The 450,699-nt window shown below is 41.2% G+C and overlaps 2 protein-coding genes across 10 annotated transcripts; both read left to right on the forward strand.

Moving 5' to 3' along the window:
• The first annotated feature begins 6 nt into the window (after positions 1-6).
• On the forward strand, positions 7-47,839 carry RNF145 (ring finger protein 145). Of its 2 annotated transcripts, none has more exons than XM_027643454.1 (11): positions 7-107; positions 9,210-9,423; positions 20,705-20,813; positions 29,464-29,555; positions 34,345-34,580; positions 37,788-37,963; positions 40,031-40,171; positions 41,438-41,620; positions 43,500-43,647; positions 44,319-44,675; positions 46,192-47,839. In XM_027643454.1, exons 2-11 carry the CDS (start codon positions 9,240-9,242, stop codon positions 46,633-46,635), a joined length of 2,070 nt encoding a protein of 689 aa, XP_027499255.1. In that variant the 5' UTR covers positions 7-107; positions 9,210-9,239; the 3' UTR covers positions 46,636-47,839. The 2 variants fall into 2 exon arrangements, with proteins under 2 accessions (XP_027499255.1, XP_027499256.1); XM_027643455.1 differs by lacking the exon at positions 7-107 and adding an exon at positions 334-351.
• A 16,418-nt stretch (positions 47,840-64,257) lies between these two features.
• Positions 64,258-337,583, forward strand: EBF1 (EBF transcription factor 1). Of its 8 annotated transcripts, none has more exons than XM_027643594.1 (17): positions 64,258-65,026; positions 66,364-66,520; positions 66,833-66,896; positions 67,122-67,177; positions 76,212-76,285; positions 83,232-83,300; positions 236,489-236,570; positions 244,390-244,531; positions 267,312-267,445; positions 274,656-274,782; positions 305,991-306,079; positions 324,698-324,763; positions 325,360-325,537; positions 327,038-327,217; positions 329,466-329,660; positions 330,025-330,093; positions 334,336-334,364. In XM_027643594.1, exons 1-16 carry the CDS (start codon positions 64,893-64,895, stop codon positions 330,090-330,092), a joined length of 1,815 nt encoding a protein of 604 aa, XP_027499395.1. In that variant the 5' UTR covers positions 64,258-64,892; the 3' UTR covers position 330,093; positions 334,336-334,364. The 8 variants fall into 8 exon arrangements, with proteins under 8 accessions (XP_027499395.1, XP_027499396.1, XP_027499397.1 ...); XM_027643595.1 differs by having other exon boundaries at positions 267,315-267,445; XM_027643596.1 differs by having other exon boundaries at positions 244,390-244,507.
• The last annotated feature ends 113,116 nt before the right edge of the window (positions 337,584-450,699 follow it).

Here is a 450,699-nt window from a genome sequence, read left to right on the forward strand (position 1 = left end):
GCCGCCGCCGCCGTCGGCGTGAGAGGCGCGGAGACACCGGGGAGCGGGAGCAAGAGGAGGGGGTGGAAGAGGAGGAGGAGGAGGCGGCGGCGACCCCGCGGGCTCAGGTGATTCCCGCGCGCGCCCCCCGCCCGCCGCTCCCGCGGCCCCTCCGCGCCCCTGCTTGTCCGTGCCCGTGCCGGGGCTCCCCGGCCTTCCCCGTGCGCAGCCCCCCCACCCCCGTTCCTCTCCCCGCCCTCCATCCCCCCCTTCCCCTCCCCGCTCCCCTCCTCCGCCGGCGCCGGGAGCCGCCGGGGTTACTGGAGTTCAGCGGGGCCGGGAGGATGCGCGGGGCCGCCCGCGGCGCCGGCGGTGAGCGCGGGAGTTGCGCCGGGCAGGAGAGAACTCTCCGCTTGGGGAGCGGGGCGGGAGGGTCTCGGGGTTCGCTGCCTGCCTGTGCGGGCCCCGGGGATGAGCTGCGGGCTCCTGCCGCCCTGACCGAGGTCCTGCCTTGGCCGGGGGGCTCCGGTGCTCCCCGCCCTCCGTGGGGTCTGTGTTTTCCCCCCGGTCCCTCGGCCGGCTGCGCATCCCCCGGTCCGTGCGCTGTCACGGGTGAGACACGGAGCGGAGCCGGGCACCCCTCCTGGAGACGGGCCCTGGAGCATATGGTCATGCTTATGTAAGGAGCAGCCTGCCCGTGGCGTGGAGAACAGGGCTTTTTCCATCTTCTCTACTTATGTCAGTCGTTTTTTTGAGACCTTCTGTAGCCTTTTAAAATAAGGTTTGTGATGAGAATTCTCATTTTTCTTCCGTGCTCGAGTAGTTCTGTGTACCAAGTACACTTGTGACAGATGGAGCTCTTAGAGGGATTCTTATCTTCTGGTTGTGCTGCCTTTTTGGGGGTGTGTGTGTGGGACCTGGTGCATAAATAACGTGGTTCGGAGAATAAAGTGGAAAAAAATGTGAATTTTTTTTGTGTAATGCACGCAAGTATCAGCAAACGAGGGAGAATATTAGATACTGGAGGCATACGATGCCACTTATTTATCAGAGAAAAGTGAGATGTGTGTAACATGTTTGACTCATAAATATTAGCCATTTGTGATCTCATTCAGTATACTTTTTTTTGAAGTCTGTAGGTGTTGCGGTATTCATTTCTTATGCAGTTTTTAATAAAAGAGTTTCTGTTAACTTGTGTTTCAGACTTGGATGCTTTTACATGTATTTCAGTTAGGGGTTTTTGTCTGTGTAGTGTGTCCGTAGAGATCAAATGTGGGAGGAGAAGAAGGAAATAATTACTCTTTGATCACTTTTGTTTGTAGGTCAATGACAATAGATTTAAATATTAAAAAAATACTGTGTTAAGGTGGGAGTTGTTAAGCTATTGCATCCGGTAACTTTGGTTTATCTGTAACCTTGGCTTAGTTTTGCCAGTTATCTTAAATACAAGCTGCCTGTGCATGAGAAACTGTATCTTTTTTTTTTGTAATTAGCTTTAATAACTGTGGCAATCAGCTCTAGTTTTTGAGTCATAATATCACTAAAGGATTCAATTAATTCATAAACTCATTATCATTAGGAAATGGTTGTCTTTGTGACCACCATTATGTGGAAGGATCATCAGAAATCTTACAGAGCGATATAAAACTGCAGCTTGTCCAAAGCACAGGATTCACCTTGTTTGTATCAGTCTTATGAAGAGCTTCTGATGTTAGAGCCACTTGATTCTGGTGGAGATATGAACTGAGCAACGTGTTGGAAGAAGTACTGGGGAATTCCTTCCTTTGGAGAGGATGGAAAGAGATCAGTATCTCACTCCCGTTCAGCAGCTGGAGTCCGTGGTGCAGATGCAGAAAGGCACATCGTGCCAGTGAGATCTGAACGAATGGGTGTGTCCTGGAAAACTGTGTAAGCCTGCCTTGTGTTTCATGTTGCACTCGAAAAAACATTCTTTGAGCTGTTTGCTAAACTTGGGTCGGTTTCCTCCTCTTCCCACAGACGTGCAGATGGCTTCTCTTCCCGTCCTCTGGAACCTGGGTGGTGGTTTTGCTCTTCTGAATCCATTTTTAGCTCCAAATGCACCTGGCAGTGTTTGATGTGGTTAGACTGGACAGTTCACCGTAGTTATGCTTTTTAAGTGCATATCCAGGTCCAGTTCCTTCAGTGTGATTCAGACACCTGAGCCTGTTTCCCTGCCCTTACAGCATCTCCTCTCATTGCAGAGAGGCCCTGCTGCTCTGTAATTAGTCATGTACTTGGGAGGAACACTCAGAAGTGGGTACTTAATCTCGTGGAGTTTTTCTGGAAGAATTCTTTGGTTCCATGTCTTGAGTTTGAACTTGTTTTAAAAGGAACTTTTCTAGATGTTTTCACCATTTGTTTGGTGTTTCTGTTACATGAGCCTGGTGCTGCAGGAAGCTAAGCTGCCTGTTTCACAGGCCTGGAAGCTGATGCTCTTTATTTACATGGCTTAAACAGATAAGGCAGCAGCAGCAATGGAAACATTATCAGTGTGGACCTAGAGAAATCTTGAAAGTCTTCTTTTATATTTTAACTTCTTACCAGTCAGGTAACTAGTTATTGGCATTGCAGATTCTAAACATAGGCTGGGTCTGTAGCTGAAATGGCTAAAAACTGTCTGAGCAACTGTGGAAGATGAAACAGATTTCATCCAGCCGTGTAACTTCATCCTGGTAACACATTTGAGTTGCAGGGTTTTTTGTGAGGCTGATGGGGTATGGCAGCTTTACTTGTGTGTCTGGTTGTCCTGTGATCCAGCTCTCGGAGGTGGGATGTCACAGGCTGCATCATCCCGGGCTGTCAGTGCTCAGTGTGCAGGTCCTCTGGGTATTCTCTCCTCTGCAGAGGCGCTTTGGGATTGCTGCCCAGATTTTCTCAGAATGTGCTGATACAAATGTGGTTAGGCAGGCTGGTAGGTGTGGGCTTGCAAACACGGCTGTGATGGCAAAAAAAAATGCTGAATAACTAGTTAATAAACCAAACCTTGGAGTGGCAAGAGCCAAAAAGGACCTCAGAGCGGTTTAGTTTGTTGATTCAATCTAGATTTTCTTCTGAAGACTTTAATTAAAGATATTATTAATTATAGTTTAATTTTAATGAATTAGACTCCTGTCTTTCAGGTGCCTAACTAAACTACAATCTTAAAATCAGGCAGCCCCTCTTAGTGTGACTGGGTTTGAACTGATCACACACAGGCAGAGTGTGGATCCTGTAGGAATCCACAGAAGGATTTTGCTGCATAACTGGTGGATCTGTTAATCTTTGTTAACACATGTTGGTCCCCGAGTTCAGCTCCCTGGTCTTACCTGCTCATTATGAAAAATAAAAGACACAGGATGTTTTACAGGCTGCCCATAAATAATATAATGCATTTGCTGTATAATTGAGAGTGGGCTGAAACTGTTCATAGTGTATAAATGTACTCAAGAAATAAATCTTTGAGGAAAATTTCACAGCTCTATGATATGTATCTTCATTTTCCTGAATTGGTTTTCTTCTCGCTCATATGAAACTTGCTAGATTTAATGAACATTGGAAATACAGATTATTTTATTATTCTCTGCAGTTAACCTTCTTTTCTCTAGTTGTTTTTGTCCTTTTTCAGTATGCCTTTAGCATGAATGCATGTTCACTGAAGTTCCTATGAACAGATAAGAGGTTGACCTAATTTGTTGTGCAGTAATATTTGGTTTTTGCAAAATATGTTCTGTATTTCTTTGGAATGGTTAACCTTAGCTGTGCCCCAGTTCACAACTGAATGAGTCTTGAGTGAGTAGGAATGTAGGAACTACTGTGTTTTCTAGGTAGAAATACCAGTTCTCCAGTTACACCACTGCAGCAGCTCTATAGCAATCTGTGTTGTCAGACCAGATGGGAAACAAAAAGAGAAATAAAAAAAATTTGTTTGTTCTTGTTAACTGCTTACATAGCAAGAGCAAGCTGTCTGTTTGCTGACCAACTCTCTCTAAACCTTTAAATTGAAGGCTAAACACTCTCTGGTTATTATTTGAAATTACTGAACTATTGTAGTGATCTACAAGAACCGACTGTTATTGGAATTGGTGACTGGCTGCCGGTGCCAGTGTTGCTGTGCAGTCTGGGGTGTTTCAGTGCTTTATCAGTGCACTCGGTATCTCGCTGATCTGACCTTCTCAGCAGAAATTTTCGAGTGCTGTCCTTGTTAGCCAGTTTGAATTGTATGGGAGCAAGATGTCTTTTCCTTCTTTGCCTCTGTCTGCATGGGAAACAGCTCTTTTGATGGGTTGGTGACTCACATACTCTGAGTTCTAGGTTTGGGTTTTTTTTCTCAGACTCGCACAGGGAAATTCTTTTCTGAGTGCGTGTCTGATAAACCTTTTCGTCCTGTTCCTTCCATTTGCTCCTCTTTTTTTCTCCCTCCCAAAATGATGACATAAAGATCTATGTCTCTGAAGAATGGATTTCTTCTGAACTTCAAATTCTTTTTGCTCCCCAGACCAGGACAGCATAAAGAAGGAGTGGTTCTGGGGAGTGAATGGGTACCACTCAGCTGTGGGTCTAATTTTAGTTTTTGAACTTTTACACTGAACTCTTCCATAGCTACAGATAGGAGTTGTAGATTTTGTGTCAGGTTTATTTTTTTTTTTCCTCTTCAAAGTCTGTCTAGCAAAGTTTACCTGACAGGAAAACAAAAGCTTTTCCCGGTGATATTTTTGGTTCCAGAATGTATAACTGAAAAATAATCTAAAGTGGAAACTAGACTACAGACCAAGTCAGCTTGTCAACAGAGACATATCTGAAGTAACTAAAATTTCATAGATGTGAGAAACAGAAGTTGAAATTGTCTCTTTTGCTTTTTAGCCAATCTTGCCAAGTGTTTTAGGTTGTAATATGGTAGGAGAATGAGCATCTTGTTCACAGGTGTGAGGCTGAATGTTGCAGGAACAAGTTTGGTTTTGAAGTTCTGATCTTGTCTGGAATTACTGTCTCCTTCTATGGTGATTTTTGATGGCAATAGTATTAGCATAACTCTTAAATTTGCAGATATTCCAGCATATTTCTGTAACTCTTTAATTAACTTCATGATTAATGCTTCCCTAAATGCAGAAACTCTGTTAATGTAATTTTGTACCTGCTTGGATAAATGGATGCAGGTTTTCTGTGGCCTCACATACTGCTTTTTACCAGGGTGTATTTTCTGCCTGTGATGTGATAGATTTATATTTATGTTGCTGCAGAAACAACAGTTACACTGGTTTAAGTGGCAGAATTCACAGCTTCAGCTGAAATTTTATGTCATGACAAAACTTCAGAAAGAAAATTCTGTCAAAGGGAAAAATGAGTGTTATCTTTGAGGGGGTATGTGTCGTGTGAACACACTCAAGGTGATCTCTTCTGCTGATGGAATGAGCTGGGACAGACTTAGGATAGTCCTTTTTTTTTGGTTTTTGGTAATTCTACTGTTTTCTTTAAAGCTGACCAGGAATATGCTTTTGACAAAATGAGTGTGTCAGGTGAGGGAGGGACTTTTGAAAAATCCTCGTTAGAAAACAAAAATGACCAAACAGTTTTGATGGGAAATTTTTAAAAGCTTGTTTTGGTCAAATAGCACAACTTAAGATGTGAAGTCTGAAGTTCTTGGTCCTGGTTTTGGCTGTGATAGTTTCTTCCTAGTGGCTGGTGCAGTGCTGAGTTTTGGATTTAGTATGAGAACTACATTGATAACACACTGATGGTTCTTTGGTGCCAAGCAGTGCTTACTATAAATCAAGGACTCCTCAGTTTCCTGTGCTCTGACAGTGACCAGGTGTGCAAGAAGCTGGGAGGAACTGGCCAGAGGGATATTCCATACCATAGAACATCATGTCCAGTATATAAACTGGGGAAATGGGCTGGGAGCCACTGATGGCTGCTCAGGGACAGGCTGGGCATCAGTCAGTGAGTGCTGAGCAATGGTATTGTGCATCATTTGTTTCTCTTGGGCTTTATTCCACTCTTTTTTAGTTGTGTTTTTGTTTGTTTATCTAGTTTTGTTTATATTTGTTTTGGTGGTTGGTTGGTTGTTTTTGTTTGTTGTTTCCCTTTCATTACAGTTGTTACCATCATTTTTATTTTATTTTAATTATTATGCTGTTCTCATGTCAATCTAAGGGTTTTACCCTTTTTCCTGATTTGCCTCTCCATCCCACTGGGAGAGGTGATGGTGAGCAGGTGGCTGTGTGATATTAGCTGCTGACTGGGGTTAAACCATGACAATCTTCCTAAGACTGTTCTTTTTCTTCTGATTTGGAACAGGGAGATGTTTGAAATCATGGGAAAAAAATTTTGAACCACAAGTTGCTTCCAAGTCCATTTTTTATCTTTGTACAACAAGTGACCTATTTTTTTTCCTTAACCTCTGAGCACCCAGCAACTCATGTCATCATCATTTATCTGAGGGTTTTAGAGGTTTAATGTTTGGTTGGGTTTTTTGCTTGTTTTTACACCAATCAAAATAATGTATTGTGGGAGCTCTTTACAATATAATGAGCTTAGAGCAGTGGACATTGTTGCTTGCCTGTATTACATTCTGTTAGAACTTGGCAGCCATTACAACTGAGGCTTTATTTAACACATCCGCATTTCTAGTGGAGTTCATTTTAAAGGGTTTCTTATTCATATTGGATGGTTTGTCAGTGACAGAAGATGCTGTGGAGCTGCAGTGGCTGCCCCTCACAGTCCATCCCTTGTGACATGATGTGGTTTTCGAAGTTTGTTTTGCTTTTGTTTTAGCAGCATTTGAAATTTAGATTGTTTTCTTAGATAATCTAAATGCTGCACTTTTTAGTTCTCTGAGTTTGTGTGTAAGAGCTTTGGAGGTAGAATTATTCAGCTTAATTTGAACCTGCTAACCCTCGGTTAACTTTCAGTATTAAGAGAAGTTGTCCGTGGGATTCTGGTTTTAGAGTAATTAGGAAAGTGAAAACAAGTGAAACTTTCCTTCTTGTCCTACATGTTTGGTTGTTGGTGATGACTGGAAAAGGTTTGACAGTTTTGAGAATGTCATTTGGAATCAGGTACTTATTGTCGCTTTGGATATTTTTGTGACAGAGTGAAAACCTGTCAGTCAGTCCCTGCCCACCCTTGTCCTGATCTACTTGGAAAAGGAATCCAGCAAAAAAACAGGAGACAGCTTAATTTCAAAGTTTTAATTAAATTTGCAGGCTTGGCAAAATAGAAAATCTGAAAAATTCCAGGACATTTTAAAATATTCTCATATGAATTGTTTAAGCTGCGTGCCCTGGTATTTCTTGTAACTCTTTGTATATAATCTGTGTAACTGCCAATTTTGTTTGTACAGTGCCATCCCTTTAAACTCCATCTTTTATTGGCATGAAATGCTGAATGCTCGGATTCTGAGGTAGCTGCTTGGGTGATAGTTTTGATTGTTCATTCTAAATATTTGTAGTCTTCTGGCAAACCTTTTAACATGTTTTGGGCAGCATTGTGAAATGCTGGTAGTGTGTGGGGTGCCCCATGTAGTGGGAAGGCGCTTCCTGTGCGAGGGGAAGGATGTGCTGCCCTTGGGGTTTGCAGAGCTGTTGCAAGAGCTCTGTAAAAAGTGTCAGCATTTACATAACTTGAAAAGTCAGACTGAGGGCTAGACAGTGGCAGCAGCAGCCCTGCAAGCTGAGGTTTATTGAGCCATATCTCAGTTTTCATCTGTTCTGACTTCTTGAGCTGAATTAATTTTGTGTCCTCGTGCCTCGACAGGTGTGAATGTGGCTGAACGTGTGCACATAAGCAGTTTGTGGTAGTGCCTAGGACATGATAACACAAATAAAACCTCACATGAGGATTGTGTGTGTGTGAGTGGGGTTGGTTTTTTTGTTCCTGTATATTTGCATGGTTTCACTTCATGCTGTACTTCCATGTTGACTTGAGGTGTAAAATTTGCACAACTGCAAAAACTTTTATAGGTTACACAAGGACAATATGAAAAAAGTCCTGTAAAACTTTATTTAAATTAAGTGCAGTTCAAGTGCAGATTTTTCTGTTTCTTTGGTCAGGATGCACTTTTTTTCTCCAATTGGCCCCCTAATAACTGGGGTTGGAGCCTTTTCTTAAATCTGAACCTCATCGGGGGGTTGATTGTGCTGCAGGTGATTTTCCTTTGAATGGCTTCTTGTGGATAAAACCTTGCTGGGTCATCCCCACCTTGGCCTTGAACACTTCAACTGCACTTCTCTAATACTGTGTCTGTTACTGGTGCTCACAAACTCAGCCTGGGGTGAATCATGTTCCTGGGATGGGCAGGTGGTGTGTGGTAAAACCAGCATATTTCCTTTAGGAACTGCTGTTAGTCTTAGGTGATAGGATGGGGAAATGGATCCTTTTGCTCTTCTTTTGTTGACTTTTAGGTGCTGTTGTGGACCAGCATTTGTTTCTGTTTTAAAAAGAAAAGTCCCCTTCATTGTTTGCACCATCCATCTTATCTGATGGCAAACTCCAAAATTAAATTACCTTCTAGTATTTGGGAGTGAGAGGAATACTGGTAGTCTTTTGTTTGTATGATTCCTTGTGGTGAATTACATTAAAATGAGTAGAAAAGTTGCATTATTGGTGCTAATCTCCAAACACACAGCCCTCAGATTCCACAGATAAATTTGTAGAGGTTAGTGAAGGCTGTAAATGATTTTTAAAAAACTGAGGTATTGGACAATTATTTCAATTTACATTGAGGAAATGAATGTAGAATGTTTTAAGGACTCTTTTAATCAGTGATTTTTTAATTTCAGAGGCACAGAAATAGTGCTAAAGTAAATGGACATAGTGTCTGAATTTTGTTAGTGTTTGATTTCTAAAGCTTACAGAGTATTTGCAGTTTAGTGCTGGTCATGTTAATGTTTATGTCTGTCGAGTACATTGGGGCCTTTTGGCTGAGCTCTTGGATGCTACATTAGTGCAAATAAGAACGAAGGTTTGTTCAGTGCACACCCTTGGACCACTTTCATGTCATTAATCTGCCCTCCCCCCCATTTAACAGTATCCCTGTGGAAAAACTGCTAGCAAATTGACCTTTATATAGCAAAAATAGAAGCTGTCCTGTTTGGATTTGAGTTTAACTCAGTTGATTCATTCAGTCGTTTGTGGCCACACAGGAAGCCCCATTCATACTATCACAAAGCCTAATGGCTGTTTGTACAGTGGGATTGATCTGATTACTCTTCTCTCTCTTGTGCTATTTACAGTCTGCTGCCAATTCACAGAAAGGGAAGAGAATGGCTGCAAAGGAGAAGTTGGAGGCAGTGTTAAACGTGGCCCTGAGGGTCCCGAGCATCATGCTGTTGGATGTCTTGTACAGATGGGATGTCAGCTCATTCTTCCAGCAGATCCAAAGAAGTAGCCTGCACAACAATCCTCTCTTCCAGTACAAGTACTTGGCCCTTAATATGCATTATGTGGGTAAGTATACATCTATTAAAGAGAAAACACCACTGTACTAAATACCCTTTTCCTTAATAAAAGATTTTTAAGAATTTGGTAATAGCATGATAATATATTGGTAACAATGAATAACATGCTAATATATTCATTACAGTTCTGCCTAAGGAACAGTTTATGTTAGCAATAAAGAAATCCTGTCCAGGGTTTTCTACTGAACTCTGCTATTTAGCCTTGACACATCAGCAGAGTAAATCTGGTGTTTGGAAACACAGTTGAGGCCCTGCAAGAGCAGCACGGTGACTTTGGCCTGATTGACTGGTGACTTTGTGTCTGACTGATGGGGAAGCTGCTGTGACATGCTGTGCAGACAAGAAGTATTATAACATTACTGGCATTAAACAAGGGAGTAGGGAAAAGGTGGCCTGGTTTGGACTAACCACAGCACCAGACATTTAGCTTTCATCTGCTGCATAGATCTGTCATTTCAGTTTTCAACCTTATGAGCCATCTGTGTGCTGTGAGTGGATTCAAGTAGGTAACAAGTCCTTGTGTTGCAGATAAATGGATAAAATTATTAACTCAGCTCAGGCAGCTGAGGTTTGAACCTTGGCCTGAAAGTCTAGCTCTGGAATGCTAAATGTGTGTTTTTAGGAGATGAAAGGATTGATGTTCTGGGACCTGCTCTCCAGGTGAGAATGTGATTCATCTGCACATGGGGTTAATTAGGGATTGGATTCAGGCTGTTGAGGTTGATAGTCAGTGAGCATCTGCTTGAACACTGCCTGGCTTGGAGAGAAATGGATAGCATATAATCTTCCCACTCTGCAGTGTTTCTTCCTTGTAGATGAGTTTGGAGGATAAAGGTGCACTGCAATCAGCTAAAGGAAACACACTCTAGTTAAGTAGTTAGAGAACTGTGGGTTTTTGAAGTAGTGTGTCCTGATTTCAGTCCTGACTGCACAATGTTGTGCATGTGACTTCTCTTTTTTTTAATCTATTAAACGTCTGCAAATTATTTACTGCATTAAAAATATGTGCAGCTTTCTTTGTTATGGCTGCACTATACTTGTGCTGGGATTACAATGTACTTGCAGTGCTAAAATTTGGTGTCACAGTTCTGTGCCCTTTTCCTGTGTCTGTGGGAGGACATCTTTGGTGCTGGAATGTGACCCAGGACCAGGTGACATGTAACTACAACTGGCTTTCCCATGCACTTGTATAAGCACATGTACCTTTGAGGAATCAGTTTCTCAGATCAGATTCTAATACAGAACCAGCAGTTGTGCAGTAGGTTTTCAAGATGTCAGTGGGTAATTTCCAGCTGTCACGTAGCCCATCTTTATAGTCATTTGATAATCTTACCCTCACTGAAGTATGTTGAGACACACCAACAGAAAGTGCTACAGAGAGGGTGAGTATTGTTACCAAAGTATTTCTTACCTAAATGCTATTTTAGTACTAAATCAGTGGATTCTTATTTTGCTTCTTGTACAAGGGGTGCTTTTGTGCTGGTGCACAATCACTCAGCAGTTCTTTCACTTTTGCTTTTATGATACTGAGTATCTGTACTTTTCTACCTGGTAGTTACTGAGTAAGAAGAGCTTCTAAATTGTCAAAAGAGTTACCTGTTTTAAAAGATTTTCAGACAGTTTTTAGTGACAAAACTTTGCTGGTACTTTTCAAATAAAATCGATTTGTTTCAATCCCTTGGTTGTTTTTTTTATTTTTATAAGCTTTGTCAGGGTAAGTCAGGGCTAAATCAATTTGCATGCCTACATGACATTTTATATAAATTTAGTTGCTTCAGTTTACAGTATAACATTAATTAAAATGACGTATCAAAATATATAAATTGGATTTGTAAGGAAAACAAAGTACTTTTCCACCAGTTTGGGGAATTAAACTTCTTTGAAGATACGTTGGGGAAAATTAACTGCCAGTGTATAATTTAAATAACAATTTACTGTCGATGTGTTTCAACATGCTAATCTGTTTTATTTAGGAAAAAAATCCTCTGTTCATATTTGCAGTTAGGAAACACAGTATCAGCAAAAGCTGTGGCAGCTTTGCAATATCAAACAATCACTGAATTTCCCATATAGACAGTGTAAGATACTGTCTCGTAGAAGTGCTTCCAGCAGCTGAGGAAATTGGGTGCATCTATCTCAAGCAGGTGCACAAGGAACAATTTGATTAGAGAGCTATAAAAATTAATAAACTCTACCAATCTTGATATAGTGAACCTTTTCCTGGAACTAAGGAGGCAGAGTTGGAAGCTTGCTCAGAACTGGGGGTTACAGGAGTATCTTTTCTGTTTTAATGCATTAAATGAAGTGATGTATTTTACAGTGTTATTCACATTCCAGTTAACACTACTGGGAGTATAATAAAAGCCTCTAGGATGCAATTTGTTCTTTGAATCAACTTTTCCCTTTCATATCTTTCCATGAAACAGCCCTTATCTGCTTTAGTGGAGGAAAATATTCAGTCCTGATAACTGCTCAACAGCAAGTTCAGCTGCAAGATGCATAAAGCAAAGCAATGCAAACAGAAGAGAGAAAGTTCTGGTTAGAATTGGTGAATGTAAGAAAAGTAATTGCAAAGTAATTTTGTTTATAAACTTTGTCAGGTGGCACTGTGGTTACTGTTTAGGCAGGTGTGAAAGGCCTGCCTTAGTCTTCAATGTGCACTGGTGTATAAAGTTTGTGTTCTGTTGTTTTATTTTATAATACTGTTTTCCTGCATATGAATTACCTTATAGAATTACCACTAAAATTGTTTTTCACTTGTGAAAACTTTCCTAGGTTTGAGTCTGTTTAAAAAGACAAATATCAAACTTATTTAAACAACAATTTTGGAATGTCTCTGGCAGAAAAATTTTTGTTCTACGTACATGGAAATTCATGCTTGTTGGTCACAGGGTTGCCTCAAGCTTAAAACTTGGTTGATCCAACCCAGTTCTGGAAATATTTTTGGTACATCTTACAGAAGACTTGCCAGATGATATATTGAACACTTAATTTAAAATTGCTAGAGATGCTTTGAATGAAATTGCTTTTAGTTTGCTATTTCTATTGGCTGTCTGTAAAAACAGGCAAGAATTGGTTAAAATGGGATTGCAGCGAAAATTTACGTGCACATGCAGATGCTATACAATTAGAAATTATATTTAAAAGAGGAAAAAATTCTTTTGCCCTATGAAAGGAGTGACATGGAAGGTTTGGTTCTATAATCTGGCCTCTTTAAATACAATAAAATATGTACATGCACATATATTTTTCTCTTTTCTTCTAAGATTATTGAAAAAAACCCTGAATCATTTGTCTTATTTGCAAATATCATCTGTGAGCATTCTGTGGTTTTTCCTGGAGTGTTCAGGAGTGTCTGGTCGATGATACTACAGTCCCAGGACTCTCTCCCAAATACTCCAAGTCATCCTATTTAGCTGTTTTGGTAACCCATCCAGACAGGCTGAGGAGTAGAGTGTGATAACGTGGCACTTGGGCTGTATAACCAGATATAATTCTGACAGTTGATATTCTGTCTGTTACCTCCTACACCAATCGGGGGGAAGGAAGCTTAAAAAGCAAACCAATTTTTTTGACCACAACTACTGTAGGTATAATGTGGTTTCACTAAGATTTTGTTGAAATAATTTTGTATAAATTTAAAGTAGCCTGTTGTTCATGAAAGACCTGTGCTAACAAAAATGGCTTTTATCTCAAACCTCTGTGTAGGGTAGACTAGCACTTACTGCTTCTGTGTTTTCTTCTGTGCTGTAGAGTAGCTCTGAGAAAACAGATACTTCTTTTTTTATTCCTTTGATGAAGAAAGTGGAAACAGTTGAAACCACGTAATTTCCTCCTGTGAAGGGCAAAGCAATACTGTTTGTGCTAACTGGTAAATACTCTGAGCTGGATGGAAAGAGAAGAGTCATGAGCTTAACCTGTAATTAGTCAGACTTGGAATTTATGTCACTGTCATGCTAGGGACACAGAACTGCACTAAATACAGGGTTTTTCTTACTTAAGAGTAAAAATAGAGCAGTTTTCTATCTCAAACTGTATTTGTTATGACAAAAAAAAACTCTCAGGGAAAAAAAGGTAAGGAAACTATTTAAATATTTGGAATAGGTGGAAGGTGTGTCACAACCCTGTTTGTAATCAGTTTCTTGAACCGTGTGGTTAATACCTTAATCTGTTGGTCACATCACTTGCTAGGTGTGAACTCCTTGTTCTGAATGCTGCCTTTACCAAGGGGCTTGAGGGAGGAGAAACCTCCTGAACTTCCTGCCTTGGGTGTTTGCTGACTGCACACTTTGGTCTGCTTGCTGTTCTTTAAGCTCTTGTGCTTTAAGTAGAAGATCTTTTGTTTGCATTGCTTTCTTGTGTTGCCTTCTAAGAGGAAAGGTATGGTACATTGGTACAAACACAGTAAGAGGTGCCAAGTGAAGCTTCAGTGTGAGAAGAAAGAAGCTGGTTCATTACAGAAACAAATTTCCTAAAACGTGAGAAGAGGATATGACTAAATGTGTAAATGCAGTTAATGCATACAAAGATGAGGTGCTGCTCAGGTTCAGCATCTCTGGGTTTGCTGTCCCATGTCTTCTGTCTCTCTCCTGCCAACACCATTTAGATAAATGGGTAGTAGAACTATTTTCTGAGTGTTACTATTTTATTTTAAACTGTAGCTATTTTTAACCAAATGCGATTTTATGACGTGGACTTGGTCTTCATTTCTTAAAATAATTACTTACGTCCTCTCATTTTCTTTTTGGGTAAAATGCAGTTCATGCTGCAGTTGGTGGACACGGAAGGAGGCAGAGTGTGCTGTGCTCAAAATCCAACACATCCTTTTCTCATTTTCCAACTCGAGGCTGCCGATTCCTGTACTGTTCCCTTAGTGCTGTAGGCTTTTCCTAAGCAGTTTTCTCAGCATGTGTATACTTTCAGGTAGCTTTTCTGTATAAAGCTGGTATTTCTTTTTGGCAACTCACATCACTTCTTATTTAAAATAAAAGGAAGCCACTAGCAGTCTTCTCGAAAGGAGATGCTTAAAATTTTTGACTCTGGGTACCAGCCTCATGACAGCATGGCAGTTTGTCCTAGTGATTTAGGATACATTGTGGCTTTTTATATTTTTATACTTCCACTTCTGTATTCTTTTCCACTTCTCTGGAAGATCTCCATGCTTGCCGTTAGTCCCAGAGCTCTAATCATTAGCTGTGTTGTCTTATAGAAACAGCCTCTGAATCATATGGCAGAACTAGAACCAAAAGTCTATTTTACTTGGTCAGACAATACTGCAAATCTCTGTAAGGAACTCAGTTCTTGGATTATTTATACTTAGAGTGCCCAATCTGTTATGCATTTAAAAATTCAAGAAACAGCTGGTTTTGGCAGTACCCCTGTAATGAGTAAATTGTTTTGTTGGCATTATTTTCACTGAGATGTGCAGATGTTGATAACAGGAATTCTGATCTCTGTTTACAGTTGTACTTTGCTATGACTGAGTAAATACTAATTTCCTTGTGTACTTTCTCAGTTTAGAACTAATTTCCCATCATTTTCTGAAGGGCAAAGTATTTGCCACATTAGTTTCAAGTAGAGCACTTCTTGCAGTGAATAACATTTGTTCAGGAGCTTTGGCTGAGTGGGAGGGTGAGGAAGAGGTGTGCCTTGGCATTGTCAAGGGAAAACATTGCTCCCCAAAAATGCGGTACGTCATAAAACCTGCAACACGTGTGGCTGCCTGGAACAGGCACTCAGGTAGCAGTAGTGACACAGACAGGCTGGGTGAAAGCTGCCCTTGGTGGTGACACTTCTGGTGCTTTGGTGGCTGCTCAAGACTGAGGGGTTTTGGTGTCATGTGCTCTCTCAATGGCTTGGTGTCTGGGTTGATTTGAGGGGCAGATTTTGCATGAGCCAAGTGTTGGAGTCACCTCTGATGCAGGAGGGGTTCTCTGTGGTGGTGGAGGGGCCGTATGACTTTGCCTTTTGTAACAGAGCAGATGAACAACTCTCCCTCTCAGAAGAACAGCACAGCTGTCCCAGTCAATTGAGAAGACCCCAGTCTGAGTTACCCTTCAAATGATGATTAATACAAATTGAGGATGTACAAGAGCTTTTTGTCTCCCATTTTATGTGATTTAAAAATAAGTGGCTGTTGGGGTTCCTTCTGGGCTTGAGCTTGGGTCTCCAGGGAAGGGGCCACAGAATCTTCCTGGTAACTTATGTATCATGTATTTAACTACCCCAAGGTCTAAAGTGTGTCTTTTAAACATCATCCACTCTTGAGACAGATGATGTGGACATTGACAGTTTATTAAATCTCTGTGTAAATTGTAGTGTAACCAGTTTGGTGATTGATTATCCTGAGAATTAGACACACTGAAAATAAAGGTGCCAACTGTTATAATACTTCTGCCAGCTCCACACTTTCAGAAGTGTGTCGTCGTACTTTCGTGTTGTGGCCAGTCTGAATAAACTGAAATGGGGACAGTGAAAGATTTGGCTGAAATCAAGTGACTAACTCAGCAGTGCACTGATCCTACCTTGAACCAGGAGAGATGGATGTTGTGGTGCTGTCTGTGGCTCAAGACTTGCTGCTTCATAGCAGCATGACTGTGCAAGTCATGATAAGATGGACCCTTTATCCTCACAGGATATGAGCAAGTGGGAAGTTAGGGCCCCCCAAATTCTTTTCCAGTAGTATCCAATTAATTGTGCTCTTACTTTCTGGCACTGCAAGAGTTGGTGTGGTTTTATTAAGAAATGTTATAAACTCTTTGATGTACAAAGTTCTCATTTTTAGACTAAATGTGCAGGAAACTTTTGAGTAATAATGTGAAGTGGACGCAAGGGATCTGTAATCATGCAAATGAGCACTAAAGTGTTTAATAAAGAGGATGAGTTGCGACTTTGATCATGCTCCAGAAGCCTCTGCTGTGTGCAGTCAATAAACCTCAGACTCCTGAGTCGGCAAAGAGGTAATTTAGGTGAGAGAAGCTGGGAAACACCTTGGTGGTGCACAAATGGAGGGAGATTGCTGAAAGGCAATGTGTGAGCTGCTGCTCACAGTAACAATAAGCATTGCACAGCCAGAGGTTTTCATTTAGCTGAATCAACAAGTTGTAAATGAGGTCATGAGCCAGTTAATGCATGTGTTCTTGTCCAGCAAGGTTTAACTTTGCTTTTCTGCTTAGTATTATTTTCACAGTTTATTTTCTCTGGTGGGGCCAAAATCTGCACCATGTTTCACGAGAGGCAGTAGAAGTTCTCTGTTTCCTCGTGCTTCTGAATAGGAACTGAGTGGGAGATCTGTGTATTTTTAAGGTTGGCTGAGTATGTCTTCTGCAGTGCTCCTTAGAGCTGGAAGCCTAAAGGTGTAAGTCTCATTCTTGGTGGCCTGGCACCAGGGCACTATGGCTGTATTCAGGAAAGAGATTATTCTGTCTTGTCTTTTTTCTTTTTTTAACATGTGTTAAACCCATTTATTTAGTGGGGCAGGAATTGTGCTTCTCTGAGCTTGCTGCTTACCCTGAAGCAGAGATGTACTTGGTGAGTTAAAAGAGACAATACACCAAGTCCCAAGGGCAGAAATAGCACAGCCTGAATCAAGGGAGTGGAGTGCTCACTGCAGACACAGAGCTCAGAAAGCTTTGGATGGAAGTGAGCTTTAGTTACTTTTAACCCATGTGTAAAGGCTGCCCACCAAAACAACTGTTTCTCAATCTGTAAATCCTTGTGTGGGGGGACTCTCTCCAAAGGGATATACGTTCTCAGCATCAGGATTTCTTCTGACAGAGGAGGTGGATGAGAAAGCTGCTGTGAGAAATTTCATTTCCTGGTCCTGATTTTTTTTGAAGTGGAATCTTGTTTACGCCATACACTAATTACATCATTTGTCTGGGTGAGAACAAAGGGAATAGAATATTACTGAATTTGAGCTTGTCTTCCTTTTTTTCTGCAATGAGATGGTTTGGTAATGAATTATTTGCCTTTTTTTTGGCAGAGGCGTTGTCGATAAAAATGAGGTTGGTACCACTTTGGGAATAGGGCCTCTGCAGTAAAAATGCAAATATTGCAGTATGAAGTGTGTTGAAATCTCCCTCTTATCAAGTCACAAGAGGGAATTGTAAATAAGAGTGAATGGGGACTACTGCAAATGTCTATTGCTCTCCCCCTCTTCAAAATCTAACAATTAGACCAAATGGCTGCTTCAAAGGGAACATTTAAATTCCGACCCAAACTCCTGAGTGGTGGAGTTCATTGCTCAGGCTTCTGCAGTAACCTTGGTTGTCTTGTGCTACTTCCCTGCACAGTGTTATGAGCATCTGTGCTGTCTGGAAGCTGGTTAGAAGGCACAGTGACTGTTGTCTTCTCATCTTCTGATTTGTATTTAGACTTTATAATTTTATTTTTTTTTTACTCCTTCAGTCTATCCTGAAGGATCCTAACTATTTTGGTTAAAGTTGTGATCATGTAGAGAAGAATGAACTTCAGTGACCTCTAAAGTCCTTTCATTTAACTTGCCTGTGTTAGAGTGCAGTTGCTGCCCTCTAAAATGTCTACAGAAATGATCCTACCATCACTCAGATACATCATGTGGCCAAGAAGCAGACTTTCATGTGATAGAATAAGGTAAAGAAAATGGCAGAGCTTAAATACAGATACAGTAAACAGGTGTTCTAAGACTATTTATAGAATAATTGAAGAATAAAAGACTGCATAATAAACTCCACTTAGTTCTTCACCTGAAGGTGAGTCATGGGCTACAGTGAGAAGGAAAGGTTTGGAGAGATTTGACTCACGTGCTGGAATGATAAATGGCTGTGGGTTGTTTTGCAGGGAGAATTGTCCCTCAGTAAGGAATCAAGGGAAGGGGGTGAATGCAGCAGAGATGAGGTGGAAGAATGTCAGGGGATGGTGTGAGAGGTGCTGGATCCAGCTCATGAGGCTGTGGTGTGGTGCAGGCTTGTTAAATGTCTTCATGGAGACTGCTGAGGAGTTCCTGCTCTTGTCATTTGTGTATTTGGTAGGTGAAAAGTGCTGAACAAAGAACAGGAATTCCATAAAATACAGGTGTTTGCTAAGAAAATGGATGATGTAGAACATCTGCTCTGTTTGGTTAACCAGAAGCGTGTTATTCTGTATAAAACAGTTGCTAGAAGGAAACCTGTAGTGCTGTATTTCAAGCCCCCTTAAAAAAACTTAAAATAAAAATTATAGAACCATAGAATGGTTTGGGCTGGGAGGGACCTTTAAAGGTCCAACCCCCTTGCAATGAGTGCAGGGACATCTGTAGCTGATCAGCTTGCTCAGAACCCCTCCAGCTTGACCATGAATATTTCATGGGGCATCCACAGCCTTTCTGGTCAACTTGTTCCAGTGTTTCACCACACTCAGTTCTTTCTTGTATCTCATCTAAATCAACCCTTTTTTAGTTTAGAACCAATACTCCTGGTCTTATCACTACTGGTACTATTATAAAGTCTGTCCCCATCTTTCTTATAATCTCCCTTTAAATGCTGAAAGTCTACTGTGAGGCCTTCCCAGAGCCTTCTGTTCTCCAGGCTGAACAGCCCCAGCTGTCTCAGCTTGTCTCCAAAGGAGAGGTGCTCCAGCCCTCTGGTCAAAGTGATACTGTACAGAAACCCCAGTGACTTGTATGATAATTCATTGTAATAAAAGAAACTATCAATTATTTCAGCTTTTGAAAAGGCACATCCTCAGACAAATGTCCAACTTGTCATATCCACTTCATGAAGGTACTCGAAAAATTATCTTTAACGTTAAGTACATAAATTATATATTGGTATTTAAAAAAGGTAAGTAAATAGGCTTTATTTGTCTTATCATCACTCCTGACATCTGTCTTACCTGAATTGATCTCTTCTTGGCATCCTGTGGGCCTGATGCCTTTTCTAGGAGCATCTTGCAAGATACTTTTTTTGAAGACCAAACTGTTGGTAGAATTTTACGGAGGTGGCTTATTGAACATGGCAGATACTAAGCAGCCTTCAAGTAATTCTGCATAAATACTGACTCTGACATAGTATCTTTTTCAAATATTCGAACATGCTGTGTTCCCAAGCTGCTTTATAGTAGCTGGTTATGTCACTGCTCATGAGTGCTTAATCTAGAGTTACATTATTTAAAAAGCTCAAGGTATAAATTAATTCAGGAAAAGAGACTGTACCTCATGTTGCTGCGCAGATGGATGAAACTGTAAATGTAACATGACTAGTGTAGCTGTAAGGGTCAGGGTAAGTTCTTCTATAGCATTCTGTTCTTAGCTTGAGGGGAGTTCTTGGCTGTTGCTGGGTTGTTTTCCTAAATGGATTTCAGTGCCAGGCACTTGAGCTGACCTTCAGACGCAGCATGAGGGCACTGCATTGTGATGGAGAGCTCGGAAATAAAGATTAGTAAGGGCACCATGTGCTGGGGTTTTGACCTGCAGCCTGTCTGGGAAAGAGAAGAGTGTGGACATGTACCATTCAGTTAGGAAGTCGACTTCAGAGTACTGCTTTGAGTATCCAAATGAGAGCAGGCATGATAAAAAATCAATGTTCTGCTTGTTGGAGAGTCTGCTGAGCAGCCACGGTCAGAGTAAAGCTGTATCCACATCATGTGTTTTTCCACAGTCTCACTAAATGCTAACAAGAAGTGCAGGAACTGCTGGTATAAATGCCTACAAATCCTAACCTATGCCAATTCTTGTCCTTGATTTATGCAGCAGTGATGTATGAGGTACAGGCTGTGTGTCCCCATCTCAAATTATGGACATGCAAAGAGTCTGCAAGCCATAGAGTGGAAGAATTAAAATGTGTCATGCTAATCAGCGTGGAAAAGTGTTCTGTGTGTCCTGTGTTTGAGGAAAAGGATATTTTACATCAATGGACTGAATTTTATGATTGGATAGGTTTTTTTCCCCGCAGCACTGAAAGTTGCTTTCACTTGGAAGAACATGGAGACCTAGACCTGTTTTCTCTTTGTTGTACAGGTTATGTTCATTGTCATGTTAAAATACTGTGGATCAAGTCCCCTTCTTGACATGTAGATGTGATCTTACAGAAGCTGGTAAAGCTGTTTCTGGTCATGGAGAAAGAAGGAAAACGGGGGAAGGTATTTTGTGTGCTTTGTGTTTTGATGAGAGGAAAATGTAGGTAGGTGAAATTTAAGCCAAATGAAAACAAAGGTGTTAGAGATCTGAATAGTTTTGAGCGTTAGTCCATATTTTAAGAAAATTGGGGTTAGATAGTATTTTTTGAAATATCAACGTCTGCTTTTTGTTACAGGTTACATCTTAAGTGTTGTGCTGCTAACTTTACCAAGGCAACACCTGGTTCAGCTTTACCTGTACTTTTTGACTGCACTGCTGCTTTATGCTGGGCACCAAATTTCCAGGTAAGAATAAATGGATTCATTTTGTTAGCTTGGTTTGGGAATTAGAAAATTAACTGTTATTTTGTTGGTATCTTCTATAAATGGTTTTGTGGTGGCCGTTTTTCTATGTCCAATGCCTAAATATATCTTGTTGTTCTTTGTGTTGGAAAAGTTTATGGAACTAAATATGCAGTCAAGTAGTTCTTTTAAGTCATTGAAAATACACCAGGAATTTTGAGTATCATGTCCACTAATCTGAGGAAAGAAAGCACTTACCACAAGACTAAATGTGGCCTCTGATGCAATAATCTGAGTTTCTCAATGGCTCAGCCAACATGCTTTCAGCACTGGGGAGTTTTACAAAGCAGACAGGATGTTACTTGTAGTTCCCTGGTACCTGGAGAGCAAATAGGGATCTGGAAGATGGTAAAAGCAAAGTAATAGTGGGATTTATTCTTTGTGCAATATATTTTAACAGACAGGTGTTTGGGATCTAAAATGCAGAGCGAGAGGCCGGGGAACTCTGCATGAAACAAGACAAAGTGAACCATCTTTCTTTGGCCACAGCTAGATCTGTTGAAAGCCAATGTAAACTCTCACGATGTCTAATTGGAACCAAAGCAAGTGCCATCACATTAAAGGTTTTATCGGGGAACTTTTGAAAATATAGTCTTGAACCTGACTTAGTTTGGTACCTGCTGATGGGAAACATTTAAAAATGTGCTTTCAAATGATTTAAGGGAAGTGATAGTTTTGTTATTTCTACATCAAAATTATTGTTCCAAAGCATTTGCTGGAATGTCTCTTGCTTCGTATGTTGCAGTTCAGGGGACTGTTAATGAAGGTTTTGTGGCAACTTGACTTGTCACTGTTGTGGCTGTCAGAGTTGCAGTTAATGATTTCCTGAAACGATGAGTGTCCAAGAGAGGAATTATGACCTCTTATTGCCTCAGTAGGAAGGAAAGAGGGATTTTTATCATCCTCAGGGGAGTCCTGAGTTATTATAGATGGAGTTTGTGACTGTTTCTTATAGGGTTGAAGGCTTACTTATTAGAAAAAGCAAACTAAACATTATTTGAGAAGTTGTGTTGAAATAAAAATGAAGCTGGTAACAAATGCCCATCAGACACAGGGCTTTGGTCCAGCATATTTACAGCTAGAGAGGTATATTATATGCCACTCTGGATCTTTAAATGTTTTATAAGAAAGGGAGATGATATGCCTTTGTTTGATACTTGAAGGGGTAGATAGCACTGTGTTTGCTTTTAATACTCTTTTTGTTTGTGTTTCTATGTAATAAGAATTCTCACCTCTGTTGCTTTGTGAGGCTTGGGACTTCACAGGCATCATTGTAACATCTTTGATAACTGTTTGGTGTGTTCATACTAAGCTTTCTTTATTTGATGCTTCTGGAGTGAGTTAATAAAGACTTTAATTAAATCTTGCATCAGCTGGCACAAAAAATATATTTAATTAATATTCCAGCAGTATTCCCGAGGTATTTTGCAAAGCAAAGGTAGTTGCTAACACTTTTGAGTGAGCTTACCCATTCCCTAGACATCAGGCTGATTTGGTTTGGAAGGAAGCACAGTGCCAGGGATTCTCTGCAGCAGCCTTTGTATAATCAGAGAATCATATGTGGGGAATGGCACTTGCAATAGCTTTACAAAAGAATTTTTGAATCCTGTTAGTTTTTGTATTGAAAATAGTAAAATGTAACAGACAAATCTGTTGGTGGAGTCCGTCCTTTTATTGCCAAAACTATCCAATTCCAACTGGTGTTTCTGTTTAGCAGCCTGATCATAACAAACATGCAGTAGTTACATGTGCAAACCGTTCCTTCATGTTTTTTGTTGGCAGTTCTGCTTAGAGCTGAAAACTTGCAGAGACTTGCTTGCATGCACTACCAGTTGGGATGCTATTTAAGACCAATGAAGAGGTCTCATATTGAGGCCAGTTTGGTTAGTGCAAATTATAGAACAAGACCAGAATCAGCTGGCACTTGTGACTCTGCAGTGTTCTGGAAATTCTGAGCTGTTGAAAGAATTCTCAGTGCTTTTTTTCCACCCCAGAAATAGCTTGCAGTTCATCTACAAGTCTGGGAATAAGATCATCTGAATTTTATAGTTAAACTCTAACTTCAGACTTCCAGATCTACGTGACCTTGACAAGTGACTTGATTTCTTAAATGTTTGTTTCCTTGCCTGCAGAACTGAGAATTACCTTGATGTGTAAAGATGGATTAGCTAGTATTTGTGAGTACTTGGAGCATCAGAGATGATGCTAGGTTTGTATGTAGCATGTTAACCTGGGAGTTTGGGTGGAAATAACATACCATCTGCTTATGGAAGAAAGAGATGTCAGCTTTAAAAAAACAAAATCCTTGTTAGAGAAATTTCTTTGCCCCAGGTTTTCCACAACAGAGTCTCCAATTCCAGGAAAAATTAATTTAATAATTCAGTGACACAGTAATAGGAACAGCTTGAGCTGGGTGCCTCCAACCAGGGACCCAGAACACACAAATCTGGGCCTTTGTACCCTTACAATGTATCCACCCCTTCTTCACACACTCTTCATGTGCTTTGCACACACCTCTTGACCCAGTGGTGGGTTTTGGTTTGGGTCTTTTTGTTCCCTGTAGGACTCCATCTCCAGATGGGTGTTAGCTGCTTTTATCTGGCTGGGTTGCAGGTTCTGCTGGTAGTGGTGGCTTCCTTATCTTGCAGTTCCCAGTGGTCTCAGGGTGTCCCTTCGTGTAAGTGAGCAGAAATTCAAGATAAGTTTGACTTCTGTAGGTGGGATTTTGCAGCTTGTGGCCTAAGACTCCAGCAACTTTAGCTAACTCATGCTAAGCAAAACTGCTCATCCAAAAGAATACAGTTGAAAGAATTCAGCAAACTAATCTTAATTTACAACAGTCCTCCCATTGCTTTTATTAAGCATTCTTGCTAAGATGTTAAAAGGAACTTATGAAGTCTTTCAGGGCCTTTAACCATGACCCTTAGTCTCACATATGTTGTTACAAGCAACAGGCACAATATAATCAGAGCAAACCAGGTCACTACTAGATGGAGCATCTGATTATGGATTCCTGTTGCTGTTGGTGACTGCCCAAAGAGAGTTTCCCAGCATTGGTGTTCTCCCTTCTTCCCTCCTTTCATGACATGATGCATCTCTTCTGTATCACAGTGAATGGTGATTAGAGTTTTTTGTCCATTGTTTCATACACTTTCTAATAGTTGATACAGGTCATTGTGCTTAGGGGCTTCCTCACCAATGAAGGGTTCGTTCCAATGGGGGCAAGTAATAAATCTTCAGCTTATGTATAATTGCACTGTAACCATTGATAGGAAATAATAGGAGCTGAATAATTAAAATTGCATCCTACTGTGTTATTAGAGTTGGAAATAATTGAGTGATTATTTGTCCCTGAAGTGCTGTTATTTACAAACATAAGACTGCAGAGTTCTTAGAGGAGCAAATCCTTTGCCAGCATATACAAGTACAGTTTCAGGGTTTCTTCAAAATGTATTTCAAGTGACAGACATTTTGTTCCGTGTCAAAACAAATGTCTTGGGCTTTGATGGTTTTGCTTTCACAAATAACTCCCTGTTGTTCTCCTACAACACACGCATCAACACTGACAGTCTGCCATTTGATACTGTTTTGTTGGGCCCATATTCTCTGTTCAAGTGGATAGAGTGCAGTTCTACTGTGATTCAGTCCTAATGCAGGGATTGGGTGTGTGGTATATAAGGATGTGTTGCATGTTGTTGAGACAAAAGCTGTGGCCTAATTACTGCTGCAGTTATATGGGAAATTGGCTGGATACCACCACAATTGGAATTCTCTTTCCTAATCAGCTGCAGTTTCCCAGATTTTCTTTTTAAATTTCAATAGGAGAGATAGTCCATTCCCCTTCTCTTACAGTTTTGGCTACTGTAGATTGTGTCTGCAGTTGTGCTTGGATGCAATTAAGAGCCAGTGCTGATTTCAGAAATTTGTGGGATCAGGTGGAGATGTAGCTAAGCATGTTGTGTTGGGCAGTGAGACAGTGTTTGGTATCAAGTTAATTATTTTCACAGGTCACATTAACATATATTCTGTTTACTTGAAATCTGGTGTCCAACGACACACAACAGCTGGAATTGAACGTTAAGCAGCAGTTAGTAGCACTGGAGCAATGAACTTTGGTCTTGCTGGGTTTCTCTGTTAAAGCTGGATCATGAGCTGTATCTGATTCACAACAAAAAACGAGAGCTCCTTCTTGGGGTTTTATAGAGGTTTGGTCACCCAGCCCATAAAAATCTACACAAACTTCCTCCCATTTAATATTGTTAACTTTATACCACACTGGGTCATACATTGATTTTATACTTAGCCATGCAGCTGTGGTCATCTGGGTTAACAACACCAAGAGTAGGGAGCTGTCCCACTTCATCTCTTCAGAGTATCAGTTCTTCCCAGTGCCATCATTCATTAGCTGGATGGTTACTCACCACTTGTTTGACATGAGAGTGGTGTATCTAATTTTCTTTCCCTAAATCAGTAATGTGTTTGTCCAGGGCTTTTATCCTCTAAGCGTTGTCGTAAATAAGTGAATCTTAATTGATTGAAAGTTCCATGTAGTGGCCAAATTTCCTGGGGCCCCCACCAGCTGTCCTAGTAATATATGGCCATTCCTCCTGGCACAAGGCCACTGTGTGCCTTTCAGATAATTGAGCTGTACCATAAATCTTTTCCCAGTTTTGCTGTACTTCAGCCGAGGGCATCCCCTTTTCTATGCTGAGAAAGAAGAAATCAAAAGCAATAAAAAATACTTTTAGGGAGACCTTCCTGTTGAGTCACGAGGTTCAGAAAGAATCCCCTTGCTTTCTGAACTCCTTCCCAGAGAGGAGTGTAGGTGCAGCTGAATCCTGTCTTAGACTTGGCCAACAGTTTTTATCTAAAGGATTATATTTCCCAGTGCTAAGAGGGATTTGAGCCTCCTTCAAATGTGGAACTTAAACCCCCTTTCTATGTGCAGCCTTCTGCTGATCAGGCAGCACACCCATAAGTGAGCTGCAACAGCAGGGGTCTCAAACCCTCTGCAATACTTTCTCCAAATCTGCTTAAGGAATTTTAACATTTACCCTTCAATACCTCCTGCTCCAAAGGTCCCAGGTGAACTCACCCAATGCCAGCAGTTGGATATTTGGAGATGAGAGGATGTGAAGGTGGTGGCCTAAAGTCCCATCTAGGTCACCAAATTGCTTTGCCCCAGGTTTCCCACAGCAGAGTCTCCAATTCCAGAAAAATTGGTTTAATAATTCAGTGACACAGCAATAGGAACAGCTTGAGCTGGGTGCCTCCAGCCGGGGACCCAGAACACACAAATCCCTGGGCCTTTGTACCCTTACAATGTATCCACCCCTTCTTCACACACTCTTCATGTGCTTTGCACACACCTCTTGACCCAGTGGTGGGTTTTGGTTTGGGTCTTTTTGTTCCCTGTAGGACTCCATCTCCAGATGGGTGTTAGCTGCTTTTATCTGGCTGGGTTGCAGGTTCTGCTGGTAGTGGTGGCTTCCTTATCTTGCAGTTCCCAGTGGTCTCAGGGCGTCCTTTCGTGTAAGTGAGCAGAAATTCAAGATAAGTTTGACTTTTGTAGGTGGGATTTTGCAGCTTGTGGCCTGAGACTCCAGCAACTTTAGCTAACTCATGCTAAGCAAAACTGCTCTTATGGATAAACTTAAAATACACAATTTTAAGGTTGTAGACATTAGTAACCTGTGAGAGTGTGTTTGTTGACAGTGGAGATTAATCAGCCAAAGTAAATGTCAGCGATATGAGTCAATTAGGTCAGATAACCACTGTGCCTTATGTCAGTCAATTACAAAACATATTTTTAGTAACAGAAGACCTTTCTGCACTTTCAGTAACAAAAAATGATCATGTGTGAAACACTGTATCTCTTCACCTCTTTAGAGCAAGATTAGTCATGGCCGGCCTTCAATACCTGTTAACAGGCCAGTAGCTGGATTAAATGAGACTGGGAATGCATTCATAAAATGAACAGCAGGCAGTCTGATCGAAGCTTTATTCTTAAATCCGAATTTTCTAAAATAATAATGTAGTTTCAGTCATTTCATTAACTGGTAAATAATGATTTTAGCATTCTTGTTTTCTTACATTGCTGCAGTAAAGTGAACAATCCTCAAATGTAAAAGCTGCAGATTAATACAGCTTTAATTGATCAAAATTGAGTGCAGGCACTTGTTTTTTTCATCATCTTGTATGGCACTGCAGCTGTTCGAGGCATCTTCTGATTGGTATCAGTGCCAAAAGATCCTTGTGCTTGTCCGGGTAATAAGAGAATCATTGCTTTGACTTTCCTCAATCAGACACCATCTACAAATACTGTTTAAAAAATTTAGGAGATCTTAAAACATTGCTTCTCCAAGCTGGTGGGCCTAAAACTCAATTATAATTGAGAGTTACTTAAAGAATTCAGCCGAGTGCAGACCTCAGTGCAGATGACTGAACCAGACAACAGCAAGAAATGTAGCTCGAAGAAATTTGGGTCATCTCCAGACACGTTCTGGTGTTGAAGAAGCAACTGTAAGTGTAGCTTTGTTTGTGTTTCTTAGCCAAGTTGTGTAAGGTCATCTTGCTGCACTTAGTATCCTGGATGATTTTGTAACCTACTTTCTAACAGATATAGAAGAAACTTGATGTCTTCACTGCTTTCCTTCTAGCAGCTTAGAAATAGCCAGTGTTTTCACCCTAAATTTGAGGATGGAGCGTGATACTGCTAATACAAAAAGCAATCTTCAGCATGTTGCAAGTGCTGTTACTTTTTTCTCTCTTTGTAACTCTGATGGATTATCCTGTTGGTGTTGATGCTTTCAGAAAGTGCTTTCTGCTGGTTCATTTGACGTAAAGAAATAGAAAAATCTTTGTCCCAAAGATTACATCCTTATTGGAATACAATCCACCTTTTGGAAGGTGGGGAAAAAAGCATTTGTGTTCAGCTATAGCTTGATAACAAGGGGGAATTTTCTATCTAGAATAGTTGTCTTAGGTGCCTTTCAGTCCTCGTGTATTTAATTGTAGGTTGCAGTCTGAAGAACCCATTTCAACATACCTCACGTACACTGTGACGCTTGAAAAGCTGCCGTGAGTAGGCAGCGTTGTCAGCTATGAAGAACAGGCTTTGAAGTGTTTGTTTTAGTACTTTGAGATTTATGTCTTGAATTCCTGAGATTTTTTTGCAAGTGAAAATGCGAATACCTTAGCTTGGGGGGTAGCAAGTTAATACTAGGAAGGGGGGGTGTGTTTCCACATTTCTGGGGAGAAGCGAATGCTTTCACCACCACTGAGTTACATCTATTTCTGCACTAAAATAAAAAGAGCAATGCTTGTATTGGCTGTGGTTTCCTGTCCTGTTTGCTGTGTTTTGTCTGTAGCTGTTCCCAGCAAGTGTGGCTTGCTTTACTGATATAAATAAACATGTAATAAAAGAATTGCCCCTTGAGCAAGCGGACTCCCTTAGCTCCATGTGGGGTCAGATCAAGTGTGTCTGTCTGGCATTCCCAGGATGTGATGCAGGTAGACACAAATGGCTGGACAGGACGAGCCAGATACAAGCACAGGCTTAGTTGTGCTGCTGATGCCCGAGGTGGTGGTGCCCTAGCACGGGTGGAATTGCAGTTGTCCTGGAGTGGAGCAGGAAGGGTCCCAGGGCAAGGAATAAAAATGGGCTGGAGAGTTGGATGCAAAAGGTCGGGAATACTGTCTGCTGTCCCATGGCAGGGTATTAAGGGGTCACTGGAGAATTCCTGCTGTGCTGTTCCAGGACCATCTGAAAGTGCAAAATGCTTGCTCTCAGTGTGAGGTTCTGTTGCTGTCACGTGTGTTAACCTTGAAGACAGAGCCGATGGATAATCACCAACAGCAGGAAAATGCCCAATCTCCTCAAGTTCTTACCTTCTGCTTTGGTTGCCAGAGCCCACCCTCCCAGCCCACCCTCTTTGGGGGAAATTACAAATGCCCTTTCAGATTTTCAGACTCTTATTAGATCTGTCAGTTTGAGGGTATCTAGTAGGTCCCCCAAGCTTCCCAGGATAGAACTACACTTTTAAATCATGTTGGATAAAAGGATTACATAGCAACTCTGTTCCTGACTCTAGTCCATGACTGTCACTTTTCCTTCATACCTGTTTTTTACTTCAATGCAGAGAACTTGTTAGGTGCAAAATATTATGAGCATTACATTGAAAGACCTCTCTGTCAAGCCCCCAGATTTTCTCTTCCACACGTTGCTGGTAGAAAAAGCAATTATTGTTAGGAAGAAAAACACTTAATAAGGATACTTAAAAATGGAATGGTGCTTAAGAGGCTTTGTCAATAAGCAGTTTGAGGCCACGCTCTGAAGAACAGCTTGGATGTCCCAAAGGATTTTTACAGCTCTGCCAGTGAGTCTAATTACAGATAATTCTGCTCTCGCTAGAGTCATGCTTCAGTTAGATCCTTCCATCAGTGAAGCTGCTGTAACAGTAATGTTAATATTGCTTTTTGTAATTTAGTTAATTGGCTGTGACATACATTGAAGTTACATAGGTGTGGAATGAATAAATTGCTTCTTGTCTGATCAGTTTGATCATAATAGTTTGTGCATTTATCTTTTTAGGGATTATGTGAGAAGCGAATTGGAATCAGGATATGAGGGACCAATGTACTTGGAGCCTCTCTCTATGAACCGTTTCATGACTGCTTTAGTAGGTAAGTGCTTTAAATATTTGAGATGCAGGAGAGAGCTCTGCCTAATTCTTTTCCTTGAAACCTGTGCATGTTTTACCTCTTGGTTTCAATTCTCTTGTATTACTTTTAGTAGTTGTAATTCTTATTAATATGCAAAAGGCATGGGAGGATGCCTGTATCCTGCCTGGCCTTTTCTATGCAGCTCTGAAATATTTTCCAGGTGTGTTTGTCATGCTCTGCTGCTGTGTTACTGTCAGATTGAGATTGTTACCGTCAGATAAGTTCTGATTCAGGACAACTGGCTTGTCTATAGTAATATTTATGTGAAAGTACTGTAGAAATTTCAACAGTAATATGTATTTGTGGTGATTTTGTCAATTCAAGCGTTGTACACGTATTAATTCTTTATTGGGTTTAGAGATGAACATTATCAGTCTCTTACAAAACATGATGAAATATGTCTGTGGGTGTGTGCAGGGGACTACAGGCTATTGTTTTTTTTACAGAGTCTCCAGGATATTTCTAATTAAAGAGTTAAGGAATAAGAAGTCAAAAGTACATTTAAATTGTGTTTGATTAATGGCCAAGATGACTTCTCTACCTAAAAATCTCAAATCCTGAAGAACTGGACTTCCTAGGCTGTTTTCCTAGGCTTTGAACTTTGACTGGAAGAGAATAAATGCAACGTTAAGGTTGTTACACCAAACCATATGTTCTTCTGAGAGGATACTGGAATACACACACCCCATGTATATTATAAAATTAAGCCTGAGACAAGCTTGGAAGAAAAATCTTCCTTAATTCCTTTCCGTAAGATCTATGGTTTTCATCAGATTATTGACAGATTTAGTCAACCATGTACTGTTGGCAAAACTCAGCTGCTTTCTGTTTACTTGCAGCTGCTACTGGCAGCTAGAAATGTGTTTACTACCCAACAGTATGTTAGGTCTGCCAGAATATACACATCTCCTGCTTGCCTGCATCCTTACTTCCAAATGTGGCATTCGTCTTTGCTTTTAATATTTTTAGTAGAAATAACATTGGTAATTTTCAAGGAACTGTTATTTAGTTATAGTTTCTTCTCTCTTGTGTATATTTTGCTGTCTCCTCAAATGACACCAAAGTACAGCTAAAGCTTTTAGCATGTTTCTGTGAGAAAATATTTGTAATTAGTCCCTTGAATCTCTCTCAGGTGCAATGCAGGGTCCCATGGTAAAGCAGAATCCCTCAGAGAGCTTCACAAAGCTGCAGGCAGGCCTGGGCAGGAGGAGATTCAGGAGGCATTGTGTCATCAGTAACACTTAGACAGAAACTAAACCAAGAGTCAAAATAAGGGAGAAAAAGATAATACTGGTTTTATCCAGTATAGTTTTGGGTTGTAGTGGGTGTCAGACTAAAGTGTCTCCTTATTGTAATGGTGTTTCAGAAGAAGGTGCTTGACTGTACTAGCAAGCGTGTGTATGTTAACATATTTAATATCCCCATTCTTAATTTCCCCTGTTCTTTTAAAGCCAACTTGAAAGTACAGTTTTGGTCTTGATGGCAAGAGGTCATCTTTGGGGAAGACCTGTGAAAGTGAGCCATGAGGCTTGGCAGTGTTTTATATAAATATGCAATATTTTCTCAGATCAGTTCTCTACAAGGTGTGTATTCAGTGGAGTCTCAGGAACGCACAGTGCTGAGTGGTGTCATTGTCACACCAAAATGAATATACAGGTGCTTTGCTCCTTCTTTTCCTCACATGTTCTGCCAGAGTGTTGTGCTGCAGCACTGTTGGCAAGGGCACTGAAGTTGGGTGTGTGAGGGAATAGTGGTGCTACTGGTACAGCAGTGGTTCCTAAAAGTTCTGGTCAGAATTGAGGGGGTGATGTACAGTGTGTCACTTGGTTCACAAATTTCATCTTTACTAATGCTTTAATTCATTAGTACGTTTTGAATGGGCTCTCATAGTAATTTCTTCCCCTGCATCTAATTCAGCCTGATGACTGTTGAAAAGGGATAATAGTGCATTCCTAAGTGCTGGGTGGAAGAAATAAATACCTTTGGAGATGGCCCCTTGGACGTGTGTACCACTTTAGAAACACTTCAGCTGTGAATGTTACAAAGCTGCTGTGTGGTTTTGGAAGTGATGCTGCCATAAAGACTTACTTTTTTTAGTGCACAGTAATGGGATTATATATTAACTTTAGGATGCCCTGTTTTTGAGTTACAGTCAGTGGTGTAGCCAGGGAGTTTAACGTGAGCTTTCAAAAATCGTGAATGAAATAAAGACATTTCTCTACTCCAAGTGGCTTGTACAGTGGCTGTGCCACATGAGCTTTCTTGTTGTACATTTTCCATTAGGTTATAAGCTGGGAGGCTCTGGCTGTGTGTCAGCAATGTTTGATGTATTTGTGGAGGTTTTGGGAAGGAAAGAGAGTGGACAGGAAGTTCACACAATGGATTTCTTCCTTATTGCCTCATTCCCTAGCAGAGGAACATGGGTGGTGTCCTGCAGGGGGATTCCAGTTCTTGGATTCATTAGCTGTGTCTGGCAGTTCTCAGTCCACAGCATTTCAAGTCACCTGGATTTGATAGTCTTACCTAGAGTGTTAAAATCTATGATTTGATATGAGGTAGAAACAAATTTCTCTGGCTGATCCTGCCGTGTGATGTTGGTGACTGACGCTGTGCAGCCCCACCTGGAGATAAAGTGTGATTTACTGCAGATACAGATTGACTGTCCTGAATGAAGGTGCTGCTGCCTCAGTTTAAAATGGGAAGTCCCATCACTCAAAGTTCTGTTGGAGACATTCACTCCCTTCCTGAAGGGGTTGAGAATTGACAAGGTGCACGCTTCAGGAAGGAGGTTGGGACCTCCAGAGAAAGTGCTCCATGTACTTCCTTTGTTGATGTGTACAGCTCTCTTCCCATGACAAACAGCTTTTGATTGGTGTTTAAATTAAAAAGGTGGCAGGGTTAGAGTTGAGCAGGGATAACAGCATTCGTGGCACGTGGCTGCTGGAGGAAAGCAGATTTAGCTGTTTACTGAGATAAGACTGGACTCAGAGGTTCTAATTTGTGATTGGAGAGCTCCAGAGTCATCCCAAAAAGCACCGGATTGTTTAATGTGATGCTGTCGCAGTGCTTTATTTCAGATGACGACACCGAGTAAATCCTAAGGAACATGTTGGATGCTGGTGTTTGTGTCCCTTTGTGTGTGAAGCTGGGTTGCCTTAGTTACCGCGAGTCACAGAAATCCTCACAAGCTGCCTGCCAGGCTCCTGAATATTACAGCACAGCAGTGTGCTGGTGGTGTCTTAAATAGGGTTGTAGCAACGTGTGTGTGGGCAGAGAACAACAAAGCAGAGGGAGAATGCTTCAGAGCTGGAGTCTGCTGAATGTTGAAAAAGATGAGTAGAGTAACTTTCTCTGAGGCTTATAAGACCCAGTATGCTGATAGTGTCTTGCTGAGAGCAGCGGTGCTTGTTCTGAAAAGACATCTGTTAATTCAAAAATACATCTAGCAAATTGACAGTAGGAATTAAACTTGAAAGAGGACAGTGTGAAGGAGGGAGAACTTTGTATGCTTAAGCAGTAGATATTAGAGACGTCTTTCAGCTCAGCTGCAGTTATTTTGAAAGCAGAAGTCCTTCCCCAGGTAGGGAAGCTTGGTAGAATGAAAGCAAAACCCTGGTACTGCTGTTTCTCCTCTCACAGCTTCCCTCCCCTGCCCCTCCTGAAGGGCTTACAAGGTCAGTGAGCTTATGTGAGCACATGGAGTTCACGCTGACCTAGAGATGTTGGTAGCCTTGATTTGGTTCCTCTGTTTTGCTAAGCCTAGCTCCTGGTTTCAGGAAGAGTTGTGAAATGCAAACATTGGTGGAGATTGTTCCAAAACAGGGCATAAGCACCTTGGGTTTAGTACCACATATTGTGGCTTTTGGATATAAACTGACATAGATGGTGAACAATGGTCTGTTTTCAAATAATATGCAGCAGTCTTTTTCCTTACTGCAAAATGATGAGTGGGAGTTGTTCTTATGCAGGCAATGTGCCTTTTGCCCCATGCCGTTTCCTCTGGGATTGAGGATACAACTTCCAGTGACTCTGATAGGAGCAGCTATAATGGAGTGGTCTGCCCTAGAAATACCACCCTCCAAATTTCTGGCTGTAGGGGGGAGATGTGCTTGTGTCCCCGCCAGTTATTAAAGAGAATTTAGTTGTTAATTATCTCTCACTTGCAAGCTTCAGTGATAATTTTGAGCAACTGTCTCGGAGCGTTATGAAGTTATTGAAGTCTCAGCTGCTGACCTGGCTGTTCTCCTGTTGCTATTCTTGGCCAGTAATTCCTCTTGACAGTATAAATATTGTTGTTCTAAAAGCCATTGGGGACCTTTGATTGCTTTTTTTGTGTGGATTGGGATGAAATAGCATAGCTGGGCTTCAGGAAAGCTGATGTGTGTACAGATACCACTGAGATTTCAGCTGAGGTGGGGATGGTAAAGAAAAAGTGAGATGGCTTTTGGTTTGTCCTCTATATGACTTATTCCTGGGACTTTGTATTAATCTGATTCTGCATGTGTTTAGGGTTTACAGCTCACTAATCTGTGAAGTGAAAGCATGCCCTGTGCACAGTTTGAAAAGGGTAACTTAAGTGACCCAGCAAAAGACAAGAAGAGCCTGGTTTCGTAACAGAGATGTCCTAGTTACAGCTGTCAAAATATGCTGGATGTTGATAACTGTGTTCTGGAAAGATAAAGTATTAAAATACGCTTTTTCCTGAAGGGGATAATCAGCTTGATTCTGAAATGCTGTGTCGCGTTTCCAGGGCAGCTGGTGGTGTGTACACTCTGCTCCTGCGTCATGAAAACCAAGCAGATCTGGCTGTTCTCTGCCCACATGCTCCCTCTCCTGGCACGGCTCTGCCTCGTCCCGCTGGAAACCATCGTCATCATCAACAAATTCGCCATGATTTTCACTGGTTTGGAAGTTCTCTACTTTCTGGCATCAAATCTTCTGGTGCCCTATAACTTGGCGAAATCTGCATACAGAGAGCTTGTCCAGGTAAGATGGTGAATGTAACAATTTTATTTTCCTTTTCCCGAGCCTTTTTTGCAGGAAGAAATAAAGTAGTACTTTGGCTGTCTTCTGTGCACCTGTGTGCGTGTGTGTGTGTGTGTATGTGCTAACTTATGCTTTTTTAGCAATCTAAATGTGCTCTGATCCATGGCATCTTCTTTCTGTAATTTTATGATAGCTTTGTATTAGCCTGATTTACACTGCTGGCCAGCTGAGCATGTCCACTTTGCTTGGACGTTGATTATTCCTTCCCAAATCCAGGCTAAAAGATAAGATCCTACCAGAATGGAATACATTTACAGCCTCATTAAATGAGTAAGGAAATCCCTGTGCATTCACTGTAGTAGCTGTTCATTTCAAGAAATGCCTTCTGTATGAAAAGTGTTTGTAATTATAGAAGTGTTAAATAGGGAGTAACACTGAAGGTGATTTTGAGACTAAATAATCACTGACTTAGTGATCTGTAACTTGCACAGTGATTTGAAAGGTATTTTCTTTAGAACAGCAGCATTGCTGAGACCTTGAGCAAAAGGTGGCAGAAACAGAGAAGACTGATCTGACATGTGTCCATTTTGTTAATGCTTTGACATCTGATACATGCTTAGTTGAAAATTTACTTTCTCAGTGCTACAAAAACATCACACGTCATGGTTTTTTATATAAAGTATACAGGTTTATACATCCTTATATATATTTCAACATAAAAAGATTGATGCTTGCTTGACTTTTGACTGACTCACTGTTTCAACTCTCACCACTGGCTGGATTTTTTTCAAACCAAGACACTGTTTTTTTTTCCTTCTGCTCTTCGGTCCAGAAGTAATCTGAAAACTAACTTGTTAAAGCTCTTTCAAAGCCTTTTTTAAAGCTCTTGTTTGCTGTCATATCTGTCATGTGCAAACAAAAACTTGGCAGCAGTAGGTGCCTGGTGTGCCAAGGTCTCAGCCTGTCATGTTGATTATTGATGTCTGGTTATTTATTTTGTATGTAGTTGGTCTTTAGAACAGGATTATCCTTCCGTGTTTGTACAGCACCTAGCATGGTCTGACCTCATCCACGGAATCACAGACTTGTTTAGGTTGGAAAAGAACTCTTGAGATCATCGAGTCCAACTGCTAACCCAGCACTGCCAAGGCCACCACTAAAACATATTCCTAAGAGCCAAATCTACATATCTTTTAAATCCCTCCAGGGGTGGTGACTTCACCACTGCCCTTGGCAACCTGTTCCAGTGCTTGACCACCCTTTCAGGGAAGAAATTTTTTCTAATATCCAATCAAAATCTTCCCTGGCTTGTAGATTTGATGATAAAAACTAATTCAGGAGCTAACTGGCAAAGCTTCAATATCCTTTTTTCCAGGGAGAATAGGAAAATCTTGCTTACTCTTTATTTAGAAAGTTAACTTTTGGGGTAATATTTGAATGTCTTTGTACAGTTCACAACCTTGAAACAGGTTGGAACCAGCACTTCCATTTTCCATGTGCATGGATGGATACACAGTTTAACTTCCTGAAGTCAAATTCAGATTGGAGGTGGATTCGAGACTTGTATCTGTTTTTTATTAGACACATTTAAAACACTTCAGTATCTTACCAGTGTTTTAATTGCAAATACACTCCAGGTTGAGGGGGCAAATAGTTGTTTCTTGCTCATTTGTTTTTTGTTGGTTCGTTTGTCAGAATTCTAAATATTGCTGTTACTGAGCTTTCCTCCTCATCTCTAGGATTGCTTGTCTCCCCCTTGCTCCATCCCAGTGTTTCATATCTTACAATACTGGGGCTGTATTACACTGTCATCATCATGAGGAAGAAATATTCCTTGTGCCTGGCCTTTGGACACTGATTGTACTCTTTCTCCTGACTTTTTGTGCAGAAGGCATGAAGATTTCCTTGGGAATACAGAAAAAATGATAGAAACTTTATAACATGTCACTGGTTTTATAAGAGTATTGGATGCTGCTTTTGTAAATGGATGGAGTAGAGTTGGAATGAATAGTTATGTGTGAGTAGGTTTTGACTTGTATTGAGAATATGGGAAAGCAAGATTTTTGTTTTTCAAGAGCTTGCTGCTCTTTACCTGTGTTCCTGAAACAGAGCAGAAAATATATTGGCTAATACTGTGTTCGTGTAACTGGGTGCAACTCCGCTACAAATCAAGCTTAGTATGCATGTTCCAGAAGAGGATATTGGTGTTCTGTCTGGAATATTTTCCTAGTTGTATTTCCATTGCTACAACTTTGAGCAGTTGTTAATTTTCGGTGGGTCCTTCATCGTGGTGTTTGAGAGTTTACTGCTATTTTAGGCTGGATTTGATTGCAGTTGTCAGTGTCAAAGCTTGGTGAATATTGGGATGTTAAACACTGAGACAGCCCTAACAAGTGGACTGTTAGTGTATGTTAGACTGTGCCTGAGGGTATAATTTAAAAGCAGGCCCAGACCCTTGGCTGGCTGTTTGCAGCAGAAGATGCCAGAAATGCCTCACGGTTACGAATCTACATTATAAGCATAGCGTGACCCTTTTCCGATGTGGTGGAGCCCTCTGCCAGGAGCTGCACAGGATTGCTGGCATTGGTCCCAGGCCAGGGGAGTTTCCCCCAGGCAGGTGCACTTCCTTCACAAGTCTGTGGGCAAAGCTGAGCACGGGAGCTTGGCACTGCACCAGTGCCAGCAGCAATTGCTTGTCCATCAGCCCCTGTACGTACTGCAGCACGTCCCATTAATGGGATATCCCTCATGCTTGCCATGAAAGACTAAGTAGGCAACATTTTTAGCATTTGCTAAAATTTCCTTGCCATCATGGCTTGTATGTCACTGTGGGAAGCAGGTGATGAGGAATCAGTAGTTATGAGTGCTTTCCTTTAGACCTTTTGTAATAAGCCCAGCTATATGAAGTTCCAGCTTCTTGGAAATGACTGCATTGTAACTTAGTCTTTGCAATACAAAAGAATTCGAGCTTCAGAGTCTTCTGAAATAGGTCTTAAGCATGAATTTCTAAACACTTGGTGAATTAGGTACGTGTTCCTTTTTGAGATACTTAAACATAAAATGTCTGAGGTATTAAGTTTTTTCTTAAAAACCGGTCTGCAAAGTAGATTTACTTTGCTGTTGTGACTATATTGTTGACTGTCCTTTTGTTATCAAATATCAGATGCTATGACCCAATAACAAATTGCCTTTTTGTGTCTTGCCCAGGTGGTGGAGGTGTACGGGCTCCTGGCATTGGGAATGTCTCTGTGGAACCAGCTGGTCGTCCCGGTGCTTTTCATGGTGTTCTGGCTCGTTTTATTTGCTCTTCAGATCTATTCCTATTTCAGTACACGGGACCAGCCTGCCTCGAGAGAGAGGCTCCTCTTCCTCTTCTTGACCAGGTAATTGACTTATCTGCAAATAGTTAGCTTTCTGTGTTGACTGTCTATTGAAGTGAATGTTGGTGCTCTTTGAAAGATGAGATATGTATATTGGTTTTATTGCACTTGGATACCCATGAAATATTTGTCCTTACTGCAGTGACCATGTGTACAAAATCTGTTAAGCTTGTCCTACAAAGGCATGGATCCCATTCAGAACACACAGCATTAGCAGAACTGTGGAAGAGTTCCCAAAGAAAGCAAAATATTCCTTTGAGAAGGGAATAGCTATAATTAGAGCATTGATCCAGAAGTTGTTTTCAGTATATAAATTGGTTTTAAGTCTGAGATGTTTCAGCTGAAGTTCAGTCCAAGTGATATTTTATTGATGCTCATGTTGCTTTCTGAGCCTTTTATGTCTAGTTTTATCATTTTGGTGTGGGACACATTCTTGAGCTCATCTAAGCAGCCAAAGCACCCAACTCTCAAAGTTAAAACAAACAGGGTTTGCTGTTTAAAACTGTTCTGTGTCTGTCATTTTCCTTGTTCATCTCAAAATCTTTTCCATGGGTTTGTAACTGCTGTGATTTTTGGGAAGCCATGAAGAGTTCAGCTCTTTGGGACAATTTATGAACTTGTGCTTGACACAAAAACATAATAAAGCTCCCCAGGCTTCTCTTTGAGCTCTTAAGCTCCTCTGGGACCCTTACATAGTAGATCAAGTTTAAGAAGAGTCCTAAAATGACTCAAACAAAAAAATATTGGACATCAAGCAGAAAAACCAGGATTCTTGATTTCTAATCATTTATTTTGAAGCAAAACTTAGAGTCCCTCAAATATTCTACAGAAATAACTGCTTTAAGTACTGTATTTCTCACTACCTTGACCCTTGGCTTGGTAAACAGGCAGAATTTGGAGGCTTACCAGAAGCACTGTACATTGTATATGTAAACACATCAACGTTTTCTACTGTGAATTGCTTTCAAAGGAGATTTCCGGTTTAAGTAGTCACTAAAAGAGACAAAGTAAATGCCTTTTGGATGAGCTTTGTTTATTTTTGAAGCATATGCTTCCTCAAACACTTTTGTTGGAGCCCTGGACTGCTTCACTCATCAGTTGGTTAATTAGCAGGACATGTTTTTGGCCACGGCACTTTCTCTCCTCACAAGACTACTGTCCCGAGGAACAAATGAAGATTTTTTTTTTTCTTTTTTTTAAATGGATGAGGTGTCAGTGTGTTACCTTGGATTATATATGTGAGGATTTCCAGATGTGTAACCCCTGGTGACAGCTGGGTCTTTACCTGGCAGTGGCAGTGCTGTGTTTCAGAAGCCAAAGCACATTCAAATATCGCAGTGCCAGGACCAGCAGAAGAACAACCCGAAGGTGAGGGAGCTGAAGTGATGCAGCTCTTCTCAGCATCATCAGATATAGTCTGGGGTGTCAGTCTTTGGGATTCCACTGCTGTGGTAACAGAGAGGAAGAAACCTCCTGAGGAGAAGTGTCCTCCACTCTCTTATTCTGCTGCTTCTGGCTCAGCCATTAGAAATTCAGACAGGTCTTGCCTACCTGAACCTGGTGTGAATGCTGCCAAACAGCCCCCAGTCTCCCAACAGGACTTACTAGTTTGATGTTTGTTTGTGTTACTGTGTGTATGAGGGGAACGTGCCTCAGTGAATCCATGTGCTCTCACTGTGTGTTTGTGGTGCTTGCTGACATTCCAGTGAGCCAGCTGGGTGGGTTGGGGCTGTGGGATTGCCTGTGGTTCTGATCGCCCAGTGACAGCAGGACAGTGCCACCGCGTGGCACCGCGCTGAGGGGACCGCAGGAATGTCACAGCACAACCCTGGCTCCAGTGGGGAGCTGGGGTGAACTTATGTCTTGGAAAGAAGTAATAGAATACATCTCATCTTTTTCTTCTGTTGAAGGATTTAATGGTGGCGTGCAGCTTTGAATATTTTCATTAAACCAATCCAGTTTTGCTTTAAAACCAACTTGCACAGTTAACAGGACACGGGGAGAGCTCATCACATTGTTTTTAATTGATCAACCTTTCCTTTCTGTTTCTTTTCCCCTCTCTCCTCCCAGTATTGCCGAATGCTGTAGCACTCCGTACTCACTGCTGGGATTGGTCTTCACAGTCTCTTTTGTTGCTTTGGGAGTTCTGACTCTCTGCAAGTTTTACTTGCAGGGTTACCGAGCGTTCATGAATGATCCTGCTATGAACAGGTAAGTGCCACAGTGTGCCTTGGGTTGAAAAAGAAACAGACAGAAAAGGGATTTATATAGAAATATATGGGTGGCATTGCAGTTTTTCACTTTTGAACTCTTAGGTATCCTTGACTGGCTTTTTGTTTGCCAGTCTTTGTGCGTGTATTGGAAGGATTTGAGGTGAAAATACTTTTTACAGACTTCTTGGGAGATGATTCATTTCTCTAACAGGTTCATGGCTGTTAGTTGGGATTTACAATTGCACAGTTTGATTGTCTTAATGCTTTCATTTTCATGAGTCACTGAAAAATTTTCACAAGCATTAATAATATGAACACTTCTTATTTTCATTTCCTCATCTCCCTTCTAGCCACGTATGAAACATTACTACTCTATGAGGTTTAAAACAAAACTTTGTATGTATTGCTTGTAAATTACTATGGGAAAGAGCCAAAGTATAGAAATTGCCTTTTCCCATGCTTGTCCAAACTTGTCTGGTATGAAATTGGGATCCTAGATCTGACAGTGCCTTTCTCAGTTACTCCAGCACTTAACTCTATAGAAGGTTTCAGACCATATGCAAAAGAATGTTTTACCTTTTGGATTCCAAGATGGGATTCCTAGGTATAAATTTGGGCTACCTAGGAGTATTCTACATTTGGTGAAGCATATACTTCTGGGTGATGTGTTTGACTGTGTCAAACAGTGGTATTAAAGTCAATCTGAGGTTCCAAGCCAGAAAGAAGTGGACAGTTGTATTTGGTTTCGGTACAAGGGGAATAAACTGAAAAATGGCAAAATTGCTAATTTACCTAAACTGGGCACCTAGTGGGGTGTTAAATCAAGGGCCAAAGGACAGACAAGAGAGTGGTGATGGGGAAATATAGCAAGTAGGGAGGGTCTTCCTGGTGGTCTAGGAATGAGGCTGACTGATGCCCAGATATAGACAGGACAGAACCGTGTAGGCAACACTGGGGCTGGGGGGTTCCTCCTCTTAAGGTGCAACCTGGCTCCTTAAAATGCTTTGTGCTGGATGATGTCTGAGCTGGATGTAGCCCAGATGCTGCTTGTCAAGAAATCTGCTGGTTTCTAACCCAAACTCTTCAGGGTTTCTGAAAACATTCCCCTCTGGTTAGAGCAGGGATGTCAGTGAAACCTAAAACCAGGGACATGTGAAAGGTTGGGACAGAAACAGCTTATTTCCTGGTGTTTCTAGATGTACTTTTGTACCAGCATTGACACACAGATGTGATTGATTGTTCTTTTGACTGTGTTGATCTGCAGGGGAATGACTGAAGGAGTCACACTCCTGATCCTGGCTGTGCAGACAGGTTTGATTGAGCTCCAAGTTGTGCATCGGGCATTCCTGCTCAGTATTATTCTTTTCATTGTGGTGGCATCCATACTTCAGTCCATGCTGGAAATTGCTGATCCCATTGTCTTGGCACTGGGAGCCTCAAGGGACAAGTAAGACACTGGTTTCCTAAACTGAAAGTTACTCAATGCTCTTTTAGGAGGTGATAAACTAGTAATTGATGGTCTAATTTGGATTTTTAGTAGCTTGTAAAGTTACCCTGTTTTTTTCTGTATGCAGATTTCTTCTCTAGTCTAAATTCTCTAGTTTTTCCCTCTCTGTCCTACCCCCTCAAGGGCACACACTAATACTTTTCACCATACTCTATGCTGACAAACAGGGCTGACTTTGGTCAGCTGCTCCTGCTCAGGACTGTGTCCATCCAGCCTGTGCAAGACCACACTGCTCTGCAGCTGCTGACTGCCCACTCCCTGTGTAAAACTGCTCATTGGTTACTCTCCCTAGCAGTAGTGTCAGTGCACTGTGGTCTCAGTTAAGCAATCCAGGACTGTGCTCTCCCCACCCACACTCCATTGTGCGGATTTGCAGAATGGTTTTTCTTAACCTCCACTGCAGTTGGGTGGGTTTCCCTCAAATGCAGTGATCTCACACAGCTATTGAGGGTGCAAAGTTTCTAGGAGTGACCCTGTGTTAGATATGGTAAAATCTGTTCTTTTGGTGAGGCTATGATCTCAAAACTGGCACAAAGTAAGAGGTGGAAGGTTTGCATTAGTGTCCCACATGTTCTGATCATGTGGGTTAGTTTAATTTGTGTTTTGAAGAGCTGTTTTGGTGGTATCTGGTGTTTTCATGTTAATCTGTTTGTATGTTTGTTAATTGCTTTTGCTTTTTCCCTTTCCATAACCTATAAGTGAAGAAATGAAAAGAAGTTTGTTTATGTGTAGTTTGTTTACCTTGGAGGCTACTTGTAGCCAGCGTGTTCTGTCTGCAGCAACCTTAACTTCCAATATAGTAACAGAGAGAAAGGGAGTAGAGGCAGGATATAAGCATCTGCCCAGCTTAAACAAACATTCTGTGGTGATAGTGAATTTTAATTCTTCTGCCAAATCTCCCAGGCAGTTCTAAATTATCTAGGATCAGGAATTCCATTTCAGCTCTTGCTTTCTCCCTCGCCCACAGACACAGAATTTCAGACCTCAGAGCAGCATTGTGATGTTTCTTCAGACTATATGATTAACTGATTTGTGGTGCTGTCCTGTCCCCCAATAGTTTCACTTTTTCTGCACCTCATTTCCAGAGCTAAATGAGATTAAAATAAAACCTGAGGAACAAGTAGAGGTAGTATAGTAAATTACTCAAGATATTCTGAAAGCCTTCACAAGTGGGTGACTGTAAAAAGATTGATGGTGTGTTTAGGCTGGGGAGGAGATTAGGAAGAAGTAAATGACAGAAGCAGAGAAAGGACTGGCAGAGATGAATGTTCAAGTCCTGCTACCTTTCTTCTTTTGTGATCTCTGAATTGGGGAATATACTTCTAAAGGCAGTAGGATTAAATCTGGTGATGGAAGGAAATAGCATTGCCCCACATGTATTAGCAAAAAGATACAAAAGAGTTGCAAGAATTATATAATCTAGATACCTCGTATTTATTTAGAGAAGTGTCCAAACAGTTACAGATTTAATAATTTATTGTAGTGGACTTTCATCTGAAACATTCAGTATATCAGATACGTTTTTTTGTCTAACCACTGACTTGATCCAGTATGACAGTTACTGTAAGTGAATTTTTGCCCATAATTTTTGTGTCTCTATTGAAAACAGCAAAGGTCAGATGAGAGGGAACTTTCCATAGTTGTTGTAGGCTTGCATGAAAGATGGGAATGAGATTGTGCCCAAGTAAAAAAGAAACTCTTTTCAACAAGTTAAAGCCTGGAGCAAACATCTTACAGGCCTACATCCAGCAGGCAGCCTGTTCTTATTCTGACAGTCAAATCTGACTTGAAAAATAAAACCCTATTGTGTTGTTTGCAGGAGTCTGTGGAAGCACTTCCGAGCAGTCAGCCTCTGTCTGTTCTTACTCGTGTTCCCTGCATACATGGCCTACATGATTTGTCAATTTTTCCACATGGATTTCTGGCTGTTGATCATTATCTCCAGCAGTATTTTAACCTCTCTTCAGGTAAGAACGTTAGCCCTGTGAAGCATTAACTGCGATCCTATTACTCTGAGGGGGGAAATACTTGATGAGAAAAGAGTAGGGATGATAGAAGGGCAGAATTACAAAAGATGATATAAAATCTCTTCCTTTATACTGTATCTGAGGCTAAGGAGCTCCTGGTGTGAGCTGAGAACAGGTGAATGTAAGTCTATTTCAAAATGTAACTCCAGAAGGCTTTTGAGGGTGTAACGATTATAGGAAAAAGGTTTTTCCCCAAGTACTCATTTGTGTCATTACTTAGCTGTAGCTCTTTGAAAGCAGTTTGATGTTCAAAACACATCAGTGTAAATACAGGAAATGTTTTGTATTGTATTTGTTGTAACTTGATTTTTTTAATTATTAAATTTATAAAAGTGTCCCTCATGATGCTCAGAACTTTTGTTAAATCAACTAAGCTGTGCTCTGGACTAAGGAAGGTACAGAAGGGAAAGTACTTGGGAACAAGCTTAAATGCTTTGCAAGAAAGAGTGACTTTTATTTGTCTCTAAGTTCAGCAACAATTTCACTACTTTGGGGCTTGGCTGCCCTCTGTCCAGTTTGGGGGTACTGTGTGTACAGAACTCAGTGGACAATGCTGAACGATTCCAGTTCAGGACTGAATGCTGACCTCGTGGCCTTCAACTGTGTTACAGGTGCTTGGGACACTCTTCATTTATGTTTTGTTTATGGTGGAGGAGTTCAGAAAAGAGCCTGTAGAAAACATGGACGATGTGATTTATTACGTGAATGGCACGTACCGGCTGCTGGAGTTCCTGGTCGCGCTCTGCGTGGTGGCCTACGGGGTCTCGGAGACCATCTTTGGTGAATGGACCGTGATGGGTTCTGTGATCATCTTCATTCACTCCTACTACAACGTGTGGCTGCGGGCCCAGCTGGGCTGGAAAAGTTTCCTTCTTCGAAGAGACGCTGTGAATAAGATAAAATCACTGCCCGTGGCCACGAAAGAGCAGCTGGAGCAGCACAATGATATCTGTGCCATCTGCTACCAGGTAAGAACGGAAGTGTCAAAATATTGGCTTGGATTAAATTACCTCCAGACTATCAAATTCAGTCTGCAACTAGTAAAATAAGTTACTTGAATTATGTTTAATGAATAATACTGTCCTCAGTAAGTTGCTGGAATTACCCAGTTTTCTGACTTGTGAAAAATGATTTGGAGCACTGTCACTGAATAGGCTTTATGAATGAGGAGATTGCTTTGAACAGATTTTTTTAAACTGTCATTCCTATTTCTCCAGTTACACAACAAACTGTGTCCTTGAGCTGCTTTGACACCTCTCATGTTTGGGTTGAGCTGGTCTCAGTAGCAACAAATGTGCCCTTTCTTCAGTAGTGGAAGATTTTGTTAGTGAAAGACAATGTGTTCTCAGTGGGTGATTTGTTATTATTCTGTAGAAGCAGCTCAGTCTCTGCAGTCATTGCTACTTTATGTGCAGTGTCAGTTTTGTAACAGAAACCTAATTATCAAAAGGTTAAGGGTCTTGCTAGTGTAAGCCAGCAGATGTAAGGACCTCAGACATTAATGCTGAAAGTAATATCTTTATCACACTTCTGACTCCAAAGTCTCTTACTCTTGAATACAAATAGTAGTTATACGTGACAGTGAAGGAATCACCCTAAGATTAGTAGTGTGCAATTAGAGTATGATTGGAGTGACACTGAACTTGATACAAATTCTTTGAATCTACCAGATTGAACAACCGTGTTTGAAACACCAGACTGTGTAGGTCTCAGCTGACAGAGTTTAGGGTGTCACTTAATTCCTGGTGTGCTGTTGTTATATGTTGTATCTGTAATTGTGCTGTTTTGTCTTGCACAATTGTTTCTTGAGCCAGCCAATCCTGTGACTCTTATCCTGCAAAAGCATGTGTTTAATTATACCTTATAAACAAAGATTTTTTTGCCTAATTTCTAATGCCTGTAGTATAAAAAACCAGACCCATCCCGTGTTTGAATTGTGTGTGTGTGTCAAAGAATCGTTAAGGTTGGAAAAGACCTCCAAGACCATCTACTCCAACCTTTGACAGATCCCCACCTTATCAACTAGACCATGGCACTGAGTGCCACATCCAGTCATGCCTTGAACACTTCCAGGGGTGATGACTCCATCACCTCCCTGGGCAGCCCCTTCCAATGCCTGACAACCCTTTGAGTGAAGAAATTCCTCCTGATGTCGAACCTGAATCTCCCCTGGCACAACTTGAGCCCATGTCTTCTTCTCCTGTTACTTGTTACCTGGGAGAAGAGCCTGACCCCCACCTGGCTACAACCTCCTGTCAGGGAGTTGTAGAGAGTGAGAAGGTCCCCCCTGAACCTCCTTTTATCCAGGCTGAACCGCCTCAGCTGCTCCTCATATGGAGGCTTGTTGGTATGAAGGAAGGAACCTTCTCTTGCTTGGCTGTGGACTGCTGCTGTCTCCTCCATGCCTGGTGGGCCCATTAGATGTGTGGGGCAAGAGGAGAGGAATGGGTTATAAATAATAACATCTTTCTTTGTGTCTTTCAGGATATGAAAACTGCTGTAATCACACCATGTAGCCATTTTTTTCATGCGGGTTGTCTTAAGAAATGGCTGTACGTGCAAGAAACCTGCCCTCTGTGCCACTGCCAACTGAAGAGCCCTTCACAGCTACCGGGACTGGGACCAGAGCCAGTGCAACAGCCAAATCCTCGTGCAGAGCAAAACACCAGGCCTGGAGATGCAGCTGAGCCACCTGGTGCTGAATGTGACAATAGGCCAAGTGTGAAGGACAGCCCGAGCAGGGGCCAGGGCCAGGCTGCCGATGGACACGACAGCATGGAGGCCTCTGCCCATTCAGGGGGGTCTCACAGCATGGACAGTGACAAAAGCCCCTGTGAGGCCACCCAGGGAGCAGCTTGTGCTGCAGAACTAATTGCAGCCCAGGAGGGATGCCCTGCTCGAGATCTAAGGGTTTGTGTCCAGCTCTGAGGCTACACAGGTTGACATGGGAACAAACACATTTCAGAGATCCACGTTTGACTCAGAAGAAAACCAGTCCTTCCACAACTGTGAAAGAAGTGTAGCTAATATTGCTGGTCAAAATGTAATCTCCCATGCTGAATTTTATGGGCTGCTTGGTAGCGGTAACTCCAGTGAGATGTAGTAGAAATGACTCCAGAAGCTCTCTGAACTGTGGGCATAGGAAGGATGTCTGGAAATAAATAGCAGTGAAAAAGAGTGTTTTCAAGATGTAGGTGAGGGGTAAGAGAAGCGAAAGGTCTGTGAGAGGTTGTAGCCAGACGGACAGAACCGCTGGCTTGGTTTTGGTCAGGAAGAGGGGTTGCATACAGCCATGTCCCAGGGTCCTGAGGGGTGTTAAAGGCCGTGAGTTGCCAGTCTCTGACTGTTGTGCAGCTTTGGTTGCTGACGTTTTTTTATGGCACGTAAGCAAAAATCAAAGATGTAACAGCAGTGATTGTACGAGAAGATGGAAGCACTCCTAATACGTCGTGTGTATGCTTTGGGTGTTCTTGGGGCAGTTGCATTTGAATTCATGTAATCTATAGTGACTCTTGACTTTTATGACGGAGTCGTCAGTATTTTGATGTATATGAAACTTTTGCTAATAATGGGCACAGTCTGGGCTGCATGAAGTAAACTAAAGCTCTAATGAACACTTTGACCTCTACTGCCACGTGCAAGGAGGAAAGTGGGATGAGTTTTAGGGCACGGATAGAAGCCTTGCTATACTGTGCTGTGTAATGTTTAATCCTTGCAGCTGAATTAAAACAGTATTAAACTCTGGCGATATTTGCACTTTGGGAATGAGTACATTATTGTGTATGATCAGACTCCGCAAATGCCACTTTTAAAGCTGTTAATAGGTTTGCACCTTTTTTTCTTTGACAAGGACATGTCCATACTTAAATTTTTACATTCATCATGGCTTCAAGTAGAACAAGGGACTGGGGTGGGGAAATAGGCGGGAGTAGGGGGCAGGCAATTTTTTTATGTGAATTTTGATATGAAGAGAAATTAGTCACTTATTTATACGATAGGCTTGACTCAAGTGTTTTTCAAAGTCGGTATTCCTAATGTGAAATGTGATACTATTTTATTTTTAGTAGTAAATTTGGATGTAGACTGACAGACATAGCTGAATGTCTTAATAAATTACATTTGAAGATTTTTACACCTGGTTATGTGATTCTTGCACTGAAATTCTGTGAGTTGAGAGGTTGTTTTGGAGTAGTAGCCCTTTGTTCCCCTTGGAGATCAGTGAAACTCCCTATGCCTGTGTTCTCCCCCATTTCTGTTTCAGTGCTGTGTGTCCTGGTGGTAGCTCCTGGACTCCCCTGGTTCTTGCCAGCAGATCTTGGCCAATGAAGGCACATTTGCTCCTGGAGGCTGTGCCTGCTGCTGCTTAGCCCCAAACAACCCCCAAACCTATTTTCTTCTCACCTGACAGGATGGAAATATCAGTTCCACTTTGGGTTTTTTTACCTATTCATCAGAAATTTGGATTTACCATGTGGTTCATTGATCATTCCAAAGCCTTTATTAACAGCTTGGTGTGTTTGGGGAGGGGAAAAAGAAAACTGTTGAGAATATTTTTCATGAACTCATCTTTTCACTCCTTTCAGTCTCTGGTCTGGGTCCTGCTCTTCCATACCTGCATTTCTGTGGAACTGAATGTTTCTCAAAGAGCTGTTTTGTATGTGTCCAAGCTTTCAATCTACATAATTTAAACTGTTTCCATTCTAACCACACTTAAAAGTCTGCTGAGGCAGGAAATGGGGATTTTCTGGGCAGCACTGTTATGGGATGCTCCTTAGTGTGGTGGAACAGAGACTTTCCCTCAATTCACAGAATATGTTTAAGAGGGATACTCTGCTGAACTCTGCTTGCCGTCCCTGGATGTGAAAAAATAATCCCAGAAGCTTGTGACACGAGTGATGGGAAATTTTTCCTTTGTATAAGATCTCCTCACTTCCATGGTAAGGAGCAGGTTACTGGGAAGAGGTGAGAACATCCAGGCTTGGTCAGCCTCGTGGAAGGGAGGTTGGAGGGTCATGTCTGCTGCACAGATATTGGGGTGAACGCAGGGAAGGGAGAGGAACTTGTGCTCACCTGTGGTATCACATGAGGTCTGTAGTGCAGAAAGGAGTCACAGGGGTCATCAACACCAGCTCATTCCTATCCCACACTGTCACGTCATTTCTTTTCATAAATACAGGAAGTGGTGCTGAAAAAGTAACAAAACCCCAAGGTTTGCCCTTCAGTGCTTATGCCAAGAAGCTGTTTCTCAGCCTGGCTGATCTTTTGGCAATTAACCTTTTAATTTATAACCTGAATTATTCATAGCTAACTGGTAGTGCAAAAGCTATAGGAAGGGACTATGGATTACAGCAACAGCCTGGAGGCTGCTCGTTGGGAATCAACAGGCCCACGGCGGGTTCAACAACCACACTGACTGCCAGGACTGCAGGTAGGAAACATGGATGTGGCACTGGAAAGGAGCCTGACAGACCAGGAAGGTACATGCTGTCTTTTAGAAATGATGCTGCAGTGTTCCCAGTGGAGTGAACCAGAAGCAACTGTTCTCTGCTGGAGAAGGTGCTCGACAATGTGGTGGCTCAGACAATCTCGGTCCTACATCCTGGCAAGAGGGGCATGATGGGATGAAAACAGCTCTGATGCATTGATTTTACTGGAAAAAAATGATATTTTAAAGACGGAGGGGAGAGAGGCTTGCAGAGTTCATAGGATGAGGCCTTTTCCTCAAAGATGGAAGTTCCCTTCATTAGGTGCCAACACGTTTACAAAGAGTTGTAAGAGCAGAATGAGGTGTACTGTGTCCACTGCTGCAGGATGCACGAGGCAGAGCAAACTTGTCAGTAAAATCTGCTGGACTAGAAAGTTCAAGGGAGGTGATGTGTGTGTTTTTTGGGTTTGCTTCATTTTTGGTTTTCAACAACTCAAAAATGCTGGCAGAATACCATATTCTGAAAACTAGGTAGCTAGCTGGGGACAGCTAGCTCTGGAAGGAACTTAAAAATACGTCTGTGAGGGATGGGGGTGGGTGGGAAATAAATACTGATAAGCCAAGCAGGCCATAATATCTGGTGGGTCAGGAAGTTCAGGGATGAAGTGAGAACTGCCAGAACTGAGGCCAGCTAAGAACTTGCAGAGGAAATAAACTTGAAGAGGGACAGGAGAAAAAGGGGGGAAGGCTGCTCTGGGGGAGCAGGGAGGTAAGGAATGAAATGAACAGTCTGTTTTGGTGCTCTGTAGAGCATGTGGGTGAACACTCCTGACCTCTGAGCTCTGTCTGGTGCAGAACTCCCTCTTAGATGCTGCTTTCAGTTGATTTTCTCTGCAGCTGTGCATGAGTAAATAGGAAAAAAATGCTTTTTGAGTGTTTACGGTCAGGGTGTAACTGTAGGCTGAGGCTTGAAATCATTTTCATGTGGACTCATGATGGTGGTGTGATTGATCAACATTTGGACTCAAAAAGATGCTTCCAGCTAGGTGATATAACGGGAACAGTTGGGAATTTTATGGCTGGTTGGTTTTTTGTTGGAAATAAGGTGCTGATCACATGGTGTGGTGGTGTGTGTCTAGTCAGTCCTATGTGATATCCCAGTGCTGCTGATTCATAGAGCCCATTGCTCTGGGCTCAGGGAAATGCATTTACACAAGGTGAGATGACTCCATGAGCAAACAAGTCTGTGGTGAGGAGTTTGAATTGAAAGCCTCATTTTGAACTGCATTGCTCTCAGCTCCTTTGGGTTTTGGAAGTTTTGCAAGAGAGGAATCTATTTCCTTGCTTGTTCCTAGTGAAACACCTAATTTTGTGCCAAGGCTGAGAGTTCTTGAAATGCACAAGGTTTTCCAGCATGGGAAAATCTCTTCATTCAGAGTCCCTGTTTTCCTGATTAAATTCAATTTATGATCTACCTCAATAGTTTTCTAATATAGGCAAAAAATTGGGCTTAAGCTATCTGAATGTTTCAGAACAAACTTGTACAAGGATTTTGAGTTCAGTCGGTTCAAAATTCAAATTATCCTTGGCAAATAAGACACAAATACAAGAATGTCGATATGGTGTCTAGAAAAACACCCCACTCCTGGGGACAGCTGTCTGTTTGAAGCCTGTTATGTTGCTGGGTAGCATTCAGAATGAAAGTAGCCAAATGGAAGTGAATCTGGTGTTAGTGGATTTTGTTTGGGTCGAGATAGCAAAGGGCAGGAAGCCTGCATGGTTTGGAGCTGGTAGGATGTCATCACTGGGTAGGAACAATCCGTGGACCACTGTGGGTTTACGCTGCTCTGAGGAGGGCAGTGGAGACAACCAGGGAGATTGGTGCTCTATTTTCCCTCCCACGTGTTGAGTTTGCACGAAGAGTCCTTTAATTTTTCAGCTTTTCAGTCTCTGCAGTGCCTGGAGCTGTTGTGTATTAGCCAAGTCAGGATTGCTCATTCTAAGTCTTGCCTGTGATGTTGCCCCACAAAAACATTTGTGGGAAAGAATTGACAAATACGTTTTCCTACTAATCTCCTTGGCTTTTCTTGCCTAAAATTGTCAGTAAATGCAACTTTAAACTCCATTTTTCTTAGTGTTACAATACTGAATATAACAATTGACTGGTCCCCATTTTTTGTGATATGCATGGGAAATCACATTAGGGATCACAATTCTCAGCCCCACACCCTGAAGATACCAATTTTCTTTTTGACAGTGCCTATTTCTTTTAACTATGGCTATTTTACTTCCTGGTATCCTGCTGGAGTCCCAGGCTAGACGTGTGTGGTGACTTCTTGGTGCAGTTCAGCTGTGCCTGGGAATGCTGAGTGCCAGCTGGAGACTCTGGCCAGGGAAATTCCATCTCTTTTCATAAAAGAAGTTATGATTCAGTTGATAAACCACTCAGCAAATGTATTCTGTGGCTCAAAGGCATTGCTTATTCTCTTTAAAACCAACACTTTCAGAGAAAAATGTTGCTTGCTAAACTTGGTGAACTCTCTACAACTTCCCAGAAAGTCCATAGGTTGCTCTCCAGAGAGTTCTGTCTTCTCCTTTTCAGTGACAGAGATGACCAGGATGAAGATGATGGAGTCAGGAGGAAAAGGGAGGATTTGGAAGGGAAGAAGCAGGGGCTGGGTGCCGGCAGCTTATTAAACAATGCTCAGAGACCTGGCACACACACAAACCTAAAGGTGACCATCCTGGTTAAAGAGAAAATACAATTAAAGAGAAAAACAATTTATATGCCTAACAACACCTAAGTTAAAAAAAAAAAAAAAAGAAAGAAAAAGAAAAGATTTCTTTGTGTTACAAGTAATTAGACACAAATTTTCCCAGTGGTTGCCATTTCCTGGAGGCTTACAATCCACATCCTTAAATAAATCTGGTAGCTGAAACACTCTTGACTTATACCACGGCCAAAGAGCAGACGGTCTGCAGAATTTTGCAGCAACAGATGTGAAAGGCCTAGGACTGTGACATGGATAAATGATTTAATTCTTAAGAATTTAAAATGTAAAACCAGCTTAATTGGATCAAAATAATCAATTGAATAGATATCTGGTATTTATAAATGAAATGATATACAGTTCCTTAATTGACCATAGTCTGAGTTTTCTTTAAATTGATTGTTCGCTTCTAGCTTGGGGAAAAAATGCCAGCTGGAATGCAGAGGGATTAAGTTTTATTTATTTTCCTTGCTAAGAGCCATATTGTGCAATTTAAAAGGAAATGTCCTTGAAAGATGGGTTCCTTTGTAAACTGTTTCAGTCCTTGTTTGTTTTCAGATGGAAATTAATTTCTCAAAGGCCCTCTGTGTTAGAAAGTGTGTGTTGATAAGTAAAGAAAAATAAAAAATTGTAACCTGCTAAAATACATCTTGTTTTCAAGATAAAAATCTTTGCGTGCATGTAGCTGAGTTTGGGGTACAGCTGATCTGGTCATCTTGCTGGAAAAAAGGCTGGTAATGATCTCCATTGGCACAGGTGGTAGGAAACAGTCCATGGGAGAACCTCAAACCCAACTGTTAGATATTACTAGAATTCTTCTTTATGCTTTGATGTACTTAAATACTGATTTTTTAAGCACTGCAGAAGATGCAAGTGAGTATGACAGCTCCTTTTGAGCTCCATGGGTGCAGCTGAGGGGCTCTGACCTGTGTCTGTCCCTATGTCCAGCTGTAACACATGGCAGTGAGGGTTCACTGAAGCTGTTGGAGGCATTTCCACTAAAATTGGGCCCCTTCAGCTATTTCTCACCAGTTACAGTTGCATTAAAGACAACTCTGGTGTTTTCCAGGTCGCCCCTTTCTTTTTTCAGGCAGGACCCTGGAGACAGGTGTCCGGTCTGGGATGATGTGCTGCTGCTCGTCAGCTGCTGTAAGTGCAGAATCATGGAATGATTTGTGTTGGGAGAGACCTTAAAGACCAGCTAGTCCAACCCCCTGCCATGGGCAGACACACCTTCCACTAGACTAAAATTGCTCAAACCCCCACAGTCTCCTCAGTCTTGCTCTCAACAGAAAATATAAATCTTACAAGTTTTTTTAGCTGGCTCTGCCTGTACACTGATGAGTCTGGAATTGTTCCCTCTGGTTTTGGACACATGTATGCTCTGTATCCATCTGTGCTGTGCTTTGGAGGGGACCAAGCTGCAATGGCTGTGGTGGTTTCATGCTCCTCTGATGTTGTTCTCTATCAGACTGTGGGATTAAACTTTCCTCTGGGCAGAAACCCAGAGTGCTCCCGAGGATCCAACCCTTACACCGGTCCTGAAGATGTTCGCGTAAACATCGGGATGAAGTTATGCCCCGTGCAATGGGACTCTCGGCTTCCCAGGAGCCCGGGTTCGCTTTCCGGAGGGTTCGTTCTTCTCTTCGGCGACAGAGATGACCGGGATGCAGAGGCTGGAGCCGGGAGGAAGAGGTGGGTGGAGAGCGGGGAGTGGCGGGGCCGGTGCCAGCGGCTGCCACGGCGGGGCACTGCGGGACCGGCGGCGGCACCGGCAGCTCCTGGCAGCGCGTTGGGACAATTCAAATAGTGCCCGGGAGTTTTACAGGGGGAAAAGTACCAATAATAATAATAATAAAAAACCAACCAGGTTTGAATGCACCGCCGAAGTCACGAGTGGAGCTGCGTTCTGTGGTGCTGATGCGCTGCTGAGTTTGCTGGAAAAATGGGATTTACGTTTGCAGGGAATCAGAACTCTGCTCTGACACTGGTATTTTTCTTTCAGCTTGAAAGACGGTTTTTTCCCCCTTCTTAAAAAACACGGCATAGTTGACTCTGCTCTCAGCGACAAAGCTCTGAGGGACCATGAAGGCAATTCCTTCATTTGGAGCTTCCCACAGACAACAATTTGTATCATAGAAATAATTTCATTTGGATCAGGATTTCTGCTCAATATAACCCAAGGGTATTTTAAGAATGGCTTGGATTCTGGAGAAATCCCACTGGACACCACTCAACCCTGTCCAGCTTCAATTATGGGATCAGATATTTTTCCCTCTCCCCTTTGCAGAGGGTTTTTTAGCTGGGATGTGCAAACACAGGCCACTGTCACATGCTCTGATGGGAGGCTGCTCTGCAGCTCCCGGAAGACAATATCTTTTGCCTTCTTACATAAATATTTTAATTGCTAATTTGCTGGTCTCATTTAACACAGATTTGGCATTTATCATTTGAATTTAAACTTGTTAAAATTGACAATTTTCTTGGGTACCTATGTTAATAATTTAAAGAGAAAGCTCATTATTAAATTATTATGGGTAATTATTTTGTAACTAGTGTGGAAATTGTAATTTCTGCAGCCTTAAAAGATCCTGGAATGAGCACATGCAGATCAATATGGATCAAATCCCAGAAAGTGTAAAGATGCACAGGAAGTGTCTTATGCAGAAAATGTTATACAGCTGGGTGAAAATACTAAAGTTAAACTATTATTTTCTATGGTTACAACTACAAAGCCTTGGAGATTGATGAATTAAAGTGATGTAGTTGGAGAGTCACAAGAACCTTTTTAAATCTGGGTTCTTATTTGTTCTGAAGCTGTGGCTGGTGGGATGGGATTTGTGTGAGTGCACCTTGCAGAACTCAACAACCCCCGGTCAGCATGTTCTCTGACAAAGGGAAACAGACCCGACAGGATTCTGTGGCTCCAGCACTCCAACTGAGTCCACACCGTACCTGCTGGAATGGAGGTAGAGGTGGGCTGAGTCCCAGCCCCTCAGCATTTCCAGTGGTCAGGTAAATGCTGCTGATTCCAGTGAGTCAGTACTGAGCTTTACTGGGCAGAAACTCCTGCTCTGACCCCGTAAATGGTGTGGAGGAGCCTCTCCCTGCCTGCAGCCCCAGACTCCCCATCCCAGGGAGGTGTTTGTGCTGCTCACGTGTTTTTGCAGGTACCTGCACACCCCTCCCTGGCCCCAACGGTGCCTCTGTTGGTCACATTTGCCAGAAGTTTGTTGTGTTTTGGCGGTGACATAGTCAGCATGGATGTAATTACCTTAAAAAATGAACTTTTGAGGTGCCAGGCGTGTTACTGAGGTAAATGATGCCAGCACAGCCCCTCCAACATTCCCCCATTTCTCAGCATCCGGTCAGTGGTCTCTGCAGCTGGATTTAGCCCGTAGCAAAACTGTGGAGAACAATGAGGCAGAGTGGAACCCCCTCCCTGCTCCCACCAGATGGCCCTCACGCTTTTTTAATTTCCCTCTAAACGGCTAAGAAATGCTCTGCAAGCACTTGGTGAGTTTAAAAGGGATGGAAATCTTTCCCGTCACTTTATTTTGGAAGCAGGCAGCGTGGGGTCCTGGGTGGTGCCGTGGCAGACACCTCCCAGCTTTCTTGGTCCCCCACTTTTCCTGGGTCTCTGGGCTGAGTTCTGAAGGAGAAGCATGGAAGGATTTCAGGAGGATGCAGAGCAGGTTCTGGAAGTGGTGCCGGGCTGGACCTCACACACGTGTGTTAGAGACACATCCAGTGTGTGCACCTGGGCCCCGTTCGAGGTAGGTTGGGCTCAGCCATCAGCCTTTCCCTGTTGGCGGCTGCCAAATTCTGCCAGTGATGCTTTACACTTTTTGAGAGCAAGGGACAACTTGGGAAGTACTGAATCTGGCAACAACTTCTTTTTCTGTTGATCTCGGAAAAACAAAACCAAAAAAAAATTAGGGCATTTTAAAGGGACATTTACCAACTCCTCGCCCCTCACTTTGATACTTGACTTCCAACTTCATGGTAGTTTTACAGTCTCGAGAAATTCAAACATAACTTTTCAGCTTGGAAAATTGTGAATTCCCGAGTTTTGGCACTAGTATCAATCACTCCTTGATCCTGGGTTTCCTAATACTTGCATCTTCCCCCCTACGCCAGGATCATTGTCCCTGTGAGAACAATACCGGATCTGGCTCTGTCGTTCCGCGCTGTTGTGGGAGTATTTTAGTGCATTAACCAGTAGATTTGTTTATGCACTGAAAGGTGCTGCCCAGCCCTCACTGCTGTAAGCTTTTCCATCTGCATGCCCCCATCCTGACCTTGATCTACCGGGGGGCTCTGGAGAGCTTGTTCACGCTCCAGCCTTGCTGGCTTTTCTATCGGGATTAGCTTTAAGGGGCTCGAGTTGTTGAAGGGTTTTTCTACTGATAAATGGATTGAGACCCATATTTTAATCTCACGTCATCAAACATTCATCAGATACTCTTGGTCATTACCGACAGAGCCAGGTTTGAACTCGTGACCCCGCAGTAAAAGGTCCCATTAGCAATTTCCTTAAACTGTCAAGTCATTGCAAGACACAAATGAAATGTGATGGGATTATTTTTTTTCCACAGGTAAAGGCAGTGGGTTTCTGCCTAATTTTTATTTACTAATGACTGCGTTACCAAAACACTGTGTTAAAATCTTTGTGCTCTCGCACGAGAAATATGAAGAAATACAACAGTGGGGTTCATCAGCTGAATGCAGCCCCTCCACATGAGGAAGCTGCATGGTCCCATGATGCCACACAAATGTCACCCATTTGGTCCATGAATGGAGAGAGGGTTGGGGAGTTCCAGTGGCAAATCCCATCCTCAGCATGCCAGCCACAGCACACACACCCCATGCCAAAATGGGTCTGGGCTGTGTTTCTGCTTCTGTCCTTAAGCAATAAAAGCAGAAACTGGCAGACATTTAGAGGACCTTCTCTGGCCCACATCACACTGCACTGTTCTTTTACCAACAATTTTTGTACCTGAGTTCTTTCTCTCTTTACAGAATCATTTGAAGAAATTTGTGAGGGGGGAAAAAAATTACCTCTGGCAGTCATGTTATAATGACTCTGGTGCTGACAGCCCTTTGGGAACAGTGGCAGCAGCAGGGTAAGTATATATGACATCTTTGTAGTGATAAAGAAACAAATAAATGTTCCCATTAACACTGCATCAGGTCAACAGCTATTCCAGACCAACATGATGTTAGAGGAACCGCTTTGATTCATATCATCTAAGACACACTTTTCTTGCAGCATATCTTCTGGAAAGCACATAAGCCAGAGATCCTGCTCTGACCAGGTGGAGCCATTAAAGAATCAGTGAACTTTTTACAAGTTGCTTGAAATATCCTGGCTAGACTCCAGCTCCAGTGTTGCTGCCGTGTCTGTTTAACAGTTCCTTCATCACACCATGACAATGACTCTGTTTCAGTGCTGGAGGAAGTTATTTCTCCATACATCGTTTGTAACGCATTTTTGGAGGCTTCTGAATGCTTCCTAAGCCCTGCAGTGAGATCAGTGGGATGTGAGCCTTACCATAACAGTCTGCTCAGGAAGCATGAGCAGCATTTGTATGTCATCCATAATGAATGTGTGTGCATATGGAACAAACACACGTGCACACAGATGCCTGCTCAGACAGGCTGCCCCTTTCCTGTGCAATTCAGCATGAGCTGAGCTTCACTAAGGACTATGATGTCTCACTTCCCCCACAAGTGCTAGTTAGTGAACGGCAACTTCCAAGAAATTTCCACGTGCAAGAGTGTTTAAGCACATTTTAGCTCTGCTAAAATGCAGACTTTAAAACAGGTACAAACTTTATAACTAACACAAAATAACACAGAATTCCTAATGAATTCCCTCCCTTCCCATGTAACCAGCACTGTCCAGGTATCTTTTTACCAGAACTTTTCTTACTTTTTCACACAGGTTGAATATTTTTGACAAAAAGTCCTGAGAAGGGACATGAGAAGAGCAGGTGGATGTCTTTGGTCTGTCTCGAGTCACACAGATCCTACATAAAGATGAAAACAAAGAAAAATCCCCTGATCTGGATCACAGAAAGCTGGGTCTTGAAGTTCAAGTTGTCCAAAGCTCTGGAAAGTACATATAAACATGAGTCTGTCTTGATGTCTTAAACTTCATTGCAACCAAAGCATTTCTATGCTGTGTTCTGGTAAAATCTTACTGGTCAAAGGTATGCCTGTGGCTCCAGACAAAATTCTGAGCCAGATGAACTTAGTTCTTAAGGCCTTCTGAAATTGTAAGGCCTTCTGAAATTGTAAGGCCTTCTGATGTTAACATGAATGACAGAGAAAACAGGTTTCAAAATGGTCAGCACAAAAAGAACAGCCAAATCCTGAGCAATCTGGTCCTAGACATAGAAAACGTAGTGCTTACAACCTACCAAGAATTGAATCTTTAATTCCCCAATTTGATGGAATAGCCTGAGATTTTGGAGCGCATCCTTCAAAAGAGCTTGTGCACCTTTAAGTTGAAATTCCGAGAAGTGAAGTCCTCACAGTTTATGTAAGTGTTTAAAAGGAGATACAGATTACAGAGTCACATAAATACTTCTGATAATATTCAGTCTTCATTCAGCAAAGTGTGTGACAACTTTAGTGGATATTTAAATCCATTCCATGTAATGCTTAAATTCACCCTCTCAGAGGGAGGGAGTGCACACCTCTGGGTTTCTCCCTTTGCTCTTCGATTGTAGACATGCTCTTACATCTCCCTGAAGCCAATAGCAGTTGATTATATGTTTACATGCTTTGCTGAACTGACAATGTAAAAATCATAGCAAGGTTCTGTGTGATAAAAGAAACATAATTTGTCCAGTGCCTGCCAGCATAAACTGGTATTGCAAGCTTGTGTGAATACTGTAGGGATCAAAAATCTGCAGTTGTCTATAGCATAGCACCATTTCCACCAGCATGTCCCAGAATCACAGAATGGTTTGGGTTGGAAGCAACCTTGAAGATCATCTTGTTCCAATCCCCCTGCCATGGGCAGGATGCCATCCACTAGATCAGGTTGCCCAGGGCCCCCATCCAGCCTGGCCTAGAACACTTCCAGGGACTAGGCATCCACAACTTCTCTAGGTAACCTGTTCCAGTGCCTCACACACCTCTGAGTAAAGAATTTCCTCCTGTCATCTAATCTAATTCCCCCTCTTTTAGTTTAAAACTGTTCCCCCTTGTCCTATCACTACCTACCTGTGTAAAAAGTCATTCTTTCTTTTTTTTCTTTTTTTTTTTCAAGCCCCCTTTAAGTACTAAACCTGAACAACCCCAACTTTCCCAGCCTGTCCTCACAGGAGAGGTGCTCCAGCCCTCGGAGCATCCACTCCGACAGGCCCACAGTACTAAGGAAACAGATTTCATCTGCGCTTACTGGTGAAAGTGGAGGGCGCTCCCCCCTCGTAGGGGCAGTGTTCCCTTTTCCCATCCCCTGGGCCGCCAGGACGGGATCCCCCGGGATGCCCCGTGCCCGCGGTGCCGCCGGGCGCGATTCCCCGCTTGGCCGCCAGGAGGAGCCGTGGGCACGCGGCGCGGCCCCGGCACCGCCCCCGGGGGTCCGGGCTCGGCCGCGGGGGCACCGCGGGCACCCCCCGACCCTCCGCGGAGCGGGAGCCGAGCTGGGCTTCCCTCCCCTGCCCCGCTCCTGCAGCCCCGCGCAGGGCTCGCCCCGACGTGACTCCGCAGCTCTGCTCGACCCCCCCACCCCCGCTCCCGGGGAGTTGCCGTGGGGCGCTGCTGCCCCAGGTAGTAATGGGGGGGGTTGAGCTTGGGGGCGTCGTAGTCCTCCCGCCTTCCTTCTGACGAGTTCCTGGGAGAGGGTTCGCTCTGCCGGGCTCTTGCTGCTGTCTGACAACCCCCCTGCTCGCCCTGCCCCAGGGTCCTGCACCCCTCCACCTCCAGGCTCCCAGAGGTGGGTCCCCCTTTCTCCCCTGGCTCTTGAAGGTCAGTGGGTAAATGGTCCCCTCAGCACCCCGCTGTTTCCGACCCGAAGGAGTTAACCCCGACCTGGAGGAAGAGCCCCAACACCCCATCTTAGCCTGGGGGCAGCCTGGGAATCCCTAGTCCCTCAAGGAAGGCAAGAAGAGGAAAGCTCCTTGATGAACCTTTCCATCCAGGTTGCCCTCTACTGCTTCTTCATGGCAGTTGGGGTGAAAGTGGGGTGCTGTCACCACCACCTGACAGAGGCATCCAGTCTCCTTCCTCCTGAACAGGACAGGCAGAGCACCATATCCTAGTCCTCTGAACCTTTTTCTAGTCTTGTCCTTCTCCCCAGGAGCAAGCCAGGTAGGAGGAATAAAACACCCCAAGCACCTAAACAGTGCCATCATCACCTCCCAGGACAGATATTGGGTTTATCTGTGGATGGGAAGTCTTTGTATCAAAACAGGAGCCTGTTGGCCATAAGGAAAATACATATGGAAAGCATTTTTGCTGGGGAGGCTACAAGTGAACTGTTCCCAAACCCTCAGAAAAGTGCAGGTACGTGCTCAGGACCCCAGTGCTCTGCTTTTGGTCCCACCTTGAGAAGAGAGGCTGCTTTTCCCTTTCCCCCCATCAGCAAGAGTCTGTTCTTCATCTGCCTTCTCCCAAGAAGGGCAGGAAGGAGTGTGATCCCTTTGGGAAAACCTCATCCAGCTGCAAAGGTCAGGGAGGAGGGAGCAGAAGGCTTTTCTCTCAGAAATTCCCACTTCCAACTACTTCTTCCCTCCTTTGGAGTCTGGGCAGAGGGAAGTGAGGCCTGACTGTCCCCTCGGTGCTGGGAGTGCAGGGACTGGAGGCAGCAGGAGGGAGTTGTCCTGGATAAACTCCAGGTCAGAGGCGAGAGGAGCCTTGGGCTCACTTGGAAACGGCATCAGGGCAGGGAAGAGGCCTTTCCCTATGCAAGAGAGACTCCTGTGCTCTGGGCTTTCTGTCTCCAGCTTTGTAGAGTTTGTGTTTGTCCTCTGGAGTGAGGCCTCCTTCCATGGCCCCCTTCAAAGGCCTCAAAGCCAGTTGTTCCCCAGGAGCCCTGTTTTCTTCTACATAGGACAAGCCTTTACCTCCTCTGTTCCCTTTCACTGGCATTTGGATCTCAGCGTTGCCCCATCCCTGCTATCTGTGGTGACCAGGGAAACTGCGACCATGCCCAGGTCCTGTCTGTAAACAGCTCTTGCCTGTACTGCAAAATCACAGCTCATGGCTTTGTGTTGCTGGGCTCAACCACTCGGTTCTCACTCGCTTTGGGAGCGGAACGTTTGCTCACCCCTGGGAGAAAATAGCAGCCTGCAAGTCTGTGTGTGTTTTATTCCACCTCGAACGTTGAGAGCATTTAACTCGAGTTTGCAGGGAAACCTCGCTGCAACGTGCCCAAATTTCCTTCTGCAGCAAAACAGTTAAATGCCGAGTCCCAGCCAGTCCACTGAGGACTCCCCCGTGGCGGGCTGAGGAGTGTCCTCCAGCTCCATTTGCCGTGCTGAGGAAAGGACAGACCCAGCTTTCCACATGAATATGCTCCGGCCTCATAACCAGCCTGACAGTGGTCTGTGTGCTGCTACAGTCAGACCGTGGTGGTCCAGAGAGCAGACTCAGGCAGGGGGCAGAAAGTGAGTGCTAAAAGCAACTGGGAATTCTTTAAAAATCAAAGCCTCAATATGCAGGGTTGGCCTTTGCAGGGTGGATGGAGCACAGAAGTCTCCTTGCCTGGTGACTTTTTTTAAATTCTACTTTATTTTAGTTTTTTTTCACTTTCTCTCTCCCTTTTTTTTTTTTTTTTTTTTTTTTTTTTTTTTTTTCCCCCAAAGTCCTGACTTTCTCACCTCCTCCCTGTTTCCCTCTGCTTTTTTTTCAGACTCCTCCAGCGGGGGTCGAGCCAGTGTTTAACTCTTTCGTCCCGGTAGCAATTAGTCGCTGGCTTTGAGAACATCCGTAAGCCCCAGGTGGGATATCTCCCCCAGCCTTCAGCAGGAGACTCCCAGACCTTCCTGTGTGTTGGACACAGAGGCGCAAATCTTCTATAAGGAGGAAAGCAGTGGAGAACTTGTCACTCTTAATGTCCCTGCCCGGTGGAGGTGCCCTCACACTGCTGCTGGGATGCTGTTCCTTTCAGCATCCAGGAAAACGCATGGAAACGGTCCCCTGATCCCCTGAACAGATTTGAAGGGCAAAATCTGCCAACTGCTCGGTATATTGATTCAAATGCATTATTCCTCCCTGGGCAGATCCCTGCCCTGGGAAAGGAGTAATCAGTGCAGGTGCAAATAGCTTTTAATTGCAAAATGTATCTCACCATGGAGGCATTTAGGCTGGATATGATACAACTGATACAGCAGCAGCCGGAGGAAGACCAATAAGCCGGAGCACTGCAGGAGCCAAACTGCTCCTATGCAATACCTATGGTGTAAATATTCATGTGCGGCAGTATGTCCGTGCTCTTCCACATATCCCTGCGATATGACACAGTAACATTATGAGAAGATTCAAATATCATCTTCAGGGAATGTGAAAACTTGCTATCTGTGAGAGTTCCTGTGTGGGATCACAGCAAGCTTGGGATGGGGATGTTTTGTGTGTGGACTCTCCTAAAGCCAAAGATCGGGCGCAGTTTCTCAGCGCCAGCGAGGTGCTGGCAACGGGCTCTGTGTCTGATTTGGAGGGAGAGCTCTCTGCCCGAGGCTTAGCTGTGGGCTCAGGCGGCTGTATCACACCAAGTGATGTACAGGTGGCTGGGACAGCGTCCTGCACAGTTATCGGGCTGCCTTAGGGTGCCTCTGGAACTGTATAGCCGTGCTCAGAGCGTGTCGCACTGAGGCTGGCTGTTCTCCGGGCCCTTAGCTGGGCTTTGGGCAGCCCGCTCCCTTCACGGAGCTCTGCAGCCCCTTGAAGGGGCGGGCGGGAGCCGCCCGCCGCTCCCGGGGCAGCATCTCCCGCAGCTCGGAGCACGGAGTGGGGGGACAGATGGGCACCGGAGCAATTCAGAGATAACGCAGACACTTCAGAGATTTCCGTCCACACAACGGGTCAGGGAATCCCCCTCAAGCCTCTGCGGTGTGGCATCGCCCTGGAGAGAGCGAGTCGCCCGGCTTGCCGGGATGCACGGAGTTTTGTTTCATTATACGTGCAAAGATGGGCACGGCAGTGTTTGGGGAGGCATAACCCATTCAGCAGGCACAGCGAGCTCCCATCGGCGGCAAGAGCCCGTGACAGAGGCCAGATCCCGGGCTCACGGGAACGAGTTGCGCGGGGAAAGGTTGGAGGGTGATGCGGGGAGAGAGGCGGGCGGCAGGTCGGGGAGCCCTCGGAGAGGTGCGGGACCGCGCCCGCTCCGCCGCCGCGCAGCCAGCCCGGCTCTTCCCTAGCGAGGGCAGGAATTGGTTTTACTACTATTATTATTTTCCCTAGGAAAACAAAAATCGGACTTCCTAGGAAAAAAAAAAAAAAAACAACAGAAAAAAACCACCAAAAAGAAGGAACTTTCTGTGCGAACCGTCCTGTTCGGAAATCGAGAGCTTGTGCCGCAGAGCAGCGCAGCGTTCCCGGGAGCGGAGCAGGAGCCAGGGCGAGCGGCGAGGGTCCAGCGGGGATTTGCGGCGGGGAAGTTTCCCCCACGCGTGTTTCCAGCAGGGATAACCCCGCTGCGAGGGGCGGCCTCTCCTCCCCGGGCTCGGGCAGAGCGGGCACGGCCGGCAGGGCAAGGGGCCGGCGGGCACGGGGCATCCCCAGCTTCGGGCAGTCGGGGTCGGCAGCCTGGCGCTGGCGGGGGATGCCCAGGGGAGCGGGGATGGCTCGACCACCCTCGCACTTCGCGGTGCCGCGTTCGGGCTGTGCCGGCGGTGCGGGCTGTGCGGGGGCGAGGAGCGCGGAGACCTCACGGAGAGAGCCGGCCCCGGGCGCTCGGGGAACGCGTCCCTCCGTGTCCCCCCCGGTGATCCCCGAGCCCCACCGCCGCCGAACAAAGGCGCGGCCGTGCCCGTGTCGGTCCCCCCGCCCCGGGGGGGTCCGGGGCAACTTCCCCGCGGGTCGGCTGGGCCGGCTGGGCGGGGCTATGCTAATGAGGGGGCGCGGCCCCGCCCCCGCCGCGGCGACTCGTGGGCACCCATTGGCGGCGGCGCGGCGGGGGCGGGGCGGTGACGCGATGCAAATGAGGGGGCGTGTCCGCAGCGGCACCGCCCCCCGCCCGCCGGGGCTGCGGGGCTCGTGTTCGGCGGCGGGGACAGTCAAAGTGGCTCCCATAGGGAGAGACGGCGAGTCCGCCCGGCGCTGCGGGAGAGGGAGGGGGCACGGGGAGCCCCAGGGTCTCCCTCCGGCCGTCCGTCCGCGCCGCCGCCGCCCCGGGTGCGCCCCTCTCGCTCCCTTTCCCGGCGTGCGCCCGGCTCCGGCAACTCGCTTCCTGCGCGGCTGGAGGAGGGAGGAGAGAGGAGAGGAGCGGAGAGCGCTTCGGCTGGGAGAGGAGAGAAGAAAGAGGGAGAAAAGAAAGAAAGAAAAGAGAGAGGGGAGAAGGGGGGGGGACTTGCCTCTCTTGTCACTGGAAAATGACACTTGATGTAGCAGAGCCTGCCGCAGCTCCCGTTCGTCCTATTGTTTCTTAAACTGCCATCTGAGATTTTTTTTTTTTCCTGCTGCCATCCGAGGGGTGTCTTCATACAAAAGGGACTTCAAGTACTCCTCCGGCTTGTGAGCGCTGCAACCAGCCCCCAGCACCCCGCCAGCCCCTCCAAGCACCCAAACAAACTGCACACGCAGCAAACAGCAGCAACAAAACCGGGCTCTGATTGCCTCTGGATTTTTTTTTTTTTTTTAATGTCCGTGCCTGTGATTGCTTTCTCCGACTTGCTTTGATTCCAGAGATCAGCTGCAGAGAGAGAAAAAGGAGAGAAATCAAAAAAACCCACATATAACAGTCCGCCTGGCGATTTTATCACTTTTTAAAATTTCGAGTAAAGAAGGAAGATTTGTGCTGTTGTTTCTGATTCATGTTTGGGATTCAGGAAAGCATCCAGCGGAGTGGGAGCAGCATGAAGGAAGAGCCCCTCGGCGCGGGGATGAACGCGGTGCGGACGTGGATGCAGGGAGCCGGCGTCCTGGACGCCAGCACGGCCGCTCAGAGGTAGGCAGGCTCCGCGCCCGCTCCGCTCCGCGCCCCGCTCCGCGCCCCGGGGCGCTCCCCGCCCGCAGCGCTGCTCCCTGCGGGCAGTACCTTCCCTCCCCCCGCGCCAACAAAAACCCTGCCCTGCAGCTCTGCTACCAGCAGTGAGTTTAGCGTAGATGTCGCCAGTTAAATATTTATCCCTATTGTCCCGCAGGAATGACTTTTTATTAAATAATGATAACAATAATAAAGGAAGCAGCGAGTTTCGCTAGGTACGGATAGGTGGGTTTCATCTCTCTGGCCCCTTGTGTTCACTCGGAGGAAGGAGTTTTCAAAACTATGTTTGCTGCTGATTTAGTCTTGAGATCTCCAAATGACACTTTCCTCCTCCGATAAGCAGCGAGTTGTGCACGGATGTATCCAAAATATATTTCTCTACCTCGCTTTCCTATCCTCGTCACAATCAGCAGCTCCTTTTCTTTTCCTCCGATAAGCAGGGAGTTTGCAAAGCTTTCTCCAGGAGAAATTTAATTTGAATCCCCTTAGTAAAACCACTGTCACTTATCTTAGATTTTTTAAAAAGAAGTCACTCCAAATCGGAGGTGGTTTTGGCGAAGCTGCACCCAGCCTCGCTTTCTCTCTTATTTCTCTTTCTTCCTATCCTCTTCCCCGCGAAAAAAAAAAGGCACGAATCAAACCCTGATGCCGGATCCGCAGCCTGAGCCCTGGAGCCGGCATCAACCGGCATCAGTTTAATGTTGACATCTCCCTGTGTCTCCCACCTCGCCCCGCACCCCTCCCTTTGGAGCCCTCTAAGGAAGGGAAAGTTTCTGCAGGGACAACCCTGAAATATTTCAAGTTGTCTCCTGGGCTCGGTGTTTACCCACCGCTCCGGCGCGGGAGGAAAGGCTCACAGGACTGAGGCTGCAAGATAAGGCACATGGGCGCTGGGGTGACAGCTCCGAGCCGAGTTTGAGAAGTGGCAGGACCGATGCTGCTCCGCGGGGCAACGCGCCGGCGGCGCTGAGCGCGGCTCCGCCGCCATGCAGGGCCGGCTGCGGGCGGGCACGGCCCCTGGGGAGGGCTGGTGGGTACCGGGGCCGGGGGGGCTGCTGGGGGCCTCGGGATCGCTTCAGGGCGGGATGAGGTCGGGGCTCCGCGAGGTTCGGAGCTTGAGCCTTTCCCCGCGCCCGGAGGGAAAAGCTCTGGGGCGACTCGAGGGAGGGGAAGATGCTAAGCCCCGGGGGAGGCCCAGCCTGGTCCCGGAGGGGGAAGGAGCGGGCCTGGGAGTCGGCTCGGGGGACGTGAGGCCGCGTCGTCGGGGCTGCTGCTAACTCGCATGTTTCTGGTCCCAGTGGAGTGGGTCTGGCCCGGGCTCACTTCGAGAAACAGCCGCCTTCCAACCTGAGGAAGTCCAACTTTTTCCACTTCGTCCTGGCTCTGTACGACCGGCAGGGGCAGCCCGTGGAGATCGAACGCACTGCCTTCGTGGGCTTCGTGGAGAAGGAGAAGGTGAGTAGCCTTGTGCCCCGCGGGGGCTTGGCCGCCTCTCCCGGGCCCTCCTCTCTGCTCCGCTCCCTCGGGGTCGCGGCGTCGGCTCGTCCCGGGAGCCACCGCCGCCTCCCGGGCGCCTCACTCTTCCCCTGTCCCAGAGGGCGGACGGGGAGGGGGTGTCCCCTGATCCCTCATTATGCCCAGGGCAGAAGAGAGGGCTGAAAGCTTCCCCGTCCAGCCCCGGGGGCACCCGGCCCGCGAATGATGGAGAAACTTCACTGATACTCTTTTCCTTTTCCCTCCGGCCTCCCGCGCTCCCTTTGACATCAGGAAGCCAACAGTGAAAAGACCAACAACGGGATCCACTACCGCCTGCAGCTGCTCTACAGCAATGGTAAGGGCTGGGAGCCCCCGGTGTCAGCCCCGTCGCCCCCCGCCGCCTCTGCGGCTTCTGAACCCACCAGAGGCCGGGGAGCCGCTGCTCGGGCTCCCCTCCGCTCCGCGCACCCCCACACTCGGTGCCGGGGCGCTGCGGGGACACGGGCGGCCCTGGCGGGTCCGAGCCCTCGGGCGAGCCCAGGCGAGCTGCCCCGCTTCTCACGCCTCTGCCTTGTTTCAGGGATCAGGACGGAGCAGGATTTCTACGTGCGACTCATCGACTCCATGACCAAGCAGGTGGGTGCTGCGGAACGCCCGCGGAGGAGGGAGGTGCCGGGGGGGGGGTGGCAGCCGTCGGGGCGGCCCCCGGGAGCGCGGCGGGGTGGCCTGCGGAGCCGAAACCCGCCCCGGCGGGGAAGGGAAGGGAAGGGACCGCCGCCTCCCGCGGGCACGGCCGCGCTCCCCGCTCTGCGGCGTCGGGGCTGCGGGGCGGCGCGGAGGGTCCCCGCGGGACCCCTGCCTGCCGCCGGGCTGGGGGAGAAAAACACAGGCGACCCTCCAGCCATCCCAGCCGGGGCTGGGGCTGGATTTGCCGCTTAATTAATAAGAATTAACCTCCGGCCTCCGCCAACCCCAGAGCGCCGCCGGCACAAGCCGCTGCCCCGGCGCGGGGCTCTGTCGGTCCGTCCGTTCTTTGCGCTGCCGCCGGGTCCGTGGGTTAAAGGAGGAGCGATTGTATCGTGACACGTTTGCATGTCGGAATAGTTCCCGAATCGCGGCGCGGGGAGCAGCGAGCTCGCTGCCGGACTCGGGAGGACAGCAGGGATTGTCAGTGGAATTAATCCTCATTTTACGCTTGCACTTCATTCTCCCAAACAGAGTAATAACGTGCGTGCATACCTGTAAAAAATACTTTTCTGTTTAAAACCAGTATTGTTACAAAGGCACTATCTGAACAAATCGATTCTTTCTCTCTCTTTTTTTATTATTTTTTTTTTTTTAATTGCTACTCTGGCTTTTTCTTCTGCTCCTGTCAGAATATGTTCCTCATAGAATACGTTTCTTTCAAATAGTTGGGATCGCTTTTAAGCCTTTTCATCCTTAAAATATGTTTCTTCCCCTCCTAATCTGTTTTACTTGTTAAAGAAAATTCTTAAATTTTATTTAAGAAAAACATTAAGGTTTTTTTTTTTGTACTGATAGGAAAAGTCAATCCCTGTGTGTTGTCTGTAGACACAAAACTCTTGGCTTGTATTTGGGTTTCTTTTCTATAGTAAAACATAAAAACATAAAGCTCTAAGGGCTGAGTTTGTTTTACAAAACTCTCTTTGATGGTCCCAAAACATCTCTTCCTGCTATTGAAGACTGTCTTTCAACAGAAAAAAAAAAAAAAAGAAAAAAAAAGAAAAAAGGAACTTGGACGAATTTTACTAGACAATCCACTGTGCATCTGAACTCTGTTACACTGTACACTTCCAAACAGAGCCCATTCCCTGTAGGAATTAAAACAACAGCAACATACCCTTCTTCATAAAAAAACCTTGGAAAGTGTTTGCTGTCATTCTTTGTTTTTCAGTCATAAATTGGTTAGTTTTAGTTAAGCAACAAAATCTTCCTGATAGATGAACTCTTTTCAGTCCTTTTGGAGCTTGTGTATTTCAGTGTAGACAGTGTGAGAGAGAGTATCAATAAATATTATCTTTAAAAAGCTTTCCTATGTTAGGGAAATGCAGAAGTCTCTGCTCGTAATCCTGTTGAAAACAGAGCCCTGGACTCATGGAGAGCAATGGATTCAAAATAATTTTCTTAACAAAGGCATCTTGCATATGAAGAGTTCATCCTAAGGCACTGTTTGACCTCTTGGTCTCTCATTATTATCAAGTCATCAGAGGGTCTTTGGAGAGAAAGGGGGAAAAAATCCTCGAGATACAGTTTATTTGTAAAACCTACCGTGTAGCTTTAAAGCACGCTCACAATGAAGAAGAAGGAAAAAAAAATATCTCTGATTTCAGGAAGTCTTAGAAAAACAAAGTTAGTGCAAATTACAGATTTTGGGGAAAGTGCGGAGGGTTTGAGAAGTGGGGATTTGAGAACAAAAGCTCTCTGAACTTAGAGTAGAAAACAGGGAGCGAAAGGCTGTTTTAGACACAAACATGTTTGCTTACGTATTAATTTCATGCATACAATTTCTTTAGGCATGACTATAATTGCTTATGAAAAATAGGGCATTGTCATGTCAAAACTGTGGCATGTGTCGCTTTGAATTTTTTTGGGGGCCGGACGCTAAATTCTCCTTCTTCTGTTTTAATTCTTTCTTTTTAAAAGTGAAATTATTGCAGAGATGGGATCGCGTCGGTTACTGAATGCTTATTAGGAAGTGAAGTACAACACATGACAGAAGCTCACCCAAATGTTGAATATATCATTTATATTTTATGACAGTGAATTATATAGAAGATTCTCAAGTAACTTTCAAATCATCAAACTGTAATTAAATATTGCAAAGACTGTCTGAAAATTCTTTAATTTTTAATGAAAGTTAAATATATATTGTCAGTCTACTTGAAGGTGTAGTATTTTAATGCACGACGCTCAGAACAAATTGGATAATGAAATGATTACTTTTAAATGAAACTGTTGCAGAAGCGTACACGTTTCAGCTGGCAAGTATCTTCTCAGTCCTCACACACACACATTCACGCACTCGATAATTGTGAATTCCCAGACTAAAATTACAGCTACTCTGAGGTTTCTGGTGGCAAATTAAAAATCCCACAGAAGCAAAGCTTGAATGAGCTAGGTTCCCCAGATCATACAGGAAAGTATCTGTGGCTTTTTTTATATTATTTTTTTTTTTAAATATGGACACGTCAGATTTATATGTATTCTCTTTGTCTCACAGTTACGAATTGCAAGGTTTTGTATGGTTGCAGATTAGTAAGTTAAGTAAGATAAAAGCAAATCAGACCTAGATTTCTGTACATAGGATTGCTGCTCAGAGATTTAATGTGAATGTCCCATCAGCAGCATGTATTCTACCAGCAGGTAGGCAGGGCTTGGCTGTGCTGAGGGCTGTGTATGTAACAAAGAGTAGATGTTCCTTCTCCTAAGTGTTCTTGATCTGTGTAAGTCAGGGATTTGTTCATGTGGCTCTGCCCAGCTAAGAAACTCAGAGCAGGAGTCCTGTCATGGGTGGAACAGAGGGATCCACACGTCCTGGTGCGTGTGTGTGTGTTCTCTGTCAGCTGTGGAGCGGGACGGGGAAGCGTGGCTGGAGAGTGGTGCTACTGAAGTAACCAAGAGTTTTGTTGTGAGCTGCATCCCAGGGCAGATCTGGGCTGTAGGATGAACTGTGCAGGCTCTACCCCAAAACATGAGCTTCAGCTGCTTGTGCACTCCTTGGGAATGTGGGCTGTGGGACTTCCAAACAGGAAACCCAGGCAGGATTGGTTCAAAGTGCATAATTTTGAGTTGTATTTGGGATGACGCGCTTGGCCTTTGGTGGTGGCCACGGAGAAGCGCTGGGTGAGACAGGAATTACTTGGCTTTCAGCGGTCTTAAAACGTGTCCCCAAAATTTAAAAACTGCAAATACTACGCACAAATCATTCATGTGGTGGGGAAGTTCTTTTTTTCAGTTCGAGTAACAACATTCATTGTCAAAACTGGCTTAATTAAATTTTCTTTTACGTTATATTGGCACCTCATTTTATGTCAGGATCACATTCCTAATGCGTTCAAAACCCTGTAGGATCCCAAACTTTATAGCTGTTGCTTTCCGTAAAGCAGCAGCTCCTCCCGCAGTAGGTCTGGCTCTAACAATGATGCATTTTGAAATTGCCTGCAAAATGTGAAATATGTTTGCTCTAATAAAACCGGAGTTTTTAGGCAAGTCTAAGGATTTTAATATATTTATGGAGAAGAGGTGCCTTCTATTTCTTTGGCTGTATTTTCATAAAGTTGAGATATTTCACTATTAGGAAAGATGGAGGAAATAAATCTGAAATACTTCTTCCCCACCCATTTTTCCTTCAGCCGTTCTCATCCATAAGATATAACGGATGCTAATATGGCTCAGGCATCTTAAGAATCATAAGTTTTGCTCGATTGCTATTGTCTATTTCTGAGAGTCCTCATGAGTCAAAAATCTTAAACTCTGTTTATATTTTGCTTTTTTTTTTCAGTACTATAACTCCGGATGCAAATAGTTTTTCTGTTGACTTCTCTGTCATTCTCTGATGTCTGCAGATATTTGATCAGCTCCTATTCTGTGCATGGCATGGCCCTTCTCTAGCAGCTACATGCATGGGAAAAAAAATGTTATCAATAAGTTCAGAGGAGCCTCAGCAGACTCAGAGAAATTTCACACAAACATAAAACAAAACCCAACCCCTGTGACAGGGAAAGTTTACATTGCACCAGATTTTAGCAGCTTTCTTGTGCCTTTGGTGAGATGTCAGAAATGCAGGTGATTTTAATTTTCTTGTACAGAGAGGAATGGAGAAGTTTGGAATTTGCATGCATGATCAGGACCTGTGTTTGGGAAAATGTAAACTCATCACAGTGGAAAATGTGTTGTTTGGAGTCTGAGGGTGAAAACAAAGCTGAGGATTTTGGAGAGACTGCCTGAGCCAGATGGCCTGGTGCATTCCCAGTCTGGCAGCCCAACTGCTCCCTCCTGTATAATATACAGCCATTTGTTCTGGGATATTTACGCTAGAGCTGTTTCCATGTGAATGTTTGAAAACCATTAAAAATGAACATATTAGGAGAGATAAATTTATTTAATTCGTGTGAATACGTCGATAAGCAGGCTGTGAATCAAAGGCAGAGAGAGACTGGATAAAATAATTAGATGCTTCTGAATTGTGCGTTGAGAGACAGAGCAAGAACTCCCTGTCCTCGCCCCGGGACCAGCACTCCGCTGCTTGTCTGGGATAAACCTCACTGGGATGAGTTGAAATTTTGCTGGGGGAAGGGGTAAAACCTCGGGTACCTAAGGGTTAAAGATTTGAAGCCAAATAAACGTAATTCACAGTATTTTCTGTGTAGATATATAGTGGATACAAGCCTAATCCTCCCTGGGTGAGACTCTGGCCCATCTGAAGTCAATTGCAAAGCGCCTATTGAATTCGGTGGGGCCAGGGTTTTATTTTCTCCCTGTGTGTACAGCCGTATATATGTCATTCCAAATCATTTTAGTTCTGTTTTGGAAAAGACCCTAATTTTAATGAGTTTTTCCTTCTCCTTTATTTCTGTAAAGGAGATACTTTGTTTTGTGAAGCAGCCGAGGAATTTGAAAGCAAGTGGGTTTAGATGCATGTTGGTGATTTCTCTCCTTCTCTTACTCTTTTAAAATCAAGGCCATGACATAACTGAGTAATATAATGACCATGATCTCATTCCTTCAAGATTGTTTTTCGTCCAGTTCTGAAAGCAGGATTGCTTGACTGGCAAACCGACACCACAAGATGATTCTGCCCTCAGTTGTACCAGCACAAATCTGGATTTAGTCAGGAATGGTTAAGGACAAAATCTGGCTCTATATTTTTCCAAATTATTCATCAACTCTTTTATTGCTTTATCCTGCTGTCTTTATTGGGGAAAAAGTGGATTATATGAGAACCGTAGTCTTGACTTTTATATTACTCTCCTTCCTTTTATCTTTAATTTTTTAAATTTTTTTTTTTATAGTGTGCTCTGTCGCTGAAAAGTTTAGGCAAATCGTTGGACGCACTTGACTGTGGTGCACCCAATTTAGGAATTTTTATTTGCTGGCAAGCAGCGAATTGCATTTAATTTAACTTTTTATGCAGCTTTTGTTTACGTGGAAGTGAGGAAATTTTATATTTTTGACACCAGTTTTTCGGGACCTGATTTTGAAATCTGCTTGTGCAGGAGTGATTGTTACACGCTGGGACTTCTTGTAGAAAGGTTACTTGGGTGAATAACTACTTGCAAAATGGAAGATGAATTTTGTGGGAAAATGTTTAAGTTGCTCAGGAGTAGAAAAGCTATTTTCAAATGCTTATGAAACAACAACAAGTTAAAACTACACAAAGTAAACAAAAAGAAAAAAACAAAGTCTATAATTTTGCATTTCCTCTGCTGGTGTTCTGTTGTGCAACCCTGATGTGTATTTGCAGGCTTATTTTTAGCTCTGCTGTGGTCTAAGTTTATGCACTGTAACTTTCACTTTATCTCTCATTAATGTGATCCCCATTTGACAAAATCACGACGATGCTGGTGTGACAGGGAATCCCGACACAATCATCCTGTTTTAAAGCCTGAACTTTAAAAAAATCGTAATTTAAAAAAAAAAAAAAAGATAGTTTTGTTAAGAGAAGTAGCTTTTCAAATCCGGGAGTTAAACATTTTTGCAACAGTAACGTAGTAGACCCTTCCTGTAAAAATACTTCTGGCAGCAATAACGATCTGAAACTTTAGCAGTTCCTGTTTCCCTTTTGAAACTAATTGTAGAATTAATGCTTCAGAGCGGCGCGGTTTGCGAGGCGGTCGAGTATCTGCCGTGCTCTGGGGCAGCCATTCATGGGAGTAAACAGTTGGTGCTTTACACACCCGCTCGCACAAGTGAATTGGGACACGGGAATGGGAGATGGGGACGAGCTGCTCAGAAATTAACTCAGCAAGTCCTCCCGCTTCCTAGAATTTCCTAGAAATACCTGCAGGAACAGTGTACGCGGGAGTAGCTGCGCTGAACGCGGAGAAAACAAAATGTGCACGGGTACAACTTCGATAATTGAATGCAAATAAAGTGAAAAGCAAATCCTTAATGTAGAGGAAGGTAGAAGAGTGTCATGCACGCAAAGAAGGGATCACTGATGCTAAACACAACAGACAAGGTGATTATGTACCATGGTGTTGACTCTGTCCGTTCATTATTGCTATTTAGTTGAGTTATTTAAGTGGGTACCTGGAGGTTAAGTAAGCACAGCAGCAGGAAGGGGAGAGGAGGAGAGAAGGGAGAGGAAAAAAGGAATGTAAATTTTGTGTTCTGGTTTGTAATTTCTAGTGCTTCCTTGGCCCACTGGCAACAAGACAACCCATACTGGGTAAATTTATTTTAAGATTTAAGAGTGTGAGAAGAACAAGGCACGTCCAGCAGCCCTCTCTCAGGCCCTGCTACCCCGTGCCACACTGTGATTGCCTGGAGGTGATAAGGAACTGGAGGTGCTTGTCCCCACTAAAGGCCTCGGGGGCAGATCTGCTCTTTCCCCCTTGCTCTGCATTCTCAGAGGCCAATTATTTTTTAAGTGTTGATGAAGTCCGAAAAGTGCCATCAGCTTCCTCCTTGCCTTGGCCTGTCCCACTACCAGGTGAAAACTGATTTGGGGTTTTCTGGAGTCTTTGCCATGTCCCCACTGATCAACCCCACCAGGTGTCAGCCAGTTACTTTGATTCTCTGGTTTTGGCTGGAAGATGCTTCTCCCATCTTCCCTTTTAATGCTGGAAATGAGGATCTTCTGAATTTGTTCCATCTCCTGCTATAACACAGGGATGACTGTAATGCCACTTTCCAAGGCTTCTTGCAAACTGTTTGTAGCTCTTTTGGGCACTGATAGGGAAGTGCCTCAAGGTGGGGTCCCAGTTGGGGTCAGGGGGTTGCTGGTATCTGTGCTGGGGGGACTTTCCATGTGTCCTCCTTACAGGAATGCTGGGTTCACAGGTGTTGTGCTTCACTGCTGGAAACGAGGGGGCAGAAATCAGGTGAAACTCTGTGCCAATTAGTGGCAATGACAGTGGAGGCTTCTGTTTTATCAGCAGTGAAACCCCAACCCCACTGGCTCTCAGGTTTTAGAGGAATGCAAAACTGAAACTAAAAAGTTAAAACTAGCAAAGGTAAGGTAACGCAGACCCATTCCTGATACTGTTTATGGAATTAATAAATAATTTTATAATGCATAATATTAATACTGTATGTTACTATTTAAATGGTATTGAAAGTCAGCTCATACTTCTTCAGATTTGTATGTCTTGAGATTTTTGCCCCCTCTGGAGGTACAACACCTCTTTCCTTTAGTAGGTTATATTTGTAAGGACTGGGCAACAGTTCATATGATCCTAATTCATCCTGTATTAAGGTAACTTATTTTTCTGTCAGTATTTTCCACACTTCAATTTCAGAGTGGTCTCATTCCTTAGAATTTATTTCATCCATGTAGCACACTCATTAAATTTCAATATCTATTTTATCATTAGCTTTAGGGATACCCATAACAGAGGTCATTTTACCTGCAAATTTTTTTTTCCCTGAGTTTCATCTTTTAAAGTCTGTGTTTTCAAGGCTGAAAAGGTCACATCAAGCTCAAGGGTAGCACCGATGCTCACATGCAGGAGTGGTGGTCATCCCTCCAAGGCTGGGACTCTGATCCCAGCTCTGGAGTGGCACCCTAAAAGATTTAGGAACCTCAGTGCCGTCTAAAGATGCTGTTGCAAAGGAAGCTTCTTTTCACTCTTGTTTTACTGCTGGGGGTCTCGTGCCTGGGACCAAGGGTGGTTGGAAAACATAACTCTGTTGGGATGAGATGGCAACCCTGTCCCGCAGGGGCTGTGAGCACTAACCTAGTTAGTGTGCAACACCGATCCCTCATCGCTGGTTCTGCTGGTGGGAGCAAAAGTAGACTCTTCTTGAAATGTGAATACATTGTCTTTCCACAGTTTTAGCTTAAAGGATTTTCCTTGTCTCGGAGTCAAATTTCTGAAGTCTGTTGATCCTCTGTTTGTTTTGGTCTCCTCTGCTCTGGTAGGGCCTGCTCCTCACTTATTTATATCCCTGTAACTCCAGAGGTGCTCTCTGGAAAGTGGTGGATCATGAGGTTCAAGGGAAGAATCAGGCCCAGGCGTTTTCTCAGGAGCCAACAGGAAAATGCCTGGGCTGTGCAGCTTTTGTAATTAAAAATGCATGAGCTCTCTCTTTTTTTGTCCCTTTTTTTTTTTTTTAATGAATAGGACCCAAAGTATACCAAGCCTTGCTGAGTTTTTTTCCCCTTTTTTTTTTTCTTTCCCTTTTAATGCTATTAGGTTTATATTTTATTCTGAATTGAAAAGAAAATCATGGTTGTCTTGACTACTGAAAAAACCCATCCTACACACTGCTCAAGAGATGTGCAACAGAGAGGAGGGAATTTAGCTGTACTCAGCTTGTGTTTTTTCCAGCTGCAAGTCTTGGAGCAGGTTCTGTGGAGACACCGTGGTCTCTTTAGCCCGTGCCGTGGTTTGAAGCTCCAGCTATGCCTTCGCTTACTGTGATGCATTTTTATTTTCTCCAAACTCAACCTGATGCACAACTGAAAATTGTGTTTTGTTTCTAGGCGATAGTATATGAAGGCCAAGACAAGAACCCAGAAATGTGCCGAGTTCTGCTCACTCATGAAATAATGTGCAGGTAAGAACTACCCCGCTTCCACTTAATTAGTGATGAGAAGATGAATCTGTCTCTCAAAATCTAGGTTGAACCTGCAGCTATTTTCGGACTTAAATTTATCTTTCTTGCATTAAACAATCCCAAAATAACACAGTTCAGTGTGTGTAATTAGCAGCAAGGTCTCAGTCGTCACACTAGTTTTCAATTATTTATAAAGAGTTATTCTTAACAGAACGCTGCTGGTTTTCATTTAGACACTGTAGCTTGCAAAAGGTCTCTTCACCAAAATTAACAGTCTATTACAGTCTTCTAGCAATGAATGTCTCTGCCCCCAATTCCCAACAAAAACTCCTCAGTAAAATGACAAAATAGGGGTTTTTTTGTGTGTGTGTGTGTTTTTCTTTTTTCTGGATGCACATTAAGGCATGAGGTCAGGAGGCTTTTTTGTCCTGGTTGCTGCTCACTTGAGGTCCTTGCTCGGATGGAGTGGAGCAGGTGATGCTCCTCCATGCAAAAGCTTTCTTCATCTTGATTTTCTTTAAACTTCCCCATGCAGATTGGCTCTGCCCTGTGCTCTCTTGTCCTGCCTGGGGTTAGTGACTTAAAGTCAGGGCAGTCAAATATCTTCTCCCCCAGACTTCTGCAGCTGCTTCCTTCTCTGTTCTGGCTGATTGAAATAGGTGAAGCCTCTTCTACTTCCTTTTTACCACAGAGAAAACAGCATCTTCCCCCAGACCCCTCTGACACCTTGGAGAGCTTGACCTCTCAGTCTCAATAAAGTTAGTGGGTGTTTTTTGCATGTCTGAAAAAATCATTTGTTACATGTTGTTCGATGGCAGAAAATAATTCCCTGGTGGAAGACGAGGCATTCTTGCATAAGCTCATTGTTACAATCAGTTGTTTTAAGACTGTAAAAATGCCATTGCATGCGTTGTAACTTTTGCAAAACACATTTACTAAAAAAGAGTAACTTGAGGGTAAAAACTAGTACCCACTTCTAAGAGAATAAACTTGGATGAGGGTTTCCTTGCAGGGGAGAGTCTTTGGCAAAATATTCAGATGGAAATTTCTCTGATGGCTGATTCTTTTTTTTAATTATTATTTTGGGGTGTTTTTTCATTCTTGGGATCTGCAAGATTTCATCCTCCATGACATCTCCTCCTGATAAAACCTTGCTGGAGATGGCACCCTGTGATGCCAACAGGGAAGGAGCTTCTCTTCTTGCTCTGCCAGCCTGGGCGAAACCCTGCACAGCCTCCCCAAAATTTTTCCTTGCAGGATTTTGGGGGATTTTAGCTTTCATGTTGCGTTTTTCTAGGCTGCTTCATTCAGCAGGTTTGGCTTCTTTCAGGAAGCCAAAGACAACCCATTAGAGCTCCAGAACAGTCCCAGCAGATGGGTGTCTTCAAGAGGTGCCTCAGCTTCTGCTGCTGTTCAGAGCTGCAGTGTTGCTTTGCTGAAGAGTCCTGGCCAGTTCTCCTTTTCCAAATGGAAACCCAGTCATGTTGACAACTTGTAATTGCCCTAAAATTCATTGGCCCAATTAGCACCACTTTGACTCTGGATACCTAGCTAGGAACAATTCATGGAAATATTAAAGGAGGCCCCTGACTTGATAAGGCTGAAGTGCCTTTTGCTTTTCTCCTGTACCAAACCAGTAAGACGTGGACACTGGGCACGTGAGTAAAATTAAGCACATGCTTAAGTGCCTGCAGTGTCAGGGTCTGAATGTTGTTAGTCCTGGGTGATGTACCTTCCTGATCCTTAACCAGCAAAGTTTGGAGGTAGGAATTACTCACTGAGCCAGAATAACCTACTTTGATGCATTAATTTTCTCACAAATACTTTAGAAACATAAAGTGGATGAAGTAAATCAAAACTTTATATAGTGGGCTGAGTTTTAAGTAGAAGACCAAATACCTGCATTACAGATTTACAGCCGTTCAATATATTTTGACTGAAACAAAATTATTTCTGTTCTGGGAACATGGAAAGACGTGCAGTCATTCCCTTTATTAAAGCACTTTGCTCTTTCTTTGTTCTTAAAAATCACTGGATCAGAGGCTTTATTCTTCTCCTTCTATTTATTTAGTGCTAGTCTTAGCTTTGTGTTTCATAACTGTAAGGTGAAGGAGTAGAAAAAATAACCCTGACCATAGTAGGCAAATGTTGTGTACCTGATGGGGTGGGGGAGACATATTCAAATTTCTTATAGCTCATATTAGATATTACCCATTTCCTTTGCTGCCTATATGTGTGTAAGAGGGTGCTGTTTGTTTACCAGGCCGCTTGACCCTATTGCACAAATCTGTCATCTATTGTGCTGCTAACACGCTTTTAAATTGCAAATCTGATGCTCTTTAGGGGTCTAGAATGGAAAAAAACCCTCTCTCTCCACACCATTCTGTTTCTCTTGATTTCTTGCCTGTTGTAAGTGGAAGTTGGGATGTGCTGAATTTGCACCAGGGGTGCAAATGCAGCCTCAATTATAAGCATAAAATTAGAGTCTGTTCCCCATTAATCAGCCCAGCTAATTGCTATGCACTACCATTAGCCATATGGTGTGAAAGACAGCTTGCTCTCCCTAAGATGAAATTTCTTCATTTCAGACATGAAATAGTGAGGGCTCTGTATTTTAAAATAGCTTGTTTTAGATATTTAATTTCTAAACAACTTTCAGCAGTGCTTTCTATCAAGGCTAACTGCACAATAAAACTTTGCATTTATGTGACAAAGCTGGGTATTTATAGTGTACTACAGCTACGGTACAGAGGAGACAAAGAATTCAAATGTATAGGAGAGTCCTGGCTGTGGTATGAAAGTGGAGCTGAGGTTTGCTTCAGGTAGCTGTTTATTTCAAAGGATTTCATTGTGTTTTGTCAAATATAAAAATCTACACTGTTGGCTAAATGTTAATAGCTGGGGAGAATTCACAGCCTCAGTGGAATTTATTAGTATTGTAGGCAGCATGGGGAGGGACATCTATAGTTAATATTGCCTCAACAATTTCCATTATGAAACCTTCAGTGGCTTACAGCTTTGCCAAACTTAAACTGTTCTGGCTGAAATATCCTTTGCAGGGTGTCAGCCTCAGGCTGACTTTCTTTGGAAAGTTTTAGCTAAGATGGTTCAGTGATTTCTGAGAATGAGGTTGGAGTAAAATATGGGTTTTGTCTGTTTAAAATAAGATCCTACAGCTATTTTGTCAAGAGGGTCCTGTACCTCCACGCTTCAGGGTGAGGAGCCCGTTTGGGGCAGGGGTTGTCCTGAGCGCATCATCTGCGGGAGGAAACACACCTCGCTGGGGACCTTCTGCAAAATCTCCCACATGGACTCGCTGACGACTTGTTAGAGCCTGGCAGCTGAGGATCGGAAAGTCGCCTTTGCTTTGCTGGCCACGTGCCACGGCCCCGTAATTTCTCATTGTTCATTGTCCCCGCGGAAAGGCCGAGCGCAGACACACAAAGCAGGGCTCCTCGCGCGGGGATGCTCCGGCCACCACCCCAGGGTGGGGATGGGAGCAGTTGGGGGTGGCAGATATGGGGGTGAAGAGACCATCTCCTGTGTGCCTGCAGTGGGGCCAGGCAGTGCAGGTAGAGATCTTCCAGCACAAGGAAGAGGAAGCTATGCAGAGATAAGGCAGGAGGGCAGCAGGTCCCAAGAGGGTTGGGGTGAGGACAAAGGCAGCAGTGGAAGCTGGGGATAGTGGTGGCCAGGGGAAAGAGAGGCCTCAAGGAGCAGGATGGGGATGGTGTGGGGCTTGGGCATGAGCTGTGAGGATGGCAATAACAGGGAGGTAGACCTGGGTTGCAGGAGCTGGAGGAAGTTGTGATGAGAGGCTGTATCACTACCAAGGACTACTTGTTTTAAAAACAAGTAGACCCCAAAACAAATCAATTTTCGTAGGCTTTTTCTGCGGGCCAGTGTGGCATTTTGTGTGAGCTGTGGCTCCTTGACCCATCTGGGGAGAGGTGTCATGGAAGAGTAGCAAAGACAAGCCCTCGTTCTCCTGGCTGCAAAGAGGTGACATTCTCTGCTCTTTCACAGAGCCTTACTGGGAGCTGGACGATTTCTGGGTGGTTTGGAGAAGCTCCTGGTAATTTTAAAATTCTTTCAGGCAAAGGAGAAAGGGTGCTGAATATTTAGGAACTTGTTTCCAAGTGTTAAGTAGGCACTAAAAGCCAAAGCTTTTGAGGCAAATTGAATTAAAAGCACTTTTAAACAGGTCTGAAACTCAGGGTTTGCACGTTTTAATTCTCTGCATAGAAAAGCTAGAGTGAAGAGGCCTTGAGTTCTGCTTTTGGGGGAGCAAAAATGCAACAGACAAACTCAGGTTTAACCTGCAATTATCCAGAACATGAAGGAACATTTGGGGCCTCCTTTCATGCCAGAGAGCCACCAGATGATGGGATGTGCCAGCCGTGCAGCCCTCCCACATCACCCTCAAATGGTGATCAAGGGATCTCCGGATACCACTGGGGCTATTGGGGTGCACATTTGGGAAGCCCTACCTAAATCAGGGGGCCACTTGCTGAGCAATGAAGTGTTTCCCCCACTCTCAAAGCTGGGGTTGTCACCAGTGGTCAGTGCCTGACTCCATCCTGCTTGTGGCAGGAGCTGACATCGAGGCATTCCCCTCCCTGGGCCCCATGGCCACCTCTCCTGCTGGGTTAATGCCCCAGGAAGGTGCCAACCTCTGAGCCTGGTGGTGCTTGGATGGTGGTATCTGCCCATCTCGTGCTGGGAGCCTGGGAACCTTTGCTTGCCTGAGTTAAGTGTGGCAATTTCTATCCCTCCAGTCTGCTGGGAGAATGTCAGGACTAGCCCTGATTCGCTTCAGTCACAAGAACTGCATTGTCTTAACTTGTGCCAACTCTGTTTCTAATTACATTTTGATCATTTAAAAATGATTAGCAGTTTTTATTGCCTTGTTTGTGGGTAAATTTTCTCACCCCACACATTCTAGCTGCGCTCCAATGGCAAGTCCTTTTATAGGCAAAAAAGCCCCCAAACGTCCACATGACTATTTACCTACAGCATATTTTATTCCTTCCTAAATTTTAATACTTTCAGAGTGCCAAGGCTGTTGCATTTTCTGGTGGATCAATTGTGGTATTGTGCTGTAAAATTAAGCAGTTTTTTTTGGCAATGCCAAACAATGTAACTTCCACCGAAATGAAGATACCGCACATGTGTTAACTGTGAAAAGTTTCAGCCCTGAATAGTTGCCTTGAAGCTTTTTGTGGTGCAAAGAATTATGTATTTTCCTCTCTTTGAAAACAAAATTATTATTTTTTTTTAAACCATGTTTAAACAGGCTGTTTTTGTAAAAGGCCCCTTTTTTGTTATCTTTAGTGTGGTTAGTTGCTTTATTGCTAATCTTGGTGGGTAACTGTATATTATTCACTCTATTGTTCAGCAACACAAGAGAACCTTTGTCATACTCCCAATAGGGCTATTTATATAGTGTGGCATTTCTGAGGGCTTCTTCCTGCCCTGATGTTCTTCCACCTTCTGGGGAAAGGAAAATAGTTCATCTAAGAGGGAGAGTGAGCAGTGGTTGCTCCTGACAGCTGCTGAAATACGGGCGATGTGCGGGTCCCTGGGATGCCATTGGGAACAAGCCTGGTGGTTTCCAAAGATTTGGTTGTGTGTGGTTGAGGTTTACCAGAAAGTTTATTGAACAGAGAGATGTGCTCAGGTCTGGCCAGGGAGAGCAGCCGGGGTGGTCCTCGCTGCCTATCCCTTGGTGCCACCATGGGATGGGGTCCCTGCAGCTCTCACCCTACAGAAGCTGCCCAGGCTTCATCCAGCAGGTTCTTGGGGACCAAGAAGTGCTTGGGAAGGTCAGGAGCTTCTTTATTTTTTATTTTTTTAGTTCTTTGAAGCCTTGACTTCAGTGAGGGATTTTCTGTTAAGGGACAGCACAAACAGGAGCTTTCCTTGCAAGATGGGTGTTTTCTCCCTGGAGCGGGTGGGTGGGTGAAAGCTGAAGGCTTTGTTCAACTTTTTAGCTGGGACTTGGTCTTGTGGGTAAAGATGGGACTTCCTCTGGTGGGGAGAGCAGGACAGCCCTCAGCCAGAGCCCTACATGCACCAGGAGGGATTCCCACCCTGAGCATAAACATGTATGCTGCCTATGAACTTACCTGCAATGTATTTATGGCTCCTTACAGACAATAACCCCTGACAAGGAATCATCACAAACAACAATTTAACTTCTCTTAGGAAACAATGAGCCACCTTAGTTCAAAAGAATCCCAGCCTTGAGGTCAGCCATGGAGCAGCGCTTTGGGAGACGGAGCTTATATTTCACATGCCTGCTTTGTCTCTGACCTGATGCAGGGCACCAGCCGCCGGAGCAGTGCTCTCCATGGCATTAGTGATCATTAACATGCTCAGAAAACTTGGGGAAACAGGCACGCTCGAGCATAAAAAGCTGCTGCTGACGGCGCTTGCATTTTAGCTCCCCCATTAACACCAGTGTTTCTTAGAGGGAGAATAATTGTGCTTTTGCAGTTCGGGGTGTGTGTGGGGGTTTCCCAGTAGCTGAGAGCTGTGTAGAAGCAGGAATATCTTGTGGATGTGTAACATAAGCGTTAAGCAAATGTAAAAACCAGGCTCAGCAGGGAAAAATCTGCTTTATTTTGTGTGCCAGCATATGCGGGACAACTGTTAAACCCTATGGAAAAGAGGCTGCGAACAGGCAGGTCTCCCTGTTTTGGGCGATCCTTGAATTATTATTTGTGAAGGGGGCAAAACCCCTCTCTTTTTATATTTTCCGTTGCTAACCAGCTGTGCAAGAAGTTAAACATAGTAATTAACCCATATGTGACCCACTACATTTGACTGATTTCCAGGCAGGGCCGGCACGGTAACTCTACCCGGCAATTTGAACCTACCATGTTCGTAATGATGATTTTACAGTGTAATGGTCGCACTAAATCCTTTCGCTTTTGCTCTGTAGCCGCTGTTGTGACAAGAAAAGCTGTGGCAACAGAAATGAGACTCCATCAGATCCAGTGATAATTGACAGGTAAGGACTGCTATTGTTTCCTTCCATTTTTTTTTTCTCCCTCTCCTCATTATAATGAAACACCTGCCCTGTGTTGCTAATGGGGAAGAATTAGGAGTATATACGGATGAAATTTTGTTTTTGATACCGAATTAGTTGTGCTTTGCAATTGGGATTGCCTTGGAAGGACCATATGCAGGATAATGTAGGGATAACGGAGCACCCTGCTCTGTGGAGGGCTCCAGCTCTTGTAGCTGATTCATGTGTATAAAGAGGAGATTTTTCTTTCTGACTTTCTGTGACTCAATTCACATGCTATGCCAGGGAAGCTTCAGGAATAAAATAATAATAGTTTGTGATTTATGAAATGTGGTTGGATGCTTATAAATATTTAACTTTTATTTGAAAAATGTTTGAATCATTATCACTTAGCTACTGTAGTTCTGTTGGATGCAATCCATCTACATTTTAAGGCTTTTATTTATGCATAAAAACAGTTAAGAAAATAGATCTGCAATGTAAGGTTTTTTTCCCTCCTCTTATTTTCTTTGGTTGGAATACTGTTTTGACTGTATTGTCAGTTGATTAATTCATTTTTGCCTGTCTTAATTATTGTGTTTTTAAACAGATCCATATTGCTAATCTGACATCACTGAGTAAATCATTGTAGTACAATAATGTCTATTTCAGTTGATCTGAGCCACGTGTAGTTTCTGTGCTTGCAAATTATGCAAAATGGTAGCCAAAGAGCCATTTTTACCTTTTAATTGTCCAAATGTGTTGTACAAAGCCGTGTGTGATAACCAGGTTATTATGCAGTATTACTCTAGAGGAGTTAAATGGCCATGAAGCACTGAAAGTGTCTGTCATCAGCTGGGGAGAGGAACACCCTTGAGCCGATCTGTGAATAGAGGGACCCTGAAGGGAACTACCTAAACATACAGGGGTGAGAGCACAGAGCAGGGGGCTTCTCCTTGCATTCTTGTCTCAGTTATGTTTGCTATAGTAAATTTAAAATATCTTCCATGCCCATGCATCCATTTTATGAAAGAAAGTGAGGGGGGTTTGATGTGTTGGGTGCCCCCCATGGAGAGCGGTCCAGGGGCATCGCAGAGCCTTGTGCTCATCCCAGCTCCCAGTCTTACAGCTCTTGGTTGAATGTGGTAAGAAAGTGCATATATTGGAAGCTTATAGCAGATGTTTTGATTAGCTGTAAAAAGTAATCCCGAGAATGTTTAAATCTCAGAAGATATCTCTATTTATTTTAACTGGGCATATTTTCATCTCCTCTGAGCGTTAGGTAATACCAGGGAAAGTGTGTGGGGGGAAAACCCCCCAGTGAAATCTATATAGAGCTGTGTTTTATAAGTGTGCTGCAGAGTTGAACACTATAAACATGGTGTTAGAGTGGCATTTTGAATGACATGAAAGCTACAAAATTCACATGAATTTTTCATTGTACTGGAAAGTGAGATGTTAAGATGCTAATGGCAGGTTTACAGAAATATTTTGTTTAACTATCTAGTATGCAAAACTGCTAGTTGCAAATCATTTTAAATTTTGAAAGCCAGGGATGCTTTCTGTTACATGTTTCCTGCAAAATGAAGAAAACAGGTACAGGAAAAAAACAGCTTTAGCTTTCTAGCAGTGATCCATTTCTCAGTCTTTACATAAATTGATGCAATAGGTGCCAATTTTGAAGTTTCTTTTTAAAATGCAAGCTAAACATAATTTAAAGCTGATAATACAAACCCTACCTCACCACCCGCACTGAACCGTGCTTGGCTTGTGAACAGGTTAAGCTTTTAAGTTCTTCACTTGGTTTTTAAATTGTGACTTTGATACAGAAGGTTGATACGACTGTGGTTTGAATAACACTTGATTTTGACCTGTTCCTGTGGGTTGCAATGGTATAAGAAATTTGACTCAGCAGTGCTGTAATTAGCCCTCCCCGTGTTTTTGAAACAGGATTGTGTTACCTGGATTGCATTAGTGTGGCTTCTATTGTTGCCGCTTCGCATCTGTCCCAGTAGGGTACTTAAAACCTTTTCTTGGCCAGGGCTAGTTCAAACAATTTAGGCCAAGTAAGTATGTGCTTTATACAGTTAGTGGCTTTAGTGATGTTTCTTGTGACATTTATCCTATTCATTTTTTTTCTCCCCTTTGGTTTGGAAAGGATGAAGTGATCTATGTGGAGCCTTTTTAACCTTAAAACGAGTCCTTTAAAATTGTTCTATGATTAAAATGCCTGCACAAGTCAGACCATGTGTTCGGTTGTACTCCATTGTCACTTCTCCATGCACACAATTTTTAACTATTATGTCAATTGATATGCAAAACCATATTTAGATATTTTTATTTGCATTGAGCTTAGAGAATTCATTTACCATTTGGGCTAAAGCACTCCCACATGCCTTATGCTCCGATAAAGTCCTTGCCTATGGATTTAATCTAACTCTTGCCTCAAATCCTGCGAATCCACAGACTCTGACCTAACATAGAATTTGACATAGAATCTATCCATGGGATTTTTGACTTATGTACTTACATGGAAATGCTATCCTCTTCTGACAAGTTGGAATACTATTTTGGATTGATTAATTCTCTTTGATGAGGTTAGAGAGACTTGGGATAGGGAGGGCTCTGGCTTTGTGGTGGTTTGGTGAACTTGGAGAAGAGGCTGTTTGGCAACTTCAAAGTTACATGTGTTGTATTCTTTTTCAAACACTGGATGTACATGAAAAGTGAATCATGTATTTCTATTTAATCAAAATGTAGGATTTAAAAAAAAAAGTATGTAGCTGTGTTTGAAGCAGGATATGACTTTATCCTTTATAAAATTGTTCTATATTTTGCTCTATTATAGTATCAGCAGATACAGCAGTGAAAGGGACCTGAAGAAATTTATACTCATATAGTGATCTAAATTTTCTTTGGAGAACAAAATAAATCTATTATAGAGCAGTAATTCCAAGGAAGTTTCTTGGAAATCTGTGTGTGTCTGTATCATCTTCTTAGCATAGCCTGTATATTTTATTGCTAATCGAGTTACATGTGTTGAGATGAAGATCTGATGAACAGGAACTCATTTTAAAAGGGGTATTATTGTCACAATACAAATGCACAATTCCTCCTTCGAGTGCAGTGGCAGGGCTGTATTGTAATCACACTTAAAGAAAACACAGAGCACTTCCTGTTATTAAATTAAATTCTAGATTGATTTAACTTTCAAATTGTAACTCATATTTGAATTTAAAAGGTTTGCAATAAAATTCCTGTGAAGAAATTGAATAAATTGTAGTTTTATTACCACTCTGGATATCCTGGTGTCCTAACCTTTTTCCTTACAGTTATCTTAGTTCAATAAATAAAACCTCATTAGACTATTCCCATTTCAACGAGTTTATTAAATTTTACAGGAGTAATTAGCATAAGCTGTGCTAATTTTTCTGGAAGACTAATGAGAGAGCTTCCTAATTAGGTTTGCTTTGTAAGAATCAGAAAAGATGATAATGACAAAAGTCACATAGGGGAGAAAGTGGGGCTTTATGTTATTCCTTGGTTCAGGAAAGAGACTCCTCTCTCGACACACTGTTCCAAACTTTTAAACCCATTTTACCATTGTCAGGACTGATACTTAATGGTGTTACCAGTGCCTGCTGGGGCTTCTTTACCTTTTATGGCTGCATCCAGTAAATAGGAATCCTACTGACTGATAAAATAGGAATAACCACTGCAACCCCAAATATAGTGGCAGAAAATATATATACACCATATATATCCTATACCTCCAGCTTGTGACATTGCATGGAAAAAGGGCTGAAAACAGCCTGATTGGCAATTGCTGATTCATCCCCAATTTTCCTTCTTCCCAGAGTACTTGAACAGGCTGATGACAGTGACCTGGAATTGTCTTTGCTGAGATTTACCAATACAGACAAGACCTACTTAAGAAATCTGGCCACTGTCTATCTTTTGGATAGACAATCTTTAGCCAAGGGGCTCTGTGCTGGAGCTCCCCTGGGTGACACTGTGTGCCCTCCAGGGGCAGGATGCTATGGGGATGGCCAAGGTCTCTTCTGGCCCTGCTCTGGCAATACACTGAAGTTCTTCTTGTGCTGCTTCAAGTGCAGTTTTGGAGCAGTGAGGCTCCTCTGTCTTTGAAAATGTTTATACCTTTCCAGTTCCATCAGAGTTCTTGTCCATGAAGCAGGGAGGGGGACTTGTGGATCGGAGGCTGTAATATTTTGTCTGCCTTATTATCAGATGACACCAAAGTATGTTTTAATGCATGACCTGCTATCGGTGTCTGAAAGGCCTGTGTGCTTCCAGCACCTGCTGTACAGGATGCTCGGCTGGGCTCTCCCCAGCACATCCAGCTTCTGCGGCTGTGGAGGGAGCCAACTTACCTACAGATGGTTTTGAAATCTTTCAGCCTTTAACCTGAAAAACTTTATGTTTGTGGGTAGGATTTCACTGTGCAATGACATGAAAAGTCAATGTCTCTGTTTTACCGCTTTACAAGTCATCACGTAGTGGATTGTATTTTACAGGCCTGATCATCTTTTCATCCTAAATACCAGGAAGGTGAAAAAGTGATACAGTGATACAGTGGACTGTATCACACTCCCTGTATCCTTCCCCCAGATACACTGGTTAGGCAGATGTGGTGATTTAATGAATTTTGCAGTAGCTTTCCATGCCTGGAGGGAGAGTGATGGAGACGCAGGCAGAGCCTGCCAGCTTCGGGAGAGGTGCTGGCAAGGGAATGAGGTGGGTTTTGCTTGGGAGGTAGCTGCTGAGGATTTCTTTGCTGCAGGGAATGGCATCAGTGCTGTAGCTGATCCCCACCAGACTACAGGGATGTGGGCTCGCATATCACTGGTGACAGAGTAAAGTGGCAAGAGATGCCAGGTGTTTTGGCAGGGGTTCCTTTGCAGGAGTCCCAGTTCCTGCCCTGTCCTGGTCATATTGGTACCACAGCCTGGCTGTATGGGGTCAGGGGAAGGTGTGTGTGCTGCTCTCCCCTTGCTTATACGAGGTATATATGGGGCTACAGGAGCCTGGGGGTCCCATCTGTCCTGCTTCATTGGGTGGGCTTTGCACACAGGAGGAGCAGGAGGGCAGACATGGTGTGCTTTGATAGATCTCAAGGCTTAGGTGAAAAATGTTCCTGGGCCTAAATATTTGACTGTTTTCTGTAATCTTGTACTGGAAAGTGCCCCCTGCATTGCTGTGCCCCTTCCAGAACCAGATGGGAGTTACTGATCCAGCAGGGAGGGAGTTGGAGGAGCAGAAGCTGGATGACAGAGGAATACCCCCAGCACTGCACAGAGATGTCTCCCAGGGTGTCTTTTAAGACTGCGCTGCCTAAACCCTCTGGGCCTCTGAGCAGGGTGTTCAGAGAGGCAGAAGTTGGCCTCGAGCACTTCATGCGAGCTCCTGGAGCCTGTGAACTCTTACATTTCTGAGAGGGGAGGGACCAAAACATGCATACTCAAGGATTTGGTTGTGATTGATGCAGCTGAGAAGCATTACCCAAAACATTTCCCACATGACTTAGGCAACCAAAGGCATTTTGAGCTGCTGTGAGATAAATGGGAGACTCTGATCAGTAGCTGCTTCTCACACAGAGATTCTGCTGCGTATGCTTGCCCCTCTACCAGTGTTCCTCCTGTGGTGTTAGTCCTCTTTCTGGTGATGAAATCATTAGAGCTGGGGGTAACTTTGCAAGGGTTATTGCAAAAATCTCTTGGTTTCAGCCTATTGGGGTTGGCACATATCACTGTTGCTTCTAAATGCCTTTATTTTGCTCTTGGGGCCTAATGAACTTGGTCAGGGTCAAAACAGCTTCTGCTTATTGTTTGTTTGATTTCTCTCCCCTCCACCTCCAAGTATAAGAGTCTTTGTATGATCTTAAAAGTATTATGCAAAACCTTAATTTGAACTGAGCTTCACTCAGAAAGTTTGTGATTTTCTCAGCAAACCTCTTCTGAGTTTTCAATTTGTTATTAACCCCCAAACCAGGCAAGTCTTACGTGGATGTGGGTTTCACTGCAAACATTTCACACTAACAGTTACTTGCTTCTCTCAGTGATGCCTTTTGAATCTGCAGCTAGTGTTCTGGGCTTTAGTTGCTATCTTATGCCTGATTACTACTATTTAATATCACGGTGATATAGCAGAGGCTCTTATCACAAAAGAAGGCTCATTGTGCTAGACGCTCTCTAGTCTTTAAGTAGGTAGATGATCCCATTCCTGAAGAGAAATGGTTCTCCTGATGCAGCCTAAAAATTGATTTTTTTCTGTGGAGAATAAAAAGCTTGTGTTGAATGTCCTGGGATGAGGGGAATTGAAAGACAAGACTAGTCTATTGCTTTTGGCATTTGACTATTAATGCTCATCCACAGCCTGTTTGGGCTTGGCCAGTTGTGGCCTGAGTGTGCACCTGAGATGTGCTGGACCTGCTGCCCCGAGCCTCAAGGGTCAGCATGCCCATGTCCATGGGGATCTTCCATGTCGTGGGTGGATGCTGAGCCAGGGCTGAGCCATTCTTCACCTACTGCGTCCAGAGCTGGCTGCCAGCAGGTCAATAAGTCCCTTGGGCTCTTTTGGAAAATCTCAGCCTTGGTCAGCAAGGATTAACAATTTTAGGAGACTGCACTGGTTGTCCATCCTGAAGATCCTGTGGGTTTGCTTGTGCAGAGTAGTACCCCGAGGTCTAACCGAGGCCTTGTGGATGACTCTGCTGCTCCAGATGCAGGATTTGGGCATCCAAGGTTAGGGGCGCTTTAAAAAGTTTGTTTGGCTCTGTGCACTGACCTACTGCAGTACCAAGAAAGCTCCAAGTGCACTGTTCTAGTCCCAGGAGGTGCCCAGGGCCTGGCAGGGTGATCTATCCCTTTGTTTCTCATCACGAAACTTCAAATGTGCTACCTATCAATTTCTTAATATGAACTCTTACTTCAAAGCATGTCCTGCAGCAGGGAGGATGTGCTCAGCTCTGTGGGCTCCCTGGCTCTATGCAGCTCAGTACCAGTCCTCTCTCAAGAGAGGGAATTTTTTTTTTGGGAAAAAAATACTGGCTCTTTCTCATATGCATATATATACGCACATAGTTTCTGGAGTGGATAAATTTCCCGTTCCATCCTAGCACCTGATTTATTTCCATATTTGCTGTCACAGTGGGAATGCATACATGAATAAGAGCGATAGGGAAATGTATTTGCAAAGATCATCCTCAGTTTTAATGCAGATTAGCTAAAATTCTTCTGAACATGAAAAATGTATCTCAGCTCTATCTCAGCGTTTATTGGGTAAAAACAAAATCCAAACTTATCCTGCAGACACTGAGGTGTGTGTGTAGTCTTCTTCTTGGGAGTAGTCATAAATGTTTGCATGTCCCAGCCACCAAAATGTATTCTTGTAAGTAATTGGCCACATCTACAAAAATAACCGTGTTAAATTCAAAGGCACTTCTGCCTGCTGGAAGTATTTAATTTTAATACAACATCTAACTAATAAGGTTAAAAGAGAGTAAGAAACACTTGTAGGTTACTGTGCAAATCATGACTGAGATAACTTTCTAGAAATGGCTTTAACGCTGTCCTCAGAGAGCAGCAAGTCTCTGTAGTGGTAGTGGGAAATGCTGGTATGAATTTTTCTTTTTCCCCATAGCATCATGTTTTTTTTTCTGTAACTCTTCTGGAAAAGTACAGAAAAGCCATACAAAGTTCCCAGTGTGTCACATTAGCAATTTTGCATAGGTAGTTTGTGATTAGAATATATTACTGTATCAACTGGATGTTTACTTTTTTTGCTAAGGACAGTATTTTAGAGGTTTTGGGTTTTTTTAATGGAACAAATTATTCTCTACCTACTTTTAAAAAAGAGCGTGTGGAAATAGGAAATGTGGATACAAATTTTCTGGTACTGTTAATATGTGAATTATATGAAATCAGTTACTAAAAGGCTTTATATCAAGTCACTGAAATTATATACTGGACAGTAGTAAGGTGACCCAGATATAGAGCCTTTCAGTGCAATCGTTGAGATGCTATGAACAGTGCTGTTTTGTCTTTGAGTTCTTGCTGCCTCTAAAGGTGTAGGCAGATGAAGATAACTTTAAAAAGAGCTGTTTCTCCAATTACAAGCTTTTGTCCAAGAGCAAAAGAAAGATTTTTAGACTAACAGCATTCAGTATAACAAAATTAAATTCCCTTCATCTGACAAGAAGCTGAGTTTGGCAAGAGTTTAGGATTTTTTCTTGGAGATAGAGTAGAAAGTGCCCTCTGTACCCCCTGTTTTTCCCAGCCAGCCCTGAAAGGGGGTGACCCGAGCATGGGGGGAGTGAGGTGGGCAGGGTGGGTGGGCACTGGGTGGTGTCACACACTGGGAGAGTGGCCACCAGTTCGCTTGGGGACATCATTTCCCCTTTGCTGGGTTCCCCCTCCAGGGGCCTGGGGAGGGGTGAGGGAGCAGCATCCCACTGCCACCTCCCTCCGTGCCAGGACACCAGGCCAAATCTTTTTGGTTTTGTAACAACACAGTAACGTCCAATCTGGAATTCCACAACTATGGCATCTCGCTAACCGGCTGAGGCACAATAGTTCAGTAATGTAATATAAAAAGTAATGGTGTTAGCTAACACATCCTTAATAAGATATTGTCTGCTGCTCTGCCATATGCTACCGAGCAGGCTTTCCCTCTGTGGGGCTTTTGAGTTCTCTCAATAAGATTATTTCAAATACTCTAATCCTGAATCATTGACATGAATACAAAAGCCTAGTGACATCTAATAGATGCCTCTTAGCTTTGCTTTTCCTCTTGTTCCTTTCCTTTTTTTTTTCTCTTTTTACCTGACAAAAAGCTTACAGACACTTGGGCTCTGTCTCTCAGTACCAGCATGTGGGTCCCCTCATGAAATATAAAGGAGGAAAAAGGGCTGACATAGGGCTGATAAGCCACAGAGCAAAGGACCATAGAATTAAAAGTAAATGCCAGTAAATCCTACCCTGTACACTCAGTTGTTCTTTTATTGTTTTCTTTAACTCTTCCAGTGCCACACTGGGCTAGAAAGAGATGGAAAATGGGGTTACAAAAAAAAAAAAAGTGATGTTACAACAACGTAGTGCCAGGATCCTACAGGCTTGCTTGACACTTGGGTTTTCTTGGTGCTCCTCTCACCTTGACTTTCTTATCAGAGTTGCAAACTGTTTCAGCTAATTGCATCATTCAATGAACTGAATGTTTAGGTCATTTTTTTTTTCAAAGATTTAATACAAAAATTAAAGAAGACACTTTTCAGTGTTATGACTGTGACCCTGGAAAGGATTAATTTTATGTAACTAAATGTTAGAAAGACTTGAAATCCCACTGTGAGAGTCTAGCTATCAAAAAATGATCTCCCTCTTAGTGATGTCTCAATGACTGTCAGAGACAGAAAATCATTTCCTGTTCGTCTTCTTTTGGACTTTGACAAACTATTCACCTGTTGATTCCAAAAGTTCCCTTTGGAAAAAGTTATTGGTGCAGGATACAGCCAGTGTCTACAATGGGTTAAAAATTAGGTATTTAAAATATAATAATTTTCCTTAATTTTTTCCCATGATTTTGCATGTGAGACTGTGAGGTTTTCCTGACCAGGATAACCATCCGCTTCCACCCAACTGAGTCAGGTCTTTTCTGTAAACTCCCTCAATATAATCTTTCAGTTGGATTTTTTGGCATCTGCATCACTACATAACCATTGGCTGACTTCCCAGATGTTAAGTCACTTTGATAAGTGGATGTTAAAAAACACTTTACCTAGTTCAAATTTTGTAGAAGGATGACACAAGGAGAGGAGAAAAGTATTCTGTATTCATTAGAACGTTCTTTGCTCTAAAAGAAGAATAAAATTAGCCACACTCAGAGCTATTAAGATCTGATGGTAGCATCTCCTCCTGGCTGCTCCATGTGAGCTGGAATTTGGCTGCAGACAGGAGCACACCTCATGCCACATCTTACTGGGGGTTATGCAGGCAGGAGAAGGAGAGGACCTGCAGATGTTCTGTGACAGCTGCCTTGCAGCTCAGATCAGGATTTGCCCCTTTTTAAATTAAAATGAGGAAGTCAGGCTGCATTACAAAGGAGTACTTTGGACTTTTCTGGAGTCTGGGGCAGAATTTGTTTCACAGACTGGGGTTTATGTGCTAAAAGCAGGTCTGTAAAACTTGTTTTTTTCCTTATCTCTGGGTCTTGATTTCCCATTGGCACCACGGTCTGGTGTTACTGGGCCCTGCTGGGCTCCAATGCTGCTGAGCGAGGGATGCACAGAGGAGGAATCTTTACCCTACATAGCTGTTTAGGCAAGACAGGCTACATCTACCTTCTTTTTTTAAAAAAAATCCAGTGAGTTCCATAATAGCTGTGGCATTCTGAACAACGGAATAAACTGTACTGTGGTGTGGGAGGAAAACTTCTCGCTGAACCCCATTATGTGTACATAAATTGTCTGTAGTGTACTGTGTGGCAGGAGAGAGGAACTTTTTTTTCCTGAAGGATTGCCCTACTGTGACAATGGTAACTTAATTTGTCACGAATTATAAGAACATTAATATATCATGCCTTAATTTGTCATTAGTACATTAATACTTTCGAAGTCTTCGGAATTTCTCTAATAAATGTCTTCAAAGTTGGCTGGGCATTCATAAATTTGAGTTTTCAGTATTATAATTGTAATTGAGACACCTATGTTCCCTGATTAATTCTTGGAGCTGGTATTTAACAGTCAGCTTGGTTGACATCCGCATCTGTACGCGCTTTAAAGAATAACACGCTGTCGGTTAATATTTCTGTTGTTGTAAAGTGGCATGATTTGGAGGGAAAAAAAAATAGGAAGACTGTTCTCGGGGAAACAAAAGAGAATTTTGGGAATGCTTTTTGCCATGGTAACCCAGTTATCGCTCATTAATCTGTCACATATGAAACAAGTTCCAGACTACAACACTCTTACCCGAGGCAGAGTTCCCGGGGGGTTCACCTGCCGGCAGCCCCCGGCCGGGCTCTGCACAGCGCTGGAAGGGTTAACCACGGCAGCAAATCCTATCATGTGCCTGGTTGGGTCTGAAAGAGGGGGACCCCCTCCCTGTTTGGGCCACCTGGGCTGCCTGGCCCTGCCACCCCAAAAGCAGCTCCCCGGGGAGATGGGGAGGCGGCCGATGGGCGCCGCTGCGCTGGCTTTGGGGGCCGCCTGTATCTCCAGAAGGAAGGAAGTTTTTTTCCTTCATTTCCAAGATAAGGTGTCATTCATGAGAGCAGCGTGCTGAACTAATCAGGTTAATTGAGAGGCCCTGAATAGCTCTCATTGAGCGGATCCCTCCTTCCTGCTCAAGGCAGATAGTGCAGACGGAGAGATTACAAGTGCTTTAAACTCTTTCTCTCCATCTCTGAATTTCACACCGATTTCGGGATGACGAGGGTCAGAGCAGACGTGTGACACGGGGTGGTACCATTTAGCTTTGCTGGGAGCAAGGTTTTTTTTGTTTTTGTTGTTGGGTTTTGTTCTGTGTTTTTTTTTTTTTTCTTCTTTTTTTCTCTTTTCTTCATCATCATCATTGTGATTATTTTTTAGTGAGGCCAGTGCTTCCCAGCTCTCCTGATGCCAGGGACACCCTGCTGATTTACACCAGCTGGAGTGGTGTAAATTACTCCACTGTTTTGGAAAGATGTAGAGCACTAATATAGTCACATGATTGGCTCTAGATTGACCTGCTCCTGAGTGTTGTTAATATTAAAATTATTTCAGACCTCACTCATGGCAGGGCTGCAGGAAACATTAATTTTAAAAAGATGTTTTCAGTATTTGAAGCAGATAGCAGTGGGTTTTATTGCTTTTATGGTATCATTTCCCTTTAAGCCCTTCTAATCGAAGTGGCTGTACATAATTTTATTCAAGTTTACCAGAATGCAAAAGCATTTCCCTCTGGATCCTCTTGCCAAATTAGGAACATCCAGACTCCAAACCTCACTCTAATCTTCCTACTTGCCACAGTTTACTACATTTTCTTTGCAAATATTGTAACTGTTAGAGTGAAGGAGAGAGAATTTTCAGGAAAACAAATTTCCCAAAAATAGTGTGTGTGTCCCCACTTCTCCAAAATATACCGGTTGCTTAGTTCAATTTAAACATGAGCATCATTGTCCCTGTTGGCCCTCTTCTCTCCCCCCCTGCTTCTTTTCCTTGGAAGTTTCAGGAATGACTTTAATTATCTCTACAATCAAATTCTCACTGCTGTCCCTGTGAAAGCGTGTAGTCATGGATTGCTGGGATTATTTTCTTTAGCACTTGGGGATAGAGAAACTGGTTGTTTGGAAATGAGAACCAGCTGGATTCTCAGAGCCGGCGTTTGGAGGAGCCACTTCGCTCAGAAACCCGGCTCTGAGCAGAGTCGTGGAGTCGTGAACTAACCCCCAAACTGCCGGTGCCGGGTTTGTCACACGGGATTATGCAATATTAGGGCTGGTTTTTTGTTTACCTCATTAATATGCATCTGCAGGGTGGCTGCTGCCTGAGCTTGCCTTAACTCCTCACCAAACTTTCTGGAGGCAGAGGTGCACCCTGCAGTCCCTTTCTCCCCCCCCCCCCCCGGCTTCACCTGACTAAAGCAGAGAAAAGAAAATTAACCCCCTGCTACCAAATAACTGTATAGCAGACCTATTTTGCAGATGACAAGTAAGCAGGTGAAGAGAGATTAATGCAACAAAAGAGAGTAGAGATAACTTCTGTTATCTTATATCTATTGTTGCCCTAGAAGATGAGCTGCAGGGGTGATGTTTTTCCTTTCTTCCAGCTTGGAGAAATTAGTTATTTGTCATACCTTGTTAGTCTGTTTCAGTGCCAAATTCAGTTTAAAATTAGGACCATACATCTAGTCAGAAATAATGTGAGTTATGCTTCTAGCTGAGTATTCTGTCATAGGGAAAGGCACAGAAATCTTCATTTAGTTGTACAGATGTAAATTTGGAGATATTTCACTGGACTTAAGAAAGCTGTTACAGATTTCTATCTTTCTAAAAGAGAGCGGTGTTCATTCTTTGGAATACAAGGATTTGTTTCTAGGGTTTATTTACATTTTAACATATCAATATAAAATACATATATATATATAATTTCTCCTTTAAGGGTTCTCTCATGCTCATGCATACTTTTATTTCTCTGCACACTGTTTTTTAGGGTGGTCTGCAGTTTAAATTGTGACTTCTTAATGTCTAAAATGCAATAGTGACTAAATGAGTAGCTTAGACAAAAAGTCAAGAAAAGAAGTCTTCCTGTTTCTTTATTTAAAAAAGTTTATTGCAAAGAAAATGACTGATCACTGAGCTTTGAACCAGTACTTATAAATGATTTGATTTCTTTAATGCCTGGAGTATGACTTTGACTCTATTAATGTCCCCTTTAGCACAACTAAATTATTTTTTGAAAGATGAAGTCATTTAGCTCTGAACATGCTTAGATCATACCATGACCTAAAATCTCTTATATACATTATATACATTCTCACACTGGATTTGTATTTTTGGTGGGTTTGTTTTTGTTTCTGGTGGTTTTTTTTGTTTTTTTTTTTTGTTTTTTTTTTTAATCTGGATTTTCTGTTTGTTTTCTTTTTAATTTAATTTTATTTTTTTCCCCCAACAAATAAGTGCTGCATTTCCAGTCACTCAAATTTGGACAGAATTTTACTTCCTGTTTCAAAGGTCAAGGAAAGCTGACCTCAACAGCAGTGTTGAGGCTGCTGAATTATTCATATCATTGACTTTGTGTCAGCTTCCACATTTGTGCAGAGGGATGTTTTATTCATTTATCTCATTTAGGGACCTGCTCTGCACCTGTTTCTACCATTAAGTACCCTGTAATTTGCATTTGATGCTAATTTAGTTTCATATCAGCCTGGTCCCCTCTTGTTAATTTAATTTTCTAAGACCCTTTTCATTACAGTAGAAATGTTTCCCTCTTTAAAGCAAACATCTATACAAGTAATTGTATAAACTGCCTTTTAAATAATATCTTTTAGAAGATTCCATCGTTTAATTCCTTAATTCCTATAATTAGCCATGGTTTGATTAATGTTTCAAAGGGTTAAATTAAAATGCAGAATTACTCAAATGCATACTTGAATAATTTTCTCTCTGCTGATAACAGTTTCTGCATTGCTGCTTTTATTCTACTCGTGATTCTGAATATTACACATACTAACAAGCACTAATTTTCCTCATGTAGTGATTTTCCTTTGCTAAATGATAGCTGGTTTTAATGTATAATTGTTGAAAACTCCATATTGCCAGTGGGATACTTAATTTTTTTCCTTCTGATCGATTGTAAACAGTTAAGGGGAAACGCTGTGGCTGAGGAGCTGCTCTGGGTTTCTCTCCAGATTGTAAGAAACTTAGGGATCTTTTATTTTGCCAACAAGCAGCGCTGCTGTGTTCTCACAAACAGCCTGATTAGCGCCGATGGCTGCAGAGAATAATTTGGAAATATTTACAACCATCATGGATTTGTTTGTGTAGGTGAAAATTTACATATGCTGTGATCCTACGGGGCAAAATGCTCTGGGGTTGTCACCTCCGAGCACATTTATGCATGTTCAGTGCAGGAATATGGCACCGGGGTAAATAAATGACCAGAGGGGCTATAGTGGAAAATCAAGTCCCTTCGCTCCCCCACGGGTTTATTTAGAACGGGGCTGGATAATTGCAGCTGGGGGTGGGCGCTGTGCCGAGGGATGGACATCCCCTCCCGTCCTTTCCCCTCCCCTCCTTCCCCAGCCAGGGGAAAATGGAGATGTCGACTCAGAGGTTTCAGGGACAAGGACCCCCCCCCCCATTCCTTGGTGGGTGTTGGAGGCGTGACAGGGAGACCAGACACGGGGCTGGGAGCAGCGGGGAGCTGGGCTTCATTACCCAGCAAAACAGCCCGTGCTAATTCCTCCCTCTGTTTACACTGGGGGGGGGGAGTCAGGGCATCAATCCCAGGGGACTGTCTCCCCAAATCCTTCCGTGCCCTCCTGGGGATGGGAGAGGTCTGGCTCTGTTTTGATGCTCTGAGGAGGGTCTCCAATGCCCAGCCGAGGCTCCAGACTGGTACCAGCCCACAGCTGCAGTGCCACGTGTGGCAGGAAGGATGCAAGTCCTGCATACAGGGTCAGCTTTGCATCAGTTTTTGTTTTGCCCCGGCAGAAGGTGACACTACTCTTCCTCCAGGTCCTCCTGAAGTCATAATGAGTTTGGGGAGAGATGCCTGTGGGGTTGGGCTGAAAGGGGGCTGTTTTGCCTCTGGGGTCCCACTGGCAGTAGTGCCCAGGGCTGCTCCAGGGGCTAAGTTTGGCTGTGATAATCCCAAAAGTGTCTTATGTTACCTGACATGCTCTTTAGACAGACAGGCCTGAGATGTGGGATCTGGGGCTGCTAATAGCACAAGGATTTGATATTCGAAATTTGGATTGAAACAAACCCTCTGGTTTTGTGTTGCTGTTAGGATGTTTTGTTTTTACTTGTTTCAGTGACAAGGATGTTTCACGGGCTCTGTTTGTGCTGGTAGAGTCCCCAAACACCAGTGTTGGGGTTCCAGAGTGGGTTTGTGTCAGGGGTGCCCACTTGAGTGCAGCTGGTTGCAGGAGTACCAGGGCTGGGTGATGGTTGGGCATGGACCTGAGTGCCTGCAAGCGTCACCTCTCCCATCAGCTCCAAAATTCAGAAATTCATAATTGTTCACCCTTTATTTTATCATATACTCACAATGATGGCCTCAGAGCTGGGCATTTCCTGAGTATTAATGACCAGCTGGGGTTAATGGCCCTTGCTTGTGCCTTGAGCCATCAGCTCCTCCCGACTGGTCATTAATTCCCAGAAAAAGCCCTCTGTGGAGGTCATTATTGCCTAATTATCTCCATACACTTTAATGCCAGTTTTGACAATGTACAGTCTCATACTTTGAGTTATAGGTACTTTATAATTCATTAAATAGCTTATCATTAAAACTGCAGATGATCTTGATTATTATTTATTAATGTTTTCCCTTTGATTTTTTTTTTTTTTTTTTAAATCTGATGCTCCCATTCTGTAGGAAGGAGGGGACAAAGGTAGACAGGGTATGGCTCCGATGTCGAAAACCTTCACACGGCAGCTCTCCCTGTCTGGAGGGGTATCCCTGATTTTGAAAGGTCCCAAAGGCATGTGTCAGCTGAGCCCAGACCTCAGCTCTGAGCTCATCTTGCTTAGCCCTTGGCAGAAAGCCTTGAGGAGCAGTGGGATGACCACCTCTGCTGGAGCTCCCTGTGCTGGCCCCACAGCGTAAGAGCACTGGCAGGATCTGGCCCATGGTTTTGGCTGTTCTTGCCTCACTTTTCTCTTTACCCTGGTCCAAATTCAGGCCTGGGGTTTGCTTCAGGAGCCCTTTATGCCCTTGGTGAGTTGTTCACGGTGTGAGCTCTCTTGGGGTTCATGGCTTGGCCCTTTCTCCAACGGCATCGTGCAGGTGATGTGTTTCAGTGCAGTTTGGTGGTGTGGGAGATAGATGGAACAGGCTCAAGCCAATCAGAGAGACTTTAATTTGTACTTTTTAATGAGAGTGTGCATCTCTTCCTCGTGGGAGAAGCTTCTCTTCCTGTCACTCAGGTGTCCCTCTGCATGGTATGACAGAGCTGCAGGGGTAGAGGCTCAATGTGCTGCCTGTGTGTGCTGGGAAAAGTACCCTTTGGAGCCCAGCCTGGATGGTTCTGTGCTGGGCTCCTCCCTGGAATCATGTCCTGTGGAAATGGCCAGAGGAGCACTGACACTGACTAGGGGAATTTACTGTCTTATTTACCCCAAATGGCCCGATCCTGCAACCTTGTCTGGTTCTCCCCAGTTTTCCATTTTTTTTTTTATTCCAGGCTTTACAAGTGAAATGTCTGGAGAACGGAAAAGTAAACCTTTATGTCTGTGGTTCCTCTGAGGTTTGGGTATGCAGGATCCCCGGTCAACACCGAAGGAGGCTGTGAACTTGCTTGAGGGAGCCCTCCTGTGCTGGCTAAGGGGCTGTGATGCTGCCCCATGCTCAGGGGAGATTGCAGTGGAGGAGGACTGTTAGCCAGAAAACCCGTTAGGATGTTTGCTCCCTGTACTCAGTCATCACTTGTGTTTCTGTTGCTCTTGTCTGACAGCATCAACTAGTTTCAACAATAATAATAATGCAGTTTTGGAGCTGTTTTCTCCATTACCTGTGTCTCTGTTGGTTTTGTGTTCTCTGGAGGAAAAGTTGTGTGTGGATGTGAAAATACTGGCCTCATTGAGCCGTGCCATTGCCTTCAGAGGAGGCCAAATTTCACCCACTGTATTTGCTTTTCTACCTCTGAGCCGTGTTTGTTTACAAAACCTTCTTCTGAACTGCTGTAAACCGCCCAACTGAACTGCCTCCCGTCCCAGTTTGCTCTGGCCTTCTCCAGAAACCAGTCCCTTTTGATTAAAATCATAATGTCATTTGAAAGCGGGGAAACAAACCAACCCAAAGCCTCGTGCAAAGTTTGAAAGTAGCAAGCTGCTGCTGGGAGAAAAAGAAAAACAACCAAAACCCCTAAAATTCAGACTCAACGGGTCTTCTGTTATCGCTGTCAGGCACGTCCAAGGGCTTGAGGCTGATGAAGAGTTACATCCTGAATAAAAAAAAAAAAAAAAAAAGGCAAAAAGAAAAGAGGGCAAAAGGGAGCAGTGTTATTTACTTATTTATTTAAGAGCCTAAAAGATTTATGGTAAAGCTAATTTAGGAGCGCGCTCGGCTCTGCATCCCGGCTGTGTGCGAGAGCGGCGGTGCGCGGGCAGCGGGAGCGGGGAGGGTTTGGGGAGGAGGGAGCAGCGCCGGGAGCGCCCCGCGGGCTCCCCCCGCCCGCTCTCAGAGGTGCCATTGTCGGAGCCGTGAATCGGGGCTCACATCGGGGGCTCCGCGCTGTAAATCCCGCCCGCGGGGCCCGGTACGTCGCGGGGCTCCCCGCGGGAGGAAGAGCGGCGGCTCCGGGATGTCGCCCGGGAGAGCGGCGGGAGCGGAGCGGGACGGGCCGGGGGCGCTGCGGGCGTGTGGCCCTTACCCGGGGAGCGGTGCGGGGTCTCCCCCTGCCTGTCCCCTCTCCTTTCTCTATCTCTTCTTTTTCTTTCTCCTTTCTCCTCTCCCCTTCCTTGTTGTCCCTCTCTTTCCCCCCGCTCTGTTATTTTTTCTTTTTCTTTCCTATTTCACTTTTCTTTCACTCTTCTCTCTTCTCTCTTGTCTCTTTTATTTTATCTCTCTTCTTTTCTTTCTCTTATCCTGTTTTTTCTTTTCTTCTCTCTCCCCTTTCCCTTTCCCTCTCCATTTTCCCCCTTTCCTTTTTCCCCTTTCCTTTTTTACTTCCCCTTCTCCATTTCGTTTTTCCTATTACCTTTTTCTTTCTCCTCCTTCCCTTCTTTCCTTGTTCTTCTTCATCTCCTTCTCCTTTCCTTTTCCTTCTTTTCCACTTTTTTCTTTCACTTTTTTCTTTTTTTGTTTCACTTTCTTCTCTCTTTCATTTTTCTCTCTCCTCTCTCCCTCTCTGATTGCTCCCTTGCTAAAAGCCAAAGACAGAATTACAAATGCTGCCTTGGCATTGCGGTTTGCAGCATTCTTCGGGGATGTTTTCTTCTGCACAGTATGTTCTGTATCTTCCTTTTGGATCGTCCTCTCTGTGAAAGAGAAAATATTCCTTCTCTTTTGAGAGTAGAGAAGCACGGTAGAATTATGAAGTGTAAAGAACGTTCTTCCCTTTCTCAACATCCATATAATTACTGTTAAGCCAAACCAAAAAGCCTCAGGCTTAGAGATCACTAGAGTAAAGTTACATTTCGCAAGAGAAAGATTGAAATTGGTGGTCAAAACAAAAAAATTGGTGGCCAGTTCTGTGTCAAAGACTGTAAAAGCAGGCACGTTATTTTGTTAGGAAAAAGCAGAGGCATTCCAGTTTGTTGCTTTATGGAATATAAAATTAGTTATGTTTATTTGTTTCTTCCTGCTTTGCAACGAGCAAACTGAGCTATTAAAAGTCTTGATAAGTTTGTTTTTCAAAAAGAATTAATAGAATGAATAAAGAAAACATTGGAACAGGGAATAGATGTGATGTACAGTGACGATGTTGCCTTTTTAAGTTCTAATTTCAGGGTGGGAGCACAGGAGCCGTGTTGGATGGGAAATGTATTCATGCAATGAAAGGCTGTATTTGAATGCAGCTTTTTTGTTTACATTTTCAGCAAAACCAAGATGACACAGCTGGGCATGTTCAAAGTGAAATAAAAATAGGAGTGAATAAATAAATAGTAGTAAAGAATAGTAGTAAATAAAAATGAAACCAAGCGAGCGCCATGCTGAGCCTTGCGGAAGGCGCCCTCTGTGTTCCCTGGTGGTGTCGGGCTGGGAAGGTGGTGCCAGCTGATGCCCAGGGAAGGAGTGAGGGTGGTTAGGTGGTGCAGAGAAGCCAAGGGATGGGGCAGGAGTGGAGCTGGACTCCTCTTTGACCAGCTCATCCTCCCACGCTGCAGCCCCGCGGCTTTGACCTGCCTTGTGCTGCTGAGCTGAGCATTGTCTTGCGTGTTTTGGGGTGTAATATTTAGTTGAGAAGGGAAAATTTTGGCTGTCCATCCCAAGGCCATATAAAAACCTGCTCTCTGCAGGCAGAGGAAGAGGAGGGAGGGTGGGAAAACCAGGGAGGCCGCTGGGGGGCTGGGAGCTGTAAGAGAAGGGGCTGGGAGACCTGGAAGTGGCAGGCAGACAGAGATAGATAGCAATTAGGATCTAGAAGCAGGCTGGGAGATAAGGAGTCACCGAAGATTTACTGTATGTATATGGACAGAAAGAAAGAGCGAGTACATTGGGAGCAGAGAGGGAGGTGTGCACGCACAGTAAATCTCCGGTGATGCCATATCTCTGGCGGCTTCTGCATCCTAATTGCCATCTCCTTGGCTGCTGCTTTCTGGCCTCCAGCCACTTTCTCTCCATTTCCCTTCCTACCTCCAATGCCACCTTTGTAAGTGAGGATTCAGCTCCCTGTATAGTTAGGAAGGGTGCTGCTCTCCTGGCATTGCTGGAGCAGTTTTCCTGTGTCTACTGTGACTTATGCTCTGCTTTCCCGGGCCTCCAGTAAACCCTGGGAAGCAGAAAGGAGCTGTAAATGCCATGTGTTTGCTCCTTGTGCTAGGAGTTTGGGGCACAGCTGGGTGACCTGCACAGCTCAGCTATCCTTGGGTGTTTTCCCTACGGACAGTAAGAGCCCTTTGCACCAGCTGATCAGGAATCAGGGAATTACATTTTCAGTGTGGGAATTCAAGAAGTGTTTGTGATTGTCACCTTGTGGCTCAAAGGCAGCCCTGAACTCCAGCTCATGCTTTCCAGGACAGCAATGATCTTTGCAGTCTCAGGAGAGTTTGGTCACTGCCACTACTCTTTAAACTTACTTTTAGGATCCTGTTCTTCACCCAGGAACAACCTGGAATTGTCTGAATCTTTGGGAAGATCTTTCCTCTCCTCGTTAACATTCGTACCCATGTAGTTTCCCAGGTGACTTTTCTTGGGTCAAATTCTATTTGCTTTAGCAACATGAGTAGCCCCAACCTTCTAACAAGGAGGATTTACCTCTTGAGGTCAGAAGGATGGTGGGATCTGCAGTATTGCACTGACCTTTGCTTCCCTTCAACTTTTAAGGAGTTTTTTTTTCCTGCCAGACAGGAACAAATGCCTCTTTGAAATGGAGTATCTTATTGTGTCATGAATCTTAGAGATCATCTCCTGATTTGTTCAAACTCATACCAGTAATGCTTAATTAGAATAGTTTTATAACAAGTAAATATTTTCTTAAATGCATAATTGATTGTGTAGGGAAGGAAGAACTGCAGGAATGGAAATCATACATCATTTCATTATTAATGGCAATGTCTAAATAAAATGCAGACCTTGTCATATTTAATGGATGGCTGAGTCCATTCTGCTTTAAAACGCAAACAGTTTTTTTTTAAAGGTGCCTGCATAATTTCAGCCAGTTTAGGTGGCATTTAAGATTTTCATAACTGTGTTTGAGGGGTTTTAAGTTTATATGACCTAAACTAGGTTTTTTCAAAGCAAACCAATGAGGAAATGGTCTTGGCATAGAGTTGAAAGTTAATATTCTCTTAAATTTTTTTTCCCTGAATAAATTAATTTGGGGATTTTCTTACAAACTGCATAACACCTAATGAAGGTTTTATTTTTTTTTATTGTATATAAAACTGAAGCTAGTGTAGCTCTGCAGATTTACACTCACTGTGGCTGTGGTGCATAGTGTTACCAAAGGGCAAATTCCGATTCTTGTCCTTTTATTGGCTGTGGGAGCTGGCGAGTGCTCTGAGAGTTGCTGAGTGATGCTGAGGTCTGAACAGGATATGTGCAGGACAAATCAGGCTGCCCTGGACATGGAGAGCCTGGGACCAGACAAAGGATAGAAGAAAGATATGGTATATGAGCACATCATGGATTTAAGCAACAGAGAGAGTCAAACAGGGGACGGGTTATGAAATGAAGATCTGCTGCTGGCTCAGCTCCTCAGCTTCTGGCTTCAGTGGAATTGGGGGCCTTTGGGGCTGTGTTATGTTTGCCTCCACATGAAGAGACCTTGAGGGGTTTGTCTGTGTGCCAATCTGTATTGCAGAACAAAGCCTTTTTGCTGGAGAAATGGTCTCCAACAGACTGAGGTGGGATGGGTGCATGGCTCCGTCTCCTGAGTTCAGTCCCATTGATCTCCCATGGAGAAAGGTTTGCTGAGGTGTTTGCAGGCTGGAGGTACAACATATTCTCTTTTCTTTTTTGCACCTTTTTTTAAGGACCAGATCCACCAGGGCAGCATTGGAAGTTCCTTCTAGCTGAGCTTCCAGACTTTCTCTCAGTGTCTTACAAAGCTGGAGAAATTTGTCATATTATCCACTGCATGAATGCCAATAACAACCACATGTTCCCATGACATGTACAGGTGCCAGACCTGGCACAGACTAATTTTCTTCTGTCAGGATCACTCGTTCTATATTGTGGCAGTGCTGGGACAGGAGTGGATCCATGTCTGAGTCGTGTGAGTGATGCAGACTGTCCTTGCTGGGGACCACTACCTATGACAGCCAGCACCCATACTGGGGGTCCTGACAATGGTGGTGGGATGGATGGAAGATAGGAGCAGGGTGACTGCAGGTGGAATTCAATGGTAGGAAGGAGAATGACTGAACTTGAAGCATCTTGGCAACCCTGGGCACATGCTACAGCCGCTGCTTGCAAAAGGATGTCAGGGATTTTGTTCCCCAGAGTTTGGCAGAGCTGTTGTGTCTTCCTTGCCCAGCACAGACCACAGAGGCCTTTAGATCTGAGCTGTGGAGAACTCCTGCTCTTCTCATCTCTAAATCTTTAAAATATTGCAAATAGTTCATTTGTTTTAAAGCTTTAAACTCAAGCCTTTGATGTTGCTTTTAGGAAGTGAAATAATAAAGCACAGTGTTCTCCAAACGAGGGCTTTTGTCAGAAAACCTTGCTTTACAATGAAAAGAAGGAAAACATAAATAAATGATACTCAAATATTTATAAAGGCATTCAGCAGATCAAAATGTTTCATTCTGCCTTTATATTGTTACTTCGTGTCTCCCCATCTGAGACTTTTTTTGTTTAAACCATGCAGTGCAGAATGTATTTTGCTTCTTATATCATTAATTTGCAGTGTTTTACTGAGTCTTTTCTCACAGGGACATCAATAGGGCATTCAAGGGATATGTATGTAAATGTATGAATGTTATTGGCTGTCGGTTCTGTGCCTCACTGCCAAGGATGGTGGGGCTCAGCTCAAAGCAGGAGAAACAAGGCTGCTCCAATGATAATATTAATTGTCCACAGTCTTGTGTACTTCTGTTTGGGCAGTGCACATGTGAGAGGTGCCTCTGCCCCTGACATCTATTAGGTACCACTGTCTCCTCCTGCCCAGGGAATATGGGATTCCCTGTCTCCAGCTCCTCTTAACCCATCAACAGGAGTGCATCTTGATCCCATTGTTTTGGGCAGGGAGATTGGTGGCCTCCTGTCTGCTTTTTCCCTCCACATCCTTTTGATCAATGGCACACTGTGGAAGGGAAAACTGCTCAGGCTCCAAGGCAGGGGGAGTCTCTAGAGACAGAGATTCCAGGAGCTCTGTATGAGTCATGTTTTTATTGTTTGGTGGGTTTTTTTTTGTTTTGTTTTGTTGTTTTTTTTTCAAATAAACAGTTGGCATCACTTCTACCAGCATCTGAGATCCTTCAGGTCCTCATCTCTCCACATTGTCCATTGTCCTTGCTGTGTTGCCATCAGTAAGGTCTGGTCATGGTGTCATTGCCCCGAGGAAAATCCTTTCATTATGACAAGAGGATCTTGGCCAGGTCCTTGGGAGTCTGTTACAATATCAATATGTGCTGCTAAACAGGAGAGGGAAAGATTTTGGCACCCTGAGCCTGCTCTGAGGTTTCTACGTGCAAAATGTTCTTTGGAAAAACACAACCAAGCAATAAACTCAATGAATTTTAACAGAGAAATCAGAGTCATTGTTCACATTTCCAATCTGCCTGGCTGGGGCAGGGACTCAGAGCAGTGTCCTGTGGTTCTCTCTGGGGACTTGGAAGAGGTTTTCAGATGTAGTTCTGAATCCATAGCATTCATTGCTTCCTGTAGCATATCTGACCTCTTTCATTTTTTTTTTATTCCTTTAAATATAAATAAAGTTGATTTATTTGTTTAAGTATTAGCCAAGTTTTGTATTGTAGGTTAGTAAAAAAACCTGCAATCAGTATTTGCTATTGAGAAATGTTAAATCCACTAAGACCTAAGCCTGAGTGAGTTGTAGCTTTTGTTGCTGGAAACTCAAGGATTCCTGGAATTCTCACTGGGCAATGAGATTATCTATTTTTCTGTGGCTTTGAATTTAACATATTAATTTTCTGTTGTTTAATCACCCACAGTTCAAATGCAAACATAGAAGAAATCCTGTTGTTAAAGAGAGTTTGAAATGGATTAGAGAACTCTTGACAAAACTATGAAACCTCTTAAAGCATAAAGTTACAGTTGTACTTTAGTATTCTGATTTTCACTGTGGATGTCGTGGAAATTGCAGTGGCCCAGGGCAGAGAGGAGAAATCTTGGTCAAACACAGTTCTCTCTTCCTGGCCAGCAGCCTCCAGGGTAGAGGCCATTTAAGCGATGATGGAGAGGGTAGGAAGGAGAAAAAGGGTCACACCATGGAATGATGGCAAAGCAGCTTGTCCTGCTTACTCCAAAGGGGGTGATGCTGTGCTATCCCCATGGCACCCACTCTCAGGAGGACCGTGCCCCTGGGTGGCCTCTGGCCTGTGGCACTGCCTGCAGAGGTGAGGAGTTGAGGTGGTTGTTTTCTAAAGAATGCAGCTTATGTTTACTTCTTCCCTAATCTCAAGGTGCTGCTTTTAGCTGTGGCTCCTTAGACATCTGGTCCTGGAAGGGCATCTTTCTGCCTGGCACTGCCCTGTAGATCTGCACAGTGACAGGGATCTTGGTGTGTCTGTCTGTCCATCCATGCAGTGCTATGGGGCTGTGCAGTGGAGTGGTTTAATCTGTTAGGCTTTGCAGACACAAGCCTCATAAAGCCCCAGAGCCCCTGGCTTGCAGCAAACTCTGTGTGAGCACAGAGGGGACTTGCCCAGTGCCTTCACATGGAGATGGTGGTTGGGTGAGCATCCATCTGTCCCAGGAGTGTCAGTCCATCCTGGGAGTGTCAGTCTGCCTCCTGAGTGTCCTGGGGCAGCATTGAGTCTGTGTGTCCTCTCACATTACAGGGCCTTCTCTGTGTCTTCCTTGGCCTACTATAATACAAACAAATAATCATAACAAAAGCCCATGTGCCTCCTTGGGAAAATAACAGTTTTCACATGCAGATACTCAGGAAGTTAAAATTGGCAGCTCTGACTAGTCCTGCTGATTTGTCCACACATTTATTCTGATATGATGCTTAAATGGAATCAGGTTTCGGCTCTGGCACTCGCAAAACACAGCTTTCCTACCCCCAGTTTCAGCATAGGAGGAGCAGAGATGGGAAATAAGGTCTGTTTCTAAATGAGTGGGAGAAAAATCAGGTATGTGACTCCTCTAATTCAGACAAGACTGTCTCTCATTGTTTGGCAGTTCAACTATAGCTTCAGTACATGGGAAAAATTTCTCTTCCAATTACACAGCAGTTTTGTGGTGGCTGAGTGCTATAAATGGGACTGCTTTGCAGCCAAAGATATCTCATTCATAAATCCCACTGTTCCACTCTATAATTTTTCTCTTTTGGATAGATCAGTATTCTGTGGTCATATCAACCACAATCATGCAAGCAAAAATGAGTAGTTAAATATTGTGACAGTCCTATAAGTCTTCTTAAGGCGCTGTGCATAACACAGTTATTCAAAGTGTCACTTGGTGCATGGAAAGGGATTGACCCTCTACTAATATTTCCAGTAAAAGCTCTTGATTAAAAAAAATAAAATGCGGAGGATATCTGGCCTGGTTGGACAATTTATAAATTGTGCCAATATTTTGACACCCATGTATATAGACAGAGATGTACAGAGATACACATGGATCTGTTTGGGTTATAAAAATGCAGATGTGTTACATACTCACTCGTATATTTTTCTTTGTATTGGGTTTGTGTGGCAAGGTTTTGGTAGCAGGGAGGCTACAGGGGTGGCTTCTGTGAGAAGCTGTCAGAAGCTTCCCCTGCGTCTGATGAAGCCAATGCTAGCCAGGTCCAAGATGGACCCGCTGCTGACTGAGGCTGGGCCCATCAGTGATGGTAGTGACACGTCTGGGATAACACATTTAAGAAGGTGAAAAAAGCTGTGTGATCACAACTGGGAGAGAGGAGTGAGACTATGGGAGAGGAACAGCCCTGCAGACTCCCAGGGCAGTGGGGAATGAGGGGCAGGAGGTGCTCCAGGTGTCAGAGCCAAGATTCCCCTGCAGTCCATGGAGGTCCACGGGGGTACAGAGATCCACCTGCAGCCCCTGAAGGACCCCACACTGGAGGAGGGGGATGCCCAAAGGACGCTGTGACACCGTGGGAAGCCCATGCTGGAGCAGGCTCCTGACAGGATGTGTGAACTTATGGAGAGGAGCCCATGCTGGAGAAGGTTTGCTGGCAGGACCTGTGACCCCTCAGGGGACACATGCTGGAGCAGCCTGTTCCTGAAGAACTGCACCCCATGGAAAGGGATCCACGCTGGAGCAGTTCATGGAGTAACCCAACATTAAAGGAGTTTGTGGAGGACTGTCTTCCATGGAGCAGGGGAGGAGTGTGAGGAGTCCTCCCCAGGAGGAGGAAGGAGTGGCAGAGAAATGTGATGAACTGACTGCAGCCCCCATTCCCAGTCCCTCTGTGTCGCTGGGACATGGAGGAGGTAGAGAAAATTGGGAGTGAAGCTGAGCCCAGGAAGAAGTGAGGAAGGTGTTTTAAGATTTGTTTTTATTTCTAATTACCCTGCTCTGGTTTGATTGGTAATAAGTTGAGCTAATTTCTCCAACTCGAGCCTGTTTTGCCTGTGACGGTAATTACTGAGTGATCTCTCCCTGCCCTTATCTTGACTCACGAGTCTTTTGTTATATTTTTCTCCCTGTCCAGCTGAGGAGGGAAGTGATAGAATGGCTTTGGTGGGCACCGGCACCCAACCGGGGTCAACCCACCTCATCTTTGTATGTTCTCTTACTTCCTACAGAGTACGTTTATGAATTTAACATGATTCTCCCTCTCTATTTGCTGTCCCTGGGAACACCTCTAGCCAGAAAGCTAAAAAATGAAATACACATCTAAGGAAATGTTCCCATGAAAGAAATAACTCCCCGATACCAGTGCTCTGCACTCCTGTATCCATTAGCATTCGGAGCAGCAGCTACTTTACACAGACCCTGTAGGAGAGACCCAGGGTTTTCAGCACTCCCATAAACCCTGTGTCACCTGTTCAGATGGTGTAAATCTGGCAGTTCAGCAGAGCTGAGCTGGTTTACGTGAGTTCAGAGGCTGGGACTGGCACCGAACTTTGGAGGGACTGAGCAAAGACTCTCCCTCCCAACTACACACGTTTTTCTGCACGTCTTTGCACGTGTCCCCATGTGTAGGAAGGATGGTGTACGTGAGTGCAATTGCATATATATGTGTGACTTTTCTTTTCAAAGCTGTCAGCTGATCAAAAATGCACAGAATGGTACTTTTGTTTGCACAACGCCCTTAACGGATTCTTTTCCCCCCACTGGTATCTTCTTTCCTTTATTTTTTTTTTTTTAAACTTAAACAGAGCTGTCTGTCTAAAGTATATATTCACACCGAGAGGTCTAGTTATCCCATAATAAGCATGTGTAACTCCCATTAGTGTCAATGAGAACTTCACATGCATATCAAAGGGGAGAATAGATTCATGTACTGTGAGCAGGAGCTGAAATTCAGATTTATAGTTCATGTTGCGTTTAATGGATAAATTCTTTGGCAGAGAGCTAAAAACTATGAGGTGTTTATAACATTCCAGGTTCCCTTCCTTTTTAGTTAAAAGCAATAGCAGAACAAAAAATGTAACTACCATTCTGTTGTATTAAAAATGTACATATTTACAGCGAGTACTTTTTCCCCCTGCTCTTCTGATTTTTCTGTAATGGTTTTCCTGTTTTTAAAAACTCACAGATAGTGACCTCCAGGGTCTCTGAGGGCTGGACGCACTTGTGTGGCCAGAGACCAAACTAAAATGAAAGATTAAAGCAATTCTGAAAGATTTCCTGATAGGCCTCTGCCAGCGCTATTTCAGAAAAAAAGTCCCCTGTCATCTGGCCCTCGGCCATTTCCCGGCCACCTCCGTGGGTGTGGAGTGGAGAGACATTTCAGAGCTGCACTCGGAGTTTTTGTGGGACTCTTTATTAAATATTTAACCTTTTCCCTTTTTTTTCCCTGCCCCTGATTCAGCCACACCGCAAGGAGAGCAGTTTTCCTAGAGGTATCCAGCTGCTCTAGTGCCTCATAACATGCTTTTTGGGAGGATGAGCCTTTGTAGCACAGCCGCGTTTCATCGATGGTTTAAGGAATCCTTTGTGTGTGTGGGGTGACATGGGGATGGGCAGGGTCACGCAGACATTTTGGCTGGAGGGGACACACAGGCTTGAAGCAGGATCACAGCCTGTGAGATGTGTCAAAATACATCAGTGTGGGATCCTTGACCACCACAAGCCCATCCCACCAGTCCCACTTGTCCATTAATGCAGCATCTCATCCCTCCGTTGGCCACCTTTGGGCTGGATGACCCTATTTTGGCATTTCCCTACACAAACAGCTGTTTTTCTCCCTTTTTGCCCACTCTGAAGAAATCACAGCACTGGGGACTTTCAATGGGATTTTCAACTGGTTTTGTGTTTATGGGCAGCAGTATCCAAGCTCCTCTCACCATGGCAGAGCATCCCAGCAGTGCAGTGGGCAGTCACCCTGTAGGGGAACAAGGCATCCCTAAGCTCCTGCTCTGTCCCCTCCCATGAAAAATCTATGCCTTGGCATCCAAGCCATTGTGTTTGAGGTAACACCCCATGGAGCCAGAGGATTTTAGTGTCTTTTTTTGCAAATAGATGGATAAACAGTCACTTTCTTGATGTTTAAGTGAATTGGTTGCAAAGGGGTGGCCACTGAGGAGTGACGAGGTGGTCACAGCTGCCTATCAGCTGGGCAAGCAAAGGACTGGTCTTGAAATAAATTCTATTTCAACCCCTTTCCCACTCAGAAATAATGTTCTACATTCCAGCATTATCCAGGATTAGGTATTAAGAAACACAAACAGAAGTAAATGTTGTGGTAAAGGGTTCCTAGGGTGAATTTTGGGGCAGGGATATGAGGTGGGCAGAAACCCAGAGCTGCCCAGCTGCAGGCTGTGCCCCAGTTTGCCCCTCGGGCCAAGAAGATGCTCATCCATGTCCCAGGAGTGAGAGGTACTTCCTGTCTGGAGCCTGCAATATGCCCATAAGACCAGTTCACTGCCTCCATGTAGGAAACATACATTTTCTCCACTATTTTAATTAGGTTTTAAGTGGAATCAGTGGCATAAAGTTGTTTAAAAAAATTGCATAACAGAAGCCACAGCTGATCTTTAAAAACTCTTTTTCGGAGGGAAATGGTGATTATAAATAAGAAGGCAGTTTTATAGCTCAATTACTTTAGTAACTTGATTTAACAGCTTGTTTTTTAAATCTACACCAAACCTAAGATAAAGGATTGATAATGTAATATGTAGAATACATTCAGCATAAAAACTGCAAATCCTACATCATACTATTGGAAGAGTAACATAAATGCGTGCTGAAGCCTACAGTGGTTTTATTTTAACTAGTATAATATAACAACATGACATGCTGTGAAAAATAAATAACTTTTGAAAATGCATTTTCCAGGAATGAAAGTAATATTGAAAAATGACTGAAGTAATCACTTTTGTATGGATTCTGAGAGCAAAAGAGACGAAAAGAATAATTCAAAACTCAATGCAGTGTTATACGAAAGCATAAAAGGGTTTTTTAAAATACACTGCTCAAGCCTGGGCTGTGTGTCTGCTTACGGTCAGATGTGGTGAACTTTGAGTGGTCCCTTTTTCTGAGAATAGTCTTATTAAAACTGATGTATCCTGCTATGCATGCAGGCTTTATTCAGCCTTGAAGTGACAGAATATGACCTGTAGACAGAGCACGCGAGCTTCTAGACTCCTACTAAATGCCATTTTTGCTTTGATTATCATTGTTTGGTGTGGAACAGACCAGCTATAGTGGAAATCTAATCTGGTTCCCGTTAGTCTTAATGGAAACAGCATCGTGTCTTCCCTTTTTTGGGGGGGGGAAATGATTTCTTCCTGAGAAATCTCTCCTGTTCTTTGCATACAACTTCCTATTATATTTTTAGCACACATTCATAACCAAATGTATAACCATACAAGTCTTTGAGTATTTACCTGTCATTTAATACTTTTTAGTATTGGAACAGTAATGGAAACTGATTTAGGAATTTTGGGGTCTGAATCTTCTCTCAACTACGCCACTGTAAATTGGGAATAAATTTCTTAGAACTAGGAGAATTGATTATATGTGATATAGAGAGTATTTGAATAGCTGCAACTCCTGCTCATTCCTGTGGATGAAAAATAGAGACTCATACTTTGGGTAGGATACCTCAGGTAGGGCCCTCCATGGAATTGCTGTAGTCACCTCTCCAGTTAAAGGCACAGAAAATCCTGTGCTTGTGGTTGTGCAGTATAGCAACTGTTATAGCATCTCTTCTCTGTGCTGCTGCTTGTTTTTTGGAAAAGGAGGTGGTGCATCATTTTCAAAGCCTGTTGATGATGTGTATAAAGGGGATGTGAGACAGTAGGGGTATGAAGGAAATGCTTGTTGGGCAAGGAAGGTGCTTTTCTTTGCAGGGTTTACGTTTCCACAGGAAAGTCTGGGCAGGTGGTAACAGAGAGGTGACACCTTGGTGGCCACAGCCGGGTAAGGGCTCCTGATCCACGGCACCACCAAAAGTGTCTGTGCTGAACCCTTTGCATGGTGCAAAGGAAAAGCCTGCAGGTCCTAGACCTAAAATTGTCTTCTCCTGCATTGCCTTAAATATTTGCAAACTCTCACTGGGATCAGACAGGGCACAGGAAACAGGAATAGTGCCTGTAGAGTTAAATGTCCAGAAAAGATGCTTTATGTGGCTTTATGTTAGTTTTAATTTCCTGGTGGAAAATGCTGTTAATCTCTAGTGTTCTCCCTTACACTGTGTAAAACAGGATATTATACCTATAGCAATATTAACTTACTTTTATTGAGGAGCTTTTATTTTTGGTGCAAACAGTGACTTGAGCATTGTATAAAGTTGGTAGCCATGTGCAAGGGCAGGCATGAATAGGAGTGATTCAGTGTCTGGGGTACACTTAAGACTTTCTTTGCATCCTGTTAACTATGTTAGTTTTGGGATGGACTTGAAAACCCTATGCTGTGGCAAAAATCGGTGTTTTGAAGTTAGAACAAAGGAGTCTGTTAGGTTTGCCTTCCTCAGACCTACAGAGGAGCATTTAAATGAAAGAAGTCTGTCATTTTTCTCCCACTGCATTACTGTATGTGTAAAACAGTGCACAGGCAAGAGGGGGTTAATTCAATAAAATAAATATAAAATACTCTCCAGGCTGTTGGACAGAGCTGGAAGGGGTCAGAGGTTGCAGAGCTGCTTCACTAGCACACTAATCGATTTGCTGTCAAGGTAGTGGTGCTGGGGTTTCAAGTAAGAGAAGAATTGAGTGCCGCTCGGGCCCAATTTCCATAATTGCTCACTGCCTTTAGTGTACAACCTTTTATGAAACACAAAAAATATATCACTGAATTGTATTGATTAGCCATTGGTCTGAATAATTCACTTAGTATTTATTACCTGACCCTCAGAGGTTAAATAAATCCACTATCTAACTTTGGCTTGTGAGAAATATTACTTATTCATTGAAATGTGGACTGATTATTACACAATAGGAGTGTATCTTTGTTGTTCGTTTTATCTCCTGGAAAACTTAGTCCCTGCTGCATCTTAATGGCAACAAGTTAAAAGAAATATTTATGGATAGTGAAGAGCATTTTCCAAAATAAACACTGATGCATCCGTACTAGCAGAGCTTGCTTTTCTCTTGTGAAGGGTTTTTTTCCCCCTCACCCCATTGTCAGGGTCACATTTCAGGGTCAGAATTCAAAATCCTCCAAAGTGAACTTTTATGTGTGATGGTGAAATATATTCATACGCAAAGTTTTCACTGCAAGCATCAAGTCTGCATAACAGCTTTATTGCTTGTGATGGGATCTAAGTCCATTTTTATAGCACTATTTTTGGATAGCTCCTGAAGGCCATAAATCTTCCTATCATATTAAACACCCTCTGATAATTAAATTCTCAAAGAAAACAGAAACCTTTCCTAACATGAAAAGATAAAATTTAAAGCAGTCAACCATGGACAGCTCACTGTCATTACAATAAAAATGATTTCACATCACCTTAAAATGTTTTGGACATAATCTGCAGGGCATTTTATGGCTTTGTCAAACATTAAGGCAATAATCAATTATTTATTGAGGAGGGTATTTACATATTGCTTTTAGCATAGCTAAACAATCCTTCTTTTGTTGATGAGCTGATATACCTCAAATACAATAGTGTAGCTCTTAAATTTAATTATATACTCATTTACCATAAGATCTAGTCATCTAGATAAAATTGTTCAGTAGCTTGAAGTATTCCCTCCAAAAAAGATTTCCTAACTTTGTGTAAAGTCTTTCCTCAGTTTCCGGCCTGCATCCTCCAGCATCCCAAAGTATTGTTTTTGAAGTTTGATGGAATTTGTGTTAGGTCAAGAGGAGGAAACTATGTGAAGCTTTTTTTTTTTTTTTTTTAAATGAAATGTAAAGGAAAAACCTAATGTGGTCTCAGTGCTACCTTGTGTTTGTTGATAGCTGTGTGTGTCTGTATCCAGGATCTGGGCTTATAGTTAGCAGGAGCTCAAAACCCATGTTCTTGGTGTTATAATACTGAACCTCTTTTCCTGTATCGCATAATGGAAGGAAAAGTCTGTCAGAAAATAATGGGGATATAATATGTACAAGATCCTCTAACATTTACCCAGGTGGCCAACTTCCTGAGTCCTGAGCATGGTGTGATAGCAAATAGTATTTAACAGTGTTTCAGCCTCTTCAGCTCAGAGACCTGACTGGTGCCTTGGGTCACCAGCGCTGGGAAGGGGCAGTGCCATGGGATGTTGGGGGACCCAGACACAGATTTCCATCTGGAGAGAGGCACAGCCACTGGGAAGAGATAATTTTGCATCCATACAGACCTTCAATTTATAATTTCCCTGCTAAAGTGCTGCATGCAATGAACTGCTGGGAAGTCAATTTATCTGCCTCGCAGGCAGGAGTGGCTGTGAGGGGCACCTTGGTCCCAGGGAGTGGAGAACGGGGATTTTCACGGTCAGAGGTGTCCATGAGGGCTCATCACCAACCACCAAGTCCTGCTGGGCTGTTTAGTTTAAAGAGGGTTAGTCCCTGTGCTAAGCCCAGTCCATAACTCTTGGCAGGAGCTCAGCCCACTGGTGAAGCTTGGAGAGAGATGGAGCAGGTGGTAGCAGTGATGGGGCTTTCGAAGTGGCTGCTGTAGGTGGGAGTGTCCTGACAGGCATTCATCCCTGTCTAGGTGCCTAAGTACCTGCACAGATTTGGCCTTTGGCTAAACTTGAGGGGCACAAATTCTGCCTGCTGTGTTTATGTGACTGCTTTACACTCAGTTTGTATTAAAGGGATTCCTTTGTATTCCTCGAAGGGATGTCTTAATGTGTTTTGCTATTGTGAAGCGATATCATTTTGATGTTGCCCTCACATTTCAGTGAGAGAAGGGTTAAGAAATGCATCTTTCTGTGTCTGATAGGAAAAGACAAATTGAATTCTTCCTGTGTTACCATTCCTTTGTTCAGGTAAAAACTTCCTAGCTGGGATGCACAAATCAGTAGGAAAACAATTTGAAAAAGTTTAGGATGGCATCTCAGGATAATTCTGCTGTGGACGCTGAAAGAAATATGTTAGCTGAACAGTCTCATTTGGAAAGCTAATTATACAAATAACATTTTAAAGCAAGCTAATGTCATAATAAAGTCCATAATAACAGGCAAACACTCTATTGGTAAGAGGATCCTAAACCAGCAGCTCTGTCCTCTGAAGAAAAGAGGCTTAAGTCTCAGTTGAAGCCCCCAGTTTTGTTCACTACAGGAACTTTCTGACCCTTGTGCTCATCACTGTCTCCAATGGTCCTGGTCCTGGCTCAGGGGTCTGTGCTCATCTAAAGTTGGTGTAAAACTCTATCAAGTACAATATTTTGCCAGTTTATATTAAAACTGGGCCTTCTTTCTGGTTTTGCCTTCTTTCTCTGTAGGAGAAAAAAAAATAATAAAAAAGAGAAAAGAAACTGCAGAAAAGAAACTGCAGAAAAGAAAAGCCCAGGGTGAGTGAGGCTGGTCCCTGCTCCCAGTTACATTTTAGGAAGGGGCACAGAGGAACTGACTGTCTACCAGTGCTGCTCAACTCTGTGCAAAACCAAACACACACACGCCAAAATCCCCAGCTGACTCCCCGCCTCCCTGTGACCCATTCCTGGGGAGGGAGCGTCTCCTTCCAGCGGAGCTGAGTGGAGCAGGGGGTGGCAGGGCTGAGTGGAGCACTCCTGCCTTCCCACAGAGTGCTCCTACCCTGCCAACGCCGCCCTGAGATAAAAGATCCTTTCCATTTCCCTTCTCCCAGGAGGCCCTTGATGGGATGAGGGGAGAGAGGGAATGTACCACACACGCAGGGTGTACAGCCGGTGCCTCCCTGAAGCTGCTCTTCCCCACACGTAGTCGTGCATTTCTCTGTTGTTTCACGGGTGATTCCCTTGGCCCGTGTCAATCACGATGCTGTGCACCCACGTGAGATGCCAAAGGTAGACATGGCAATTCACAGCTTTTGTCCAAGGAAAAGGGAGGGGAATCCATCTCTTTCCCTGTCTCTCCTCCTCCCACCGTAGACTTTAACACATCCTGAAACATACATTTACTTTTCCTTTTAGGTTGCACTGTACATAACATTTGAAAAGCTCTGTCAAAACAACTCATATGGGGGAAAAAAGTAATTGTCTTGATATGTGGTGATTATCTAGAGCTTAAGCAGCAGCAAAGAGAGGGTTATTTTGTTTGCGATTTAACTAGAAGTGCCCAAGATTTCCCAACTGTTCTATTTTTGCAAATGTAAAAGTTTCATAAAAGGGTCAGATTTAGGCCCCTGTGTGGGAAACAACTGATACTGCCAGCAACAGGGCAAGATCACTGCTGTGTTGTGGTTTAAATGTCTTATTGCATTCCAGGCATTGCTGAACTGTATATAGAATGGATGACTCTAAATCTCTAGGACTTTGTGTGAATTAGTAACCTTTTGATTTTGTTTTAACATTTATATATTATTTTTAACTCTATATTTCTGTGACTTCTACCCTCTCCCCAGTAAATAACACAGGAAATTATTGGGGCTTTTACAAACAACTCTTAGGAAAGAGTCCACTTTTCTATCTCTTTTTGGTCTCTTATCTTTTTAATATTCCCATCTGGATAGCTTTGGCCCAAAGCTAGAAGCAAATGGAGAACAGGGAATTGCCATCAGTACAGAAAATATATGGATTTCATGTGCAGTAATGATGTATCTCAGCAGAGTTAGTAAAACTAGAGATGTCACATTCACAGCTGGTTAACATTTTACACTTGAAGTCCTCATAACATTTGTATATGTTTCAACACTTCTTTTTTTCTAACTTGGGACCATCTGTATTTCTCATATGTGACACTGACTGGGAAGCACAAACTTTCACAGAACCAGCAAATGACTAGTTAGCTCTACCAGATGTCTGTCTCTTCCCTCTTTATCACTCTATATGCTATTAAATTGAAATTGGGTGGGGGAAACAGTGGACTTCTGAACTAAAAAATGTTCCCCAAAGAAGTTTCAAGTGAAGAATTTGGTTCCCAGGGTTTTTGCTGCATTTAGAAGAGCAATAATAAGGATGATAGACTTGCACATAAGGAAGATTTTTTTAATTTTAAAATAGATAATCATAGACTAATCTAAGCAGGTATTGCATTTACAAGAAAGGCTGTTAAAACCTATTTTCCTAAATTTCATTTTGTCCTCCGTGTATCCCTTTGCTCAGCTATATAGATCTCATTGTGCTTTACTTTTCATTTCAATTTACCAAACTTAATTTCTAATGCTTGCAAAGGATAAATGCATGAAAAAAACACCTTCTTTCCTGCTGCTCTGGTCCCATTAGGAAAAAACCCAGAGAAGTAACTGGTGTTCTCACTGTATCTCTTTTGAGCAATCCTGCCCTGGTGATTCCTTTTCCCTCCCTCAGCTGCTGTTGAGCTGCTCAGCACTTCAGGTGTTTTGCAGTGCTATATTTACTACAGGCTTTTGTATTTGAAGAATCTTGTAATGTATTTTAGTGCAGAGTCAAACTGTGCTGGCTGGGGGAAGGCTCCAGCAGACCCGGTCATGAGGATAAACAACAGCTTGGAACTGTACAGTGCAGCGTGATGGGTGTCCCCTGAAGTCAGAGACCTAAATTAATTACATTTAATCAAGCCATGCTGAACAACTGAGCTAGACACCTCAACCTTATCACGCTATTGCTTTAATGTCCTACTTACACTCAGAGCTGAGGCTCAGGGCATGGATGTGACCATGCCATTCTGGCCCTTTGCTGGGAAAATCAAAGATCCCTTCAAATGGAAGGTCTGTGGGTATGCCATTAAAAAGTGATACATAATGCTTGAAAAGAATATCACAAAGTTGTTTCAAATCACATTACTGGGAGCTTTCATTAAAGGGAAAACTTACTCCTATTCTAAGGTGTGCATTGTCAGTAACTAAAGTTAGCAGGAATCTGATTCCATTTTTTTACATTCAGACAGACCTGTAGAGACATATTAAGCAGAAAATCCAGAGAAAAGGAGAACCACCTATAGGAAATCTTGCAGGGTTCAGACAAGGGCAGTTTCATGTGACCTCGTAGATTGGATATAAAAAGGCTGCTATTAGTTCCATGTCAGTTCTTATAGCGAATGTTACAGAGTAATGGAGGGTGTTAAGCTGTCAAATACTAGCAAGGGTTAATAAGGTTAAAGAAGAAGTAAAAGCAGACCAACAATAAAAAGAAAAAAAACCATGGATAAATATGCCATAATAAATAAAAGATGGCATATCAAGGGGGAAACTAAAGTCATAACTTGGGAGCAAAGTAGTTGCAGAAATTCGTAGCAGGATAATACCACGTGTTTTCTTTTGTGCTGGTGCTATGGTTAACTCCAGGCAGTTTGGGATGCTGCAGGGTAAAGCTGAATCCCCTATTTCCCACAGATACGTGGAAAAAAAAATGTAGTTGAATCCCCTAAATGTTCTAAATATAAATGGAGGGATGCAAATGAGTGAATAAATGCATACATGGACTAAGTAATTAAATAAGAGAATCCCAAGAACAGGAGCAAAGCACCTGAAGTTACATATGAGCCATGTTTTGACATTGTCCTCTGAGATGATTTGAGCTTTGGTCCTTTTTTGTATCTGAATTCTAAAGTAATTCACATCTGTGATTTTTTAAAAATAGGAAAGGTAGAACTTGAAGCTTGAAATGGTATTATTTCTAGGATTTTCTAGCATTTTTCTTAATTTTGGCCTGCTAGAACATTATTAAGGGAGGAATTTTAAAACTTACTTTCCTCCTTAGGGATATTCTACCTACTTTGTAAGTCAGGCCTGAGTTTTGCAACTCCTTACATGCACGCTGTCCTTCATCTTTAGGCACCATTTCTGTGAGCTCAGTTATTCCAAGGAGATCAGTATTGCCTTGTCTAAAGTTAAGACTCAAGCAGCATTTGCAGGTGAGAGCTACTGGACTGCAAAAAGTGCTTAGCTGTGATCTTGTTGGGCATTTTGACTTTATTAAAATTGCTGGCAGGTCTCACAAGCTGCTCTTGGGGTGATCCAGATTTCTATCACAAACACAGTGAGCAAGTTATGCCTTCTCTTGGTAAAGGTTCTGGTAAAGGTTCATGGATTTGGTTTTTTTTGTTTATGATGAATAAGGAGCTTGAGAGCAGATTATTTTGCCTCTGTAAGTACTGGTCCTTCACCTTTTTAGTTGTAGCTCCACCTGTCTTACCTGGTAAAAATATTAGTCCAAAGGACTGTTCTATGAATTGTTTTTTCTTTATAGCCAAGTAGCCAAAGTTAGCCAAAGCTAAACTTTGAACATTTGTCTTTGCTTTTGCCTTTTCACATTCTGGTTGCTCATCAGCATGCCTGCAAAAGTACACAAATAATTTCTGGAAACCTTCTGTCAGTTCTCTCGCCGTCACTTACAGACCACCAGCAGGCAGACATCAGGTTGAGAAACACTAAGAAAAGATGTAATGGGTCTTGACGTGGCTTTTAGGCTACTGGGTTTGCCAGCAGCAGGCAGTGCTGGATCTCATCTGCTCTTTGCTGGGACCATGAGTCTGCAGAGAGGCCCCAGATTGTTCCCGCTGATGGCCAACTCCCTGCCAGGGGTAGGAGTCTTGCAGAATGATGGGTGTTTCTGCAGCTACAGGAAAATGCTGTCCCCATCCCAAAACACTTCGTGCAGCCATCTCTTTCCTTTTTGCCCAGGGACGTTGATTTGGTGGGAGGAAGTTTGAATAAGAAAAGAATAAGGAAAAGATTGTATTTATTTCCTTCACGGAGAAGCCTGAGGATCTGTCTCATTCCAAGACATCTGATTAATTGCTCAACTGAAAGAGCATTGGAAAACGTTTACATCATTTATCAGTTTGGAGGAGGGAACTGAAAACAAAAAATATGTTTGTTTTCGTTTTCTTTCCTTCTTTTCCTCTTACATCTGTCCTCTTGTCCTCTGTTCCTCCCCTCCTCACCATAGGAAGGGAGGGACAGCAGAGCAGAGAGCTGTGGTGGAGAGCAACCCTCAGCTCCCTGGCTTCCCAAACCCAATTACAGGACTCATTGTTAATTTTCAGCAGAAAATTGGAACATTTCAGCAAATGGAAATTTTTTTTGTTAAGATGTTCTTTTCTATCCAAAACATTCTTTTCCAGAAAACTATTTTGATGAATAAAATTCTAGTTATTTCTGTCCTGGAAAACATAGCTGGAGGTTCAGCTCTGAGCTCCAAGCTGGCCGGTGTCTCCTGGATCTCTGACAGAAGTTACACATCTCTCTGGGAGCCACGCTATAGGATGCTTGGAGCAGAGCAATATGTTTGTTTTTAATGATGCTTCTAGTTTTCGCTATAAATTTGAACAAAGTGGGCGGTATTGGAACCAGCTGCTAGAATTTTTTTGTTTGTTTGTTTTCATGAGAAAAATGGAAACGTACTGCAATAAATTAAACAATATACATATTTTTACATCGCAGTGTCTCTGAACATCTAGCTGCTAGGAAATTACAGAAGCTGAGGGCAGCATTGGGCCCTGTGTTCATTTCACATGCACTGAAGTAAAGCGACAAATGTTTCAGAGTAACTGGATTTCCTTTTAAAGTGACACTTTATTTGTGCTTGAAAAATGTAATGAGCCTTCACTAAGAGATTTTTCTGGCTGTGTTCCTTCTTTAATGACCTCTGCTTACAAAATAAGCTAAGGAAAAATACTAATAATAAAAAAAAAGAAAGGGAAAAAAAACCCAAATCCATTTGGTCAACTTCTCTTTTCATTAAATGGAGAGCAGCAATGCTTTTAGATGGGGAAATAAAATGCAGAGCCTCGTAGGTTCCCATTAATTCCTCATCCTTAATTAGTGTTTTACAGCTAATCCTCATCATATATCTTAAGGAGTTTCACTTGAGTTGGTTCCCCACGAGTTTTATTGCACGCAGAATACTCGGAGTGGTGGCTGGGCGGTGGGAATGGCTGCGGTCTCGGTGTGGAGGGCGAGCTGCTGCTCCTAATTGATTGCTCACTGGAGCTCACCCCAGCTCGTTACCCCCAGGCCTGACTTTCCTCCATATGCCTGGTGTCAAATTTGGGAAAGCAGCTGGTCACTCAGAGCTCATCCTGCGGGAAGTGGTGGGAGCCGGGGAGCAGAGGCACCACCAGCCGCTGAGGTGCCTTTTGCTGCTGGTTCTGCAGCCTTTAATTGAGCTGTGTGACACCACCAGCCAGAGCTATCAAAATAGAGCCTTTGAGGAGATTTGTGTTAACAAGGTTTTGAAGGAATGGGGGCTTTGTTGCAAGTGTAATATGCAGATAAGAACCTTTCACATCACAATATTCTGCCTCGTGCTGTACCCAACTCAGAGAGCTGTAGAAAAAGGCCCTTTGCCAAAGTCAGTGTTACTCTGGTGAGCACTCCCAGGATGAGCTCATTTGGAAATTAACTAAATACACTAATTTTAATGCCCTCAGTGTATAGAAAATAAGTATTTTACAACTAGCAGCAGTAACAGGAGTGGACTAGACCTTTCCCAGTATCCATAATTGAAAAGCACTGTAGGGTCCATTAAGGTAATTTAAAGTTTTGATGCAGTCTAATGGTATGAAACCATTATAGGGATCACACACGTGGCTGTAGAAATTAATCCCTCAACTATGAGCAGGTGCTGTGCATGTTTTTTTTTGTCAACACTCCAGTACTTTAAGGATATATCAATTGTTTGTAGTAATTTAGACCTAATGTTGTGTGCTTTTTGATAAAATATTAGTAATACTCGGCAGAGGGACTGGGAATTAGCATTTGATTAAAGCCGTCTTGGAAGTAAATGTGGTGGCCACTCTCTTTGCCATTCAGCATAAGTTTGTTTTACATTCAAATAACCCACGCAGAAGTGATGGGCTCCTAGGTTTCAAATGATTTTCAGTAATTCAAGCAAAGAAGAATGTCTTGTTTCATTCCACCCTCTCCCAGCTGTATGAGGACATTTGTCACCTTTCTACCTCTCTTGGGCTGCTGGGGCCAGCAGATACCAGCTGAGTAAGGCTGTGGGGGTACAGTAGATCTTGCTGCCACTTAGGCTTTGTTGTTGACTCTCTTGCAGAAATCAATCTGCCAGGAGCTGTGTGCACTGCAGATGGAAATGAGAGTCTCGATTTCAATTTACTAAGCAAGAAAGTTGCACAGGAGGGGGTTGGTTAGGAAGGGAAAACCAGAATTCCTTAGCCTGGCCTTTGAGCCGGGCGATGTTGTGTGCTGAGCTAGGAATAGCACTGGCACTGGCCTGGGGTGGAGGGTGCCAGAAACTTTGCTGTCTGTCCATCTACAACATGTAGCAAGTCAGAATTAAGAGTGAATTGGAAGAAGGGAGAAAGAGGACAAGTTCAGGGTTGGTTCTCATTGTTTTCTGTTCTTTGGCAGTTGGTTGGGTTATTTTTCCTGTGCCATTGGATCCCATTCTAATTATTATTATAATTTTTTGTACAGCAGACCAAATACTTTTTTAAGCCTGTGACAGAAGTGTCAGCATAAAGTAGTACCAGAGTTCTGCTAAACATGTTAAATGATACTCAGTGATCAGAACTGAACAACAAAGCAGAATCTGTGTAGAAGGGAATACCCGCAAAAGAAGGGAGGAACACACACATTAATGAACCTGATACAAAACATTTTAAAGCATTTTTATAGTTGCTATAGAAACACCTTGGCCTTCACTCTTGCTAATTAGTTGGATTTTGCACATTTTATATTTGAAAATGCAAATTGGATTTCATAAATTATTACTTATTTTTCATATATATTTACAGTACTGTTATCCAGATACATGCAGGAAGTCTGAGATATTAATTAGATATAGAACACAAATAAACATGACATTTATGGTCACAGGACACCTCTTGTTTTAAATATTCGTCTGGTGAATGCTTGGAGGAATTGTGCAAAGATTAATGCTTTTGTAGGAGAATTAGGTAAATATAAATGAATGGGGCCTAACGAGTTTTTAATAAAGTGCATTTTTGGAGCAGTAGAACTATAATTATTTTAGTCTAAGGAATGCAAGCCTGTCATTAAGTGGTTATGCAGGGCTAAGAAAATTGCTCAGATTTTTCTCTTTTTCACCCCACTGGAAGCTCTCACCCCTGACACGGATGTGAGTCCAGGGAGGTCCCACAGATGAGGCAGCGTGTGAAATGATGCTGAAAAGCCGTGTGTTTAGTCCTGTCTGTTTTACTTTCTGAAGTCTTGTTTGAGGTGTTGTGCCAATCAATGCACCTTTCCAATGTTGTATGCAGTAGTCCAGGAAATACTCCAAATTCTTCCAGAATACACACAGTACCCTTCTCTCAGCTTTTCGTTCAGTAAACACCCTGTTTGAGTGAGTTAGTGAGGGCTGAACTGAGGAACAGGTTGCAAAGAGCAGGCCATGTCTGTGTGTGAGTGTGAACAGATCTACACGTTCACTATGGATATGTGTTTGGAGACTCTGAAAATTCAGTTCTTCTTATCCTTATTTGATCTGTGGATTTAATAACCGAACAAAAGCCTTTTTGCCTTGGTGGTCTGGTGGATTTTCTATTGTACTTTGCTAATTTTACTGTACTGTTTTAGCGATAAGCAAAAATAGCCTCTTTTCCTGCATCTGTAGTTCCGTGAAATACACATTTTTCCACATGCTGGATGCTAAATAGTTTTAGGAAGGCACTTGAATAAAAATCTGAAAAATGTGGCTTGTTCATATGTTATCTCATTAATCAGTGACTTCCGTAGGTGCATGTGTTCTGGACAGCACTCACTGTGGTTTAAATCAGTTTATTAGCTGAGAATAGGAACAGCTTGTTCAAATCTGCTCTATTTAAACCACGTAAGTAAAATACTAAACAGACTTACTTTATATGTTGCAATGATAAGAACAAAAGTTTGGAAAAGGCTTCTTTTCTCTTTTGGAAATCGAAAGCGAAGTGGGCAGGGAACACTTGCACATGCGCCTGGCGTGTTCCATAGCGGGAATGCCGCGGCCAGCGGCTATCGGAGCGCCGCAGACAATGCTAATGGAACAGCTCCCAGATCTGAAAACATTTTTGTTGGCTATTTGATACTTGAAATGCCAGCAGACAGCCAATCTGAAAAGGGAAAAAATTACATTTCTGATATGTTACATTGTGTTAAATTGGATTCTGTTGTCATGCCATGTACTGCTGTGTCATTTCATGTATCGACTTTTAACCGGCTGGAACCGTGTCGTTCCTGGAGATTGCAACCTGACAGAATCCAACCTGTGTTATTGAACGAGCAGGTGCTATTTCTCTTCTGGGGTTCTGGAAACCAGAGGAGGAATTCACTCCTAAGCATTTACGGAGTAAAGCATATGAATGTGGAGCACATTTTTTATGCTGATTACTAACTTTCCTGCCAAGCCAAAGAACAGTGCCTGTGGAAGGGAGGTGGACAGACAGCTACACACATGGAGGTCCACATCTTGCAAAGTTAAATGATATGGAGGAACGGAGAGCGATTTTCTGCTGTGTGTTCCACAGGTCTGAGTAAAACTGGATGTGAGCTGGTGAAAATTTTGTCCTCATGTTCTTCTTGCAGCAGCATTGGCTACCACCCATTCACACCCTGCATTTGTCTGTTAGACAGGAGAGTACCTGGATAGATCCTGTGCATCCCAAAGTGTAGTGCTGCTCACTGTGGTGGGTGGCTGAGCATCTGCAGAGGCAGCTGGTTTGGCTTTATGTGGCTTGACGAGTGGACTAAAATAGGGAGAATAATTTGATCCCTTGTAATGAGCTCCCAATTAAGTGTCACTGTGTAGAAATAACACATCAGAAATGCTTAGGTAGACAATGACACATTTTAACTCCTCAATAACAGCCAAAATATAAATAAATTTATTTATTTGTATGAATAAAAGTTCAGTGACTCCCGCATAACTGAGGTAGGAGAAAATATTTGCAGAAATGGGACTCGGCCCTCTCTGAGTGATGTGTGTAAAAAGTAGTAATGGTGAATGTAAACACAAAAGGAGTTAAAACATGAAATTTAAGGCACAGTTCAGTGAAAAGTCAAGGAGGACAGTGTGCACCCGTCCTCAGTCCGACACAGGGGCCGCTTTGCCAGGATGTTGCTGCAGTGGTAATTATCTCTGGAGCAGACAAGCTGTTCCCTGTAGCACTGGCCGGCATTTCGGCTCCAAACTGGGAGAAGGGGCAAATGGACAGTTCTTATTTTGTTGTTTTCTTTTTATGGACATCACCTCTTCTGCTCTCCAAGTCCTAAAAATGCTTTTGGTTTTTTTGGGATGGATTAAGCAAACATTGTTGCATTTTTTTTTTGCTGTTTCTCCCCCAATACTTATTTGTAGAAAGAGGGCAGGAGACAGAATGAAGCAAAATGCAGAAGTTTTCCTTTCCAATTTCTTTGCCAAAATGGAGGTAATGAAATCAGTAATCCTCTTGGGATTTCTCACTCTCTCCCTCACTCAAATTTTGGTATTTGTGACATTTGCTCCTCATATGAGGAAATGCTCCTAAAAAGTCCTGTGCCGAAAATGTCAATAAACAAAGCAATAAAAGAAGGCGGGATCGGTAACAAAAAGGCATTGTTTTTCGGTATGTGGTGAACAACAGCAACACAAACCTCTCAAAATAGACTCCATCCTTCAGGACGAGGCCCCCATACCTCTCCTGCAGAGGATAAATGAAATGGTGAGGCATTTGCTGGTCCCCAACCCCACCAAAGCAAACAAGCCCTTGAATTCAGGGCTGTCATCAGCGCTGGGAAGGCCCTTGCAGGATCACAAAACAAATCGAGCAGCGGAGGGTTTCCGGGCAGCCAGCTAACAAAAATATACTCTCAGAGGATGCAGTCCACTGAGCTCTGCGTCCGACACAGCAGTGGGCTGCAAACCTGGGCTTCCGCTGCTCCGCTTCACCCCACATCTGGAGGGGCTGCGACCATCAGCCTCAGACCGTTTTAGAAATCAGATACTTGGGGTATCAGGAAGTTGATTCGACTTCCACTTCCTTAGCAAAACACGCATTAATATTTAAGGTTTTCTTTTATAAAGCCGTGTTCTGTCTCGAGCACAGGGTGAAATTATGCACTGGGAAAATTTGCTGGGATGGAGCTGGAGCGTTCAGTGATTTCAGGCCGTTTTCTAAAAAGCTCAGGCTAATTGAATCCTGCTGGTTTGTTAGTGCTTTTTGACAGCTTTATATAAGTACTAAATAATATTTATAAAAAATGGATATATGTGTCTACACAGGCATACACACACCTACAAAAAGGAGGAAAAAAAAAATCTATAAAACATTTCCACACTCAGTTAGAAAAGAAATCATATTTATTATACTCAGTTGTGAGCTGTGTTCAGCATCTTTCTTCAATTAGATGGCCAGATGACACAGATCTTCCTGTTACTTTCAGTAAGCACAAGCTTTACTATCAAGGTTGGACCTTTTGCTTTTCCTTTCTTGAAAGACAATTTCCCTTTAACCCCCCCCCCCCATATTTTTTTTTAACAGATTAATAGGGTGCCACAAAACTGATAATGCAATCTTGAATGCTGTGTGGAATTCCACTTCTAATCCAAAAGTCTCATTTTTCATACATTAAAAAATGTTTCTTGCTTATGAAAGTTCCTTTTTTCCCCCTTTTAAATGTTGCTGGGATAAAAACCAGCAAAATAGTTCTTTAAGGGCTTTACTGATTCTGTGTGAATAATCTATTTTTTTGAATAAACAGCCTGTATATGTTAATGTTATCTGAAGTTTCATGGTCAACAGATGTTCAGTGAAATAATATGCAGAGGTTTCAGTTCAGACGCTGAATGTTCTTTCATGGAAAGTTTACCTTGTGGATCCAGACATGTTGTCTTTTTGGAAACACTAAATCCTTTTTTCCCCTTTTTAATCAGAAATTAATGTAAATGTGCCCAATATACACCAGTATTTAAAACAATAAGCACAATTTTGACAGCTCTTTACCCATGTGCTCCCATCTGCGGATAAACTACTACAGTCAAACCTCTGTCTCTCCCAAAAACTGGACTTAGGCAAATAGCTGAGACTTAAACTCAACAAACTCGGTCTCTGCAGGGCTGATGGTAAAAGAGCATTCCAGAGCCTGGAGTCATGTATCAGCCATGGCCTGTTTCCCATCCCCGCTTGCTCAGAGCTGGGAACAATTAACAAGAGGGCCACAGCTGATCCCGAATGATGGGCTGACAGATTGGGAGTGAAAGTGATCTCCAAGGTGCTTAGCCTCAAACCACAGCCTCAGGGATCTCTGGCAGAGATTTGCAGGGCATGTGAGGGGGGGGCCAGGGCTGTGCCTCCAGCTGCCGAGGCTCGGCTTTGGGTGCTGCTGATGCTGGAAATGGTTCATGGGTGCCAGCCCTGGGGTCACAGCTTGAGGTGAAGAAGAGGCGAGAGGGAAAGGGAGAGGAATAGAGGATTTTCTTTGTGGGAGCAATGACTCTGCGCTTCCAGGTGGTCTCAAATTAATATTAGAAAAAGGGATTTTGCTGGTATTTAGGGCATTAAATTAATAAGCTGCCAGAGAGAGAAAACAGACTTGAAAGATGGCATTGCTTTCTTGCAATACAGGCTGGATTAGTGCTCCCCTTTAGCTCTAATTGTTGCCCGCTCCTCTTGGTGTGAGGAGTCCACAAAGGCTTCATTTCCAGCATCTATCTGTCTGTCCATCCTCAGAGACATGGACCTTCTCAGTGTCTTCTTTTATCAGCCTTGGCTTATGTGAGTCTAGCATGTGCCGAAGCAGGAGAGGTTGGGACAGGCTCAAATGTGGTGTGTGGATGGTACAACACCAGTGGAGTTTCCCAGCCCAGCCCATTCACAGCTCCCCATCAGCAGCAGCCCCTGCAGATCCTTCCTTGAGCATTGCTGTGCAAGGACTGCAAATAGTCACTGTACCTGCTCCCAGTCCCTCAGCTGAGACCCATCAGCCACAAACAAGGGGCAGTTGGCAGTGCTTAAAATTTATAATTTTTTCCCATGGGAAGCAGCTGACATGCAAACCTACCTACAGAGCCTGGGCTTGCTGCTGCTGCTTTACCTGGATGCTGAACTGGGTTTTAATTGGTTTCCCCAGCCTATTTTCCAAGTGTAATAACTGGGTTTGGGTCCTGAGCAAGTGTGTGTTGTTATTGTTAGGGACATTGCTATGATTTTCCAAGGAGGCTGAAGGGGTGAGGTGCCCAGGTCCTTTGAAGTGTCAGCCTAAGCCCATTGTGCTACCAAGCTGTAAATCAGTAACTGATAAAATAGTGTCTGTGTGTGTGTGACCCCTTATGTGTGTCCCTGTGAGCAGGCTGAATCTTTAATGCATGGGAGAGGAAGGGGCTTTCTGCAGGTGAATATAAAAGAAATGTTGAGGCTCTTTAGAGGTGGCATCCTGGAGATAGTTATATGGGAAAAGTCAGACACAGCCTAGGGGTGCATCTTTATTTTATTTATTTGTTCATTTGGCCTGGAGCTGGACTCGTCGTATGATTGCAGCTGCTGTAAAACTTATGTAGGGGCCAGTACTGCAAAGTAGGACTGAGAGCCTTTTTGTGAATTCTCTGAGCATTCAGAGAACAATTTAATAAATAGACTGAGAAAGCCATCACTTCTTAGGTTTCTAGAATAATATATTTCCCTATCATTTTTCTCTTAACTGTTTTCTATTAAAATTTTTTAGGAGTGAAGTTAGGGGCACTGAATAATTTCACTTTTAAAAGATGGGAGTCATTTTAATAGATGAAGTGGTGGTTCTGGAGTGGTTTGTGCATTATAGAATTTACTTTTCCCTTAAATCTGATGCTTATGCCCTCACTGCACACTGTTTCAAATGAGGGAATTTTTGCTGGAAGGGGACAAGAGATGAGACACGAGATGGACTCGTCACTCTGGAGATGTCAGCTAATTCCTGCTCTGGTTTTTCTGCTATGCTGAAGGTGGTTGCCCCCCGCCCAGTTTCCTGAGAAAAGCCTGGTATTTTGGATGCCATGTTTTTGTGAAAAGATGAAGAACAGAAAGTGTTGAGAATTGCTGAGGGCTTGAGGTAGCTGTCATGCCTGAGCACTTGGAAACCTGTCCATGCATTTGTTCCTCCGTTCAGGGTGATGTCCTGGAGCGAGACAACTCCAGCTGCTTTCCAAAGAAGTTGGTTCTCATGGCCAGGTCTGCATCTCTGTCCTTCAGCCCTTTGCACAGGGGCACAGCAAGTGACTTGTGTCTCAGCCAGTTTTCTCCTTACAAACCAGGACTGCTACGGTTAAAAGTTTAAACAAATCTGAAATACTTGATTCCGAGCTGTGTTCAGCTTGCAGGAATATTACCTTCTAAGTTAGCATGTCCCCAGCATCCTCACTTAATGAAGTAAACTTCTTTTTGGTGTTAAAACTGAAATATATTTTTTTTTCTCTAGTTGAAGTGCATTTTTCTTTTTAAGGTATGAATGTTTCCTTTTATGTTCCTTCTGCTTTTTTTGGTCTAGGTACTCCCTTGGGTACCAATGCAATGGCCATTTGGTCATTCAGGGGGAAAAATACATTTAACAAATGCTTTTCTGACCCATATCTTGCCTTGTGTAGAAGATGGATAGCCCTAATACATTCTACTCTCTTCCTCAGACAAAGCTACCCAAATTTCATAGACAGAATGTATGTTTTCCGTGATGTGAGCTGCAAATTGTATTTTCATCCAGATTATTGATGTTATTTTTGAGGGGTTGTAACTATGGGCATGGAACAGTCAATCTGTGTATAAGAGAATGCAAAATGCCCCTTTAAATTATAAATACTCAGCATGAAAAGTTCTGTCACATTTCTTAAAAGCCTGCTGACGAATAGCTTTATGCTGGGAAATGGCTTCCTAAGCATGTTTGGTTGTGTGTGTCTTTATATCTGAAAATGGGGATATTTTATTTTAGAAAGATTCCCAAGAGATCTGCGTGTCTCTTGCAGAATGAACCCCTGTTCGTTGTTGATTTGTGTGATGAGGAGTGCAACGTCACTTTATTGCACTGATGGGATCATATTTAGTGGCCTCATTGCTTGGTTCTTATGATTGCCTGGAAACTGTATCGACACCGGTCATTTCAGAGCCTATTACACTCCAAAACCTAAAATACAGTTGATAGAAAACAGTATCAATCCTATGGCATTTGTGGAGGCTTTTCCATGGCACTGGAGTCTGAAGAGCTGTAACTTTGCAGAGATACACAAAGGCTGTACGAAATCTGCATTCACAGCTCCTTTTTCATGGTTATTACAAAGTAAGGAAGAGCCCAACTTGGATAATTTTTTTCATCATTAATTTTCAATGAGAATGTGATTATGCTTTAATTGATGAGCTCTCCTGTGAAATCTTATGGCATAGATAATAAAGCTAACAGGTATTTTCCTGACCTGGGGAAAGAACAGACTTTGCCTCTGTATAACCACAGCACTAATGATGCTTAATAGAGAACATGATTTCACCCTTTTCTTTTAATTTTTTAAGTCTGCTCCATCACTCACTTAGGACCATATTGTCAGCAAATGTGTACAGCTTCACATGTTTTTTTTAAGATATGCTTGCTACCCGTGTGATAAGCCTCATTTTATGCCCCATCTTAGGCCCTCTTCCAGCCTGGGGGTTATTTGTTCCCTGACTCTAGATTATGTTGGAGCAGGCCCTTCTGTGACTGTGATTTGGTGATTATTGTTCTCGACATTTTTCTCTGTGTAAAAGGAAGAAACTTTCCTGTGACTGCATTTTGCTGTTCCAGGTGTATGCACTGCACAGCATCTTTACTATCTACTGATACCCTTTCTGAGGTTAATCTATTGTAAAATTAGATTGTAAAAACGGACAGAGGTTCCACATTTACATGCCAGCACTGAAGGACTTGTGGAATAATTCAAATACTGCACAATTCCTTTTGCAGAAATCACTGCAAAATTCATTTGTAAGTGTAAACCATGTAAATTAGCATGGATTCTTCCTCAGTTCAATTCATCTTTCAGAGGTTGTTACCCTTCCCAATCTGATTGCCTTAAGAACACAGATTGTCTTCTCTTGATGGTGAAACTGCTTTAATCCCCTTTTCCAAAGGTCAACTAATCTCCAGTCTTAAGTGCAATAGATGCAAATACAGTTCTCTTGCAGTGTTCCTTCTAATTTAATTCTCTCCTAAGCTTTCATGTATAAACCTAGTAATGGATCAAGTTTGGAAGGGGTCAAAAGGTTTCTGTTCCAGTAAAATTTAAATTGACATCGTACACTGATAATGGTTTGCTCTACTTTACTATAAACACCAGCTACTACTCTACTGGGATATTATTTTGTGCAACCAGACAGCGATTCCAAGCAGCAGCAGATCATATTCTTTGTTTTGATGCAGAAGTTGATGTCTGCAACCTGTGATACAAGAGAATCAAAAATGCATAGTTTTTAATTCGCAGTTGTTATACAGCATCTTTGGCCAACTTATTTTATTCCATCATCCCTAATTGCATTTATAATGAAAAAAAATGATGCAGATTGCACAGAAATATAAAATTAACAATTAATTACCTGCCCATTGCTGAGACCTAAATAGAGGCCCAAATGTGATTATTTTTTAATTACTTGGGAAAAAGGCTCAGTATTAACCAGCTGTATGTGGCTGCTTTTCTTTTTTGGTCTTTGGTGTAGAAAACCCCCATCTTTAGAAGCCAGTGAATAGACACAGTCCAGCATCCAGCCGACTGCAGACAGGAGAATGGCAAGTGCATTCTGAAATATTGACAACGGTGTTTCCGTGGGTGGAACGTGCCTGTGACGTCCCACCGAGCTGGATTGCTCTTTCTTGTTAAATTCGGAAAAGGGCTGGTGTTATCAGCAAGGGACACTTACAGGATTTGATTGATAAATTTACTGCTCTTGTGGATTACCTTGTCCTTTTGTGCAGGACTGGCAGAGTGTCAGGATTGGGTCTTGACAGACACCAGAACATATGTCCATACTAATTTACGGTGAGGACCAGGGAGCCAGGACGTCGTTAGACACCAGGCCACCGTGACATGCAGTAGAAGGTCTGGATTTTGTTGGATGGCACTTTTTCCTCCTCGAAGGCAGCCTTTCCTATAACTGCTCTCTATGATCTCACGATGTGCTAGAAGTGCTGCGTGATCACTAACGGAGTACATGGAGGGGCACAGCAATAAAAGATGGGGTTATTGATTAGCTTGTCTTTTAAAACAAATGGTTGTACAGAGCTTATAGCTTCATGCAAGGAACTTATGATATTTTTTGTTCTAACCTTGTAAGAGTGTCTGGACTGCCTCTTTTCTGCAGTGAAACACAGAAGTCGCGTTGGTGTTGCAGCTGTATGAGTCCCTGGTTGTGCCAGTGGGCTGCCCACGCTTTCTTAGGGAACTCTAAATTAGTATTTTTGAAACAAAACACTGCGTAGGGTATCAAATTCTAGCACATAAACTTGGGTGTGCGTTTTTCACTGAAGCAGATAAGGGTAGAAGATAAACAAGGCATTACATACTTGGAGGGTATTTTAATTTTCAGGCTACCCCAGCATGGGGGCAGGGGTGTGAGAGAGGCTGCTGGGAGACTCTGCTCGCCCTGCTCTGCCCTCCAGGTGTGCTCCCACTGGGTTGGAGCAGGGAGCTGGTGGGAGGACTGCGTGGTTCTGCTCTTTTGTTCCCTGGCTGCCTGAGGTAAATGGCTGGGGAACTTCAGTGAGCATCTTTCGTTAGGTTCGCAAAAACGGGGAAAAAAAAAAAAGGAAAGGGGGAGAGAAAGAGAGGAACAATCCAAATGTGCCCTGGCAGACTGAAATAGCTTGCCACAGGTTTGAAATCCATTTCCCACAATGGTAAGAATTAAAAAGCCACAAAAGCCGACCCGTACGTTTGTGCTGTATGAGGATTGCTGATACACAGCAGAGCTGTCATTTTAGGAGGAAATCATCCATCATCTGCCTGCTAGTCCCCAATAATCACCTTCTATTACAGTCAGATTGAATCTTCAATCGGTGGCATAATGCCAGTTTTTCCACAGTTCTCAGTTTCCTGTTCTTTACAGAGGTATTCAAAATAATTTGCCATTCAACTCTACAAATGTAGCATTTGTGGAGAATATTATTATTGTTAGCATGTTGCTTCAAAAGCAAATCTGTGCCGAAGCATGATTTGCTGAATTAATCATTGGTCAGCCATTGATGTTCCTCTCCCCATTTTTTCCCCCCACACCCAGTTACAGTTCTGTAATCGTAGTTGTTGTTGTGGTGGTTGTGTTTCATACACACTGATGCAATGTACAATTTGAAAAAGATGTTGAGCAATGACCCTATTGCTAACGGTAAAAGCAATGACCTGATTAGAAAGATTCCATCAAGCAGAAAGCTAAGGGTGCCAGTGCAAGGAAAACTCACGGGGATAAAATGTCTAGTGAAAATGGTAAATGTTAAGACAGAGTTTAGGGTGGGTTTTATGCCATCTCCCACTCTTTTAATTGTTGGCGTATGGGAATACATTAAAGACAACGAGGTTGTCCAAACATCGAAGATTCCTGAGCAGACATCATGGGGAGTGTTTTGGGGGTACAAAAGGCCCAACAAAACTTACCCATCTTTTAAATACTTTAATGTATGTGAATTTTCACATCTCTTTTTCCTCTTCTCCCCAGTGTGAATTAAGATGCAGCCTTGTATTAAATTGAATCTCTGCCTATCTTTTGTGGTGCTTGTGATTGCCTCTGCTTTTCACATGTCATTTTAGTCTTCACCAAATAGATTTCTTTTAGCTTTTTGTGCAAAATTGAAGTACTGTATTAAAACAGAAGCCTTTAGGGCATACCATTGGTTTTTTCCTTTTGGAAAATAAATAATAGTAAAATTTAATTACTGTACCTACTACTTAAGTAAAGTTTTGGTTCCTGAATCCAAAGTCCAATTTCCTACTTTGTGGTTAAAGCTCCAGCATGTTTTGAGGGCAGTGTACTGTTACATGCCTGAATTCAGCAAAGGAAAATAGGAAATAATTCACTCTGGCTTGAAAAGGGTGGGGATTTCTTTGTTTCTTTTTATATTTATTCAGGAAAAGCTGACAATCGTCCCACATTAATGAACAACACTATCAATCAAAGTGCTGACAATGAGCGGAAAAGCGAGGTAGATGTCAGACTGACGGCATATTGCTTTTTTCAGCGAGGCCAGGGCTGTTTATAGCACTTTTCACTGGCAAAACTCTGGCTGCAGCTCGACAGGAATAGAAAGCAGAATCAGAAATTGTGTGTAGAAAGTTGCTCCTGTGCTTTGTAATTTGAAATTAGCATTGAAACCCAGTCACTACCACGTCATTTTCATGGGTTTGCTTTACAAGGTGGCAGGGTTTTTCCTATCTCCTGGCGGACAGATGATGAATCTTGCTTGCAGTAATCAAGAGACAGCTCAACCAATGGCTGAAGCACCTTGTGAATAGAGCAGAGATAAAAATATAGCATGGATTATAATCCAGTCTCTCCCTGGAGTTCCCTGCTCTGTGAAGGCAGAAAATCCTCCCTGTGGGCACCTTTTTCTTGCCTTTCTTTTTGTTCTGGGCCATTTGCTTGCAGCAAGAAGAAGCTGCCAGGTTCCCTCTCCTGCTGACTGGTCATGTGCCTGCAACAGTGCTGTTGGTACCAAATAGTTTTCTGTCCTGCTCGGCTGTGTGAGAAGGGTGATGGGCCACCTGATTGAGGGAGGATGGAGGGATGTGAATGCTCACAGCTGAGTTGCCAGATGGCACAGGACCTGGACCGCAGCAGAAATAAAAGCTCTGACATAGCAGAAAAGAGTATTTTGTCCACTGCCCAACCTGTCAACTCATCTTCATCCTCCCTTGTTCTTTCTGGAAGACGTGGGTTACATCTGTCACCTCTTAAAATAGCCACCTAAATGCCTACCTGAGGAGTCTCCCTTTCTTATTCAGGATCTGCAGTCTAAACCACAAGTATCCATTCTCCCTCTCCTCCCCTCCCAGCTGAACCAAGGCCAACTTTTGCTCAAACACTTGGCCTGACACTGTACCATGTAACTCCTCCGGAGCCGTGGGGAGCAGCAGTGCAGGGCAGTGAATCAAGCAGTGCTTCTTTAAAGCCTTTACAGTAATGACTGTGTTATTGGAAATCACTTGAGTCATTGCCCCACTGCACGACCTTGGGCAAGTCATTTCCCCACTCTGTGCCACCATTTCAGCCCTCACCCTGCATTTGGCTGGTCACTATAAACCATAGAATCATCAGGGAAGGGCTCTATCTGTCACAGACATGCACACCAGCATAAAGGCAAGATAAAGCAGAGACTGCTGGCTCAAAAAGTGGGAGAGCGAGTGGTGAACACAAAGCCCAGGAATGTTTTGGTCATTTCTGCTTTGAGAATTTAATAAGAAAACAGTTTTTCCTACATCTCTGCCGATGTGTGGGAAAACTTTTATTAAACTTTTTCATATTTGAAACATCTGAGAGTTTTGAGTTTCCCTTAATTGTCTCTTTCCCACCCTCACTCAGCACAGAGAAAGAGGAGGAAAATGGGGAAAAATGATTAAACTGAAAAATAATGTCGGAGGGCGTCAGAACTTAATGTTTCCTTTTAATGCTTTGGAACTTTCCAAAGACAAGGAAGTCATGAAAGGTTGGAGCAGCAATTAAAAACAAATTAAAAAGAAAAAAAAAAGAAAGAATCCCATAGAAGGGATTTCATAGAAGGCTCTGAAGCTTCAGGAGCTTTAAATAGGAGATTTTTACAGCTGTTTCCCTTCCTCTGCTTTTTCAGTGGAAGAGCATAACACAACCTCAGGGTAGGAGGTGCCTCCTGTGACCAGAGAGCGTCTCAGCAGGGACTGGCATGGTCCAGATGGGAGGGTTTTAGCCTGACATCTCTCTGTAACTAAATACCGTATGGTCTCAGGTGCAGACTCGGATCTCCTCTGCCAAGGGAGGGGATCATCTCGGCTGGCTGACATCAGGTTGCTGTTTAGAACTATGGAACACAACAGATTTGTGTTTAAACAGAAAGGGCTGGTTCTGTGTTAGGAAAAGCCTCCCAACACAGGCTCCTGTGGGTCAGCTGTGAAAACCCTGGCACAACCCTGTCTGGCTCTTGAGGGAGCTGGGTTAACCACCCCCCTCTGCTACAGTGTCCTGTCAGCTCTGGGGCACATCCCTGCATGCTCCCTCCACTCCCCCAGTCATGTGATGCTGTCACAACTCTCTAGGGTGGAGTTAAAGACTGGGAAAATTAGGGATGATTGGATGCTCAGGTAGTGCAGGATCCTGGAAAGGCATTAGCCTGAAAACCCCATGATCCATCTCAGACAGATGGGAACAATGCAAAGAGAAAGATATCCATTAAACTTTGAGTTTAAACTTGTCTCTTTACTCCTGATTTTTTGGCTATAAATAGGAATACTTATGCAGCCTTCCCCCTCTCCCTGCAGTTGTACTCCTGTTGGGGACAAACCCCATCAGAAAGGCTCTCATTTCGACTTTGCAGCTTCCAATGGCCCATGGGAGAGAGTCTGAAGCAGTGATTGCGTTTGTAAAAGAGCAGAGGGAACTCAGGAGGTTACAGTGTGCAGGGTGCTCTGTGGGAGACACGGAACACCAGCTCTGGCCTTTTCTTGGTGTCCCTGGAATGCATTTCCCACCACACAGCCTCTTCTGCTTGCTTGTAACCTTTCAGCAGCAGCACACACGATTCAGCCCAGTGCAAATCTGTGTGGTATTTGGCTTTCCTGAGACACATAACTTTCTTTTTAATGTTGTCCAGAGGGATCTGCCTTGGAGCAGCACTGCAGATTGCCTTCGGGAGCCTTGCTCCTTCTTTCTTCCGAGACAAACTCTGTTGCTTTTGCAAGACCAGCTGCAGGTACTGATTTACAGGGGTGTGGAAGAGGTAATATTGCAGAAGGATGGATGTACAAACAAGACATCTTGTACAATGAAAAGCTCATAATGGGGTGGAAGTGGGTGGAAATACTGACTCTGTGGAGCTTAGGGAAACAGCCGCCCTCACATCTCCTTCTTCATCTGAAACAAATGAAAACCGGGCTGATAAAATTCATGATGCTATTCCCAGCTGTTTTGTTTAAAGGAAAGTTTCCTTACGTGGAAAGTAACTGAAAACTAGGGACGTAATTGCTGCAAAATGTAACTGTGTCTAACAAAAATTACAGCCACTCGATGAAATATATATTTTCTCAGCATCAGCATAAAAGAAGGAACATTCTCGTCCAGAAATGGTATGTAAATAAATAAACTCTAATTGGTTTGACAATGCCCCTTTTCCTGGCAGTGCCAAGAATCCTAGCATTGTAATTACACAGTTCTGGGCAGACATGTGGTTTCCATTAAGAAAGACTTGTGATTGACTGAGTTCATGAGGCATGTCAGAAAAAACACATCAATGTCTTTACAACACAAAAAAATAGATCCCAATTTACTTCCAACTTCATGAGAAATGTGCATTTGTAAATACTCTTGAACACAGTACAATAAATGGAAATAAGTCAAGTCACTATTGGGAAAATTTGCCAAATTCATGCTAAAATATAACCTTAGACAACTAAATACACCTACTTCTTTATGTATAGAGAAGTTCTTGCACTTCTGGCAGGCGTTTAAAATGTTCCTAACTTTTTTTCCCAGTTGTTTCTATTCAGCAGCATAGTAATTGAAAATGTTTCCAATGAAAATGAAAACGATATTCAAAGTCTCCCACATTTTGTTTTACCTACATCATGCTAGAGCACTTAGAGCTAAGGCACGAGCTTTAAGAGCAAAAAACCTGCACACAGTTGTTTTTTATTTTTTTATGTGAAAAAGGAAAACTGGCTAGTTAGGTAAGGGAAAATTTTATCTAAGATGATTTTAAACTAAAATTCTAATGACTTGTTTTAATCACTTAAAGTGACTAAAATGTTGGATAGTTTATTTTCTGCCTTAGCATAAATACTTTTAAAATGACAAACATTTTAGGATGCTGCCAAATACTGTCATCTCTTGGCAACCTTAACATTTTATGCTAGATGTATTTTTCTTGACAACAAAACAATTCTGTCTGTTTCTCCTCTTCCCCCTCTTGAAAGGTAGCAGTGGCAAATACAGGGTGTTTTTAAAATGGATTATATCTGTGATGACTTCTTCTATATATAAATACAGATTTAAAATCTACTGACTTTAGAAAAAAATCCAACTTTTGGGGTCACTGACTGTGACCTTTTACAATTGTGTTAAATAATAACATTTCTTTCTTGACCCCTCCCAATATAAATTGAAAGAAAAATCTTAATTCTGTGACAAGAAACATTACTTTTATGGCTGGGTCACAGCAGAGTGAATGTAACTGTCCTGCTGTGACTCACTGCTCTGCCACAGGCTCCTGGCATGGACATGGGCAAGTCATTTAAACCGTTTTGTGCCTCCACCTCATTGTTGTGAGGTTAAAATCCACTAATCACTGTGAAGTGCTTGCATGGCTCAGCAGGGAGGATCAGACAAGTACCTAGAAATATATGCCAAATCTAGCAAAGGATTTGAATTGTGCAGAATGACTGCAAAGTAGTTTAATACTTCTTAAATTTTTAAAAGTACTTTGAAATGCATTTTAAACTCCAGAGATATGTTGAATTAGCAGCAAAGACTATTCTGTTCAGGTAAGTCTAGACAATGGTAACAAGAAAAAAAAATATATGGTCTAAGTTGTTAAAGTGGTACAGGAATAGGAGCTGAGCCATATGTATGCAAGTTTCTGAAAGGCTTAGGAAGATTGAGATTAAGTTGTAGGACATTTATAAACTTCATGGGCTAAAATTACTTGTAGGGAACCAAATACAGATCTTTTGGCTCAAGAAGAAGAGCACCCTGTCACTTGCAAACACCTTTGGATCTTGGTCAGAACATCAATGGGCTCCTTTAGTTTATTTCTTGCTCTCTAGAGATAATTTGGAAGTGTGATTTATTTTGATCATTCTCACTCCAAAAAGCCTACAGACTGAACAAAAGGGCTTTTCAGATGCCTTTTGACCAACCAGTCCATGAATTTGCTCACAGCAGAGAACCTTATCTTGCAGAATCAGCTTTTTCTATGTGTTTTAGGGAATAAAAGAAGCCACAATCTTAATTTTTATTAAGAGGGCCCTTGACAACAAACTTATCAAAAAGAGAAACTGTGGACTTTCCTCAAATGATCACACACCATAAAAATCCATGTTCACTTTTGGGCTGTCACTTTTGTATACATGTATCAATAACTGCTTTTGTAAATAAGCTTTTAGGTAGTGTGTTTGTAAAATAACAGTTTGCAGGGCACGTATGGGAATTTTTGAGATCCACAGTTGAATTTCTGATAATGATACCGAATTTTTAAATCATTGCAATCTGCACAGAATACCTAAATGCATCTGTATTACATCACATCGACCTAAGAGGCATTGAAGGAGTCCTTCTACTCACTTTGTTCCTTGGAGCAGGCTCTGAGTGCTATGAGGTGTGTGGTCAACATGAAAATAGCTTGGAAAAATCCCCATCCTCACTTTGCCAGATGCTCTTTCTCAAAGGGGAAGAACAGCTCTGGGGGGCCCCAGAGGAGATGGGGAGGATTTGAGCGCTCACCGCTTGCAGTACCAGTCCCTTCATCGGAATACGATGAGCAGTTTCTGGAGCCATTGCATGTTTTATTAAAAATGCTTTTTATAGAAAGAATATCTCGTTCATAGTTTCTCATAGCACAGTTTCATTATGCTGTGCTCTTCTGCTCTGTATATAGTGCTGGTATTACTGATCAGCCCTATTAGCAAGGTTTCAAAAGAACAATTGTGTCTCTGTAAAACCTTGGTTCAGCGGTTAAAAATAAACCTTCCAGACTGATTACAAAATCAGCACTGTACTGATGGCAAGAGCAATGCTTCCTTTGCTGGAGTAGCTGCCTGTTTACATTTTACTGTGAGTCTGGTGTCTTGGTTTTCGAGTCAGAAGCATGTAAGGACATTGGACTCTGCTGAGGCAGCCTGCAGTTTTGATGGATGGGCCATAAAGCCTAAAGCTCCTTTTTTTTTTCCTTAAAAAGGCTCAGTTTAACATAATGATTCTGGGATGAGGGATCTAGGTTTAGTGTAAACCTTTGTCACTGAGATTTGGTGTCTGGGACTGATGACAATCACATCTGAACACAGTGGTCCAGCAAGCAGCCAGTGCACAAATGATTCCATTGAAGCCAATGGAGGATGAGAAGAAGGAAGGAGAGTTTTTGCTGAAACTCCCATGCCCTGCTTGGTGCTCTTATCATTGACTGTTAGTTGCTCACGAGATTTTGTGACTTTGTTTTGGTGGAGAGGTTTTGGTGGCCATAAAGTTTGTGTTTTCGTTTGCTTGTGGAGTGTCAGCAAAAGTCAAGATGCTATTGGTGTCTGTTGGGGGTGCTGGAGATGATACAAGAGGGTCCCACCCATTAACAAAAGGACCAATGCTGCTGTAGCACTATAGTGACATCAGTCATGTAGGAATATTTGGGAATCTTCTACCTGTAACTAAGCAGAGCTGTAGGTGTGACTGTGCCTGGGAAAATGGGCTGTTGGTTTGGATATCTAGCCTTGAGCATTTGTTCCGTGTTCAGGAAGTTTGTGACAAAGTGGACATGTTGGTGGCAATGGCAGAGCCAGAGCCTTTTCCTTCTTCTTGGCTCATCTATGACAATGGCACCAGAGCCCTCCCATGCGGACAGAGGCAGAGGGGGATATTGCCAGCATGAAATCTGTGCACAAAATGGGGGAAAACTCAAGAATCCAGTAATCCTCACTCTTATTATAAGCTTCATAGGGCTTTGGAGGGACCTGACCACCTTGGAGCAGCTGCTGTGAAAAGAAGTGCATCTCTTTGGAGCTCCTCCCCATAAAAACGTGTGGAGCGGTGTTGAGCTGTGATCCAGAATTTCCACCCTAAAGAGCTGTGGGGAGTGGTTTTGATGCCAGACAGCTGTGTGGCTGCTGATCCAGCTGCGCTGCATTTGGGGGGAGGAAATTCAGGAGCCAGTACCACAGGGGCAGGCTTTTAGTAGCATCAGATGTCTGGGGCTGAGCTTCTCCATGCATCTTCCAGCAGTGCTTTACTGGGCAGCTACACCTCCTCTGCTGAAATGAGGTTGCTGGTCCATCTGTTCCCAGCTCCAGAGATGATGGATAGGATGCTGAACGCCCTATTAGTGAGTAACCTAATGCCAAAGTCACAAAAATGTGAGGATCTTGGCTGCTCTGTAGGAACCTGCTTTTCCATTGCTTTGAAAGGAAAGTTAAGAATCTAAACTGAAGTGTAGGTATTGAAATACCTTCATGGATCTTGGATTGAAGCAAGTCACTTAGGCAGGTTGGAATATGATATCCTTAATATATCACTTTGCTCCTTGTTTAAATATTTATGGGGAAGACTTGGGGCAAGGCAAGGGGGTGATCAGGCTGGTTGTAAAGTGAGAGAGGACATGGGGCTCTCTCTGATGTCACTGCAGATGAGTCATTTCTCCACATTAAGACTAATCTTACAGAGGATTATGAGCCTTATCAGGTTAAAAAGAACACTTTGAAAATATCTTTAAAGCCTTTTAAAGTGCCTGGGCTAGTTCAGGAGAAAGCTTTTTTGCGTCTCTTATTTTGATTACTGTTTGGCAGGGAACTGAACACTGGAAGTTTTCATTTGTTGGTTGTATCTCCAGAAACCCAAATTCCCCCCTGAGAATATTTGACATCCTGTAGAACAAGAGGATTCATGGAGTTTAAGCTGCAGGAAGTTCCTCTTTTGCGACAGATAAGAACCCCTTAAGTTTAATGGAGAACCCCCCCATATTTGCATGATCTGAGATTTCTCCCCATATATTAAATACTTCTCTGTATACAATTCCTTTGGATCATCCAAAGAGGTTCACCTTGGTGGGAGTTTCAGTCCTCCCACCCATGCACTGTGATCCATTTTTCTGAATGGCATGTGCTGCTCTGTGTTGCATCCACATGGTAACTACACTTCAGTGCCTTCAAAGAGCACTGAAGATGGGTAGTCTTCAAGCTTGCTGCTTAATTACTTTAATTTCATCCTGTTGCTGCCCATCACCATGCAATCGGAATCACTCACTGATATTGGAAACAGATACCTGATGGGATGGCCTTGGAGCAGCTGAGGTTATGGTGTAAGACAGTTTTAATAGGAATATGCAGTCAATTAAACTTTCAGAAAGGCCAAGAAATGCTTGAACCTTTTCAGAAAGTGCATTTATATACACAAAAACTCCTCATGTTTCCTTTTAGTTCCTTTTTTTCTTTTTTTTTCTTTTTTTTTTTTTTGAATCTCTCGATTTCTAGGAAACATAACCAAGCAAGAGACAAAGCTTTTTCAGTGAAAATGCCAAATAGAGTGCTTGTTTCATTTAAATTCCTGCCTTGAAAAGCAATAACCTTACATTCAGAAAAAATTGCAGTGGAGGATGGAGAGTAATGAAAATGCAGAGCTGAGGTCTATTTGTCCCATCTGAGGGAAAGCAGGGTTACAGAAAACCTTCTAATAAGGTGAATATGTTCTAATGCACATTTGATTTTTTTAATACTCAAGCTATTTCTGCAGAGTACTTTAAAATGCTGAATTAAGATGTGATTGTTTTCTGCCTGTTGGACTTTCCCTTGCAGCTCCAGCCACACCTCTTTGCTTAACGTGCCCCATTTATTATACTCTGAGCAACATATTATATATTCCAATGGCATTGCCATATCCCATCCCAAAATATGTACATATTTTTTACATGTTTAGATGGGATATATGGACCTAAAAGCAAGGTAACACCTGTGCCACTGTGGGTCTGTGTATGCTGTGTGCAGACTATGAGGTTACAGAATAGAAATAATACAGTATTTAATATGGAAATAGTGATAAATTTGCAGGTAGTACTTGACTTTGTTATTTTCTAGGGGGATCTGGGGACATTATGATGCCTCTAACACATGTATATTCTAATAGTAATGCATGCTGCAGTGATAATCTCCTGTACCAAAACAAATAACACATATTAGAATATGGAATTCAAAATTTTTCTGATTGTTAGGTAAAGTGATTTTTAAATTAGTTTTTAATGAGTTCTAATATTTTAATACAACACAAATTTTCAAGTTAGAGGTGCTTTATAGATTTTCTTTTTTTGTTTGTTTTAGACAAAGGGATACAATATTACTTCATGGGATAACATTTAATTAAAATATACTAATTTATGTATTTGTTTATTAGTTTTATCCCTAAAGCAGCAAAAATCTCTGCGTAATTTTTATGAAAAATGTAAATGAGGACTTTGGCATCACTAATAAAGTGGAATTAGCATACATTTTAAAAATGGCTTGTTTCACTTCAATAAAATTTATAGCAATCACTTTAAAAGTGCTGCTTTTCTTGGGAGCACAGTGAGTTTGCACTGAGGCGGTGGAGGGGACTTCTCCTTCCTGGGACCAGATTTGAGGCCGTGTTTCACCGTCCCATTGAGTGGGACACGTGTGATGTGCCCCTTGCTTTGTACGTCCTTGGCTCGTGCCCGTGGTGTGTTCCTGGTTTACAGGGTCGGTGGCTGGGGGGATGTGCCGGTGGGAATTTGGCTCCTTCAGCATGAAGGCGTCTCCAGAGTTGGCTTTGGCTGAGGCAGGATCAGACTGCTCTGGGAATAACCTTTCATTTTTCTAATTTCCTTTTCAGCTTTATTAGGTTTTACCTGATGAGGTCTTGTCAAAAAGGAAAGTTTCCTCTTATTACTTTCAGCGTATGAAGAGTTGCAAGGCTAAAGCCCAGTCAGTCCTGAGACGGACAAAATTTCCATCGAAGTTTATGGGAATTTAGTCTGAGAAATGGTTGTTAAGATCAGGCCTCAGATTTTTATCCTGTGATATAATGCACCATTGCAAGACGAGCAGGGTTGCTGGCAATCTGCTAATGGGACTGTTTGTGTTTGAGTTCCTTTGTTGTTTTAATCATGAGTACTTACTTACATAAGTAAGACCCTGTAACTTGCCGTGGGCTCGATCCGTGCTGTTGAGGGGTTGTGGTCCGTGGAGTCAGCTCTTGTGAGCCAAAATCTGTAGCCATCAGTGTGGCTGGGCACAGACAGAGGGGCTGGCTGTGCTGGCAGTGATGAGGTCTTGTTGTTTTGGGCTTGTTTAGGAGTATTTGTATGCATTTATTAGAAAGAAAAAGCAGCATCCCCTCCCACTCCACTTCCAGTTTCTCACCTCTTTCTTAATCTGCTTATAATAATGATAAAAATGAATACAGGAAGATAAATAGTTTCAGAAACATTTTGAGAGCACAGTGCCAAGCATTAGTTTCTGAAGCTAAAATACAAAAAAAGCTGGAACCTGGTGCTTCAGTGGGGCAGTCTGGTGGTGGATGACACAGGGATATGGGGAGCAGGAACATGCTCCATCTCCCTGTTCCCTCACCATTGAGATCCCTACTGAGTGCCTAGTGTGGAGGCTCCTTGGTCCCCTGCCCATTTAGAAGAAACATGAAGGATTGTCTTCAATGCTCCTTCATTTAACTTCTTAAGGGGTTTAGGTACCCCTGAATATCCCCATCTCCCCCAGTTCCACACCTTCTTCCCCTTGGAAAATACCCCTGAAATGCAGCCTGGTCCCTTTCCCCTCCATCCTCTCCCCCTCCTCCCTGCTGTTACTTATTTGGGTTCACGCTTTACTTTAGTGCCTTCACAGACAGCCTGTGCAGGGGCTGTTTGTTCACAACCTGTCAATAAACATACGTGTTTTGAGAAAAATAGTGAGTTTCACTCACAGGCTGCTTGGGAGCGTGAGGCAGCAGGAGATGGGGGATGGCTCTGCTCTGGGAGGCTGGCAGGATGTTTGAGGTGAGAAGAGGAGGGCTGCTGGCAGCAGGAGAGCCATGAGGAAGGGATAGCAAAGGCCACTGAGGAGTGGCAGAGTGCCTGGACCCTGTGTGGGGACATGGGCATGAACCTTTGTACAAAGCTTTCCCTTCCCCTCTCGGGTGCAGCAACAGGGGTGCTGGTTTGCTGCCCATCCACAGCAACTTTGCAGAAAGTAAGGTTGCTTTTTATTCTTGTTGTTGTTTTCTCTTTCTCCCTCTCAATTTTTTTGGTCAATTATCCACGTCAGTGAAATGTTTTAATGAGGAAATCCTGACTGCGGGAAGGTCAGGAGATGAAAAGCAGAGCTGATTTTAAAAATAACGCCCAGTTTTACTGCGCGACCAACTCCCAATGCGTTCTGAGATGAAAGGGAAAGAAAAGCTTCACAGTATTTAAGCAATAAAAGTGCACTACAAGGAAAAGCTCTTTCATAGTCTTTGGCTGGCATGGCGGGGTGGTACAAGGTATGGGGGAAAAACAACCAACTTCTTCAAAGCAGTGTAGGATGTAAAAAGTAACTCACACAGAATCTATATTCACTACATAGATGTCTATACGTGTGATTTTATATTACATATAGGCATAAGCAGATGTAGGGCCTGATTCTTCAGGCATGTTATGCAAATGAGAAACTTTTCTCATGAGCAGTTGAGATGATCATAAATTGGACTGATTAAGCACATGGTTAAATCTGAGCAGGATTTAGTTCACGTACTTATTCCTATATTCGCCTATATTCCATCAGTGTAAAAACAAATTACACTAATGTGACATTAATATCTATTTGCTACCATCTGGGATCTTTTAAAATGGTATTTAATTTCTTAATATTCTGAGACTTTTTTTCCTTAAAAATTTCATGTATCATTAAAAAAAAAGTCTAGTCTAAGTCACAAATGCATCCTTTTTCTCATGTATATTTGATACCAGGCTCCAGTCTAATCTGATAAAGTGCACTTTGCCTGTGGTGTCTTACAATAAGCTGGCTGCATTAGTGCCGGGAAAAATCAATACCGATTTATAATTTACCATTGCAAAAACCTATCACTTTTTATGACCCTCCATCCTGGCTCATTAATATTACATTAAAACACACACACACCCCTCTGCAACAGGGTGAAATTGTAAGCTTGTCAGGTTTGTAGTCATAAAGAAAGCTTTAATTGGTCTTAATTTGGGAATTCGGCATTAGATTTTGTTTATTTGTCCGATGAATATTTTTTTAAAAGTCTTGCTTACTTTTGGCTGATTTCTAAAATGCATCCTGGTAATGCATCAATTTCTCAGCCAACATCTCCTTTCAGGTTTGGGTTTTTTTTAATGCACGAAGACATGGTTTTCAAATAAAACCTCTCCCTCCAAAATTTCAACCAGGTTAGGTAAATCACTTGAAGGCATTCCTTGTTTGGGATTTACACTCTTGATGGAGGTGATAAAGTATAACAAGTTCTACTCATTGTTGACATTTATTTTTCTAATCATGGTTGGATTTTTTTTTTGTTTGTTTGCTTTTCATCAGAGTTCTAGAAGACTGTTTTGGGGCAGAAATATAGAAATTGAATCACTGTATGTTATATTGCTTATCCCTCTTATAAAATACCTTTGTTTCCTGAGCTGACAGGAGCAAAGGGATCAGTTGGATCCTGTTGGCCCAATCCTGCAGGGTACAAACAGCTCAGTGCAGTTTACAGAGCACCAGCATCTCCAGCTGATTTCAGTGGACCTAATAATTTTCTTTCTTCACTGTGCACAGAAGATGACAAGAACTGTGAAGTATAGAACCTATCATGAATTCAGTTTTTTTCTTACATATTTTAGAAACAAAGTTAAAAAATCAAAACAAACCAAAACAATACCTCACCCCCTGCAAAGAAAATTAAAACAGTTTCATACTCATATGTTTTTAGACTCTAGAACTCCTTATATCTAAATTCTTTCCAGATAGTGTCAAAAATAATGATGTCAGTGTTTATATTGGCAACAGAAAGGTGCTCTTTATTTATTTCATACTATTCCCAGAGAGTTTCCAGGGATTATTTTTTTTTTCTCTTGTTAATATTGTGGCGATTCCATCCTAACAACATGATTCAGTCTCTTTCTTCCTGCATACAATGTTAAGGAATACATAGGTAAACGGCGTGTTAACCCAGAAGTTTTTTTTAAATAAATAAATAAATAAATAAATAAATAGAAACCCCAGGAAATTCAGTGTGTTCTCAAGTGTGCAGTGGATCCGCACCATGCAGCAAGTACATGTCGTGATTGGGTTTTTAAAAGACGTTCGCCTCCCCACTGACTGACAGGGCCTATTGATTTTTTAGGTTTCTGCCGTCATCAGTTTTCAGCCTCACAGCGGCCATATGTCGAGGTCAGGGCGCGCGGGGGCTCGGGCAGGCAGCCCTCGCCACATCCAAAAGTGAAGGGCCGCTGAAAGAAAATCAATCATGTCATAAGTGGGAAGCATCAAAAATTTTCCCCCTGTATGGCCAGGGCCCATCAGGCTGTCTCCACTCCCAGCGAAGGTTAGGCATCTGTCAAGCCAGGCTAGGTGAAAAGTATTAGAAATGCCAGTTAACCCGTGGTACGGCTGAGCGGAGCCGCGCTGCCGCTGCCTTTGTTTGCCCAGGGAATATGACAAGGTTAGCATTTGCACTTAATTTTTGAGACAAGAGAACTCCCTCCACTCCCACAGTTGATCTGCAGAATGTATTGCACTGGTTCAGTTTTTGGTAACCAATGGTGAGATGTGCTGTGTGTGCACACACGTGGGCACGTGCAGGTCTGAAACTCACCCGTTCCCATGGAAGTTGTATTTTCTTCTGGGAAGTCATCATGTTCTGTTCATACGGTCCCCAAATGTGGTTCTGAAATGAAGCAGCACCACAGGAGTGTGGCTTTTTGAGCAGAATGTGTAAGTTTTCAATGGTTTGGGGTTCCCCCTCCCAGTAATGATTAAATAATTTGCTCCTGTCCTGTGCAGATCTGGATGTTGCTTGACTCTTGTTTCAGAATATCTTCACTGGATTGACAGTAAATATTTCCATTGTTCTGCTAATTGGGGAAAATCTATTTCATGCACTCTGTGAAAGTATACTGCTGTGCTGTATGATTTTAATCTTTCTCCTCCTGTTCCATTTAAAATCCATACAATTAGATTGTGCAATTATGCTAAATAATCGATCTTCTGTATCTTGTTTGCCACTTACATGATGCCTCTTGCAGAGAGGAAAACATATCTGAGTATGTCCACTAAATTTGAAATACTGATTTGGTAATACGCTGGGATATTTAAGATTAGGTTGGCCATCTTTCAAGCTTTCTGATTGCTGATCATGTGCCCTGAGGAATATTGCAGTAGGCTATGGATAATAGAGTGTGCGTGGATTTATTGTTAAGCAATTAGGCAAAAAGAGAAAACAAATTTATCAGGACAAGAACGGGAGCATGGCCTCTTTTATTTTTTTTCCTTAATTCTAGATGAAGAGCAGTGCTACTGTCAGTAAAGGCAGATTTGCCCATTTACTTTTGAAAAAAACCAAACATGTATTTTCCATATTTGAGGCTGATTTGTATCCCATCTTCATGTGCAGGTCTTGTTGACTTAGCTGAGTAGAAATATCTCTTCCATGAGTGATTCTGCCCATTTAAGCTCCTGAGGGGGATCTTCCTGCGAGTGTTTTTCAGAGAAGTAGAGCACCAGCACAACTCACTCCTGAGCTTGTCCTGTGTGCAGTAGATGATCCCAAGGAGATGATGGGATGGGGTCTGTGATTTAGACTAAAAGCTGGGCTTCAGCTCACCACTTCAGCATTGACTTTTGCCGCCTGACCCAAGCTGTATACTTCCTAATAAATATTTTAGCTCTCTACACTCCAGTGATTATGCTCTCCATTGAATACAGATAAAAAGACAAAATGTTTCTTTAATCAGTACTGTGATGTGAGACCGTTAAGGTAATAGTGCTTGAAACTATTAGAATCTCTAAGATATTGACTGGCTTGCTTTTGGCGTTGCAATTATAATTGTATTTTTAGGCTGTGTTATATCGTTTTATAGTAGTTATTCTAACAGAGAAGGCTTCCCTGTCCTATCTTAACTGTATGGAGATACATAGGGGAAGGAATTTTGCAGTCCTGAGCTGCAGGTAGCAGATGACCTAATTGGGACCAATATAATTTGGTTTGAGAGTGTGCAAGGAAATCCAGGTCATCCCTCTGGAATCCACAGTGAATAAGCGTAGACAGATTTGAGGGGAAAAAGTGTTTGAAACCTTCCTCAAAGTGCATTTTAAGCTCTTGAAGTGTTGTGGGGAAGACTGGGAACAAAAGTTATCCTTTGTGAGTTTAAGGCAGATCGGCTGCATCTGGCCAAAGAAGTCTCTCCTCTGCAGGCGTGTATTCCCCATTCCCTCCGCAATGAGGGTCTCCAGGTGCAGAACTCTCCAAACTTCATCCACTAACGCCAGTTATCCTGACTTGTAGATGTAGAGAATTGCAGTCCAGAAGAGATCACAGAGATACAGTCTGAGTTTCTGCTTGGCACCCACCAGTGAAACTCCCCCCTTCACTGCCCTTTGCAGCATCAGCAGACTTATTGTGAGGTCAGATTTTATGATGTACTTATGTGATACAGGACAAACTATGTTTGCTAGCTTTAAACTGGTAATCATTCCAACTATTAAGAAAACATAAGCAAGGATGGCACCTCACATTTTAGAATTGCTCCAGATTTGGTTCAGAGGCTGAACCTCTGCTCTAGTTGCAGATGCTGTGCCCAGAGTGTTGTTACAATTGTGGGTACTCACCATCTGCAGTGTAAGAATTACTCCTGTGTGGCTGAGCAGTGGAGCTTTGCATGGTGCAAACCAGCAGCTCCTGGGATTCTTGATTTCTGACTTTTCTAAGTAGAGTGAAGCTGGTTTTGCCACTGAAAGGCTGCATTGAGTGAGGGCTTTTTCAACCAGAGTCTGATTCACCGGTGCTGAAATAGTTGGCTCCTGGTCCCAGGGTATCATTCCAAGTACAGTATTTTCTTCCCAAGTGAAAATTAAAGTACTGAGATAACAAAAGTCAAAAATAGTCCTTCAAAGTCACCTGGTAGAACTGACTATTGCTCCTGAAAATGGTAAAGTGTGTGTATGTATGAATGTGTTTCTGTGCACACCTGTAAAACTTGCTATTTGCTGCGGTTTGTTTTGTGCAGCCAGGGCTGGTTGTTCGTTGAGGGTCTTTATCCCCTTCCTAATTTGCCTTTGAAGATGGATTAGTTAATGTCTCTGGCATTGCACTCTGAAGCACCGTGGAAGTGGTACTATAATTGTTCTTTGTCAGCTGGAGGATGTTTCTGAAGAGTGTGAACCAGATCCTTCCCACTGACAGGGACAGGCTGCCTTGGCTCTCCATCCACCTGATGTGGCTCGGAGGTGGCTTCTGATGGCCACATTACTTGATTCTGGCTGTTCCTGTTTCTCCTGTCACATCGTTAGTCCATAGCTGGGACCAGTGTGTAGGCTGGGTTTGCCTAATGGGCACTCAGGAGAAGACTCTGTAAATAGCCTGAGCTGTTTAACCCCGGGTTGCTGTTGTGCAAGTCTTTACAGCATTTACCCAGGGTAGCTGTCAGCTCTGCAGCTCCTGCTCAGCCAGATCAATGTTTCCTTGCTTCTACTTTATTTCCTTCAGAGCTGGCACATTGTAATGCTGCAGTCTGCAGGAGCACTGCTTTTCCTTTAGCTGAGAAATACTTTCTCCCCCCATTTCCTGGAAATTCTAGACCTTCCCTGCATTGCATCTGATACCAGGACTGTGGCTCTTCTGTCCCTGAACATCTTATATGTATGGAGAATCTCCTTTCTCCTTGTCTTCAACTTCCATTTCTTTTCCTTCTTCCACTTCTACTGCCTTTTTTTCCCCCCTTCTTTCTCATTTTTGTCTGAAATACATTGCTGCTGTATGTGCATGTTCCAAACTTCATTTCAACCCTATTAAAACAATAAATTCTGATGGTTCCATAGAAACTGTTCAAGATCTCTTGGGCCAAAAAAAACAAATCCTTTTTAACAAAAAAAGTCCCTGAATACAGATTTACAAAATACATTTCAGAACCATTATGGTCTTCTGGGTAAATAATTTTCATTTAAAAAAAAATCTTATATATAGTAGACCATGATGGGTTCTAAAGAGCCATTATGGTTTATTAGGGAAATCATATACTTTTTAAAAAAATTGTCTTTTAAATACTCATTCTGGAATTATTGCAACTGTGATGCATTTCTAGCACAGAAGATTTTTTTTCCTGGTCTATTTTCCACTCCAGCTAACATAGAAGAAATGAACATTTTCACATGCCTATCTCTTTTTGAAAGAGAATGTGATAATATAGCTTAAAAGATACACAGATTGGAAGCTCCACCTTTAGGGTGCAATATGCTTTTCTAAAGCCATCCACTTTAAGGGGCAGATGATGTCCAACTCTTCTTTTGAGACAGCCTTGTCACATTCCATGACATTACCTGCCTTGCAAGGGCTTGGTACTGCACCAGGTGGTGTAATAGGCAACATCTCATTATTTTGGATTATTTTTGGCATTGAGTGGAAGAGGCTGAGTAGGGACTTGTCTGCAATGACAAATTACTCCCTCATAAGGAGCCCCCCTAACTTTTTCCAGAGTTTGGATGTTCACCTGAGGGGCTCTTCCAGCCAGTTTCTTGGCATATGCAGACCATGTTATTCTTGCACTCTGAAATCCGGGAAGATTCAGGGAATGACTGGAGGGTGCCTCTTCTCCAGAAGCCTATGGTGAAGATCAAAGCAGGGATGGATATGTCTTCTGACTGAATCAGAAAATGTGATCTGAATGCAGATTCTAGCTGTTCCTTTCAACAGTCAGTGCACCAGTGGAAGGACTGGGATGAGCTGAGAGAAAGTGCTTACAGGCATCAGGGAGAGGAGGAAACTCCTGCCAAGGACTGTGTGAGATGTCCTCAATTATACAGACACCTTCAGGGCAGCCCCTTCCCTCCCAGTACTCCCCATTCCTCCATGTGAGCACTATGGTTTATACAGGGTTTTCTGGAGAGTCAGACTTGAAGCTTTTCTTTTTCTCCATCACCTGAGACTCAGAGGAAACCCAGACTCTCACCAGCCCTCTTGAATCTGCTTCAGTGAGAAAATGAAGGGAAAGGATCAAAGGAAGTGTCAGTTTGGAAAAAGTCCTTGCAGAACTGCAGAGAAGGGGTTGTAACACTTCCAAATTTTGCTGGAACGAAGTGGCATTGCAAAGAATTTGAAGAAAGTGAAATATTTGTACTATGTTCACACCTGGGAGTCCAGATGAGCATTGAGGCCCCCGTGTGCCAGATGCTTTCCATGCAGAGAGCAGATGCAGCAGGTGTCTTGGCACTGGTGACTGCTGCATCTTCCCCTGGTGCCATAACGAGAACTGCAAAGTGTAAAATCAACATACTTGAAAAAAATAAAAAATACATAATCCATACAAGAATAACTCATGGGAAAACCACATTATCTTAGTTTACAAGCAACTGTCTGTGAAATGAGATAATTGCCCATTATGTAATAGATCTGTGCAATAAAGCTCAGATATGTGCATTTGAACAGTTAATAAATGGACCTATTGCAGACTGAGATGTTGATGGTATAATAGATAACTGGGTTAGAGGAGAGTTGTTCTATGAAGATGACTAGTTTTTTTCAAGGATGTTGGTTACTTGTAAAACTACGGAATATTATTCTTCCTAAATGCAAGTGTTAGCAGGAGTGAAAAGAACTGATGGCTGAATAACTAGGGATGCAGGCAACAAAATGTCAGAACAGAATACAAAGGTTTAATAAAAAATTAGATATATTTTTCCAATCAGTGTAGAAGTAACAACAAAACAACAGAAAAAAGTCTGACATAATGTCGAGCAGCGTGTATGAATGTTACACTGAACTAACTGCTGTCAACTTCAAAAGGACCTGTACACAGTCATTTAGGAAATGGTGTGATGAGCTCTGAGCTTTCTATGGAATCAGAAGGGAGTTTCCAAAATAAAGTTCTGTAAAGCCATAGACATGTCAACCAGTGCAAGGCTGGGAACAGTCATCTCATTTTTGGAAAGCTAAACTGAACTGTTGTGCAGTACAGGGAGTAACTTAGAAATAATCAGTTGCTGAGGTGGTTTTCCAGGTAGATTGACAGCAGATAATCTACAGTTCATGAATGGTTTATTTCAGTAGGTCCCTTTGACGTGTTTGGTCAGGAATGCAGAGTTCAAGCACTGACTTTCATATTGGTCAGATGAAAATTTGGTATATGTGACAAGGTGGTTAATCTGGAGAGATGATAAAGCTTCAGAGAATCCAAAATATCAGCATATGGTGCATTCCTGATGCAGTGTGTCTTGGAAGGTTTCATCACAATTGCTAGTTTGGGGGCTTGTCAACAGACAAGTGCTTTGGTGGTGATATTTAATGATTGTTTGGGGATCCTGGTAGAGCTGTGGAGCCACAGAGAAGTTGCAGTAAGTTGTGAGCATGTGTTTGTGTGGGCACATAGAAAACTGAAAAGAAGAGACAGTGTGGTAAAGAACACTCAAAGGGGACTCTCCTGGTAGGTGGGCATGTGCAGAGAAAGCATCTGGCAAAATTCCTACAGTAACAGCCACAGCATTTGCTCTGTGGCCCAGCACCCTGACCTCATCTTGGCATCAACCCAATGCCAACCAGACTGAGCAGGATGTGGCTGAGTCTGGCGTTTGACCCACGTGTGAAGCCTGGTAGCCTGTTACTGGCAGTAGGAGGGGGGGCAGAAACTGGGTGCACCAGCAGATTTTCTCTGCAGAAGGGTTCGTTTGATGGTGTTCTCCACTGAACCTCATAAAACCAGTTATGCAGAGTTGAGTTTTTTTCTGTCCATGCCAACTCTGTTCCCTGGAGCTGTGGGAGTCATTTTAACTGGTATCAGGGGACGCAAAGAGTGGGGGGTGGCACCTCTGTGAGGCGTAAGGACAGTAGCAGCACTTCTCTTGGTACGTTCCTGGACTCCAAAATGCCCCACCAGGGATGAGCAACCGAGATTTCACTGGCTGAATTTTCCCTTCCCATAGGACCTCTCTGAGGGAGGTAGCAGTCAAACCACGAAGCTTTTTATGTACCTTGCAGAGTTTCCATCTCACCAAACCATCTGGGAAATGCTCGTGAAAGTAACTTCCTAAAACGCCGTGCGCGTCATCGGCAGCGACCGCGGCAGCTGAAACGCAGAGCAGCCACACTCCAAAGGGTGTTTCTTTTTTTTTATGAGCTACCTCTGCCTCTGCAGACTAAACTATCACAATAAAATGTAAGACAGGTAATTAATAATTGTGCCAGTGACCTTGAAAATTAATATTGTTTGTTATTCCTGTAAACAAACTGAGTTTCCTTTCCTTATTATATTTTGTATGGTAATTTGGCATAAACACTCCTTTTCACATAATTTCCCCAGTTGACTTTTGTCTCCTTGGTAATTTCCGGCTTTAATAAAGAAAACCTAATTAAGAAGGAGCTGTTGATTGGTTTGCTAGTGTAATTAACACAGGTGATGCTAATGAGTTTCAATGAAACCAATAGTTTATAGGGAAAAATAAAGAGTTGTGCTGCATATGGTGTGAGTGATATCTGCACTTTGGGAAGATGTTATTGTGATTTTCAAGCCTCATGTGAGTGGTTTGTGAATGTGGGTGGGGGAGATAAAATGTTTTATAAGATTCATTAGCGGCGTTAGACCAAGTTGAATAAGCTTCATGGCTTGGGTATATTAAAAATCAAGGTTTTTTTTCTGACCCCATTAATAGTATGGAAAGTTTTATCTTCCTGTGGGGAGGAAGAAATGCTAACTTTTTCTGTTCTGGTAAATCTGCGGTATGAGTGATACACTGTGTTGGGTCCTGGCTCGGTGGGGCTCAGTAGGTCACCAGCCTCCTGGGATTTGGGGGTACAAGTGGGAAACTCATTGCTCCTGTTATCTCCCTACTCCCTATACCAAATAGAAAAGGCTGGAGATAAGTCTGTGCAAGGAGCCTTTTTCTGTTTCCTTGTTGTCACCTCAGGCAGTTCTCTCCATTTTATTTTTTTTCCTCCTAACAACAAGAGCAGGATTTTGCCTCATGTATTTGAGTCAACACAAAATGTGAAATCTTTGTTAGTATGTTTAAGTGCAGTGGGATGTTCTAAATTTCTGCTAAAGATGCAAATACTGCAACATCATGCTGCTGCTGGTTTTGTGAGGCAATTTCTTTAGGAGGAGAGGCTTACTTTTGTAATAACATTGACAACATTTAATAGTTGGCTGATGTTTCTAAGAGGCATATGTTGGTTCCTAATTTACATAGCTTTTTGTTCTGCAAGGTGAAATAGAGTTATATTTTATATTCCAAAGGTATGCTCTTTTGTTCATTCCTGCCCTGCCTTTACATCTCCTTTTTATTTGGTTTTCTTTTTTTTTTCTCTTTTTCTTTTCATTTTCCTCTCATTTTTCACCATGATGTAGTTAATTCTTTTTTTCAGCTCATGCTACACTTTGTCTTGTCTATTGCTATGTGACAGAAAAGCCAGCGACATTCCATGTCTGGCAGTACACCTCCAGGGACATCTTTTGAACTCTCATAATTTGTATTTATTGCCACCCACTTTGTAAGTTCACAGTTTAATTTGCCAGCAGTGGCAGTGTTAGGCCGACACAGTAAAACAAGATAACGTTAAAATGTCAGAACGAGAGGGGGCATGAATGATGCATTACTCACTGCTAGAACTTGCACTTGTCATGCCTTTCCACCAAAGTGATGTTAACTACCTTTTGAGAGCCTTATCTGACTGGTATTACTCAGAAATAGGATCATTAGTTCACTGCTCTGATTAGAAGGTTGCTATGGTTGATTAACTCTTCTGGAACTGGGATCACGGTGGAAACATAACATGAATCACACAGGATTATGCATCTAGAACTAATTTTATAATTATTTTTTGCATTTTTATAGTTGTTTACGTATGTATTTCCTTAATTCACTCCTGGGCTGACAGAACTGAGGGCAGAGGGAAAAAATGGAGCATATTTTAATGCAAACATTCAAGGTAGATTTCAGTTGAGCTGTTTCTCCTTCAGCACAGTGTGCTAACGGTGACCTATTATGCAAATTACTATAAAATCAGGAAAAACTGCAATTTGATGTGGTTTCTAGAGTTGCACAGATAGTGTTAGTTAAAGCCTCAGCAAAGAGTGACAGCTACAATCAGATCCTCCTGTCAAATGCAGAGGAATCCATTGCTACAGAAAAGCCAGCCAGGGTGAGCATAGTGGGATATCTGTAAGAGGAATGTTGCAGGGACCATCTGAGGATTGAGGCTGGTTTTCCTAAGTGCTTCTGAAGTGCTGCCTTGTGAATAATTTCCTGAATTTGCAAAATGAGCAGAAATTATTGCACTGTAAAAAGATTTTTTTTTAAAAAAGTAATTACAAAAAAATTTTGCCACAGCAACATTCCTGTAACCAGTGTAGGAGTTTCTTTCTCAATGTTGTTTCTTTTGCTCCTTCACTGCAGGGATTCTTTGGCCATTATGACTCCAGATGCCATAATGGACAACTAACATTAGTGTTATGCTAAAAAAAAAAATATCCTTGTGATGTGGACATTAGCAAAGGTGCATTAGTAAGAATAATGTCTCCTAGCCCAGCAAGTACGTGGTCACAAGACTGCTTTTTATGATTTCAGTGCTTCCTTCTGTATGCAAACAGTTCTCTGCATCAGCCTATCTGAAGCAGGCAGTTTCAGAGTGAGTTCAGGCAGTACACCTGAAGACCTGACTGAAATACCTAATCCTCTGCTGGTGTTAAGCAAAATGGCTCTAATCCAGTCGACTTTGTAGTCAAGGAGAGCTGGATCAGATCCGAAAGGATGAAGGGCCAAGAAGGGTACAATTTAATTGAGTAGGATGACTGATTCTTACAGTTACATATCTGAGTAAAACAAGGAGGCTTTGGACAGCAATTACCTGAAAAAGTGATTTGAAAAGTACAATCACTCTGTTGACAGTGACTCTAGAGAGTAGGTTTTGGCTGCTGAAGAAGAGATTTTGCTTTAATGATAAGAAATAAAGACTCCTTTGCACCAGAAACATGTTTTACTGGAGCTGAGACATCTTGAGGCAGAATTTTGTTGCCTTCTGCCATAGACTGTGTGTGGGCATATTAGAGATAAGTCCAAATTCTATATCCCTTACTCAGTTCATCCTCAGACAGTGATGAAAGAATTACTCAGACTTTGGTCATGACTTCATGGGGACTGTTTACAAGAGGACAGTCCTCAGAAATGGATCTTGGTTGGCAGTTAGCTTTTCCATAGACAAGTATCCACGACTATCCTTTACTTGTTGGGTTTAAAAGACAACCTCTGCATGAGTTGAGAGTTGCTGGTTCTTTTCTTGCTATATCAAAATCAATCACAGTGTAAATCAATGTTTTGTGTCTGCAGAGGAGCTGGTGTTCTGCATTGTTTGTCTTACTAACACAAGCTTAAGAGATGGAAAAGCAGATGTAACTTCTACCAGTTGCTAAAACAAGCCCCATGAGTACAAAGCCACAATTAAGGAGTGGTGCAGCACATCAGATTTTTTACTGTCGCACTGAGAGTCGAGAGGGAGGATGGTCCTGGCTTTACAATTCTGGCACTTCTAGTTCTAATAGAAGCCTTTTCATGGATTGCATTTGAGCAGGACAATCTATACCAGCTTTTTTTTTGCACGGAATTGAACCCATATAATGTAGTTTGGAAGGATTTTTTGGTTTTCTCCCCCCCCCCCCCCCCTTTTTTTTTTCCCCCTTTAAATAAATACAATAGGTTTTATTTGACTTTAAAAATATCCAGTCCACCTTTGGAAATGATGAAGTTGGCATGATCTGAAAAGGCCTCCATTATTATTAAAATTAAATGAATTTCTGAATGACAGTCTTACATTTTGGATGTGTTTTAAATAAGTGTTGAGAAAATGCTGTAAGGGCAGACCTGATACGTTAGGCTGACAAGACAGAACTGAAACTTCTGCTCATCATGACAGAAGGCTTTTAGTGACCAGAAGATCTCTCTGCCCTTGCAAAACAATTATTGCACCTGAATTACCATGCTGCTCAGCAGCCCCTCTCTTTGAGCTGCCTCTTGCTGCACTTTCTGCATTGCCCAAGTATTCTCATGTCTTGAGTCATATGGAAAAAGAAAGAGAACAAAAAGAAAGTATCACCAATTTTTGCCTACCTTTTTTTGCTGTGAGCCAAGGCTTTTGCAGCACCATTAGGATGTAGATTATCATATTTAAAACCTGTGATGACACCATTGTACCCATCTGAATGATTAATCTGCTCATTAAAAGAGTGCCGATGGGCTAGTCTAATTGGAACATGGATCTTCTTAAAGGACGTTGCAGGGTCGGGAATAGGAAATATTACTCATAACATAAAGTAGGGATTAATTATGCTACTAAATACTACTGTGTGAAATTTACATATGGGTCTGGTCATTGGTGAGGGGTTAGGAAAAGTGTAAGCATCCCATTTTTATAACCTTAAAAACGTAGGTGGTACGTTTGTGGCAAATCTTAACCCCTTGTTATTTCAGAGGTAAGATGGGCTCAGATGCCGTGGGAGGGGCAGGAACACAGCTTCCCTTCAATTAATCACTACTGCTTGAATTGAAACCCTTTTAAAAATGTGGATTGCAGCAGCACCTCGAGAACCAGCAATGGTTTCTAACTGTGCTTCCTGTGAAATGCAGCCCTTCATCTGCTCTCTCAGAGGGCTTGGTGTGAAGCACAGCAGTCTGTGTGTGGAGCCCCTTGGATTTGGAATTGCGTAGGCCATGTCAGTGCATTGGCTCCAGTCTTAGCTTGGAAGTGGAACTAACCCTTTAATTACAAGAAACAGGCATTGCTGCTCCAGTCTGTGATGGTAAATTTTGCTTCTTTTCAGGTGGTACTTGGCAACTGTTAGGCAGTATTGCTCATTTGTGTGGATGGCTTTTCCTGCGTGTTTCTGTCTCCCCATGGTTGTTGTTGGGAGGTTACTTTAGCTATGGACTGGCAAAGGCAACCGTGGAGCTCTGCTTTTCCCAAACCATCTTAAGCCAATGTATCATCCTCTTCAGGGTCACCAATCTCTCATGGTAGTGGCAGTCAATGTACTCTTTCTGAATTAGCAGATGTCTTTATCCTATAGTTGCACTGTCAAGGTGATTTTAATACCAGTTCAGGCAGAGATTCAGCAATCAATGGAATTTAGATAGACTGCAAGTCAGGAAAAGAAAAAGTATCACGGATGAAACACCTGTTATTTCAAGTCTACCTGAGACACCTTAATGGATTATGTCCCCTCTGAATTAGTGATGTGCTATTTTATTGATATTTTGCTGGTGAGATTAAACCAATTCTCCAAAGCCTGCATTTAAGCTGCGATCCTTTTCTGCATCCCATATCTCCTAAATTCCTGGGCAGTTCCCTGTCCATCAGATCTTCCTCTCTGGATATTAATCAACACTGCAGCCAGCCCTTTGGAAATTTTTTCCAAGTCACTATTTCTTAAATCTCACAGGATCATTCTCCCTCTAATATGTGAATATATAATAAGGACTTCTTATGCATCTGAAACAGGGAGGCAAACCAGTGTGGTCTGTTTCCTTAGTGAAAAGGCCCTGGAATTGAAGTTAAAGAACTAATTCCCCTGCAGTTAACTTTGAACCACATCATAACATCCTAAACATTGACAGAATTTTAGGATTGCCCATTACGAAAAGCACGACAGATTTTTCTTTTCCCTTGCAAATTTTACCCATGTTACTCAATGTCCTGTTAGAGTTAAATATCCAGAAAACCTTTACTTAGAGGGGAAATTCCAATGAAATTTTATGTGGGGTTTGAGGAAGAATCTCAATGTAGTTAAATGCATAAGCATCTCTGTGTAATTCATCACTCCAGTATCTGGTCACTGGAGTGTCTATCCAGCATATAAGACAATATTCACAATGATGAAACTCAAGATGACTTTCCCAGCTTTACAGCTGGAGGAAATGAAGCAGGGCAGGGCTCAAATCACTTGTACGAGGTTACAGATGAGCCTGTGGCAGAGCTGTGGAAAGTGAATCTGGCTATCAAGCATCTGTGTGTATTTGGTGAGCTGCCTTCCCTCTCTAGAGCTACATGAGCATTTAAGTGTTTTGTTGGATAGAGGCCTAGATGCTTTTAGGGTTTGTTTTGAAAGCTGTTGTTGATTTAAAACACTTTCTCCCGCTAATTTACAGGTCTGTTCTTGAGGACTGCTGTGATGAGTCCTACCTTATGGAAAGGGCTTCTGTATATCATGAAATGCTGAAAGACCTTTGAGATCCGCTTTCTGATAAAAGCTCTTGAGGACAGAGCAAAGGAATGGGTCACTTGTCAATCAGCACAGGCAGGCTGTCCCCTAAAATGGTCCTTGCCCATACCCAGATACTCCAGGGGCTGGTTCTGCCTCAACATACAGATCGTGGAGGGATGCAGCCAGCTAACCAGATGGCCAGGAGTCACTGAGCATGCTTGTGGTGCAGAGCCTCCAAAGACTCTGGCAGCCCGCCAGTGGATATATATAGCAATTTACTTAGGAGATGGAGATGGGGGAATACCAAACTGCTTATTGGCCATCAGAGTGGGAGCAGTTAAAAAGTATTGGCTACATAATTGCATTTGGCCTCCCCAGTGGCAAAGGCCAAAATCCCTGTGGGAACTATTTTCAGTCAGTTTTTTTTTTTTGGTAGAAGAGCCATTAGAAGACAAATATGAGAGTTTTTCTTTAAAAAATAGTGTGCTGGGATGTTGTAAGTGACGGCTGGCAAAGTGATCCTTGTATGCCAGGATTCTTCTGTAAGTAATGAGATCACTTGGATCAGCATGAGAAAATGGGATAATCCACTTCTATAGAAAGTGAAAGCTCTGATACAAAGCATGAGTGAGCCTGTGAAGTATGTCACTGTATGTTTAGCCTTTGTGCCTTTAATAACCTTGTATTTGCTTCCTAATAGTTGTAAAGAATACAGTAATGCTAAAAACAAGTGTTCTTGACACATTTGTCAGTGTTTCAGTGAACCCTGATGCTGTATGTCATTGATTTGTGGCTACAGACAAAGAAACTTTTTTCTTTTTTTTCCTTGTCTGCCTACGTTCCTTTCTGATTTTCAATATTATTATTATTTAATTTTAATAATGACTGTGTGAGATACAGGCTGCATTTATTGATGGGCTGCGTTGCTGACAATGTTGTTTACATATTTGGAATGGCACCACCCCTCAAGCTGCTACAAGCTTATCAAATCACTTTAACTAACTCCCATGTTACCATCAACACTGGTCCAAATCTGTCACAACTGGCAACCTTCAGTGTTTGTTTGAAAAGATGGTTAACAGGTTTGAGTGTCGTCAGAATTGCAACGCGTGAGCAAATAAGATCATTGCCCAGAGTGTATTGTTAGATGCATTAAATGAAGGGATCACACAGGGCATGTATTAAATTCTTGGAATGTTTTATTATTAATTATACTCCCATGTGCTTTTTGGTTTTCAGGAAAACGAGTTTCAGGTTTCCTCTCCAGTAAGATTCTAAATGGATAGATGTATATATGAATAACAGAAATAACACATTTTTCAATATAAATTAAAATCTCCAATTTTTCAGCACTATGAAGAAAAAATCTCACTTGAGAAAAGGGTTAAAACTAGGGATAAGATAAGTTAGGTTAGGGTTAAATAAAAAATAGTGTATTCTGATGAGGACCCAATTTAAAGCAAAAAGTTTAACCCCCATACTGCACTGAACGCAGACAAAATAGCTTCCATGGCCTTTGTGTGACGTGGAAGGTGAACATAGAGCATCTTCTGTGATATTGCCCTTTTTGGCTTACAAAGTGTATTAAGTTACGTGAATGGAGAAAGTTTTGAAACAGGCCTTAGAGTTTGACATAATATCTCTCAGTTGGAACCGGTGCTTATTACAGTGAATACCTTTTTTTTTTTTCCTTTTTTTTTTTTCATGTCCATAAAAGCGATTGGGTGACTGTTAGTGAAGCCGTGATATTGGCAGTCTGTGCCTTGACCTGGGATCTGATACTCTTCCCAGGGGTTCTAGCTTAGGAATGCTTACAGCAGCAATGCTGCTAATCACAAACGAGCAGGCAAAACACCACTGGCTTTTGTCTCGATGTTAATCAAAAAGTAGTCTGGAGGGCTGCGTGGACTGCCTTGTCCCAGAATGGTGGGGAAGTCATCTGTCAGGGCATTAAAAATGTTGGCAACATGAAGGTGATCTGAACTCCGTGTGATGTAGCCATCATCCCATAGCTGATCTCTGAATTTAAAGGTGTGGCAAAGCAATCGGTGCCACAAATTAGAGTCATCCGATTTGCATAGATTAACGAGGGAAGGTCGTAGCCTGGTGACAGGTCAGGGGTGCCCCCAGGGATTTGAAGAAAAACTTTGATTCTTCCTTTTTTTCCTTTCCATGAAGTAATCGTGCTGTTCTATTGTAGAAGGAGCTCTGTTACTTATAAAGGAAAGCTTGTCATTTAAATTCATCCAAGTTAGGACACCACTGAGCACTGTCAGATGTCAATCACAATACAGCAGGGAAATGTTTTTCAACAGATTTCTACCTTCATTTTTCCATAACACAGAGCGGTGGCATAAAGGGGGTCTCTGAATGTACTTCTTAAGGTTAGATTTTATTTCTTTTCATCTGCAAAGGACTGTTTTTGAAGGTATGTAGTAAAGAATCATGGTCATTTCTGTGACAGAGAGGGAGGAGAGTGAGGTGAACGTTGTTTATAATATCTTTTCCATTTGGGAGATGGTAGTGGAAGGTTTTTTGTGTGTGCTGGAGCCGACATTCTTTCTCACTGGAATTGCTGATTGTGTCTCCTCACCAGAAGTTGCTTTGAAATATTTTGGCTGGAGACTTGGGGTCTGTTCTTTTCACCAAACCTCTTTCACCTCTGTGCTGCTGTCCTACATTTTTGTCCAAGCCTTGTGGAGATTGAATGTTCGCCCTACCTGACATCTGCTCAGGAATGAGATTTTGTACTCTGGCCAGTTCTGGCAGAAGCATCAATTTGATGCCCTTGTCATCAGTTTCATAGAGAAGCTGGGGACTGCGTGACTTTTAGCACTGAGCTCCAGTTACCTGCCAAGCTTAACTGTTGGTGTATGGGGCTGGTGGATTTGAGAGCAAAGGATTTAGGAGATGGATTCAGGGTGATTCCTTCTTTTTGCACTCTTTAGTTTTGCATATCCCCAGTAAGCTTATTTCCATCTGACTTTTCTCCATATCTGTAGTCATACAAAAATCACAACAACACTTACTGAGGAAAATCTCTCTTTGGGCTGCCACATGCTCTAAAAATTATTGTCATGGTTTGCCAAGCCTGCTGTTTTTGAAGATCCTGGTTTGTCTGACGGCCACTGCGTAGGTCAGGGCTTTTTCTCTTGGAAATGACATAAGACCACGCTGGCATCTGCCCTTAGGAATGAGAGAGGAGGACTGTGTCCATACGGCTCCCAGTCATGTTAAGCAAAGAACAGATGCTGGACTTGTGAGCAGCTTGGTGGCAGAAGACCAACTACAGGGGAGCTTCTGGCAGCTACTGGGGCCGGCGGTGCCAGTGGGTGTCACTACTGTCAGTCAATGGCGCTTTCTGCAGAGCTCCACCATTCACTGGTGGGCATTTTTTGCTCCAAGAGTCCCTAAGTGAGACCCTTTCCTGGTAAGGAGTAAATAAAGAGATACACAGAAACATAACCTCTTGTTCATAATATTATTACAAGCATATGTGTGTTTTTTAAAAATTAGTCATTTTTTTTTAACCCAGCTGATTCTTTCCAGATCCTGCCAGAGTCCTTTTTTTTGGCCTTGAGTAAACCTATGTGTTTATTTAGATATGGAAGGATTTTAGGCTTGCAAGACTTGGGATCAACCATGCATTGATCTAAACATTTACTGAGTAGCAGGCAGTTGGACACAGAATACCCTGAGAAAATGGTGTTTAATCATGTGGAAAATTTTGCCATTTGCATCAGCACAATGATACATAGATAAGTGTGCTTTCAGTTCCTCAAACAAAGTCAATGCTGTAACTAAATGCTTTATGAAGTTGAACATCATATTGTACACAACTTCACTGTAAAGCCATTACAAGAAAAACACTGTGAAAATCCCCTATTATGCAAAAAGCTGCATGCAATATTTCCTGAGATACAGTAAGAGGTATAACTTTGTGGCTCTTTTTTTTTTTTTCTCCATTAGCTTTTTGTTTACAGAAATTAGGTGAAGTACCCAAGCATAAATGCTAGGAAATGAAACAGCACTTGGAATCAATATGTGTAAGCAGGTATCTTAAGTTTAAACAGGTGAGTAGTGTCCTTGACTCATGAGGTGTGTCATAATAATTGTACTGTACCTTGCTGAATGTGTGTCCAAAATTACAATTCTAGCCCCGTTATCCAGACCAGTGCAATCCAAGCTCTTTCACAACTTTTTTGTGGCGGGCTGATAGCTCTCAATGTATTATATTTAGGGACCAACTTCTAAAAGAAAAGTTTATGAAAAGATGAAGAATCCCATTTGCATGCTGTAATGATAACTTGGGAACACTGGAAGAAAATTTGTTTTCCTGGAGCATCTTTGTAGGGACAGTTCTGCTTCATGGAGAAAACCTGCTTTGACAATGTCAGAGAAAAGTGCTGTCTCTATTTAAAATAATAGTGTTGAATCAGTGTTAGGAAGAGTAGTATTGAGTCATAAAAACTAATTATCACTGTTCAAAACATTCTCAAATACACTTAAGTGGAGGTTTGTTGCATAAACATACAATTAAAGAAAGAATTTGTGATGGATGCAGGAATACGCAGCACACAGACTTACTGTTTACTGGTGCAGTTAACAGATGGGGAGGCCAACTGATTCACAGATGTGCAGCTTATAAATATAAACTAACGTCTTACTAGTGATGTATATCTGCAAGTGGCAACAAATTACTTTCTCTTTAACTCTTGGCTGTATAGTGGGGTAGATTTTAATAATACAGTAACTGACACTAGAGCTGGTGACGAACGATCAACAGAAATATGCTGCACTTGCCCAGTCTTAGGGTACGTGCTGCAAAGTTCTTGTAGGACAAGTTTTCAACATTTTGGATTTTTTTGTTTGTTTGTTTGTTTGTTTTTTTCCCCTCCTCCAGGAAATGTACAAATCTTGTGTTCTGAAACACATCTCAGATACTTAGCAGAAGCTAACAAAGACTACATCACTTTTTGTCATTGGATTCCTTTGAGGAGATGAGGGCAGAGGAACAGGAAGGGACACTGGAATCTTTTCATGTTCCAAAATATAATTTTTCTCTTATTTAATAATCCCCTATTCATCTACTAACTAATGCACTGATGAAAATACAGACTTAAGGGGGGGAAGCTGCATTCCATTGTTATATTTGCTCTTTAAATAATTTAGTTGCAAAAAAATCTGAAGCCTGTTTTAGCAGTAATTAATTATTCATTAATGACATGCTAATCACATGGTACTTTGAATATTTAACAAAATGCAAAACCAAGCACTGTAGTTATGTTTTTAATGTAGGAAGGGATTTTTTTACTATATTACCTCTTTTCTGGAAAAAAATAGACCTCTTTTTCGATGGACTAGGGAAAGTCATAGTAGTGGCCTACTTTCTATTCACTATCTTCAGTCACTCTTTGTACAGTGGAATATAATGTCCTTATCTAGACTTAACAATTGACAGGGTGGCAATCCCTTGACTTTTGTCCAAATGATTTCTCAACAAAAATGGGTTAATTATCGCTCTCCGTGGCTTTTTGAATAACAAAAGGCCACGGTTCCTTTTCTTCTTTTCTTTCCTATTTACTGTATGGAAGCCTTTGAAATGCGATAGTTTAATCGGTGACACCTTCTAACCGGGGATTTCTGAGTGCTGGAGCTCTCTGCAATGAGCTCATATTGCTGTGTGTGAACATTACCATGATTAGGAGATATGACCTTTATTATGCCAAAGCCACCCTGGACTTTAAGGATGAAAATAAAACCTCTCCAAACCTCTCCATGCACTGAAGTAGGTTTGGATTGTTTCACCTCATAAAAGCCAAGCAGTGTGCTAACAATGCCCTTTTAATACACAGACTCACTGAGCTATACTCTCTTGACCAACTTGTTAAAAATATTAATTGTTAACTACACCTTGCAACAGTTCTCTACTGAGTGTGGTTTAAGTGAGCCAGATTAGAACTTCTCAACCCTTTCTCTGTTTGAGAGCTACCTTGAACATTTCTGTGATTATGCAATAGACTTTAATAGCCTGGCTAGCTTTTCCCTTTGAGTATTTTGTTTTGTTGTGGGTTCTTGGGTGCAAAATGTAAGGTAAAGAGTCAACAGAATTTAGAGTCATTGTCCTTGATTTTGCTCTACTCTGTGATTCCTCAGCGGGAAGATAAGTGACACAGCTACTACTCTAATTTGCATCCTATAGCCTAGATTTTGTTCTGCTTTCTAATTAGTTGGTAACTCCCATTAACGTTAATAGTACTTACAAATATGCATCAGTGAGAGAATGGTTCCCAGTAAATCTGAGCATTATTAGGGCGATACAAAATTAGCATATAGTATACTTCAAGCTCATGCTGAATTTTATAGCTTGGCTGGCTATAAAGGAGTAGAAATGCATTCAGTGACAAGATGAGGGAAAAGCAGAGGTACTTAACTAGAAGAAATAGGAATGCTCATGCATCCCACATGTGATTGTCTTCCCAAATACTCCTTCAATTGAAGTAATGTAATTGTTTCAGAACTGGCTTAGGTGTCTCTCCTTCTTTGTTCTGCTGCTTGGAGAATTCTTCCGGCATCAGTAGCAAAACTTGTAACCGCAGACGAACTGGGCTTAGACTATGTGGATCTGACTCTGAACGTGCTATGGAGAAGAGGCCAGGCAAACTCTTCTCTTCTCTTCTCTTCTTAGATTTTTTTTTTTTTTTCATTTATGAAATTGAATCCAGTGGCAAAGAATGCCAAAGTAATATAATTACTTGGGTATTCTTTATTCAGTCTTCTGAGTGAAGTATTTGCACTGTGCATGCCTGAAAGCATAAGGATTAAAAAGTTAGGAAATACATGGCAATGGGATAGGGAAGAAAGTTTGGTTGTGCTCAGGAACTTTGACAGGTGCCATCGGTACCACCTGCAGCATCTGCTCCCAGTTAGGGTGATTCAATGAAACATTAACCTGAGTGCTAAACTTGAGAGATGTCTTAGTGATTCCACAGCTACTGATGCCTGGTGTGAAGGAATGACTCCCTTTTTTCAGAGTATAATAGAGAGGCATCAGACCCCAAAACACTGCTCATTAAATAGAAGCAAGATACAAAGTTTTTCTTCAAAAATAATTGAAAATTTACCTCTCTGTGAAGTCCCTTGTGCAAAAGTGTCAGAGGAAGGCCCATTTCACCTGGCTAAGACCTGTTCATTGCAAGACATGAGCCATTCATAGAGTAACAAGTACAATGAGGACTATGGGTTCTCTAACTGGGATGGGATATAGATACACTTGAAAGCACACATGCATTCTGGGGAGTGGTTTCCTGTTCTTTATTTTTCAATTACACCTACCTAATTTTGGCTGCAGAAAACCAGCTCCTATGTTACATTTCTTCACCCTGTGATTCGTGGTCAAAATGTTAGCCTAATGCATACAAAACATGTGGAAATTTATGCAGATGAATTAGGGTCATGGTAGAGAGAGCAATGATGCATTATCCCAGGCAAAGTATTCCCAGTCTGCCCTATTGTTATTATTTATTATTTGACATCACCAGATACAATTTTTATGCTGTTTGGGCACTTCATAATGCAGATAAAAAGATATGATCCCTGCTTGAGATGGAGGAGAACAAATTAATTTCAGACATGGCAAAGCAAGGAGAAGGGTGCAAGAGGGGAAGAGGAATCAAGTGTTAGAGGTGATCTGATGCCTGTGCATAGCATGGAGGAACAGTGGGGTTTTTTAAACAAGGGGTGTTGTGTAGGGTAGAAGTGAGTTGAGGGTGGTGTGGAGGGGAGAACTGTTCTTTAGGGCCAGACGAGAAGGGTGGTCCGTGTTACAGATACGCTGTGGCAGAAGGAACAGAGAGATGGACTAATGGCATGTCCTGGTTAGTGTTACTGGTATAATGCACCACAGAGATTACCACAGCCAAACCCAGGCTTTGTGGGAGGGCACAATTCCCTCAGTCCCTGCACTCAGCCCTGCCGCTGAGTCAGGCCTTGTGCTGGTGGAGCATTAGAGTTATTTTGGATTTAAATGGAGGTGGTACCTCTTGTTGCAAGGCCTGTGTGCAACGCCCGAGCACCTCTCTGAGTGTGATTTGCCCTCATGTTGCACTCACACTCTGTGTCAGCCCAGTGCAAAGTGAGCTGTTCCAGTGCTTCCACCCACTTGCTTCTGGTTTCTGAATGAATTACACCCAATGCGTAATTTACAGTGACGTGCTGGTTACAGAGCTACTCCGGTCACTCAATAGCACATTTCCACCACTGTCTTGAAGGTTTAAGGCCAAGGGGTGTTTTGGTTGCATAGGAGTAAGGGGAAAGGGAACTTGGTCACTTTTTGCAAATGTGACTTTAATACCAAATGGCAATTAAATGCCAGGTTTGGGTTTCTGACTGCAATTAGTGTTTGGATTATAAATTCATATTTGAGAGACTTCTTGGCATTAAATATACTAAATTAAGTGAGGGGAAGGATCAGGAAATGAGGGGGGGAAAAAGGTCCTGTTGAAACATAGTCAGACATGACATTTCCTTATGTCGATAACCATCAAGGGCTTTGCTCCTCCATCCATAAAGACAAGAATGCCACCTGTCAATCAAAGGGAGAGTCACAACAAAAGATGCAAGAAAGAACGGAACAAAAAAAGTCTTCTCCCTTCGGAAAAGCATTGGCTGCTTTTTTTTTTTTTTGCTGCTGATAATATTTATAATGCCCACATGCAAGCACAAGGTATATGTGAGTGGTGTGTAGTCTATATTACAATGCTTCATTTCCTTTTAAAATTGTATTCACCCAGTGGGAGAAATTATACAAATAAGGCATTTCAAGCTACTGAAGCACGACTCGTATTTGTAAGAGATATTTTACAATGCTAGGTTCTTACTTTTGGTGCTTTCAGTCAGAGAGAGTATGTTTTGTCAGTACTGAATGTTCAGTTTAAAGTAAAATCTACTTTTTCTTAAACCACAAAGAAGGTGTTTGGTTCCAGTGTTGCCAATCCTTATTTATAAATGAGAGTTTCTAGTCCTTAGAGTTCAGGGGGGGAAAAATGAGAAATTATGTTATTTAATATTAGAAGAGTCTTCTACAATCTTTCCCTGGTTCTTAAAACCTCCTCATTATGTACAAGTGCTGTTTCCACAACGCATCTGGAGTCTGAGGTGTGGGGATTAGTAACACAGCTGCAATAAGTAGATAATCAGTAGAACACATTTATATATTTTTTACTTTGTCTTACATATAGTAAGGTTAATGTGAGTGAAAATTGTGGAAGGAGACCACAGTTACAGTGTAAATGGACTGCAGATCTTAAAGTTTGAAAAAATTAATAAAGAAGAATAAAATGTGTATACCGAATACATAATAACATATGTTTCATATTTGAAAACTTTTCCAATCTAGAGTACTTTGAATTTCTTCATTTTACCATCCTTTAATAGTCAGATTAAATTCTATATTCCTGGCCTATGGACTAGCTTTTCCTACATGGAAACCAAACAACATCTTGTAAAATAAACTTCAACTTTGCATGTCAACCTGGTGCTGGTACAATCAAAATAATGTCCAACGATGTAACTTTTACAGTTCAGTAAAAAACTCCTTGTAGTTTGTGAATGCAAATGGCATCCTGTCTTTGCAAGCTGAGAACAGATGACAGGATGTTGAGAGAAAATAAAATGTGAAAATATAGAACAGGAAATCAAGACACAAACCCCTTAGATGGGAGCCAGCCATGCATTTGTCTGGCCTGGGAGCAGATTGTGACATTCTCTTGATGGGTGGGTCTCAGCAGCCAAAAAGACTCTCCATCCATGTCTGGTATCGTAGTCTTTTAAAATCTGTGTATTTCTGAGCATGTGTCTGATACTGTAGGCTTCTGGGAGCGGGGTCATAAGAGTTTCAACAGGAATTGAAGAACTGTTGATTCCAGAGGTCCTTGGAAACCTGAACCCAGCCATGTAAGTTCAGTAGGGCTGACTGAAAAAAAAGAATTTCAGTCTGCAAAATGTGTGAAGCTTTCCCATTTAAATTTTTAGTCTTTGCAGTACATAAGAGCAAGGATTTGAGTCCAGGTTTTAAATATTTTGGACTAGAGTCCTTGATCCAGTAGCTATTTTAGGCAGAGTCCTCTTTTTGCTTTTAAGTTCTATTTTGTGTCCAAGGTGCATGAAAATTTTGTAGAAATATTTGTAAAAAGTGACACCACAGAGAAGCTTTCATTTGTCAGTGTAAAATGTGCTGCTGAAAACCTGTCACTGGAGACTCTGTCCCTAACCTTCATTTTGAATATCTGGAGCATGTTGGCAGTCACCTGACTTTAGTAGGACTGTGTCTCTTCTATGAGGCAATTCTGTGCCCTGCCTGAGTCTCTGGGTCCATACTAGAGATATATTCTCTGTGCATGTCAGAATAAAACCTCAACACTCATTGATTTCCTATGGGCAAGGGGAGGAGCAGCAGCAAAATGTTTCTACAGGTCTTTAATCTTGAGGACTGGGGGACAAAGAGGGTAAATGACATCTTCCCACAGCTGGGATGTAGCCAGTGTCCACCCTGAGCAGTCTGCAGGTTGTGTCGCCTCTGCAGTGCTGCATAACCACTGAACTGCAGTCAGAGATGATAAGGATAAGCATACTGCAGTCTTTCTGAGAACTTGTCTTTGCAGCTCCACCATTGCCTAAGAGTTCATATATTGATTCCACTGTCAATACGCTTGATGAAACTACTGCTTTTATGGTCGTGTTTTATTTTTTAACTGTAAAAGAAGCCTACAAATTCAGTTGGTATCACCAGAAAATAAATAAATGCTATGAGTCTGCAGCTTATCTGGTACCTTACTTTATCTATTTTTCCCTTGAATATCATTGAAATTTTTTGTCACTTTTATCTCCCTCCAATTTGCCAATATTTTCTGTCTAATCTTGCTGTCCAAAAAGCATGATGCTGTAGATGTATACCCACCAGGGCCATTTGATCATCACACGCCACCTTTGTACATCTGGCTTCAACTCACTGATTGTTTTGTAGCGATATCACAGGTTTGATTTGCTGTCCACCATCAGTACAGTGGCATCTCAGAAGTTCCTCTGGAAGTAATCACATTGACAGTCATTCTGGGTGCACACATGCATCAACTGCCCTTCAGAAAATGTCATGATACTTCACAATTTGCATGTATTTACTGGTTGCCACAGAAAGCCTCTAGTTACTGGTATTGTGATCTGAAGTTGTGATTCTCTTTGTGGTAATTACTTTTCCACGTCCTCCTCCATGTTGTCATTTGGAGTTGTTACTAATGCAAATCAGGGACTTTTCAGGATGGTACAGAGATGGATTGGCATGGAATGAGCTTTGAGAATTTGTAGCATGGTTGTCATCATCTCTTGTATTACAGCATATGATGTACTTGTGTTTGAGACTGCTATGGGTCAAATACAAGGTAAGGAAAGAACAGAATGAGAACTGGTCATGTTTGATTTTTGCCACAGAGGTGGATCCAGTTCCATGAGCACAGTGATATGCTGGCAGTCAGTTGCAAATGACTGAACTTCTGCCTCTTTGAAGATGTGGTTTGGACACCCCAGTGACTCTGTTTCTAGTGGTGCTTTCCTCCCAGTGGTGACTAAACAGAGCGTCATTTTTCTCAGAGAATCTGAATGTACCTATAATCACATGGGAGAAAAAAAAAAACCCATAGGGCATTTTCTTGGTTGACATCTCATGTTTGCATTGAGGCTGAAATCCTACCTCCTTCATGACCCATGGTTACTGTCTGTGTGGGCGAAGAACTGAGTGCGGTGAAAGCACCTCTGTGCTGCGTGGGCTGCCCAGCAATGCTTCCCTCCTTTCTCAGTGGGGCAGAGGCAGGGCTGGAGGGGACCCAGGAGATGGCTAGAAGGATCTTAACCCTTCAGAGGCAATGAAACTCTCTTGAGTGTTTGTGGGTGTCAACTGTACTTTTGCTTCACCAGGTTTTGTGACATGTGAGAGGAGGGTTACCGGGAGTTTACCGGAGAGGTTGAGCACATGACTTTAATGCACTAAGCAAGGGTTTACAGTGAGTAAACTTTTACCTCACAGGGTTTTAAAAACACTTTAGTGACTTGGAGCTGTCCTTGAAATGTGCCTGTGAACACCATTTTCCTTGCTTTTATCAGCAGCATCCTGAAGTGGAGCAGCTGAGCACCAGTTATGAGGAAGGGCGTGGTTTGGGCCCAGCAGGCACCGAAGAATTTGCTAAGCTATTTTATCTTGTTTCTTTCCAAGAGTCTGGGCCTTTCCTCTTTGCAAAGGTTCTTTACCTTGAAGCCTGAGCTCATCAACAATGTTTATGTGCAGGGAGGCCACACGTATTTGATGTGGAAGTGGAAGAAAGTTGCTAGGAACCATGAGGCTCTGATCAATGACTTGAGAGATTCCTCCTCAAAATCCTGCTTTGCCAGGACACCCTCTTTTACAAAGTTTCGTCGGGCCTCAGTTTGTTAGAAGTAAAATGGGAAGAGTAGCTCTTCGTTCCTTCTTTCAGTCTATCAAATTTGGCAGTGGCACTGCTGCTAAGAAGAGCTAGTGCAAAAATTTTAAGCATCACGGGAAGGGCACGTGGGTACATCCTTCAGCTTTCCCAAAAAATTTGTCAGAGCTCAAATATAAAGGCACTTGGTCCCATGATTTTCTCTCCCACTTGGAAGACTGATACCAGGATGAGCCTGTGGGACAATGAAGCTCCAAGCTTCGGTAACAACAAAGGAGGTAGCATTTTGTGAAGCTGGTATAAACCTTCTGGAGATGCAAACTGTTTGCTTCTACATGTAGCTCCTTGCCAGCCCTGTGTACTAGGTGGAATAAAGTTTTGTGTCAACTGTTATATTTTTAGAGAAATTGAGCTTTTGGATGAGGAGGTGCCTGTGATTTCAGACAAAATACAGATCCTGAAGCGGCTAATCTGCAGAAAGAAACTAATGCCTGCTTTAAAAAGGCCTACAATTTAGGAAACCCAACCTACTGACCTTCTAACTTTGGACTGCCAAGACTGCTTGCTCAGTACATCTGTTTTTCTATGATTTTGCCTGTAATTATGTTGTCCTCTGCAGTTACTATAGTGGTTTATCCTGCTTTGGAAATGTTATGTTTTGAGGTTAACTTTCCCAGGGGGTATGTTTCTTTCTTTCTTTTTTCCCTTTCTTCTTTCTGTCAAAGCAAACAAAACATAAAATCCCACTCGTGATACAGGAGCCAGGCAGAAACCTATTAGAAAGAGTTAAAGCACCTTGTGCTGAGGGGACTCGTCTGTCAATGGGAAGTACTGTATAATGGGGTTACTTGAAAATGGCAAATAGTCCTGCATCTTATTGAATGAAAAAGGACAAATGTCACAGAGCCTGATGGAAAAATAAAGATAAGGTTAGGGGTCATGTGACCCAGACGTGTCCCCTGCTGTCCACATGAAGGGCAGCTCTCCCTGAATCTTGCTGCGATTCCTGCTTTTTGCTCTGTGTGGACAAAATGATGATTTATGGCTCCCGCCGTGGGGGTGGGTGGGTGAGTTTGCAGGCAATTTCTAATTCTCTGCTCCTGACTGTAAAGCAAAACTTCTTTTCATGTCTTATCCAGCCATCACAGCTTTTTTTTGTGGTGCCACTGTAACTATTATTTGTAGAAATCACTTCAGGAACAGTTTATTCCTCATTAAAGGTTCAGTCCTGCCCCATTTGAATCAATAGGAGTTTTGCCATTGACTTCAAGGAGAAAGGATGAGCCTCTTTTATCTCCAGTATATTCTGATGTGTCACATTGCAGCATTAGCAACTGCAAGGGGTGATAACTGTGGGAAGTGAGTGGTTTGCACTGTAAGAGACAATTCGTATTCCCAGGATGAAGCATCTCTGCAATATAATGTCAGGGAGTGCTGTGCTCCGGGTTCTCCAGAGGTGGGACCTACAGATCAAAATGGCCCTGGCCATCTTTGTCACCCTGCAGGGAAGGGCCAAAGGACAAGGTGGATTTGGTGGCTTTACGCTGGTTATGTTTGAGAGCATTCTCTTTCCAGTCACATGGAAAGCCATGCAGTATGGGCCAGGTGTTTAATATGGGATCTAAGACCAGCACTTTGAATGAAAGCTCTAAATCTGAACTGCAAGTAAAGATTTCCAGTATTAAGCCTGCATATGCCATGTTGTATTTCACTTAGCAACTGAGCAGTGTCCAAGTGCTATTTATTGGAAACACTGGACTTTTGCCACTGAAAAATATTTGTGGTGCTTTGCCATTCTGAATAACTTGAAGTTTTTTTTGGTTTTGCCTCATTTGACTTTTCAACAAAATTTATTGGAAACAAACTGAATTTTTAAAAATTAATTTGATGTAAACTGAAACAAATCATTGCCTCCATTCTTCAGGCAAGAAAAGGGAGACATTCCCCATATAGCTTATTTCTCTAGTTTTATAGTTTCATGTTATTCTAAATAAGGAAAACTTCTTAATTTTAGAACAGTAGTAGTTTATGAAGAACATATTCAATGAAAACGTGAGCTATATTTTTACTCGTCTTAGTATTAACATGTACCTGGTTCCTTATTTTTTAGCATACAAGAGCAGAAAAGTACCATTTTTACATTCTTAATCATATGAGTGAAATTTTGGCGTTGAAGTAGGTTGCCAGGAAGTACTGAGGGCTCTATTACGTTCTGAGTTAAGCTGAATGTCTGTGTCTTTAACCTACTGCAGGGCATCAGGAGAGCTGAAGCCCATTTAAATCTGCCTATTGCTCCATTTCTATGTTGAGATTAGTACTTCAGAGTCAGCTGCTGTTTCGAACATAGTTCTGCAAATTGAATTTAAGATTAGTATTATTTTTTTTTAATTCTGAAACGCATTTGTCAAGGAATCAAAAAATTTGGGGATTGATCAGACCAAATGCAGCATTAATATAAACACTGTCTATCCAACAAGGCCTATCCCCACCTAAGGAAGATGTAGAATCCTTTGCGAATTTTAGCCCCTGCTCTTGCCAGATTCTATAGACATGAGTATGTCTCTGCTTGCAGGATTGTTTTTTGTGTATACGTGCATTTGTAGGAGCAGTATCTTACTCACAAAACATCTCTAAGGATTTTTCCCGTGCAAATGTGGGGCCAAATGAAGGATATTTCTATATGACAAATCCCCAGTGAGGAAGAGAACAGCAGAGACTCATAACTACTCCTGGCTCAGACTTGAAGACTGTATTTCTTCCATCTAGTTCAGTTGGTCTGATAGATGTCAACCTCTCCTTACAAAATATGTCTTGCCTTTCTGCATCCTCAACCTGTCATGATCCCAACCCTGTAACTACTCTTTGATTTGCAAAATCATAATATTCTTTGTAACACTAGTTTATAGTTATTTTGCAAGCTGGAAGTGATTAATTCAAATTTTTTGATTAGGACTTGCAAAATAGGATACAATCAAGAGAATTTCGAGATGCACTTGTGAATGTGTTGGCAGCTCTAAAAGCAGGGCTGCAATCATCATATCCAAGCAGGTTACTCAAAGCTGGCTATTTCTAAACAAAAATCCCCTTACAACTACAGCTCATGCTACATTTCCTTCTTAAGGGATAGTTTTAGATGCAAATTCATTTACAGAGGTAGATGAGATGAAATGTGCAACAGACACACCTGACTAACTCGCATTTTGTATCTCTAACACTCAAAAGTACAATGCTTATGGTAATGAATTTTATCTATTACAAGGGAAAACAATCACCTTTGATGACATTATAGAATAAACACATTTAACAGCATGCTGAATTGCTGAAGTATCATTTTCAACGACCTCATTAGTGTCACTTAATTAAAACTTCCTGCTCTTGACTTTGATGCTGGTGCAGGCAAAAACACAGAGGGAATTGAACAAACAACAAAAAAGGGAGGGGTATCTTCTAGTGATAAATAGCAGTAGTTGCTAATGAAACCAAATTATGTACCTTTTTCCTGCAACTCCAATAAAATAATATGAAACACGCAGCAACTTTGCATCAAACAAATTAATCAGCCGTCAGCAGATTCGCCTGATAATAATCTCCTTCCCTTATTGATAATTTAAGGTAAAAAAGTTGTTTTTTTCTGTACACAATCATTAGGTTGGTGATAATTAAAGCTTCAGCTTCAGAAATGCCATAATAACCGTTAATTAGCAGGATGCTATTTTCAACATAATTTGCTAATTAGGGAGGGAGCTTATATAGTGTACGTTCCTAATTATGAAAGGGTCTTGCGCTGTAGACTCGTGTGACTGGAGTGTAAATGACACCATTATGGGGGTCCTGGCAAATTTTAATTATTTATTTTTAAAGTATATTTTATTCAGAAATATTTGGCCAATTTAAGCATGCAGTGTAACTGCTTTCCCTCCAAATCCCACTCCCTGCGCTGGCACATTTTGCCCATCAAATGCAAGGTGCCAAATATTTTGTTGGATAAACTCCACTAATTTCAATAAAATTAAGCTGGCAGAAAATTTAACTCAATATATTTCTTTCATGTGGTTAGAGGACAGAGGCCAAATATTGCATTGATTGCTCTGTTCTGATGTTCTAATTTCAGGGCAGAAATTGGGTACCTTCTGCTTGAGTAGGATAAATTTCTGTTTCTATCTCAGACTCAGTTTTTAGTACGTGACGAAAACAACACCCACCCTTTCTATCCCCACCTTTAACTAAGGTGCTTGAGGGTCAGGTATAAGCCTTTTTTTTTCTAAGAATAAAATTCAATATATTTTCGTAACTAGAACTTGATTAAATGCATTATCTAAAGAGACAGAACTGCTAGCATATGAAAAAAGTGCTATGATAACAGGAATACATAGCCTTAAAACTAAGCCAATGTTTAGTTTTGGGATCTAGGCTCATAAATGTCTTAGATACATTTAATCTGTACCTACATATTTAATTTCCTATATATACATTTTCCCAGATATGCATGCATATATATATCTAAAAGCAGACATGGACATAAGCCTTATATATTTGCATTTATGTTATAAATATATATATAATCTTTTAATTTACCTTTACACCAATATAAAAGCAAAATGCCACTGTCACTCACTGATACATGTTCTTGCTTCCTAAATTGTAATAGTTGATTTCTTTGAACTGTTTTACCTTGTTTCAAATAAAACTATATTTCTCTTTCCCTTTAAAAGAAATGAAAACTTAATTCAATAATAAATGAGCTCCAGCTTGGCATAAGAGTCACTTAACTTAAATCTTTTTGTAGAGGTTCCCACTTAAGCAGCTTGAAAGACAGTAAATCACGTTGGGGAACGGACATCCCAGTTTCATTGCCACGCTGTGGAGCGCTGAATTAATGGCCACCTCTTTAGAATGTATGGATATGCCTCCCAGCTGCTGGGCCTGACAGTGTTATAGCTCAATTAATGTGATTTTGATGTAATTGCAGATAGGGAACATAGCGCCTAAAAAATTATATTTTGCCATAAGAATTATATTTTATCATCCAGATGTGGGGATGAATATGTTAAGTAATGGGGTTTCTATCTATTTTTATTTTCCAGTAAGTTATTTAACAGAGAATTAAGTGGTTTAGTTGCTGCCAGTTGCAAATGCTCAAAGGTCTTCATGGGAGGCAAAACATTGTTGTGGTTGCTTGGCCTGCTTGTGGCAAGTATGTCAACTAATTTTGTTGTCTTAGATTTTGTGCTCATGAGATGCTGTAGGAACGTCTCCTTTTCTTAGAATAGGCAGGTACATGTTGAGGGTGGTGTTGTCCTACGGGCAAGAATTAGTTACTAGGATATTCTGCAGGATTCACTTGTTGATCATGAAAAGTCTTTGCTTCTCTTTGAATCACTGTAAAGGAAGACAGGGAAGCACACCATTTTTTAAAGCATGCTTGGCAAAGAGATGGAGAAGGAAGAGGCAGAAAGGGTTACTGCAATGATGTTATATGGGACAAAGCTTTTTAGACTGTGAGCCTTCTGGGGCAGAGGTTATCTTTTCTGTGCCCAGACAGGAAGGTTACAGGAAGTTACAGGGATAAGTGATAGTTGATTCCTGGATCACCCTATTGCTCTGGAGGTAGAGAAAAGGTAAAGTGAATTTGTAATCACAGAAATCTGGTGGGGGTTTTTTATTTTTTAAAAATATTTACTCATTAACAAAAACATTTACTTATTAAAAAACCTGAACAAACCAACACATAAACACATCCATTTGCATTAAGGAGATAGAACAGAGCATGCATAGCATAAACATAAGAAAAGGTAAAAGCTGTACCTAAAGTGAATGGCAGGCATTATAACAGATTTACAAAAGTAAATTATAATAAAATTCACACTTTAGCCTTCAGGTGAGTTCTGAGCTGATCAGCAATGCTCCTGCTGCTTGGTTATGAAGACTTTTTGAGGTGCATCTCACCCTCGCTGACCTCAGTAAAATAACTACAAACATCCCCTTTATCACTTTTATTACAAAGTGAAATAATATGGACTCAGACAGGTATAAAAAATAATGGAAGCTGACCTGTTGGGTGTTTACCCCTTTTCAGTAGTTTCTCTGCCATTTGGTTTATTTGCTGTAATTTCAGGCAGTGTCATTAGCGTTGTACTTCAGGGCAGTCCTGGCACTTTATCAACCACCGTTTGCACGTCAGCGCGTGGGGATTTGCAGAGCACCTACAATTTGTTGTCAGTAACTGTTGTGACTGTAAATCCCCGGGCTCTGATCAGCCACTCTGGTGCCTCAGCTCCTATAGGCGCCAGGACTTTGATTTCTTGTGATGTCTACAGCAAATATCTTGAAAGGGTTGGCTTCTCATCCACCTCAGCAAAGACAAATCCCCTGATATACCCTTGAAACACGATTTTCAAGGTACTTAACCACCTAGTACTTTCAGAAGGTTTCATTTTAGGTGGGTTCTCGGTTTAATACAAGTAGAGACTTACAGTGTGTCTGAGAGTACACAGTGCTTTCGTGGGAGGTGGACCAAGGCTTTGCTTTTCCCTCTTTCTTGGTGCGCTGCTTTTACGTGCCATAGTGGAAGCAGAGGGGAAAAAAGAAAGATTTTTTTTTTTTTTTTTGGGGGGGGGGGAAAAAATATTTTGGAGAAAAGAAAAAAAAGCACATAAGAGGAACATGATTGTGAAACCTCAACAGTTGGCAAAGAGTCAAACTGTAAATCCCAAAGCCTCGTTTCATACGTGTACTTTTAAGCTGACTGGATCGCAACTTGGCCAGATCCTTTTACTTTCTGAATTGCCCACAGTAAATTAACATGGAGGAATCCTGCGCGCTCATATCCCGACTCCTGGGCAGCTATTAATGGACAGTCCCCAGTTTCCAACGCGTTTATTAAGAGATTAACAACAACTCGGCAATATTTTACCTCGCTAATGCCGCTACCTTGTGCTACCACCCCGAGGCTTCACGGGCCGGGCGTGCGCGAGGAAGGGTGTGAGGGAGCCGGTGTGCGTTCTACACAGGACCATGTTTGTGGTGTTTTCGCGGGGCAGCGATAAAAATTAAGGGTGTTTTTTTTGGGGGGGAGGGAGGGGCGCGGGAGGGACGCGGCTCGGCCGGGCGGGCGCAGTGCGCGGCGGCGGCCGCCAGGTGGCAGCGCAGCGCGGGCCCGCGCCGCCCGTGCCCCCTTGGCCGCCATGTCTGTGCCAACACCTCGGCTCTGCCTTGGGCTTGTGTCCCTTTCTCCCCCCCCAAAGTTCGTGCAGTTTAATCCCCTGAAAGGAAACAGAAACACGCAGCGCAGCCCACAACCCCCGCACGCGCGAGGCAGGGGCGAGGGAAGGTGTCTGGCACAGAGCGGAGAGGGAGGGCAGGCAGCCAGCGCACCCCCAGCGTGCCGTCACCTGCTTTGGATGGATGAGCTCAAAAGTTAATTCATAAAATTCATCAGTTGGGCGAGCACAGATGATGCAGATGGGAGGTATCAGGTATAAACCACAACAGTGGTGTGTTGATAGCGCTGAGTTTCGGAAGCTGGCTGAGTTGTTTAGAAAAAAATAAGTCCTGCGAGCTTCCACAGCTGCTGTAAAATATGTTGGTTGTCCTTGGCTGCTGTGGGCTGTCCTGGCAAGTGGGGATGGGTAACCAGGTAGAAATGTACCTGCCAAGGTGCTGTTGTCACCTGAGAATTCCCAGCAGGCCAGATGCGTGGATTCTTGGACATGTTTTTGTTGGCTGAGCACGTGAAGTTGCCATGTTGGTGCTGTAAGTTGGATCCAGCATGAGCTCTTTCACTGGGACTTTTCCTTGCTATTGCACTCCTGCAACAGTAGAAAGATTTCAGTTTGTGCTAACGCTTTGAGTAAAGTAATTGATCCTAGTAGAGTTTGGTAGTGTGAGCCATGGCCATAAATCAAACCAGAGCGCATGACTTCAGATTTGAAACCCTGGCAGACCATGTCATCCTCTTGCCCTCTAATTGTTTTAAGTGTAAAAAAAAGGTGGTGTGAAGATTCTTGGGATTTCACTTAATTTAGCTTAGTTTAGCCTACAGAGGAAAGCAGTGCATGAGGACTAAACTATTACTGAGTGTAAATTTGAGGATTAACTTGTGAATTTCTGTGGCAACAGCAACAACAAAAAATGATTATTTGCTATTCTTTCTACAACAGAGTTGTTAAAATTCCAGGTTTGATCAAATCTGGTTGGATTTTCTTCAACCAGTTCTTCAGAGTGGGGAAAAAACCATGACATTTTTCAACCCAAGGCTGTTTTGGGACAACTGTAAGTCACTGAAAAGCCAGTTTTGCCTGAGCACTGTTTAAGCCTAGATTGCACACGGTGCTTCCAGTTACATTGTGGGCTCTGCCAGATGAAATATTTAATATGACAAAAGGCAGAAATGACCATTTCCAAAGTTTTCATTTTCTAGCTATTAGCAATTTGCATAGGATGACAGGAAAAAAAATGATACCTATCATGAAAACAAAACTAGATTGTCTCCAGAGACTTTGATATATTTCAAGATTTACTCAGCTGCAGGTTTTCACTTTTTCTCCTCCCCTTTCCATAGGCAGATGCCACCCAACTTCATATTTCTCAGCCTTTTGCTCTGAATGGTCACTGTGCCTAGTGTAATGTATGTATGCAAATCTTTTTAGAATATTAGTAGTTTTCATAGCTTCTTCAGTACCTTATTGTTTCAAGATCAATATTTTAGCCCTAGCCTTTTGTTAAGGGACATTGAAACTCCTATTTGTTGTTGTTTGACAATACTGGTCATTATTAAATCACTTGTGTGGGATATATTTAGAAGGCCAAAATGTGGACTCTGTATATGTTTCCATAACTGAAGAGATGATCCATTTTCTGTAAAAGTGGTTGAAGTGTTTTTTTTGACAGGGAACTGGATGAAAACTTGTTTTTTGGGGGAATTCCAACAAAGAGTTGATTGTGACCTCTGATGCTCTGTAGTGTCAAGGACAGATGGGAAGATGGTATGAATCAATATATGTCAACCGCACAGATGGTACAGTCATGCCGTGTCCATATCCTGATCTCCTATCCCTTTGAAACAGAAATTAATAATCCCTTCATTATAGGCAATAGCTGCCAACCAGCTGAAAGATCAGACTGTGACTTGGGGTGAAATTCTCTGCAAGGTTTCTTTGAAACAAGGAAGCTGGACTGAATGTTGATTTTTAAAAAGTGGGCTTGGGTTTGGTATTGACCTACCTTTGGGTAGAGTGGGACCCTAAATGTAGAGAGGCTGCAGTTCAGGCTGCTGTGAGGAATGTAGGGAACAGCACCAACCATGGAGCAGCAGTGCAGAGGGAGATTTGGGGCATGGAGATGTGTGGGGAGACAGAGAAGCCCCACTTTTGGCCCTGGAGGGATCCTCAGGCCTGAGGAGAGTGGCTCTGCCCTGTGCAGATGTACAAGACGATAGCAACAGATCACTTTTGGAAATACAAACTGAGAAACTTGGGACATTCATCTGATAACCAGATCCTCTTTGAAAGATGTTAGTGCTGCTTTTACAATTTTATTTTGCTTTTCTAAAAGGCCCTGCTTTTGTAGGCATGCAGTCACTTGAGAATTGCAGTTAATTACTGCTTATGCCTGTCTGTTTTTAAAGCTTGTAAACCCCACAGCTATGGAGAAAACCAACCAACCAGTTAACCAAAAAAAAATTTAAATAAATCAGAACTCTTTAGGCTCAAACGAGCAGAGGGTTAAGACAGCCCAGTTTCTGAAGCTTCCATGTCTTCTTACTTCCATACAATCCAGAAACAGTGTCAGTTGTGGATGTCCTGGATGACAGTATCTGGGATGGAGAAGCCAAATGAATGGGCTGAAGTGGCTTCTTGTACACTTGGAGAATTCTTGGCATGTAAGTTTTCTTCCTTGCACTGTTGAGTTGTGAGAATATTGGTTTGTCCTTGTCTTTGCTTTTAGCAAACAAGGCCTGATATTAAAGGCCACAGTTTGAAGGAGAATATGTAATATAATCAGCTACTGCAACCCACCAAAACGAGTATTGGCACGCCTGCACAGGCTTCACTGGTAATGATGAATTCAGTATTCACCACATGGACTAATTAATGCACTATAACATCTCCCAGTGCAATTTGCAAGTCACAGATTGCATTAGGTGATACAAATGACTCATTTGTGAACCTGAAGGATGACCTTTGGCAGGACTAACTTCTGACCTCAGAAATATTAAAGAAAGGTTATTTCACCTTGCCATTGTCTCCAAATGCCAAAATAGCCCAATTAAAAACCTTGACATGGAACCATAGGAGCAGATGCGAGTCCTAAAGGGCATTAATTATTTTCAGTGTCAGCTGGTTGTATAACTGAGGCCAAATGAGAGTTTGGAAAGCTATTAAGCCCCTGTCTTACATGGATTGGGTCTAAGGTTTGAATGGAAAATAGTGTGTGGTCTGCATTTGGGTAAGAAACACTGCATAGAAGGGCAGGTTGTCCCAGTGAGAGATATGAGCTACCTTTCTTTACAATAACTGTTAGATAATCTTTAAAATGTACCCCTTCAGTAATAAGAATCCATCACAGCTTCAATATTTATGAAATAATCATTAGTCACCATGCTGCGAGGTCGAAATCCCGTGCATATGTTCTGCATTGTTTCCTTGTGTGCTGTTCTCACCCTCCCTCCCTGGCCACTGATCTCGTTGTGTGTGCGCTTTTTTTCCAAATGCGGTGACAGATGAAGATATTGCACCAAAACTAAGTTCCCATATGGCTAATTTCTACATTTGTTTCAACAACACACAGATTTAAAACAAATGAAAACACAAAGACTTGAGTAATCTTGGCGTTCTTTCCAGTGCTCTGTAATTTCTTCCTCCAGGTGGGCTTTTATTGACACATACTGAAATGCCTTGATGTGTCTTAAAAAAGAAGCTAGTCAGACCATAATTCACTCAAAGATTTTCATTTGTTTGGGGCAAAGCCTTATATAACACTCACCCTCTTCCAACCCTCCCTTCCCAACCTCAGCAGTTTGAAAATTATTCGTTTTCTTAGATCAGCAAACAATGAAGGAAAAAAATAAATATATTTAAGGAGCATGAATAAATAAGCTTGTTATTTACATCCATACCCAGAGGGGTTTATGCCACTAAAGTCTGCTTTGGAGTTATTTTTTTATTTATTTTCCATTTCCTCTTGCTTTGGTCGTTCCAGCATTAGTCACCAAGAAGAGCAAATGATAATGGTTCTTGGATGCCATGATAATAGGAATAAGATAAGAATAGATAGGTTCTATTTGATAGAATGGTTACTGATATCACCCAAGGGAAGAACTTCCAAACTTCGGTTATTTTCCCAACAGATATTTTTTCTCACCTGCTGGGGATTGCTCTTTGCCATCATAGTTCTGAAGCTCTACCAGGGGAATATAATATTTATGCTTCCTGTTCACAAGACAGGGAACTAAATAAAGGCGTTTTTCTGTCCAATGTGTTGGTGTGTCCTTCAGCTTCATCTCCAGTGTTGTTGCTAATTGTTTAGTGGGTGGTTCAGCCTTGCCCCAGTATAGAACTATTACGTGAAACTCTCCTGTGTTGTGTGAATGAATGAAATAAGACATTTCACGAGGAACTTTTAGCTGTGCCTTAGCTGAAGTGTTTCCTCACTGATGGGTTGTTATTGCTCTTATGAAATCCTAAAGAACTTGCTGTGATTTGCAGTAATAGATAACCACAAATTCAGAATGGAAGTTTCTCCCAGTTGTTTTGTTTAGGCTAGTGTTTACTTATCCACATTATCCTGGTTCAACCTTCACATATCCAAATGGATACTGCTAGTTGATTTCTTGCTTTTAGAATGATAGTTTTCTAGAGGGAGGGGAAGTATGGTCTCATGGTCTAGTCACAGGACTTAACTTTGTTGTTTGCATTGTAGAATTAGTCTTGCTGTAGTCACATGGTGAGTTAGAAGTATCTTACTGCCACGTTTATGCTGTTCCTAAATTAGGGTAATAATGCTCCCTTAGAGTTCCTAAAACGGTTGCTGTATTTCTAAAGGACATCTCTTCTTAAGAAGATAAAGGTAAATGTTTATGAAAGTTGAAAGAGAGTGAGAAGGGGCATGACAGAGTTGCAATTAATTTCTACATCCCATTAAGGGGTATAGTCGGTGACTTAAATATAACCTTTCTTATGTTCACATGTGACTGGTAATTTAGCTTTTTCTCATGCAAGTCTGTTGGTGTGTTGTTACTCGCAAATGATGCTTTTCCATAGCACCAGTGAAACCAGTAAGAAAAAACCCAGTAGTTGAAAAGGGCAGTGAAAGGAAGGCAGAAGCAGATGTACAAAAAAAGTATAACTTTGTTGAAATATGAGTTTTTTCCATGAGCAGTGAAACTAATGAAACTAAACCCTGTTTTTCCACAGATTTGTATTGTTTCCTGTGCTCCTTTATCACAATAACTCCATTCATCATGTCTGCTTGTCACCATAATGTTCTTTGATCACTGACATAACCTTTTTAGCCCTCACTCCAATATTCTCACTACTTTCCTATGAACCTGAGTTCCGCTGCAAACATCCAGTGCTCTCCTTCCTTCCTTTAGAACTGTCCCTTAACTGTGCTCCTTGTATCCTGTGCTCCCTTCCAACTGGGCTGCACTAGGATGCACTTGCTGCTTGTCTGGTTAAGTTGTAACTGTCTTTCCTTTTATGGCAGAACTTGCTTCTTTTACTGTCAAGGCATTTTCATGAATATATCAAAACTTTACTTTTTTTGAGACTTTCATAGAGAATGGACAAAGGGTTAAAACTATTAGGAGGAGAGACTCGTGAGCAGACAATGTGATCTCACAGATCCTGGTTTCCTTAGGAAATGAGTCTAAAAAAAAAAAAAGCCTGATTGCCTCAGGGGAAGAAGACAGGAAACTGGCCCACTTGCCAATTATGGCATTGTTTTCTTTGTGATGTGGTTTATTTGCCATACTGGTGAGCACTGTACCAAGATCTGAGCTCAGAAGTGTTTGGGTATGTCTGATGCTGCTCAGTGTTGCAGTAACTGCATTTTCTTGTGGAAACAAGCTAAAATGGCTACAGAGGAATATAGGACAGGGTTAGTAAAGTGAACTCATTCCTGGCTTTGAAAATTCTAATAATGTCTACCTATAACAACACACCTGTGGTTTGGAGCATTTCAGTTCCAGGAAGCCTTTTCCAGATGCTTGTATTTTTGACTAATGTTGCCTCCTGTGTTGAAATGTTCTGCATTAGGCAAGATCTGAACATTGTCAGAATTTTTGATTTAAAACTGAGGTATTGTTCTTGAGTTTGTGAATGCATACATTCTACTCAAAGTTGTGGCCTTCCTGTAGGTAGTGCCGGTGGTTTGGTGATTCAAGTGGATGAACCTGAAATTCAGCTGAGATTTAGTCCCTGGGTTGCAGAAGTGTCTTTCGGTGATTTGTTGAAAATCTGTTTTGAGTTCTCAGTGCTGTAATGGTTTAAAAACGTACCTTGCTCATGCACCCTGGCTTTTGTTATATAATAGAAGACTTTTCCAAATGATCTCCCAGAATCTCCTGGCACTGTGCCTGCGCTCAGCTGAAGGGGAGGCTCATTCCGCGTGCGATTTTACCATTTTCAACTTGTTGTTTGCAAAATTTAAAAGGCCGGATTGCATTGGATTCCATTTATACTGTGTGGGTGTATCCAGGATGTGCTTTATCAGGATGTTTGGAAAGAGGTCTCACTCTGAAGTTGCATTCAGAATTGTTCCGTTGGCTTTGTGGTGGCAATATGGAATAATTGCATACACTAAATGCCATATGTAGTGTGTAAAATATGATATAGTTTCATAACAGAGGTGAATGATGCATATGGAGTCAAGCATGACTTTAGAAGAATGTAAGAAGACAAACTGAGGGCAAAAGAAAAAAATATCCTTCTAATTTCACCATATTCTGTTTTGTGGCAGGATATGATATCTAACTTTTCATTCTAAAACTAAACTGGTTTGGGAAACTTAATATCCTCGGACACTGCCACGGATTTGATATTTTTGCTAAGGTTCACCTCTATTCCTCACATTTGGGCTCATTAGGTAGATTATCTGAATTGCAGCCTGTGTGTGCTGATGGCTGTACTGATTTAAAATGCCATTATGGGCAACTTTTGCATTGGATTACATCCTCCCTGACCCCCAAAGTTAATGGAATTACAGAGGGAGTGGTGTTTTAGCCCAGAGGTTTGGCCTACAGTCATCTTTCCCATTTGTGGCAAAATGGCATTGTCAGGGAGCACAGGGATTGAGGGAAATGATGACCTCAGAGTTGGGGTTTTTCTTGGGTGTGTAGTGACTGTTTTTTTAAAATTGCTTTTCTTATGAGACTGAAACTGATACATTAACATTCTCCTGTTTTCAATTAGCAAAAGCTCATTTTTAAAAAATATTGCTGGCCAATTGAATGGTAGATGATAGGAAGAAAAAAATATGGAAAGCCAGCTGTAATGAGTGCCAGTTTTTAACCAAAGGAAATACAACATAAAATAGTGACTGTGGTACATTATATAAACTGTGTTCCACCTGGCTTGCATTGTCCCTTTCTTACATTTATGGTGTGAACATTTTTTCCCTCTCTGGAAGCAGCTGGGAAGTGTAAATTTCAGGTTTAAGTAGGTGTGTGTTGTTGCCTGTGGATCTTTTTTCTTTTCTGCTGTGAGAGTGGGTAATGGCACGACTGTATTTTGGAGAAGACTATCATGACCAAACTTACTTACCACCCCACTGCACTGTCCCTTTAAATAAAGCATGCAGAGTTCACTTTCTGAAGTTCATTAGCTTGTGTTATCAATAATTTAGGATAATATTCCAGTGGTGCCTAAGTGCCTGGACCACCTTATTTTCCCTGTCAGCTTTCTCATACCCTAGCAGTCCAGTGAACTTGATAAGTGTCCCATCATCCTGTTAATCAAATTACTTATGAACCAAAATTGACAGTTTTCATTAATTATAAAGGATTATTCTAATTGCAATTCAAATTTATTCATTTAGAACAGACGGCATTCAGTAATATTTCAGGAAATTTGCATATTAAATGGAGAGGGTCGTCCATTAAGTATGGTAATGTATGCATATTTCCTTATTTTTAACTTCTGGGCCATATGCACTGCTGCTACTTCAGCAGGTGAAAAACCAGAACGTGCTTAATTTGTTCAACAAACACAGGGGCCATCGCACATCTTTTGGCACTAACCACCATTGTCCTTCTTCCTTTTTATTCCTCCCTCTCTCGCTCCCAAAATAACTTGTATTCTTCGAAGAAACTTTTGATAAGCCTGCTTTTAGATAAATATGTCATTTTTTAATTTATATTTTTTAAATGGTAGGCACAGCTGGTTGGGGTTGATTGAAATGTTTTGCCATCGAAGCTGTGTTCATTAATTTCTTCAAGATGCTGAAGCAGGCATTAAGGATGCCTGCTGGAGTCCTTCCCAGTGTCATGTGGAACAGCGAGGGGGCTAATCGTCAGCCTTGTAACATCAACTGGTTACCCCCCTCGTGCGATATGAACCTTTCCCCTCCAGTGAAAAATGAACCTGTCTGAGACAAAAGCACAAACTATGCATGCAATGAGACAATGTCATTATTCAAACCTATATAAGGCTCTGCTCCCAGATCATTAAGAATCATATCGTCATGATATTAATAAGCACCTACCTTAAAATCTACTGCTAAAGTTACGTGCAGGTATATTTGTATCTGTCCCTTTATTGATGGTGTTCTAGATTGGGAATGTGAAGGCATAGGATGCACATGATTGACTTTCAAACTGTTAAACTGCTTCTGCACCTAATGTGAAACCTGTGTTGTCATGCATCACATGATCCAGCCAGCAATGGGTTAGTTAACATACCCAGAAATTATTGCCATCTTGTCTTAATGGTTTTAGTAAAACATCTGTCAACTCATTCATCTTAAAAAACCTAAAAAACAAACAAACAAAACTTTTCTTGGAAAAATACATTACTCATTTACCTTGTTTTTAAGCAGGTTTCTTTAATTTTCTAGAGTGACATGAAACCCTTTGGTATTTCTATTTGCAAATATTTTATTTTTGTTGGTTTCATTTGTTTCAGGGTTTTTATGTATCATGTTTGATAATTTTTGAAACTGTCATATTGATTGAAAGTTACTCAGAATAGCAGTGTGGAAATTACAAGTGTCTTTTTTTGAGCAGAAAGTGAAATTCAAATTAATGAAACATGTACTGCAAATGATAATTATTCCATGTTACCCTTCTTCTGCCCTTCTTACTGAAATCAGGAAAATCACCAGGCAGTACTGCTCCGTGAGCATTTCTAGAACAGAGTTTAAAGCACATGCTTAAATACTTTGCAGCACTGGGGTCATGGGCAGGAAATGAAAATAGTACTGAAAAACTATTAACTCTGATTTTCTACATGAACTCTGAAACTCACAGGGGAGTGTATTGTCTTTGTAGGAGTTCTTTATTAGTGGAGAGGTATCTGACAGAGGTGTTTTCAGGGATAAGGGGGGTCGTTCTGGATAAAAAGAAACACGGAAAAAAAAATCCTTCAGTTTGAGAAAGTAGCTTTTAAGCTACAAATACAGTGTATGGACTCGACTCCTTGATTTTGGAGAATTTTGGCCATCCTGTGAAGTGTCTTCAATGCTGACCAGTTTCCCTGCATCAGACTTGTGTTTCTTTAAACAAATCTCAGATTTTGTTGCCATTTCTGCTGTGCCCTGAATTTTCTATAGCAGTGGGAGGAGGCATTTCAGCTTTGGGATGAGAATGTCTGGGAGAGGGGATGCTCTGACACAAAGCTTCTTGAACTCAGGGGTATAGAAGTTATTGTTTATGGTGTGTACAAGGGCAAGTGCCTCACCATATGCGAAATCCATATGCCCTGTTCTTTTTTCCTGACTTTTGTATGCCTATTGAGCACTCCTTGGAAAAGGCCACGTGTTCCCTGTGTTCAGTCTACCTGTGTGTGGCAAGTTCAGCACTGTAGGGTCACAACTTGCACACAGGGCAACTTCATTGCAGGATCAGCGATTTCAGCGTGTTGGTCCCGGTGAACTTAGACCTGTCCATGCGCTGTTTGTCTGTCCCAGAGTCTCTGATTGCAACATTTACAGTCTTGGCCTTATCCACAGTTCCCTAGGCCAAATGCTTTTTCTGATCAGTTCATGTCAGGCCTTTTTTGCCTTTCCTAAATGCACAGAGGGGATGGCATCAGCGTTGTGCAACTCTCATCTCTGCTCGAGTTTTGTGCTTGCTGGATCCTTCTTGGAGGTTAAGTCCAACTTCCTGACTGTGTGCATAGAAATACCCAGAAGAAAATAAAAATCTTTAGACTGGCATGGCAAATTCCCATCAGCCAAAGAACCTTAAAAATGTGGTATATGTCTCCAAAGTTCTTGATTTATTTGATCTAAAAATTGTTGAAAAACCCTATCCTTGATTATCATTTGTGAAGCTTCAACTGAATCATCGTCATTGTTGACAGTTGACTAAGTTTTGCAAATAACAGATCTGTTGAAAATATTCCCTTCCTTTCTGTTGGTATTCTGATTTCACTCTTTGATATTTGCTAATGTATTCACAATTATTAGAACTTAATTTAATTGGCAGTCTGCAGGCTTGGGAAGCACACGATCCTAGCGTTTGTCCTCTGGCTGCCAGTTTTTTCTCTGCACATATGAGACATTTGTAAATTGTTCTTGGTCTTTACACTTTCCAGCCCAGAGGTAGATTTCTGTATTCACTCAGGAAACATAAAAAATAAAAAAGTCACAACTTAAGTATGCAGTTACCTCAAGGCAATATGGACTTCTTGTGTTAGTCATATGCATTCTTCTCATCATCCCATCTTCTCTATGTGTATATGCTCTATTTTATTTGCATAAAACTTCTGAAAGTAGCAGGAGGTAGGTATCCTGCTACAAGTATAGCAAGAAAGATGGAATAAGCCTGGAACATTTGGTATTTGTGTTGTTTCATTTTCTCAGAAAGTGAAAATCTTGTATGCAGCACACCTCTGTGTTTATGGGTCAAACTTTTCATAAATTTTTTTAGGTTATGTAATTTTTTGACAAGTCAGGAGAATATGTAAAATTTGATTGTAATGGAAAGGGTTTTTCCAATTAGCTGTCTTTAGGCGACCACAGTTTTCACCCCAAACTTCCAGGATTTACATGCTATACCACAAACTGGCTTAGACTTTTCATTACAAGAGCAGATTTTCATGAAAAGAAATATGCGAATCTTTGCTGATATATACCTTTTCCAGAAGCCAGGTTTTTGGCCTTGCAACCAAGATAATATCTTATTTGGTACAACTTATAAAGACCAGAAATAGTCTTGATATTTCACAGACTTCTGCATTATGTATGTCCCTGTGTGCATCTCATGAGCAGACCCTTCAGAAGAAGAGGGGCTGTGTCCATGCCTAGTGGTGCATATAAGTTGTGGTATTAGCAGTGTGTCAGGAGAGATACAAATTATGATAGGGCTCCACCACTGTTCTGGCATGTTGAAATTTTAGAAGAACTCAGTAAGGTACAAAAACAATACATGAAGCTGGTGAAAATACCTGCTTCTGCCTCATTTTGCCTTAAAAATTAGAGTCTCTCTTACTAGTGTCTGAAAAAGCCTCCAACATGCTCAGCTTCTGGTTTTCTATACATTATAAAAGGGGCATAAGATGAGCAGGTCCTGAGAAAGCAAATTTGGATTCTCAGATGAAGAACTTTGTTCACACTTATATACCCATGCACATGTCACATGCCAAGGCCCAAGACCATTTGTTCTAAGAAATATTTAAAGATATGGGAAAATTACCAGGTATTGCTGAGATTAGTCAGAAAGTACATATTAATACATTTTTTATTATGAAAAGGAAATCATATTTAAATAAAATATATGGTTTTAAAAAAGTCGTATCTGCCTCAGTGATTAAACATATATGTCTTTACTTCTCTAATTTCATCAAGGTAGTTCCAGCTCACATGACTTTTTGAGACTGGTGCTAGGAAGCAGAGACAGCAAGTTTCTCCTTTTGCCTTCACCTTTCCCTCTCTTCTGGTGCTCCTCCTGTCCCTTCTTCTTCCCTTCCTTTTTGATTTTTATTTCTGTTTTATTTGTTTTTATTTGTATTTTTATTTGTGGGGGTTTTTTGTTGTTAATTATTGACAAATAGGTTGTGTACAGAACACACATCTGAGCAAAATGTATGTGTGGATAATATTTTGAATATTGAATTACTACACTTATGACATAGCAAATTCTGTGTTCCTAATTCAAACCTTGAATGTATATAGTCTTGCATGTCACTGACATCAGTGTGAATGAGAGTGGAGAAAAGATTATAGAAATTGCGTATATGTGTATGTTCTTCCTTCAGATACTCTACCAATCCAAAGCTCTGTCCATGGGATTTGGGTAGGAAAATCCTTGTTTACCTGTGTGGAAATCTGATTATTCCCTGAAGCTTAGGCTATTTGTGCCTATTTTTAGCAGGAAGCATCACAACTGATTTTTATGAGTCATTAAAACTTCCCAGCCCTTTCCAAAAACTTGGGTTAGGGTTTTGTACTGTTTCATGGGTAGTGCTTGACACACAGACATTTATTTGTTGATGAAATGATTTTGCCTGCTCTGTAAGGTCAGAGAGTTTTGGTGAAGAAGAGTCATGTGGTGTGAGGTTACTAGATGGGGTCTCAGGAGAGTCCCTTGCTCAGGCATTGATTTCTAATGCGCTTTTCGAGAAGCCATTTTGCGTCTTTGAGTTCTGACTCCTGATGCCCCACATGTAGGTTATTTATCTCTCCATCCTCAACTGACTATCTAGATGTTAAGTTCTTTTTGGCAAAAATTGTCTGTATTTGTGGTTTTTTGCACGGCACTGTGAGATTTTACTGTTGTTTACAGTGACTGTAGGTTCTCCTCAGCAGTAGCAACCCCACCTGAGGCACAACAGCTGAGATTTGGACCTCTGGTTGTTGCCTTGGTGCAGCATAGCAGGTGACACATTAGAGGGCACCACTTTTTGGGTATGTTTAACTGTTCAGTGTCATGTATGACAAGAAGTATCATGTTTCACTCTGTCATTTGGTTTGCTGCTACTGATGAGTTTTCTTTCCTAATGTGGCATAATATTAATGTTTCTGCCTGACAACTTCCAAGCCTGGGGGTCAGAGCTCATGTTTCACCACACGAGACACCCAGCTATAAATCTTTTTAAATAATACAGAAGGCAAGATGGGGTCACTGCAGAAAAAGCCAGCCAGTCTGAACGATGTGGCATTGATGCATGGAAGAAAGTGTGTGGATTTGGTTGGCATTGCATAGGCACCGTACTGAAGTTTTTCTAAGGGAAGGATGAAATGCTTCTTTTTCTGCTGAAAAATTTCTAGTCTTAATTCTGGTCTCTTACAAAGTTTAAATCAGTTTGACTGTGCCCCTTTGTTATTTTTTCTTTGAGTGTTGAGGATACTGCAAGCATGGTATAGGATATTCCTGCACATATAATGGCCACTGTATATAATTGCTGTGAGCTGATAGCAAGCAATTGATTACTGGCAGCTGGAAATAAATGCATGTTGTGTTTTGAATAGAAGAATCTAAAGGGAAAAATCTAAAGGGAGAATCTACATCCTTTGCATGGTAGAAGCTAATCCCATACAGTGTCTGAAGATGCAAAACTGCCACAGATTGGATCTTCTGTATGTGCAGCAGTTTTGGGATTTGAACCATGGATTGATATTAGATCTGTATTTTCTCACTTCCCACTACTTGTATTTGTGCTGTTTCTTGTGTTTGCAAGATGGATGTAATATATACCTGTCCTTAACATCATCTGAGCAGCACATGGCAGGTTTTGCTGCATTAGATATTCACTTATAGGATCTGTACAAAACTGTGGGGACCAAGCAAGGCATAAACCCATCAATGCATTTTTAATTTTTTTTTTCCTGAAAGTGGTTTTATGACTGTATATTCTTCAAGTCAAGTGGAAATTGTTGGTTCCTCTTGTAGTTGTAATAAGAATAAAAATAACCATATTTTCAGAGCATTATTGCCATTATTTCGTGGTGTATTCCAGATGTATGGAACACGATGAAAAAACAGAACTCTGTTCTTTAACAGAAGCTACTGTGTTGGATTTTGAGGGTGCCATGGAGGTTATCTGGCTTTTGTCCTCCTCTGTTAAGGAAAGCTGTAATACTTAAAACTAATGGCTGAGTTATGGGATTTTTTCAGGCAAATGGCAATTAAAACTTCCTAGGATGAAACTGCCTGTTCCGCTCCTATATGCACACACATCATTGAATTTAATGCCCCTTCTTTGTAGGTGTTTTTGTCCTCTGTAATTTTCTGCAAGTGACTGGGGGCATGAGTCAATCTTTCAGGCTCTTCCCAGCAATGCTACATCTTCTCAGACAATATTCCAGGGAAAATATGCTGTGGTATCCACTGTTTTATGTCTAGATGACCGTAAGCCAGCCTGTGCCTTTTTCTGATGTGTGCAACAAACCCCAAACAGACAGAACCTGTGAAAATTCTTTGAAGAAAAATTCACTGACAGGGGGCAACATAGGAGACTCATAAGGCAGCACAATGGTAAGAATATAGTGGCTGGAAGGACAATGGTTGTTTTAGAACAGGGAAATAAGGAAATAGGATGGAGCACAAAGATGAGAAATATAGTTAGACTGATAGCTAACAGCTTTAGTTAATTGTTACTGTAATGTGTTTTGGCTGGTGGGTAAGGAGAGGTGCTATTCTATCATCTTCAAGTGTGGCTAAGGAAAATGTGACATCCTAATTTTAGAACAAATCAAGCAGGAAAAAAAGGCTGTCAAGCTGAAGTACAGGAGGGGAGAATGGTAGACAGCACTTGGTAATTCTTGCTCTGCAGGCCTGAGATCCAAAAGCAATATCACTCAGGCAGCTACATAAAGTAGGTGCTGTAGATAAAAGGGAATCAAAACTATATCTTTGTTCTAAAACTCTAAAGCACTTAGCTTTATTTTAATGCCTCTCTTCCCATCATTTCTTACCTCTTCTCTTTCTTTTTCATGGGAGGTGACTGCCCCATCAGGAGCAGGCCCTCAGCTTGGTTGTTGGTAGTTTGGGTCTTGACCCTGTAATCTTCTTCTGTCTGGAATGCTGTATGCCCCAGCAGCATTCCACAACAAACCAGATGGTGAGTCCTAAGTTGGTACATAAATGCAGTTTGGATAATGAGGGGACACAGAGCTCTGGCCTTTGCTTTGGATTTTTGGTCTCTTTCTGGTTAATCTCTTACTTAGAATATAAATCACAGTAGTTTGGCGTGTAAAGTAAGTATTTGCATAATCCTTCTCATGGAAACAACCCTTAAAACCTAGGTATTTATTATTATGATCAGCTCTTGGTCTAACATATTTCTGAAGATAAAATGAGAAACTTTCATAAAAGCAGTATCTTTCCCCCTTACCCCGTTTGTTCAAATTAATTAACATTATGACAATGCCGTTTTCTGCATACACACTTAATAACCTCTGGAGAATAGATTAGTCTAATATTATTTGCTTACAAAGATCAGTTTTGATAGGATTTTAAGTGCAAACACTCTTGCTTGTAATCAACAATTCCTGCTACTCCGAATTTTTGCATCTTCAACTAAAACATCTATTACACAGACCACCTGTGGTGATAAGTGAATCTTGTCTGTGAAATTATTTTAAACACTCTCAATTCACTAAAAATGTGTATTTATTCTCTGCATTTGTAAGCTGCACACATCATTCCTCCCTCCCCCATACTTGCTTTCTCTGTAATATCAAATTACTCTTAAACCACTTGTGTATAAGATGTCTGCTTTAGAAAAAGAAGTACATAACTGGAGGTTGCCTTTTTGTGTTTCCTCTTTTCCATCTCTTTTTTCACCCCATTCCTTTACAGCACTTCTATGTGTTTCATAGTGCAGGTGGTCACAAACACCAGGCAGGTGTAGAGCTCCTAAGACCTTCGTTCTAGGTGGACTAGTGAAGAACTTACTTAGGACTTGGTCTGAAATGAAGCCCAAAATACTTCTCAATGAGTGGAATTGGTCATTAGAGATGTGACTACTGAAAAAACACTAGTCTGCAGTGATATGGGCAAGTCATGCCGTGGGTGTTAGACTACTTTTCAGCTGATGTGGGAGGGATTTTTTTCTCGGAGGTGCAGTCAGTAATGCTCCTGGGTTTTGCTGCATTGGCACTCTGGGAGTCTGTGGCATGGCATGGTTTGCTGTTATCTGTTATCCCCAAATCATCTCTCTGAAGTGAACAGACTCTGTGCTCACCCCATGTCCTGCCCTTCTGGAGGAAGCCAGATCTTAGCTGGGCTGACAAGATGAACTCTTTGCACCAAGAACTGTTTCCTGAGCTAAGAATTTTGGGTGGGAAGAGCTCATTGTTGCAGGAATTAAGAAGAGAGATTAGCAGAGAGTTTCTCTTTGCTTTTATCTGAGGACTTGCCTCACTGTGAACCCCAACTGCTGGAAGGGCTTGATCCATACCTCCCTTCTGGTCTTGCAGTCCTGGCTGTGTTCACATGCTGGTGGTGGGTGTGTGCTGAAGGATGACAATTCCTGTGTGCAGGCAGCCCTCCAGAAGGCCAATGTGTGTGTGGCAGTGGCCTGGCCTATTTCAGTACCAAGTAAAAAAATGGTTTTATAGTTGTTTAATAAAGCAGGAGACAAATGTTGCCCCTGTGCAGAGAGGCTGAATTACGTACTTCATGAACCAAATTAGTATCACAATGCTTTGCTTTGTTCAAGGGGTGATATGCATTTACGGGCCCATTTTTCAGGAAGATAAATATGACACACGCCAAGACTTCCCTGAAGTAAATAGTGTAAATAATAAAAGACTCTGCCAAGGAAAGCTGAGAAATGACTTAATCCTCACCCATTTATACTGTAATGCCAAAGTGCCACTGACCAAATTGTAGAACAAACTGCCCATTTAATCAGTTCTCTCTAATGTTATAGAGCACGTTGTCTTCATTTCTAATGATTCTCAGTATTCTTTCATTTGGTTATTAAGCCTTTGAATTTAAGCATGTATCCAGGCTGGTCTATTTGACACTGCTGGAGTACTGCTTTATTTGTAGATGTTTTTTGACTGTTAGCTGTTTTGGGGGGTTAAAAAGGTGAATTATTTCACCCTTTAAAAGCAACAACCTTTTATTAAAGGAGGTGTTTTACCTTAGATATTTTTCACCCTTATTTTTATTTCTGCTTTGTTAAATCCTTTTCTTCCTTCTCTGGCACCCGGGGCCTGCCAGCCTGGCCAGAAATGATTAAAAGACTGTGTAAACATGTAGGATGGGATTTTCAAAAGTGTTCAATATTGCCCTAACTGGGGAGCATTGGCATTGAACAGTTGTGTGAATGCTGAGTGCTTTTGAAAATCCCACTCTTAAAGTATCAGTGTTTTAACAGAGAACCTCCTTTGACACGGTTGCTCATCACAGGGCACACTCTGCATGTGTGACATCTTTAGTTACTGACAGTCAAGCCTATAACAATGAGACATGGTCTTTGTTGGAACCCCACTGTGGTTTGCTTTTAAAATAGTCTAATAAGGGGATTGGAAAGCTGAATGTGGGGAACTTTAGATGGCAATTTGGGATTTAATCGGGAGAAGGGTGATTGCCTTTGGTTTCCAGACTAACTTTAGTGGCTTGAGTTAAGCTTTTAGAGGTTGAGGAAAGACAGCCAACTCTTTTTAGGATTGGAGCATGAGCTCTGACCAGAATAGGAATAATTTGCTTCCCAGGAAGAGTTGTAATTTAAACTATGTCCAGAAAATCAGGGATACCTCAGAAAACTGTTTGCTCATAAGCAGTGGAAATGTTCTTATTGGTAAAGAATTTGCCTGATCGAAGAGTTGGGGAATTGAATTTATAATCATACCAAAGTGTTAATATAACCCATATTTCTCAACTAATCAATTCTTTTCTCAATGACATGAAAACATCTTCTCATGCACTCACACAACTGTGGAGAGGCCCAGTGCCAACTGACAGAGACAACTCAGTTCACAAAGGGTGATTTAATCGCAATATAATGGCCTTCAATCTGTGTGTGTGTCAGTGAGCAAGAAAAACATGTGCTTGCTCCTAATATCTTGTGGTGTAAATGAACAGAAGTGATAGGGGGGTCAGGGGTGCTATGATGGTATAAATCTGTGTAAGAACAGAAATGGACTTAGTCAGGTATCAGATCAAGAAAAAAACCCAAACCAAACCAAGTCCTTCAGTACTCATAAGTGCAAAAATACCCCTCATAAGTGTAAAAAACCAAAACAACAAACAAACCTGAATTTGGGGATGAGTTTTCTTCAATGGGTACTATTTCTGACTTTTGGAAGGAAGGAAAGGCCATTTGCAATATGGGCCTGTGCTGAACTGAAGGCTCAATGCTGCTGTGAGGAGAATGGTTCTGTTCTCAGCTCAGTATCTGATTGCTGAGTTCTCCACTTAAGAGTGGTTTATTTATTTTATTTTTTTTTCTGGAGACTGCAGTAAATGAAAAGAAGAACTTATGATATACCAGCAGAATAAGCAGTCTTAATAGATGCTTCTGGTATGGAAATTTCCCTCTGAATCCTCTTATCTTCTGTTTGTAAACAAGGATGAACATGGTTCTGTGCAAACATTCACAGTAGGTGCCCTCTGACAACTTCGCAATTTTCCCAACCTGATGAATAAATGACTGTTCCACCTGGTATAATTCAAGCATGTAAGTTTGGTTTGTTTTTGTAGATAACAGGCACTGGGGAAAACATGATTAAATGCAGTCCTGGAAAGATTTTAACTTAGTTCCACATTTCTACATTGGGTTCCTTATGCTGATGCAGAAGACTTTCAGTTTGATTGCAGTATCACACTGACACATCCAGTACAGGACCTGCAAGGCAAGGCCAGGTGGAGGATCCTGGGAAAAGGGAGGAATTCTCTTGATACCTTTTCATAGAAACTTGGTCTGCAGCCTGGAGGAGGTGATCTAGGAAAAGAGGACCCATCTGCTATTCTCTCTCTCCCACTTCAGAAGCCCTGCTTTGTGCCACAGTCATGTGGATGAGGGATGTTTCATGCAGTAATGTTACTGAAAAAAGGGCAAACTGCATGTGTTTGGATTTGTGCCTTTAGCGTTCTGTATAACAACATTACATCGATCAGTGCTGGTAGCTGCAATTGGATTTTCATAACTGGTGAAGTATCTGTAGCACTAAGGGTGCTGGGTTCTGTGTTGGCTCTGCATTGAGAAGTAGGAGAAATCCTGTAAATGCTACACAGATGCAGATGCTTTTATCTGCAGGGCAGGCTTTAGGGCCTCATGGTTAACAACAAAATTCCAGTGAATTTTCTACAGGTAGTATTTGCACAAGTGACCTGTTAAATATTTTTTGGATGTGGAGTATTTGTTTGGGTTAAAATAGTTCTCTGATGCAGAGTATCTGCTTCTGTTACTGGAAACAAACCCTACTCAGTGCATCGACAACCAGATCCACAGGCTTTGGTTTGTGTTGGCTCAGAGGGCATCAGCTGGGTGAGCTGGTTGCTGAAAATCAGTACACCTGGATGGCACCTCATGGGGTGCAGTGGGGAGAGCAGGTCTCTGTCCCTTGCTGCTGGAAGAGGTCATGCACCACTACCCCAGGGACCCACTACCTAAGATCTTTGCAGAGGGGTGGTTGTGGGGAGGTGTTTGGGGCAGAGCTGTTCTCCTAAATGAGAAAGTTGTGGAGCAGAATGTGTGCTGTGCCTACAGTAGCTTTGTTCTGTGAATACAGAAATTGCCATGATTTCAGTGGACTTGGTTTCCCAGAATTTCAGTGGAATCAGCTAGAACACAAAATATATATAGAATTTTCTGAGATCTTTCCTTAAAGAAAAGAGCTCTTTCATTTATGGTAATGAAAAATATTTTCTTATTGCACATACAGATGTACAGACATGCTCATTCATACATAGAGTTTTAGGAATACAGGCTAAGATAACTTTTCTGCATTATCTTGCTTCTTTCTTTCTTATTGTACCTCTTAGGGAATTTGTAGCATTGTTTTGTTCTACCACAAAACCCGATAAATTAAAGAAGCCCCCTGGAAAAGACAGAGGTAATATAAAACATCTGTGCATTTGTTTTCTGGAAATCCAAACATGATCATCAATATAAAATGTTAATAAGTTTCATAACCATATTTTGGTCATTTTCCTAATTCTACATTGAGATATCCTTGAGTCTTATTTATAATGAACATCTTTTCTTGTTTTTTTTTTTTTTTTTTTTTTTGTAGTGACACATGCCTCCAATCACAGGAGATGTGTTAGCAGAACTCTGAAGGACACACAATGTCTGTAACATTTCTCAGATAATATTGTCATATCCTTGGAGCAGCAGGCCCATTTTGAAACAGTAATTTGGTCCCTAAAGAGCTCTTTAGCCTCTGCCTTGCCTGCCCACCCTGGCCAAGCTGTCGAAGAGAGCAGCCCAAGATAGATGGTCTGGATTTGTGTAGAGTAATTTAAAGCATCCTGCTTTTTTTTTTTTGTGTGTGCTTCGTTTTCTTTCCTGGTGGAGAATTTACTTGGGAGTATACTTTATCTGCAGTATTGTGGCTTATAAAGGCATATACAGCTCCTTGATTTTTTTGTTTTGTCTTACTCTTCTTACTAAAACCTTTATTAGAATGCAGATGAACTCTGACCTCAGCTGAGGATTAAGTGAACAGATTCTTTAAGTAATAAATCTAAAGGCATATTACAAGCAAGGAAAAGGGATTTCCCTTGTGTTTTTGGATTTATAAGTGCCAGAGGCTAAACAACTTACAAGGGCTCTAAGATTGCTCCTTTTTTCTAACCTGGGACATGTTCTAATATTGTGACATAGCGAAGAATTAAGCTGGCTTACTAAGTAGAAAACATGTAGAGTAATTGAAAATGCATCATACAGACAGGAATGCTCAATGCAACAATGTCCTGTTACAAAGATTACACTGATTTATAGGGGATGTCTTAACTCCTAATCCCAGGGACACAAGATCGCATCGACCATGTATTCTTTCATAAGCAGCAAAATAAAAAAGGTGGTTAATAATATATATGCTAGAGATTGAAAATGAGGGGGAGGGGGCTGGGGCAGCTTTGACTTTCACATTAGAAGAATTTAACAGTGCCAAAATTTTCATTAGGTTTTTGTGTTTGTCTCATTAGAGAAGTGCAGCTATTTTGTTTTTTTGTAGCTGAGAGAAGTAACCAAATGGAGCAAGAATGAATTAGGGCTAAATATTGTTTGGTATAAGCTGTTCTGAAGAGCTCAGAGAGGAAATGGCTGGGGGTGGGGGAGGGAGAAAAGGTCACATGGACCATAGATGTAAAGCAGGGTGTGGAAACAGCTGGAACCGAATCACCGTGTCTTGAAATTAAAAGAGAAGATGGTGAAAACAGTTATTTTCTTTTGACTGTCCAAAGGGGAAGGCTTCAGGGAGAACAATGGTGCTGCTCTGCAGAGCTAACGTCACCAATAGTGACCTCACCCCGCACAAGTTCAAGGACCTCTTCTCCCCCATTAACCATGTGCAAAGTAATCACACGTACTCTTTCCTGATCCATTCATTTTCTCCCAGCTGTTGGTTCCTGCTCTGTGTCTCTGATCAGTCTTTTGTCTTCTCATTTGGTAACATCTCTTCGAAGATCTGCTGGAAACTGGAAGAACTGTTTCTCTTTGGAGTCATCCTCTTTCCTTCCTGCTTCTTATTCTCCACTGAAGTTTGGGGTTGCTTTGTTCAGTTCGTGTTTTCAGCTGCTTCACCTTTTCCAGGAGAACCCAAATCCACTATTTCAGTTTTACCTTCTCTGTGTTGAAATTTTCTGCTTACTGTATCCGTTGTGATTGCATTTTCCAAAATGCTCTCCTTTCACATTTTCCTCAGTTACTGCTTTGAGTAATAGGGGTTTGGTTCTCAAATCGGTAGGGACAACTCTTATATCACTAAGTGGGTAGAAGGAGATGCAGAGCTTTTTGCTGGAGTTTGCCAGGCATTTGAAACAAAAGTTTGTGGAAGTTTGTCCTAGGTAGCTCAATAGTTTAACCTTAAAGAGGGCATCATGACTGACAGTGTTGTTTATATTTCGCTGCTTGTTATTTGAGAAGAAGCTTCAGATTTCATTTTACACAACTTCAAGCCATCTCCTTTCCTGCTTGTCACCAGCTTTTCTGCATCTTCTCCTGGTACAGATGCTTTCTTCCTGTGCCAAAACCCCTGGCCTATGAGGAATGGGAAATTTGTGGACAACATGAAATACATGGAACATCAATGGCAAAGCAGACGACAGAAAACCTTTTGTGTTATGAGTATTAAAATCCTGGCTGTGCTTTTAGTTTTATCTGAGATTTTTTGGGGGTATTTTTTGTTTGTTCATTTGTAGGTTTTTTGCTGGTGCACAGGTTCCCTGCCACCTTCCTACTTTGTTATATCACACTAAAGCCTGCTATGAGACAAAATTAGAGAGATTAATTTATGAATGTTGACATTATGCAAAGGATTTATTTTGAAGTGAAGGATATTTGGATAGTTGTGTTGTCTGACGACTGAATAGAGTGGCCATAATGCTACATTGAACATTTATACATTTCAGGGAAAAATTATAATCTTTGAAGATGCATAGTAGGGAGACACTTGAGTAACAGGAGTGTTACACTCAAATTTAATGCCTGCAAAAATGTATGGCCCATTCAGGGAGGGTCCTGTGGGTTTTGTCCCCATCTTGTGGCTGTCCAGATACGGCATTTGTAAGTCTTAATCTTTTGAGTCAAGCTGTGCAGGGTCTGTTGTCAGCCAAAGAGGAATTAGCTGTGCTCCCATGTAATCAATACACTAAGCATAAAAAAAGGCAATAGAAGCAAGCAAGAGAATTAAAAAACTGCAAAGAGGTAGCTGAGGCAGTAGAATGAACTGGAGGGATGCTTTGAAACTGTATAAGCATGACTGGTAAAGGAACTTTCTATATAGAAAACCCCCTAGAGCCCCCAGAGACCCCACAATCCAAAAGAAGAAACTTTAAGGGGGAAGAATGATCATCTGATAGATGACAAGGAATTTCTTGGCAGAAGACCAAGAGTTTGCTGTAAAGTATTCAAAGATTTCTTTGCCCCTTGCAGTTGACAAGGGAAAATCCTGGAGAGATGCCACTGACTGATAAGTTTCTATTATACATACAATAACAGAAATAGGAAGGGTTTTTAAAAGTCATGGAAAGAGTGCGTGAAGCTTTGGACAAGTCAAATTGTGTCCCTGAGGCTTGAAAAGCAAAAATGCTGTGATGTTGCTCATTTATCACAATCCAGAAGAAGGATCTCCGGGTGACTGCACCCTGCAAGCTCTGAAATCTGCAGCAAGGAAATGCTTACAATAGTCTTCATGGGGAAAAAAATAACTAAGTTGGAGTCTGGAGAAAGAAGCAGGGGGACACATTAGGAGACAACTATGAATCTCACTGCAAGGCTCTGGAGCAGGCCAAAGACATGGAGCTCAGAGCCAGTACTTGGATGCTGTTACCCATTTACTCTAAGTGAGATGATATCAGTTCCACCATATTTTAAGAAAACACCTTATTCTCCTGATCCTTAGAAAATGAAATATTACAGAAACAAATCAAAAAAAAAAGTAATAAAAAGAGTTGTGTGAACAAAATATTTACCGATGTGATCCCTCCATCTTCTGCTTTTTCTCTTCCCAGCATCTTAATCAGAAGAATACAAACAAGTGAAGGAAGTAGGTATCTTTAGGGGATGAGGGGCTGGAGGTAGGAAGAGGAATACTCAGGATTGTGGAATGATATACGAGAAGAGACTGTAGAGACTAGGAACCTTTAGGATGAAAAAGAAATGAGTGAAAGAAGATATGATCAAGACTATGAAATTATCAAAGGGAATATGGAATGAATATTCACAATTCCCAATACAAGGAGTCAAAATTTCCCTGTTAAATTATCAGATAGCAGGTTTAACACAAACAGAGGAAGTACTTTTTCACACAATGCGTAATTAAATTGTGGAACCCATTGCAACAGGATGTTGTGGAGGTCAAAACTGTAAATGAGTTCAAAGAGAGACAAGTTCAAGGAGGATAGATCTGACAAAGCCTATTAAATATGAGGGTTCAGATACAATCTCTGGACTCGGAGAGCTCTGAAACTTTCATTGCTGGAAGCTGGGAGAGTAAAGTCAGATACGCTTTCTATGTTCCTATTTTCTCCTTTCCTTAACTTGTACTGGCTACTGCTGAGACAGATACTTGGCTCAGTGTTTGCCTTTATGGAAAACATTATATTCATAGGTATTATACTTTGGAAGACTCCAGGAAAAGCCCTGCCTTTGGAGGGAGTTTGTTCCAAAATCCTTTTTGTCTCCTTGGGACCGTGTTTCTGTCAGGCTGGGAGTGTGACAACCTGAGGTACTCCAATGCTAGTTCCCTCCAGAATAATGAGATTGAAGTTTTTTAAATATAGAAGTACTAGTTTCTCTGTATTTGGAGTCTTATATGATGGTGAGGAAGGGTTTCACTTTGTCATTTATGTATTTTCTGTTTTTCCTAACACCATATGAAAACTAGAAATTGACTTTCTTTAAAAATTATAAATCCTCACAAAAATCATATGGAAACATGTAAAAGAGCTATTATTGTGAGAACTTCAATAATGCTAGTCAGCACGAGAAAGCACTACTTTGGATGGGAGTTGGAGACCAAATGGGAGCCAGAGCAGGCTCAAATTACTCTTCCTAAGTAAGCTAATGAAAACTGTTCAGTATTGGTGAACTGTTCCTGAGAGGAGGTGGGTCCCAAAATGCGCAGTGTGCCAGCTGGGATTGAACAGGGACACATAAACACATATGTGGACAGGCATGTTGTTATTACTTAATTGTGAAGTAGCGTATAATGGCTATAACCAAAGTCAGGATGCTAAAAAACATTTTCCATACACAGTAGAAACCAATCCCTGTTCTCAGACATCCTTGCTGTATGTAAGTAGTGAAAGACAGGCACCAGTGGGGAAGAGCAGAACAGAGAGGCACAACCAGATAAAGTGATTAGCCCAAACTCACACAATGGATCAGTGGCAAAGCCAAAAAACAAGCCCAGGATTTCTGGGGCACAGCTGACAGGATCATGTGCTACACAAATCCATTACAGAGAAATGTAGTAGCTTTGTGGTCTGAGCTGTAAGTTCAATGTTCATCCACTCCAAAAATATAATGTATGGAGAGTTGAGTGTATTTTAAGAGTTGTTCTTTTATCCGTACAACAACTGGAAAGGATGGCAGCCTGCCCTGAAATAGTAACTATCAATATATGATGCCTTTTGCAGCTTTCCTTCCTGATCAAATAAATAATTTGTAAGGTTTTGATGACAAAAGGATGTATCCTCTGCTCAGCTATCACCTGCCAGCACTACTCTGTGCAATCTGATTTAGAGATTTAAGCATAGAAATCGTCCTTTCTGCTGTTTCCCCTGGAAACAGGGAGCCCAGCGGAGAGGTTAATCATTTGGGTTTGCAATTCATAGTCGGCAAAATCCAAAATAATTCCCCATCTTCTGGGTTTTAAAAGACGCTGCTAAACCTGAAACTTTTAAAGGCAGTGTTGTTGTTGTTTGCTCCCTGATATTGTTTAAAGGTGTAAGTAATTCTAGACAATGGTATACACCCAGAAAGGTGTGTGTTAAATATAGTGAAGATCCCTTTGCTTTGCTTTGGTGCAGTCATGAATGGGAAAGAGCAGGCATAATCCACACCTTCCCTCTGGGTTTGTGGCGTATTCTTTACAGCAATAGCTGTGGCCCAATATACCACCATCCCAGTATAGGGAATATATCCCAGTATAAGTGAATTCATTGTGGGTGGAGAGTGAGCTGGGGACTCAGGTCTCTTGGGAATGTGGAGCCCTGGAGGAGAGGAGCACTGACCAGCCTGGTGCCCCTGTACTGGAGGCTGCTGTCAACCCTTTGCTTGTAGTCTGGGTAGGTACAGGACAATCCTAATTGCAGGGAAATGGAAAATCTGGACTGCAGTGTCACTCTGTGCCCACCCAACTCAGTGCTGTGATCTGATCACAAAAGGTTTTCTGTGTGCGAGGGTGAAATGAGAAGAGGAGAAGAAAGGGAGCAAGGGAAGGAGATTTTGATGCTGGGGAGGAGACTGAAGTGGTGGGTGGCAGAGGAGTAAATTCATCAGTTTCACAGATTTAAAGGATCTCTGGGTGCTGGAGTATCTTCTAACCACATGAGCTGCAGCTGAAGCTCAGAACATAGGAGGTAGATTGCATGTTCTTCATTGAGAATAATCACCTACACCCTGCACACCATGCAGAGGGTATGTCCTTCAAGTCTAAGGCTAGTAAATTTTCTTTATCTCTCCACTTTTCTACCAACCTATTGCAATATCTGCTATATGTGATATGTAAGGGCATGAACTTGCAGTATGGAGACATGAGGATGAAGTCACAGCTTTAGTTCGACCTCTGTATGCTTGGCTGTGTGGGATTAAGTAAAGCAAATCATAAAGTACTGGGTGCTGCTACATTTCCAGGTAGTTTGTAGAAAAAGTCTTTAAAAAAATCTTTAAAACAATGATAAAATCAGGGGGTTAAGAGGAAAAAAACCAAAACCTTTCTCTTATGTCTTGACCATTGGGGTCAAAACCCAGTAGGCTGACCTGGAGACATTATAATTTCCATTATTAGGCATCTGATGGAGCCATGAATATAAGCACATTTTCCTGGGCTTCCTGTAGTATTCAAATATATTGTAATGTTTCCTGCAGGAAAATAGGGGTAATTGCTGTCACTATACTCTGGGGGCTAACATTCTCAAAAGATATAACTAGTCACTGCAAAGGGGTTGTACCTGAAATGAATTTGACCCATAATATATTGCAAAAATGCTATATGCATCTTGGGATCTCAGCACTCTGCATGCTTTGGAGGTGGGTCAATTAAAAGGCTGTAATTTCGGATCTTCATGAAGGTCTTTGGGAATTGGGAAGTCTGAATACCGTAATGAAAATCCACAAGGGTATTTTCACTGTGTGTGTGCATTTGTATCTCTAGTCTATGTATAGATAAAAATATGCCCAGAAATAGTGTGTGCACAGACATGTACATGCACAGAGAATATCCATGTGCACACGTGCACACCCCACCCCCCACACCTCTGTGTTAATGAGCTTTTCCTCTGGAGAGGACAAGTCGAAAGGAGCCAGTCCTTCCAGCCAAAAAAATCAATTGCTTCTTCATGAATTATTGAGATGTTTGCCATCAGTTTCTTTAAAAAAAAAAAAGTCATTGTTCGATGTTTCCTCCCCCAGCACACTCTTTGCTTTTAGTTGTGATACCATGATATGAAGAGACAGACTCTCAGATATAAAAGTTTTCATTCCTTTAATTACACAAGTATTTAAGTGTTTGAGTATTTTTTCTCTTTTCTCCAGTTTTAGCTGTATCTGTGAACATACACACTTTTCCTATAGAGCAACTGTCATCCTCCTCCCAGCACTTAGCTGAGGAAGGGACCCTGCAAATAAAAAAAATCATTTCATAGCAGAAATACTAATATTTCCTCTGCTGCTAAGTGCAGTATTGATGTACTGAAGCTCAAACACAGAATCATGGAACTGCAAGACACCACTAAACGAGCACTTTTGCCTCTTGTGTAAATAGATAGATTAATGATGTTAAGTGAAAACCAGGCCTGCTGAAATGTTACCTTCCTTATGGTGCTTTGAAATTCCCCTATTTTTGATAAATGAACCAATCTGGCAATAAAATCCTTGCACAGTATGTTAATAATATCATAGCTGTACTGTGAAATAGTAATGTTTGTACTGTCTCTTTGCAAACAATAATCCTTTGAAGTCTGATGAATCTATTTTCAACCAACTTGTCTGATCGCTGGTACACAGAGCCTCCCCTTTGAAAATACAGCTTAGAAGATATTTAAAACCCAGGAGATAATAGGCTAAGGAAGAGGGACAGTGGTTTAAAAGGCAGAAATGTGGTGAATACTCCTCTTTTGTGCTTAGCTTTCTTCTCTATGTCTCCTGTAGTAGTTTGGTAAGCATTTTAAAAAATATTTCCTTGCTACGTTTTCTAGCCACAGATTATTGCCCCGTGTGTTTATTGCAACATTCAGTTATCACTTACAAAAGTAACTTTTCTCCTCAATCACTTGTGAAGAGAACTGGAAAAGCAGGGGCAGAATGTAACCAGAAACTTTGCTTGCTAAATCAGGTTTGAAATTGAGATGTCTTCGGAGGCCAACTTTCTCATGGTGGCACTTATTTTGTTCTTGTGCTGTGGGAGAAGCTCTTATTTATATTTATATGGAGTTTATCATATTTATATATCAACAAGAATATCTGGACACAGCAAACTAATTTCCCAGCAGGAGTTTTAGTTGCAGTTTCACAAGACATTTCAAATGTGGACACATCTGAATATACTGGCTTTGTCTATTTGCTAATAGGAAGATTTGGGAGGTAAAATGAAACTGCAGAGGCTGTGAGAAGAAGCAGTTCTTAACTTACAAGTTAAGTAAAATGAGGAGTGAGCTGTGCAGGCAGCAGCAGATCCTCTGCCTGGAGAGTGCTTGTCACTGTTGATATTCAGAGTGAGGAGCTCTTGGCACTTCCCTCAGCAAACAGAGGTGTCACATCAGTCCTCAAAACCCCTCTCACCTCACCTTGCACACATCTAACACTCCTCACTGCACAAAAACACAGACCTGTGTTCCACAGTGGCCAGACACTCACTGTCCATATAAGAGAGAAAGTCCTTTAGCAGGGAGGGGATCGTAGGAAAGGACGGTGATTGTGCAGCAAGGCCATGTCATTCTTTCTTAAACATCCCGGGCCTGTGCATCTCCTGCTTACAGACCTTTCTCCCATCCTCTCTGCTATCTCATGAAAGATCACCTTCTTAAGGACTTGCATGACTGATGGTGATATTCACCACACAAGCAGTAGAAACTGCACCCTGCATTTTAGGTGATGAACTGCTTTGGCCAAATTCAGGACAGAACACTCACCACACACTCACTGCCCCTCGCAGCAGACCACAGACCTCTAAAGGGGTACTACTGACAAACAGAAAGACCAACTTGATTGCCGCAAATAATTCTGTTGTCTCCAGTGCTTGTAAGTGCATCAGGATATGAGCAGCAGTGGATTTGGTGTTGTAAGGGGCGTAATGGACTGGCAGCAATTGGGAGAGGAAAGGAATCCTGAAAACCAAAGTCTCCAATCAAATGGTTAGCAAAGAGCCAATTGTTCTATTTACAAGAGCTCTCCTGCCTGGAGGAGAGGCAAAAAAAAAAAAAAGTATCAAGACAAGCATTTCCTCCCTGTAATGATAAGGAGCTGTTGCCTGCAGCATTCAGACTACACGGTTTCACAGATGTTTAAAAAAACCCCAGCCAACAGTCTCTCTCTACCTTAACTATAGCAGCAGCACAATTGTCTGTCAGTCTTTGTACAAAGCAGAGTGGAAATATTGCCCTCCTGTTTCTTTAACTCCCAGGGACTTAGTAAAATTAACACTAAATGTTTTAAAAGAAACCCTATCAAAAATCACTGATGATTTCGAGTTATTATTGAGCATGGGTGTCTGAGTAGCTTGGGGCAGTGCACATAAACTTGACAAACAGGGTACTTTAGTGCTGCCTGCCCAGATCCACATAATAGGGCAATGAAGCTTTTATTCATTCAAAGAAAGGTTGAGTTTGATTGGCAGGTCAGCCTGCCTGAACACCACAGTCTCTTTTCCCTAACACTTCACTGCTATCAATTACAGTTTTGAATGTGAATTGTTTCTAATGTAAAATAATGCCAACCTCTGCCTCTAACCTCAGGCCAGAAAGCTCTCTTGTGTTTCTTTTTTTTTTTTTAATTCATATTCACTGACTGCCTGAGGAGTCTGTTTCTGCTTTGTGTTTTCTCAGTCTCTCACCAAAGTGCTGCCATCAGAAACTGGATTCATGCACAGCACATTATTTTCATTGTATTAACGATTGGTGAGCAAAATTAAATAGAGTGATATTATCCACCCCTCCCTTCAGTTTCCACAGTGGTAATGTTTGTTTTTGTAAACATGCAGGTTCAGAGACATAATTCATAATAAAGTTATAATCCATTACAAGCAAGCACGACTCTGAAATTGCTTGATTTTTATCTGGCCGTTGACTTAAATCTGTTTGCAAAACTTGCCGGATTGAAGGGAATGCAGATCTTATTTAAATCAGGTGATTTGGTTCAGCTGCCATCTGTTGGCCGGTTCATTATTATGATTCTGTGGTTACAGTAGTTACCTGTCTTCATTTATTTCAGTAAAACAGAAATTACATTTAGTAAATAGTGGGGGTGTTATGTAATGTCTCTTTACCCCGGGGAACTGGGTTTATGTGTATGCATGTATAAATTTAACACAAAATCTCCTTTCTATGCTGGATGACCATTTATGCTACAAGATGCATTTCCTGTTTTTTCTGACAATCCTCAAAAATGAGTTCCTCCAAAAATGGCGTATAAAAATGCCACGTGTGTTACATTATGGTAGGTTAGAAAAGCCCTGCAGGATGGGATTTTTAATGGGCTTCCAGAGTGGGATATGTGGATTTAGGACCCTCTGAATGGTGGAGTCTCTTGTACGGATTTGTTTTCTAGTATCAGATGCTGTTGTTCTTTTTTTCTCCTCTTTCATAAGGTTCATGTTCCCTAATTGAGGACTTAATTGTGTCCATTGATTCCATTTCACAAAAGCTTCTATTCCAACTGAATTTCCATCTTGCTATTGTTTACCTGATTTTCATCAGCATTTTCCCCTCTCTCGTGTTTGTGGCTTGTCTCTCCTGTTCCATTATGGAATCCATATAATGCTGCCTCCAGTGACATCACTTCAGGCTTTCTCCCGTCACATCCATTAATATCTTGATAGGGATATACAGGAAAGACCTACCTTTGCTCTTTCATCTCTCTTGAGACAGCCACTCTGCAGAGTAACCTAGAAACAAGCCCCCCCTTTTGGATGAAATCGCTTACAAAAATACCAGTTTCAGGATGGAACAGTGCTTTGGATAACTGCTTTTCTATCCAGTACATTCATATGTGGTTTTAACATATATTCAATTTTATGGTGCGATATTTTATTTGTAGTTTGTGGTGGAAAAAGATCTCTTACTTTAGAAAAATAAGTGGATTAAAATGATAAATGATACTTTGCATGACATAGCTGGAGACACCTCCTGCTCCTGGAGGTTTTATGTTTTCCTTGTGTGCTCTTTCCTGCTATCTGAGATTTCTCCATTAGTTCCAAGGATAGGGTGGGCTGAAAGTTTAAAACAGGAAAACCTGGTGTCTGGGTTTTTTTTCCTGTTATCAAGTTTCACTTGACCATGGTATATGTCATGGCAGCCAGCAGAATGCCTGAGGAAATTACAGCTTTCCCACCGTATTTTGTGCTTCTGTCATGCTTTACATTAGGTGAATCCAGGTACAGTTTCTAGTTTTTCATAGTGTTGTTCTTTTAATTTCAGATGAAAACAAATTTCAAAATTTTAGTCTTCTAAGTCAGACAAAAAACTCATAACATAGCTGTTAACCTATTCCTGGCTGACTGGGAATTTTTATAGCCACTTTGCCATTTGGGCAATGAAAGTGAAGTGGCACATGGTCCGATTTCTGTGTTACACTAGTTTCAGAGCAGAGTAACTCCATATTTTGCATAGGGAATTCCTGATTTACAAGCTCAGGCTAACAGAGCACTTTCACAGCAAATACGTTATGTAGTTTTGGTGCAAATAAATGTGTGCCTTGCTCTGCTCCTCAGTAACTGCCTTGTGAGGCTCAGGCCTTAGGAGTCTGAATTCAGAGTGTGTGAAAAGGAAGCTGTGAGAGATGCCACCTACTCCAACTCATCCTCCACTTTCCAAACAAACATGGCACAAACACATTGTAAATAAAGATGACTTCAGACACAGCTCTTTTCATGGGTGAATGAGTTACACTGGGCGTTTTACTGGCAAGCGAAACGTTACTTGGATTCCACGTTTGAATACTTGATCTGTTAGCATTGCTGGATTCTTTCGTTCCTGTGTATTGATTTAAAGTCTCTACTGCAAACAAGCAGTCAGCTCACTGGAAGGCAGCGTTAGGGGGAGATGCTGATGCCCGACTAGTGGCTGACAGAGCCTGGGTTTGCTCTAGTCAGGACTGCAGCAGCAGGGTTTTGTTCTCCATGGCTCCGGGACGGTATTTATGTGCCATCTCACTCTGCCCAACAGTCACCAGAAGACATTATTTCTGCTGCAGGCCATGGCAATTTGGCAGTGCCTGTGCTCTCGATGCTGTAATAAAGCATTGGCATTATCCAGCAGGATGAGGAGGATCATGTTTACCTTCACTGGAGTATGAAGTGGTTAAGGCTGTAATTCAAGAAAGCAATTGAGCATTTAATGTAAATCCATCATTGTTCTGCACATACTGAGGCATATGTTAAACTTTGACTTTAATGAGACTTGACCAAGTGTTTGAAGGTCTATATGTACTTAAGATCTGCTGATATCATGAAGTCTGTTTAGCTGGACTTTCTGCACAGTATGAATAAACACAGGTTTAATATCAGATGAAAGAAGTCCTAATAAGAAAGTTTTTTGGCAGATCCGTCTTTTGACTTTCATTTTCGTGAAGTCTGTTGCAATTCATAATGCATCCTTCTTTCATTTTGGAAGGAACACACAAAAAATTTAATAATTTAACTTATAATTTTATGAGGCACAAATATTTTTGAATAGTCAGCAGAATCCTTCCTCAGTTGTTTGGAAGCTTAAGGGGTTTAGAAAGTTCTTCCTTAGAGATAAATAAGCTGTCAATTCATGATGAAGAAAATCAAACTTGTGCTGTTGATTTTGGCTGTGGTATTTGCAAAAGTATGAGAGAAATTTTTGCAGTCGTAGAGTGCTCCATGTGTTAGCATTTAGCTTTCCAATGCCACATTGTGCCTCTGATAGCATTTCTAAAAGGTAAACAGAAATGTCAAAATAATGAAAATAAAAGATTAACCATTCTGATTTTTGTGAGTTTGAAATCAAATCTATATTGCAAATTAATAGAAAGCCAGATCAAGTTTCAAAAGCTGCTTATTACACCATTGCCTGGCTTTTTTTTTTATCCCTTCTTCTGAAGGCCTTTTTCAGACTACACCAGATTTAGATTGTGAAATGTCTAAACAGAGGTTCTAAACAGAAACCTGGGAGGTATAGAAAGTATGCCAAGAGCAAATTAGTTTACTTAGTTCATGACTTTAATACACCCTTGCAATTAGCAGAGTATTTCCTTTGGACTGTGGTCTCAAGGTATGCATTTCTGTTCATGATTTTTTATTTTTATTTATTTCCCCTTTAAATGAGAAAAACCAAACACCACAGTTCTGCTTTGCTGGATCCACATGTACCAGGAGTTCGATCATGTCCAAGTTACAGTTTGACTCACAATTCAGCATCTCTAAGTGCATAGGCAGGTGAGAGAAAAAAGGCTGAATTAGGACGTGGTTGCAAACAAAGATGAATTAGGCTGTAAAACCTGCTGGTGAAATCTTTCCCCTGATACACAAGTTTGTCATGGGCACACACACTGAGGCATGTGTTGTTTTCCGTGTTCTTTTGCTGGAGAAAATGCATCTACTTGCTGAGTAAAATATTGTACTCATGGCAACAAACATTGCTGAAGGCACTGGTCCCTTTAAAGCTGAATTTCCCCCTACAGATATCCAGCTCCCAGAGTCTCTGTCTCTGCAATCTCCCCACTTCCTTCAACTGACTTCACTTTCTTCTCAGTGCCAAACCTTCTAGAAACAGCTTCAGTTCAACCTAAATCTTCCAGAGCCACCTTCATGCTGGGCTCTTCCCTCCCTGGAAAACAACTGCAACCCACCCAGTAGCTGCCAAATTGGCACCCACAATTGCAGTGTCTTGACCCAGCATGACACAACCCCTCTCCCTCAGATACCGATCCTGCCCACAAACCCCCCACAATGGCAGCTTGACCCTGGCTGACACAATTGCCCCTTGTGTTTGCCAAACCCACAAAATTATAGGGGTCGTGCAGGAAAAGGCCGTGAGGTGGGTGAGTTCGTGCTCTCTGTGCTGTCTGTGACACTGTGACCCTATTCATGGGCACATCCTTGCAGCAGGACTCGGCAGCCTGTCTGCAATGCATCGCTTTAAATTGTAGCCTTAAAAGATCCTTTTTTAGATGCGAATGAAAGACCCAAGAAGAGTTTGAAAAATAATTTAAAAAAAAGTCAGAAATGTATTAAGATTAGTAAGAACCATCTGATGCTGCCTCCTTAGTCCTATCATTTTTCTGTTTTCAATCTTAATCTTTGTTTCTCAAGCATGTGTGTAGACTGCCATGCACCCAAATCCAGTCTCATAATTTATATTTGTACATGAGAAGTCTTCAAGCTATCAAAGATGTGTTGATATTTGGCATAGAAGAGATATCTGATGTCACTCAGGTTCCAGCCTAGTTTCTTTTAATAGCTGGTGGTGTTTTAACTGTGTATTCTAGTTCTACCAGTTGGAAAATGGGAGAAATTATACATCTTCATTTCAAAGAGGCGATCTGTGCACTAATCAGACGGTGTTTATAACACATATGTTCTAAAATGTAATTTCATATAAATAAATCTATGTATATTTATATATAATATAAATATATGTAGAGCATGTAATTGTACACATACATGTCTCTGAGTCAATGTGCACAATATGCATGTAAAAGATTATATTTTTATTATTTTTTTGCTAGTGTGTTATTAATTTACTCATGTGCCACTGAATGCCCTAACTTGGGAGCAGGATTTCGGGAGCTTTGCTCCCAGGTGTGTTTTGCTGCAGGCCCACTGGCTGTGTGCTGGGGCAGGATGCAGCAGTGCCATGCTCCTTACAGGGAGGTTTTCTCTGGGCTTGCTAATACAGGGAAATTTACTGGCATAATTACACCCGTATAATTATGCTGGAGTAGTTATACTGCTGTAACTCCCATGTGAATGCTCTTGTGCTGCAATAATAGTGCCCATATGGGGAGTTATACCAGTATATCTCTACTGGAAAATATCTCCATGTAGGCAAGTCCTCCTTTAGGGGCAGATTTTGCAGACCAATGCACTGCACAGCCCTTCCAGGCCCTCGTTTTGTACATCGTGGTTGTCTTTTGGCAGCCACGTTTTGTGCATAGGAAAAAGTTGTTTAGAATTCCTACCAGAATCTTTGAAAAGAAACAAACATTTTCTTTCACCCATATAACTTTTTTTTTTCTTCAGTCACTTTATTTATTTTTTAAATATCTTTTAATATATAACAATAGAGATGTAACTTCTGACTTTTGGGTTCAGGAATTTTCTTTTCAGATGTACTAAGGATCAGATATAAGCCATGTCTGGAAGCAATACTTGGCCAACAGCTGAGTGTGTGTGTATGTGTGTGTGTTCATCTATCCATGATTCATTCTGAGGGCTGTTTTAGCCTTCATAAAATATTCATGCTGGTTGTGCATGGTTCTATAATTGCCATCTCAGGCCTTGAATTATTTATAGGTTGTACTGTTCACATAGTCTCATTTACTGATAGAACAGATAACACTATACAAGAGGATCCCAAACACTCTAATGCCTGTTACTTTGCATTAAGTAGTGGAATTATATTACTGTAGGTGTAAAATGCTGGCCTTTTTCTCCTCTCGCTTTAATATATCATTTTTGTATTTATAATATGCTAATTGTTGAGATGCTGTTAAGCCTCATAATTCCTGCCGAGTTTTGCAGAAATCAAGATGTGGTTGAAATGATTTAGCTCTTGATCCCAAAATGATTGTTCTAAATCCACCCCCCTCCCTTCCTCTGGTTGTAACACCCAGGGTAATTTATTGAAGTGATGTATGAGTACACATGCATACCTGAGCTCCTTTGTTTTACACTATTGATCAGTTTGTGTATCTTAACTGCTACAAACATTCAGAAGTCCAGCTAATGCAGACATTCACCAAGTGTATTTTCAAGTTCATTGTACTCAATTAAGCGCTGACTATGAATTCATCATGAAAAGTGATCTTATTTCCATCAAATTTCCTATTCATCTCTTCAGTGATTAATTCTGTCAGCTTTTCTGACCTACTTTTGACTTTATTTTTTCACAGAACATGTGGAATTGCATCAGTTTAGCTTGGACATATAATGCACTTGGAGTTTTCTTTGCCTGCTCAGATTTTGGTTTATTTACTTTCTGAAACGAGTGCTAATTCTGTGTGGAAAATGCAGCTGAGGTAGATTTTATTTTAATTTTTTAAATCCTTCTGCTTTTCTAATTGAAGGAAATAATTCTTGGAGTAGAAATTCAGTCACTAGCAGAGCCATGCACTGTAATACCTTCCTTTCTTTTCCCAAAACCTCTTGCAAGTTTTTGTGAAGTCCTTTACTATTGGCTTTTCCTTAGCTGGCTTGATGGTTAAGAGCATAATTTTTAAAGAGTATAAATAAAGAATATAAATAAAAGAGTATAAATAAAAGAGTATAAATTGTGTCCCTGCTATAATAGAGAAGTGCAATAGGGACACCTAGGAAGGGAAGGCTGCTGGTGGCTCTGGAATAGCACAGGATCCTGCAGAACACACCCAGCCAGGGTCTTTGTAGAGCTGCTGGTTCATACGGGCAGGTGGGAAGGAGAGCTGGTTAAAGCCCTTCATTTCAGTGCAGCTGATTTCTTGCTCGCACAGGGATTAGGAAGGATGTTCTTCCAGCTGAGTTTCTGTTTGGCTGTTTCCCTCAGGGAGCCGGTTCCCAAACGCCAGCACCAGCTCTGCTCCAGCTGACAGGCTGGGGCTGCTCCTGCCCTCCTGGCCCTCCACTGTGTTCCCCAGCAGTGATCAAAGGAAATGCTCACTGTGGGATTCAGGCGTGTGCCTCTGCCTCTGGTGGCAGTGGACTGAGTCTTGTACTGGTAGTGCTTTGCTCCGTTGTCTCTCCAGAGGTCTGAGGGATCTCTGATGTTTCGGAAGGGAGGAGCCAGACAGGTATGTTGCAAGAAGGAAAAGGTGTTTGGAGGCTTAGCAGTGATTATGGATGATTATGGACATCTCTGCTCAGGGGAAGTCTGAGCATCACAGGTAACAGAAGAGGTGAGGATTGAAAATTTACCTCTCTCAAAGCAAAGTGGGGATGAAGGCACATGTAGGATGAAGCCAAAAAGAACTGCCAGAAAAAAAATAGAGCAAAAAGAAATGTTTCTGCAAAACAAACCATTTTGGTGAATAATAAATTCTTGAGAAAATATGTCTCTGCCTGAGCCCTTATTTTTCTTTATAATAAATCATTATAAAATAAACCTCATGACATTCACCGTTCTCTACAATGGGCTGAATTGAAAAGAGCTGTGTTCTTTTCTGTATGATTTTGAGAGCCCTGAGGGTCCCTCAGAGAAAGAAACAACGTTATTGTCATGTAGATTTCTCTTCTTTTCTTCAAAATTTCAGAGATTCCATGAATCCCTTACAACAGGGTAACTCTACTTTTTCCCTTTTTTAAGGCTTTCTCCAGCAGTGCCTGTGTGGTGGCTTTACTGCAATCTTCACCTTTCTTATGGAATTTTATAAGTTTTCAGAGCTAAGTGTGGCTGCTGTGGCATGCAGACAGTACTAAGCTTTCATGTCAGCACTCAGTTTACTTTTTTTGTTTTTCCTGCTCATTTAGAGCTTAATATGTATGAAAGGGAAAAAAAAAGAAATTATGAAGTTTGTTCTTATCTGTTTTGTATTTTGTGGTAGTATCTGGTGGCCTCTGGTAGGTCAGATTTCTATACAAATATTGCCCCACAAAATTTATAACTGAAGGGCCTAAAGATGGCAAATGAATGACAGGATAGTGAGGAGAAATGGGATTAAAAAAAACAAGTGATGCAGGTGCCTTACTGCTGAACTACTCAAATAGTTTGATTTTGTTCAGGTACAGTGGTCTCAGCTTCACAGAGTTACTTGGAGGGAGGATTAGCACCATATAAGTTCTGATTAGGTACTAGAAATACGGTGTTGCTCTTTGAGAAAATAATGCCTTATTAGACAATTACCAAATAAATTTTCTTTAGTGAAATTGTTAAAATATTTAATATCTTGGGGAGCTGACCTCGGACTATACTCTGAAACATCAGTTTCCTTCAGCATCAGGTAGTGCCCAGTTACATAGAGTGCAGGAGCAGCAATGCTCAGGCCTTTCAATAGAATTTTACAATCTCTTTTAGTCTAAATGTATGAAGTGCCAAAAAAACTGGCACATGACCTAGAAAAACAAATTGGTCAGTGTGGTTCTTTCACTGGTACTGCCTGTATAGACAGAATAATTTTCTTAGAGATGTTTAAAGCCTATGAAATCCCCCTTTTTATATCAGAAGTCTTTAAAAGAATCTAAGATTTTTTTTTTTATGCCAACAATACATGAGAGAATCCTGGATGTGTGTGACACCTTTTAGAAAGTGTCTTTGTCTTTATCTATCCTTACAGTACCTGTGTGCTAGGGAAGTGTCATGATCCCTATTTTAAAGATGGGAACAGAAGACACAAAGAGATTTAAAAGTAGATTTATAAAGGTGTTTTGACTTCTAAAGGTGCAGTAAAATGTGCAGTAGGACTTTCAAGAGGGCTTAATTGCATCTTTAGCAGGTTAAAAGCAACTAGGCGGCTTACAAAGTATATGAAGCAGAGACAGGAATAGGTCTTCTGAGTCCTGGTGTAGTCCTTCAGCCATTGGGTGGCCCTTCCAGGGTGGATTGGTTTTGGAAAAAAAAATATTACTTTATCCTTCACTCTTGTTCAGTATTGCTGCTTCAATGGACATGGAAGCATTGAGTTATGGTTGCTGGAAATAAGTGAAGAGCTTTTGTTTATGAACTTTCTCCAGATGATGTTTTGACACACTGGAGGTTTTTCTCTAAGAGTTTTTTCATACTGGCAGACTCTCAGACATGATTCTTTCCCACAAATCTTCATTTTTCACAGGGCAAACAGGAGCAAAAAATTGTACCTAAAATTCAGAAAGAAAATTCAGTCATGGTAGGATTCTTGGGACTGTCCTGTGCAGGACCAGGAGTTGGACTTCGATGATCCTTATGGATCTGTTCTAAATCAGAATATTCTATGATTCATTCAGATCTATGACCGGCTGTGGGCTCATCACCAGTGCATTCACATCTCAGTTAAACTTTTCAAATTTTTGTGTGTGTTCCAGTATGTTTTGTTTCCTAAGGAATGTGTTGCTGTAATGGGATATGCTGATGTGAAAGAGACCATAAGGGTAAAACTGCCATTACTGTCAGGAAAGCTTTGTTACAAAGCCAAAACTGGGGTTCTGGTCTGTGCTTTGGTAAGAGCTTCCAAGGGTTGAGGAGCTCAGCTCTCAGAGGTCCTTTCCTTATCTGTCTTCTTCCTCTGCTGCTGACAAACCAGTTGAGCTCTATAAAAGGTGCTTCCAGTGACAACTTCCCTCCTGGCCACAGTGTGCATTTGCAATATGCAGTTTTATTGCTGCACATAGTACTTTAATGCAGCTGTATGTAGATCCAGATGTCTTTCATCATTCTGAACCTGCCCCAGTTGTTACCAAAGTAACCAAAAAGACACCAACATTTTCCCTGTTACCTTCCAATGCTTACACTTTATACAGGAAAACAGGAAGAAGGATATTAAAATATACATGTATATCACATGCACATTTTTTTCTTCATGTATTCTGTTCCTTTAAGTTATTAAGTTACACATTATACATACTGTTTAAAAAAAAATCAGTTTTGCTCAAGAAGTAGTAAAGAAACTATTGGTGCTCTGCCAGTCATCTGCAGTTTAGCATCACATTTTGCAATACAACTCTATGGTGTTTCATTTCTGTTTCAAGTTGTGGTTGGCTATGGAAGCACTAAGAATGGAAATATTACAGGTGTTCAGGCTAATTGTAAGTCAAACCAAAGATTTGGCCCCACTTGTATGTAGTATTGCTATAAATGATAGTATCTATAAACCTGCTTGGCTTAAACTAGTGCAAGTGAAATCGTAACATGATATATGCAGTAGATGTGTTTTTGATAAAATTGCTGAAGATTTTTTATGCATTCCTATAATGCTGTGAGGTATCTAGTGTTCATATATATGCATGTCTGAATAGATATAGGTTGATAAAATATAATGACCGGGCTGAAACGTGTTCTGCATTAAAATGCATGAAATATACCTGTAACAGCACTTTCAGGTGCACATTCTCTATACCCTACACCATTTCCACACGCAGTGTGTGTGTGTGTGTGCTTGTGTGCACACACGTGCCCACGTGTGCACGTGGAGCTCTGTCTTCTCGTGGTCCCCAGTGTGCAGTTTATAGTTTGGAGAGAAATCATCCTCCATCATTCGTCACTGCTGAGCTGCAGCAGACCAGGCCAGCACATCATTTGTTAACAGCGACAAAGCTGCGCTCATAAACGCCGACATGTTACATTAATTTATAGGCACTGAGTGACTTATTAAATGTGACGTGTGAAATATAACAGGGCCCGGTATGGATGATTAGGTTTTGGGCTTTGAATTGTTGACAAGGCAGGGGTAATGAATTGCGGGACACAAGCTAGTATGTTTCCCCCTCATTAGTCAGTATTAGCTGCATTAATAGTAATAATTGGATATATTCATCATTTAAAATGTTTTAATAAATGTTTGGACAGCACCTGATCTAGGCTGTCAAATATTAGACTGGAAGGTTTGTGATGGGAGAAAAATTATGCCATTCCTTCTGCAGAGATTTATACAGCCTAAGGGGTGCCATTTGCCAACGTCCTGGAAGAGGTAACGGGTGGAGATAGTTTGGAAAAAGACAGTGCAACAAGAGAGAAATCGGCCTTTATTGCATTTCAGGAAGACATTTCCATTTTATTCTGAAGACTTTTTGGTCCTGAGCTCAGGTCTCCAAGGCAAGGTCTCAACTGGTTATTTCTGGCCCCACGCCAACCTCAGATTAGAACTTCACAAAAGGTGTGCATGTTGCCTTCTGAATTCCTGTTTCATTCCTTCCCTACTGCAGACTGAATGTTGCCCAGAGCTCAGGAACTTTCCAATTTGGGGTTTTGGCTTGGAGTCATCATTACTTTGAACTATTAACGTATTTAAAATTCCAGAAATTTTTCTGCCTGAACATCTTAAAAGCATGTTGCTCTCTGGGATGAAGGCAGGGCATTTCTGTGGGTGTTCTGCCAGCTCCACTTCCGTTCTTGGTTTCTGTATCTCTAATGCATTATTGCTTATAATTCAATACAAAGATTCCTGTGATAAAGGAAAAGAAATATTTTTTTTCCTCATTATTTTGTGATCTTTGGAACTGGAATTTAAAAAATAACCTAAAAGTGTTACCAAGGAATTCAGACAGGAATTCACTCTTTCTTTAAAAGTGACATGTAAGTGAAAATCCTAAATGACCGGATGGAGATCAAGAAGACCATGTCCAGTTGCAAAAAAAAAAAAAAAAAAGTCAGTTCCAAACTTGTGAGACATCAGTTTGCTGTAACGTGTTATGTAATGAAACCCATTTTTTAAAAGCAACCTTCAGGATATAAAAAAGCAACAGCACATGGAGTTATTGGCACTGCATCACTAGACTGACAATTTTTTATTTTAAAAGAAGAGTCCTCTAAGGAAAAGCCTCACTAGTGTGGGAAGCAGTGTTTGGTGACTCAGTAGGAGGTTTACTTCCCTTTCAGATGCTGCTGAAGAGGTGTCACACTAGGGAATGCTGCGTTCCTGGAGGTGCTGTCTTTCAGGAGAGACACAAAGTCAAGTGTCTGACCACCTGTAGTTGTAATAAGTCCCAAGACACTTACTGAAAGGATGAAAGTTTTCTCCTCAGTGTCCTTGCTAGTTCCAGGTAGCTGCTTGTACTGAGCATCGGGAATCTTTAAGATGAAGGGATCTTCACGCTTTCCTAAATACAGTGAGCCAAAGCTCTTTATATTTATGAACTTACTCTGTGTAAAAAGTTTCTGGAGTACTCAGAAGGTGCCAAGGCTAAAACTGGCTGTAGATAGGCAACACTGCAGCTCCAGGATGGCAGAAAAGCTTCACTGCAGGAGTTGGAACAGTGCAATAATTTTGTACTTGTTGCAGTTATTCTCCACAGTGGAGGAAATCTTTGAGGGTAGAAACATGGTCATTCAGTTGTAATCAGAATGAGTCATACTTCCCAACTTGGAGTAATGTTATTTCATTTAATAGACACTAAAGTCACATAGAACTTGTATGTGATAATGTCCATTTCCTACTGATTTTGAATCAAGCACTGAGCACTATATTGTCAGGGTTGTCTGTTAGTTGGTGGTTATTTTTGACAAGTTGATCTGAGGGTATTTTAGCATGTTGTCTAACACATAAGTATCTGCTCATAAGTTTGTCATTGGCACTTCACAGTATTTCTTCAAACTCCCTCTTGATTTTTATTTGGAGATTAAACAGGGGTTTAAAACTTAGGATCATTAGGGTTGGAAAAGATCTCCAAGATCACTGAGTCCAACCTTTGACTGAACACAATCCTGTCAAATAAACCACAGCACTGAGTGCCACGTCCAGTCCTTTCTTGAACACCTCCAGGGATGGTGACTCCGCTGCCTCCCTGGACAACCCCTTCCAATGCTTAATCGCCCTTTCAGTGAAGAAATTCTTCCTGATTTCCAACCTGAACATTCCCTGGTGCAGCTTGAGGCATTTCCTCTTGTCCTATCACTTGTTGCCTTGGGGAAGAGGCTGATCCCTACCTTGCTACAACCTCCTTTCAGGTGCTAGTAGAGTGTGATGAAGTTTTCCTAAACCTGTGCTGGCTGGGCCTGATTGTCCTGTACATGATATGTGATCACATTCATGATAATTGGTTCCATAACCTTCCCTGGCACTGTAGTCAGGCTGACAGGCCTGTAGTTCCCCAGATTCTCCTTCTGACCCTTCTTGTAGATGGGAGTCACATTGGTCAACCTCCAGTTGTGGGGGACCTCCCTGGTTAGCCAGGAAGGATAATAAATGATGGGGAGAGTGGCTCGGGGAGCTCTTCCACCAGTTGCCTCAATACCCTAACTTGATATTGTATGTTCAGCTAATGAGGTTCATTAAGCCTTTAGGCACATGACTGTGGGTTTATTTCCTGAACTAGTTAACTCTGGGCCTGGAGTCTCAATCACTAGAAAAGATGAAAATTTGTGTTTTCTCTAGCTTTATATTAATATCTCTGAGATCAGACCCTGATCTTGTCATCACATTGTTTAGCCAGTTGTCTGAAAGGCTTTCAGCCTTTTAATTAGTGAAATGTATGTATTAAAGAAATGATAACATGTTTTAAGTTACCTATTATGCAATTATGTCTTTAGTGGAACTTTGAGTTACAGACTTGAGTGAAAGGAGAACAATCAATATTCAGTACTCATGTTGAGTTCTTGATGAATTTAAGCTACTGTCTAGTTAAAAAGATTTTGGGTGAAATTTGCTGGTGATGTTTCCATTACTGAGGAATTATTTTTTTTCCAGGGAGGTGATAGAGGGGGAGCAGCTGTAAGGTTTTTTCTGATGCTTTTTACTCTTTGCCAGTTGCCAGCACAATTGCTCTCAAAAGAAGAACAATAAAACATAAAATAGAACTAAAGAGTAAAAGGTTGTTAAGTTGCAAGTACTTCCTACTCCATTGAATTGTAACTTTCATTGGTAAGATGTAGATGAACAACAACTTTTATCTTTCTGCCCTGACTGCTTGGCAAGGTTCCTTAACTGCTCATTGTAAACCTTTTTTCCATTGCTGATGCTGTCCTCTGCAGTGATACAGAAAAGTAATAATTCTGCAGTGCTGATATAGTACTTTGTAGACCCTCATGTTCTGTGTTTTGTGGCTGTAAATCCTACCGATCACAGGTATCATCCCTGCTTTCACACAGAAAGGCATCTCAGTGACACAACCAGATTGTTATTACAGCCAACTCATGTTCTTACCTTGCTCCAGTTCTCACTTGTCACCAGCATCCTGATCTGAATTCTACTCCAGTTTTGGGGTTTTGTCCTTCAGCTTGGGTACCCTCACTGGATGATAGCTTGAAGGGCAGAGAAAATATTCTTATTAGCTGGATCACCTTTCCCGACTGGTGCAAGAGATAACTTTGTAGCTGTAGGCTATACAATGCCTTTTCCACATCTCTCTGGCACAGAAGAGTGCATCAGCAAAAGTCTTTTTCCTACATATTCAAGGCTCATTGCTTTAAGAAAAGCTCTGAAGTACTTAATCCAAAACTTGTGATATAAGCAGATATGATTGGATTCTACATGTCTGCTGCCGAGGTCATTATTTCTAAGGTTAATTAAGCTCTTTCAATGTCATGTTAAAGGTAGGAGACATATGCAATATTTATTGATGACATCTCCAGCGTTACATATACTGTGATCCTCTTGCCTAGCACATCAGAAACTCTCTTTTACCCTTCCCCTTTAAGTCTTTCCCCTCCAGTGGTGAATCCCAATGAATTTTACAGTGTCTGAGTTGCTTGCCCCTACAGACACGAAAAGATCTGCAGCATTTTATACCTGAAGCCATTTCAGGATTCCCTGCAAGTACCCCTGGAATATCTTCTCTTGTTGAACCACCGCGTGCACAACTCAAAGTGCCTCCGCCTTTCCACAAAACAGCCTTTTGCTTCCTTCCAGCACTCAAAATAGCCACTATACTCCGGATCCAGTGCTCACTGCCAGAGCTCCCTGCTGCAAAGGAAACGAAGGCTTTATTCTCTTAAATATCATGAAACAATGGGAACCCCTGGATGGAATGTCCAGCTTGTGGGCAGGAGCTGAAGGCAGCGCTTGACTTTCTTCCACTTGCACTTGATCTCTTCTTGTATAAATACAAATATACATTTGCTTTTTTTTTTTTTTCTGGACGGCTAATTATAGACTTACCCTACTAGTTTATTTAAAAGATTCCTTGTAATTGTTTTTTTCCTTTTTATTCAAGAGAACCAAGAAAGGTTATTACAAAAAGTAAAATCACATCTCCCAGCAGCATCTCTTGTTAGACTGTTCTTTGTCACTTACTCTGACCAGGTTCCCAGTTTAGTTTAGCTTTTAATTTATTAAAAGTTAGTTTTCAATAACTTTAAGTTATTGTGAATTTTTTTCTCCCTCACATAAGGTCTTTCACTGCTGCTACTTTACTTGAAGCGAACATTTAATTTGTTCTTTGAAGCCCAAGTTGTCTTAGGAGGGGATGCAACCAATCTCTCACCATACTGACACTTCCCAAATACTTTTCTTTAATCACTGAGATGAGTCAGGTGAGGTAAGTTCCACCCAGCTTCACAGCAGGATTGTGTGAACAGGAGATTTACAGTCACATTTCTAAATTGTCCATCACTGTTGCAGTTCTCCTGAGGATTTAGTGATGCAAAAACTGAGACTGGAGTGTCAGTCCAGCAGTAAATCCCACAGTCTTGCAAGGTGTATCTTGCTGGTGGTGAGGCAGTGGAGCAGCTGCAGCCGAGAGCCCCTGAGCTTGTCCAGAGTCAGCATCTCGTGGTCACACTTCTGCACATGTGTAAAGTTTCTATTGCATTTCTCTGGGGCTGGAAACTCCTAGGGTTGTGTATTTTTAGTGTTTTTGAGACATGAATTAACTCAATAATCACTTTCTTCATTTCTTATGTTCTTCTGATTCATTAGTGGTGTACACTACGCGTTATTGTAAATAAGAGGTCTAATGGCATCTTTCTTTGTTGTTTCTCACTCTTCAGGCCATCAGTCCTGCACATAAATCTGGTGAAAAATAATTTCCATGTCAGTCTAAACAGACCTTCTGGCTTTTTTTCTTAATTTTTTTTTTTTAACATAAAGTACTTTCCATTAAAAAAAAAATGAAAAAAAATCTTGAGAACAAACCCGAGCAGGTTCTGAGCCAGGTCTCAGGAGAGAACACTGTTGTTACACCATGTCTACACCTGGTGTAAGCATTCCAGGATGCATCTGTTCAGGTGGGGTTTGAGTAGCACTTCATGTCTGTTTGTGCAGAAAATTTTCTCAGTGCTTTAGAGGTTCAGACTCTGGCCAGAGGGTATAATCCACATGTCCTTTAAACAGCCTCACCCTCTGGGTTTTGCAGATTTGGGCAATAGTGCTGGTGTGTTGACGTTATTTAAGGATATTGTTGGTGTCAGGTTGTTTGAGGAATCACTGATTATTGTATTTGTGAGCAGATTGCACACAATTTTATGTGCAGGTGATTTGCATGTGCCTGATCCAGGGAAAGGTGGGAAATGTGTTTCCCACACGTGAAACATTCACCATGTGAATCTTTATAACTTTCTCAGGAAGGCTGATGAAAGAAACATGTCATCAGCACCCTCAGCTCAAGGTGACACGTTTTAGGGTCCCATGCTTGCTGTGAGAAAAGCAGCTTCAGATGGCTGGATTAGCACTGCTCTCCAACACACCCTGACTTTGATACTGCTGCTGCTTTTTGGTGACCATGCTAAAGTTACAGGAGTTTACCTTGAGGTAGCAGGCAACCAAATACTCATATCGTGTTGCAATAACAGTAATGCTGTTATCTGTCATCACTTACACTGAACAGAGGTTCTTTTAGGAAAAGTATGACTCTGGCAGGGCTGCTAATTCAGTGGCATTGTGTGAACTATGATGGACCACAGAGCTGGTTTATAGTTTTTTTTCCCAGCGACTGAAGTCTAATGTCTTTAGTAAAAATTAAAAATAGTTAACCCGCTTTTATGCCTTGGTATTTGAGGAGTGAAACAGGAGTGAAATAGGGAAAGAGTGAAGGAAAAGTGGTTAAACTGAAACAAATGGATAAAATATTGGGGGTTTTGCTAAATAAATCAGGATAAATTCTGTTGGTTGTGGAACTGTACTCACTTGATAACGAAATACTTCAATACTGGAAAGTCTGTCACAATTTCAGCTAAAGCATTGGCCCATCAGCTCGTAAAGAGCAATCTGTGATTTAAAATATGCAAAGAAAGGCAGAGCTGGGAGATTTCTGTGCTATGTAAGCTGACAACTGAGCTGTGCACGGGGCTCAAGTGCTCCTCTGCTGATCTCACTGTGCTGTTCGTGGCAAGGCAGTGTAAAGGGTGTGTGTATGTTCAGATATCTTGGATCGAGCTGCCATAAACCAAATACATGGTATATATTCTGCACACAGATGGTGTAAAGTCCTTCCAACTTTTTTGGTTTTATGTGATATGAAGGTAGCTGCAGTTCAAATTTAATAAATTTTTAGATAATGGAGCTGGGCACAAATAAGGAGATATAGGAAAATTCAAATTTTTTTACTACTTTAAGGAAAAAAAAAAACTAAAAAGTCAGACCTGGGGGCAAAATTAAATTACAGAAAACTGAGCACTCAAACCTGCCTCTGGACTATTCTTAATTCTGTTTCATGATGTTGTCTTTTGATGGTGTTATCTCTTTCTTTTCTTATTAAAAGTCTGGGAAAATAAACCAAAACAGTCTCTCTGGGATTTTAACTCACTCATGGGAGAAAATGCCAAACACACTTTCCCAAACTACTCTAAATTTCTCTGATGCATTATAACTCAGTATCAGAGAGCTGGAGAAGTCCAGAAGATGCAAGATGAAAAATTGATATGCTGTGCTTCGCTGTGCAGAACACACAGACCTGAGGAAAAGTGACTGGGAACACTTGCTGAAGCGAGCAATGAGTAATTTAGGGCTGGTTTGGGCAGTCCTGCCTCCTGATTTGGTGATTATGTGGGTGCCTCCTCAGCTATTTGCTGTGCTGAGCTGAATATTTACTGTATTGATAACAGCAAACCCTGGCAGTGCTGGAGCTCCAGGAGCCAGAGCACGTTCACAAAAATAACGGAGGAGACTCTTCTGTTTCTGTTATTGTGGCACTGCCTGAAGAATCTCTGTCAACAGATTTCAGCTGCTTGAGGCTTATTCTCCTTGTCATGTTGCCTTTTTCTGGACCTTTTCTGCAGTTCAGGAAGAAGATATATATTCTGTAGTAAAATAAATAATTTTCCAGGCTTTGTGTTTAGGCTTTGTGTTTGTTTGTTTGTTTATTTGTTTGTTTTGCAAACCAGTGAATTGTTTAACATCTTGTAAATGCAAAAAGCCTGTCTGAATTTGCTTCCATTTTAAATCAGTGAGAACTCTGAATCCACAGAGGGCAGATTTAGGATTTTTTTTTTTCTTAATTAGGATATTTGACAACTCAAGAGGTTATGTTTAGAAGAGAGTTAGATGGCTGTATCTGGCATTTAATTTCTCTTCTGCAGAATAAATTTCCTGTTGTAAAAATGCCACAAAAGGTAGCTACTGCTGTTTATTGACTAAAGAGCCAAGTAAAATCCAGCTGTGAACATGTGGGTAATAGGAGGTTTTCCCCATGCCTGTGCTTGATTTCCATGTGCAGCCTCATGTTGGTAAATATCAGTCTCAATCATTCTTTTGTGAATAGGGTACCTGACACAATCAGTGAGTTGTATATGAAAAGGTCTAAGGGGAAAAAAACCCTAAAACCCCACTCCAAAATAGAAAACTGCAACAGTAGACTTGTTAATAATATGAATTTTCATACCTTAAATACTAAGGAATTCCCCCCCCCCTCCTTTCTCTGTGCTTATTAGTAGAGCTGGGTTAAACTCAGGCATTCTATAGTGTAGGAAATTCCATTATTTTGTCAGTTTTTCACTGGCAAAGGGGAATAAAAAAGTGCTTCTTAAAGTAAAGTTTTAGAATGCGGAAAAATTAAAGAATTTATGGTTCAAGAAAAAATATTTTAGCTTATTTTTTTAATAAGTTTGGAATTTTCCATTGTCATATAGGAGTTTTGATTAGAAGACTCCACTTGAAAAGGAAAAAACCCAACTTTATCCTGAAATTTCTAAGGAGGCATTTCATAGAATTGTAGAATCATAGAAAGGTTTGCGTTGGAAGGGATCTTAAAAATCATCTCATTCCAACCCCCTGCCATGGGCAGGGACACCTGTCACTATCCCAGGTTGCTCCAAGCCTTGTCCAGCGTGTCCTTAAACACTTCCAGGGATGGGGCAGCCACAGCTTCTCTGGACAACCTGTGCCAGGGCCTCTCCACTCTCACAGGGAAGAATTTTTTCCCAATATCTAATCTAAACTTTCTCTCTCTACCTTTTGATTATTTACTTTTCCAAGTTACATTGCATTAAGCAACGCATTTTCTCTATATTTTTATTTTAGTGGTAAATTACTAACTAGATCAAGTTACCAGTAGGTGCAGGAGAAGTTACTGATTGAGAAAGAGAGAAGTGTGTGAAAAGCGCAGAGAAAACCCTGAAGAAGCAAAACATAACAGAGGCAGTACACACAGGGCTTACTCTTGGATGGGCTTTGATACTTCTTGATATGCTATGTTTTCACCACAGCTAAAATACTCATCAGATGTTGTTTGAGACAGCTGTATTTGTAGTATCATGTAGGCTGACAGCAGAGCTGGGTCTGTGAGGTGCTGAAGTATGTGAGTAGTAGCTTTGTCTCCATCAGTACTGCTTGTGTATTTAAATTTATGCACATATTTAGTACTCTGCTGAATTGGTGTGCCGTACAGAATGGGCATGCAATCCTTTTATCTGATGGAAAGTTGCTAATTGTCCCAGTGGCCCATGTATTTTGGTTTTACTAATTTTACAAACCCACATATACTTACTGCTGTGTTTCATCCAGGAATCTAAAGTTGCCCTTTTTCTCTCAAATGTGTTTATACCTCAGAAAAGGTGTGTTTTGTCAATTTTGTTTGCCCTAGCCAGGTTTAAGTTGTATAACCAGCACTCACTCTCTGGATAGCCACTGGTCTGGCTGACCTTGGCAGCATGACAGCTGTCGTATTTTCACATGGAGAAACTGTTCTTGAACAACTTCTCCAATGTATCAGGAACAAACAAGCTTTTCTTCAGCATCAGGAATGCAGCACGTCTTCTTTCCAACTATTTTTTTCTCGTTCCACAGACCTATTTATTGTGGCAATGGCAAGAAAATCCTCCTGCTAAACCTTCATGTTTGAGTTCCTTTAAATTCAGGGGAGTGACAGAAGAGCAAACGTTGATCATGTCAGAGCCTGCTTTCTTCAATTTAACTCTTCAGTTATTTTTAATTAACGTGGGTTCTAATTTGTAGTGGCAAGAAAAGTATGAGGGGAAAATCCTTTTACATCTTCATTGCTAGAATTTCCATTTCTCCCATATATTTAATTTAAATCCCTGTGGTAGTTAGCAGTGGCAAAGAGTGGGATGCTGCTGGGGAGGCTGTTGCAGAAACCCAAAGGTCTTGCAGTGTGATGGGCAGTATGGGCAGCAGTGAGGATTTTATACAAGTGGAGTGACCTCCAGCTGGCAGTGTGCTCACTAGATCTGTCAGTTGAATGAGTGGAATCCAAGGATGGAAGGAGCAGGAGCAAGAAGGGAGCTGGTGTCAGGAGCTGGAAGCAGCAGCATGGGAAGGCAGCTGTGGCAATCAGGGATGGGGTAGAGTTCCTCCTTAGCAGAGAGTAGAGGCACCAAAATCTTTGAGGCAATGCAGCAGTTTTATTAAAAAAAAATAAAAATCTTCATCCTCAAAAAGGAATTTTCTGTCAAATTGAGAGAAAAGGGAAGAACACTCCCAGAACAGCCAATGACCCATTTGTTAGAACCTGGCAGAGAGAAGTTCACATTAATTTGGGGCCTGATTCAGACTGGGAGTTTGTATTTAGCTGAAGGTTGTATTTCTACACAGGACCTTGCAGTTACTCAGAGATTTGTAGTAGTGCAGTGGCATGGCGTGGATTAACTGCTCAGCAACTTCACTCCTTGAGTAGTTTTTGCAGCCCACACTGAGCTGCATCTTAGCACACCTAAATGCAATCTAAAATTAACTGGTTTTCCCCAAAACTTCACTCCCATACCCTCCAACCTGGTGTCTGTAGGATAAGGGGTGGAACATGGACCCCTTTGGCTTAATACCTATGTAAGACAGTAAAGCCAAGAGCTTTGTAAAAGTTTGTGTGTTTCTGAATTGAGCTGAATCACGTGGAGCTGGCTTGTATTTCTCTGCTCCATATGCACAAATGCTTTTCACACCAGGGATGTTAGTAGTCAGGAAGGGAGTCAGAAAATATGTTTTGGTTGATTCATGCAAAAAAAAATAAACCTTCAATGGTAGCAATAAATATAATTGATGACTGAGTCTTGTGTGGCAGAAGAGCGGGTATTCAGCAATCACATAAGTTTGGAAAGAGAGTTAAAGTTGAAGATTTTATTGAGACTCCTGTGTTTTGCACATTTTTTTCATCTTCAAAATGAATTTCAGACCCCAGTAGTTAGTATTAATGCTATATATCCTCTGTGGTTACTAATAATGCTATACAGCCCTGCCAAATGTGGAGAAAGAATTGAAAAAAATAACCCTCTGTGAAGAAGTTAGATGCAAACGAACGGGGATGGAGGTTTATACTTCCAAAGAGCTCAGTTCTATTGGCACTTCTCCTGCACCAGTCCTGTCAATCTAAATCTGAACTATTTGCAGAGCGAAGTGTTGCTAATGAGCAAGGCTGGCAGGACCGGACTCGAGGTGTTGAAGGCACCTGAACAAGCAGTTTGAAGGAGGAACCAAGAGACTGGGCTGAACCCCATGAATCAAAATGCTCTGCTCTACCCTTGTCTTAATCTGTTCTCATCCACTTTCCTGCCAAAGTGGGGGGAGACCGTCAGCCGGCGCGTGCTGTGCCATCCCGGGAGCCGCTCGGCTCTCGCCTGGATGAGTGTGGGATGCTTTTGTGTAGCCGTGGGGACTCCAGCTCTGGTGTGTTCCTAAACAAAGTGCAGCCTATAGTTTGTTTTGTCTTTCAGTGGAATTAAAATACAGCGCTTGGCAGAATGTGTTGTGGAAACTGGTGACTTTTTGCTTAAAATGCAGTGAGTGAACTTGGCTGTGTAAGCTTGGGGTTCCTCTGAAAACAGTTATTTTTTCAAGTTAATTTTTTTCTGGAGTTGGTTTAATTCAAAGGAAGTTTTGTTTGCTTGCTTGCTTGCCTTGAGGTTTTTTGGTAGGTTTAAACAGATGAGCTTCATTTCTTCTGCAGTTTATTTTGGTGACACTTCTGTAGCCTTTGGGGGATATAGTACAGTGCAAATGGAGTTAGACTTTGAAAGTTTGGGTTAGAGTTTTGTAGAACCCAAAAGCCAACTCTTGTATTTTCTAGTGATTTTCCAAGCATTTGAATTGGCATGAGCTCAAACTTTGTAAAGGGAGGGAAGGCCCAGTGTTTCTCCAGAGAGCTTCACAAAGAGCTTTCAATTTTATTTTTTTTTTGGGGGGGGGGCCTTGAATCAACCCACCGACTCTCATTACCCATCACTTGTGTGCTATGCAAAGCCAAACCACGAAGGTACTTCCCATGTTTGCATGGCTGACACTGCCTGTCACCACAGATATTTCTAACTATTGCATGTCCCAGCTCCCCCTGGAGCCAAGGTGTTGCTCCAGGGCTGCAGCAGACAGGGGGAAAGCTGCTGGGCTTGGAACTCAGCGAAGCCGCCAAAATCCCCCGGTAAACCCAGGGCAGCACCAGCTTCTCCCCAAAGAGTGAGTGGCTCTGAGAGGTTTTGCCACATAAGGGCCTGTTAGAGGCTGTAGGCACCAGCTGACAGGGATGTCTTTGCCTCCCAACAGATGGCCAGGCTTTTTATTTCAGCGAGCAATGTTGCGCAGAGGGGTGGTCTCTGGATCCTGCCAGCGTTTCGCAAGACAGGGCCAGCTTAGGGCAAGAGGGATCTGATGTCCATGCCCTTCATAGCTTGTGAGCTAAATGACGAGCTGTTGACAGGAAAGCCATCATCTGAAGTGTAAGATCCTGAATTCTCCCCGCTTTTCGTTTTTCTTTGGCGGAATTAATGCCCTATTTGCTTGTCTCTCAAAATCCATTCTGGCACGAGCACAAACCCTCGCCTGGTGGCAAGCAGTTGTCTGGATTCGAGATGCCAAGATTTGTGCTGACAGCTCCTTCTACACAATCTGAGTCAGGCTGTCACAGCTGGCCATTAGAGGCTTAAAAAGACACATACAAGTACAACAAATAGCACCACCTTTGCGTTGTTGAATATCAAAAGCTGCTTGATGAGAAAATGCAATGACTAACACTGTTCTTTATTTTAGTGTAAACAAACACTGTCTCCAAACCCCTGTTCAAGTGTGGTGGCTGTTTATTTTGTGTTGATTGCTTGCTCTTATTTAGAAGCTCAGGTCTAGAAGGGACTCCCTGGGTCAGGAGATCCAGTCCTTGATAATCCCAAGCATCACATTTTATAATCCTTCTAAATTACCTTGCATTTCTTTAATGAAAACAGTCCCTTGGAGTTTCAATTTGTCCTTGTAGCCATTTGTCTAGTATTATTTTTTTGACATGGAGCAGCAAGCACCAAAACTTGCCTTGTTGGGGGGCAGCATCACAACTAGAGCAGGGCAAAGAATGCTGCTCATCAAAAACGGATTTTCTGAAGCTGTTTACCCTGCAGTGTTGCCTTTCTTGGTGGCAGTCTGTGCAAATTCTGCTGACCTAGTGTTCAGTTTGGGTGCTAAAGGAGGGATGCTTTCAGATTGAATGTAAAACAGGATCAAACTGCACCCCACCCCACTCCTGGATATGGGAACAGGGCAGATTAACTTCTGCTTAGTCACTGGTGGTTATTGCATGTGTAATGCTGCTGTCTGGTTACACCGGGGTTTGAACTTGCTGCAGGATTAAACTTTGCATGGCTGAGCTTTAGTAGACCTTAGTCTGTAGTTTATTTTGGACAAAAGGCTGATAAACTTTGGCTTTCAGGGAGGAAGCCTGGAATCTGAGACCCACTATTATTCATTGACTTGTCTTTATGAGTTTACAGTCCACTGATGCATAACACTGAAGGAAATATTTTCAGTGAAATGTTTGCTTTTTTCTTTGGCTTTGTAAAATGCAATGTCTTTTCTTAGAGATATATGTCAGGGTGATATAGCTACTTCAGTGAACTGTGTATGGTCAGGAAATAGACTGCATTAAAAATATTTCATTTTTCCATGAAGTCAGTCTTTTAACCAAGACTTCCCCCCCTTCTCCTCTCAGGGATTTGGGCTCCCACTAGCCACTATTTGAGTATTAATTTTATTCACAAACAGGGTTTTTAATCATGGAAGGGAGATTTCAACTGTATGGAACATTTTCAGTATTTTTGTATTAAATCAAAATTTGCACATGACAGTGAACTTGTAAAACAAAACCTCGTTTATACATAAGGGAACTTTCATATCTGACATTTTCTGTCCTCTTTTTGCTGTGCTGAATTATGTGTCTGTTCCTTGCTGCTCTGGATGGCACAGGGAGCCTGGCCATTTAGTGTGGTAGAGGGACTGACTGCAAAATTTAATGGCTCTGACACAACAGAAACATGAAATTAATGCTTAATAAATAATAAATAGTAATAATTAGTAAATATTTAGGGCGTGCTTACATGTTTTGCTAGATTGGGGCCCATGCAAGCTCCACTTCCTCTTTGGATGGTCAGTGGGATGATTTGTCTGAGTTGGGAATACGAACATAAATAAGTCTTTGTTGGACCAAATGTGCAGATGTCACATAGTAATACTGTTTATAAGACTGTTTATAAGACATTAATGCCCGTTTCTCTTTATCCACAGGTTCTTCTTGAAATTTTTCCTCAAATGTAACCAAAATTGCCTAAAAAATGCAGGAAACCCTCGAGACATGCGTCGATTCCAGGTCAGTCAGACACGCTTCCTCCTTTAAAAATCAGCAGCTGTTAGGGACAGAAGTACTTTGACCCAAACTAACCTAGTAATTCATTGGAAGATGCTAAAAACATAAGGTCACAAAATATTGCCCGAGGACTTCTTGTCACAGCAGAATTGGCAGGAAGTAGTTGGGTTTTCTTGCTCTGGACAAGAGAACTCTTGAAGAAAATGTCATCTCCACTGGAAGGGAAAGCATGAAAAAAAATCAAAATGACCTCACTGTTGTTTTTGGTTATGGGGCTCTGAGACATTCTTTTCTGCCTGGAGAACTGTTTCCCTTCATGGAAACACTAAGTGAGCACCATGTTTATTGGAAGGGGCAGAAGAGGGTGTAAGAGCGATTAATAAAATCAGCAGTTACTCTTTAGCGGTGGTAAAGACTCAAACGTGCATCAGTGGGATGAAGGTCCGTCCCTGTAGTCAGAACTTGGAAAAAACCACCATTGGGTGTATCTTTCTTGGGATATTTTGGTCTGGTATTTCCCCACTGCTGCAGCATATGGCACTTGGGAGCTGCAGTATCAACACAGCTTCATCTATGTCCATGACTGCTCTTGGGATCAAGAACATTACTGTCCCTTAGGAAGATAGTCTGTACATGCATTTTGCCAGTGCTGGCAGCAGCGTGGAGCAGTGGCAATACTGAGAAACAGATGCTCCAACCCTTTTATTGAAGACATGATGCCTTAACTGTGACAATAATGCTTTATCTGAGTATATGCTGAATAAAAATATGGGGTAGAGAGTCAAAGGACCTCCTCTTTTGGTAGGAGGAGTGTATATAGCACAGGGAGAAAACGTGGTAGAGCCTGTGGCTTTGCCTGAGGGTACTGAGGAAGAAACAAGAGGTTTGTTCCATAGACCACATGGGTCTCTAGAGGAAGACAGCTCCAAAATACATTTGCTTTCTGTAGTGATTCAGGACCCTGTTTGCTTCCTTTCCAGCATTGTCGCACTTCAATAAAAGTGCTAAATGTTATGTAAATGACAATATTATTTATATGTGGAATGTCTTTTGTTGAACTGCTTAATTGCAGCAACACTGGAAGGCAGAAGGGTGTTATTTGTCCCTGAGCATAGAAGTGCAGAAATGAAGAGATGTGGCCACAGGGATTAAATTAATCAGCATAAAAGCTAGTGTTACAAGGCAGAGCCCTCGGCTTCTCACCCCACACTCCTCCCTCCCTCCATCATGTTTCTCCTGTGATTCAAGAGGGCATTATCACTGAGAGAGAAGGTGGAAAAAGGGCTCTCAGCAGCACAGGGGTTTAGTCCGAGCAGTCACCCCTGGGGCCTGTCAGAGCTTGCTTCACAACATGTACTCTCTGCTGCGTTTGTGCTCGTCCAGGCTCGAGGCTGATTTTCATATGGTGATGCCTTTGCGTGTTCTCTCAGAACAGCAATCAGGAGCCTGTGTCAGCGGGTAGGTAGGACATAGGAAAGGTTGTTGATCTCTTGACTTGTAAAGACATTCTGTCATACAAACCCAGCTTCACAGCAGTTGAGCTTTCCATGTGTAAACAGAGACTGCTTAATTACACAGGTCATGTCAATTAGTGTGACCTTAGCATTTTCAAGAAATTAATCACTTTCAGCCGAGTGAACCACTCCTACTATAATACAGGGTGGTATTGAAGCTCACAGCGTTCTGTTCAGTGCCCTGGCTTATTGTTTTACAATAGATGCTTTTGTTTCTTTCCTTTTTTTTTTTTTTTTTTAAAGTTTGAACTTGTTGCTCTTTTAGCAATAGACTTCTTAAAATAAAACAGCTGGACTCTACAGAGCCCAGACTTCATTTATAATTTCTTAGGGTGAAAAGGACCAAGCATGCATATAGTATCTCAATGATATGATGCTCCTAGATGTTTGAGGCAATGTTGTGTAGGAATCAAGTGAAATCTGGGCCCCTGTGAAGTCAGTGGAGGGTTTACTGTCAGCTACCTTTGAAATGTTGCCAGTGACTTACAAGGTCTCTAATGGTGATGTCAAAATTCTGGTTAAAAACATAAAGATAAGGTATTTCCAGATAATTATTAAATAGTAGCATACTCGTTTTACACAAAACCCAGAGACTTTTCTTTCCTTCATTCCCCTATCTATGCTGGACTTCGAAGCTGCCCAGAGATTTGTCCAACTTTTGGCCATGGTCTGTCACACATCACTCCCCGAAAGTTGCTGGTTCTTGGAACACAGTTTATGGTTTTGGTGGGAGAAGCAGAGAAGGGTCAAGGACATGAATCTTGCACTATCTGAGGACCAGCCCTGCAGAAAATTTCCTTTCTGAGTCAATTTTAAGGCTGGGGTTTTTCCGCTGCAGCAGGGAATTGTCTGATTATCATGTGATATAATAGATGTTAAGAAAGTACAAGGAGGAGGCAGAGTGTGTGTTGATTCAGGCAACTTGTGTGTGAAGAATTCAGACTCACAAACAGAAATGAATTGGGAAGTTTTATCCTGAACTTTCTGTGCAAATGTGGGAGTGTGATAAGTCTAACATAAAAGCTGTTGTGGGCCTGGAAGGAAATAAATTTCTCTGTATGTCTGAGATGTCCAGGCATGTGACAACTGGAGCAGTGTGGAGTGCCAGCAAAACTGCATACTGGAGCAGTGCTGGCCCTGGCTGTGTTAGTTGTGTCTCTATTAGCAGAAGGAGACAGTCAGGGAGGAGAAGTCAAGTACCATGCAGGGACTCACACAGCTGAGTTGAGCTTTCAGCTGTGCTACAGACTCCCTGCTTGTCCTTGAGAAAATAATTTACTCTCTATGTTTCACCAACCCAATTGCACAAAACATTTGGTGTTATCATGTATTATCACCTTTGTCCAGCCTTGCCTTTTTATTCCAGAAACCCCATCAAGCAGATGCTCAGTCTGGTTTTACATTCTTTATCACAATAAGTCATCGTTCTTGGTAGGATGGGCTATAGTGCCCCAATTAGTTGTAATAATAATACTACTAAGTAGATGGTGTCATGGGTGAACTCTGCCCAGATTTTATTTTTCAGAACTAAAAACTCATTCATACAATCTAAACAGTTTTGTATGTTATTGTAATTAATGAAACCCAGGTGCCCTAGTTATCTTGTTGTCCTTGTTTTAGCACAACTGCTTGCAAACTGACACGTGTCAAGTTTTAATTTAGAGAAAACTTTTCAGGCTGTGTCACTGCATAAAACCCCAAACATTCACTTATTATGAAAACCTTGAAAGTCACTTAGAAATTGCCATGCTGTTTGATTCTGTTACCACAGCCTCTTCTGCAGCAGAGGCTGCTCGTTTGCCTCCATGGGATGCTGCCACTCATGTTTGAATTGAAGCCACTTGTGTCTTATTGCAAATTTGCATAAGAGACAGAGATGATGCTTCATGAATCCCAGATAATGGAATTTGGACATGCAAGGCTCCATCCCCAGAGAAGGGAAAGGCAAAAAAAAAAAAAAAGACTGGAAAATAGCAGTGAGAGCTGTGGCCCAATCCAACAAGGTAATTAAGTGCTTGGCCTGTCCTTGAGCACGTGAGCAAAATTACTGAGTGTGTTGTACTCACGTGCTTTAAGTTTGGGACCTTTCTGAGCGTCTTGTTAAACTGGGAGTGATTTTTGGTTACTAGAATAAAGAAGTCAACACATTGCAGGAAGAGGTCACCAAGTGGTGATGAAAAGAAAGATGCGCTCAAGCCTTTTACATCTTTCAGAAGAGTTGCTACCACTGGAGTTACAGCTTTAACACTAATGACAGAGTTACAGGTTTAACACTAATGACATACTTCAAACCTGGAAATCATCTTAACCAGATTTTCTCTGCCTTTGCCACGGGATGCTGCGGACATTGCAAAAATATGAGATCCTTCACCATACACTGGAGAAAATTGAAAGCACAAGGAACATGCTATGTCTTAATCAGTTAGCAAAGCTTAATGGGCTGTGGTTAAAAATGAGGAGTCGTGCAATGCTTAATTTTGACATATTAGGTGAGGTACCATACCAAATAAACAGGCCGAGTGCTAAACGTGGATAAATAGCTTGATCTCCAGGCTCCTGGTCTCTGAATGTTAAAAAAAAAAAAAAAAACAACTAAGCCCCAAAGTATTCACAAACTGAACTATTTAATGGCAGGAGGAATAATTCACAGAGCTGGGATACGTTACTGCAGTTGATAGTGCCAAGTTCATTGAAGAAAGTTGTAAACTGATGTGTTTCTTTCATACCTCTGTCTCCCCTGCTGTTGATACAGGATTTAAATTCAAAATCTATGAAGGGCTAAAGCTAAAGCTCAAAATCATTTTCCATGTTTGCCTGTCCCAAATTAAAACTGTGTTTTGTTGACAAAATTTGGAAAGGTTTGAGATTTGGCAGGCCTGGTTGTCCCTGTGCTTACATTAATGTGTCAGCACCTCATTAATCATTTATTAAACTGTAGTGTGCCTTTCCCTCTTGCTACAGTCTGTGTTTTAGGATGCCTCAGTGCCTATTCCACATATACTTTGGCTCTCCCCTCCCCCTAATTTTATGATTTCTCCACAAATTAGTTTTAGCATGTGCTTTAACTTGAACATATCCCAGTCATTTCAAAATCAAAATGAGGAGACTGTAGTATTTTTTTAGATTAAAAAATATGAGTTGAACTTGTAAGTATGTTAAGTGCTCTGTAGCAATCCAAGTAGGTAACTGTGGCACACAATATTCAAGGTGCATTTTTTTCTCTGTTAATAATTGGAGGCATTAATATTTTGTTAGTGCCATATATGCTAAGTATTCCTCTATTAATGAGAATTTTCATTTAAAGAATTGAGCAGTAAGCGTGTGCTGCTTCTTACAGGTGCACTATGAATAATCTTTTTTTCAAACAGACACATAAGAGGGTTTTTTTCTGCATTTCCTGCAACTGGAAACAGTTACTCTTGGGGATTCCATTTATAGTTTCTTCTGCTAACGACACCGAAGAACCACACCAATGTCGTCTGTTTGTAGTAAATCAAACTCTCTGTTCAGGAGGGAGGTAGGAAGACAGTGTTAAGTAATTCAAAATATGTTGCATCAACAGTTTTGGAAACCTGAGGGGGGGAATTAAATGTAGATTTATTCACATAAAACCTTGCTAGGATTTTCTCTGCAAGTTCTTCCCTAGAAAGGTGCATGTATACCAACAGCTACTTAAATACAGAATTTTCACAGGTTTGAGAACTACCTTACTGTTGGTACTCTTGACTCATTATTTTTCTGGAATCCTATTTCTAGAAATGTTCAAAAGTTTCGGTTTCAGCTTCAGTGGGAAATCTGTGTGTACTTATGGCATTTTAGAACAGAGGAAAATACTTTGTCTTGTAGCCATTGTTATTAATTGTAATTGTGTTAATTTTCATATGCATCTAATCAGACCCATAGAAGTAGATAAGAGCTAGTATAAGTCATGGAGCTGTGACAGGTGATGCCAAGGATTTGGCTCAAAATCCCAGTTGCAAAGAATTTACAATGGTTGCAAGTGCACAAATAGAATTGCAAACCCTGAGCCACTTACATATTTTATTGAAAATATCATAAACTTTATTCTATCCCTCAGGAATGCAGTAGATAAATTACTTTTGAAATCCCTTTTGGAATTTTATATATAGGGCTTAGGGTTTTTTTCCCCTTAGTTTGATTTCAGAAAAACTTACCTGTGGTGTTTGGTGCTTCCTTTTTCCAAAATTTCCATCTATAAGAGCTCTTGAATAATTTATTCTGTATTTTAATATCTTCCACTTAAAACACATACAAAAATCTATTGCCTGGAATGCCATTCTGAGGGATGGGTTTAGGATCCTTTCAATGTAAACTATTCTCTTTTGTATTCCTCTTTTTAAAGACAAAGAGTTTGTAATGGGCTATGGGCAGTTTAACAGCTTTGCTTACTTTTTGAGTGTTTTAATCAGGGGCCAGAAATAGGTAGAAAATTTTTTCTTTCACTTTTTCTTCCCCTCCCCCCCATCCAATTCAAGTGATGGAATTGAATAGTTGTAAGCGATCCTTTAAGTGTCCCCATTTGACCAACTTTGAGAGGCAGCAGCTTCCTGAGAGAGTTGAACCAATGTTTGCCAATCCTTGTAAAGCATTTCACCTCTTCAGAGGCTAAAGCCTCTCAAAACCAAGAACAATTAAAGCGAGAGCCTTTCAGAGCAACTGGGGAATTCAGCAAAATAAATCAGAAATCCTCTGCCGTGGCTCTGGAGGCTTGCCTCATTATAAGAGCAGATCTATTAGCCCCCTTGCCATTGTCTTTCATTTCTCAAGTGAGGTGATTCTAATTAAATTAATCTGCATGTCAATCTATCGGTGATCAATCAAAAGGGCTGAGGTCCCCCTTTGCGGCAGTGTGCTTGCGGCTGACAGGGGCTGATAATGGAGGAAGAAATAAACTGTCGAGCAAAGTTAATTAGTCAACATAATAGGTGGATTAAACAGGAGCTGCTGATTGCTGTTTCACATGTCGAAGCATGAGGTGGGAGCTGAAACTGCAATTAACAGACAATTATTATATTTGGTTGTAAGAGGTCGCATGAATAAACATATCTCTGTGGGTTTCAGTCTTTAATCCCTTTCCCTGTTTAATGTAAGGAGAAGTGTAGGTCATTTCTTCTTATTGTTTTAGTCAAACTTCTCGAAGGCGATGCGTGCTCCTGGCAAACCAGCAGCCAGCTGAAGGCCAAATCTTTGGCTGGGGTAAAACACTGGGAATGACATTGTTGGGAAAATATAGTGGGAGGGGTGGCTGAATGAAAGCTAGGGAGTTTGACACTGCTTGGTCTGAATGGGGAAGGAGGAGACCTGGTGTGACGGGCTCGCAGCTCTGCAAGGGACTTGTCCCATGCATCCCCTTGTTTGCTCCATGATGTCTCATGGTTCAGGTGCCCTCAGCCTGAACAGGAATTTCCTTTAGGATGGTGCCTACTGAGCCTCAGGTTTGAAGGGTCCCTCTGGACACCTCTGAGCAGCTGGGTCTTCTACTCTGGACCCAACATTTGCCTGTTTGCCCCTACTGGGTTGGCTCCTCTCCCATCTCAGGCTGCTCTGGGGACCAGAAGTGTCGGATCCTGCCTCCAGCGCAGTCCTGCTCTGTCTCCCTCACCTCAAACCAAATCCCAGGTGTTGACATTGAGATAAGTTGAGAAATACAAATAATTCTAACACTGGATGAATAGGGTTGTGTTCTCCAGATCAAGACCCCACTGTCAAGCCTGCATATGTACACAAACATACCTATACGTGCTCCCTAAGATAGAACTTGGGAGAAATTTGGACAAGTCCAACAACCTGCAGGGACCATACTGAGGGGATGGCAGCAGGGAAGGGTGGGGGCAAGGCAAGCAACAACTCTCATTACAACTTCACAAAATACATTTTGTTTTCTTTTATTCTCATTTGCAACGTCAACAGCTCTATCTACTTCAGCATGGAAACCGAAGGATAATTTAGGGTGAAACACAGCTACCCTTGTATATAGGGGAAAAAATACTTAATAAAGATCCTCTTGTTAAAATGATGGTTAACAGTGTGCTGTCTGCCATGCAGCTACAAACTCTGCAATTTGACTTAAAACTGCATCAAAAGCTTTCGATGCCAAAGACCCACTCATCAATAGCGTCTCTTGTTAGATTTGTACAGCATAAGCACCAGTTATTATGCGAAATAGCTATGCAATTTTCTACAGCTCCCAGCTGTTATTTATTTAACTGAGTTTATTACACTCTGTGCTTTTTAAAAAACATACAGATATATCCAATTTTTCCTACGTTTTGCTCTTGTGCTTGCAGGTCGTGGTGTCTACAACAGTCAACGTTGATGGCCATGTGTTGGCAGTGTCGGACAATATGTTTGTACACAACAATTCCAAGCATGGGCGGAGAGCTCGAAGACTCGATCCCTCGGAAGGTACGCCTTCTTATCTGGAACATGGTAGGCATATCATTTTCATTGGTTGGCATTGCTACTTTAAATGTGGATTTGTTTGGTTTGTGTCTCTGGCTACTGGTTTCAAATTGTCCTGTAACAGTTTATACCCTTGAGGCTGGATATTTTAAAGATGCTGGCCTCCAGACCAAAGGGGGAATTTTTCAAGTAGGTCAGATCTAAATGCACTGAAATGACAAACCATTAAGCAAACATGGGTACAAAGTCTGTCCTGTGCGTCAGTGGAGTGTGCTGATTTCTTTTTTTTTTTTTTTTTTTTTTTTTTGTGCTGGTTCCATCTATTCAGCACCCAAAATTGGGGTCTGATCTTTTTTTTTCCACTGCTTTGATTTTTGACTGTACATCTAAAGCATCCTGCATATTTTCTGAAACACTCAGCATCCAAATTTTGGATTGGATTTCTTCTATCTATAGGGTGCTGAGCTCTCTAGGAGATTGAACTACCCTAAATGAAAGCAGAGCCCTTTTGGAAATCCATCTGCTTACTCAAGCCATGGATGAACGTTCTCTTCTGGCTCCAGCTGTGCCAGCTGAGGACATTGCTCTTCCCTGCATGTCACAGCTGTTTGTCTCTCCTCCCTGCTCCAGGCTATTCTTCACCATGGACATGCCAGCTAAGATGGTTGTCTGCTTGCTCCCTGGTCTCCTTCAGTCCAATGAAGTTCATTTGCATTAAACCGTTTAAATAACCACTCTTTGCCAATCTAGTTTATTTTGCTGAAATGACTGAAGGAGAAATGGTGCAAGGCAATTTGTCTGGCTTTTCTGAAAGGACAGTAAACCCCAGCAAGGGTGGGATGAGGGCACGTGGCTGGAAGTAGCCTGGGGGACAGTAATCTCTTCTGTAGGGTCAGCTGGTCCTGGAAGGGAACATCTGCTGGTGACTGTAGGTGCTTAAAATGGGAGTTGTTGAGTGCAAATCTGCTTTGAAAAATCTGGATTTGATTAATGTTTTGTTTTGCTCTTTGTCCTCAAAGTTGATGACTACTGCTGAAAAACAAAACAAAAACAGAGGGCATTTCACTCCCCTCTCTCTGTTCCAGCTTGGTAGAATAGCTCTTTGTCTTCAAAGCTGTTTATAATCCTAAATTCAATAGGTGCTTGCTCCCTCTAAGAGATGTGTACCCTCAGCTCCCATTGAAGTAGTAGAGTGCAGAAGGCACCAGTCCTTTATGCTGGTTTGTTTCACAAATATTTGCCAAGGATCTGATGAATAATTAAATAGATTTTTCCAAAGAGTTTGAAGAAACCAGATAAAATTTTCTCTGGGAAAGCAAATGCCACTCAGAAAAATGTTAACTAGATACGTTAAAAGAAATTATTAATGCTGAGAGATGGGAAAATGTGTGGGTTTCTACTACTCAGGATTCCTCTGTAAATAGTTTTTATTCTGTTTATGCTTTCAGGCATCAGTCCTGCAAGCACTTATGCATATATTTAAGATTATGCTCACATATGGTCTTGTTGGGATCAATGAGGCTTCTTGTGTCAGAGAAGCTGAGGGTATTGATAAGTGTTTGCAGAATCAGGTCTGTAGTTCACACTTACTAACCTAAAATTCTTAGCTCAGCAGCGTTTCTCATTATATAAACATAACTTACATCTGTATTTATTTAGCTCTAACTTTTTATGTAGGCTATGAGCCATTTTCAGTCATAATTCATGTTATAGAATTTTTTTTCATCCTGCCAACAACCTAATTTAATAAACAAACCACTGTCATAATTTTTACTGAAAATTTATAAGGAATGTATGAACTCTGTCTTTATTAATTAGCAGAAGGCAGAACATTACAAAAGGAAACTTCTCTCGGTTCAACTTTGTAACCTTTCCATTAAGTCTAGTATTTAAAAAAAACCCCTCCTATTATTTCACTCATATTCCTACTAAAGTAGTTGCCATATTTTTGTTTTTTTTTTTCTTTATTTTTTTCCCCATTTCAGTCTTCTCAGTGCATGTTTTTGGTCGAGGAAGTACTTAATTTCTCCTACATAAATGCTCTTACTCTCATGCAAGGTAGTATCTCATTTTACCACAGATATCATTGCCATTCTTACAACCTGAGGAATTCTGTTAGCAAAAAGAAACAAAAAACGGTAACGCTCTGCTTAGACATCTACACACACCTTAGTTACTGTGCTAATATTAAAAGTCAACATCTGCAAAATATCTCCATGTATACCTTTTGTGGGAAAGGTGATTTTTCTAATCTATTTTCTCAGGCACCTCTCAAGCAACCTCATAAAGCAACTGCTAGTAAATTCTTACTTTTGAATAGCAACCTTCACACTACAAAATTGCTCTCTTTCCAAAGGCTTGGTGGAGCCTTTCTTTTTAACCTAAACCCTTCAATCCAGCTCTCCAGGAATTCTATGCACATGTGAGCCCAAGAAAAAAGGGGGAAAAAAATCCAGTAACTGTTTTAAATGATGCTGTTGGATATCTAAAACATTTAACTAAAGAAACAAAAATAAAAGGAAAAGGCTTAATGCTCTCGAATTTTGGGCAGCCTCCACAAACCTTAGACCCATTGGAATAGATGACAGTTTCCTCCATGGAAATTAATTTTTATTTTCAGTTTGAGTCATGAAGTATATATTATTTTTCTTCAGTTTTTGGAATTTTTATCTCAGATAATATCAAAGAGACAGTTTGTTTGCCTTTTCTCTTCCCAGCTTTTCTGCCTCCCTCAGGGGAAGGACAGATTGACCTGAGCAGTGTCCGTAAACGGGGAGATGGGGAGCGAACGTTCTCATGGTTAGTTTGTCTCTGGTTCATTGCTCTGGTGAGCAACTTCTGATCGTAGGTTTGTAAATTCTAGGATCTAACTATAATATGCCCTTGACAAATGTACTCCTGTGGACTCTCCTAGGTGTTTAACTTTTTAACACAAATATCTGATGGCAGTAGAGATGAATGCCTGACTTTGTGAGGACTGGGAAAAGGGGAGACAGGATGTAGCAAGAAGGTGTGTTGATTGCCTAGTTTAGTTAGACAATATCCAGCTTATTTTTCCTTACAAAGTTGTGCTGGGACACACTGCTCTTAAACATGGAGTTGCAGTTTATGCAACACCAAAAAGAGAGTTTGGGTGCCAAAAAGCTGGAAAGAAAACTGCACCTCTTGAGCCACTCAGGAGCCTGGCGTCTCCACATTTGGGTTTTACCATCTCATTAGCAGGTAGCCTGGATTATTTTTGGGACACCCAACATATCTCTATTTATATCTTGCTCGTCAGACAGTAAAATGAAAGTTCTTTTTCGTAGCTCTTTCCTCTGAGTATAACCAGGACCTTAGATCACGGCTTCATATCCACACGCTGCCCTTGAAACCAGCAGGTTAAAAAGCTCGTCTTTCAAATAAATATATCTATCTTTAAAAGTAATAGCTGGCAGAGGCCAATTATTTCATCCATCTCTGTGTGGTATAAATGGGGTAAGCCACACTAATCTGTGGTTTTCAATAATTATCACTTTTTCATTTACAAATAGTTGGATCCTCACTTGTTTTATATTTATGGTAAACCAGAAAGCTGATGTGGTTGACCTTTCTAAATTATATATATCTATAGTAAACCGTATAGTGAAGAACCAATAGGCCCCAACAGTAGAATATATTTCAACTTGTAGTTCATCCCAGGGTGTCAAATTTAAAAACAAAATCTTTCCAATGCAATTTAAGTGATGAAATTATGAAAGGGAAGAATTCGGGCAGGGTTTGCAACAATTCTTTTCAAGTTTACCAGCATAAAGTCCACCACTGCAGATGTCTGCAAAGTTTCCAGTTAAAACTCTTGTACCATTGCAAAGTAAAAATTCTTTTTTCTCCCCAAATCTTTGAATGTCTTTACAAGAATGTAAAGCCAATTGCAGCATCAATTTCTCTATTCTTTTTCTTCTCTGGCAGAACGCAATGCCCTCGAAAAATGATAGTCCCTGAGACCCTGTCAGTTTGCATGCTCTAACACTTTATTATCTAATGATCTAATACGCAACAAGGCAAAGAGGAGGTGCTTATCACCCTGACAAGATGCCTAAGAGAAGTGACTAAATTACTTTATGTACCATTAGCACTAGCTGCCACGGTGAACTCACTGTGAGCGTTTATGCAAATATTCCTGAATACATTCAAGTGGCCTTGTCAGGAAGACGACTGACAAGCAGTTTAAATGCTTTGGTTTTTAAAGGGACAGTTTTATTTCTTTTTCTTTTCCTTTTCCTTCCTCCTCCATAGGAAAACACTGAAGGATTAGGTGATAGTGTGGTTTGCTGATGATTTGGTTATGACTGAGCTCAGCAGCAGCAAAAGATGAAAGATGCAGTATAGAAATAGGGACAAATTATAAGACATGATGTCAAAATTTGCAGGTGGAAGCAGAGACAACCATGATTTCTAAAGCAATGTCCTGCCGTTATTTTAATATGAAATATACATAAATCTCTCTGTGTGTGTATACCTAAAATAGGGCATTATGTAGCAAAACCATTATTAGTGACTGCCTTATGCTGGAAAGGATAGTGCATGGCTGGATTATTTGATCACTTTATTGTGGTACCTGAGGCAGTCAAGGTTTTACAATGTTGTTTTAGCTCGTGACAGTAATGAGTGACTCAGACCATTTGTCTGCAGGTGCAAAACCTCCTACAGTAAAAGAAAAGTAGTTGCTGTGCTGGATACGACAGGTAGATCCTCTTGTCAGCAGTAGGGCACTTAAAGAGCATTTCTTGACAATCCTGTCCATCCTGGGCAATCTGAGAGCACACAGTCACTGCACAACCACAGATTTTCCACTAAGTCCTCAGATTTGAAAGCAAAAATGATTGCTAGGCTGTGTCTTAGTTAATTAGATATTTTCTGTTTAGGTTATTAAAAAAGGAAAGTTTCCCCCACCATATAAACTATTTTGAGAAGATAATCTTTAAAATAAACCTTTGAGATTGACTGCCTTTAAATATCATTGTTATCTAGTCTTACTGTAATAGAACTGTTGAGAATGAATTGAATTTAGCTGTATGCGCTGGGCAATTCCTGAAAGATGCTCAGAAATCTCACTTAGTGACCTGTTTCTTGTGCTGTAAGTACCTTTGCCACAACATTAACCAGTAAAAATTGACAGTGTGGGGAGTCATTAGGAGAATGCCCCTATGAGCTCCATTTTAACCATTTCAACCCTGAATCCCTTCATGTTGCCTGTCTCCATGCTAATTGATGAAATTATCACTACAAGACAGAATACTGACTGAAGTGAAAAATGTCAGCAAGTTGAGAAAACTTAATCTTCAAAATTTGATACATTTTAACCTTAGATGGTACAGGTTCAGGTTCATAATCAAAGTTAGGGACTACTGCATTCACAAACTGACCACCTTTAAATAAAGAAACTTCAAAGTGTGACTTGTTTCATCTATGGGTGGAAGCACCTGTTATAGCTTAGTGCTGCGCTAAGAAGAATGTTTTTGTGATTATATGAGAAATATAAACACACAAGCTTTTTCTGCACTGTATCATTCCATATAGAAAAATGCAGGGGGCTTGATTTATTATTTAGAAGGAAAATATTGAAAAAAAATATTAGGATTCTACCACTCTACTTGAGGGGATCTTGCATGTTATTCTGAGTTACGTTCGCTTTCTAATTTATTTTCTATGAGGGAAGAATACCTTGGGTTGTTGGACATCTCTATGCATACACAAGGGAAAAAATGTGACTTTTAGAACATTGCACAACATGGATAGTAATAACAGTAAGTGAGCCTTGATATACTGAAAGATTGCAAAACTTCAAGCTGGAAATAATTTTCTTTATTTTTGCCAAGTTGTCTTTTTCATATCGGTTCCTTCATAAATGCAGTGACTCATAAATTCAGGCAATTTTTTACATAATGGCTTGTTATATGTTCTTGGAGCTTGACCTCACTGAGTGTGTAATATTAACCTCTTCACTACCCTTTGGTCTTACTGTCTGTTTCACAGAATCATGGAATAGTTGGGGTTGGAAGGGACCTCTGGAGATCATCCAGTCCAATCCCCTGCTAAAGCAGGTTTACCTGGAGTGGGTTGCACAGGATCACATCTAGGCAGGTTTTGAATATCTCCGGAGAGGGAGACTCCTCAACCTCTCCGGGCAGCCTGATCCCATGCTCTGTCTCACTCAAAGCAAAGTTTTTGTCTCATATCCAGATGGAACTTCTAATAGAGATGAGCACACTAGGACTGGATTAGTTCAATATGTCTACTCAGATGGAGTTAGAGCATTTGGCCCTCTGAAGAGACAATACATGGCCAGAAAGTAAAGGTGCTTTACTTGAGAAAATTTGTAGATAAAGATTCCAGTATGATCTCATCAAAATTTTAACTCTGGGACCACTTGAAGTAAGTTGTGAAGACTCTGTCAGGTTATCCACGGGTTGCAAATATTAAGTCAGGGTGTGGTATTTTCCTAAAAAGTATATAGCAGGTTGGGGAGAGGTTAAGGGTTTGAGCAATTCCTCACCTGGGAATTGCTGAGTTATCTGATGGGTGCTGTGCAGGATGTCAGGCTCTGTGATCAAAATGATCTCTTCAGGAATAAAATCATAGGATTCATCAGGTCAGCAAAACATAGCAGAGCTAAGATTTGCACAGCTCCAATTTAGGTAACCAAAACTGAGCTGATTAAATTGAACCCCACTGAATTATACTTATGTCTTTTTTAATCTTCACCAGAGCACAGTCTCTGTCTACAGGCCCGGATCCTGCTTCCTTTTTGGATATTACCAAGAATTGCATAAGAACTGGGTGGGTGGGTAGGTGGAGCCGCCCTTCTCATAGCCAGTCATATCAAACAAAAAGCAGAAAATCTTCTGTTTCTATTTGTCTGGGTCGTAAATTATCCATTAAGGAGAGATACTCAAAAACTTAGAATATCTGGCTGCAGCAATTCTGATCTTTCAAAATTTGTTTTTAGTCTGAGGCTAAATGAAAACAAGATTTAAACAATGAAGGTGGATTTTAAATGACTGATTTAGGCGAGAAGATTCCAGAATTTCAGTTCTGCCATTAGTTCTGCTATTTATGAAGTTGGAAGTTTGAGTTCATGATTTTTTTCATTATTTAAAGATTACTGCATAACATATGTGTACTAACATTGCTGCTGCTATGTTGCAGGAAACTCAGGGAGATACTATTTGAAGTATTCTAGTCATTATTAAAAGGATTTCTTTTACATAATGTCCATAGAAGTACCTCTTGAAAAGTCAAATTCAAATTTGGCTACTCCAATTACCATAGTTAGAAAAGATTCCTGCTTGACAGTCACTTATCAGGGATCTAGTGTCACGTTTAATTGAGAAAGGAAAAAATGCTAAAATGGAACTGGGAGACACTTCAATTTTAAAAAGATAAGGTGTGGGAGTTTCTACCCATGAGCAACTGTCCTTTTTGGTTTTCAAATAAATTATAAAAACAAACAAACAAGCAAAACAAAACCAAAAAAAGACCCACAAAAAACCAACCAAACAAAAAACCCACAAAAAACTCAGCCCTTCCCCCTGAATATCTAAGTGATGTCAAGCTGTGATATGTTGTTACCTTCTATTGTTACGAGGGTGTCATGAATTCATGGAAAAATAGTAGCTGGATGAAGATAAAGAACATTTTGTGAATTTCCCAGAGGAGCTTTCAGAACTCTGCTCCCAAAATTGCAAAAAGAAGAAAATATGGGGAAAACTGCCATTAAATTTTGATACAGATTTGTATAGAAAAAAACCTGTTTTGTTACAGCAGAGAACCCTGTTTTGTTTAAGAGAGAAAAGTTCAGATGGAAATTCTCCAACCACCATAAGAGTTGACTCTCATTTGGAGAGTTAGACCAACCACTTGCTGGAGGTTTGAGGTTTCTCTCCAGACTTCAGAGGATTTGGAATACAGTTATGCAAGCAGAAAAACCTTAGCTACTCCGTTTGGCAGAAACTTCACAGGTGCCAATACAGGAGAACATTCAAATAGTCAATGAATATTCATAGTTACTGAGCATTCATTACATTTCAATTTGCTTTTCTGGCCACTATGTCACTAATACAGTGGCATCATAGGGGAGAAGACTGACATTAGGATTACAGAAATGTTTGAGAGGTATTGCACCATTTGGCAGTGAAGTTTTGCCAGACGTTGTTTTTTCAACCTTCCAAGATGGGCATACCAGGTAATGACAAAACATTCTGTTATTGTGGTATGATTAATATTATTTCTGAACAAATTCCTCTAATTTAGCTTTTTCATTATAGGATATCTTTATTGGTGTTATGTTGGGAAAAGATGTTTTTTTCCACTTCATTCCCCTGCTGATTTGGGCAGAGTGCGAAGGAAAAGAGTTTTGTGAATTGTGGTTTGGAAGTGAAGGCCAAGAACTTGTGATTTTCTGAGAACTCATCTGGATGTTGTAAAATGTCATGAATATCAAAGAATGGTGTTCACAGCCGTTTGCAGGTATCTGGACACTTCCAAATGTTTCATGTTGAGCACCCCAGTATTTAGATACCCCAAAGCAATCAGTGGTTATGAAAGGTCTTTGCTCCCATGAAAATTAGGTCCAAAGCTGCGAATCAACTGAGTGATAACAATCTCAAGATTAAAGTTTTGTTCAGATGAAAATTTTCCACCAAACTGTCATTTAGAATGTTCTGTTTAGAAAACTTCAAAAATATAGAATTCAGTAATTTTTGCACCTCAGGTTGTACATCTTCTCAGTGAGCTGAGAGAAGATCGGTGTAAGCATTCGAGTATCCCTCCTACTGTCCATTGCAGGGGGCCTGCCAAGTGTTTCCCCAGCAAAATGAGTATTTGACAAAGCTCCTCCATATGCAAGGAAATTAGTTAATAGCATAAATCAGGACACTGATGCAGAAAATGGAACCCACCACGGTGGTATGTATGGAGTGGTTTTTCTAATCTGATTTGCCATCTGAAAATTATTAATGTTTAGTAGTAAAGAATAAAAATAAGCTACTAATAATTAATATTGGAATGGAGACAGGCTTTGTGTTTGGCCCAAATCCAGAATACAAGATTTTCAGGAGTGTATGGCATTGCAGAAAGTGTACTTTCATTAAAGCCAGTAGTGCAACTTCATAAAGTGTTTTTTAAAATCTTAGCTCAAACTGTTTGCTGAGCATAACCAGAAAGCTTTGTCACAATTAGTCCTTTCTACTTTCCACCTTCATTCCATGAATTTATAGTTCTCTTTGTGACAAAACAAATCTTTAGAGTGAAAGTGACTGTAATATAAGCAGTGCTGGTTTATGACCTCATTGAGCAAAATGAATAGGCTTAGGAAGTTTATTAAAAAGATCAAGAATAAAGTTTTGTGAAAAACTTACCTAAATTTTAGTGGTTTAAATTTATTTCTCAAAAGTAACTCAAACATTTAGATCTACAAGTTAAGGTACAATGGCCACAGTGAAATGCTTAACAAGATACTGCCCTTCATGAAGTGGATGTTTAGGACTTTTTGAACTTCTGATCCATTCTTGTGAGGCAAGTGGTCAATATTGTGTAGGTATGCCAAATCAACTTTTTTGGAAATTCTTGGACCTAAAGCCAAACTCTCAAAGCACCAAGGTGCCTAAAGCTGCAGGTAGGTGTTTAGTGGGATTTTTAAAACTCTGGCTGCAGAATTTCTATGCCTGTCTGCCCCATACTTTGAAAATTCCATTAGTTGCTTACAGGAACCCCTGGATGGGTGGATACTTCCAAAAATCTAGTCCCAAGTGCTGCAGGAACCTGTATGCTCTTTACTGTACTACCGTTGAAGTGTCTGTTAGCAATGGGAGTGTAAAGATCCAAATTAATTATGTTTGGTTAATACCGTATCATTATGGTTTTGTAGTAGCTTTCTCAGAGGTTCTGTATCTATCCTGTGAAAAAGCAAAGAGTGTTTCCCACAGAGGTCCCTTTTGGGTTGTGAAATGGCAGCAGACGTGCTGGATCTCTCCCCCACTGCTGGAGACTGAATAGACAGCTCGTGTTGCTGCTCCCTGAAAACCCAGGCTTGCATATGGAATCCATAGGTTTGGTGTTACATGACCCATGCCGAGAGGGAAGGCCAGCACTCGGAGGCAAATTGCAGGTCTGACCGCAGCGCTGCTCATCTTTCCAGCTGCAGCTTGTGGGTTTGGTTTGAGGTCACGGCACTTTCCTGCAGGTGAGAGCATTGCTCAACTTCATGGGCTCTTTGAGGAGATGAAGGGAGGGGAAAGAAATATTTCTGACCAGGTTTGGCTCCTGAGGCACCGAAAAGTAAAGTTACTCTGATTAGGGGCCCTTTGGGGAAAATTATTCTTTTCCTGGGATTGCGACCTTGAAGGTGATGCTGAGTGCTGCCTCCTTCTTCAGCCCTGAGCCTGAGCAGAGATGCCTGCTGGAAAGCCCAGAGTCAGGTGTCTGCTCTGTATCAGCTGCCAAATATTTTTTATGAGGTTGCTTCTGGCTACTTCCTCCCTATGATACCGTCTTGCCGAGGTCCCATGGTACTTCCATGAGCCAGCACGGAACTCCCTGGGTCTCCGGGCTTCCAGAGGTGTCTTCCCATTTTTGCTCATTGTATAGCAGAAAGAGGATCCTAATTTAGACAGACTGACTCAGCCAGCCAGAGCCAGAGTCTGATGTTTGACATGCTGCAATGCCTTAGGTAGGTGGTCTGAATACGGCCCTAAATAAATAAATAAAAACCTTGCATGACTTTATCAAAGACATTGAAAGAACAACTTCTCTAAGCGTTTGTAGGCTCAAGTCCAAAGTATTCACTCACATTTTCAGTGTGCTGGTTTTATGTGGTGTCATTGCTGGACAGATACTATGAACTATAAATATAATTTTATGCTTATGTTTTTGCAAGTAAAGCCGAAATGGTTGGGAGGGGGTGCCTGACTTTGCACTCAGAGCAGCACAAAAAACAGAGGAAAAAAACAGTCTGAAAGACCCTGCACAGCAGAGACAAGGGGGTCTCAGTCTCTGCCATGCAATCAGAGCTGCTGCCTGAAATGCAATTCAGGTTATGTCTCCTCCATTGCTGTACTGCTGCCATCACAAGCATGGGCTGAGTGTTATATTGCATTGCTGAATCTATTATTATTATTATTGTTGTTATTATTAATTATTATTTTAATTTTTTTCTTTTTCTTATCCACCTTTTCCATCCCAGGTAGTCATTAGTTTGCAGTGTATTTCTGGCCAGGACAGAAATTTAGTTAAACCTTCTGATCACTGGGATGCTTTTCCTACAGAAGAGCCAGATTTTCTACCTTTTCCCTTGGCCCAGGGCCTGGAAACCCGAGGCCGTGCATCGGACCTCGGTCTCTCTGTTGGCAGCTCTGTGTAACCTGTCACAGAGACAGCCTAAGCACAATTTTTTGCACATGATGAATATGGATCTTTGCTGCATCTGGCAGGCTGCAACAATGAATGCAGAAGAGTGTCATTAATAGATAATAAAAGCAGAAAGCAACATTAATGGGAATAAGCTTTTCTTTTACTGGGACTGATTATTACTTTTTTGTTCTTGGGCTGTGACTAGATTGAGCTGCAAATAACAACTACCAGTGCTGTGTGCATGCATGTGTTTTGTTGTTGGCTGGTTTTTAATCTGAAATATTTAACCATGACATCTTCAAAGTGCAATTGTGTCATACATCCTCATACACTAATAGATTTCAAAGATGAAGAGCCTTCCTGCTTTATGTTTAGTCATGCCTTCATCTATAAATTTATGGGAGTATTATAGTTTAATGAATTGAACAAGTCCCAGAACAACAACAAAAATGCTCTTTTGTTTGAATTTAGATATAGCACACTTTGTTCTTCAAAAGAATAATAAAACCAATATGTTTCTTTAGTGGTAAACTTCAGGGTAACTTCATCTCACATTACTAATCAAGTACTCAAGGATATGTGTGTGCACATATACATATGTGTGTGTGTGTGTGTGGTAAATAGGGGCTTTCAGTCATGGTGTTAGACATAGGCTGAACATTCGTATTCTGATAGCGATAGGCAAACCTCCGAGAACAGATGGAGCAGAGTTCAGCACAAAGGTTTAATCCTATCAGGATGATTCCTGTATGGCCATCTGGATAATCCGGTGCACAAATTCAGTGCCTGTTAAAAGTACAACGTAGGCCAAGATTAGCGTCACAGATTTTCCACTAGACTTGTTCATATTTGACTTTATGATTCTCAGACTCCAGAAAATTGCATTAGAGAGCCTGTGATTTGTGAGAGAAATCAGATGAGGAATAAGAACTCTTAGGATACTTGAATTTCCCTTGAAGAAAGTGGATTACAGGCACTCCCTGTCCCTGGCAGGACTGCTTTGTGTTTCTGTGCGGGTTGTTCTGTTTCTGAAAGACGATTACTGTGAGCTCTCTGTTGTGGGCAGACTTTCTCAATTCTGCTGAACAAAGAGACCTCAGCTAAAAATTAATTTTAGTTGGATCATGTTTTTATCAGGAAAATACATTTTTTGTTTGCTCTAGAATTCATCTCAGGTGAATTTCTGATTGTTGTACTGTATGACATAACAGGAGTTTTAACTTATTTTGGGGGAGCAGAGTTCTGAGTTTTATTTTGTGATAGTGAAAGATTCCATTAAATTTTAATTGATACTAATATTTAGTTTGGCAGTGAGAATTTAGATTTTGATTGAAGTCTATGTTTCATCTAAAATAGTTTATGTATATCATCAACTAAACCTTGCCAATGTGGCCATAACACACCAGTGTACATCAGAGCATCAGGGCTCACCCCTGTTGTACTCTGGATGCTGAGTTGTGTACACCTTACAGAGAGGAGGTGCTGTGGCCAAGGTGCTTTTATCTAGTCCCATGTTCTAACTCTAGAGACATTTGCTGTGGGAGATTTATTGTTTTAAGATACTGATGGAAAATAAAAGAGAGAAAACAAGACTAGAGTGAGGGTAAAACAAACCTGGAATTCAGAAATTGCATCCACCTGCCCTTCTGTTAGGTTGTGATTCAACAAAACAGTAAACCACAGGGTTAACATTCAGCAAATGGCTGGTTCCATCCTATAAAATGCTTTGTTGGATCCTGAAGGACCAGTCAGGAAAATTAAGTATTATTTGGAGTATGTGAGCTATGCAGAGATGTTTGTTTTGACAAACTTTTAGGGTTGATTCATATTGCACATTTTGGGCTTCCATTCGCAAGGTTGCCTTTATCCTCACACAGAAATTGCATCAGTGCAACTATTTTTAAACTTTAGTGCACTTAACCAGATGCAGTCTCCTTTCTGGACATACCTATTGTTTTTTAATGGTCATATTTGCTTAGTTGGGCTCTGTAACTTCATCAGCGGAAGTTAAATCAGTGGGAAGCCACTGAAATTGAAATGGGGGAAACATAAAGGATTTTTTTCACTGTTTTACTAACAAAACTTTTAAAGTCCATGTTCAGATACAACGGTGCAATCCCATGCGTGTGTCACACCTTTGTCCCCTGCATGGTATTGCCTTTGGCTTTGCCTTATCATTCCTGTGCCTTTGCAAGTAACACCATGGGCTGAAGGAAGGAGTGAAGAAATAGAAGTGCAATAACTTGGGGGCTCATGGGAAAGCATTTGTCTTGCTTAGGTTTAAAATAAGTCTGTGCATCCCTGAGGGAGGAGAGCAGTCACTGGTTTGGTGTTGGGATCTCAGCAAATGTGGCCCCATTTGTGGAAGTGCTGCCAACATTTCTTAGGCCCTATCCAATATTCTTGGATGTGCTGTTTTATCTCCCAGTCCAGTGCATGTCCCTGTGAACCCAAGCTGCTCAAGAGAACAGAGACTGTGGCAGTGCTGGAGCTGAGAGGCTGCACTGGTTTAGGCAGGGAGCAATGTTTGGCCAAGGCCACCCACAACAGTTTCTTCATGGCTGACTCAAAATGGAAGTCCTCCAATTCTGGGGCGAAAATAATGAATGCAAAAATCATAGCTCAAAACCTGCACAAAATTTCCTGGGAACGAAAAAGCAGAGCAGTGTGTCAAAAAAAATTCACAATAAAATTGTTAGGCTTCTTGAAATGTATATATATATTTAGAGAGAGACTGCATATGTATTTTTTCAAGAATAATAATACCTGTGCTGTTTTTATATATTAATGTTTTTGGCTGAGCCTATATATTTAATTTAACAGAATTTTAACTGGTTTTGCAACATTTCATTTTTCTTGGGGAATTTATTATTTGCCAGACAAACATGACAGACCTCTCTTTGAAGGTCAAGTTTTACTGACTTGCAGGAAGATATTAAGGATACTAGCTGTTTTATTAATTTTTGGAAAGCTGGAGGTAGCTCTAAAAGTAGAACAAAACAAAACAAAAAAAAAAAGAAGCAAAAAAACTCCCAACACTTCCTCTGTGATGTGAAAGGGTTTAAGAGAATGAATGATAATGCATTTCTTGTAATCATATAGAGATAACTAAATCAATATTTTATGGAAACATTTTAAGTAAAATACACAGCAGAGATTTTTTGTAACAGGTCTCCCATTATTCTGGATTGCCTCCTTTTTCCATGCAGTCATTTTTTAGGCACTGATCAACAACTGAGAGCTTTGGAAATCATTAAGGAAAGAGAAACACAGAGGACTCCATAAAATGTAACTTTGCTGGCTGAGGCATCAGCAAGGATAAAAGAGAAACATTGGCTTAAGTATTGATTGTAGGTGGAATATTATCCCAGGTAATTTACATTTTCAATTCCCATTAATGGGAACTGAGCATCCAAAATGTTAGGCAGAAAATTCACAGCCAAGACCTTTAATTTCACTATTGGAAAACAGAAACAAAGGCAACCTTCCCTCCCTTCCCCCAACCTGGAGGGCTTGCACGGCGCGTATATTTTTGGTTCAGTGATTTCACCCGGTGCAGATGTCATGAAGAACCAGGAGGAGGTTGCCATTTTTGGCAGGGTGTTGTAATCTTTAAAGCCTGCACATGCTAAGTCCCAAATATCAAGATGCCGTAAAGGAGAGAGCTGGGAAGGGGCAGCAGGGCATCACATCCTCGTGCCTGTGTCACATAAAGCTGCGTGAGTTATCTGCTCGAGAGGGAAACCTCTGTTACCCTGTTTCCTGCACAGCAGCTGCTTATTGTCAGGAGAGAATAGGAGAGAGAGCCGGCTGCGATACGTGAAAGGAAAGCAGGAAGATCATCACTTTAGTAAGATAAACAGCAAACACATTGTTTAGCTTAAGAGTGAAGATTTAATGCTCTGGTACAATATGTAAAAACTCTGCCCGTTCCCTTTCCCTGAAGTGTCCATGACTGACCCTTTGGGCTGGTCCTGCAGGCTGTGCCCATGCAAGCTGGTCTCACAAACTTTGGCTGCTTTCTGCTTGTGCTGGATACAGCTCCAAGAATGCCTCCACATACCAGGCTGGAGTGGCACCTCTGCCTGGGCACCAAACTTTTTAGGGTTCACCTTTTCAGCATGCTCAGATTAGGTGAGCAGATTGTGGCAATTTTGCTTCTCAGGAATGAGAACATTATTTTGGGAAAAATAAAATAAAGCCCCACAAACTCCAAACAATCCTTCCCCTCAACAGAACAGCCCAGCTCAACACCCCCCCCCCCCCCCCCCAAAATATTTGGTTCATTGTCTCAAACTAGCAAATTTTGGAAAAATGATAATTTTCAGTTCTGAAAAAAACCCCACATTTTTCCCATGTTAAAATTGATCTATTAAAGTGCTTAATGTTGAAGATCCACAAAACCAGTGATGAATGGAATAACCCTTCTCTCCTCCTGTGTAACACCTATGTAAATTTATAATTCAAAAAAAGGAAGAAATAATGTTTTTGTTCCCTTCTAAAGAACTAAAATTGCTGATCAAAAGAGGCCTTGAGCATTCCAACAAGTGCTGCACAGCTTCACCTCCAGAGTGCTGTGGGAAAAGAATTTAGGTTCAGACCATTCCTGGGCACTGCCTTGCTCAGTGACAAACCCTACATGTTTTCAATAGCTGTGAGGTACCTGAGGGAAGATCTACACCAGATGATATAAAAATGCTGTAGATATCCCAGAGTTAGCACTGAGCTGTTGCTATGTTTGACTGTCTCCAGCACTGAGTAGCCACAGCACTCAGTTCCTGAGGTCGGTGTGTTGTCCTTGGTGTGTTGGTTCTGCTGCTGCCGGTTCCTGTGTCAGGTGTGTCTTGTGTGAGCCCTGCATTGCACAGGGTGGTCCACATGTAACCTCAGTTTGTTTTGAAATGGGAAGCCCCAGCTCCATATACACTGCACAGCTCTTGGCAGCTTTGCATAGGGCACTGCCCAGCTATCTTAAAAAATTGAGCTCCTTATTCTCGAACTTCTTCAGCTGGGTTGTTAAGCACTGACTTGAGTGGTTTGTTGAATCACAACTTCAGTAAGTGACGGTTTTGAGTGCTTAAAACTGATTTGTGTTGATATCTGAAAAGCAGTAGTTTGGTGAAAGCATTTAACAGGTTGCAGGATCAGACCCATAAACTGTGGGTTAATCTGTGGCTCATTTATTTATTTAGCTGGGAATTAGGTTTTACCCAAGGAAAAAAAGGAAAATTAAATTAAACTCCAGATATTTTCAGTACTTCCTCTAAGATGAGACATAAATTCCCTGTTCCTCTTAATTTCCAGTTTAAACTGCCTTTATGCAACTCTCCTTGCGTGTCACAATACTCTTAAAGAGAAGAAAAATAAAAGCATGTGCCCCATCATTTAAACTCCTGTTGTGATGCAGCAACTGTTGTCAGAGCCTCATCTGTGGAATAATAGAGGATGAAACCACACTTCATGATAAAAACTGCAGGCGAGGTCATTCTTACAGTCACCAGCACAAACTGGATATTAATCATAGAGCAAATACATTTCAGAAGCTAAATAAGAGCAGTCCCAGAGCCCTGCTGATAGCTGTGCATCCCACTAATTCACCTCAGTGAACATTTACCTCTAAGCTCAATTAACCCTTATTCCAAGGCCACCCATAAACTTTGTGGTAAATATGCTTTTTTTCCCCTCTGGCCTCTGTTTTCTATCAGTGGAACAGATCATTTCTGTTGGAGGATAAGAAGCTATCTCTGTTTAGAAATGCAGGTCCCTAATTAAGAGTATGAAATGTCCACTGTGTGTTTATGAGGGACTGGAATTGGTAGATTATTGATTCTGTAAATTCAGATGCTCCTGAGGGTGCCTGCTATTTCTTCTGTCATCAGGTGTTATTTGAGGTGGGTGGAAATGCTCGGGAGACAGGTGGGTGGGGGTGTAGGGGAGAGCAATTTCCTGGTGCAATTGCCTGCACACAAAGTTGGTTGTTAAACATGTACAAGAAGCTAAGAGGAGACATCATTGCTGTTGTTTAGTTATTATTATTATTGTTATTAGTATTATTAGTACTGTTATTATTCTCCCTGCCAAGCATTGTTCAGAGGCAAATTGGAAATGTGGTAATTAGGCCCTGACTGGTAGTGTAGTACTCGTGTCCTGAGCCAAAGTTCAACGCCCTGAAATGAAATTTAAACCAATTAATCTGTTAGATTTTTATCGCTTGTCCGTGTTTTCTCAGCAATTCCCTCAGCACGTGGCCTTTGATCAACTCTCATACAAAAGCTAAAATGTGTGCCTGCTGCTAGCAAGATGGGGCTGACATTAACATGGCACTCATAAAACAATCAGAGCAGTGAAGCCCTCAAACAGACAGGGCATAGTAATATTTAATAAAAGCGCACACATAATCTTCAGAATTAGCATTTTGTGCCTTGCAGTACCTTTGGGAGAAGAGCTTTTATTTGTGGAGTGATCATTATTATAACAAAGAAGAGCTACCTAATAATTTCCACTTTAACTCTGCAATATGCCATGAGCATTTCTGAACCATTATGCTAAACTGTGGTGGGGTAATCATTTTATTGTCACAGTTTGAAGGAAGAAAAATCCCCTGTATATCAGTAGCTGGGAGTTGCAGGAACACAGGAACCGACACACACAGCACACAACAAAAAACTTTCGGTTTTGCTCCCTGTGTGCTGCAGCTGGCACCTGCCATCCTTTGCATGGGAGGTGACAAGATTTTAACAATGTGTGTTCTGAGAAAAGATGAAGATTTCATAAGAACCTCATTTCCCTTGAGGTCATTAAGGACTTTGCACATAAATCCTTAACATTTATCGATAGAGACCTTAGCTTTGAAGTCGGTGGCAAAATTCCCTTTGGCTTCAATAAGTTTGGGATTGCAGTGCCTCCCTCTGACACCTCTATCTGTGAGCTCGACCTGCAGGAGCAGCACAATGAAACATGTCAGATGTGAGCACTGATTTGCCTTGATATTATGCAAAGAAGGAGGGCAGCTCATTAAGACTCAGCTGCTGGGCCATTTCAGCAGGTGGAGGATGTGACCACATCACCTTCAGCAAGGAGCTGCAAGGTCTGTGCCTGCAGTTGGAGGGTGATATTTAGTTTTTCCTCAGCCCCACAACTGTTCTGAAAAGATGCAGTGAACATAATGCTCTCACACTAGAAAGTCTGAAAATCTTGTCTGAGAGTTGGGTTACAAAACTCTTTTTGTTCTGACTGTAGTGGGCTTCCAGTTTTTCATTTAAGATAAAAAGTTTATATGTGTAGGGGTGTGTAATTATTCTTTTTTTGGTTATAATTGTTCTCTAGACTTAAAGTCTGTTCATGTTATCAATTTTGTACATGTCAGTGCCTTTATTGGAACTGGTCTAAGGTCCTTCACTGCGTTTTTCTATCAGTGAAGCTTCAGACTTTGACTAAAATATCTTTTTCTACAGGAAAAACTAAATTTTATGTAACTTATTTCTATTTGTTTTAAAAACACCATTTTAGAAATGATGCTTTGGTGTTACAGAAGGGCATGAGAAGTGATAATATTTTGAAACAAAACATTTTGTTTTTCTTGGAAATATTGAAGAGTGTTTTAGTTAATTTCAGATAGAGATTCTGGAACTTTGCATTCTGGAAAGAAAAAAAAGTTCTGTATTTTGGTTTCTCCTCTGACCAAAACAAAATGTAGAAAAAGGTCTCCAAGTGAAAAGATTATTCTGCCTAGTTCTGTTTTTCTAAGGTTGCACAGAAGTAAACACCTTCCAGACAGCACTTTGGAAGTTGCCAAATGATTAACAGAAGAAGTATGAAGAGCTGAGGGCCTGAACTGGCCAGACATTTGTACCAGGGGCATAAATAGAGCTGAGGTCATTGCCTTGCCCCCCTCCCAGTGTTACCTGTGGTGATGCTGCAAATGGGACCCAATTCTTCCATCCTCCTTAGTTCTCCAAGCAAAGGGCCTGGGAAGGGTAAAGTTTTAGTAAGATTAATGTCCTGAATGACACTGGTTGTTGCAAACATGTCATTGTATAAACATATTTTGTGCCTTCAAAAACAGGTAGCAGTCTGGATGCCTCCCTCAGCACGTCTCCTCAGGCTTCCTTGGGATGCAGCCCTTGAGTGTCATATCCCTGGCAGGGCAGCACCTTCCTGCAGCCCTTCCAATCTGTGTAGACACTTGCATTGTAAAATAAGAGAAGCTGTTTGGGGAAAGTTGGGAGGTCCCACTGGTTTTTGTGATATGGGAAAATAATGCCCTGAAATCTTTTGGGAATGCACAGTGCTCTCACTCCGTCTCATTCTGTGCCTGCAAAGGGTACCATCCTGCCCTGCTTTTTAAACCACCAAGTCCTGCCTTTTCATCGTCAGGGGAGATGTCCTGGGCTATTGCCAGCAGTGTTCATGAGGCACTGATTCAGCACAATTTCTACATATTTAAATGAGATTACACGTGTGATTGGTCACATTGACTTTGTGGGCGAGAGTGTCCCAGTGAACAACTCACAGCCCCAGTTCAGCTCAGAGACCTGTGTCTGCCAAAGTCCCCCCAGCTGCCATGGATGAGACTTGGCATGTATTTGATAGGAAGCAAATACATGTATAAAGTATCAGAATCAAATACATGAGGAGAACAGACAGTGCAGCACCTTGTACCCCTGAGTGCAATGCAGGTACTGCAAAGAACATCACAAGGTAAATACAAGAACTTTAGTGGGGACCTGTAACTGCACAGTGGTGTCTTGCTTTTATTTTAAAGATGAATTGAATTACGATTTTGAATCGTAGAATCATTTACTTTGGAAAAAAACCTCTAAGATCAATGAGTCCAACTGTAAACCCAGCACTGCCAAGCCCATCACTAAACCATGTCCCCAAGTGCCACATATACACAGCTTTTAAATACCCCCAGGGATGGTGACTAAACCTCTTCTCTGGGCAGCCTCTTCCAGTGTTTGACAACCCTTTCAGCAAAGCCTGCATATGTTTTCTGTTAATGGCTTATGGTCTCAAATAGTTTTTATTCACTGGTATTTAGGAAAAAAATGTTGCTTGTAGTCTTTAAGAAAAGTAGCTCATTCTCTGACACATGGGAAACTGATTATCTTTGGGTTTTATTGTGGGGGGTTGTGTCCACAATCAACTGGGAATACTGGAAAGGGTGTAATTTGGAAGTGATTTTAATTTTTATTTATGAAAAAGTTTGATCCTATGAAAGGGCTAGATGGCATTTTGAAAAGCTGCTTTCACTGTAAATCTGTTGCTGTGAGCTTGGCTAAAGGGAAAGCATTTGCTTTTGGACACTGCAATGGTTTTTATACACAGTTTTATGCAAGTAACTTGAATCCAAATTAAACATATTGAAGTTACTTCTGTGCGTGCGCTACATTTTCATGACGATAATGTTGGGATGTTTCTTTTGTTAGCTCATGTAAAAGTTAATGGCTGTGCTCTGCTGAGTTTGGGGTAGGGTAATGATTTTTTTCTGCCTGTTTGTGTTTTTCACTGGAGCTGGCATCCCCATCAGCTTAAGTAGTGGAAAAGTCTGTGCCTGACACTTACAACCTTTTGTAGGTAGGGACAGGGTCTGTTTGCTCCCCATAGGTGCCTGCCATCCCCAGTGCTGTGAGTGCAGCAGCGTCCACAGAAACACTCACTGCTCAGGGTGACTCAACGGCTCCCTTTCCAGCTCCCTCCTGCTTCTCAGCTCCATGCCCACCCGCCCTGCCCAGGGGCTGGGAGGAAGGAGCTTCTCAGCAGCCACACTGACTCTTGCAATTAGCTCCAACCAACCAGAACTTCACTAAATAATCATAAAGATGCACAGGGTCTCTTTAGCACTTTATGTCTGGAGCATTTTAAATTAGGCTTCTGTGAATGAGTTAATTTTCTGTCTTTACAATTAGAAGAATTTAGGACAGGGGCTGTGCCTCATTAAGTAATTCACCACACAGCCACATTAGGTAACTCATGGGTGCAAGGGTGTTATCCTGCATGGTGCTAACATGTGGGTGGCTTTCACACTCTTATCTTTATAGTAAATCCTTACTAGGATGAAGTACCTGAGTGCTCTTCCTTCAGAACATCATCAAATACTCCAAGTCACAAACCAAATTAGCAGCTCAGCCAGCCTTCCCACCAAGTAGCAATTCACAGCCAAGTGCCAGCAACCCTAAAAGGAGAGGTATATATGCATACATATATATATACATACATATATTTTCAGCTAATTTTCTGCTGGTTGACACTGCAGACTCAGAATAGGCAATGGCAGCCGTTCATGAGTTTGCAGTACAGCAGCCTCTTCTCTCTGCTGAGGCCTGGGTTCATACCTAAAGAAAAGAATCTTTCTTTCCAATGCTGATGTTGACTGGTGGGGTTAGGCTGCTCCTTGAACCTGTTTTTCATGACTAATAAAATTACTGCAGTACCCACTTTACTTAAATGTTACCTAATGGTGTGGTGTGATATTCTCATCTCATGCTGGATGAGCAAGGAGAAGTTAGTGGTGTTTGGGGTGGAGTGGCTTCTTTCCATCAACCGATATGACCACCATGAGACTTCACAGCAAAAAGTTATCCAGGGCTTTTTGCTTAACTCAAGTTATGCTATTCCTGTTGCTTTAGGACAATTAAATTCTGAGTTACCCCATTACTGCAGAGAAGGAGAATCAGTGTGTGAGTGTTTATGTTGCCCTAGCCCACCAATATTTGAGCTGAGCCTGCTTCTGCTTACATCATCTTAAACCAGAAGTTCTTACTCCAAGATTTAAGGTGACTACTTTGAGCAGTGCCTCTCATTTATCCCGTAGATGCAACGCAACTGGAATGACTGGATGGCAGGGCCATGGGGTTTGGTTTGGGGTTTTTTTGTAGCAGCCAAAGCATTAATCAGGGCAGGATGCTTTAATACTCCAACAACCTGGATCTCATTGCAGAACAGTTAAAGAAATGCTGAGGGTTACACCCTTTATTATTTAGCCAGTATTTTCCACAATATTTATGGGAGTTTCCTCGATGAATTTGGGTTCTGATAGATAACAAGACTTACCAGTGATTGTTTTATTAACTCAGGTCATGCACATTTCATAAAAAATAAAAAAAGGGATTTGTCCTGATTTCCAATTGGTCTCTGCCCATCATGCTGTGATTTTTTTTTGTTAATGTAGGATTAAAAAAATTTCTTTTCAATGCAGATAATAAAACCAAACAGAAATTAATTGAGGAAAAAAAAATGCTTCCAAAGATATAGTTTGAGGTCATGCACATGTACTAGAAAGAACATGATTGCTGAAATCTTTTTGTTAGTAAGGGGGGAAATGAAAGCTCCTTTTATTTTATTTTTCTCACGTCTTCTATCATTAAAATCCGGTTCTAACAGCAGAATACTTCTCTTTTTCATGTGTGTTGAAAAGCAGCTACACCATGTATCAAAGCCATCAGTCCAAGTGAAGGATGGACTACAGGAGGTGCCACTGTCATCATCATAGGAGACAATTTCTTTGATGGGTTACAGGTCATATTCGGCACCATGCTGGTTTGGAGTGAGGTAGGTGTTGTCTGAACGGTAATGTCTAATAGCTTTGTCTCGCTTATAGCCAGCCTGTCCTTTCTCTATGCCACATGCTAAATCAGCAACAAATGTTGAGACATGAATCCTTTCCTCATTCAGGTTTATGAAAATAATTAGTCAAATTTACCTGTGGCAGAAATCCATTATAGCCAAGGGATTTGCATCTCCTCTCACTGGCCCAGAATTTAGCTCAGTGGATTTTATTACAAGAAAAGGGAAGGATAAATGCCTACGTGAATAATTCTGCATTTAACACTACAATAGCTAAGGGCCCACAGGAAACAAACATTTAGGTGATCCTGCTTTCCAGGGAAATTGGCTGCTTGCAGCTACAGCTCAATGAGGTGGAGATTGCAGAAATACAGCACCTCTGAACAGCACATCCTTAAAGTGTGGATGCTTGATCATAATTGCAACCAAATACACTGTATTGTATCCACAGTGGACTCATCATATTTAGCAGGGGCCCCCGTGGTTTTCACAGTAATCTTTTTTTTGTTTCTTACCCACTTTTTGCTGTTGCTATTTTTTTCCAGTTCCTTTAATCCTCTCTTCTCCCTGCACATAATTAATCATGGGTTCTGGTATTCCCCAAAAGCCTGTGAAAAGTTAAAACCCAGGCAGCTTTGCCTGAGCGGCCACATCCAGTGTGCAGGGCCACAGAAGCCGTGGCAGAGCTCCCCATGGGCACAGGGAGGCAGCTCCAAGGAAAGGTTTACCTTTTGCATTTGTGGCTCTTCAAAACCATTTTGGAGGTTTAACAATAAATTGTTGTTTTCATTATTTTAACACTGAAATAAACATGCTAACCGACAAACCAGCCTCTCTAAAGTATCTGTACAATGCTTCCCAGTAACAAGAGGATCTTCTGCTGCTTTAACTCATATCCTGTAACTATTATATCAACAGTATGGCTTAATTCATATCCAGCACATTCCTCTTACTGATTCCATTGCACATATGGCAGCATTTTTTCCGTGTGAAGAGTATTCTCTAATGTCCTTCATGGGCTTCACTGTTCTCTCTCCCTCTCTCATCCTTCCACTTGAGGACAAGTGTGGATGAAAGGGCATCCAGAAAAGGAGATGTAGTAAATGAGCCCTATTCTGAAGCCCTTATGTGATCATGAAAGTGCCCCCTGGGTCCAGTGTAAGCATCCTGTGTGTTAGTATTGAAGCCATTATGTCTACAGACATTTAACAGGGAAAGGTGAAGAGGCTGGGAGGAAAGTGCTCTGATTTTGGTACTGCAGAATTGGATCTTTCATTATAAATCTTGATTCTATTTATTAGAAAAAGCCATTAATTGGCAATTTCTAATCTCAGGAGAGTGAGTGCTGGTCAAAACATTGTTGCTGATGGTTGTAAGGCCTTGTCATAAAATTAATAATATTAGAGAGGGTCCAGAGCAAAGCCAGTCTGTGGGCTGTGAATGCTGTAAGGGGCTGCAAGCTGGTGTTGAGTGAAAAATGTGTCACTGTCTCTCCCTTACAGAATTGCTCCTTATTTCATAACCTATGAGAGGAGTAGAAAATCCTATAGGGGAAGAGAAATTCTTTCTAAAAGAAGCAGACAAACATGATAAACAAGTGCAGAAATGCATGAACTGTCTGAGTGATCCCTAAATAATAGTGATCTATAAATAATTCAAATTACACATACAAGCCACCTATGAAGTACAGAATAAGTTCTTTCATTTGCTTTCCCATTTCTAAAAATGTCTAGAGCATTTTCAGTACCCATGAAGAATATTTTTGTTTTATTTTAATAGAGTATAAAATTGAACTGTCAATCCTCTGAATTTCAGTCCATTTTAAACTTGGAGCAGGTTCATCCTGAGTTGCCAGTCAGGCCCAGTTTTAAGCAAACCTGGCCAGGTTATTTTGTCATTGTATTCTGGATGAATTTTAAAGTTCATCCTGTGGTTTTATGAGTCCAAAGAAAACATAATTTAACTGAACTGCAGAAAATCCCAAACAAAACCAGATAGGTAGAAACTAAAGAAGAAGAGTGAGTCTTGCAGAGCATTTTCACATGGATTTTTCTAGCTTCACTTTCAGTTATAATTGCAGGTGGTTTGGGGAATGAAGCCTAATATTTAAATTAAGCATAATTTTGCTACAGACTTTTCATGGGACCTTGGGCAAATCACATAATCTCCTTAAAGTTCAATTCCCTTTCTCTAACACAGTAATAAGATTAGTCACCTTCTTTGGAGAGGTGCTGTGAAGATAATTATCGTAAAGGTCCTATATTAGTCAGATTTTATTATAGCAAAATCCATGTAAATACCTGAGCTGCATGGATATTTAAAATATAAATCCTACCGCAGCTCAGAAGCAGAGTTAAAAGCAAAAAAAAAATAAAATTGTTCATTTGAAGAGTGAGTTTGTTGCTGTCAAGCAGTATATGTTATAAATAATTTGAAATGTAAATAATATATTTTTAATTTCTTTTACATGTATTCAAGTTTTGTAATTGAAATATTTATATGCTTGAAATGGAGTTGACTGTGTTAAAAAAAAAGAGGTTTAAAATGGTTTCTGAAACACATATTTATTATTTAAACATATATTTTAGCTGTAAACAGTCTAACATAATTGCAACCTTTCTCAGCCAGGGAGAACTAAATAAAAACTTAATTTGTCACATTAATTTTGTGCAGAAATGCAGATACCCTAAGCCAGTAGGTTCAATTAATCCGTGCCTCCCATATTGCTTTATGAAAATGACTTTAAGAGCCCGAGATATTTTTAGAATTCAGCAAAATGGGCCACCTAATGCCTTTTTTTTCCAAGGGACTTTCGTAACCGACAAACAAACAGGGTTGGTATATCGTGTGCACATGCTGAATCTGGACAGACAACTCCCAGCAAATAGTCTGTTTGCCAGACAGACTCTGCCTGTCTGTTTGTGCAGTCCACAGACAGACAGAGCTGTTATTTGTAGGTTTTTACCCAGGTTCTGGGGCTGTGCGTTATTGCAAATATTCCAAATAGGAGCTGCTGATAAGAATCCTCTGTTGTTTCTTTCTCTTATGGGGTGCTGAAAATCCAAGAGTCAAGTTTCAGGGCAAATACAAGATTGTGAAGACAAAATTAGTTTCTTATAAATATTCCACAATATTTGCTTAAAATGAACTATTTCTTCAAACATTTTCCTGCCAAGAACATTCCTCCAGCTGTACAGAGTCAGCTGGAAGCAACTTCTTTTTCTTTTATATTAAGAAAAGATGAAGCATTGAAACATCTTTTTTTTTTTTACCTTTGTACAGCACAAAACCAGAGGATGACTTTTTGGTTTGGTGGTTTGTTGGTTTTTTTTGGGTTTTTTTTTTTACTGCTGCTGAATCAAATTCTGTGACATAGTTTTTTATTTTGCTTTTTATGTTTGTTATTGATTTTGGAAGTCTCTGTTTTTGAGTGCTTATTTTGGAGCTCTGACTCATTTTTTAAAAATGAGTAGGCACCCTCTTTTTGCAAACCAAGGCTTATTAAGCAGCATCTGGATGCCCAGAATTGAGGCATGCAAAGTCATTGGTCGTTTTTTAAAATATAGGCACCTTAAGGGTTCTGTTCTCGCTGAAAGCTGTCATTACCTTCAGTTGGTGGGATTTTTCTTCATTCCTGTCCTAATGGTCCTCTTCACACAAAGTCAAATTTATGACTGATTGTCACCATTTCCCTAACCACAAACCAGAGCTCAAGCATGCAAAAATAAACTAGTGACTCAGATTAATGACATCTCCTTAAAAAATGTCACTTTTAAAAAAAGAAAGTAACCTGGCACTCTGGAGAGTGTGAAATGATGCTGTATCACACAAGAATGTCTAGAATATAGTAACAAACCACAGAAAGAGGCTTGTTGTACACATTCAACCCAAATGTGTTTTGGATTTTGAAGGACATGCACCTCCCACCATTCTGAATATCTCCAACTCAGGTTTTAATGCAACCCACTGCATGTCCCAGATGAGATGTAGGAATTTACACCAAACAGCTATAATGCAGTTGCCAGGTAGCTTTATGTCCAGCTCCATTTCTCACTTTGCTAAATGCTGGAATGGAGGAGGAAGATGGATCTGGGATTTTGGCCGGTGGGTTCATGTCCAAATCACAGGTTAATACCTTGCTCAAGATTTACATTTAAAAAATGTTTTCATAAATGTACATGAGTAATGTTTAAGAATTCTTAGTTCTCAGCATGTCATTGCTATGGTTGTTTTGAGGTCTGTTAATCCACCAAGAGTTCCCAGCTGAGGTGAGAACACACAACTGGCCATGCTGGGCCTCACAAGCAGGTTCATCTTGCTCAGTTTCTTGGGTTTGGCATTGGGCAAGGACAGATGTCTGTAAAAAAAAATGGGGTGAGCGTGTCATGATGCTTCACCAAAACTCTCTACCAGTCTTCAACTGCTTGGAGCTCAGAGGCTTCCAGAACTGGTGTCTTTACTTTTAATATCCCTGCATGGTAATATCTTGCCTATTCCAGATGCTTTACGTGAAAATATGAGGCAGATTATGTCTTGAAGTGTGAAAGGATGGTAGGAAAGGGTGGAGTGAGTTCCCAGTGTCAGACCACAGGTTGACAATGTAGACAGGAAAGCATCCCATAATCCTGGAGTTATTGAAGTCAAGGGCAGATTTGCTTTTGCCATGGGTGGGCCTGCAGTGCCCAGAGCTGTGCAGCACCAGTTGGGTCATGGGGATTGCAAAACAGGGCCAGGGGAATTTGGAAAGCTGGTCCCAGTCCGTAGCACAGATCCTGGCAGCTCTGCAGAATCAGAGTTTGAGACCGAAGGTGGGTTTCACAGGGCAGGTTTCCATGCATAAGGGAATATTGTTTGTCCCTTAAAGACAATTTCTTGATATGACAGCAATATAGGGAACTTCTAGTATGCAATCAAGCTGTCCAGTTCCCCTCTGTGTGCGTGAGAACTGAAGGCTGACCCAGAACAAAGGTCCTCCTAGCTCAGCACTGTGTCCCTGACAGTGGGCAGGCACAGATGCTAAGGAGAAAAAGCAAAAGGAAGAGGCACATGTATTCTTCTGGTATACCTCCCAGGCTTTAGTTCTAGAGAAGAGAGGAATAAAATACATCCTGAGCATCCTAAACCATAGGACTTCAGACATAATGTTCACCCTTTGGGAATGTGTGGGCGACATTATTGTATATTTGTGGTTTTAAACATAGTTAAACTTATTTACTTCAGAGCACAAAGGAAAACCAAACTGTTTGTGGAGAACAAACCAGGAAACTTGCCTAACTCTCCCCAGCTCTCTGTAACAATGGACCATAAATAGGTCAGACATTTCTTGGGAACCAGGGAAGATGAGTATTGGAAAATGCCACAAATTATGTTTAAGGAACATTAAAGTGGTGACAGACCAGTAAATGCTGGGAAATTCAAAGATACAACCAGAAGCTGCCTGTATGGCTCATGCCAGAATGGGGGTGAGGGATAGAAGGCTCATGCTCATGTAGTAACATGAGCATTTTAACCTTTACTATTAAAATCCTTGGCTGTTTTCACAAATATTTTTTCCCTAAAAATGCCAAAAAACTTTTCTCGTCTTGCCAGTTCACCCAGTTAACTAGAACCACTTGAGAATGGGATTTATCTCAGTTATTTTTGGCTGCCTACAGTTAAGCATCTAGTCCAAACTTGTCATCTTGGTTTACTGGAGCAAGGTAGATGCTTCCATAGAGTAGCTCATCCCAACATGAGTGAGAGGTGTCTAAAGCACTGGAAATCAATTGCTATTTGACAGAGCTTTCTGCCTCTGCTGACTGTTGAAGGCATGGAGAGAATTGGCTTGGACTTTTGAGCTTAGGTCAGCCCAACTGTAAGACAACACAGTTTAAGTAAAAGCATTCCTTGGAAGTTTGGTTTTTGGTTTTGTTAATTTATTTTTTTTTTTTAACTCAGTTGATAGAGTGAGTAATTTAGCAAAAAAAGAGGCAAGTTTCTTTTAGAAACAAGTAAGTTTCTAAATCACATAATTTTGAAGCAGAGCCTTAAAACATGTTCTTTGGAGCCCACAAACAATAAGACATTAATCCTTCCATGATAATTTCTAATATGACATATGGCTTCTGACTTCTGTAGATGTGAATAACTTTTGAAGCATTTGATGCTGGTAGTTTTGGTTTTAATGTTCAGCTTGATTTAATATTAATTTTCTTAATTTAAATATGGAGAACTTCCTACTGTGTATGCCATTTCCCTCCATAGGACAGATGGCTCTCAGGCAGATATTATTCTCCTTCTGTGCTTTTTTTTTAGTCCTGTGCCCTAAACAAAGAAGTGATTAAAAGTCTGGGTTTTGGTAGGACCTTACAACAATGCTGAAACATTTGGTTCCTAGCAAAATAAGGTTAAAATTAGCTTTTTATTTAAAAAAATCTATTGAAATTTATTCCTTAATCCAGCATATGATTCAATTAAGATTATATAGCAGTTAACTGTCTGGATGGCGTGTTCATGGCTTTGCTCACTGTCAAGGTGGGTTATGGTCTTGGTCTTCTTTGCCTCTTTAGAGGTGTGTTAATGTGCCACAGTCAGAGAAGGATTATCCATGTACCAGAGCTGTATCTTTGTTTCTGGACACAGCCGTGTCACCTTTTCTATGTACCTCTTCTTACTGTTCTTGTCAGAGAGATTTGAGTTAAGCTGCCATGAATTGAACTCCTAGATGTCTCTACTATTATTTTCAGAGACTGTGTCTTAAATCCAGTCCAGAATTTAAAACCCTGGGCTCGGGCTGTGCAGTGAATCTCAGCCTGGGTTTGTGCCATGTTCACACGTGTAACCATGTGTCATTTATCAATCAGGTTTGTTGGACATTGTCATGACCTCAGTGTCCACCTGAGCAAATGCAGGCATCCTGCTGCTGTAAAGGAAGTTATTGCATTAAACCAGGACTAATGCTTGTAGTAGGAAGCAAGTGCCTGCCATGTATGAGAACAGAAATAATGTTGTTATGGCTGAGGAAGAGAATGCTTGTAAATATTATAGTCACTGGCTTTTGTGTGGGTTACATCAAGATTGTATTCAAACATTGACAGGTTAATTACATGTTTCAAAGCTTGTTTACTATGATCTGAGAGGAAACTGTTATTAAAGAAGTGTTCAGCGTCTAACAGTGCTTTTTTTCTTTCTTCTCCCTTCTCAATGTTTTCTCTAGCTGATTACTCCACATGCCATCCGCGTACAGACGCCTCCCCGACATATCCCAGGGGTTGTAGAAGTCACATTGTCCTACAAGTCTAAGCAGTTTTGTAAGGGAACGCCTGGAAGATTCATTTACACAGGTAAGGATGTTTTAGTAGTACTAGATACAAGGTGGAGAAAAAAAGGGCAGGCAATGTATCACACTTGCAAGGGTATGTATCACACTTCTGCTTTCATCATTTTATTATTTTGGCTGAGGATGTCATTGAAGGCTCCAATTTGAGCTTGGATTCAAAAGTGGGTGACTGTGGGGATGAGTCTGAAAACATGCCAGTGTGGGATTTTTGTTTGCTTGTTTGTCCTTGAAATGGGACAGCTCTTTATCCAGCAGGGGGGGGAGGAAGGAGGAAACATACTTTCGTACTGAAAAAGAGGAAGAGTGCAAGCACAGAGAGCCAGACACACTAGTGCAATCACAAACCTACCTTCCAAGAAGGATCCTGCTAAATATCTTCATCTCATGTTGTCCAACAAGTTGGCCTGAAGAATTATTAACAAAACCCCCACACTAGGATATTGCAGATGCTGTCATTGTTAAACCACTCTCAGTAGTTGTAAGAATGGCCTAGAAAACAAATCAATTAGCAGCCTAACTTTTTAAAAAGAATGTGTATCAGTGATTCCTCAGAAGGTGTGCATGCTACAAGAATTAATGACTTTGTCCAGGTTTTGATGTTCTTGTCATTCACATTTGCAGATAGGGCTACTGCTGTAATTGTTTGCCTGCACTGTGGTTCAACACAATCCAATGCAATTCACTTCCTCATCCTTGATTTTCCCTGAAACTTTAAGAACAAGATATATCATAAATACTTGTGACTATGAGGCATCCTGAACTCCACTGGGCACATATATTGCTCCAGCTGTCAATTTATACACAGGGACTCAAGGCAGAGGAGAAAATTCTGTGCTCCAGCTGGGCAGCAAAGCTCTCATTTGAATTTTCTTAACACTAAGCAAGTTGAAGAAAGGTGTCTTATAAAGCTCTGTTGTCTTTTTCAAATACCCTCTCCCCCAGTTGGGATTATGCACTGGGTTTCTTTAAACCAGCTCTTAAAATGTTCATGTATTGCCTTGCTGGCCACGAAACAGGCACTTGTGGAGACTGTGTGTGTTTATTTGTGAGCATTACGATTTCAACAATGTGTAGGAAATCTGTATATTGGACAATACACACCATATCAAAAAAGTTATTCAGAGTTTGAATGTGTTGGAACAAATGAAAAAGCAAAGGGTCAAATTGCAACTGGTGCAAATTGATGGTGTGTGACATGTAACACATGAGAGTGTCGACCAGAACTCTGGACTGTCTGACCATGAAGCCTTTCCCTCCTCACTTTCTTACTTGCAGTAAGTTATGCTCTGCTTTGTGTTGCCTCACTGGGGTGACTGCACCTGGGCCTGGTGAAATGGCAGATTTGCATGTGGAAGGAGAAGAAAGGGGGGAAACCAGCACCCCTCGACTTTGCAAAGAAATGTTTTTTTATTTTTTGGGGAGATTTAAATGAAAAAATGGCTTGGACCCATTTTGGTGTTGCTTTCAGATCATCTTTAATTAGCTTTTCCAGTAAAAAGGAGGGCAGCAGTTTAGCTTATCTACCCAGAAGCAGATGGCTGAGTGTGGAAATAAGGTGTCCCAGTAGGGAAAGTGTTTCCATATATGCATTTTCAGGTTGGTGTTTAAAACACATTAGTTTTAATACAAGAAATGAAAGTTATGAAATACTAAAAAATAATGATAAAACCAAAGGTGATGCAGTTCATGGACAATTCTCTTACTTATGCAGTTACTTATGCAGTTACAATAGATACAGAAAAGCGCTTAACTTAAATCCTACCTCACACAATTTGCATTTTCCTTTTAGAGGCAGCCTGAACTTAAAAGTGGCTTTTTAAAAAGGACTAAATGAAACTAAAATAAAAACAATTAAGGCATCCTGACCTTCAGAAGTGCCTTCCAGCCCTTTAAACAAAATGCAGGTTCAGTACACGCCTGCCGATTAGTTTTAGTTAATTGAAAATTATAGGATTGACCCAAGAGGAAAATTTTGTTTGCACTCCAATCACTTTTACAAATTAAGGAAAATTACCACAATTTTGTTTAGCTAAGGTTTCACACTGAGTTCACGAAATTAGCTCAGCCATCCCAACAAAGTCAGCACTTTGTTAGTGAGCACTAGAAAAAAACTAATAGTCTATGGTGTGTACAAACGAAGCATAGAGAAAGCTATGATGCTTTAGAGAACTAGGCCAAGTGGTTTTAATTAGGATTATTGGTTCATTGTAAGTTTTGAAGAACAATCAAACTAGCAGATTAGCTGTTTCTTTTAAAGCTAGAATTTCTTGCCATTCATTTTTCCCATGAGAACTTGTCTTAACTCCCACATAGCACTATTTTTTTCTTTTTTTTTTCTTTTTTTTTTTTTTTTTAACAAGGCCTGCAGGAAATGGACCAATTGGAAGTTGGGATACAGTAACATTCCCCAGCATCACTCCAGCCGATGGGAGTTATTCACAATGTTCTTCAGTGAACTCAGTGTTCTGGAACATATTACAAAACCACAGAGGCCAAATGTTTTCTCAGAGGAGTTTGGCCTCTGTTTTTGGCCGAAAACATTTCAGCATCACTTGCTGCTTATTTACCCTGCTATTAAGAACAAGAAAACGGCAGAGGAGAAAAAGGCTTGGGGGGGAGGTGTGGGGAAGCAAAAGAAAGTGTATGTGAGAGAGAAAAAGACCTGGGGTTTGTGGGCGGTGCAGGAGTTGATCAAGCGTAGTTTCCTTTCTGGTGAGAATGTCCCTGCTCGTTAATGGTCCCATTTTGTGGTCAGGTCTCATTTAGAAGAAATTATTTTTAATCAGTGTTCAACAAAATATCCCCTCAAGCCACCTGGCTGTAAACTGTTTTTTTCTTACTGTTAAGTAGTTAAGTTCTCAGAAGAAAATACCCAGTGACCCATTAATTTTAGCCTTTCTTTCCCCTTTAACTGCAAATAAGTCAGTAACATGATCTCTAAGTAGTCCATGTGCCATCTAGGAATCAAGGTCACATATATACAGAGAAATCCTGGCTTTTGTGAGTATTTTTGAAAGAAATAAACCAGTGTCAACCCTGTGCTTACAAGAAAACATAAGTTTTTTATTTTCCATCTGCGGAGCAAGCCACTAGGATGCACTTAGAGAGCAATTACTTCTTAGATTTTAAGCTTTGACATTCCTGAGAGAACATTATTAGAAATACAGAAGTCTGAACAAATCTTTCATGTGTGTTCATTTTGGAATAATATTAAAAGTCCATTTTGCACAAAGGAATACCCAAACATGCTGGTCGGTGTATCCCTGTGGTCCTCTTCATCTCTAAGTCTCTTCTGGCATTGGAGAGCACTGAGTGAATTAAGCTTCATGTCACAACTTGGGACATGAAGGTATGTGTCACCACCATTATTTTAGGACTGGAGAAACCGGGATAAAGAAAAAAAGCTATTAGGGATACAAATCTGTAGGTAGTTTGGCAAGGCAACTCAGGGCATATATGGTTGAATTGGTACAAATTTGTGATACCTAGACAGGCCTTTGGGATTTTGTTTTGCTCTAATTTAAAAAAATTGATGCATCCTGGACAGCATGATTTTCACAGGCTAATTTTGCTGTGGTACTAAAGTGTGAGATTTTGAGTGGGACTGCATGAATGTAAGTGAAGGTAGAATTTATTTCACTGCATATTGGAAAGGACATATGGAAGGTCCATAAAAATGCATTATGCTGTGTCTTCTACCACCTGCTCAGTTTAAGATTTTGTGCTTTTATTCCCAAACCAGAGCAAAGGACTACACAGGGGACAGAAGTACAGAGCTTTGTCACCAGAGTTATGTGTGCAGCATGGGGTTAATTACAATTGTTGACTGAATAGTATCCCAAATACTGCTCCTTCTTTTTGAAAATAGGTTACATGGTTGGATACAGTTGGAATTTAGGGGCCATTTTAATTTGCCTTGCAGGGAGGCTGTGGGCTAAACCCTTTGTGTGCTGACAGGGCACCCACAGAAACGGGCAAGTTCCCCGCGGTTCGTTTGGGGTTTGATACAAGCTGTGGGATGTGCTGCATCTCTAGAAGTGCTGCTAACAAGAATGGGTGCATGGAGGGTCAGTGTGGACACACAGGACTTGCTTTGCAGTGGGAATAACCCAGATGCTGAGTGCTGATCCTCCAGGATAACTGTGCTGAGGGCCGAGTAGGTCAGAGTGGACACTGCCGGGGCCGACCAGCGCTTGCGTTACCCTGTTGGCCATTGTGTGTGGAGGGATGTAGAAATCCTAGTGCTGTGAAGGTCAGGATATTCACAGAATTTCTGGGAAACTGCTTCTTTCTCTGAAATGTCATAGGGCTTCTCAGGGAACTTTACACTCCCCTAGTCCCTACAAAGAAGAAATAGCCTCATGTGGAAAAATCCTGCTCCATCCTCATTTCACCCTCTATTTACTTCTGAAAACATCTGAGTCTGTGTACAAACAGGAAGAACCTTACAGATTGCAGATTATTTGGTTACCATTTCCACAAGTCTCAGTTTTAGGTGGCTTCATTTTTAGGTTTTTAATTTTAAATGGTTTAATTTACAGAAGCATTACAGAAGCAGTAGTTGTCTTCTGAGAATTATTCTCTTTTCACTTTTTTTAAATCAAATACCTTCAAGAGTGAGAGACCAAAAACTACTTGTCACCATTTAAAACTTCAGTCCATGGCCTTAGAAGCAGAGGTTGAAGTCACGTACAGAGATCTAGTCAGAACTGGAACCACTTAAAAACTGATCTTGAGTCCCTAAAGTTTCCAGCATGGTAAACTTCAATGATTTCCTTTGGTAGCAAAATATTCTTCTTTCAAGAAGGCCCCAATAACTATGCAAAGTTCAAAAGATACATAATCAATGAAACAATCAGTTTTCAGAATGGAGAGTTCTGGAGCTTTTAGACTTAAAAAAAGAAGATTAAAATAAGAAAAAAAGGAAGAAAAAAGAAGTGGTGAAAAGAGACAAATCTGGCTGTCAAGAGGTTCCTGTAGCCCCACTGGAGCCTTTCTTGATCCCTGTAGACTAGAGTTTGACCCTTACACCAGCTAACCTTGGTCATAGCTGTATCTCTCTTAGTTCCTGAGAAATGTTAAAACCTAGTGCCAGTTTTTCTCAAAATCAGTAACACACAACCTCATTAGTTTTACAATGCCTCATTCATGTGTGTTTATTATTAAATCATGAGCACTTAAGTAACTGATCAGTATAAATGAGGAGAGAAGGGCACCATCAACAGAGCAATAAAAATAAAGGAAAAAATCCAGCATCTCTGATGATGTCTCAGGTTTTATCCTGACATGTTTATAAAATTCTTCACCTTTAAAGATACAATCATTAATCTGAAATGAAATATAGAGCACATCACTTCTCCAGAAGACTGACCAGCTATGAGATCTGGTAGCTAGCAAATTAATGCCATTTGTTTTTAACAGCAGTTTTTTCTGCCTTTTACTAGTAAATACCAATAAGAGTGATAGAATAAAAAGTATTGGATGTCTTGAAGTTAAATAGTCACAGAGTGCTACAGAAGAACAGAACAAAATCCTTCAATATAAAGAAATGTATAAAGTTTAAAATAAGAGCTGGTGTCTGTTTTTAAAAGTAGAAGAGTCTTGTGCTGCAGGTTATCCTGTACTTTGCATGCTCCATATAAAATCTGTTCCTCAGCTCAGAGAGACTCTATAGAGGAGAGATGGTAAATCCTTAGTGCAGCACAATCAAGTAAGGAAGAATAAAATTAAATTGTTTGTAAATGTAAACTTTGACTGGTAAATTTAATAATGCCACAGTCACTGGAGAACTGGGTGCAGCACTGCTGGGTCCAGGACACTTGCAGGTAAAATACAGATGGGAAAACAAGGAAGGGATTGGTGCAGTCTCTCCCTCCAAGCCCCCTACATCAGAGATGTGATCTGGGTGCTACCAGACCTTGAAAAGAGAAGTTATCCTAAGGAAATCTCTATTTGAGTTTAAGCTTGAACCTGGCCCTTCCTGTGTTCCAGTCCATTAACTCAGTTGCTCTGCTGAGTCAGTCTAAACACCAGTCTAACCACCATTTTTTTAGGGGCAAAAAATGGTTGCAATTGTTTTGGAACAAGACTTTCTAGAGGAAATAGTTTCAGTCTTTGTTATTTGGTGGTGCGTTTGGGGGTTTAATGTTGTTCCAAAAGTGTTTGAAGTTTGTTAGGACATGCCCAGTGAAGTGAAGTGTGGACAGTCACAGGGTGGAATATTAGCAATATTATGGTGGTTGGTTTGGTTTGCAGAAATTCAGGAAAGGAAGCTGGGAGGAATCCTAATTGATTTCAGAAAAAACAGTGTTACCAGACAGTGAGAAGATGATGGAGGTAAACTGGAAAATCCCTATTGTATGCTCATAGGAACACAGAACCCTCCTATCTTTGGTATTTCTCAAACACTGGCAGCACCATAACACACTGCAAAAAAACAATCACTAAAAGTGTGCAGTGTACCTGTAGGACAGCTTCAAAATGAAAGCAATTACAGCAACCGTCAGAATAGAGCTGGCTGTGAAGGAAACATATTATTTTGCATATTTTATGTATACACTTCCCAAGAAATATGACCTTTATTTTCTAGTTAGAGGGAAGTGCAATCAGAGTCTACACAGCAAAGGGTAGCTGGATCATTAAAAAGAATATTTTCTCTGATATTAGAAGTCTAAATGGGCACTAGTCCTTATTCACAACCTTGGCTGTTTCTGTCTGCCCTGAGTTAATAAGTGATAAGGCCAAAAGAGAAATAAATCACTGAAGTCCCTGTCCAAAGAAAACATATTGACTACAGCCAAGCAAATAACAGCCCATAACCAATGGTCCCATTCATCATTCACGTAATAGGGATATAAAGTATTCTCTACCTATGAAACCATGGAATAGGAAAAAGCCTGATAAGCCCCCAATCTAAGCTATGTGATTTGATTATTAAAGGACATGAACTGTTTGTCACATACCTTTAATCTTTAAGATGTGTTGCCATTTCTAAACTATAAATTTGTGGTGAAGGATTAGAAAGCTATTAATGATAAAGGTATAAACTAGACTTTATAAGGATTCCTGCAATTGTCATGCAACCCTGTAGACCCTTGGAACCTTAACCTATTGAATGTGATATAACATAGTTATCTGACCTTCATAGACAATAAACCATTTTTGCTTTTCAAGTTCCAGACTTACTCTGTGATAAATTAACCTCTGGATTCACAAAATAAGCCTTATAAATTCTTTTCTTTATCCCCACTCCAAAACATTTAAATTTTCATACCTTTGCTTCAAAACTCTTATTCCAGACTGAAATTATCAATATTTTTTTTTATTCTCCTTTTACCTCATGTCAGTTGATACGATATTATTCCTTTCTTTTTTAAAAAAAAAAAGGCCAATAAAACAGAGAGCTGAGATGAATTTCTAAAAAACCTGAATTGTACTTTGTTTCTACCAGGGACTTCACTTCCTTGTTTCTTAATGTGTGGGTATTCAGCTGGGACAAATGCCACAGAAATGGACAGTCAAGAGTAGCAGCAGTGGATGTACTGATCACCTTAATGCATTTTGGTCCTGTGCTCTGAGGACAAGGCACTATCTTTTTGCTGGCCCAGACAAGTCCTTGACTACTTGTTGCATATTTCATAGACTGTTAGCTGGGAATTCTGACTGCCTCGTGGGTGTGTATGTACCTAACTCATCCTTCCTGTGCTTCTCACGGGGTGCAGCAGGTTTTGATTTCTGCTGGAAGCAGGAGCAGGATTTACTGTGTGTTGTTGAAAAACGGCCAAGCTGTGGCCAGACTGTCAGAGGTGCCCGTGCGCGGGCTCTGGTGAGGAAGCCAGGATGTGAGTTTAGTGTGCAGCTGCCTGAGGCACGCTCTTGCACAGCACTACCTGCCAAATAGCCTCCTTAAGATGTGCTTAATCCTTTGAGGTGCTTGTTAGTGAGGGCTCATTTTGCTTAGGCATTTTGTTCCAGAAGTGCAGGCAGGCTGGCTGGCTCAGACCAGCGCTGTGATGTGCAGCATCGTTCCCTGGAGGCAGGACTTGGGCAGCCTCTCCTGCTTCGTGCTTGTACCAGCATCCCTACACAGCCAGTAATGCTTATCTAGCCTGGTTACAGCTCGCTGACAGCAGTGACTACAGAGTAGATGTGCCTCAGTATAGCTCATGTCTACAGATTCAGGCTTTTTTGTTAATATATAGATAAAAGGAAAATCTTGTACTTGTAGCCTTTCATCTCAGTGGATGCAAGAGCAATTTATTGCATGGAGTGTGAAGTTCTTTGTACTTTTCTGCTATCTTGCAAGAACTCACACAGACTCTTCTGCTTAGTTATGAAGATATCAAGTGCATAAATGATGTGGTCTGCCGTGGTGTCTGGATAGAGATGCTGGAAACAGTTTAGTACCAGTATGACTGGGCTCAATCCTCCCACTGGCCCAAACTTTGCAGAGTTGCCTCCTCTCCATCGTTGCAATGACCATCATTACTGTATTTAAAGTCAGTTTGAGTATTTTTGTATGCAACACTGCAGTCTGGAGTGCAGACGTACCCTGGGAGGCTGGGGAGACATTGTATTGTTGGGACCACAGAAGCCAAGAAAGATGAGCAACTCAGAAGGGAAGGGAATTGTAACCACAGAGTTTTAAATGATGTGAGGCATGTGGCAATGGTCCACATTTATTTCATGATAATGGCAGACTAAGGTCTTATAGAAGTTAGAATTTCCTTGAAGATTCAATCTGCACAAAAGTTTCAACAGCCCCAACAAACTTCCCTAGGACCTTCTGGAAGGTCACTATCATTGCCCAGTTGTTGCTAAGGGAGAACATTGTGGTGCTAATATTACTGTATTTTTTTTTTAATTTTCAAAAAAATCTCAAGACCAATAGTTTAATGTCTGTGTATAACTGTATAACCTTCACTGAAAGGTGTTTTGCCACTGGATCTTGCCACTTGTCTGTTGTGAGCTCTGCAGTTAAATACAGACATTACATTAAGTCTGACAAGCCAAGCATATGTAGATTTTATTTTATTCCACAAGGTAGGACAGAAGTTATTTAATATATTACAACACAAACATGTTAGCATGATGTAAATTAGACTCAGGTTTTGCAGCATGTCAGCTATTCTGCATTAACTTCTTTCACACAGCACCAAACTTAGAATGCCAATGACTGGATAGTTCATGGCAGTTTCCACCTTGGGGAGACAAGTGTGAGCCATCCCTTCAGTATCATAGTAAATATCCTTGATTTGGTCCTTGAAGACCTACAGTCTTGCATAGTTTGCCCTAAGGTATTCAGATGACCATACCTGTTGTTATTTCATCTCTCAGTGTCTTCTTTAATATCTATCCTCTCCCCTCCTAAACATAATTTTTCTTCTTTTTCTGATTGCCATAAATTGTGGTTAACCTCTTTGCTTGAGGAGTTGTGGACTTGAACTGCTGTTGGATAGCACCAGGTGTCAGCATTGGTGGTTAAAAAAAGGAAACCCCATGCCCAGCTGACAGTGTTAATTAAAAAAAAATTCCACCCCCCTCCCCAAACCTAAAAGAACCCAACCCAAAAAACATAGTGAGAACCCTCACACAATAAACTAAGAATGATATTTTTTTTTATGACCCCATGGGACAGAAAATCCACATGGAAATCAAGATGTTGTAAGAGTCATCTAGCAAAAATAAATATTTGTTAAAACAGAAATTGGTGCCAAACTCTCCATTTTAAATTCGTGAAATTTACAGAGCAAAACCTGGAATACCTATGAATAATTGTGGAACTTGCTGTACCTTGTCTGCTTAAAGGATAGAAACCTAATGAACCCTTTGGAGCATGATGCCTGCTTGACTGTCATAGATATCATCTTAGATGTGAGTGAATCATGATCAGGAAACTTCTCTCTGTCTCTGTCTGCAGATGGGCTCTAAACAAATGTTTGAAGAAGCAGGATGAGAAGCATTACACCCTCAGTGCCTCACCTGCCAGGTGCTGTGTAGGAAAGTAACCATTACCCCAAATACTGCAATCCCTGATAGTTTCTGCAACACATGTACTTATGGCCCCCTTTCTCTTTTGTTTCGCTTCCCCCCCCCAACTTATATCCAATTCCTAGCTTTCAGTGGGATACTTTCTGTAGAAGACTACAACTTTTCAAGTAAAAGTACAATTTGTATGCTCAGGCATGGTTCTAGTAGCAAGCTTATATTTGTAAAATTGAAAGGCAAGATTTTGCTGCCAGAAGTAACTATGAATTCATGCTGAAAGGTCACCTCTGCAAAGGAAATATTTTTTCCAAATGTAGATCTCTGACTAGTTTCACCACTCCAAAAAGAATTTTCCCTAAAGTTCACATGCATGTCGTGCACAGCTACTAGAAACAGTCACTACATCGTTGTGCCTAAAAATAGGTCTTCAGCTGTCTGTCATACTGCAAAACAATAATATTTTCTCTCCAGGTTTTTAATTTTGAGGTACTTTTTGTTCCCTTAAATCTTTTATTGAACTGTGCATGTCATTTATTCAAAAGGATGAGAGTGAGCCATGCCCTGCCTATTTACCTTAGATTGTATTTTCCCTGGGTGTTTCCGTCAGCTCAGGATCTGGTGTTGATAGAGGGGGATCTCTGGGCAAGGCACAGGTCTGGCATGCCAGGGATAGGAACAAGAATCTGCCCTAGTTATAGTTTGTTCTGGAATGAAGAATTTAGTTCAAAGGTCCCAAAGACAAGGCCAGTCTGCACATTGTTTCTTCACCAAAACTGTTCATCCTTGCATCGCTTGCAAGTTCTGTTAAAAAGACAAATGAACCTTCTTTAAATTGGGGCCTAAGGGAAAGGATGGAAATGACCCCCTCCCCTCTCCAATTTCCCCCATTAGACTTTTTTTCACAGATGTTCATGCTGATTAGAGTTGGGAAATAAGGGTATTTCTGTGGACCATGAATATTCATCTGTTTTTTGGCAATGAATTTCCCTCAGTTTCCCTGTAGTGTTTTGCTCCCTGTGAGTGTCTGAACAAGTGAGTTTGCTGAAACAGTCTGTTTTAAGAAAAAGCCAGAGTGTGCTATGGAAAGTGAATTTTCCATGGTGTATATGTCTTTGCCCAGACAAAGGCAAAGCTACATAAAGATACAAAACTTACTGTTGGTTGTTAAGAAACATGACTCAAAACCAGCAAACACAGAGGTGAGGCGATGCCCTCTCTGAACATATCCTATAAATGGAGAATTTAAATCAAAAGTTTGTAACAATCCATTCTGTAATTATCTATCTCTAAGGATAAGGTTAATCAGAAAAACTATTTGACAAATACTTTCATCTAACAGGATAACTGGAGAAAAATATCTTTTTGGACAGTTACTGAGCAGGAATGGTTTATTATTAATTATTTACTCCACCGTAGTACTGATGCCTAGATTTGAAGAAACTGCTGGACTTTCTCCTTGAGGGGTCTGTGATGCCATTCCTAATTAGACCAAATGGATATGAGCAGAAATCTGTACAATTTATAGCAGAAAATCCCAGGGATTTTTTATTTTTCCTTTTAAAATTTTTAAAGTGTTATAAAACATTGAATAGAGATTACTGTAGCTCCTACTGCTTGATCTTGTAATCCTGCAGTAAATGTGAGGATGGAAATTTTAGCTGAAGTGTGGGGTATAGCCAGGATCCTGCCCTGCAGTCTATGAGCAGCCAGGCCAGGCAGACTGCACACAGGATTATGGCAGAATTCCTCCAACTTCAGTGGGAATCTGCATTTTCCTTTCAAATTGTAACATTTTGGTCTTTGGGATCACCAAAAATTGTCATTATTTTCTGCGTAGCAACTTATCCAGCATGTTCTGTGGAATAATGTACACAATTTTACAATAACTATGTAATTAACTCACTTTGCTACTCCCCTCTCCAGGGAAACTCATGCTTCTATTAATGCTATTAGGAAGGTCCTATGCATAGAACAAAGAAAGTGGTGCAGCAGATGAGTTAACATGATTTGATTTGCAGATGCTTTAAACACTTAGCAGGAGACAGCTACGGAAGCTAATTAAATCACTCTAAGGTGCACAGGATTATCTGCTTTGTAAGAAACAATTTCAGTGAATTATGGTCGCCCTTTAGCTGAGGGGAAGTAAAAAGCATATTTGTTTGGAATTAAATTTCCCACGCAAAGTGCCCATCAGACCTCTCTTTCCCTGTATTTCTAAAATAGTCTTTTGTAACAAGTATTTTCTAGGAACCTGAATTTGGATTTTGTAAGCGTGGCGCTGCTTCCCACTTCCTTACGTAAAAATTTTCCTACTTAGCTATTGATTAGGATCTGCCTTTAAGCAGTGTCTGGAGTAAAAAATCGTGTTGGTACATTCACTCCCTCTCAGATACTGCATCTTATTTAGTGTACCGGAATTCCCAGTTTAAAGTAATCACAAAATTTATGGAGAAACGGATAAAAAAGGTTGTAAAATATCGATTTGGGGAAAATAATAACACAACTCATCTATAATAAGAAGAAAAATGAAGCAATAATTCAGGTGTATTGAACGGCTTGCTGCTGGAAATATTGATCCAGTGCTTTAGTGTGCAACATCGCACCTAACATTGCAATGAAAGAACAGCACTGCATTCCCCTGCTCATTATATCCCAGACACTATTGCCTTGTTACACAGGTCCCACAGAGCCTGGACTGCCAGTAGGAGAAGAGAGGAACCCCCAAAATAACCACAAACCTGTAATATCTTAATGCCACAATATCCCCCTGTAACAACATGCAGACACTGTGCTCCAGTGCTCCTCTTACGACATCCCTGTAGTTTGGCTTATCTTGTTTGGCTCTTGCTCTCTCTGCTGTATCACACATATTGCCCATGTTCTGTATAAATGGTACCTCTGTACTGTTTCTTTTGATAGCCCATAATCAGAAATGGTGTAATTGGGGAAACATGCCTCCCTTAAATATTGACTTTCAGGATCTACATATAAAAATTCCCTATCTCATTGCAGTGTTTCCTTACTGTGGCAATAAGCAAACATTGAAAAAAAGGACAGCAAAGGTCAGTGGAATTTTAAAATAAGCGCCCCGACATTTCCACAGCATTAAACTCCATCATGCAACATTGCATTTCTGTTTATCTGCTGACATCTGCAAAGGTACCACACTTGATTGTTTGGCATAAATAATTTAGCAGCAAGAGTTTTATAATGAGCACAGATAAGATTTACCTATGTAAAAAAAAATAATTAAGAAGTAAGAAACTGTGTGAGGTACAAAAATAGTGAACTTCTGTAAGAGGGCAACGTTTTAGGACTTGTGAAGGCAGACATGCATCCTGTTCTGTGAGGAAGCTGCTCTGTATGTGCTGTAAACTTACTGCATCCCCCATGATCATTATCTAGAAATATGAGCAAGATGAGACCAGATGAGCAAGTTCTGAACAGATCAGGCCTCCTGCAAATTTCAGCTAACATTGATCTGCAGGATTTGCACTGGATCCTCAGCATTACTGGGCTTGCAAGGCTTGTCCTTTTTCCCCCCTTTAATCCATACAACGAGGGAGGGAGAGTGAAGCAGACACTTCTGCTCAAGGAATGGGGGGAAGGGAGGAAAAATGAAAGGAAGAAAATAATCTATGGCTGACGCAGAGGCCAAAGAAAATTGCTTTCTGTAAACTGCAAGGCCCCGCAGTAAGACTTGAACCGTCGATACCAAAAAGAGCAGGGGTTGCAATGGCCATTGTGTCTCACTGTGTGCTGCTCTCCCAGGCACAAGTTCTCCCTCCATCCAGGCCTGCTTTCCCTGGGCAAGGAGGGTTGAGGGTTGTGCTGTGGCTGCAGACCTGGTAGGTTTAAGACACCTTTCATTTGCATGCTCACAGATCTACGCTGGCTCAGGAAGCAGAAAACGTGCAATTGTTTTCGTAACCTAAATAACATTTCTTGTTTAGAAACCCCGGGGGAAAAATCCTTGTCAAGCTGGCAGGCTGAGCTGGCATGATGATAAATGACTGAGGTGTGTGTTCTGACTCTGCGGGGACACGTGGGGTGAAGAAAACCCTCTTCTCCTGCACTCTTTGCATCTACAGTCAGGAAGGGGCAGTTGCATACTGTTGCCTCTGGAAAGAAGTAGGACCATGCTTTTCCATTCACTGAAAGAATTGTTTTCTCATTGAGGTGTTTGGGGTGTGGCATCTTTTTAAGGCACTGGCAATGCCTGTGGGGTTTTTCTGCCTTTGGTGATTACAGTCATAGGACAGACAAAAAAATGTGGGTTATGGCTGACACAGGAAACAACTATGGCATGGGGTGTCAGCAGAGCGGTTAAGCAGTTTCATCTGTTCACACACATGTTTTTTTAGAAAACAGTTTGAGACTTACAGTTATTGGCCAATGAAAGTTTTCCTATGGAAAAAAATTTCCTAGGGATTTGTGTAATAAAGTCTAAAGCTGCATGAAATACATCACAGATATTTTCTCAAATTTGTGCAGTGATTTCCTAATAGCTTTTGTCCCTTTAGATTTTACAAATTTGGTAATTTGAATTTTTATGGAAGTTGTTTCCCCCCCCCAAAGTACTTCTTACAGTGCCAGCATTTTTTTTTTCAAGGAAATTGGGTTTTTAGCATACAGTTTCATAATGAAAATTTCTTTTGCACTAAAATTCATTACATTATTTACTACTTTTTTTCCAGAAGCGCTGCACATTTTAAAACATTTTAAAGGAAATTGGTAAAGGTTCAATTTTTACAGACATTACTATCCAATTTTCACTATATTTTTCATTAAAAATTGTGTAAAGCAATTGATATCCTTTAATTTTCAAGAGCATCCTTACTTAGAAACAGCCAAACAACTTAGTGGAATTCAAGAAAACTCTTTACGTTACTTAAATGCAATATTAAATTAGAAATCTAATTGTCAGTCATTGCGCATTTTTGTGGGAATATTCTAAGATTCACAACACCTACAGTCCTTACAGTAAGTCTAGATTGCTTGACTACAAACATTTAGCAGCTTTTCCATCTTGTATTTTGATCTCTACAGTTCCATTTCGTAGCTGTGCTCACCAGTAGGTTTGGTTGGACTTGGGTCGTCTCCCTGTACATCCCGAGTTAAGCCCACTCACTTCTCTGCTGGCAGCACTGGCAGGATCCCCTCTTCCCATTTGCTTGATGCTGCTCTTACCTCCTCCAGGGCATCTTCCATCTCCTTGAAAGCCTCTCTTGGACCATTGCTGCTGAAGGAAAGATAGGTCGCCTTTCATATGATTTAAAGTCCTAATATGTGTATTGTAATTGTAAGTACAGGTACCATGCACTGATTTGAGTCCCACACACCTCCTGGACAAAAGAAATATTATCTGTCTTCTCTTGGTTTTCATTTCCACTCTTGTTTTGTGAGTTCCATGTAGGTAGTTATCCAAGCCTTTTTAATATGGTCTGAACAGGCACTTTGACAATTGCTGGGAGAGCAAGATGTTATGTACACAGTGTTTTCTTATTAGAAGACTTCCTGTAACACATGTATGCAGCTTGAGTTCTTTTAAGCTCTAGTCTGGTAAAACAGAGGGGGGAAAGGCTAGAGAAATGGTATTATCTTGTTAAATTGCTCAGAGCTTATTTAGATATCGAATTACTTGGTATTTTTCTTAGTACATCGTACAGTTGCCTTTTTTTTTTCTACAGTCATCTTTTTTTCATTTTGTACTTTGTTATTCTGATGATGCTGAAAGACAAAGAAACAAACTCCTCTCCCTAATTCACTCCAAAGAACGTACCATCTCTTTCTATTTTCTTGTTAAAACCAAATTGTGTGCAATTTGTAGGAAATGGAAACCACATTTTTCACTTAACTTTCCAAAATTAAAATTTATGAGGAAAAAGAAGCAATAAAGCAGTTACAATCTGGTCATCTATTATTATCTCTGTGGTTGGAGTAGTTCCACATTTGAAGAAAGTGACACCAAAAGTTTATCAAGCTCGTGTTTATCAGAAATCTCACTTCTCTTATTATTTCAGACCACAAGAACTGCTGAAACTAGTATTATGCACTTGGAAATTATCTTGGTGAAAAAGGACTTGGGTGATCTATAAAAACAAAGCTTTTCTTCTGACTGAGAAACACAGAACAATATTTATCTTCCTTACTCATTCATTTTAGAATGTTGATGTTAAAATAAATTTAACAAATTGTGCTCCTTAAGGAGATTTAACAGAATTCATTGTGAACAAGCTTAATTTTCCTCTAGAACTATTTCTATGTATATGTTTCACATTCTTCTTTTTCTTTTGCTGTTGTGTTTCCCCTCTACTGCATTGCTTGCTCCCTGAGAACAATGGGAATGACAGTCCAACGCCAGGAATCTCGACTGCTCCAGCTCTAGAATGTTAGTGGCACTTGCTTTAGTTTTCTCATTTTGCCTTTTTTGTCTCTGAATTAAAATCAAGCCAAATGATGGATGCCCATTACAATCAATTGTTTCAGACAAGCCACCAAAAGTATTGTAGGTTTCATTTACATTTAATCAAATTACACTTTATTTGCTATTCAGGGAAATGAGAACTCTGCAGTAAATCAAATATTTCCTCTCCAAGGGCCCCATTCAGCAGAAAATATCCACAATCTTCCAAGCGGGTGCCTCAATGTATGTAGCAAATCTTCCAGAGGGAGGAGAGCTTGTGCCAACAAACTTTCTATTGCAGTCTCTTTTCAACAGTTTTCAGGGTTGTGGACACCTAAATATTTTCCAGGACAAATGCAGACCTTTGAACAATGAATTGTGCGGTGACTTTGAGCCTGCTGGCAACTGACTTGCATCTCTTTTAGTTCCCTTACATGGGCCACCAAGACACATTTTCAGGACTTCTGGAGTCCTGGACTTTTGTGACCACGGGTTGGAAAACGCTGCTCTTTCCTCTGTATATTCTGTTGTTTAAATGGGACATTAATGACAGTTGCTAAATGTTGTTTTTGGGGGGCGATCTTCCATGTCTCCAAAAGATTTCATCATGATTGGGAATAAATTAAGAATACAAATTAATTTTAAAAACTTCAAATAGCATAAATTCTACTTGAAGGCAATAGTGCAGTGTTGGGCAGATACTAATTTTTACTCATCAATGCCCTTTGAAGTTAGAAACCTTTATGTGCTTTGGAATGGGAGGTTATCATTGACTCACAGCTCCTTTCCTATGCAGTTTGCTACTGAGAAATTGTGCCCAACAGGCAACTCTTTACCCTTGCCCAGCACAGCACAAAATAATGAATTTTGAATTTGGAACCTTGTGATTATTCACGGATTTATTCCACTAAAACTTGAACAATAGCAGGATCTCGGTGTTGCCTGACACTACCAGACAGCGCAAACTGCAGGTCCACAGCACTGGTGAGCAGCAGCTCATCATCCAATGGCAGAAAATCCTGTTTTTAGTCTCAGGCTTCTTTTGTAATTTTGACTCTGTTACTTACAGTCAGAATTTTAATTGCATTTGCAGTTCTGAAAGTTCATTTAGGTGCCTGCTGGGATTTTTAAATAGGCACAGGTACCTAAATTTTATGGCTTTGTGGTTATTTGTTCCCCAGCTCTAAAACTGAGAAATAATTCAGGACAACTATAAATTACAAGGAATGTATGATGCCAAATAATGTGGAAAGGGTTCTTCTACTAAGGCAAAAAATCACTGCATAGGTACCCAACAAAGAGGGTCACTTCACTCTTCCTATTGGAAATACAACTTTTTTGCAGGGGAAATACCTTGAAACTTAAGGTCCCCACAGCCATAACCTGATTGAAATACAGAGCTTTTAATGCTAAAAAAAAAAATTCTGAACAAATCATGTAATGTGTTCTTTCATCCAGTGGGATTTGAAAACCTAACCAATAATAAATAATGATTTGCATGCTTAGTAGTTAAATGTAATAAAAATCAACCCTGACTGCTTTTTCAAGAGTATTTGAAACTAAATTCTGCCATCTGACACGCCAGAGTTCAGTGGGTCAGTTTAGCTGAAGGAAGATGAATGCTGCCTATAGAATAATATGGTATTTCACAGCAAAACAAGCTGTAAAGCAGAGTTGGACCTTTCCCTTTCCAATTATTTAATATGAGAATATTTGAATCTTAAAAAAAAAGTATTTCTTTCTAGTTTTGTTCTGGGTGCCCAGGAGATGATGTATTTAGTTTCCTTTCATGAGTGTTTCAGTACATTTTTTACTTTATACTTGTTATAAACTACTGAAATAGTAGTTTTTGAAGGGGACTTTGTCTGTTATGCTGCTTGGGGGGGGAGGGGCAGAATTACAGAATGAAAGGGAACAAAGGAGACTGACAGGTAGAGCAGGGGAATCCCGTGGGAATTTTTGCCTCTTTTGCTCATTCACTTTTGTTTTGTGCAACAAGCAAAGTTTGGAAGTAAAAAGTGACATTAGATTTTCCTTTGCTACTTGGGGAAAGCATCTACCAGCTTGCATGTCCTAGACTTAAATATCGTTGCTGTGTCTCTCCCAGCTTTGGCTTTGATGAGTGAGGATCCATCTGCTCCAGCAGGATGCACAATACCTTGTCAGCATCCATTTTTGTACTCAATCAGCTACAACTTAGATTTATTTTTAATAACTGCCTTTGCCACTGAATGTGGATCATCCACTCAGACAGGGAAGGGAATGTAAAAATCAATGACAATACAGTGAGTGAACTCCACTAGGAGGAATCTTCTCTCTTTAGAGTCCATCTAAGGTGTGGTCTGTACCCCCCCAGCTCTGCCCAGTGACACACACAGGCTGCCAGGCACCAGCACAGGCTTTTCAGTGCAAAATCAAAGTGATTTTCTCAGAAGCCCAAGACACTGGACATTTTTGGCAAATTCTCCCTTGCACAGAGCCTGTTTCCAAGAGCCTTTGTGGCTGCTTTGCAGAGGAGCCAAATGCAAGACCAGTAGCTCCTCTCTGAAGTTTGCAACGCCGAGAGATGGAGCAGGAGGCTGCTCCTCCCCACCCCTGTCCCTGTGTCCTCCCTGGTGAGCAGAGGTTTCCTTACCACAAGTGGTTGGATAGCAAGACCATGGGCTTGGCATGCAGCGGGATCATGGAGGAAGGAAGACCTTCACTGAAGTTTTTGATACATTACCTAGGAGAGCAGGAAGCAGGGATGCCCCAGGGCAGTCGTGATGGAGCTGGATTGGAGCAGGAGCAGAAGCATCGGTGCTTTGCTCTTCACAAACTAATTAACTCTGGCAGGCAGGTGCTTAATACTTTGCTCACTCAGGGCCTTAGTGAGTTTGTCTGTTTGAGTGCATTCTTGCATAGTGCTGATGGACCCAGAAGTGTATTTATATCTATTGCTTACTGCCTGGAAAGCTACAAATCAGTTACTGATAAATATGCCACTTCCAGCAAGATTAATGCTAAATTCCTCCTTTTAGAGTGGCAATTTGCAAATTGCTAAATTAGATTTTAACATTCGAATACTCTTTTTTTTCATGTCACACTTGCAGCATCTTTGTTTTTATCACCTGATGATACTGTTTGTGTCAGTATTGAACTCTGAGGCATATTAGTACAATACACATATATTTTGGTGGCAATTTTTTATGACAACAATTCTTATGAAATCTACTAGAAAAAAAATTATGCAGAATAATGTAATCTATTACACTGGGATTTGCTTTTGTTTTGAATTGGATGGAAGGCAGGTATTTGTTTTATACATGAGAAAATGGTAATACTATGCTACTTGGAAGGTATTTTATTGATAACTTCAAAGCTGGGGTCTGAATTTTCCTATAGGCTGCCAATGATACCTAAAAAATTTGTAAATAAACAGATGCAAATTCATGATTATAAACCTGGGTGATGGTATCAGGGTTAGGGTTAGGGTAACTTTATATTTTTCACTCTATTCTTTAATAATTTTCTGGTCGCAGTCTTTAATCTGTTTATTCTACCTCTCTGTTGAATTAGGGAAACTGTAATATTTCCAATTCAGGAAAAATTAATCCAAACCACAATATTTTTTAAAATCCTGTTAAAAGTAAAATGGTTTATTTTGGTGAGCCCTATTGGAGTGCAGAAAAGTTTCAGCTACCTCAGAAGAGTGTTAGTCAGTTGATGAACAAGTGCTGATGAGCACAGGGGTGTGGTTACTGCTTTGGGGTGCCACCAAGCAGCTGAGATGTTTTGCTGCGTATCCCAGACTCAGCAGTGACCACTGAAGAACCAAAGGTCAGTTCACTCCCACTGTGAATGAAACACTGTAAGTGTGTCATAACAGGACTGTGAGTTTCAATCTGGATCGTCTTTTCCTTGCCTTTTGTGGTTTATTTTTGAAGCATCAGCTTTATAGGCAAACGGTTGCACTTCAGATATTTTAATTTCCATACTCATCTTCACTGGTTTACCAAGTATTTTCTAGATGGTAAATTGTGAGGGTGGAAGAGAGGCAAGATGCAAAGGGAGTAATATAATCAATTATTTTTACTTCCTCTTCTCTTATGCCTGTGAGGCTCCAGATTCCAGATTAGCGATCTCTCTGTAGGCGTGTTCCAAGGCTATTTAACTCGTATTTGGGGGCAGAGCTGCAGTATTTGTTGATTCCTCTGTAATTGACTGGCAAGGTGATCTACCGCCGATAATTTAGCAAAAGCCTGTTCAGCCCCAGAGCACTCATTTTGTCATGAGCATAAGCCCTTGACGGTGCTTTGCTCATCCCCTCCAGCACCTCCCCTCCTTCGCTGAACCTCCGATCCCCCCTGAGCGCGGGGCTGGGAGGAGACCTGCCAGCAGAGCTGCTGTGCAAATGGGGCACTAATGGCTTGCGAATCTGAAGATGGTTAACTGATCTGCGCATTCAATTAAGATGAGTTTCTCAGTTAACAGGCACCCTGGGAAGAAATGAGTTACTTTCATTTCTGGGATTATGAGCACTTAATGGAGAAGACATATCAGAATTCTGCCTGTGTTGCATGAGATAACCCTAAAATGCAGCACGGATTTTCAACTTACTCGTCTAGCAAAAAAAAAAACTTGCCAGGTGAGAGGAAGAAATCAATGCTTGTGTGAGTTCTCTCGCAGTCAGGCTCATGAGGCTGATTGTAAAATGGCATTGCATGCAAAGTTGGATTTTACTTTATATTTTTCTTGAGGTCTATTCCTTTGCTTGTGACTTGCCTATTTAAAATTATAATTCAAAATGTAATTTAAATAATATTTACCATATTCTTTCTGCAAGACTTACAATGTGAGCATAATATCTGAAAAAGATGGATGAATCTGACTAGAGCTGGAGACTTGGCTATCTGATGTGTATATGCAATAGGCTAACTAAGCTCCAGTCAGTAGCAGCATAGTTTCACAAAAATTGCCACAATGATTCTGCTTTAAACTGGTTCAGGATCTTGGACAAAGTGAATTTAAGATGAGTTTATGGTGGACCCAAATGACTGATAAGCACATTCAGGAGGAGCGAAGAAAACAGAAATATTTTGCACCTCTTTTGCACTGACATTGCTGATAGATAAATGGGAAGGAGGTTTGTGGGGATGATGCTCTGATTTTGGGACTTCCCTCTGTATTACAACTTTCTAAACAATAGGTGGTATCCCTGTGTCTCATTACCTGTATAGCTAAGCTGAGCCAGCAGCTGTGTCTTGGTGATTGGCTGCCTGGAGGGCATGGCTGCTTTCTCCAGGAGTGCAGATTGGATCACAGGCTGGAGTTTCCTACCCCCATCTTGCAGAGATTGTAAGCAAAAGTATATAATTGTAAGCAAAAGTATATAATTGTAAGCAAAAGTGATGAATGGTCACAGAATCACAGAATATGCTGAGTGGGAAGGGACCCACAAGGATTATTGAGTCCAGCTCCTGGCCCTGCACAGGACCAGCCATGTGCCTGAGAGTATTGCCCAAACACTTCCTGAGCTCTGTCAGGCTTGGTGCTGTGACCACTTCCCTGTTCCAGTGCCCAACCACATTCTGGGTAAAGAACCTTTTTCTAATATCCAACCTGAACCTCCCCTGACACAACTTCAGGCCATTCTCTTGGGTCCTGTCGCTGGTCACCAGATACACCATGGAGAAAAGAAAAGGCAGGAAGGACTGTTTTCACCTGTTTGCAGTACTTTTGCTATGTAAGAGTGCTTACACACTTTTTGAGAGTGATGCAAAAGTACCTGTAAATGAGTTCTGAGACAGCCCTCATGGGGAGAAGGGTGTTAGTCAACTTAGGCTGAGGAGGAAAATTAAGTCAGGTTGCCTGTTTACTTGGTGAGATTTTTTCTTGGGTATAATCAGCGCAGTAAAAGGTATCTTGTAAATTTTTCTTTACTCCTTCTTGTAGGAATTATTGAGGATATTTTGCTTTCAGTGCTATATTGGTCAGGATCATTGCAGTCACCTCAGAGGGAAGAGGGAAATGAATTATTCTTATGAGCCTACTGTACCTTGGCCATTGGTAGATGGTTCATGCCATATTACTCCTTGTTTGTTTACTGACCTCCTCAGAAGCTCACCTTGGTTAATGAATTAGTTTCAGTTAAATTACTTTCACATTTGGATAATTTTATTTTTACCACCCCCTTGTACTCCATTTGATTAAATTAAATCAAGCATGTAGTCAATCACCTTTCTGTCAAAAAAAAGACAAAAGAATAAGAAAAGTCATTGATGTGGTTTTCCTTTATTTATAAGTTGCCTATTAAAGCATCTGAGGGGGCATTTAGCTTGGTCCTGAGGTATAGCTAGTTGGTGCATGTAAGGCAAAAACAATACTGCATCTTTAAAAAGGCTTGAATAAGATTTCTTTAACTATTGAGCCTAACTCTGAGATCTCCCCTGCTGTGAGCCATAAGTTGCTTGTAGGCTTGTTCTAGAGAGTAATAAGTATTGTTGTTTAGCAATTGTGTTGTTGAAATTCAGCTCCACTATGTCTGACAGTATTTATCTAAAATACTTTCCCTGGTGCGTGCTCAAGTTCCAGTAAACCGTGTCTTATTGTGCGACCTTTTCATTTTCCAGTGAAAAGGGATCAGCTCGTCAGATAAAAGCTACAAGCTGAAGTACAGGAAAAATGCGTGCTCAGAAAATCCGAGCATGATTGAAAACAAGATGTGTTAAATCAATGCAGTTTATCGCCTGCCTATTCCTGGCAATTGCTGTTCTAAGCTCATTCTGAGCACACACTAGATGATAAAAGTATAGTGTCACAGTGCTCACTGGGGTGTGAGGGCAGGGAAACATGTTTATCAGACAGGCTGGTATGATTTTTTTTTTTACCCTTGATAACAGTTATTGTCAAAATTTTTGCAAAAAAACCCCAACCCTGAACAATTATAGAAGCAGGTGATATATCTGCTGCTAAAATCAGAGACTTGTGAGAGCTCTCAAATTATACGTTTCTATTTAGATGTTACAAACTATCAAAGAACAAACCCAACTGTTTTAATTTTAAACTATTTGCTGCACCATCAAGAGTATATCCAAAATGATCCTTTTGCTTTCGAGTGAGTAGCCTTATCACAATTTCTTGTAGACAAATCAAAGTTAATATTTAGAAATAAAGATGTTTGGAAACTATTGTTTTCTCAAGGGATTTAACCTTAGTTACGGAGAGGGATTAAAGACCTAAATTAAACCTCACAGAAGGTCAGTCCCTTCCAAGAGCACCACACCTATAATGTTCATTACAACTAGGCATAGTTCATCTCATTTTTATGATTCAGCTCTACTTGTGTTTCTCTGTGAATCTCATTTTCAAAGATTTTGGTTGTGATAGCTGGTGTTTTTCCAGTTTTTTCTCTTGAAGATTCTTTTTGCTTTGACCATAGTGCACTTGCACGTCAGAAGTCTACAATTCTGAGAAACAGCCAAATTTAGACTAAGATGCTTTCTGATAGGAATGCCTTTGGCATTCAGGCAGGACACTGAGTTTTTCTTTATGCATCCCTTGGTAATAATTATTTTTTTAATAATCTGAAGAGAAGATGAGAAATAGCAAGGTTAAAAGCAAGAGAGGCATTACTCGAAAGGAAATATTTCTGCATGAAAACATGTTTCAGCAGTGGTTTTCAATGCTGTCTACCCCAAAGGAGTTTGTGAAGGGTGACAAAAAGAAAAAACTTCCTGTGTATGATACAAAATTATCCCTATGACAATTTTAAAGGTGTCTGTACCACATTGTAGAATTTGAGGAGTCTGTGCAAAGGAAAAATCTTGAAAATATGCATAGTACAGAATGAAAGAAAAGGTTACATGAGGTGACAGTTTAGCATCTCCCACACTGTCTATGGTACATGTCTGCATCTGTTTCTGAGCCAACAGTTTAAAAATAAATGCAGTGTCTTTATTTTTAAGATGTTTTAAAGTAGGTCTAAATATAGATCTCATAGCTAACCTTATGCACCCATTATTTTAAATCTTGGCTTAGATATATTTTTGTACTTGTGTGTATGTGTACACATATATTTATTTATTTAAATGAAGGGTTAAGCCATTGAGAGCCAGCCATTTTCAGTAAATCTTTTGCTGCATGTTCATGTGCAGTACCAGAATGTGTCTGAAAAACTGGAAACTATTCACGTGTAAATGTTCTTCTTTACCATTTATAATAGCAGCCAAAGATGCATCAATTAACCTAGACAAGTAGGTTAAATGATGAAGTAACCAACATGCATTAATTTCCTTCTGTCCCTCTGTATACATATCCCCAGTGAATTCTACCAGCCTGTTGTGAAATTGGTATGTTTAAATTCCAGTGCCTGAAACTGGACTCTGTTTCAGACTCCCTTAAGGCCAAATCTTCCCCATTAGACAAGAGGTCAGTGCAGTCAGAGGAAGAAGAAACTGTGAAGCTCACAAATTGACTTTTTTTTTTTTTCAACCTAGATTGCAGGTTGCTAAGAGTGAACATTCTGAGTTAATGTGTTTTGAGAAACCAATATATGATTCTTGCTAGGCAAATCTAGTAATTTCACCCTGTAGCTTTCATAAAAAATTAGGCCTCAAGACATGCATTCCTTGCATCTTCAGCACCTCCACTGGTGGCAGAGAGTGGGCTGGGTGGGAAGGGAATAAATCCTCTGGTTCTTAGTTACTGAAGAAAAACTGTTTTCAGGAAGAAAATATCACGCTGTCTATCATGTTTGTAATAACACTGATGAACACAGTGGAGCTGCCTCAAACACTGGCCTATTGCATTTTTAGTTCGAGTAAAGAGCAGTCACTAGGGAAACTCAGGAGATCTATGTGTTAGATTTGTCATTTGACTCAGCTCTTCATTTTTCTTATTCCTTGACACATGCCTGTTGGGCCACTGAATGGCAATAAAATGTAGGAATTACATTTTTTCAGATATTTCTAATTTAAAAAAAAATGACACAATGTCACAGTTTGATTTTAAAAATGGAAATTCAATGCACAAGAGCATTTTTAAGTGAGGGATTAAAGTGAGACCAGAAAAGCAAGGAAATTCTGGGTTAGCCCTGGAAGGGCCTTTCTAGCTCAGACCTTTCTGTGCAGGCTCTCGCTGTCCCACCCGCTTCCGTTTTCCATCACTTGTGGGAATAAACACTCCAGGGAAAGTCAGTGGAAAGAAAACTTTAAAAAAAGCAAGCCAAATTCACAACAACAACAACAAATAGCTCAAATGCTTGCATGTTTTCATTTAAGGAGCTTTAATTAGCAAAGGAAAAGTCTTTTTCTTTTGAGAGATTTGCAAAACAGACTTTTTATAATTTGATGATGGGGTTTTGAAGTGGGGGTTTTTTTGGTGTCTTTGTAGACCAGCAATAAAGAGGCCACTATGCGTAAGAGTTGGTGGGTAGGGTTTGCTTACAGCCTGACTGTGTCAAGATATTGCTTTGTAACATCTTTCATTATCATTGCTGTAATGCAGGGCGTTAGTAAGGTATTTTAGCACCTGAAGTTTGACATTACTATGGTCTCTCCTGTCCTATTCCCATCTTCTAGAGGCAATGTTTTATTTTGTAAGAGTCAGGGGCTTGTAGAAGAAATCACCCAGAGCTTGGAAACAGAAGCCATATACGTTAGTGAAGGCAAACACCCCGGATCAGCTCTGTGGCAACATCTTGCCTCAGCAAGAGGCAGGAGCTCCTGCTTCCATCCCTTCAGAAAGTCCGTGCTTGGTAGCAGTGAGGAGCTGAAAGCCACAACTTTTTTGTGACTACTCTCAGTTACAGTTGCTCAAACCCCATTCTACTATTTCTCAGCAGTGCGTGCAGCCTTTCCCTGAGTGTTTCACTTAAAACAATCAAGACCAGATTTCTCCTCTGAGATAGGGACGGTCAGACCTGTGGACCTGAGGCAAATTTGTTTGTAGCCTTCAACCTTTTTTTGGTTTTGGTTACTTGAGCCCTTAGAGTCCTTTCCCTCTCCTTGCAGCCTTTTCCACTAGAAAAGCATAAGGGAAGTTCATAGGTCTAAGTGCTGCTTTCTCGTTGGTTCTGGGTCAAATAGAATGAAAAAGAAACAAGGACTGAAAAATAAAAGGAATAAATGAAACCATGAATGCATGGGAAACAAATTAACTGGATATGTTTTACATTCTGAATATTTCCATAATGCTTCTATGTAGCGTGTGTTTATTTTTCTTTGAATAATAATGTTAAAATGTGTCTAATTCAATTACTCTCTGCATTCGCTGAATGAGTTTTCCTTGGTGAAGAGTTCTCCTACACTACCCCAAGCTACGAATTCCATGTGATATTTGAACAGGTCCTTTTAATTGCTGATATTAAGTGTCGATCATTCTGCTGTAAGTTGGCAGCATGGCCAGAGAAACAAATTCCTCTCTCAGATACATCAGACAGTCATTCAATTAACGACCAAAGCTTTATTGACACAGTAGGAATTCATTATGTGAAATATTAAAAAAAGCCCTCCACTGACTAGTTAAAAAAAAGAGACTTTTAAAAGATAGTGTATTATCTACATGTGGTTATTAAAATTATTTGTGAAGAATTTGAAATTGTAGTTATGATGGGAACATTTTTTCTCACAGGCATAGGCAGCATTTTTGTTGAAAAATAATTTGGACTTTGAAAAGATGAATATAATGTACACATCTTTATTTCCTTTGACATTGTGCATTTTCTTGATTAAAAGCCTTAGATTTTATGAGTTATGGCTTTAGACTTGCTGAATAAAGAGCTTCATGGCTTATTCTGTTAGAGTCTAATTTGAAAGAAAGTTCTTCCTCAAGGGTTTAAGTAGTAATTCATAAAATGGTAAGAATAATAAATATTGTGCCTTAACTCATACACTAGGATAGATAGACAGATTTTGTACACCTGGGTGTAATTTTAGTTAATTCACACAAGAGACAGGCTGGAATTTTATTGTTTGGAAGGAGAAAAATGGCTTAAATCTTGTATTTGCAAAAATGATTATATTAGCTTAAATGAAAATGCTACTCTATTAATGGCTTCAATAAGCTTTGCATTTGGAAAAGTATTTTAATAAAAAGTTACCTGAAGTTTACGGCAACTTAAAATATGTAAGTGAGGGAAAAGTACTTACCTTGATTTATATGTCTTTTGGAGGTGTAATTATTGGCTTTTTACTCACCTATGTAAAACAATGTACTTTTGTAAATGGATTTCTGGCCACTTTACTCCTTTTTTTTTTTCCACATAAAAAGTAAGCACTGTCAATCAAAGAATTTTAAGGTTTATTTCCTCTTTAGAAATGATTGATAGCCTTTTAGATTTACAAGTTGACAAGTTAAAGGGTTCTATTGGTATAATTATGTACTAAATTCACAGTCTTTCAATTTAAATGTCCTTTTAAAACCACAAGATTATCATACCTGTATTTTGAAAAGTGGGCCAGTCAGTTTGGGTTGGTATACAAATTGCTTCCATTAGCCTTGGGACCTATTTGAATTTAGCATAGTTTTTTAAAGTTAGTAGTACTTTCAATAGTACTTTTAAAATATAGGGTAATGGGAATGCATTTTAAGTACCATATGTGTTAGCTTGTTTTTAATGTATGGATGTCAAGAACACAAATAGAGAGTTTGTATTCCTTATTGACTCTTTTTTTCTAATCATGGGGAAAAAAACCATTATTTGAATTAGAGCACTGGGAAATGTGTTATTATGAATGGAATTCAACAGCAGAGAGCAGTCACAGGTACTGGGGCAGAGGAAAGCCCTGGAGGAAGCTGCTGTCTGACCTTGGCCATCAGCTGCCGCTGACCGTGGCCTGAGCTCTGGCTCTCCTGCAATGCTTGGAGATCAGAATATCCCCTTTGCTTTGGAGTTTTGCCAGCTCCTGACACAAAACTGGTGTGGCTTTAGTGCTGAAGGTGGGGTTAAGTATGTAAACAGATCTCTTTCTTTGAGGGATGACTGATTACTTTTGACTTGGGTTGTAAATGAACAAGGAATGGAGGACTGATATTGTCCAGTCTGTGGTTACATGCTCAGGCAACTAAAGATTTCCTTTTCTTTTTTTTTTTCCTATTTATCTGATATTGAAAGGGTTGAACGGTTATAGAGTAATAACTGATATTTAACAACTACAGTTTAGGACCCAATCCTGCAGATTGCTGTGTGCAACCTCTCCCCAACGCTCAGCTAAAGCTGAAGATATTTGAAGCAAAAAGTTTTCACTATCTCTCATAGGATGTGTGACGCCTTGTGAGATTGGACCATAAAGTTAACATTTTTTTTGGTCATTTAGTTCAGAAAATACTCGGAGGAAATACTCTGTGGATTTCAAATGTGTTGAATGTGTGGGAAGATATGAGAAAATGACTGCTAACTCTGGGGGGATTTCAGAACTGGCCTCCATTTATAATACTGCAGAATTTAGTAACTACTTTCCCAAAGGATCTAAAGGGAAAATGGCCATAAACTAGACTGAATTAGAGAAGAAACACATTTGGCAGAACCATGCTAAAAATCTTTGAACATATTTGCAGAAGAAATGTAAATTTGAACTCTAGGGGTTTTTTTACCTTATCAGTGAACAGTTATTTTGATAATAAATATAAATAGCAGTAGTGTTAATTTATTGTAAAACTTGAAGATGGTTTAAACTAAGCATATCCACAAGAAGCCTTGTAAGTAACTTGAAGGTAATGAAACCAGGGGCTTGCAAACCAGGGTACTGTAAACTGATATTTTCTGCAAAATTGTGCAACAGAGAGGTCAAGGTGTGAAAGGAATCGTGGAAAAAAGGCCCAACCATCCCAAAACTGGAAAGGGCAGGGGAAAAGCCTTATTCTTACCCCTTCCATATGATAACCTGAATATAAACAAAAGATCAGATTCAGATATTTCCAATGAAAGGAAATGCATGGAAAAACTCCAACCAAACTAGGAGACTAGAAGGATGCCATGACCTCTGGGGTAATAAAAAGCTCAGAAAGTAGAATCCTGGTTCTGCTGGACCACGTTCCTCTCCAGCCAGTCCCCATCAGCCACACATTTGTGGTTCACCCCTGTCGGGCAGGTCCACGTCCCCCTACACCACATTGCTCTGCCTCAATTTGCAGTAGCACTGCTGGATTTGCTTGTGGAGGTGGGATGTACTGAAGGTCCAGAAGGAGATAAAAATCTGACCCTTTGGTTGCCAGCAGGACCATTTGCTGTAGAAATGTGGTTTGAAAAAAGTAATGATTTAAAGGGATTGTTTTGTGGGCTTGTTATGGCACACCAATTAATTAAAAACAAGCCAGGGATTATATATTAGTTTCATGATCACATGAAGATCTTTAATTTTAGGAGTACAAAAAAATGTTCTATTCACTTAAAACATGGAAGTATGGACAGGTTGTGCCATGTTGATCAGTGTGATGGAGCTGTGTAACTTGCTGTAGGATAAGCAACACTGAACCACATGAGGGTGTTTACACAAGTGAGGCTGGGATACATAGTTTGATGCTAAATCTCTTTGCAATACTCTAATAGCATCATTCTAGCCACATAATAAAATTCATAATAAGACCTTCATAAAGGTGTAAGATATATTCATAAATTAGTAAGCAGATCTTGTGCAAGAAATAATTGTACTTGCAGTTGATAAGCTAAGTCAATAAGAAAAGCTTTAAAGTGACTCAAAAAATGAAAAAAAAAAATTTTTTCCACCAAAAAAAGGCTGAAAATATAAAAATCCAGATTGGAATTGTTGGGGTTTTTTTCCATTTAACTCAAAAAATTGCAAATAAATTGCTGTGGAAAATTTCACCATCTCTATTGGCATGGGAGAGTCAAGATGCACTGTTGTTTAGAGATGCTCAAGAATGCTTGACTGTTGTTCCAGTTCACCAAAGCACTTAGGAAATTTTAAGCACATGTTGAAGTCTCACTAACATCTGAGTTTTAAAGTGATCATATGACTGGAAATATAGCTAGAAGGTCATTCAATGCAGTCCCCTGTAATTACAGGCAATCATATAAAAAACATAATATGCTCAAATTTGCTTTGTTGAAAGCAAATGGGTTTAAGTATGTGCTTACAGATAAGCATGTGCTTAAAGGCTTGACAAAATCAGAGCTTCCATTAATGCAGTGTTCCGCTTCCACTATTTCTATCCTCCATTTTATTGGACAAGGAGTAGAGAAAGATGAAGTAAAAATATAGATTTTTATTTTTTTTTAATTCATTAAATCTTTTGGATCAGTTTAGTGCAGATTGGAGCCTGGGCTGCTGAAGTCAGTGTTGATGCGTAAAAAATAAAACTTCTGCCAAGATAAATGCATGTATTTCACAACAAAATCATTTGTGAACATTGCACATGGAGCATATTATACGTATAATCAAGTCTGGAACAAGAAAGGCTCCTGAATAGTTACTACTTTGGTCTTCCAATCACAAAGGACCTTCCTCATAATATATAAGAAGGAAAAACCCAACATGAAACATGGGGTGTAAAGCATTTATCAAATTAATTTTATTGTGCCTTTCAGACATAATAGTTGCTTCCTATTTGGAAGATGTATGCAACATTCCCAAATTTTTCCAGCAACCTTGTTGTAGGAACTGAAGTGGTAAGGTTTGGTTTGCTGCTTGAACGAAAGCCCCAGAAACAACCTCAAATAGTGCTTGAGCCAAAATGTCACAGTGTGTGCTGATTTCAGTAAAAGGGGATTGTGCTGTGGTCCTTCCTTGGTCTCTCAATGCCTTTGCCCATTGTCACACTCCAGCGGAGCCGCTTGCGATGCCTTTGTCACATCACGATGTTGTTTGTTGTTGTTTCAGCTCTGAACGAACCCACCATTGACTATGGTTTCCAAAGGTTACAGAAGGTTATCCCCCGGCACCCTGGTGACCCCGAGCGCTTGCCAAAGGTCAGCACAAAGTTTATTGTTTTATTAAATATGGTAAAGATGGTTACTGCATGTTTTTGTCTGAAAGTGCAAGACTCTATAAACGTCATGGTCCTGTTTTGGTACCCAACCCAGATAAGCTGAAACAGAGGCATGACCAAGAAAACCCAATCAGCAACTTCCACTGCAGGCTTAGGAGACTTCTGTGACCTTCTCAGTCACAGCTAACTCAAACAGCTCTTGCCTTTGTTAAAAGCAAATCTTTCTTGTGTTCTAAAGTACTTAAAATGAACAAATTTCTGGTTACTCTTTTCGGACTTGAGCAGCTTATTCATAGGAGAATGATGCTTTTTGGTTTTGGTATCACAGCAGTACTTGCCAGCATAAATCTGAGAACTTCACCATTGATAAGATCGAGTTATTTGTATCTTGAGGGAATGTGTGTCCATTGCTGCTGCACCATGTATTGGTTTAGGATAATAATGGTTATATATACTGTTTTATTTCAGGATTGCTAATATAATTAGAGCATTGTGTAGCAAAGTGATGTTTGTTCCATGAAAACTAATGAGAGGTTTTTGTTGATTTCTGTCAAGTAAAAGCTGTGAGAGAAAAAACATAGTTCACGTATGTGAAAACACTGTCTGGGACTGCACTCAGGTGTCTTCTTGCTACCTTGCAAGAACTTGCCATGAGTTTTGTGATATACTGGAGAAAGAGATGGGATATTTGAAAAAGTGTTGCTTGCTGCCACAGGAACTCTGAGCTGGAGTCACTGTCTGTGAGGAGCTGCCACCACATATTTTATCTGCTCTAACATCAGGGCTGTTTCTGAGTGAGCTGGGGAGACAGAACACTCCCTATGGAAAGGAAGATGTGAATTTGCAGACCCGAGACACATAACAAATTAGTTGTTGAATTAATGCATGTCCAGGATAGTCTTTGTGACTCGGTAGTACTTGTGACCTTTCTTCTGTAACTTCCTGACATGTCCATAGGTTTTCATCAGGGATTGTTGTAGGCTTAAAATAGTTAAATTTCTAAAGTGTTTCAAAGGTGAGATTTTATGAACACTGTAAATTAATTTATTTAATTTCTTGACAGAAGTAAAATTCAGTGAGTGACTTTTTTACAGACCAGGCTTGCTCGGTCTTTTATCTTTGCCTAGGAAGGCTGCAGACTCTGGTTTTGGGGTCACTGGTGTGTTGTCCTTCCCTCTTACCACCACAGAAACATGCTGTCCTGGAGAGTTACATTTTCCACTGGCTCTGTTTACCCTCTGCAAGCTGTCCCTTTCCCTGACTTTTGGACAGATTTGCAGCAGGACACAGCTTTCATGGCTTGTCAAATTTCCATCCAGAAGTGCAACCCTTTCCAAAGAAAGAGAGCATCCTTCTGTAGGGGCTTTTTTTCATCTGTATTGGGCATCTGCTGCCAAATGTGCTTGTGGAGAAAAATTGTTTCTGAGAAAAGAAGAAGCCAGCCTTCAATATGCACCAGGTATTTGCAAGGCCCAAAAGTAATACTGCAAAACTCCTGAACCTGACATTCCAACTGACTTGTGGATGGCCATGGCTTTCATCTAAATTAGGAAATTTAAATAAAATAAGACTGAGCAATTCTGAGTTGGGATATGAAGCTGGGGGTTGTAGTGCATCACAACCTCTGTAGGTATTGGGCCCCCTTTCTGACACCCCTGGCACCAACGGGGTCCCTAGGAATGCTCCTCTGTGCTGATATGGGAATGGAGCCACCAGGTTGAGCACCCTCCTCTTTCCCATTTAGACTGAGAATGTTACCACATGTTTCTACTCCCCAGTGTCATGGGACATAAAAGCAGGCAGAAAGAGAGCTTCATCTAGCTCTGTATCCCAGCATCAACATTTAGCAGGTATTTATGGATATTTGAGAATGAAGGTTGGTGCTGAATCATTTGTCCCCTATACACCCTCTCGGCTTAATGTGTTTGTTTGGACTGTCTTTTAAGCTATTTTTTCAAATCTTTAAATCAAGGGAAATTGTGGTTATGTATGCAGAGGTATGACGTTATGGCCAAAACAAAGATTACTGCTTAAGGGTTGAACAAACTCAGTGAAGAAACACTGTGGAAGCTTAGAGGGAAACAGGACAAAGAGAGGACCTTTTTTTTTTGTCTTTGGGTAATTCCTTCTATGCAAGCTTGAAGGTTGGACCTCAAGTTCAAGGCTCATTAATATGCCATGCACAGAGGCTGAATGCAGCAGGGCTTGGCACATGTTGACTTCTGTATTTGAGGTACTGATGGTTCAATTCCCAGCATTGCTCGCTGGCTCCAGGATCACAATCAAGGACGCAGTGAGTCTGTGCTGGGTGAGCACAGCACAGTGCTCTTCCCCATGTCATTAAACCAGGAAGGGCTTTGGCAGTATTCCACTATAGACAATTCTCAGTGGCTACTTAGAAGAGTGTTGGAAGCCATATGGCTTCCACAGTGGAACCACGGGCAGAGAGGGCAAATGTTTGAGAGAAGCAGCAGAGAGGAGATCAGTGCTCAAAGCTTTCAATACACTTTCCTCCATTTCCCCCTTTGTCCTGCCCAGTGCATCATCACTTTCTGTTCATTAAAAAGCTTGTGCTTATGCATTAAATAAATAAAACAAAACACATTTCTCTAATTGCTGCTAGGGTTTGTGGCCATTATTCCATTGAAACACTGCTGATGAATTAGAGATCTTTCAAGAAGTAGAAATGGTTACAATTGTTGTGTTCATAAGGTCATGTAGTCCTTGCCATGGACCATCCAGAGCGTTCTGCAGTATGACTTATCCCTGCAGTCAAGGAGAACTGTTGAGGCCATCAACTCAGTGTTAGCACATGCTCTGCCCTCCAGAGCTGGTGAGTTAACAGCATTTCTAAAAACATTGAGGCTATTTCAGAAGTTTGATCTCTATTAGTTTAGAACCAATATTTTCAGAAGTGCTCATTATTTATGCCTCGGATGAATTTTTTTTTTAAAATGTTCCGGGTATCTACTGATAGCAGGCAAAGAAAAAAAGCCAGGTTTATTTTTTTTTCTCCTTTTCAGTACTTCAGTACCCAAATTCCAGGGGAGAATGTCCTCCCATAGTGAGGAGAATGGGAGCACCTGGGAACTAGGGTCTTTGAACTGCTGGACTGACTGCTGATGTAGAAATGTATTTAAAGTGAAATTGAAATATATAGTTTCTGGAGAAGAGTGGGAGCTGATGTTGGCAGCTGGGCTATGGAGCCAGCTCTGAGCCAGAATCCTGTTCCCTTGTACAGAGAAGGTCAGGGAAAGCAGCCAGTGGAGGGATGTCACTAGCAGATGTGCATGTCTGTACATACACACCCACATGCACAAGCATATACACCAAGAGGAGAGACAAGAGGCAGTGGGATTAGCACCCAAAGCTTGGAGTGAGATCAAGTACCGGGAGTGTGCTGGGCAGTGTAGTCTTTCCTTTCTAATACAGACAGGAGGCAGATCAGAGGAAACAAGAGATCTCTGGGGAGAAGTGAAAAGGAATACCGTGATGTTAATGTTATGAAAGTGTATCATCCTGTAGGAGCAGTCTGTAGAGAGTCTGCCTGTGGAGCTGGGGAATAACCCTGCACATGTGTGTGCACCATTTCCATCTCATGTGTTCCCATTTGTGCACACAAATGAACACGTGTTGTTTGTTCTTGTGTACAAAACTGCAGTGGAGATCACTGAAGAATTCAGATCCCAACAACATGTTGAGTCTATTAAGGTTCATTCATGTAACCACCCTACAATCCTTAAAATAAATCCCTGGCAGATACGTTGCGATTCTGCACTTTTGTTAAAACTCTGCAGCTATAGCTGTAAAACAGCTTCAACTGTGAGCTAGATTTGAAACACATCCATCCTAAATGATTTAATAGCAACGATTCCTCTTTATATGCAATTTTCTAGACTTTATTTGCCATTTTCACCACTCTTACAACTCATCACTTGTGTTTAGATTAAGCATCGAGATTGTTCACTCTGTGTTTGAGAAGCAAGTCATTGCATTGACACCCTCTGTGATCTGACGTCTTCTCCCTTCCCAGTCTGTAGCTTCAATGCTTTCTAGGACACCCCTTATCCTTCCTGAAAGGGACCTTTACTTCTGGTTTCTCTTCATGTAGATGAAAGTGGAGCCTCTCTCTCTCTGATGCACAGGGGCCTCCCTGCTGAGCAGAGAGAGCAGGTAACCAGGATCCTTCTTCCCTTCAGCTCCTTTTCTTTGGTCAGTCATTAACCCCCCCCTCTCCCCAGACATATTCCACCTCCTCATTTAGGACACTAATAGAAGACATGTGGTTATTAGGAATCAGTGACTGGCAAAAGCAGTTGTCTTTTTCCATATGAAATCCCACAGATCTGCCCTTTATCCATCGTGACATGGGTATTGTTTATATTGCAAATAAAGGTTGTCTCTAAATGTGGGTGGTTGGCCCAGGCTCGCTACTGGAGGTTAAAATAGCAATGAAGACAAGGCAGCTCAGGTTTGCTGCTTCACATAGACCCAATGGAAATTCCAGAAAGGATCTCCATCTGCTAACTCAACATACTGGGCATTTTAACCCAAGTTAGTAATTTTCAGCTAAGAAAACACTTTTTTTTTTTTTATCCCCACCTAGTGCAACAGGAGAATTGTTAGAAAACTTTTATACTAAGTATGAGCAGGGAAGGGGAGCATGTGAAGAGGAACTATTGAAGTTCATCTGTACAGCACAGAGGGCATGGGATGTGCTTGGAGGTTTCTACATTCCACTCTAAAATTTATAGGAATGTGAGACCAGAGTTACTGTTGCTATTGAATCCTTAACAGTTGTTAAGTTGTTTTTTTTTAATTTCCTAACAATTTGAGCATTTAGTTGATTGAGAGTCTTGTGTAGGTTTTTGAGGTTTGGTATTTTATTTATCCTATTGAAAAGTTTTAAGGAGAGAGTTTCAAAGCTTTTGAGAAGATGACCAAAATGCTGAGGTAACTGTGAAAATATCACCCTTATGGTGTGGTGGATGTCAGAGGCGTGTCTGGGAATCTGCAAAGAGTCTGAAATGAGGGAGATAAGGGACAGAGCCACAGCCACATCTCGCTGAAGGGCAGAGCCACACACACATGGCTGGCAAGGAGCCCTTTCCTTTCTGAAGGTCAACAGTGTGCATACACATTTCAGTGAGCTTTCTTGATAAGTGGGTCAGCATTTACTCAGCAAATGAGCAGATGGTGTAATTTAGAATCTATGACAAAACTTTTAATAGATCAGGGCTAACATGATGACAAGGAGCTCTGCACCGTTCTCCATTCCCAATTTCTGCTTTGCCTTGGGGTAAAAATCATGCCTGGGATTGGGTTTTCTGGTCTGCGCATTCCATCTGAACGACTTGAACCACTTGTTTGAACATCCTGTAAGAGGGATCCCCACATTTCTCTGTTCCTGTATCCTTATACTTGTTGGTTTTAAATACAACAATTAACAGGAAGACACCAAACAGGTAAACACGGTCCCTTTGAGGACCAGAGTTTTTGAAGGAAAAAGCCACAGTTTGAAGAAAGTAACAAAGGCTGCATTTGTGTATTTTGCTCCATGGAGCTGAAAATATCTGGTAAATTGATCCCGTGGGAGTAATAAATACACATTACTTTATCTTGTACTTCATGTCCTATACCCCTGAGCCTTGATAGAACAACACCACTTAATAGACTTAAAAAAGAGTAATTACAGTCATTGGTTGTGTGATATTTCAGCCCTTCCAGCCCTGCCTGACCTTCTAATTTAGCTTACCGTGTCTAACTAATGCATTTATATTCATCTTTTATGAAGCATGTGTAGTACAAAATTGACTTTGCAGCCTTTAGCAAGCTGTCTTACCAGGTTTAGGATTGGGTTAGTACAGCGTACTGTATAGCATATGTACATTTACAGCAGAATTTTGCATGCATATGGCTCTGATCATCTATTACTTTTTTATCCTTTTGGAAATAAAATAAAAAATATTTATTCCATTTCATCCTCCCCTCCCCTTTCTAAAGCTTTTTTTTTTTTTTTATTGCGGCATTATTTACAGCTAAACATGCAGGCAAGAGGATGCAAGCATTTTTAAAATGATTACCACTAATGTTTCTACTTGTCAGAAGTGCTTAAATTTTCCTGCACTTTGTCTAAAAACTTAGCACTTTTACCTTTTAAGAATTACAAATTTCTAAGATCTTACCAAGCTGATTTACAAACACAGCTGACAGTTTGTGATGAATGATGTTGAAAAATGTACAATATGTTTCTCTGTCATTTCTGTGCATGTATATATTAAGAAGAAGATTAAGAAGAGAGAGAACCCCCCTCTGAAAGAAACCCTTGAGTTAGAGAGCACACACACAAATCTCTCTCCTGTGTTTCCTCATAACTTCCCGCTCACTTCACTCATCCAGTGGAGCACAATTGTTCTCTGTGCATTTTCTCCCACCATATGGTATCCTCATTACCATACACTAAGGGTCCATATGGGGAACTTGTGAAGTGAACTGTATTCATTTTAACTGCCAGATGAGCAGCCTTTTGCTTTGCAAGCTTAGCTTAAGTCATCTGCTGTCTTTATGTTGTTATGGCAACATAGCACCAATAAAAAATTCTAATCTACTGTAAGTGTCTGGGATCACAGTATTTTAAATGCTCATGGTAACTGTCCTCTGAGTGAGGCTGCTTGTTCTTTTAGTGGGACAAAGGGTTATTGTCAACTCCAGCAGGTGGCAGTAAAGAAATTGTTTCTTTTTTTTCAAACATTTAAAAATATATATATATTTTTCCTTTTTCCCCAGCTCCCTTCACCTCAGAAAGTCATAGAATTACACAGTGTGGTCAGTCCTTTACAATTTCTAGGATTTCTGATGCTCAGGTCAGAATCACAGCTAGTACTTTTAAGTTACAGCTCAAATATTAAAGGTAGCAAAGTATGAGACTGCAGAGGCAGCTCATGCACTTTATTGACAGAGATCCAGGCTCAAGTACCACCTCACCAGGATTCTGATGCCTCCATAGTCACACAGCTAATTCAGTTTTGGAGCTGTTTTCTAGCTACATTTCCAAACTCCTGAATCAAGCACAAAACTAATTAAGAATATTGTATAGTAATGGAAATAGGCAGCAGCATCCTTAAATATAAATCATTTTCACCTCTGCAGGCCACATGATATGTTGCATCTCCCTCTCCCTATCTGCACCGAAAGTGAGCGTTTGTAGTCTCAGTTCATCAGTTCACATTAGCCTCATGCTGAATATTTAAACACAGAACAATTTGAACACACCATGAAGAGAGACAGTGACTGCACTTTCACTTGGAACAGCAAGAGCTCATCTAATAATAATTTAGTAAATCAGCCATTTAGTGGCTCAGTTGTACACTGTATTGTGCCAAATAATATTCAGTTCAACTGTATGCTGGTGAAATGGAAATTCAGACTCCAGTCACATGGCACATTTTTGCTCAATGGAGAGATGAAATGGAAAATCACCCTCCCAACAGACTGTTTGAATGTAGTGATTTATCAAAAATATAGCAGAGTGACAATATAAACAGCATTTGGTTGTATGGGGTACAATCTATTCTAATTAGGCTTTTATTATTGTGGTTTCTCCTGCACAGATTATTTGATAATTCAGGAATTACATTTGCATCTTCAGTTTATTTTATATATGGGCAGAGAGCAGATCTGTGTAGTTACTGCATAGTTACAATCCTTTAAGGCCCAGTCCTGGGAAGCCTGGAGAGCCCTTTATTGCCATATTTTGAGCCCTGGCTCACAGGGAACACCGTGCCCTGAGGAGCAATGGGGAAACACAGCTGCTGCCATGGATGTTACCTCATAGCATGAAAGCAATATCAGAGTGATTTCTTTTCCCTTTTTAAGACTATCAGGATTTGTAGGGAATTGTAATAGGGTTTTGGGTGCCCATCCTTGTTTCCTGCATGCTGACTGTAGCTTTTCTTGCCTGTATCAGTCTCTCTAATAAAAGATATTTCCTTAGCCTACAAAACTTGCCTTGGTTGTAACCATAGACCATTGTAACTTCAGCCAAACAGCTACACTTTAAGGCTGTCTCTGATGAAGATGGGGAAGAGAGAATATTTTCCTAGAAAGTGTGTTGTGAAGTTTAATTTGTTCCCATTAAAGTGGTGCTTTGAGATCTTTGAACGGAGGGCATTGCAGAAGTGTGAAGTAATGTCTGTAATCTCACCTACAGTTTCCATTTCTAGCCTAGTTTTAGGTGTTAGGTGGTGGTTTACGTGGTGATGTAAAATATGATTGCTGTGTATTTCTCACAACACAGTCCAATTGAGTAGCAGAAAAAAACATCCTCCAAACCATCATGATGCCATTTAGCAGAGAGTGCTGGCAGCAATAGGATGCCTGTTGTCATAATTCTTCTAAGAAATACAGAGCTTCACAATCTATACCCAGCTGCTGACACTAGAAAACTCAAACATTTTGGTAAAATGAATCAAGCAGTAATGTTTCTTTTATGAGATCTCAGAGGAAGGGAAGGTTTGGCACCATTTGGAGATCAGGCTCAGTGATCCATCATAGCAAAGGCAGCTGTCCTGGTGTGTCTCGTAGGTCACTCGATCGAACCGGTGGCTCTTACAACTATATTATTGCTTATGGAACAGTAATTGAGGCACCATGGTTAAAAATTACCTGGTCTAATAGGCAGTGAACAATTTGCACTCAATACAATTATAAGCCAAATCATTCATTTCATAACACTTGGACTAATTTATTTGTTGACCTTTTAATATCCATAGCTCTTCAGTAGCATTAACTGCAACTCGGACAAAATCTCTTGTTCATTTTACTTTCATTGATTTTTTTTTTCCCATTGAGGCTATAACAGTTGTTTGAGTACAACCTTTTCTTTCTGTTGTAAAAGTCAATCATGTAACTTATGGTGATATAACTCAACTGGACTGAAATGTCCTCAAAGTACAATAGTACAATCTCAACCTACTTGTACAAACACAGATATGCACTTGGGATTTACTTTAAAGAATGTTTTGGAATATATTTGTGACTATAGATGACAAATGATGCATCTGCTGAGAGGAGAATGAAAAAAAGAAGCATTTTTTAAAGCGGTGTCACATATACATAACCCATTTTTTGTTCATATATTATGGGTGATCCAAGATACAGAAATTTTAGAGTTTGTTAATGTTGTTCTTTAGGATGACCTAAGTGTCTTTAATGCTAGATTCACAATTTCACCTGGACATAGCATCTTGAAGTCCAAATATTTGGCAGAATAAAGAAACTTAATTTTTCCAAATATGAGCATCTGAGAAATAAAATGTGTGTAAAAGTATTTTTTAATAAGTAGGAAATAGTTAATACTAATATTTTTATAATCTGAATTTTCTTTCATTTTTTTGACTTTAAACCAGCATGAGAGCCAAGAGGTTGTTATGATCAAAAAAGTTACTGAAATATCGATTTATTTTGAAAAATCAGTATTTTTGAAGTGATTCTTTAAAATATGTTTGTGTAGTGACAAGGGTAATATTTTTCCTTCACCACTGGAAAAAGGAGCCCTAGATCACTGTGCCTGCTTTTATATTGTGGAGGTGTACACAGAAATATAGTGTTAACCCTGAGAAACGTTGGATAAATTTAATTTCTTAAATACATGGTTATTCAACATTTATAATTGCTTGGGATAATTTTCACTGAATATTAAGACTGTAAATTAAAAATAATAGTATCAGGAACAAAATATCTTTTGTTTCTGATGAGAAGGTTGAAATTTTTTTAGAATATCTGATCGGAGTAACTTCATTGAAGTCATCTCTCTGAGCCAAGTTCTCTTTGTACAATAAAATACTGTAAGTCTTTTGAACACACAGTTATAAAATATGGTTGTTACACTCTTGGCATTTTATGCTTCCCTAGAAATTATCACTTGGTATCTACACCTAATCTCTGGCCTGTCTTTTCATTTCAATTGAGTCTGAAGTGGTCCTTGGCTGTAATGAGAATGCCCCTTTCAAGAGAATTCTTTTAATTATACTGATGATAAAATGTAAGTGAAAGTCATTTGTAGGGGTTATGACTGAGCAGTGTTTTAACTGTAACACTAAAACCTACCAACGTTATTCCAATCTCTATTTCACCCTTTTTATGCATCCACTCTCCACAGAATATAGTGGAATATCATTGTGGGTCAGAATTTCAATGTGTCTTATTTTTTCAGTTTTCCTCCTGCTATTAAAAGTAATCTGAACTCTCCATTTCTAACTACTCACACTTCCTAGCCGAAGCATACAAGACAGAAAAGTGACAGTTTCACAGATCTTAATGAGCTGGGAATTTTGTTTGATTTGCTTTACTTTGTTGGAGTTGTTTTATCTTTCATTAAAAGAAAGCATGGATGGGTCTTGAACTGAATGTGATTGGACACTTTTTATTTTTTCTTTTACAGAAAAGAGATAACTTGGCATACTTAGATATTTATATGGGTAAATGCATTAATAAAGACCAACTCTGAAAATAAAATTGACAAAACACATATCTACAATTTACACTTTAATTGCTAGATAGTTCCTCTGATTTAACTCATAAGGAATTCTTGCTTTGCACTACCAAACATAATTATATCTCTCTGTAGATTTGAATGCGGTCAAATGAATTATCATCATCATGATGCAACCCAATAGAGTCTAGAATTGACCTAATGTGAGACAAATTTAAAAGTGATACAACTTGACCTGTGTTTGGAAAGTCTCTGCGTATACAAATCATAGAAAATAGATCTCAACCTCTCTATTTGCCAAGTTAAATGTTTTTCACTCATACAGATCCATATTTTGATATCTACATTGTACTACACACAAGCCACATTTAATCTTATTTAATCACTCATATTCAGAGAATTTTTCTAATGGGCACAATAATATGATCTATAGAATAAAGCTTCTAAAATAGCCTGTGCAGTATCTTTGAATGACAGTCATAGAATTTAGTGCCTCTGTTCATTTTTCCAAATTCTTTCAGAGTTTACCTAAGTCCAGACCCTTCAAATAATTCAAAACATTCATCTTCTTCCATAAGGGGATGTTGACAATTTCCCAAAAATATATGGGTATAAAATGGTCAGGAGAAGACTTTGAGTAATAACCTTTTTTCTTCCCTTACAATTCTCATCTGCAGCTGTTTTCCAAGAAATAGGAATGTTAATACTAGCAAGAGGAAGAATTATCAGAAAATCTTACATATGTAGAACAAAAAAAAAAAAATCCCCAAGCCTAAAAACTTAATCTCAGTAAAGAACATCTACTTCAAAGTACTGTAGGTGCTGGTACAAATAGTTTGGGGTAAATTTTAAAAAATAAATGCCTGAGGTTCCTGTCCAAGATGATCCAGGGGCTGAAGGTAGCAGAGACATATAAGGAAAATTTAGAGTGCAAAATGTGCTTTCAGATCATTGTGACAAAACTTTGAGATCAAATAGAGAAAAAAAATCTAATATTGTCGTTTGCTTGCTTATATGTTCATGGATAAATTAGGAATAATCTTTTGGTAGTCTAGATAGATAGGAATAGTATGAGTCACTGTAACCTGGTGGGAAGGAGGAATTTCTATAAAGGAAGTGGGTGAAGGATTTTCTGTTAGATATCAAATTTAGTTTTTGTAGACTTGCCTATTTGTGCTCTGGTTCATATTTCATTTATATTGGCTTCTAATGATTCACTGGATATGACAAAATGATCATAGTATGAATGATGGGATTGCATAACTGAAGAAAAGTATGCAGAAGAACTGGTCTTTACATGCTGGGATAAATACTGCAGCCTTTTGTAGAGCGTGGAAAGTGTGTTTCCTCTCATGATCTCTCAGGTTTCAGGCTGAGGGTATCTGTCCTTAGATCCTCACAGTGTGAGTTTGCAGGATAATCTCTGGGAAGTGCTGTAGGAGATGCCAGGGAATTACCATGTTGTCCATTTCTTCATGGCAATGTTAGTGAGTCCCAAATATGACTGACATCCACCAGCTCTCAGTTGAGGTGTTGTACGTTGTGAGTAGATACAAGAGTACAATGTAGTAATATCTACCAGCCCTGCATTGTGTACATGAAACGTAGATTGGCCTCATGAGTTAAAATTTGACAGCTCTGAAGGGTTCCTGCCAGTAGCTAGAAATGCCTTTTCTTGGTAAACTGAGGGATTGGGGCAAGACATACTGTAAACATACTTAGGAGAACCAAAGTTCTACAGCTGTCAGAGGGACACAGATGTGATTCATGATGTCACTGTTGTCCCTAAAGTCCCTAAAGGAGATGATTTATGTCCTGGCAGAGTGATTTTAGTTCTACATATCTGCTCTCACATATCTACTCTTCTCACTTTAACTTAGGGATCTGACATTAGCAGAGAACTCCAGAGCTTCTGGCAACAAAACTATCCAAGCTACTTGCCAGATGCTTCCGTTGATGATAATATGGTGGGAACATCCAGACTTTCAACTGATGGTGTATTCAAAGAGTTGTTCCAAACCAATGATATTAATGCTGGTTTATTCCATGCTACTCTGTATCTAGACGAAGTACACATCTGTGCTAGCTACTAATTCTGTTGCCATTATTATTTACCCATCATTTATGGAAATGAAGACCATCAGCATGAGTAGTGTGGGTTAAGAAAGGAGGCTGATACCTTTTTTAGTTTTTAAGTACACCATATTAATGGGAAGACAATAGTGGTAAGATGGGACACTTGCAAGGACAGACTTACAGGTGATCATCATAATTTTGTTCCTTCTTTTGTCAGCAGTATTTGCAAAGAAGACACTTTGGATGGGGTGTGTTTCCCCTGTTGCCATGCATTTATCACCTTTGTGGTTAAGAGGTGTTTTAATCATCGATTCTCAATGTTTATGGCAAGATTCGTGCTTGCATTTGCACTTCAGTGTTTGTTCTTTCTGCTGCCTCATGGAGGCTTTCTATATTTTATTCATAAGGTTGGCTCATTGTGGAGCAGGTGGTAAGGTTATGCATGACTGTTTTTAGTGTTGTAGATTTAGGCTGTGGTTTTCAGTTTGGGTGAGGCTAATGAGACTACAATGGCTTGGAAAGGCTAAGGTTCTAGCTCCCACTGTAGACTTGTTTTCTGGAAATTACCAATGAAATTCAGTGGCAGGAATTAAGTGTACTGCCATCCTATAGGCAGTGGTAAGCTGAAGGTGGTTTTTCTTGCCCCTCAAATGAAGTAGGTTGTCTTTCAGTCTCATTTTGCCTTCCTGTCTTTGTAATACCTATATGGTGTTTACTTCTTTGGTATGATTCAATTATAATATATGGAAACAATTCAGTTGTTTGTTTGCTGGAGAAGTTTTCATCTTTATGTGAATACAAATACCTTTTTAGAGAAATGGCCCTGTTGTTTTATATTTCCCATTAGGCTGGCACAGTTCCTTCAGTTTTACAGTAAATGGAGGATCTTTACATTTTGAATGGCTTTTACAAGTCTTTATAAAACTATAATTGCTGAAAATGATACAATAATGCAATGCTCAGTGTTGATGTTGAGAGATGGGAGGTTCTGGACAGGCTGAAACTCTTGTATAGCAGGCTCGATGACTGGCATTTTAGATCTTTGGAATCCTGTTAAATGTCTTTCTACCAAAATGTTGGATTTGCCTTTACACTTGAAAGAGGTGTTCGTAATTTTTATCTTTTAAAACATAATGCGTACACAGATTTTAAGTATAAGTTTAAAACTTACTTCTAACCCATATTCTTCACTATCATATTTATAGTTTCACCCATTGAAAACCAAAGGGAAAGTCTGAGTGCAAATTATTGTAATTTTGACTAGAAATTTCAGAATGTGACCTTTCCAAGGTGAAGAAATGAACTGGAGTCTGATGTTAAGCATTTTGACTCTGCAGAAGTGTTTTTTTCTTGCAAGTAGCCATGAGAGTAGGAAGTTAGAAGGCAGAGCCAGGAGGTCAGACATAAGAGTCAAGGAAGTATGAATGACATCATCATCCCTAAGTACCCTCTCAGAAGATGAATGAGCTCTCTCTTGTATTACAATGCTAAAGAGCATTAGAAGGTGATATGATATCTAGACAACACATAAGATAAATGCCTCAGAGTATGCTAGAACAGTTTCCCCCCCACACCCTCCACAAGTTCATAAATCCTTTGGTGGTCTCAATAATACAGTATGTGGCTGATGAGTATTATATGTTGTGGTCAGCTTCTTCTTGAAAAAATTCATTTAGATTTAACAAGTACCTTGAACATTGTCTAATTTAGTTACTTAAGCCAAACAACTCAGTGTAGCTCTAGATACCCCTTATCTCAGTAGACTCATGGCTCTTTTGGGACACAGAGTGTGTTTTTTTCACTAGTTTCTGAAAACAAAGTAAGCAGATGTCACCAGAAGAAATCCCCCTCTTTTAAATCTAACACAAAGCGTGTTTGTCATGATAAAACCCAAAATGCAAGTTTCATGATCTTAATGAATTCCTCCTGAAGGGAATGCGTGCCTCCACCAAAACATGCAAAGGTGCTGTAGGGTTCAAGGTACATTCAGTCAGAAGTGGATTCGGTCTGAATTTCAGTCATTGTGCTTCAAAAGCATCATTCTGATATGATTTTATGAATCATCACTTTTCTACAGTGATCTTGAAATATGCAAAGTTGCAGTAAACTTCACTACCCAGCCCCTTTTTTTGCTTATGTAAGCACCCCTTAGTAAGTTCAGAAGAAAAATTTGGTCAAAATATTTAATTGCATTTGTGTTTCAAAACTTAAAAAAGTCAAAATCCCTCCATAGAAAATCAGCTTCAGTTTGGAATAAAAATGGTCTGTGGATTTTTGGTGTGTAGCTGCGTGGACTGCAGTGCTCTAATACATCATATTTAATTGCCAAAGTAATTTTTCCTTTTAATAATATTTGCTCAGTTCTTGTTTTTATAGAAATAAAATAATGCTCATTTGAAACACAATGTGAGAGAAGGAGACCCTCATTTTAGCTCTAACTAAATGCTGCAAAGTCCTTTATTCTAAACCAAAAACTGTCAGACTTTTAGCATTAATAGAAGAGTGGATCTTCCTTGACAAATGCCCCCATAAATTAGATATTAGCTTTAGTCAAACTCTGTCTCTCTCAGAAAATATTTCCACTTGCATATTCATTCGGAAGGACCTTACATGATGCCCACTTACTGCTATGAAAACCTGGGCTTCTGAGATGAAGGCAAAGAAAAATTGCTGTGAACAAAAGAATATCTGGAATAGCAGACCTTGAGCTTATGCAGAGATTTCTTTTTATAGAATGTTAGTTTCACTCACTTCTCGATATGTCTGTCTGCTGCTCTGTCCACCTCTCTATCTGTTTATCTGTCACCATTGCAGTGGTAACTTGCAGTATCAATTGGATTTTAAAAGACATATATCTTTTATACTAGCTGTCCTTTTTTATAATACCTTTTACAAATTTAATCAATGCATTTTAATATACAATGTAGTTTAAGTGCAATATACGATAAATAGTCAAGCTTCATCTTAAACATGCTCTAGCCTTTAAATTGTTAAAACTGCAGTGCCCTTTCAATCTACTTACATAATGTCATAAAATATACATTTCAAGGTAAATGAAGTCAGCTACTTCAATTTAGTCCCTCAAACTGGTAGTAAATGAGAGGTTAACACTATGGTGCCAAACCCATTATTGAGTAAATTTAGCACCTTGGACAGCTCTGTAAAATCTTTATTGCTTTCCTGACCTGCTCGTCATGTTCTGTCTATGTGTTCAGTGGCTCTCAGCTCTGATTGAAAGGCAATATATTAGATCCCGAACACAAACATGCTCGGGGGCTGCTTCACTGTGAGCGTAATGACATGGAGGTGAGAACAATTTTCTGGTCACCGCAATCCAAGCACCTTGCAAGGTCTGTTGCTCTAACTTATAGAGGACTTTTGGGGCTCCTTTGTATGTGGAGTCGTAACAGTGGCTTCTATTGTAATTTAGGCAGAGCTGCAAAGGATTTAAAATGCATTCAGAAAACAAGAAGTTAATATCTTGAGCATGTCTGTGGTAGCATCTTATTGTGTGTTTTTAAAGCTAATTTGTGTCTATAAGAACTACCGTCAGCTCTGGAGCAGGAGGGACCATTATTTGACACAGGAGGTTTTTTGTGCAACATCTACTTTGTGTGATCTGAAAATGTCATAAACAAGAAATGCTTTTATTGTGTGAAAATATTGTTAGAGAAAGTATGAAACTCAAATTTACAGAGTCTGAAAATGTTGAAAAAATATAACCATTGACTAGCTAAGAAAATTGAATGCTACTTGTCAAGAAGGTTTCAATAAACCATCATGACAATTAGTTTTATTTACATGCAATATGATATGGCATTAAAGAACTTCTAGTGCTTAAGAACTGGAATATATTTTACACTAGGTAGAGCAGCTGTAAGATTCTATGTAATTACCTCATTTTTTAACATAGTCTTCAGCCTCTTTTTAGATGCATTCTAAGGTTTTTAGCTCAGCATTACATAAATAACTATGATTAGTCAGGTAGAGCAGAAATGACTATTTAAACTTTCTTTTTTTTTAGTAATTTGGCATAATGACAGCTTAGGTTAACAATATTCCAAAGCGGTTTGTGGGCTCTGTATCACATTCTAATTTTCCATCAGTGAAATATATAGTGCAAACAATTTCGACTGAAGTGAAATAAATCCTAGTTTGCAAAGTCAAACACCTGTGCAGTAATTTTCCATCTAAAATCATCGATTGAGAAAGATAGAATTTTTTCAATAACTTCTCTGCTCTTTGCTGGTTTGCATCTTCAGTGTGAGGAGAAAAAGGGCAAGTCAGTGTGCTGATGAACAAGGATTGTTTGTACCTGAATGTTGTTTGTAGTCTGTCTGTCCATGATTATACTCCTAACTGCTGTGGTCAAGCTACACAAAAAAACCCCACTGTAAAACAACAGTCACAGCAGAAAACAAACACCAACCTCAAAAATCAAACAAACAAACAAACCAAACAAAAACCAACAGAAAGAGGCCGTAGCAACTTAACTCAGAATCTGTTTCAAATGTAGTGATTTAAAAATCCATCAATTATGTATCACATCTCACTTCATATGTGGAAAATAATTCAAATGTGTGTTCTGAGACAGGGGTGTGTGCAGCAGAAGGCAAGCCTAAATGTTTACTGGGAGAACAAAAATCCTCCATCTCATTTTTGAATTTAGGACATTATATATGTCATAAGTAGTTACTTCAGTATGACAACTATTTTATCTTATATTATAGAGAATTTAAAATTGAAAAAAATGCTAATATGCATCTAAAAGCTTGTCATTTGAAGAGTTGTTCAAGGATTTTTGAAGAGGTTATGGTGACAGCAAAATGAACGCAATTATATCTCTATTTTCTGATCAGAGTCTACAGTATATGAAAATTGAGCATTACTGTTTCTTTTTGGTATAAAATATGGCTATTGTGTAAAATATTTTAAGTTTAAAAGTTTAACTTTGTAGAAAGCTGTAAAATCCTTAGAACTGGTACTATTTTTGTAAGCTACCTGCAGAAATATGCAATGGTGAATAGCATCTTGTTAGAATATTAGAGCAGTACTTAGGGACTGGGAACTACAAAAGTACATTGTTTTACTCAAAGGATGTTCTTGACCGGTTTTGATCAGGCAATTGGGAATCTGCTTTGAAAGATGCTTTGAAAGAATAAGAAAAAAATTTCTTCTGAGTTAATTCTGCAATGCAGTTTTATGTTTTCTATCAGGGTTATTATCAGGACACTGCAAAATATAAGAACACAGGAAATACTATTATTCCTTGAATGCCAGTATGAAATAACCTAAGACATATTAAATGAAAAGGAACAAATGAGAAAATTGAAGGGAAAAAAATTGCCCAAAATGGAGAACTAAATCCCAGACTGTTTTAAATTTTGCTGTCCATGCAGGGAATTTTTCCTGAAAACATTTCATGGTACTGGGCTGTTCTCTCACACTGCATGTGTTTTACTCTTGGGCATCATTTTATGTACGTGGATCCTACCCTGACCCATGGTATCAGGATACAAACTGAAGAAGCTGAAAGGTTACATTACCAGTAGCATAGGACTGATTGGATATCTGCTGAATGTGGCCTGCTGGGTAAGGTCACAATTCCTGCAGCATGCAATTAGGAATAAAATAAACACATTGAAGGGATTCATAACATGCTCTGAATGACATTGATTGCAGTAATCTAGTAAATGACCTCAGGATTGTATTCTGCAATAAACCGATGAGTGGTTTATAGTGCAGATGGTAGAGACAATTGAGTGATGTATTTTATTTTGCAGCACCAATGATTCTCACCTTTCGACTTGATTAAGCGTGTGTGTGAATAGGATGAACTAGTGATTTAACACCATTCAGTGTTCGCTGAGAGTTGTTACAATTAAGGTTTACCTGGTGGGAGGAAAAAAAATAAAACCTACCACAAAACGCTAATAGAACTAATAGAAGAGAATAAAAGATTCTAATATTTGTTTTCCCCACAAGGAGTTTATTGAACTCAGCAGAATGCATCTGTTTTTATATTGACAGGAAGTAATACTTAAGAGGGCTGCTGATTTAGTAGAAGCACTCTATGGTATGCCACATAATAACCAGGTAAATGCATTCTACTTCAGCAATTCTTTAACATGGCTATTTCTTAGGTGTATAGATAGGGGGCTAAATGTATATAATACTACAGTGGGAGAGAAGAATAAATGTAGAGGGCAATGTTGTATCTGGAGTGGGGTTTAGTTTGCTTGTTTTCTTTTTTAAAGGGTGTGAATTTAGTACTTGTAAAAGCAATGTGTTATTAACCCTGGAGGCTTTTGCCCACTTTTACCAGATACTATATAATATGGGTGATGATATGCATTATGTCTTGCCACCAGTGATTTTTCAATCTTACCCTAACAACAGCTTTAAGGTGGAGAAAGACTCGGCTCCAGCCCCATTCTGCCAGTTGGTCGTTTTATACAGAAATGTGACCATTGGGACTGAGACTTCCAACTCCCTTACCACAGATGTCAGGATTTGTCACAAGGCAGCAGATCTTATAAGCATTAGCTCTCAGTCAGCTCACTGCTGTAGAAAGAAAAGCATCTAGTTTTTGCCTTTGGACAGGGAACTGTTTCGTTTGAGTCTGTAAGAAAACGTTTGTCAGTCGCACTGGTAACTCTTTTATTCTTCCCCCCCTCCTTCTTATCCTGTAGGAAATCATCCTGAAAAGAGCAGCAGACATCGCAGAAGCGCTCTACAGTGTCCCCCGCAACCACAACCAGCTCCCCGCCCTTGCTAACACATCAGTCCATGCAGGAATGATGGGAGTGAACTCCTTTAGTGGTCAACTAGCTGTCAATGTTTCTGAAGCCTCACAAGCCACCAACCAGGGTCAGGAGAAGACTCATCTTCCTCTCTCTATGAACCTTTTCTGATAAAAGTCAGGGGAACATTCAGAGCAGAGGCAGGGGGGTGGTTCAGGCAGCTCCATCCCAGACTGTCCACACCCTTGGAATGACACAGGGCTGCCACGAAATGGGGCTGCCCCAACTCAGGAAAAGCACTTCTGCATATCTCCTCAAAGCTTTTCATTTTGCTCAGTATAATACTTGTATTTGTGTTTAAATCCCACTAATTTTAAATTACTCGAGCATGTACTTAATCTTAAGTACTTGCTTATATATTTTCCTGAGCATGAATGATCTCTTAATTTGGGCCTTGTGTAACACTTCTTTATAATATAAAATTATCCCTTGAATATTTGTCTGGCTTAGTTGGGGATATAATACCGGCACTGTGTTTTTCTCAGAGTTTGAGACTTTTATAAATTTTACAATGAGCAAAGAATAGCGATATTTACAAAGATACTTTCAGAGCTTCTCTAATTTTTAAAATAAAGTGGGTTTCACTTTGTACAAAATCAATATTGTTTTAATTCCTACAGTTAAAAATAAAAAATAGGTGAAACACATTTTTGTAAAAGCCCTTTGCATTTTCCACAGTCCTTTTCTCAGCTCTATATATTATCCAACTTAAAAATTCACTTTAATGAGAAAATATTAGAATGAGGCTGTTTTCTAGGGGAGTTGACAGAATTATTTTGCATTACACTAAAAAAATAGAAATTATTTCTAGATTAAAATATTTTGTGGATGTGTTGTGTGGTAGGAAGAAAAACTGGCATTTTTTCTTCCAGGAGTGAAGATGCATTTTGTATTTCTGTGCTTCCAGAAACAAATCTTCCTTTATGGATATTTGGATATGAGTTTCTGCAAATGTAATCTCCAGAATTAAGTAGAGATTCAAATTTTAACTTGCTGCTAAATTCGATACTCATTTTCTACCACATAATAATCAGACTAGGGTAAAAAGACAAAGGATATCCCACTACTTGGAGAAATACACTCTACATTTTCTGAAGTGTGCAGTGAGCATCTAGCATGAGATGTGTTAACTGAGAGTGACATCAGAAAAGAGTTAACAACAACCACGTGCTTTTAACATACCTTGAGTTGCTGTTTGCTCCTCACTTTGAAAATGTAGGTCATGTTTACTTCATTTCCTACAAACAGCTCTTTCAGAGCGAGTGTTCCTCCAACACCCAGTGGTGATCTTTGCTCGAGGGCATGGGTTGCCTGAGGAGCTCTGAAGGTTCCAGCCTCCCTCCTCCTCCTTCTCCTCCTCCTCCACCCAGCAGTGACCTGGAGCAGGGAGGGTTCACAATTTGGGGTTGCCTGGTGGTTGTGGGGGTCAGTCCTGGCCCTCCCTGTGCACCCCATGGCTGGACTAAGCTGCCGCCGTGGTACTATGGTCACTTGCTTGTAGCTGTTTGTGTAAGAAACTGTTCTGGGGCTGATACCAACTTCTAAATGTATTCCCTCCCCACAAAAGGTTTTACTCGCAACTCGAGCAGCGTGTCACCTCATGGCTATGTGCCAAGCACCACCCCTCAGCAGACAAATTATAACTCTGTCACAACAAGCATGAACGGCTATGGGAATGCTGGAATGTCAAATTTAGGCGGTTCTCCAACCTTCCTGAATGGATCTGCTGCCAATTCTCCCTATGCCAGTGAGTATTACATGGATTTTCTGTATTTTGCGCATTTTCATTAGAAGGAGATGGTGATTTTCCTGTGATACTTAATATTTAGTTTCTATTTTGAGCATTTGAAACAGATCTTGGTGCTTTCTCTGTTCTCCAAAGCACTGACCTTTGAGGCACTTTGAAGACACTAGCATTGCCAAAAATGCTCTTCTCTGTTTATTATCATCATCATCAATCATCATTATTAATTGGGAGTCTCATAACAGCTTAAAAATAATAATATCTCTCATGATTTTGTCTGATACTTTCATATCTTACCTTATACTCTGTAAATAAGAAACACTGTCCTCACCATTGACTTCTGAGCAAATATCTTTATAGCCTTTATAAAAATTATGAATTATTATTTGGCCTAAGCTTGATTGCTTATACTCCATTTGATTTTTAAGTAGTATTACTTTGACTTCACTGAGAGCTTAGTATTAGTCAGTGAAATGTGACAATGGCTCTCAGAGTTTGTGTTATAGTGTCTGTACAGTGAATGCCACAAAAATGTAAGTCTTACAAATCATGTATTCCATGGTGTGAAGAGCTTATGGTCTACAGTCCCAGTTACAGAAATATTTATGTGTAGGACTGAGTTTCTGCATTTTGATATTAAAGGTTTAGTAACCTGTTTAAATATAAATACATTTCTATTGGTAGAGGCCTATGAACCTCTTCTGCAGCTGCTCACTCAGCTCAGTAGTCCCTGGTCACATGAGAACATTAAATGAACGGGACCTGCCCAATTCCTCTGACATTACTCATGTGGCACAAAGGATTCCACTGACATCTGTAGAAAGCTGACAGCAGAATCAGGATGGAAGGTCTTGTCATATAAATAGGTTTATAGGCTGAGACCGTAGCATGAACATGACAAACAGACTGATGAACATACCAAGGTTTACACATCAAATTTAAGTTAATGGTGTAACAGCAGTAATGAATTATTTTGAATTGCATTGCTAGAGTTCAGAATTAAAAAGGGGATAGGAAACCTGACTAAAAAAAAATAACTTCAAGGTTTCTTATCTGCTGCAAATTTAGAAGAAATTATTTACCCACATAACGAGTACTTATAACCTGTGAATTGCTAACCAGTGATTATTTTTGTACTCTAATAATAATGTAACATGTAATGTTACAAAGTACGTTACTTATTAAGTTGGATTTACTGTCATAGAAACTGCACACTCTGAATTCATAATATAACATGATTGATGAGACATCTCCTTTTGGAAGCAGATGCCAGTAATGCATTTAAAATACTCTAGCAGTGTATTATTTCATATTTATGAACGAAGTCCTCTTTAGAATAGCGTTTCACTTTCTAGCCCTGGTTCTCTTTTCTATTTATATTTTGGGAGGTTTTCTTGGTAAATCTGTCATTCTGCTAATGCCTAATCCATTGAATCAGAAAATGCTTCAATCATGACCTGAAAATTAAAAGGTGGCATTCTTAATTAAATCAATAAACTAATTGCTGTATAGTAGCAATTCAATTTAGGTGCTTTGATTGCTCTCCCTTAGCAAGTACTTCCAGACACAGAGTGACTTCAGACTAAGATTGTATCTGTCAGACTGTGAAACTTTGAACATTTAATTTCCATTAATTGATTTCCTCAGTGTTAACAAATATGATATCAGATTCTCAAACAAGAACTTAAATAGGGTGATTTTTATCTACGTAAATGCAAATAAAATAATAATTCAAAGCCCAGATGATCAGAATTTTACTCTATAATATGTAATTATTCACAGCCCACTTGTGTATCTAAGCAGTTTCTAAACAGGAAGATGAGTGAAAGTATGGGATCTTACATTTAGTCCTTTCCTTTTGTTTTCAGGGGGTGTTTTGGTTTTGGTTTGGGTTTTTTTGGGTTTTTTTTCTGTTGTTAGATAAGAGGGGAAACTGGCAGTAGTTTCTGAATATTAAAGTAGTGGGTTTCATTTCATGAAAACAAATTCACTTCAAGCCTCAAAGACAAATACATGAACCAAAGATATTTATCCCACTATATGGTGAAATTACAGTTTAAGGATATCTGTGTTTAAAAACTGAATTTCCTATATAGCAGGTTTGCATTTTGAACACTCAGTTCAATCTCTAAAAAAAAAAAAAAAAAAAAAAAGGAGAGCATCCGAGAATCTGAATTCTCTTGTTTCCACAACCTGTTATTATTGAACACTAAGAAATGCCTCCTGGGGGGGTGTCTTTTTTTTCCTCTAGTTGTGCCATCAAGTCCGACAATGGCCTCCTCCACTAGTCTCCCCTCGAACTGTAGCAGTTCCTCTGGGATTTTCTCCTTCTCACCAGCCAACATGGTCTCAGCAGTGAAACAGAAGAGTGCTTTTGCACCTGTCGTGAGACCGCAAACTTCTCCTCCTCCCACCTGCACCAGCACCAACGGCAACAGCCTGCAAGGTACGTGAAGCCCGGTCTGGAGAGTAGGTGCTGCTCTCAAACTGTGAGTTCCCAGTGCCTTGCGAGGCTCTAAGCAACGCTGAGTTGTCAAAGGGGATAGAACACAGTGGGGGATCCCTGGTGGCCTCTGTCTCAAAGTCTCCTACTGTAAAGAGTAACTGGACTCCACCACCAGCTCACCTTGTACCGTGCAGGTGTTTGGCAACCACCCTACCTCTAACTCAACTAATACTGCTGAATTGAGAGGCTGTGTCCTTTAAAGCACAGACCTACTATTATGATAAAAACAAGTAATATTTCAGCTTACTAATATCGTCCTTTTTCTTTCTTTCCTCTCTTATTCCCTGTTGTCGTCCTTTATCAGACCAGTCTTTTGTGGACTCTAGCAAGTACTCCACTGCAGGGTCTCTCCAGGGGCTGGCCTTCTCCTGAAGTACGTCACTCAATCTTCCCTTCCTTTTTGTCCTTTGTCATAGTACACTTGTGCAGAAATCCTACTGAGAGCAAATAGACCGTTACAGAGCTTGGCACAAACCTTTCCTTTCATAAATAGGAGATGCATTACAAACTAACAGCAACATTTTCCAGTTTAACTCGTACCAGGGCAAACATTAGTTTCCACTGATTAATCTATTTCTGTGCCAATTAATTCCATAAATGGTGCAAGGCCTTTTGGAAAGCCTTTCGAACTGCTGGCATCAAGGGCTGCTCCTTTTCTACCTCCCTTCCCCTCTCATTACAAGTATTCCAGCATTAGCACCTAAATCCGTTTGAAGCGTTGATGCAGGTGAGGGAGTGATGGATAAAAGCTTGTCCAACTGAGGGTGCTGCAAAGCCCAGCACCCTCATTGTTTGGCTCAACCTGTTTTACAACATGATACCTAAACTTTCCTGTGTAATTCCCTCACTGTGCATTAGTGTGCTGAGAGACACATTTTCATCCTCGCTTAGATCCAGGAGTTTCCGTAAGCAGGTGCATCCAGCTGCCTCCAACAGTGCCAGAGGTGGGAAAGATTTTGTGGTATGTGTTGTGCTTCCACCAGACCTGAGATCTGTTTCCTTTCCACGTGCCTGTGCAAACTACCCAAAGAGCATGAGCGGGAAATAAAATCTGTCATTGTCAAAGCCAGGTTCAGAAGGAGCTGTGCAGAGGCAAGGGAATATTGTTCCACAGACTCCACATGTCACCGTATGGCCTCTGGAAAGAGAAACGCTGGGCTTGAAGGCATAATGCTGATAACACCATTAACAGCCAAAAAAAAATCTATATGCAAGCAGAGTAGAAGGAATTAATTCGTAAAGGCTGGGATCTATTGTGCCTGAAGGAAAACATTGTCCCTCAGTGCATGTTATTCTGGTGAATTGGGAAGAGGAATCCTTGAAGGTGCACAAACACACACGCTCAGAAATTGCATAAATACTTAGGAAGGTATATGCAGAACTTGGATACCTTCAATCAAGACTTTGTTGTAAATACAAACTGTGTCAGGAATTAAACACAACAAAATTTTCAGATGAGCTGTAGCATTTAGGAGATTCGGTTTTGGACATTTAAAAGATTGGGCGCTGCTGACAGACTACAAATTTTAAAAGCAACAGCTAAAAATATTTTCCATCTGAATTAAAAAAAAATAAGCTTTTGAACATGTTAATGTTTTTTCCTCTCTACCTTGTCCCAGCTTGCTGTTGCAGATGGAGAGAAAAAATGAGTAACAGGAGAAAGCTTTTTCAGGCACTATTTTTCCTTTCACAAGACATAGAATTCTCAGATTCCATGTACTGTGTTATGAAAAGCAATTATGGAATGAGCTGAGAGCACTGGACACAACTGGGGCTTTCTGATTGCCTCCTCATTATGTCACATCCACACCTGTAATGCCCAGAAACCACACAGGTCTGAGTGTTTTCCCTAATTTTTATTTAGCAATGCAGTTTTCATAATAGGAATGAGACACCAAGAGATGGTTCATTTTTAGGTCATCACTGAACTTTTGGTGAGTTAAAGACACACAGCCTTTAGTCCCATGCCTTCTGACACCACCTGAGGCTTGTAATAATCACTCAGAGATGCACTGCCTGTTGTGCCTTAATGCTTAAATAAACAACCATGTGTAAGGAGGCTGTCTTATCTCTCTTGGGCTTCTGGATACATCAGAAAGCAATCAAGCTTTCCTTATGTAGCTTAGATATCAGCAGTAACTCACTAAAACAGCAGCTAGGCTTATCTGTTGTTCTCTTTGCCATGCAATTTTGTAAAACCCAAAATGCATTATTTCTGTAATTTGCTAGCAGCAAATACAAATTAGTGTAGGATAGAAGAAATAAAGGCCATTGGTTGGAGTTTCTCTACTCTCTGCCCTCCCTTTTTGGAGGTAGTGTGATCTCATACCTACATTGTTTCCCACTGATATCTCTGTTTTCAGGATCAATAACATGTTACAGCTGAGAGAATTTGCATGACTAGATGTAGCACTTATGGAATAAAAGTGGAGTGATATAAATGAAGACTTGCAAAGAATGGAAATATCAAAGCTTTTAGGCAGAAAAGATATCATTTGCCATTTGCCTTGTAATTTAATTCAGAATTTCAGAGCTCTTAAAAAATAATAATGCTTTGAAAAAATGAGTGTCTGTGGCATTTGTTTCCAATGGCAAAAGGTGCATGTCTGATCAGTAACCACAGGGAAATACCTAAACCAGGAAGGAATTGCAGTTATCTCACCTTTTTTTGGCTCTTAGGGTACACAGCTGTGCTGTCCCAAGAAAGACAATTCTTGACCACTTATTGGTGAGACTGATTTGGTTCTGATGAATTTTTTAGCTTGAGAATTTTTTGTTGGGATAATATCTTGACATGTTCTGAAGAAGAGATACTTTGTCTAACGCAAAGTTCCAATACATTTAGAATTTATAAAGGGCTGAAAAGCACAAAAAATGCTGATAGTAGTATGAGGATTAACTCTATTGCACTCATCACATACAGGAAGGGTCTACCTGTTGCCATGTCCTCAACTCCTTGCTTACCTGAGCAGAAAAAGAGGGAGCTCTGTGGTCAGCTATGCCTTTCTCTGCTCCAATGTCCTCTATGCTTTGCACATCAGTGTCTTCCTGTAGGGTTTAAAGTAACTTAACTCACCTTTCTATCCCTTTCATCCTCATTCTCAGCTCCTTGGAGAGCCCTTATGTGGGGTGAAAACAATCAGTACAGTAATTCCACGTAAAACCATTGCTGAATGATGAATTCCAATAATTGAAATGCCTTTGCAATACGTTACCTCTGAGGATGGCCTGTTGCAAACACATTGGATGTGTTTTGCATTCTCGCCTTCTCCTCTCATTTTATTTCATTTAATCAGTGCAGTTTACTCGAGCTGTTCTCCCCTCGCTGATTAGACTTGTAATTCTTGCACATATGGTGGTGTTTGTGGAGAAAACATTTCCCTCCTCTCCCCCTCCAACCCCAAATCTGTGAGTCTTTTACTTTGGCTCTGTTCTTATCAAATAATTGCAGCTGTAATTAAAGCACAATGAATCAGCATCAGTCACAGGGTTGAGTTCTTCCTTAAGAAATTACATGTCCAGATGTCTGCAATGGCAGGCAGTTCCAGCATTTAAATCATGTGCCCATGAAGTGCCACCAACCTGAAGGCAAATCTGTTTTCTACCTCTTGGCAAATAATTGTACAACTGGCATTTTAAGGACACGCTGTTGTTACAGTTTTCATCATAAACTTGCATGACTACCCCTTGTAATGACCTGCTTGCTCACAGTATGTCACTTGGACTCTTGGTATGTTTGATCTGCACTGAGTCCCCAGTAGATACAGAGAGATCAAGCTGGAAGTCAAACGACTTGGAAGACTGTACCTGTTGACTTTTAATAAATGTCTCCCTGTTAAGAGAGGTGGTGGTTTCATACCATTATGCTTCCTAGCCAGTGAGGCTAGGAAGCATAATAAAGAAATAGTGGTGATTCAACTTAGCCGACAAAAGAGAAAATATTCTAAATAAACATTAACATTTGACTCACCCGATGTAGTTGGTGGTGTCTGCTACAAGTGTGATAAAATCATCAGACACTGGTCTGCTAACCCACCATATAAGGACATATTTCAAATTGAAAATTAGATTTGGGCGTTTAAGTCCCTTTCTGAGCATCTGGAAATACATACATAAGTCCCAGGGATGAACACTGAAGTTGTAAGAGAACTAGCATGGGAGAATGACCTATATCAGTGTGACAATGCAAGGGACACCTTTCCAGGTCCCTAACAGTGGTGACCTGTAATATAATGCATAGCAATGGCTGGGTCAAATTTAGGCCTCCTGTCCATTTCAAGATTTTGAAACTAAAATCAGAAAAATGAGTTGGGGTCTGATACTGATATTGGGGAAAACCAGTAATTTCTACAAGAAAACCAGTAATTTCAGCCAAGTCACTTGCAATTTAAACCATTTTCCAGTCAGGAGGCTTCCCATGATTACTGTGTACCTAGTTGTCTCTTATGAATGATACTTATGTATAAATTTAACTCAAAGTAAAGCTGAGTCCATTTCTAGTAAATGTTTAAAGCTCTGAGTATTTTAAAAGTTGCTTAATAATGCAGAAAATTAACCTTTTCCCCTCTTTTTCTCTCTCTCTCTCTCTCCCCCCACACCCCTTTCCTTCTGACAGCTATATCTGGCATGATTGTTCCCCCCATGTGAAAGAATTGCCTTGAAGAATTTTATTAATGAAGAGGTTGAATTCTGCTTCAGAGAGAATCTGATACAAGTCCCAGAGTGGAACTTTTTACTCAGGCCTTTTTAAAAATAAAAAAGAAATAAAGAAGGATCTTACAATAACTGCAGATTTTTAAACAAAACAAAAATCACCATCCTTGCAAATACTGAAATTAACAATCTACAATTGCAAGGTGTTGATTCATGTTGTCCATCCCAAATACCTGGGAGATATATTTATTGTATGTTGATAAAAAAAGAAGTCCACTTTTTTTTTTCTTTGCGGGGTGGGGGCTTGCTTTTATTTCCTTCTGGTTTTTTGTGTTTTTTTAAGGCTTGATTTAACTCAACACCATTTGTCTTTTATAAATCATACAATTACACAAGGGACACTAGAGATGGAACTCCACATTTTTAATTTATGAAATTTTTTTTTTTAAAGCTGTGTAAAGAAAAATGGAGTGATGTCATTTACATACAAGTCTGTATGGGACAGAATAGAAGTGCCAGTTAGTTTTTCGTAGAAGAATTATGGCCATTTAATTAAGGGTCGGCTCATATATGTTGCTTATCCAGTGGTGACTTGCTAATATGATGCATTTTTAATGTTCTAATTAAATAGGTTTCACTCCCTAGAAAGCTGATATTTTTGGATGATGAGGGTGGGATGAGGGGTGGGTTGAGGAACCTCTGTCTTTAATATCAGGCTGAATAATTGTGTAAATAATGCAACAGGAACAGTTCATCATAGGACACCAGGTTAGAAGGGGGCCCTAAGGTCTAACCTTTTTCGGCAAAACGTTGGTGAAAGGGAAGGTAAGGATGCAAATAGCAAACACGTTGCTCTTGAACCGAAAATCCAGTGCCTCTAGATATGATGCTAAAACTGCAGAATTAGACGAGCACAGCTCTCTGTTTAGCTGATGCATCAGACTCCTTCCAAAGGAGTGGCCTTCCCGAAGCGCAGCGTCGCCTGAGCCGCGCTGGGAATGCCGTCTGGATTTGGCCTGAGGACACAGACTGTGGCCATCCCTGAGGACACAGACTGTGGCCGTCCCTGTGGGGTTTTTCAGTGTAGCACTTCTCCCCTTGGCCCATTTTTATGGGCAGGATGAGAACAGCCCCGGATGCCGTTCCCCATCCTCCCCACCTAAAAGCACAGGTTGCGTCAGCCTCCCACTGGGATCGTTCCTGTATCAGTCGACCCTCTCAGTCTGTATCATACTATATAAAGCAACAGGTAACTGCTTTTGAATAGTGAATGGAAACATGAGGTTGGGGGGGGGGGGGGGGGGGCTGTTAGGAAGGTTTCAAATCAAAACCATAGCTTCTGTTTTACAAAAAATTTTGCTATCATTATCTGGGAAGTGTTCTTAAAAATTATTAGTCAAAGAGGCAGCAAAGCTCTGAAGATGCATTACCTGATATTTTTTCTTTGCTGTTGTGTTTTGTATGTAGTTATAAATACTGTAGATTTTTTGTGATTTTTTGCCAAAGTTGTTGTTCTATTTATACATTTTAATGTCTTAAGACAGTTTTTCAATATCACAAAAAAAAAAAAAAGAATTTTACTGCATATTTTGCAAAAAGAGCTCACTACCTTTAGCTTGCACATACTTGCAAATTAATTAAAGAAAAAAAAGCTTTTTGTTTCTGTTTTTTGTTTGTTTGTTTGTTGGGGGATTTTGTAAAATATCCATATAAATAATGTATTTATCTTTGGAATTTGTACATTGCTTTTTGTCCCCTACAAGTTTATTTTATTGTGTATGTTTGCTATGTGAAAAGTGCTGATTTGTTTGGTCATTCACCGTTGTATTAGCTGTTTAAATGTGATTTTAATACATTTCATTTATAGGGTTGATTTTTTTAGTATTGTTTAAAACCATGCTTCCATTTTTTTTTAATTTCCACCCAAAAGCCATTGTCTATTTTTGTATTATTTGTAAGTTAAGAAGTTTTTTCCAATATATGGCAAAAGGTAGCATATTATTCTTGTAGCATTTAGTTATGTAGATTTTAAAAAAAAATGTATCCTTTGCTTTTGAGGCTTAACAAAAACTAATGCTGTTTTACTCTATTAATATGCATGGGATTTCTCCTCTTTGGAGTGACGCATTTTTGTGCATTAAATATGGGGAGAAACTTCATAGAACTCAATGAAAATACTTTCTTTCTTAAGTCTGCTTGTATATTTCTCTGTCTTTCACATAAATATAAACCAGCAGATTGGATGCCTTAACAATGCAAATCATATTCATTTCACTTGTACATTGTACTGTGCACCAGAACTGTCAATCATCACTAACATTCTAAGAAAAAAAAAAAAAGGAATTGAAAAGCACAAAAGAACTGTTTTGTTACCTTAAAACAATATAACTTTTTTCTAGTCAAGCAAGAAATCATTTACAACGATGCTGCAACTGTGCATGCTTCCTGTATGAATTTTGCAATGGTTTTCACTAGAATGTCACAGTGTGATCTTTGGGGGGAAGGGAAGAAAACAGGATTTTTTTTTTTTCATGGTGAGAAAATAAAAGAAGAGAAAACTGGAAAATGTGAGAGACATCAGTTTATTGCTTCTCTGTATTCCAAGTGATTATTCTAATTCACATAGTAAAGCAACAGCACGACAATGTAATCAAATTTAAAGCCATATTTTGTCCAGTGACACCGTCAATTACTCTTGTAGAGCTCCACTCAGTCCTAGTGATTTTGACACCACTCTTAGCCACGATGTTTGTAGTCTCTAAGCCAGTGTCCAAAGATCCTTTGACAATGTGCATAATTTTATTTTGTTGCAGCTACTTATCGTGATCTGATGAATGGGAATTTATCAAAAATCTCCCCTGCACCACCCTTGTCTTTTACAAAGTAAAAGATGCAGCTGTTTACAGAATATGGCTTTAAGTGGAAACATTCAGATTTCAGTTTTAACAAGGTGAAGCTTCACAATGACTGGATTGCATAAAGTAATGCCTATTGTTGTACTAGGATGCAGCTAAAATGAAGTCATCTCTGAAACTACTAACCTTTCACCTTCTTATCTAAATCTTTTTGAATAGACACACACACTGTACAGTTCTATTGTTAGAGAAACTAACTACTGTAGAGATTGTTATAATTTTTTTGCAGAAATTCAAGCTGTAAAAACTTTTCAACTTTCACAATATTTAATTAAAGTTACTTCCTGTCTGTGAATACAGCTCCTAGTTGTGTGTTTATTTTTCTGCCTCTGCTAGCTATAAATGTGAAAAAAAATAAAATACAGAAGCCAGAGGCTAGTGAATTGTCTTTCTGAAATTAAGGAGAAACAGAAATTCATGGAATTACACAATGAAACATACTGAATGCTGGTGCATTGAAACTCCTTTTCCTCTATCTCTAATGGATTTCAAAGGATCCTCACTCAGAATGCTAAATTTCATCCTGTTATCATTAATCTTATTATTTCCATTGTTTTAGCCTTGTTTGCCTGAAGGGCCAACATATTTTTCTAGTGGATTTCAGGATCATTTCTGGCTTTAGGTACTCAGTTGCAAGAGTTGTCTCTCTCTAAACACAGTGATCACACAAGGCACATTATATCCAGTGCCAGAGACCCAGGGAGATTTAAGTTTTCATCTTGGTATTATTTAAGTCAATGGCAACACTTCAGGGATCAGGTCTTGAGTGACCTGCTCAAGCCTAGATCCAAGAACTGCCCCAACCTCTGCTGAACTGTAACTGGCTTCTTGACTTGACCGTGAAGGAGGCTTCTATAAAGTGTTTCCATTCTGCTGCCCTTCCTTAATGACAAATGCATCAGCTGCTAAATTCATTCTGGGCATTCTGTTTCGCTCTGTACTCCTCTGGCAGGAAAGGACCATGAGGAACTTTACTTCTGGCATGTGGAGGGCTGACATACTGGAACTTAACTTCTCTGTAATACAGAAGACCTTTAAACACCACACCTAATGCAAGGTTCCAAGCATTCCCAAGGAAGGAATAGGGACAATCAAAACTCTTTAAACACCACACCTAATTCAAGGCTCCCTAGGGAGCAATGAGGATGTTTGGGGTTGCAGTTAAAATTTACTTACAAAAATTAAATTTGCTAAAAACATGAGCAGCTAGAAGTGTCTTCTTGCAATGTAAAGTGTTGGATATCTCTTAAATGTTAGCAGATCCACTCCAGTAGTTGTTAGAGGAAGGAAAGCTGTTGGCAAAGTCAGCCCCCTAATGTGTTTATTCTGTCAGCACAAGAGATCTGTTTCTTCTGTCTGAGATAATTCTCCTGCTTCTCTTTCACTTGGTGTGAATATTGGCAGCTCTCACTGCAGCTGAGGGCTCTGTGAGTGCTCAACTCACTACAAAGATGTTGGGTCACATGATGATGAAAAGCAGGCTGAAAGATTAAATTCAGGATGTAGTATAACCTGTAATAGGTGAAGCAGAACAAGAGCTCTTTTTCAGTCTTTTGGATCCAATGACAATGACTTTGTTGGAAATTTAAGTTTAGCCAGATTTAAAAAGAAAGGGGGGGTGGGCAGGGGATTAAGATGGCATCTCATTCAGACAGCCTTCTCATTCAGACAGTCTGCTGGCCAGCCCCAGTGATATCCTGAAAATCCAAACGGAGCTCACCTGAGTGACAGCACTGTAATAGATGATGAATTGCTTTCTTGATGCCAAAACAAAACCCTCCAAACCCCAAATCATATGAGGACCAGGTGCAGGGTTCACATTCAGGCTGCAGAGAGACACATGGCTATTGATGGGTCATATGCCCAGAGGGAGAAGAGTGTCTTCTGTCATCACACAGGGAAATCTAGATATAAGGTGTATAATGGCATAACTTATTGCTGCCCTCTTGCCTCGTGGCTTCATAGATACTCTTAATTATGATTGTACTCATAAAAAAGTGCAAAACCTAACAGTGAGCATTCCAAGTCCACTCAGTACAACAAGGCCACATCTCAGAGATGCTGTGCAGTAGCCTGACATTGAGCTTCACTGAGACACTTGGTCAGCTGGTTGCTGCCTCTCTGCTCACCCACCAGTTGTACTCACTGCTTCGTGTCATTGCCACCTCTTGCCTGCCCCCACCACCATTGTCTCAATGGCGCACTGCCTGATTTGGGCCCCATTTGACATCTCTGTTTCCTCTAGTCCCAGAAGGAGCTGGCTCTGGCATCCCTTTTCCCCAGCATCTAATGCTGATATTTCAGTAGGGGAGGTCAGGTCAATACTTTAGATAAATAAGTAATAGTTCCAAATCCACAACCCTCTTCACACTTCCTCTCCTTGGTGCCCTGGAGGATACAACTAGACCAGAGCTTATGGCACTGCTCCAACATGATTGGCAGGTCATGTGAAAGAGCACACATCTTAGAAAACTTGAATAAAGTAATTCCAGGACACAAATGCCAATGACTACCCAGGTCACAGCCTAACAGCAGGGATGACAATTCTAGTTGGCTTTTTTGTGTAGGCCTACAACAGGAGTAGCAAATACAGTGGCCTAACACACATTTCCCCCGGAACTGCCAATGAAAATACTTCACCACTAATTTGGATGCATATTTGAAGATCTCAATCGAAAGAATTACTTAGATAATCACTTAACCCTTTCCTGAAACATATAACAAACTCTGTCCTATATGTTTTGTCCAGCCAAACTGTTTTTTATAGAGGAATGAAATTATTCTCTTCATTTTTTTGTTGAAGTATATGAATCCCTAATTTTCCCACATTTATTTATGTCAAAATGTGTCTTGTTCTGTAGGTCCTTGTAAGAATTTTAGCGGGTTTGCAAGAGTATCTGACCATGTCTTGGTGATTCACTGCAGCCTGGCAGCTCTTGACCAAACGTATCAGAAAGACATGGACTGAAGATGTCTGTAGCTCTGTACGAGTGTGCTCTGAAGGGGCACAGGTTATCTGGTTGAGAATAACCTCAAGATTAATTCTCCAGTGAGGAGGCCTCTCTGACTCTCTGTAAGAAGACAGCAGCTCAGACCTGACCTTAGTTCAGGAGGCACAAAAATGCAGCCATGTTTGTGCACCTGTATGTGTGTTGAAGGGGGACAGCTGTGACAAGCTCTGAGAAGCAAGCCCCAAGGTGAACCTGGCCATAAAAGTTAACTTTTTTTCGGGGTCCAGAGGAAAAGGGAGCACAAACATTGCACAGAGACTCCTCTGCTTCGTTGCTGTGCTTCAGCTTTCACCTCCACTCCCTGCCAGATCCACACCCACCCCCAGCTTCACAGGCGGGGAGTCCTGCCCACTGCCCCACTGCCTCCCTGCCCACCATCCCTGCCAGGAAGGGCTCTGCCTTCAGCCTCATTTCCACAGAGCATTGCTCACATTGTTCACCACAGCCTGCCCCAGGCACTGCCTCTCTCCCCCACCTCACCACCATTAACTTTGCCTTCAACCTCTGCTGCATCATTGCCTTCTCCTGAGGGTTCCCTATTTATATAGAGGGGAAAATGCTGTTGCTGGGACTGGAAATATTTTGTTACCTTTTTCTGCTTAAGTGCGAGGCATTTTTATCTGTGATCTCTGGAGACTTATGCTACAGTGGGACTGATTTTATCCACTTACTCAATGCACTTTAGTTCAATAATGATTACAGAACTTCTACATAATATATTAGGTATAGCTGATTTCCCAGGGTTTGTAGCCCTCCATCTCCCTAAGCATTTAAAAAGGAATCTCTCTGTGATAGGTATGTTATGAATGATACACTCCTTGACAGTCATGATGTAAAAGCAAAAGCAGCAATGGGTTGGGAAGGAAGAAGAGGCAAGCATTGGGCTGGAAAATGCCAAAGCCTGTGGATAATGCAACCCAGGAGCAATGACTTGCTTTGTTCATTTTATCACTGCTCTTTAGCCCATCTTCAGTGATTGCAATCTACAGAGTTCAGGCAGCCCAGGCCAGATTCCCAAACCCTCCCTTCATCACCTTAACCCAGTCTGAGAGTTTTGGCAATTCACTGGCTCCATATCAGGACTGGGTTGACCTGGTCTCTCTTTCCCTCTTATTCTCTTTCTTTAAGTACAAGTTGAGCTTTTCAGCTTGCTCAGCTGTGGATTTAGCAGCCATGAGCAGGCCTGTCTCAGCCAGCACGTCCAGCTCTGAGGTGCCTGAAGGGATTTCAGAAAGTCTGAACATTTGTTTTCTCCAACAGCAAAAGGAGTAGCAATATTTGCAGTCATGGCTTCCTACACACCTGTGGTTAGACTGTGTGCCCTGACACAAGAGACCTGGTCCTCAGCTTTCCTCAATATGAGAAGCTTTCTACGCATATTTCCCCAACTACAGAGATTGCAAGGCTTCTCCATCCTCTGCTATCCCAGATGTTAGAGACCCTCTGCTATCCCAGATATTAGTGACCCTCTGCCTGTGCCTGCTCCATCTGCCCTCCCTGGCCTGGCTGCTCAGCACCCTGATGGCAGAGGTCACCCAGCTCACCTCCATAAAGCCCACTACTGGCTTGTTCAAAGCCCATTCATTTACCATAGGGAATTTTTGACACTGAACCAACCACCTTGAACCAAGCATTTTGCTCATCTTGTTGTCACCAAATTCCCCAGCTGATGGTGATGGTGCTCTTTCTATTAATTTTTTTTTTTTAAATAAAACTCCCATTTTAATTAATTTTATGATAGTATCTTAATTTCACTAATGCTTTTGGGCAATGGGTTCCACAGGCACAGTGTTGTATTTAGTTCTTGTGCAATGGGGTGAGTGGCTGCTGCAGACCCGAGGGAATGGGGACAGGGATGGCTGGGACGGGGACAGGGATGGCTGGGAATGCTGCTGCTCCTGGCCAGCCCCAGTGGGGCAGTGCAGGGCGGCTCCCATCACTGCCTCAGCCCCTGATTGACATCAGGAGATAGCTCAAGGAAAGTTGCTACCAGCTAACAGCTGTTTCAACAGTTTTAATCACAAGGCAAGCTGTAAGATAAATAAATAAATAAAGCCTATGAAGTGACAAAACAAATGGCCTGGTATCGGAGACAGATTTGAAGCTTCTGGCTGCCATCGCAGGAGAGCAGCCTGTGAGCTCTCACCCTCCCTCCCCCAAATAATTAATTTATCACTTAGCAGAACTGTGGCTCTCCAGAAGGCGCTTGGAGATGGCGTTTGAAGGTGAACTCCAGCCCTCTGGAGGGGCCCGTGGGGCTGGGGAAAGAGGCAGCCGAGTGCTGGAGTCTACAGGTGAACCGGCAAAATCGCAGGAGGATTTATATCAACCTGCTCGAGCTACCATGAGCCAGCACGAGCTATTTTGTTCTGCCATCACAAATCACTGTTATGCCCTTTCTGCCTTAAACACTGTGGATCAGCTATAACAACACTTGATATTTATTTTATTTCAACTATCACTCTGATTTGTCAGGTGTATTTTTTATGCACAGCAGGTGTACCCTAATGGGGTTAGGGAATAAACAGCAAATTGATGGGCTTACACACCCATTAGCTAATGGATTACTAAGCAAAAGGGACTCTGTTTAACCCCACTGCACTTAGCCCACTGCTAGGAGGAATGTTAAAGACTATAAGCTAACACTCAAATGTCTCTTTGCGGACCCAGGGGAAGAGAGCTCAAACTTTAATGCATCGCTTTTGATAGGCAGGTGAATGAATGTGGCTATCATTATGCAATCACACAGCTGTGGAACTATTTATCAGCCACACAACATGCCCCATGAACTCTGTGAGCTCCTGTCCTACTGCACTGCCAGCCTGTCCCTGTGCTGTACAGAAAGGGTTAAGCAGCATGAATTCCCCCTAGACAGAGGTGCTTCCCAATTCCACTTGCACAGTGCAGGAAGGAATCACAGAGCTGCCACTGTGGCTCCACATTCCCATAACCCAGCACTACACACCTTGTTATGTGTATTTTTGTGCAAAGGCCTTGTGCCGACACCAGCTTTAATCAGTTATTTCAAGATAGATGTGCCTCGTTAGCATCAGAACAATGCAATTACTTCCCCTCCTCCCCTCTCTCCAAATCCTGGGGTTTTATTGGCCTATTAATGGTTTGATTTGTTGTTGGTAGAAACAAGAAGGATTCCAACTCATTGATCATATTATCCTACAGATATCCAGCAGAATAAATAAATGGGATAATAAAACCCAAACCATCCACTCAAAGGTTACATTTTCTCAATCCTTTAGTGTTCTGCATCATAGTTTATGTTCCCTTTCAATCACAAATACACCGTTCACTGCAGTACATGACGGTTAAAAAAAGGTCTGTAATGTTAAAGGTTATATTTGCAATCTTTTGCAATCTTTCTCACATGGAAACAAGTCCCACTGATCCCGCTGTCCACAAATGCAATAAGGAACAACCCTCTGACACAGGTGCATAATCAAAAGCCAATTCAAAAGGAGCCTTCTGTAAATATCACCTAGATCCAGGCATATGCATGCTTGGCTGGAAGCATCGGAAGAGTCCTGCTGACTTCAATGGGATGGCTCGGGCGTTTGAAGAGAAATAGGTGCATGTGTGCAGGAGAGGTGAAGGTCGAGGAATAAAAAAACCAAGAGAGAATATAGTTTTGTGTTGCTTTTCTCTAAGCAGTGACACAAAACCTCACAGCCAGGGGGAAGCTAAGGTCCTTTCATATTCCTTTGTGGCTGCCTGTTCCTGGGGTGCTTTCAGGTGTCCCTTGCATTTAGCTCTGTAGGCCTGTTGGGGTTGCAGGGCTGCTCAGACAGTGCTCTGAGGGATGTGGGATGTCTGTGGCAGAGAGAGGGGATGTGGCACTGATCGTGGTCTCTCTGGTCTTTGCCTTGTTGCTGGCTCCTTCCCAGATCTGGGGAAAAGCAAAGAGCTTCAGACACCTGAGCTCCTCAAGTGGGTTAACAGCACTTCCACAGCAACTGCCAAAGATACAGAGCAAGGATAGAAGACTGTGATTTCAATATGATCAAACTGACAGCCCAGGTCCCTCCTTACTAGCAGTCAAGCAGAAATCTATTGATGCCCATTGAAAGGTGAAGTGCTCTGTTATCAACTCCCAGTGAACCTCTGCAAGTCTGGTGTGGTTCAGGTGATACAACTTTAGCTCAAGGTTGTAGCCTCTGCATTGGAGACAGTTTAATTTATGCTGGAATTCATCAGCATCAGCCTAAGAGGCTGGAGCAGCATAGCAACAAGCTTGTTAATTACTAAGCAATTATTTTACTCAACTTTTAGACCAAGGGGATACCCAAAATATCCGCATCTGTTTCATTTTGAGCTCTTATTGTTCCTTCCATGCTGTAGCTGAGGTTATTTTACAGCACCTGTCAGTCATAGCAGTAACAACTTCCACAGCAGCAGCTTCCATTTGGCAAGCTCACTGTACAGAAAGTGCTGTGATGGAGTGGAAAGGGTTTCTTTCTTAATATTATCTTCCCCTAGGATAGACTATCTTGCCCTCTCCAGCAGAACACGCTTGGATCACACTGCAGAGTTTCTGACTGCTGCTTTTAAAAAGGTATATCTGTTTGTTTCTATCAACACATTTCAGCTCCTCTGGCATGCTGTCTCTGCAGCTCTAATAGAGACACTTCACATGTAATAGGGTCACACAGTGATCCTCACGTTCAATTCCATTCTATCACCATGTTAAATTGAAACAATGTGTGTGCATCAGATTTCTGCAGTGCAGGGAAGCTGCAGCACCTACAAGTTTTGTGATGTGATGAAACTAATGATTTGGATTTTATTTTCTTGGTACCACATTCAGCTGGTGAACTCGAAAATACACCCTACCTCATTTTCTCTCTGTCTCTTTACCTCTCAAGAGCTTTCACCAACAGATCTACTTTCATGCTGGGAAGAAAAAAAAAAAGTCATTCTATCAGTAATTTATGGAAATTAGAAAGCTGATTAGCATAAAGCTTCTACTTGTGATAGTGGGGTTACAAAAGTGGGTTGATAGGTAAAAATGATCTCCTTAGTGATAATTAACTTTGATCTCTTAAATAACTGTTAACTTTCATAAAGAAGGAGAGTACAAATGACATTTGCATCATGGCAACTGTAAAAAGGCAGAACATAACTTTCATTGGAGATTACATGATAAGCTCTGTTCTCACAGAAAATATACTCATTTCAAAGCAAAATGACATGGATTGTCAAGGACTGCTGGGTTTGTTCTTATATCCTGTGCTACCCTGAGTGCACTGAGATGAGACATTGCATATGCTTGTGTGAACAGCTCTGTACACCCATGTAAATGATATGTATTTATCTACAAGAAAATGACAATGCACATTTTTCTTAGCACTTCTATGAGACCATTCATCCAAGGACTCCCAAGTACTTTATAAACATTAATTCATTCTGACTATGTGACTGTAAGGTAAGTAAATATTAGTCTTATTGCAATTTTATTGGGAAATGAAGAGACACAGCAGCTAAGAGACTTACTCAAGGTCAGTAGATTATAGCTCTAATCCCGAGGTTCTGGCAGTGTGTGAGGGAATGGCCCCCTGGCTCAGGAAATGTCTTTGGGCACTGGAGCTTCACTGTGCACTCCTTGAACTTTGCTGTGAGTACTGTTTTGAAAAGTTTGCTATCGATATTTATTTCTGAACAATTTCACAGTGCCTGTTTGGGGCTGGATGGTCCAACCACCTCTGTTTTACAGGTGGGAAAAAGGAGGCAAAGTAGAAAGAAAAAAATCCAAATTTCTGACTAGACATGAACATCCAGATTGAGAGATTAAGGGCCCAGCAGTTTTAACCAGGAGACTCCTAATCTGCAGTTCCAAGTTTAAGCCAAAAGATGAGTAGTTTTCTTGAGTTTTACAGACTCTTTAGTAACCAAGTCTTGAAGCAAAACTGAAGTTGTAGAATCCCACTTGAATTTAACACAGAAGCAAAGGAAAATTTTTGAAGCCCAGTGTACCAGACAGTAGTTGTGAGTCCTCTGAAAATGGATCTCAGCAAGATTTACAGATATTGCTGAGGTTGAGATAAAGTAAGTGTAAACCAGAAGTTACGTATAAAATGAAATGTGTATCAGGAAATGGACACACAGTCACACACAGGGGGGTGAGATAAGTAACAAAATTAAAATAATATCTTCATAAATAAATCCTTACAGCTGTACAGCCTCTGAATTTTTCAATTCATGGAAATCATCTTAGGATCTTTCTTGCACGCTTAAAGCTCCTGGCACACTGACTTGTTGCAAAGAAACTATTGCAACATCTCAATATCTTTCTTCACTAGCTCCTCCAGACACAGAGTATGCCGGCCACTCTCTGAATCATTTTATCCTGTCATCTCTCTGCCTTTGATATGCATGAAGTTAAAGGGAAATGGCAGTCTCCTAATTTCTATTTCCACCCAATGTCATGGGAGAAAGAAAGGGGAAAAAAAAATCATTTTTTTAATGCAGCTTTTAAAATAGAAAAGCAAAAAAAATTTTTTTACAGCACTTAATAGGCCTCCCTTGCAATTTAAAAACTGATTTTCAGAAGCTCATATATTCAAATCTCCAAAGCCTATTTGAAGGCACATCTGAAGGTGCACCCTGCAACCTGTGTGTAGCAAACTCTTTTGAATCTTGTCCTTGAAACAAAAATTAGTGCCCCATGGGAGCTCAGCAGTGTAGACAACCACTAACTGCAGAATGACTGAAAGCAGAGCTGAGAGTCCTTGCAGCTGGGAGGGAGAAGGGGATGAGAGAGCGAGGGAAGATGAGAAAAGCCTTCAGGAGCCATTTGGGAGACACTCACTGGGAAGAAGAAAGAAAGACATGCACTAAAAACAACAGAAACACAGGTGGAAATGGCCTACTGGGAAATCAGGCTGTCAACAAACAAAAGCCGAAGGCCAGAAAGCAGTTTCAGTAGCAGCCCCTGCTAACAGGGCTTCAGTGTTCAGTAAATAAATTAGCAGCAGGTTTGACTGTTTGGAAATTAGTAGTGACATGATGAAAGCAGCAAATGACTTGCTTTTATCTGGAGTGGAAGCACTAAACTTCCAAAGAAATCTTTGCCTGTATTAGGAGAAGCAGGGATGCTTACATCAGCTTAGACTTGAACAACAATAGTATCAGAAAAGTTTCGTTTCATTTACCAAAGGCTCAGAACTTCGTTTGCAACTAATGAAAGCTGTGTCCCTCTGGGCTGCTTCTGACAGCATTTCTCCTTTGAATAGTTTATCATTTAGGAGGTAAAAATAACATAGGTTAGGTAGGTAGATAGACAGATACCTGAATGTTTGAAAAAAGTAGAGTTGGGACATTAGATCAACTCTTCAATTATTGCAAACTGGGAAAACTCCTTTGGGAGAAACTCCAGTGATTTACTTCTGTGAGAATTTGATTCTGTTTAATTAAATGGGAACTAAATGAGGGGCTGAATAGTAAACACTTCAGCACGTGCTTAAACATTCAGCAAGTGCCAAAGTCCCATTGATTCCACTGAGATATAATTTGCTTAAGCACTCCTCCCCAGTAAGGGTTCCAACAGAATCAGGGCCTCAGTTACTGGAGCTGAATGTTTATCATGTCAGAGGCATTAAGAAGTGGCTTTTTTTCCCCACATCCTCATCTCTCAGAAAGATGCTTGGATAAGGAGTATTTGCTCCAAAGTGAGCAAATATTTACATAGGCTGTGCTGTGTGTGCTTGATACGGCAACAGGTCCAGGAGGCAATCTGGCACACACAGTGCAAAGCAGGGATGTCTTGGGTAGTCCTTTTATCTGGTGGGTCCATTCCACTGTCACAATGTGTGTGGGTCCACATAAAACCTGAAATAGGAACTTTTTCCCTAGCACAGGCAGGCCTGGTGTGTCCACGCTGCCTTTGACAAAGGGAAACAGGCACTGCTGTATCTGTTGCCCATCAGTTTGGGAGCTGGAACTGGTATGTGGTAACACCCTAATCCACACCACTGCAGGTGATCAAGACTTGACCACTCTGATCTGATAGAACCTGTTCTGAGCCAGGGCTCGGACCAGATGAACTTCCAACCTAAATTATCCCATGGTTCTATGGAAAAAAGACCTGACAGAAATTGTGAACTATGTGATAGCTGGTACAGGTCTGTGAAAGGAAGCTCAGGCCCAATTATACTGAGAATTTAATTAATTAAGGCAGATGTAACTTAGTTGGATTTTTAGTAAATTGTTAGTTTAGTTCTACACATGAACTCAATAGGAAAGCTGGAGTTGCATAGCCTGCATAATAATACAATAAGGTAGACAAAAATCTATCCAACAGCTAGGAGCCAATGAGTTATCATCAATGGCTTTGTGTCAAAAGAGAGAGAAGTATCAATTGGTCTCCCACAGGGATTGATACCGGAGCCAGTATTAATCAATATACTCATTAACTGCACAGAGAAGAATGTAAATTCAACAACCACTGCATCTGGAGAAGATTCAAAGGAATGGTGAGGATGTGGCAAAGGAGGTAGATGGCATATGAGAAATAGGATTGTAGTCAAACGATGTGCAGATTTCATCAGATGAATGAGCAACATTTAATATTTGTATATTTAGGGAAGAATTTTAGAGAATACAAATATAAAATGTGGTGGGGATAGTGCCTAAAACCATCCCTTCTCAAGGGCCCTAGGTTAGCCAACTGCTTATTTCTCGCACCATTGCAAAAGGATGAGGCAGTGTATGAGTTTTGATCCATTAAAAGTCCTACGAGACCATGTGTTAAATTACCACTTAACAATGTGCTTGGTGTCAGGTGTGAAATACCGTAGCCAAATGTCACAAGATATTTTGATTAAAAAAGATTAGGAGAGTCACTAAAATTCTATGAAGTCTGGATTGAATCCTAACCTATGTACTTCACACTGACTTTGATTAAAGAGATTAAAATATTTAAGCGTGTGGCAGATGGAAACTGCACCAATGATGATAATGGGACAAGATTTGACTTCCTACAGTTTGGTATTGAAGGTGATACTCTTAATGCTTTTTCTCCCTCATCTACTCAAAACTTCCTCATTTTCTGCACCTTCTCCAAACTTAGCCCTGGGAGTTTGATGTGTGCATCTCTCTATATATGCATGTATATATACATTTGCTCAAAGATCATGTTGCTTGGTGAAGGTGTGAGTGAGCTGACCCAATAGATAGATATTAAGTCCAAACAAATTGTCATATTCATCTAAAATGTCTCCTGTATCACACAGGTCAGATCATTTCCCTGCATGGGTATCTCAATTTTTAGTTTTTAGAGAATATAGTAAAAATTCATTCTGTATTTTAAGCCCTCATCTGTTGGAGAATGCATGACCTCCCTTGCCCAAATGTTGATGGTGGGTTTATACATTCCCTATCTGAATTGGCTGTTGTAGCAAAAAAATCAGAATTTTTTTTCCCTCACATAGCTACCCAGTGTTACCATTTAACTCCATAATGCATTATAACTATCATTTTTACAAAATATGCTTATAAACTAGGAACTTATATTACTCTCATTTAAACCCATGAAAACTCCCATGGACGTTAGTGCAAGCAGGACCTGATATTTATTCATCGAAAGCTAGAACCGTGTGATGGAAAATAAGAAATCTTTTAAGCCACAGTTCTTAAGGGTATGTTGTGTGGTGTTTACTGTTCAACACATCAGAGCCTCATGGCCATATTAGTTGTATGAATGGGATAAGATTACTTGGGCAATTTTCCTCTACATTAGAAACAAATCACAGCTAAACCTCTGCTGGCTCCATACATTTTAAATTCCCATTTTCTCTCACTAGAACAGAAAAATAAATACATAGATAGCTGGCCAAACTTAGAAAGTGTTCAAAGCAATCAAGTGCAAATTCCCTCCTGTTAAAATGTGAACAAACCAGAAAACCTTTGACTGAGAGGTAACTTCAGAGATAAGTAGTTAGATAGATGCTATAGACAACAAGACACAAACAAATTAAATCTATTCCACTGAAACAGTGATATAATTTCCCTCCAGAGACTAAGACTGACAAAATAAACAAAGAAATAACATGTTTCTTAACTTGTGAAATGTGACAGTCAATGGCAGATAGCAAAACAAAACTAAACAGTGCTACAAGTTCTTAGCACAAACATGCTGTTCAGAGATGATGCAGTTCTATTTTTCTTTGACTTCGATCTCCTAATAACTGTACTTTTTCACACTTTCCTCCTCTGAGGTTTTTCATCCCCTTTCCAGTGTGGTCTTCCTGTTTAAGAAACACACTATGTGTTTATTTTGAGGGACAGACTGATGGTGGAAATTAGCACATCTGGGAAAGACAGAGCTGTTAGTCTGCGGCTGTAATGACATCTCTGAAGGCTCTTTGCCCAACAAAGCGTGCAGGGACATGCTTCAGTTTGGCTTTGATGGCAGATAAGACCTTGCTAAATGTTGAGCACAGACTGCAGAGCTTTGAAGGCACATTGGTGCCTTCAATTGAAGTCGCATTTGAAGGACATAATTGTTCATTTTTAAAGTGTTATAGATCTGGGGCCAAAGAAGGGAGCATTGGTCTACAGGCTGCTCGGTCATCAGGAAATTCTGCCAACTGAATTTTCAGGCTTTTCACAATGACGGAAACCTTTATAAGGTTTCAGATCGATTCTGAGACTCCAGCGTCAGAAACTGTGCCATGTAGCATAACCTAATGACTTCACAAGTCCAAAAGAGGTATCCTCAAAAATAGAGAGTAAGAGAAACTTCAGGCACTACTGAGATGGCCATACTGTAAAAGCAAGCTCTAAAGATAGAAGCAAAAGCATGAGCATGCCAAAGTGCAGTACGGCTCTAATTTTCATGTTACTCATAGCAATCATTTTTCCACGAACAATCTGTATATGTCACTTACAAATATCTCATTTATCCCCCATCCTTCATATGCACATAATAATCCTTTCACTTTATTTTAGTTGATAGTTTGCCTTTAAAATGTCAGGTCTTTTCCCCTCTAAGTTGCAAATTGCTTTTGTACCTAAAAGTTTGTAACAGAAAATATCTTAGCTCAGAGCCACATGACAAAAAATGGATCCTTTCGGTGCAGCAGATGGTCAGAAAACAGTCCAGGTCTCCAACTGCCATCTCTTATTTAGTGAAGGTGAGCTTCTTCTCCAGAAGTCTAACTTTAAACATCTGACTTAAGCAGCTTCCTTGCTCTTTGCAAGAGCAGCTCCAACGGGCACCTCACCTGGTTAACGTTCCCCAAACCTTTATTTCAGCCTTTTTGGCTGACTTGCCAAGATCCCACAGGAGGATCTTGTCACACAAGACTAACCTCTGATTCATAGCACTGGACTGTGTCTCCTCTCACTACTTCTTGAAAAGTCTAGCAGAGAATCTGGTCTCCAAATGGCCAAAAATACAAAGTTGTCTGTTACTATGAAGAAGATAAAAAGAAACAGAGAAACATAAAAAGAAACAGAACACGAAATATGAAGCAGGCTGGTGGAAGATGAGAGTGAAGCCAGTAGGTTCACTGCCTGTTTCTGACCAGCATTTTGTGAGGAAGTGATTTTCCAAGCTCTGTTCAAAGGGCCAAAGATGGCTTGTGGAGTGATACGAAAGATGTTTCAACCAAAAATTTTATGACAAAGCTGCACGGTGGTCTCCTGGAAATTATGAGGTTTGAAAGTGGTGAAGCTTTCTCCAGGTTTTGGGGCTGTGGCAGTGCAGGCCAGCTGAGCTATCCAAGAACACTCTCTTTCCATGTTCCTCAAGAGAGCAGCTCCTGCCTGCCTGCCTCCACTTGCAAAAACGCACAACATGAAACACAACAGCCACACGTCTAGGAATGATTTCTCAAGGGTGTTGAGTCCAGGTGGCTTCCATGAACTTTGGTGGAGCAATTTGGGTTTGCAGCATCCCCGGCATACAGGGCTGTCTCCTCTGCCACTAAAGAGCAGCCACTGTACATTTAAACTAGACTCTGAGTGTGTTCTGCAGCCCATTTCCATGTTAAATAGTAATTCCGACTTACATAACACCACACTCCTTTCCAGCCCTCATCTGATAACAATAACAAGCTCTGTATCTTAGAGACTCGCACATTTATGTTGGCACTATTGGAAATACTAACGCGAACAGAATCTCTTCTGTGTTCTCAAAGACTAACAAATACCATTCATTTCCTGCAGATTAGTTTCAACCTAACAGGCGTTTTGTTGAGCCCCAAAGAATATTTCATTTATTTAGATAATGCTGATTGCTCACTTATGAGCGGCAACTCATTCAGCAAGAACTAGACTGTTATAGCTCAGTATTTTTTAGAAGAGGGAGAAAAAAACAAGCAGCAACTTGGAGATCGCATTTAGTACTCAAAAGACAGCACATCATTATGATAAGTAGATCTATTGCTGTGAATAATGGAGAAGGTTTAGTCACACAATGGTACAGATACACTTAGAATAAATATTTAACAGCATGTTTTGCAAAGCTGAAGCATGTTCTAACCCCCCCATCCAACGGCTTGCGCTCAGTGCCATCACAGCACAGGACGTGTATTGCATCAGTATGCCAGGAGCGACCATGCATGAGGGTCTTTGCAGAATTTATGAAATTTGTGCAGTAAGATGGACAGAATTATTCCCTGATGGAAGCAGACAAGAGGCTGTTCTGCATGGCCACAATCCTACCACTTCATGAAAGAGCATGTCCACTCCTCTCCACCTCTCCAGCCTGCTCACATGCTCTCCTTTTGGGTTGGGCACGCAAAGCTCATGCCAAAAGAATGGCACGAAGCCAGCCTATGGTATGCCACGGGCAGGCATGTTTCCCTCTGAGGAAAAATGTTCAGCCAAGTTGGAGGGGAGGAATCAGAGGAGGAGAAAAAGAGGCATTTGCTGCACTTTCTATGCTCCAGCAACTCCTGTGCCAGATGTATTGGTCACGGGCCAGTCAGCTGCATTGAGCTGATGGGACCGAGCAGCCAGAGAGAAGCTGCTGGGAGCGTGGGGCTGCCAGCACCGCAAAGATGAGGAGTGTTATGGGCTCCCAAGGCCCGTTAGCCCCCCAGTAAATCTGTCTGGGGTTTGCCCCTTCCTTCTCCTGGATCTTGAATTTCCTCTTTGTGGAGGCTTGGGTACTCAGCTACAATAACAACATGATGGGTTTCTAGAAAATACGCACATTTTCCGCCTTATTACAGTGGCACTTAACAACCCATAAGATTTAGTAAACACACAAACTCATTTGGTATGAAAAAATGGAACTGAAAATTGGACTCAAATGGAAACCTCTATGGGAAATTTATTTATGAGTGTGGAAAGCATGGGTGCGAAGGAGAGGATCTGGGCTAGAACACAACTGGGAACAGAAAGTGATCACAAAGGAAAAGAAAGAGAGAATTAAAAACATAATTGAGAAAAACAGAAGTTAAAAAAAAAAACAAACACTGAGAGAGCCTATTTTCTGCAAGGTCTACTCTTTTAAAGGGTGGCATTACTATTGCTAACACAAGGAATAGGTTTCCTCTCAGCTAGAAAAACATTTGGATTTTTTTTTCCTTTTTATTAATCATCAGTGGTGTGGGGAGGGGGGAAACCCCCTGAGAATTCAATGACAGGAAAAAAAAAATGGTTTGTGAAGTCAGACTCAGTTTGCGTACCTAAAAAGCAATATGATTGATTTGCAAAAACCTCTAGCTTCACAAAGTTCTTCCATCTCTAATGAGAACTAACAGCATTTTTGTCCAGCTTCCCTGCAAAATATTGTTCTAGTGCTGAATCCATCAACAAAAATGGCTAAGCATTAGCTTTCTTAATGGCCTCTGGTTTCACTTGCCAGCAGCTGCAGATGGAGTGGGCTAAGCAGGGCTGGGGCTGCAGCGTGCTGGTCTGCTGCAGATCTCAGCTGCATTTTGCTGTTTTAGAAGTAAGATCAAATAGTGGATTTTTAGGATATTCTGAACACAACTTGTTTTAAAATCACAGAGCGTTTCTAGCTCTGGTAAGGCACAAGTGTCTAATCCAGGCATAATTAATGTAAATTGTTACACAAGTGAATTTTGCGGTGAATATACAAAGTATAATAAAAGTATAATAAACAAAGGAAGGAAAAAGAAGTAAAGAAGGAGGCTATGGTAAGAGGTTTTATTCCATACTGACAGCAGAAGTTGTGATTTTTTTTTTAATCCTTTTTATCTCTCTCTGTCCTTTGAGTGTGTGATTACAAAATACCCTCACCTCTACCTGTCTGCAAGAAAATACAACCTTCTCCCTGTGTCTCTGACTGCTAACATACCTACACAGCACACATGAGATGATCTCAGCACAAAAGGCCTGGTTAGTCCCAGCAAGGAACCCAAACAGGCTGCAATGTCTGTATTTGTTATGATCTGTGGTGCACCTCCCTGGCCATCACCCTCCTTGTCTGCACACTCTCTCACCCCTCTCTTTGAAGAGAAGTGTGATACAGCTATACTAGTCTTCCAATGAGGCCTCCAGATGAATTTGTTATTTCCTAACTTTCAACCCCAGAAGAAGCAGCCTGAAGTAGTCTGGTAAAAGAACCCTGTTTTTGGAAGGTGTTTCTGAACCCTGTTTTTCTGCTCTGCTTTGAAAACCCCTGTGATTAAGACACTTTAGATCAACTTGAAAAAGAAGCAAAAGCCTGGGGACTGATCTGAATTTATTTGAACTTCTGGTACCTTGTGAAATTTGCTTGTCCAGTCACAGCACCAATAATTTTCCATTTAACTGTGGGCTAAATAAACTTGCCTTCCAATCACTATGCACTGGGACTCCATTTTTTTCCAAAACTACATTAATATTCTGCCAGGGACTGCTGGGCAGCTGAGACTGGCAGAATGAATTTAATCTAAGCACAAAAAACAGTAGTTCTAATGTCTGCTAGTAAACAGAGATTAATAAATATCCCTCAAGAACTAATATCTGAGCATCCTTCTTTCACCTTTATTAAGATTTCAGACCCAGAACTCATAATAGTAGCCTCCCTAGAATTTGTTATCTGCTTATTATAAGAGAAAGGTGTTAGGAAAAAAACTCTTCCTGCACTCAACAACTTCTGGGTTATAAAACAAAATAGAAGTGAGATAAATATGTTTGAAATGTCAGTTGTAGATAGTTCAATGTAGTGGCATTCCTTTTAGAAGACTCTCATGTTTTGCAGTCTGCATTGGTCTGCTCAGATATTTTTGCACTCCTTGAAGAACTTCATACTGACGATGTAGTCACAAAAAGCCACCTTTCAACAGTGAAGCACCCCAGAAAGCAATGGGCTTGTAAGGAATGAAAGCTGAATTATGCTAAAGATATGGGCCATGCAGCAATTGGCACTGTGTCTGTGTTACACAAATAAAAGACAATGAATGGTACAAGATAATAGTTCTCAGTAACTACCTAACTGAACTTCATACCCGCATAGCTCCTCTTGCCTTCATGGGGAACCTAAATTGAACAACACATCTTAGAAAGTTTTTGTTATGCCAGAGAGGATTTAAGAATTTGCAGCGTGTTTGGCATGGATATATATAAAGAATTCAGCATCACTCATGGAAATGAGCTTCAAAGCCCATCAGGAATGAGCACTGTGCCTTCTGCCAATGGATGCTGCTCAAGCAAACTTCATACCAGTGAAACAATGAGCAATAGCACCACTGGGTCTTTGACAGGAGCTTTCGAACTCATCTAACACCAAACAATTAATCAAGAAGAATGGATACATATTTCCATATTTCTGCTAATAAAATATGCAGAAATATTTGTTGCTTTTCATACTAAGTCAAAAAGTAAAGTATGTTTTCAATGCTCAGCAGAACAACATCATTAACAAAGAGTGGTATGAAAGTTTTAAAATGCATATGAAAGAGTTGGCAACTGTCATAGGAAAGCAAAAATCCAAGAAACAATTTTCTGGTAATCAAAGATAGCATTATTATAGTATCACTGACATCTCCTGCACTAAACTTGTTTCTCTAGCAGTTATGACATGCCAAATTTAATATGCTAATATCACTTTCATTATTAGATGACTACTAGGGTAAGAAACGTTCAAGTCGTGACAACATAGAGCGGGACACACCTCAACAGCAAAATATTTCATTTTGGTATTTTATATATCATATAAAATGTGTAGGTAATTTGAATGTCAAATCTGTTGACTTTAATTTTTTAAGTCAAATCCCTGAAGAATTTATAAGGGTTTATGATGAATGTACTTTTATACCTGTTGTCTGCGTAAATTCACACTGGTAAAAACAGCATCTGATTTAAGGAAAGACAACTACATGTTCACAAAGTTTTAGAACAGATCTGTATAGGAATAGGAGGTAAAACTTGTCCATTTGTTGCTTAAAGTGTTCATTCTCAGCCCCCTATTGTTAAATATCGAACTGAAGGAGTTCCTGAAACACTGATAAGAAGATGAAAATCATTCCCTAATTTGCAGTGAATTGTGCTAAAATCCACGTTGATAGACAGTTTGCTGTAGACCCTCATAGTTGCTGAAATATATGCCTAGTGGTTGGTACCTATCAAAAGGAAAATTAGAATAAATGAATATTTAAATATTTAAATTTCCTATGATATGTTTGAAGTGCATTTTCAAAGCATTACCATCAGATTTGAGAAACCAGGGCTCAATTGGTTACAAACTCCACGCTAAGAGTTTCACAAGCCTCCCTGCTCCCCACCTTCTACTCATTAGCAATTGGAGTGCCTTTTACCTGCCACGGTGTAATTGTAACCAAATCCACGCTGTGCCCACCCTTCTCTCTGAGTTTCTAAGCATCCCCTTTGGCTGACCTTTGGCAGCCAGGAAAGCATGGTGCAGAGCAGGCAAAGAGAAGCAACCCTGAGTTGTAGAGAAGAAAGGGGATATTGAATAAGCTGCACTGCTTTCTCCAGAGGGTTCGACGTCACAGACATGTGCAAGAGTCAGTGCTTTCTTTATTAAGGATATATATTTCATAGAGGTATCTATTGACAAACATATGTGTGCCTCATACCTGTTTGTGTGTATTTTCCGTATCCACCTGTACATATGAGTTGGCATCTCAGTTTAATGAGAAGTGTACATTGAATTAAAAGGCCCTGTACAACCACACGTAAGAGGCTCTGTTCTGTGAAACAAAATTAAACAAGGTGTCCTCACAATGTGGCAACTTGAGCGTGGCAGAACCTAAACATCTCCCTAATCTAACAGTTTCTTAATATCATGACAAATTAGATTAGCTGCCACAAAGTCCCCTTAGGCTCCATTTAAAAAAAAAAAAAAAAAAGAAAGAAAAATAGAAAAAAGGAAGAGTAATCATCACCAACGGGAAGAAATAAAATTTTACACAGAATACTTTTCCCTGCTTATCTTACAAAATTATTATTATTTGCCTTCTTAGTTACTTCTATTCATCAGGGTGATGTGGGCAGATTGTGAGAATGCCAAACGTTCTCCAAAAACTGAAGAGTAAGCAAAAAAAGAGCTGCTCTTTAAACCCTTCACAGTTTATAGCCACATTTACATAACATTAAATAAGTCAACAAAGGCATCATTAGCTCCCATTAAAATATGAGCGAAGAAATTTAAACGAACAAGACAAGCTAATTGGTAAGTAATGTTGTGTATCAAAAATTATGACTATAAGATTCCAAAGTTAATGGGAAGTCCTACAATTGTGTTTACTAAATGTTTAAAAATTAAATTAAAGGTGAATGTGGAGAGCCAGAAAAGTTTTCTTGCCATCATTTGGGCTGAGTGTGAATTGTGAAGGTTGATGCTGCTCCTTCACACAGTCTGAGAGTCTCTGGAGTCACCAGCCCATCATTTGATCCCTGTGCATCAGCCAGATTAGGCCTCTTATTGCCCAACAGCACAATTTCCCACTGAAACAACAATGTAAGCTATGATACCAAACACAAAGATCAGGTACAGACCTGTTGTGAGTCTGCTCCTGCAGGTGTCAAAAGATGGATTAAACTACCTGCCCATCCTGTCTCACCTGCCCATTGTGTTTGCCCAGGTGCTTCAGGGGGAGGTAGCAAAAGCCACTGTTTACCATGCAGTCAAGAAGGAACCTCTGTCTGCTGTCAGAGCTGGGGCTGACCCTCGCTGAGCCAGCTCTGCCATCGCCACATCCAGCACATGGCGAACAGGAACCAAGTCCTTTTCTGCTGCTCTTGCCCATATCTAGGAAGTAGCCAGGACTCTTCTACCCTTTTCTGAGTTGCAGACCACTAGCTGCTCACGCTTGCTGACCACAGTTGCCTTTAACCACCCTTCAGTCCATGAAGCTCCATCAGTTTACTGGCCACAGGTTGAAAATCACTACTGAGTCTGCTTTTATCTTTATCCCTACTAGAATCCTCCTCAATTGCTGCATTTCAGCTGTGCTCTACTCCCTTCCAAGAGACAGAAACCACTGAGTGGAGATATAATCCTGCAGTGCCATTAATGAGCATAATTACAGTGCCACATTATGCTGTCCCTCTTGCTAATTGGTCATTCATTTGCCATTGCACATGAAATTGCAGGTGTTATTGCCTTCTTGATGCTTATCTGAATTTGCCACGTAGCACCAATTCCCTTCTGTTTCATTTCTCAGTCCAGTGGGATCAGTGTGTGCTTAAAAGGGGAGGACAGGACTATCTCATGTTCTATCTCATATGCCCACATGTGTGGAAATGAGTTTCAGAAACACCACACAATCAGATCAGTATCATATTCTCAAGCACACAGAGCTGTTACAAATACACCCATTGATCTCCTGCAGGAAAGTTTTGGAGATGTTGGCTAAAAGTGTCTAGAAATAATGGGTTTTTAAAAATCTAATAGTAAGTGCAATAGTAATTGTATTGTTTTAAGTGGATGTGCTTGGATATTTGGCAGTAAGGGAAGTTCTGAGAGAAATAAGAACCTCATCATGTTGGAATGCAACTAATTGTTCAACCATAATTCAATGCAACCTTATAAAACTTGTGAGACAAAGCTGACATTCACCCGTTCTGGACAGAAGCTTGCTACAAACTAGCTTTAACCCAAATACTATGACTTCTATGAACATATGAACAAGTGAAATCCCTGAATTGATGTGACAGAATTTTTGGTTCACTGAGAGACAGAAAAGTCTTGCAGATATCTCGTGCTAGTTCATAGATTTACAGTGACAGAATTTTCTCTGCCGTCTTGAAATCTCTCTTGATTTATTGCCCTTTCCACTAGTTTACATTCATCTAATCAAGGAACAAAAACAAAATGGGGGCATCAGTAAAAAAGCAGGTACCAAGCATTATGTATGCATCAAGGATGTATACAAGAAAAATTGTTCACAAGCAGTATGTCATCCTGAATCAGGAAAGTGCTTCAGTAGGAGATTAACTCAAAGCATGTGCTCGTTTACCACAGTGGGACTCAAGTACACACTCAAATTCAGCACTTTTTTATGTGTTCCTCTGAGCAGGGATAATTTCCTGATATAGGAACTACATGCTGATTTTTCTCCCTTAGGATAATTGAAAAACATTCATGTAAATTCCATTTTGTTTCAGATATGGGAGAAAAAGCAAACTGAAACTCAGCTAACTTTTCTCTCACTAGTTCACCAGAAAACCTGCCCCACTCCACAGCCAGAAAATGCAACCTAATGTAATTTCTAACTTGGCTCTGCTTGGAGCGGGCTAAGATGGGGATTGGACCAGAGTCTTCCAGAAGTCCCTTCCAGCCTCACCAGTTCCCTGATTTTGCTCTGTATTGGAGACCTTACACATGATGATGCCTTTAGTCACAACTAAACTCATTTCAGAAAAGGAGTAGGATGATAAATACATTAACACATAAATAAATACAACTTTGTTTGGATGAGAGCTGCGTACGGAACTGCATAACAAAGAGGAGGGAAAGTAACTTTTACATTACCCAGCTGCTCTTACAATAATATACAGAAACTCTGTGAAACATTTCATGGTTTATTAAATGAAATTTTGTTTGCAACTGGTGAGTTAGGAAAATAAACGTCCATGTTTGTTTTCATTTTACTTTTCCCTGGTTTGTCCAGATCTTCACAGCCTTGTGTACCAGCATCGTCCTCTGGGGCTCATTAAAAAGCCCCATGTTTGCTACTCTGATTGTCCAGGGAAATCAGCAACAGATTGCCATTAACCCCAGGAGGCCAAGAGCTAGAAATTCTTGATATGTTCCCAGTTGTGGGCAATAAGATCTATTGTAGCCATTGGAGCCAAAGGGTTAATTTTATCTCTCCTATAGCTGCTGTCAGACCTCCAGTAAAACAGTGTGTGACCACTACGGGGTACTGACCACTTAGTACAGCACTACCTGCCAAAATTGGCTTAAGACTGAGTGAGATCAAGGGGCAGAAAAATACTGTTTTTTTCTAAAGCACATTGTATTACTGGTGTTTACTTCCAATTTTCTCCTGGGTCAAATGCTTATTCTTAGTAAAATGGTCTTGCCTCTTATAGACTCAGCTCCACAGGAGAAAGCAAGTTATAACCTTGTCTGAAGATGTTATCTTTTTCTCTGTTCACATTAAGTTATGAATTGTTGCAGATGGTATTAGCAGAGACTGTCAAGGATATGTTTTGACCTAAAGATGTGTTCCCACTTCATTATTGCTGCTGTTAATTCAAGTTTATTAAAAAAAAGCAACAAGAAAATTGATTGTCTACCCAAAACACAGGAAAAATGGTGTCAGCATGTGACTGACACCACAGTCCTGGCACACAGTTGGTGGGACTGAGCCACGGGGTTACGTGTTTCTTCCAGGGAGTTGTCATTTCCGTGTCCAGTATTGATTACTAAGGTGCTGGCAGCAGTGGAAGTCACATAGCAGCTAAGCAGAGCACAGGCTCTGCCTGTTATTTCTCCTTTACCCCTCTGAATGGACAGGGTGAATGGACACAGTGGGCAAACAACTCTGCCTGCCCTCCTCAGCCACTGTCCTGGGCCGATGTGCCCACCTGCCTCAGCTGGCACAGCTCAGCTCTCCCGGGAGCCCTTTGGCTGTGTGGGTACAGAGCAGGCTGGGGGAAGGGGTGCTATGGGTAAAAACATCTGGGATGCTGCCTTCAGCATCCGGCTTTGCTCTCCTCTGTACAGTGCCATCCAAAATCATTGATGATGATACTGACAACCCTAAGGGTCCAGTGGTTGGTTTTAGATATCAAGTTGCCCTGGAGCTTTTCAAAACCCTTGTTTTAGAACAGTCTCTGACATGGACTTCAGTCTGACCCTTATGGAATATTGGGTTCGCACTGAGACAAGGTCTGGGCAAACAACCCTCTGAGCAAACACAACAGAAACCAGGGGCAGAGCTGAGCTGGGTTGGCTCTGTCTGTACCAACTCAGTGTTCAGTTCTGCCTTTTTGTTCCTCTGTCCTTTCCTTTCTTCACATCTGGTATATTAACACTTGCCAGCCTCTCAGGTTCTGTGAAATCACAGTCCTTTCCAGGCTTCGTAGTGCTTTGAGACCCATACCTGGGAAGTGCTGCAGAAATGTAAAGCATCCCTATGGATGACCTTATCACTGGGAAAGGAATCTTAAATCCGATCTATTTGTGTGACTCCTGGAGAGCCACTGCTGCATTATTCATGACAGTCTCCTCTTCTTCAGAAGGCTAATATTACTTCCCTCCCCTCCTCCGCCCCCATACAGCATTCATAATATGAATTTTATATTCTGAACTAAACCACACAGTCCTTTGTAGTGGTCAGTAATAGGATTCCTACCCATACTTAGCAGAGTCCACATCAGAGAGAGCACAATCAGCCACCCCAGGAGAAGAGTTCCCAAGATCTCCTCTTACAAGGCATTGTAAAAGTTATAAATAGATTACTCTCTCTCCCTTTGTAACTTCTGGCCCTTTTCCTACACCAAGGGAACATATTTGTCACTAGGACACACAATATGCACTTAGATGTTTGACATCTCTGCCCTCATCAGATGGGCCATACAGAATTTTTCGACGAGATAGAAAATGTGAGATGTTTGAGATGTGGTTACGAGTTTGAGAGCAGTTAAAAGAATGTTAAGAAGAATTAGCCATGGCAGCTTACTTGGTAGTTTGTTATGGCTCCCATTTTCTAATACATCATATTCTTTTATTCCCCTAATTACTTTTTTTGTGTGAAAGACAATTCCCAGGGAACGAGCACTTCATTTCTTTGAACCACTGCCAACAATATGCACCACAATTGCTGAAAGCAAAAGAGAGGATCTGGCATATCTATTAGAGCTTTGCAAAGACATACTTTTTTTTTTCCTCTCTTTTTAACCTTGGCTTTCCCTTAATACCAGTACTGAATAAATGAATTACATTTCCTATTTTCCTCCCTTTCCTCACAACTTCTATTTCTGTTTTCAGATTGCTGTTTTTCCTTTTTTTTCTAAAAGTCAAGCCTTGATGGGTAATTATTACATCTCATGCATCTTCTGTCCCAGTCTTCTGTTAAAAAATAGCAGCTAAGAAAACAAGTCTAAATTAACAATCTACTTTCTAGAAAGTGATTTTAAAGGCATTAGTACAGCACTTCTTCCACCTCACTCCCCATCTGCAGTGTCCTTCTATACATCCTTTTAGCACAAGCTGTATTAGCTCACCTTGAGATGAATGAAACCCTTTATTCAAAGGGAAATCACATCCAAATCTTCCCTGATCTAACATTTCTCTCCCAACTTCATATCTATAGCAGTGATACAAACCAGCATGCCCGCTTTTAAAACAGAAATGTTGGACCTTTACTCCGGCTTCTCATTAATAAGACAGACACTTCCATCCATCAGCAAGAATGGATAATGAGTGCTAATGAAGTACTTGAAAAATAAACAGCTTCCAGAAGGGTTGTTGAGCTTCTTGGTTTGGTTTTTATGCCCATTTCTACCCACTTGGGACTCAAATGTCCCCAGGTGTTCTTGGTGGAAAATGGACAGCATCTACAGACATCAGGGATCCCTCACTTCCCTGTAAAAATATCTGGGATTCTGGACATTGAAGTGGGGGATACGTGACCTTGATCCAATCTGTTAAGTGCTATCTGTTCCTTGAGCACAACCAGAAAAGATGATCCTAATCCTTTCCTAGGATTAGAGAATTTTTTTACTGAAAATAAGGGCAGTGAGCGGCCTGTTCATCACATATGACTTACTAATCATTTAGCAAATACTTATTTTTCCAGGTATACGAGCTGCAGTCCTGCAAGAATTTTACTTGTGGAAGTCCCACTGGGCGAGGCCTTTAGGAAAGGAATCAAAAAACATTCAAATAAAGGACCGTGCTCCATCAGGAAGAAACTATTCCACCTGAAATCTTACCCAGGAACTTGAGGGGGTAGCTGTGTGGGAACTCTCATTGCAATCTCAAAGCAGCAACTACTGGGGAAAATGGAAGCTACTGTTTACTCAGAATGAGGGAGATCTTTGTGTCCGCAGTCACGTACTGAAAAAACTCCTGAGCTGTTAGCTGATCTCACAGCATCCTGATGCTCAGGAAAATGGGGGCAGGGGAAGGGAGCTGACAAGCTTTTTTGTAGTTCAGTATTGGTTCAACACAGTGGTAAAGCAAAAAAGTCATCATATCATATATTTCTGGCTATTTCAAATATCTAATTTACATACTTTGAATAAACAACCTGGAGACATATTTGTTCCTATATTTACCTCATACATAACTTTGCCATCTAACTTTGGTCTCTGCCTGCCTGAAGTAGATCACTGTGAATATATACCCATAGAATTGCACTTTCCCTGCAACTAAATGCACTTGGAGAGATGTGAATAATTGTGTTTTACAACATTCAAAAAAGAAAGTCTCAAGATTTCTGTATTTCTTTCTTTTCCTCTATCTTACAGCCTTAACAAGAAACAAATATTAAAAGTTTGGCACTCAATTTGCAATGCAAATTAACTAACATGCTAATGAGTTGATTTGTGTACACAAATACTATTTGTACAGTCACATTCTATTATTTGAGCATGCAAACCATGTGCACACCGATTCAGTAGCTGGATGGAGACTTCCTGAAAAATGAAGTCCTTAAATTCAATTGCTGTTGGCACAAACACCAAAACAAAGCAACACAAACAACAATCTCTATGACTCTGATGAGTATGAAGTGATACAAATCACTGTTCCCAGTTATGTTTTAGCAGAGATTCACTAGAATGCCCTGTTCTTCCTTCCATGATGCTGGGAACCAGATCCAACATAACCCTCAAAATAGCCCATCATTCTTTGCAGATTTGTGCATTTGCTATTTTTGGACCTTGAGGATATTTTGGAAAAGACAGAACTCCTGGTGCCAATTCAGTTACTCTTCCAACAAATGTTTTCTTCACCACCACAATATATGTGCTGTCCATCTCTCTCACACTAAACCTAAGTACCAGGGAGGTGTGTCAAAGCACAGAGAAATCCCAGATTCTGCAGCATGATCCCTGCCAATCCCATCCAGGGTAATATTGAGCAGCCCAGTGGTTGCAACAAATTCTGCCAGTTGGACAGAATCCCTTGGTCTTCTGCCAGCTGAGACATGGCAGAAACTGGTGGCTCCCCCCACAGACACTATTAATTTGAGGCTCAGAGGCAGTAATGTCCCACTTGGGTGAGGATTATGTCCTCAAAACCCATTTCCTGCTCCCAGGTGAGGTCTCAGCAACCCTTCATCAGGCAGAGTCCAGCTCCTCTTGGGCTGGGCGAGCAGTGTAAAAACCCTGGGATCACATCTACAGACGAGCCTTTATTTTTTAATTAGTGGGGGAACAGGTCTAATAGGATGCCAACCTGATACTGTAGAGAACAGAACACTGGAAATATTGGGGGTTCACAAAACTTAAAAGCAGGGAACCAACCAAGGTAAGAATTTTCTCAGCAGAGAGCAAAATATGTCACCTTGGTCTGCTTGAGTTAGTACTTTATTTCTGGATTGAGTTGTATGTCTTTAATTCAAGTAGTGAAATATTTTACTCATCTTTTTTTATATGGATGAATTAAATGATTTTTGGAGAAAGATGTAAAATATGTTGGATAGCTTTGCACTGTTTTAACATATGTTACTGCAATAATTCAGGCATTATGAAAAAAGTTATTAATATGATGCCATTGTCCTACTTACTACCAATTTAGTAAGTTGTTCCAGAAATAGATTCTTTTTTTCAGGAAAAGTCTTTAAATATGATGCCAAAAATGTGCATCTTTCATGGGACACAGTCTTCAAGGAAATATATACCCATCTGAAATTGCCCAAGGACATTCTAAATCCATTGTTTGCCCATGTAAAATGTTTCCTTTTTATTAGTGTGGGTTTTCCCTTATCCCTCTTCATAAAAGAGAGAGAGAGAAAAGAGAAAAAAAATGATACAGAGCTCATTTCAAAATCCATGAAAAGCTGGATACTCCCAAAATTCCAACAAGATTACAGAGAAATCTCATCTGGTAAATATTACGTTCTGTTTTTGTCTTTGCTTAAGCTTTTACACAACTTGACAGCTTGTGGTATTGTGCCACATTTCAAAGTTAACGTTTACAAACATCTGGCTTGGGTTCAACATTCCTCTCCACATGGACCACAATGTCTCCAGCGGACATTGTTTGCCTGTATGGAGCGAGGTAGAAAATCAGAGCTTTCCTAGAAAATTATGGAAACTTCAACAAGCAAGCCCACTTTCATTATTTATTGACAACAGCCTTGATTTTAATGCATCTTCAACTTTTATGCCCTTTGTTGTACATTAAAATTGGGTGGGAAAATTTTTTTCATCCATGAAGATAGTCACTGGTTTAGAAAAAATGTTGTATCCTGAACTGAGATGAAAGTCCAACATGACAATCACTGCGAGTAGGAGACACAGTGCAGGCCAAGTGAAACATTTTGTCTCAAGCAGTTTTAAAATGTTTAATTTCATTATTACTATTTTTGTAGGCATTCAGTGAGCTTTTTTTTTTTCCAAAAAGTCCAAAAAAAAATTAATTTGGAAAATATTGAAAGGAAGTATTTGGATAATCTGGAACATTTTAAAAACTATCTAGTGATGAAAATTTTGCTAAACTAACAGTCCTTCCAGCAAAAAAATAGCACTTCAGTAAATCCACATTCCTGACAATGCAGCTGTAACAATTTCATCAACATATTTTGAATGTGGGTGTAATATGAATGAACACTAATGGAAACATATTTATTTCCCATAAACTTGGTATCTCTCAAGCTTTGGATCAATAGATGAATTTTTCCCAGAGCATTACTGAAACAGCTACAATGCAGTACATACCTAAGACCATTTGCATGCCTCTAGAATTTGAGTGCCCCACCATCCTGTGTACCCCATGGACCTGAACACTGGGGCAGCCTCCCTAGTGAGGTGCTGAAGGGCTGAGGACACTCAAAATCTCTCTAGGTCAGCTGACAGGTAACCAAAAGCTTAGCAAAACCAGTTAGTCTCCACTAAATTATGATATATCCTTTTTTAATTGGATTTTTTTCAGTACAGTCTCTCTTCTCCAAGGGATGGTGCCAGATTACCAGTTGTGAAGATCTCCAAATATTTAACCTCCATCCTGACTTATAAGATAGCAATAGGTGTTGGAGGAAAAGCAAACACGTGGAGGAGATTATTAAGTGGCCAGTAAACAAGATTTGGGTTTCAGATTCTCTTGTTTGGGAAATCTCTAGACTGCAGACTGCTGGAAAAGATCACTGTATACACACCCTGTTTCTTCAATGACACATTTCTTTAAAGGATGGAGCTGGGATTAACAGGGAACTGAGACCTGAAAATTCCAGGTTTTATTCTCGTGCCTTTTACAAGTGCACTGTATGATCACTACAAAATTCCTTAACCTCTCAGATCCTGTTTGCTACCCTCCAGAATGGGATATTTTGACTTTAAACTTCAGAGGATTAACCTTTGTAAAATAATTTTTACAGGCTTTGATAAAAGTTGACATTAAAAAAAAAAAAAGGCAAAAAATAAAAAAATGTTTCCTTGCAAATTCAGCAGCATGCCTGTGCTGTCTGGGCACACAGATAGGGTTTGGGACAAGAGTTATATGTACTGTGGAAATAGTCATTCTTTATTCATTTTAAAAGGTCAACACAGCTTGCCAGCATATCACTGCTGCAGCTGTTGCAGAGCTTGTTATGGCATTAGGCTGACTCGGAATGATTTCCTTCCAAAGCATTCTGGCACGGAGCACAACCCGACTCATACCCGAAGTGAGGAAACCATTACTGATGGCGCTGATGACAAGAAAACATGCCGGATGGCCAACTGTGGATTGGAGGCTGGAGAATGGAGGGGGGTGAGAAGGAGGTATGAGCCTCTTCTATCGCTGACCTGGCAGCACTTTCTTTCCACCACAAAGCAAACACACAATGGGCTGGGACACCTGCTACTAATTTGGGTGCGTGCAGGCGCTACCCGTGTGAAATCTTTAGCGTTGTTCCTAGCTAACAATTCTGATTTCTGATGGAAATGATCACAACAACTTGCATGCTGTGCAGGCCTTGGCACAGTGCAAATGTTCTGCTGATAGCGGGGAGCTGTTCTTTCTTCTCCTTTTTATTGCTTACTTTTGTTCTTTTTTTTTTTTTTTTGATCTATGGGTGGAACCCCCATCATTGTCAGAGGGAATTTCATACACCCTCTGATGACAGATTGAATCCTTGCAAGAATGTATCATTTAAACAAAACACGCACACACAAAAATTTGGTCTTCTAACATTTCAAATAAGGCTAAAGAGGAACCTCCCTAGAAGGTCCTTCTGAGGCATTGTTTTAGTGACATTACTCTGTCTCACTCTCTCAAGAGCGAGGACAGAATATCTTTCTCTAAAGGAGATTCTGCAGCCAAAACAACCCACGTGCTGCCCCAGAGAGACCATCCTGAATGGTCCATTGTTTGAGCTCTCCCCATATGCAGATCTCCTGTCTGAAAACGCATATGCAGCTTCAGACAACACCTCTGGGCATCATATGTCTACTCTCTCACTTCTGATTTGTTAGATGGAATATCCAAGCTGCATACTGCAGTCCAGGCCGTGTCGTAAAATCTGAGATTTTTAAGGGAGGAAGGGACCACTGAGATTATCAAAACTGTTATCCAGCCTGATGTCCTACATTGCACATCCCACAGTTTGCAGTCAGTGATCCAGGCACCTCAACCAGGAAACTGGGGCTTCAGTGAAAGCTTGTCTTGGAAAGCCTCTATGGGCAGGACTAACCCAACACAATATAAATTCAGCTCTCTAGAAGTTAACTATCTAGTCTAAATTATTCATTAAGGCCCCTGCAGCCTCCCAGATCTCAAGGGAGCAGGTTCCAGCAGTTGGTCACCGTCACTGACAATATTTCATAAATGATATCTATGAAGAAATTCACTGCAGTTTGCAGTATATCCTGTGTGAAAAATTAGGGTACTGTCTAGTGTCAGGAAAAAAAAGGGAGTTATATGGCTACCATTTCAAACTTCAGAAAGTGAAAAGCATCCATGGTTTAAGTCCAGATTATCTGGCCTTGTAGCTTCACTTGGGTCTTCATGTTTGCTATACAAACACTTCCATTTTTCCTCCTTTATTATCTTGACACAAGATATATAATTGATATATAAGAGCAAACTCCAACAGCCTCCCCACTGCAATGAGTGACATAAAGCAGGATCTCAGCAGACATTACACAGACCCACAGACAGAGGGAATTGGAAGCAAATCTTTCTACAACAACCTTAATTACACATAAGAGTCAGATAAACAATACATAGCACACCTATTTATGTATATTGCAACTAACCATTAGGAGGTTGGCTGTGACAGATCATGTCTTCACATAGATCATTTGTAATGAAAATTTCCTTTCAGCCATGAAAACCTCTGAGGTCATGCAACTCTTCCTAAATAGCTGGATAGGGTTACATGTGTTTGTGTGGATGTGCACGTGGTGCATGTGTTTCAGAGGAGAGAGAACCAGTAATTCTTGAGTGCCATATTTACTTCTGATTTAAGAGAGGAGCACTACATTTTTAAGTGTCTGTTCACAAAATTTCCTTAACTGGGAAGCCTTAATGCAAATATTGTAGTACACAAGGACAAGAGGAGATTCTCCCAAATTCTCTCAATAAAGAATTGATCTTATTTTTGCTGTGATGATCTACACAACTGACACGCACACTATTAAGCCAACCTTTCTCTTGGGAGGTATGTTACCTCTATCACCATCGGAGACCACCAGGCAGTGGGATGAGTGTTATAGACCAGTTCAGTGCCACTGAACACTGGGGTGGGTGACAAATTCATAGAAGCTAAGAAGGAACCTATTTTTTTAAAATCAGGAGCAAGTCCAGATCCTTAAAGCATGGTCAAGTCTGCTGGCAGGCAAAAGAGGCTGCACTCAGTCAGGAAGGGGTTGTCCCTGCAATGGAAAAGCTCCACTCTCTGCCCTTACACATCTGTAACCAACTGCTCACTCCACTCTGCAGGGGCACTGGCATTTACCAAAAGAATTCTCTGTTTGCCATGAGTGTCAGGTGCCTGAGGGATGGTCTGTTTGCACTAAATACCGAGAGGCTGCCCTTCATAAAACTGAACAAATACTTTCTAACCTACAGAGAGAGAGGTTCACAGGAGATTCCACTGAGCAATTTGTGAAGAGTGAGACACACTCAAGGTATATTTTTTGTAACGAGGAACAGTTTTCAGAGAAAATGTAAAAACATATGCCTGCAATGCAATTGCAGGTAGCTATTTATTCCTGGAGTGTGGGGGCGCAAAGCGGGTATAATATCTTAGGATTGCATTGGAATTAAAGGCCTGGTTTTGCCACGATTCCTCCCACACATGGTACCTTACTCTGCTCGTGTCTATTTGGAAAGCAGTCTGCCTCTCAGCCAGAGCTGGGGAGCCAGACTCCCCAGTGAGCACAGGTTAAAAATCCAGAGCATCACTACCTGATTGCTTCCCAAATGGCACATTCTGCTTTTAAAAATGTTCTTTACTTAAAGCATTGTGCAGCACCTCACTTGTGTCTGTGCTCGTGTTTCAGCCTGGCACAGCAGTACAGCTCTAAACTGAATCCTTTGCTCAGCCCTACCTACCATGCATTGCTTTCAGTCACTGAGGGGCTCCTCTACATGAGTGAGATCTGTTTTGGAGGAAACTGCATGAGATGCCCCAGTTCAGGGGAATGCCAAATGTGCCAACTTCCTGTGGAACATCAAGTCCAGACCAGTGCCTGGTCCTTCAGACCTCCTCACACCACATGTGATGTAATGACACCTAATCCAGTCAAATCTAACCCAGAGTAAAACCCCCAGCTCTCACAGACTGGAGATGTAAGGGTGTCATCAGCAGCCATTTTGACCTTCACATCCCTCTAATTGTATGGAATTAATTATCAATATAGAAAGAATCTACACATGCCCTAACACTGGTGTAGAGAAAGACTGGTCACTCCTGTTCCCCCTGAATCCCACATCTGACTGATTCTTAAATGGCCTAGTAAAATAATCTTATTTTTATTTTTGAGATCTGCTTTAGAAAATTGACAAGAGCTGATTTGGGGTTATGCCTATTGTCAGCTTTGCACCACCAAATCTGCTAATTGTCTACATCGAAAGCAAATCAGTTCTACTCACTGTGGCCAGTTCAACACCTTAGACTAGTACTTAACAAATAAATGACAGGCAAAGTGGAACCCAAACAGCGTAACATCCTGTCTCCAACATCCCCTTTCTGTTTGCCACCTCTAAGCAGAAAAATACAGAGGCATGCAGAGTTTGGAGATGCTCATTTTGGTAACCAAGGTCTGCCTTGGTGTGGAGATGCCTCTTTCCTCATCCTCTGGAACACGTTTTAAAATCTAGCAAACACTCAGAAGTAAAAGGCAAAGGCAAGACCCATTCTGCAGGAGTCCAGAGCTGGCATCTCCCAGCACCTAAGTGCCAGCTGCCAGATAATTTTGTTTTTATTAGGTTGACAGCTACACATGGGTGGGTGCCAACTTTTGTTCATTATATTTCATATTTTATAGCTCTGGTTTAGGTTTGGAAAGCTGTCGGCATTTGGAACGACAGCAGCACCTGCCCCTGAGGGACAGTCAAGGCTTTTTTTTTCCCCCCTTCCCTTTCTAACTTCTCTCTCTTCTGTGACAGCTGCACTTTCCACTGTTGCTTGCTGGCTGTGCTCCCCCTGCCCCCCCCCCAGGGCTCTGCTCCTCTCTCTCAGCTCTGTGTTTAAGTCACGTCACGAGCAATGTTTAGCTTTGCTGCAAGAACTCCATGGCAAACAAACCAAACTCCAACAGATTGGAAAAGCAGCATTTTGATAACCCTCTGCACATGACATTGCAGCCCCAACGAGCTGTCCTTCAAACTGCCCTGCCAGCTGACCCGTGCAGCAGATAGGGATCAGCACAGGGAGGCTGTTCTCCTCCACAATGGGGCAGCTTCAAAGGAAATATATGAGCTTCAGCAACTTGGCCAACTGTGTCATTCAAAGCTGCAGTGAGGACGTTGCACAAAGGGTCAGCTATCTGCCAGCCACTGCCAGTGCTGATAGGCTGCAGCGTGTTTGTAAAGGAATAAAGGGTCCTCATGTTACCTGGGGATTTCTTTCAGCCAGGGAATCCTTTAGTGGTGATTGATTTCACCATTTGACTGTGTAAACCTGCCCAGTGGAGCTCAGGACCGTGACTGTTTTTAAGTGTCAGACATCAGTTAGGAAAAAAACGTTAACTTGCAGATTTTGTTTGCATTTCTCTATTTTAACTGACAATTTCTTATTTTTGAATAACAAACTATTGGTAAACTAACATAGATTTCGCTCTTCGTAAGGACTTTGCAAAGGATAAACCTTATTCTTTACCAACAATCTTTTCTGGAATACTTTGCTCTAAATTTCTTATGTGAGAATCAAACAGATTGCAAATTTATTAGGCAAAAGTCTTTGGCTGTTTAAAAAATATACTATTTAAAAATAGTACTACTAAAACTGGTACTATTTAAAAAAAATCAGGAAAGAGCATAGCTACTGAGTCGTGATCCCATATTTAGAAATTGGTTGACCCTTCATGCCACAATCTGTGAAACTTTATTTATTCCTCAAATATATTTCACCATTACACCTGACTAAAATGAGGAGGGGAGGGGGAAAAAAATCATTGTTAAAGTGGCAGAGAATAAATAATGAAACCTTTTTGAGCCAGCTCAATCTAGATTCCCCATTTACTGCCAAGGAGGAATGTTGTCCTGGAGCATGCACTGAAGAAATCTGCAGCTGTCAGGCTGGCTCCTCCAATCCAGCATTTTCGATGTTCTTTCAAGCAAAAGCATTTTTGTGACTGTGAGTGTGGGGACTGCAAATCTGGAGGGAGAAATCAACAACAGCCACTGGCTGCGACCCTTATTTGTTGGTCAGATATGCAGAATTGCATTACCATGGTTTGTGAACTAGAAATCTGACAAGAGCAATTTGACTCTTGTATTTACATTTCTAGCAGTTTCATCTTGTCATTTGTGGTTTTCTTCAAATTAGAAAACAATTAAATGAAGACTCTGGCAAAGAAGTGGAGCCAGATGTAACAGTTTCTCTTTACTCTTTGTTAATAGCAGCAGCAGCAATGTAATTTAATTCTGTCAGCTCTTCAGCTGCTCAGCAGCTGAGGAGATATGTGAAGGAAGAAAAGGATCATTCTCCTAAGATGCTGGATCAGCATCCAATACTCTATCTGCCAAAAGAGAAGAGGGAAGCCCTTGAACCACGATTCTGCTGGGACTCTGGGACCATCACCCAAACCACTCTGACCTTACTTTGTTTGGAGAGGGAAGAATCATGAGCTCAAATTACATTATCCTAAAAGTGAACAAATAAAGCTCCTTTTATCAAATAAATAAAATACGTATACAGCAGCAAACTATATGGATAAAAAGGGAATTCTTTCACATTAGTGAAATGTTTGTTCACAGACAACACTAATATCATTACTAAGTCAGATACAGTCCTTGAGAAACAGTATTTTGATTCCTAAAGATATTTATTTTCGCACGTGCCTCAGCCATCTGACCTCTCCATGCCAGACACACAAAATGATAATGGATCATCTTCTACCTGCTGTAGGAGAAACTCTCCCCTCAACCTGTACAGAGCTGCTTGACCACAAGTCTCTGAGATCACGAGACAGAGCTTTCCCTGGGACAGAGCTCCCAGTGCAGGAAAGCAGGCAGCAGGACACTACTGAGTAATCTGCTCAGCCTGCAGCCAGTCCTCTTTTCCCCTCATTGCTGTGGACAAGTGGCACTGGCAGAGAGACAGAAAAACAGTTAAGCACCTGACCCTCCATTTCTGTTGGAGTTTTGTGGGTTTCCCTGACCTGTCATCACAAAACCAGAAATGACAGCATTACTCGGAGAAGCATTTACATCAAATATTGACATGCCGTATTTAATACTACACCAGTGAAATATCTTTATCACTACATAAGCATCCAAATTTATAATTCTTCCTGAGATATTCTGCAAAATATAATAATAGGCTATTGCAGCATTTGTGGGAGGGAAGGCAGTTGCCTGATATCAGAAATTTAAAACATGCAAACCCAACAGAGAATTAATCTGAAAGGAAACTGGGTTAAAACATTATCATAGTTACTCTGCCACAGCACAGGCTCCTGCCCCATGAGGGCACTGCCACGCAAACTGCTGATTCTACATTTGTCACATTTGGGTTTCAGCAGCCTCTGGGGTAGGGATGGGTGGAAAATTTAGGGGCTGGAGGAGAGGAAAAAATAGTATCTTAGAACAATAGAAAAAAGGTAAAAAAATTATGCAGAATTAAAAAAAAAATTAATTAACAAATCCTTATGGTAGAGCCAAGTCTGAGATGTCTGCATGCAGTGGGATGTTCTTCTATTTTCTTTAACTATAAATGTCCACAAAAGATTGATATAAGACAATTCTTTACAGGACTTGCCTTTTATTCTCACTGTACCAAGGGGCAGGACCACTTATTCATCTCATGAGAACAGAAATCAGGTGCCTATTTGCTGGAGGAAGTAGGGTTACAGGGTCTGAAGCCACGTTTTAGTACTGTCAAGCTCCCCAGCCTTATGAAGCTGCTTTCTGCAAGATCTGTAGCATCATTTTTCCCCTAAAACCAGGCTGGATGCATCTGCCTCTGGGAATGGCCTTCCATATTTTAAAAATGGGCTCTAAGAATTAATTTTTAATACAATTTGGTACTTGAGCTCCAGAAGCGAAGATCAAAGGCCAATCTAAACACTACCCTCAGCTATACAGACACTTCTCCCATTGAAGTCACCAAAGAATGTGGTCTACAGTATGTTACTCTTCCTTAGACTAATTAATTTTTACAGACTAATTAGTATGCCACATTGCAGATTTGAACAAAATGCTCCAGTTTCAACTGGTTTGTGTTTTCTTGGAAGAGAATTTGCCTGAAATAGTCATATTCTAAATAGTACTTATTAGCAGCATGAAAAAAAAAAAAAACAAAAACCTTGCAGTACTCATGTCGATCTTGAATGACTGACTATAAACTCTTCTGTTACTGGGGTTCCCTTTCCTCCTCACGGAAGTGCTGAACTCCCTTTAGTCTTGCACACCAGTGCCAGCTGCCTAGAAACATTTTTAATTAATGTATATTTTTGTGCTGGAGGAAAGAACATGAGCTGTGCTGATGACTCTCTTAAAGAAGATTATAATCCCAGCAGCAAAACAAGCTGCTTGTCTAGATAAGGATCAATGAAAATGCTGTACATGGAGGCTGAAGCTGGAGCCTCGAAGCTACAACCTGGGCTACATGATTTGTGGTGATACTGTATTTTAACAGCAACAGAAGCCATAAAGTCACAGTTTAAAGCCTCTGCTCCAATCTCCTGTTGCTCCTGCTTCAGTCAGATGTCATCAAAGCATAAAGAATATGATCCTACAGATCTGACCCAGTGATGGTTGGTCCTCTTAGACTTTTCTGAACTTCAGCAATTGCACTTATTTATCCCTGGGACTCCTGCCAAACTGGACCCAGCAGGCCAGGGAAGCTCACTGGTGTTCTGGTTTCAGCAATTCTTTGCTGTGCTTGTTTGTCTGAATGGAAAGGAAAGTGTTTCTCAGAAACTTATCCGGGCATAAAAACAAACAAGACCCTTCCATAGTCCCCTCCCCAAACACCTATAACAGGCTTTATAGGAAACATATGATTGCTTTCCAAACTAAACTTCCAAGAACACAACTGCTGAATTGTTGTGGGTGTTGTTCCCCCCGATATTTTAAGCAAAACAATTGTAGCATCAGATAGAAGTAATTTTTTTTCATTATCCCAAACAGATATAAGAGCACAGTCCAGGTAACACGCACTCGAGATGATCTTATTATCCACATCAGGAAAGTGTCTACAAAACTCTTCATGGAACTGCTAGAAATTAAGCATCAGAAGAAGGAATACAACATCAAATACTGGTTTGGATTACACCCTTCTCACCTGCCTCCTATATTGGATTATACAGTTCCTTAGTGTTAAATGTACATGCAACAAAATAGAATTCAGGTGAAGTTCTGGTTTAGTTTTTGTCTGACCAGCTACAAGACAATACATGCAAGTGACTTCAGGAAAACTTTGCTTATAAACTAAAATAAATTATCCATGTGTTTTTCTGATGTCTTTGCATTCAAAACCCCAGTAGAGTTTATCCATTAATGGATGAGAAATTAGAAGAAAGCCCTACACTTTAACGTGAAACACAGGTTTGGAAATACTTGGAAACTCAGCATTTACAACTCACAGAAATAATGCACTGAGGAATATTTCTCCTTAAAACCAAGACTCCAGTTAAGTGTTTTCAAGAACAACATCATTGTCTTCATGAAGATAACCCAGTCCTCATTATTTACAATCCCTGAAATATTCAAGATTGCTGGTATGGGGGCGAGCAGGAGGAGGTTGTTATTTGCTTGAGATTTTATTTTCAAGAAGGTAAAATACTCTTTCTAAAAAGAGATTATAAAGGAAACTTTCCAGTAGGTGGGTTTTTTACTACTGGGTGTTTTTTTAGCCTTACTTTTTTTAACAAGTACCTTTGGAAGATAGTTGCAAACTTTTCTTACTTCATATTTCTGTCGCTTCTGTATTCCATGGAAAAGTATTAAACAGTTGCTCACATGCACAAGTTTTTGCTTCAATTATCAGTAAATTTTCAGCAATTCCAGAGACACAAATAATCTTTTGCTTAAGCTAGGGAAGTAATTCCTGTTGCTTACCACTGTAGTGACCTCTGCCTTGGACCTACAGTTTGTTATGTCATAGTGGAGATGAGGAACTAAACTGGTGCAGGGTCATTTAAACCAGTGAAAATAAAGATAGTCACTTACCTTTCGTCCTTCAGTGGAAGACACAGTGGCTGGAAGTAGGAGATGGGAGAGAGTTGCCTTTGCAATCTGCAGAGAAGGATGTTGGTGCAAGACCTAGGCAAGGATCACCTGTTAACTCTTTCAGAAGGACTAAAGAGAGAATGAAAACACAAGAGAGACTTGGGAGCACTGAATGAAGCAGAAGAACCTGTGCTAAAGGACAAGAGGAGGGAGAATCACCTGGTGGGGGAGTGGGAAGGACCACACCTGCAGCATTAAATAATAGGTTCAACAGGAAAAAAAAAGAAAAACAGTGAAAAAAACCCAACCTCCCAAAATAGGTGTAGTAGCAATAAGTTCTACTTGTTGTATTCTATTATGTTTTAACTCTGGTAAGAAATTGCTAAGTTCAAACTTCCTGCAGTTCTGCCAAACTCTGCCATGTTACTGAGAACATGGCAAACTTTCCTTTTCTAAAAGAAAGTTTGGCTTAAGTAACTTTGTAATGATTTTGTAATGTACAGGTTTCATTCTTTTTTTTTTCCTTTCTTTTTTAGTTTTTAAAGGAAGTGCAGGAGGTTTCACAGTGTCAGTGTGCTTGAGAAATGTTTAAAACCGCATGTGCTGTAGGTCTGGAACCCATTAAAAAAAACCCCCAAAATTGTTATTTTTTTAGAAATAATAAACCTGTGAGCATTAATCAAGTCTCACAGGTTTCTAGACTGGATTGACAATCAGTGTATGTGGGCTGTGGATGCTATACATCATCACAAGGTACTCCATATGATGTTGAGAATTTGCTAAAAAAGAAAACTCTAGTACACTGTCCAGCTGGTTATCTTTACACTTCCCTCTTCTTCTGTCAAGAATTTACTCCTGGCACTGAGAAGTAATAATAACTATATTATCCCAATTTTCCCTTTATCAGCCTACCCCAGCCCTACATTACTTCTGAGAATGGAAAGCAGAATATACAATACAGTAATTTCTCTCTCTGCTGATGGAATAACATCACTAGGAATGGCAAGAAAGTTGAGTCTGATATACCAGCCTCCACCCTTTAAGGCAGAGCCAGAAGACAACAGAGACAAATTAAGGATGGTTTTGGGGAAAGTCTGATCTCGCAGGATCCTCTGGAAATGCTGAGAACACAAAATGAGTCTTTTGCAGATGTTCTTTGCCTAACTGCTAAAAATTGCAGGTCTTGTGTGTTAACTGAATAATTTTGTTCCAAGCTATATTATCACTCACACCACTCTACTCTGGGTCTTTTCCCTTGTTTCAGCATCCCTCTCCTTCTCTTCCCACTCACCAACCCCCCTGTAAAACCTGCTTCAGAGGGTTGCTTGACCCTAAAACGGAAGATTTTTCCAGCTGACATGGACTTTGAGAAAACCAACTAATACAAATAGAAAAAATAACCCCACAGCCCTTCAGTTTTGACAACCTAACTCAAAGAATGTGAAGCCCTGCAAGACAAAAGGTATCAGAAGGTCTCTGCAGCCACTGGTTCCTGTTGATAAATACCTATTATCTTACCAGCTGGAAGACAGCCCCAATGCCATGTCTTCCCCTTTCCATCACTATTCCATAATACACCTTTATTTCATTTCTGAAAGAAGTTTGTTTACCAAGAGGAAAAGCAAAAAGAATATGTTTTGTCACCTCTATGCTAAACCTATTGTCTCCCTCCTAAAAGCAATCATCTTTAGATATTAAAATGGCATGATCTGGGTATTGCATAGCATTTCTTCTAATCTGCCTGCATTGCCAATTCAGTTCACAGATTGCATTCATTCTCCTTTGAAAAGCTTACATTGTTGAGTCAGAACTTTCCTAAGAAATAGCATTTGCTCACATCGGCCTCACTGACGCGAGGCAAGGACAAAGTCAAGAACAGAGGAGGGACTGTGCTTTGTAAGGGAACTGGAGAATCAGGGCTGGAGCTGGTTATGGCATTTTTTGGAACAATTCAGATTAAAAAGCAGAAATACAACAAAGTTGTTTTTTCTTTCCAGTCATGAAATAGTAACAGCAAAAAAGGCATAGATCACAAGTCAAACACAGTGATGGATAATGCACTCCACCATAAAAAGGGAACAAATAAGTCAGAACTTTTCCCCAGATAATGTCCCAATCTCTTTGGTCCTGGTCTGAACTCAGCTTTTCGACCTACCTTTGAAAGGGGCAATCTCCAAACTCCCAGCCCCAAATGCAAGAATTTTGGGGTGTTCCATGTTCTCATACAACCTAAACCTTGCAAGTCAGTGTAAAATGTCATCCCACTCTACAGGCAAGGAATTTGAACTGGCTCTTCAGCTCACCAATTCCTATGAACACTAAGAACACTATGAAAGATGGATGGATGGATGTGTATATATCCAGCCAGCTGAGCCTTCTATGTTGTACAGAATCACTGATCCCACTGACCAAACCCTGGTTTTTTTGTCTGGTTCATTATTTAGGATGCAGAAAGTAAAATAGCGCAGCACTGTACACAACTTCCCATTCCTAATCTCCCCTGAGGCAGGTGAACCCTTCCCTGGCTTTATTTTTGCCTGCAGTTTGGCATTCAAAATTCCCCCTACGATACAGGCAGATGCCTGAGTTCCAGCTGTGTTGCAGCCTTGCTGGGGAAGCACAGAGCAAGGGCAATGGCTTGAAGGAAGCAATTCAGAGACATCATTCTCTATCAATGCAGGCCGCTGATACCAATGTAAAAGATGTCATGCTGCATGGATCACCCATCTAACCCTAGAGAAGGTGTTAACAAAGACACGTTTTTAATTTTGCACATGGCAAGATCATGCAGGGCTCACAAAGCAGCAAGAAACGTACCTCTAATTCTTATGTGTATTTCCAGACAAATGATGCAGCTTTCTTTATGACATCAATTTATTTTTCACTTTGCAATTACGTAAAAACAGCAATAACATGGGAAGAGAGATGATGTGACGGATCCTAGTGCTGAATTATTCATTGCCCTTCATCTGCTGACTTCACATCAGACAGCTCCCAATGCACCTCGCATAAATCACAGTGGATCTTTTTTGCCACAGCCACTCTAAGATCCTATCGTGTGCTTTTTCACCTAAATACTATAGGATAATGGTCTTCTTTCAAGGAGGGGATGCACATACATTGATTGGAAAGGAGGTCTGTGTCCTGCAGTCATTGATGTTTGGTGAGGAGGAAGAGTAATGTAATGCACTGAAAAAGATCCATCAGATACATAGGCTTTATATAGAAGAGAAGCTATTTTATATACATATAAGTCTAGTGTTATGATAAGGACTATAAGCATATAATTTGGTATACCTAATGTTCAACATCTGATAAGCTGTATTACGTCCCACAGCTGAGTCTCATAGACAGCAATAATATAAGACATTTGAAGAGAACAGAGAAATTAATTTTGTATATGCAGTTCCTAGCACTTAATCAAATGAACTTCAATTCCACTTTGGGGCAAAGTGATCAGGGTTTGCTTCATCACAGAACACCCACAATAAAAACTCCAAACTGCAAAGGGATGTGTTAACTTTAATGAGCATTCAAAAGAAAGTTGTGGTGCATGAAATGCACTACGCTGGTTTCCACATCAGTGAAAGGTTAATCAGTGTGTTTCACTCCTACTTTCCAGGCCCTTGGGCTGGTTAATCATTGCTCACTGTGAATGCTTGAGGGATTTGGATTTTTACCACCCTGCCTGCACAGGGTCTATTGCAGTGGGACCTCTTCTCACATACTCTATAAGTTCTATCCCCTACTCTATGGTGGGTACACAACAACCTTCTCAAGACATTGCCATCTTTCATTAGCCAATCGCTTCATCAACTTTTTTTTAAGGACGGCTTGACAGGCTGCTATTTTATTTTGCTGCAAATGAACGTGGGCAAACCTCCTTTTCCCCTTTTTCCCTCAAGCTACTTTGGAGACCTTCACAGATCACAGAGGTTCCAGGAACAAACCCAAATTACTGTGTCAGAACAAATTGTCATACCTCAGCTGAGCTGTGGTAACCATCAGTACACGAGCTCTTAGCCCTTCCAGCAGCTCAGGGTGTTATGGCTTCCCCAAGCCTGGCATGAAAGGTGTTGAGCAGAGTTGACACACAGGCAGTTACAGTAGCTCAGCTGACATGCAATAATACATTAAGTCACCTTTAATGTCTCCAAGGCTTAGGTTCCTCTTTTAATTCATGTACTACCTTATGTTGTAGCCTAGAGAACTGCCTACAGCAAAGATCATCTTTCAACCACTTGGGCAATTTTGTTCCCTACATTGCACCGTAGCATTTCTGTCCACCTGCTCCAGTGGTTCTCATTTTTGACACAGCATTTGCTTCTCTGAAGCTTTGCATTGGGATTTATTCCTATTATTAGTATTTGTTTGTAATATGGCAACTCTGTTCTGTCACCCCTAAAGAAGTACAGACTAAAAAGAGCGTCCCTGCATGGAAGAATTTAGCCATGCTCTTGCTTAATTTAATTTGTCTGCCTATGCCAGAAGCAGGAGGATGTAGAAACAACAGGATATCAAAGAACAAGAGGAAAAGCAGCAAATAGGAGCTTTTCTATCACAGACTAACTCTTTTTCAGGACAGTCTGAGACAAGCCTAGAAAATAAAGCCTGTTTTACCATATATTTGCTATATTTTATGATTCAATAGCTCACATATGACCACAGAAAGTGACATCCCATAAATATATATGAAAAATATATGCAACATCAAGTCAATTATCAGTATTAACACATCTTTTCTCTTAGTTTCTTTTTTCAATAAATATAGAAACTGAGATTCAGAGCAAGTAAGGGACTTGGGGAGAGGGAGGCTATAGTGAACCTAGAACTAGGTTCCAGGTCTCTCAAGTCCTAGCCCAAGGCATAAGCTAGAGTGGGAATATTCATGTGTATAAGCATTTGCAGGATCAGGGCCTGCAACTGTAATCCAACTTGGATATAATCCAGCTTGGATGTAATTTAATTTACTCATGAGATCTCAGTTAAAAAATGCTGGTTTCATGAAAATATAACATTACTATTGATTTTTTTTTTTAAGCTGTAAATTGGGCAAATACAGACGTAAATGCAAACCACAAAATACTTGAACAGATGCACAAAGGACCAGTCACCAGACTAAAATGATTGGAAACTTGCTTCCCCCACCCCTTCTTTCTTTCTTTCTTTTTCTGTATTTTATTAACATTTATAGAAGAAGAAAATATGTATTTCTGACCTCTTTGTTAAAAATATCACAAGATTCATTAAAAGAAGTATTTGGAAACCTCAAAACTCTTCTCCATTTCAATGAATACCTGAAATCTAAAGCCTCTGATTAAGCAGAAAAGGGATGAACTGTTATGTGAAGCTGACAACAATAATTGTGAGCTGAAGAATGGCAAGTTCATTGGAAGTAGCTGGTAATGATTTCATGCAAAGGATTAGAGAGCTGGAGGGGGGCAGCCGAGCTGAAGTTCGTTTATAAACAAAGAGCCAGTGGAGGGGTGCAGGGAGCTTCCAGAAATTGCTGGGCTCCTGAAGACAGTAGGAGAGATGTATTTTTTGCTCTTGTAAGGCAACTTCCTAAGGCAAATGCTTCAAACGTGCCTGTTTACCATCAAAGATGGCAATTTCCAAAGCGTAAGCTACTCCTGTGGATGGCATGGGGTTTTTTGGCTACTCAGAAGCCCTGGCTGCAGAAAGGTCCCCTCCCTCTCATTACAGAATTGCAGCCAAAAGGAAATAAAGATGATTTTTTATTAAAATGTTTCTGTGTAGAATTTCTCTTTCTTGCTCAACCAAAGTACAAAAACTCCAAAATGATGGTTTCAAAAACAGAAAACTGTTCCATTTCTTCTAACAATCCAAAATTTCCTCCCAAAAGCATAACCATTGCTTCTGGGAAATTCTGATTAACTGAATAGTCCTTTTTTTCTTTAAAAACAGTTTTAATGTAGAATTATTTAACCATTCCTAAAATGTACACTTCTATGAATCAAATATATTACATCTAGGAACCCAAATAATAATTTGGAAACTGAACCTACCTAATCAGGCTTAGAAAATAAGCTGGCTTTGTTTCTTAAAATAATTGTATTGACTTTTTAATTTTTAAATATTAAAATATAGCATATTTCAATGCTAAAGATAGTAAAATGGTACAGCTACTATCAGTTTGAATGGATTGTACTAAAACAATACCATCTGCTAAAACCAAAGTGTTTCCTTGAATGATTGAAAGACATCGATCAATAAATACGTGGATGTTATTGATGCTGTTCTCAGCACGTGCTGAAGGATCCTCTTTGAACTGAGCATGAGTTTATTCTGTAATCAACTTTTATTTTTCAAACTTTCATCTCTGTAAGAAAAAAAAAAAACAGAAAGAGTCTAAGGATACCCCTTAAAACAAAGCAAGGAGGGTGCTGCAGAGCAAACCCCCAGGTCAGAGCCGGCTGTTAAGCACTGTCGAGACATCTGCTTCTCTCTCCGTGCTCCACGGAGAGTCTTACACGGGGAACACGCTGCCTGTATAATTTACAAATCACTCCGACTGCTTTAGCCTCTTAATATCACTAAATCTCTTTCTCCCTTCCCTTTTCACCCCCTCCCTCTATTTCTCTGCACTATATTTATATCTGGGAGGCTGCGTTCAAGCACTTGGAGATGATGTTTCCTGTGGAAACCTTTGAATTATTTCAACAATTTCACAGCATGTTGCTTTTCTCTCCCGTTCCTTGCTGCCTTGTTCTGGTGATTGGTACTAACAGTAATAGGAAAAATGGTAAAGAAAACAATGCCAAGACTGGCTCTGCCAGACGAATCCTAACGCAGCACAAAGATCTGATTTCAATTAGATCTGCTTGAGGGAAAGAAATACTGCAGCAGGGAATGGATCCTCCGCTGGAGTCAGTCCCTTCGGGCCGGGGCTCCTGCCCGCGCAGGCAGCAGTGGGCAGCAGGATGTGCCCCACAGACCTCCACTCCCCCCACTGCCAAACCCCTTGTTCCAGTCTTGTAAACAGCAACAGATTGTTTGCTGGAGTCCACTTTGCATAAACGCTGCCAACAAACCATGCCGTGTCTGAACTCTTTTAACATATTTAATGTGGATTCCAGAAGCCCAAGTGTGCTCACACACAGATTTAGTAAAATATCTGAAGAAATCCCAAACTGCTGTGCATGAAGATAACTAATTGTGAGCCCCAATCCTTACCCAGAGAAAAAGTTTTTGTATTGGGTTGTTGGTTTTTTTTTCCCTCTGCTGAATGGAGACTATGATTTCCTGCTTTCTTTTAAATTTTTAATATTGCACTTTTTAAAACTTTCAAACTATTGATTCTTTTGCTGTAAATCCAGAGTCCCCTATGAAAGGTAATGAAGTGAGAGGCAGAATTAAGAATGCCCAGATGTGTTGTAGCACATAAGAACAGTTTACAAGGAAAATGCAAAACTGCCAGCAGACTAGCGACGGGTTAGCTGTCTATATAAATATATTGTGCAGGAAACATATCGCCAAGCCTGGCTTCTGGACTTTGGTCTGTGGCATGTAAGCTCAGCTGCTACTGCCTCTGCTGACAAAATGAGAATATACTAATTTTATGATGGTCCAGAGCAGTTTATGCCAATCCTCAGCAAGGAAGCTATGGTTGTTTCTTAAAGCATATGAAGGACTCTTAATTACACAGAGTGGCTGGCCTTGACCTGGTGCAGGAAAAAGGTATGGATGTCCAGCTCACTGTTAACCCTGCCTCTTCCTCCTGGAGTTTGCAGCCCAGCACCTCTCAGGCCCCTCTTTGTCCTCCTTACCCCTCTTTGTGGGGGCAGAACGGCCCTGGACAGATGAATTCAGATCCCTGCAAAAATCTGCTGCTAAATGGAATTCTTAATTTCTGAGATTTCCTGTTAATTTCACAAAGCAACTCCTTGCATAAGTACAATCCTCTATAGGTTGTGTTGGAAGGACCAGGCACTCATTCACACATGTTATTAGGTTGCAACAGAAAGAGTTTGAAATATATGCAACAGAAATATACACATTCCCAGCTTTCCCCTAAATTAAATTTCCTATCCTATTCCTCATGTGGGTATGGTCATTTTTAATTTAAATTTGTTAGAAATAGACATTAATTTTAAGGCGATTTCATAAATCCCATGCCAATGTTATAAAGCAAGCATGTAAATATGTCAGTTTGCAGAAAGCCAGGCTTTAAAAAAAATATGAAAGAGCATAACACTGCTGACATTCCCATCATAGGCTGAAATTTCTGTCCAAAGCTGCTTTCTATCTCAGTGGCAAGGAACCATTTCTGAATAGCACAGATAAACAGATATGCAGAACCTCTGGGCCGTCACTTGGCAGTGTGTGCGAGGCGGCTGCGCGCAGGCTGCTCCTGCTCCACAGCTGTCCCGAGGAAGGGAGGTCCAGCCACCACACCTCACATTGTCCAGGCACGGGATGGGGATGGGGCAGCCACTGCCCACAGGATCACCCACTCCCAGCCATTTCTCCTGCCTTTCAGACTTTACAGCTGTGCATCCCTTGCAACTGCGGTGAGGAAGGCAGAGGAGAGAACAAGGGGTGCCACCGTGTCCTTCTGCCTGCAGATGCGGGGCTGTCTGGTGGAGTGTCCTCTCCAGAGCTTTGCCCAGCCATGGTTTAGATCTTTAAGATATCGTGGATCTGTCCCTCTCCCATGGAGGAACCTTTGACAGACTCCTGGAGCTCAAAGCATTCTCTTCCCAGAGGCCATATGACACTTATGGGATTTGGGGCTGGACACACTGGGCAGGTCTGTAACCCTCTGCTGCACAGAGTGAAAGGATGGGAGCACTTTGCTGTGAAAAATGGGCATTAAATTCAAGACATATTGTTCTTCCAGTGCAGAAAAATGTTCTCTATAGCGTGGTCTGAGGACAGTCAGTGCTCATATCCTCTCTGCTCAGGCAGGTCAGGGGGTGGGGAGCCCATGAGGGGTTGTGGCACAGTAACCACTGTGGGGGTGTGAGTGCTCAAACCTGCTCCAGCCTTTCCCATCCTCTGCTGTAATGCAGCTCCCGCTGGGCAGTGCTTGGAGTCAACGGGGAAAAGATGTGCCACAACATTTCTCCTTTAAAACAGAAGTTGAGCTCATCTAGAGAGAGCCCTTCCACTGTCCAACTTTAGTTCCCTTATTTACAGAGCAACATTTACTTCTATTGCCCTCCTCCCTGTTGCTATTTATAATATAGGGAAGTGTTCCTCATACAAAATGTCAGGGAAAAGTTTTCCTGGGCTGCTCAGCCCCTCACACAAGGGCTGCTTTGTGTCCCTTGCTAAGGGCTTCCCATTTGGAGAAGCTGTAAGTCTGTAAGAAACAGCAAAAATTTACAGGAGAATGTGCTTAACATTTTGTTGCAGCCTTTGAAAGCCTTTACGAGAAGCTGAGTATTTGGAGCAGATAACCCAGCCATGCATAGACTCGGCTAGGATTTCTATCAACATATTACTCTAATTTTCTCCTTTCCTATTGATCTGCAGGGTATCACCTCTTCAAACCCCAGACAAATTGATCCTCTGAGTAACATCTGTGCACACTATTAATCTTTTTCACACATTTGATGTTCCACATTACTGGACACAGGATGCACAATATGACTCAAGTGTTAATCAACTAATACCTGAAAATTAGGCTTGTGTCTACTGTATAAACATTGACAGACTATCCATCAACTGCCTGAGTGAATAAATGAATTTTTTGCCTTTATTGCATGCACAGTAGCACTTGGGTCTGGAATATTTACTGGGCTTGGAAGACATCATACAACAAGACCAGTGTGCAGCCACCCCAGGCAGCCACCTGTGCAGGACAGGATACAGATGGGGGGGACAGCAGACCCCCAACAACCCCAACAGACCAAGTGTCTTCCAATTACAGTGACAGGCCTCTCTTAGTGTATTTTACAGCAAAGAAAAAGGGGGGGAAATCTACTGGACAGATGAGCTAAGGCTACTCCATAGCTGCCCCAGGTACTGTCCAACTTGGGTCCCAGACGGAAAACAGAATTAGTTAAAGTGTCATATGCACCATACCTGATTATACTGCACCTTGTCTTGCTGTTGGATATTTGTCTCTGGTGCAAAAGGTTCTAGTATCAGACCTCATTTCAGCAATTCCTGGCAGGCACAGAGGCACTGTTTGCAATGCAAAACTCTGGACGTAGCTCTGCCTTTCTTTTTTTTTTTTTCCCCTTTTTCTCCCCTCTGTAACCATTGAAACAGATGGTTATTTCTTCCTAGGAGTTGGTAGAGCAATCTGATTGCAACGTCTGATTGTGATCATTGCTGACTCTGACACCCTCCTGGCAGGCTCCTCTCTTCTGTTACGTCAACTTCCATTTAACAAAAAAAGAAAGGGGGAGCAGAGGACAAGGCACAGCTGAAAAGCGGTGAGTTTGGGTCCCTGCTCGGGCCAGGCCAGGCTGCCAGGCTGCAGCAGATCAATGGCCCCCACCCTCGGCACATGAAAAGGGCCACAAAGATTCTGGCTGGGTTTAATAAAAGGCAGTCAAGGCTTTGCTGCAGCATTGTCTCTGGGTAGGACAAAACTGCTTGAATCATCTTTGTTCTGATTTTTCTTTTCTTTTCTTTTTTTTTTTTTTTTTAAGTGGTTTTCTTGGAAAAAGAAATTTATCCAGGGAGGGTCTCTTGTGACAACTTCCTGAAAGCATCTAAAAAATCTGGAAAATTAAATATGTGAGGTTATTTGGCAACTAAAAAGTGAAACATTGTATCTACAGAAATTAAGCTGTTGGGTTTTGATGGATGCCTGAAAGCTTTGAGAGAAAAATACCAAAGGAAAAACAACCTATTCTAGTAACAAAAATAATTTCCTCCTCACCAGGAGAGATTAATTCACTTACATTCCCCTCTCAGGCTGGAATTCTTCATGCTCCCTCTTTTTCTAATAGTAATTTTTTGGATTTCCCCACCTCCTTTTTTTTTTTTTTTTTGGAAAGGACAGCAGAAGCCCCACAATAAATGGGAAAGGAGCTGGGCTGAAAGGGTCCACACTAAGGGTTGGTGGAAGAGCATGTTAGAGCAGGTTGAGCTCCACAGGTCAGAGGCAGTCACCATAGCTGCTAATTGGGTGAAAGAGATGCATCTCCAATTCAGGTCTTTTATGGAGTCACTCTGGATCTGATAATCTTTTCCCTGGCTTTGCAGGAACCACAACATACCCATGTCCTTAACAGAGGTACCTCAGGTAAAGCACTAAAGGTGGGACAAGTAATTTTTTGTACTTGTTGGCTTCTCACTGCACCTCCCCATGTAAGTGCTCCCCTTCCTGTACTTTGTCTCTCCACTTTGGCATGTTAGTTCAGTCTTCACTGACACCTCCAATCAGTATGGAAAACCAAATAATGACAAAATAAAAATGTCTCAGCAGCAGGTAAAGAATAACAGCAATATTTAAAAGCCTGAAAAAATTCAGCTGCCAAGGTACTTTCCCATATATATTTATATTGACATATGCACTCCTACAAGATTAAATATTCCATCTAAAATGGCTCCATGAAGACACTACAGGGCTTATAAATGTAAGCTCTTAGAAGTCCAGAGAATTCACACTCCAGATCAGCTAAAGTTGGACACGAGGGACATAAAGGAAGTATTTTACATAGGTATTGCTCATATGATTACTTAAAACACACATAGCTGATATATTTCAGAAAAGCCTAATTTTTCCATGAATGATGTCTAAAGCTCCAAAATACTGTGCCTAAAACAGCTCTGGAGGTCCCTAACCTTGTTTTCTGCTCCCTAGCAGATACTCCTGTTATTTGTTACCAACTGCTATGCTCTGGGTAAGACAACTCTGCAGCTGAGTGCTTGGTCAATGTCCTAGGAGAGGAGACATGGAATTGAACCACTCAAAGAGGGCACTGAATTGTTTTCCCCCCTAACCCAGGGAGTGCTGTCCCCTTTAGGTGGTGGTGTGGAAGGAAAACAGCTATGTCATCCATTTTTTTTCAAACAAAACATAGCAGATGAAAAGTCTCTGCATGAATAGGTAAAGGTGCTGTTACTGAGGTCCAGAGAGGTACCCGGGTGGTAGAAATCCAGAATCAGCCCTGGCATAGCACTTTTCATTAGCAAAGAATAGCCAATAAAACTGGTCAAAACTAGTTATCAAAATTCTCTCTGCTGCACCAAATAGGAGGGGCTTAACTCTCCCCAAGCATCAGCTGGGGAGCCAAAGGTCATGTACAGGCTGCTGGACTTCACTGAGAAGCCAAGCATATGAAAACCAGACAATATCATATTTTATGCCTGCATCCCTCATCGACACTCATGCCCACAGCGTGCTGATCTGCAGCAGAGTTGATTATAAACAAAGCAAGAAAACATTCTTTAAAATCTACTTAATTGCCTGTACCTCCTCTCCATGCATCCCAGAGAAGAGTCCCTGCTATCAGCTGATGTGTGAGTTGAACCATGAAAAAACAGGTTTTGCTCAAAGTAATTCCATTAGAGCCTGAAATGACTGGGTGAAACACGAGTAAGGCAAATCATCGCAGAAACACGGCAGCTGGGCTCCATGACATCACTTGCAGGAACCAAAGAAAACGAGCTTATAAGATAAAAAAAAAAAAAAAAAGAAAAAAAAAACAAGCTTTGAAAAATTTGGTCCTCTTATTTTGCTCTTTTAGGTAAATGGTTTTGCGTTTATCGAAGCTGACAAGGAAATAAAATGCCTGAAATCCTTTCTGCTTGCTGTGCATGAAGACGAATTATTGCAGAAGCAATAGTACCACATGCTTCCAACAAAAATACAGTAGTGCACAAGCTAAAAAGTTATGAAAAAAGGAAGATGCAGTGGTTAACATCTATATTATTGTTTCTCTCATTTGTTTGCATGTCTTGACCTTATTGGAGAGCTTATCAGGAGCTAGTTCTTCACAGACATCATGTTTGTTGTCAAGGGATATCAGATAAATGACAAATAACTGCTTTTAGAGTTCAAAGAGTAGAAAAATAACACAAGCCAGGATATTTACTGCCTAATGTTTAGCTCACTCGCTTGTGTCTTACTCCAGGATGTGCTTGAATGTTTAAGCCACAGCCCAGAAGACAAATCAGAAAACAAGGAAGTATTGTACACAGACAAACCAGCTTCCAGTTCCTTCGTGCTCAGTAGCATGGGTGTGTTAGCAGCTTCTTTCAAGGTACTGCACTTGATTATTTAACAAAAAATAATTTCCTAAATAATGCCATTCCTTACCCTGGAGGGGTAAACAAATATTTTTGATGGATTCCTTTTTTCATGAAAACAGAAAAGAAGAGCTCTTAAGTCAGAGAGCTGGGAGGGGATTCGTGGAGCTGGAGCCATCCCCTGGGCTCCTCCTTCATCATGAAAAAGAGAACAGCATTTCCTGAACCAACCCGTTGCAAGCAAAGTGCACCTCAGATAGGTGACGTAATCACCTCCAGGAGATGTGGGTTCCCTCTGGATTATACATAGTCTACAAACAACCTCAGTAGACTTTCTTTGGCAAAAACTACAAGAAATTACCTTCAGTTTTTCTGTAACACAGCCAACTTGCACCCACAGTGATTCTTGTTCCTTGCCGTATCCCTGATTTCATCCCAGATGGACAGTCCACTCCTGTGCTCCTTTCCAGCATGCCCAGCCTCATGTCCCTGTTTCTGTTTCCTGGTTTGGTTCTTGCCTCACACTGTGCCACTCTTATTCCAGTTTACAAGGCTACAGCCTTGAACACGTTATCATAAAAAACTGTCCACTGTAAAGATTTCCTCATAAAAAAAACCCCCAACTCTGTTCACAAATAAATTAAGAATGTGCTTAAATCCCAGTGAAAGCACTGGAACACAAGCATGTGCTGAAAGCCTTTCCTGAACGGGGGCCTATCGCCTCCCTTTTCCTAAAACCTATTTCGGTTGAGCTCATATTTCTTGTTGGCAAGAACTTAAAAACAAAATGAAGGAAAAAACTTTTCCCATAAAAGTTGAACTTAACAGACCACTCCAGCATCCTTAATTGCCATATTTTTGTGTATTGATGCAAATAATTATTAATGGACCATTTTAAGGAAAAGGTTATATTTCATATCAAAAATACACCACAAAATGGGTTAGCACTGTTGCACACCATAGTGCTTTGCAAAGTTAATCAACCTAGATAGATAGAATGTGGGAAAATGCTTTGTTTCTAAGTGGAAAATGATTACAATATACTGGGGGTTGTTGTCTTGCCAACTGCCTTTTAATCAACCCTTTTTCTATATGGAATGAAGGCCATGAAACATCTTAAAACTGCAAGCAACCTCTTCACTCAAAAAAAAAGCCAAAAAAACACGGCAGATTTTATTTTTTTAAGTGGATGAAGGAATCCACTGATGTAATAAATGTATCCATGTATTCCAAGCATAACTTGGAGCCAGTCTAGTTATAAACTCCTTAAGATCAAGGTTCATCATAAAACTGGGCCCTACCTTTATTTTCGTAATACTAGCGGTTGCCACCAGAATTCCTGAGCCCCTTCTTCACGCCATCTGGAATGCATACATGAGCAAGTTTATGATGAAAAATATACTGTGCACTAGAGCTGGGCTTTTTTAGGGTAGAAGCAACTACAAAGGCAGTAATGTGCAGGGATTGTACATTTATTTTATTGCGAGAGCCAATGTGTTCTTTTCCTTTTGGTCTAACCCAGCTGAAGACAGATCAAACTTTGCAAATGGATACGACAGTATGTGTTCAGATTTGTTCTGTGCTATCTGGAAATGAAAAGGACACACCCAATATCTTTATCTACTTAATCCTGTCATTGCTTCATTTGTTATACAGAATTTCAGTCTAGGTCAGCTGTTATGTCCAAAGTCTAGGCCAGCTGTTATGTCCAAGGTTGGTCTATGGCAGGTTTTATGCCATATGTGACCCTGATACCTTGGAATTCATCACTTCTATTACAGTTATCTTGGGACAACAGATAGCAAAATTCACTTTGGTGGCTTCTCTAGTGTCACTGCAGTTGAAAACTGTTAGCTCTGATCATCTTAAAAGTTTGCTCACGATTGCCACAGCCTAACTCCTAATCTAAGTACATTTTCATACTATGTGTTATTCTGGGTCATTTTTTAGGGGAATCTTTTCATTTTGGGGGGAGGGGAAGAGGGGTCTAGCAAGAATAGTGTGAGAACTACCTTTTTTCTTTTACTTTTTCAGATTTTCAGCCCAAGTTTACTAACTCTTGCTGAGACCAAAACCAGTAAAGCAAAATAAATCCTAAATTTCACATTAGGACTCCAATGCAGGAATATCCTTACCCACGTGCTTGACTCAAAGGTAATGTGCCATTTTTAGCAAAGTCAGTGTCCAGACATTATGTGTTGTTCTGCACCTTGAATGAAGGCAAGGTGAATTAAGCATGTGTTCTATATCAGGTTTTATATCATCTTGAGGGCTTTCCTGAACAATGATGGAGTTAAGCCTGTGTTGAAGTCCTGGCTTAGGGCTATTAAGGGCCTCTTTTCTCTCCTTCAGCTGAGAAAGAAGATCATCTAGCCACAAACAAGCCTTTCCAATTGGGGCATCCGCTTTATCATTTCCTAGACTAGTGCACAATTATCAGCTCTTTGATTTAGTGAAATAGCAGAGGAACATCCTCAGTCAGCAGGGCCAGATCCCATAAAGAAAGGCTCTTGTAATAGCACAAAAATGCTGTGAGTTTCACAAATATAAGCACTCAAAAGATAAGAGCACCAGACACTCAGCTGCCTGCAAACCCTTCCTTCATCTCTGTCTCTCTCTCGAGGCTCATTCAAGGTAGTCACCAACACCATGGTCCAGCAACAGGGAGGTGAAAGGGGTGATGCCATTGACAAATGTGCTGCACACAGTGGATCCACTCATTCCTTTGCTCTTCTCTCATTACCGTGTACCACAGATTTCCTTTTAGTCTTAGAGTTTTCTGTTATGAATCTGCCACAAACATTTCATAAACATGAATCATGTGACAAAATAAATTCTAAAAATGCCTTGGACACCATCAGGCCAGGCAGGTCCCTGACATCCCCCAGAGTGGCTGGCAGGTCCGCAGTGTGAAGTTCCCTGCAGCTCTCCCATCTCCACTAGTCACAGGCTCCTATTGAAACCAGCCCAGCTCCTGGCTGCTCTGCACAGGAAATCTTTCCCAACAGCAGTCCCATTTTCAACAGTAACTGCCAAAGCCGAGCCAAGGCCATGCACAAAAAGCCTAGTTTACCAGATGAATTCCCACAAAACACAAGTGACGCTATTCAGGATCTCATAAGCGGTAGGTCAGGGAATAAGGTGTTAGGACTCCTAAAGTTTAGCAGGAGGGAGCTGCTTGTCCCCCGGCCATAGGCTGCCTGCAGTACTGCAGGGCTAATTGCTGCACATTCCTCAGCCATGATGTCACTGGATGCTAAATCTTTTGCTCCTATGGATGGAGGGAACTCGTGGTGTGTCTCTGAGACACCCCAAAATACATGTGCTGACCTTTAAAGAAAAAAAAAAATCTTTTACCATACACCTAGCAGAGCCAAACTAAATGAAGCTGAGGTCTCTGTCCAGCGTTTGGAAGCCAGTTAAAATAGGAAATCAGTGTTTCTCTAAATACACAGAGTATATTACCTTAGTCATAAAATTGGGGACTTTCAAATCTAATTTGTTCAGCACTAGCGCTGTTGAAGGCTGGGAAGTGTTCCAGAGGAAATCACCTCCACGCAAACAGAGATTAGCAGCTCCCCATTGCAGACATATGGAAATGATTGCCTATAATCTCCGGTAATTGTGGCTGTATTACATTCAAATCCTGTTTTCAATTTTCTTAAACTTCTAGACTGATTGTGTTATTAAATCATGCTGGCTGATGTGTTTAATAAGGACCTATTAAATGTTTATAAAATTAGGGAAATAAATACGGGCTTTTAGTCAGATTGTGTGATGGATCTGGTAACCTATTGTTAAAAGTACTGCTGGTAAAAATGTGTCTAAAAAAATACACTTAAAGGCTCCCTTTAAAATAAGAAACCCAGTGTATTTGGAAATACAGCCTATTTCCAAAATGATCTTTGCAGATGTTTAGAGAGAAAAGAGGACCCCAATTAGAAAGATCTCACTGGACTGTGGGAAGAAACACTTCCTCTGCAGGATGATGGATCCTGTTTTCCGACAGTGCCAGGAGGGCACAGAGGCAGGGCACGAGTGACTGTGGTGGGCCAGGGTAGTCACTGGGCACCTGGATGGTTCCAGCACTGGTGATGTGGCTGCCAGGGCAGTGTGGGGCCAGCTGAGGCCACACATTGTCCCTGTCACCTCTGATTGCCCAGCCCTGCAATGGATGGGCAAGAGCCTCCTATGGCCCTGCTGTCACTTCTCTACGCACGAACAGTCGCTTCAAATAATTAAAGAGCTCCAAGAGACGATGACAGAAAATTCATCAAGGTAGAAATTATATTTTTAAATCCAGGGATGAGTGTCTGATGCAGAAGAGAGGTTAAAGGATCGCTCCCTGCCTCCTCCTCCCTCCTATCACCCTTCTGCTGGTGCCCCTTTCCTACACCATGCTACCCACAGCCAGAGACAAAGCCTTTGTCTCACAATTAGTCACCCTGAATAGCTTCTTGCATGCCCAATGTTGCTTTATGGAGGCAACCTTCAGTTTTTAAGAGCTATCTCTGTGCTTTCTTCATTCTCAACTCTCTTTTACAATAACTCTCACCTGGCTGGGGACATGCATGGATCTAACTTGTTTTAGCCATGGTACACATGCTAAAGTAATTTTGTGCTCTGTCTTAAGGGCAAACATGAACCTGTTTTCTCCAGCAAATTAATCTTTTATTTTATTCTTTTTAGAGGGAGGGGTTGAAGAGTAAGGGGGATTATAAATTAATTAAATACTGAGTTTTTCAGCATAAAATGCACCGCATCATTATCTTTGCATAAACACACCATCTTTTAAAAAATATAACTAGCCTATAACATCGTAGTTACAGAATATGATCAGGTAATGAGGAACTTGCATGGTTCACATTAGAGACTTTGAAAGGTTTGAAGAGAATTGGATATAAGGTTAATATTTGGCAGAGCCTTGTAAATAGCCTGATTGTTATTTTATATTGGCTGAAGTATAAAAATCTGTGTTGCGTGCCAGCAAAAGCCGAGTGGTGTGGCCAGGTAGTTACACGGCTCTGTTGTTCGCCTGCTTCATGTAGGAATGTTCTTGTTCTCAGTAGGTTATTTTTTGTGTGTCTGCTTATACTCAGCTAAAATAGAGCAAGGACCCAGCATGGCAATTATTTTTACTAAATTTTGTTGGTCTGCCCTCAGGGGACCTTCTCCCAGTTTAATTGTTGGAGGGATTGTTGCCTTCTGGGATTTTATTTCAAAATGTTCTTGTTAGAATTTGCTTTCTTCACAGAGTAAGGGCTTTTATTTTTTAAAATTTAGTCCCTTTTTTCCAATGCACATAAAAATGCATAAAATGGTGTATCCTGAAATTAATAGAGATGTTTCTCGTTGAACAGATTTCTAAATTATTTGTCTAAAGATATGCCTAGAATTGATTATATTAAAGGGGTATAAATCTTCTGTCCTCCTCCCCCATGCAGGAGGTTTGGAAGTGAATTCAAGCAACCCAACTGCATTTTATAAGTTAAGACAAACATGGGAGAGATCATTTGTCTCTAGCTGTACATGAAATAGCTTATAATAGTTGCAGCTGAGTACATGAAGTATATGTTAGAACCCCTTTGATATAAATCTCAGCACTGGCCTACAAAGATATTGCACTTATGCCTCTGACAGGATTCACCCATAAATAATAATAGGAGAAAAATCCAAATTTATAAGCTGCTATTTCTGAGTTTATTTTTAATGTGGCTGAATGTTTGTCCCACTTCTCCAGCAGGCACTACATTAAGCAGAGTGTGGGCAATCTGGTTGGAATCAACAGAAAGAAAATAAATACTGAAATGTCCCCTTGTTCAACCATAACTGGTCAGAGACATGGGACAAGCTTCACGTGAGGACAAATATCATCCTGCTACATCACTCAAAGCAACTGAGGAGCCACTTAACCCATTTTTGCTATTTTTAGATTAGTCACAATATGTTTGTTTGGGGGAAGCTGTCCCCTTTCTCAAACATATGGTTCTTTCCCCACTGTCTTAAATTATATTTACAGCCAATGAAACCTCTGTGGGCTAAACCTCAACTCATGTGAATTGGCATTCTCTGCTGAAACCAGCAGAGCGGTGCTGGGGTCTTGCTCTCAGCCTCTCTGTGACAGTCTACCTGCTAATTTCTTTTAAAGAAAAGAGTGGATGAGGTCAGACTTTATTCCCCTGCTTCCTTCTTCTCTGCTGTGTTTTGCAGTTAACCCAGCATCTGTAATTAATCTGATAGTCACCGCCTCCTTCATCTTCTACCCCTCTCCTTTCTGCACCCTTGGGAAGGTTTGGAAACGAAGCAAAGCAAGCTAAACACATGCATGCAGGTAGCTAAGTTCACCCTGGATGTCAAAGCACTTTTTTTCCACCCAAAATAAAAACAGTGTGTGGGCTGAAACTCTGAAAGGTAAAAATAAGACCCTTGAGCCTCTAAAAGTAAACTTATCAATTAGGGCATTTGAAAAGCCTGGATGTCCATTGTCAACCCTAATGTTAACAGTTCAGCTCACATATTGGGCTCATTCATTAATTAAGTGTGAAGCAGAACTGGAGGCATCAACCCAGATCTTTAAAATCCTCGACCTCAGGATGGAAAGCACAAATATCTGCCCGTTGCTCCACTCATAGTGTTACCGAGTCATACACTTACAGCAAGACTGGGAGGCCTCAGACAACGGTCCACATCACAGAGCCACCACACGTAATGCGACATAATTTTTCCCAATTAGTTGTCTCTCTTCAGGAAAAGCCCGAGGCAGATGCAGCAGACACATCCCTAGAGAGAGCAACCCGTCTAGGTAGACTCGAGATCACTGGCGGATCAGTGAGACTCTGTCTCTGTGTGTATATGTATAAAAAGCAGAAATGGGGAGAGCTCACAATACAGCCAGTCTTGAATATTCCCAGTTCTTGCACAAGAAAAAGAAATTTAAAAATTACATTATTATGCAGGAGAAACAAAATTCAAATAGCAGCAGTTTAAAAATTTCTTCTTATTTGACACCAAAAGTAGAAGAAAACCAAGCAGAGGGGGTAAAGTTGAAAAAATAAAATATAAAAAACCACAATTCCTCCCCAAAATAGAAAAATTCTCACTTCAGCACTTTTACAAGCTTTTTGGGGTTAGGATGTGAGCTTTTTTTTATGAGCTTTTTTTTATAACATGGACATGGCAGCCAGGCTGACCAAAAAGAGCTGGCAACAGCCCATGGGGCAGCAACATCCTCAGCATGGGCACCCTCACTCTCTTACATACTTGAGCACGCAAGGCAAACTGCTCCTCACCCTGTTCCAGTTCTTGTGTCTGTAAGAAAAGAATGGAACTGATCCACACGGGTACACAATCCCATGGGATTGTTATGACCCCACAGTGAACATCCATGGGATTCTTTGAACATAAAAACACCACTTGACTATCATTTAATCAAAGTCACTTTGTGTTCCTCATAGACCATTTCTGTTATTTTCCCCAGATTTTTCAGTTGCTGGAGACTCTCATTGCACAAAGACCAGCAAAGTCAATGGCAATGTTTCCACTCCCCTTTTGGCCAACTGGATCACTAGGCTGGGACTGGAAAAGTCTTCTTTTGGCTTGGTACTGCAGTACTACCCCCTGACTGCCCCTACACCTGGTTCATATTAGGCAATAAGAGGAGCGGGGAGGAGAGAACATGTCAAACAAGATAATTTATGGAGATCCCAACCAACAAATACTGGCCCAGGTCCTCTGCTATGGAAGATTCACTGATTTCAAGGAGGTTACCTTTGTGTGGAGGAAGAAGTCTGCAGAGATGGAGAGAACTGATGCACGACGTTCATGGATTCGGATGGTGCTCGATGAAGCTGCTGTTTGCCCAGGTCCTGGGGGACCACAAGGCTTCCTCAAACAGGGTGTCCCTGAGAATAAAAAGCTGGTCCCTCTTCCTAAGTAAAAACCTTGGCAGTTCATGCAGAAAGAACAACTAAATAGAAAGAAGAACAACATTCTCTTGGCAGGAGAAGTTGTGAAAGAGGCTTGTTTTCAGACTGGCTGACAGTGCACACACACACAGAGAAAAATCTGTTTTTTAAGTAAAAGTACTGGGTAGAATCAAGGCTGGGGATGAGATGGGGTATGTATGTGCACGAGTGTGGGAAGCAGGGGTATTTGGCATGGATGTCTTAAAAACTTGCTCAGACCGTTTGGGGATGGTTTGCAGCACTTTATTACTTTGGCTCAGCTGTTCTATTGCACAAGTGACATCTAAAGGCTCTGAAAGAGAGGGGAAGAATGGAAAAGTGAAAGGTGGGGAAGTTTCAAGTTTTATGTCAGAGCAATGTCAGGCTGGAAAAGAGAGAGGGATGATGTAATAGGTGGGGGAGAGAGAGAGAAAGGAGGTTAATGGAGAACTGTAAAATTTCAAATGCAGTATTTTATTACAGTATTGAAACTGATGCTTACAGTTTAACAATGGAGCTGACATGGAATAGCTTAGTGGTGTGAGCCAGCAGTACCAGGAGGATTTATGATTTTTTTTTTTTCATTTTTTAATATTGCAGAAGGAAAGCCTCAGTCTTGTTTGGGTTGACAAGCCTCAAGCCTGGTAAACTGGAGTATGCTTGGAAATGCTGGCCACTGGAAATCTGCCTGGGCTTACCGCTCCAAGGGAGGGAGCCAGGGCTGACAGGTATTTAACAGAGCCTGTTGTTTCCTTTAGAAGCAAAAGAAGAAAAGTGGCAGAGAAAGCAGAAGCACAGCTACCTGTGGTCAGCCCCTGATTCCTCAAGAAGAGATTCCCATTGGAAGTGCTTCTTTGAGAGCAGGGAGTCTTCTCCAGGCTGCCCCTAGCCCATCTCCAAATGACAGAGATGCTGCCAAAAACGCCTTGTGAGCCCAGACAGGGAGGAGCTGGGCTCTTTATGAATCTGGTTTGTAGCCCAGAGCACTGTACAATAATAAGCAGCTTGTGTGGTCGTGGGAGGCTTTTCTGAGTCTCAGACACAGAGATTGAAATTATTTCCTGTGCTGATGGTCAGTGCTGGATCTGTAACCATGTCAGTCCCACGTATGGACACAGACCTCAGTGATGCTTGATGCCAAGGTGACAATGGATAGAACTGCAGGGTAGGAAGAAGTGCTGCATGGGAAGAGCTGCAGGGAGCTGCAGAGGGGCTGAAAAAGCCCAAAGATGAGAGAAGCAGGTCAGTGTGTTGGGAATATGGGCTTGAAAACAGGCTCAGAGGATTCCTATTTGTACCCATGAGGTAAAACAGATCAGGAGGACAACCTTGCACTAAACATTTCTGTTACTTGTGAGTTGTACTAAAACCACCAGCCATCATCCTACTGGCACTGGGCAGCAACAATTCACAGCTCAGTCCCTCCTGCAGGCCCAGCCAGCAGCAAGTCAATACCCTGTGCCCTCTGAAAGACCCCCATGGGAAAGTATCGACAGTCCCATTCTGCTGCTTCTACTGTAAATAGAAGATCCTTAAAGTTTAAGTAAGCAAACAGATTAATTCTACAAAGCACTTGAGACATGGAGTTAAAATGACCAGAAAAATTAAGAATTATACTCTACTAAATTTGCAAAACACTCATTAAAAAAGTATCACTATTTATCTCCTATTGCATATCAGAAGGCACACAAATACATTCCTTTTTCAATGGGAAGATTGTTTGCCAACACCTCCATGACTTGGGTGAATCTGAAGGAGGCAAAGCAGGAGGCTTCTCTCTCCTTTCCCTGCTCTTGCAGAGATGACACAATCCTGAAGTTAAATTCCATCCAGTTATCCTGCCCACAAAGCAACCAGCCCATGAGAGGATCTTATCAGCTCCTGAACACAAGAAGACAACAGGGAAACTCTTTAGCTGCCTCTGCTGCATCCAGTCTTGATTTGTTTATAACTTTAAAAATAGACAAATAAATGGAAACGTAAGTCCCGTGCCATCATAATCATTGTTTCTAGGAAGAGAAAGAGAGGTTTTGGTATGTGGGGTAGCAGGCAAATGCCCTGAACCAATTTACTTGATGAAGAGAAGGTAAATAGAACTGACAGAAGAGATGTGTGAGACCTGAGCCACCTTCCAGAGGTGGCAGAGGGAAGTTCCCTGAGCCTCTGACACAGGGACATCTGTGCAGTGCACACAGAAAGAGGCAGACACGGTCTGTAAGGGCTGGCAGGGGATACCACTGTGAAAGGCTGTGCCTGCTTGCCATTAACAAAGCATTTCCCAGGTGCTTACTGGAAACTTAAATTCTTCAAGTTTTAAAATTTTCTCTTTGATGAACCAGCTGTTACCTTCCCAATGGACCTGTGCATACACAGGAAGAGAAAGTGGCTTCTGCATTCCCAGTCCCTCACACAAGGTGCTGGAGCCTTTTAGCAGCAAGGAGGCGAAAGCCTGGAGCTCCTGCTCTGAACCAAAGACCCAGCCCCTTCCCTCTCATGCAAGGGCCACATCCTGCCCTGAGGAAAGAGCCTCCTTTGGGTGACTTCGGCTCCAGAGCAGTGCCACATGGAGGGGTATACATGAAACACTGACCTCAGCGTTGGTCCTGGCAGCATAAGCCACTTATGCCTTGGCCCCTGTGCAACTCACACCTGAGGCTGAGTCCCAGGGCTCCAGGTGAGGCCACTGTTTTGCAGCAGCCCAGGAGCCCCAGGACCCCTCCTGTGCCACGGGCAGTGCTGGTCCCTCCCCGCCGTGGCGGCAGCGAGAGGTGACGTTCTGCAGAGCAGCTTGCCATTCTCCAGTTTCCCTTAGTGACCAAGCTACATATGTTCAGAAAACTGAATTTATGTCGGCGGCTTGTTGTTCCCAGCCAGAAGATTCAGTCTGATTTGTATATAGCTCTGCATAAATTCCTCGTTAACCTTTACAACCATCTGGAGCGAGAGTCGCTCCTCATATCACAGCGGACTGCGGCAACAGCAACGAGCGTAACCGAAACCACCGGTCTTTACGAGGCTGTGCCAGGCACCTCGCCGGGAGCTGCAGGAGGAGGGAGAAGGGAAAAAACACCTCTACGGGGTCCCCAGCCGGCACCATCACTGCCATCACCCCACCCAGCCCACTCTGAAAGGAAGCACAACCCCAAGCAAAACCCATGGCAGTGCCTTCCCCAGAGTCAAGGGGTTCTTGCTCCTCTCCTTCCGTAGCACAAACCCTCAACCCTCCGTCTCTCTGTTTAAGAACAGGCAGCTGCTTAATGCGAGGCTGCTGAGCCTCCGACGGCAGCCACGCGCTTAATGCTTCAATTTCCACATTTTATTTTATATGTAATTTAAAGCCCATGGTGCCTTAATTGTAAAATAGGCCTTATTAAAATAATAGCTCGAGAAGCAGTGGGGTACCCTGCGCAGTGGATTGAAGCTTTCTATCTTAACTGCTGTTTACAAAGATTTAAAAGGGAGATACAACCAGAATAGAGCTGTAGAGATGTTTGCAATGTGAGCGATGGACCAAAGACCACTGGATAATTAAGCCTCTTTCCCTTTCCTTCCCCTCACCCACCATGTTATCACTCTCTCTTTAGGTATCCCGAGTGCACCCTTTGCTGCATTTATGATTGATGATGCAGTACAGATACTTCGGTACCAGTAAGCAGCGTGGGGCTTTGATTAATGATGTTGGTGGCACTCCCAGAAGACCAACGGCAAATAATATTGTTATCTGAAAACAACTAACACGACTAGGAGACCAACAGGGTCCTATGAGTTTGGAGAAGTCCTTCTTGTCTAAAATCACCTTTCTGCTGTCCACACCCTACTTTCCCCTCTGATCCCAAAACTCTGAACTGCCTATAACCTCCCTACATCTCAGCCCATGCAAGGGACAGTCATAATCCCAGTGTAAGTTAGGGCTCCCTCAGGGCTGCTTTGATTTATGTCGTGCCTCAGGTCTCCCAGGTAATGAATGAGCAAGCTCTGACCAACCACTTTGTCACACCTGATCATCGTGGAGGTTGAGAGCAGGCTGGCACAGGGGTGTTTGCTCTGCCCAACCAGCCTTGCCTGAACCCCTGCTGGAGGAGCAGAGAGGCCATGGGGTGTCTTACAACATCACGGTCACCAGCTCATAAACTGCCCATTGAGTTTGGCATGATAGTTTCATTTTGTCCTCAGCTTTGCATGCTCCAGACACATTGGGGCTTGGGAAGGGTGTCTTCTCCCCCCTCCACTGTCTGTGTTGTACCCACACCCTCTCGAGTCTGCAAGGCTTGGCAGGGTTTCGTTGCCTGCTCAAAGGGCAAGTGCATTCTTCCCATCAGACTTCAGTCAGACACTTCTACTCCCCTAGACTGAAGGATGAAACAGGAGGCACAGTGCCCCGGGGTTTGCATGCTGTGGCTTCTGAAGCCTGTCTTGCTGCCAGCATGAGCAGTCAGTGCTCACGCTGTAGAGCTGGGTGACTGCACTTCTCCTGAGCTCACAGCAGCCCTACTGACAGTTCTCCTGGTGATGAAAAGCACTTAAAAAGCAAACCAAAACCAAACAAAAACCAGCTGCAGCCCTGTGGATGTCCTTCAGCAACATCAGCAGACTGATCCTAGAGTGGCTGCTGCCTGCAATTAAAGGTGTCTTTCACTCATGGACTTTTGGGAATCTTCACCACTATGGATGTCCCTGCGCTGCCAGCGAAGTGCAGGGTCTGCCCACTAACAGGATCAGGCTGCCAGTGATCCCTGCCATATGCACATCCCTGTGCTTTCTCCACGGGAGCCACAGGGGGCAGGGAGCCTGCTTTTCCCCTGGCCTTCCAGGAGCACAGTGACACTGCAGCACCCTGACACCTATTAAAAGGGAGCTCAGACACTTCTTACACCCCAGAGAGCACAAACCATGCTGGGCTGGTGTCCCTGCTCTGAACATACCCCAGCACAAGTCCTGGGTCCTGTGCTTCTAAAGCCCTGGAGAAGATGGTAGGGGCTCTCGTACAGCCTGAGTTGTTTACAGGGAGCTGCACACCCCAGGAAAAATATAGGAGCAGGGCCAGCCTCCAGCTTGCCAAGGAAAGCCCCATCTGGGGGACCAGGCACTGCCAGAAGCTGTAACCAGGCACAGGCAACTCAATTACAGCCACTTGCTATGTGGCAGAGTAGGGGCTGGAGGATCTTTTGGCATGTGCCAAAGATCTTGGTGTACATCTAGGGACAGAAGTGACAGAGAGGCACATGTAGCAACACAGCATCTGCATGGCAGGATGTGATTTTGGGGGCTGGAAGCACACAGGGCTCCACCAACCCTCTCTCTCCACCTGCATGCTGCCCACAAAACCCATTCCCCAAGGGCCACTCCCAACTTTCCAAACCCATCAGCAGATTCACACAGCTGCTATTTAAAAATAAAATAAAAATAATAAAAAAACCCACAGGAGAAATAATTCCTTTTTTTTTTTTCATCTTCTAACAGTAACATTTCCCCTCCCGGCACTCACACTGGCTGAGGGCCCACAACTGGATTATTTAGTCTGACTCCTGAAGCAGGAACAGATTTACAATTCAAATTCTCATGAAATGCAAGGGTTAGAAACTTCACCAAACTTTATATTATTGGAAAGAAGAGATTCCCAGAAAGGGTCCAAGCTAACTGCCCTTAAAACTGTGATATCTTTACTGTATAAAGAAGCTACTTCATGCTGTCTTTCAGATGTGTTTAGAATGCAGCAGTGCTTTTCTTCACCCTTTGCACCCTGACAAAGAGCTAAGGCTCCACAACTTTTAAGGAGAGATTTTAAAAACAGTCTGAATAATTTTGAAAATATATTTTAAAAAATTAAAAATAATTTTTTATATTTAAACATAGGATCCATAAGCAGTATAAGCTCAAGGGGTTGCAGATCAGACACGCTGGGGTCTGTACTGAAGGTTACTAACAAGTCACTCCAGACTCCCAGCATTTCCATCCAGCAGCCACCTACAACAATGAGGAGCTGAAGCTTAGCATCAGAAACCAACAAATGCATAACTATGTTATTTACTGTATTTTTATTTATATACTTATAGATTGATATATAACATATCACCAGGCAAGGGTCTTGGTAAGGGTTTGAAAAAGTAATTTCTTTCTTAGAATATTACATTTATAGAAAGTGAAACATTTTCCAAATATATTTGACCTTATTAAAAAATCTTATTTTAGTGAATGCTTCAGATTTTATTAATATTTTTATCATGCTTATATCCCAATTCTCTAATGAACCTTAAATTGGATTAGGCTATTCTTAAAGGGGAAAACATGGGAAAATATAACTGAAACAGCAAATGAGTCCATTCTGAACTCTGCAAATTGAGAGCAGATTCTCATTTTTAACATCTTCAATAAAATGGCTGTTTGGGGGGAAAAGAGGAGAAGAATGACTTTTCTTTGACCTACTCTGACAAAGTTTTACTGTAAGACAATATAGCATCACTATACTGTACCTGGGATCCAAAACAAGTGTGTCTGCCTTGCAATATCTCTGCAGGAATTATCAGTAATACTATATGTTCCAGTTTCAGATGGTTCTAATCAATCTTTTAGTATCTTACATGTCTGCCTATTAAGCTAGAGATGATCGCTTGGACTCTGAACTCTCTCTTTCTTTGTAAAATCATTTTGAGTAATATTAAATCATATTGTCGGAGCCCTGGAATTTCTGGGTTTCATCAGCATTTGCCCTCATTTTTCACATGGAAAAGTTAAGGAAATATCTGGTAACATTTTAATTCCACGTTATTCAATGTGGCTTGTATAGGTGTGGTGCAATCGAGTCCTACACAGGAAAGGCTGATTTGAAGCCCTGGCAGAGCGATTAGCTGATTCCCCAAAGATATGGATATAAATTTCTCCTAGGCACATCTGCCCTGTCTGCTTTTAATTTTGAAACACCAGCTTTAATTTAGAAACTGTACTGCAAGCTCTCCCTTTTGTGAGCAAGAATGACATAATTTGCTGAGCAAAGACCCAGAGCCAAGCTTTTTTGTCTTGAGTAATCAATGAGTAGTAACCAACAGACAAATGTTCCTTCACTAATTCTCCTCTGCCTTCGCAGGTTATTGCGCCGCGTGGATCTCGGCTGAATGGGGAGGTTGGGATGTGCAGCCCCCCCTCCCTCCCAGAGCTGCAGAGATCACCTCCTCTCACATTCTTGATCAGCTTCCCTGCAGCAACAGCAGCAGCAGATCACATGGAAAAGTAATATTAGGAAAGTATTTAATGTATTTATAGCTGTCTTCTAATGACATTTACCAGCTGGAAAGGAGGAGGCCTGCCAGCACCGAGTGATCAATCAGCTTTGAGGAACTCCAGCAAGTGCTCTCGGGACCACCAGCAAGCCTTCCTCCAGCCCTGGCTCCACCTTCTCCCCTTCAGCTGCAGATCCTTGGGGCAACTCATGCTGACAGTGTTTGCCTGGCCCTTATCACAGTGGGACCTTGAATTTAGCCCAGGGCTGAGGCTGTTGCAGCGTACAAATAAATAGTGCTAATTCTTAGATTACAGCATAGAAATTTCTGTTCTTCATCAACCAGGCAATCTGTGAGCATGGGACTCATTAGAAACACCCTATATAGTAAATTTAGTGTGCCAATCAGTTGTTCCAGAGGACAAGACAAGAGACTACTGAAGGCTGTGCTTGGCCACTGTTTGCAGCAGACCTTCGTATCTCTCCTTACAACAAAATGCCATCAGGAAGAAGTTCTGGCTGTTGCAGGAGGAGTTACCTGCACTTGGAAAATTGCAAAGACCAACCCATATGGAAAAGATCATGATTGAAATGTCCAAGTAAAGCATTTTTCTGCTTCCCAAAAGATGTGGATATAAATAGGACTGTGCCTGAAAATGAGCAGGCAGAAATGAAACACAAATGCAAACAGAGATCAAGTCTTCTAAAGCAAATAAAGGTTTTACTCTATTTGTCCCCACAGGGAGTGTACCAGACCCATTAGCAAAGCCAATTCTGTCCCTACCCTGCTGCCCCAGCTCTTGTGATGTGTAAGTGAGGCTGGACACGGCCACGTTGTGCAGAAAGGCTGAGCCATTATTCTGCCTAAGTTCAGGTTGACCTAAAGAGTAATAATTGAGCAGAAGTGCACGTTCCTGTGACCGCATTATCCCTGGGAAGTCGTGCCCTACTGCTGCATCCTGAGCATCCATGCACGCTCCTGAAGAGAGTCCCTTGGGAGAAACTTGCTCTCTGAGCATCATGCCAACCTTTTGTTTTAACATCAAGGGGTCTTCAGCCATCTTATCTGTTACTCTAATTGCTCTGACAAGCTGTGGAGATACACGTCATTTAATGAGTAAACCTATAAAATAATCATTTGCTGTCTGTGCGCTTGATGCTCAGAATCTGCTGAAATTTCATGTGGGAAAAAGCTCCACTGGGCTTGAAGGAATGACTTTTTCATTTCCCCCTTTTTCTCTGAAAGGGAGTTTTACAGTTACTGTAGGAGTTCATGTCTCTCAGATTTCAAGTGCCCATTGCTATTTTCTATCCCCCCTCCCTCCCTGTACAAATTGTATCTAATATATTTTCGATCTTGTTTGTACTTGTTATGATTTGAGATTGGGAGTTTAATTTCTTCCTTTTGATAATTGAATTGATATTCAGATAGGAAATAAAGGTTTGTAAATGGTCACCATTTACAAGGCAGGTAATGACAGTAAGAAGGCAGGAGACTGCTTTGCCAAATCTCTGCACTAATATTATTTAAGAAACAGAACTTAAAAATCCCATCCTCTTAGAATTGCATAACCATGAATAGAGACAACAGGAGGCCAACAGAAATCTATAATACCAAAAGCTGCAGGATGAAACACCTGGAGAAATGTCCCTTGCAAAAGATATCCCAGTAAAGTACCTTTACATAGTAAAAGCAGTTGAGAGCTGCTAAAAACCTTTCAGTGATTTTGAAAAATATTTCTCAAATATGAAGGGTTTGCGTCCTCCTTTTCAAAAAAAAAGCATTTCAGCTAACTGAAAAGTTAAAAACCTAAATGGGGAAAATACTTCAGGTTTTGTTTAGCCAGTTTGATTTTAGTTTCTGTGGTTTGGTCTTAAATTAAAATGAAATATTTGGCTAAACCGTAAAAATAAAATAAAAATACCCAAATCCCAACTAAAGTCCACTCCAACCCCTATTCTGGAAGTATGTGCACATACCCTTAGGAAAGATGTGGCATTGTAATTTTCTTTGAAGAAACTGGCAGGGCAGTAGAGCTGTTGCCTTCTCAGAAAGCATTTCCTGGGTACAATTTCCTTGTGGATTTTCAGGGCCCCCATTAGGATTCTTTTGCAGAATACTTGGGTAATGCCTGTACATAAAAGAAGCTAAAGTATCTTTTCCTAGATAGTGGCATCAAAATATCAAACAGTAGTTTTAGAACAAAGGTACAGGTTTTGGACAAAAAGAGTTGCAGAAAGAAAACAAGACAGTGCAAAGCTTAATATCTTAATTCATCCCTCTGTGTCAAGGGAGGAGAGCTGGACGGACTGGTATTGTAGGAAATATCACTTCAGCTTTAGAATTCAGCACACATTACAGAGAAGAAAAGAGGCTTCTGGAGAGAGTGAATGTCAACACAGCTTTTGGGGTTGGGTGTTTTCCTTCTTCTTGAACTCAGACTAATAAGCTTTCAGAAGTGCCAACACACTTCCACAACTGATGCTCTGCTGCTTCTGCTTAAACTTTTATAAGGAAATTTGTTAATCAGAGTGGTTAACTAACAAACCACATCAGGGCTTAAGGAATCCTATAGAAATAGCAAGATGAATTTCTGTGAGCTGCTGAAGCAACTCCAGAGGAAGCTTAAGTGATGAATATGTAGAGATGACAATATGGGTAATGAGAGCAGCTACAATGGCATTATGCAAGGACTGTCATTTTCCCTGTGTTTGTACAGTGCCTACAACCAGGGGACCTGACCCAGCTGACTTCCTCTAGAAACTACTGCAATCCAAATAACAAATAAAAATAATGGGATTAAATCTGAATATGTGATATAAGCCATCATGCCGCAGGGCACATACAACCCACCAGCTGCCTGAGGGGAAGGTAGGGAGGTAGAAATTTTCCCCATAGGCAGGTCATCCCATGGCTGCTGTCCCTGAGGTTTCTTGGATCCTTCTCTGAAATGTCTTGTCTTGTACTCCTCACTGTGTGAGACAGGATACTGAACTAGACGGACAAGCAATCTGATCCACCATGGCAATTCCTATGATCCCATAGAGAGGCTATGAATAATTCAGATTTTCTGCAAAAAATCCCCCACACTTCATGCAAGTTAACTGGTGTCTCCAAGAGAAAAGATCATATAACCTCTTTATAACTGAGTCATCATCACTATTTATGTGTGTATTTGACAGTTTATGGGTGCCTCCCTGCACAGGCTGTTAAAATGAGATGTAATTAAAATTACAGCTTATCTTTAATAGGTTTAGATGTCACAGAGGGCCCAGTAACAGAAAGCCTTAACTAGAATCTTTGGTGGGTCAGCAATAAAAAAGAATCCTGACTTTTAGTGAACTTGCATGAAATGTTAATTATTTCTGTCTCATTCTTACTTAGAAGATGCCCTCATCCTTGCAAAACACACTTAGAACTACACCAGGCTGCAGTGTCAGCAGGAAGAATCAAGAAGGGAAGCACTGGAGGGGATCCTCTTCCATCAGGAACTTTCCCTCTGGGACTTCAGTTGGTCTGAGCAAAGCCTCATAGGAGCATCTCTCACTCTGAGCCTTATCTAAGGAAGGACCAGCTCTCAGGTGACTGGTGGCCTGTCCACGCTGGGCACTGGAGACCCCCATGATGCTGGAACCCCATGTGTTGGGTATTCCAGGGCACCTCCTGGCTTACTGAGAATGGTTTTATGAGTCCTCTCATGTCAGAGCTATTCTCACAGTGCCCTCTTCCCCTTCTTTCCCCACATACATATTCAAGGAGAGAGGGAGCTGCTTTTGTGCCTCTTGTACTCCTCTGTGACCTGTTGGATGGTAGTTGCTCACATCTTCAAGATTTTATTAAAATATCCACCAAAGTATTGGAGGAATGTTTTAACCCCAAACTGCTTCTGAGAAATAAAAGTTTGAAACAATTAAAAAAATAATTCTGAAGTTTGGAGTTTCTACTACAAGGCAGACAATGGCACTGGGGCACTTCTGAAAATATGTCTCCAGGTCACACTTCTGAGCTGGTTTTGGAAAACTGTGTCCAATATGGGATTTCCAGTCTCCAAAGTAAAAAGGGGTGAATATAGTCATGATTTAATGATATTAGTTTGGTAAGGACCAGGCCAAGTACCTCTTGAGAAGCAATAAATGAAGTATAAAAACGAGCTGTAAGAAAATACACAGGAAAACATAGGAAGAAAAACATTAAGTGCTTCATGGCCTTGAGGAACGGACACCTGCAAAGAAGGAATCTGGTCTATATACAAGGATACCTTGTAAGGACAAATATTAACCTACAAGATACACATTTATATGCAGACACAGGATTATGTGCACATACAGACTCTATTTCTTTACTTGCAAGCAACTGAAATTTGATATAAAGTCAGGAGGTCGATGAAGAGAATAAGAAAAACTTGTAAAGGCAGTTAATGGAAAATGTCTATGTTGGAATAATGTATTTGATTCCTGCAGAGTATTACAGGTTAGGGCAAAATTTTAGATAGTGACAAAGGAGGAGAAGGAGTAAATACATGGGAGTATTCCCTTTTTCTTAAGTACAGCAAGTCTCTGTCCAGGCAGAAGCAGGGGATGCTGGTGCAAAGAGTTCTTGCCTCTTCTTGCAAGCAGGGAGCAAACTAAGAGTCAGAAATTTTAAAGGACTACTTACTTTCCTCCTGCATCCAAAGGAGAGCATGTGGGGATCTCATTGCAGGTCAATGGGTGTTGCAGAATCTCAGATTGTGGTCCTGTATCTTTGAGGATGTACTGCAAAATAACATTTCACCCTCACTATGCCACCCCCTTCAGGGCATTTCTTTCAGTATTTTACATTGCCAAGCTTTATCTCAATTACGCTGATGGATATTTATTGCCATTTTCCTTCTTCAAGTCTGAATCTGGCTTGCTCTCACTGAAGTTTAGATATTGTCATTGACTTTAGGTGAATCAGAATCAAGTTGCCTACCTAAAGTATCCAAATCACTGTGCATGCTCACAAACTACAAGAGGAAAAATATCTTGTATGTGAAGGTCCTCAGGAGGAGAGGAGGATGGCTTACACTCAGAGATGACCTCAGTGAGTCTGTGTCTCCCTGGGTATGCAACATGTCAGTAGCATATTTCAAGACAGATGAAGAGCTTAGAAAGTATAGAAACATGGATTCACATGTGTCAGCTAGTATGTGTAAAAACAGCTGCTTAAAAATAATGTTTAGGGTTTGCCTTTATGCAATGACAGAAAAGGAATTCAATGTCAAAGTAGCCACATGTGTTACTTTACTCCAAAGCACACTGTGCTCTGATCCTTAATGCTTACAATGCCTTCTTGAACTGTAAAACCATCCATACACATCTCTCCACACTACCTACCAATAACAAATGGATTTGCTGAGCTAATGACCCTGCCATTTGGGCTGACCTGCATATAAAAGCCTAGTGCAAAAAATACTTGTGTTATTATAATATTATCCAGTCCTTACAGCCACACAATACTAATGTCTTGATCTGAAATGGTAGGAGTCAGTCAAACATAACCCTCAATAACCATCACACCAACATGTGCAATCCAGGGAATCCAGTTTAGACATTTCTGCTGCCTGGACTACAAGCTCTTTGTGGGTGCATCTTCTGTTGGGGCTTGTGAGAGACTGAGCATACTGTCAGTAGTTAAATAATACATCTGTATCATCACCATATAAAAAATATAGCCAAAAATCTGTTCACACAAAGATTGTTGCTTTAATTGCCACTTGGATGCTCCTAACCACTTCCCCTCCAGCTGAGAATAAAGCTGAACCTTCCTCTCAGCTCTGTTTCCCTTCCTTACTTTGAGTGTGCACCTACTTGGACTGCTCGCTCAGCAGAGGAGAGACAGGCTCTGATGCTTTGTGCTTCCAAGAGGGGGCCTTTCTCAGGTAGAATCTTATTAAATCATTAATAAATCAATTGCTGCTCAAAGTCAGTTTTGGGGCAGTGACTTTTTGGCAGCTAAAGAGGACCTTGGAAGGTTTGCTACAGTGCAGCTACTAAAAAGCAATGCAAACCACCAGAAAATAGGCTGGTGGACAACTCACTCCAAGTGCATTCAAAATTCATCCATGGGGATGGAAACTGGTCTCAGCTGGGTTGCTAAATCATTAGCTAAGAAAAAAAAATTATGTACATTTATTTCAGTTCATGTCAAGACTGTAAGTTACAGTGTTCTGATCTTCCTACTTTCACAAGTTGGTTCAATATTTAGCATATTCTGGTAGCATTTTCTCCAAAGTCAATGGACTAAATCAACTGTTTTCTATGTAACATCATAGTTTGGAATGGAGGAACTTGCTGCAGTATTCCAGGCTACACAGCTACTTTTGTCTCTTTCCCTGTTTCCTACTTAAGAAAACAGTAAAAAGAAAGGAAGAGCAGAAAAAACAACTACATGAAAGAAAAAAGTAGATAAATGGAAAAGGAAATCTTAATAAGGTTCTTTTTTTTTTCTTTTCCTATTTTTTTGGAGACTGCTGTATTAAATTAAAGTCATACATAGGTTTCAAAGAAAATCGTATGTCGGTGGAATGGTGAGCCCACCTGACAACGCATGCTAACAGAATTGTAAATGTAAAGGGTAATGCTTGTCACTTCCTGACAGCTCTAAATGGCCTTTTAGTTCAGTACGCAGAGCTGTCATAAAAAAACATAAAAATGCATATGCAGACAGCTGAAACTGCAATGCACATCATTATCTGCAAATGGTATAAGTATCCTGAACAAAGGGCCTTCCAGTTTAAGGACAAGCATAAGACATTTTTCTGCCTCTAGCCTTAAAACAAAGTGCTGTCAAGAAAACAAGATTCTCAGTGCCAGAACTGAGGATTTTCTGTCAATCAGCAAGGTGCTACATTTGTACATATTTTTCTGACCCCAAATATGAGAAGAGCATCCTTAACAGATGTGTATTTAACTTCTGGCAGATACATCTGTTTCTTCTGGGTTTTTTATTTTTTATATCTTTTTATTTTTCTCCCCCTCAAACACACTGCTGAGCAGAACAGTTTTGTTGTGTACTTATTAGTTCCTTCTATCCTGGGTTTTTCTCCTTACTTGTTTAAAGTGCAGTGGTTTCGCCACTTTGGCAATGTCAAACTGGATAACTTTAGGGACTAGTGTTAACCCAGTATGGGAACCATCCAGAAAAGGTTCAGGTCTGTTCATGACCACTGTGCTAGTGTGGTTACGGCTTAAAAATTTTCAAAGTAGCAAGGTCATTTCCAGGGCAGTTTTAAAACGCTCAGAAAAGTAACAAGCGCTTAGCAAAGACATCCTCTAGCAGCATTAAGAATAAACCTGTCCCCTGCACAACTCCACAAAGTATTAGTGAAAATAAGAGGCCCAGTGCAGTGTGAGTGCAGTGGCTGTTCACTGACCACTGGAGACTGATTAGAAACCCCCCAGCACTCCTGTATTACCACATGTGCTGACATTTCTGCTCAGGACACCTCTCCACACAAAGACCACCTGATATGATTTAAGGATCAGGAAGAAAAGGATGCTCTGCTCTGAGGGCAAACTGGCATGAACAAGAACTTCCAACCCAAGCATTAGAGTTCACCTTATGAATGCATAAAAAAGCAGCAAGACAGCAGTTGGGATTTCCTTTTTTCCCTCCTGAACCTTTAATCCAAATCTCGTCTACACTGACCCCAGATATCCACAGATGTCCATTGCACCAACCCATGAGCATGCGGTGACATGACAAGGGGGAATGGTTTCAGACTGACAGTAGGTTTGGATGTGATATTAGGGAAAAAAAGCTTTACTGTGAGTCTGGTGAGACACTGGCACAGGTTGGTCAGAGCACCTGTGGCTGCCCCATCCCTGGAAGTATTCAAAGCCAGGTTAGATGGGGCTCTGAGCAACCTGGTATAGTGGAAGGGGTCCCTGCCCATGGCAAGGGGTTGGAACAAGATCATCTTTAAAGTCCCTTCCAGTCAAGGCCATTCTATGATTCTGTGATTCTACCACTGAGACCTTCACTTGTAGTTAAATCATCCCCTCCCAGCAAATAACCTGCACAAATATTCATTCACCAATACAATCAGTAGACCAAAGGTGCATAACCACGAATAACCAGCAAGTACTTGCACAACAAACCCCAATTTTCAAGCTGCTAGACAGCTAAAGGTGTCCCTCTAAACTCTCACCTTGGTCCCAGTTTCAGTTATACTCACATGCAGATACTGCCAGTTCATTAAATTGCATAAACCCCTTTTTCTGTGGATTAGTGTCTCCATCAGGTTTTCAACGCTTAGTTGCAGTGCTTTTCCTGCTACTGTCCCAGCCCTGGGCTCAGGCAGCACTTTAGGATCTGTGTATGCAGCACATAGTCTTCCAGCACTGAACACAACTTAAAGTCCAGGATCTGGTGTGCACAACACATCTTTGATATATTTTCTCAGTATCTTGAATTATCCACTAAATGCCTCATTCTGATGCTCTCTGCTGGCAACATAAAGTATGGGAATATGAATCAAAGATATTTGGGGTTTCAGAACTTCTGAGATCATGGAGGCAAAATATCTCAGTCCACAAGAAAAGTAAGGGAATATATGTCACACAGAAAAATTCCCTATTCATCTCATGGTTTATATTTACAAAGTGCTGCATTTGAATCTGTAAATTTTCCAGCATGAAATTGCCCTGAACAGTTGCTTAATGGGATCCTAATTTTCCTTTAATTAATCACCTTTAGAATTTCTAGCTGTTTCTCCATTAAAATCCACATTTATCATATGTATAATCTTCATTCCTTTCTTCCAAAATTGCCCAAAGAAACCATCCAAGGATAAGGCTGCAATCCTATAAATTCATTTCTTTTGTATCTGCAGTAAGATAACAGAGGAAACCACAGTCATCTAGGAAAAATACAGGGTTTGTCTGAGATTTGAAAAGATATGTAGTTTCTGGCTGCCTCTCCCTTCACAGTGCTGTTTGAGACATCTGAGGACATCTAAATCTGAAGTTTGGTTCCTGTCTCAATAACTGAGTCTAATCCAAGCACAAGAAAAATAACATCTTAATGCTCACTCAACAGTCTTTCTTCCAAAGCTGCCTCTACAGATGCCTAAATAACTGAACACAACTCTGCAGTGCATCCTCCCCAGAGCCACAGCTTGCACATGCATTTCTGAAAAAAAGGCTTTGCAGACTATGTGTAAAAGCCCCATCTGGTGATGCCCGACATAACAGTATGCTTTCATCTAATTACAGTACACTTAAAAACTACACTTTGCACTATTGACAAGAAAACACAGGGATACATGTCTGTCTGTTGATAAATTTTGCTGGACAGAAGAAAAATGTTTCCAAAGCCAGTGGAGTGAGTTGATGAACCAGGCATCCTACAGGAGTGGGAGAGGAAGGAGAAATGAACAGCCAAAGTAGCTTTAGGATGGATATTGCTACATTTGTGAGAGAGATGCACAACATGCCAATTTGGAGACCAAAGTGACCTACCCCACCACAAAACAAGAGAGAACAGGCAAAAGCATCACTGGTTTCCCTGCATGCCTGGCCTTAGGATATGTGTCCTTTCCTGATGGATGCCTCCCTCAGCTATTCTTTTTGAGCACATGTTTTTACAGTGACACTGTCAAATGTGGCAGTGAGAATCCAGGACTAATACCTACAGCTGAGCTACAGCAGCCAAAATATACCAGTGTTTTATCCACAGTGATATTAAGCTGGATTTGAACACGTATCATCCAGACAAAAGCTTCTATATCCCATTACCATGACCTGTGCCAACCAGGCCTCCCTCTCAATCTGTTCCCTTTAAATTTACAAGGAAGGAAATAACAAGAAAGAAGGACACTCTTTTATTACATTTTTTCAAATAAAATGTCTGTGCTTTCCCTGGATGGTTCCAGCCCGATTTATACAAGGTGAATTTGACCTTCAAGAGGCAGAACATCTGGGAATGACAATTAAAGCCATCTGCACCCAAGGCAAGCAGGTTGCTCGCTATCCACTCCGTTCTGTCGCCTTCAGAACATAGAGGAGGGGGGGTAATCTCAAGACAGCCATCCCTTTTTTATTGACTGTCTCCTGTGCTTTCAGAGATGTGAAAATACACAGAGCCCGACTGCACTCCTTCCTAAGGAGAGTGGCACGAAAACTCCAGCAGGGCCCTTGAACATTTGTGATTTGGGTTCTATGGGAATGGTATTACCCAGACCCAGATTTTATTTCATAATTAATCCAGCCTCTCTACATCTCACCAGTTGCAACTTGGCTTTTCTGCAATAGGCTCTCATGTCTCCTCTATGTGGCTTTTACCTGCCACCTGAGTCCAAGAGGAGTCAGAGGAAAAGTCATTGAATGCTCTGTTCCTGGAGGTGATGATTTAAGCTCCATCTCTATTCAGGAGGGCTGAAGATGTTGAAGATATTGTAAAACACTTGTAAAAATCCAAGCCACCATTCTCTGTAGGACTTTTGGGCAACTGGACATTCCCTAGAGCTTGTAAATCTTCTACTGGTTTGTGCAATAGGGTAAAATAAGTCCCTAAAATTCGGTTTTAAGGGTTTGCTGTTAAACCAAATACTGTTAAGTCTCGTCATGCTGATTATCATTGTACCAGGGTTTTTTTTGTGCTCTTCTGCTTACCTGTACCATCTGATTTCATATTTTGCTGGTGAGCTCTTTAGGACAGGATGATTTTGCTAGTAGAGCAGGATTTTGGTTTCCAACCTGAGAGGTTACAGCAATGCAGGTGACAGAAGTAATTAAGGCACTAGCTATGTCATATAGAAACTCATACAGAAGGATCACATTCACTTTTGGACAGGCAGTATAGTGTTAGCCAGACCTGGTTGGAATTTCAAAATCAAGGGAAAAAATATAAAGCCAGAGGATTGGAAAAAAACCAGCTAACCCAGAACTGGAATTTTTCCTGTGGTATTTGGAGTATTATTATTTTTATTTGCTCTTTGTGTATTTTTTCAACATATTTAAGAACTCCCTGTGTGCCACCTATTGGTCCAACCCACACTCAGTCCTTCTTCAGACAAAAACAGTGGTGCAAAATTGTGCAGGGCCAGAAAACAGGACATGGGAGGTCAGATATTGCATATGGCACAACTGTCCAAAAACAGGGAAAGGAAGAGTATTTTTCTAGGCAGGTCAAGCCAACTGCAGCCCAAAAGGCAGTTACACCCTCTGCTTCAAACTACGGGTGTGACTCAGATAAACCAGCAACATGAAATTACACCAGCAGAAAGACATTTTAGAAAATATTCCACACCATGGATGACATATTCAAGTATTATGCCTTTGGAGATTTAACCCTGCCTTCTTTGAGTGAGAAACCAGACACTTGGAGAATTAACCGAGATTATATTGACAGGTCTTGGTTCCACAACAATTCCCTTTGTATGTGGCCCATAAACATCTTTCTTTCCAGTGTCAGTCATACATTCATCTTCTACCACAATAATTCTTTGCTAAGATCCCATTCCCATAATAGAAAGAGGGAGAAAAAAATTGAGTGACACCTCAAACAGTATTTGATAGTCTAACAACAATTTCTAACTTCAAAGACTATCTACATAAAAGTTGAAGACTTTTGCTACAAAAACCAAACCACTGGGAAATCATTTTCCATCTGACATCAATTCCCCAGCTACCAGAATGAAGGATTTAACTAAAAGTATAACTTTTACTAGAGGTTCTTTAACATTTTAATCTATGCCATGAGAAAGTATGTACATAGACAGGTTATATTGTGTCAGAATCCAGGAATGGGGTGCAAGAGAGGAGGCCCCACAAAGCAAGGAGGGCTGACCTTCGTGGTCAGCTGATAATCACTGACACGTGACTGAGTTTCAGTAGTTTAATAGATTAGGGTATGCATTGGAGTATTTCAGTGATTAGCCCCAAATTTTTATGGACACTAAAATACAAGAGGTATAACCAAGAACTGTCCCAACCCCCAAAATTGTTGTCCTAAAGGAAGGGAATGAATTTTTCAGAGCTGAACCATTACAGCAAATCACTTCTAATGCACTGAACCACTGGAGGAATCAATGGATGCAAGCTATAAATCATGTATTCTTGGTGCTGGCAAGCAAAGATCTGTGAGGTTTGATGGTGGGGCATTTTCCCTTCCCAGAAACACTGGCTAAACCCCTCTAAGTCTTCTGTAACAGTCTTTTTTTTTTTTTAAACCCGCTTTCATTTCTAGCTGAAGAGAAGATTGCATGTCTAAGACATCAAGTTGTGACCTTGCAGTGAATTAAATGGGTGAGCATGTTAAAAGGCTTGTAAATGTATCTGGACCTTTTTTTTCTCACCATCTGTTTCATACTTGATGCCTTGATAGATAGTTCAGCTTATTACCCACCACTAACGTCATCTCTCTGCTGAAGCCTTGTTATTTGAAATATGGGGTCTCTCCTTTGTGTAGCAGTGACTAAGTAGATTGGAACCCACTTAAATTTGTTTTAAATGCACTAAATTGGTAACATGCAGGGTTGCTGCATACCAGTTTCTAAGTTACATAGTAAAAGTTTAAACTATTAAACCAATTTAATGCAAGAACCAGGCACTCCGTATGGCTGAGAACAGTCAGGTTTTCCAGTGAAATGTTTGCCTGGTAGCTCACATTGTGCAGAGGTATGCAGATGCTTTTGCCAGGAGAAAGTGAAATAATTGATGCAGCTGAAAATGACCTTGATCTTAAAGTCATTACCTCATTCCTTGAAATATCTGAAAATACAATGACAGAAGTGAGGGCCTGAGTGACTACTGTGACTTTTACTTCGTCCTGAGTATCAGTGTGACATGGGTACATGCCAACAATAAATCATTTTCCTGGAACACACAACAGTAAGAAGTTGGGGTCATGTTTTCAAGCTGGTTTTTTTCTTTTTCCTTTTTTTTTTTTTTGGTGTCTGTTGGTTCTGTGTCTTTGCAGACTTTACATGACGTCCTCCTGTCTGCCTACATTTATTTTATAGATTAATGGTACCTGCAACTGCTCAGCTGAAAGGTAAAATAATGGCAAGGGTGATGAAACCACATGCTCCATGACATAGGAGGGTGACTCATGGGGTCAGGAATGAATTCCTGCCTTTCACCACTGGCAAAGCCTTCTATTGCTACCAAAGCATGGGGAAGCAGTGACAACACACACCTGGAGATGCACAGAAGTCCACAAGTTCCACCTGCTTTGTCGGATTTCCAGGGAGAGGGGCAGATTTCCCCAAGCTGCCACAGGGCTGGTTGTACCACATCACAGGAAGTCTCTGGGGTGCTTTGAGCCCAACAGAGGTAAAATAACTTTTTGATTATTGGGTTTCTTTCTGAGTTGCCAAGGTTAATCATACCTGCTGGAGACACACTGAAGCGAGGGGTTGGCAGGATCACACTCCCTCCCACACAGCTCTCCACAGGAGCAGAGTCACCCTTTCTAGTGGGGCAAGTTGATTTCTGCAACCTCTGTTCTTCCCTGACAAAGCAATAAAGACGCCTTGTGCCTTACAAGTATTACAAAACAACAGTTTCCCACCCTGTGGAATCATTGTCACGCCTGCACTGAAGATCTTTCTACACTTTCTCTTTGAAAAAGAACATGCACAGAGGAGCAGGGAATGCGCTGGCCCAAAGAAGAGAGGGAAGACATTTTAAATGTAGTGAAATAAAAGTTGTGCAACAAACATAACTGCAACCAAACACCACCTGCCAAGTGTTAAGAGGCTTGATTCATGCTACAAAATGTCACACTAAGCAGCTTTGATGCAGCCAGCTGTCACAGGCAAACCACTGCAGCTAAAGATGATGGGTTTCAGAAGGAGCTCAGGGGGAACCAGAGAGTCACATCGGTGACTTTACCATACAGAGGAGCTTCTTCAGAAACAGTGCAAGAACCAGAGCTAAAGCCAGGCTGCTACTTGTGCTATAAACACATGTCATAGTCTTAAGGAGTGGAAGCTGAGAAGCTCCAATACTTTTGGTGGAATTTCACCACCTTCAAGACAGCCGATAGGTCCAGGAGGCAAAGTGCACATCGTGGTTTTGTCTTTTCATCTCTGACCTTTCCACGTCTTCCCTTTCTGTGGCCCATCAGAGCTCATGTTGAGAAGGAAAGCATCTGCAACAGCAGAGAGGTAAATCTTTCATAGCTCTCATTCACCACTGATATGGAAATGTGTTTTCCTAAATCTAACAGTTAAATCCACATCAAGGTGTTACAAACACTTACTTGTGTTACAAAAGGTAGCTAAGTGTTGGCAGGATACCTACATCCTGTACATGACATGCAGTCAAACTCAATTTCTCTCATGCTCTGCCTGGAACCATTTTCATTTAATTTTATGTAAACGACAACTCTTAACAGTGGCAGCAGGACCTCACCAAAGAACCAGAGGTTCTGTTTCCCAAACCAAACACACTCCAGAATCTTCCAGCTCAAACTGAAGTTTGAGCACAGACCTGGATTTACTCACAGAGTTCAGTTTGGAATCCAATTTTCTAATCAATTCTTCATTGTTTAAATCAATGCTGCTGATACAATGCATCAGAGAACCTATCCCCTTGACAGAGGATTTTTAAAAGCTGTATTTTATGCCTATGTCATCACCAGGCATTTGGGGATTTAAAACACTTGTGAAATAGGATTTTCTGGTAAAATCTTGTGGTGTCCATTAAACATACAATATATAGCAGAGGAAATACTTGATTATGCTTACACCCTTTTCTCTGTTTCTGGTAATATTCCAAATGAATGCAGCTTTGCCACATGGTTATCAGTTCTTAAGATGGTTTCTGAAGTTTGTAGTTTTACTGTTCTGCCTCGCAGCTGACAAGTTACCTGGGACTACATTAGTTTGGAGCCAGTCCCCACAGATATTTTGTATTTACCCATGATATTACCATTAAAGCAAGTTTCCCAGGAAATCCATTCAAATGCCTTTAACATATTGCATATATGCATGCTTTTGCAGCACTCCCATATGTATATTGTTTTCCTGTGTGCTGTATACAAAGCACATGTGGAATCATAACGGGATCATTAACTGAAAAATTATTTATGCTCACACAAATTGTGTGAATTTGCACTATTAGTTCTACTAGAACTCAGCACAGTGTCTAGATAATTGAATCCTTTCTTGATATCTCAGTATGGGAATCCAACACTTAGCTGGCAGCACCAAAAGTGTAATTTTTCTAAGGATATGTATAAAAAATGAGACTTTCCAAAGTAGATGTATGGAGCAATATATATGTTCCTGTACTCTGTGCTGCATTACAAAGCACAGCTCCTTAGCATATGCCATTGTACCAAGAAAATATTCTGCAGGGTATCAACTGCAACATATACAACTTAACATAAAAAACACCTTCAAAGACATAAAATAAAAAAATAACTAACACTCAAAGTAGAAATATCTCTATTTTAGTGGAGTGAGTTTCTTGAATTTTTCTTCCCAATTTGACCTAGCCTTGACTCATGGATTTGCCATTCCTCATTAGCAAAGAAACTTGTCTGAAAGAGGGATACCTTGCATGCATTTGAATCAAAGTTCAGAATTTCTCCCTGTCTAATATATTTAGCAACACAAAGCGACAGTGTCTTGAAAGTTGGGAATGAAAACAAAATGTTAGCTCATCTAACACAGTTCCATAGGGCAGCAAGGAATCCCATCTTTGAAGTGCTTAGTAAATCCATCAAACAGCCAACACAACACAAAAATGAAATCAACAGGACAAAAAAAGTCCAGAAACTTAGTACAGTATAGGCAAGGAGCAGGAGATAGCTCGAGTACTACCAATGTACAGGAAATATTCTACACAGACCACTAACCTGTACTGCCATTTTCACGAATCCTAACACGTTCAACATTATCTAGTCTTAAATGTATATCACGCTTTCTTTAGGTATCATATTCCATTCAAAGAACCTTAATAGAACATTAACAAAACACCTTTTCTTAATATCCATTATAGGGAGATGTACAGAAGCACAGAAAGGAAAGCATGAAGCAATTTAGAACAAGAAACAAATACAAATAGTGCAGTCTCCAGAAATTACGGGCATGAAAGAAAGAAAACAAGATTCCAACTTTCAAAGTACAGTTCCTTCTATCACAATCACTAGTAAAAATGACTAGGATAAGTGGGAAAATATCAAAATAAATGTTCTCAAAATTTAAAAGAAAAATTTGACTATAAAATAATGTTCTGGTCGCTCTTTGTTACGGTTTTCCCCATAGAATGAGAAATGTAATAAAACACAATCTCCTACCCACACCAAAATAATGTTTGGCTGAGCTCTATTTTTGGTGCAAATATTTCTCTGTTGAGACAGCTCACTCATGTCCTCATCGCAGTCTTGGAAGCATTTTCTGGCTTTAGTGCATATTCACTGTGTCAGTAAATCACATAACATGTACACCACAAATTAACATTTGAAAAATTGGGAAAGTCATCCCTATTAAAAAAAGTTGTTGTGAAGTTCAGTTTAACCACTAATTATTTTGTTTAAAGTTATTGGAATTAAAGATGTTTACAGCTACACATGCTTTCTGTAATCAGTAGTAGCTCAAAACTACACACATGAGTAATGATCTCAAGCAGTTGAGTCCAATCTGAGTTAAGTAAAGTGAGTGTATCAGAGAGAAACTTCTAGCAGATTCCCATGGGAATGGAAAGATCTTGCATTCAGAAGAAAGGAAATCCAAATCCTCATTTGCCCTTACTCCATAACAAACCCCACCCAGGTTCCACATCTGCCAAAACACACCCTGCTTGTATCATACAACCATCCAGTAAAAGATTACACCGCAACTCTGACAATGCAAAGACAGACAAAAGTTTAAAATTATTATTTGAATTACCTGGATTTACTGACACTGATAGGTTTAAATCCCCAGGGGACAAGTTGTATCATTAGCAGAGAAGGTGAGGAAGATAAAACAGAGGCAATTACTCAGTACTTCATAATAATCTGAACTAGAATTCCCTGAAGCACTTGTGTTTGCCTGACATAACTCATAGGACAGTGCTTGAGATAGAAGATACACATATATTTTCTTCTGCTCTCCTTGGAAAATTGTGCATTCCTGCAGACATATGGAAGGAAGCAGTCACTGGTCACCCCTGAACATCACTAGTGCTGATGCAGGGAGCCCTCAAGCATGAAGTCAGGGTGTCCACTGCACACCCATTCAATCCCATCAGCAATGGGAAATGTATCCAGAGTCTGTCTGTTACCTGGAAGGATCCTGATCTGAATGGAAAGTCAGTCAGGAGAAGTCATTAGAGTCCTAAAACATGTAACTTACCCCAAAGACACTTGTCTCTCTGGGTTGCCACTATAATTAACAAACAAGGATAAACTTTTCTATCTGTGGGCAATTTAGAGCAGGGATTGTGCTGAGGTGCTCTGAATTGTCTTGGTGAGCTCTTGTCTGCAGAGATCAGTCTCCTGACAGGTACCATTATATAGGATCCTCTTTAGAAAGATAGTGATAATAAAAAAACCCAAAACTTGCTTAATTTTCACACTCATGACCCTTAGGTATATGTGGAACAGGTGGGTTGAGGGGCAGCCTTGTGATGACTGCAGGGTCCTTACCAAGCTCAGTTGTCATAATCTTCAAGGAGGGAAAAAAAGGTTTTTTCCCTTTTGTTCCCAGACATGTGCAGGTCCTGGCATCTCTGCAGGCTCACAGTAGAAGACCTGTCTTATTCATGCTGCAAAAGATCTGGAACCTGACACTTCTCTTGGGCACTCAGTCCTAACTGGCAGGATTTGTCTCTGACACTCTCCTTTTGAGACAAGTGTCAGCAGGTGATGAACTTTGTATTCTTTCACTCCTGCCGCTTCAGAGCCTGGATCTCTGTTTCTACAGAATTTATGAATGGTAAATGTCAAGCTCTTTGTTTTTTTCAGGGCTGTAGTTCTGGTGTCAGAAAAATAAAGGGAAAACGAACAATACTCCGCTTTCCTCCATCCTTTGTTTTGCAAATTCTTGCACTGGAGAAATAGAGCTGTATTTATTGATGTACAGTAAGTACAAATAATAATGTGCAGCAGGGAAGGCTCCAACATGTCTTTCTGGCAACCTCCTGGCTTTACCCACTGAGCTGGCTGCATTGGTGCACCTGACAGTGACACTTGCGATACTGTAACCACACACCTCGCAGGGCTTAATGATATTAGGTAACTATTGTTAACTTTTGCTATGATTTTAGTAATTTGGTTAATTAGTTACACCTCATGAGGCAAAAGGTCTCATAATGGCACTTTGCAGGATGTTCATTACCTGAGCAGATTCCTGTCTCGGGTCAGGGCATCTCTAGCAAGGGCTCTGTGGTCACTGTATAAGGATTATGGCAATGGAAAGGATGATGAAAACTGGACTGTAAGCCTGCCCTATCAGTGAACTAAGAGCTCACACTGGTCTAACATGACTGGACAAAGCTGAGATTTAAACAGCCTTGGCTAAAGCAAAGCAAATTGTTGAGCATGAACAGTTTAGCCCTCGTGCTTGTTTCTGAATCACTCACATCTTGTTCTGCAGATTGACCCTGATAACAACTTAATGCAAACATATTTCAACTACAGTGACCTGTGAACCACTTACTTTGACTCTGCCTTTGTCAGCTCTGCCTTTGATTACTCCTTACACAGTCCCAGTTAAGAGCACTCAACTCCAAACACACACCTACAGCTCAGTTATTTCAATAACTAGGGAGAAACCCAAACCTGATCATCACAGGCTTTCAGCAGAGCATAAGCACATCCTTAAAGGTTTGTCTGATTCTGGATCACCTCATTACTGAAGTTATACAGTACAGGTTTTTCCTTCCCTAGTGAATTACTCACACTGAATGACAGCACACGAGCACCCAGCGTGCCAGAGCCACATCTCACATCCCTTTGGGGACCCCAAGCTCCACCCTCCTGCAGCCTGGCCAGGGCAAAGGCCAGCCCAAAACACCAACCCTCTTCTCTCCTCATGCAACAACAGGCTCTCTCACAAAAACACCTCATTTGCACAGAAGCCTATTAGAATAACAAGAAAGGAACAGAAATATGATCAGATCACTTATTCTTTTGAACGAAAACTTCTATTGGCACATCTACTGCTGCTCTGAGCAGCTGTCATATAGTAATTTTGTAAGCAATTTAGTTTTAAACCAGGAGGCTGAAGACCTCATAATTGATCACAGCCAACATGGCTTGTACATTTTCCTGGAGACAATCAGACACTGCTATCCCTAGTCCAGGGCATCATGATGGCAGAAACAATACCCCTTTTCCAAGGACTCCTTAATACCCCTTCCTAATAAAGAGTGATTCCTTGGGAAGTGCTGTACCTACTACGCACATGTTAATACCAGCTTAGGTTTCATTATGACTAATGTCATTATAGTGGATTCCAAATGAATTATTCATGATTGGCTCCTTCTTTTAATGCCTTTGGCATTTGACATGTTTTCCACATTGCCTACAAAATGCCTGTGGTAGGAAAATGCTCATAGGTGTCCTTGGCAGCTAGAGGCTGAAAATGTAACTGTTGGGCTTTATATTCAATGAGTGGATTTTAACATTTTCAGGAGAGAAAGTCTTTTGCTTCCCACAATTGGTCTTCTTTAAATCAATATAAAATAGGCTGGATAGAGGCAGATATACCTATCTTGGTTCTTCAAGTGAGATACACAGTGTTACTTTAAAATAAAAGCATACACCTTCTTCATTACTCTGCACCCCAAGTACTGCCAAAGAAAATGTCTCATGTTGCCTAAAAGAAAAAAAAAATCAGAAAAATTCAAAAAATCCAATATTTAAGAGTCACTTCATTTTTCTGGACCTTAGACTGAAATTTCTAAGGCAAGGGAAAGCATTCCATATTTCCTCATCTCTTTCTTCAGCCCATGACTTCCTTTTCTAAGTAAGGAAACTCTTGGGAGGCAGATGTGCTACTGAAGTTAGTGGGACCTGAATTTAGTCAGAACCTGAAGGACATCATGCCACAGCACAGCCACCAGAGTAGAGATAATGAGTAACTTAGCCAGGCTGTCACCATCCTGTCCTGTTCTTAGCACAGCTCACCACATTTTTCCACTTGTGGTTCTCACACACTACTGTTGGAGGCTTTTCCCAAGGAAGTAAACATTGTACAGACTCATATATAACACCATCCAGTTTTTTCCCCCAGAGAGCTGAGCTTAAAGGAACTAGCAGTGCCCAAGGAATGTGGCAATTGGAGACTCACAGGTTTCTTATATGCCTAAAATAAGATTTTTTTTTTTTTTTAGACTATCCACACCTGAAAAAAAAGTCTTTGTGTCTAACAAGAATTAAAACCCATGTTCCTCTCACTATGCTCAAGGATGTGCCTTCCTGTGCCCCCCAGGGGACACAAGCACATACTAGAAAGGTTGGACCAGGTCATGCCAAAGGCCCATCCAACATCCTGTCTTTGGAAATGGACAGTAATAGGCATTTGAGAGAAAGCTTATAAGGAGGGATGCAAGTATGAAATTCTCAATATCTTCTCCATTTCAAGCAATTTGTGGTTTAAGGACTTCCTGAGCCATAGCCTGCATCTGCGTCATCTCATTTAATAGCCCTTTAGAGACCTTTGCTTCTACTCGCTTGCTTAGCTGCTTCTTGAACTGTAGATCTCCACGACATCCCGTGGCAATGAGCTCCACAATTTAATTATGCATTGTGTGAAAAAGTAGATGCTGTTTGTTTACAGCCTGTTGCACAATTGTTTCATTTGGTACTGCTTAGAGTTATAATCATTCCCAACAATCGTTTTTCCATATCGCTGCTTATTTTAGATGGGCAGTAGATAGACAATACTGGAAAGCACTGAAGTTGCAAATTGTAAACAAATGTGCAAAGGTTTTCAGAAAAGATTAAATTTAGAGTGGGGAAAGTTACTTTACATATATGTGATAAACATATAAACAAACTATTAATATTTTCATGCATATTTTTTAAAGTTGTAGAAATGTGAGAAAACACTAATCACTCTTTTTTTTTTGCTGTGACATTACCTTAGGAACACCAAAAGAAGTTACTCCCATCTTCAATACAATTTCCATTGAAACAAATGTCCTTACATTACAAGACATTCATATTGTACAAGTAGCAATATTGGAAATCATGCCAATTAAAGCTAAAGTGGAGTTTCCTTTCTAACAGTTAAAGCATTCTCAGTTGCTTTTCCAACAAAAAACCATACTGAAGTATTCATGCTATTCCCTTGCTGTAAGTATCACAGCAATGTTATCTAAATAAAAAGGCAACACTGAAAAAGTTTTTAAGAGAGACCCACTGTACGATTACTGGCTGTTGGTACTTGATGTAAAATATCTGACTTACAAAAGCACTTTGGCATGTTTTTGGACAAGCCTTATCAATAGCTGTAATGAGAAATTGCTAACAAAGGACTTTCTGTACAAACAGCAAATGAGATGCTTGCAGACAGAAGGGAATTTATTCTGAAGGGGAAAGAATGAAGCCCAGTGTTCTCATTCACTGGCCCTTCACCTAAAGTTGTTTTATTGTTGTTCGTGTGTGTCTTAAGTACCATGAAGAACAGCATATGCTATTACAGGGATGTCCTATTTCATTTGACTTTTGTTCCCCATAACCAAGAACCATTGTCATTATTAGATGGCAAAAGTAAACCAGTGATAAAAACCTGGTATTCATTTTCCAAAATAGTCTCTAGAAAAGCCTACTTGCCACATAAGTCAAGGCTGGAGATGTAATATTGTCAGGACATGTTTAGTTACCAAAACAGTAACTCTAGTAAATGAATACACAGTTATAAATTATTTCTTCACCAAATTGCAATTTATAAATATAAGAATCTGCTTTTCACTTTTTAAAAAGTTTCCATTAGACAAGGTTAGAAAAAGAAGTTAAGACTGATGTCAGAACTGGAACAGTGATCACCAGGGAGTGACAGCTTCTTTATCTGGACGTAAAGACACTGAACTCAGCTCACTGCAGGAATGCTGCTTGTGCCAGATATGAGACTCCCCTGGCTTTAGGTGATACTGTTACAGCCCCTTCCCACCTCACAGCAAAGGAGCTGGGCCTCCAAAAATTCACATCTCATCTTGAGGAACCACCAAAGAAACAAGAAATTGAGCATTTAGATTCAAAGCAGATTCACACCCACTGAAAGATTGTGAGAATCTTCACCTGACACTAAGGAGCGTTAAGTCACTCGTAGTGGCATAAGTCACACTCCTGTACTGGCCTTCAAAGCTACTTGTACATTTAATATCCAGCACAGAGTCCAGCCTTGCTCCAGCTCTCTCCCCACTGGCACTGGAAAAGTCTTTCCCTTTTAGTCCAGAGGCTCTCACGCAATCTCTGCCCTCTCTCAGCGACTAAATAATTTTGGTGGTCTGCACAGAGGCAGTTGTAGGAAGAAATGAAAGGCACTAAAACGTTATCGAGCTGCTTCTCACTTTCATTTCAGTGGGAAAAAGAAATAAGCAAGAACCAGCAAAGACCCTGCTAAATCCACCCTCAAAGGGAGATGTGAAACCAATTAGGCTGGTCCAGTACCCGTAAAGTTGCTGTCTACACCATGAAATGTTATAAAACAAAACAGAACACAAAAGAAAAAGGGGAAAAAAAATAAAATCAATAAAGAACAGGTCATGCCAAACAATAAGCCTGCAGGTGCTTGCAAGGTGCAAATCCAATATGAATAGTGGCACTTTTAGAAAACCAGCTATGACCGAGATGAAACAGAGCAGAACAGAAACGCAGAGGCAAGTGAGGATGCATTTTCAAAATATGTCAGGATTTATTCTGTTCCTAAAAGAACCAGACAGTTAATCCACCCTGTTGGCAGGTGCATGATAGTAGGTGATTCCTTGCAACAACCCCTATAACTATTCTCATTATATTATTCTCCAGATGGGGATAGCAGTAAAGGGAGCAGAGTCAGAGGATAGAGCTGAGGAGACCATTTGCCTTGCTTGCAGTGTAAGTTATCATGCAAAAACAAAGGGCCACTCAAACAGAATTTCTTGAGTGGGGATGACACACAGCATCGCTTTGAGTGCCTGTAGACACCAGCATCTGCAATGCATCTTTGGGAATTACAGGTACCTCATTTTGGGGATGAGGGAGATGATGGCAGGCTTTGCTCCATTTGAGCAATGACTGACTAAAGTAAGAAATGAGGTGACCTGGCTTAAGGATGGAGGGGGGCATTTGTCAAAGAATTTATAATTAGGAGTTCAAGGTGTTGTTGTCCTCTAAATAACTACACCCTCCTCTTCCCCCAAAATTCAGTTTTCTGCAAAAGTTCCTAAGGAAAAAAATAAAAACAGGTTTTATGGATTAAAATATTTCATTTCTGTTTCAATCAGTTACCAGTTAGCTCCCACAGAATACTAAGAAATTTTCTTTCGAATTAGGAAAACATTGTGTGTGTGTCAATAAGTCAATTTTAACATTTTTTAAATTCCTCCACCCTGTTTTACCCTGAAAACAAAGTTGACTCATTTCCAGAAGGTTCAGCAGCACTGAAAGACACATCAACAGCTGGTGGAATATGGTTTCTTCAACTTTTCTCTAGCCAGCTCTTGTCATCCATAGCAGGATGAACTGGTCACATCTGCTGACCTCCTGAAACAGTGTGGTTGCTGTGAGTAATTCTGGGTTTTCCCACGCAGTGAATAATTCCTACCAAGTGTCACCATCCCAAAGCCTGTTGTTAGCACCTACCAACCTTGGAGGGAGGAGATATACAGAGTAAGGCTGTTTTGTGTTTTCAATAATGGAAAAAAACAACTGTGCTAAACGGGGAAAAAAAAAAAAGCCATCTTCCATACTGACCCTGCAGAACACACTTCGTGCTGCTTGTTCCTGAGTACTGGATCCCTGGAGACTGGAAAATTCATCCTTATTTATTTATTTAAATTAAAAATCCTAGCTGTGACCTTAGAGGTGTATGTTCATTATTATCAGCTCCAATGCACTTGTCACAGCTTTGGCTAGAAGGGAAGCCAAGGGAGGATTTAAAAATAATAATAATCTAAGAAATTTCTCCATTTCAAGTGTCATTGGTTTTTTGTTTCTAATTAGAATATGGTTTGTCTTTCAGATTCCAAAGCTTTTGGATTAGTGGTTTTAAGTATGATGTCATTTTCCTGTCTATATGACCACAGCACAGCCTTGCTTCGAGTGTTTGGTAACAACAGAAAAAATAACCGTGGAAACCTATATGCAATTCTGCAGGATCTGAATTATTGCCACACCATTACGAGTCAGTTCAGGAGCAGATGGGCAGGATTTCTACAGGGGGGTGTATCTATTCACTCTTGTCCTTTCCAGAAAGTAAGTCTTGGCCAAAAAAAATACAGAGGGCCCTACTCAGCAGTTTACACAGTTACCTGTTTCAACTATCCACTATATGCATATATAAAGTGAAGCTTGTTTGTCTTTAAAACAAAACAGGCAGAAAAAGTATTAGTGGACCAGATTTATTCCACTTATAGCTGCATTATATTATTCTACAGCCAAATTTCATCCATATGTGGATTGCAACCCTTCAGAGACCTAAAGTATGAGCAATTTCTGGTTTGCCCTCTCCCTTTTTCCCCCAAATGCACTTCTGCTCCCCTTGCAGAGCAAACAAGACCACTGGTATGTGGGATTTGTGTCAGAATTAGCATTGCAAATGTTTTTGGTAGCCTTAACAATGTAATTCAAATTATTAAAGACAGTTTTTAGTCATATTATTTAAGGACAGCTCCCAACTCTCAGAATCTCACCTAAGAGGGTGAGAATCTCACCAAACTGGGATGAAATGACAAAAGATAATGTGATAGTTAAAAGGTAATTTGGCTCCAACAGCAAGACAGCAACTCTTTTTCAAACTGATAAGATGAATTTGGGTTTTCCAAGTGTTTGAGTGTTTTTGCACATCTCATTATTGATGGATTTGCTGCTTGTGTGAGCAACTGGCTTAGCAGCAGTGGTTTGGGAGATGCTTGGTTTTCTTATGGATATATTTCAATAAGCCTCTGAGATAGCCTTGTGCTTTTGAGTCATCCACTGTCATACCTACTCAATAAAAATCCACCCTTGGTTGTCTCTGCTGATTCTGAGCAAGTGAGAATACAGATCTTCTCTTGCATGTTCAGAACTGCACTGAAAAAACTACATGGGGAGGAGCCCTGGGGTGATGAACATTGCTGGGGTAGTGAAAAGTTATCTCCCTTCAGTTCCCCTGAACAGGACTCAATGGGCACCAGGGGAGAAAACAGGCAGCTTGGCCACCAGAAATGTGACATCACCCTACCCCTCTCTCCTTCTTTTCGGAGGCCAAGGTGCACAGGCACCCTACATGTAGAACAGTTCAGTTAATATTTGAAGAGCGTCCCAAAAAACCATCTTGCCGACCCTCCCTCAAGTCTCCATGCCAAACCCATTCGTACTGAAATGATAATAGCTGACAGGAATCAGTTTAGTTTGGCTGAAAAGGCAGCATCCTAAGGAAAAAATATGGGTTTGGAGGCCCACCCAAAAATGCAAAGGCTGGACTCTGTCTGAGAGCAGAACTTGGCCTCCTGTCTCCACTCCCACAAAAAATGCTTGTAAATGTTATGCTCTTTGGGCTGTATTTTTTTTCCCCCTGCATTAAAAACTGAGTGAATTTAGTGCTTATAAAACCAAGGGGCTGATAGCAACTGGCTAGAACCAGATGTTAGGAAGACTGGAGCATATCAAACAAACAGATCGTGCACATATAACTATTCAGAAGTATGTAGCTGCATTACTTATTCTCAGTCAGATTATCAAACAGATTGATTTCTGAGTATAAAAACATTATGCCCAGACTTCAGGGCTTGGGAAGAAAGGGAAGGGGGGAACACAGAGATGCCTGTAGATATCCTCATCTATAGATTGAGAAAGAAGATATATATTCCCTCTCCTGCATTCTTTGCAGCTCTGTCCTTCCCTGCTGACCCAACCAGCGGTGCATGACAAGCTCAGCAGGGACAGATGTAATGCTCAGTTACATCTATAACCGAGCAAGTTGCTCAGACTTTGGAGAATAAATGTCCCTGTGTGGGGGACAAGATGACCTCCCAGGACATCCAGCCCCACGTTCTCCTGATGTGGAGCCATATGGACTACTTTAACCACCACCATCCAGGTTGCACACAAATCCAGATACTTTTAGTGAGACTTGTATCAGAAATAAGTGCCTGGAGAGTCAGTATTCCTTTCAACAAGGCATAGAAGGTAACTGGTGCAATCTGCCAGTAAGCCCTATGGAAACACAAGCCTGTGTAGCTGGCTCCCTTATGGGATTTGAGCTGTTAGTTTTAATGACTTGAATGGGGTGGGTTTTTTTGAACAAAAACTGGATCAGTTTTATTGACTTAGAGTGAAATGTTTCCGTTTATAGCTTGAGATTTCTGCTAAAAGATTTAAACAACCTTAAAGGCTCCTCCTCTGCTCCCACATCCCCAGCTTCATTTGGTACATCCCCAGTTGGCTTTATTCAAACATCAAGGTCTCCCAAAGCTCAGTTTTGGCCTTTCAGGCTCCCCCTTATACCACCACCTTCCTTGCTGCACAAGTTTCCAAAGCATTTATCTACCAGCAGGGACTCATACTGAGCTGGTGCTAATGAAGCCCTTCCTGAGCCTTTTTCCACCACTGCCTTGCTGCCAGCCAGTCTCTGCTGACCATCAACCAACAACATAAAACCCAACACAGCCACAACTCAGGTTCTTGTTTAGTTCAAATTTTCCTTGGATTTCCATTTCACAGGCTTTGAGACCAGAAGGACCTATCACATCCCTCATTTCAGCTTTTGCCACCACACAGAGCCTTTACTGCACCCCATGGAATGTCAGCGGCAGCACAGCATCCACCACGGGTGGGTTGTGACTGCAACAGGAGACTGAGTGCCAGCAACACCTTAAGCCCCAATCAGGGCAGAGTTTCAGTGGCTGAGATCTCTCTCCTTAGGGGATCCTACCCTGTGAACCATACCGCATGCTACATCCCTAGGGACAACAACTAACTTCCTGCAGGAGGTAATTCCTTCTCAATTAGATCCAGAAAGCACTGCACTCTGTGTGGAATCTCAGAGTTTCTGCTCCTGCTGTATAGCAGCAGTAACAGATCAGAAGACACCATTCCTGAGGGCCATCCCTCCCTCAGGTGCATCCTCAGAACACCATCACAGTTTTTCTCTTTTTCCTCCTTTTCAGGCCACAATGACTTCTGGTACTTGATGCAACTTCACTTGAGTTTGACATACCACATACCACTCACCTTATTTACCTGCCTCGTCCAAATCATGGAAAGACTGAGATCTATATGTTCTTTAGTCATCTCTGCAGCATGATCTGGAGTCACAGGTTGCCATTATTAGGTAGAGCCTGGGATGAGAGGAGACAGGAAGTTAACAGTAACATTGATGACTGTGGTGGTGGGTGCAATTTTAATTCAGTGACTCAAGCTTGGCAAACAGAAAAGCTGCAATGTATTAAACTGTGAAGAGTTTACAAGAGCTGAACATCTAAAATATGGCTCTGAGAAATTACTCCTTAAAGCAGGCAAGCAAGAGCATCACGAACAGAACCAGGAGAATATTGTTTTCACAGGAAACAGTCTGTGGGTGTGTTATAAGCTCTGTTCTTTGGCCTGTCACCACATAATTTCTGCACTTCTTGTATTTCTCTCTTTTCTCATACTCGAGCACTGTCCTGTGATACAGCAAAAGTGCATTTACAGCTAAAATTACAAAAGTGGTCCATTATGTTTTCTAAGGTAGTAAAAAGGCTGCAGTTTGTCACAGCTGTCTAGAGCCCCAAACGCCTACAACTGGCAGAGCTCTGATCCCTTTTCCCCTCCCCTGGCCCAGGTTGAATCTGCGTATTTGTGCACACAGATTAAAGTTATGTACAAACAGCTCTTTTAATGTTCTCTCTGGAAAAAAAAAAAAAAGAAGAAAGAAAGAAAAAATTGGTGCTTCAGTGAAGCAAGAGGTCAGAGCATTCCTAAGCACTTATTTCAGAACAGCTCTGCTTCGGCTGCTGCTTCCTGGCTTCCCACAGTGGCCACACCAGCTTTCCTATCTCACAGGGCAGGGGGAGTGTGGTGAGTCATCTCAAGGGGGCTTTTTCCAGAGGTGAAAAGTCTCAGCACGTCCAGCAGAAAAGCTGCAAAGAGATGGGAGAGGAGCAGCAGACCCTCGGGGTAGAGCCAAGATCAGGAGCCCAGGAAGACACAGCCCTATGTTGTTCCAAGTTGACACTTTCCCTTGGAGACCTCCCAAATTTACCACACCCTTACCTCTTCTGCAGCTTCCCCAGGAAAAGAGGAATTTAGGGACAATGGGTATGGATAACTCTCAGGCACTTCTCAGCACTCATGGAATATCTAAGCAGAAGCAAAGATTCACCACCAAGGAAACAACCTCCAAGCAGAACATCTCAAATACCACCTCCTCTCTGTTCTTCCCAAAACCTTTATAAGCTCAGGTCCCACAGCTGCACTTCTCTCAGCCTGGTAGAGTCCTTGTTAAAAGAAGTAAGGAAGCCCAGGCCAGGCCCTACTTCAATTAATTACATTAATTGTGTTTTCCCTATGTCAGACATGTTGAGGAGTACACAGCTGTAGAACATCTCCAGCAATGGGGAGGTTCATCCAGGGTATTACTGGGTTGTTTCTGTCTCATCAGAAACCAAGCAAAAGAGTCTGGAGGAAAGCTTATATAAAGCAAAGGGCCCATAGCTGTTTGGAAGCTCCTGTTTTGCTCTGGGGTCATAACTCTCTCCCCTTTAGAAATGGTTGCAGGATGCTCAGGTTATGATAAGATGAAGCCCCCACAACTAAAATGTCAGAATCCCTCTTTCAAAATCAGGTGGAAAAAGGCAGATCTAAGGTCACCCACCCAGTGGGCTTGGGTTCAGCTGGCAGGAGAACGTGCCAGAGAACAATTGACTTTCTGTAAGGTCCTTTCAACCTCAGGTCCAGCCCCACTTCTGCAAGTGAGACACCAGTGTTGGCCTTAAAAACCAGGCAGGGACTTGCAAGGGTGGGGGAAATTTCAACCTACTCACTGCAAATGCTGGGCTAGGAGAAGGTCTGGATTTAGGCTTAAATATCAGTGTGATGCAGTATTAAATCATCCACATCAGTCTAATTAACACCTTCTACACTACAAGAGAGACAAAGCAATTTTATTTCATTAACTCGGGCTAAGTGGGCTACATTAGAGCCTGGGTAGGCAAAGTTAAAGGGGGCACTGCTGGTGTGGGCACAATTTAAAAGACTTTTCACTGGTTCTAAGCTTCCTCAGCTGAATCAACCCCACTGAACAAAGCACTTTTTTTGTTCTCTGTGGAAGAATTGAGGGTCTCATCTAATGGCCAATAACTTGAAATCCCACTCAGTTGCTGGGCATGGGGCAGCTTATCACACCATAGTTGAGAGGGAAAATAAACAATGAGCAAGCTCTGCAAAGCAGAGGGGGGATCCTCTCTCTGTTAGGCCTGCACGAGCCTCAAGATGGAAGTCTACTCTCACTTGAGGCCTTTGGGTGCTTGTACAGTATAAATATTTACTAATAACATAGAGAGAGTGAGAGCAGGAGAATAGTCATTTTTCTCAGTGGCTTAGGGTTAAGTACAGGGCAATGGCATCTTAAATCCAGATGTTCTCCTTTTGGGATTTGCCCACGAGGCATATTCTCATGAGATTTCCCTGGTGTTTTGATTTGGATAGTAGCAAGCACTTTTAGCCCAATGATATCATGAGCAGATGACTCAAAATGCTAAAGGATTTTCTTTGTAAATTCCAGCAGTTTATTTTATGACTAAAGCAGGGAAGAAACTTTTGCAGATTTCATCTTCCCATCCTTCTGTGTTTCTATTTTCAGTTAGTTTTAAAGGATTCTGAACCTGGTCTGCTAGCAGAAGATTTATTTAAATTTATATATTATATATAAATACAAATATTGTGTGCACGAGTGTGTGTGGGAGCTGTTCCCAAGGAACTGGTGAAATGACACATCCTGATGGAGACAGAGACAGTATAGACATTGGGGGCTGCCCCTTTGGGAGAGCAAGATAAAATAAACATAGGAACGCCCCTCCCGTTGCAATTGTAGCAGGGCACAATATTTAATGCCATTTTACCTGTGCTTGAAAAGAATGGTTCAACAGTTAGAGTCCTTGCACCTGTGGGCAAAACCGTGCCCAGATCCTTTATATAAATGCCCTGAATGTGACAGGGGAGGGTGCATTTGTACATGAAGATTCCCACCATCTACCAGCTGCGAGGGCAGGAGCCAGGAGGATATTTAAACACCAAGCAAACACTGGACACCAGAACCAGACCAAATAAATATGGGAAATTCATTGGGGGTGAAGGTGGGCTGACTTGACCAATGCAGTTGCACAACATCATCAATTCAAGGCTTGCACAGGGGTGATTTTTCTCTCTGTCCAATTCACTAAGGACTTGCACGCTACTTTGGTGGATTTTCTGCACAATTACAGATTATTGCCATGGTAACAGATGCATCACATGACAACTTTGTTACCTCAGAGACAAGAAACAGCTGCTTAAAGAAACAGGCATCCTCCAGGAATGGGGATATTTATTTTCTTTTTTTTTTTTTTCCATTGGCTTCATAGTGTTTTAGGATGCTTCGCTGTTTTTCTCATGGATGCAGCTTCCATCATTTGGGTAGTTAAAAATGTTTCAGTGCATCAACTGAAAGTTATTTTCTCCCACGTCATATTTTTGTCTCTTACTAGAAATGCAGCATATGTTTGAAGAAAAAAAAAATAGAGTTCCTGTAATTTTGGGAGAAACAAAATGGCTTTTTTCCTCCCTCATCAGCATCTCTTTCTAATGCTACCATTTTGCTTTTATTAAGTTAAAGAGCACTGAAGCATTGCTAATAATATTATTTGAGAGAAATCCCAGATCCCCTGAAGTTAATGCTACTTTGCCATTGGTTTGAGGGAGGCCACAAGTTCTCTCTCAGGCCACATTTTGCAGACAGAGACTCAAGGCCCTCCCTCCTGCAGGTTCCTCCAGAGCACCAGCCACATGTTAGTGAGTTTAACTGGCCAGGGAAACCCAAGAGATGATATATTCTTGTGTGCTTTAGTAATTATTCTTTGCACTCATGAAAAAAAAAGAAGTTGAGAGATGTCATCATTGATACTTCAATTTTTAGGCAATTTCAAATTAAGAAGCCTCTTAAAAAGCTTCACCAAGTAAGCCAGGCAATTTGGATTTTTAATTTCAATTGCCAATTTATTCTAATTTTTCATGCATAAGGTATAATAAACCCCTCAATTTTTTACCCATTTTTCAAACTGCTCTCCCACTGAATGTTACCTCCTGTTCATGTTGGGGGGCCTGGTGGGGCTCATTCACTGACTGCACCAGACACCAATGACACAAATCACTGTCCCCACCCAGTGCTCAGATCTGGCCCCTCAGCATCTCCAGGCCCCATTCCATGCATCCCAGCCCTCCCCATCCTGTGCATCCCAGCCTTCCCAAGAGACCTGCCTCAAAGTCACAGCCCCCGGTGGTGCTAATTAAGGACCTGCCGGCTCCTGGGCTGGAGCTCAGGCAGTCAGACCACTTCAACCCACAGTGAATGTCTGGTTAATTAAAGGCTTATAATTAACCTTCATGGCTGGAATTTCCCAAAGACCTTCATGGGCTGAGGTACACAAATCCCATCGACCTCTGTGGGAGGCTGGAACCAAATTGCTTTAGTCCCTCACTGGGGATCCCCCAGCACACCAGCAAAGTGGAATGTATCCTTTTCCCAGGTTTGGGTGTGTTCTCCCAGCCTTGCAGAGCTGCCGAGCCCTCAGAGAGAGGTGGAAAATAAATCGTGCAAAAACCCTGCTGTGTCCCTCTGTGCCACTGCAATCCCTGCTCACACCATAGGTGTGCAGGACCAGAGCTGGGAGCTGACACTGAGCTCTGCATCCGACAGAGCCACTCCAGATTTACCCCAACATAAGGGAGAGCAAGAGTCTGGCTCAGAGTTTTCATGCAAATAGCTCCAGAAATGAGAACTGAGGAAGAGAAACACATCAGATGTGATAGAAACCCAGATGTTTTTTCCTTAACCATTTTTTTCATTAACAAGGTTTTTTTTTTAATTTTCTTTCAGGAATTGGACTTTTTTTCCCAAAAAATTTTAACTGAGAAGTCAGCTCTGCACAGGACATTTTTGTTAATGAAGCCACTGCCTTAACGTGGTTAAATATTTCTGGTAAATGAAATTCTGTTGTACGGCTTAAATTAGCACTGTAATTTTTTTTGTTGTAGTTGTTTTTATTTGACCACATGAAGCTCAGTGACTTGTAACCCAGTCCCTCAGCCTATTTTTAAATTTCATGTGGACCTTTTTCAGTCATTTGGTAGCTTTTTTTAGAAGCATGAGAATGGAAAGACCAAACAATGTTGCTTTATCATAGAGAGCTTTTGTTTCACAGGATCAAAATTTAAATATGTTTGTTCGGCTCTCAGCTCAGGCTTTGGGGAAGAGGAAATCACAATTTATCAGTGAAGGTTCCTAATCTTGTAATTTCTGGTTCATGCTAGCCCTTTATGGAAGATGTTCCATGTTCATTCTATGATTCTAATCTTGGTCCAAACTATCCAGAGGTCAGCAGACAAAATTGGATAGCCAAGTTCCTGCAGGCTGCTCACATCCTGGCATGCACAGGACTTCGGGGTTTTGCCCTGACCCTCTTCTTTCCCTGATTCCCCCCTCTCCTCTGGCTTAACTGTGGTAGTGCTACTGATAAACCCTTAGCTGAGGCAGTAGTGATAAAAGGCTTCAAGACAGGGCAGAGGGATCCCTCTGACACCTGCACTTCTGATCCTAAAGACCAAGCTGTGTTAAATTGTGTTTGAAAAACTCAACAAGATCTCATTTAGGTGCCACCTTGGGTATTTTCTAGATCATCCCACCCCCTACTTACTTGTTAAGCCCAACAAACAATTTTGTTTCCACGTGGTGACAAAGGAAAGGGATGTGGTGAAGGGGGAGAGGGATGCTCTTAGTCCCTCAGCAAAAGTAAAAGGCGAAAATCATCCTATTCAAATGCCCCAAACTTAAACAGGGCATTAGGCAGAATTAACAGACTAGGCCTCCAAGCCATCAGAAATTCCCAGCTGAATAAAAGATTGATTTCAAAGACTCAAAGATACCTCAAGGCCAGCATTTCCAAAGAAGACGGGAGCTGATTGGAGCTGAAGCATTCCTCTTGTTCAGTGCATTTGAGTGAGCACTTTAAGTCTCCAAAGATTGAACTATAAAGAGAAATTAGTTTATTAATAATTCACAGGCTCCAAGAAGAAAAAAAGTCAAAAGCATATGCTCATGAACAAAGCTGATTTTATTTTCCCTGTTTAGAATTGAGCAACATGTAAAAAAATGGAGGGTGTCGAGCTCAAAAATTTAATTCAGGGCTTTCTCTCTTCCTTCCCTTTAACCCAAGCAAGGATATATTCCCACTTCCCCATCAGCACTGAAAGTTCTTCAAATCCCAAATGGTTTATGTGAAACATTAAAAGCACACTACCATCTTCAGCTCTTTAATAGTTTAGGACATTTTCATGGCATAGTTATTATCCAATAGCTCTTAATTGCAGGCTGTACATTTCAAGACAACACATTCACAGACTGGAATAACAGAGATTTTAGACTCCCCATCCAGCAATATGCTTAAGCACATGCTTACTCTTAAGTACGTGAGGTATCACATTGAGTCTGACACTTCCTTGTCCCACTTCACTGGGTGTATGAAATTTGTAATATTCATCTGCTTAAAATCAATCATGTTATTCCTCCCACAATTAGACATTATGATTCTGTGATTGTCCCTTATAATTCTGGTAATTGCTTGATTATAGGACACCAGATAGAAACAGGAATTGAAGAACATGCTTATTAAAATTCACTAAAAAGACATACAATAAAGAGGTTGGGAATTTAAGATAAAGTGCTTTCCATTGCCCAACAGAGAAATTACAATCAGAATAGAGTTGACTTCACAATTTTTGTCACACTCTCTTAGTGGAATATTGCTTCTTCTTGAAAAATCCTTGTTTCCTCTGCAGGAGAGCTGAATGTGAGGTATTCTATCCCAAAAAGAGCTAAGCAATGAGCTACTAAAGGGCTTTTTTTTCCCCCAACCTCAATAAAGAGAAAAATCTCATACCATGACCCAATCTCAGCAAGGAAAAACCAGACTGTGAGTTAGAGTTACATTACTAATGTGTCAGTCCCATTTGCTTCTTGGTTTCCATTCTATTGAATCACGGTATTACTGCTTTTGGAAGGAATCTGATGATAAAGAAAGCCACCTCCCAGCAACTGAGGAGAGCGATAAAAGAAGAGGCCAACCATCATCATCCTGAAGGAAATACACCAGCCCTGGAGCCCTGGAGCAGCTGTGATTCCCACGGGACTCTGCTCTGACTCAGAACATGGGCTGCAGCTGATGCTCATCCCCCGGATCCCACTCACAGCCAACAAACTGTTGCTCTCTGAATGTAATACTTTTAACCATGTGAATTTTTTCCCCCAGAGATAATTATTTATTTCACCTCTGAATGAACCAATGTGGAACGTGTTCCAGAGCAGCACTAGAAGAATGTAAAAAGCTTAGATAAATTCTTTGCAAGATGACTTTCCTTTTGTCCCTTCTCTTTGTGAGAAATGCGTGGCCATGAGACACCGATTGCTGTCCTGTCAGCAGGTTCCTCACAAGATGCAGAGTTCACAGTGCACGAAGTGCAAAACAAAGTGGGTTTAGTTGCTCTTGGCTGCTCATAGTTGTTTCTTAATGCTCTGCATGATTCAAGCAAAGGATTAGGCTGTTGTTGCTGTAATAGGTGAACTGTAAGAGATGGAGGTTCACATTCTAGAGTTACTATTTCATCCTCTCCCAGGCCAATTTCCTCTTGGCTCCAAACAGACTCCTTGAAATCCAGGGAAGTTTTGCCTGACTATGGAGTGAGTAATGATTCCAGGAATCAACATTTGGAGATAACACCAAATTGAATATTTTTGCTAAATTAACTTTCCTCCTAAGGTCATCTCTGTAACACTCAAGCACACAATGTGTTATTTTCAAAACGAGCCAGTCTCTGTCTGTTTATCATCAGGCCAATACATGAATTACTGTTCATTTTTCCACAAGGCACATATAATTTGAGGCTATTAGGCAGGGCTCATCCATACCTCCAGTGGGCAGATGTGTTCCCTGGGAGCGGTTGTCCAGGGTTTGGCGATAATAACCCAGCATGGGCAGCAAAATCAATCCCAACAAGTTTCAGAGGGACCCTTCCAAAGCTCCCCAGCATGTGACAGGGGGCTGCTAATGAGAGGAAGAGATCATATTCATTGCATGAGTGACAGGTGAAAGGGAAGATTAACGTTAGCATACACCTGCTCTTTGGTGCCCCAATTAAGACCTCCTACTGTCAGCAGTAACATAAGATGCAAATCAGCCAATGCCCTTCCCCTTCCTCCAGGAAGGTTGTAGCAGGATTTGGAATAAACTACAATGAGAAAAGAAAGGCAAAAGCTTGAATGTCCTCCTTGCTCTGTGATGTGGTTTTGTCCCTATCCTGCATTTTCCTTGCCAACACTCGCCTCATTCTTCTCATCTCGAGAGAGAATATGATCTGTTTCAGCAAGGGATCCCTGCCCTGGGGACAATCCCAGGGACAGACTGGAAAGCCGTGATTTGAACTGACAATATTTATCCCTGCTTTACATTCATTTGAACCAACCTTGCTCAGGCCACTGGCAATAGACAGAGGAGATGGGTCGAAATATCATTGAAGGAGATACATGGAACGGAGGAGGAGGGGGTTGCTCATCAGCTTATCATGCACTGGGCCTAGGGAATTGCTTCAGAGGCAATATTTTAATGCAGCATTGGCAATCTGTGTTGGAATATTGCAAATCCATGAGTAGCTCTCGAGAGTGCTTTTCCAATATATCCATAATATCCCTTTTTGTCTCCTCCTACTGTCCAATATTAATCAAATATTGCTTATTAGATGGAATTCCAGTTGCAAAGGTATTGTAGACTTCTGCTCAAAAGTAATTGTCCTTTCAGCTTTCTTGTAGCTGTCATATGAGTGGCCAGCCCAGAAAATGCAAATCAATTCTGAAGAGAGAAAAAAATTTTGAACAAATTTGCATCCTTCTCTCTGTTAAAAAAAAAAAAAAAAAAAAGGGAGGGTTAGGGAGGTTTGAAAATGCCTTTTTTTAATAGGTTAAAATTCAAACTGGCAGTAGCATTTTGGGTAGGTTTTGGAGATCAGTCCTCCAGGACCCCTGCCTCCCTTTCTCCCGCCCAACCCAATGGGCAGAGGTGACCATGCTGTGTGGGAGGCAGACAGCCAGGGCACTTGGCCTTTCCTTCCTCCTCCCAGCTCTGCTGGCTGTTGGAAAACATGCATCAATTTGTTTTTCTCCCTTCAGGCAGAAAATAAAATTGGCAAAAATCTTCCCAGCAGGAAGCCAGGAAGCCCTGTTTAAATTTTCCCAAGGGGAGGGGGTAACTCAGCAAAGTCAGAATTTTCCTGCAGAAAATTTCAATTTGCGTAAAGACAACATTTTATTAGAACAATTTATTGATAGAAAACAACTAGAAACCCCATTCCAGAGCTTTATTGGCAGAGAACTGAACTTCTGCATTTCACAACCTCAGACTCTTTTCAGCAAACTGTCAGCTTTTGACCATGCAATTAAAAATACCTCCAATCCTTTAGTTTGTTGGCCTGCTGCACTTTCTATCTGGGGTGACTTAGCCCAAACCATCTGAAACAATTACATACAGTCAAAGTCCTTCAAGCTCTAAAAACGCTGATGCATAGGAAGGGAATAAAATTCATGGGACACTCTCTGGTTCATCTATCTCATCTTGTAATCTTTTGACAATATCCATAGACAGGAGCTAAGTGGAAAGCAATAGCTCTATGGCTCAGTTTCTCAAATTCCTACTGATACTGAAATTAGAGCTATGAAACCTTTCTCCCAGTGGTGTTGTGAGAATAAATTCTTCTGTCGCACTAAAAGGCCCTCAGATATTAATGCTGAGTGCTTGCAAGGATACATAGAAAGATGGATTGTGTGTGTCCTTAGCCCTCAGAAACCATTAAGTTCCATTGCTCTGCAAACCTATCTGATATGCCAGCTCTGATCCTTAAAGCTGTTTGCATCCAGCTGTCTCCTCCACAGGCACATTCAGTGGAGTTGGAATTGTCAAATTTAAGGAAAGAGTCAAAGAGATGTTTTGGAGAAAATCTACCAGAAAGGTAGGACACAGCACAGAACTGGTTCAGCTTCTTTATCCCAGCATGTCCTCTTCAGACAGTTATGGCTTCCTGTGAAGATGTAGTAGTGGAAAGAGGAGAGTGCATGGTGCCTATCTTGGGATGAGATTAGGATGGACAGTAAATTTGTGACTAGTTATTATGCAGAGACATGGGGAAAAAAAAATTTGCATTTATGTATTAAAGGATGTTAATTTGCTCAGAGTAATTTTCCATAGATTTTATTGATTGATTTCAGGCTTTGGGGGTTTAACTGCCATGTCAGTTTGCCCACTTTAATTTAGCATGTGGATGACTTATAACAACAAGCTGGTTTTATCACTTGAAGCCCTTCCTAATTAATGATAGACAAAAGAGGTACAGAGAAAGCACTGAGTGTTTTCCTTTTCCTTCTCTTTCATCCTGGTGAAGCTCTTAAAACTTGTGAGCTTCAGTAAATTATTTGGAAAATAGTTAAATACATAGGCACAGCAGCAGCAACAACAACTGTACAAAGCTAATATTTCTCACAGAACTGGAATTATTGCAATAAGCATTATTGCAGACTTATAGCAAGAAGAATAAATATCATTAAGAAAGGTCTTCATCAGTGCCTTCAGCCTCATAATTTTCTACTACTGTGATTCAGCTATTAAAATGTACACATGATAGGGAAGAAATCATATTGTTACAAAATGAAAAAAGAGGGATCAAACCTAGCTGGGATCAAACAGGGATACAACTGTTCTGCCACTGGCTTAGTTCATGGTGCTGGGCAATGCATGGGACACCTCCCTGTTTCATTTGTCCATCTGTAAACTGTTAAAACAATTCTCACCCCAGCATCCAGGAGAAATCAATCATCAAGACTGAACTGAACCAAATAGCCATTAAGTTCTTGGATGGAAGACATAATAGAAACACAAATGTTTTTACTTGAAGTGTTATACTGCCCTCAGTTAGACTCTGCTGGTGGTGACGTTAAACTGAGCACATTCTCCTTGCTTTCAGGACAGACTGTGCTTTCAAACTCTTTTCATAAGATTGTATAGTAATAACCTTTGCTTTATGCTGAGCCCCTTGTAATGTTGCACCCATTAATAGGCATTGCAAAACCCCAAAGCTTTAATTCAGAGACAGCCCTGAACACTCTTCAGCAGCTGCCTGCAAGCAGACCTCCAACACCTCTACAGAATCCCTCACCTTAGAGAGATCTTTGCCATGAACTGCCCTTGTCCTTCCCCTTTACTTGCATACAGCAGCAGTATTGCCAATTCTAAGCACATCATGGAGCCAAGCCCCTAAAGTGGTCAGGACAATGCTTCCCACATAACTTTGAGGTCTTTAAAGGAGGAATATATTTACATTGTCCTCACACTTGACCTCTGGTTTTGGTCACACTTTGAACCCTTCCCCTGAAACCTCTTGGGCCTGGGTTATCCTTTGGTTTTCTGAATGACAGCAGAAATTCTTGTGCAATCCCATAAATCCATCAGCTGGGGCCTTTGATAAAGATCCTGAAGTAGTGCAAAGTGCAAGTTCGTTCTAAAAGTTGGCAACACCACCAAGCTCACTAGAAAGCAAACACAAATCACTAAATCTGTTGAGTGTGGAGACAGACATGGAGCAGAGCCTGTCCAGAGCAACTCCTGAGGGTATATTTCTCCAACAACTCTACCACATCCTTCCAGGGGCTGCCCAAAGAGCCATGGTGTGGCAGCCAGCAAAGTACAGAGGCTTTTTAGCAGATTGTTGCCACAGATAAAAAGATTTCTGCAATTCTAGAAACTCTTTTGTTGTTGTTGTCGTGTTTGTTTGTTTGTTTGGGGATTTTGTTTTTCTTTGTTTTGTTACAAGCTTCCACATTATACTGAAATATTCCAGAGTTTACTTTCAATAAATAATACGGAGAGACTAGTTTCAGATACAAATACAATTTGAGCTTTGAGCTACAAGACTGATGGCACTGCCTAACTTTCCATCAGTGCTGTGAAAGACCAGAATGGAAGGTCCTACCAGAAGTCACCACACCACCCAGTGCCCCTAATTCTCTTGGCTCCCAGTGCAGTCATTTGGCTGCACTGTATTCCCAGACATAAACCTGAAGACTCCCCATCTTCTGTACTAAAGGGTGTTTTCCTTTCCTGTGCACCTTCAACTACACAACTTGAATTAATCCAACCATTATTTGGCCCAAGCTCAAAGCACAGACACAATGTACATGATAGTGTCCAGTGTCTTACCAGGCACTTTTGTTCAGAAATTTTCTTCCAGTCCTTCAGGTCTGGCCGTTCTTCAGTGGTGGCCTTGGCACAAAGAAATGACAGCTCATCATTTATCTGAGAGCTCTGTGCCTTCCCCAGCTCTGCACGTGCCAAAATTGCTTGTGGAGCTCCCATTGGTCCTGACGATGCTTTCAATTTAGCAAATGTTTATGTGAGTCTTGGTTGGAAAAGGATGGAAAAAAGTCCAGGCACATCACTCTAAATAGATCTGTGGGTAACACTTTAGCTACACATTGAACTTAGATTTAGTAGCATCGTTATTGCATGTAATGTTTATTTTATTAGGTTTATTTTATTAGTGTGCCCACAGCAGAATGTAAGCCTTGTCTTTGTCAACTCAAAAGGCACCCCACAAGAGGCTCTGAGTAGAAAAATATGGTGCACTTCATTTTTTCCTTTGGAAAAGCCAAGCAGATGCTGATGAGTGGATAGTCACAATAAGTGTGTGTTTTGAATACAGTATTAAGCTCTGAAACTCAGCTGAGTTAGCTTGGTGGGAAGTTAGGTTTAATTTGATCCTGTCTCTGAGTGTTCATAAAATGATGCAATTCAGCTTTAACCAGATGAGTAGTATCATCAAAATACATTATTTAAATCCCACCCCCTCAACCATGTGGCCAAATTGGAAGAAGTGTCACTTAAGTATCTCCTTCCAGGCCAGGAAAAGATCAGTCACACTTTAAATTAAGTGTCTCAAGTAAGGATTTAATTTAGACTTAATAAGACAGCGATTGTACATTAAATACCATTGGGTTATTAAAACCATATTCATTGAGGTTTTACAGCTATGTCAGGACAATATGCCATAAATGGAAAAACTGGTAACAAGACACAGTTATTGATTCTGACAACATGTGCTAGATAGGATGCATTCATATGTTCAGTAAAAATAAGATAAACATAGAAGAAACGCCCACAAGCATGTTTTCCAGAGTCTCCATGGATCCCCTCACCAAAATGTCAGAGCTCTAAGAAACAAGAGTAAAATTATCCTCCCCACCTCTCTAAGAATGAGATTTATTCCTCCTATTGTTGGAGAAACTGAGGCACAGAGAGAGTTTCAAAGGCATTTTCTTAGGCTTTGCTAAAAAGCTTTTGGGAGGGCAGAGATTTTAAACTACCCTCATGCTTCTCCTATGCTTTAACCGCAAGATAAACCTGGTAAAGACTAGGGTGGGTCTGAACAAGGAGGCTGCTGGTCCCACCAAGCCAAGGACACAAATGTCGTCAGACATGACAGAGGACATTCAGCAGGGTCTGCCAGGGCAGTCCTTTGCTGAAGGGGGAGTGTCAGGATGAGTGAAGCACAGCAGATCCTGGATGCACTAGAGTTTATGTGTAGGGAGCTGGCAATACCTCTGCAAATGCTAGGAACAATATTGCATTTGCTTATATTCATTTACACAGAAATATGCATATCCGTGTGTGAATGTGTATATGTAATACCTATGTATGTATAAGAGGACTTTAAGGAGGGACTTTCCCACCAGAGCAAAACTTGGAAAAGAGAATGTTTATACAAAAAAAACATTTCCCTTGCCAACAAGTTTCCGTATTCCCCTTACTGTTATTAGAGACATTTGTGCTTAAATCAGAGCTCCCAGCCCTGCCTCTCCTTCCATCTGAGCCTACACAGATTGCATAATCCTCTGTTTGTGGCATCATCATATGTTGCTATAGAGATAGAGAAACGTTTGTGATGATGATGATGTCAAATCGCTCAGCCAGATAACACCAAGACAGAGGAGAAGGGGGTCTATAAACAGAAGCAAAGCATCATCTCCAGTAGTCAGTAAAGAGGAAAGGTAATATTATTTATAGACCTTTAAAGGTAAACAGATGTCAGCTCCAAACAAGCGTGACTTGAAAGCTTTCTCTAGTGTGAAAGTCCCCGGCTCTGCTCCCATTTTCAAAGGCTTTGCTTCATCAGCATGACTTCTTCAATTGCTCTTTTATTCAATGGGCTCTATAAATTTGGGAGAAGTTATGCTGCTACTGCCATAGGAATGTGGCAACACTATGAATGTTGTGTCTGTCTTATCTTGTGGCTACATCTGGAGATGGGATAAGATCCCTCACTCAGAAGCAATATATGTTGCTCCTATTCAGGACTTGAGACTGGGTTCAGACCCAAATGTTCTGCTGTTTTTCTAGAGAGCAGCACCCAAAATCCCCAGGGCAGGGAACTCACAGAGTGACAGGGGGACAGAGGCATGGCTGTGGTGGGATCCTCACTCCCAAGTCCACAGGTAGATGTCAGAATTGCAGCTTTCCTTGGAAATGAAAATGTTTCTGGCTCTTGGAGGTGGAGGCTCTGACTGTCAGGCTTAGTTTGAAGCTCAGCCTTAGTAAGGAAAGGCAGGCTGGGTGGATGTGTGGCTGTAGAGGTCAAGAGACTGGCATAACTCTGCTCCACACCATGTACCGACATCCACAGGTATGAGGGTGTGAGGAGGGCTTCAAGCTGGTGAGGTTTGACTGTGTTCCTATGAGCATCCACCAGTCAGATCACAAAATAATTCAAGCCCTCTTCCTGGCGTGGGGTTTCAGGACAAGAGCTTGGTGGCCATCAGCACTAACAGACACACATGGAGCTGTCATTGATCCCTCCCGCCCTGACCAGGTCCTGCAGCCACCACCTCACTGCTTTGGTAGCTCAGGCCTTCAAACTTAGGAGCCACTTTGCTCTGCAAATACCAGTCTGGTGAAGCGGATCTGCTTTCTCACTTATATTTCATCTTGAATTTTTGCCTACATCCCAGTTCTCCTCCTAGCCTTTCAGCACAATCAAAACACACATTTACATGACAGTTGTAGGAAGCTGATCTGAAAGACAATTATATTTTACAGTTTTTCTAAACTTGAGAAAATAGTGGTTTGGTTTCTTTCCGCCCCAGACTGTTTAATTACCGGGGTATCGCGGAATGCCTGCATTGTAATAAAACTCCAATGTGTATCCAGGTACCAAGGGATTTATTAACTTGCACTCAACACTGGCAATCAGCAGCCAGGGTCAGATGTGCCTGGTGATGATGACATCACCATTTTTGGCAGCTCTCACCAACGAGTGTTGAGTGAGGTAATGTCCCCAAAATTAAAACTGACAGCAGGATTAATAATGATAGATTCTTTGAGCCTTTTCTTTGTGTTTCAAATTGGTGTTCTATTTCTTCTATCAGAGGTTGCCAAAAGATCATCATAATGTTCACCCAGAATTTTCAACGCAAAACTGGGAAGCATGGTAGGGACACCAGTGAATGATACACGGTGAGCAGGTTACTTCAGGATGGTTTGGTCACATTTGGGCACTGACTGGTTGTATTTCCTCCTAGAGATGGGCAGGTCTCATGGCAGTGGACCAGCTGCCATCCTCACAGACATGCCAGCATTCAGCTCTCAATGTGCAGCTGAAAATAACTCACAGGGATGTGATTGTCAGGAGCTAGGGGAGATAGAAACTTTTCCCTGCAGATTTGCATCGAGTTCAGTCAGAGGAAGGGTGTGTGTCCTGCTCCAGTCCTTTAAGGTATGTCCAGTGGTAGACCAAAACATACCTGTCAGGATCATTAGGCTCAAAAAACCTTGCCCAGCACATCCATGGATATTTTCAGATTTTGTGCAATTCAAAAAAAAAATAATTCTGGAGTAGTTTGCAGGTGGTTTAGCCTGTGTGGCCCAGGAGGCTCTTGATTATTTGTTTTTGAAGTTTTGCAAAGGAAAGGGAAAGGAAGGGAAACCCAGGCTGTGGCTGACACCCTGTGATCCAGGTCCCTCAGCCCAAGTCCTCAGCAGCCACAAACCAATGTCAGGAGTGTAAAGCACAGGCTTCAGCCAAACTGACCCAGTGCCAACTGACACCAGGGTACTGGAACCTGCATTTATTTAAACATTTGAACCTGGCCTTCTTTTTTTTGCTCAATTGAACCTCGGATGGAATGGTCTTCCTGGGACATCCCTGAAATCTGTTACAGTGACCAGCAACCATGCCATCACCACTAGATCCCAGGGATACAACAGATTTGAAACTTTCTGTACAAAAGACACAGAGCGTCCAGGGTCCTACTTTCTGGGACCCTCTTTTCCCAGTGCTCCCACTTTTTGGGACCCTCTTTTCCCACTGCTCCCACTACCTTAGCATTTTGCTTCCTTGAATTCCACTGAGATTCATCTCTTGATACTTCTCAGTGCTGTTTTTACCTATCCTGATCCTTCTCTCCTTGCCTGCATTCTCCACTGAGGTCGACACAATGAAACAATAAAGCCTGGATATGAGATTAAACTTCAAAGTCAGATTTCTTATATGAGTTTGCCAAACTGGACAGAAGGAGACTTGAAAGATTAGCAAAGGCAAGTACCTGGATTTTTCCTATTAATCATATTCTGTCACAGCAGCAAATGGAGGTGGCTTGGGTATTTGTACCATCTATTGGCAAATAAGGTCCTCCAGTCGTCGTTAGGCACTAAAATTAAGAAACAGAAAGTACTGGAATTGTTTGGATCTCAAATAGCTTATATTAAAGAGTATTTACTAGCACTAATAGTCACCTAGCTCAGATAAAATCCATCCCATCAGTGCATTACTCTGCCTGAGCACAAACTATAGACCTGAGCACTTTTATGCACTTTAAAATCCTGTAAAAGCATTTTACTATATTGTCTTTGTGTGTAGGTGGATGGTACAGTGAATAGAGCAATCCCTGAACACTCTCATGAAAAAGGAAGACCCTTGTAGGCCCAACAGTCCTTGAGTTGTCTCCCCACCCCTTGCTCCATATTCAGGATTCACACTGCCTCTATATTGCTAAGTCAAAATGAAGACATGGAAATCTGAAATAATGATGGAAGAAATGAGCAAAGTTTTGGTCATTGTTTAATTCACTAAAAGAACAACCCCACCTAAAACTCCTTCTGCCAACTCTGACAGAGTGGCCAAAGATAAAGGCAAATATGCCTCAGAGATGGAGCACAGCTGTTAAATTAACAGGGAAGACAAAAAAAAGTGCACAATAATTTAATCAGTAGCTGTACCCACTCCATGTTTCTCCCCCCAGTGTTATTGGTGACAAACATAGTTTGAGATTTTAGGTTTTTTTCTATACAGATGTTGCCCTTGGAAAGCCTACTAATAAATTTTTAGAACTCGATTTCTCTAATGATGATAAAGTGCTTTAGATAATTAAATTCTCACAACACTTCTGAAAGAGTCAAACTGAGCTGTGCAGCAGCCTCAGTGCAAAACGGGGCTCTTCCAAAAATGTGTTTGTGGGTTTTGCGCAGCCACTCTCCCACTCTGAGTTCATATCAGTTGCAAAAGAACCTCATGGGGAAGGTTATGTACAAACTGGCAGAGAAAATGCATTGGAACCGTTTTTACTAAAAGGTTTGTTGAGGTTATTTTTAAGCAAAAAACTGCCCTGTTACCAAAGCTGAAATGTTTTGCAAAAATTATCTTGATTTCACATGAGATTTCAACAGAAAAGTTTGTGAAGTTCAGCATGGACTAACTTGTCCCTCTCAGCAAAAGGGGAGAATGGGCAATCAGTCCAGACCCTGATCTTGAGGTCTGAGTTTCATATTGCAAAAAACTTGGAAAGATTACTTTTCATGTCAGCGCAAAAGCATCTCAAAATTGCAAAATGTGGTCACCAGACACAGTTGTAGTTTTACATCTAGTTCTATCATCAGGCAAGTTTGGGTCTGTTTTATATTTCCCTTTCAGGTAGTGGAGTTGATAGTACAAGTAATTACAACAAGAATGCCTCCAGTCAGTACCTACTTGTAACAACCCCTTCACGTGGCTGTACATGTAGCATGGGATACAGACCTTTGAATCTACTTCATTAAGAAATAAGCATTATATTTGCTATTAATGCTCTGCTACACTGCCCATCTTTTCAATCTGAGTAGGAAAATCAATAAGGTTTCACCTGCAATGAGACCCTTTAACTAAGGTTAGGGCATCACAGTTCAGGCCCTGCCTCTTTGCATGGTGCTGATCTGAGGACTCCAGAGAGGTTTGCAGCAGGACAGAT

This window comes from Corapipo altera, unplaced genomic scaffold (assembly GCF_003945725.1).
Source record: "Corapipo altera isolate COAL_440 unplaced genomic scaffold, ASM394572v1 75, whole genome shotgun sequence".
Taxonomy (NCBI): domain Eukaryota; kingdom Metazoa; phylum Chordata; class Aves; order Passeriformes; family Pipridae; genus Corapipo; species Corapipo altera.

What these genes read in the sequence shown, in the direction of transcription:
- EBF1 (XM_027643594.1), top strand. Translation starts at nt 64,893, where the DNA reads ATGTTTGGGATTCAGGAAAGCATCCAGCGGAGTGGGAGCAGCATGAAG. An exon ending in GCAGCTGCTCTACAGCAATG is followed by an intron (nt 66,897 to 67,121) that starts GTAAGGGCTGGG and finishes GCCTTGTTTCAG; the next exon opens with GGATCAGGACGGAGCAGGAT. An exon ending in GTATGCCACATAATAACCAG is followed by an intron (nt 324,764 to 325,359) that starts GTAAATGCATTC and finishes CTTATCCTGTAG; the next exon opens with GAAATCATCCTGAAAAGAGC.
- RNF145 (XM_027643454.1), top strand. Translation starts at nt 9,240, where the DNA reads ATGGCTGCAAAGGAGAAGTTGGAGGCAGTGTTAAACGTGGCCCTGAGG. An exon ending in AATGATCCTGCTATGAACAG is followed by an intron (nt 40,172 to 41,437) that starts GTAAGTGCCACA and finishes GTTGATCTGCAG; the next exon opens with GGGAATGACTGAAGGAGTCA. An exon ending in CTGGGAGCCTCAAGGGACAA is followed by an intron (nt 41,621 to 43,499) that starts GTAAGACACTGG and finishes TGTTGTTTGCAG; the next exon opens with GAGTCTGTGGAAGCACTTCC.